This window comes from Balaenoptera acutorostrata, chromosome 1 (genome assembly GCF_949987535.1).
Source record: "Balaenoptera acutorostrata chromosome 1, mBalAcu1.1, whole genome shotgun sequence".
Taxonomy (NCBI): domain Eukaryota; kingdom Metazoa; phylum Chordata; class Mammalia; order Artiodactyla; family Balaenopteridae; genus Balaenoptera; species Balaenoptera acutorostrata.
The window spans coordinates 81939767-82516482 of record NC_080064.1 but is presented as its reverse complement, the minus strand read 5'-3'; the positions used below and the strand labels follow the sequence as shown (position 1 = coordinate 82516482).

Here is a 576716-nt window from a genome sequence, read left to right as displayed (position 1 = left end):
TTTTTAAAAATCTTGAAAAATTTAAAGCAAAAAACCAATTCAACTTAACCACATATCCAGTTGGTGGCATAACCACACAGAGAGGAACTATTCCAAATGACTTTAAAACACAGTAATTTGACTGTAGGTTCCTATTGGGATATACCTTAAGGAAAAAGAATTGCAAAAACAAAAGAAAACAAACAAAAAAACCCTTAAACTGTTTTCAGTTTCAGTATTCATATAGTTGATGGAGGTGTTGGTATTATCCTGGGATAATTGTGTGTTGTGGCATAAAGCAAATTAACAATTATACTGGCATCACTGAGAACTGGGATTTTTGCCATGGGACAAAGGAGATATAAATGTAAAAGAGCAGAGGAAAAAAAACCCTGAATTTGAATTGAAAATATCAATATGATCTCATAATGTCTTTTATCTTTAAATATATAAATATATACATTTCCTATCTCTGCCCACCAAAATGGTCTAGAAACAATGACAAACCAGAAGTAATGAGCAACCCCAGTGCCCAGTTTGTAGGCTGTACGTAGCATTTTGCACTAAAAGAAATCAAGGATCCTAGGAGAAATGGCTGGTTCTGTCTAGGGCAGAAAAGATAAAAGAAAAGCTTGGAATATTTTGTAATACCACAAAGCAAGAAGGCAAATCAAAGACCACTGGCAAATCAAAGAACTCAGAAGCCAAGTGACCAAAGATGGGATAATTTAAGTATTAAGTTATTAAAAAAGAAAATAATTGCAGTGGATTGAAAAACATAAACTTTAAATCCATGAGTTCATAATGATTAGAAGAAACTAATTGGTCACATTTAGAAGGTTCTAGGGAACCAACACTGTATTTTGAAAACCAGTAAAAAAAAAAAGGAAAGAATCAAACCCTTATTCTACCTTTCCTATATGAACTCTACCAAATAACCAAATAGTTCATGAGAGAAAATTTCTCATTATAGAAGTATTCTAGCTAAAAATGCAGAAGGACTTATAGAACTAGAATATCACCATTTTACAACTTCTAATGACTTAATAGATGTATTAATTACATCTGCTAACATTAAAAAAGAGAGATAATCAGACATTGTATGCCTTTTGTAAGTGTCTGATACCGCACATGAAGTAGTCCTGCCCCCCCCCCCAAAAAATCCAAAATCTAAGCAAACCTAGCTTAGATCTAAACTATCAATTTACAGGAAATACAAGGGACAGAAGAATATACTAAACAATATCATTGGGGATAACTCAGCAAATCTGGACTATGGAAACGCTATAGGATAAAAAACATGGTTTTTTCAACAAATAAATGTCAAGTTAAGGGGGGGCAGGGTGCAGGGGAATCTATAGATTAAAAAAGGTAAAAGACATAGCAACCAATTGCAATGTATGGACATTATTTGGATCCTGATTGAAACAAATACTGTAAAAAACAAACTTTGTGAGACAATCAAGGATATTTGCACACAATATTAGATGATATTAAGAAACTGTTCGTTTTTAGATGTGACAATAGTTTTGTGATTATGTTTTTTAAAGAGTCCATATCTTTTGGAAATACACACTGAAATATTTCTCTATGAAGCCATTTGAAGTCTGGGATTTGCTCATAAGAAATGATGAGGGCAATAGGGGGCTAACAGATTGAACAAAATTGCCCATGAGTTGGTAATTATTTAATCTGGTGACAGGAATTCTTTATTCTGTTCTACTTTTGTAACTCTTTTAAATTTTTCATAATAAAAGGTTAAAAATTGTCACCACCTGGCATCAAAACTCCTCTCTGTTTGGGAAAACCTTTGATCACTTTGGAAAGGTGAGACCCTGTGGGCTTGAAGAGGAGATAGGCAGGTCACCAGAGGAGTGAGAGAGAACATTATTAGTACTAGCGATATTTGAGCACATTTATTGATTAGAGAAAGTTGCCATTTGAGAGAGAGAACTTGAAAATACAAGGAAGTGAGGATAGCTGACGGAGCAAGGGCTTATTTTATTGATTAGCTGAGCTCACCTATTTCTCAAAAAAGTTTTAAAAATAAATTTTTTCCTAGCAAACGTTTGTTTCAATATTCTGCCCTTCAGGGGCTTCCCTGGTGGCGCAGTGGTTGAGAGTCTGCCTGCCCATGCAGGGGACACGGGTTCGAGCCCTGGTCTGGGAAGATCCCACATGCCGCGGAGCAACTCAGCCCGTGAGCCACAGCTACTGAGCCTGCGCGTCTGGAGCCCGTGCTCCGCAACGGGAGAGGCCGCGATAGTGAGAGGCCCGCGCACCGCGATGAAGAGTGGCCCCCACTTGCCACAACTAGAGAAAGCCCTCGCACAGAAACGAAGACCCAACACAGCCAAAAATAAATTAATTAATTAATTTAAAAAAAATTCCATGAGAACAAAGTTTAAAAAAAAAATTCTGTCCTTCAAAGATCTCAGGCAATATTGAAATATCAACCCTTTTAACAAATGTCTTCCAAGTCAATACCTTCAACTCTGTCCCTTCTCTGCCTTTTGAGTATTTCCACTCGAATATTCCGTCATTTCCTCTAACTCAGCATGAACACGAACTAACACCTGTAACTGGACACCCTTCTGACTGTCCTGCTTATGTCAATGGGGCTACAATTCCCAAAGTCACCAGCTGGTTAATCCTCTAAATCCTCTTAACTCCTTCCTTACCCTTGACACTCCAGTCCCAATCAACAAATTCTTTTTTTCTAGGCCTCTTTCTTGTCATTTTCTTTCCATTCCCATTCCCATATCCTTATAACACAGTTTGCAGATTATCCATTCATTCCAACAGCTATTTATTGAGCCAACTATGCACCAAGCACTATTCTAGATTCTGGAGATACATTAATGAACAAAAAACACCAGAGACACTGTCTTTGTGGATTTTTGCATTCTCATGGAACTCACTGTCTAGAAATTCTATTGTCAAGGAGTGTAGGTCCTTAGCTGCAATAACCCAGCAACTGGAAGAGTCCTAAATCATCAATCTTTGGTGATTATCCCATCTTTATAGTTCAAGTAAAATGGAAGTTTGACTCTTGCCCAGATAAGAGAGAAAATTCTCTGTCTCTACCCTCCATCCGTGGTGGTTTCTTGCATGACACTGTAGAGGGGGCTATTGTCTAAGTCCCTTCCTCTGAAAACTCGATCCAATAGACAACTGTCTGAATCTCACACTCAGGCAACAGAAAACAAAATTCAAATGGCCCTGAGAGTTCCCTGGAGGTCCAGTGGTTAGGACTCAATGCTTTCACTGCCAGGGCCCAGGTTCAATCCCTGGTCAGGGAACTAAGATCCTGTAAGCTGCGTGGTGCAGCCAAAACAAACACACAAATGGCCCTTAAACATATAAAAAGATGTTATCATAAGATAACTGCAAAATAAAACTAGCTGAAATAACATCTTGCATCTTTCAGATTGTTAAAAAGCAAAAGTGTGACTACACACTCTGCTGACAAGATTATGGAAATAAATAAAATGCTCCTGGGAGTATAAAATCCACAGTCCCTTGGAGGACATTTGGAAGGCATTTCAGTTGCATTTATTCTTTGACCCAGCAATCTCACTTCTGGCAATTTATCCTAAAAATATATTTGCATTTATATAAAACAACAAATTTACAAAGCTATGCGTTGAATAATTGTTCATACTAGCCAAGACTGGAAAGACCCCAAGTGCCCATCTATAGCATGGTTTCTCAATCTCAGTACTAACTGATATTTTGGACCAGATAAATTCTTTGCTGTGGGGTTGTCCTCTGCACTGTAGGATGGTTAGCAGCATCCCTGGCCTCTACTCACTAGATGACAGTAGCATTCTTCCCTCCAAACCAAAATGACTGCAGACATTCCCACATGTCCCCTGGGGTAAGGCTGGGGGACAAGATCTTTCCCAGTCCCCTGATGAAGACCACTGATCTATAGAGAACTGGTTAAATAAACAATGTTACATCCATTAATGGAATACTATGCAACTGTAAAAATAATTAGGAGAGCTCAATGTACTGATACAGAACATTGATTGGATAATAAAAAATGGAAACAGAAGAAAGGAGGTTGCTGTTCTGATTACTACAAGGGGCGCTGAGGAGAGACAGAGGGGAGCGTGTATCTCCATTATCTATAGTACTTTTTTAAAGTATATTTTAGATAACTTAAATTTTATTTCGGTGAAAAGTAAGGCTATAATTTTAATCAAGACTATGTTCAAGACAGTGAAGATACAGAGAGAGAAATAGATCATTTTATAAGTTATAACAATATTTCTCATATAAAGTTATTTATAGAAAGTGTTTTTATTTTTTAAATAAATTTATTTATTTGTGTATTTTTGGCTGCGTTGGGTCTTCATTGCTGTGCATGGGCTTTCTCTAGTTGCCATGAGCAGGGGCTACCCTTCATTGCGGTGCACGGGCTTCTCATTGCGGTGGCTTCTCTTGTTACAGAGCATGGGCTCTAGGCACGCAGGCTTCAGTAGTTGTGGCACGTGGGCTCAGTAGTTGTGGCTTGCAGGCTCTAGAGTGCAGGCTCAGTAGTTGTGGCACACGGGCTTAGAGGCTCTGCGGCATGTGGGATCTTCCTGGGCTCGAACCCGTGTCCCCTGCATTGGCAGGCGGATTCTTAACCACTGTGCTACCAGGGAAGTCCCTAGAAAGTGTTTTTAAAAAGATTTAAGGGGGCTTCCCTGGTGGCGCAGTGGTTGGGAGTCTGCCTGCCAATTCAGGGGACAGGGGTTCGAGCCCTGGTCTGGGAGGATCCCACATGCCGCGGAGCGGCTGGGCCCGTGAGCCACAATTGCTGAGCCTGCGCGTCTGGAGCCTGTGCTCCGCAACAAGAGAGGCCGCGGCGATAGCGAGAGGCCCGCGCACCGCGATGAAGAGTGGCCCCCACTTGCTGCAACTGGAGAAAGCCCTCGCACGGAAACGAAGACCTAACACAGCCATAAATAAATAAATAAATAAATAATTTAATAAAAAAAAAAAAAAAAAAAAAAAAAAAAGATTTAAAAAGAAAGTGTTAGGGCTTCCCTGGTGGCGCAGTGGTTGAGAGTCCGCCTGCCAATGCAGGGGACACGGGTTCGGGCCCTGGTCTGGGAGGATCCCACATGCCGCGGAGCGGCTGGGCCCGTGAGCCACAATTGCTGAGCCTGCGCGTCTGGAGCCTGTGCTCCGCAACAAGAGAGGCCGCGGCGATAGCGAGAGGCCCGCGCACCACGATGAAGAGTGGCCCCCGCTTGCCACAACTGGAGAGAGCCCTCGCGCAGAAACGAGGACCCAACACAGCCATAAATAAAATAAATTTAAAAAAAAAAAAAAAATTAAAAAAAAAAAAAAAAAAAAAAAAAGAAAGTGTTAGAAGGTTGATTGCACTTGCTTTTAACTTAGGATATTGTGCTACTATAAGGAATTGCTTCGAGATCTGTTCTAGAATCTATTAATAACTAGTGATGGAAGCTATCAAGTTATATCTTTCCAATGGATTTTAACTTCTTTTTTTAAATATTTATTTATTTTGACTGCATTGGGTCTTCGTTGCTGCGCTCAGGCTTTCTCTAGTTGCGGCGTGCAGGCAAGCTGGGGCTACTCTTTGTTGTGGTGCACGGGCTTCTCCTTGCAGTGGCTTCTCTTGTTGCGGAGCATGGGCTCTAGGCACGTGGGCTTCAGTAGTTGTGGCACGCGGGCTCAGTAGTTGTGGCACGTGGGCTCAGTAGTTGTGGCACACGGGCTCAGTAGTTGTGGCACACGGGCTTAGTTTCTCCACGGCATGTGGGATCTTCCCTGACCAGGGTTCAAACCTGTGTCTCCTGCACTGGCAGGCGGATTCTTAACCACTGCACCACCAGGTAAGTCCCTTTACTTCCTTTTAAAGATACTTCATTCTTTAAAGTCCTAAGCCAGAAAAGAAGCAAGCTGCTGCCTTTATGTTGCCAAGGATGTAAAACCATCCTCCAGTTGTGACTCGAATAAAAATAGCTATGGCATGGAAGAAAAAAAGATACCCTGCTGATAAGATGCATATCGGTGACATTGTTCCACAAAATCTATCCCTGATTAATCTTGCAGCTCCATGAAGATCTGTTTATTTCTCCACTCGTTGAACATCATGTCTGAGTGCCTACTGTGCACCAGGCATTACGTTAGGTACTGAGAATACAGTGACAGTCATAAATGATACATTTCTTGCTTTCAAGGAATGAGGGAATCAGACCCTAAAAACCCCATGTGTACAGAATGGGAGTATGGAGAGGAAGCACAGAGGAACTGGTTTACGATTTTGCCTTGTTTTATTCTTTATAATGCTCATATCATTCCTCATGACTGTAGCAAATGCCTCACTCTCTCATTGCTTATATAAAATCTACCCTTTCTATAGAATTCAGTTTAGGGTCTACAAAGTTTCACCTCCTTGGAGAAGTCTTCCTGGACCATCTCCAAGACATCACAAATATAATATTTATCATTTATTGATCATATACTATGTACTAGGCCCTATACAGGCAATACATTTTTTATCTTCACATCAGTGCTTTGAGGGTGTGATTTTTTTTTTTTTTATGATGTTTGCTGTGGGTTTGTCATATATGGCCTTTATTATGTTGAGATAGGTTCCCTCTATGCCCACTTTCTGGAGCGTTTTTATCATAAATGGGTGTTGAATTTTGTCGAAAGCTTTTTCTGCATCTATTGAGATGATCATATGGTTCTTATTTTTCAATTTGTTAATATGGTGTATCACATTGATTGATTTGCGTATATTGAAGAATCCTTGCATCCCTGGGATAAATCCCACTTGATCGTGGTGTATGATCCTTTTAATGTGTTGTTGGATTCTGTTTGCTAGTATTTTGTTGAGGATTTTTGCATCTATATTCATCAGTGATATTGGTCTGTAATTTTCTTTTTTTGTAGTGTCTTTGTCTGGTTTTGGTATCAGGGTGGTGGTGGCCTCATAGAATGAGTTTGGGAGTGTTCCTTCCTCTGCAATTTTTTGGAAGAGTTTGAGAAGGATAGGTGTTAGCTCTTCTCTAAATGTTTGATAGAATTCACCTGTGAAGCCATCTGGTCCTGGACTTTTGTTTGTTGGAAGATTTTTAATCACAGTTTCAATTTCATTACTTGTGATTGGTCTGTTCATATTTTCTGTTTCTTCCTGGTTCAGTCTTGGAAGGTTATACCTTTCTAAAAATGTGTCCATTTCTTCCAGGTTGTCCATTTTATTGGCATAAAGTTGCTTGTAGTAGTCTCTTAGGATGCTTTGTATTTCTGCGGTGTCTGTTGTAACTTCTCCTTTTTCATTTCTGATTTTATTGATTTGAGTCCTCTCCCTCTTTTTCTTGATGAGTCTGGCTAATGGCTTATCAATTTTGTTTATCTTCTCAAAGAACCAACTTTTAGTTTTATTGATCTTTGCTATTGTTTTCTTTGTTTCTATTTCATTTATTTCTGCTCTGATCTTTATGATTTCCTTCCTTCTGCTAACTTTGGGTTTTGTTTGTTCTTCTTTCTCTAGTTTCTTTAGGTGTAAGTTTAGATTGTTTACTTGAGATTTTTCTTGTTTCTTGAGATAGGCTTGTATAGCTATAAACTTCCCTCTTAGAACCGCTTTTGCTGCATCCCATAGATTTTGGGTCGTCGTGTTTTCATTGTCATTTGTCTCTAGGTATTTTTTGATTTCCTCTCTGATTTCTTCAGTGATCTCTTGGTTATTTAGTAACGTATTGTTTAGCCTCCATGTGTTTGTCTTTTTTACGTTTTTTCCCCTGTAATTCATTTCTAATCTCATAGCGTTGTGGTCAGAAAAGATGCTTGATATGATTTCAATTTTCTTAAATTTACTGAGGCTTGATTTGTGACCCAAGATGTGATCTATCCTGGAGAATGTTCCGTGCGCACTTGAGAAGAACGTGTAATCTGCCGTTTTTGGATGGAATGTCCTATATATATCAATTAAATCTATCTGGTCTATCGTGTCATTTAAAGCTTCTGTTTCCTTATTTATTTTCATTTTGGATGATCTGTCCATTGGTGTAAGTGAGGTGTTAAAGTCCCCCACTATTATTGTGTTACTGTCGATTTCCTCTTTTATAGCTGTTAGCAGTTGCCTTATGTATTGAGGTGCTCCTGTGTTGGGTGCATATATATTTATAATTGTTATATCTTCTTCTTGGATTGATCCCTGGATCATTATGTAGTGTCCTTCCTTGTCTCTTGTAACATTCTTTATTTTAAAGTCTATTTTATCTGATATGAGTATAGCTACTCCAGCTTTCTTTTGATTTCCATTTGCATGGAATATCTTTTTCCATCCCCTCACTTTCAGTCTGTATGTGTCCCTAGGTCTGAAGTGGGTCTCTTGTAGACAGCATATATATGGGTCTTGTTTTTGTATCCATTCAGCCAGTCTATGTCTTTTGGTTGGGGCATTTAATCCATTCACGTTTAAGGTAATTATCGATATGTATGTTCCTATGACCATTTTCTTAATTGTTTTGGGTTTGTTTTTGTAGGTCCTTTTCTTCTCTTGTGTTTCCCACTTAGAGAAGTTCCTTTAGCATTTGTTGTAGAGCTGGTTTGGTGGTGCTGAATTCTCGTAGCTTTTGCTTGTCTGTAAAGCTTTTGATTTCTCCATCAAATCTGAATGAGATCCTTGCCGGGTAGAGTAATCTTGGTTGTAGGTTCTTCCCTTTCATCACTTTAAGTATATCATGCCATTCTGAGGGTGTGATTATTATGCCTACTTTACAAATGTGAAAATGAAGCTCAGAAAGATTAAATAACTTGCCCAAGTTCTCCCTGCTGCTAAGTGATTGTATGGAAATTTGATAAAAGGCCTGATTCCAAAGCCTGTACTCATAAATATTGTGCCTAATGGTCTACTACTGTGCTCCTCTGACTGTCATAGCATTTGTCAACTATACTACTCGCTCATTCATTCCAAATGACTCTTGTCATTTACCGCTTAGGCTATTGTTCGTTTGCTGGGTTGTGGATACGTGTGTGCACTTGTGTATCCATGTAATTGTCTTGCCTTCTCAACTTGATTGTAAACTTCTTATGCGTGAGGACTTTTGGGCAGACTCTACGATACAGCTTTCAGCTTGAGTTTGACTTACATTCAGCTGATGCCTAAATCTTTTTGATTCTTCCTTGAAATGCCTCTCAGATCTTTCTTTCTTTTCCTTCCCACTGCTAGTGCCCTACCACACTCGCATCATTTCTTCCCTTTGTCTCCTAACCAGTCTCTGAGCCTCCATTTTCTTCTTCTCCCTTCAAAGATATTTCCTCTCTTGCAGCCTGGATTTGTCAGTCTAAAATATGCATCTTAGCATGTCATTCCTGTTCTTAAAATACCCCTGATTCTACAGGACAAAGGCAACATTCCTGAGCCCTTAGCCTGAGGTCAGAATCTGCACCTGCATCTCCCTGATGCACACCCCACTCTCCAGCCCACTAGTACAGTCGCATTCCCCAAACAGAATATGCTCTCTCATAGCCCTGGGTCTTCTGCCATGCTGGAGTGAACTTCTTTTTTTACATAGTGAGCTCCTCCTCATCCTTCAAAGACCAGTTCAGATGTTCTAGATATTAGTCCCGTTACTGCCAGAATTGAAAGCTCCTTCTGTGTTCTCCTTTTTTCATATTTCTGTGTTTCAGTTGTTCACAGTATAATTTATTTAGATATTGACTAGTTTCTTTTTTTTCAGTCTGGGCTCCTTGAAAAGAAAGAACCATGTATTTTCCCTGTATAGTCTACCATAGAGCAGGATCACAATATAAATAGGTGATGAATCAACAATTAAGTGAATAGCATTCCTTTTTTCCTCTTCTTTTTTTTAACAGCATTTTTTTTTTTGCCTATGCTTTTTCATTAGAGTTAGTCTACATATACCCATGAAAGAGTAAAAAAAAAAAAAAAAAACCCAGTGTGGATTGTTTTACATGTTTGTGTTATGTGTCTCTTTCTCATAAGATTTTTTTTCCTTTCCCACTTCTGTAATGGCAGGAAACCCAGGAATCTTATTCAGGGTGCCCTGGAGACCATCCTTCCTCAGTCCCCACCCACTTTATTCAATTCTGAAGTATTAAAGGCACCTTCAGTCTTGTCCTTACTCTTTTTTTTTTTTTTTTAATTGTATAGCTACTTTATTTATTTATTTATTTATTTTTGGCTGTGTTGGGTCCTCGGTTCGTGCGAGGGCTTTCTCTAGTTGCGGCAAGTGGGGGCCACTCTTCATCGCGGTGCGGGGACCGCTCTTCATCGCGGTGCGCAGGCCTTTCACTATCGCGGCCCCTCCCGTTGCGGGGCACAGGCTCCAGACGCGCAGGCTCAGTAGTTGTGGCTCACGGGCCCAGCTGCTCCGCGGCACGTGGGATCTTCCCAGACCAGGGCTCGAACCCGTGTCCCCTGCATTAGCAGGCAGATTCTCAACCACTGCGCCACCAGGGAAGCCCTTGTCCTTACTCTTAAGTCATGGAGGTACTTTTTGATTCAGACTGATGTCCTAGCCTTCTTTTCATTTGAACTATTCACCAGTCAACTGAGATATATTTTAATGGCAAACATTAGTCACAACAGGAAGACAAAATCAAATAAAGTTACTATACTGGCTTTTATCAAATATTAAATCTTTTCTCTCCTGTCTTCAATGGCAGAGGCACCTGGCAGCTTCAGAGGCTGGGTTTCCCTGGTCCTTATCAGCATGTCTGCTTTTGCCTGCTTAATTTAGGGAAAAGGCTCTCTGCTTATCAGCCCTCAGAGAGTCAGTATTTTCATGAAATTGACCAATGCTGATCCCAGAAGTTGGAGCACACTTCCATAGAGAAGCCCCCGTCCAGGTCTAACTGTACTCTGTGTATTGAAGTGTTTTAGTGCTAAGTACATTTTTAAGTATTATAATTTATTTGAAAGTAATGATCCAAGGATGACATGGATTTGATTTATACTTGCTTACCACACTGTAGACCACTGAAAGGCAGGCACTGTCAACTCTAATACCTTGGACGGAGTAGACACCTAACAAATACTTCTTAAATTAAGCGAATCGGAACCAGGGACGGCTACATAATTTGCCGAGCCCAGAGGAAAAAAAATAAAATACATGTCCCCTTGCTCAAAAGGAGGAAAAAAGTGACATAAAAAGTACTAAAATATAATGTTTATAACAGCATTATTGGTTTTGCCAAAAAATGGAAACAACCCAAAAGATCAACTGATAAATGGATAAACGAAAGTGGTATATCCATACTATGCAATAGTATTTGGTTATAAAAAGGAATAATGTATTATACATGCTACAACATGAGTAAACTTTGAAAGCAATATGCTAAGTAAAAGGAGCCAGTCACAAAAAGACCACATGTTGTATGATTCCATTCATAATGAAATATCCAGAACAGAAAAATCTGTAGGGATGGAAAGTAAGTTATTCACTGCCTAGGGATGAGGTGAGGGAGAGGGACCTGCAAGGGTAAGGAGAGGGGTTTTCTTTTTGAGGTGATGAAAATGTTCTAAAATTGACTGTGGTGATGGTTGCACCTGTCTGTGCATATTGAATTCTATACTTCTAAATTGTAATGTAAATTGTAGAGTATGTGAACTATATCATTTGTCTGTGTTCATCTTTTTTTATTGAAATAGTTGACATACAATATTATGTTAGTTTCAAGTATACTATGTAGTGATTTGACATTTGCATACATTATGAAATGATCACCTTGATAAATGTAGTAACCATCTGTCCCCATACAAAGTTACTGTGATATTATTGACCGTATTCCTTGTGTTGTGTATTACATCCCCGTGGCTTATTTATTCTATAACTAGAGGTTTGTATCTCCTTGTTCTGTTTTTTTAGATTCCACATATAAGTGAAATCATATGGTATTTATCTTTCTCTGTCTTACTTATTTCACTTAGCATAATACCCTTCAGATCCATCCATGTTGTCACAAATGGCAAGATTTCATTTTTGTGAACTGTATCTTAATAAAGCTTTTTTTTTTTTTAAAGGTACTAAAATATAAAGTTTTTTTCTTTCTTCTGAGGTCTTTTTCTGATTTGCAATGGTGTTTTTTATTTGATATTTTTGTGATTCTAAATAAAGAAAAAGTAAAATTTTAAATTATTAACATGAATTTTAATGTTCATCTTTGTATCGTGCAATGCCAGTTTTAAATGCAAATATAAGAGCATGTAATTCATGCAGAATTACCAAAATTACAGATTTCATATATTGTAGCTCATATATGCACATATATTTCGTCCTTACCAGAACAGTGGAAACACAGCACAAAAATAACTCAACTGTTTTTATTTCACTTCTTGATATGCACACATCCTACAAGTACTATCTTCAGTTTACTGATGAGTAAAGAAGAACTGAAAGTAAAAGAACTATAGGTCGGGGGGCTTCCCTGGTGGCGCAGTGGTTGAGAGTCTGCCTGCCAATGCACGGGACACGGGTTCGAGCCCTGGTCTGGGAAGATCCCACATGCCGCGGAGCAACTAGGCCCATGAGCCACAACTACTGAGCCTGCGCGTCTGGAGCCTGTGCTCCACAACAAGAGAGGCCGCGATAGTCAGAGGCCCGCGCACCGCGATGAAGAGTGGATCCCGCTTGCCGCAACTAGAGAAAGCCCTCGCACAGAAACGAAGACCCAACGCAGCCAAAAATAAATAAATAAATAAACTTGAAAAAAGGCCACAAGCAAAATTATTTAAAAAAAAAAAAAAAAGAACTATATGTCGCTATCTTTCCCTTTCCTTCTATGTCATTTTCAGTGTAAATGGTTGGCTAATATAGGGGAGCAACACAAGTAAGAAAGGGTATGATAGTGTTTTTCAATCATCTGTGTTTCTTAGGAAACCAGAAAGCAAGTTCTGCTTTGAACAGAAAGCACAAGCCTCTTGGGGCTGTCAAGGCCCCACTTAGTTTTGGACATAACAGGCTTACCTTGTACTTGTTTTGAATCTTGCTGAACACTCAGGCATTGTGGCTCTCCTCCAGAATTCTGCGTTCATGGGGCAAAACTAGAAAGTTACATGCAAATTCAGCAGCAAAGAATGGAGAACATTTTTATCTCCTCTGTTCATGCACAGGCCACATTGTCCCATCAGACTTCACTTACAATATATAAGTTCAAAGTTCAAATTATTAAGAATTTCAAGATGAAGACAGTAGAGCATTAAGTCAAGTGTGGGGCACTTTTGAGTGTGGACCCTGTGTGAACTGCACAGGTTGCATGGCCATGAAACCAACTCGATGGAAATATTTGATTTCTAAATGATTTTAGATACAGCTTTGGATAAGCAATGCATCTGAGGACATAACGTTTCCCTAGTTTAATTTTTTTTCTAACTGAGTGACTTTGAGCAAATGATGTTTTACTCTGAAGGCTCTAAAAAATCTAATTGGATGATTTCATCTCTCCCTTATACTGTCCTAACCTAAAAAAGCTAGAAGAGTGAATTACTGAGTCATTTTTCTTAACTCTTCTAGATTCAGTTGAAAGAAAAGTTCAGTGAAAATATATGCCATGATCACTTGGATATCTAGGCATGAGTCTAAGTGGGGAACAGATTGCCCTGCATAAAAGGTGTAAATCCCCAAGAGGGTCTGTGGTTGACTGAGGGAACAGGGAGGGGTTGAGCAGTTGGATGATGAGGGGAGCATCGTTGTGGTTAGTTGGGACATGCATCATGGTTCATTGGGGTAGGCAGCTGGTCTGGATGTGCATCAGATAAACCAGGAGAGGGATGAGAAAAAGCTCATCAGCCTCCCAAACCTCTCCAGAGCAAATGAGTAGAAAGGTAGGTTGTAAATTAAAATTGTAGATGCTCAATAATAACTTTTAGTAGCTTTTTATCTGTAGCTAATTTATGGCCTTAATAAGAATTAAAGGTCATCTAAACAGATTGCTTAAGAGAAATATTCAATCAAGTTTCATGTAGCCAAAGCACAGAACACTTCTAAGTTATTTTATAATTATTACAACATTAGGAGCTCAAAAATGCTTACAGAATGTAGATTTAGATGAAAGAATATAGTTTTGAAGAAAAAATGTTTAAGCTGCGGTGATGGGCCACTAGATGCTACTGAATGCAGAAATTCTATTATCTTTTATTCCATTAGTGAGAAATGCCTGTTAGCTGACACTTCCCTTGTTAACCCAGTACTACATAATGATTATGGGGTTTCATGTACGACCCTGGAACTCATGTAGTAATTCAAAAATTTTAAATGATGGCATTACATTCAATTTTATTTTAATAACATTGTATTTCAGTGCTTTGAAGATTTAATTCCCAGAACATTATGTTCATAGTGTGCATGTGGTGTTTGATTATCAATATATCCTATCCTCTGACCAAATATACTCTACTTTACTTAAAGATTTTATTTACTTAGTTTTTAGAGTAAGATTTACAATCCTCTCTCTATATCAGCAAAAACATCTTTCTGCTTTTTTTAAAAAAAGTATTTTCATTATTGTCAAATAAATGTAATGAACTTAGTTATTTTTCCAGACCCTTGCCCTTTAAGGTTATAAAATTCACTTTTGTTGCCTTCTTGTGTCATAGTCCTGCTATGAAAACAACTTATTCTTTTAAAAACTGCATGATGTAAATTTTATCCCTGTGCAGATGGTTGATATGCTACCTTTTGGTAAATGGAGGTGGAGGCATGGGAAATACAATCCCAGACTAATTTTCGAAGCGTTGTTCAAGCATAGAACAATCAGAGAGACCACCTGGGATCTTCTTCTACATTAAGAATACTTAGTGCATGAAAAGATGCATCAACTTAACCTTTTAAAATGATAATGCATCTAGCTTTGTTATTTTTTAAAGAAAACTATTTAACTATATAACTAATGCCAGAAAGGGATTTTTAAAACTTCTCTCTCAATCGAACTTCCTTGGCATGAAATTATAGAAATCAAAGCTTTTCCTATGTCTACTCTCCCATTCCCTTTATTTGACTTATATGAATTCCCATGGTATTGAACTCTGTATGGAGGGAACAGATTTATTGAAGAACCTGTAAATGATCATTGCCAGCATGTGAAGCTGCACTGGAAACAATGAAACCAAAGAGAAACAATATTGCTTCTTTTTCTATCAACCAGACTGATAGATTGAGGTAATGTTGGGGCTGCAATGTTTCCAGATTAGAGCAGGGCAGTTAGCAAAAATTTCTCAGTGTCTCCTTTAAGATATTAAAGTGTAGGCAGGATGATGGCATTACAAGTGTCTTCATAGTTGATGGGACATTGTATTCATGGGGTATTGTATACTAAAGGGTAATCCCTAATAGTCTGGAGAGAATTTTCTAGAAAAGTGTCCTGGGTAAGTTGTAGGACTTGCCCAATTCAAGATTTATATCGGTGATTTAGATCATGGTTTCAAAGGGTTTTTTAAAAGCAAAACTTCACTCAAGTAAAATCTTCACAGAAGACATATAAAATAGATAAAAGAGGAATGGCTTTGGTGAAGGTGGGGAGTAAAGAAAGACACGTCCACACACCTTTCGGTCTTTCTAGAGCTCAGAGCACTATTGACCCAGGTTAATAAAACTGGCTTTTATTAGGACTCATGTGCCAGACATTGTGTTAAGAACTCTATAATCTATTATCTCATATAATCATCACCACACCTTTCTAAGAGGAAGAATCCCTTCTTGGCTCCATTTTACAGATAAAGAAACTAAAAGTCGGAGCTGTTAATTGTTGAGTTAATTACTGATCACACAGTGGTAAATAATGGAGCTGGGCCTTGACACCAGATTTCCGGACTTCAAAGCCCAGGCTCTTGATTGCCATGATATTTGGCCGTCTATGAAAGTGTACATGTTACAGGTGTCAAATGCTGGGCAGTGCAGGGAGGTGAGAGGAATGATTGTAGCACTGAGCTCACTCAAAGCAACCCAAACCCCAAAACACACCAAAGTACACTGGATTGAGCTACATCTGCTTTCCCATGTCTTATCTCCATCTCTTTTCTCCTTCTGCCTCTCTTCCTTTCCCAGCTGCTCATCTATGGCTTCTCTTTGTCAGTGGCAACCCCAATCAAATTTGGCATCTTGTGGTTAAACACAGGCTTCACCCTGTAATGTTCCCATTGCTTCTCTGATTGAATCTGACACGTACTTCTGCTTTCTAGGAGCCAACACATCTGTTTTCAGTTTTGTGATGACCCAGGTGTGGCCACCAGAATGCCAGATGGGGGGCAACTGTTGGTACTATGAAAATTAAGAGAGTAAACATCAAATGCATTCTGTTTCTTTTACACAGAAACCCAAGACACTTATATTCTGAGGTGAAATTAAGTGCTCTAGTTCCCACACTTATATGTGAACTTCTTCCTTCCTGATAATTCACTAGCTCGAGCAAAAGTATTTTAACATTGCTTTGAAAAGAAAAAGTTGCTTATTCCATATTGGCATGTAGTCACTAAAGAAATACTTGTAAGAAACGTGAGAAGCTCAACTGCTTATTTTTTTCTCTCACATCATATATATATATATATATATATATATATATATATATATGAATATATAAAATAGTAAACGCCTCAAGTGAGGTAGGAAATTAATATTTGTATAGAGTTGAATGTATAGAAAGACTGTAATGAACAACAGAAATGCATATAAAGAAAAATATTTAGTCTTTCAAAGAGAATAAGAAAAAATATTTTCACTCTGATCCTTCCAAAGTTCTCTCCGTGATGTGGTCCAAATGAACTATGAGTTCAAAGAATTTGGGTTGCTGCAGGAGCCTGGTCTTGGCTCTCATCACAACAGCTTCCTAGAAAGGAGCCCTGCAGAGAGCCAAGGAGATGAAGCAACAAGACTGTACCTACCTCTGTGTCCTTCAGACCCCATTGTCACCTATAACTTTCTGTCAAGGGATAATGTTCTTTCAAGCTGCTTCAGCTCCTGGGTCCACCATGACTTCAAATGTTCCTATAATTCTCTAGGCCCAGAGAAGTGCCTGCCTCTCTGGAGAAGTTTTAGAGTACAGAAGCACTGTCCTTTCTACTGGGGTTTCAGTTGCATAATCAGTAATATTTCCAGAGCTAGGAACTAATCCAGAGAAAGATGCAGGAGTCAGGCAGCTGGAGATCAAAGTATCACCTTAATTGCTGATAAAGGCTAGTTTGGAGGAGGCAGTTTAGCAGCAGAATTGGACAAATTGACCCACACACTCACAGGCAGCACTGGGCAATGCTAAGCCTATCTCTGTAAAATTCACAGCATAGAGGAACAACCCAGGATGTGTGTGTTTTTTTTAGGAAGGTAGATTCCAAAGAGAAACAGCAAGGAGCATGTTCATCTTCAAAATTCACCAATCAGTTAATTAACACTGCCTGCCATGGGATGGTGTGAAAGGAGAAATGGTCTGAGGAACGAATATGTAGAGACTCCTGGAAGTGGCCAATGGCATGACCATCTGGTCAGGGGTGTGGAAAGAAAAGGACTGGAAGATTGGAGATAAGGAACACAGGCTTGTTGAAGGACACAGAGAGTAGGCACCAAGTATGAAGATTTTTGTATCAAGTATTAATGCCTGCCAGAAGCATCTACCACAGAAGTGCTGAACAAAGCAGACAAAATTTCTCAGCTAGTTGATGTTAGCCGGCCATTGCCATTGTCAAGTCTGGATCAGGCATGATGGGCACATGACCAGACTGACTGTAGTGGAAGAGAGGGAGGCTAGGTATTGGCTACAAAACATGAACTTCTACTTCCCAGGGCCAGTCTATCTATTGCTGCCTCTGAATGTCCAAACTGTCAGCAACATGGACGAACACTGGGGTCCTCCTATGGAACTATTCCTCAAAGAGACGGACTTAAATGTCCCTTCCATCCTGGAAGAGCCAGTGGTTCATCCTCACAGAGCTAGATACTTATTACTCCAGGTATGGGTTTTCCATTCCTGCTCACAGATCCACAGCCAGCACCATTTTCTGGGATTTATGGGATGCTTGATCCACAGGCATGATATCCTACTTAACATAATCTCTGACCACAGGATCCATTTCATAGGGAAGATGTGGGAATGGGTCCACAACTCCATGTCTTGTTTGAATGGTGTGGTCAGAAAATAACTTAAAATTTCCATTTTTCATTTGGCATTACCTGAGTTGACATTGTGGAGTTGTTACATTTTGTTTTTATTATATGCTGTTATGGGCTAAATTGTGTCACCTGCAAAATTCATATGTTGAAGTCCTAACCCCCAGTAACTCAGAATGTGATTGCATTTGGAGATAGGGCCTTTAAAGAGGTAATTAAGGGACTTCCCTGGTGGCACAGTGGTTAAGAACCCGCCTGCCAATGCAGAGGACACGGGTTCGAGCCCTGGTCCGGGAAGATCCCACATGCCGCGAAGCAACTAAGCCCCTGCGTCACAACTACTGAGCCTGCGAGCCACAACTACTGAGCCCATGTGCCACAACTACTGAAGCCCTCGTGCCTAGAGCCCATGTCCACAACAAGAGAAGCCACTGCAATGAGAAGCCCACACACCACAACAGAATAGCTCCCCTCGCTGCAACTAGAGAAAGCCTGCACGCAGCAATGAAGACCCAATGCAGCCAAAAAAAAAAGAGGTGATTAAGGTAAAATGCCAATAAAAAAAAAAAGGTAAAATGTAAGATAAGGTAAAATGAGGTTATCAATTAGGGTGGCCCTAACCCAATGTGACTGGTGTCCTTATGAAAAGAGATTAGGACACAGACATGCACAGAGAAAAGACCATATGAAGGCACAGGGAGAAGATGGCCATCTACAAGCCAAGGAGAGAGGTCTCAGAATGAAATCAACCCTGACAGTTCCTTGATCTGGGACTTCTAGCCTCCAAAACTGTGAGAAAATACATTTCTGGTTTTTTTTTATCTTATTTTGGCTGCGCCGGGTTTTAGTTGCGGCATGCAGGATCTTCCTTGTGGCATGCAGGCTCTTAGTTGCGGCATGCATGTGGGATCTATTTCCCCGACCAGGGATCGAACCCGGGCCCCCTGCATTGGGAGTCTTATCCACTAGACCACCAGGGAAGTCCCATAAATTTCTGTTCTTTAAGCCACCCAGTCTGTGGTATTTGTTATGGCAGACCTAACAAACTAATACATATGCTAAGTTAATAATAAGTTAACATTTATAGTGGTTAGCTTTTCAGTTTACAAAGTGCTTTCGGTTACATATCTTAATTGACTCTCATAACAACTCTGCGAGGTGGTTGGTAGGGTGTTATAATTTTCAGTTAGGAAACTGAAGACATGGGAATCCCTAAGGTCAAGTAATGAGGGACAAAATTAGGTCCCGAATCCAAGTACTCTGACTTCAGCGCCTCTCTATCAAGTGGGACCTTCTCTATTTAAAAACCATCAGTGGGGGATTCCCTGGTGGCGCAGTGGTTGAGAATCCGCCTGCTAATGCAGGAGACATGGGTTCGAGCCCTGGTCTGGGAAGATCCCACATGCCGCGGAGCAACTAGGCCCGTGAGCCACAACTACTGAGCCTGCACGTCTGGAGCCTGTGCTCCGCAACAAGAGAGGCTGCGATAGTGAGAGGCCCGCGCACCACGATGAAGAGTGGTCCCCACTTGCCACAACTAGAGAAAGCCCTCACACAGAAACGAAGACCCAACACAGCCAAAAAATAAATAAATAAACAAATGTGGGGTTTAAAAAAAAAAAAAAAACCATCAGTGGCCAAATTCTTTACTTAGAATGGCATACAAGGTCTCTCTCATGCTGATGTGCCCCAGCCTTCCTTTTCCGCCTACTATCACTCAACCCCTTTCAGCCTATACTTTATCAATATGGAATTACCCACCGCTCTTTTTTTTTTTTTTTTAATGAAACTCTCTAGGAGTTAAGCCAGCATTTTATTTATTTATTTATTTATGGCTGTGTTGGGTCTTCGTTTCTGTGCGAGGGCTTTCTCTAGTTGCAGCAAGCGGGGCCACTCTTCATCGCTGTGCACGGGCCTTTCACCGTCGCGGCCTCTCTTGTTGCGGAGCACAGGCTCCAGACACGCAGGCTCAGTAGTTGTGGCTCATGGGCCCAGTTGCTCCGTGGCATATGGGATCCTCCCGGACCAGGGCGCGAACCCGCGTCCCCTGCATTGGCAGGCAGATTCTCAACCACTGCGCCACCAGGGAAGCCCCCACACTGCTCTTTATAAATCAAATATACGTTGCTCTCTCATGGTATTGTGTGAACTGTTTCTCTACTAGGGTGCTTTTGCTACTTTCTCAACTTGACAAATTACTACACATTCTTCAAAACCCAGCTCAAATATTACCTTCTCTGTGAACCCCACTGTGAGTTTCTCTCCTCTGTGCTCCCATATTTTGTATATATCTCTACAACTGCACTTATCTCATGAGATCAGGAAGCAGATTAACAGAGTGAAGAGGGGCCAGGGCTTTGGAGCTAAGCAGACATAGGGTCAAATCCTGACTCTGCCATGTTTCATTCAATCAAATAGCTTTTTACAGTATGAGTTACATGAAACACGCTGAGCCATGTTCCAGGAATACAAAGATGACAAACCTGTGCTCACCCTGAAAGAAATTAGTCCTAATGCAGTCTGGTTGTGGATTCAGACAGTAAATTAAAATTTAGAGAGACAAATGCACAGCTAGAGATACATATGGGGAGCATTAGGCAAGGCATTGACACTTCCCAGGGTCAAGGAAGGCTTTCTTGAAGGACAAACAGGAATTAAATGAAGGTGGGTAGAGGGAATTCCCTGGCGGTCCAGTGGTTAGGGCTCAGCGCTTGCACTGCTGGGGCCCGGGTTAGATTCCTGGCCAGGGAACTAAGCTCCCGCAAGCCACGTGGTGAGGCCAAAAAATAAATAAATAAATAAATAAATAAATAAATAATAATAAATAATATTAATAAATAAATAAATATAATAAATAAATAAGGTGGGTAGAAAGTTTCAGGCAGAGGAATTAAATGTACAGAGGAGACTGAGTGAATGGCCAAGGTAACTCTCTATAAGCCTCAGTCTCCTCATCTGCAAATAGGGAGATGTACCCCTATCTCTTAGGGTCGGTGGTAGGATTAAATGACATATCATATGTAAATCATCTAATAAAGTGTCTGACACTGAGTGCTCAAAGTATTGAGGTATTATTATTCTGTTGTGGTTATATCTATGTTTCTATCTCTCCTACTTCACCAGGGGAGTTCCTTGAGGGCCAGGAACAGCCTTATTCACTTTTGTATCATTAACTTCTGACACTGTGCCTGGCATTTAGAGACCGCTCAATATGCATTTGTTTAATAAGCTCATGAATGCATGAAGTACTGAGCATGTGTTTCAGGCTCTCATCCGTTCTAAGACAAAAGTAAGAAGGAACCAAAAAAACTATAGCAACACTAAAAGACCCTTCAAGCTTTTCAGAACTTTTTTTCCAATTAATAAAACAAGTATGGCTTCCTTCTGTGATTTATGTCTCCTGATTTATTAGAAATTACCAAACCTGCCACCTTAAAAATACTCAGAGATCCACAGATCTAGGATGAGTTGATTTTGATGTGAAAAAGAGGAGTAATAAGTGCAGGTCAGACCAAGTATAAATTCAAATCCCATGACCTTTTTCCCTTCAACAATTATCAATACTTTATTACAGAGGATTTAAAACATACTTAATTGAGAAGTTGGTCAATGATAGAAAGCTAGGAGACCAATGTCTCAGGAACTCCCTTTCCTTCCCTTTGGCAAGTCCTAAGGAAGGATCCTGGGATCATGGTGAGAACCATTGTTTCAATAAATTTTATAAATACCATGTGTGTAAATAGAAATATCTAGGTCTTCATTATAACCATTCTTTTTAACACCAAAAAATGGTTATAAGATAAATAGACATCAGTCTTCAAGGTCAGATTCTCTTCAAACGATCCCAAGCTATTAACTATGAGAATAATTAAACTGTAATTTAAGCACATTTTAAAGAGCCTAACAGATCTTTGTCCAGTCAAGCATTCCTAGAGGAGATGCTGTACTTCCAGATTAATTTTAAAGCTACTCCAGCAATATATGTAATCTGAATTTACTCTCCAAATTACCAAATCCAGATTCTACTCTCCATTATTCAATTTAGTTTCTTCAGTTTGTATGCAGATTATGCCAAGCAGGAGGTCTGTCGTTTACAATTGACAACACTTACCAGCTGTTAATTTTACACATTGCTCTAATTTAAATGCTTAATTGCTCTCAGTGCGCTCAATTTACAGCTCATAAACCCCTCCCAGTGGCCCCCAAATCTCTTTGCCTATGATAGGTTCAAAGTTAAATGAACCATAGTGTCCCTTGGTAGAAAAAAATGAAATATTTGAATAATCCTATACTCTTTAAATGTTTATAATTATTTGTTAGAAAAAAATAACATCTGAGCATTTTCCCTAAATTAGTTTTGGAGAGAAGAGGTTAGGTTCAATGACTGCCAGGTCTCCTACTAGTTCCTTAACAGCCTTGCTCTTTGAAACTGGAGCACAAGGATGATACCTGCCTTTATATGTATATAGTATCCAGGATGACCAGGGAGGATCAAAGAAATATTAAAAACATTGTGGAGAATGACTATATAATTACAAACTGTTCCATGTCGATGGCATCCAACTAAGGTAAAGAATAAGGTGCTGGGGCTTCCCTGGTGGCGCAGTGGTTGAGAATCTGCCTGCTAATGCAGGGGACACGGGTTCGAGCCCTGGTCTGGGAAGATCCCACATGCCACGGAGCAGCTGGGCCCGTGAGCCACAATTGCTGAGCCTGCGCGTCTGGAGCCTGTGCCCCGCGACGGGAGGGGCCGCGATAGAGAAAGGCCCGCGCACCGCGATGAAGAGCGGTCCCCGCACCGCGATGAAGAGTGGCCCCCGCTTGCCGCAACTGGAGAAAGCCCTCGCACGAACCGAAGACCCAACACAGCCAAAAATAAATAAATAAATAAATAAGAAAATCCTTTAAAAAAAAAAAAAAAAAAAAAAAAAAGAATAAGGTGCTGTAAGTATCATAGCCTGATGGGAGAGTTTGAAGGCTTTTCTGTCTACCCATCCCTTTAGCTGGGAAATTGAATGCTGACTTTGAAAGAGCTCATCTCATTCAACATCATCGTTTTATGGATGAGGACACGGAGCCCCAGAAAGTTTAAGTGGTTTGCCCAGTGAAATGAGTGATGGAGAGCAGGACCAGAATTTCAGGTTCTTGTCTCTTCGGGCAACATTTTGACCACTTGACCACCCAGCCTATCTTGTCCCCCAGTTTGTTGTGGTCAACTGCAGCAAGGGGAAAGAGAGTAAACCTTTATTAAACCTTGCACAAGATACAGAAATGGATTTTCTTCAATGAATGATACCGAGGTGCTTTCTGCTTTAAGCCAAACCACGTATGAAAATAGAGATGTACACTAGGCTAAATCACAGAGTGCTTTATGCATTCAAACCAATTACCAAGTGTTTATAAAGTACAGTCATCCCTTAGTATCCACTGAGAATACCAAAATCAAGTCCCTTATATAAAATGGCGTAGTATTTGCATATAACCTATGCACATCCTCCTGTATACTTTAAATCATCTTTAGATTGCTTATAATACCTAATACAATGTAAAAGCTATGTAAATAGTTGTAAATACAATGTAAATGATATGTAAATAGTTGCCTTTGCACGAATTCAAGTTTTGCTTTTTGGGACTTTCTGGAATTTTTTTCCAAATATTTTCTATTTGGTTGGTGGTTGGTTGATTCCCTGGATGTGGAACCCAAGGATATGGAGTGCCAAATGTAACTAACACTGAGTCAGGTGCTATGCAATTTTTTAAAATAATAAGTATAATATAAGCCATGTTCCCTGTTGACAAGGAGCTTGCATCTTAGTTGTGGGCCCAAGACAAACAAACTGAACAACTTGAAAACAAAACAGTATATAATGAAGCATTAAATGGTACAGCAAGGAAAATTTGTAGGATATGGATAATAAAGAAAAAAAGACAAGTGAAAAACTTTGTGAGACTTAAACATCTCTGTACTAATTTTATTTGTGTGATTTTCTGTTTATTCATGGGCTAGCAAATTAAAACAGGTTAAAAGTAATTCAAACAAAAGACCATGTCCTTTACTGCTCGCAAAATAATTTGGCAGGTTTGTAAGAGTTCTGACGCCCCCTAGCGGCCAGTTATAATAGTATTGTCTGCCTGCACTTAACAGTTCTGCGGTAACTTTTGTTTTTTTGTTGTTTTTTAAATTTAATTTTATTTTTTTTTATACAGCAGGTTCTTATTACTTATCTATTTTATATATATTTGTGTATATATGTCAATCCCTATCTCCCAATTCATGACACCACCACTGCCCCGCCCACTTTCCCCCCACTTGGTGTCCATATGTTTGTTCTCTACATCTGTGTCTCTATTTCTGCCTTGCAAACTGGTTCATCTGTACCATTTTTCTAGATTCCACATATGTGTGTTAATATACAATATTTTTTTTTCTCTTTCTGACTTACTTCACTCCATATGACAACTCTGGGTCCATCCATGCCTCTACAAATGACCCAATTTCGTTCCTTTTTATGACTGAGTAATATTCCATTGTATATATGTACCACATCTTCTTTATCTATTCGTCTGTCGATGGGCATTTAGGTTGCTTCCATGACCTGGCTATTGTAAATAATGTTGCAATGAACACTGGGGTGCATTTGTCTTTTTGAATTATGGTTTTCTCTTTTGGCTTCTGTTTTGAAGCCAAAAACAATAGGGAAGACTTTGATTTAAAAATATCAATACTTTTCAAAGTTTTCTTTGACTAATATAGGCTGCATAGTGTAGTGGTTAACACATAATCTCCAGAGCTAGCCTGCCTCAGTCCAAACACCAACTTTGCCACTGACTAGCTGTTTGAGCCTGGGCAAATGTTGCTTAATCATTCCATGTCTCAGTTCCCTCTCTGTAAATTGGGAATAGCAATAGTACCCTCTTCATGACATTTTTACAAGAATTAACTGAGCTGATATTTTTAAAGCACTTAGAACAGTGCCTATCACATAGTAAGCATAATATAAATATATGCTAAATAAATTAGAGCAAATCACAGTAAAGCTCATTCTTATATTTACATTATACTGACAATAATTTATAATTTTTCTAAACTTGGGAAAATTAACTTCTCTGTGCTTAAGCTTCTTTAATAATAAATAATCATGTGTGAGGAAATTTTTAAAAATAGACTTTCATTTATTTATTTTATTAAGAATTCTCTTTTAGGGCAGTTCTAGGTTCACAGAAAAACTGAGAGGAAGGTACAGAGCTTTCCCATATACCTGCTGCCGCTACACATGCATAGCTTCTCCCATTATCAACATCCTCCACCAGATAGAACATTTGTTAAAACTGATGAAACTATTGATACACCATTATCACCCAAAGTCCATAGTTTACAATACGGTTCACTCTTGGTGTTGTATATTCTGTGAGTTTGGACGACTGTGTAATGACACATATCCATCATTATGGTATCATACAGAGTATTTTCACTGCCCTAAAAATCCTCTGTGGTCCACCTATTCATCTTTCCCTCCCACCAAACCCCTGGCAACCCCTGACCTTCTTCTTGCCTCCCTAGTTTGCCTTGTCCAGAATGTCATATTTGGAGTTACATAGTATGTAGTCTCTTTAGATTGGCTTCTTTCGCTTCGTAATATGCATTTAAGGTTGTTGCATGTCTTTTCATGACTTGAAAGCTCATTTTTTTAGCACCGAATAATATCCATTGTCTGGATGTACCACAGTTTATTTATTCACCTACTGAAAGACATCTTGATTGCTTCCACATGAATTATGAATAAAGCTGCTATAAACATCCACGTGCATGCTTTTGTGTGGACATATGTTTTTAACTCCTCTAGGTAAATACCAAGGACTGTGATTGCTGGATCATATAAGAGTATGTTCCGTTTTGCAAGAAGCCACCAAACTGTCTTCCCTTTTGCATTCCCACCAGCAATGAAGGAGAGTTCCTGTTGTTCCGCATCCTTGCCAGCATTTGTTGTTGTCAGTGTTCTAAATTTTGGCCATTCTAATAGGTGTGTAGTGGTATCTATTGTTTTAATTTGCATTTCTCTGATGACATATAATGTGAAGCATCTTTTCATATGTTTATTTGCCATCTGTATGTCTTCTTTGTTCAGGTATGACTTTATTTTTTAGAAAAGTTTTATATTTACAGAAAAATTGAGAGGATAGTATGCAGAATTCCCATATACCCACACCCAGTTTTTCCTACTATTACCATCTTACAGTAGTATGGTACATTTGTTACAATCTATAAACCAATATTGACACTTTATTATTAACTGAAGTTCACAGTTTATTCAGATTCCCTTAATATCTACCTAATGTTCTTTTACTATTCTAGGATCCCATCCAGGATACCACATTCCATTTAGTTTTCATAATCTCCTCAGGCTCCCCTTGACTATGACAGTTTTTCAGACTTTCCTTGTTTTTGATGACCTTGACAGTTTTGAGGAGTACTGGTCAAGTATTTCGTAGAATGTCCTTCAATTGGGATTTGATATTTTGCCCATGATCAGATTGGGGTTATGGGAGTTGGGGAGGAAGATCACAGAGGCAAAGAGCCATTTTCATCACATCATATATGCTATCATCATGATTTATGACTGTTGATGTTGACCTTGATCACTTGGCTGATGTAGCTTTTGTCCACAATAAGTTTTTGTAGGTTTCTCTAGAGTACGGTTACTCTATTTCCTCCCTTTCCATAGTCTTTAGAGGGAAGTCACTACGTGCAGCCCACACTTAGGGAGTAGGGATTTATGTTCCCTCTCCTTGAGGACAGAGTATCCATATAAATTATTTGAAATTCTTCTGCATAGACTATTTGTCTCTTCTCCTCCATTTATTTTTATTCAATGATTTATTTACACCAGTATTGACTCAGATAATTATTTTATGCTTTGGGTTATTATCTAATTTTACTTTTATTTATTTTTTCCAAATTGTTCCACCTTTGGCTATTGGGAACTCTTTCAGTTGGCTTCTCTGTCCCTTTGTCATATCCCTATCAATAAGATTTTTAAAGAAATCACATCCTAAAAAAAAAAAAAAAGAATGAAATCTCATTCCTTACTTTCTGTCACTTCAACATGCTCCAAGCTTATCTTGTATATTTCCGGCCCTAGTCCTAGAATCAACCATTTCTCCAAAAAGCCCTAGTTCCTTTTATTGGAGAATAATGTTAGAAACCAAGATCTGAGTGCTATGTGTATTTGTGCTAGGGGATGTTATTTCTTTTATGATCCCTCTCGGTTAACAGATCAAAGAAATGTATGCATGTATACTAATCAGTGTATACATACATATCTATTAATATTTTTATTTGTAACCATATGTGTCTATAGTAAGCTAAACATGAGTTCTTCCTGATATCTCCAACTCTAACCCATCACTACATAGATCGTTCTAGCCTCCTCCCCTTGCTTGTCTGTAAATTCTTACTCCAGCAATGAGCTACACCTGCCGCCCAATCTCTCGGTTGTTCAGTTCCAGTATACACATGTAGCAGTATCAGAATCGTTAACACATACCCCCAGGTGAAACAACTTTATCAACGAAAGTAGAGTTCTATGCAATTTCTTTTCCCTTCAGTCTTGCAGATTCTACTCATTTCCAATTTTACTTAAGGTCAGCACCCTTCCCCGCCCCCTCCTTCAGCGACATTGTTTCATATATATATATATATATTTTAAATTATTTATTTATTTTTGGCTGTGTTGGGTCTTTGTTGCTGCGTGTGGGCATTCTCTAGTCGCGGCGAGCGGGGTCCACTCTTTGTTGCGGTGCGCGGGCTTCTCATTGAGGTGACTTCTCTTGTGGAGCACGGGCTCTAGACGCGGGCTTCAGTAGTTGTGGCTCGCAGGCTCTAGAGCGCAGGCTCAGTAGTTGTGGCGCACGGGCTTAGTTGCTCCACGGCATGTGGGATCTTCCCGGAACAGGGCACGAACCTGTGTCTCCTGCATTGGCAGGCGGCTTCTTAACCACTGCACCACCAGGGAAGCCCTCATATATATATATTATATATATATATTATATATAATATATATATATTTTATATATATATATATATATATATATAAAATATATATATATATATATATATTTTTTTTTTTGGCTGTGTTGGGTCTTCATTTCTGTGCGAGGGCTTTCTCTAGTTGCGGCAAGCGGGGGCCACTCTTCATCGCAGTGCGCGGGCCTCTCACTATTGCGGCCTCTCTTGTTGCGGAGCACAGGCTCCAGACGTGCAGGCTCAGTAGCCGTGGCTCACGGGCCCAGCTGCTCTGCAGCATGTGGGATCTTCCCAGACCAGAGCTCGAACCCGTGTGCCCTGCATTGGCAGGCAGATTCTCAACCACTGTGCCACCAGGGAAGCCCATATATTTTTAATATATTTAGATTCTCTTTACATGATCTGCTTTCCTTCCTGGAATTTTCTGACCTCCTAAATGATTTTATTTTAATTTTCATACATTAAAGTTCACTCTTTGTGTTTTACAGTTCTACAGCTTTTGATAATTGTAGAATGTCATGTATCCATGATTAAAGTAGTATACAGAATAATTTCACCTCCCTAAATGTTACCTGTGCTTCAGCTCCCCATCCTTCCACCCTGAAACTCTGGTAACCACTGTTTTTATTGTCTCTATAGTTTTGCCTTCTCCAGAATGTCATATAATTGGAGTCATACAGTATGTAATCATTTCAGGCTGGCTTAGTTCACTGAGCAATATGCATTTGCAATTCCTCCATGTCTTTTTGTGGCTTGATAGCTTGTTTCTTTTTATCTACGAATAATATCCCATTGAATGGATGTACAATTTATCCAGTCAGGCAATGTTTTAATAATTGAAAATGCAGAGATGAAAAAGTCATCCTTACCCTGGAGAAATTCCCTGCCCCTGGAGTTGGTGGCACATAAATAAACTACAGCATGATAGAGCTACATTACATGTATAAACAAGGCGCTGTGGGCACCCATAGGAGAAAGTGGACATCTACGTAAGAATGTGATGAAGCATAATACAGAGAAAAGTTTACATTTACCTTGGGCCTTGAAGAAAAAGTAGGCATTTGAGGGTGAGAAGGGAACAGTAAGATGATTGATGAAAATGAGCCTGCCAACAAGTATTGCAAGAAGGTGAGAGAGACTGCCTCAGGTCCCAGATAACAAGTGCATTTTTCTAAGGTTGGGAGGAAGGGGCTCTGCAGTTCCCCTTCTGGTGTCACTTGGATAATAGCAATAACAATGACTCTCACTTGTCGAGCACCTACTACCACGTGCCAGGCACAGTGCTGGGCATTGTATGTGTATTTTTCCCTCACAGGACTGTCCTTGCAAAGATATGGAAAAAACTCCATCATGCTTCCTGTTGGAAGCTGATACTACTGAAGGTGAGTGCTATTCAAGTGTGTGGGGTAACTGAAGAGACATTGTCTGATACATGTGTAGAAAGCCTGCCCTTTGCTGTTTAGCTGCAGCTACCACTTTCAGGCCTTCCTCACCCCAGCTCCTCGTCTCTAGGCCCCAAAGCTTTAAAATAATCACTGCATTACCAATTGCTGCATTCCATGGGATTGGCCACCTCCTCTGTCTTATCCAGGGATCAGGTCTCGAGATCACCTCATTTTCTTCTACCTCTGAGATTCTATATTTACCTAAACAATTCCAGAAATGAGAGATGGTAAGAATTTGGATCAGAATTAGAAGACACCAAGCTTTTCTTTTATGAAAATAGCAAAATGAGGTCAACTTTCTCTTGACTCTGCCCCATGTAAGTTTCCTAAAGAAAGTCAAAGCAAATCTGTTGATCTATATTTAGGCTGCCTGCTTCCTACTCGAGAGCTCAGAACTGAACTCTTCTCCCTCGTGTTGACTCTGTAATATGTGACAAGGCCTTGAGATTGGCCCAGCACCCCATGGAGGCCATTAGAACAGCACTGTCCTGGAATAGAGTTCTCTAGGGGAAAGAGCTATAAAAATGTGGAAACTGAGAGAGTAAGTAATATTCCCAGAATATTAAATAGCTCCAACTCTGATAATCTTGACTTTTGGCACTGGAAGATAACAGGCCAATTTGTACCAAGAGACAAATTACCACTTTGTGATAGTCTTTAACAAAGATTTGGCAACCCTATTGATACTACAAATCTTGTTCATATTTCAGCCAATGAGGTCCTCCAGGGCATGTGTACTGAGTGACACATCACATAGCTAAATATAAAGCAGCAGTTAATTTGACACCCACTGCAAGATGACAGAAGTGGAACCTACCAAATGACTCATAATTATTATTTCCAACATTTAAAATACTGGTAATTAAGTTTCCTGTATTCACTTCCTAAGATGCAAGCTTTTCCAAAAATTAAACTCAAATTTGTTGTAGAATATAATTTCAGGATCTAAGGAATTATAGAAAGTCACAGTTGCATAAATACAAACATGTGATCTTATCCACAATTGGCTAGTTAGTATTTAGCTTACAGTCCTTAAAATGTTATCAGTATTGACTTTCCCTTTAGGCAAAAAGTTATTTTAGTCAAGTTAGACTAGAGGTAATTGTGTAAACAACCAATTCTGCTACTAGACTGAAACATCCTGAGGGTATGTATGTGTTTCAACTGTCCTTGCACCCTTCACACAGCAGAGGCTTCCAGTTGTCCTTCAGTATTCCTGGTACTACAGCCCCCAGTTTTTTAAGTGGGTTACATGGTCACTCAGAATAAAGACCACATTTCCTCAGGCTGACTTAACAGTCGGTGTGGCCTGGTAACTAAGTTCAGACAAATGATATGTAAGCGTAAGTGTAAACAGTCTCCAGGAGCTTTCCTTAATTTAGCTTTCTTTTCCATTTTTTCTTCTTCCTGCTGGCTGGATGGTGGATCTAATGGCTAGAGGTGAGCAACTATCCAGGAGGTGAACAGCTTTGACCATGAAATGATCTTAGAAGAGAGGCCAGGCCTAGCAGAGCAACTTCATGGAGCAAAATCACACACCAGTCTGGCCTGCCTCCATCTGGACTTTTATGTGGGATAAACTCTTCTGTCTTATTCAAGCTGCCGTCACTAGCAACAGAGCATAATTCTAACTGTTAAACCTTAAAATCTCTAGCATATGTTAATGTTACCAGTGCAAAATACATAGTAATGAAAGTTTATTGAATAAATGTTGCAAATTTGGGGGTCTACATTATTTTTGTTTGGTCCAGAAGTTCATTGGCTGAAACAGGAAAACAGTGAGGTCATCCTAAGGTCAGAGGGAAATCAGATCAAGGAGCTTAAGCATTCAGGAGACCAGCAATTATCAGGCAAATAAGGAAGAAACAGTCAAAGCTAAGGCTCAGTGAAAGAAGACATGGCTTGGTCTAGGGACATGGAGATAAGAGGAGTTTGGGATCATCTGTCTCTGACCCGGAGGATAGTGAGCAAGTAGCTCAGGGTCTATGTCAGAGGTTCTCATCCGGGGGTAGTTTTGCTACTGAGGGGACATTGGCAATACCTGGAGGCTTTTTTGGTTGGCACAACTGGTTGGGGGAGGAGTGATGCTGTGAGCATCTAGTGCATAGAGGCCAGGGGTGCTGCTAAACATCCTACTATGCACAGGGCAGCCCCCATAACAAAGAATTATCTGGCCCAAAATGTCGATAGTGCTGAGGTGAAGAAACCCTGGTTTAGCTGACGATAGCTGTACAGATTGGACCCCAAACTCCAGATGCTCTTGGAATTCAAGCCAGAGTTAAAATGGATCATTCAGCCAGCCTGGATAGCATCTTGGAAATAGACAATCCAGACTTTCGTGTTCAGCATCGTTAAGCAGATTTCGTGACTAAGCTGAGTACCTGCAAACTGCTCCCAGAATATTAAATAGCTTATACCTCAGAGTTCCTCCCTCAGCACAAAGATAATTGTGTTTAAGTATAAGGCTGAGGCTGTGACATGCTCACAAGCCCTTAAGGAGAGTATAGGATATAAAACAGGCATATATTGGGGCCCTAAGATCTCAGATAGAGAAGCCCCCTTCTGTTCTCTGAATGTAGGGAGAGGAATTAGCTTGACAAGCAGCTTCTCCTTTGATGTGCGTCATCAGCTTCCTAAATGTGGGAATTGTCCCCACATTCCCAAGGCCAGGGTTTGTGCAGAAGATCTATGCCAGAGCAGCTGAGAGGGCAGACCTGTCCTTAATGCTGCAGTTGACTTGCTGTTTGAACTGAAGTAACCCTCTGACTTTTCCAGGTGCCAGTTTTCCTTACAGTGTGAAAGTCAAAATTATCATTAGCTGGAGGGGAGGCCTGAGGGAAAGAGAGAGGAAGAGCAAGTTGATTGAGCTGCTCTGGCTGTTAAGCACTGTGTGCACAAATCAACTCACTTAAACCGAAGAATATCCCCCTTGGTTCTAGGATGACGGTACTGTGGAAATGAAGTCCTATTTATATTCTTATTATATTCCTGCAACATACATTTGTTTCTCATATTAATTAGAATGGCAATAATTACTTTTGTTTCTCAAAAAATTATTGCCCAGCTGCCTTCAATATTAATTGAATGCTTATACACAAAGCACTATGCTTGGACTTCCCTGGTGGCGCAGTGGTTAAGAATCCACCTGCCAATGCAGGGGACACGGGTTCGAGCCCTGGTCCGGGAAGATCCCACATGCTGTGGAGCAACTAAGCCCGTGCGCCACAACTACTGAGCCTGTGCTCTAGAGCCCGTGAGCCACAACTACTGAGCCCGTGTGCCACAACTACTGAAGCCCGTGCGCCTAGAGCCCGTGCTCCGCAACAAGAGAAGCCACTGTAATGAAAAGCCCGCGCACTGCAACGAAGAGTAGCCCCTGCTCGCCGCAACTAGAGAAAGCCCGTGCACAGCAACAAAGACCCAACACAGCCAAAAATAAAATAAATTTATTAAAAAAAAAAAAAAGCACTATGCTTGGTGTTATGTGGTTCCTGCAGGAAAGCAGACATTCACACAAATAAATTGTAATACAAGGGAGAAAGTCATAATGTCACCCGAAAACTGGGTTTGCCTCTTGGTGGCTGTTGAGCCAAAAAGACACAAGCAAGGCAAAGAGTGGGGGACAGAAGGACTTATTATCACTCGCAGCAAGTAAGGAGAGCACCAGGGATCTTTCCCAAAGTAGTGTCTCCTCAACTGCAAAACTGGGGAAATTTTAAGCTAGGGGTACATGCATAGTCATGATGGGGCTTGGGCGGTCGACAGAGTGCAAGCTCTAGTGGATTGAAGTCATGAGGGTCAGAAAAGGTCAACATCATCAGCCCTTAGGTTCCAGTTGATCTGGTCGTTGAGCGCTCTAGCCAAATCTTTACCATTGGAACAGAACAGGAGTCTTCACAATGGATGTATTATCTTTGCTCTTGTTACTTCTCTGGCCTGATAACAGTCATTTGTTTCTGCATTCTTTTGTTCCCTTAAGATCATCAGTTACTGAGAACTGTTCAAGGGCAAGCACTGCAGCCAAGCTTAGACCACAAAATGGCTTAGGCCAAAAACGGCTTCTCTTATGTCAAGAAAGCCATGCCTGGTTCTCTTTCTCCAGGGACTCCTACCTTATCTGCTTACAATAATGCCATAGAAGAGACATAAAATATTATGGGTCCATTGGGAATGGAATAATCAATTTTGTTGGAAGAAATAGGTTCGGCCATTAGTTATTTTGTTTAAAAAATATTTACTGCACTTTTGCTATATGCCAGGCAGTCTGTTAAATGATGGAGATTCAAAATGAATGAGACCAAAGAGCCCTAAGCTGAGTGGGTAACAGATGTATATTGAGAAGTGGCATTTGAGCTATGAGAATGGGAGGAGGTGCGGGTTATTCCAGGCAAAGTAAAAACTTCAAATTAAGTTTGTCTTTTGTCTTGGTTTCTTTCCAATGCCTTCAGATAGTTGTTTAAGAATACACCCCCCCCAACACACACACACTGGAATATTATTCAGCCATAAAAAAAGAATGAAATTTTGCCATTTGCAACAACAGGGATGGACTTTGAGGATATTATGCTTAGTGAAATAAGTCAGACAGAAAGAGACAAATGCTTTTTTTTTTTACTTATATGTGGAATCTAAAAAATAAGACAAACAAATGGATATAACAAAACAGAAACAAACTAAGATACAGAGAACAAACTAACGGTCACCAGTGGGGAGAGGGTTGGGTGAGCGACAAGATAAGGGAAGGGGATTAAGAGGTACAAACTACTAGGTTAAAATAAATAATATACAAGGATGTAATGTACAGCACAGGGAACGTAGCCAATATTTTATAACTTTAAATGGAGTATAATCTATAAAAATATCGAATCACTATGTTGTACACCCGAAACTAATACTGTATTTCAATTATACTTCAATTAAAAAAAAAAAGATTCAGGGCTTCCCTGGTGGTGCAGTGGTTGGGAGTCCGCCTGCCAATGCAGGGGACACGGGTTCGAGCCCTGGTCCAGGAAGATCCCACATGCCATGGAGCAACTAAACCCGCGAGCCACAACTACTGAGCCCGTGTGCCACAACTACTGAAACCCACGCCCCTAGAGCCCTGCTCTGCAGCACAAGAGGCTGCCATGATGAGAAGCCTGTGCACCGCAGCAAGGAGTGGCCCCCGCTCACCACAGCTAGGGAGAGCCCGCACGCAGCGACGAAGACAAAAAATAAAAAATATAAAAATTAAAAAAAAAAGATTCAATCTTAAGGCCAAGCCTCCAGGGAAGCTTTTTTTAAAATGACTTTATTTTTTTTAGAGCAGTCTTAGGTTCACAGTAAAATTCAGAAGGTATAGATTTCTCATATATTCCCTGCTCGCACATAGGCATAGCTTCCCCCCATTATCAACATGGGAAAGCTTTTAAATTGTCCATATCTCAGTGCGAATTTCTTCCAATACCCAATCAGATTACTTTCTCCTAGCACCTTGGAGAGGAATTTTATTTAGGAAGCAGAAGTTGGGATGAGCATGACTGTAGAATGTAGGGCAATCTGGGGGAAGACATTTATATTAGAACACTTCTTATCATAACAGAAATTGACCACAACTGGTCAGGCAAACGGGGGAATTTATTAGCAGCCTATCATGACTGCAGACAAGACGTAGCCAGAATTCAAAGAAGTCTGGAACCAGGGGATCCAACACCACTATCTTTCTCATTTCTTTGCTTCTCTCAGCATGAGGCTTCATTCTCTCAGTATAGCTTCCTCCACAGCCGGGAGAGGACTGTTAGGTCCCTATCCTGGGCTCTCACAGCTTTGCCTCTAGATGACTGACTTTTTTCCCCTGAGCTCCAAGCCAAAAAAATCCCGAGGATGGATGCTAACTAACTTGGCTTGTGATTTGACCTAACTTTGACCAGGTTATGAAATACTCTGGTTGGCTCAGTTTGGGTCATGTTTGCACCCACAGACCCATCAACTGTGAACAAAGGGCAGGATTTGTAACAACTTGGCAGTTCCTTTTGAATCACATGATGGTAACAGGAATAATATACCCCAGAAGAAAAGGGGTGCCATTCTGAGGAAGGAAAGCATGTGGACCAACACGCATGCTAGGTGTCCACTAGGGGAACACCCCAGGTGGCTTGGCAAAGCCTTGGGCAGAAGGTTCAGAAAGAGGTTTAAGTGTAACAACAGGGACTTCCCTGGTGGCACAGTGGTTAAGACTCCACGCTCCCAATGCAGGGGACTGGGTTCAATCCCTGCTCAGGGAACTAGATCCCCCATGCATGCTGCAACCAAGAGTTCACGTGCCGCAACTAAGGAGACCACGTGCCGCAACTAAGGAGCCAGTGAACCACAACTAAGGAGCCCACCAGCTGCAACTAAGGAGCCCGCCTGCCGCAACTAAGACCTGGCGCAACCAAATAAATAAATAAATAAATAAATATTTGGGGGGAAAAAAAAAGCAAGAATGACTTGACTGTCATAAAAAAAAAAAAGTGTAACAACAAATTCCTATTACTTGTAAATTTTTTCAAGGCCCTAGAAGTCCTAACAGCCCTACATAGCTCTCAAGTCATCTCTGGCTTATGCTTCTGATAATCTAACAAACCCAGTAATAATGAGCTGGATTCCTCTGAGACCTCTTATCTTCTGCTATTTGGGTAGCTGGGGAAGGAAATGTACCCAGTTCTGTCCAGTAGCATTTCCTCCCTTGAGGATTAGGTTGTAACATAAACCACAGGGTCCTAAAGTGACAAATCATATCAACTATCATATCACACTCATTTGCTCTGAATTCTTGATATTTTCTGGCTCCTTATCTCATTGTATTCACATCAAGGTCACCTCTTCAGAGAGACCTTCCTGACCCACCCACCCAGATATTTTTATTTCTATTCTCCTACCTGATTCTACTTTTCTAATCACATTTATCATTACCTGATGTCTGTTGGTCTCTTTGTTTACTGTGTATCTCTCAATAGAATTTAGGCTCCATGAGGGCAAGGATTTTGTTTACTGCTGAACCCCTGCACCTGGAGCAGTACCTGTCACATGATAAACACTTAATGAATCATTTTTGCACTGTGGCAACCCTTTGATAGAGCAGTGGTCTTCTCATTTATTCAAGGTGAAATACTGGGAAATCATGATACAATGCTGGGAAAATAATGTATTTAATTTCATCTTATGGAATAGAAACAATTTTCTTACAGAAAAATGGCTGTATGCATATAATTTTGGTGAGACTTTCAGCTGGGCCTAAACTATAATTCATACATTGATCTAGGCATGTGGATTCTACAACCAACTCACCAGGATCCTAGATTGGCATTGGATAGTTGGCCTGAGGATCCATTTTATAGATAGATAGATAGATAGATAGATAGATAGATAGATAGATAGATAGATAGATACATATTCATCAAATTCAAAATAGTGGTTACCTCTGGGAACCAAGAGGGATAACATTCAAAAGGGACTTTAGCATTAGTTTAATGCTCTAATATTTTAAGATATTTTGAATAGAGAGAGCGACAGAAAGAGAGAGATAGAGAGACAGAGAGACAAAGACAGACACACAGAGACAGGGACAGAGAGATAGAAAGAAACATTTTTTAAAAATACTATAAACATGATAAAAGACTGGAAGCAAATATGCCAAAATATTAAGAGGAGTTGATTTTGAATGGTAGGAATATGGCTGATTGTTTTCCTCTTTATTCTCTTATTTATTTTTCAACTCACCCTCACTAAATAAAACATGATATAAAAACAGAATTAATCATAAAAATTGAAGATTTGAACTACTGCTAAGAAGGTTTTTACTGAAATAAACTGATGGAGTAGCTTGGCCATTTTTTTCTGCAACTCCAAACTCATATTCTTGCACTTTCACTTCCTAGGCCTAGGATTTATCTTTTTTTTTTTCAATATAAATTTATTTATTTATTTATTTATTTATTTATTTATGGCTGCGTTGGGTCTTTGTTGCAGTGTATGGGCTTCTCATTGCAGTGGCTTCTCTTGTTGCAGAGCACGGGCTCTAGGCGCATGGGCTTTAGTAGTTGTGGCACATGGGCTCAGTAGTTGTGGCTCACAGGCTCTAGAGTGCAGGCTCAGGAGTTGTGGCGCTCAGGCTTAGTTGCTCCAAGGCATGTGGGATTTTCCAGGACCAGAGCTCAAACCCATGTCACCTGCATTGGCAGGCGGATTCTTAACCACTGTGCCACCAGGGAAGTCCCGGCTTTACCTCTTTTTAAAAACCATTTTCTTTTTAATACTGTGGTGATATTCTGAAAATATGTTGAGAGGGAAGATGTGACTGTGACCTTGTGTTGAGTCTCTACTTCCCAGAATCATTTTAGATTCAGAACTGGTTACATATTAGCTCTAACCAGCAGAGTGATTCAGTTCTTTGAAAGAATAGAATTTTAATGTCTCTTTCTATTGATATCTTCCATTTTTAATATGCTTTGTAGAGTAGTTTAGTCTTAGAATCCACAAAATCTATGGTAAAACTTATTTGATCGTAAAGGTCTTTGCTGGATCCAGTAAATGCCCTACATCCCTTTTTAGCACTTGGAATTTTAGCAATTACATGGCCGATGTTGTCCGAGTTACAGCATTATCCAGGGCAGGGATTTATGTTTGCTCTGTTCATTGCTATATATTTCCCCAGGTCCTAGCACAACAGGTAGGTAGCATAGAAAGGGCTCAATGAATGTTTGTTGATAAATGGATTTGAAGCATTTGAGAAATTCCTACTTGTGTATTGCTTAATTTAAGATTTGGTCTACTTACTTTTTTTTTAAATATTTATTTATTTGGTTGCATCAGGTCTTAGTTGCAGCATGCGGGCTCTTCGTTGCAGTGCAGGGGCTTCTCTCCAGTTGTGGCGCACAGGTTCCAGAGCACACGGGCTCAGTAGTTGTGGCGCGAAGGCTCCAGAGTGTGTGGGCTCAGTAGTTGCGGCACGCGGGATTTCTAGTTGTGGTGCGTGGGCTCTACAGCATGCAGGCTTAGTTGCCCCGCAGCATGTGGGATCTTAGTTCCCTGACCAGGGATTGGACCCATGCCCCCTGCATTGGAAGGTGGATTCTTAACCACTGGACCACCAAGGAAGTCCCCCGATTTGGTCTACTTTCTCTCCAGGTGAGAGTCTCTAAAAATATACATAATAAATCACCAGGAAATGGGAGACTGGACTGATCAGACTAGGGTCCCACACAGCTGGGGGAGTGGAGGGACAGAATTAGGACTGGGGTGGGAGAGGTTCAGCTAAGGAAGGGAGGAGATAGGGTGTTCGGAAACAAAACCAATAGCTGTCCACATGGTAGCCCACAAACTCATCATAAACTATTCAATCACATTAGAAATTTCAGAAAGAAAACTTAAAATGAGAAAGAAGGAGAAAATGCTAGGTGTTATGGTGAGGGGCAGAAAGGGGTTGGAGGAAGAGAAGGGAGGCCAGAATGAGTGAGGCAGAGAGCGCTTGGACATGAAGCCAGAGAGCGAGGCACAGCAGGCCAGGGTGTAAATCTAGGATTTTACTTTCAGTGTGTGGAGGTGACATGACCCATTTATGGATCATTCTGGTAGCCATGTGGAGAATGAACATTGAGAGGGAGCAAGAGTAGAAGTTTAGAAACCAGCTAGGAGCTTCTTTCAGCCATTCAGGCAAGTGATGCTGAAGGCCAGGACCAGGGTAGCAGTGGGCAAAGGTAGCAACCAGATATTAAGTGACTATTTAAACAAATAATTAATTATAATTGAGATATGTGCCACAAAAGAGTTGAATGAGGCAACTCAACTCGGTTTGGTCTGGCAGGTAGAAGAGCAGTCAGGTAAGGTTTCTTTGAGCAAATGGCATTCAAGCAGGGAATGGAAGGATGAGTGAAGTGGGAAAGGAGAAGAAAAATTTCTAGAACAGGGGTTGCAGGTGGGAAAGCTTTGGGGCCAGGAAGAGCACAGCTAAATCCGGGAACTAAAAAGTGGTCTGTGTGGTTCAAGCAGAGAACAAGAGGAGCCACTGTGTGGGATGAAGCTGGTGGGGTCAGCAGGAGTCAGATATCATAAGGTCTTCGAAGCCTTAAATGCCTTATAAGACTGTTGAGTTTTAGCCGAAAAGCACTAGGAAGCCACAGAGGGACTTTAAGCCTGAGGGGAATGTTACTTGTTTCCTCATTTAACATATATTTATTAAACATTATCTATTGTACATGACTATCATCTATGTGATCAGATTCGTAGTTTAGAAAGAGTACTCTGATTGCAATATGGGAAATGAATCAGAGGAAGCAAGAACAAGTGCAAAGGACTAGTGGGTGAGCTTCTGAAGTAGACAGTGAGAGACAGTGGTGGTTTGCCCTACAGAGGTGGCAGTGGGCATAGAAGGATATGGATGATGTAATGATTGGCAGGTTGGGGGAGCAGGGGTATGGAAGAGGCTCAGAGACTGAGCACTGCACAATAGGCATTGGCAGATGGGGTTCAGCAAAGAGTTGGGACATTGTATTAGATTCCAAGGAGCACCCACCTAGTCAGTCTCCTGCTTCTTATCCTAGAGTATCTTAGAATGTCCTTACAGGACTATGATAAACCTTGCAGAACGACTACCAAAAAATAGATGGTATACTTAGAATACTTGTGAGTGAGCTTCTTTACAAAGGGTTGCTTATAAAGAAGTGGGCAGGGTGTAAGGGAACCAACCACAAAGGGTAACCCTAGGCCCCAACTATATGTGACAAGGGGAGAGGGCAGTTACCGGAACCCAGAAGGAGAAAGTCATATGGAGAAGGTCACTTTGACCTATACTCTTTGGTCAAGGAATTTACAGGGAAGAAGCCAGGGGAGTAGAAATTCTCCCTGACTCACTTTCCTCCCATTCATCAGTCCACTGCCTGGGATCCCCATTGGTAAACCCCAACTAGAAGGACTTGGAGACTCTGTGGTATATTCAAGTCAGCCTCCAGGTGTGAATGCAGGTGAGGGTGGAGAGAAGACCTGGAGAGGCAAACAGAAGTCCATGCTGGAGCTCAGCCAATCAAATTAACAATTCAAATTATCACCTCTTAGCCTGCATTGGAATAGGATTTCAGACATTTTAATTGAGAAACAAAAATGAAACAAGGAAAATTGTTCTCAACTGTTAGAGGAAGTCCCTCCATCTATTCTTACTTGTTACTCAGGTTATTTAGTTGTAAAATCTGATGAAAATAACCTTTGGGAATCTGCAGTTTTTGGCAATCTTGTAGCAAGATCTTCTAAAATACAGTTTGAGAAATAAAGACTTTTACAGTGAAGTTCAAAGGAATTTGCATCCTGCAAAAGTGTGGTTTGTTTCCTGCAACCTAGGCAACTCCTTGGAGCTTAAATGCATCAGAACCAGAAAACCTGGCCAGATAACAAAATTATTTTGCCGCATCATGAATCTGAGCTACCTAGGCTTTCTGCCTTTGGCTTCCCTATTATCCAAGTTACAGCAAATTTGTTTTTCTAAGCACATTGCCGTTTTAAAATCCTTGACAAATCAAGGAAAAGTCATTATTCTTGCTTAAAATTCATCTGGTCAACACATTTTCCGTATATGACCTAGTAAAACAGGTTAGTCAGGTATCTTATTTCTTTGCCCTCTAAAATGTTATTATCCTGGAACAAGCTTTCAATATTTTTCTTAATGGCTCTGGTTTCCACTGCAAGTTAACAATGATTATTTGTGGTCTGACAGTTCCCTTGGCTTTACACCAAAAACAGGAGCAAGAAAGCACATTCTTAGGGAGGTTTAACATCTAAGCCAGACATTCAGCTGTGAATCCAAATTTTCTCTTCTGTACTCCTTCTCTCCCTCGAGTGAAAATGCCATCTGACAGTTTCTTTGGTTTCCTAGCTTCAGAAAGTTATTCAAGCCCAGCAATTCCCAAAAATATCACAGCATTTTCAAGTCAGTATAAATGTCGATCTGTTTTCTTAAGTAGGATATTTGTCTCCAAGTTAAAAGAAATGAAGTATTTTTTTCTCTATTTTAGAAAGTTGGTTATCAAATATTGTCTTGGGGCAAAACTTCAGCCTGAGATTAGTAATGTCGACAAGTCAACGGCAGGTTGTGAGGTGCATACAAAGAAAGTGGAAAGCTCTCCCTTCTCTCCCTTCTCCTTCTGCTCTGTCCCTGCCACCCATGCCCCACCTAAAACAGTCCTCCCCTTGAGAAAGAAGAGAACAACAGTGAGAGGATGGGGCAGGGAAGGCTGTATGAAGAACTTGGGAAATTTCTTGGTTTCTGAACACTTTAACTATCAACGTTCAATAACAACAGAAAAGTTTCAATTAAAGACCTTAGGCACTAAAGGCAAATTAATTTTGCCTTTTTGTTTTGAAAGTGAAGACTAGAGAACTGAAAATTCTATTTAATAAAAATAAAATTTGGCTTTCAAGAGATGTAGCTTCGGCTCCAGATCGTCAAAGGTGCTGAAGATGGGCAGGCCAGCACTGAGGTAGACCAGTAAACCAGTTTATTTTGCAACTGATTTAGCAGCTATAGGAAACAAACAGCCACAATCACTACTGGCAGCCACCCAGTCATAAGAAGAGGAGCTTAGGATGAAGCCAATATGGGGAATGTCACAGAAGAGAGATGAGAATAATATGACATCACTCACTGATATCACTAAAGTACTGGATAAACAAACCCTGAAGGCAACCTTCCACCTCTGGACTTTATACCTAATAAGCAAATACATTTTTACATGATGTTAACAGATTTGATTTAGGTTGTTTGTTCTTCACAGCTGAAAGCATCTTTAACTGATGCTGGGATCTGTCACATCTCCAGCATCCACATGACTGTGTACTCATCATTCACATTTTGAATGATGGTCGAGAGACCCCATACAACCCTCAATCAACAAACAAAAGCCAGGTTTTGGATGTGGCAAGTTTTGTGTGGTACCTTAAAGATGGAACAAATTTTTTGTCATTGAGCAGCCACTGAAAGATGAAGTCAGTTTTCCCTTCCATTGAGTCTGGGCTGGCCATATGGCCTCTTCCGACTAACACAATGCAGTGAAAGTAACATTGGATAACTTCTGAGGCTGGGCCTTAAGAGACTTGCAACTTTCATCATACCACTTGGAACTCTCCCTCTGAGAACCCAGCGACCCTGTAAAACATCCACCTATCCTGTAACCGTCTTGCCGTGAAGAAGCCCAAGCTAGCGGTAAGAGAGAAAGAGACAGACAGGCAGACAGACCCTGTGGAGTAGCACTGAGGTGCCAGACATGATAAAACCTTCTTGAATGCAGCCAAGTGAATCCCAGCAGACTCCATAGAGAGCTAAGAACCACTCAGCTGAGCCCTATCCAAATTCATGACTCACAAATAAAAATAAATAAAGATTGTTATTTTAAGCCACGAAATAAATAAATAAATAAATAAAATTTAACTTAAAAAATCCAGTTCTAAAGTATAATCAGAGAGATGATAGAGAAAAGCAGGAGAATGAAGAGGTGGAGGGAGAAATAGAGAAATGACCTCAGTGATTGTCAGATTCCTGAGAAACACAGATTTAATGTGTTCATATTAGTGCTTATATATTAATACCATTCTTTTTTCCATTAAAAATTTTAATTTATAACTTGTTAAATATAACTTACATTTTTAACAACTTTGAGCATTTTTGAAATAATTTTGAGTTTTTTATTTTTAATAAAAATGATTGTATTTAAGGTATAACATGATGATTTGATCTATATTTATGCAGGGAAATGATAACTACAGTCAAGCTAGTTAACATGTAATCTCCTCACATAGTTACCAGTTTTTTGGTGTGATGAGTACCTGAAATCTATGCTCTTAGCATATTTCTAGTGTTCAATAGAGCATTATTAAGAAGAGCCATCCTGGAACTTCCCTGGTGGTCCAGTGGTTAAGAATCCACCTTCCAGTGCAGGGGTCGTGGGTTCGATCCCTGGTTGGGGAACTAAGATCCTACATGCCGTGTGGCAACTAAACCCGCACCACAACTAGAGAAGCCTGCACGCCACAAAGAAGAGCCCGTGCGCCACACGAAAGATCCCACATGCCGCAACTAAGACCCAACATAGCCAAATAATAAAATTTTTTTAAAAAGTTGATTAAAAAAAATAACCATCATGCCTGTACATAATATCTCTAGACTTATTCACGCTACACAACTGAACATTTGCATCCTTTCACCAGCATCTCCCCTTCCACCTCCCTACTCCCCAGCCCCTGGTAACCACAACTCTATTCTCTGCTTCTGTGAGTTCCATTTTTTTTCTTTTTTTTAGATTCCACATATAAGTGAGATCATACAGTATTTGGTTTTCTTTGTCTGGCTTATTTCACTTTGCATAATGTCTCCTTGTTTATCCTGATAGGACCTCATTCTCTGCCCACATACTCCTCTCTAGCCAAACCCATCTCCATGCTCCCAGAGCCTGCCCAGTCTCTAATCTGACCTCTGACATCTGCATTTCCCTAACTTCTCTAGGCCTGGTTTATAATTTATAATTCCTTGCTTTGCACTGGCCTTTAATTTTTGTGGGCATCTGGATAAAACATTTATTGCTGACTCATTGCCTAGTTTATGAAGTGATCCTTGTCTTTTTCTGAGCCATGGGTCTAGTAGAATAGCCCAGGCCTTAAAATTAGGTAGATCTGAGTTTGGATCCCACACTGCCAACTTACCAGATGTTTGATTTTGGTTAAGTTAACCAACTACTTTGAGCTTAAATTTTTGCGTTTGTCAAATACGGGCAATGAGGTCATTGTGAGGATTATTTGACACTTCATATGTAAAACAAGTAACATAATAGGTGACAGATACTTTTCATTTTCTTTTCTTTCCAACCCATCCAGTGGGGTAAAAGTGAGGGAAGAAGCAATGGTTTATGGGTGTCTAAAGTTCTTTTATTTTATTTTTTTTAAATTGAAGTATAGTTGATTTACAATGTTGTGTTAATTACTGCTGTACAGCAAAGTGACTCAGTTATACATACATATACTTTTCATATTCTTTCATTTCCATTATGGTTGATCACAGAATATTGAATATAGATCCCTGTGCTATACAGTAGGACATTGTTGCTTAAAGTTCTTTTTATATCTCACCAAGAAGAGAAATGGGATTCTCTGGGCTTATGAGCAATATAGTTCTTAGTGACAGCTGAGTCTCCTAATGTCTCAATCTCAAGATTAAGCATCATAAGAAAAATGGTGTCTGTAGTATTAATGGCAGTATTCAACACCCTTGGAATATTTCAGTCATATCTCAGTAGTGATGTTTTTTGCAGTAGACCTTTTTTTAATTTCCTTTGGCAAACTACCCTGGCCTAATTTTTAGAAAGGAACCTGGATAGGAAAAGGAAAACTCTGAATATTAATCACCTCCCATACTTATAAATAGTAAACAGAATTAAAACTGCCTGATGAAATCAATTCATTAAAAATCCTCTTTAATAAAAAGAAAAAGAATTCTAAAAAGGCCAAAAAAAAAAAGTTTGGCATAATGTGCCTCTAAAGAAATAATTTTTTTTCAAGCAATAAAGGTGATAGCAGAAAAACCATGGCTAATTAACCAGAATAAATGTGGTTAAGAAAAGCTGTTTCATCAAGTAAAAACCAGGCAGTGTGAGAAATTCAGGGAAAGATTTAGTAATAAATAATAAAAACGATTAAGGGATTAACAGTAAAGAAAATAAGTGGCCACCATAAATGAGTCCTGACTCAGGAAAAACACTCAATGATTTAAACCATGGAGATAATCCCATGATATATAGGTAGATCTCCTGGATAATGGGCACCTGGGGAGAGCAGGGAAATATGTGTTGTAAAATAGGCACCTTGACAGCCAGCCATCCCTCTAGTTCTCCTATACAAAGATCTTACTCCAGGCACAGACTCTAAGAGTCACTGCACTAAGCTTGCTAATATCCCTGTGCTCCTCCAGATCCTTCCAAAGTGTCTGGGACTTGGAATAACTAGGCCAAGATGTACCTCCCGCCTCCCACAGCAATCCTAGAGCTCTTCTTCACCCACTACCCTGCCCCAGTTCTGGAACATATGAAGTGGCTGACCAAGTGAAAAACACAATAGTCTAGCCAGTTCCTGAAACAGCAGAGTCAAGAAATATGCAAGGTCTGTGTCTATCTATGGTCACATCATAGAGGGTCATGGATTTTGGTTTGCCTCAGGCTTCTATTCTACCTGAACTGATTTTAGCCCACAGTGTAATTCTCTAGGCAGCCAGCCTAACCTCCCTGTCTACCACAAGGCTAAGGAAGGAGTAAGAACTGGTCTGTTCCACATGATGGCAGAGGACACAGACCTGCCCAGTTTGAGCCTGTGCCCTTAGGACTGGCTTAAAACCAAATCCTGGGTTTGGGCACCATCCACCAAAGTATTTGCTTTGTCATGATACTGAAGACCAAAGGCTGGGAAGATTACATTATCATGGCAGTAAAAATAGAGCTTACTTTCATGCCTGTTCTGTGATTTGTTTGCCTAGTAATCTTACTTCTTTATTGGGCAGTATTAATGGTGAGGCAGAGAGTGGAGGTATTCTAAAGGGAGGAGCACAGCGGCAGGCAGTTGAGAAGAGAGATGCTATAACCATCAAGTCCCTTGCTGCTTACCTCTCTCCTCTAAAAACATCTCCATTCCTCCTGAAAAATTAAGGTCCTGTTTTCATGAATGTCTAGGTTTCATAGGTTGTGTCATTCTTTCTCATGGAACCATCAAGGTTTAAAAAGAGCTTAGGTGTTTGCCCACTGAGAGCAACCCTAAATGCTACAATGCCAATCTGAACACGAGCCGCCTGAAACCCCTGGTGAAAAGAAGCCAGATACCCTTCTGCATCTCTTCTTGCTGGGTCTTATGGCTTTTGCATCCTTATACTGTCACTGCAGGAGAGATCTATACTCTGAGCCCCAGTTAAAAGCCAAAGTCCTGCTTTCCCACTTCATTTCTGCTATCCCATTTCCCAGGAGCTGGGTCCTGTTCTCATTAGTCCTCATTAGCTTTGAATAGATTACTTTGAATGACACTACTCTGCTTAGAATTTCTGAGGATGGGATAAATGCTAGGACCAGTGAATCCCATAATCACAGCCTTACTTTTTTTTTTTTTTTTTTACTGTAAAATAAGTTCCTTGATCAGAAGCAATGTTGTATAGTATACCATTCAGGTGAATGAGGCATTAAGTAAGTACATGGAAATATTACTGGAGGACATACAGTGGGCAAGAAAGATTATCCAGAATAAATTTCCATTACAATGAGGACAAATTACTAAATTACTATCTCTTAATAGTACTAATAGAAGGAGGGGGCAATATAACCAATATGCCACCAGGTGGCAGTGTTTTCCTGCTGAGTATAGCACTGTATTGCGGGCTCAAGGTAGGTGGAATTGAGGGCTCAAGGTCAGGTTGACATTAAACAGTGGTAGTAGCCAGACCAGTTTTGTTGAAGAGAATCCCATATTATATCCATGAATAATCTCTATCCCTGACACCATTAGTCTTTCCATGAACCTATTGTGCAAGTACTGAAGTGTTTGGGGAAAGAATCTTGAGTCGCAAAATGGGTAATTTTGTCCACCTGACTATGCAGAGCATCTTCTACTGCAAAGGCTGTTTGATGGGCATTCTCAAAGGACACAAATATTCTCACATTCGGGATCATTCCAAGATATCCATTCACATATCTCTTCCCTAAACCTACAGCAACTGATCCCCTGGTGTTCTGTTCTTCCTTCCAGGTTTCTGAACATGTGACCAAACCTTTAGCCCCTGTCCTTGAATTTATATAGATCTATACTTCAGTCCATCTCTCTTTCTTGGCAAATGGACCGTAAAATGTACTGGTCAAAGTTATGCCCACTGGGAGGATTTCCATTCCTCCATTGTCTATTCAGGACATACCTAAATTGAACTGCCATGGCAGTTCAGTTTTGGCTAATAACATCAGATCATGGACAGTCATCTGTAATCCAGGCTTAAATTTCTTTTTCCTCTGTCAATTGATCATAGGTAATTTCGCAGAAGGATATAGCTGTGGAGTGAGTGTGAAAAGAGTAGTCATACTGTGAGTGAGAGACATCTGCTCATGAAACTTATTTGGGTCCTCAGAAGTAATTTAAATATGATCTTATACATGCCATTTCCCCCGATGATGGAATGCTTAGCTCACCAAATTCATGGTTTTGTGGCTCAGACATCTTCCAGTTAAGATGGACAACTCACTGCATATTGGGTGTTCTGTGGCCAGGTAGAGGTGGCTGGATACCTTGGTAAGACACATGCACTCCAGAACTGAGAGGGAAACTCCATCAAGATTCAGAGACCAGCCAATTCAGTGTGGTTTTTAGGATCCCAGTGGTCAGAGGCTTGCCAGAATAATCTCTTCAAAGTAAAATACAAATTGTAACATCTTTCACCCTCACTATAAAGAGAGAAGCAAAGAAACTGGAAGTATCTTTGGGTTCTGGAGACACAACATATTCCACACTTAAGAATATTGCTCCTCAACCGCATAGCACAGGGAGATCAGCTCTGTGCTTTGTGACCACCTAGAGGTGTGGGATAGGGAGAGCGGGAGGGAGGGAGATGCAAGAGGGAAGAGATATGGGAACATATGTATATGTATAACTGATTCACTTTGTTATAAAGCAGAAATTAACACACCATTGTAAAGCAATTATACTCCAATAAAGATGTTAAAAAAAAAAAAAAGAATATTGCTCCTGCTCATAGACTGGGTGACACTGAGGGATGTCAGCTCTGAGGGGGCTCAAAGCAGGAAAGGATACTCCAGCAGGTCCAAAGTGTGGAGCAGTCAGCCACTTGGGCCATATGATCCAGCAGGCCCTATGGTGTTAGAGGTACCACTGGTGGCAAAAAATGTAGTAAGAGCCTATGGAGAACTCCGCAAGGTTGGCCCCTGAGATTTTGAAGAAAGGTCATACCATCCACAGCAGAAAATTACATATTATTTGAAAAACAGGTCTTGGCAAGTTACAGAGGGGTAAAGGCAGAATGCTTGACGATGGAACATCAAATGACCCATGCATTCAGAATTTCCTCTTATAAGCTGTGTTCTGTCAATTACACCAAGTCAAAAAGTTGGAGGGGCTCAGTAACAATCCTTTATAAGATGGAAACAGGATATCCAGGATCAAGTTCAAACAGGGCCAGAGGGTACAAGTAAGCTGTATGAGCACATATCTCAGACTCTCATGCCACCCATCATAGTTGTGCTAGTTCTCCTCCCATGGCTTGTACCCACGGCCTAGTGAAGGGCCCCATATGACCAGGTAAAGCAGTGAGAAAAGCCGAAGACTGGTTTATAGATGGGTCAGCTCTAAGTACCTACAGGCTAAAAATGGATGACTGCATCATAGCCACATTCAGAGTTGGTCTTGGAAGACAGTGGAGAGGGCAAATTTTCCCAGATGACAGAGTTAGGTACAGAGAACCTGTTCATCTGCTTTGGTGGAAGGAGAAATGGCCTGAGGTAAGAACATATAGATTCCTGAGTTGTGGGCAATGGCTTAGCTGTTTGGTTGGAGGCCTGGAAAAAAAAAAATTGGAAGAGCACAGACAAAGGGGTCTGGGTAGAGGAATGTGTATGAAAATGTGAGAGGAGGTACAAGTGTGAAGGTATTTGTATCACATGTTAACACCCACCAGGAAACATGCACCAGACACTAAACAACCAAGTAGACACAATGGCTCATCTAATTGATATTAACCAGACGTCATCATCAGCAGTCCCAGAGCTGACATGATGGACATATAAATGGCATGATCATGTGGCAGAGATGGAGGCTACATGCGGTCCCAACAGCATGGACTCATAGTTAACAATACTGCTGCCTCTGAATGTCTAATGTGTCAGCAACAGAGACCAATGTTAAGCTCCCAATATAACATTATTCCTCAAAGAAATCATCCTGGACATTGGAGTTCTCCTATTCTAAAAGAGCTAGTGACTCCCTCTTACAAAGATAATACCTATTCCAGGTATGAGTTTTCCTTTCCTACCCACAGAGCCTCAGCCAGGACTACTATCCAGGGGCTTTTGAAATGCTTGAGCCACGGGCATAGCATCCCACACAGCATAATATCTGATCAGGTGACTTGATTTAGAGCAAAGGTGCAGGTATGGACCTATATGTTCTATGGTCCTATGTATGGACCTATGTATTCTATGGACCTATGTATTCTATGGTCCATTCCATGGACCTATGGCCATGTATTCTACTCATCATATCACATGCCACATCATCCAGATGCAGCCAGGCTCATAGAATGCCAAAATGACCTTATAAAGGGCCAGTTGAAGTATAAACTAAGTCTGTCTGTCTGCTTTGTCTGCATTTATTTATTTGTTAGAATAACAAACCAAAAATGCTAACAGTGGTTTTTTCTATATGGTGATTTTTATTTTCTTCTTTTTGCTTATCTATATTTTCTACAGATTCTGAATGTGATAGTGTTAAATTAAAAAGGGGGAAAGTAAAAGAAGCTCCTCTTTTTTCACTGCACCAGAAAATAGTCCTTTACCTTCTGAGCTCCAGAATCTTTGCTTTTTATCTCTTGAATGCTCTAAAATCTGTGTGGCTCTTTTTTCACTAGAAGAAACCTCCAGCACTTCCCTAGAACTAGAGAATCACGTTCCACAGAAATCTGCATTGCTGATGCATTTGTCACCCATTTTCCCTGGACCCTCTGAACCCATCATTGTTATTTTTCCATCAATGTTCTGAGAGCTCCTTACAGTGTCCGGCAAAAAAATTTACCTTGGTACCTTCTGAGTTCTAGAAACCCACTATTATTTATCTCAAGTCTCATAAACTATTTCACAGTGAATCTGTATTAGTTATCTATTGCTGCATAATAAATCGCCCCCAAATTAGCAGTTAAAGCAACATTTATTATTTTACACAGTTTCCAAAGGTCAGAATCCAGGAACAGCTTAGCAGGGTGGATCTGGCTTAGCATCTCTTATGATGTTGTAGTAAAGATGTCGTTTGAAGCCTTATGGAGCTGAAGATCTGCTTCCAAGATGGCTCACTCACATGGCTGTTGGTTCAGTTTCTTGTAGAGCGGAGCTTTCCGCACAACATGGTAGCTGGTTTCCCCTAGAATGAGAGATCCAAGAGAGACTAACTTAGAAGCTGCAATTGCATTGTCTTTTATGGTCTAGTCTTGGAATTGACATGTCAATTATGTCATATTCAATATGTCAGAAGTAATTCACTAAGTTCAGGCAACACTTAAGGGAAAGAAAGACTCTTGCAGGGGAGAGTATCACAGAATTTGTGGACATATTTTAAAACCACCACAGAGTCAAACTTTAGAAAAAGTTCCAGATGTAGCAAGATCCATCAATTCCATTAGTTTCCTCTGAATCCTAAGGCTGTCCCTAGGGAATGCTGCCAAATTGCGCAGTTCAGCCAAAACTGGGTATTCGGAACCCTAGATACCATCATTTATTATCCTACTGAACCATGGAAGCCATCACTTACTCCTCTTGAGCACACATGGATAAATCCCGGGGTATCATTAGATCCTTGAAATTTAAAAAAGCATAATTGGGGCTTCCCTGGTGGCGCAGTGGTTGAGAATCTGCCTGCCAATGCAGGGGACACGGGTTCGAGCCCTGGTCTGGGAAGATCCCACATGCTGCGGAGCGACTAGGCCCGTGAGCCACAACTACTGAGCCTGCGCGTCTGGAGCCTGTGCTCCGTGACAAGAGAGGCCGCGATGGTGAGAGGCCCGCGCACCGCGATGAAGAGTGGCCCCCACTTGCCGCAACAAGAGAAAGCCCTCGCACAGAAACAAAGACCCAATGCAGCCATAAATAAATAAATAAATAAATAAATAAATAAATAAATAAAAACAAAACAAAACAAAAAAAAACCCTTAATCCTTATACAATGATTTCTCTAGGTACTACATTCCCTATTAATTTGACTTTATAAAAAAAAAAAAAAAGCATAATTTATTCACTTAGACTGCCAAGCATGCTGTTATTTTCCTCAAACCCCAGAAATATGTTAAGACCTAAGATCACAAAATACAAAGAAAGGCCATAGAACATAGAAAGGAGCGGTTTTTCACTCAGAAAGAACCATTAATTCTAATTTTGTTCAGAGAAACAAATGAAAAACAAATTTTAAAAAAACCATTTATAGGAGTCTGATGCCTATTCAGCAGTACTGGTATCAAATGACAGATCTGGAATCAGTAGATCTAAAAAGTATATAGAAGGAAAGATCTGGGTTCTATGATCAATAAATTTTGATGAAGAGCTAATTCCTATTAATTAACTCTAACTTCTGTTTCCAGGCATGATGCGATACAGGAACTAGACTTCTCCTGCCAGAAACCACAACAACAACAACAACAAAACAGGCAAACTACCTTTGAAATTTAAGAAACTACCTTAAGAAACTATCTTAAGAAGAGCAAGTTATAACACAACATTGTAAATCAACTATACTCCAAAAAATATATAAAATAAAATAAATCCAATGATAGCACAGGAAAAAATAAAAAAGAACAAATTAAACCCAGAGTAAACAGAAAGGAAAAAATAGAGATAAAAATATGCATAAATTAAATAGAAAAAATAAAGAAAAAACCAATAAAACCAAAAGCTAATTGAGGAGATCAATAAAATTGATAAATTAATAAATCTATAGCCAGATTTGTCAGAGAAAAACAGAGAATATACAAATTACCAATATCAAGAATGAGAATGGTGACATCACCAAAGATTCTACAGCTATTAAAAAGATAATAAGAGAATATTATCAATAACTTTGTACCTATAAATTCAACAGCATAGATAAAATATCAAATTCTTTGAAAGACACAAACTATTAAAATTTACTCAAGAAGAAATAAGGAACTTGAATAGCTCTATATCAATTAAAGAATTAAATCTGTGGTTAAAAACCTTCCTACAAAGAAAACTCCACAAGTCCTCATGGTCCATTCATAGGAGGATATAAGCAGTTGAGCTTCTAAGATGCTAAACACATCCAAAAAAGGCACTGAATGTGGCAGTCTGCCTTTCTTTTAAAATTTTTAAAAATGAATGAATGGTTTTTTGGAAAAGGAAGAAAACTCCAGGCCCAGATTGTTTCACTGTTAAATTCTAAACAACATAGAAGGAAGAAACAATACCAATTCTGCACAAACTCTCTCAGGAAATTGAAAAGTAGGGGTTTTCCCCTAACTTAATCTATAAGACCCATATTATCCTGATACCAAAATCAGACAAAGACATTACAAGGAAACTATATATAGACCAATATGCCACATGAACATAGTGCAAAAATTCTAAAAATATTTTAACAAGTCAAATTCAACAATATATAAAAGAAACAATACATCATAGCCAAATAGGGTTTATCCTAGGAATGCAAGGTCAGTTTAACATTTGAAAGTCAATCAGTGTAACACACCATATTAACAAACTGGAAAAAAAGTCATATGACCATCTCAATAGATGGAGAAGAAACATTCAACAAAATCCAGCATCCTTTGCCAATAAAAATTCTCAACGAACTAAGATTAGAAAGGAACTTCATCAACTTGATAACGGCATACATCAAAAACCTATAGGTAACATCATACTTAATAGTGAAATATAGGATGCTTTCCACCTAAGATTAGAAACAAGCCAATGATATTCATTCTCACCACTTCTATTCAGCTTCATCCTAGAGGGTCTAACCAGAGAAGTAAGTCAAGGGGGAAAAACCCAGATCTGAAAGAAAGAGCAAAATTATCTTTATTCACAGATAAAATAATTATGTATGTACAAAATCTAACAGACTCTCCAAAAATCTACTAAGACTAATAAATGAGTTTAGCAAGGTCTCAGGATACAAGATTAACATACAAAAATTGACTATATGCCTATACATTTGCAACAAACAATTAGACATTAAAAATTTAAAATATCATTTACAATTGAAGTTATGTCAAAAAATATGAAATACTTAGAGATAAATCTGACATAAGATGTGAAAGACCTGTACACTGAAAACTATAAAACACTGTTGAGAGAAATGAAAAAATAACTAAATAAATGGAAAGCTATACCTTGTACATGGGTCAGAAGACAAATATTGTTAAAATGTCAGTTCTTCCCAATTTGTTCTATAGATTCAATGCAATTCCAAACAAAATCTCAGTAGGCTTTTTCATAGAAATTGACAAGCTAACTCTGAAATTTATGTGAACATGCAGAAGTCAAAAAAAAGTCAAAAGTAAAAAAAAAAAAGTCAAAACAATAGGCAAAATATTTTTGAAAAGAGAAAAAAAGAACAAAGTTGGAAGGCAAACACTATCTGATTTCAAGACTTATTATAAAGCTATACTATTCAAGATGGTGTGGTATTAGTGTAAAGGTAGACATATAGATCAAAACAATAGAATAGAGAGTGAGGAAAAGACTCAACAAATGTACAAAGTAGACTCAGTGAAACAAGAGTAGTTTTTTTCAACAAACGGAATTGGAACAATTGTATATCCTAATGCAAAACAATGAACTTCAATCCACAGCTCATACCATCTGCAAAAATTAACTTAGATGGATCATAACCTAAGTGTAAAACCTAAAACTGTAACACTTCTGGGAAAAAAAGGATAACATCTTTGTGATCTTAGGTTAGGTAAAGATTTCTTAGACAAAATGCACAATCCACAAAAGAAAAATGATAAATTTGATTTCATCAAAATTCAAAACTTCCGCTTTTCAAAAGATATTGCTAAAAGAATGAAAAGGCAAGTCACTGACTAGGAGAAAACATTTTCAAAGCATGTATCTTATAAATGACTTTTATTCAGAATATATAAAGAACTTTTACAACTCAATAAGACAAATAATCCAATAAAATAAATAATGGGCAAAAAGTTTGTATATCTTCACCAAAGAAGATATATAGATGGCAAATAAACACATGAAAAGATGCTCATCATTAGTCCCTAGGGAAATGCAAATTTAAACCACAATGAGACACCACCATGCAGGCACCATAATAAAAAAGACAGACAATATAAAGTGTTGGCAAGGATATGGAGAAACTGAAACTTTGTACATTGCTGGTGGGAATTTAAAATGATACCAACCAGTTTGGAAGTCTTTTAAAATGTTAAATATACATCTATCCCATGATCCAACCAACTTCTAGTATTTACTTAGGAGGAAAGTAAGCATATGTTTATACAAATACCTGTACGTGAATGTTCATAGCAGATTTAATTGTAATAGTCCAAAACTGGAAGCAACCCAAATGTCTGTTGAAGGGGGAATGGATAAACAAATTGTGGTATATCCATGCAATGGCCTGCTACTCAGAATAAAAAACAATGAACTTTTTTTTTTTTTTTCTGTCTGCATGAGTACGTCAGGCATTTGTGGAAATCTCTATTTCTTCAAGTCGTCAAATCTCAATTTTTGTAAATTACCCCAGCAGTAATTAACAAATAGTCCTTGGGTGGCTTAGAGTCATAGATGACTTTTTTAATGTGCAAGCCACTGCATCCTTTGGGGGCAACTTGGAATCCAGAGAGGCTTCTTGCCAGCCTGGAGCATTCTGATCTGCTTCAGGAATGCTAAGTCCTGAGGGTGAGTATGATGGTATTTTTTAAAATTTCCTATCCTATTCCTAAATTTCTTATTCCTATTTCTAAGAATAGTTGATGAACAATATTGTATGAGTTACAGGTGTACAATATAGTGATTCACAATTTTTAAAAGTTATGCTCCATTTATAATTATTATAAAATAATGGCTATATTCCCTGTGTTGTACAATATATCCTTGTAGCTTATTTTATACATGGTAGTTTATACCTCTTAATCTCCTACCCCTACATTGCCTCTCCCCCCTTTCCTCTCCTCACTGGCAACCACTAATTTGTTCTCTATATCTGTGGGTCTGTTTCTTTTTAAACAATGAACTATCGACACACACAACAGCATGAATAAATCTCAACATAATTATGCTGAATGGAAGAATTCAGATCCCCTAAAAAAAGTACATACTGTATTATTCCATTTATATAAAACTCTAGAAAATCAAACAAATCTATAGTGACAGAAAATAGATCAGGGTTTACCTGGGTAGGGAGTGGCTAGGGAGGGGGTACAGGTGTACATGAAAACTTGTGAGGGTGATGAATACATTCCCTACCTTGATCATGGTGATTGCTTTGCAGGTGTATGTATAAATACATCAAAACTTACCAAATTGTACACTTCAAATATATGCAGTTTACTATATACTATTATACTTGAATAAAAATGTTTAAAAATTGTAATAAAAGTGATAATTTAGCAAGGACTTGAGGGAAGTGAGGAAGTTAGCCTTGTGGATAACTAATGGGAGATTTAAAAAAACATATTAACCAAATATTTGCAGTAAACATTCTTTTTTTTTTTAACCCAGCAACTTTTCCTTTTAGTATAATATTACCTTTTGCATCAGTTAGGATTAGTTTTGGCTGCAAGTGACAGCAAATTTTAAAAGCTAGGAGCTAAAAAATCTAGAGGTTTACTCTTCTCTTTCATAAACCTAGGCAGTTCGGGGCTGGTATGACTCCATGACGATCAGGGACCCAGATTCCTTCTAACTTGTTGCTACAGTTTCCATTTTGTGATCCTGGCTACTCCGGGCCCAGCCAGAACATTTCCCTTCCAGGTAGCAGAAAGGAGAAAAGAAGTATGCCCCTCCTGTTAGGATACTTAGAAATTGTGTATACACTCTTCTGCTTACATCCCATTGGCTAGAACTTATGGCTAGTCATATGACCACACGCAGGCCAGGAGAACTAGGAGAGGCTGTTTCATTGTGAACTGCCATGTGTGCAGATGTAAGAGGAAAAGGGAGAAGAAGGATATTAAGAGACATCTGATCAGTCTTTGCCGTATCCTCTTCTTTTTTGAAGACAACTCCTTTTCTCTTACAAAGTGTGTGGCTCTAGTAAAGGCTGCCAATCATCTTAACAGCTCATTGGTCACAGAGATGGATGCATGACCTAAGCTGGACCAATGGGAGTGACAAAATGGGAGATGGAAACTTGGGAGCCCTTGGAAGTCATGGGATCATCCTCAGGAACGCCAATGTGCGGAAGGCAGCGAAGACTGAAAGAAGGGTCCTGAAGGTTTTCAATCCCTGCTCCAGTTACACTTGAGGCTCGCTTGGCTACATTACTCACCCCTCATTTATGTTACACGAGACAATATACCTTCGAAGCTCAATTGTTAACCAAAGAGAACGCTAAGGGACCAGTTTTGGCCCTTGCGCAGCCTCCAAAGGGGCCAGTTTCACTAAAGAATTAACACTACCTTTGAAGCAATTCACATAAGAAGAAATATAAATGGCTGGTAAACATATAAAACAATGCACAATATCACTTCTAATTAGGGAAATTATTATTAAAGCAAAAAGAGGATACTTTTTTGTTTGCTCAGACGATTGACAAAGTTTCAAAAACTGGATAATATTCACTTCCTTTTAATGAGGAAACAGATGTTTTAATATACTATTATGAGAATGTAAATTGGTACCACATTTGTGGAAAAAAATTTCCAATACTGATCGCAATTTAAAATGAATGTATCTTTTGACCAGCAATTTACTTTCAGGAAACTTCACTCCAGAAAACCACGCATAAGGATATTCATCAGAGCGTTATTTAAACAAGTGAAAGTTGGAGACAAAGTAAAACATTTATTAATAAAAACAGTTTCAGTAAATTATGGTACATTCATATGATGGTACTTTTTTTTTTTTGGCTGCGTTGGGTCTTCGTTGCTGTGTGCAGGCTTTCTCTAGTTGCAGTGAGCAGGGGCTACTCTTCTTTGTGGTACATGGGCTTCTCATTGTGGTGGCTTCTCTTGTTGCAGAGCATGGGCTCTAGGCGCTTCAGTAGTTGTGGCTCACGGGCTCTAGAGTGCAGGCTCAGTCGTTGTGGCGCATGGGCTTAGTTGCTCTGTGGCATGTGGGATCTTCCCAGACCAGGGCTCAAACCCATGTCCCTTGTCTTGGCAGGCGGGTTCTTAACCACTGCGCCACCAGGGAAGCCCTGATGGTACATTTTAAAACAATTTTATAACAAGGTTTTTTATAACTATGGCCTTATGGTATATACATAAAACTATTGTAGAAAGTAGGTTGAATTTAGGTGGTGGCATGTAGGTGATATAGTTAAATGGAAAGAGCAAATTACACAACAGTATATAAAATATAATCTCATTTATTTTAAAAATACATGTATAGAGACCCTGTCAAAATTTGGGATTCCTTATCTCTCTAGGACCCTATTTTCATTTTTTTAAAGAATAGCAATGAGATAAAAATCAAAGAATAGCAAGAGAGAGAGAGTTGTAAAATAGGTTTGTTTTGTTTTATTGTGGGCGAGGTGTGTGTGTGTGTGTGTGTGTGTTGTTTTGCAGTCCGACCAGGCGTTGTCCTGATACCAATCATACTACCCCTGCGCTTCTGCCTGAAGGTGAGCTTGCTCAATGATCTGAATGGGATTGGGTCCCAGAGTTGGCTCTGCTCACTAGGCAATGAGCGCCAACAGCAAGAGGCATGTCCTCTCTCTCTGCCAAACCTTTTCCAAATCATGCGAGCAAATGTTCCAAAACAGGAAGTTGTTCAGATGCCTTCTACTAATTTCCTCAGAGCATAAATTGTGAGCCCATGGTTATGGCCAACCTTGACCCCTTTCTTGAGGCCCTGAGAGACAGATAGATTTCTCTTCAGTCTTTTGTAGAAGAAACACAAAAAGCAAGCAATGCTTTCTGTAGTAAGAAGTGTAAAGCAGGGTACTTATGGATGCTCCATAAATTCTCCTTTATTGCAGATATGAGTCTTATCTTCTTGGAAGGATCACACAGTCTTGGTGTACCTTGCTTAAGAATAATAGACAGTAGTTACAGCCTGTTCATCTCATCTGCTCTCCATGAAAAAAAGAGAATCATAATATATAGTGTTAGGGGCATCAAGTCACCCCATCCTTCGGGATTTCCTTAAGGTTGTGCGTAGGTAAAGGTCTGCAAGGAGACACAAGAAACCATCCGTAGTGGGTACCCAGAGGCAATGAGAACAGAGAGGATGGGGGTAGGAAGGCTTTCTGTGTGGTGTGAATATTTTACAAGTGTTTATTACTTTGTAATTAAACTCTTTTCTTTCCTGCTAAGAATTCATGCTGTATGCCTATTGTGTGTGTGAAAATGGACGCCCTAAGGGACTTCCCTCGTGGTCCAGGGGTTAAGACTCTGTGGCCAAAAAAAAAGGACTCCCCAAAAGTATGATCTGAGGAAAAGCGTAGCCCTGCATTTTCCTGTCTACCTCCATGAAAAAGTTGAATCACTCTCCATTTAGGTATGCATACTTGTTAGTTGCTTTCCTTTCATAAAGGGCACCAATTCTAGGTTGGTTATGCTTAATTATACCATAGAACTTCTACACTTCAGGCTCTTATCAGAAAATACAACCTTGAGTTTTCTGGTGTTAAATTAACAAAAGTTTAGTTGTAAAAATCATGTTCAGGGAGAACAGCCTGATGGGAATGGACCCATTCTCTAGCCATTCTAAATTTTGTTAGGTCTGGGGACAGATCCTTGGAGAGATTTCTTGGGCCACATTGTCCCAACACCCCTCTCCCTCATGACATGGCCCTTTTTTGACCTACGTTTGGCATTTTGCCTTGAGTCTACACTGAGAGGTATTTTAAGAAACAGTCAAATTATAGTCACCATGGTATAATACTGTAGAACTGTTATTAAGAACATTTTCTGGACATCACAACAATATAGGAAAAGCAACATTTTTTCCTGAGCATCTTGTCCTCTTTTATCTTATGGATACTGTGAATCTTGTAGTAGCTTTGCTTTCCCTTGGGTATTAGGAAACTCTGAGCCAAATCTGTGTTTTTCTCTGTATCTATGTGAAGTTCATGGATGAATTTTTAGTGCCTGGGTATTCTATTCCATTCTATTCTATTCTATTCTACTCTACTCTATTCTATTTTCAACCCTAGGTGTTATATTTTTCTACCTTTTTACTTTCCCTTTTCTCCCTTTTCTCATTTATATTAGTAAATTTTTATTGTTATATTTTATGTATTTCTATAAATGACTCCAAATCCTTTTTTTAAAAAAAAAAAAGTGTACTAAGGGATTCACTTTACCTTTGGAGCATATAATTTGCTAAACCTCACATGATTCCCAAAGTCTTGTACAATGGTTCTGATTATACCGTATTAATACCAGTGTCCTCAATATTAACATCAAACCCTATTGTCACAACTCTAGAGTGACCGTGAGAGTCACAGAGCCTTATAAAGTCAATACTGTCTACAGCAAGCTATTGTGTTTTGAGTTAGTGAAAAATGTCATAAGACTTGAACTCTAGATCCAGTTAGTTTGTTCATTCATTTAAATATTTATCACTATTTTACTATGTACTGGGCACACAGGTTCTGTGGATACAATGCTAAACAAAAAACAGACATGGCCTGTGCCCTCATAGAGTTTATAATCTAGAAGTGAAGACAGGCACTAATCAAATAATCCCACAAATGTAATTACAGGCCATAAGTAGGCTTTGGGAGCATATGATGTGGAATCAGAACTTGTCTTGGGAGTCAGGGAAGACTTCTTTGCACTGAGATCTGCAGGATATCTAGAAGTTTGGGGAGAGGATAGGAAGAGGCAAGAAGCATTTTGGAAAGGAGGAAAAGTATGTGCAAAAGCCATGTGGCAGGAGGGAGCACAGTACAATGGGGGAACTGAAAGAGGAGCCGTGTGGTGAAATGCAGACATCTGAGGGACAGTGGTGCTAGCTGAGGATATGCCAGCAGACAGGTGGAATGCCACTGAAGCATTTTAAATAATGACTATCTGTGAGCTATAGTAAATGATCCAACCTTTCTAATCCTGTTTGCTCGGGTATAAAACTGATCCTTAAGTGCATGGTAAATGCTGAGCTACCAGTCCAGCTACTGGTATTGGGGATTTAAGCTAAACTTTCTCTAGGGACCAGCACACTGGAAATTTCCATCTACTCAAGAGGAAAGCCATCTATAGAAAAAGAGCCCTTGGGGAGTTGTGGTTTGTTTTTTTTAATGAAATTATTCACTGTGAAAGAACAGTCTCAAATGTAAATAGGTCTGGATGGATAACCTACAGGGATCAGTGTCTGCCCCATGCCCTTCAGGTACAAAGGTTTTAACTTAATGCTATGTTAATCTCCACAGAAAACTTGCAATATGCAAAACACTTTCAGATATATTATTTTGTTTAATTCACACAAGTCTGTGACTTAAGTATCATTTTTTATCTTTCAGTGATGATAAAACTAGGCACCAGAGAAATAATTTACCCAAGGTCATATCACTAGAAAATAATAGAGCTGGGATTCAAACTCAGGTAGTCTGATCCAAATCCATATAAACAACAGTCATCACAGGGGTCTCTACAAGAATGAATGTGGCTGGAATTCCCTGTCAGACCTTGTAGTGACTGTGAAGATGAGGGGGAAAGGGAAAACTGGATCCATCAGTCCTCATTCTGTGAACCCAATGTAAAAGCAATCTTATCTTCTAAGGAAATGCCCTCAACTTCTCCTATCAACCTAGCCAGGTAAGGCAGGAGTAGAGAGTCATTTATCAATGTATAGTAGACCTCGGTATCTGCCAGAGAGTGGTTCCAGGACCCCCGAGGATACCAACATTCACAGATGCTCATGTCCCTAATATAAAATGGTGTAGTATTTGCATATAACCTACACACATCCTCCCATATACTTTAAATCATCTCTAGATTACTTAAAATACATAATACAATGCAAGTGCTATGTAAATAGTTGCCTGCACAGTATAATTTCATGGTTTGCTTTTTGGAACTTTCTGAAATTTTTTTCAAATATTTTTGATCTGCTGTTGGTTCAATCTTTGGATGTGGAAACCACGGGTATGGAGGGCCAGCTGTATGTAACTACATGAGATGGTCCCCAGCTTAAAAGAAGGAAGTGAAACCAATAAACCCTCTGCCTACAGAGATAAAAGATTGTGTTTCCCCAGATGGCCTCGACAGGGTGTGGGTTCTGTGAGACTTATGCTTCGTAAAGAGAAGGGAAATGTCACCAGACTCATATCTGTAGAACTTTATTAGCATTCCGTAAAAAGGGAGAAAATAACTTGGTACTAGCTGTTAATACTTCTGTTTTAATAAGAAAACAACATTTGGAACAAAATCAGACCCACACTGGGGTAGAATAGGATGTCCTAGACACAACAAGTACTGACTTGGTGTGGGATTATTAAGAAGCAAGCTCTCCAGTCATGCTGAGTCTATGGGCAGGATCTATTTTCAGTTTTCAACTTGTCCTGAGACCTTGCAAGCCTCTTGCCAAGTTGAATTAGAGCAGCATCTGTGGAAACCGATTAAGAACGTCACATTACCTAGGAAGAGAGCAACAGAGTGCTGTAAACTCTTATCTGGATTAAAGTATCCAAAAGTGGAAAAAAAAAAAAAAAAATGGTTAGCTAGTCGTTGAGTCAAATCTTTTGTTAACAAGGAAAAGGAAAGACCTCCTCTGGATGGACCAACTCTGTATTCCCCGGGCAGCTAGGTGTCCATTTTTCTACTTCTCCTGACAGTCCCAAGCTGGACATGGTTTGGCCTGAGAATCAAGTTTCCTTTGTAGACTTCTTTGCCTGGGTGCTTGACTTCTGGAGCACCTGTCCAGACTTGACTTCTGGAGGTCTGTCCAGACCTCTTGCAGAGGCAGTGCTCTTACCTCTTTTTTGCTCACTGGGTTCCTGTCTGCCTGGCTTTGGGTATTCCTGGTCTCCTAAAGCATTCCTTTGGGATTTCTGGTCAACTTGGTTGCTGTCTACTTGCCTGGTTTCTGGCACACTCTGAATTTTGCCTGCCTTTGGCTTCTGGATCACTGATTTTTTCTTTTTGGGTTCTTGTGTATTTCTAAACTGTTTTTTCATGCTTGCTGGCCCACTGCCTAGCAGACATCCACTTCCAACTTTCCTTAACTGTTTGATTTTTTTTTTTACCTGTCTTTGCAAAGCGCTATCATTATTCACAACCCCAGAACTGACATTTTTAGAGCCTGAGATGGAACAATCACAAGGAAATATCTTTTTGGAAAGAGGAAATGCAAGATTAGAGTGGAAGGTTGTTTAGCCTTCTTTAGATCTGAATCTCAAAAGGCAATAATAAAGACTATAAAGTTAAAAAAATCTGAATTCTAAGAGAAAGCCATTTATTGTTGGTAATACTTATAATAGAACAATAATTATCTAAGAATAATTTAAAGAACCAGACAGAGCATTGATTGTTAATAATATTCTATTTTTCATATCAAGAAAATTTTGTTCCTTTGAACTGTATGCTTTTAGCTTATTATGAAATTTTGAATATGTGAATTTCTTTTAAATGGGTAAAATTGAATCGTGCTATTTTCATAGGGATACACTGGCTCCTTTTGAAAGATTTACTTTTAGATTATAGGAATTTATGAGTTAATTTTTAAGGTACATGTATAGAAAACTATTCCTTACCAACAGTGTATTTTTCTTATGAATATATTTTTCTTGTCCCTTCAAAATTTATAAATGATGTGACTCTAGAATTGTACAATTGTGGTTTTCCTTGGAATCAGAAAAACAAATCCAGTTATTTTTGTATTTTCCATAGTAGTATAACCTTTATTTTATTGTAAAGTGAATAGAGCAAAACAGCAGAAATATGTAGGGATCAGACAGCCTGTGATAAAATTCCAGGTGTGCAGCCTCACAGTAAGACCTGGGGGAAATTACTCAATGTCTCTTCACCTGAGAAAGATTTTTAACGAACTCCACCTCCACAGTCTGTGACCTGGGGTCAAGTCATCCTTGCCACTGGTTTAATCTAGATAAGATTCTAAACTTTGCCTCTCTCCATGTGTCCCTATTCTAATAGTTAGACCTTTGCCTTGACCCCTATTCCAAAATTTGTGTTCCAGTTGCCTGTCCAGCACAGTTGATCACCTCTAGGTTTAGAACCCTGCCCTTCACACAGATGACAATTTTTAGATAGATCTTCCAGTTACCACTTCCAACCTGCTAGTCTGAATCCCAGAATACTATCTCCCCCTGAACTGTCTGATTTTCTGTCAACTTGACAGTGATCAACTGCTGCCTTGGACCTCTCATTGACAACTGCTTAGTGAACTATGGCCTGATACCTAGAAATATTTTGGACACTTGCTGGCATGTCAGTATTCCCAAGTTCTAATCCTATCCCAGTGGATATGTTCAAGACTGGTTCTCTTCCCCTCTCTGGTATTAGAGGGCCATACCCAGCCTACTTCCAAGATGACAGATGTGTGATTCTGTATTGTATGATCCTACAGCACTAAGAAATTGTTAAATTGTGTTCATTATAATCTGCTTAATAAGATAGGGACTTGGGTGACATAGTTCAAAATGATCTCTATTAATGTAACAATGGTCTAAAGTTTTATGAGAGTTGGTATTTAAGGGACGAGTTTTGTTTTCTAAGAAAATTAATTCTTGTGGAAAAGCTTATTCCCCCAAAACTCAAAAATGGGTTTTTACCTAAAGCTTTTTGGGAAAGTTTCTTGAAGATGCTGACTTTCCATGAAGTTGTTCAATAATAAATTTCAAGAATGGTTGTAAACAAACCTACTTATTCAGTATACCTTTGAATTTAAAAAAAAACCTCCTTTTATTGTTTCTTTTCATCAAAAAAAAAAGCAATCTTACATGGCCTTCCAGCATTTTATTTTATTTTATTATTTTATTTTATTGGCTGCCCTGCATGGCTTGCAGGGATCTGACCAGGGATTGAACCTGCAATAAAAATGCCAAGTCCTAACCACTGGACCGCCAGGGAATTCCTGGCAACATGGCATTTTAGACATCTCTGTGTGTAGTGCTTACTCTGTGCTAGGTATTATGCTAAGAGCTTTATAACATATAACCTCATTTAATCCTCACACAAGTTTATTAACCTATTACTAAAGATGAAACTGAAGCATAGAGATTTTAAGTAACTTGCCTGAGGTCACACAGCTAGAAAGTGGCAGAACCAGACAGTTTATCTATCTCTAGATAGCTCCTAATCATTACATGGAAATAAGAAACACTGAAAAAAAGAAAAAAAGAAAGGGGGGGGAACCTCAGGAAAAGATAAGGAGTATGTGCCACACGAAGTTTGGAATCCTTATGACATTTTCTGGATTGGTTGGTTATAACTGGATTTTACTCAGGGTAATCAGCAAGGAAACAGATGGGTCCTCTAAGAGCTCTGCTATCATCTGAGTGAATCGGCTGTTTCCTGGATTAGGATGGTTATTCTTGTGTTCAAGAGAATTGGGAAATATTTAGGACTGGTCTTCAGAAGGAAAGAAACACTACAAATCACCCAATGAACAGTGTTCTGGCAGTGCTACCAGGTCATCTCTTGCTGCATTATGTCTCTATGCAATTTCCCCCTTTGGTAGAGAGCATGGCATATCCCATAAACCAAATTAAGAGGGTAGTCAAACCATATTGTGGAATGCTGTTTGAATACTATGACATTAACAGTTTGTCTGTATGAAACCCTGAGACTACTGCCAGAGGCTGAAAATATTCTCAGTCTCAGGACAGGTTCATATCCTGCTGAAGACCATAATTCATCCTAATAAGGTAATCCCTTCAATAACTCCCATGTGACAGGTTTTGTATGATTTGTTTTTAAATTTATTTTTTATTTATTTATTTTTGGCTGTGTTGGGTCTTCGTTTCTGTGAGAGGGCTTTCTCTAGTTGTGGCAAGCGGGGGCCACTCTTCATCGCGGTACGCGGGCCTCTCACTGTCGCGGCCTCCCTTATTGTGGAGCACAGGCTCCAGACGCGCAGGCTCAGTAGTTGTGGCTCATGGGCCCAGTTGCCCCGCGGCATGTGGGATCTTCCCAGACCAGGGCTCGAACCCGTGTCCCCTGCATTGGCAGACAGATTCTCAACCACTGCGCCACCAGGGAAGCCCTATATGATCATTTTTGACACACTTGCTACAGTCATTGTGAATTCTCAATACAGGTCTTTTACTGCAACCTTTTCATTAGGGGGGATTTCAATTTCCAGAATTTTAGTGTTATGCGTCAAGTAAGACAAATCCTAGCACCAAATTATTATAGGCTATTCTTTTTCCTGAGGACCTATTCCCCCAAAATGTCTCAGTGAATGTACAGATAAGAATAAGGAATGGAATAAATGATTCTGTTTCAGATTCTGAATGTTGCTTTCAAGTTAAAAACTTCTTTAAAATCTATTCTATTCTTATACCTTATATTCTCCTGGCAGCTTCATTTATTCATTCTTTCAACAAATATTTATGAATTACCTTCTATATGCCAGGTACTGTGCTAGGTATTATAGACATAACAATGAACTAGAATTCTAATTATTCCCTTTTTTCTTTTCTGAAGCATTCCATATAAAAACCAGATACACAAAATACTTGCCCTATTTCATCTTAAGTTTCTGTGTTCCAGAGCTTCCCTGGCAGTGCAGTGGTTAAGAATCCACCTGCCAATGCAGGGGACACGGGTTTGAGCCCTGGTCTGAGAAGATTCCACATGCCGTGGAGCAACTAAGCCCATGCACCACAACTACTGAGCCTGCACTCTAAAGCCTGTGAGCCACAACTACTGAAGCCTGTGCGCCCTAGAGCCCGTGCTCCGCAACAACAGAAGGCACCGCAATGAGAAGCCCGCACACCGCAAGGAGGAGTAGCCCCGGCTCACCGCCACTAGAGAAAGCCTGTGTGCAGCAACAAAGACCCAACGCAGCCAAGAATAAATTAAAAAAAAAAAAAAAGTTTCTGTGTTCCATACTCTTAACATCATTTCATAACATTTTGGACATGAAAGTTTCATAATACTTGGTGGTGGTGTTAGTGGAAAATTAGAGAACCATTGTATTTTTTTATTCCAATATCCAATTTGCCTTTTCATAGAAGATAAAACAGAGCCCTGTCTCTCATTTTCGTCTATGTTCTCATGCCTAAAACACAACAGACTTCATTTTTCCTGGAGTACAAATTCAGTCTCCACCTTGCCTAACCTATACCCTAAGCCATCTAGTGGATACAGGCTAAACAGTGTGAGTAAATAATTCATTTGTCTATTCTTTTCTCTAGGGAAGTTCTGGTGAAACATGGGTTCTTTTTTAATTGCATTATTAATCCAGAGCCTAATCTCCTCTTATACTCTTCACTAGTTCCTTTCTTGTTTCCAATTTTGAAGCTTCAAAGATGCTCCTGATTGGGTCTACTTTCCCAAATCACTATGTGGTTAACTCAGAGGTCATAAAGTCAAATGCCTACAAGGACAAGACTGGAAAAATAAATAAGTTCTGGGGACTGGGGCAGGAAAATTGAGGAGTGAGGGGGACCGTGGCAAACTGCAGCACCTGGGCCCCCTCAAGGAGGAGGATGTGGTACTCAGTGCCGGCTCATTGTTGCTGAGTGAATGAAAGACTTGGTTAGCTGATCATCTGATTTTCAAAAGAGTCAAAAATCTGGAGCTTTATGTAAAATGTACCGATCTGTAAATGTTGGACCAGTCAAACAAAATGTGTCTGCCCAGGGCTGCCATTTGCAACCTCTGCTCTCACTGGAGTTGAATTAAAAGAACTAAAAGCATCTAGGTTTCCGAAATGGCCTTGAAGAATGTAAGTTGAGTTCTGTGATCCAACCCCACTATCCAGAGAAAGGGGAAAGAAAGACTTCTTATCAGAAGTGTGATTTGATATTGCTCTAATCAGTATATTTTCAGTAATACTAATTAGTAGAGGGACTTTCCTGGTGGTCCAGTGGTTGAGACTCCGTGCTCCCAATGCAGGGGGCCCGGGTTCAATCCCTGGTCAGGGAACTAGATCCCGCATGCCACAACTAAAACTCCTGTATGCCAGAACTTAAAAAAACCTGGCACAGCCAAATAAATAAACAGTAGATTGTCATTCTGCAGTTTTAAAAAATGTATAATAAAGTAATCCATCTTTTATGTAATAAAAGGGGGATGAAATATATATTCAATTTCTAAAATACATTCAATTTTGCTTCTATTTATAAAGGAACACTGGCACTGGAAGAATACAATAAAAATTAATAAAAGTGATTATCTATGTGGGTAGCGACAAGGTAGAAAGGCAAGAGTGTGGGAATAAGACTTCTCAATGTATGTTTTTATTTAGGTTTTATTTTTGAACTAGGTGAAAGTATTACATGTTCAAAAATTAAAATAAATTTTAAAATGAAAGTATAAGGCATTAAAATGTCTATTTTTTATTGCAGAGAAATGTGGTCGGTTGAAAAATAGATTAGAATGCATAAAGTATATAATAGGAAAAAATGCTATAAGGAAGTGGAATTATTAAAGTTCAAGAAGAAGAAAAGGTAACAATGTTACATTTCTGATAGCTAAAGAAACAATGTTTCATTTACTCTTCAAATGGGTGATACTCTTTCAATTATATTAAATCAAGATGGTATTTATATTCAACTAGACATACTTAAGAATTGTGTATTTTATTTTTCAATGCCAATATTTAGAACATAATGCTGGAAATAACTTCCTTTACAATTGTTTAATTTTATGAGAAAAAATTCGTATGCTGACATAAAAATGAGGAAGATATACATGTATTTTTCAAAATTCTTTTGGGAGTATGTAAATGAAAAAGTCCAAAGACCATTGATCTTGATTTTTCCTATATTTGAAATCACTGGAGCTGCTCCTTTGTCTCTGTAAGACCAAAGTTATGTTATACATGAGGACTAAGAGGCCACAAATTAGCACCTCTGAACACAACCATATGCATCAGCTACACAACAATTAGTTTTGGATTAGCTAGCTTTTATTTAGAAAAACAAACTTTTTTTTTTTTTTTTTTTTTTTACAGTTGACATTATATTTAATGGTGAAAGACTGAACGCTTTCCCCCTAAGAGTGACAACAAGACAAGAATGTCCATTCTTACCACTCTTATTTAACATGGTTCTGGAAGTGCTAGCCAGTGAAATAAGGCAAGAAAATGAAATTAAAGGCATGCAGATTGGAAGGGAAGTAATAAAACTGTTCTTATTTGGAGATGACATGATTGTCCATGTAGAAAATCCTAAGGAATCTACAAAAAAACCCAAATCTCCTAGAACTAATAAATGATTTCAGCAAGCCTGCGGGATACAAGATAAATATACAAACATCAGTTGTATTCCTATACACTAACAAGGAGTACATGGACAACAAAATGAAAAATACAATACCACTTAAATCACTCAAACTAAATGAAACACTTAGATGTAAACCTAACAAAACATGTAGAAAAACAAACTTTTTAGTTCCATAAGAATGAGTGCTAGGTAAACAGGTAAATTTAAATGTTTGTAAGGTAGGTCCAGCATAGGACATCAAGAATTCATAGGGCCACTGTAATGAGTGTGGGAAGGAGAGCAAGGTCAAGAGGTAGAAGGTTTCTTATCCAAATTTGCTACAGGTCAACCTGCTTGGACCCATCTTGGGACTCACTTAGATGGATTTATAGCCAAAAGTGCAAGTCCAGTGGTATGAGAGCTCATCAAACCCACCTACAAGTTTTCCAGGATGGACCCTGGGGTAGCTGCTGTTCTACATGGGATGACAAGATAAACTACCCAAGTGAGAAATGAAAATGATCTAAACTAATTTTCCCCTTTCAAATAAGAAAATGTTAACTACACTTTATCTTTGTTGACTCTATATGGAAACTGAACAATCATTTCTTTTCATTTGGTTGAAACTTTGTCCTTGTTATCCGTGTTTATATCCTTTACCATAAGAAGTCCCAGACTCCTGGGTCACTCTTTGTCTCCTACCCACTAACTCACTCAAAGCTCTTCACATCACCTATTTTGAATCCCTTTACCACACTCCCCAATTTCTGAGACTCTTCCACTGTGTCCTCTGGAATTCACAGTCCATCTTCATCAAAAACCTTTGTATCCTCAGTCTCTTCTCTGAATATTTCCTTCACCTTCCTGTTCTAGAGCAAACCTGGTTCACCCCTGGTGGATGCTGTTGTCCCTGCAGCCTTCCCACAGCCCTTGTACCACTGGACTTGGAGGTGGGAGAGGGATCCTCTTTGCTCTTCATTGCTTCTCTCAGGTTATTCTCCCCACCTCCTATCTAATTCCTCCCCCTACCCAGTATTTGTTTTTTTAACTCATGTCCTCTGGTGTTATCACTCTCCTCATTGTGGTAGTCCCTACTCGCTCACAGATCACTCTGCTTTATTTCTCAAGGACTTTAGCTTTTGACTACTGGCATCCTATCCAGCATCGCTCTTGTCCTAAATCTTGTTGTTTTCAATATATACATAGATAATCCTCATGATACTCTCTCTTTGACTCTCTTCTAGTGACACTGTATTCCACACTCCTCAGCCATTCACTGCCATTTTCAGATTCCACCCTAGGCTTCATCACTTCTTCATACTCTTAATTTCATGCATCCCACTCTAACTACCACATTGTTGTGGTCACTCTGCAGAAGTGAGATAGATTCCTCCACTTAAATTTTGTTTTGGATGTCAAGATTGATGATGCTACACATGTACCAGCTTTTTCAGATTATGAAAAAGTTTGTTACATACATAAAGAAGCTTTCTGGGGAGAGTAGGGCAGGCTCCAAACTGGTCTGAATATGGCTTGAGGGAGCAGAGAAAGGAGACTTTCTTAGGGTTTATGGTGGTTGGGGGTGGATGGGGCCAGGGTGAATGGTCCCTCACATGGACTGGGTCTTGCATAGTTTGAACTTCCCACTGACACCAAAGGAGCAAGCACCTGGGCTTTCTTATCAGTTTTCCCAGATGTGGGGCACAGGGAAAAGAGAAGTGGTGGGGCTTGACAGCTGTCATTGAGTATCAAAAATGGAGCCAGACCCTTTATGTTATACCTACCTTTTCAGATCATTCCCCCTTGTTCTCTGACTCCTATAGTCCTTCAACCCCACAAGGACTGGCAATTCACTGATCCTACCACCTTTTTCTGTCCTTAATCTCTCCATATCTACTCGTCCCTCATTTTAAGCTCCATGGTGAATCATAATCACTCCCTTACTTACATCCTTGACTTCCTTGGTCCTCTCTCCTTGCTCTTATTTCCTTGGTAAAACCTGATTACATAGAATTCTAAGCCTACTCTGAGCCTGCACCTTGGCAGTCAATTATTGATGGAGGAAAAAAAGCACAATCACACTGACTTATACCACTTAAATTTATGACCATGAACTCAAGTGGGCCCTTAATGACACTCAGCAAGCATATGATATTTTTTTCCTAGTCTATTCATCTTTCCATTCTCCTGGATGACTATTTCGCACCTTCGCTTCTCTCCTCACCTTCCCTTGCTCTTCTGAATCTCCTCCCCCTGATGACCTGACTTCCTATGTCTCTGAGAAAACTGAAACAATCAGAAGAGAACTTCCTGAGATTCCCACAGCCACTTCTACCACCTGCCTGCCAGTTTCCATAGATGAACAGACTGTGCTCCTGTCTATAGATAATCCTTTCATTTGTGTGCTAGATTCTAAACTCTTTCCTTCTCAAGGACACTGCTCCAGCAATTCTCTCTTCTTGCCCCTTCGTAAAATTTTCCTTCTCTTCTAGATCATTCTTATCAAAACCAAATATTTCTCCCAATTTTTTGGCCAACCCACTTTTGGCTCCACTTCCACCACCAGTTACTGTGGTAGTGGGCTCCCCACCACCATTTTGGGGCTCCCCTTTGCAGGAGAACTTCTCAAAAGAATTGCCTATAATATTAGCCATCTCCAATTCCTCTCCTCCTATTTTTTTCTTAAACCCATTCCAATCAAGTTTTCCCTCTTTTGCTCCGCTGAAATATTACCAGTGGCTCCATGGTACCAAATCCAAGAGTCAATTCTCAGTCCTCACTCACATACTGAGCACTCACACCTTCTTGATAACATTATATTCACTTGGCTTCCAGGCACCTCACTCTCGGCCCACCTAATTCACTGGCTGCTCCTTCTCAGCCTCCTTTGCTGGCTCATCCACTCTCCTGCCTTGAAGTTGCAAGGTTTCCTCCTTGCTTCTCTTCTATTTATACTCACTCCCTTGGTGATCTTGTCTAGTTTTGTGGCTTTAAATATCATTTAAATGCTGACACCTCTCTACTTTTTTGACAAATGTAAGTTTCTGATGACTTTTAGATCATACTACTGAACTGGCAACAACTCCTATATATCTTGGCTCCTCGCTTACCTCTTTGGTACAGTTCCTCAGAGCTATCTGTCTCCTGGGCTGCAGTCCTCAGTAAGGGGACCGAATAAAACATAACTCTCATCTTTAAAAAAATGCTGCTATCTCTCATATATCCCTAGCTTGGACCACCCTTCTTAACTCTGGACTCATATGTACAACTGCTTACTCAAGATCTCCACTTGAATTTCTAATAGATGTCTCAAATGTAACAAAGTCCAAAACTGAATTCCTGATCTTTCTCCCCAAAGCAACTCTATCTTTAGTCTTCCTCATCTCCATTGGTTTGTTTTCTTTGTTACATATCCCCTATCAGCTTGATTATCCTATTTGAATTTCTTGTTTATTACATTTATTACTTATTATTTATTACTTATACTTATGTAATATCCACAAGCCCTGGGGTTTTTGTATTTTGCTCAGGTATATAATCAATCAACTAGAACAATGTCTGGGTGCTCAATTAATATTTATTTATTGAATGAATGAAAGAACGAATTAAACCAGTACTTATCATACTTAGAAATTACCTTAGTCTCTTAATCCAAACTGAAAATCAATGAAAAACGGGTTTATTTGCCAGCAATAAAATACCACACAGGTTTTTTTTTAAATTTAATTTTTATTTTTTATACAGCAGGTTCTTATTAGTTACTTATTTTATACACATCAGTGTATACATGTCAATCCCAATCGCCCAATTCATCACACCACCCCCCCAACCCCCCCAGCGGCTTTCCCCCCTTGGTGTACATACATTTGTTCTCTGCATCTGTGTCTCTATATCTGCCTTGCAAACTGGTTCATCTGTACCATTTTTCTAGATTCCACATATATGCACTAATATATGATATTTGTTTTTCTCTTTCTGACTTACTTCACTCTGTATGAGTCTCTAGGTCCATCCACGTTTCTACAAATGACCCAATTTTTTCCTTTTTATGGCTGAGTAATATTCAACTGTATATATGTACCACATCTTCTTTATCCATTCGTCTGTTGATGGGCATTTAGGTTGCTTCCATGACCTGGCTATTGTAAATAGTGCTGCAATGAACATTGGGGTGCATGTGTCTTTTTTTTTTTTTTTTTTTTAAAGTTTAATTTTTATTTATTTATTTAGTTATGGCTGTGTTGGGTCTTCGTTTCTGTGCGAGGGCTTTCTCTAGTTGCAGTGAGCGGGGGCCATTCTTCATCGCGGTGCGCGGGCCTCTCACCATCGTGGCCTCTCTTGTTGCGGAGCACAGGCTCCAGACGCGCAGGCTCAGTAGTTGTGGCTCACGGGCTTAGTTGCTCCGCGGCATGTGGGATCTTCCCAGACCAGGGCTCGAACCCGTGTCCCCTGCATTGGCAGGCAGATTCTCAACCACTGCGCCACCAGGGAAACCCGCATGTGTCTTTTTGAATTATGGTTTTCTCTGGGTATTGCCCAGTAGTGGGATTGCTGGGTCATATGGTAATTCTATTTTTAGTTTTTGAAGGAACCTCCATACTGTTCTCCATAGTGGCTGTATCAATTTACATTCCCACCAACAGTGAAAGAGGGTTCCCTTTTCTTCACACCCTCTCCAGCATTTGTCGTTTGTAGATTTTCTGATGATGCCCATTCTAACCAGTGTGAAGTGATACCTCATTGTAGTTTTGATTTGCATTTCTCTAATAATTAGTGATGTTGAGCATCTTTTCATGTGATTCTTGGCCATCTGTATGTCTTCTTTGGAGAAATGTCTATTTAGGTCTTCTGTTCATTTTTGGATTGGGTTGTTTGTTTTTTGAATATTGAGCTGTTTATATATTTTGGAGATTAATCCTTTGTCCACTGGTTCATTTGCAAATATTTTCTCCCATTCTGAGGGTTGCCTTTTCATCTTGTTTATAGTTTCCTTTGCTGTGCAAAAGCTTTTAAGTTTCATTAAGTCCCATTTATTTTTGTTTTTATTTCCATTACTCTAGGAGGTGGATCAAAAACATCTTGCTGTGATTTATGTCAGAGAGTGTTCTTCCTATGTTTTCCTCTGAGTTTTATACGTGGTAATAAAATACCACACAGGTTTTAAACCTGTGTCTGTGCTTGGATTGGGGGAGGGGCAGACAAGAAAGCATCTCTTCATAAACGGAAAGCACTAGAACAAAGTTTAGGTAAAAACCACAGTAATAGTGAGTAAAGGTTTGCTTCTGGGGAAAACTCTTGTCAGAGCAACAGGCCCGAATGAGTTCTAAGTGGCCACCTAAACTTTGTTGGCGTCACGTGAAAAGGTGGTATACCGGGTAAAAAGAAGCAAAAACATATCTTCCTCCATTACAAGTAACTAGGATCAACAGCTGTTCTCCCGCTAGGGTGGCTGTTTTTTTCCCTTATTTGGACTTCACTGTCAAAAGAAAGACACCACACCCTGTGTTATGTAGCCTTAACTGAGTAGCTATGCCACGTCCCAGGTCTACTGTCTTCAGTACTGTATTTAATTCAGTAATATTTTTCTTTTTTTCTTTTGACGCAGGGTTCCTGGGTGGGGCCAGGAAAACTCTGAAGCTGTCTGAAAACAATACAGACCCAAAAGGTCAGACTTTTAAAAAAGTACTCAGGAAAAAAGTTGAAGGCCGTTAGAGGAGAACTGTATTTGGCGGGCACGTTGACTTCAGCAGAGGGGAGCCCCGTCTGCGTTCGCTCAGGGGATGCACCCGCCGGCGCCTCCTGCGGCCAAACGGACCACCGTGCTCCAAGGAGAAAAAGCCGGTCCCCCGGGAAGGAGCCCCAAGCTTCCCTTGAATTTCCACGCAACCCGCCCAGACACGTCCGGCCTGAAGGAGCACAGTCCAAAGGGAGCGTCAGACCCTCCGGGCGGGGTGGCGGAACGCGCAACGCTGGGAGCGGGGAGCCGGGAGCAGGCACTTAGGTCGGCGTCGTCGGAGCGCTAGGCTCTCCCGTCCGCGGGGCGCAAGCCCTCACCCTGCCCGGCCAGCCTCTCCCGGGTCCGAGGGTGCGACACCCCCGCTTCCGCGGCGCCCCACTTCTCCTCCGCACGCCTCCCCTTTAAGCGCGAGGCGCAGTTGGATTTGTGTCGGCCAAGGCGAGGCGCGACTCCCCTTTATGCCGGAGACGGCGGCGGCTCTGACAGCCGCGGCAGCCCGGCGAGCAGAGCAGGAGGCCAGGCCTCGGGCCGCCGGCTGCAGTCACCGCAGCGAGGCCGGGAGAAGCGCGGCGCGCGCCGCCGCGGGGGCGGAGGAGTGGGCGGGCCCGGCCGAGCTGGGGGCGGGGGAAGGCGGGGAGCCGGGTCGCCAGCGCTCGGGTCCGCCTCTGACTGCGGCGCGGCGGGGCGATGTGTGATTACCATGGCGAGGAGTCTCTGTCCGGGGGCCTGGCTAAGGAAACCCTGTTACCTCCAGGTAGGCCGGCGGCGAGCCCGGCGCGCGCCCTCTCGCTGCGCGGGACTCGCCCGCCTCCCTCCTCCCTCCCTGGGTCCCGCGCCCGCCCGAACCCCGCTGCCCCCTGCCGTCCGGCACCTGGCGGCGCGCCCTACCCCGCCGCCCGGGCGCCGCAGCCCCAGCCGCTGTCCCGCCGCCCCCCGCATGTCGGCCGGCCCGGGCTCGCCCTCGCGCCCCTCGCATCCCGAGAGCCCCGGGACGTGACCCGGGTGCGACCCTACGCCCCTCGCGTTCGGGGCTCCGCAGTCTGGGCTCGGGACGTGCCGCCCTCTTCTCCCTGGTCCGGTGCTCTCTTCCCCCCTCCGTGGTGGGCCCCTCAGGGAGGCTGTTCTCGACTCTGTCCTGAGTCTTCAGTAGGTGGTAGGAAAGGTGGTGTGTCATTCCTCCATATTTTAGAAAATTATGGTAATTTGTCACGTCAGTGTTTTCCCCAAACCCTGGAGAAGCGGCATGTGCCTCGGGCTGAACCCCTTGGTTCGGTCTCTCCGTCACACCCGTGATTTAAATGGGAGGTAGGGCTCGGAAGCCCAAGCGAGGCGGATGGATGTTTGCGTTTTAAAAGGAAGGGGACAGTGTCTTGGCCGATCTCAGATACCCCAACAATGCAAACGTAATTCTCAGTCATGTCATGTGTACTGTTGGCGTGTTAATTTTTCATGATTTCCCGTTCCACCCTCTGCTCCGCTGCCAGTCTGTGTCTTCGAACCCTACTACTGTCTTCATGTACTATTGGTCACCAGGGGGACCTAGTAGACACCGTGAGTAGCTGAGCGCAAATCCATCACCCCAGTGGAAAAACAACTACAAATCAATGCCTCGCGTGGGTCTGCAGTGGCCTCTGCATTCAGAGGACAGTATTCCTTTACCGCTTACCTTAAAAGGCTTAAAGCTATTGATAGATTATTTTGGGATGGGAATTCGTGCTCAGCTGGTGCTTTTATCAATTATTTTAAAAGTTGAGAAAAAACCGTCATGGGGCAAGTAAGTCTCACATTTTTGTTTGGAAATTGCATGTGTGAATCATTACTCTGCAATGAGTGATGTACTGCAAGTTGGAAGCATGATTGACAGCCCATGATATGAAGAGTATAGGAGTAAAACGGAACGTTCTGAGTCTTTGTAGCAGCTCCACCAGTAGTAACTGTGCCTTGAGTAACAGTAGAGCAACCCCGTCTAGAATTCAACCCAGGCCAGCTACCTCTTTGTAACCCTTTATGTAAGAGGAAAAAAAAAAAAAACCTTTCCAGACTCTATCCTCAAAATAAGTTTATTGAGATATTTTAAATGTTTTTTCTTAACTAAAACTGTCTAGCTATTTATTTATTTATTTATTTTCGATTTCGTGGCAGACTTTTAGACTTTGACTCATTTGGTTCTCAGTGTTCTCCACAGGTGTGGTTCTGACAGTTTTTTTGGCACCATAGTACAAGAGCTTTCAGATTGGCTGAGTTAAGATTAGTTTTACAAATAGTTATGCTTCTGTTAATGGGAAACATTTGGTATTTCTGCCTTCCTGAATGTGTGCATCATTATCTATTACCAAATTAAGGTAAACTCAGGTTTTAAGCATTTCAAAAGGATTTGGGGGCATAGTGGTATTTTAGTAGGCTATTTCTATATAAAATAATGATTAAGTAGAAACCTTTATTGATTATAGTATTATATTTGAGATAAATAAATTTAAAACTTGGGAACCTGGTACGCTGGTGTTTTAAACATTGTCTTGGCATTAGTATTTATTCTCTTTATGAATTTCTTTATGAATTTTATTGTTAGTTGTCCCTCACCATACTGTTTCAATTTAACCAGCTTTTACAAAAAGGCCTTCAAATTATTCGTGTCATGCCTTCTTCTGTTCTCTATTGCCTAAATGACTCACCTTATGTTTTTAATACTTCCTCTACCATTAGGTGCTTCAACCTTGAAATTGTTTTGGGTGAAGTCAAAATAAAATATTTTCATCTAAGACTGTTATACAGCTAGCTACTCAGTTTCTCAGCCACTGAAAGTTGAATTAACATATACAGTACTCCTATTTTTATATTTTTATTGTTTTCTTTTTCTTGAGAATAAAACCATGTTCCTTTGGGAACAGCATGAGGCATGAGGACAGAGCTGAGTTTTGTTCATTTGTGCATCTGGTTCATTATGCCCTTGAAAAAATTTCACAACTTTTCAGTTCCATAGTTTCCATATCGTTAAGTGGAGAGTGTAGTTCTTAGCTGAGTAATCACATGAATGTAGTGAGGATTAGCTAGATGAAGTTAAATCTATTTTGTGACACCTTTACTACATTTTTTAATAGAGAAGCATATGAACTTAAATGGTAAATACATATAGGTAAATATGTTAAATTCCTTCAACCAAAGGTCCCTGACTTTCTACCATCCCCCTTTTTATTTATTGAGTATTTATTGATCTGGGGGCATGATATGACTTAATTTTATTGACTCCATTATTTACTTAATAAATATTTGTTGATGCCTCTCACATGCCAGAAACTCTGTGAGGTGGTAGGGATTCTACAGGAGCTAAACAGAACACCTTTGTGGTTCTCATGCAGCTTAAAGTCTAGTCAGGGAGACAAACATTAATCAAATAATCTTAGAAATATATAGTGACATGAGGTATCACCTCACACCAGTCAGAATGGCCATCATCAAAAAATCCACAAACAATAAATGCTGGAGGGGGTGTGGAGAAAAGGGAACCCTCTTTCAGTGTTGGTGAGAATGTAAATTGATACAGCCACTATGGAGAACAGTATGAAAGTTCCTTAAAAAACTAATAATAGAACTACCACATGACCCAGCAACCCCACTACTGGGCATATACCCAGAGAAAACCATAATTCAAAAAGAGTCATGTACCAAAATGTTCATTGCAGCACTATTTAAATAGCTAGGACATGGAAACAACCTAAATGCCCATCAACAGAGGAATGGATAAAGAAGATGTGGCACATATATACAATGGAATATTACTCAGCCATAACAAGGAACAAAATTGGGTCATTTGTAGAGACATGGATGGACCTAGAGACTGTCATACAGAGTGAAGTAAGTCAGAAAGACAAAAATAAATATCGTATTTTAACACATATATGTGGAATCTAGAAAAATGGTATAGATGGCCTTATTTGCAAAGCAGAAATAGAGACACAGACGTAGAGAACAAATGTCTGGATACCAAGGGGGAAGGGGGTGGGGTGGGAGGAATTGGGAGACAGGGATGACACATACACACTATTGATACTACGTATAAAATAGACAACTGAGCGGAACATACTGTATAGCACAGGGATCTCTACTTAATGCACTGTGGTGTCCTAAATGGGAGGGAAACACAAAAGGGAGGGGATATATGTATATGTATGGCTGGTTCATTTTGCTGTGCAGTAGAAGTTAACACAACATTGTAAAGCAACTAGACGCCAATAAAAATTAATTTAGGGCTCCCCTGGTGGCGCAGTGGTTAAGAATCTGCCTGCCAATGCTGGGGACACGGGTTCGAGCCCTGGTCCGGGAAGATCCCACATGCTGCGGAGCAACTAAGCCCGTGCGTCACAACTACTGAGCCGGCGCTCTAGAGCCCGCAAACCACAGCTAGTGAGCCCGTGTGCCAAGCTACTGAAGCCCGCACGCCTAGAGCCCGTGCTCCACAACAAGAGAAGCCACTGCAATGAGAAGCCTGCGCACCTCAACAAGGAGTAGCCCCCGTTCACTGCAACTAGAGAAAGCCCACGTGCAGCAACGAAGACCCAACACAGCCAAAAATAAATAAAATAAATAAATTAAAAAAAATTTTAACTTAAAAAAAGAAATATATAGTGACAACAGTAAGTGCTATGAAGGAAAAGTGAAGGAACAAAAGACTGCGTGAGAGGAACAGAACAGTTTCTCTCTTTTTAAAAGTATTTTACTATGGAAAATTTTATACATACATAAAGCAGAAAAGAATAATGAACTCTCATGTACCTTATCACTTGCCCTCAACAATTATCAGTATTTTGTTTCATCTCCCCTCCCCCATGTCCTCTTTCCAACTAAAGTATTTTTTTTTTTTTTTTTTAAATAATTAATTTATTTATTTATTTTTGGCTGTGTTGGGTCTTCGTTTCTGTGCAAGGACTTTCTCCAGTTGCGGTGAGCGGGGCCTCTCTTCATCGCGGTGCGCGGGCCTCTCTCGTTGCGGAGCACAGGCTCCAGACGCACAGGCTCAGTAGTTGTGGCTCACGGACTTAGTTGCTCCGCAGCATGTGGGATCTTCCCAGACCAGGGCTCGAACCCATGTCCCCTGCATTGGCAGGCAGATTCCCAACCACTGCGCCACCAGGGAAGCCCCCAACTAAAGTATTTTGAAGCAAATTTCAGGTATCACATCATTTCATCCAAATACCTCAGTATAAATTTCTAACAGATAAGGATATCTTTAGACATAATACCATTATCACGCCTAACAAAATTAATAACAGTTCCTTATTTTCTCTCACTCTCCTCCTAGATATGCATTACCCTGAGAGGACTGACTAAATTCAATTTGCCATGGGGTGGGTTTACTATGATTTGAGAGGGTCTCTTGGTAAAAACAAAACAAAAAACTCTCCGCTTACCAGCTTGTTCCTACCGGAAGTTCTTTGCAGGGAAACAAATTCTCATTTCAGGTTTTGGGAGAATGTCTTAGAAAATGTCTGGTTTAATTAACATTTTCATGTAAATGTAATATTTTAATTTAAAGTGAGGCTGTAATTAGTCAACAGATATAAAAGTTCTTGTTTTGTTTGGAACTAGGGGGAGGGGTGAAGAGTACCAAAGGAATTGAATGTCAAAGATAGGGGGAAGAGATGAAGGGCCCAGCAAGAAGAGAGGGAAGTTGCAGACACCAGCTTTGTATACTTGCCGTTTTGCTGTTCATCTTCAAGTGGGTGGAGTCAAAAAAGTAGTTTTGTCCTGAGGTGTTCGGGCCTTAGGGCTTGCAAGTTCCTCTTCCTACTGCAATTTACAGGGAAAAAATGTTAAGCAATTAACTTAATTATAAAGGAGCTTCGTTCTCAGTATTTCTTTTTCTTTTTTTTTTTTTTTGAGTTTATTTTTGTGTACGGTGTTAGGGAGTGTTCTAATTTCTTTCTTTTACATGTAGCTGTCCAGTTTTCCCAGCACCACTTATTGAAGAGGCTGTCTTTTCTCCGTTGTGTATTCTTTTTTTTTTTTTTTTTCACACACACACACTGTATTTTATTTTTACAAGAGATAAATAGACTGACACCAAGCATTGTACATGGATGACCACAACAAAAGCAACAATGATTGCAATTACGAAACATGAAACACACTCATACTATGTCATAATATTGACATTCAGTCCAGTAATCCTCCACTGTAACAGCTCCTTTACTTTGCAGTGAAAATTGATTTGTATATTCTTTGCCTCTGAGTCCTTGTGGGATTTTTTATTTTTTTTAATTCAGACAGCAAGTCACAAAAATTATACTCATCCTCATCAGTTCACTCAGTCCCATGTAATTAATTTTTTTTTTCATCTTGATCTTTTGTTAGCACTTTTATGAGTTCATCAGTTTTTCATTAGAGTTCTGAAAATGCTTATTCATTCAGTTCAGCAGTACAGTCAGTTACCAGAAACCTGTACTTGTCAGAGTCTTTTCCATGAATTTCTTGAAGATGAAACCCTTTTATAGGAACATATTTGCAAAATCATCAGAGTACACCCAGAACTGTCTGTATCTCAGTATTTCTTTAATCCAGATATCACTGTGATGATTGATAATGTTTCTAGAAACCGTAGTATTATGCAATTATGATAAGTTTTCAGCTGTAATATGGCTTAAATAGGCATTTATGGACTAATGTGGGGACCTAAGTACTTTTTGTAGTTTTGTTTATATAACAAAAGAGATTCTACTGCTTGTGAAGAAAAGAACTGATGTGGTGTGTCCATGTAGTAGAATGTTATTCAACAATAAAGAAGAATGAAGTATTGATACGTGCTATAACATGGATGAACCTTGAAAACACTGTATGAAAGAAGCCACTCACAAAAGATCACATATTCTATGGTTCCATTTATATGAAATGTCCAGAAAAGGCATATCTATAAAGACAGAAAATAGATTAGTTGTTGCCTAGGGCTGGGAGGGTTGGGGGGAAATGGATATGAGGTTTCTTTCTGTGGTAATGGGAGTGTTCTAAAATTGATGCTTTGTACAACTCTGTGAATATACTAAGAACCATTGAATTGTGTACTTTAAATGAATAAACTGTATGGTTGTGAATTATATCTCAATAAAGCTGTAAAAAAAAAAGAAAGAAAAGAAACTGAGTTTATCCCATTCATGTGGTCCTTCTCTCTGCCTCTTGTTGTAGATTCCACCAATGCCAGCTTTTTGGTGCAGGGAGTACCTCATCCAGAGGACTGGTGCAGGCACACTGTTTGCCTTTGCGGCCTCTCTGTGAGCCAGGAGGGATTGTGATAGCCCACAAGCATTTACCTGAGCAACAGGCAGCTCATGGCCAGGCAGTATTCTCAGAGCACACTAACTTGCGGTTGTCCTTCCTAGCTATTTTGTTGAAAACTTAACCTGGGAAATAGTACTTCCTGGACTAGCTAAATGTTGTGGCACATTGAACAGAGTAGAATCCTGCCTCTGAGAACAGAATCTGTAGGTGTGTTAACCAGTTTGGACCATTTTTAGGCAGTGTTTTTCTTCCACACATCATTGTGATGATACTCCTTGTGGCCTGCATGGTGACCCAGAATGACACCTGTGTTTGTCTGTTTTTAGCATCGTGTTTTCTACAAATTAGGAATCACTTGGTTTAGCGTTTACTCAGTCTGAGTGGGACTGATAACACAGCAGCCCTATAATTCATTGGTTTTACTTTTTAATACCTTCTTCCTTCTCAGTATCATTAAGTCCTGGAAGAATGAAAGTTAAGACAATTTAAGCTAATTCTCTGTACTTAGATTAGACACATTTTCCATTCCAGTTATTCTGCCTGCATGCCCTGTTACATATAAAAAGCTGGTGCAACTCTAATGGAATTTGAAGTCTGAGATACTTGGGTACTTCTGAAGATTTTTCAAGTCCTTTAAATCGCAAAAGTTTTAGATTTCTTAAGGCATCCTCTTAAAAATGACTAACAGTTTCAATATGTGTTCAGTAGGGCTGTCATGAATGGATGGATAGATGGCATGTTCTAATCAGGGTGTTGGCACTTGTTTTAACATTTCTGATACTTGCCTGGCTCTTTGACTTACATTAGTACTAGTCTTCAAATATGACTACTGTAGATAGTTTGGTTATGACTTCATGTGGATATTTTGCAGGATTTAGTGCCAGATAGGGTTACTGATACGGATTAGCTGGTAATAGTGATAATGTTGACAAATATGGTAGTAAGACTAATACGGCTTTTTGCTCATTTTCAGCTCACAGGATTATTCTAAATCTAAGGATAGTAAGAGCAAGTAGTTGTTTCCTATTCTCCAAAGGGAGAAGGACTATAGGTAGCATGGTTTAATAATATAGCTTTATTATACCTGCTGTTCAGAGTTACACTTTTGCCTTTGCCTGAAACTATATCTCCAGAATGATGATTAGCTTTCTGAGACTTGTGAATACACAGGGAGCATCTGTATCCCATAATGTGTCTTAAATTCAAGCATAGAATTATAATGCAGCCTTTTGATATTACCATAAGTTGCTTTTCTACCCCTGTTAGAAACTCAAAGAAATGGTGAATTCTCAGGCAGACTTCATCCTCACACACTTTCAGGCTGTAGCATATAGTAAAAAAGTTTTTTCATTGTCATCTTCCCAGTGCCTCAGTTTTTCATCTTAATGTTGTTTTGTATTCTTTATAGAAGTTTTCTTTTTTTAGAGGTTTTCATTTTAATGTTTTCATTTTTTAAAGTTACTTTGAAAAACAATACTATACTATTCTGTTAAATACCATCTTTTTACATTGATTGAAAAGATAAATGTCTCACATTCTTAACGTATCTATTTCTAGACATTCAAATATTTTGTGAATAATCTTCCTTTAAAACCCTTTAATCTAGAAAGTATATGAGTTTAGAAAACCCAGGATACTATAAAATGAACATGTTTTAAAAACCCAAAATATTAGTGGATGAATTTTTCTTTAGAAATAGTAGGGGATTTTTTTGATGACTATTTAATGAAATTAAATAATTATCTTTTTAGGTATGATCATGATGTTGTGGGTATGTTTTTTTTTTCCTTTGTTTTGTTTTTTATTGTGGCCAAAACACACAGTATAAAGTTTACCATCTTAACCATTTTTAAGTGTACAGTATAGGACTGTTAACATATGTGCATTTTTGGCAACAGATCTGTAGAACTTTTTCATCTTGCAGAACTGAAACTGTACCCATTGCACAACAACTCCTCATTTTCCCCTCCTCACCAGCCTGGTGACCACATTCTATTATACTTTCTGTTTCCATGTGTTTGACTTCTTTAGATAACTCATGTAAGTAGAATCATGCAGTATCTTTTTTTAAATTTTATTATTGTTTATTTTATTTATTTATTTTTGGCTGCGTTGGGTCTTTGTTGCTGTGTGCAGGCTTTCTCTAGTTGCAGTGAGCGGGGGCTACTCTTCGTTGCGGTGCGCGGGCTTCTCACTGCGGTGGCTTCTCTTGTTGTAGAGCATGGGCTCTAGGCACCAGGCTTCAGGAGTTATGGCTTGCGGCCTCTAGAGCTCAGGTTCAGTAGTTGTGGCGCACGGGCTTAGCTGCTCCGCGGCATGTAGGATCTTCCCGGACCAGGGCTTGAACCCCTGTCCCCTGCATTGGCAGGCAGATTCTTAACCACTGCACCACCAGGGAAGCCCCAGAATCATGCAGTATTTGGTTTTTTTTGTGACTGGCTTATTTTACTTAGCATAATATCCTCAAGATTCATCCATCTTGTAGTGTATGACAGATTTCTTTCTTTTTAAAGGTGGACTAATATTCCACTGTATGTGTATACCATTTATCAGTTGATGGACATTTAGGTTGCTTCCACCTCTTGGCTATTATGAATAATGCTGCAGTGAACATGGGAGTTCTAGTATCTCTTTGAGATCCTGCTTTCAATTATTTTGTGTATATACCCCAGAAGTGGGATTGCCACATTATAGGGTACTTCTATTTTTAATTTTTTGAGGAACCTCTGTACTGTTTTCCACAGTGGCTATATCATTTTATATTCCCATCAACAATGCACAAGGGCTTCAGTTTTTCCACATCCTTGTCAGCACTTGTTATTTTCTGGTTTTTGGGTTTTTGTTTGTTTAGTGGCCATCCTAACGAGTGTGAGGTAATATCTCGTGGTTTGGATTTGCATTTCCCTGACGATTAGTGATGTTGAGCGTCTTTTCATGTGCTTGTTTAGCCATTTTCATGTCTTCTTTAGAAAAAGTTTCTTCTTGATTTATTGTTTCAAAATGATGTTTATTCAACAGGGTTATGGGTTATTGTAAACAGAACTCCCTTTTCTTTCCTAAGAAGGAGAAAGGAAGAGGGAGAGATATTTAAATACATTTAGAGAAAGTGAGAAAGCAAACAAATGTAGGACAGTGTTAGCAATTGATTAATATAGGCATACAGCATAAGGGTATTCATTGCACTATTCCTCTAAATTTTCTGTAGATTTAAACATTTTCAAAATAAAAGGTTGGGAGAAAATAAATTAGGCTGGACTTCATAATAACTGAGTCTGACTAGAAATGAATGAACTCTGTCCAAAGTTACATTAAGGGTTCAGAAAATGAGATTTGATAGAGCATGTTTGAAGTCAGGGATTAAAGAAAGCACTGTTAGTTTCCCAGTGGTCCTATAACAAATTGCCACAGATTTAGCAGCTTAAAACAACACACATTTATTTGTACCCGTATCTCACACTTCTGAAGGTTAGAAATCCCAGGACGGTATGGCCCAGCTGGTTCTCTGCTCCAGGTTTCACAAGGTTGAAAATCAAGGCATCAGTAGGGTTGAGTTTCTTTCTGGAGCTCTGGGAATCAATTGATTTCCAGGCTCTTTCAGATTGCTTTCAGAATTCAGTTCCATGCTGTAGTAGGACTGAAGGCTCCATTTCCTTGCTGGCTGTTGGCTGGGGGTTGTTCTCAGCTTCTAGAGGCTGCCTCCATTTCTGGGTTCGTGGCTTCTTTTCTCCATCTTCAAAGCCAGTAACAGTGGGTGGAGTCCTTCGAATGTTTCCAGTGTCTCTGACTTCTTCTGCCTCAGCCCTTTTCTACCTTTCTCTGCCTCATCTCTCTGACTCCTTCCTCTTCTGCTTTTAAGGGTTCATATGATTACATTGGGTCCACCTGCATAATCCAAGATAATATCTCTATTTTAAGTCTCTTCACAGCAGCATCTAGATTAGTGTTTGATTAAATAACCAGGGAGTGGGAATGTTGGGAGACAGCTTTAGAATTCTGTCTACCCCAGAAAGAATACAACTGAAAATTCTGCCAGTTTAAAAAAATCAATCATTTCCTAAAATATTTTGTTTTTTCCCCCATTACTATTAGGTTTTAAGATATTGCCAAAGAAGAGATTTTATAAGAGAGTTATCATTGTATTTATCATTCCAGCAGTTACTATGAGAGGAATCTTGCATACTTATTAAAGGAAGGAAAGTACAAATAAATAGCTGCTGAACAACCACATGTGGTGATACTTGTTTTTACAATAGATACTGTTCTTGAATCTTTTGTATCCTTGTACAAACTGAAGTAAAAGTGGAAAAGTATCACTTTATGAACTCTAAGAAAAGGTTCTTTAAAATGTAACCTATTTCTTTCTGTTTATTACTGTAATTAACTAATACTGTTGTTCTTTACCCCTTAAAGAAGACAATGCTTGGTTTTGTTTTAATGTGCCAGCTTATAAGATTTTTCAGTCGCACCTGATCCAGTAGAACTAAATTCATATCCAGTGAAGGCAGAGCCTGTTTATTACTCTGGTCTTGTCCTTTATCCTAAGCATATAGTACTCAGGATGTGCAAAATGATATAATACAGTACATATATTCAAAAATATTCTGTAATGACTCTGAGATATTGGACTCCAATAGCTCACGCTACGCACACATTGCTGTCTCTTTCACATTCTTACTCTTTACTGTTACCACCAGCACCATCGTATCATCCTTCCTCATCATTGTCATTATAATTGAGGCTCTTGCCACCCCCATTTCTTCCAATCTGCCAACCTCCTCTGGCTTCCCTCTTTTCCCTATTCAGTCAGGATCACATGTTCTGTCATTTCAGCTACTCTTCTTTGGTCACTCACTACTTCTTTGCTCCTCTGACCTTCCTTTATTCTTATTCTATCCTTTATTCCACTTTCCTTTCAATCTCATCTTCCTTTGCCCCCTGCTTTCCTCAGGACTCCAAGCTTCTCTGCTTCTCACTTTGTAGTCTCCTTGGGTAATTGCATCTCTTCACGTGGCTTCCACTACAACCCAAATACTAATGGGTCTCAACTCTGTATCACCAGCCCAAACCTCCCCACCAGGAACTTCAGATTTGCATCTAGCTGCTTATTTGATATCTACCTCTAGATAGCACTTCGTGTTCAACATGTCCAAAGCTAAAGTCCTGCCCCCAAATTGCTTCTTTCCCTATTTCAGTTAGTGATACTCTCCAGTTACTCAAGAGATAAATATACCCAAGTCCTTCTAGACTCTCCCTCTTTCCTTACCCTCATGTTTAATCCCTCAGCAATTCCACTAGTGCATCTCCTAAATAACTTTTGATTGCATCATCTGTATAAAACAAAATACAGTGTTATCAACTACAGTCACCATGTTTTACATTAGATCCTCAGACCTTATTCATTGTGCAGCTGTAAGGTTTTACTGGCCTTTTATTGGCCTCTCCCTGTTTTCCCCACCTCCCAGCCTCTGGTAGCCATTTTTCTACTCTCTAAGACTGACTTTTTAAAAAATTTTTAGATTCTGCATATAAATGATATACCATGTAGTATTTTTCTTTCTGTCTGGCTTATTTCACTTAGCATAATGCCTTCAAGGTCCATCTATTTTGTTGCAAATGGTAGTATTTCCTTCTTTCTCATGGCTGTATGTATACATGTATACATGTATGTATACATGGTGTATGTATATGCCACATTTTCTTTATCCATTCATCTTCCAGTGGACACTTTGGACTCTTAGGTTGTTTCCATGTCTTGGCTATTGTGAATAATGCTGCAGTGACCATGGGAATGCAGCTATCTCTTTGAGATCCTATTTTCACTTCCTTTGGTTATATACCCAGAAGTAGGAATGCTGGATTATATGGTAGTTCTATTTTTTATTCTTTGCAGAATCTCCATACTGTTTTCCATAGTGGCTGAACCAACTTACATTCCCATCAGTAGTGCACTAGGGTTCCCTTTTCTCCACATCCTGGCCAATATAGTTGTCTCTTGTCTTTTTGATATAGCCATTCTAACAGGTGTGAAGTGATAGCTCATTGTGTTTTTGATTTGCATTTCTCTGATGATTAGTGATAGTGAGCACCTTTTCATGTACCTATTGGCCGTTTGTCTCCTGCTGGTACTGTGATCCTCTCCTTTTGTCTCATTATTAGGCCCACTGTAATAGCCTCCAGAAAGCCCTTCCTCATTTACCCCTTTCAGACCCACCCTCCACATTACTTCCAGAGCAGTCTTTCCCAAAACGCCAATCTGATCTAATCTCCCTCCCTACCAGTGAAATCCTTCAGTGGCTTACCATTGCCTTCAGTACACTAAGCAGAGTTCTGAGCATGGCTCTTTGTTTCTCGTCCCTTCCTATCTTGCTGTTTCATTCCTGCCACTACCATCTCATACACTGTTTGCTCTAGCAATTCTGAAAAACTTCCAGTTTCCCAACACACTGTGCTTCTCTCTCACATGTCAACCTCTCTACCCCACCATTTCCTCTTTGCCCTAGAATGCCCTTCCCCCATTTCCCTGCATCCCTCTTTACCTGGTTTATTCTCAGTTTTCTACTTGTCCTTTAGGTTTCAACTCAGAGAGGAAGTGACCTTTCAGCAATTCCTCCCTAACATCCCACATGGTATTAGTGTACCTCTTTTGTGCCCCACACTGTGGGTACATGATATCTGGCACACACTTCTCTTACAGCACTTATGATATTGAATTGTTATCAGTGATTTTCATATCTTTCTTCTGAGCCCCAGACTGTGATCTCCCTGACAGCCAAGATGTCAGTTTCCTCTCTTTATCCCCTGTGCCTAGCCCAAAGCAGATGTTCAATAAATGTTTGTTGAAGGACTGAATCCAGACATAGAGTTTTATGGAGTTGATCAGATTAACTAATTACTTATATGAAAGAAAATGCGTATGCAATAAGTAAAATAGTATAGGTGAGCTTATGATGCAAATCATAAGTCTCCCCTTCCACTTCTCCTTATCCCCAGCTTTGCTCCCGAAAGGTAGCCTCTTTGAATCACTTATCTTTTTGGATTTCCCGGTGGCTAAACCTCTAACTTCTAGAGCTGTGTGTCTAAAGGGAACTGCACACACCCTGGGAGGTGCATATGATGCTGAATTTGGGTACTGGAAGAAATTATTTGAAATTGTATTTATTCTCATATACTTTTTATATCTTAAAATGTTTTTGTCAGAATAGCTGATGATTTTTTGTTTTCGGTTCATTATTATAATAAGCATTCCCCCCCCCACAATAAAAATTTCCCCCCCACAATAAAAAGAATTCAAAATTATTCTTATATACTTTTAATTTCTATTACTGTGTGAGTCACAGTATACAAATAATAGGTTAATATAATCATAATTTTATATAGAGTATAAATAAGTAAATATACAAATGTTAGGGATTTGTGCTCTAAAATATTTTCCCTGAGAGGATTGTACAATAAAAAATGATTTGGGGCTGCTGCTCTAAATAATAGACTTTTACCTCTGTTTCTTGATTTATCAACTTTAGATATATCTATTGACTTTCTACTTTTAAGGAGTATTTAGCTTGCTTACACTACGGTCATCTCATTCTCTTCCAGTGTTTGTTTTAAATTTTACTTCTTCTGTTGCTTAACTTAGTAACTTCAGATAATAACAACTCTTTCTAATTTCATCCACTTTTGTCAGTCTGTCTACTCCTCCCTTTTTAAGAAGGGACATTAGAACATGTTCTGTTTTTCATCTGGTTTTCCCAGTTTCTGTCAGCAACACTTTTTTTTTTTTTTGGCTGTGTTGGGTCTTAATTGCTGCGTGCGGGTTTTCTCTAGTTGCAGAGAGCGGGGGCCACTTTTCATTGCAATGCGTGGGCTTCTCATGGAGGTGGCTTCTCTTATTGCGGAGCACAGGCTCTAGGTGTGCGGGCTTCCGTAGTTGTGGCACGCAGGCTCAGTAGATGTGGCTCGCGGGCTCTAGAGCGCAGGCTCAGTAGTTGTGGCGCACGGGCTTAGTTGCTCCGCAGCATGTGGGATCTTCCCGGAGCAGGGATCAAACCTGTGTCGCCTGCATTGGCAGGCGGATTCTTAACCACTGCGCCACCAGGGAAGTCCAGCAACACTTTTACATTGTCAAAGTTGATAACTTTTATATTTTGTCTTGTGACAATAACCAAATCTCCAAATAAGTTGACTCTAAAAGGTGAAAACTATAAACCGTATTATATTATTATGACTTGTTAATTCTTCCATAAAGGAAAAATCTCCCTTGTAAACCTGAGATCCATTGACTGCAGCATGAAGTTATTTTCTCCTTGTCAGGAAAGTGGGTAGAATTACTGGGACAAATGCCTTTTGTTATTAAGCAAATTACTGCAAGGATTTGTCCCTTTCCAGAAGCTCAACCATACTTTTGCCGATAGGGAAGAGAACATGTGATATTTGCACATTCTCTATAGAAAGTTTCTTTTTGCTTAGAAATCATGCTTGCTTGCCTTTTAATATTCCTACTAAAGAATCATAATTTAAAGCCTAGCCTTTGGGATCTGTAGTGAAGTAACAGAGTTATGATTTGAGATCACTCTGAGCCACAGTTTCTCCCCTGAGCAGTCAATATACTGTCTTTTATGGAATGGTTACCTGGTTATGCTCAGCTCTAGGAAGCAGACATTTATTATGTTATCTACCCCTCAAATCCAAGTGAACTGAGCTAGTTTTGGAGTCCTAGACCATTTGAATAATGAAAACAACTTTCATCTTCGGGGAAGGCACTGCAGGTAGGAACTGGCTATCATTTGATGCCACAATTATAGAAAATAAAATGAGAGTAAAGCAGTTTTGGCCAGTCTTTCTCTTAGGGTCCTGAAATTTACATCTTGAGACCAACCACATCAAAGTTAATTCTGGCCTAAGATGAAGGGCCTCTCTATTTTTAGTACCCCCTAAAATATCATTCTATATTTAGTGCAGAGCCAATTTGTATGCTGGGATTACATTTTCTCCAGGGCCAGGGTCATGACCCCTTGGCTCTCAAGACTGTAAGATCAATAACAACTACATCCCCTTTTCTCATATTCCAGTTCCTTATAATTAGGATATGTGAGTGTGCTTACTTGAAATGCAGCTTTTTTGTGACATTTGTCTTTTTCTTTCTTTTTAATTTTCAGGGAGTTTCTAATTGCTTTTTTTTTTTTTGGCATAATATGCCTTTACCATAGCCTCACTTTTTCCATATTCTGTGGAATCCCCCTTCATGACCAAATACTTCTCTAGGCTACTGCACAGCTGTCTTCCAAGGGTTTTCCTCCATTCTTCTATGTTAGAATCACTGTACTTAGGATCCTGGGTCTTCCACTGTTCTGATTTATGCCATAATTTTACTGGGGTATATCCTGAAATAAGTTCTTTAGAAAGGATGTGTGGGAAGTAAACTTTCTGAGTCATGTCTAAAACTGTCTTTATTGTACCTTTGTTTGTAGTTAGGTTAGGTGCAGAATTCTGGGCTGAAAATAATTTTCTTTAAAACCGTGAAGACATTGTCTTCTAACATCCTCTGTTGCTGACAAGAAGCCAGTTTGATTGTCAGTCCTTGGTGGGTGACCTGTTTTTCCTGTTCAGTGTCTCCTTTTTATATTTGTTTTGGAATTCCATGAGGAAATGTATAAATGTGGGTCTTTTATCAGTTGATTGTATTAAGCACTCAGCCCTTTCAACTTTTTTTTTTAATTTATTTTATTTATTTATTATCTTCAGCTGCGTTGGGTCTTTGTTGCTGTACATGGGGTTTCTCTAGTTGCGGCGAGCGGGAGCTACTCTACGTTGCGGCGCACGGGCTTCTCATTGTGGCGGCTTCTCTTGTTGTGGAGCACGGGCTCTAGGTGCGTGGGCTTCATTAGTTGCGGCATGCGGGCTCAGTAGTTGTGGCTCACGGGCTCTGGAGTGCAGGCTTAGTAGTTGTGGCGCACGGGCTTAGTTGCTCCGCGGCATGTGGGATCTTCCTGGGCCAGGGCTCAAACCCGTGTCCCCTCCATTGGCAGGCGGATTCTTAACCACTGCGCCACCAGGGAAGCCACCAGCCCTTTCAATCTTAAGACTTGGATGTTTCTTCAACTCTGGGGAATTCTATTAATTAATAGCTTCTCCCTTCTCTTTTTTCTGTTCCCTCTTTTGGGGGGCTCTTTTTTTTTTTAAATTTTTATTTATTATTTATTTATTATGTTTATTTTTGGCTGTGTTGGGTCTTCGTTTCTGTGCGAGGGCTTTCTCCAGTTGCGGCGAGTGGGGGCCACTCTTCATCGCGGTGCGCGGGCCTGTCACCATCGCGGCCTCTCCCGCCGCGGAGCAGAGGCTCCAGACGCTCAGGCTCAGCAGCTGTGGCTCACGGGCCCAGTCGCTCCGCGGCATGTGGGATCTTCCCAGACCAGGGCTCGAACCCGTGTCCCCTGCACCGGCAGGCAGACTCCCAACCACTGCGCCACCAGGGAAGCCCAAGGGGGGCTCTTATTAGTCAAATGTTGTACCTCTTGGATTGGCTCTTTGTATCTCTCACAGTTTCTCTATTATTTTCCATCTTTTTATCCATACACTCTCATTCTGAGTTTCTCAGTTTTATTTTCCAGCTCATCTGTTGATTTTTTCCTTTTCTAATCACTCTTCAAATTCTGACTTTTAAATTTAATTTAAAAGACTTCTGTTAAGTTCTTTGTTCCTTTTCTGTGTGTGTGGTTTCCTATTTCTAGTTTATATGCATGTAATACCCTCTGGAATCTTTTGATTATAGTAGTTTTTAAAAAATATATATTTTATTTTCTTATGTCCCTTAATTATATTTGTTCCCCTCAGGATTCCTTTTTCTATATATTTTTCTTAGCTCTTCTTTTTCATGCTGCTGGATTTTTCCATGTGCTTTGGTCGTCTATTCATATTTTAGAAAGCAGGGCTGAGAAACTGGTGTGGATTTCCTCTGCTATTTGAAAAGTGGGTCTCTTTTCCCCCTAGACCTATCACCTGAGTGGATGGCTGACTGCCCTCTGTGTAGGTGGGGTGCGTTGGCTGGCCTTCTTGCTCTGGGGTGAGCCTGTGCTCAGGCTCTGGGGGCCCCGTGTCAGAGGAGTGCTTTATCCCGGGCAGACTGTACTACCATTAGAAGCCTTGGCTTTCCCCAGGTTGTTTGTTCCTTCAGCTATCTGGTTTTTCAACTGTGGGTTAATGCCAGGCTGCCTGTGATCTGCATGGGGGTGGGGGAAGCAGATGGAGGTGCCAACCAGCGCAGCTCCAGGTACAGACCTTCAAGTATCCCCACTGTCTTCAGCCCCACTTCTCACTCCTGCCCTCCCTCGTACCTCTGGCCCAGAGCCCAGAGCCATCAGGTGTTCCAGGGCAGACTGGCTCTCTAGATTCCTTCTAGCATTCCAACAAGCAGTTTGGCTTCCAGCTCCTTTAGGTTGCTTTGTGGAGTATTCTGGGCTGTGGCTTTCTTTGCCCATCTCATCCGTCAACACAATTCCATCTGCTTTTTGAATTCTAGAAATTTGTTGGATCTTTCATCCACTGGTGAACCCCCCTACTTCCCCTTCCTTTTGATATTAAACTTTCATTGCTTCTTTTGTCTCCCTTCTTTCAGTGTGGTTTTGCAAGCTTTAAGTAGTAAATATATATCCTCAATCTACCATCTTGAAGTAAAAGTCCTGATATGAATTTTAACTATCTATCATTTGAATATTTACCTACCCTGTTTATCTTCATGGCTGCAATGTCTGTTTAAGCATTGCATAATTAATAAGTTATTTAAGTAAAATAAGGCAAGAGAATTGGCGTAAAGAACTTCAGAGGGATAAAGATATAATGGCACATTTTTTTCCAGAAAATCTTGTATAATAGCAACAGTTTATTTTAGTAAAAAAAAAAAAAGAAAGAAAAAACTACTCGATTAAAGATTAGAGTCTTAAAATTAGCATCAATTTTGTTCCTGATTTCTATAGGTTGTAGTCAACAAGGGTATTACCTGCTATGTATCAGGTAAGCACTGGGTTTGTAGCAGTGACTATGATAGCTCTCTGCTGTCATAGAATTTGCATGTTGTTTGGGGGAGGGGCACTGATGGATAGAGAATAAATGAAGTTAAAAAATAACCACACAACAAAAACATCAGGTAGCTATGTGCACAATGCAAATAATTAAAATATGTGATGTGGTAGTGAGTGTCAAGACATCTGTGTTAGCCAGCTGGCTGGAGAACCTGAGATCTGACTAACGAGCAAGAGCCAGCCAGGCAAGAACAGGAAACTTGGTATTACCCTGAGAGAGCATATCCTTTCCTCTGTAGTCAGTGCTATCCACCCCCCTTTTGGTTTTGATCATCCTTCTGTCCTGTAAAAGATTTTCATGTTAATGTAATGAATTGCCTAAACATTTCATCAGCTTTGAAATAGCACTTTGGTGAAATAGAAAGACTCATGAGATAATTTACTCCCCTAGGACAGAGAAGGGATAAACAAGCCTTTTCAGTCTGTGATAGCGGAATGGTTTGGTGAATTTAAAGGCCTTAATTATTATGCTTTAAGCAACAACTTAATTTGCTTCAGTCTGATTCTTAGCTTTCAAGTGGAGTCTTCCTTTGATATATTGAGTTGCTATTTTGGTGCTTTTTGGTCATTTTGCTGTTGCACTTTTCCTCATCAAAAAGCATTTACTGCTCACTTTTTAAAATAAATTTATTTATTTTATTTATTTATTTTTGTCTGCGTTGGGTCTTCGTTACTGCACGCGGACTTTCTCTAGTTGCGGCAAGTGGGGGCTACTCTTCGTTGTGGTGCACGGGCTTCTCATTGCAGTATCTTCTCTTGTTGTGGAGCTCTAGGCACATGGGCTTCACTAGTTGCAGCATGCAGGCTCAGTAGTTGTGGCGCATGGGCTTAGTTGCTCCACGGCATGTGGGATCTTCCTGGACCAGGTCTCGAACCCGTGTCCCCTGCATTGGCAGGTGTATTCTTAACCGCTGTGCCACCAGGGAAACCCTACTGCTCACTTATATAGCCCTGGTGCTTGTATTGATACCATGGGCTGCAGATGCACGTTCGCTTTTATCTTTAAATTGGGTACACTTTTCAAGGAGTATGTGGGGGCATGGATAGTTTAAGGGGACCAATTTGTAGATCCTTAAATTCCCCACGTACTCTTTCCTAACATTGTTCTGCCTGAGAATGTGCCTTTGATGGAGGTGCAGGGGCTGCTTTCCCACCTTCTCTTTCACAGTTGCCCTTCTTCCACTATTACAAAAGAAAGGCACACTGCTCATCCATATCAGATCTTACAAAGGGCCCTAGATGTAAAAGCCACCAAACAAAGAACAGTTGAAAATATTGGTGTCTGTGCTGAGATAATGAATGACTAAGTAACACTGTCTCAAGGAATGACTGGATAACAGTTTCTTTTGCAATTGAAATAGTTTCCCATTTTCGGCTTTCACAAAACTAAAAGACCTAATTGAGTTGTTTGCCAGTTAACTAGTAGATCATTAGGTATACACATATATATAGATATTTTAAATGCTTAATATTTGTATATAACTGATACTTTTTAAATTTAATTTTTATTTTATATTGGAGTATAGTTGATTTACAGTGTTGTGTTAGTCTCAAGTGTACAGCAAAGTGATTATATATATGTGTGTGTGTGTGTGTGTGTATATATATATATATATATATATATATATATTTTTTTTTTTTTATGGCTGTGCCACTGGCATGCGGGATCTTAATTCCCCAACCAGGGATTGAACCCATGCCCCTTGCAGTGAAAGAATGGGGTCTTAACCACTGGACCACCATGGAAATCCTTGATTAAGTATATTTTTGATGGTAGATCACTTTTTTGTCACGTAAGTCAAAAGATTTCAAAAAATTGAGAAATAATTGCTCTAACAAAACTTCCATTCTCATCTTCTCATTTACGTGGAAAAGGTTTCTCATCACCTAAGGTTATGAAAACAAGAAGTAGGGATAGAATTGATACTGAGTCCTGTTTCATTCTGGCAATAAATAATAGTCACTGCAAGGAAATGTGAACTAACTGAAGAAGAAAAATCTCACCCATCTCTTTTAAAAAGTTTTCTTAAAAAAAAAAAAAAGTTTTCTTTCTTATATTTAAATTTCTTAAATCAAGAATTTGCAGTATATTTATGTTTAATTGATTGGGTGGTTTTCTTTAATTATAAAGAAAACTCAAATCAGAAAAAAAATTGTTTTAACACTTGAAGTCTTTTATTACAGAAAATAAAGAGAAATTTATTTTCAATTTACAGATAATTTTTTGTTGAGGAAAAATACAATAGAGTGGCAATAAAAGATTTTCAAACATGAAATGTATTACATTAAAAAAAAACTGTGTGGGGGGCTTCCCTGGTGGCGCAGTGGTTGGGAGTCTGCCTGCTAATGCAGGGGACACGGGTTCGCGCCCTGGTCTGGGAAGATCCCACATGCCGCGGACCAACTAGGCCCGTGAGCCACAACTACTGAGCCTGCGCGTCTGGAGCCTGTGCTCCGCAACAAGAGAGGCCACAATCATGAGAGGCCCGCGCACCGTGATGAAGAGTGGTCCCCGCTTGCCGCAACTACAGAAAGCCCTAGCACAGAAACGAAGACCCAACATAGCAATCAATCAATCAATAAATAAATCTTTAAAAAAAAAAAAAAAACTGTGTGGGAAGAATCACCTTTCCTGATGTTAATGCTTACTATACAGCTTTATTAATCAAGATGGTGTGGTACTGACAGAGGGGTACACAAGGATCAATGGAATAGAATAGGAAACCTAGAAATAGAGCCACATTAATATACCTGATTAATTTTTTACAAGGGATCTAAAAGTAATTTAAATGGAGGAGGGGAGGGATAGCCATTGTTTTTTGGAATTTTTGAATTTTATTTTATTTATTTTTTTATACAGCAGGTTCTTATTAGTCATCAGTTTTATACACATCAATGTATACATGTCAATCCCAATCGCCCAATTCATCACACCCCCACCCCCACCCCCCGCCACTTTCCCCCCTTGGTGTCCATACGTTTGTTCTCTACATCTGTGTCTCAACTTCTGCCCTGCAAACCGGTTCATCTGTACCATTTTTCTAGGTTCCACATACATGTGTTAATATACAATATTTGTTTTTCTCTTTCTGACTTACTTCACTCTGTATGACAGTCTCTAGATCCATCCACGTCTCAACAAATGACTCAATTTCGTTCCTTTTTATGGCTGAGTAATATTCCATTGTATGTATGTACCACGACTTCTTTATCCATTCGTCTGTCGATGGGCATTTAGGTTGCTTCCGTGACCTGGCTATTGTAAAGAGTGCTGCAATGAACATTGGGGTGCATGTGTCTTTTTGAATTATGGTTTTCTCTGGGTATATGCCCAGTAGTGGGATTGCTGGATCATATGGTAATTCTATTTTTAGTTTTTGAAGGAACCTCCATACTGTTCTCCATAGTGGCTGTATCAATTTACATTCCCACCAACAGTGAAAGAGGGTTCCCTTTTCTCCACACCCTCTCCAGCATTTGTCGTTTGTAGATTTTCTGATGATGCCCATTCTCATCAGTGTGAGGTGATACCTCATTGTAGTTTTGATTTGCATTTCTCTAATAATTAGTGATGTTGAGCATCTTTTCATGTGCTTCTTGGCCATCTGTATGTCTTCTTTGGAGAAATGTCTATTTAGGTCTTCTGCCCATTTTTGGATTGGGTTGTTTGTTTCTTTAATATTGAGCTGCAGGAGCTGTTTATATATTTTGGAGATTAATCCTTTGTCCTTTGTTGATTCGTTTGCAAATATTTTCTCCCATGCTGAGGGTTGTCTTTTCGTCTTGTTTGTAGTTTCCTTTGCTGTGCAAAAACTTTGAAGTTTCATTAGGTCTCATTTGTTTATTTTTGTTTTTATTTCCATTACTCTAGGAGGTGGATCAAAAAAGATCTTGCTGTGATTTATGTCAAAGAGTGTTCTTCCTATGTTTTCCTCTAAGAGTTTTATAGTGTCCGGTCTTACATTTAGGTCTCGAATCCATTTTGAGTTTATTTTTGTGTATGGTGTTAGGGACTGTTCTAATTTCATTCTTTTACATGTAGCTGTCCAGTTTTCCCAGCACCACTTATTGAAGAGACTGTCTTTTCTCCATTGTATATCCTTTCCTCCTTGGTCATAGATTAGTTGACCATAGGTGCGTGGGTTTACCTCTGGGCTTTCTATATTGTTCCATTGATCTATGTTTCTGTTTTTGTGCCAGTACCATATTGTCTTGATTACTGTAGCTTTGTAGTATAGTCTGAAGTCAGGGAGTCTGATTCCTCCAGCTCCGTTTTTTTCTGAGGGATAGCTTTTTTAATAAAGCTATCCAAGTGCTGAGGCAACTGGATATCCATTGGCCAAAAAAAAAAAGAACAACAAAAACCTTGACCTAAATCTTATACAAAAATTAACTCAAAATGGATCACGGATATAAATGGAAAATGTAAAACTATAACACTTTTAGGAAAAAAAAAAGTAGAAAAAATCTTTGGGGCCTAGGACTAGGCAAAAAGTTTTTAGACTTGACAGCAAAAGCATGTTCCATAAAAGGAAAAATTGATAAATTTTAACTCACCAAAATTAAAATCTTTGCTCTGCAAAAAAACCTTGTTAAGAGGATAAAAAGACAAGCTACAGAATAGGAGAAGATTTTTTGGGGGGAGGGAGGGGGAGAAGATATTTTCAAGCCACATATCTGCCAAAGGACTAGTAACTAAAATACATAAAGAACTCTTAAAGCTCAACTGTAAAAAAAACCAGTCCAATTAGAAAATAGGGAAAAGACATGCACAGACATTGCACTGAAGAGGATATACAGATGGCAAATAAGCACACGAAAAGATGTTCAACTTGGGACTTCCCTGGTAGCGCGATGGGTAAGACTCTGCACTCCCAATGCAGGGGGCCTGGGTTCAATCCCTGGTCGGGAAACTAGATCCCACATGCATGCCGCAACTAAGAGCCCGCATGCCTCAACTAAAAAAAAACATGCCGCAAGGAAGATCCTGCGTGCCACAACTAAGACCCAGCACAGCCAAAATAAATTAATTACTTAAAAAAAAAAAAGAGTTCAATTCATTAGCCATTAGGGAAATGCAAATTAAAACCACAGTGAGATATCATTGGAATGGCGAAAATAAGAAATATGGCAATAACAAATGCTGACAAGGATGCGGAAAAACTGAATCATTCATACATTAATGGTGGGAATGTAAAATGATCCAGCCACCCTGGAAAACAGATAGGCAGTTTCTTAAAAAAACTAAACATACAACCACTGTATGATTCAGCAATTAAACTCCTGGGCATTTACTCCAGATAAATGAAAACTTATTGCTATGGACTAAATTGTACACATACCCCCCATTCATATGTTGAAGACCTAACCCCCAATGTGTGGTATTTGAAGTTAAGGCAGAGCCCTTGTGTTGGTATTGTGCCCTTACAAGAATAAACGCAGAGAGCTTGTTCTCTCTCTCTGCCATGTGAAGACACAGTGAGAAGGCAATTATCTGCAGGCTAGGAAGAGATCTCTCGCTAGAACCTGACCATGATGGTATCTTGATCTTGGATCTCCAACCTCCAGAACTGTGAGAAAATAAATTTCTGTTGTTTAAGCCATCCAGTCTATAGTATTTTGTTATGGCATCCTGAGATTACTAATATACTTATGTTTACACATACCTATATACGAATGTTTATAGCCACTTTATTTGTAATACCCCAAAACTGGAAACAACTGATGTCCTTCAGTGGATGAATGGTTGAAGAAACTGTGTTAAATCCAAACCATAGAGTATTACTCAGCAATAAAAAAGAATGAATTATTGATGCATGCAACTACCTGGATGAACCTCGAGGATATTATGCTGAGTAAAAGCCAATCTCAGAAGGATACATACTGCATGATTCCATTTACATAACATTTTTGAAATAGCATAATTGCAGGGATGGAAAATAGATTAGTGGTGTCCAGGGGATGGGAAAGGGATGGGAGAGAGGAAGACTATAGCTATAAAAGGGTAGTAAGGGCTTCCCTGGTGGCGCAGTGGTTGAGAATCTGCCTGCTAATGCAGGGGACACGGGTTCGAGCCCTGGTCTGGGAAGATCCCACATGCCACGGAGCAGCTGGGCCCGTGAGCCACAATTGCTGAGCCTGCGCGTCTGGAGCCTGTGCCCCGCGACGGGAGGGGCCGCGATAGAGAAAGGCCCGCGCACCGCGATGAAGAGCGGTCCCCGCACCGCGATGAAGAGTGGCCCCCGCTTGCCGCAACTGGAGAAAGCCCTCGCACGAACCGAAGACCCAACACAGCCAAAAATAAAAAAATAAATAAATAAATAAATAAATAAATAAATAAAATCAAGTAAAACTTTAAAAAAAAAAAAAAAAAAAAAGGGTAGTAAAAGGAGTCTTGTGGTGATACAGTTAGGTATCTTGATTTTGGTTACACAAAGTTACACATGTGATAAAATTGCATAGCACTACACACATGCATGCATATGCAATGAGTGCATATATACTGGTGAAATGTGAATGAGCTCTGGATTGTACAAATGTCAATTTCTTCATTTTGATGTTTTGCCATTTTTAGTTATGCAAGATGTTAGTGTTGGGGGATGCTGGGTGAAGAGTACGTGGAACTCATTGCACGTCTTAGCACCTTCCTGTGAATCTATAAACATTTCAAATTAAAAGTTAAAAATAATTTGTGGTGAAGGTAGAAAGGGAAATAAGTTCAAGAAGGAAAATAAGATACAGAAAATTTCTGACCATTCTGGACCAGTAGTTCATCAGTTTTTTGAAGTGGATACTGGCGCTATCAAATTGCTATAGGGTTTAAATTTCATTTGATACATTTAAGGTAGCATAATAGCCTTATTTTAAAGTATCAATACTTACAATATGTTAGCAATTACTCCTTTGTAACTATATAAACTTATGGTGAAAAATTTTAGATGTCAATTTTAAAATGTGCTGGGGGTGGGGGACAGTGTATAGTTTTCAAAATTCTCTTGGGCGTCTACAAACAAAAAAGCTAGTTTCAGTAGCATAATACCCCCATTGATGAAGGGGCTAAATTCCAAAAGTGTACTTCTATTTTTTAATTTGTTTTTAATAAATTTTATTTATTTATTTATTTTTGGCTGCATTGAGTCTTCGTTGCTGCGCATGGGTTTTCTCTAGTTACAGCCAGTGGGGGCTACTCTTCGTTGCGGTGCACAGGGTTCTCATTGTGGTGGCTTCTCTTGTTATGGAGCACGGGCTTTAGGCGCGCGGGCTTCAGTAGTTGTGGCACGAGGGCTCAGTAGTTGTGGCTCCCGGGCCCTAGAGCACAAGCTCAGTAGTTGTGGCTTAGTTGCTCTGCAGCATGTGGGATCTTCCTGGACCAGGGATTGAACCCATGTCCCCTGCATTGGCAGGCAGATTCTTAACCACTGCACCACCAGGGAAGTCCCCAAAAGTATACTTTAAAAAAATCAAAATCTTAATTTCCAGAGGTAGTTGAATTTTTTTTTTCTACACCACGCAGCATGTGGGATCTTAGTTCCCCAACCAGGGGTGGAACCCATGCCCCCTGCAGTGGAAGCCTGGAGTCTTAACCACTGGACTGCCAGGGAAGTCCCTAGTTGAAATATTAAAGAACTTGGGAGCTGTCAGTTAAGGGTAGGATTATAGTATCAAAAAGCCATTAAAGGGGCTTCCGTGGTGGCGCAGTGGTTGAGAATCTGCCTGCCAATGCAGGGGACACGGGTTCGAGCCCTGGTCTGGGAAGATCCCACGTGCCGCAGAGCAGCTGGGCCCGTGAGCCACAATTACTGAGCCTGCGCGTCTGGAGCCTGTGCTCCGCAACAAGAGAGGCCGCGATAATGAGAGGCCCGCGCACCGCGATGAAGAGTGGCCGCCACTTGCCCCAACTAGAGAAAGCCCTCGCCCAGAAACGAAAACCCAACACAGCCATAAATAAATAAATAAATAAATAAAAATGTAAAGGGCCAGAATTAAAAAACAAAAACAAAAAACCATTAAATAAGTAAGAATACAAATATGGCTCAAAAAAGTGTAAGAAAAGGAAGAAGTGTTGTACTGTGTTTAGATAATGTTATTGGCCTCTAACGGCCTATTTTTTGAATCAATACAGGTATGTTTAGTTGCTGTGTTCTAAATAGGCAAGAGAAGAAAAGGAAAGAGAGGCAAAAGAGGGTTGGGTTTTTAGCAGTCTATGTTAGTGGGGGGCAGAATGACAAGGGATGTTCACTTCCACCTCCAGTAGTTACCCTGAAAGAACTACATCATGTTAACCTTTAGATAATGCATGATTTCAGACTTCCTGTTTTTGCCTCCCAGAAAGAAAATCTCTCTATATGATTGATGATGTCTCAGTCTTAAATAGAGGGTTAAACCTTCCATTTCACCATTAGCTGACTTAATATGCAAGTATAGTAATAGTATAAATGAATTTCAGTCATTTGATACATGTAAATTATATCTAATCATTTTCTAGTTGATAGAGGAGTGGAATGTGAAGGAATATTTATCATTCGATAAAAAGGGGGCATTTGGGAAGGTGGGGGAAGCAGGGAGTTAAGCTTTGAAAGCTACAGATAGGAGCAGAAAGTGAGGTATTTTGGTCTTGCTAATGCATTGTTTAACATGATTTATGAATGTTTTGGTTAATATTTTAAAATACTGCTGACTGCTTTATTAAGGAATTTATATCTCTGAGGATTAATTAACCTAAAATAGATCCCATTAAATCAGATTAATATAAAAATGGCCCATAGCTAGAGCTACCAAGTAAACGTAAAAGTCATTACGTTATGTAGACTTCCCTCCCCAAAGGTGATAGAAGTTAATCATACAAAATGATACTCTTGGGATATAAATATCTTATGTAGCAAGTATTTTTAATGAAGTGATTTTGAATTTAAATAAAAGTGAAAGAATTCTAATGTTGTATGCTTTTAAGATGAGTAATATGCTTTAGCATGAGATTTCAGGCATGTGATTTGACTTGTATCCAGCCCCTTTGTTTTTCTTAGCCTTATTTTTTTCATTTACTAGTGAGATGATGATGATGGTTGATAAGACAGTTTTTTCTTACCTCCCTAACAATATTTTCAATATTGAAAGAGGAGAGATCCTGTGGAAACTCGGAGGAAGGGGTGGGTTCACAGTAATGGCTGGAATGTGAGTTTCAGGTTCCTGTAACATATCAGTGGAGACAGGTGTAATCCTGGAGAGATGAACCCAGCTGGTGACCCCCTGGAGTTTAACTGCCGTAGGAGTGCTCAGCAAGACTTGAATTTGCCCAGAGACAAGATGGCAGAGGACGACTTGAGCTCATCCCCTCTCACGAAAACACCAAAATCACAACTAACTGCTGAAAAACCATCGACAAAAAAGGCTCAAGACTAGCAAAAAAGATATTCTACACCCAAAGACAAAGAAGAAACCACAACAAGATGAGCTATTTGTGCCTTTTAATCAAGTTTTCTGAGGACTGTGGAAAAAAGGAAACAGAAGAAGTAATCAATAGCCTCAAAAATAGGAGTATATGAGAAATGACAAAAGATGTCAATAAAATACCAGAGGAAAGGACAGAGGCATGAAAACTAATGCAATGGAGAAATCTGAAAACAAATTGCCAATGGGCAAGTAGGGGTAGTGAATCAGAGACATACAAAATGATTTCATTAAAAAACAAGAAATTGCTGGCACCCACATCTCAGAAAGTCAGAGTTCAGGTGGGACGGTCAAAAGGAAGAACTACATAAGGGTTGAAGGACTATGTAAGGGGCATTTAGACCCATATACCCATCTCGTGATTTAAGCAGCCAGATGACTAATTTTTCCCACACCAACAGAAGATAAGATATTTGCACTCTGGAGGAGTAAAATAGGAAAAGCTCTGGAGTCAGAAATACCAGTCACAGATTAATGAGAAGCAAAAATGGGGTATAAGTGTAAGTCCACATAACAACTGATAAGACCCACACCTACTAGAAACCTAGTATGCCAACTAGAAATATATTCTGCAGGCAAGAGATTGAAGGAATCCTCTGGAGTGAGTGACCTGCCCCAGATGAAGATCTAGAGGGACTGACTTTGGAGGGACTCAAAAATTGTCCACCCTGTAATGAAGGTCACCATGGACAAATGCCTTCCACACATATAGAGCTTCCAATCATCTTTTTGAAGTTTCCTTTAAATATAAAAGAAAGTCTAAGATGACTGACTATAAGATAACTAGAAATTCAAGGAAAGTCTCTTATATGAAAGACAGAGATAAAACAAAACTCTTAATTTTACAGAAAAAAAGGAATAAGAGAGGAACAGAATGCAGAGAACAGAAGAAACTTTGAAACAAAAATCTAATTAATATCTTCTGAGTTATGAGCAATGGTATTGCATCCATGAAATAAAAACAGAAAACAAAACAAAAATCTCAGAATTTAAAAATATGATAGCTAAATTGAAAATTTCATAGAAGAATTAAAAGATAACATTGAAAAAAATCTTTCAGAAAATAGAACAAATACAAGATTTTGGAAAATAGAAAAGACAAAGAGAAAAGTTAGAGAATCAATCAGTGAGGTCCAACATCCCATAATAAGAGGTCCAGAAAAAAAAAATTGGTAAAATAAAGACGATGAATTTTTAAAATAATTAAAGGAAATTGCTCAAATCATGTATTGAAAAGTCCCACAAAGTACCCTAAACAATGAATGTAAAAGACATATCAGGTTACTTCAATGTGAAATTTTAGAACACTGGGAACAAATATAGGATCCTAAACCTTCCAGAGAGGGAAAAACAAAAACAAACCACATACAGTAGAATAGAAATCAGAATGGTGTCAGGCAAGATAAAAATGGAAATTGAAAAGAATGTAGCAATGACTTTAAAATTCTTAGTGAAATGATATCCAAACTAGACTTTTGTACCTAACCCAACAATCAATCATGTCTGATCACAGAATGAAGACATCTTCAGACATGCAAAATCTCAAAACTTTCACCTCCTGGGCACCAGGAAGCAGAGAATCTAATCTACAAGATTTCTAGAATGATAGCGGAGACAGGCATTATGTTTTCAGTAGGATAGCAGTTTTCAAGGACAACTAGTTCAAATTAGAACTGATAACAGATTAATAGATGATGGATATTTGAAACTAAAGATCATTTGGTGCTTTGAATATTTTTTTTGATGTTTTGAATATTAAGGACACACTTCTGGTGGAGAAATTAGGGATGTACTGTGAGTGGTAAGTACAGTTAAGTAAATGCCAAAAACAATAATTATTAATTCCTTAAAAAAAGGTAAAACAAAGCATACTGTTCATAGATGGAAATGTAATCATGTCATACATCTTACATGGCTCAGCTGAAATTAACATTCCTTAGGCCTTATTAAACCAGGAGGGAAGGGGGCAGGGCACAACGGTTAAAGGAATGACATAACCCAAGGACACGACATAAACTGATTAGAACAAAATAGGTCCAAGATGGTGGGATGAGTCGACTTCCACTAGACCTTAGGCTTCAGGATATGCTCATTGTAACACATCAGCAAGCTAAACGAACGACACAACCACAGGCACCATGACACTTCCAAGACTGACCATAAAAGTCAAAAAGTAGGTGGTGGCCTAATTTCTGGAAATCGCCACCCCTTCCCCAAAATAGCTGGAATATTCTTCCCACTCATTAGCCTGTGAAATTACCCACCCCTATAAAAACTGACAACCCCATACCCTGGGGCTGCTTTCGCCTTCTGAGATGGCCCACACTCTGTCTGTTTAGTGCGTTTCTCTATAAATAAATCCACTTCTTACCTATCAAAAAAAAAATTGAAAGACGAATGCTTTAGCTTCTTCATAAAATGCTATGATATACAAAAATTATACATTTTTGAATGACTTTCAGAAAATACATTATAGCCTTCTGTGTTGTACTCTTGTGTATTTCAAGGATTTTTGTGAAGTCAGATTAGTGAAATGCCCACTTTCTTCCTTCAAATTGTCTATTTATCTTGGTATGTGTTTATGATTACCTTGGAGAAATCAACATATTTTTTCATATTGAGAGCTGTTAATATATCTGTTACATAAAGATTTCTAGAAATTCATATACCAGTTATTTTTACATTTAATCATATTGAATATAGAAAATTTTATTATTATGTATGATGATAAATAAATGCTTTAACAAACTACAAAGTTCCACAGAATTTTTTTTCACTTTCAATAAGTAAATAGGGACATATTTATGTTACCTAATGTGAAAAAGATCCTTGTAATATTTTTGTAGAACTTTGAAGAAGTAAACAGTTTACATTTTTACTTGGGAAAGGGCCTAGATAGAATAACACAATGGAGGTATAGGTCAATGCTATCTATATTTACTAAATAGAGCCACATGTGGTTTCTCCCCACCCCCCGTATATATAAACACTTTCAAGAGTCTGGATGCTATGTCCTTCATCTAAGCGAGTGGGTGTGGCTTAGATTCACACACTGGGCCACCTCCACAGAGAAGTTATGAGGATCATAGTGTCATAAGGACGCTGTTTTACCTATAGGTGTTGGGAGAGGTTGGAGTGGGGAGTATCCATAGCTCATAACTGAAGATTATGACTTTGTATGAAATACTCTAACATACTCATTAAGTATATAACTCTGTATATTGGCAAGTATGTTTTCCCTCTGTTATAAAAAATGGCATTTAAGGTTTTGTTTTGTTTTTTAATTTTTATTGGAGTATAGTTGTTTTACAATGTTGTGTTATACAGTGCTATACAGTAGGTTCTCATTAGTTATCTATTTTATACATAGTATCAATAGTGTATACATGTCAATCCCAATCTCCCAATTCATCCCACCCCCCCGCCTTGGTACCCATACGTTTGTTCTCTATGTCTGTGTCTCTATTTCTGCTTTGTAAATAAGATCGTCTATACCAATTTTTTCAGATTCCACATATATGCATTATATATGATATTTGTTTTTCTCTTTCTGACTTACTTCACTCTGTATGACAGTCTCTAGGTCCATCCATATCTCTACAAATGACCCAATTTTGTTCCTTGTTATGGCTGAGTAATATTCCATTGTATATATGTGCCACATCTTCTTTATCCATTCCTTTGTTGATGGACATTTAGGTTGTTTCCATGTCCTGGCTATTGTAAATTGTGCTTCAGTGAACATTGGGGTGCATGTGTCTTTTTGAATTATGGTTTTTTCTGGGTATACGCCCAGTAGTGGGATTGCTGGGTCACATGGTAGTTCTATTTTTAGTTTTTTTTTTTTAATAAATTTATTTATTTATTTATTTTTGGTTGCATTGGGTCTTTGTTGCTGTGCGCGGGCTTTCTCTAGTTGTGGCGAGCAGGGGCTACTCTTCGTTGCAGTGCGCAGGCTTCTTACTGTGGTGGCTTCGCTTGTTGCAGAGCGTGGGCTCTAGGTGTGCAGGCTTCAGTAGTTGTGGCATGAGGGATCAGTAGTTGTGGCGCACAGGCTCTAGAGCACAGGCTCAGTAGTTGTGGTGCACGGGCTTAGTTGCTCCGCGGCATGTGGGATCTTCCCAGACCAGGGCTCAAACTTCTGTCCCCTGCATTGGCAGGCAGATTCTTAACCACTGTGCCACCAGGGAAGCCCTATTTTTAGTTTTTTAAGGAACCTCCATACTGCTCTCCATAGTGGCTGTATCAATTTACATTCCCACCAACAATGCAAGAGGGTTCCCTTTTCTCCACACCCTCTCCAGCATTTATTGTTTGTATATTTTGTGATGACAACCATTCTACTGGTGTGAGGTGATATCTCGTAGTTATGATTTGCATTTCTCTAATAATTAGTGATGTTGAGCATCTTTTCATGTGTTTGTTGGCCATCTGTCTGTCTTCTTTGGAGAAATGTCTATTTAGGTCTTCCGCCCATTTTTTGACTGGGTTTTTGTGGTTTTTTTGTTTTTTTGTTTTTGATATTGAGCTTCATGAGCTGCTTTTGTATTTTGGAGATTAATCCTTTGTCAGTTGCTTCGTTTGCAAATATTTTCTCCCATTCTGAGGGTTGTCATTTTGTCTTGTTTATGGTTTCATTTGCTAAGCTTTTAAGTTTAATTAGCTCCCATTTGTTTATTTTTGTTTTTATTCTTATTACTCTAAGAAGTGGGTCAAAAAAGCTCTTGCTGCAGTTTATGTCAAAGAGTGTTCTACCTATGTTTTCCTCTAAGAGTTTTATAGTGTCTGGCCTTACATTTAGGTCTTTAATCCATTTTGAGTTTATTTTTGTGTATCATGTGAGGGAATTTTCTAATTTGATTCTTTTACATGTAGCTGTCCAGTTTTCCCAGCACCACTTATTGAAGAGGCTGTCTTCGCGCCATTGATATTCTTGCCTCGTTTGACGTAGATTAGGTGATCATAGGTGCATGGGTTTATCTCTGGGCTTTCTATCCTGTTCCATTGATCTATATTTCTGTTTTTGTGCCAGTACCATACTGTCTTGATTACTGTAGCTTTGTGTGTAGTCTGAAGTCAGGGAGCCTGATTCCTCCAGCTCCATTTTTTTTTTTCCTCAAGATTGCTTTTGCTATTCGAGGTCTTTTGTGTTTCCATACAAATTGTAAACTTTTTTGTTCTAGTTCTGTGAAAAATGCCTTTGGTAATTGGGTAGGGGTTGCACTGAATCTGTAGATTGCTTTGGGTAGTATAGTCATTTTCACTATATTTATTCTTCCAATCCAAGAACATGGTATATCTCTCCATCTGTTTGTGTCATCTTTGATTTCTTTCATCATTATCTTATAGTTTTCTGCATACAGGTCTTTTGCCTCCTTAGGTAGATTTATTCCTAGGTATGGCATTTAAGCCTTAAATAACCTTCAAGTTGGATGGTTCAAAAATAAACTTTGAAATTTCTTATAAATGAAGGGTGATATAAACAACCTTAGGTCAAGGTGTGATTTTTAACTTTGCAATGGACCTTTGACACAAATTGACAGTTACTTTTTAAGTTTAGGATTTACCAACGTAGAATGAGTAAAAGTGCTTATTTTCTCATAGACAACTTGGGAAAGTATCTACTAAGTGATATTTTTTCTGACCAGAGAAGTATCTGATTAAAGATCAGAAGCTGAGTAAAGATCAATAGTCTAAACCTTCGGAATGGGAGAAAATACTTGCAAATGAAGCAACTGACAAAGGATTAATCTCCAAAATATACAAGCAGCTCATGCAGCTCAGTATCAAAAAAACAAACAACCCAATCCAAAAATGGGCAGAAGACCTAAATAGACATTTCTCCAAAGAAGATACACAGATTGCCAACAAACACATGAAAGGATGTTCAACATCACTAATCATTTAGAGAAATGCAAATCAAAACTGCAATGAGGTATCACCTCACACTGGTCAGAATGGCCATCATCAAAAAATCTGCAAACAATAAATGATGGGGAGGGTGTGGAGAAAAGGGAACCCTCTTTCACTGTTGGTGGGAATGTAAATTGATACAGCCACTACGGAGAACAGTATTGAGGTTCCTTAAAAAACTAAAAATAGAACTACCATATGACCCAGCAATCCCACTACTGAGCATATACCCTGAGAAAACCATAATTCAAAAAGTCATATACCACAATGTTCATTGCAGCACTATTTACAATAGCCAGGACATGGAAGCAACCTAAGTGTCCATCAACAGATGAATGGATAAAGAAGATGTGGCACATATATACAATGGAATATTATTCAGCCATAAAAAGAAACGAAATGGAGTTATTTGTAGTGAGGTGGATGGACCTAGAGTCTGTCATACAGAGTGAAGTAAGTCAGAAAGAGAAAAACAAATACCGTATGCTAACACATATATATGGAATCTAAAAAAAAAAAGGTTCTGAAGAACCTAGGGGCAAGACAGGAATAAAGACGCAGATGTAGAGAATGGACTTGAGGACACAGGGAGGGGGAAGGGTAAGCTGGGACGAAGTGAGAGAGTGGCATGGACATATATACACTACCAAATGTAAAATAGATAGCTAGTGGGAAGCAGCCACATAGCACAGGGAGATCAGCTCGGTGCTTTGTGAGCACCTAGAGGGGTGGGATAGGGAGGGTGGGAGGGAGACGCAAGAGGGAGGAGATATGGGGATATATGTATATGTATAGCTGATTCACTTTGATATAAAGCAGAAACTAACACACCATTGTAAAGCAATTATACTTTAGTAAAGATGTTAAGAAAAAAAGAATGCAGTAAAATCATAAGGCATAGTTCAGTGTAAAAAAAAAAAAGGGGTGTCTTATACATAACTGAATCTTTTGTTTTCCTGAGAGCTTGAAAACCATTTTCATTTTAACTTTTATAGTGGGAAAACTTTAAAATGTACTAGCAATTTTACCTGCCTCTGCGTAAGTCATGTAATCTTTGACAGGAACCTTCAGTACTAGGGCGTGGGCATCCAGTCAGTCAGAATTTGAGCTAAGTCTATATGCCGAAGTTTACATCCTTTACCAGAAAAATAAATTCACGACAAATAAAAAAAAAAATACCGTACGCTAACACATATATATGGAATCTAAAAGAAAAAAACATGGTTCTGAAGAACCTAGGGGCAAGACAGGAATAAAGATACAGACGTAGAGAATGGACTTGAGTACACTGGGAGGGGGAAGGGTAAGCTGGGACAAAGTGAGAGAGTAGCACTGACATATATACACTATCAAATGTGAAATAGATAGCTAGTGGGAAGCAGCTGCATCGCACAGGGAGATCAGCTCGGTGCTTTGTGTCCACCTAGAGGGGTGGGATAGGGAGGGTGGGAGGGAGATGCAAGAGGGAGGGGATATGGGGATATATGTATACGTATAGCTGATTCACTTTGTTATACAGCAGAAACTAACACAACATTGTAAAGCAATTATACTCCAATAAAGATGTTAAAAAAAAAAAGTTACAAACTACTTTGTATAAAATAGAGAAGCAACAAGGATATATTGTACAACACAGGGAAATATACCCATTGTTTTGTAATAACTTTAAATGAAGTATAATCTATAAAAATACTGAATCACTATGTTGTACACCTGAAACTAATATAATATTGTAAATCAACTATACTTCAATAAAAAACAGTTGTTAAAAAAAAGATCAATAGTCTAGTCAATCATATATTTTTTTCTACCCTAAACTTTATTAATGCCTTACTAGCATTCATATTAAATAATCAGTACCTGTCAACATAACTTTGGAAAATAACATTATCTAGAGGAAGACTTAAAGAAATGCAGACACCCATGCACACACATGAACCTTCTCATTGATCTTCATTTTTGACAAAATTGCTTTGTTTATCCCTGCTTCTAACATTATGGCCTAAGTAGAAGCATTCACCCTGAACTGGTCTAATTTGAGACCAGTGTGCTGAGACTTCTACCCAGTTTCCCATTTAGGCAGTTGTTAAAAGCTGTCAAACATTTTTATTGTAGGTGTACTGGTGGCATGGGCTTTCTGTCTTTACTCAACACCCAGCTTTTACTCCTTAACAGTCCAGTCCCTCTGTGGGTGGGTCTTTATAAAATCACTTTAACCTTCTAAAGTGATTAGGCAAAAGCCAAAGAAGGTTATCATCACCATATGCTCTACAGCCCCCAGTATGACAATGAGGTGATATGAAATGGTGATTAAGAGCATCAGCTTGGGAGTCAGACACACTAGGATTCAGATTCTGGCTGTACCACGTATGTGCTGTCTGCCTTTAGACAACATACTCAGCCTAAATCTCCTTAACATTAAGTCAGGAAAATAACGAAAGTATTATATCATGGAGTTATGAGAATTAGATGAAATAATATACATAGTGCACTTTGCTCTGTGTATAGCTCATAATAAAGACAATGATAAGGGGAGGGGGAAGAAAATCACTCTTTTCTAATGCCTTTAAATTTTTTTTAAGTCAGGAAAGAGCAAATTCCTTCCACTAGACTGTTACTAGATCTCTAATTCTGTGAAGCTGTGAGTTTGGTAAAGGTTACTCTGCAATTAGCTTGAAATCAGTTTCATTATTAGCCTTTATAGCAACTTTGACATTTATCCAAGAGGGGCTGATTTTTTTAATGTGAAAGGCCAAAACCCTAACACAAAATAGCAAGAAAAAGTACTACTTCTTAACTTTTTATTTAAGTGTAACATGCATATGGAAAAGTACTTATATGATTAAGAACCATACCAGCACTCTAGAAGCCCTCTTCATGTTCTCTTCCTATTACCACCATCCCCAGCGATGGTAACCACTCTCTTGACTTTTAATGGAATAGATAATCATATTTTGTCTGTTTTTGTTTTTTATATAAATAGACTCATGTCTTTTGGGTCTGGCTTCTTTTGCTTAGCATTCTATTTGTGAGATTGATCCACATTGTCATGTGTAGTTGTTACCGAGTCCAAGCTCATAGTGCTTGCCACACAACAGTCCAATAAATCAAGAGACGAGGTCTTGGGGCAAGGAGTAGTGACTTTATTCAGAAAGCCAGCAGACCGAGAAGATGGTGGACTAGCGTCCCAAAGAACCGTCTTCTCTGAATTAAAATTCAGGCTTCTTTCATAGTAAGAGGGGAGGGGGGTGATTGGTTTTTGCAAACTTCTTGGTGCCAGAATCCTTTGTTCTTGCAGCAGTCCCTGTAGGTCCAGTCATGATATTCCTACAAACCTCCAACAAGACAAATGTTATTCTCTGTTCTGCAACTTTTTATCTCTATGTGAATGGGAAAGTGTTATACCTTGAAAGGCAGAGCCTTGAGAATGGGTTATCCTGTATATTTCAGGCTATTGGCAACATGCTTTTAGTAATTAACTTACAGCAAAAGCAGTAGAATACAAAGGTTAAAGTAAAAGAAATAGATCCAGTATGGAGTCATATTTGTTCTTCTCTATTACATAGTTATATATATTCATTTTCATTGCTGTATAGTATTCTGTTGTGTGAGCACACCCCAATTTATTTATCTGTTCTACTGTTATTGGATACTTGGGTTATTTCTAGTTTTTAGCAGTTACAAATATTAAAGCTGTGGAGATTTTGGTACCTGTCTTTTGGTGAATCTATGTAAGCATTTCTGTTGGACTGGAATTGCTGGGTCATAGGTATGCCTACATGCAGTTTAAATAAATAATTACACTCAATTTTCCAAAAGATTGTACCAGTTTATACCACCAGCAATATATGATAGTTCCAGTTCCAGCTCCATGTCCTCACCAATGCATTTTCTTCATTTTAGACATTCTGATGTGTGTAGAATATCACTTTGTGGTTTTAATTTGCATTTTCCTGGTGACTAATGAAGTTGGACATCTTTTTAGGTTTATTTTCCATTTGGATGGCCTTTTATGTGAAGTCACACAAGTTCAAGTCTTTTGTTCATATTTCTGTTGTGTGGTCTCTATTTTTCTTATTGATTCATAGGAATTCTCTGTGTAAAATCTATATAAGTCATTTTTCAGATATATTATTGTTATACCTTCTTCCACTTTTGTGGGTTGTCATTTTGCTCACGTTGTCTCTTGATGAACAGAAATGATAAATGTAATCAAATTTATCATTCTTTTTCTTTCATGGTCAGAGTATTTATATCCTGTTTAAGAGGATACAAATACTTAAAATACTTTAAGGTCACAAAGATATTTTAGGTTTTTCTCTGAAGTTTTATTATCTTTCATATTTAGAATTGTAGTCCATCAGGAACTGATTTTTGTCTATGGTGTAATTAGAGGTTAAGGTACTTTTTTTTTTCCAACTGGATACTCAGATGACCTTTGCTGAGATTTTTGGAAAAGCAGCATGAATATTTTGGTAATAATGGGTCATTCACCACAAGAATGAGTTCCAACCCTAGCTCAAAATGAGACTGAAAGAACGTTTTAAGACCTCTTTTTCTTTCCTGCTTTGCCATTGGGTCTCCAGCATAGTAAAGCAGGTAGGGATTTCTGTTGATTCCTATAAGCTAAAAGTCATGTCTTCTAGAGTTAGGTAAAGTATAACATGCAGTAACTGTGCAGTACTATTTGCAAACTATTTGTGATGGGTTAGTCACCAGTTAATGTGCTGTAACGCGGTCCCCAACCTCCGAGTACTGGTCCGTGGCCTGTTAGGAACCAGGCCAAACAGCAGGAGCTGACCTGCGGGTAAGCGAGTGAAGCTTCATCTGTATTTAAAGCCACTCCCCATCGCTTGCATTACCACCTCAGCTCCCCCTCCTGTCAGATCAGCAGCTGCATTAGATTCTTATAGGAGCGCAAACCCTACTGTGAACTGCGCACGCGAGGGATCTAGGTTGTGCGCTCCTTATGGGAATCTAATGCCTGATGATCTGAGGTGCAGCTGAGGCAGTGATGCTAGCACTGGGGAGCAGCTGCAAATACAGATTATCATTAGCAGAGAGGTTTGACTGCACAGAGACCATAATAAATCAATTGTTTGCAGACTCATCAAAACCCTATCAGAGGGACTTCCCTGGTGGTCCAGTGGTTAAGAATCCATCTTCCAGTGCAGGGGACATGGGTTTGATCCCTGGTCGGGGAACTAAGATCCCACATGCCGAGGGGCAGCTAAGCCCATGCGCCACAACTAGAGAGAAGCCCGTGCACTGCAGGGAAGAGCCCGTATGCCTCAACGAAAGATTCTGCATGCCGCAACAAAGATCCCGCGTGCTGCAACTAAGACCTGATGCAGCCAAATAAATAAATAATTAAATAAATTTTTAAAAAAATCAGTGAGTGGCAAGTGACAGTTAAGCTGCATCTTACAGAGTAGACTAGACATAAGCAACACACTTCGGGTGTCACTGTCTCCCATCACCCCCAGATAGGACCATCTAATTGCAGGAAAACAAGCTCAGGGCTCCCACTGATTCTGCATTATGGTGAGTTGTATAATTATTTCATTATATATTACAATGTAATAATAATAGAAATAAAGTGCACATTAAATGTAATGCGCTTGAATCATCCCAAAACCACGCCCCCGACCCCGGTTCGTGGAAAAATTGTCTTCCACGAAACCGGTCCCTGGTTCCCAAAAGGTTGGGGACTGCTGTGCTATAAGGAAGTTGGAGTGATTGGAGAAAGATGTATCTGACGGTATCTAGTTTTGGATTTTATATAAAAGTTTTTTAAAAAGTAAAAAGCTCCATAATAATAATATTGCCTTACATTTATAGAACAGTTTACAAAGCACTTTCATTTACACTATTTCATTTTGATCATTATAGTAACTAGTATTGCAAGGTTTTCAAGACAGATATTACTGTTCCCGTTTAACAGAAAAAAACCTAAAATTCAGATCAGTTAATCAGCTTGATAAGTAATTTGATAAAACTGATAACCCAGTAGTCTTCTTCCTTTGATCCAACCATCTTTACAAGATTGCTCTAGGCAAACTGAACCAGAGATGCAGAGAGCCCCGAAATATGATTTATTCTCTCAAAGGGATATAAAGCTTCAGTGTTTAATCAAAACAAAATATTTTAGGTCTGACGAATGAGCTGGAGCTTGAAGGGGCTCAGGTCATAGAGTCTGATAATCTCATATTTTCCTATTGTCTTCTTACAACCGTCAATTGAATTAGCTCTTTATGATGCCTTAATCCCTTTTTCTAGCACTTTATAAATAAACTTTGTGTTTGATATCTGTTAGCAAACAGACACAGGACCCAAATGCAATTAAACTGGACATGAAAATTGGTAAGAATTTAATTTTAAAAGTATAACTCAGAGGTCATCAAATTTGCATGATCCTACTCAATTGTAAGCCCCAGGCAGCTGGTGGGTACAGGGACTATGTTTATAGGTTCTGGTTTTCCCTAGAGTAACCAATTGTGAACCACATGTAATGAACATCTCTAGTCTGTATGAACTAACGATTGTCTCAAGTAGAGAAGTGAAGGTAAAAGTTGTTTCTACTAGTGGTAGTTAAAAAAAAAAAAAAGATCTAAATGACCTATTCATTAAAAGGCTCAAACATAAATTATCCAGGGCCATATATAAAGCATTCAATAAAGCAATAGATCAAGGTTCTTCATATCTGGTAGAGGTGCATGGTACTTGCTATGGTGGTTCTGGCAGAACTAGACTAAAACAGTGACTCTGAGCATTTATGTTCGTTCTTCTCTGTTCCCCCTTCAGAAAAACTAGACTTCGGTTTTCAAAACTATCTACTTAGATAAATGAATACAGAAAGATATGATCTAAATCACCATAATTTAAACTGTGTACTACCACAATTTTCTGATAATAGTGTTCTCTCTGACTCTATGCGGAGCCAAATCAAATGCAGAGCCTTTTTTTTATAGTGGAGATGATATTTCCTGTGTTTTAACTTGTTTAGTTAACCAAGTATGGATCGATGTGTTTATTTCTTTGCTTTACTATTTGAATAAGTTCTATGATAATCAGGATAGGGACTTCCCTGGTAGTGCAGTGGTTAAGAATCCGCCTGCCAATGCAGAGGACACAGGTTCGATCCCTGGTCTGGGAAGATCTCACGTGGTGCGGAGCAACTGAGCCTGTGTGCCACAACTACTGAGCCTGCGCTTTAGAGCCCATGAGCCACAACTAATGAGCCTTCGTGCCACAACTACTGAAGCCCGCGTGCCTAGAGCCCATGCTCCACAACAATAGAAGCCATGGTAGTGAGAAGCCCGCGCACGGCAACAAAGAGTAGCCCCCGCTCACCGCAACCAGAGAAAGCCCACGCGCAGCAACGAAGACCCAACGCAGCCAAAAATAAATTAATAAAGTAAATTAATTAAAAAAAAGATAATCAGGATAAGCTAAAGATCACGTTCTTGAGTTATCTGAAATTGCATTGTAAATGGTAGAATTAATTTTAGTGATGCTGAACCAACCTGCTTGTTTATAGATGAGGAGGAAACAGGCTCGGAGTCACACAGCTAGTCAGTAGCAGAGCTAAGGTTTAATTCCTGGTCTTATAATCCTGATTCCAGTGTCCTGCCACCTTTAAATAAATTGGGGCATAATTTTTAAAATTTATTTTATTAAAGTATAGTTGATTTATAATGTGTTAATTTCTGCTGTACAGCAAAGTGATTCAGATTATATATATATTCTTTTTCATACTCTTTTCCATTATGGTTTATTACAGATATTGAATATAGTTCCAGGGCATAGTTTTTAAAGAATCTTCCCAAGTTTAAAGATACAGAATTTCTTAATTATGTTTTCAATCCAGTTCTAACCTCAGATACTTTGGTGACTCTGGGACTTAAAATGTACAGTTCTCTTAAAAAGCTATTATGTGTGGGGTCACAAAATAACAGTATATTCCTATTTCTAGCAAAATACTGATTGAGAAAGAGCCTATGACTTTCAAGTTTTTGAAATGACTTAGATTAAAAGTTTAAGATACAGGCAACATGGTCATTTAAATATTATTTAGAAATGTAGTACTGTTCAACAGAGAAGTTGAAAGGTTATTGAACTGAGAGTCTTGAGACCCACATTTTCTACTGGCACCAACTAGCTGTGTGATTTTGGGCAAATGACCTACCTTATTTGGGCTTCAGTTTGCTTGTCTGTGAAATAAGGAAGTAAGGCTAGAATTATAACTGTCTCTTTAGTAAATAACTCTCATTACTGCAAAATATGAGAAGTTAGGCAGAGCAAGTTTGTTGTCAGAAGTCTTTGGACATGAAAATGATCTGTGCATTACATTCTTTATCTTGACACTACTAAGTAAGCACAGACTAGCCAACCAGCAATCAATCTCCATCTGTAGAACAGCCACTGTTGTCCATGTATAGAAGTCTGGAGAAGGGCCAGATTTTATTTTTGCCAGAAATATTCTTGGCAAATCTGTATCCCTAGAGAGGACTGCTTAATTTTGTGGTGCAGTGCATAGTTTAGTGAAAAAGAAAAGGAATGCTGAGCTATTTCATTCTAAATGCTCTCAGAGATAGCTTTTGTTCATTTGTTTCTGCACTATGTTTCAAGATGTGTTGAATGGAGGTGAGCCAAAATGAAATAAAAAGAGGAAGGTGAGAAACCGTCCACAGTATATGCTGACTCTGGAAATGAATTTGAACTGTGTGAGTTATGTGTGTTTACATATTGGTTGGCTAAAAAGGTCGTTCAGGTTTTTCCATAACATCTTCCAGAAAAACCCAAACGAACTTTTTGGCCACCCAATATACTGGAAACTTCAGATATATGTATATAGTATTAACTGTCTTGCCAGGTTTGTCATTTTAGACATGCTTGTGCTGATTTTTTCATTTTGTACTAGTCTCCTAGCTGTAAATTTTTTTTAACATCTTTATTGGAGTGTAAATTGTTTAAAAAGAACTTCATTATTGGAAAAATTTGTACTTTTTACAGATATTCCAAAACTGTCCCATTATTTTGTCTTCTGGAAATAAAGATAAAAGTATTTGAATAAATTTTCCACCACTTTCTATTTATTTGTAAAGATCCCAATTAACAACTGGATTTAAAATTAATTTGTTTGAGAAAGTTTATTTTGTGACTGGAAGTTAAATGCTGAAAATTAAATATCTGAATTTCATAAGCTGTAAGAATAAATCCTGTTGAAGCTGTGTTTATCTAAAATGTCACTGTATGTCACTACTGATCTTCATCCTTCATTTCTTAATTCTTTCAGTCCTTCAGATACCTTCAAAATTCTTTTCGCCTTACCTCCATATCTATTTATTAACAGATCTTAATAACTTTACTTTCATAATGTCTCTCAGATTTCACTTTCTGTCCTTATTGCGTTGCCCCATCCTAATCCAGGCTGGGCCTAGGTTGCTGCAACAGCCTTCTAAGTAGTCCCCCTGACCTTGGTATTCCCTTTCAAGCTGTTCAACTAAAATCCAGATTAATCTTTTTTTTTTTTAATTTATTTATTTAATTAATTTATTTTTGGCTGCGTTGGGTCTTCGTTGCTGCGCTTAGGCTTTCTCTAGTTGCAGCGAGAGGGGGCTATTCTTCGTTGCCGTGTGCAGGCTTCTCGTTGAGGTGGCTTCTCTTGTTGCAGAGCACGGGCTCTAGGCGCATGGGCTTCAGTAGTTGCAGCATGTGGGCTCAGTAGTTGTGGCTCTAGTAGTTGTGGCACACAGGCTTAGTTGCTCCACGGCATGTGGGATGTTCCCAGACCAGGGCTCGAACCCATGTCCCCTGCATTCGGCAGACAGATTCTTAACCACTGTGCCACCAGGGAAGCCCCAGATTACTCTTTAAACATCAATTTAACCAGGCTATATATCTGTTTAAAAATCTTAAAACCTCTTAATTCAGTTCTCAATGCTATCAAGCCTTTAAAACCATCTGTATGTGGTCCTTTCTTTTCCATCCAACTGAATTAATTCAGCAAATATTGTTTTGAGCAACTGTGTGCAAGACACTGTGCAAAGGTAAAAATAAATCTAGCTTCTTGTAGATGTATAATATCGCATTAATGATAACACATCCAGGATTTTTTTCTGTTTAGAAACTTGTTCTACTTCACTCCACTGCACTTAGACTGTTCTTGCTAAGGTTATCAGTGATCTCCTTATTGCCAGATTCATCAGGCATTTTTCAGTCCTAATTGTGCTTTACATGGCATTGGTGCTGTCAGTCATGCCTGCTTTGTTGACACATTTTCCTTCCTCAGTTTCTAGGTATAGAAACTATTCACATTTTTTATTACTTCTTGGAATTTTTTTTTAACGAACAGAGTTTTCATTTTGTTGATCTTTATTTTGGGTTATTTTCTATTTTATTAGTTTCTGTATTTATTCCTCCTTTCCTTCTACTTCCTTGGGTTTTTTTTTTTTCAGTTTTCCTGTTCTTTTCCAAGTTCTTGAGATGTATGTTTAGCTTTTTAATTTTTATTGAAGTATAGTTGATTTACAATGTTGTGTTAGTTTCTGGTGTACAGCAAAGTGATTCAGTTATACATATATATATATATATTCTCCTTCATATTCTTTCCCATTATGGTTTATTACAGGATATTGAATATAATTCCCTGTGCTATACAGTAGGACCTTGTTTATCCATTCTATGTATAATAGTTTACATTTGCTAGTCCCAAATTCCCAATTCGTCCCTCCCTTATGCCCCTTCCCCTTGGGAACCACAAGTCTGTTCCCTATGTCTGTGAGTCTGTTTCTGTTTTGTAGATAAGTTCATTTCTGTCATATTTTAGATTCCACATATAAGTGATATCATATGGTATTTGTCTTTCTCTTTCTGACGTATTTCACTTAGTATGATAATTTCTAAGTCCATCTGTGTTGCTGCAAATGGCATTATTTCATTCTTTTTTATGACTGAGTAATATTCCATTGTGTGTATGTACGTATGTATATATCTATGTGTGTGTGTATATATATATACCACATCTTTTTTATCCATTTTCTGTTGATAAACATTTAGGTTGCTTCCATGTCTTGGCTATTTTAAATAGTGCTGCTATGAACATTGGGGTGCATGTATCTTTTCTAATTATAATTTTGTCTGGATATATTCCTAAAAGTGGGATTGCTGGATCATATGGCAACTCCATTTTTAGTTTTTTAAGGAACCGCCATACTGTTCTCCATAGTGGCTGCACCAATTTACATTCCCACCAACAGTGTAGGAGGGTTCCCTTTTCTCCACACCCTCTCCAGCATTTGTTATTTGTAGACTTTTTAATGATGCCCACTCTGACTGGTATAAGGTGATACCTCATTGTAGTTTTGACTTGTATTTCTCTAATAATTAGTGACGTTGAGCATCTTTTCATGTGCCTGTTGGCCATCTGTACATTTTCTTTGGAGAAATGTCTACTTAGGTCTTCTGCCCATTTTTTTATTGGGTTGTTTGTTTTTTTGTTATTGAGTTGTATGAGCTGTTTGTATATTTTGGAAATTAAGCCCTTGTCGGTCACATCATTTGCAAATGTTTTGTCCCATTCTATAGGTTGTCTTTTCATTTTGTTTATGGTTTCCTTTGCTGTGCAAAAGCTTATAAGGTTGATTAGGTCCCATTTGTTAAAAATAGACTATTTATTTATTTGGCCATCCCATGTGGCTTGTGGGATTTCAGTTCTCTTTTCAGGGATCGAACCCAGGCCCTTGGCAGTGAAAGTGCAGAGTCCTAACCACTGGACTGCCAGGGAAGTCCCCAAAATAGACTATTTTTTAATAGCAGTCTTAGATTCACAGCAAAATTTATCAGAAAGTACAGAGTTCCAATATATTCCCCACACATACAGCCTCCCCCACTATCAACATCCCCCACCAGAGTGGTATATTTGTTACAACTGATGAACCTACATTGACACCTCATTATCACCCAAAGTCTGTAGTTTACATTAGCATTCATTCTTTGTGTTGTACAGTCTATGGGTTTGGACAAATATATAATGATAAGTATCCACCACCATTATAGTATCGTATAGAGTAGTTTCACTGCCCTAAAGTCCAATGCGTTCCACCTGTTCATCTCTCCCTGTACCCTAATCCTTGGCAACCACTGTTCTTTTTTACTGTCTCCATGGTTCTGCCTTTTCTAGAATGTCATATAGGTGAAATCATACAGTATGTAGCCTTTTCAGATTGTCTTCTTTCACTCAGTGATAGGCATTTGAGGTTTCTCCATGGCTTTTCATGTCCTCATGAAAATGATAGCTCATTTCTTTTAAAGACTGAATAATATTCCCTTGTCTGGATGTACAACAGTGTAGTTATTCATTCACCTACTGAAGGATATCTTGGTTGCTTCCACGTTTTGGCAACTATGAATAAAGCTGCTATAAACATCTGTATGCAGGTTTTTCTGTGGACTTTTTTTCAGTTAATTTGAGTAAATACCAAGGAGCATGATTGCTGGATTGTATGGTAAGAATATGTTTTATTTTATAAGAAAATGCCAAACTGCCTTCCAAGGTGGCCGTACCATTTTGCATTCCCACCAGCAACAGGAGAATTTTTGTTGCTTCACATCCTTGTCGGTATTTGGTATTATCAGTGTTTTGAATTTTAGCCATTCTAATAAGTGCATAGTGGTATCTCATTGCTGTTCTAATTTGCAATTTTCTAATGGCATATGATGGAGAGTGTCTTTTCATATGCTTATTTTCCATTTGTATATCTTTTTTGGTGAGGTATCTTTAGATCTTCTGACTATAATTTTCGAACTTCTTTTCTGACCTGTGCCTTTAAGGCTATGTATTTCCCTGTTAGTGCTTTAGTTGCTTATCTGTTTGTATGATTTGAACCCTTCGAGTTTTATTTAGACTTTCTTTATACCTCAGCACTAAAAAAATAGTTCCATGTGTGCTTGAAAATAATATGTAGTTAGCAGTGTTGGGTGAAATGTTCTGTATTAGGTCAAATTTCCTGATCATGTTATATTGTTCAAATTTTTTCCAACCTCACTGATTTGTTTTTTTGGTCTACTTATCCTGTCAGTTATTGAGAGCAGTGTTAAACTGTCCCAAAACTATTGTGAATTTGTCTATTTCTCCTTGTAGTTCTGTCATTTTTGCTTTATGTATCTTGAGGTTATATGATTAGGAGCCTATTAATCTAAAAATGCTGATCTTCATGGTGATTTCACATTTTTTCATTAAGAAGTGTCCCTTGGGGCTTCCCTGGTGGCACAGTGGTTGAGAATCTGCCTGCCAATGCAGGGGACACGGGTTCGAGCCCTGGTCTGGGAGGATCCCACATGCCGCGGAGCAACTAAGCCCGTGAGCAACAGCTACTGAGCCTGCGCGTCTGGAGCCTGTGCTCCGCAACAAGAGAGGCCGCGACAGTGAGAGGCCCGCGCACCGCGATGAAGAGTGGCCCCTGCTCTCCGCAACTAGAGAAAGCCCTCGCACAGAAACGAAGACCCAACACAGCCAAAAATAAATAATAAATAAATAATAAAAATTAAAAAAAAAAAAAAGAAGTGTCCCTTGAAGTCTCTTTTGGCTGATACTAATATAGCTATATTATCAGCTATGGTCCAGCTATAGCTATACCAGCTTTCAGTTTGTATTTGCTCAGTGTAACTTTTTCTACTCTTTTACTTTCACTCTTTATGTATTTTTATTTTTATTTTTATTTTTTTTAATTTTTAAATTTATCTATTTATTTATTTTTGGCTGTGTTGGGCCTTCGTTTCTGTGCGAGGGCTTTCTCTAGTTGCGGCGAGCGGGGGCCACTCTTAATCGCGGTGCGCGGGCCTCTCACTATCGCGGCCTCTCTGGTTGCGGAGCACAGGCTCCAGACGCGTAGGCTCAGTAGTTGTGGCTCACGGGCCCTGTTGCTCCGTGGCATGTGGGATCTTCCCAGACCAGGGCTCGAACCCGTGTCCCCTGCATTGGCAAGGCAGATTCTCAACCACTGTGCCACCAGGGAAGCCCCTTTTTGTATTTTTAAATTACACATGAGTCTTAATGAATTTTTTTGTTTCGTTTTTATCTAGTCTGAAAATCTTTGTCTTGTTTGTTTGTTTTGTTTTGATTTTTTTTTGGCTGTGCCACATAGCATGTGGGATCTTAGTTCCCCGACCAGGGACTGAACCTGTGCCCCCTACATTGGAAGTGCAGAGTCTTAACCCCTGGACCACCAGGGAAGTCCCAAGAAAATCTTTTTCTTTTAACAGCCTGATAATGTTTGTTTTTAACAGGAGCATTTCATTCATTCATATTTCATGTTGTTACTGATCTGTTTAAGTATATTATTTTGTTTTGTCTCCCTTAGTTTATGTAATGTTACTGTCTTGGTTCTCTTCATACCTGAGTTTTGTTTTTTTTTTTACTTTTGAGTGTGTGTGGGGGGGGGGGTGGGTGGGTGTCACTCTCTGTTCACCATTTAAATGCTCATGTTCCCCAGGATCTCATTATTTGCCTTTTGTTTTTCTTACTTTGTGTACTTGTCCTTGGTGACTTTGTTCATACTTGTAATTTCAACTACTATTTACTTGTTGAGCTCCAAGCCTGTCTATTCTATTGCCTCCTGGACTTCCCCACTTGGAGATCCTATCACTTCCCCAGATTCATCATATCCAAAGCCATACCTTCTTTTACTCTAAAACTGGTCTACTACCTATATTCTCTAGAATATCACTACCATTGCTTTCTCATTATATCCTCATCTATGCTCCCTGCATATTCAGTCTCCAGGTCATAGAGCCATCTCCTTTCTAGTCCCAGAGCCACTGCCTTATTTTAGATCTTTATCATAATTTGCCCACTTTGTTACAACAGTCTTCTAAATGGTCTTGCTGAATTTATTCTTACATCACTACATTTTACTTTACATTGCTTGCAGAATGATGAAGGGTTTTATGCAGAACAGTGATATCAAATTTGCATTTTAGGTATATAACTCTGAAAACTTCTGGTGAATATGGCAGTTATTAAAGATGTCTAATGGCTGTGTCCTTCCATCTCTAGTAGATTCTCTAGACAATGACTTTCTAACTTTTTCAACCATAACCTGTAATAAGAAACACGTTTTGTATGACGAATAAACACACACAAGTAACTGAAGCAAAAGTTTCAGTAATAATACTTAACTTTTCTACTTCCTTTACTGCATTCTGATATTCTCTAGTCTAGGCCATTTCATTTTTTAAAATGCTGGTTATGGTCCACTAAGTTGATTTAACTGCCTCTAGTTTGAAAAACTATGTTCAAGAGTTTGTCTCTTTCAACACATCCTATACAAAGGAGCAAAGGCAATTTGATGGAGAAAGGATAGTCTTTTCAACAAATGATGCTAGAACAACTGGATGTCCATGTGCAATAAAGTAAATTTAGACACTGACCTAAAACCTTCCACAAAAGTGAACTCAAAATGGGTCATAGACCTGAATGTAAAACACAAAATTGTAAAACTTCTAGAGGATGACATAGGTGAAGAATCTAGGTGACTTTGGGTTTGGCAATGTGTTTTTAGATTCAACACCAAAAGCACGATCCACGAAAGAAAAAAGTGATTAGTTGGACTTCATTAAAATTAAAATTTTCTGCTCTGCAAAAGATACTGTTAAGGAAATGAGAAGACAAGCCAGAGATTGGAAGAAGATAATTATAAAACATATATCTGGTAAAGGATTAGTATCCAAAATATACAAAGAACTCTTAAACTCAACAATAAAAAAGAAAAATACCTAATTAAAAGTGGACAAAAGAGGTAAAAAGACACCTCATCAAAGAAGATAAACAAATGGCAAGTAAGTATATGAAAAGATGCTCCACATCATATACCATTAGGGAAATGCAAATTTAAACAGTAATGAAATGCTACTACATACCTATTAGAATGGCTAAAATTCAAAACACTGACAATACCAAATGCTGACAGGGATGTGGAACGACAGGAACTCTCATTCATTGCTTGTAGGAATTAAAATGATACAGCCACTTTGGAAGATTTGACAGTATCTTACAAAGCTAAACATAGCCCCTTACCATATGACTCAGCAATCATGCTTCTAGGTATTTACCCAAATTAATTGAAAACTTATGTCCACACAGAAACATACACACAGATGTTTATAGCAGCTTTATTCATAATTGCCGAAACTTGGAAGTAACCAAGATGTCTTTCAGTAACTGTAATTCATCCAAACACTGGAATATTATTCAGCAATAAGAAGGAACGAGCTATCAAGCCACAAAAAGACATAGAGAAAACTTAAATGCATATCGCTACATGAAAGAAGACAGACTGAAAAGGCCACATACCATGTGATTCCAACTATATAACGTTCTGGATAAGGCAGACTATGGAGACAGTAAAAATAAGAGTGGTTGTCAGGGGTTGGAGGTAGGGAAGGAAGCACTAGGGATTTGAAGGACAGTGAGATTATTCTGTATGATACTGTGTGGATACATGACATTATGCATTTGTCAAAACCCATAGAACTGTGCAATATAGAGTGAACCCTAATATAAACTATGGACTTTTGTTAATGTGTCAATATTGGTTCATTAATTGTAACGAATGTAGCACACTAATATAAGATATCAATAATAGAGGAAAATGAGAGGAGGGAGGAGAAGGAGTATATGGGAACTGTGTACTTTCTGCTCAATTTTTCTGTAAATCTAAAATTGCTATAAGACATAAATCTATTAATTTTTAAATAGAAAAGAGTATGTCTGTCCATTCATTCATTCAACAAACATTTGTTAAATACCAACTATGTGCCAAAGAGTGAAGTACTTGAAGTAATAAATTATGTAAGACATATATCTTTCAAAGAGTGTAGCGTCTAGTGGGGAAAGTAAATCAACAATTGGGGTTATATTTGCTATATCAGAAGTGTGTATAGACTGTTATGGGACCCAGGAAGGGATCACCTTAGTCTGGATTGGGGAGGGGGAAGAAGTCACAGAAAAGGCTACTCAGAGGTCATGCTTTGTTTGAGATTTTTAGGGTGAGTAGCAGTTGACTAGATTAAAAATTTGTGTGTCAGGGAATGAGCACCTTGAGGAGATGATATTCTATTGTCTATCTATATAGACAAAGCAGTATCTGAAAAGGCATAGAGGTAAGAATCAGCATGCTATGAAAAGAAAATTACAAAATTACAAACTTTCCTTAGTTATAGGAAAGTTTGCATCTAGGGGTAATGTGAGTCATGAAATTAAGGGGGTAGATAATATCATGAAGGACCCTGTGTATTAAATGAGCTAGAGTTTGTACTTTATCCTGAAGGCTAAGGAAAGTTACTTAAGGTGGGTTTACCTGATATAAGAAGATTCCTCTTGCTTTCTTCTTCAAATACGTAGTAATCCTGGATAAATTATAAACTCTCTTTCCCAGCTTTGTAATAAATATACAACAGAGCTTGAAAGCACGAAAAGGAAATCTACAGATACCAGAATAGAAGAAGGAACTAAACATGAAAGGGAGTTAAAGCCGAGTGGACAGTGAGGAGTGGGAGCTGTAGTTTTAAGGACTACATGAGGTGAGGAGAGAGAGCTTCAGGCCTGTGATAATCAGAGAATTGGAACTGATCTATGTGTTCAAAGTTGGGAGCCACAAAGGGCTCTTGAGGAAAGGAATACAACAACTACACCTAAGGAAGCAACAAAGCACTTAGAGCTGGGGTTTTAGGCCTTTGGGGAGTCAGAAATAAGGAATAGGGCTAGAGGGAGGAGATGGCCAGTGACCCAAGATTAAGCCATTCAGCTCATGGCATTCTTCTAAACACCGTGCGTGGTTCAACAGTAGTTGTATGTTATAAAAATGTGTTCAGATGAAGTGAAGTCCAGGACTAAGTTTGATGGTTGCATAGTGATAACCTCTTAAGATCTCTTTATCTGGATTTAGAGATTGGAAGCATGTGACTATGCTAGCTGCTGGTTGCATCTCCTGACAACTTGGAAAGTCAGCCTTCAGATGAAGATTAAGCTGTGAAAGATAGAATGGAGAATCAAAGAAACTGGCTCTTGGGGAATAGTGTTGAGATACTGAATCAAAACAACACTGAATATTTCCCACTTCTGATAATGGCATAGTAGATTGCTCATGCTAGTCTTCTGTGTATAATGTGTGCATGCACGACTGTGTAGTGTGTGTGTGTGTGTGTTCGTATGTTCTTAAACAACTATTTGAAGGCACTGGAAAGAAACCAAGACAAAAGAGAAACTTAGTTTGAAAGACAGAAAGTCCGTTTGAGGGCATTCCTCAATCTTTGCCTGGTTCCATAGGCAAAGGTCATGGATAACAGAGTTCAGGACTAGCAGAGCAACTGGGAATTTAGGAAGGAAATCATGGAAGGAGTAACATAAAAGCCCACAAACCTGGATTTAAAACTTCCCAACTCCTATGTATGGATGGGAAGGCCCCAGGGAATGCAATGCAAAATCAGTACCCAGAAGCTAGAAGAACTGAGAGAGGTTTCAGCAGTTGCTGATAGCAGGGGAGACAGAATTTGAGAACTGAGTCCAGCCAAATTAACTGCCTGCTAGAACAAACACCAATCTTCAGAGGAACGTAACAAAATTCAGTGTCTTGACAACATGTACATAATATATAGTATCTAATAAAAAATCACTACACATATGAAGAAACAAGAAAATGTGGTCATACTCAGGAAGAAAGCAGTCAATAACAAACCATCTCCAGGCTGATCCAGATGTTCAAATTAGAAGCCAAGAACTTTAAAGAAGTCATCATAAATAGGCTCCAGGACTAAAAGGAAAATATGTGTACAATGATTAAACAGATGAGAAATCTCAACAGAGAAAGAGAAACTATCTTTTAAGTCAAAATTTTAGAACAGAAAAGCACAATAACTGAAATGAAAAATAAACTGGATGAGCTTAACAGCAGACTTGAGATGTCAAGGAAAGAGTCAATTAACTTAAAGACGCAGACATAGAGAATGGACTTGAGGACACAGGGAGGGGGAAGGGTAAACTGGGACGAAGTGAGAGAGTGGCATGGACATATATACACTACCAAATGTAAAACAGATAGCTAGTGGGAAGCAGCCGCATAGCACAGGGAGATCAGCTCAGTGCTTTGTGTCCACCTAGAGGGGTGGGATAGGGAGGGTGGAAGGGAGACACAAGAGGGAGGAGATATGGGGGTATATGTATATGTGTAGCTGATTCACTTTGTTATACAGCAGAAACTAACACACCATTGTAAAGCAATTATACTCCAATAAAGATGTTAAAAATAACTCAATTAACTTGAAGACAGATCAATAGAAAATATTCAAGTTGAAGAGCTGATAAAAAGATTCATAAAGGGACTTCCCTGGTGGCACAGTGGTTAAGACTCTGTGCTCCCAATGCACGGGACCCAGGTTCGATCCCTGGTCAGGGAACTAGATCCCACACGCATGCCGCAACTAAGAAGCCCACGTGCCACAACTAAGGAGCAGGCAAGCCACAACTAAGGAGCTTGCCTGCCGCAGCTAAGACCTGATGCAACCAAATGAATGAATGAATTATTTTAAAAAAGAGAAAGATTCATGAAAACTAGACAGAGCCTCAGAGACCTCTGGGACAACAGCAATTGGCTAACATAACATGTAATTTGAGTCTCTAAGGGAAAGGAAAGAGAAAATGAGGCCAAAAGAATTGACAAATAATAGTAAATTTGGCAAAAAAAAAAATCAATTTATGGATCCAAAAACCATAGCAAACCCTAAGAAGAATAAATACAAAGATAGCCACACCAGGTACATTATAGTCAAGCTGCTGAAATCCTGGTTTTAGCCAGAGAAAAACAACACTTTATACACAAGGGGCCAATCATACAAAATGATAGCTGATTTCCACCAGACCTGTACTATAAGAAATGCTAAAAGAAATTCTTCAGGTTGAAAGGCAATGATACTAGATGGTAACTCATATCTTCAGAAATGGATGAAGTTCAGTAGACATGGTAAATTTAAAAGACTATACTTTCAATTTACATTCCCACCAACAGTGCAAGAGTGTTCCCTTTCCTCCACACCCTCTCCAGCATTTATTGTTTCTAGATTTTTTGATGATGGCCATTCTGACCGGTGTGAGATGATATCTCATTGTAGTTTTGATTTGCATTTCTCTAATGATCAATGATGTTGAGCATTCTTTCATGTGTCTGTAGGCCATCTGTATATCTTCTTTGGAGAAATGTCTATTTAGATCTTCTGCCCATTTTTGGATTGGGTTGTTCGTTTTTTTGTTATTGAGCTGCATGAGCTGCTTGTAAATCTTGGAGATTAATCCTTTGTCAGTTGCTTCATTTGCAAATATTTTCTCCCATTCTGAGGGTTGTCTTTTGGTCTTGTTTATGGTTTCCTTTGCTGTGCAAAAGCTTTTCAGTTTCATTAGGTCCCATTTGTTTATTTGTGTTCTTATTTCCATTTCTCTGGGAGCTGGGTCAAAAAGAATCTTGCTGTGATGTATGTTGATACAGCCACTATGGAGAACAGTATGGAGGTTCCTTAAAAAACTACAAATAGAACTACCATACGACCCAGCAATCCCACTACTGGGCATATACCCTGAGAAAACCATAGGTCAAAAAGAGTCATGTACCAAAATGTTCATTGCAGCTCTATTTACAATAGCCAGGACATGGAAGCAACCTAAATGTCCATCGACAGATGAATGGATAAAGAAGATGTGGCACATATATACAATGGAATATTACTCAGCCATAAAAAGAAATGAAATGGAGGTATTTGTAATGAGGTGGATGGAGTTAGAGTCTGTCATACAGAGTGAAGTAAGTCAGAAAGAGAAAAACAAATACAGTATGCTAACACATATATATGGAATCTAAGGGAAAAAAAAAAAAAAAAAAAGGCCATGAAGAACCTAGTGGCAAGACGGGAATAAAGACACAGACCTACTAGAGAATGGACTTGAGGATATGGGGAGGGGGTGGGGTGAGATGTGACAGGGTAAGAGAGTGTCATGGACATATATACACTACCAAATGTAAAATAGATAGCTAGTGGGAAGCAGCCGCATAGCACAGGGAGATCAGCTCGGTGCTTTGTGACCACCTAGAGGGGTGGGATGGGGAGGGTGGGAGGGAGGGAGATGCAGGAGGGAAGAGAAATGGGAACATATTGTATATGTATAACAGATTCACTTTGTTATAAAGCAGATGCTAACACACTATTGTAAGGCAATTATACTTCAATAAAGATGTTTGAAAAAAAAAAAAAGATTAAAAAAAAAAAAGACTATACTTTCTTCTCTTAATTTCTTTAAAAGACATTAGTGGTTAAAGCAAAATTTTAGCACTGTATTGTGGAGTTTATACCAATAGGACAAAGAAGTGAGGTATATAGAATTATGCTGTTACAAGATGGCTATATTTAATGCTCAGTAGTACAACATTAACTCTAAGTAGATTATATTAAGTTAAAGATGTATGTTTTAATCTCTAAAGCAACCAATAAAACAAAATGCAGAGTTACAACTAAAAGTCAATGGGACCACAGTGAGATACCAGTTTATACCCACTAAGATGGCTATAATAAAAAAGATGGACAGTAACAAGTGTTGACAAGGATGTGGAGAAATAGGACTTCTCATACATTGCTGGTGGAAGTGTAAAATGGTGCAGCTGTTTTGGAAAACAGCTTGGCAGTTCTTAAGTTTAACGTAGAGTATGACTCAGCAGATCCACTCTTAGGTATATACTCAAGGGAAATGAAAATGTACATCCACACAAAACATGTACATGAATATTAATAGCAGCTTATTCATAATAGTCAAAAAGTGGAAACAACCCAAGTGTCCATCAACTGATGAATGGAAAAGTAAAATGTGGTATATACATTCAATGGAATATTGTTCAGCAATAAAAAGAAATACCATACTGACACATGCTACAACATGGATGAACCTTGAAAACATTATGAAAAAATGAAAGGATCCAGTCAAAGATGACCACATATTGTATATTCATATTGTATATTCATTTATATGAAAGGCCCAGAATAGGCAGATCTATAGAGATGGGATGTTGATTAGTAGTTGCTTAGAGCTGAGTGGATGAGGGGGAATGGGGAAGGACACCTCATGGGTATGGGGTTTCTTTTAAGGGGATGAAAATGTTCTAAAATTAGATTTTGGTAATGGTTGTGCACCCTGTGAATATATTTTTTGAAAACATTGAATTGTATACTAATTTAAATGGGTGAATTATATGATATGCGAAATATATTTCAATAAAGCTGTTTTCAAAAAGCCAAGGGAGAAATCAAAATGGAATACTAAAACCTTTTTCTCAGTTAACCCCAAAGGAGGAGCAATAAAACAAACAAACAAATGAACAGATGGCACAAACAGAAAACAAGTAGCAAAATGGCAAATCTAAATCCAGCCAAATCAAATGTAAATGTTAGACTAAACCCTGCAATTAAAAGGCAGAGATCGTCAAACTGGATAAAAAGCATGACCCAACTATAAGTTGTCTACAAGGCATGCACTTTTAACACAAAGTCACAAGGTTGAAAATAAAAGGATAGGAAAAGATGAAAAGATATGCCATGCAGACATGAATCATTAGAAATTTAGAGTAGATATTTTAATAATGGACCAAAAATAGACTTCAAAACAGGGAGTATTATCAGAGATAGAGACATTTTATAATGATAAAAACCCCAATATAACAGGAAGACGTAATTACAAATGTGTATGTGCCTAATAATGTAGCTTTAAAATAGATGAAGCATAAAAGTGACAAAACTAAAGGAAAAAGGATTCAATTCCCCAATTGTAGTTGGAGATTTTCACATCCCTTTAGAGTAATTAATAGAACAACTAGGTCAAAAATCTGTACAGATATAGAAGATCTGAATAGCACTGTAAACCACCTTGACCTAATTAACATTTATAGAATCCAACACCCAACAATTACCGAATACAGAATCTTTTCAGGTATCCTGGAACTTTTACCAAAATAGACTGTTTATAGGACCATGAAACAAGTTTGAATAAGAGTCAAAAGATTGAAATCTAAGAGAGTATGTTCTCTGATCACAATTGAATTAAATTAGAAATCAATAACAAAAAGATATCTGGAAAATTCCCAAAGATTTAGAAATTAAACAGTATATTTCTGAATAATGCATGGATCAAAAGAATATCAAAGGGAAATTGGAAACTATTTTCATGTAAATGATAATGAAAAACAAACGTGAGCATTTGTGAGATGTAGTGAAAGCATTGCTTAGCAGGAAATGTATAGCTTTAATTGTTCATACAGGTGTACCTTGGGGATATTATGGGTCCGATTCCAAACCATTGTAATAAAGTGAATACTGCAATAAATCGAGTTATATGAATATTTTGCTTTCCCAGTGCATATAAGTTATGTTTACACTATACTTAGACTATTAAGTGCGCAACAGCATTATGTCTAAAAAATACGTACATACCTTATCTTTAAAAGACTTTATTGCCAAAAAATGCTAACCATCTTGCCTTCAGCGAGTTGTCACTGATCACCATAACAAATATAATAATAATGAAAAAGTTTTAAATATTGTGAGAATTACCAAAATGTGACACAGAGATACAAAGTAAGCAAATGCTGTTGGAAAAATGGTGCTAATAGACTTGCTTGACACAGGGTTGCCACAAACCTTCAATCTGTAAAAAAATGCAGTATCCGTGAAGTGCAGTAAAACAAGATATGCCTGTATTAGAAAGAAGGAATGGTTAAAATTTATTTTGTATATTTCCGGAAGCTAGAAAAACGTAAGCAAAGTAAAACCAAGAAGAAGAAAATTAAGAAAATAGCAAGTATCAATTAAATAGAAAACAGACAACAGAGAAAATTAACAAAGCCAGGGCTTCCCTGGTGGTGCAGTGGTTAAGAATCTGCCTTCCAATGCAAGGGACACGGGTTCGAGTCCTGGTCCAGACAGATCCCACATGCTGCCATGCAACTAAGCCCATGCGCTGCAACTACTGAGCCTGCCCTCTAGATCCCGCAAGCCACAACTACTGAACCCGCATGCCACAACTACTGAAGCCCGCACGCTTGGAGCCCATGCTCCGCAACAAGAGAAGCCACTGCAATGAGAAGCCCGTGCACGGCAGCGAAGAGTAGCCCCCAGTTGCCCCAACTAGAGAAAGCCTGCACGCAGCAACAAAGTCCCAATGTAGCCAAAAATAAATAAATAAATATTTTAAGAAATTAACAAAGCCAAATGAATTCTTTCAAAAGATCAATAAAATTGAAAAACCCCTAGAAAAACACAAGTTATCAGTATTGGAAAAGAAAGAGGGAGTATCATCATAGATCCATAAACTTTAAAGAATAATAAAGGAATTCTAAAAACAACTTTTGCCAATAAATTTGACAACTTAGTGAAATAGAAAAATTCCTGGAAAAATACAGCTTGCCCAAACTGACACAAAATGAAATTAAAAGTCTGAATAGGCCTGTCGAAGACTTTGTGAAAGAAACTGAATTTGTAGTAAAAAAGATGCCTCCAAAAAAACTCCAGGCCCAGAGAATATCACTGGTAAATTATATCAAACATTATGAAAGAAACTAAACCTTACAAACTCTTACAGAAAATAAAGGAAGAAAACGTTTTCAACTAATTTTATGAGACTAGTATAATCATGAGACTAAAACATAGTAGAGATATTATAAAAAATTAAAATAAAAAAATCTCTTATAACATAGACATAAAACTGTCTAATAAAATATTAGCAAATTGAACCCAGGAATGTATATAAGGATTAACACAGCATGACCAAGTAGGTTTTATCCCAGGAATGTAAACTGGTTTTGTATTTGAAAATATACATAATTACCATAATAACAGAATAAGGAAAAAAACATATGATCATCTCAATAGATGCAGAAAAAGCATTTGACAAAATTCAGCATAAATACTTGATACATGGATCTGGAATTAGAAGGGAATTTCCTCAACCTGATAAAGGGCATCAACAAAATAACCTTCAGCTAACGTAATTCTAAATGGTAAACCACTGGGAATTCCCTGGCGGTCCAGTGGTTAGGAATCTGTGCTTCCATTGCAAGGGGCACTGGTTCGATCCCTGGTCGGGGAACTAAGATCCCACAAGCTGAGTGGCCTGGCCAAAAAAAAAAAAAAGTGAAAAAAGTTGAAGACCAATTTAAAAAATAAAATAAAATAAAATAAATGATAAACCACTGAACACTTTCTTCTTAAGACTAGGAACAAGGCAGAAGTACCACTCTTACAATTTCTACTCAATATTTTCCTGACTGTCCTTGCTAATGCAGTAAGGTAAGGAAAGGTCAAAGGAATAAAGATTGGAAAAGAAGTAAAAACTGTTCCTATACACAGATAATTTATATAGTAGAAAATGAATCGTCAAAAAAATTATTATCATCAATAAGTGAATTTAGGAACTTCCCTGCCAGTCCAGAGGTTAAGACTTTGCCTTCCAATGCAGGGGATGCAGGTTTGATCCCTAGTTGGGGAGCTAAGATCCCCCATGCCTCATGTCAAAAAACCAAAACATAAAACAGAAGCAACATTGTAACAAATTCAATAAGGACTTTAAAAATGGTCCACATCAAAAAAAAAAAAATGAATTTAGCTTAGCATTGTCTTAAGGTACAAGGCCAATAAAAATATTAATTGTATATTTACATATATATGAGAGTTAAAAACCAATTATATTTTAATAGTATCAAAAATAAAATACTTGAGAATAAATTTAACATGCACAGCTCTACACTGAAAAGTACAAAATACTGCTCAAGAAATTAAAGATGTAACTACATGAAGATACATAATTTTCATGGATTGGAAGCCTTGAAATTGTTGACATATCACTTCTTCTAAATGAATCTATAGGTGCAATGCAATGCCAATCATAATCCCAGCTGATTTGTTTTGTAAATAAAAACAGATCAGCTAATTCTAAAATTTATATGGAAGTGCTAAGGACCTGGTATAGCCAAAGCAATGTTGAAAAAGAAGAACAAAGCTGGAGGATTTATTCTCATCAAGGCTTAGTTATAAAGTGACAATGATCAATATACCATGGTATTGGTATAAGGGTAGACACATAAAGAAATAGAAATAGGGTTCCAGAAATATACACACATATGTAAAGTCAATTGATTTTTGCTAAAAGCACCAAAGCAATTTAATGGAAAAAAGAAACTTCAAGAAATGGTGTTGGAACAACTGGCTATCTAAAAAAAATAATTAACCTCAATCCCTACATTACACCATGCACAAAAATTAATTCAAGGTGGATCAGAGACCCAAGTGTAAAAATTAAAACTATAAAGGCTTTAGGGAGTTTCCTGGTGGCCTAGTGGTTAGGATTTTGGGGTTTCACTGCAGAGGGCCCAGGTTCAATCCCTGGTCAGGGAACTAAGATCCCACAAGCCATGCACGGCCAAAAGAAAAAAAAACCAAAAAAAAAAAAAACCAAAAAAACTATAAAGCCTTTAGAAGAAAATATAGGAGAATTTTTTTTTTTTTGCAACCTGAAAGTCAGGCAAAATTTTCTAAGGCATAGAAAGCAAAAACATTAAACCAAACATCGATACATTAAACTTCATCAAAATTAAAAACTTCTGCCCATCAAAACATGCAGTTAAGGAAATGAACATGGAACCCACAGGCAGAGTTCAGAATTGGAGGGGAGTCACAAAACATGTGTCTGACAGAAAACTTGTACCACGAACATGAAATAAATTACTCCCAAAACTCAATAAATGACACCCACCCCCAAAGACTTAAAAGACCTAAACAAACACTTCACAAAAGAAGATATTATATGAATGGCTAATAAAAATACAAAACAGGGCTTCCCTGGTGGCGCAGTGGTTGAGAATCTGCCTGCCAATGCAGGGGACACGGGTTCGAGCCCTGGTCTGGGAAGATCCCACATGCCGCGGAGCAACTACGCCCGTGAGCCACAATTACTGAGCCTGCGCGTCTGGAGCCTGTGCTCCACAACAGGAGAGGCCACGATAATGAGAGGCCCGCACACCGCGATGAAGAGTGGTCCCCACTTGCCACAACTAGAGAAAGCCCTCGCACAGTAACGAAGACCCAACACAGCCATAAATAAAATAAATAAATAAATAAATATTTAAAAAAAAAATACAAAACACCATTAATCATCAAGGAAATGCAAATTAAAACACAATGAGATACTTCCTATTCCCTAGAATACCTAAAATAGTAAGGCTGAAAATACCAAATGTTGGCAAGAATGTGGAACAACTGGAATATTCATACACTGTGGATGGAAATTTTTTTGGCTATTTCTTAGAAAGTTAAACATATACCTACCCTTTAAATCAGTAATTCTACTTCTGTATATTTATACAGGAGTAATGGAAACATAACTCCACAAAAAGACTTGTGCAAGAGTGTTCATAGCATCTTTATTCAATGTACAAAACTAATAACTCACGTATCCATAAATGGGAGAATAAGCAGTTGTGGTTATATGCATACAATAGCATACTGCTCACCAAAAAAGGAGTGTACTATTGATCTATGCAACAAATGGATGAATCTCATAGACATAATGCTGTGTGAAAGAAACCAGACATTGAAAAGCATATGCTGAATGATTTCATTTATATAAGATTGTAGAAGAGGCAAACTAATCTCCACGGGAAAAAAAATTGGAACAGAGGTAGCCTGGGGCTAGCAGTGGGGAGCTATGGGTTGACTGGGAAGAAACACAAGAGGACTTTCTGGGGAAACAGAAGTGTTCTATGCTTAAATTTGATGTGGGTTATAAATGTGTGGCCATTTGGTAAAATTTTACAGTGAAGATTTGTGCACTTCCATTTATGTAAATGTTACCTGAGAACTTCCATTACAAAAATAACAATCAAGTAGGGGTAGGGAGAAGGTGGAGGCATCCATGATACAAGAATGGCAGAATCTTAAAGTGTTGAAGCTGGGTGCTGAGTACATAGGGGTTCATTGTACCATTCTGTTTACTTTGTACAGATTTGAAATTTTCCATAATAAAAAGTTTTGCTTTTTTTTTTAAACTGGATGCCCACCATACTACAGAACTTTCAAGTTATTTGAGCCCATAAATTTTATTTCTGTCAAAACCAATTAGAGATGGATTTTCTATGACTCATAGTCAAAAGCATCTCAAATAATACACTGAAGATTGTAGTGATTGTTTTTTTTTTAAAATATTCTATCGGGCTTCCCTGGTGGCGTAGTGGTTGAGAATCTGCCTGCCAATGCAGGGGACACGGGTTCGAGCCCTGGTCTGGGAAGATCCCACATGCCGCAGAGCAACTAGGCCCGTGAGCCACAACTACTGAGCCTGCGCGTCTGGAGCCTGTGCTCCGCAACAAGAGAGGCCGTGATAGTAAGAGGCCCGCGCACCGCAATGAAGAGTGGCCCCCGCTCGCCACAACTAGAGAAGGCCCTCGCACAGAAATGAAGACCCAACACAGCCAAAAAAAAATAAACAAACTCATTAAAAAAAAAAAAAAAAAAAAAAAGTAAATGAATAATGTCTTTTAAAAAAATAAAATAAAATAAAATATTCTATCATTTCTGCATAACAATAAGCCTAGTAGTTGGTTCTTATCTCAGTTTAGCAGATGGAAACCTGTTAGACACCGGGAATTAGATAAGAAGTTGTACTCATCAACTGTACAGCTGTAGATTGGAGCAGGGGAATCCACTAGCACATACATTGACAGAATGGGGCCAAAGGCAGTCCATGCATTCTGTTTGTTCTCAAACAGCAGGCCTAGATGTCTTTCTCATCCTCAAATGAGAGGTCACATAACAATATGGGACTTATAAAACTTTTAGAACAAGGGAAAGGGAACATCATCACGGAGATTTAAAGGAAGAGCAACTCTGAAAATTATATTTTATAAGAATTATAAGAAATTTTAAAACTTTTCTGTATCCTTTGTTGATGCAAGAAGAAAAGGCTTCTGTGGAACTGAAGCATAAAAACAAAAGGAACAAATAGGCTGAGATGAAAACAGGGCAAAAAGGATGGATAGATGTAGGTAAACAACATGCAGTAGCAGAATTAAAATACAAATTGGAGACGGTAAAAAGTAGGATTCACACTGAGGTGTACTGAGGTAATGATGTGGAAAACACATTTGAGAAATGTCCTGGGAAATCAGAGGGATAAATAAAAGAGATTGAAAACTGTGGGAGAGATGGTAGCTGTTGATGACATCAAATGTCAGAAGGTGAGCCAAAGTTTTCAAGGGAAAAGGCTGTGACTAGGCAGTCTTGTATCCAGCTGCATTTTGTTTTGTTCATGAGGGTAACAGACATTCATGTGTGCCAGGGTTCAAAACTATGCCAACAGTTCACATAACCTCCTTGAAAAACAAAACATTGAGTTGACTGAAAAACAAATCAAAATGAAGAACTTAAGGGCAGAATATATGTTACGAAAGTCCTGGCAGACTTCCTAAAGGACTACCAGTAAGCAGAAGGCAGTCACAAGCTCTTAGTGGAATCCTCATCCTACCAAACCACTCTGATGGAACTGAGCACACTGATGAATCTGCAGGAATGTGTGTCGTGTGCTATCTGGACTAAACTTAAAAGCAAACAGTTTCCTTATGAGTTGTTATTCCCCCTGGACAAAATTGTGTAATTGGGCACAAACAACTCATCTGGAAATCATCTCCCTCAGGCACTGTTTACTACAAGATTCAGAAGCTCAAATAAGAGCAAAGTACAATAATGTTAAAAAAGAAGAAAAGAATAATTTCTCAGAAAAAAAGACTGAAAGGAAATACTTCAAAATGTTAAATAAATTAACACAACATTGTAAATCAACTATACTTCAATTTTAAAAAGCTAAATAAATTAAATGGTTACTACAAACCTATATGATTTTTTTTTTTTTTTTTTTACCTATATGATTTTTAATCTTTGACTTTCTTGTGTTTTTTAGCTTTTGAAATGAGCACGTATTGTTTTTCAGGTAAAAAAAGAAAGAAAAATTGATGAAAATGCTGTTACTAGCAAAAAAAAAAAGCATACAAAATAGTGGAACAAGAAAGAGCCAAAAACAATTAAGACTTCATTAAACAGTTAAACCGGAGAATACATGTATTATTCAAAGTATAGTATTAGCTAAAACAATGTAAAAGGGAACACTGAAACATTCACCTTTTTCAATTTCAAAATTCTTAAATTTTATTTTTATTTATTTAAATAATGACTTATTTTAATAGTGGCTTTACAGTTTTTCAGATATATCAGTTTACGAAACATCATAACAAATAAACAAAAGGAAACAACAAACCAAAATAACAGATTGGAATTGACATATATACACTAATATGTATAAAATAGAAAACTAATGAGAACCTGCTGTATCACCAGCCCAAACCTCCCCACCCGGAACTTCAGATTTGCATCTAGCTGCTTATTTGATATCTACCTCTAGATAGCACTTCATATTCAACGTGTCCAAAGCTAAAGTCCTGCCCCCAAATTGCTTCTTTCCCTATTTCAGTTAGTGATACTCTCCAGTTACTCAAGAGATAAATATACCCAAGTCCTTCTAGACTCTCCCTCTTTCCTTACCCTCACGTTTAATCCCTCAGCAATTCCACTAGTGCATCTCCTAAATAACTTTTGATTGCATCATCTTTAAAGAAAAAAAATACAGTGTTATCAACTATAGTCACCATGTTTTACATTAGATCCTCAGACCTTATTCATTGTGCAGCTGTAAGGTTTTACTGGCCTTTTATTGGCCTCTCCCTGTTTTCCCCACCTCCCAGCCTCTGGTAGCCATTTTTCTACTCTCTAAGAGTTTGACTTCTAAAAAAATTTTTAGATTCTGCATATAAATGATATACCATGTAGTATTTTTCTTTCTGTCTGGCTTATTTCACTTAGCATAATGCCCTCAAGGTCCATCTATTTATGAACCTGATTCCCCATCAAAACTGTGAGCCCTTTCAGGGAAAGAATCATATCTCATGCATCGGAGTGTCTAGCTTAGTTCTTGGCACTAGGATTCTGTAGAATCTCAAGCTGGGCCCCTAATGTGCTTGTGTGCACCACAATTGATTTGGCTTAAATAATACACCGTTTTGATTAATGGCAGTTCTCCCTTTGATTAGAATTTCATGCCAAGGTGGTTCATTGCTTTTTCCTTTAAGATATGTGTCAAATCAATTTATCAAACATTGAATGAAGCCCTATGTGTCCTAAGTACTGACCAGCCCCATGGAGATATGGAGATGAATAAGACATGGTTTCTGCACAGTGGAAGTCACAGAAACTTTTTTGGGTCTCCCTCCCTCCATTTCTCCATTCTTTCCTCCCATTCCTTTTCTGGATAAATTTTTGCTGAGTCTGGAATTGTGTCCAATGGGGTAAATACATGTAAAGAGGTTTTTTTTTTTCTTTTTGCAATACAGTCTACTCAGTGCAACAATAGAAGTTTATTCCAGATATAGAGATAGCACAGAAGAAAGCATCATAGAATTCTTAGGGTGGACATGGGGGATCCTGGAGGTGGTGACTTCTAAGTGAGCTATAAAGAATAAAAAGACACTCCAAATGCTCAGGTAGGTGAAAAGTACTTTCAAGCAAAGAAAGAGCATATGCAAAAGCCTAGAGATGTGAAGTAGCATCATGTGTTCCAAAAACAATTCTACTTTGGTATCTCTGCAGCATAAAGTTTAGTAGAATGGGGATGGTGTGGGGTGGGAGATGAAGATAGGGTAATAGGCAATATTTTAAGTGCTAAGGTCTTTTATGTTTGGCAAACTTTTTAGTTAAGAGAAGGGTAGTCTCCAGTATAGCTGGTGGTATTAATAATACAAGTGTGAGCCATTATATTGCAAATTTCCATCCGTTTCCATCGTAGAATTAAGCAAGGTTCTGTGATCATCTAGCTGTAGTTTAGTGTTCATTGTATGGGTGAATAAGAATGAAAAGAATATGCTCCCTGGAGTTGATGGTGCTATTGAGGATAAAGAATTTACCCACACAAACAGTTCAGAGCCCTTACCAAGAAATCTACAAACTAGTGCAAACTAAAATTGTAAAGATAGTATATAAGTACAATCTTTTGTTTTAATTGAAGTATAGTTGATTTACAGCGTTGTGTTAGCTTCTGGTGTACAGCAAAGTGATTCAGTTATACATATATATACATATTCTTTTTCATATTCTTGTCCATTATGGTTTATTACAAGATATTGAATATAGTTCCCTGTGTTATACAGTAGGACCTTGTTGTTTATCTGTTTTATATATATTAGTGTATGTCTGCTAATCCCAAACTACTAATTAATCCCTCCCCCACCCCCTTTCCCCTTTGGTTAACCATAAGTTTGTTTTCTATGTCTGAATAAGCACAGCTGGATGAGTTATAGGAGTGATTTAGGAAAACATGGGTTATAAAGAGACAACCTGATCTGGGGCTTAAAAACAATTTCCATCAGAGCTAGCTGAGCATAGAAAATACAGAACTGAGTAATGTACTTGTAAATTAGAAACCTTTGAATGTTCTGTAATCTATAGTCAAGAAATGACCTTCTACTTAGATCAACACATAATCATCTCTGAGCTTTATAGTATAAGCAGGAGACAAATTTATTTTTTCTTTATAATAAATTTATTTGTTTTCTTATTCTCTACTGGTGACAGAGGCTGTGTTAAGTATGTAGTTAACAGTTATTTTCCACTAATTTTAGTTTTAAGGCACTTTAAGGTATTCAATTTGCCTTAGAGATTGTTTATATGAAATGAGTCCCTGTGTCTCTGCCAAGTCACCCTCAGTCCAGGGTACACTAGGGTCACCTTAGATTCTCCTTTCATCTCTCTACTCTCAAAAATACACCACAGCGTCTGCCTTTTCCTTGTGGAATGCATTAACTCTTCTTGTTCACTAGGGCTCACATCCCCACAGCCCTCTACTTGGATATTCTTTCCTCTCATGGAGCTCGGGTGGACTTTTGTCAGCTCATAGGGTTTGTATGTGGACCATCCTAGAGCCTTTGATCATTAAATCACATTTCCCACTTAGGCAAACTCAAATTTACGAGATGGTGTGTTGTAATCAATCCTCCAAAAGAAGGATGGGGGAACCTTTCACTTTCTATTTGTATGCCTCATAAATTATTTCAGTTTGACAATGAGCATTTGCTATTTTCATAATAAAAAGTAAAGATGACCCACTTTTGAAAAATGAAATTCAACAGTAGAGCCTTTAGTACCATTTTCAGGTCTGTTAAATTAATCTATCTATATCTACACACACACACACACACACACACACACACACCCCATAGTGCAAAATAATGTTGAAAAATTCATACTAGTTTAGAAAGCAAGAGCCATAAAATTGTTCCTACTGTATGACCCAGAAGCTCTACTGCTGAGAAACAACCTAAGGAAATAATTCAAAAGAAGGAAAATATAAAAATCTTCACAAAGCTTGTATACACACAGAAAAATTGGAGAAAGAAGACTTTAAAGTCAACATGAGGGGAAAAGTTAGGAAAATAATGATAAATCAACTGGATGGCATATTATTGCGACACTGAAAATGAATGTCATAAAACTGTGTTAACAACACAGCATGTTTACAGTATAATGAGAAAAAGAATACAAAATTATATATACACTGATTATAGATGTGTATAAAATGAATTACATGTGGACAACTAGAAGGAAATGGATAATGAAAACAGCTGTTGTTCTAGTTCAGTGGAATTATGGGTGAATTTTAAAATTTTATTGAATGTCTTTTCAGTAAATAAAATTGGAAAAATTGCAAGAGTTTCAAATTGTCAGTCAATTCAGATTATCTTTGTCCTGGGACTTTTGCAGCAAAAAGAAGGAAAGACTCCAGAGTCTCAGCCCCTTTCCTCTTTATTTCACTGGCCAAAAGAATTACTCCCTAGGAAAGAAGGAAACATCTACTTTCTTAGAAAGTTATAAAAAGGAACATTCTCAGGGCGTATGACACTGGAATGACTTCCTGCAGAAGACTGTGGACTCCATTCTTAGAAATTATTAAGAAAGTAGTTGTGGTTGATTTATTTGTTCATATTACTGAACATGGATTAAATCCAATAATTTTTAAATAATCTCTTTATTGAGATAAAATTCACATACTATAAAACTCACCCTTGGGACTTCCCTGGTGGCGCAGTGGTTAAGAATCCGCCTGCCGGGACTTCCCTGGTGGCGCAGGGGTTAAGAATCCGCCTGCCAATGCAGGGGACACGGGTTTGAGCCCTGGTCCAGGAAGACCCCACATGCCACGGAGCAACTAAGCCCGTGCGCCACAACTACTGAGCCTGTGCTCTAGAGCCCGCAAGCCACAACTACTGAGCCCTCGTGCCACAACTACTAAAGCCCGTGCGCCTAGAGGCTGTGCTCTGCAACAAGAGAAGCCACCACAATGAGAAGCCCGCACACCACAACATAGAGTAGCCCCCCCTCGCCGCAACTAGAGAAAGCCTGTGCACAGCAACAAAGACCCAACACAGCCAAAAATAAATAAATTAAAAAAAAAGAATCTGCCTGCCAACACAGGGAACACGGGTTCGAGCCATGGTCTGGGAACATCCCACATGCTGTGGAACAACTAAGCCTGTGTGCCACAACTACTGAAGCCTGTGCACCTAGAGCCCGTGCTCTGCAACAAAGAGTAGCCCCCGCTCGCCACAACAGGGAAGAGCCTGCGTGCAGCAATGAAGACCCAACGCAGCCAAAAATAAATAAATAAAATAAGTAAATTTATTAAATAAATAAATAAATGGAATCAGACAATATGTGGCCTTTTGCATCTGTCTTCTTTCATTTAGCATAGTGTTTTCAAGGTTCATCCATGTTATAGCATATATCAGTACTTCATTCCTTTTTATAGTTTATAGTTGAATATGAATATTCCACTGTATAGTATGCCACATTTTGTTTATCCATTCATCAGGTGATGGAAATTTGGGTTGCTTCCACTGTGTGTGTGCATGTGTGTGTGAAGCTATTGTGAGTAATGATGCTATGAACATTTGTGTAAAAATTTTCGTGTGGATACTTGTTTTCAGGTTTTTGGTTATATATGTAGGTGTGGAATTGCTGGGTCTTGTGGTAAGTCTGTGTTTAACTTTTTATGGATCTGTTTTCCAACGTGGCTACACCATTTTACACTCTCACCAGCAATATATGAGAGTTCCCTGATGATCTTTTGACATCCCTTCCAATTCTTAACACAGTGCTTGACATGTAGTAAACATTGAATAGATACCCGTTATTCTTACTGATAACATCATCACTGTTATTAGAGAAAACTGGAAAGTGCCTTGTGTCTGTTGTCTCTAAGTAAAATGAAGTCACTGTATTATTTTCCTTTCTAGGCTATATTTTGGCTTTTTTTACTCTCAGTAATTGGTAATGATATTTTTTCCCTTAATTATATTTTCTAGAGAGAGATTATGTGTGAGAGAATTTCTTCCTTAAATAAACTACTTTGACATAGCTCTGAAGTCTGTAATATATCAAATAAATACACGTACTCATATATTTAGGGCATGCCATTTTGTCCTCCAGGGTCCCCAGTCCTGCTGCCCTGAATATAGGTGGTGGAGATAAATCTGTGGGTGCTTCTGTGGCATAGCAGCAGGCTGTTAGAGCAAAGGAAGGTGAAGAAAAATAGAGACCCAGGCCTTGAACACTGGGATCACAATGGTTAGAAGTGCAGTAGGGTGTGTAGAGGTCTTATATGTGACCTCTTTTTCCTGTCCACACCACTTTTGCCATATTCCTCCTCTCTCACTCCCTTACTGCCTCCCAAATGTTTCCTATTCCTATTTTAAGGGAAAGTTCATATAAAAAAGAGCTTCATGTATGATAAATAATTAAAGTCTTGGGAGGTCTCTGGTAGTCCAGTGGTTAGGCCTCCGCGCTTCCCCTGCAGGGGGCCCGGGTTGGGGAACTAGGATCTCACAAGCTGCACGGGTGCGGCCAAGAAAAAAGAAAAGAAAAGAAAAGAAAAGGTGTTGACAGGGACTACCCTGGTGGTGCAGTGGTTAAGAATCTGCCTGCCAATGCAGGGGACACGGGTTCGAGCCCTGGTCGGGGACGATCCCACGTGCCGCGGAGCAACTAAGCCCGTGCACCACAACTACTGCGCCTGCACACCTAGAGCCCGTGCTTCACAACAGGAGAAGCCACCGCAGTGAGAAGCTAGTGCACCGCAACGAAGAGTAGACCCCACTGCCCACAACTAGAGAAAGCCTGTGCGCAGCAATGAAGACCCAATGCAGCCAAAAATAAATACATAAATAAAATACTAAAAAAATTTTTTTAAAAAAAACTGGACTCTGACTTTTAAATTTTCATGATCACTTGGGTTTTGGAGAAAATTTGAAGGTATTGGACATAAGTTCTAGACCTTTGGACTCATCAAGCCTTGGAGAAGGGGGTATTGGGGCTTGAAGTTTCAAGCAGATGAAACATTTTTACAAGTATGTAATACCCTATAGTATTTTGAAAATTACATCTATATTTTCATAGAAAACTTTTGTTCTCTGCCTTTTTCCCTTTAGAACAAAAGGAATTCTTTAAGCTATAATGAGAGGAATATTGTCTTATTTTTAAAATTCCATGAATGTTTGACATATATATAAATATATGTTTTATATATATACATATATGTGATATATATATCCCATTTGTAAGTTTTGAATCATAATTTAAAAAACTAACATCCATGAACCTATCACAGCTTAAGAGTTTTAAGTTACAGTTTGTCCATGTAACTGCTGGGAATGGGGCAGGAACCTAAACATTTTCATCCTAAATCCATTGCTCTTTCTAATAAGTATCTTTATGTTGATACATATCATCCCTCATTATTAAAATGTGCAATGTTGTCATGAAAACAAATTGAAATCAGTGACAACACCAAATGTTGGTGAGAATGCAGAGAAACTGGATCCTCATACATTGCCAGTGGGAATATAAAATGGTATAGCCGCTCTGGAAAATAGGTTGTCAGTTTCGTTAAAAATTAAACATGTCTAACTGCCATAAAATCCATCAATTACATTTTGGAGCATTTATTCCAGAGAAATGAAAACTTCTTTTCAAACAAAAACCTGTAAATGAATGCTACAGCAGCTTTATTTATAATACTCTAAAGCTGGAATCAATCCAGATATCCTTCATTAGTTGAATGATTAAAGAAACCGTGATACGCACATACCTACGTGGCTGCCAAGGAATCAGAGGAGAGGATAGAGATAGATGTGGTTATAAAAGGGCAATGTGGAGATCTTTGTAGCGATGAAATTGGTGTGTACTTGACTGTAGTAGTGGATACACAAAGCTACCACATAAAACTGTATAGAACTAAATACATTCACACACACACAAATGAGTACAAGTAAAACAGCAAATCTAAGTAAAATCAGTAGATTATATCATTATCATGGTTGTGATATTGTAATTTTGTAAAATGTTACCATTGGGAAAACTGGGCAAAAGGATCTCTGTATTATTTCTTCTTTTTTTTTTTTTAAGATTTTTTTGATGTGGACCATTTTTTTTTTTTAAGTCTTTTTTTTCTTTTTTTGGCTGCGTTGGGTCTTCATTGCTTCGCATGGGCTTTTTCTAGTTGCAGCGAGCGGGGGCTACTCTGTTGTGGTGCACGGGCTCAGTAATAGTGGCGCACGGGCTTAGTTGCTCCGCAGCATGTGGGGTCTTCCCAGACCAGGGTGTGCCCCCTGCATTGGCAGGCAGATTCTTAACCACTGCATCACCAGGGAAGTCCCTTTTTTTAAGTTTTTACTGAATTTGTTACAATATTGCTTCTGTTTTATGTTTTGGTTTTTTGGCTGCGAGGCATGTGGGATCTTAGCTCCCTGACCATGGATCAAGCCCGCACCCCCTGCATTGGAAGGCGAAGTCTTAACCACTGGTCTGCCAGGGAAGTCCCTCTCTGTATTATTTCTTACAAATTCATATGATTCCACAATTATCTCAGAATAAAAAGCAAAAAAAAAAAGGAAATCCAATTTTAAATAACTAAATTATTGGTTCAAATTTTAAGAGCTATAGCATATTTCTTTTATTAACAATAATTATTATTACTTATAATAAATCATTTATTGTTTTTTGAAATCTTGGAACGGAAGGGATCTTGAATGATGCATTCTCCTTCTGGCACTATTGCCAGTTAAGTAGTTGTTCAATATAATCTCGTTTTAGTAAACTAGACAGGGGTTTCCTGAGAGGTTTTTAATTTATTTAGCTTGTGTCTATAACTCTTTCCCCCCAGATTTAATATGAATAATCTGGGGAACTTTTAAAATGCATGTTCCCAAGCTTCATCTGTAAGGATTCTGATTCAGTTGATCTGGGGGTAGGTCCTGACAACCTGCATTTAAAAAAATTGTATCAGCAGATTTTGATTCAAAAGAACAATGGATTGTACTTTGAGAAACATTGAATTATAATTTTTATGATGAATAAATAAGAACACTTTAAATTTCTTTGTGGCATGAAGGATTTTTGGTTAGGTGAGAGTTTTAAGAGCAAAGTACTGATAAAATTTTTCAAACACCCACGTGTTGAAAAAAATGTTTGATTAAACTGAGTATGTACTTACTCTGAATCAACAAGAACTCTGAACAAAAAGGAGCTTGCTTGCCTTTGGTTCTTATTCATGTTGAAGGAGTCCTGCCCATCTCTTAACTGTTTGGCCTGCCTGACCATTCATGATTTACTTGGTACAAAGAAGGCAAAGACTCCTGTTTTAGTTACATAGACTGTATAAAGGGAATGCTCTGCTAAGGTGAACGATTTATAAGCCCTGAAAGTAACGTACTCATTAATTGTTTATTTTTTGTAAATGAAGTTCCACCTAAAGTAATTGACCCATCCTTATTTTTTTCCCTAAACTCTAGTAGTCAAGTCATTTTAAATGACTGTTGTTGTTGCAAAGCAGATGTAAAGAGATTGTCCCGTTCTACCTTTTGGGGTGCTCAGTTTGCTTGTTGAAAGCTGATGGGTCTCTCTCTGCACTGCCTCCTCAAACAAATAATGGGAACATTTTCATTTGGGAATACTCCAGGCTTACAGGGGAGTCCAGTCCAACTCCTGGGTATATGCTTTGAGCTAGTGAGTTGTCCTGTGGAAGCCCCTCTCTCTAGGCTTGGGGCGAGGAAGGATCAACCCTACCCTTCCTTTCAAGAGTATTTATAGGATAACAACACATCTCTCCAAGGAAACCTCTTGCAAATCCTCCCTCTCTAATATCCCCATCTGACTGGGGGTGTAGTCAGGGAACCAGCCCTGGCCCTTTTGACTTTTAATGTGTGTGTTTTCTTGGGCACCTCACTTTGGTATGCAGCTTTTATTGTATCTTTGTGCTTCACAGCACAAAGCATATAGCACCATGTATTGTATACAACTTGGTAATTTATGTAGTAAAAATACAAAAATATGCATGGGAAAGATAGACACCAATTTCCAGATAATGATTTCCTCTGAGGATGAAAGGAAAGATGAGGAATATAAGGGGAGAGGGTAAAGATCTGGTCGTAACATTGTATTTCTTCTTAGAAAAGAGTTTTAAATAATATGGCAAACTGTTGACATCTGTTTACATTTAGTGGTGGGTACAGAGCTACCTTTTATGTTATTTTCTCTTTTTCTTTTTTTTAAATTTCTTATTAGAGTATAGTTGATTTACAATGTTGTGTTAGTTTCAGGTGTACAATAAAGTGAATCAGTTAAACATATACATATATCTACTCTTTTTTAGATTCTTTTCCCATATAGGTCGTTATAGAGTATTGAGTAGAGTTCCCTGTGCTATTCAGTAGGTCCTTATTAGTTATCTGTTTTATATATAATAGTGTGTATATGTCAATCCCAATCTCCCAATTTATCCCTCCCCCCTTCTATTTTTCTATACAGACATTTTATCTGTATGTTTGAAATGTTTTATAACTTCAAATTAGTTGGAAAAATGAATCTAGGTTACAGTAATTCTTCTGTTATAGGTTTCTCTCTCCCTTTATTCTCAAAGACAGAGAAAACAGAAGTCATCTGATGGAAACTACACAACCTCCCCACTCAGATACACACGCACACGTGCACCCTCCTTTCCCTCTTGCCTCTGGGCACAGTGGAGTCGCTGTCTCTTCATCTCTGCTCTGGGTCCCCTTCCTTCTGACCTCTCAGAAACCTTGTGCTGTTAATCTGCCAACACCCTACTCTCTTCAGACTCTTTCTGCTGACTTCCTGTCAATATTTTAATATGTGCTAGTTACTCTTAGCTTAAAAAAAAAAACAAAAACCCGTGCCTCAAGCAGGTGCAGTACTATTTACAATGCAGGCAAAAACATTTTCATTTAGAAACCTGTCTCAGTGCGTTTTCTTTATAAGTGAGCTCCTTTTCTTCTGTTGTAAAAATTGCTGTGATCAAAATAGCTGTCGTCTGTCTCTGAAGCATTTTCTGTAGGTTTCATTTTGTTTTGTTTTTTGCTTTCTTTGGAATTTAGGAGAGAAATGGGAAGGCAATTTAGATTAACACTTGTCTGAGAAATTCCAAAATTAGAGATGGCCATCTGGTTTGCATGATTTGTAATATTTTTGAAATAAGATTATCATTCCAAACAGATTTTTAGTCTATTCTAAAATAATACTTAATTTTTAAGCTGCTACAACTATCAACTATTTTACTAGTGAACTGAAAAGAGGAACGTTAGGTGTTGGTGATGTTCATTCAATCCAAGAAGGAATGCTTCTGTGACCTCTCTGTTCTCTGAGAGACGGATTTGAGCAGTGGAAGGCCGTATTTCTCATTCCTTGGACTGACATAACCTGAAGGCCCATCTTAGATTTCTCTGTGCTTCTAATAATTCTTTAGGGTAATGTACTTAGGTCAGGCCTGAAGTACTCAACCACAGTAGCTCTATTCAGTGCCCCACTGGTCTATGTATACCTGGGCTTTTGTCAAATCTAGTGCTAAAGATTCAGAGAGCATCAACTATTCAATTATTTTTAAAAAAATTAAAAAGAAAAAGATTCAGCATATTAAAAAAATTCAAGGCCACTGTCTTAAAACTGTAACTGTAAATGAAACTAAAAATATAATTGCCTATAGAATTGGATGCTGGTGAAAGTGAAAAAAGCGCATTTGAAAAACCAGAGAATGTTAATTGTTGCAAGCTGTTTGGAAAGTATGTAACAATATGTATCATTAACCTTTTAAAACTATATACCCTTTGACCTAGAAATTTTCTTGCTGAAATCTCTGCTGAAGAAATAATCAAATACTCAAGCAAATACTTATGTATTTAATACAGTAGGCAATAGAGTAGAGCGAATACAGACTCTGAAGCCATGTTGCCTCAATTCAAATCCTGGTTCTCCTATTTACTACTAGTATAGCCTTGCTTTTACCTGCATATGTTTCTCAGTTTCTGCATCTGTAAAATGAAGAATAGTTCCCACTCATAGAGTTCTTATAAGGAGATTTAAGAGTAAGGAGGGGTCCAGTATCACTTAGCTACAACAACAATGCTGCATAACAAATTGTCCCCAAAACTCGGTGACACACAATGACCATTAATTTCTCACTCATACATCAACGGGTCAGCTGGAGTTCAACTTTTCTAGGCTGGGATTGGCTCCCGGCTATGGGTTTGGTTCAGGTGGGCTACAGTGTCACTTACTGTCCTGGGATGAATGGACTACCAGGGACCTGTTCTTCTCCTGGCAGTGCCTGAAGTGTAAGAAGGCAAGTCCAGCTGTACACTTTTCTTTGCATCACATCTACTAACAAACATTGGCCAAAGCAAATCACATGGCCAAGCCCAACATCAAAGAGGCAGGGAAAGCAGGGGAGGGGGAAGGAATGAATATTTACAATCCAAGCGTTGACAAACTATTTCTATAAAGAGCCAGATAGTAAATATTTGGGGCTTTGCTGGCCATACGGTCTCTGTTGCAACCACTCAACTCTGACATTATAGCATTAAAGCAGCCTTAGACAGTAAATCAGCGAACGGGGTGGCTGTGTTCCAATAAAATTACAAAACCATGTAGCAGACTGGATTTGGCTCGTGGACAACAGTTTTCTTACCCCTGACCAATTTACCACCCCAGAGCAGACTTTTTATGAAGATAACAGTTCCTGGTACAGGGTAACACTAATAAATATTGGCTCTCATTAATAATAATGTTACTATTAATAGACCACAATATTGTAAATAATAAAAATGTCCAACAATAGAAATAGGATTAAATAAATTATGGTATACCCATACTGCAAAATGTTATGCATTCATTTAAATATCATATATTTTAAATATCAAGACTATGTAATGGCCTAAGAATGTGTTTAATAGTACGTTAAGTGAAAAACAGTGATAAATGGCATTTATCATAAGACGCCAATTTTATTTTTCTTAATGTATGTTATATATGTACATTATATAACAGCTACGAAAGAAATACACCAAAACTCGATCATTTACCTTCTTTTTTACATAATTATTTTTTGTTTGGTTTTGTTTTTTTATTGATATAATTAACATATAACATTGTATTAGCTTTAGGTATACAACAGAGTGATTTGATATGTGTCTATATACTGCAAAATGATCACCACAATTAGTTTAGCTAACATCCATCTCCTCACATAGTTACAATTTTTTTTCTTGTGATGAGAACATTTAAAATATGCTCTCTTAGCAACTTTCAAATAGACAATACAGTATTGTTAACTACAGTCACCATGCTGTACATTACACCCCAGGACTTATTTATCTTATAACTGGAATTACATAATTCTTTATTGTCCATTTTTTCTATACTGGGCATGTACTGTTTTCTGGTATGAAAGTACTTCGATGAGAAAAAAAATAATAGAATCTGGGTCCACTGAGGACTCTTCTAACTCTGATGTAGTTACCATTTAATATGTCACTTCTGTTTTAATTGCTTTACAAATGAGTTTACCTTCAGAGATGTCTGATTAGAATGGACTAGATAGACACTGTTCAACCTGTTATATATATATTTTTAAATTTATTTATTTTATTTATGGCTGCGTTGGGTCTTCGTTGCTGCGCACGGGCTTTCTCCAGTTGTGGTGAGCGGGGGCTACTCTTTGTTACGGAGCACGGGCTCTAGGCGCGCGGGCTTCAGTAGTTGTGGTGAGCGGGAACTAGAGCGCAGACTCAGTAGCTGTGGCTCACGGGCATAGTTACTCCGCGTCATGTGGGATCTTCCCGGACCAGGGCTCGAACCGGTGTCCCCTGAATTGGCAGGCGGATTCTTAACCGCAGCACCACCAGGGAAGCCCCAACCTGTTATATTTTTAAATTAAAGTTGTTCCGCTCTAGGGCTTCTGAAAATCTGTGCAGGGTACCAACCAATGGGAATAGAACCTACACACGCCTCTCGGGTCAGAGGAACCGTAGCTCCTTTCTGACCGCATTCCCTGAGCAGCCACGGTCCTTTCAGTGATACAAAGGCAGAATGCTGTCGCACAGAGGTGAACCACCTCCCCCAGCCCTGCTCTGGCCACCCCAGTATTTGAACACACACATCTGCTTTTCTCATGTATCAGAGAGAGGTGAGGTTTCAGTATTTAATTGCTACTGTGTCTGGAAGTCACATAAATGAATCCTGGGAAAGGAAGCTTCAGAACCCAGCTTCCTTCTTCATCAGTCTCACAGAATATTAACATTAATTTCCTTTTAAAAACGCTTTACAATAATCAAGTTTCATCTAAATTATAATCAGCCTCTGGATATTCCAAGATTCCAAACTCTGTTGAAAATTGTTAAATCAATCAGGTTGTACAACCGTAGAGGTAACTATTCCAAATAAATTTTGCCCTAAAATGTACTTCAGAATCTGAAGTTTAAGGGGACCATGCTGTTTAATCTCCGAGTTTCGGTAAAACATAGCTAAACTTTACTTTTAGTAAGTGAATTGTTAGTGAATTTAAGTGCCCACTAGGATTCCCGTGTGAGATTTGGATGTGGATATTGTATGTGTAGTAAGTTCTAGACCCAGTATGGTGCCTCAGGCGTACTAAAAAGGGAAAATGGACACGTGATTTGCCCATTCTGGGTGCCCGAATCTTAACTGAAATACTAAGGTAATGTGAATTCTATTCGGAAACTTATGTATAACCATATCTCAAGTAGTTCTTTAACTTGGGACTTTGTGTACATAAGCTAAAGATTTGTTGATAGTTACTGAGCTCATGATATGGAATGAAAACTGTATTCAGTAACTTAAACACAAATACATACAACTACAAATACTATTAATGGATTTTAATTGCAATTTCCAGTTCTGCCCCACTAAGGAGGAAGGGAGAACCCTTAATCTGAACGGCCAAGAAAATTGTCTCTGTTCTGGGTAGGACCGCCACATTGTTTTTCTCCTCTCCCTTAGACCCTGCTTTGTTGATCCTATCTGGGAGTGGTAGCTACTCTCCAAAGATGACCCCTCAGTAGCCATGCCTCCTGGTATGCATGCCCTTATGGAGTACCCCCTCCATTCCATCTGATCTGGCCCTGTGTAACCAAGAGAGTGGGGCAGAAATGATGCAGCTTCTGCCTTGGTCTCTGGGAACACTTGTCCTGGAGTAAGTCAGCCATCATGTAAGAAGCCTGACTACCCTGAGCACCATGCTCAGAAGAAGGCCAGCTAGCCACATGGAGCTAGCTGGACGTGTGAGTGAAACAGCCACCCCTGTGTCCAGCCCAGTCAGTCCTTTGTCACATGTCTTCAGCCCTAACCACGAATGCATGAAAAACTTGAGAGAAGTGACCAGCTGAGTCCAATCAACTCAGAACCATGAGAGACATAAATTATTTTTGTAAGCCACTGAGTTTGGGGATAGTTTATTATACACAATAGAAAATTGGAACACTTAGCTTTCTTAACCCCTGTCTTTCTGCACTGGGATGTTGAAGAACTCCATGACTGAGTTCATTTGCTCTTGCAAATGCTAATATTCCTTTTATGTAGAGTGCTGATGGGGGCTGCACCTCCCTCCCATGTGCTCTATGAAATGCCAGCTGTCTACTTGTTCATTAAAAGCCCTCTGTGTGCCTGCTTTTTTAATCCTGGGAATGGCTTTGCCCTGTTTTCCTGGCCTTACAGCTCTTTTAAACATGAGCCTGGCTTGTGGTCTCTAAAGCAGCAGCAGCAAAACAAAGGATTATAGTCTTCAACTTTTAGTGACAAAAAGTCGTTTCCTCATTGACAGATAACTAAAGTCACACCCACCCCCAGGCAGTTCTGTGACACTCCCCATGTAATGCCTTTAGACTTCCTCCTGGCACAGCTGACTTAGGCCAAAACTGTTCACATCAGCCTCATACCACATCAGTGTATGGTTGAACTATTCGTTTTCGTTGTCTCTCCCAAACCTTCTGAATCCATGATTTCTAGGAACATTGGATGAGACCAATGTGAGACCCACAGAGTGCGTGGAGCCAAGCATAGAATGCACCTCCATACTATGTGGTTTTTTTTCCCAACGGAGCTTGAAGAGAAATGTATACATTTAAAAATTTATGTATTGATTGTGATAAGACAAAGTAAATTTCTCACTTTAAAAAAATAATCAAACAGTGGAATACTCTGCAGCAAAGAAAATGAACAAATTATGGCTGTATGCATCAGAGAAAGGTGCAAGTCACAATAGAATATATGGTATATGCTTCTATTTCTGTAAAGTTCAAGAGAATGAACATCAAATTCTGCGTTTTAGGGATACATGATCAATGGTTAAATTACATAGGAAAGCATATATATGATTATCATTGAAGTCAGGAGCATGTTAATTAACCCTTACTGAAGAGGTCACATGGGGGTCAGTGAAAGCACTAGAGAAACTGTTTCTTAACCCAGGTGGGAGTTATATGCGTATTTACTTTATAATTTAAGTTATACTTATGTATTTTGAACAATTCTATATGAATGATATATTTTCCAGTATTTAAAAAAAAAGTTTTTGAAAAGCAGTCAGGAGACTTCTAGATCCTAGAGGTATGTTTTTAAATAAATATGCTAAGCACCTATATACAAATATGTAGTTTTTTCAGATTAAAAAAGTAATATGTATTCATTATAGAAAATCTGTGTAATAGAGAGAAAAATAAAAATCATCCATAATCCCACCACTTTTGACATTTTGAGATAACCACCCTTGACATTTGGTTTATTTCCTTGCAGTTTCTACAGTCTGTTGGTAACTTTCTCTCTCTTTTTTTTTTTTTAAAGCAAAATTGGGAACATACCATACATGTTGTTTTGAAAGCTGATTTTTTTCTCTTACCATATCATGAGCGTTTTCCCACACTCTGACACTTCTTTGGAATAGTAATTTGCTATTGAAACTAGCCACAGGCTTAAGGATCACCCGATGCAATTAGTTCCCCCACAAAAAGTGTTCTGCATTTTTGATGCTGTCAGTGCCTAAGCTATAAAAAATATGAACCAGCATTCAGAGAAAATGTGAAAATTATCTGCTCCCTGTTAGAATTTTATTTCTGGAGTTCTAATAAAATCAAAACAGAGAATATGCCATGCAAATAAAACCTTTAGAATTTAGATCAGAGAACAATGACAAATCTTCCTATAAAAGTGAAAATTCAGGGCTTCCCTCGTGGCTCAGTGGTTGAGAATCTGCCTGCCAATGCAGGGGACACGGGTTCGAGCCCTGGTCTGGGAAGATCCCACATGCCGCGGAGCAACTGGGCCCATAAGCCACAACTACTGAGCCTGCGCGCCTGGAGCCTGTGCTCCACAACAAGAGAGGCCGCAATAGTGAGAGGCCCGCGCACCGCGATGAAGAGTGGCCCCCACTTGCCGCAACTAGAGAAAGCCCTCGCAAAGAAACGAAGACCCAACACAGCTAAAAATAAATTAATTAATTAATTTTTAAAAACTTTAAAAAAAAAAAGTGAAAATTCAGCTCTTAGAAAGATGAAGAATGCTAAAACTCTGATCAATAGACTAATAATGCCCTTTGACAAGGAATTCTTCTCTAAAGTTTTGTCATAAAAAAAGCATTTTCATGCTCAGGACAAGTTGGGGACCATAGATATTTTTAGAACCTTTATTTTCACTATTTTTAACATAAGAACTCAAGATTTTCCTTGTGTGGAATGACATGAAAGTAATTTTTTGTGTGTTTCTTTGGTTGAGTATCATAGTTGTTTTTTGATGTTTATGAAAATTAGCACTAGGATAGTTTAGATACATTTAGATAATTTTCTTAATGGTTTTCCCATAGCCTTCCAACTAAGCAGTGAAACACCCTTTAATAAAGGTACAGGAGGGACTTCCCTGGTGGCACAGTGGTTAAGAATCTGCCTGCCGGGACTTCCCTGGTGATGCAGTGGTTGGGAATTTGCCTGCCAATGCAGGGGACACGGGTTGGATCCCTGGTCCGGGAAGATACCACGTGCCGCGGAGCAACTAAGCCACTGGGTCCCAACTACTGAGTCTGCGCGCCACAACTACTGAAGCCCGTGGGCCATTTATTAAAAAAAAAGAAGAAAAAAAAAAAGAATCCGCCTGCCAGTTCAGGGGACATGGGTTCGATCCCTGGTCCGGGAAGATCCCACATGCTGTGGAGCAACTAAGCCCGTGCGCCACAAATACTGAGCCCGTGAGCCACAACTACTGAAGCCCGCGTGCCGAGGGCCCATTCTCGGCAACAAGAGAAGCCACTGCAATGAGAAGCCGCTCGCCACAACTAGAGAAAGCCCAGGTGCAGCAACAAAGACCCAACGCAGCCAAAAAATAAACAAAATTGAGTTATTTGTAGTGAGGTGGATGGACCTAGGGTCTGTCATACAGAGTGAAGTAAGTCAGAAAGAGAAAAACAAATACCATATGCTAGCACATATGTATGGAATTTAAAAAAAAAAAAAAAGGTTCTGAAGAACCTAGGGGCAGGACAGGAATAAAGACGCAGACATAGAGAATGGACTTGAGGACACGGGGAAGGGGAAGGGTAAGCTGAGATGAAGTGAGAGAGTGGCATGGACATATATACACTACCAAATATAAAATAGCTAGCTAGTGGGAAGCAGCCACATAGCACAAGGAGATCAGCTCGGTGCTTTGTGAGCACCTGGCGGGGTGGGAGGGTGACGCAAGAGGGAGGAGATATAGGGATATATGTATATGTCTGGCTGATACACTTTGTTATAAAGCAGAAACTAACACACCATTGTAGAGCAATTGCACTCCAATAAAGATGTTAAAAAAAAAAAAAAGGTACAGGATCCATTCCAAACAAAGTTTATCTGTATGTGTTGTGGTATAAAGTATTTACCTTATTAAATGCTTTCTTTATATTTCTGTTTTTTTACAGCTAGCATATTTTTCAAAAGTATTATTACTATAAATATCTAGAGTTTATTTAAAGAAAAGGGGTAAAAGTTATATTTGGGGATATGTGTGAATAATTTTAACTTTAGTTTTTTTCAGCCAGATTACTCCTAACTATTTAGCAGTAAAAGCTAGCTACAATGTTGTCAATATAACAATAAGGAAAAAAAAGATTTTTGAAGTTTATTTCAGAGTAACTGGTAATTGAAAAACTTGAATAAAAATATGTTGTACACATGAAACTTACATAAATGTTATAAACCAGTGTTATCACAAAAGAAAAAGGGCAACATGTCTCTCAGCTTTTTCTATGAAATGATGAAATCATTGTATTTGAGTTTTTGCAAGCAATAGCCTCATCAATTTGTTAGGTTTTCTGAGTGTTCAAGTCCACTAAACATATTAAGTAAGACATGATACCTATTTTTCTTCCTTACTTTTCAAAATTAAGAACATCTGTGCAGGAAGTATTTAGAGGTAGAGCAGATGGGACTTTGTGCTTTATATGTTTGTAAAAGATGTTGAATGTGAAAAATTGACAAGTAACATAAAAGTAGTCTTACATGGCTAAATTTTGAGGTGTTGCTTCTTTATGCCTATTTTTAAAACTTAATGTAAAATCATTTGAATAAGATCATAGATTTTCAGATTTGTTTTGAAATAAAGTTATCACAGTGAGATAAAACAATATAAAAAAAGAAAAATTATCACTATTCTTTACGGTAGAATTGGTAGGAAAGTTTATTTCATCATTTATATATTTTCCATCTCCAGTGATTTTTCTTTATTTATAATAAGATATTGCCAATCATTTAGTCATAAAGAATTACTTCTGTTATTTCCAGACAGATGTTATATTTTTCTAATTAGTAGTAGTTTATGCCTTAAAGACTAAAATAAAATGATAGTGTCATACAAATTTGATTCTTTCAACTGCTTAATTTTTGTTTTCATTTTACTGTGTAACCATAATACAAGTTTTCTCAGCCTTAGCACTATTGACATTTGGGGAGATAATTCTTTGTTGTGAAGGGCACTTCTGTGCATTGAAGGATGTTTAACAGCATCTCTGGCCTCTACCCACAAGACTCCAGTAGCACTCCCCAGTTCCAGACATTGCCAGGTATCCCCTGGGGGCAAAATTGACTCCAGTTGAGAATCATTGCTGTAGTGTTTTTACTAAAATTCTTATCATGACTTTCAAGAGCATAATTTAGAATAAAGCAATGTACCACTAGTAGCTAGGCACAAAATCAGCAGAACAGAAAATCTGCTGGGCCGTATTTTGGATAGTTCAGCAAAAAAAAAAAAAAGGTCAGAAACAGTAACTACATTTCTTAAAGTCTAGATTGTCTAGGTAATTGGTATGGAACAGACCACTGGGAACATTTTAGTGAGTGCCACACAGGGAAATAAAATTAGTTAATAGCTACAGATGTCATTTATGGCTGTTTTTTTTAATCTTTATTTTAAAATGTGAAGCAGCAGAATCTGCAGAAATTAAAGAACACATGAATATATATGCAAATCAATCAATGTGATACACCATATTAACAAATTGAAGGATAAAAACCATATTTTAAATACCTAGAAGTAGAATTTCTATGTAAAAAAAGTATAAAGTTTTTGATGGGTTTTATCAGGTATTCTTCTGGAATATTTAACAGTATTTTACTATAAGTAACTGTATCAGAATGCTTGTTTCTCCTCAAAATATGCACTTTTCCTCCAGTGTACACACTGTATATATTTTTTCTTTTTGCAAATCTGGTATGTTAAAAATATATTTGACATTCAATATTGCTCTTAAAAAAAAAAAACAACCATATGATAATCTCAGTAGATGCAGAAAAGGCTTTCAACAAAATTCAACACCCATTTATGATAAAAACTCTCCAGAAAGTAGGCATAGAGGGAACCTACCTCAACATAATAAAGGCCATATATGACAAACCCACAGCCAACATCATTCTCAATGGTGAAAAACTGAAACCATTTCCTCTAAGATCAGGAACAAGACAAGGTTGCCCACTCTCACCACTATTAGTCAGCATAGTTTTGGAAGTTTTAGCCACAGCACTCAGAGAAAAAAAGAAATAAAAGGAATCCAAATCAGACAGGAAGAAGTAAAACTGTCACTGTTTGCAGATGACATGATACTATACATAGAGAATCCTAAGGATGCTACCAGAAAACTAGAGCTAATCAATGAATTTGGTAGAGTAGCAGGATACAAAATTAATGTACAGAAATCCCTTGCATTCCTATACACTAATGATGAAAGATCTGAAAGAGAAATTAAGGAAACACTCCCATTTACCATTGCAACAAAAAGAATAAAATATCTAGGAATAAACCTACCTAAGGAGACAAAAGACCTGTATGCAGAAAACTATAAAACACTGATGAAAGAAATTAAAGATGATACAAACAGATGGAGAGCTATACCATATTCTCGGATTGGAAGAATCAACATTGTGAAAATGACTACCCAAAGCAATCTACAGATTCAATGCAATCCCTATCAAACTACCAATGCATTTTTCACAAAACTGGAACAAAAACTTTCACAATTTGTATGGAAACACAAAAGATCCCGAATAGTGAAAGCAATCTTGAGAAAGAAAAATGGAGCTTGAGGAATCAGGCTCCTTGACTTCAGACTCTACTACAAACCTACAGTAATCAAGACAGTATGATACTGGCACAAAAACAGAAATATAGATCAATGGAACAGAATAGAAAGCCAGAGATAAACCCATGCACATATGGTCACCTTATCTTTGATAAAGGAGGCAAGAATATATAATGGAGAAAAGACAGCCTCTTCAATAAGTGGTGCTGGGAAAACTGGACACCTACATGTAAAAGAATGAAATTAGAACACTCCCTAACACCATACACAAAAATAAACTCAAAATGGATTAAAGACCTAAATGTAAGGCCAGACACTATAAAACTCTTCGAGGAAAACACAGGCAGAACACTCTATGACATAAATCACAGCAAGATCCTTTTTGACCCACCTCACTGGAGAAATGGAAATAAAAACAAAAATAAACAAATGGGACCTAATGAAACTTAAAAGCTTTTGCACAGCAAAGGAAACCATAAACAAGACGAAAAGACAACCCTCAGCATGGGAGAAAATATTTGCAAATGAAGCAACTGACAAAGGATTAATCTCCAAAATATACAAGCAGCTCATGCAACTCAATATCAAAAAAACAAACAGCCCAATCCAAAAATGGGCAGAAGACCTAAATAGACATTTCTCCAAAGAAGATATACAGATTGCCAACAAACACATGAAAGGATGCTCAACATCACTAATCATTAGAGAAATGCAAATCAAAACTACAATGAGGTATCACCTCATAATGGCCGTCATCAAAAAAATCTACAAACAATAAATGCTGGAGAGGGTGTGGAGAAAAGAGAACCCTCCTGCACTGTTGGTGGGAATGTAAATTGATACAGCCACTATGGAGAACAGTATGGAGGTTCCTTAAAAAACTAAAAATAGAACTACCATACGACCCAGCAATCCCACTACTGGGCATATACCCTGAGAAAACCATAATTCAAAAAGAGTCATGTACCACAATGTTCATTGCAGCACTATTTACATTAGCCAGGACATGGAAGCAACCTAAGTGTCCATCAACAGATGAATGGATAAAGAAGATGTGGCACAAATATACAATGGAATATTATTCAGCCATAAAAAGAAACGAAATTGAGTTATTTGTAGTGAGGTGGATGGACCTAGAGTCTGTCACACAGAGTGAAGTAAGTCAGAAAGAGAAAAACAAATACCGTATGCTAACATATATATGGAATCTAAAAAAAAAAAAATGGTTCTGACGAACCTAGGGGCAGGACAGGAATAAAGACACAGACATAGAGAATGGACTTGAGGACACGGGGAGGGGGAAGGGTAAGCTGGGACAAAGTGAGAGAGTAGCATGGACATATACACTCTACCAAATGTAAAATAGCTAGCTAGTGGGAAGCAGCTGCATAGCACAGGAAGATCAGCTCCGTGCTTTGTGACCACCTAGAGGGGTGGGATAGGGAGGGTGGAAGGGAGATGCAAAAGGGAGGGGATATGGGGATATATGTATACGTATAGCTGACTCACTTTGTTATACAGCAGAAACTAATACAACATTGTAAAGCGATTATACTCCAATAAAGATGTTAAAAAAAAAACACACATGAAGGTCCTTATACTATTTTGTGTTACTCTCAAATCACAGTAATTTCCATGGCATGCTGGAATAAAAACGTGTTTCACTCCTTTTGTCATTATATGTACAACAGGTGATGCCCAGTGCCCTGCTGGGAACATCATTAATCCAACTTCCTCTCCAAAATTTTTGACATTCTGTATCATGATGAACACTCAGCGGGCAAGCCAGTTTACAGGGTGTTTTTCCATTTAAACATATGCCAGGGAAAAAATTTAACGTAGCTATTTGAGAGAAAGGCAAAATGATTCCAAGTTTTATTAAACTGGCTCTGCAGGAGGGAGAAATATACAAGTCTTAGCTGCTGGCATCTATTAAGCTCAATATGCATTTGAAAGCTAATAGAAATCATTGATGGAGAGTCCAGAGGGTAGTTGACATTACTAAGCTTCTTGAGGTAGGTGTCAAGAAGAAGTTAAGACAGGACCAAATTCTGAACACTAAGAGAGAACCCTACTCACCAGGTCTGTGTTGTTTCCTTTGCTCTGCGACTTCTACCTGCTGTGGAGCAAGGCAGGAAGGAAAAAAGAAAATATTCTTTTACATTGTATTGCAGTGTAAGGTCTTCCTTGACTTTTTACTAAATGAATTGAGATTGATCTTCTTTTAAAACCCTATCTCAGTGTTAATATAAGATTGGACTTGTCACGCAGGTGGGTGATTGTAACTTTATTGCCATTAAAAGATTTCAAATTGCATTCATGCTTCTTTGTGCACATAATGAAAAATGAGCAAAATAATGAAGATTGATATTTCCTTAAGTCTGCTCTGTTTCATTCTGATGTCTGCTCTTCTACAATGCTGTGTTTCTAATTGTACACGGTTTAGTGATATCTAGGAGTATATAGTTGTTGCCCATAAATAAAAATCACAAAGTTGGTTTAAAAAAAAAAAAGATTGGCTTTTCTTTTAGCTTTCCTAAAATAAAATGGTTTCAATAATTTTATTCAGTAACTTCTGATTCCTACATTTGTATTATATTATTTCAGATTTTACATGTACATCAGATTCATGTGGAATTTATTATTTTTTTAAATAAATTTATTTATTTATTTTTTGGCTGCATTGGGTCTTTGTTGCCATGCATGGGCTTTCTCTAGTTGCAGCGAGCGGGGGCTACTCTTTGTTGCAGTGTGCGGGCTTCTCGTTGTGGTGGCTTCTCTTTGTTGTGGAGCACGGCTCTAGGCACGTGGGTTGCAGTAGTTGCGGTGCGTGGGCTCAGTAGTTGTGACTCGCGGGCTCTAGAACACAGGTTCAGTATTTGTGGCACACGGGCTTAGTTGCTCCGCGGCATGTGGGATCTTCCCGGACCAAGGCTCAAACCCATGTCCCCTGCATTGGCAGGCGGATTCTTAACCACTGCGCCACCAGGGAAGTCCCTCATGTGAAATTTATTTTGATATAAGATATGTTTTAGGTATTTAAATATGCTATTTCCAATGATTAACAGTTGTCTCATCATCTTTTATTAAATAATCTTTCTCTAGGGGCCAAAAAAAAAAAAGATTGGACTTCTAAAAGTAAAATCATGCCATGCTACAGTTGTTCAGAGAACCTTCTTAACTGTGTTGAGGGTACTCGTATGGTAGATTTATAATTTGTTTGTCCCTTTAACTGGAGATGTTCTAAAAGTGCCTAAAGCAGCACCTGGCACTTAGTAGACAATAAATAGTTGCTGAATGAATGTGTGGGAAGGGGGTGTCTTGGTGTGGAAGTATTCCTTATCGCACAACATAAAAAAATGTTTAAAAAGTAGAGAAAAACATGTACAAAAGAAGGCATGTAACTATCACCCAGCTTGAACAGTTACCAACACACGGCCAATTTTGTTTTAATCATACCCCACCTACTTTTCCCTTCCCATATTATTTTGAGGCAAATCCCAGATATTATTTCACTCATAAATATTTCGATGTCTATCTCTAAAAGATAAGGTCTCTTTTCTTTAAACATTACATTATTACACCAGAAAAATTAAAATAATTCCTTAATGACGTCAGGTATCCTGTCAGTCTTCAAGTTTTCAATTGTCTCATAAATGTCATTTTCTTTTACAGTTTTACATTTGAATCAGGACTCAGAAAAGATCCACAGATTGTGATTATTTAATATACAGTATTTCTTATGTATTTTTTGATCTTTGGTTTTCCCATCTTCTCTCTATTTTCTCCCTTGTATTTTATTTGTTGAAGAACTGGGTTGTTTGTATTGAAGCACTTCCCACAGCCTAGAGTTTGCTGATTGTATCCTAATAGTGTCACTTACTTAAGTGTCACTTATATTCCTCTGTCTCCTGTATTTCCTGTAAACTGGTAAGGCTTAATCAGATTCAGATTCAGTTTTCTTTTTGGCAAGCCCAAAAAGAAGGTGGTGGCCAAACCACAATGACAGCATTATTGGCTTTTTGTTCAGTGCCTTGCAAATTGATTTTGCTATTTGTTGAGTATTTTCTGTGTGCCTAGCAATGTGCTTATGTTCTATAGGCATTATGTCATTTAATCATATTTAAGCTTCATAATACTAGTACATATCAATTTCTCTCTGATGACTAGGCCTCTTATTAGGGCCAAGTAATCTTAAATGTCTTTCAAACAAACCCCTTTGTGTAAACCCCATTGTCATTTATGTGATTTAATTTGGAATTCTCTATGAACTTTCTTTTTACTGAATTCATTTAGAGCTATACAAAAATAACTTGCATTAAAGGCATTTTTAAAAATATTTTAATAATAAAGCTCAAAGACCTATCATATAATTGTGAATTCGTTGTACTCAAGCCTTTTGGTACTGGGATTCACCATCTGTTAACCTCACAAAGACCGATATCTAAACCGCAAGTAAAGCCAACAGAATTCAGTATTTCCTGAGTCTCTTTTTCCTCTGCACTCATTGTCTTCTGCAGATGCATTTACATCTCTTTCATCTCTTTCTGCTTTCTTTGCATGCTCACAGCGCTCACAGTATCCTACTGTTGCCCAGTGTGAGAAACTGACTTGTGATTGTAAAAGCAAAACTAGCCTTTCGTTGTTTGTTTATGTATCTTTATTTTGCTCAATTCTCCCCATAGTCCTAAATTCAGTTGTTTATAAAACCAGACCACTGGCGTTCCAGACTCAAAAAATAAATATCAAATTATCTTGACTAGCTGACATTTTGAAGATTAAACTGTTTGATATGTGGTTGATGGAGAAAAAGCACTAACTGACCCGAGTCGCAATTAGATACCAGAGCACTGAGAGCAAAACAGTGCAAAGAGGATCCTGTTGTGCAGCTTTACAAACTGACATGCAGGGAGTATTTTATTCTTTATATATCTTAACCTTTCTTCTCCTTTAATAGTTGTAACGTTCTCCTTAAGTTTCCAGAATATCTATTAGGTGAAGCATTTGATTAGTTGAATAGAAGGAACATAAAGCATTGGTGAATACAGCAGGGAAGTAGGAATGAGTATGAATAATTTCTTACTCTGGTTGTACCTCACTGTGAGACATTAGACAAGTAGTCAAATTCTCTGTTCTTATTTCTTAAAACACAATTATTTTACCATGCTTATTCATGAAGAACTTTAAGATTCTTATTTGAAACACTCTTCTGTAAGCTTGTAGTAAGTGGGAATTGTGTCTTTCTTTACCTGATCTTACTGGGTGCCCAGGGTAGCATAGTGCACGTGCTTGTGCTTAATGAGTAGGTTTGGATGCTGGTGGTATTTGAAAGGTTATACATTTTAAAGGGTATTTTGTTCCCTTTTCCTTGGCAAGACCAAGGAGCTTCCTTTTCTAAGACCAGTGCTGTTTGGACTAAGTGAAAGTACACTTTGTTCTAGGAGAATTGCCATATGAAAGCCTAGAATATATATTGAGTTCTTCCAAGAAAGGGGGAAAAGTCATGTTCTAGGACAGTGAATGCTGACTTGGTGCTGAATGAATGATTGTTATGTGCTCTTTTACTTACAGGCTCGCTTCTCATATGTGCGAATGAAATATCTTTTCTTTTCCTGGTTGGTGGTTTTTGTTGGAAGCTGGATTATATATGTGCAATACTCTACCTATACAGAACTATGCAGAGGAAAGGACTGTAAGAAAATAATAGTAAGTATTTTTTATTTTCTAGTATATGGAAAAACCTGTTTTTAATTGAAGTACAGTTGATTTACAATGTCGTGCCAATCTCTGCTGTACAGCACAGTGACTCAGTTATACACATAGAGACATTTTTTTTTTTTATATTCTTTTCCATTATGGCTTATCCTGGGAGATTGGATATAGTTCCCTGTGCTATACAGTAGGACCTTGTTGTTTATCCATTCTAAATTTAATAACACATTAAAAAACCTATATTAATAACACATTATATTTACTACTATATACATGCTAAAAATTTTTTTCAAAAATAAAAGTTAATTTGATTTTGAGTTGTGCTGAACTTCTTAGCATTTTGATGTGACCAATTTAGTAGGACTGTTCCCCACTTTGAAAAATCCAGTATTCAGAAATCTGAATATGTGATACAGACTAGTGTGAAAGCATCCTTATTACAAAGAGGGATTTTTGTTTTTCAAATATACTTGAAGTTTAGTTTACTGTAATCAGATGGGTTTTTTTAAAAAATAAATTTATTTATTTATTTATTTATTTTTGGCTGTGTTGGGTCTTCGTTGCTGCGCGTGGGCTTTCTCTAGTTGTGGCTAGCGGGGGCTACTCTTCCTTGCTGTGCGTGGGCTTCTCATTGCGGTGGCTTCTCTTTGTTGCACAGCACGGGCTCTAGGTGCACGGGCTTCAGTAGTTGTGGCACACGGGCTCAGTAATTGTGGCTCGCGGGCTGTAGGGCACAGGCTCAGTAGTCGTGGCACACGGGCTTAGTTGCTCTGCGGCATGTAAGATCCTCCCGGGCCAGGGATTGAACCCGTGTCCCCTGCATTGGCAGGCGGATTCTCAACCACTGCGCCACCAGGGAAGCCCAGTCAGATGGGTTTTTAAATATTTATAGTATGAAAGTGTTATTTGCAGGCAACCTTTCTAGAACACATCTTTTGAATAAATGGAGTCATTCTCGAATACTGAAAATTTACCTAAAAAGCGTATAAGTGTATTTATTATTTAATTTCTATCCTAATTATTGGATATATCTCAGGAAAATCGCTCTATCAGTCTAAGATTTCTAGAAAATCCAGGATAAGTAAATTTAGCTCCTTGTTTTCTGTTAATATCTTCTATATAAATAATATTAAAACATTTCATCTGAGAATTATATTTTTGATATAATAGTGGTTGGGATCCCAGTTATTATAACTTGTTAACAATTCTGTAATTACTGAGTGGTTACTCTTTAACTAGGCCAGTGGTGATAGGGGTGTGCATTTAGCAAGGAAGAAGATATCCAGACCTTACGAACTTAGAGTCTAGCAGGGAAGAAAATGAATAATTACAGTAAGGTAAAATAAATATTACAGTAGCAAATGTCTCCCCATAAGACAGGGAGAACTGAACCTTTGAAAAGTTCTAAGAAAATAAAAATCAATTTAATTCCGGCTACTCAGTCAGGATAAAAAATTTTAAAAAACAACAGCAAAAACAAAAAACCATTATTCCCCAGGAGTATTACAGCCTCTTAACTAGGCAGGTGAGAAATTACTAATATAAGAAGCAAGGGAATTAATTAACAAAGAAGAGTCCCAAATCAAGGAGGGTTGAAAGATGTCAATCTTATGTTCATTCCCATGGGCCATTCCAGATCCTTGAAGAATTTTACTAGGAGGAACCTCTGGAGCCAGACAATACACTGGGTACTTTACATGGTCATTAGTACTTAAAATAATACTGTGAAAGCCCCCCAAGCCCACTTTACAAATAAAGAAATATGGCTAGCAGAGAGAAGAATTTGCCTGTGATGGTGGAGCCAGAATTTGATCCTAATTCTGTCTCTATAGAAAGCTCATGCTCTTTCTGCTACCCAATGTCAGAAAAGACTGATAAAGGAAGTTATAGATTAATGAAGCTAACAAGATCCCCCACAAAACTCACCAGCTCACCTTCAATGAAGAAGTAAGAAGTTATATAATCAACTATAACATATAAATAACCAAAACTATTTGAAATGTTTATTTCCTTTTTTTTTAGGTCACCTTTCTCACACATTAAAGTGTACACATTAAAGTATATTCCATGATCAGATATATTTGAAAACAGAGGGTTAAACAAATATAAATAACTGACTTTACTGGGGACTTCTCAGGATCTTTAATATATTAGTGTGCATTCTGCATCTCCAGAGAAAGCAAATATACTTGATTAGGAACAAAATCCATCTCCACTGCAGCCCTCCCAGGAAGACCTATTAACATCATTTGGTTATGTTAGAAGTACTGTTCTAGAGATTAAGCCCAAATGAAATAGACATGGTTTTATCTGTTTTAATACAATAGCCTTTAAAATGTTAGGCATATGTTGGTACATATTCTGTTATGGGTGAATTATAGTTGAAGTACCATATTATTTTCCTTTAAGTTTACTTTAATTGATAAGGAACGGAAGCAGAACATAATTCTAGCATAATTTAATGGTTATCATTCTAAAACTTGAAAATAATGAAAATGTTTTCTGAGCCTAAAATATATCCTTTTTCCTAAGACTGGCTTTAAAAAAAATTGTAGTTTCTCTGCATTTGGGAATTATGTTCTTAAAACTTACCACAACTAGTAGTACTAAGACCAGTAGTACTAAGATAGTACTGATATGACATAGGAATTGTGTGATTAGAACTAAAAAGCAGGCAGAGAAAATATTTTTAAAGTATATGTTAAAGCTTCAAAGAGCTAACAAGATAGTGAGGAATTACTTGATCAAGATCTGGGAGAGGATAAGATTTAAGAGAGGTGAGCCTAGATTTTGTGGCTGTGTTTGCCTGGAGATGTATGACCTGAAATACAGTCTTAAGGGGCTAGGAAGATAAAAATATAGTCCATTTTCTACCAAGAGTGGGACCTTGGTACACCATGCTTTGGGCTGAGATTCCAAAGGACTGAACATCAAGAGTGAAGGTGAGCTAAAAGAACCTCAGAGAGGCGAGCTGACTTTGTAGCTTCTTTTTCGCTTGAGGAATTTGCTGATGCTGGGCATGAGCAGGGGTCTGAGAACCAGGACTGTATACTGGGAGAGTGCTGCTGCTGGGGATAAGAAACCAGCAAGCTTTTATAGAACACTAAGGGAGCCTCAAGCATAAAGCCAGTTATCCTGTTGGGATATTTGCCAAATCCTGGGGCTTTACAGAGTGGGAGGCTAAAAAAATCTCATTGGAAAGCCTTTGAAAAGCAGACGTTTTGGCAGTCTCACAAGATACAGACTAGAGTTATGAACCTTCCAGGGGGAGAAACCTCAATGAATTCCCAGGCTCTCAGTTAAAAATCCTGGAGGGCTATGCTCTTGGAATAGAGATGAGTCAAAAATAGGTTGAGCTTTACCAGAGGTACAATTCAGCCTGCACTCAGCACAGCCCCTCACTGGATTAAGGTGATCCGCTACCATTATATCTGCCTACTAGAGGGAAGGGAAATCCTCTCTGGAGGCATTATGTAGACAATTACAGAGCATGCCAAAAGACAAGATGACATGACTGAAAACCAAGAAATAAACACGGACAATGGAAGCAGATCCACAGATGACCTAGATATTGGTGTCATCCTAAAAGGATTTTAAAATAACTATGTTCATGTTCAAGTAAGTAGGAAAATAGGTAGAGAATATAAATAAAACAATGGCTAATTTCAACAGGGAATTGAAATGTATTTAAGAGAATCAGGAAGATAATATGGAAGTTCCTCAAAAAGTTAAATATAGAATTACCAGTAATTCCACTTCTAGGTATATACTCAAAAGAAATGAAAGCAGGGACTTAAACAGATACTTGCACACCAATGTTCATAGCAGCATTATTCACAGTAGCCAAAAGGTGGAAACTCTCTAATGTCCATTAACAGATGAATGCATAAACAAAATGTGATATATACATACAATGGAATATTATTCAACCTTTAAAAAGAATGAAATTCTGATGCATACCACAATATGGAGGAACCTCGAAAATACTATGCTAAATGATATAAGCTAGATGCAAAAGGACAAATGTTGTATGTGTCCACTTACATGAGGTACCTAGGATAACAATTACATATAAATTGGGAAAAGGGTAAAAGGAGTTAAAATGTTTAAAATCCTTATCATATTGCAGAGTAGGGGAAAAGTATTAATCAATTAACTTTAGACTTGCTAATTCAACTATGTATTTGTTATTTCTAGGATAGCCTCTGGAATAGAAAAAGAGTGTATCATTTCCAAACTAATACAGAAAAAATGGAATAAATAATAAAAGAACACTCAGTCCTAAAGAAGGCAATAAAGTAAAGAAAAAGAAACATAACCGGCAGAAGAAGTAGAAAACACATAATAAGGTGATAGATGTCACAAATTGAATTCCCTGGGAAACAGACTCAGAGACTGAGATTTGCCTGAAGGAAGTTTATTGGGATGGGCTTTTGAGGTTAACATCTGTGGGGGAGTGAGGAAGGAAGATAGACCAGAATGAGAAGTTTAAACTGCAATGCAGTAGTAATAAAAGCATCAGTTGATTCTACAGGGAACCTGGGGGTGGGATGGCCTTGCAAAGGTCCAGGCCTTTATACCCCCTTCACTGACCAGTCATTGTATACAGTTTTCCATCCTCTCCCATCCTCCCTAAAGGGGATATGACTTTGGGTAAGGCTGTATTCCAGCTGGGGCCAAGTCCCAAAGAAAGATTCAGCTGAGAGCTGTTGACTGCCTATATGCTCAGCAGCTGAGGGAATAAGTGCTCTATTTCTAGAGGAAATATGGGTGGCTTACCACGGCACTGACTGTAGTATATCTAAACCCAAATATGTTGGTAATTACATTAAATGTAAAGGGACCAAATGCTTCAGTTAAAAGATAAAGATTGTCAGACTGTGTTAAAATTTAAAAATAACTATATGATATTTATAAGATACACATCTAAAATATAAAGATGCAGATAGACTGAAAGTAAAAGAATAGGAAAACATTCGTGCAAATTCTAAAAGCGGGGATGTTTAGAGGAAAAACCATGGCTATATATATTTATGTAAGTTTTATATTACACAGACTATACCTCTTTTTTAAAGTCTGAATCAGCCCTTACTGGCTTGAAATGCAGTTCCTTGTAAATTTGCTTGTCCCAGATTGCAGTTTTACAATAGCTGCTAAGTAATTGTCTGGCCTTTTCATAAATTATGGCAATATCCATGCATACTTGTTCTGGTCCTAGTAATTCCTGGTTTGAAATGTGGAGTCTAAACTGATTGTCTCTCTCCCTCTGTATTACTGCATAGATTGTTCTCTTAAGTGGAATGAACTGAACAGAGCATATAATAAGATGGCTGTTTTCAGTTTGGGATATAAATATATAAAACTGCATTATCTCAAAACCACATTTAGCAAACACATGCTTGCCAAAGGATTATAGTATCTTATGTATAAACTCTGAACAGATTTCCTTCAAAATCCTCAATTTCATTTTAGTGAACTAAGGAAGATTATAAAGAGACATAGAAGATTCAAAAGTACCCCTACAAATATTGTTTGCTAAAGATTAACAATGAGGGTTCTTTTCTTCCTTTGAAAGTTGGCAGTTTAGCTTTTAACTTTTATCAAGTTTTTTTCTCATTTTTAATAATTTAATATTTATTTTCAAGGTAATTACTGTCACAGGAATCATATTAAAAGTATAGTCCATTTTAGAAGATACATCGATCAACAAATATTTCTTGAACACTTACTACATGTTAGTCATTATTCTAGGTGCTGTTGATACAGTAGTAAGCAGAGTCCACATCTGGAGGAGCTTATATTCTGGTAGCAGAATATGAATAATAAAAACAAAAACAAATAAATGACTTCAGGTACTGAGAAGTGCAGTGAGAAAGGATATAATAGTAGTATTTAGTAGAGAATGGCAAAGGCATCTTATCTTGACCAGAGTGGTTGAGACAGGCTTCCCTGAGAAGAGGGCATTTTGAATTGAAACCTGGTGAGAAGGAAACAGTTGTGTATCTGGGCAAAAAGCATGTAAGGAGAAAGGACAGTGAGTGCAAATGCCCAAAGAACAGAGGAAGTTTGGGAAATACAACCGGTTTCATGTGTGACTTATGAAAATCTGTCTCATTACTTTAGTCATATCAGTACATTATAAAACCTTGTATATTAATGGTACGGTACACCAAGTATGAGGAACTTCTTGATTACGAGTACTCAACTATATCATGTTAGTCTACTGGAAAAAATACTAGCCTGGAGTCAAAGAACCAGCCTTACCCTTTCTTGGGGTGTATTGTATGGCTTTGAATAAGTGACTTCATTTCATTGACTTGCTATTAATTCCATTGTACAGGTGAGAAAAGTATTTCTGCGCTACCTGCATCACAGATTTTATGAGGATAAAGTGGAAGTGAATCAATTAAGCTGAATGATACTCTGACATATCTATTTCTTTTGTTTTAAAATAAATGTTTATTTTATCCCACAATAAGAAGTTTCTTGGGCAGCTAAAGTATCTGACATATCTGTTGAATACAGAGAAAGTTCTCAAGTCCTTGACTTGATTTCATTTGGCTTGGGGCAACTACCCTAGTCTTTGTTGCCCCTGTAACCATAGCATTGTACTTCAGAAGTTTCCCCAGAAGACTGCTGTGGCTCTCCCATTTAGAGCATTGCCTCCAAGGTGAGAACATTGTTTAGGTTAGGAATGACAGGTGATCAACAGAGTGTGATAAGCAGTTTACTTATGTTTAAGAATAATGGTCTGTCTCAGCTTACATAGCTTTCTTCTTTCTGTATATCTCTGTCTCTGCCTTTTCACCTTTCCCTCTGTTTGTGTGTGATGGGTCATGTCTATTGCAGTAGTTAAGTGCATAAGCACTGGAATAAATGAGGTTCAGGTTTGAGTTCTGGCTTTGCCATTCCTTAGCTGTAGAGGTTAGGCAAATTATTTAGCCTCTATAAAATGGGGATTAAAATGAGGATTTTAATATTCTCAGGTGGTTGTGAGTTCACGTATTAAAAGGCTTAATACAACACTTAACTCGACACGTAGTAAGTGCTCAATAAATTATTATTATTATTATTATTTCAAGTTTATGCCTTTGAATCTGACTGGAACGATAAGATATATACATACACACATACATACATGACATTATATGATCAGTTGCATCAATCAAGTTTCAAGCAGAGAAGCAGAGCCAAAAATATATATTAAGAGATTGATTATTATTTTAAATTTTATTAATACAAATTTATTAATATTATTTATTAACAACATGTGTGGACCTTGAGGGCATTATGCTAGGTGATATAAGTCAGCCATAGAAAGACAGATACCACATGATCTCATTTATATGTGGAATCTAAAACACAACAGCAACAACAAATCCAGCTCACAGATACAGAGAACATATCGGGGTTGCCAGAGGAGGGGGTGTAGGGTGGGCAAAATGGGTGAAGGGGGTCAAAAGGACCAAACTTCCAGTTATAAAACAAATAAGTCATGGGGACACAATGTACAAGATGGTGACCATAGTTCATACTACTGTATTGTATATTTGAAAGTTGCTAAGAGAGTAGATCTTAAATGTTCTCTTAAGAAAAAAATTCTGTAACTATGTATGGTGATGGATGTTAACTAGACTTCTTGTGGTGATTATTACACTGTATATACAAATATTGAATCATTATGTTCTATACCCGTAAGTAATATAATGTTATATGTCAATTATGTCTCAATTTTTTTAAAAGTGAGAGATTTCTTGCAAAAAATTGGCTTACCCAATTGTGGCAAGTCCGAAATGACAGGCTAGACTAGAACTCTTGGGCCTAGGCTAAAGCTGCTATGCACAAACAGAATTTATTCTTCGTCAGGGAAGCCTCAGCAATGCTCTTAAGGCCCTTCAACTAATTGAATCAGGCCCACCCAGATTATCTGGGATAATCTCTCTTAAAGTCAGTTGATTATGGACACATCTCTAAAATACAGCAACATCTAGATTATTGTTTCCTTCATTAGCTGGGAACTGCAGTTTAGCCAAGCCAACACACCCGAAGATTATCACATCCGGTTAAAATGATTTAGTTTGTGCTACAAATAGTTGTATTACAAAAATTTAAGGAAAGAAGGTTTCAATGAATAGATAAATCACTATGGGTAGCATAGTAGAGAAAGGCTTCATAGAGGAGGTAGATCTTCTGTAGGGCCTTACAGAATAGGAAGAATTTGGAAAGACACTGAGGAGCACCTTTCTCCTTCTCATTACAACCAAGCTTGCCTTAGCACTTTTATCCCTAAGAGCAAGATGCTGATTAACATTAGATCTGAGAATTCCCAGAACCATGCATCAGTAGCCAGTGAACCACAGCCTTGGTCACTGGGCCTTTTGGCTACCTGCAAATTAATATCTTTTCCTCTTTTGTCTTTTTACAGTAAATTTTAAAAACAAACTTAGAATGTTGAACAAATCAAATATGTATTTCATATGCATTATGTACTGTGTATGAATTAGTCTAATTTAGTAATCAAGTACATTTCTTATAATTTCAACATGGGAAGTCACTACAGAATATTAGTATTACTGCCCTGAGATGTTTTTCTCTAACCAATGGATCATTTTTGTTAAAAGATGTCATAAAGTTAATGGGATTCTTAACTTCTAGCCAAAACTGAGATTAATTTTGCACCTTGTACATTGACTTGCAATTTCAATTCAAGTTTCTTGTTTTCAGTTTTTAATAAAAGTATGAAACCTTCCACTGTTATATCCATTATTTAGAGCTGGATTCTAGTGAAATGCGTAATAGGCTTTTAAAACTCCAAGAGGGGAAATGGAGTGGGGGTGGTGTTCCTGGGAAGCCAAGGTTAACTTGTGGAAGCGTAAGGAATAAGAACTCTTCTGCTCATCTTTGTTTAAAGGCAGCTCTCTCTGAAACTAAGGGCAACAGTAACTAAGCCTAATTAGATGTGCTTAGAAGGATCCATTCTTTTTCCATTTGTGCTTTTTTTCTTTTTTCCACCAAGCTAGTTACAATATGTTGTATAATTCACTGTACATTTTCTCTGATCATAGCAATCACTAATTGACTCATTATTTCAGCAAAGTTCTATTTTGTGCCTAACCATAAAGAAATTTTGTACAGTTTGACTCTGTGGTTTGCTGGGTTCTTTAAAAAAGAAAAAAAAGAATGGTGGGGGAGGGAGAGAAATTTTCCTTCTGTACATTTTTCAGGACAACTTTGTTTAATATTGAAATTTCTGGCATGTTTCTCCATGATCGAGAGTGTTTGTTCTGAGGTTCTACCTGGGTAATAGAAGAATCACTCGCTGTGATATTCTGGTGAACCTTTGTGACTATTATATGAGCACATGCTTTAAAATGAAACATTAAAAGGTGAGAGAGCCTCTAGATTTTATTACAGTCTCTTAAGATTTAATTTCTAGAGATAATGATTTGTTGCTTAAAACAACTAGCTTAACATATACTAAATTTGGGGACTTCCCTGGTGGTGCAATGGTTAAGAATCCGCCTGCCAATGCAGGGGACACGGGTTCGAGCCCTGATCTGGGAAGATCCCACATGCCGCAGAGCAACTAAGCCTGTGCTCCACAACTACTGAGCCTGCGTTCCAGAGCCTGCAAGCCACAACTACGGAGCCCAGGTGCCACAACTACTGAAGCCTGCGCACCTAGAGCCCATGCTCTGCAACAAGAGAAGCCACCGCAATGAGAAGCCCGCGCACCGCAACGAAGAGTAGCCCCTGCTCGCAGCAACGAAGGCCCAATGCAGCCAAAAATAAAAATAAATAAATAAAATAAAATTTATTTTAAAAAATATAGTAAATTTAAGATATTTAGAACCATGTTTCCAATTAGATAGCAGTACATAACTAATGGTTTCACGTAGCTTTTATTTGCTCGGGATCAATTATTACTTGACTCTAGAGGTTCATGTTGTGCTATTATCCTATATATATATATATATTTTTTTTTAATATAAATTTATTTATTTATTATGTTTGGCTGTGTTGGGTCTTCGTTTCTGTGCGAGGGCTTTCTCCAGTTCTGGCGAGCGGCGGCCACTCTTCATCGCGGTGCGTGGGCCTCTCACTGTCGCGGCCTCTCCCATTGCGGAGCACAGGCTCCAGACGCGCAGGCTCAGTAGTCGTGGCTCACAGGCCCAGCCGCTGCACGGCATGTGGGATCCTCCCAGACCAGGGTTCGAACCCCCGTCCCCTAGCATTGGCAGGCAGACTCCCAACCACTGCGCCACCAGGGAAGCCCCTATCCTATATTTTTAAAATACATGGAACCAGTTCACTTAGAACATCCTGCTTTTCAAGTGCAAGCTTAACTTTTTCCTTTTAAAAATATGGTCTTCCTTTATGCCAACTTGAGTTAGGTTACCTATCTCTTCTTTGCAAACTTACAGAAAAATATTTACTGAACAAATTTATTTCAAATCTTAACAGACATAAGCCTTATTCCAAGGATAATCTTACTGGTTAAATTATAGTAGCATTCCTGGTGGCCTTCACGTGCTGGGCTGCACTGTCTCATGTCACGCTCACCATGATGCTGAGGCAGGTGGCATCACTGTTATCGTGAACATCGTTCCTGAGGAGCAGTAAAGAGACTAGGGGTTAAAGCCAGCTTAGAAGAAACAAGCCAGCAGTAAAACACCATGTGATTTTAGTTATGTGCTTACTAGCGCTGTGCTGGAACCTGGAGTTACAGAGATAAGGCATGTTCCCGCGCTGAAGACGCTTACAGACTAGGAGAGGATATGAAAAAATAAACAAGAAGTACATAATTGAGACTGGGAGTAGGGTTGGTAGATTTAGGGGGAAAAAACCCCAAACAGGATACCCAGTTAAATTTGAATTTAAAATAATGAGTGTTTTTTAGTATATGTCCCAAATATTACCAATAAACAACTAAAAATTTTTAGTATATGTCCCATGCAATGTATTTTTTTATTGAGCCATCCTGAGAAGGTTCCAGAAGACTTTCTGGAAGAGGTTGTATCTGGACTGAATTTTGAGCAGTGCAGGCAGAAAGAGGCATGTGCAAAGCTACAAAGATATGAAAGAATGCTACATTCCAGAAACAGCGTAGCTAGAGCAGAGCGCATGAGGGGCAGTTTATAGAGGTCAAGTTAGCAGAGTCAAATTCGAAAAACCATTCACGTTGTGTTAAGGGTAGTAGAGAATCAATAGAAGTTTTTAAACAGGGAAGTGAGTGATCAGATATATGTTTCAGACAAATTTCACTGGTTGTAGTAGAGGGTAAATTGGATAGGAGACTATCACACACAGGGAGACCAGTTTTATGGTTGTTGTTGTAATCCAGGCACAAAGCAGTGAGAGCTTAAACCACGGCATTGGTGGAGGGAATAGAGGAAGAAGTAGCTTCAAAGGATATTAAGGAAATGATTTGATCACCAGCACATGGTGACCAGCTGAATGTGGGAGGATGAGGAGGAAGGAGGCGGTTAAGACATCTCACTGTTCCCGGGCTTCCCTGGTGGCGCAGTGGTTGAGAATCTGCCCGCTAATGCAGGGCACATGGGTTCGAGCCCTGGTCTGGGAGGATCCCGCGTGCCGCGGAGCGGCTGGGCCCGTGAGCCACGGTTGCTGAGCCTGCGCGTCTGGAGCCTGTGCTCCGCAACAAGAGGGGCCGCGATGGTGAGAGGCCCGCGCACTGCGATGAAGAGTGGCCCCCACTTGCCACAACTGGGGAAAGCCCTCGCACAGAAACGAAGACCCAACACAGCCATAAATAAATAAATAAAAATAATTTAAAAAGACATCTCACTGTTCCCTCCCTTGGATGCCTGAGTGGAGGATGGCACCTTTCAATGAGGCAGGGAATAAAGGAGAACAACCCTTGGGGGAGAGGAAGGCAGGAGATGGTGAGTTCAGTTTGGGGAAGGTTGAGTGTGAAGTACTTGTAAGTTATCCAAATGGAGACAGGAGATGTCCAGGAAGCACTTAGATATTTACCTCAGGAGAAAGGCCTGTGTAAGGACAGAGGTTTGTTAGAGCCATGGGAATAAATGTTACCCATGATGACATACAGAGAACCCAAAGAAAGTAGAACAAAACCCTGGAAAACAATATTTATGATTATGAGAAAGGAAGAGAATGACTCCACAGAAAGACTCAGAACAAGTGGCCAGAGAAGTAGGAGAAAAACATGGGGACAGAAGCCATTAGAAAAGTGGTCAACAAGGACGAATGCTGAAGAGAGGTTAAATAATGTAAGAACTGAAATTTGCAATTCACAGTTCATTGTCAAAAGTGTTATAAGCACGACCAAATGTAAAATAGACAGCTAGTGGGAAGCAGCCACATAGCACAGGGAGATCAGGTTGGTGCTTTGTGTCCACGTAGAGGGGTGGATAGGGAGGGTGGGAGGGAGACGCAAGAGGGAGGAGATATGGGGATATATGTATATGTATAGCTGACTCACTTTGTTATAAAGCAGAAACTAACACACCATTGTAAAGCAATTATACTCCAATAAAGATGTTTAAAAAAAAAAGTGTTATAAGTATTTTCAAAGTGTAATACGGTCCAAAGCCAAAATATGTTGGATTAAGTTTGAATGGCAGGAAGTAAGTGTTGACAGTGAGTTTAGACTACTGTTTCTAGAAACTGTGCTGGGAAATCTGTTGGTTTGGGTTTGGTTTGGTTTGGTTTGAATTTTTTTTGATTGTGATAACATCCACGTAACACTTACCCTCTTAACCATGTTTGTTTCTCAGTTTATTACTTTTAGTCCCCACTTTATTGAGATATAATCAACAAATAAAATTGTAAGATATTTAAAGTATGTGGTGATTTGACATACATATACACTGTGAAAGGATCCCTCCCTCGAGTTAATTAACACGTCCATTACCTAACATACTTCCTTTTGATCATAGTGTGTGAGACCATAGACCATAGTGTTTGAGAACAGTTAAGTTCTACTCTCTTAGCAAATTTCAATTATACAATAGTGTTATCAGCTATAGTCACCATGTTATAATACGTTAGAGCCTTAGACCTTATTCATTTTATAAATGAAAGTTTGTACCCTTTACTATCCTCTCCTTATTTCCCCCACCCTCTCAGCCCCTGGCAACTACTTTCCTACTCTCTGTTTTTCTGATCTTTTTTTTTTTTCAAATGCCACTTATGAGTGATACCGTGCAGTATTTGTCTTTCTCTCTCTGGCTTATTTCACTTAGCATAATACCCTCCAGGTTCATTCATATCATTGCAAATGACAGGCTGAATAATATTTCATTGTGTCTATATACCACATTTTCTTTATCCATTCATCTGTCCACAAACACTTAAGTTGTTTCTATAACCTTGGCTATTGTGAATAATACTGCAATGAACAAGGAAGTACAGCTATTTCTTTGAAATAATGATTTTTTTCCTTTGGATATATACCCAGACGTGAGGTTGCTGGATCGCATAATAGTACTATTTTTTTTTAATATAAATTTATTTTATTTTATTTTATTTTTTGAAGAAGAAATATGCATTTTATTATTTTAATGAGGCTTGATTATTTAACATTGAAGTCCATAATTTTCACATTCGAATTTGATATTGATTTTCTAGTCAGATTACTTCTTTTTTTTTTTTCCACACACACACACTGTATTTTATTTTTACAAGAGATAAATAGACTGACACCAAGCATTGTACATGGATGACCACAACAAAAGCAACAATGATTGCAATTACCAAACATGAAACACACTCATACTATGTCATAATATTGACATTCAGTCCAGTAATCCTCCACTGTAACAGCTCCTTTACTTTGCAGTGAAAATTGATTTGTATATTCTTTGCCTCTGAGTCCTTGTGGGATTTTTTTTTTTAATTCAGACAGAAAGTCACAAAAATTATACTCATCCTCATCAGTTCACTCAGTCCCATGTAATTAATTTTTTTTTTCATCTTGATCTTTTGTTAGCACTTTTATGAGTTCATCAGTTTTTCATTAGAGTTCTGAAAATGCTTATTCATTCAGTTCAGCAATACAGTCAGTTACCAGAAACCTGTACTTGTCAGAGTCTTTTCCATGAATTTCTTGAAGATGAAACCCTTTTATAGGAACATATTTGCAAAATCATCAGAGTACACCCAGAACTGTCTGTAAATGACAAAAGACTTAAAAATGACCATGGTTAAAGATTTGATGAAAGTTCATAATAATGCAGTTGACAAGAAAATTAGTTATTTCTGAGATATACATTTTAAAGTAATAACTAGGATTATTACTTATAACATTATACCAGAACATATAAGATTTTTAGAAGTTTCCTGTAATGTCTGAAACATTTATATTAACATATTTCCATACATATTTCCATATAAATACAAATATAAGATTTTTAGAAATTTCCTGTAATGTCTGAAACATTTATATTAACATATTTCCATACATATTTCCATACAAATACAAATATAAGATTTTTAGAAATTTCATGTAATGTCTGAAACATTTATATTAACATATTTCCATACAAATAACCCAATGAAAGTTTAGTATTAGTTGTTTTTTTTTTTTTTTATACTGCAGGTTCTTATTAGGCATCAGTTTTATACACATCAGTGTATACATGTCAATCCCAATCGCCCAATTCAGCACACCACCATCCCCACCTCACCGCAGTTTTCCCCCCTTGGTGTCCATATGTCCATTCTCTACATCTGTGTCTCAACTTCTGCCCTGCAAACTGGGTCATCTGTACCATTTTTCTAGGTTCCACATACATGCATTAATGTACGATATTTGTTTTTCTCTTTCTGACTTACTTCACTCTGTATGACAGTCTCTAGATCCATCCACGTCTCAACAAATGACTCAATTTCGTTCCTTTTTATGGCTGAGTAATATTCCATTGTATATATGTACCACATCTTCTTTAGCCATTCGTCTGTTGATGGGCATTTAGGTTGCTTCCATGACCTGGCTATTGTAAATAGTGCTGCAATGAACATGCGGGTGCATGTGTCTTTTTGAATTACGGTTTTCTCTGGGTATATGCCCAGTAGTGGGATTGCTGGGTCATATGGTAATTCTATTTTTAGTTTTTTAAGGAACCTCCATATTGTTCTCCATAGTGGCTGTATCAATTTACATTCCCACCAACAGTGCAAGAGGGTTCCCTTTTCTCCACACCCTCTCCAGCATTTGTTGTTTGTAGATTTTCTGATGATGCCCATTCTAACAGGAGTGAGGTGATACCTCATTGTAGTTTTGATTTGCATTTCTCTAATAATTAGTGATGTTGAGCATCTTTTCATGGGCTTCGTGGCCGTCTGTATGTCTTCTTTGGAGAAATGTCAATTTAGGTCTTCTGCCCATTTTTGGATTGGGGTGTTTGTTTCTTTAATATTGAGCTGAATGAGCTGTTTATATATTTTGGAGATATATAAGGGAAGAACCTACAACCAAGATTACTCTACCCGGCAAGGATCTCATTTAGATTTGATGGAGAAATCAAAAGCTTTACAGACAAGCAAAAGCTAAGAGAATTCAGCACCACCAAACCAGCTCAACAACAAATGCTAAAGGAACTTCTCTAAGTGGGAAACACAAGAGAAGAAAAGGACCTACAAAAACAAACCCAAAACAATTAAGAAAATGGTCATAGGGACATACATATCGATAATTACCTTAAACGTGAATGGATTAAATGCCCCAACCAAAAGACATAGACTGGCTGAATGGATACAAAAACAAGACCCATATATATGCTGTCTACAAGAGACCCACTTCAGACCTAGGGACACATACAGACTGAAAGTGAGGGGATGGAAAAAGATATTCCATGCAAATGGAAATCAAAAGAAAGCTGGAGTAGCTATACTCATATCAGATAAAATAGACTTTAAAATAAAGAATGTTACAAGAGACAAGGAAGGACACTACATAATGATCCAGGGATCAATCCAAGAAGAAGATATAACAATTATAAATATATATGCACCCAACATAGGAGCACCTCAATACATAAGGCAACTGCTAACAGCTATAAAAGAGGAAATCGACAGTAACACAATAATAGTGGGGACTTTAACACCTCACTTACACCAATGAACAGATCATCCAAAATGAAAATAAATAAGGAAACAGAAGCTTTAAATGACACGATAGACCAGATAGATTTAATTGATATATATAGGACATTCCATCCAAAAACGGCAGATTACACATTCTTCTCAAGTGCGCACGGAACATTCTCCAGGATAGATCACATCTTGGGTCACAAATCAAGCCTCAGTAAATTTAAGAAAATTGAAATCATATCAAGCATCTTTTCTGACCACAACGCTATGAGATTAGAAATGAATTACAGGGAAAAAAACGTAAAAAAGACAAACACATGGAGGCTAAACAATACGTTACTAAATAACCAAGAGATCACTGAAGAAATCAAACAGGAAATCAAAAAATACCTAGAGACAAATGACAATGAAAACACGACGACCCAAAACCTATGGGATGCAGCAAAAGCGGTTCTAAGAGGGAAGTTTATAGCTATACAAGCCTACCTAAAGAAACAAGAAAAATCTCAAGTAAACAATCTAACCTTACACCTAAAGAAACTAGAGAAAGAAGAACAAACAAAACCCAAAGTTAGCAGAAGGAAAGAAATCATAAAGATCAGAGCAGAAATAAATGAAATAGAAACAAAGAAAACAATAGCAAAGATCAATAAAACTAAAAGTTGGTTTTTTGAGAAGATAAACAAAATTGATAAGCCATTAGCCAGACTCATCAAGAAAAAGAGGGAGAGGACTCAAATCAATAAAATCAGAAATGAAAAAGGAGAAGTTACAACAGACACCGCAGAAATACAAAACATCCTAAGAGACTACTACAAGCAACTTTATGCCAATAAAATGGACAACCTGGAAGAAATGGACAAATTCTTAGAAAGGTATAACCTTCCAAGACTGAATCAGGAAGAAACAGAAAATATGAACAGACCAATCACAAGTAATGAAATTGAAACTGTGATTAAAAATCTTCCAACAAACAAAAGTCCAGGACCAGATGGCTTCACAGGTGAATTCTATCAAACATTTAGAGAAGAGCTAACACCCATCCTTCTCAAACTCTTCCAAAAAATTGCAGAGGAAGGAACACTCCCAAACTCATTCTATGAGGCCACCATCACCCTGATACCAAAATCAGACAAAGACACTACAAAAAAAGAAAATTACAGACCAATATCACTGATGAATATAGATGCAAAAATCCTCAACAAAATACTAGCAAACAGAATCCAACAACACATTAAAAGGATCATACACCACGATCAAGTGGGATTTATCCCAGGAATGCAAGGATTCTTCAATATACGCAAATCAATCAATGTGATACACCATATTAACAAATTGAAGAATAAAAACCATATGATCATCTCAATAGATGCAGAAAAAGCTTTTGACAAAATTCAACACCCATTTATGATAAAAACTCTCCAGCAAGTGGGCATAGAAGGAACCTACCTCAACATAATAAAGGCCATATATGACAAACCCACAGCAACCATCATTCTCAATGGTGAAAAACTGAAAGCATTTCCTCTAAGATCAGGAACAAGACAAGGATGTCCACCCTCACCACTATTATTCAACATAGTTCTGGAAGTCCTAGCCACGGCAGTCAGAGAAGAAAAAGAAATAAAAGGAATACAAATTGGAAAAGAAGAAGTAAAACTGTCACTGTTTGCGGATGACATGATACTATACATAGAGAATCCTAAAACTGCCACCAGAAAACTGCTAGAGCTAATTAATGAATATGGTAAAGTTGCAGGTTACAAAATTAATGCACAGAAATCTCTTGCATTCCTATACACTAATGATGAAAAATCTGAAAGAGAAATTATGGAAACACTCCCATTTACCATTGCAACAAAAAGAATAAAATACCTAGGAATAAACCTACCTAGGGAGACAAAAGACCTGTATGCAGAAAACTATAAGACACTGATGAAAGAAATTAAAGATGATACCAACAGATGGAGAGATATACCATGTTCTTGGATTGGAAGAATCAACATTGTGAAAATGAGTATACTACACAAAGCAATCTACAGATTCAATGCAATCCCTATCAAATTACCAATGGCATTTTTTACGGAGCTAGAACAAATCATCTTAAAATTTGTATGGAGACACAAAAGACCCCGAATAGCCAAAGCAGTCTTGAGGCAAAAAAATGGAGCTGGAGGAATCAGACTCCCTGACTTCAGACTATACTACAAAGCTACAGTAATCAAGACAATATGGTACTGGCACAAAAACAGAAACATAGATCAATGGAACAAGATAGAAAGCCCAGAGATTAACCCATGCACCTATGGTCAACTAATCTATGACAAAGGAGGCAAAAATATACAATGGAGAAAAGACAGTCTCTTCAATAAGTGGTGCTGGGAAAACTGGACAGCTACATGTAAAAGATTGAAATTAGAATACTCCCTAACACCATACACAAAAATAAACTCAAAATGGATTAGAGACCTAAATATAAGACTGGACACTATAAAACTCTTAGAGGAAAACATAGGAAGAACACTCTTTGACATCAATCACAGCAAGATCTTTTTTGATCCACCTCCTAGAGTAATGGAAATAAAAACAAAAATAAACAAGTGGGACCTAATGAAACTTCAAAGCTTTTGCACAGCAAAGGAAACCATAAACAAGATGAAAAGGCAACCCTCAGAATGGGAGAAAATATTTGCAAATGAATCAACGGACAAAGGATTAATCTCCAAAATATATAAACAGCTCATTCAGCTTAATATCAAAGAAACAAACACCCCAATCCAAAAATGGGCAGAAGACCTAAATAGACATTTCTCCAAAGAAGACATACAGACGGCCACGAAGCACATGAAAAGATGCTCAACATCACTAATTATTAGAGAAATGCAAATCAAAACTACAATGAGGTATCACCTCACTCCTGTTAGAATGGGCATCATCAGAAAATCTACAAACAACAAATGCTGGAGAGGGTGTGGAGAATATAAATTTATTTATTAGAGACTGCATTGGGTCTTCGTTGCTGCGCACGAGCTTTCTCTAATTGCCGCAAGCAGGAGCTACTCTTTATTGTGGTGCGCGGGCTTCTCATTGTGGTGGCTTCTCTTGTTGTGGAGCATGGCCTCTAGGCACACGGGCTTCAGAAGTTGGGGCTTGTGGACTCTAGAGCGCAGGCTCAGTAGTTGTGGCTCGCAGGCTTAGTTGCTCCACGGCATGTGGGATTTCCCAGACCAGGGATCAAACCCGTGTTGCCTGTATTGGCAGGCGGATTCTTAGCCACTGTGCCACCAGGGAAGTCCCAGTAGTACTATTTTTAATTTCTTGAGGAACAGCAATACTATTTTCCATAGTGCATCTTAACCATTTTTAATCATACAGTTCAGTAGTGTTAGGTATATTCACATTGTTTTGTTTTAGGTATATTCCATAACTTTTTCATCTTGCAAAACTGGATCTCTATACCCCTTAAACAACTTCCCATTTTCCCTTCCCCCAAGCCCCTAGCAACTACCTTCTGTTTCTATGAGTCTGACTACTTTAAAGATCTCACATAAGTGGAATCACACAGTATAGTTACACTTGAACAGCATGGATTTGAACTGCATGGGTCAGTTTATGGTGGATTTTTTTTCACTAAATATGTTCTACAGTATTATATGTACCGCAGTTGGTTGAATCTGCGGATGCAGAACCATGGATACAGAGGGCTGAATATAAAGTTATACACAGATTTTCTGCTGGGGAGGGGATTGGTGCCCCTAACCCCCATGTTGTTCAGGGGTCAACTGTGTTTGTCTTTTTGTTGACAGGCTTATTTCACTTAGCGTAATATCCTGAAGGTTCATCCATATTGTAGCATGTGTCAGAATTTTCTTCCTTTTTAAGGCTGAATAATATTCCATTGTATGTGTATAACCACATTTTGTTTATCTATCCATCCATCCATCCACGGATTCTTGGGCTGCCTCCACCTTTTGGCTGGGAAATTGTTTTAAACTGACCTAATCCAGTTTGGTCATGCACACTTCTTTAGATTCTATTTTGAAAAATAATGGTAGCCACAGAAAATGTTTGATATAGGTGAGTATTAACTACTTCCTCACAACCTTTTTACTAGGTTATAATGAAAATGATTTCTACTATACACATAGGCATTTATTCAGCACGTATTTATTTATAAGCAGCCACAAAACATTTCATATAATCAGTCTGTAAACTCATTAAAGTTCTAACTCTGGCCTTTTAGGTGTTCTATCAACTTTCATGAAAGATTTCAGAGGCAGCTCCTGTTACCCTTATAATTAGCATCAGGCAACTAGAAATTCTGAACCAGTGATTCTCAAAATGTGGTCTCTTGGACCAGCAGCACAGTACTGCGCACGGATCTGTGCTGACGCTCCCTGAAGTTGAGAACCTCTGCTGTAGAACGATTAGCTCTGGGTACCTCCCTAAAGATAAAGGTATGGCTTCAACTGGTTCTTATACCCTCTTTGTGAAAGAGTAGGAATGTCTCTTATTGTAGCCAATCCACCTCTCTTAATTTCACCAGTGATAGTTCATTTCTAACTTAACCATGCTACTTAACTAGCCACAAATTTCACCAGTTAAATCCTAATTGGCTGATTAACAAAACCTCAGAGATGGATCAATCCTTATCAAGATATGGATAATATTGTAGAAGCCCTTACAGCAGCTGCCTCTGGAGCATGGGCTTCCTGACTACCTTATTAGAATGCTAGCCAAGCACCTGTGCATTCCTGATTGGGACATTAGAGGCACCTGGACTATAAACAAGCACACAAGTAGCACACTGTATATGCTGAAAGTAAAATACAGACATTAGAACAGAAGGGAACAAAAGAGTGGAGAGTGTTCGTGTGTGCGTGTGTGTATGTGTGAAGAGAGAGGGAAAGAGACTGAGTGTGATGAGCACCGTTAATGGCCCAGAGAAAGAAGTTAGGAGAGAAGGGAAGAATGAGAGGTTGAAGATACAGTGAGAGTGCAGAGAATGGTGAAGTTGATTTAAAATAGATGATGTAGGGAATGGGTGAGGGTGCTGACTAGAGACTTGGAGAATTTTCAGGAATTAAGAACCCAACTACTGTGTTTCCTCCTAAATAAGGAGAAATTGGTAAGATTGTCTGAAATACATTTTTAGAACGTGGATCTTAGAAAATTATTTAAAACCTGGTACTATATACATCTGTTCATTGTTATCGCCCCTTGTGGTACAGTTCCCATAGTTCATGAAATTATTCCTTCAGCGTAAATGGGTTTTGTAAAATGTAGCTGAAGAGTGCCATCTTCTGGTACTCTGAGGTATGTACAAGCAAAGGGGGTTGTGTGGTAGAATCATAGTAAAATAAAGCCTTTGATGTTTTGTGCTGAGTATTGTAAAGTTGAACATTCTTTATAGTTTCTATGTTTTTTTAGTTAGAAGATCAGATTACTGACAGTGATTATAGTTTGTGTGTATGGCCGAGCCTAAAAACAAGACAAAACAAAAAACAAAACAGTATGTGGCCAGCCATCCTTTTCATAAAAGCATGTGGGAAATTTGCTTTTGGTTTGTGATGGAAGCCACAAGTTGAAGAGCCTGTTCTTTGTGACTACCTCTTTGATGCAGGCTTGGCTTGGCGCCTTTGCTCAAAACAAGAATCTGATTCTTGTAGCTGAATACCGGATTTGTCTTCACTGTTTCACAGCTTGCTAATAAGATACTGGTTTGTCCCTTTTTTTTTTTTTTTAATGTTTTAAATATTATGGAAAAGCATTCATTTTATCCTCAATGAGGTTTTAAAATCAAAACCTCTATGTTCTTTATGGTGGTTATTTAATAAACATTTATTAGACACTTAAATATCAACCTCTGTGCTATGTGCTAAAGGGAAGCGGAGATTCAGAGATGACTAAGACCATGTCTGTGCCTTCAAATCATCTTACTTTGTATTAGGGAAGATAATGTGAACGTAAATGATGTTAGATTTGGGAATACAAGAAAAGAAGGGAGGAGAATATAGGCTCAGGAAGGAAATAATACAGCCTCAAGATTATTCACTGGAAGACAGGTGTGGTGGAGAGGGCCATGTTTAAATCTTGACCTTGGGTGGAGTGGCAGATAGAATGTGCTTCAGGATGCAGGAGCCAAAGATCAGGACAGTTAAAGTGGATAGCTCTATTAGTCCTATTCCAGGAGTTGTTCGTAATAGAATGCCCTGTTTCTGGATAAAAACCCAGACTACACTTCATTTATTCATCCATCCAGCAAGTGCTTTTTATATGATTTGAGTATATGCAAAATCCCAAGGAAACAAATATGAAAGTCCTGACCCCACTTTGAGTTGCTTGTGCAAAGGGAATGAGTGTGATCAGGGCCCCTAAGCAGGAGCACTGGGGCAGGCATCAGACCCCACCACTATTAAACCTGCTCTGCGTGTTGCTCTCCAAGATAAGTAATCCTGGTTCTTTTACTTCAGTGGTTAAAAGCACAGTCTCTGGAGGCAGACTATCTGGGTTCAGCCAGCACCACCACTAACCTGCTCTGCAAGTTTCTTAACCTCATGACCTCTCTTGCCTCAGTTTCTTTAACAATAAAATGGAAATAATGATAATACCTCTTTCATAGGGAGGTTGTGAGAATCAAAGAGAAATACATGAAAAGTTCTTAGAACAATGTTGACATGTAGAAAACAATATAACAAACACCTGTGTACCTACTATCTTCATAACAGACCTTAACCTTTTGCCATATTTGCTTCATTTTTTTAAAAATTTATTTTATTTATTTATTTTTGACTGAGTTGGGTCTTCGTTGCTGCGCACGGGCTTTCTCTAGTTGCCGCGAGCAGGGGCTACTCTTCATTTCAGTGCACAGGCTTCTCATTGCGGTGGCTTCTCTTGTGGCAGAGCACGGGCTCTAGGCACACAGGCTTCAGTAGTTGTGGCACGTGGGCTCAGTAGTTGTGGCTCACAGGCTCTAGAGCGCAGGCTCAGTAGTTGTGGCGCACGGGCTTAGTTGCTCTGCGGCATGTGGGATCTTCCCAGACCAGGGCTCGAACCCGTGCCCCCTGCATTGGCAGGCGGATTCTTAACCAGTGTGCCACCAGGGAAGCCCCTGCTTCGTTTTTAAAAAGAAAAAACATGGCAGTGCAGTTAAGCTCTCTTTACCCTCCCTGGTAGTCTCCTTCTTCCTCCCCAGCGGTAGACACCATCTTGAATTTGGTGTGAGTTCTTGCCATCATGTTTTCATACTTTCACTAATTGTTTATGGGTGCATAAACAATATATAGTATTGCTTTGCATGTTTCTAAACTTTAATAAATGGCACTAAACTGCACATACCAATCTGCAACTTTTTCCACTTGATATTATGTTTTCAACATTTTTCTGTGTTGATATGCATAGGCTGAGTTCTTTCATTTTAATTACTGTATAGTATTGCATTGTATGAATATACCACAATTTACTCAGCCATTCTCCTGGTGATGGACATTTATGTTATTAATCATTTTCCACTCTTACAAACAGCACTGCATCCTGGATGGCACCTTGAAGTCCTCCTAGACTATACCTTGACCTGATATTTTTAGAGGGAAAGATTTTTTGTTACTGATTAATTTTTTAATGTTTATTAGTCTTAGATTTTCTATTCTGGTATCACTTTTTATTATTGTTTTAGACATATTGCTCATTTTAAATGCATTGCCAGAGTTGTTTACATTATTCACTATCACTACCCTTTCTATCCTGATAATCTTTATTTGTTCATCCTCTGTTTCTCAATGATCAGTCTTGCTAAAGGTTTATCTCTTTTGTTAAAGTTTTCAAAGAACTAGCTTTTGGCATTGCTGATCTTTTTTTCCCATTAATTTCTTTTTTTATTTTTGGCTACGTTGGTTTTTGTTGCTGCCTGTGGGCTTTCTCTAGTTGCGGTGAGCGGGGACTACTCTTCGTTGTGGTGCACGGGCTTCTCATTGTGGTGGCTTCTCTTGTTGCAAAGCACGGGCTCTAGGCACGCAGACTTCAGTAGTTGTGGTGCATGGGCTTAGCTGTGGCATATGGGATCATCCCGAACCAGGGATTGAACCCGTGTCCCCTGCATTGGCAGGCGGATTCTTAACCACTGTGCCACCAAGGAAGTCCCTCCCATTAATTTCTGCTGTTTCCTCTCCTCCTCCTCCTCCTCCTCCCCTCTTCCCCTCCCTCTCCCCCTCCTCCTTCTTCTTCTGGGGGTTGGTTTATTCTCTTATTGTTATTATTGTGATTTTTTAAAACATCTTTTGTTGAATGTTTACTATTTATTTCAGTCTCTTATTTTTTCATCATTGCATTTAAAGCTGTAAATTTTCCTCTAAGAACTGCTTTAGCCACATCCCACAAGTTTTCATATGTATACCTTTGTTGTTGTTCAGTTCTAAATATTCTGCATTTCCCTTGTGACTTCTCCTTTAACCTAGAAATTATTTAGAGATGTGCTTTTTTGTTTCCAAACATGTCTGTGTCTATTTTTACATTATTTATTTTGTTGATTTCTTATTTATTTGTTGTCAGCAAATTGGTCTATGTTATCTAAAATCCTTAGAAACCCTAAACTATACCTGCAGGAGGTTTCACTTTTGAGTGAGGCCCAAGAAGTCCCACCACCTTTGCCTCAGTGAAGAAACATGCCAGTGAAATTGCTGGCCATCTGATACGAAACAGATGGTTCTGCATTTCCTAAAAATCCACAGAGGTTGACCTGGGCAAGAAAGTATTGAGCGTCTCCCCGTGTAGTCCCTCACAAACTTGAGTCCAGGAACTAGATTGCTCTGCTCCTCCTATGAAGATGAAACCTAATATTCTTGGTTGCAACCCAGTCTAAAGGAGAAAGGAGCCATGGTCAAGGGCTCACCCAGGAGCTTCTGCTAGTGATAGCTGAAGGGCAACAGATCCTAGGTATTGGTATTTAACTCTACACGTGGGCAGGACTCTCGATCTCTATCTGGGCTATCCTTATCCTCAGAGAAAACTGTGGCAAGTGTTGGAAGGGGGACCCGGTGGGCAGGTCTGAGGAGCCTGTGCTGGCCTTTCCAAGTATTGAATAATACCAGAGCCCACTGTGCTTTGGCTATTTGCTTGGGATCATGAAAAATTTATGCCCCCAAAGTGAAGGGCTCAAGAAATTATCCTCAGCCCCTATCCCACACAAGAGGAAGCCCAATCATTGGAAGCCCAGTCATTGCAACCCTCTAGTAGGTTGCATTGTCCCTCTAATAGGTTGCATTGTCCAAGCCAGAAGTGGGCAAGACTGATCTATGAGCAGCATAATGTCATCAGACTAAGAGAACCAGACAGACAGGGAAAATTCTGGGAAAGAGCAAACAAAAGGTAATTGCAGAAACCAGAAAAGAACAAGAAGATCTAAAGCAGAGAATAGGAGATGAAGATTAGAGAAGTTCTCTCAGTTACAGAAACATAGCCATAGCCTTTTCTTTTCACTTTGTATTGATTAATTCCTTCTTTCTGCTTTCTTTAGATTTTTTTTCTAATTTCTTGATTTTTTAATTCATTTGTCTTGTTCTGTATTGTTTATTAATGTAATTAAGACTTTGCATTCTTCTCTAGTTTTTTAATTTTATCACTAGTTTTAGCTTTAGTTTCTGATATTAAAAAAATTTTTTTTTAATAAATGTGTTTATTTATTTTTGGCTGCATTGGGTCTTTGTTGCTAAGAGCGGGCTTTCTCTACTTGTGACGAGTGGGACCTACTCTTTGTTGCAGTGTGCGGGCTTCTCATTGCAGTGGCTTCTCTTGTTGCAGAGTACGGGCTCTAGGCGCATGGGCTTCACTAGTTGTGGCACGTGGGCTCAGTAGTTGTGGCGCACGGGCTTAGTTGCTCTGCAGGCTGTGGGATCTTCCTGGACCAGGGATCGAACCCGTGTCCCCTGCTTTGGCAGGCGGATTCTTAACCACTGCGCCACCAGGGAAGTCCCTAAATTCTTTTTATTATTATTTTTTATTTCCCAGTTGCTTAACATTTCAATTTAGCCTGTCTCTTTGACTTAAGAATTAAAAGAACATTTAAAATTTTCCAGGTAGATTTTTTTGTTAATTTCAAATTTTATCATATTGTGATTGGAGCATACTGCTTCTGCCATGTCTACTTAGTGGAATGTATGGAGGTTTTGGTGTAATTTTGTAAATGTTCCATGGGCTTTTGAAAAGGTCTGTTTGTTCTCAGGGCAATTAGATCTACCTTATTAGATTATTGAGTTCTTCTGTATCTTTTTTTGTAAACTTTTTTATCTGTCATAGACTAAGAAAAGCAAATTAGGGTCTCCTACTTCTAATGCCTTTCTGTTTATTTCTTTTTCTATTTCTTATAGATTTCACTGAATCAATTTTGATGTTACTTTATTTACTTTATAGAAATTCATGACTGTAGTATTATAATATCTTCATTGTGGATTATATGTTTTAACATTATAAAGAGCTTTTCTTTTTTGCCTTGTTAATGCTCCCCCCCACCTCCCAAAATTCAACCTCATCTGGTATAAGACTGTGGCTTAACTTTTCTCTTTGCATTTGGCTGGTATACCTGTACCATCTTTTATTTTCAACTTTTTTGACATTGTTTTCTGAAGATATTTTTCTTATAATAGGTAAGCTTATCCCATTGACATTTATAGATATGTCTTAGTTCTGTATCACATTTTATGACCTACTTTGTTTTTAAGGATTCATTTGGTTTGTATCTTTCTCTAGAGGGTATATATTTCTGTGTTTTACACGTGTTCCTTTTGATAATTTAGGAAGGTTTGTATTCAGATTTTAGCTCTTCTAGTGGTTAGCCTTGTACTATTACTTTTAAAAGTATACTTTATCCTGTATTGCTTTAGACCATATCAATTTATTCCCCACTACAAGCAATGACAAATTATTATACTTCCATCTATCCCATCTCCTTTACTCCACCTAATTTTAATTAATATATTATTATTATTAGTTCTTCAACTAGTCATCTCTATACTTTTGATTATACTTCTGTCTCTGTTATTTGATTTATAAGATATAAATATTATCTTGTTTATAAATTTATTTATTCATTTATTTATTTTTGGCTGCGTTGGGTCTTCATTGCTGCACACGGGCTTTCTCTAGTTGTGGCGAGCAGGGGCTACTCTTCGTTGCAGTGCGCAGGCTTCTAATTGTGGTGGCTTCTCTTGTTGCGGAGCACGGGCTCTAGGTGCGCAGGCTTCGCTAGTTTTGGCTCCTGGACTTCAGTAGCTGTGGCTCGTGGGCTCTAGAGCACAGGCTCAGTAGTTGTGGTGCACGAGCTTAGTTGCTCCACAGCATGTGGGATCTTCCCAGACCAGGGCTCAAACCTGTGTCCCGTGCATTGGCAGGCGTGCATTGGCAGGCTCAAACCCGTGTCCCGTGCATTGGCAGGCATGTGGGATCTTCCCAGACCAGGGCTCAAACCCGTGTCCCGTGCGTTGGAAGGCGGATTCTTAACCACTGCACCACCAGGGAAGCCTAATATTATCTTTTGACCTTGGATATTAAAGATAAGGAAATCAGGGACTTCCCTGGTGGTCCAGTGGTAAATAACCCACCTTCCAGTGCAGGGGACGCAGGTTCGATCCCTGGTCGAGGAACTAAGATCCCACATGCCACGGGCAACTAAGCCCACATGCCACAACTACTGAACTTGTGTGCCTCAACGAGAGAGACAGCGTGCCACAGACTACCGAGCCCACGTGCTCTGGAACCCGCACGCCACAACTAGAGAGAAGCCCAACACCGCAACTAGAGAGAAACCCAAGCAGACCACGCGCCGTGACGAAAAGATCCTGCATGCCTCAACAGAGATTCCATGTGCCTCAACTAAGACCCGACTCAGCCAAAAAAAAGGGGGGAGGGGAATAAATAAATAAAATAAACATTTAAAAAATAATGAAGATAAGGAAATCAACATCCTTTTGCTGTCTCTCATCTTCCATCTCTCCTTCTTGGTTCTTGTTAATTTTATTACTTTTACTGGTATAATTTATAATATTAACATTCTGAACAATATACAGTAGTGATTAAGAGAAGGAGCTCTGGAACCAGACTGCCTAGTTTGGAATCTTGGCTTTATCATTTTGTAGCTTGAGCAAGTTACTTAATAGCTATTTCTGTTTCCTTATTTTTACAATGGCTATAACAATAGGTTCTACCTCACAGGGCTGTTGTCATAATAAAAGTACAGCACTGGAACAGTGCCTGACATATGGTAAGTATCTAATAGCTACCATATACTATATTAACAATTATTATGAAATAGATTTCCATAGTTGTTTTCATCCCAGTCCTACATTTCAACTGGCTTACATGTTCAATTTCTCTGTTCATCTCTTGGTTGCCTAAAATTCATTCTCTATAGTTCTTCAAGAGTTGCTAATGGGAATTCTATCTTCTGATCCTTACATGTTCAAAAACATTTAACACCTTTTACTTGAAAGAAAGTTTGGCTATGGAGAATAAGAAGAGCTATTCTGAGCACTTATTAAAATCACAGATGATCTATCCTCATTAAACCATTATAGCTCATAATAATGCTATAAATCAAGTAGTAGGTACCTCCCCTTTTACAAATGAGAAAATTAGGACACAGGCAGCTCACACTTCCTTTCTCAAACTTTGCTGGCATTGCACCACTGTTACCTACCTTTGAATGTGGCTATGGAGAAATCTGAGGCCAATCTGATTTATTTCCCCTTAAAAGTGTCTTGATCTTTTTGCCTGGATGCTCAAAGAATTATTTATTTTTGAAGTCCAGTAAAATTCAGTGGGATATGTCACAGGGGTCATTCTGTGTCAGTTTCCTTGGGACAGTGTGTGTCCTTTCAATCTGTAGATTAAAGACTTCTTTCACTTACATGAAGTTCTCTTGAATTCTACTTTGATTATTTTTTCTGTTCTACGTGTTCTATTCTCCCTCCTATGGACATGCTGGATAGCCTTTGTCTTCTATATCTATAATTTTATCTCAAATTCTTTTTAGTTCTTTTTAAATTTCCATTTCATTTTGCTCACTTTTCTCAACCTAGCCCTCATAAGTCTTACTATGTTGTTATTTTTGTCTGCCCCCCCCCTTTTTTCCCCATTCATAATGTGACTTCAATTTCTTCGATTTTTTTCTTTTTCTTCATTTTTGAGTTCTGCTTGCTTATTTTACATTTACTTCTTTTGTCTCTCATTATGTCTTCTGCTTTGGGGCCTTATTTTAAACTGTTTCATTAAGTCCTTTGAATTCATAACTATTTGTTTGGTGTGCTTCATGGCAGTATTTTTCTGGAAAATTTCTTTATTTGACATGTCCTTTTCCTATTCCTTTCCTCCTTTTCCTTGTACATTTGCTGTATAGATCTCCTGCTTGTTTTCTTTTGAGTATTACTCATTACTGAATGAAAGGAGTTCTTCAACCACTATTTGCAAGAAGCAACTGGGACAGTGAAATGAGCAAGTGGTGAAACTTCTGTGGCCCAGAGTTTGTGTGTGTGTGTTTGTTTGTGTGTGTGTGGGTGTGTGTGAAAGAGAAGAAAAGATGAGACGGAGACACTCACACAGATTGGTTTAGCCTGTCTATCTCCCCAGCAACTACAGAGATACTCATAATATAGTCTCTCCCAACCCTTATTTTATTTACAGACTGCCTCCAACATAGATAACATTTTTAAGGATTTTATCAATCAGCACTGCCTTGCCCCGCTACTTTACGATGCCAGATAGAGTCCTTAGAAGTTCCCACAGCTTGTGCCCCTTAAACTTTCATTGCAAACCAGAGTGATGGTTCTGTTCCTCTGGTGTACCACCTACTCAGTGCTCCGCCAACTTTGTCTGAGAACTGAGGTCACAGCAGGTATTTAATCTCAGCATCCTTCTGTACTCTGGTGTAATTTTCACTGTATTTTGCAGGCCATCCTCATTTATTGTGACTTAGGGTTACACTGGTACCTTATTTTGTCAAAGCGTTTGGTTTCTTTTTTTTTTTTCGGCTGTGGCACACGGCTTGTAGGATCGTAGTTCCTTGACCAGGGACTGAACCCAGGCCCTCGGCAGTGAGAGCTAAGAGTCCTAACTGCTGGACCGCCAGGGAATTCCCATCTTTTTTCTCTTTTTCTTGTTTTGGCGCAATATCAAAGATGACAAGATGACAGAGGTGACTTAATTTTGTTATTTTAAAATATTTCGGTATTTTAAACTTTATTTTTTATTTTAAAATTGAGCCATTTTAAAAAATTGAGTGCCTACCTTCTCACAGAGAGTAGGTACCATACCATCTCAGGCCACGCTAAGTGGGAAAAATGGTTTCAAAATTCTATGCACACCCTAGTCACAACAAGATCTCTCATCATTATATAGCTAGTAAGGAGCAGAGCTTGTATTCAAATCCAAGTCTGTCCAGATCCAAAGCCTGAATTCTTTTCATCATAGGACTTTCTCTTAAAGAATATAGATATCTCTTTATGGTGTCTTTAATAGGTTTCTTCTTTTTTAAATTTTAATTTTCTTGGTGTATAGTTGATTTACAATGTGTTCGTTTCAGGTGTACAGCAAAGTGATTCAGTTATACATATACATATATTCATTCTTTTTTAGATTCTTTTCTCTTAAAGGTTATCACAGAATATTGAGTAGAGTTCCCTGTGCTATATACAGTATGTCCTTGTTGGTTATCTATCTTATATATAGTAGTGTGTGTGTGTTCATCCCAAGCTCCTGATTTATCCCTCCCCTCTCTGTCCCCTTTGGTAACCATTAAGTTTGTTTTTGATATCTGTAAGACTGTTTCTGTTTTATAAATAAGTTCATTTGTATCTCTTTTTTGGATTCCACACGTAAGTGATATCATATGATATTTGTCTTTCTCTTTCTGACTTACTTCACTTAGTATGATAATCTCTAGCTCCATCCATGTTGCTGCAAATGGCATTATTTCATTATTTTTTATGGCTGAGTAATATTCCATTATATATATGCCACATCTTCTTTATTCATTCCTCTGTCGATGGACATTTAGGTTCCTTCCACGTCTTGGATATTGTAAATAGTGCTGCAGTGAACACTGGGGTGCGTGTATCTTTTCAGATTATGGTTTTCTCCAGATATGTGCCCAGGAGTGGGATTGCTGGATCATATGGTAATTCTATTTTCAGTTTTTAAAGAACCTCCATACTGTTCTCCAGAGTGGTTGTGCCAGTTTACATTCCCACCAACAGTGTAGGAGGGTTCCCTTTTCTCTACACCGTCTCCAGTATTTGTTGTTTGTGACTTTTTGATGATGGCCATTCTGTCTGGTGTGAGGTGATACCTCTTTGTAGTTTTGGTTTGCATTTCTCTGATAATTAGTGATGCTGAGCATCTTTTCATGTGCTTTTTGACCATCTCTATGTCTTCTTTGGAGAAATGTCTATTTAGATCTTCTGCCCATTTTTTGATTGGGTTGTTGTTTTTTTTGACATAGAGCTGCATGAGCTGTTTGTATATTTTGGAGATTAATCCTTTGTCAATTGCTTAGTTTGCAAATATTTTAATATGTTTCTTCTTATGAACATTTTTCTATTAACTACTTTTTTATTTCCTGGTTTTTAGTGTGACAAGTACAAGACTGGAGTTATTGATGGGCCCGCATGTAATAGCCTTTGTGTTACAGAAACTCTTTACTTTGGAAAATGCTTATCGACCAAGCCCAACAATCAGGTATGGACATTATGAATAAACAGTCCAGATTTATGGTGCTCTCTGATTTTACCTTAAACTAAATTAAAGCATTGTTAAGAGCATTCTTGAACTAGAACTTTAGGACATTTTAAATACTTCAATTGTGTATGCGTTGATTCACTCATCCAACAGATGTTTATAAATCCCCTATTCCCAGCATGTTCCAGACACTGTTTTAGTTATTAGGAAAATAGTGGTGATTAAGATAGATAAGATTACTTCCCTGTGAGTCTCACATTATTCCAGAGGGATGGGGAACATAAACAGTTGATAGATAAATAAATAAGCAGGGTAATTACAGAACGTGGTGTGTTTTATATAGGTTGTAAACAGGGTGGATTGATGAAAAATGCAGGGGATGGTGAGGGTAGAAATATGCTTTAGAAGAGGTGATCAGGGAGGACCTTTCTAAGATAAAATTTGAGCTCATACCTGAATGAAGAATTAAACTAGAGGCATGGGCAGAGGACAGGATGAGCTAAATCACAAAAGAACTATAAATAGCTGATAAGTATAATGAAAAAAATGTTCTACCTCACCTATCATCAAAGAAATATAAATTAAAACAATAGGACACCATTGTGCTAGAAGAAAATGCAACAAAACATCAACACCGAGACTTCCCTGGTGGCGCAGTGGTTAAGAATCTGCCTGCCAATGCAGGGGACACAGATTCGGTTTCTGGTCCAGGAAGATCCTACATGCCGCGGAGCAACTAAGCCTGTGCGCCACAACTACTGAGCCTGCGCTCTAGAGTCCGTGAGCCACAACTACTGAGCCCGCGTGCTGCAACTACTGAAGCCCGCGCGCCTAGAGCCCGTGCTCCGCAACAAGAGAAGCCACCACAATGAAAAGCCCGCGCACTGCAACGAAGAGTAGCCCCCACTTGCCATAACTAAAGAAAGCCCGTGCGCAGCAATGAAGACCCAACGCAGCCCAAATAAATAAATAAATAAAATTCATTTTAAAAAAAAGTTAGAATCCATTGGAAAGATATAACTTGATAGCTTCCATCACTAGTTATTAAGAGATTCTAGAACAGATCTCTAAGCAATTCCTTAAGTAGCACAATATCCTAAGTTAAAAGCAAGTGTAATCAACCTTCTAACACTTTCTTTTTAAATCTTTTTAAAAACACTTCCTAGGGACTTCCCTAGTGGTGCAGTGGTTAAGAATCCGCCTGCCAATGCAGGGGACACGGGTTCAAGCCCTGGTCCGGGAAGATCCCACATGCCGCGGAGCTACTAAGCCCACGCGCCACAACTAATGAGCCTGCGCTCTAGAGCCCGCAAGCCACAACTGCTGAGCCCACGTGCCACAACTACTGAAGCCTGCGTGCCTAGAGCCCATGCTCTGCCACAAGAGAAGCCACCGCAATGTGAGGCCCGCGCACCACAATGAAGAGTAGCCCCTGCTCGCCGCAACTAGAGAAAGCCCGCGTGCAGCAATGAAGACCCAACACAGCCAAAAATAAATAAATAAAATAAATTTTTTTAAAAAGTGAAGCAAATATGGCAAAAGGTTAAGGTCTGTTATGAAGATAGTAGGTACACAGGTGTTTGTTATGTTGTTTTCTATATGTCAACATTGTTCTAAGAACTTTTCATGTATTTCTCTTTGATCCTCACAACCTCCCTATGAAAGAGGTATTATCATTATTTCCACTTTATTGTTAAAGAAACTGAGGCAAGAGAGGTCACGAGTTTAAGAAACTTACAGAGAAGGTTTGCACCGCAACGAAGAGTTCCCCCCACTTGCTGCAACTAGAGAAAACCTGCACACAGCAACAAAGACCCAATGCAGCCAAAAATAAATAAATAAATAAAATAAATTTATAAAGAAAAAAAATCAACACTGGTTATCCTTGGGCAGTGGAATATTGCATGATTTTTATGTTCATCTTTTTTCTTTGAATTATTTCTAAGTTTCCAATATAAATACTCATTCATCTTATAGAAATTTAAAATAGATTTTAAGTCTACACTACTAGCCATGTTTAAGAGGATTTCTGAAATAAAGTCCAATATTTGAGTATCTACTATGTGCTAGGTACTGCTTAAGGCATTGGGAGAGACCATGGGGAATAAGACAGACAAAGCCTCTGGCCTCATATGCCTTATGTTTCAGGTGAAAGAGGACAGATGATAAAAGAGCCAATAAAGAAATAAGATCATTTCAGGGACTTCCCTGGTGGTGCAGTGGTTAGGAATCTGTCTGCCAATGCAGGGGACACGAGTTTGATCCCTGGTCCGGGTAGATCCCACATGCTGTAGAGCAACTAAGCCCGTGCACCACAGCTACTGAACCTGCGCTCTAGAGCCCACGAGCCACAACTACTGAAGCCCGCGTGCCACAACTACTGAAGCCCGTGTGCCTAGAGCCCATGCTTTGCAACAAGAGAAGCCACTGCAATGAGAAGCCCATGCACCGCAACGAAGAGTAGCCCCCGCTCGCTGCAACTAGAGAAAGCCCGTGCGTAGCAACAAAGACCCAATGCAGCCAATAGATAAATAAATAAATAAGTAAAAATTTAAAAAGAAAAAAAAAAAAAAAAGAAATAAGATCATTTCAGACATTGGTAAGGGCTGTGAAGAAAATAAAATGGGGTCATGGGTTAGAGAGTGACCTGTGATGGAAGAGGGATCTATTCTAGGTAGGGGGTTGGGGAAGGCCTCCCTAAGGTGACATCTGGGCTGAGACTTGAATGATGTGAAGGAACCAGCTGTATGAAGATTGGTGAGAGTGCATTCCAGGCAAAACCAACAGCAAGTGAAGGAGGTCATGAAACAGGAATAATGCTGATAGGTTTAAGGAACATAGAGAAGACACATGTAGATGGGATATAGAGACCCAGGGAGTAAGTGGTAAATATCAGGTTGGAGAAGCAGGCCAGCTCATAAGAAGCCTAGCAGACAATGAAAACGGCTTTGGACTTTATTCTGATTGAATTAGAGCGTTTGATGCAGAGGAGTGATTAATATTATTACCAATTAATATGGTCATATTTGTTTTTTATGTATAAGCAAGAGTAGTCTGCCTGAGTTCATATGTTGGCTTTGCCACTATTGTATTCCCTTCATCATGCTGTTTCACTTCTTTCTGCTTCAGTTTCTCTATCAGTTAAATCAGGATAATAATAGTATCTACTGCATAGGGTTGTTACAGGGAGTAAGATAAATTAGTAGACTGTAGCACAGAGTAAAGCACCGTATAATGTTAGTTTGATAAATAGCTAGATAGTTAATAGTGACTAATTCTGGGAATTAGAGAAATGGGTGTAGAACTTTTCCTTTCATCTTTCTGTGTAATTTGACTTTTAAAAAATTATATTTACAGCTATAAACACATTAGAAATAAGAAAGATCTCAAATAAACAATCAAACTTTATAACATAAGGAATTACAAAATGAAGAGCAAACTAAACCCAAACCTAGCAGAAGGAAGGAAATATACGGATTACAGCAGAGATAAAGGAAATAGAGAATAGAAAAACAATAATAAAGAAATAATAATAAAGAAAATCAATGAAACCAAAAGTTGGTTCTTTGAAAAGGTCAACAAAATTTGACAAACCTTTAGCTAGATGGACTGAGGAACAGAGAAGACTCAAATAACTAAAATCAGAAATGAAGCGGGGACATTACCAGCAGTTCTACATAAATAAAAAGGATTATATGAGAGTACAGTGGACAATTGTACACCAACAAATTGGATAATCTAGATGAAATGGGCAAATTCCTAGAAACACAAAACCTACTAAGAAATAGAAAATCTGCCTAGACCTATAACTAGTAAGGAGACTGAACTGGTAATCAGGCCTCCCAACAAGAAAAGCCCTGGACATGTGGGCTTCACTGGTAAATTCTACCAAACATTTAAAGAAGAGCTAGCACCAGTCCTTCTTTTTTTTTTTTTTTTTTTTTTTGGCTGAGCCATGAGGCATGTAGGATCCTAGTTCCCCGAACAAGGATCAAATCCATGCCCCCTGCAGTGGAAGCTCGGAGTCCCAACCACTGGCCACTGGACCACCAGGGAAGTCCCACATTAATCCTTATTAACTTTTGCTGGTTCAACATATGAAAATTGAGCAGTGTAATACACCAAATAAACAGAATGAAAGAGAAAAAAAGGATCATCGCAATTGATGCAGAAAAGGCACTTGACAAAATTCATGATAAAAACACACAGCAAACTAGGAATAGAAGGCAACTACCTCAACATACTAAAAACCCTTATGTGAAAAACCCACAGCTAACATCATACTCAACAGTGAAAGACTGAAAGCTTTTCATCTAAGAACAAGGCAAGGATGCCCACTTTCACCACTTCTATTCACCATAGTACTGGAAGCTCTGGCCAGATCAATTAAACAAAGAAATAAAAGGCATCCAAATGGGAAAGGAAAAAGTAAAATTATCTCTGTTGACAGAGGATATGATCTTATTTGTAGAAAAACCTAAAGATTCCACAAAAAAATCATTAGAACTAATAAATGAATTCAAAGTCCACACACAAAAATCAGTTGCATTTCTATACACTAACAATGAACAATACAGAAAAGAAATTAAGAAAACCATTGCATTTATAATTGCATCAAAAAGAATACTTAGGAATTAACTTAACCAAGGAGGTGAAAGACTTGTACAATGAAAACTTCAAAACATTGCTGAAAGAAATTAAAGACATAAACAAATGTAACCACAACCCATGTTCATAGATTGGAAGACAATATTTTTAAGATGTTAATATTACCCAGCGTGGTCAAGATTCAGTGCAATCCCTAGCAAAATCCCAAAGACAATTTTTTGCAGAAATAGAAAAAGTCCTAAAATTCATATGGAATCTCAAGCAACCCTAAATAGCCAAAACAATCCTGAAAAAAATACCAGAAAGCTGGAGGACTCACTTCCTGATTTCAAATCTTACTATTAAAGCTGTAGTAATCAAACAATGTGGTAGTGGAATAAGGACAGATATATAGACTAATGGAATAGAACAGAGAGCCCAGAAATAAGCCCTCACATATATGGTCAAATGATTCTTTTTTTTTTTGGCTGCATTGGGTCTTTGTTGCTGCGCACAGGCTTTTTCTAGTTGCGGCGAGTAGGGGCTACTCTTCATTGCAGTGCATGAGCTTCTCATTGCAGTGGCTTCTCTTGTTGCGGAGCTTGGGCTGTAGGCATGCGGGCTTCAGTAGTTGCAGCACACGGGCTCAGTAGTTGTGGCTCGTGGGCTTAGTTGCTTCGCGGCATGTGGGATCTTCCCGGACCAGGGATCGAACCCGTGTCCCCTGCATTGGCAGGCAGATTCTTAACCACTGTGCCACCAGGGAAGTCGCTCAAATGATTTTTGACAAGGGTGCTAAGACCATTCAATAGGAAAAGGACTGTCTTTTCAACAAATGGTACTGGGAAAGCTGGATAAACACATGCAAAAGAATGAAGGTGGACCCTTACCTAACACCATTCTCAAAATTTAAGTCAAAATGGATCAAAGATCTAATGGTAAGAACTAAAACTATGAAACTCTTAGGGACTTCCCTGGTGGCGCAGTGGTTAAGACTCTGTGCTCCCAATGCAGGGGGCCCAGGTTCAATCCCTGGTCAGGGAACTAGATCCCACATGCATGCTGCAACTAAGGAGCCCTCCTGCTGCAACTAAGACCCAGCACAACCAGATAAATAAATAAATAAATATTTTGAAAAATAAAAAATAAATAAAACTCTTAGATGAAAACATAGGGCAAAAGCTTCGTGACATTGGGTTTGGCAATGATTTCTTGCATATGACTCCAAAGCCACAGGCAACAAAAGAAAAAATAGACAAATTGTACTTCATGAAAATTTTTAAATATTGTGCATCAAAAGACAATATCAATAGAATAAAAAAGAAGCTCACAGAATGGGAGGAAATATTTGCAAATCATATATCTGATAAGGGATTAATATACAGAATATATAGAGGGCTCCTAAAACTCAACAACAAAAAAACAAACAGCCGGATTCATTCTCGAAAAAAGATATACAGATGTGCAATAAGTGCATGAAAAGATGCTCAGCATCACTGATTATTAGGGAAATGCAAATCAAAACCACAATTAGGGAATTTTTTGGCAGTACAGTGGTTAGGACTTGGCGCTTTCACTGCTGACACCCGGGTTCGATCCATGGTCGGGGAACTAAGAAAAAAAAGCACACAATGAGATACCACCTCACACCCATCAGGATGGCTACTATCAAAAAAACCAGAAAAGAAGGATTGCTATGTGTCCTTGGAATCATTTTCTGATTGTATAGAGAGTGTGAAATATTGACAAGTGGTAAAACAACTCAGGACAAGCATTGCTCAGTAAAATAAAACTCTGTGAGTTTATTCTGGGAAAAAAAAAAACAGAAAATAACAAGTGTTGGCAATAAGGCAGAAAAACTGGAACCCACTGTTGGCAGGAATGTAAAATGGTGTAGCTGCTGAGAAAAACAGGTTGGCAGCTCCTCAAAAAATTAAAAGTAGCATGACCCTATGATTCAGAAATTCCACTTCTGGGTATATATGTAAAAGAATTGAAATCAGGATCTCGAAGAGATATTTGTACATCCATGTTCATAATATTCACAATAGCTAAAACATGGAAGCAACCCAAGTGTCAATCAGTGGATGAAAGGAAATGCAAAATGTGGGCTATTCCTACAATGTAATAGTATTCAGCTTTAAAAAGGAAGGAAATTGTGACACATGCTACAATGTGGATAAACCTTGAGGACATTATGAAATAAGCCAGTCACAAAAGGACAAATTCTCTATGATTCCACTTATATGAGATACTTAGAGTGAGTAGTCAAGATCATAAAGACAGAAAGTAGACTGGTGATGGGCTGGGGGCTGGGGGAAGAAGGGGAACAGGGAGTTATTGTGTAATGGGTAGAGAGTTTCAATTTTACAAAATGAAAAGAGTTCTGGAGACAGATGGTGGTGATGGTAGCACAACCTCATGAATCTAATACCACTGAACTGTATGTTAAAAATAGTTAAGATGGTAAATTTTCTATTTTTGATATTTTACAATTTAAAAAATGGAAAATAAAAAAACTGATGACCATGGTCAAAAATATATATATATATATATTTAGGTATGCAATACTTTTATAATTTAAAAAAATTAAGGAAAAAAGCTTTGAAGTATGATTTCAAATTTGCAATTCAGAAAGTCAGCTCAATCTCGATGTTTTGTTGCTTGTGTGTTTTTTTAAGAGGACACTAAAAATATCGTGGTAGATTAGAGTTTTCTACTCTGCCTAAAGCATAACTTGTCATTCTTTTCACAGATGTATTTAGGGATTTGGGATAATCTACCAGGTGTTGTGAAATGTCAAATGGAACAAGCACTTCATCTTGATTTTGGAACTGAATTGGAACCAAGAAAAGAAATAGTGCTATTTGATAAGCCAACTAGGGGAACTACTGTACAGAAATTCAAAGAAATGGTCTACAGTCTCTTTAAAGTAAGTATATGCATTCACATGTTGCTAGTGTGAAGTGGTACTCTTCTGGAAGCTGGCAGGACCTCATTCTAAGCCATAAAAATGTTGGTATTCTTTGACCTATATCAGGGACTCCATCTTGAGGAAATAATTCAAAGAAAAGAAAAAAATGTATGGAGGGTGTTTAACATTACTTACTATCACTAAAAATGTCCAGATGTGAGAGTTCATTAAGTAGATGGGCTTGCTCTATAGCTTGACATTAAAACTGATATACTTGGGCTTCCCTGGTGGTGCAGTGATTTAAGAATCCGCCTGCCAATGATGCAGGGGACACGGGTTCGAGCCCTGGTCCAGGAAGATCCCACATGCTGTGGAGCAACTAAGCCTGTGCACCACAACTACTGAGCCTGTGCTCTAGAGCCCGCGAGCCACAACTACTGAGCTCGCGTGCCACAACTACTGAAGCCCGCGCGCCTAGAGCCCGTGCTCTGCAACAAGAGAAGCCACTGCAATGAGAAGCCCGCGCACTGCAACCAAGAGGAGCCCCCGCTCGCTGCAACTAGAGAAAGCCCGCGCGCAGCAACAAAGACCCAATGCAGCCAAAAATAAATACGTAAATAAAATAAATTTATTAAAAACTGATATACTTTTTTTTAAAGGTGAAATAAAATTAGACTGATTGCAAATTATTTTTTTTAATTTAAAGAAATACTCAAAGACTAAATAGAAATATGAAAATATTGGGAATTCCCTGGGTCCAGTGGTTAGGACTCCACACTCACTGCCAAGGGTGTGGGTTTGATAACTGGTCGGGGAACTTCTGCAAGCCACGTGGCATGGCCAAAAAAAAAATGAAAATAATTACACTTTTGGAAAGAATCTTTTTCTCATTTTTATTGCTCTTATATTTTAACTCAAAATCTTTCTTTTCTTTGAACAGTTTACACTTTTAGACTGTTTTATGCCAAAGAGTCTCCACAGGGAAATACTTGTAGCATTCATTATTGGAACACCTTGAATAATTGTTAATATAATAACAATTACAAAATAGAAAATAATTTGTAGTTGACCCTTTAACTTTGGATATGGGCAAATTACACTGCAACTTTGCAAGTAAGTGTATGAATAAGACAAAGATTAATTAATGGCTTGGTTAACTGTATTTATCTACAAGGTCTAAGGAGGCTATGGGCGTTAAGGTGGCCATTTCTTAACAAATATACTTAGCAAAGTGGGTTTTACCTCAAGTACATAAAACATAGTTCTGACTCACTTAGCAAACATTATAAATATTTGGAAAGGTATTAAGTCTCCTATGGGTATTCAGTAGCAAGATTATTACTTAGCATGGTAATTATCCCTGTAAAGGAAGTTAGTATGTTACATATGAGATTCTTTTCATTGCTTCTGTGTAATTAGCCAAATTCTTATCTTTACAGGCAAAGTTGGGTGACCAAGGCAACCTCTCTGAACTGGTTAATCTCATCTTGACAGTGGCTGATGGAGACAAAGATGGCCAGGTTTCCTTGGGAGAAGCAAAGTCAGCATGGGCACTTCTTCAATTAAATGAATTTCTTCTCATGGTAATACTTCAAGATAAAGAACATACCCCCAAATTAATGGGATTCTGTGGTGATCTCTATGTGATGGAAAGTGTTGAATATACCTCTCTTTATGGAATAAGCCTTCCGTGGGTCATTGAACTTTTTATTCCATCTGGGTTCAGAAGAAGCATGGATCAGTTGTTCACACCATCATGGCCTAGAAAGGCTAAAATAGCCATAGGACTTCTAGAATTTGTGGAAGATGTTTTCCATGGCCCCTATGGAAACTTCCTCATGTGCGATACTAGTGCCAAAAACCTAGGATATAATGATAAGTATGATCTGAAAATGGTGGACATGAGAAAAATTGTGCCAGAGACAAACCTGAAAGAACTTATAAAGGATCGTCACTGTGAGTCTGATTTGGACTGTGTCTATGGCACGGATTGTCGAACTAGCTGTGATCAGAGTACAATGAAGTGTACCTCAGAAGTGATACAACCAAACTTGGCAAAAGCCTGTCAGTTACTCAAAGACTACCTGTTGCGTGGTGCTCCAGTTGAAATTCGGGAAGAATTAGAAAAGCAGCTGTATTCCTGTATTGCTCTCAAAGTCACAGCAAATCAAATGGAAATGGAACATTCTTTGATACTAAATAACCTAAAAACATTACTGTGGAAGAAAATTTCCTACACAAATGACTCTTAGTTCATTTGGACATTGTGACCATTTTAAGAAATTCAGCACTTCAAAAGAAAAATTTTGAACATTTTTTCTAAATGGCTTGATTCAAATCCTTGCCAGTTATCACAAAACTCCTTTCCCCTGATCCTAAGGAAGCCATCATCTTAAAATACATGTTGACTGCTGAAGTAATGGCAGGAGGTATAGGATCAAAAGGTCCAAAAATATTCATTCCTGCCTTTTAGAAACGCTGGTACATTTCCTAGTACATTCACTGTGTAACTATTTTGACTAATGACTTAAAATAATGCTGTGAAAAGCCTCATTCCATAAACATCAACGGTCAGAGTATTTTGTAGATTTGTTAGCCAAAATATCAGTGCTGGAAATTGTTTGCATTGAAGCTGCTGTTTAAAAAAGAAAATTTATAAATTTACTAATGTCTCAGCATGGTAAAGTTTGCACATTAACAGAAATTAAGACTGCAAAGCAGGTAAATTAAAATTACTCCTTTATCAACAGATGTTGGGTTAATAGCATGGTTTCTTATAAATACATTTAACTCATTTAGACATCGCATTTTATGTGGCTTCAGAAAGTTTTGAGTGGCTCTTACCCACTGAAAACCCATCAGGAAGCATTCTACTTGGCAATAAATAATCGCCAATTTTAGAGGCTGAATATGGATGAGTTCATCATCCTAGATTTAAAGGGTCTGTATCTTAGTATCAGCCAGCCAACTGGTCTTCAAAACTCATTATCTTTAGGCCACAGACCTAACACAGATACTCATATCCTGAATCTGAGCTATGGGAAAGTGGGACATTAAGAGCAGGACTCTGAAATCATAAACTTCCTATTAATAATTTTCCATTTTCAAACAAACAGTATTCCCTATTGTCCAAAGGACTGTTTCTCAAGAGGCATGTAAATATATCCATCTAACACTTTCTCATGTAAACTTGATATACAAGGGTTAGTATTTGCTCCTCTCTTTTGTGTTTATTCAGATCTGGCCTTTCAACTCCATAAAACGAAACACCTCTTATAATTAAAGAACCAGTATTTTCTGCTCAAAGGTTTCACCTGGATAAATATGTGTTAAAATTATATGACCTTCATTGGACAGCTATCTCTCAATAACTAAAGCCATGGAGTAGCATCAGTTTCACTTACTTTAAAATTGTAAACTTTGAAGGTACTTTTTCTTCCACCTCATCATGTGGTTACAATAAATGAATGTAAGAAATATTTCTAGGGGAAGGTTTGTCTGTTGCTTGCCAGACTTTTTAAGGACAGCTGCACATCATACAATTCAAGGGATAACTCCTGTCAGGAAGAACAGATGCCCAAGGTATGAACTTTGAGGCAATATGTAAGATTTTCTGGAAAAAGCTACACTTGTTTCTGGAAGGAAAATACTGTCAATTTCAGGTATTTCCCACAGTTTCATTAACAAGAGCTTAACACAGAAACAGCTACTTGTTCAATAAGTTTATTACTGTCTTTATCTGAAAAATCTTCATATAAATTGTGGTTTGGTTTATTAACTCTCAGCAGCCCGTTCCTGAGCTCTAAGGAAGCTTGCCTTCTTCTGAGCTACCCGATCTTTCTTCTGGGCAAGTGACATTTTGGGACGGTTCCACCTACAGAACAAAGTAAAAAGAAGAGAAAGGGACATAAATTTTAAAAACCATAGCTAAAGAGAATAGAGAATATTTAACTTTGAAAAAGACACACTTTGTAATAAAATGGAGGTCAAATAATCCAAGTCCAATACCTGTTCTCTTCCTTAGCCTATTAAAAAATGCAGTAATTGACAGTTACAATGTACTGGGACAGAATGGGCCACCTCGGTAGCATCCAAGGCTAATACATTTCTACCACCACAATTACTTTAGCAAACCTGGTTCCCCTCACCTCTGCAACATCATGCAGAGCTAGTGATCGAGTTTGCACAACTTCACTCAGAGTCTGAGTGAGATGAAACAAGGCAGGAACCCCTCCCAACCTCTTTCTCTTCAAAAAACAGTGAAACACATACCTCTTCTTTTTAACTTCTCTCTTAGGCTTCTTCTCATACACTGGATTCTCTCGTATTGCAGCATGAGCTTTCTTATACATCTCCTCCATCTGAAACAAAGCAAAGCAAACAGTACTTGGTTTCATTTCATATGCCCTAAACAGTAATAAAACACACTATTCTACTGCTTGCTCTATTTTGTCCTTCTAAGCCAGATTCTCAAAAGGAGCTAAACTAGATCAATATTGGTATCTTTTTGTAACCCATCTTTTCCTAAGATAGTCCCAGTTTTTACCATAAGCAATATGAATCGACACTATTCACAAAACATAACTTAATCTTCCTCAAGAAAAATTCGCATGCATTTCTGAATAATTCAGCTATACTTCATGAGTCACTCAAGTTTAAAGCAAACTTTTTCTGTAGTAACACATTTTATGCTCATTTAAAGCCATCTGACCTAAATTCTTTCATTCAAGTATGGATACATGCCAGTATTTAAGATGTTAAGATGAAAAATATACGGACTAACAAGCAACTGCCAAATACATCTCTGTCCTCCCACGTTCCCCATATTTCTATCTTCCATTGATTTCTGATAGGTCTTTTCAAAAGTTATTCCCAGGATCCCATACCAGGAACCTCTTGATCTACTACCACAAATCACCAGTATCTGGCAGCAGTATCAGGCCTCTGTGGAATCAGAAAGAGGCCCGAATTTCCCTAGAAAACCACTATCCAATTAGAAACATTAATGAGAATTTTGTTCTAAAATTCAACAAAAAACAATGCTGCAACTCTCTGAAGTGTTTCAATACCCACCCCCCAAATGACTATTGATCACATGGAAGATCAAGTCATGAAGAGAAACTGTAAAATGTGTGAAATTCAGTAACAAATTACAGCCTACCTAAAGAATGAGTCAAGGTAATCCAGGTCTCTAAAACTACTCATTCCATGTGAGTAAAATGCAATTACTGGGCTTCCCTGGTGGCTCAGTGGTTAAGAATCCGCCTGCCAATGCAGGGGACACGGGTTCGAGCCCTGGTCTGGGAAGATACCACATGCCATGGAACAACTAAGCCTGTGTGCCACAACTACTGAGCCTGTGCTCTAGGGCCCACGAGCCACAACTACTGAGCCCGCACGCCACAACTACTGAAGCCCACACGCCTAGAGCCCGTGCTCCGCAACAAGAGAAGCCACCGCAATGAGAAGCATGCACACCACAAGGAAGAGTAGCCCCCACTCACAACTGGAGAAAGCCCGTGTGCAGCTTCAAAGACCCAACACAGCCAAAAATAAATTTAACTAATTAATTTTTAAAAATGCAATTACTACATGCATTTGTATAAAGCTCATTAGCAAAGGAAAATAATGCAAAAACACAAAGTGATCTTTCCCCCAATTATAATTCTATTTTAAAAATAATTTTCAGGGCTTCCCTGGTGGCGCAGTGGTTGAGAATCTGCCTGCTAATGCAGGGGACACGGGTTCGAGCCCTGGTCTGGGAAGATCCCACATGCCACGGAGCAGCTGGGCCCGTGAGCCACAATTGCTGAGCCTGCGCGTCTGGAGCCTGTGCCCCGCGACGGGAGGGGCCGCGATAGAGAAAGGCCCGCGCACCGCGATGAAGAGCGGTCCCCGCACCGCGATGAAGAGTGGCCCCCGCTTGCCGCAACTGGAGAAAGCCCTCGCACGAACCGAAGACCCAACACAGCCAAAAATAAATAAATAAATAAATAAATAAATAAATAAGAAAATCCTTTAAAAAAAAAAAAAAAAAAAAAAAAAAAATAATTTTCAGACATAGGTATGCCAAATACAAACTATGCAGCAACAGAAAAGAACCTAATAAAAACAATTACCTGACATATATCAATTTACATATAATTCTGTATTTGTAATAGGTTTATAATAATCTGTGATTTTTGTGTTCTATGCCTTCACTATCGAAACTGGCACTGTCATCATCAATTACCCCAATGTATTAATAGAGAGAGCCCTGAGACTCAACTTTAGGGGTGATAAACTTTGCAACATTAAACTGACTTTTGAAAACACGGGTCCCTTCACTTTTGCAACATCACACAGAACTAGTGATAGAATCTGTACATCTCCCCTTTTGTGTGCATGCCTGAGACACTGAGAAAGTCCAGAACATAGCACTTATCTGCTAAGATGAAGAAAGAACATTTTTTCCCCATGACCTCAAAATGAGTGAAGTTTAGTAACTAGCACCTCGTACGGGAGTAGATTATGACCACATGAATGAAATTTATAAATACAGAACAGCCAAATGCATAAAAGCCACCAAAGGCTTTAGATTTGGATGCCTGAAGCCTGCCATCCTTCAGCATCTAAAAGATTCCTAAAAGCATGTTGACAAGTCTAGCTCCTCATAACAGTATCTTGTCTGACTTTTAACCTACCCTAGGTCCAACATCCCAATTTCATTTTTTTTTCCAATTTCATTTTAACATGCCCGTATTCAACTTTTAACTGTTAACCTGAAATAAAACTGTATTAACATACCCACTCAAAACAGGTAGGAAACCCGGTTCTATAAATTTACCAATACAGGTATTTTTAGTTAAATTTTTACCATGTCTGGAGTTACGTTGTTCTTTATGTATTGAGAGAATTGTTTTTTGTAAGCATCTTCATCTTCTTCAATCAGGTAACGCATATAATCTGCAACGTTCTGCCCCATGATGTGCTTTCGGTGTACCTCAGCATTAAATTCTTTGCTTTCTGAATCATAACCAGGGAACCGTTTGGTACTGAAATAAAGTTTTCCATGTTTTAGTATATATTGGTTGAAATCAGTTCACTAGAAGGAATTCATTTCAGTAGCTGCCATCAGTCCCGTCTTGAAACAATTAATTGCATCATATGCAACCAAAGGACCAACTACTGACTGCTCAGTTAGTGGGATATCATCATTCAGCAGCTAATTTTTGAATTCCAGGATAGAAAATCATGCCACAAGCACCTTTAAATACCATTAAATGAATCAAGGCCACTATAAAGTTAGTTCTCCTTATTTCATAGCAAAGGGTTTCAAAATTACTCTCCCTAAATCCTACAGTTTCTCAGTGGTGCCTCAGGGTACATGGTAATAAGTGATTTGCTCCAGATCACATTTAACAGGTGCCTTGAATGAGAACTGCCAAGACCACCCCCGCCAAAAAACCCCACCCTACATTATAAAAGTAAGTTCCAGTTAGGTTACATTTTATCGCTTACCCCACCACCAGCACCCCCCCCCCAAAAAAGGCAAGCCAGAAAAAGAAAGTTTTTGGTTGTTAAATCACCAACCACTAAAATATTCCTAAGCTAATAAATCACCTTAAGATGTATCTATTCAACAATAATCATCATTAACTCAAACCAAGGGAACCACCAAATTGAAACAACCCACTTATTAGCTCCTAAGAACAGCCTACACTCTTATTTCCAGTTGAAAGTTTAAAAATTTGGCTTTTTCTCAAACTTTTTTCCCCCTAGAGTCCATATTTCCCCATAACTCAGTAAACAAATTTTCATTCTGAATTAAAAAAAAAAAAAAATAGGGCGAGTACTGGTGGAAATCAAGTTGCTCATTTCTAACCAAAACTTAGCTACACACAAAAGGTAGCGGTTTCAACACTGGCTCTTCCGTTTATTGGTTCTAAAACCTTGGACAAATCATTTTACCCCTGAACCCCAGTCTCTTCATTTATAAACCATGTTACAGCTCCTTCCCACCCTGCCAGGTTCCCTTTGCACATTACCCAGCACATGGCAGGTACACAATGATAGCTACTATTACTCTAATTGGTTCAGTTATCGCCACAGCCCAACCAGTTAGTAACTGCAGTACTGGAGTCCAGGCAACGAGGCCTTGAATACTATTATTACCTGTGAGGGATAGACAAGCCTCCATCGACAGCTCCCTTCAGGGCCCCAAAAACTTTATTCCCAGTAGTAGTCCTGGCAAGCCCTGCATCCAAGTAACAGGTGAAGGCACCAGGTTGACCATCAATGCTTTCCACATTGTATTCATCTCCAGTCACCTCGACTTGGCCTTCATAAATTTTGTCCATACCAAACCTATTAAGAAGCTATTAACAAAGAAGCCAATCTAAATGCTTGTTAGAATATATTCAAACAACAATATCTCAAAATTCACAACTTTAATGACCTAACAAAAAATTTCCTTCCAAATCACTTTTTCCCTTTATCCCAATCTTTTAAATATCAATTTTTAGATGCCACAAAAAGAAATTTTCAGACATCCAATTTTACCAGCAAGTGTAACTGTTTAACAGTTTCTGAATCTGCTACATTGTCCATACTTGATTTTTGTAGCAATCAATTAGGACGTGATACTTAAATCTGATTCTTGTATTTACTCAAGGGAAGTAATCTCCACCTTTCCTCAGTCATATTTAGCTATAATTCAACAACCAAATATTAAATATTATCATATGCAGTCTTAATTTGATTAAAATATTTTGAGTAGGATCCTGTGAAGAGAACCTTTTGTGGCTCTACCCTGCCACTATGTGAATATGTGCCACTACTCTGCTAGTTATCTATAGTGCCTTTGCACCAAGATGCTCATATAAAAGACAATGTCCCAACCCAAACATGTTTATAACCAGTGAAGATATGGGTCCCCAACAACGATGCATGCTTAACAATTCCACTGCAAAACAAGGTCAGAAAACAAAAACAAGGTGAAGATCACATTTTTGTTTCCTTTTATAGGCAATGTTGCCACCCAAAGGCAAAGATTATTAAAACAAAAATGAATCCCCCCACCAATGCCTACCCCCGCCTCAAAAGCTTAAGGCACTGCTTCTCAAAATTTAGCACGCATATAAATCACCTGGACACCTTATCAGAATATAAATTCTGAAGGTGTGGGGTATAGTCCGCATTTTTAATGTACGCTGATGGTAATAAGATCTACACTTCTGACTAGATCTGTCCAACAATATAGTCACCAACTAGCCACAACCAGCTATTCATATTTAAGGTAAAAACTCAGTTATCAGTAGCACTAGACACATTTCAAGTGCTTAATAGCTTCATGTGGCTAGCGGCTACCGTATCAAACAGCATAGATTACAGATATCCATCAATGCAAAAATATTCTATTGGTCTAGATATACCCAACAAACGGGAGAAAACAGAAAAAAAGCCTTCCCCAGATTACAAAGTACATCTCTGTCTTAAACAATGTATTTATATAAAATTATCTTCCCTGGTGACGCCCTTATAAGCCACAGAGCAACAGGAGGCACCCCTCTCTCCCCACAGCTAGCTGAAGGTATCTTATCCATGTGTGGACCATCTATGTTGCAGACAACTCCAGTGAGCTAATTCCAAAATACATCACTTAAAGTAATCTTGTACATACCCTGCGTGCCAGCAGCAGGCCAGTACAATATGCTGCAGCATAATTTGTCAGGCCAACCTTCACACCATACTTCGGGAGTTCGTGAGCATAAGCTGCACAAACTATCATATCTCCTTCTATACGGGCATAAGCAATCTACAATAAGAGAAAAACCAGGTTAGCAATCTGTTTTCACTGTTTTGTGGATTACTTGTCCTAAGTGCCTTCTTTTTCAAAAGATTTAACAAAAAAACAGACGCAGATCTGCATCACTTAAGATCTGTCTTTGTTAAACCCACTCACCTTCAACAACAATTATGGCTTGGTCAACTATAGAAGGTAGGTTTATGAGTTTGTAAGTATGTTTGACTAATTTCACAGTACGTTAAGTCTCAAATTACCACAGACATCGAATATTAAAATACCTTTGGAATAAGTTATACTGTAGTTCCTTACTTCTGAGAAATACTGAAAATACCCTGAGCTGGGAAAGCTGGTGAATTAAGAAGGCACTCTGAAAAATCAAAAAGGAATCCCTGATTATTTCAAACACCTTTTAAACTGAGCATATCTAAGTCCAACAATGTTTCAGAAAACCTGATATTTAGTTATCTGAACTTAGGTATGGAGGAAGAGATTGCCTTCACAACCAACAAATTAGTTTGCCCATAAAATAGATGTGCCTGTTTCCTCCAAATCTCAAGTATGAAAAGTTTTCCTAGTTGTAAAAGCCCAGAATACTACCTTCTAGGAGCAAATTGCCACTTTCTGTAAGTCTTTTACATGGGAGACACCTTCCTAAGTATTTACTAAAACCTATTTCGAACAGTAAGCAGGAATAAAAATAATCTTAAGAGTCTAATTTAACATTCACAACTACCTACCTCTTCAAAGTATTGGATAAGTGAACTTAGTCCACGATAAATTCTATTATCCCACTGGAATTGGAATGGGCAAGAACCTTCTACTGGGTCTCAAATTTACCCTCCCACCCCCACAAAAATAGCACAGTACCATGAACTTCTCTAATCCCGCCCCCCACCCCCGCCAATGAGAAAGTGAATGGGATTAAACTGGGTCAGGATTGCCAAACAGCTGATCCTCAGAGTATTTTTTACAGTACCAATTTCCCAGGCTCCAACTTCAGACCTACTAAAAGAACTACTCACTTAATATTCCTTGGAGTGCCAGGCACTAGACTAGATGGACCTAATGCATACGTGTGTTTTGCTCCCCAAGTACAACTTTTCTACCACAGTGAGGGCAGAAGGGGGGGGGTGTAGGTTACCATCCATTACTTGAGTCTAGAATACAACTTACCTGACAAATGATATCTCTGTTAGTTACACGAACTATCATTCTGTATTTGGGTGTGTTGTACTTATTTTTATCTTGAATTACCAATCGTTTCCGAGCATAGTAGTCAGTTTTGCCCTCTGAAAGAAAAAAATAATTTAAAAAAGTCTATTCCACTACAAAGCAGATTCTTTTCATGCCGTGAACATGAAAACCTGACCATACCTCGCCGTCTTCTAAATTTCACTTGGTATCTCTTGAAGTAGGCCTTATTCTTGACAACTTTAACAAACCCCTTTAAGATAAAAGAATGTTATTAAAACTTTGATAAATGTTTTAGCTTCTGATACTTTTGACATTTGTGTTAACTGTGTAACAAAATAACACTTAAACTTCAAAAGTGAATCCAGACAACCATTACCTTCTCAAATCTGAGGTCAAGAATCACTTTTTCTTCTACTTTCCATCTGTCAAGACTGACAGTTTTATAAAGCAAAATAAAAATGAATCAGCAGGAAAAATGGAATGAAAAAACATACAAAATGCAAGCCAATTTATTATATTCACCAGATATAAAGCTGACACATTGATTTTAAATTCTTAAACTTACTCTCAACTTTTGTTTCCTATTGGACCAGCAATAATCCTAGTGCCCAAGTTTTGCAAAACACTATTCAAGACAGCAATCTTGCAAATGTCAATCTGTTCTTAACACTGTCCCATTTCAAGACCCTAACCTAATATTTCCCTCTTTCCGCAAACGTTTTTCAAAAGCCTAAATTACTTGCCACAAAACATAACTGGCCAAGGATATATTCAGCAATTACTCCCGATTAAAACAACACTGTCCCCCACCAACTAAAGCAACACCCCACCCGAAGAATCATTAAAAAGCGTAGCCAGCGACAATCTAAAGAGGCAAAAGACGCATACCAAACTAAATGAGCTTCTTTTCGAGGCCCAGACACCACAGCCTCCAGGTTCTACTGACGGTTGTGACTTAAAAGCCACTTCTTCGGCCCCAAAACACAGGTTGTGAACAACTTGCCAGCCCCGACGCTCTCCCGGAAAACCCACCAAGCAGTCATGGGTGGAGCTGGGTCCGAGGAGCCGCAGCCCGTCTCCACTCAGTCATCCCCCAGCTAGTCTGAGACTGACTCCACAAAATCTCCGCGTCCCGGCCGCCTGCCGGTACCCCCTCTGCCGGGCCAGCACTACTCCTACCGTTTGTCTACTACACTCACCCCATCCCCAATCCTCTGCCCCAACTCCCCCTCTTCTTCAACCCCTCCCCCCCGCCCGCTTGTGCGCCGTGGCAGCCATTAAGGCCACGCTGGGAGCTGCAGCCCGACCACGGCAGAGCCGGCAATCTAACAGCATCCGATCCCTGCGCCGCGCGAGACGGAACCTAGGTGGCCTTTAGGACAAGGAGAGGGAACCCCCGTGCATCTGTAGCCCCGAGACCGGGATACCCACTCACCATCCTGTAGAACAGAAGTTCTAGCCGCCACTGAGCTGCAGAACCAGCACGGCTCCGGGGGGGGAAAAAGGCCGCAGCGCGTGCGCAGGCGCAGTATGTAGCGCCGACGATCACGCCAGCGACGTGTGGAAGAGAGACCCGCCGGCCGCCAGGCTTGCAGTACGCCACCCCCTGCTGGTGGGAGGACTGATGCTGGACTTCGCCTTCCCGGAACAAATCCTCAAAAGTCGCAGGGTCCCAAATCTCCTGACTGGTGATCCGACAGGGAAGGGCGGTGAGCAGTACCAGGGAGGATTGTAAAAGGCTTTCACTTTCCTATGCTAGGAAGTTGTTTCATAACAAACATTATTACTTTTGTAAGCAAGAAAAAAAAAAGAAGTTTAAAGATTAAATAGAATGAATTAGCTCTAGAGCCCCTTTGCCCCCTCCTTGACTACTCCGGGTCCAGGGCATGCAGATTCCCCCTCAGGAAGCCAAGCCTGGGTTAGGGGCCTTCCCACAGCACCTTTGTACCTGTCTCAGCCTACCCTAGATTGTAAACTCCCTGAGGGTGGGCCCTGCTGTCAAGTTCACCTTTGAATTTCCAGCATTTAGCACAGTACTCAGATTCAGTAAGTATTCGGTATTTGTTAAATGGCAAAAAAACAAAAAACAAAAACAAAAAAACTACTACTCTCTCCCCCCATCGTCTTCCCTGATCCCTGACTGCCTTATTCTTTTTCCCTCCCTCCATCACTCTCATCTAGTGAACATAACTTTTTTCTAAGTCCTTTTTTCATTCTTTTAAAACTAATTGCAACTTAAGAACGTGTCTTTTCCCTATTCTCCACACAGAGACTGAGAAGAACCAATCAACCAACCCACCAAACAAAAAAGCACCTCAAAAAACAGTATTCCCTCACCCAACAGTATTTTCAAAGGTGGTCTTTGGACTATTGCATGGGAATTGTTTGGGTACTAGTTAAAATGCAAATATCTGAATATTCACCATCTCTACTAAATCAGACTGCCTGGCTTGGAGACTGGGAGTCTACATTTTATATTTGGCCTCAATCAAGCCAAGCCAAAAGGCCTCAGGAACGTAGAAAACAAATTCTATTTTCCCAACAGTGGAATTTACTGACTCCACCAGGAAAAAAAGACAAATTACATACTGGCACAGCAATTTAAAATATACCCATCCTTAGAATGAATTTTAACTCTGTACCCCCATCCTCCAATGATTTAAGCCTGCTCTTGGGACACGAGTGTGTATGAGTTTAATCTAGCAGGAAAGAATCAGCATTGTAAACTGCTCAGTGTCAGAGCTGGGAGAAGGGTCTGCTGAACAGAATGACCAGGTTAAGTGGTTCCAAAAAACTGCCACTTGAAAAAAATAAGAATCGTGAGGCCAGTTTCCTCTGGTTTCAATTTGTAACTCCTTTTATAACCAGAAAAATTTACATTGAGTCCCCTCTGGCCAAGGTCTACAAAGCCCTCAAGGAGAAATGCTAAAACATTCCTCACAGGCAAGTGTGGTTCCATCTTTGTCGAGTGGCTTTTGGAAACGTAAAGAAAGAGGCATACAATTTGTGTTTATAGAAAATACATAAGACCTTCATTTTGGTAGTCCATCAAGTTATTAGCCTACGAAACAGGCCACGTGTCTTGGTCAGGCCCTGCTTACATTGCAGGTGGAATCATCAAGAGGGAAAGTCTACCTGGAAATAGGTCCAGCCCTAACTTTTGCACGTTTTAGGGCAAGGGTACATATGAAGGCGCACATACCATTAACCTGAATATTTGGAAGTTATGAAGCAAGCTAACACAATTAAATGTTTTATTCTTCTTATGTTGCTTCTTCTTAACTTATAAACCTTTATAAGAACAAAATTAAAATATGTGAACCTATTCCATTTGGTTGCAGCTGGGGGGTTGTGGCTAGCATGGCTGGCTCAGCCAATGCAGTTGGTGACACCAGGAACCAGGGGGAACTTGTCCAGCACCCTCGACCAATATAATCTTGTTCAAGTAGTAATACTTAAAAATCACAGTAATGGGACAAGTCAGTTTTGTGTGCCTCCTTATATCATGCACTGAGAACACAGTATAATTTAATTGTCTGATACATGATGAAACTGCAAACAAACCCAGATTGAGGGATATTCTACAAAGTAACTGTCTGCATTCTTCAAAAGTGACAAAATCGTGATGGATAAGGAAAGACTAAAGAACTATTCCAGATTAAAAGAGACCAAAATGACATGACAAACTTCATGCAATGTGTGATTCTAGACTTCATCCTGGACAGGAAAGGAAAAAAAAGAAAAAGGAAGGTTTTTTATTTCTTTTGTACAAAGGACATTCTCAGAACAATCAGTGAAATTTGAATGGAATCTGTGAATTAGATGGTAGTAATAGATCAATGTTAATTTTATTTTGATAAGCAAACTATGGTTATATATGAGAGTGTTCTTATTTTTTAGGAAATATACTCTGAACTATTTTGGAGTAATAGGTATTATTTCAGCAACTTACTCTCAACAAATGACTCAGAAAATAATTACATTTGTGTGTATGTACACATATACATATACGTAAAGAGAAAGAAAATGATAAGGCAAACGTGTTAAAATGTTAACAATAGGGAATCTGGAAGAAGGGTATACGAAAATTCTTTGTACTGTTCTTACAACCAATCTGTGATCTTGAAATTATTTCAAGATAAAAAATAAAACATTGGGGGCTTCCCTGGCGGCGCAGTGGTTGAGAATCTGCCTGCCAATGCAGGGGACACGGGTTAGAGCCCTGGTCTGGGAAGATCCCACATGCTGTGGAGCAACTACGCCCGTGAGCCACAGCTACTGAGCCTGCGCATCTGGAGCCTGTGCTCCACAACAAGAAAGGCCGCGACAGTGAAAGGCCCACGCACTGCGATGAAGAGTGGCCCCCGCTTGCCGCAACTAGAGAAAGCCCTCGCACAGAAACGAAGACCCAACACAGCCAAAAATAAATAAATAAATAAATAAATTTAAGGAAAAAAAATAAAACATTGGGAATTCCCTGGTGGTCCAGTGGTTATGACTCAGTGCTTTCACTGCCCATGAAACACCTGGTCGGGGAACTAAGATCCCGAAAGCAGCACAGTGTGGCCAGAGGAAAAAAAAAAAAAAAATAGGGAAATTATTAAAAATAAAACATTGATTCCTGTTAGAATAGGAAATATTTCTTTTATTATTTGAAATGAAAGCAAGCTCAGTTTTATCAAATAAATCAGCAGTTTTAGTTGTGGTAGTGAAGATTTAACAACAAAATATGGAAAGTTCTCCCATATTTATTTTCCCATATATGTTATATATATTCATATATTATGAATTTGAGGTACCTACCTACTGCCCTAATCAGCTAGTTCTTTATTGAAACCACCATAATTATGATCAAAAAGCATCTTAAGTTATCTCAAAATGTTTTTTCTTTGCAATTTTTTTTTATTAAATCATGATGATGACAGATTTTTAAATTTTTTTTTTTTATTTATTTATTTGGTTGCGCTGGGTCTTAGTTGCTGCATGCGGGCTCCTTAGTTGTGGCATGCAAACTCTTAGTTGCGGTATGCATGTGGGATCTAGTTCCCTTATCAGGGATGGAACCCGGGCCCTCTGCATTAGGAGTGTGGAATCTTAACCACTGCACCACCAGGGAAGTCCCTGCAGTTGGTTTTTGCTTTACATGACTTTATGGTTGTACACTGAAGAATAGCAAATAGGTAAACTCCTTTATGGTTGGATCCCCTTTTTTGATATCAACACATTAGAAACATTTTAAACCTGTATTTTTTTTGCCACACCGGTTGGCATGTGGGATCTCAGTTCCCACAGTGGTCCCTGCAGTAGAAGTGCAGAATCCTAACCACTGGACCACCAGGGAAGTCCCTTAAACCTGTATTTTTATCTAGGAAAAAAATAATTAGTCTTCAATGAAAGAATAAACTTTGTTTCTTAACAGGAAAATGTATAAAGCTATGATTTTTGTGGGACTGAAAGTCAGCAAAATATCAAGGACAATCAAACATAATTATGATTGAGCATGTCTGGGTGTTCTGTTGATAGGCTATTTATGTTTGAATGACTAATAAGATAAAGACATACAAAATTCATAAATTATATTTATTCCATAAAACTTCCTTTTTATCTCTTCATTTCAGCAAAATCTCTGTGTTGTCATCACCAAGATAGCTCGTCATTTGTGTTCTACATATAAGAAGGCCAAATTGGACAACTTTTCTTGGGTCATTGTGGTTCTTGAATAATTTTTATTAATTTCAATTCGGAGAAACTTCGCTGTGCTGAAGCAAGAGAAACTGGAATTTTAAATAATGTTCATAAGGCAATACTTAGATTTGGAAATGAACCAGGATTTTTCACATATCACATTCAAACAATATAATGGTGTCATATATGATAAATTATTGTTTTCAATAGAATACAATAGAAACTATTACCAGATATTTTGGTATTATATAAACCACTGCCAGTTTTATTGCAATTTTCTCTGTCTCTTACAATAATATCCACATCCACCCAAGTTTTGTTATTCTTCTTACAATATTTCAATGATGAGGTGTAATAAAGGAAAACAAAAATAGTAGTGTGTTGCTCAATTTGTTCAAATGTCTTTTCAATCAGACTATATACACTGACCTATCAGGGTCAGAAAATAATCTCTATCGAAATTAGTTTTAGGTTTGTTTGTACATGTTTTCTTCTTCACATTCATGCAAACTTTTCCGTTTCCTTCTTCTAATTTCCTTATATTTCACTAGAGTGTCACATTTGTTGAATATTCCTCATGCAGTTTCATTCCATTTAGAAAAAAATTTGTCTACAATTTTCATATTTTTACAAATTAGATCTGTTTGGGGTTTAAACACTTGTACTATGATTAAAAGCAAGTAATACTACATATTAAAAAATTAGCACAAATTTAAAATTCACTTTCTTCTGCCGAAGACTGATTTGCTCATTATTTGAGCACCTTCTGTTGTTTCACTTTACTCTTCTACAGCCTCTCACGTCTGGTCTAAATCAAATTTAACTTTTAACACAATGAAAAACCTCTGGAACCAGGAACTGGAACATAAAGATAAGCAAGAAATTGGAGGCTTGGCTTTACTCCATCACGAAACTTCATTATTCCAGAATCTTCTGTGTTCACGTTATCACAAAGAAAGGATTCAACAAGTTAATTTGTTTTCTTGTCTTTCCTAAAAAAAAATTTCCCTTACTCAAATCCTCCTGTACTCCAAAGCAGTATCTGTTTCAGATGTTAACAACAGCACAAACCTAAAACCTTCATGACATTCAGACACAATTGCCTTTTGTGTCGAGGACACAGCACAAGAAATGTGGAACAGCAATTCCCTGGGGCCTGGAAGGTGTTCATTACCAGGGCAGATGCTTAGAGTTTCTGGTGAGAGCTAAATGCCAAGTCCTAAATGACAGAGGCAGCCATAGCCACACATTCCTTGATAAATTTACTCTTCTGTGTGTTTGTGATATGCAGGGTTTTATTAAGTACAGGACCAGGGCAAGGGGCCTGGCAAGGGCGCCTCTTGCCTGGATTAAGGGGAGGTACTTTCTGGAAACATCACAACCACCAAAGATCACCTGACTTGAAATGTCTGAGCTCCTGCCTATTGGCCTGTTCTTCCGGACTGGCCTCAATGACTCAGACTTGATTGGGAGGTTAGTGAATGGGGAATAGAAAGGGAGTTGGAGGATTTCTACATATATGTTAGAAATAGCAAACATCTACTGAGACCTTACTAAGTGCCAGAGTCTATGCTAAGCGTTTACTACATTTTCTCATTTAATCTCAAAACTGCTTTAGCAGTAGTTCATTATCCCCATTTTACAGATGAAGAAGAGTATGCCACAGCCAATCACAGTGGAACACAGGGATTTTTCGAATCTAAGCCTGCCTTAAAACTGTACTAGGGCTTCCCTGGTGGCGCAGTGGTTGAGAGTCTGCCTGCCAATGCGGGGGGCACGGGTTCGAGCCCTGGTCTGGGAGGATCCCACATGCCGCGGAGCAACTGGGCCCGTGAGCCACAATTACTGAGCCTGCGCGTCTGGAGCCTGTGCTCCGCAACAAGAGAGGCCGCGATAGTGAGAGGCCCGCGCACCGCGATGAAGAGTGGCCCTGGCCCCCGCTCGCCGCAAGTAGAGAAAGCCCTCGCACAGAAACGAAGACCCAACACAGCCAAAAATAAATAAATAAATAAATTAATAAATTTAAAAAAAAAAAAAACTGTACTAAAAGAAGGACCTTGTATTCTAAAAAATTCATAAATGTGTATATTTGACTTTGGAGTATATTCCCTGATGTATTTTTGTTTGACTAAGGGGTAAACATTCTTTGGCTTAGACTAACGACAATTGACTTTGTTTAAAAATAAAGGTGAAACTGCAGCTAGTAAACTGTTGTCATCTTTTAAGTTATCAAAATGAACCTGAAGCTTTACAAACTTCCAGAAAATTAAGACTTAACAAAATTCTGATCAGTTTGAACTAAGGAACGTAGCTTGTTCACTAGATGAAGCCCATATTATTAGAAGTAGGAGAGAAGCCCTTTAAGCTAAAGAAGACAGTCTCAGGACAAATCTGAGAAGTCCAGAACCACTTTATTAGATGGTTAGTTAATACATGAAAGTCAAAAAGTTTAAATGATTCAGTAATATTTACATGTTTTCCTGGAGACTAGATTTATAGTAAGTTATTAAGAAAAAGTTTGAATGTCTAGGGATTGCTAAACTTTAGAGGTCAGCGCTGATTGCAGGGCAGTTATCACCTACCTGCTCACCTAATAAAATCTATTACTGCCACAAAATCCATGGGGGTATGATATTAGGGGAAAGAAGCAGCTGGCTAGGAGTTTGTTAAGTGGTAAGGAACCTACCTGGGAATTAAAAGTATGTGTCTTCTTCTTTCCTGGAACCATCAAAATTAACTATAGTCTTATTTTGCCAGTTCTTCAAGGCTTAAAATATATGACTAATGACAAACTCCATAAATCCTTTTGAGATTCCACTTGTTAAATGACACTAATAATATTTGTCTCCCTCTTTAGTTACTTTGGAAATATAAGGAGGACCCAAGGTACACACAAGAAAGCCTACCAAGTTCTTTGGGAGGAACAACATAAATTACTGTGGCTGATTGTCCCCTTAGGACATGACAGTAAAACCAGCTTCTGGATTCTCCCTATTTCCTGAGTCAACTTCTTCAAGGAAATATTGCTAACAAAAAAGGTGTAATTAGATCTGTTACAGACAACTTCAAAGCGATGGTCATAATGTTCTGAGTCATTCCTGCATTTCTGTGAGGGGTCAGCATCTTGAAGAGTCTGTGATTAAAGGCACAGTGTCTTGAATGGCACTTGGCACTGGCATCATAGCCATTAGATGAGTGAATACTCAGAATGACTCTAGGAGCTCCAATGGAGGGCAGGACAAGTACATGAAATGTACTTGCTATAGAGCAAATAACACCAAAAGCCTTAGAATTATACTTGATGCCTCTCTTCTAATCAAGTTCCACATCCATATCCTGGTGGTGGCTGTATTTTTTTTTTTTTTTTTTTTTTAGGTCACAGCACATGGCTTGCAGGATCTCAGCTCCCCAGCCAGGGACTGAACCTGGGCCATGGCAATGAAAGCCCAGAATCCTAACCACTAGGCCACCAGGGAACTCCTGTGGTGGCTGTACTTTTATAAATATATGTAGATAAAATATCTGACCACTTCTCATGCCCTGGTCTAAGCTACCATCATCTGTTACCTGGATCATTGCATTAACCTCTTAGCAGTTCTCTCTGTTTCAAACCTTGCACTCCTACAATCTATTCTCCACACAGTCAGACTGGTCTTTTAAAAATATGTCAGATAATGTCACTTCTGTCCTCAAAACCCTTCAATGGCCGAAGTTCCCACCATAGCCTATGAAGCCCTACAGGGTCTGTCCCTGCCACTATGTTTCTCTGACTTCATCTCCTCTCATTCCATCCCTTCCTCATTCTACTCCAACTTTCTGGCCTCAAAGCCATGCCTATCTTGGAGCTTTTGCACTATTCCCTCTGTCTTGATAGCTCATCCCCCAGATATTCATGGAATGTGCTGCTTTACTTCTTTCAAGTCTCTATTCAATTGTCTTCCTTTCAGAAAGGCCCTTCTTAACCACTCCATCTAATACAGAACACTCCATCACTCTCTATTCCCCATAGACTGCTTTTTCTACAAAGCATTTATTACCACCTAGCAATTATCAATTTATTTGTTAGTTTTTTAATAGTCTGTCTGCCCTCCCTACAGCAAGCACTCCCTTAAGGAAAGGAGGGACATTATCTGTTGCAGTCACTGCTGTATCACCAGCATGAAGAACAGAGCTTGGTATGCAATAAATTGAATGATAAATGAAATGAGAATAATATCATGATAGGCATATGATAATCTCTGATCATTTATTCTGATTATCCCATTTATCAATTGGTATGTAACAATCTACCTCAAAACAGAGGCTTAAAATAATATCATTCATTTATTTTGCTGTGAATCTGTAATTTGGGCAGGTCTCAATTTGGACAGCTTAGCTCTGGTCCATTTGGCATCAGCTAAAGCAGCTCAACTGGGGCCAGAAGGATCCACATTCAAGATGGCCCATTGACATGGCTGGTAATTTGGACTTACTATTGGCTAGGAGCTTGGCTCCTCTCCATGTGGGCCTCTCTATGACTTCCTCGCAGAATGGTGACTTGGTTCTTAGACTGAGAGTTCCAAGAGAACAAGGTAGAAGGGCATGGCATAGTGTGATTTCTACAGTACTCCACTGGACAAGGCAGTCACAAAGGCCCACCCAAGCAGAGAAGAGGCATGGACTTCACCTCTTACCCAGTAAGTAGCATGGTTCTAGAAGCACATGTAGAATGGGAGAGATTGTTACAGACATCTATTAAAAATACAATATTCTAGGGACTTTCCTGGTAGTCCAGTGGTTAAGACCCTGTGCTTCCACTGCAGGGTGCATGGGTTCGATCCCTGGTTGGGGAAGCAGTGTGGCCAAAAACAAACAAAAAAAACAAAACAATCGTCTATGCTAATTAAACCAATTTTTGAGAAACCATAAAATAATTATAACAACAAATATATTGGTGTGTATGGAACTGTGCTACATAATAACTGTACTTTTTTGGGGCTCATGTTACAAGTTATGCTTAGAGTATCTCAGAAAAAAGAAATATTCAATTTCTTTCTGGTCTTCCCCTCTGGTCCTACCTTCCGTGGCTCTTTTCCAGCTTCTATAACCACCTCTTTAAAAGGGACTTCAGGGCTTCCCTGGTGGCGCAGTGGTTGAGAATCTGCCTGCTAATGCAGGGGACACGGGTTCGAGCCCTGGTCTGGGAAGATCCCACATGCCACGGAGCAGCTGGGCCCGTGAGCCACAGTTACTGAGCCTGCGCGTCTGGAGCCTGTGCCCCGCAACGGGAGGGGCCGCGATAGTGAAAGGCCCGCGCACCGCGATGAAGAGCGGTTCCCGCACCGCGATGAAGCGTGGCCCCCGCTTGCCGCAACTAGAGAAAGCCCTCGCACGAACCGAAGACCCAACACAGCCAAAAATAAATAAATAAATAAATAAATAAATAAATAAAGTAGCTATTAAAAAAAAAAATTAAAAAAAAAAAAAAATTTAAAAGGAACTTCAACCAGGACTGAATTCTTGCTCTTTTCTTTCCTCTACTATTAAAAAATTATATTAAATAAAATTTAAAATAGCAATTAAAAAGTCAATAAATGTATTCTGACCACACATCCCAAACGTTTTCTTAACTGTCTTCATTTTCAAATATTCCTTCTTTTGTGTAGTTGGATACGCATGATTGTTCATCTTTTAATTTCACGTGAGGTATTTTTTGATGTTTATAAGTTTACAGTTGATTATGGGTAGTTTGGTATTGCTTGCAGTGCCTCTGTGCACCAGAAGGAGGATTGCACTCAGAAAGCTGCCAGAGGGGCTTCCCTGGTGGCACAGTGGTTGAGAATCCACCTGCCAATGCAGGGGACACGGGTTTGAGCCCTGGTCTGGGAAGATCCCACATGCCGCGGAGCAACTAAGCCCATGAGCCACAACTACTGAGCCTGCACTCTAGAACCCATGAGCCACAACTACTGAGCCCACGTGCCACAACTACTGAAGCCTGCGCACAGCAACAAAGACCCAACACAGCCAAAAATAAATAAATAAATAAATTTATTTTAAAAAAAAAAGAAAGAAAGAAAGCTGCCAGAAGATAAAGCTGTATTTCAAGAGAGAAAGGCCAGTAGGGAAATGAACAAATGACTTTCTCCTCTCTGTCCAAGTGTACCTGAAGAAGGGCACAGCTACTGGCTACTGTCCCAAAATATGGGAAGTACGGGAGGAGGATGCAAATGAAAAGCTGGGGGAAGTTTTTAAAGATTACTCTATTTCCACTAACAGAGGGGCAGGAGCAGGTCAGTTTTAGGGTTTGTGCATGTGTGTCTGTGTGTATGTTTCAGGTGGGGTAGGGAGGATAGGGAGGAATGCCTCAGGGAGAGAACGTGGGTAATGACAGTCAGTAGGTGTCAGTAAGCGACTTCACAAAAAAATAAAACAAAAACAAAAACAAAACAGGAAGTAAGCACAGGACTTCATAGACATTATACAGTTCATATCCATGTGCACTTCTGTGTTTGGCCCTAAAATATGAGATGACCTATACGTGTGCCACAACTGTCCTTTGTATTTCAATCTTCTATAATACACAGATGGACATTCTGCCTCCAGCACGGAATTGACTGTATCGCCTAGGCCCACTGTCTCCTAATTTTTGCCCCATCTCTTTAACCCATTAATACCTGTTGCCACTCTGGTTGAGATAAAGACCAGCTTAGTGTGGGACACCTTTTCAAGAATATCTGAGGTTCAGTTGTAGTGACTTTGTATGTTCTGAAGACCTTAAGTGACTGAATCACTTCTGGGATAGCTTTAAATTTGAAACCACCAAACCAGAAAGACTCCAGACCATTATGGGCCCCAGGGCCAGGGTAGTGTCAAAGAGGGAGAATGGGCTTTAGTATCTGCACAATGTTCATTAGCACCGTAGTCATTGAATAGACAATTAGTATTTTCTCAATTTCTGTAAAGTGTTATATAAATGCAGCTTCGAGACCTGCTCTCTCACCCTACCTTCCCCCCTAGAAAGCTGCCTGTCCCAGGCCCCTGCCATGTAGGAATCCTAAATCCATCACTAGTTCCTTATCTGCAATGACCCAACAACATTTGGCTTCCTGACTTGGCTTGATGATTACAGTCTTATCTTCAGTTTTTGAGTGGGTGCAATTGAGAGTCTTTGAACTTTGCTAAACTTCAAGTCTCATACAACCAATGTAATTGTAGTGTTTACATTGGAATAACAGGTTCTGATCAGCATTAGTATGGGTACTTAAGTGTAGTTTTAACTTCTTTGCTTTTAGTTCACTGTGCGTACTTTGGCCATTTAATCATGGAAGTAATCATTAAAACATGGTGTCATCCCAGTCATAGTGAAGTAAAGGCCCAGTCCAAAAAAAAAAAGTCTAAAATGGCTCTTTGCTTTATTTTTTTTTAATTTTTATTTTATATTGGAACATAGTTGATTAACAATATTGTGTTAGTTTCAGATGTATAAAATGGCTCTTTGGTTTAAAACCACAAGTATAAGAATAATTTTTCATCTGCCAAAAGTATAAAATTAACATGACTTTCTAGATAGAAGACTTTTAAAATTTTGCTGTTACCATTAATTGACACATTTGTTAATGAATCATAAGTCCTTTTTCCCAGAGCAAAGTAAGTTTTTTCTCTGTAACAGAGTAGATAACTTTTTTTTTTTCCTACCAGAATTCTTCTCAAGGAGAGCACTTGAGAAGAAAATACTTGGTTAAGGTGCTGTTGTGAAGAGTGAGATCCCAAGGACATGTTCAAGCATCAAGCTTGCTAAATTGCTATTCAGAAAGTCAGGTGAAGAATTTGCTTTGCTTCTGGAAGGGAGTAGGGTAGATGAGAGAGAATGGAAAGCAGAGAGAGAAAAGTGAAGCTTTCTATGAATTGACCTCTCACCATGATCCCACATATCTTCAGCGAAGTCTACTAAAATTCACAAAATGTTGGTGGAAGTGAATTTCTTGTGAAAGCTCATGGAGGGCTGAGTTCTGGGAAGGCATTAATGAAAGAGGAACAAAAACAGCAAGCCCCAAAATATGAGCCAAAGGCAGAGATGGCCATGAAATCAGAAGCCACTGGGAATTAACAGAAACCTTGATTAGGACATTGTATTTTACAGATCTCAGAAACTGAGGGATTGAGCTCTCTGAGAGGAAAGGGGGTTCCCCAGCTGAATCTGAACTAATCCTCAAAGAGAATTTTTTATGGAAGGTAGAGGACTGCCTAACACGGATTGTCAAACCTGACAGTTCCTGTCAAAAAGAAGGGTAATTGTTGCCTAACTTCATAATTTGGAAATTTAAACCCATGTAATAAGAATTGGCTTTTTAAAAAAATTAATTTATTTACTTATTTATCTTTGGCTGCATTGGGTCTTCCTTGCTGCACACGGGCTTTCTCTAGTTGCGGCGAGCAAGGTCTGGTGGCTTCTCTTGTTGCTGAGCATGGGCTCTAGGCGCACGGGCTTCATTAGTTGTGGCACGTGGGCTCAGTAGTTGTGGCTTGTGGGCTCTAGAGCACAGGCTCAGTAGTTGTGGCACACAGGCTTAGTCGTTCCGCAGCATGTGGGATCTTCCCAGACCAGGGCTCAAACCCGTGTCCCCTGCATTGGCAGGTAGATTCTTAACCACTGTGCCACCAGAGAAGTCCCAAGAATTTGCTTTTTTGTATTACCTTAAAGAATCTACTAATTGTGTTTTTTAAAATTTTCTCTTCCATCTCCAAAATTTTGGAGAAATATATCTCATTTTTAAGCAGTTAACTGGGGCTTAAGAATGGAATTCTGATATGCCCAAGTATCAACTTTGATAAATCTCCCCAGAACTGATTTATGTTCTGCTCTATTATAATTTACTCTATTCCTCTGCACCTTGTTTCTCTGGGGTGAATGTTAAGCTGTACCTGTGAAGGCCTAGGTTTTAGGGTGAGCAGCTTCTAGATTTCAGCATGGCTCCAGGACTTATTATCTCTCTGAAACCCAAATTCTTTTTTTTTTTTAACATCTTTATTGGAGTATAATTGCTTCACAATGGTGTGTTAGTTTCTGCTTTATATCAAAGTGAATCAGCTATACATACACATATATCCCCATATCTCCTCCCTCTTTCGTCTCCCTCCCACCCTCCCTATCCCACCCCTCTAGGTGGTCACAAAGCACCGAGCTGATCTCCCTGTGCTATGCAGCTGCTTCTACTAGCTATCTATTTTACATTTGGTAGTGTATATATGTCCATGCCACTCTCTCACTTCGTCCCAGCTTCCCCTTCCCCTTCCCCATGTCCTCAAGTCCATTCTCTATGTCTGCGTCTTTATTCCTGTCCTGCCCCTAGGTCCTTCAAAATCACTTTTTTTTTTTTTTTTAGATTCCATATATATGTGTTAGCATACAGAATTTGTTTTTCTCTTTCTGACTTACTTCACTCTGAGCCCCAAATTCTTTATCTGAGAAATGGCAATAATAATAGTACCTACCTCCCAGAGTTACAGTGAGAATTAAATGAATACTCAATGTTCATTCTTATTAGCAGTACTGATGGAAATATTAATGGAAACACATATAAACCCAGTTTCTATGCTAATGTTTCATAATCTTCTTAGTGTTCAGGTTTATCTCTTGAAATGGATAGGGGGAAAGTGTCAGTGTGTCAGTGTACCTGAACACAAAAGGAGTTTCTCCTGAATAGAGCTAGACATAAACAAGGTAGGTGCAGACAAATGATAACAAGGGATTATTCAGAATACCACAGCCTGAAGCCTCCATAGCTACCAAATGCCTCCTCAGCTCTTGCCTAATATTCCGTGATCAGAAATCTAGTCATTCGGGCTTCCACAACTACTGAAGCCCACGTACCTAGAGCCCGTGCTCTGAAACAAGAGAGGCCACTGCAATGAGAAGCCCGCGCACCACAACGAAGAGTAGCCCCTGCTCCCCGCAACTAGAGAAAGCCCGCGCGCAGCAACAAAGACCCAATGCAGCCAAAAGTAAAATAAATAAATTAATTAATTAAAACACACACACACACACACAAGAAATCTAGTCATTTAAGTAAAGGCTTGAATTCCCTGATGGTCCAGTGGTTAGGACTCCACGTTTCCACTGCTGGGCCCCAGGGTTCGATCCCTGGTCAGGGAATTAAGATACCACAAGCCGCGTGGTGTGAGCAAAAATTAAATAAATAAATAAGTAAAGGTTTTATTCAAATGTAAATACAAATACTGCTGGTAAAGATAACCATGGAGTGAATAATTTTAAACCTTCCTTTCTTAAGAAGAGGTTTTGAATGAGATTATGAAGGAGAAAATATGGGGGCAATGAACAGACTTCTGATAATCATAAAAAGAGAGAAAAAGTTAGAAAATTGAGAAGAGGTGGGCCTCAAAGACAAACTTGAAGGATTTAGTGATTCAAATGTTAATAGTTAAGAGAGTCTGTTTGCAAAATCCTGATAATGTAGCAGGTTATGAATGTGGGCAATGTTAGACAAGCCAACATGGAGAGTGGATATTTCAGCCTGTGGGTGTTGTCTTCGAAACCAGAGTGAGTGGTTAGGTTTGCTTTCCTCTCACTCTTAAATTGCTTAACCTCACCACCGGAATTTATCTGGGCTAATTTCTCTGGAAATTCATGTAGTCTTGGAAATTGAGAGCTAGAACTGAGGATAACAGTGAGTGCGCTGGCCACTCAGACCTGGGGCTCTTGGCTTTGAGGTAGTTTCCGTGATTTCACCAGAGACTTGGGGACTAAGCATACACAGGAGATCTATTCGAGACCAAAAAGTTTCCCTAGAACATGGACTTGTCAGGAGTCAGACAAGCCTAGGTTTGCATCCTGACTCAACGGCTTACTCATTATGTGAATTTAAGCAAATTACATAACTGCTCTAAACCTCAGTATCATCATCTGTAAAACAGGATTAATAATACTTACCTCATAGGGTTGTGAATATTAAATAATACAGTTCATGTGAAGTACCTAGCATTATATTTGGTGCATAGTAAATGCCCAATAAAATATAGGTTTTTTGTAATTACTTTTATATGGAGGTATGATGGTTTATCTTACTTGGCTAGGCTATGCTATCTATTTATTCAGTCAAACATTAATGTAAGTATTGCTGCAGTGGTATTTTATAGATGTGGTTAACATCTACAATCAGTTGGCTTTAAGTAAAGGAGATGACCTTGATAATGTGAATAGGCCTCATCTAATAAGTTGAAGAACTTATTAGCAAAAACTGAGATTTCTTGGAGAAGAAATTCTGTCTCAAGTATGTAGCATAAAATCATGCGTGAGTTTTTAGTCTGCCAGCCTGCCCTACAAATTTTGGACTCAGGACTGGACCATCAACTCATGCCTGAGTTTCCAGCCTGCCAGTCTGCCCTGCAAGATTTCACATTAGCCAATCCCCACAATCACATGAGCCAATTCCTTAAAATAAAGGAATTGTGTGTGTGTGTGTATTCTACTGGTTCTGTTTCTCTGGAGGACACTGACTGATACATGGGTTGTACTATGGTCATAGATCAACGCGAGAGGTTTAGAAAATCCAGTTGAGAGAGTGGAAAGAAGGAGAGAGGACAAGAGAGGTTCTAAGAAAAATAGGATCCTCTAAACAGCTCCATAGACCCAATTAGAATTTCCACAGGAAGTGGGAGTCCCTCAACTAGTGTGCAACCCAAAGTGGCTGCACAAAGCTGGGCCTGGTCCCCCCAGAGGAACTTCTACTCGCTCTTACTGAGGATCTTCTTCCACTCTGAGTTGTTTGCTCAACCACACCCCTTCCTCTGTGGTCCTATGGAATTCACTGGGAGGAGCGGTCAGAGGTGCTTCTTTCCTCCTGGCTCAGGGACTGAGGACTGAAAGATGCTGTACCACAGTCATTGCAGGAACCCTGGCCCTCTCAGCTTCCTATTCCTTAGTGGCTCTGGAGAAAAGTCAGATGGGAACAAAAATCTCCTCCAACCCCTAAGGATTCCAAGGATGGACTCTTTCCTGCTGTGTGTCGCTTACTGACTGTTATATGTTTCCAAAAATACTACAGATATAACATAGTGATTGGAATCAGAGTTGGAAGTTCCTCTCTTAGAGTCCCAAAGGGCACCCAGCTATTAATTAAAACTCAGATAAAATAACTACTGCTTCTGGGCAATGAAGCAGTTAATTAAGCAGAATTTGTTTAGATAATACTCATATTAAAGATTCAGATTTTTAAAATTCAACTTGTCAAATGACTCAAGAACCATTCATTTCATACTCTGCTTAAAATTACTTAAAAATCAAGGCATTACTATGCTTTGAAGACCATCTGAATAAAGGGAAACCTAACAGGCACAGTGCCAGTGTGGACTGTCTCAGTGAGAAGCTTTTCTTTGTATTACAAACATCAAATGCTTAGCTGATCAAACATGGCCAATTATACACACTCTTTTGTCTCGCTTAAGTTTCTTGCACCATGGGTAACTTTCTAACCTATCATTAGCATTTTCTACTTCCATCTATTCTCCCTACTTCCATTGTTTCACCTTTCTGAAATTCCAGTTTTATCAGATCATGATTAATAATGAGCTTCCTCTGATTTAAACCTGAGTACATGAAACAGTAATATCTATATTTTCTAATTAAAATTCTATAAAACTTTCTTCCCATGTAAAAAGTGTTTCCAGGGCTTCCCTGGTGGCGCAGCGGTTGAGAATCTGCCTGCCAATGCAGGGGACACGGGTTCGAGCCCTGGTCCGGGAAGATCCCACATGCCACGGAGCAACTGGGCCCGTGAGCCACAACTACTGAGCCTGCGCGTCTGGAGCTTGTGCTCCGCAACAAGAGAGGCCGCGACAGTGAGAGGCCCGCGCACCGCGATGAAGAATGGCCCCCGCTTGCCGCAACGGGAGGAAGCCCTCGCACAGAAACGAAGACCCAACACAGCCATAAGTAAATAAATTAAAAAAAAAAAAAAAAAGTTAAAAAAAAAAAAAAAGTGTTTCCAAAGATAGATCAAGATCATTACAATATCAGTGGATATTTATTGGAAATTATGTCATTGTTTGGACAAACTAATTCTGAAAAAGTTTGAGCTGAGTTAGGAACAAATTACGTCCCATCAGGTGTTCATATGTTTCCCGGGTCCTACTCAAGGGTAGGGAAAAAGGGTCTGTGGACAAGATTAAACATGGAAAGATGTTACCCTTAGGATACTCAAGAATTCACTAAGCCAAAAAGCCCAAAAGGAAGTGATAAGGAAGGAGAAATTAATCAATGTGTGAAAACTGTTGATAAAATCTTGGATGACTCACCTGAGGAATCAAATTGAAGGGTCAGAATGGGTAGACAGTGAAACTGATGACCATGAAACTGAAAGACCAGAATGAAGAGGCAAGTATTGAGTAGATATTGATAAAGTTTTGTATTGGTAGAAATATGTTTCATCCTATTTTCCATGAAAGAAATAATTTGAGGAAGAATGAAGCTGTAAAATCATAGAGAAAATGTTGTTCATTTGACCAAAATCTGAGTTTTGATCTCATTTGTATCTCTGCCTACTCTGTGTCTACATCCAGGTGGCTCAGTGTGTTTGGGGTAAAAGCACAACCATACTGACTGCTCTCATTTTAAATTTGTGACTATGTACTTCAAGTGGGCCATTGATGATGCCTGGCAATCATATTATATTTCTCTAGTGAATTTATTTTTTCACTCTCCTAGACAACTATTTCATACTTTCCTATTAGCTACATCTTCCTCTTCTTCCTCTCCTTCTTATTCTTCCCCTTCTTCTTCTTCTTCTCCTCCTCCTCCTCTTTCTTCTTCTTCTTCTTCTCCTTCCCATTCCTCTTCTTCTTCTCCTTCTTCTTCTTCTTCTTCTTCTTCTCCTTCTTCTTCTCCTTCTCCTTCTCCTTCTCCTTCTCCTTCTCCTTCTTTCTTCTTCTTCTCCTTCTTCTCCTTCTTCTCCTTCTTCTTCCTCTTCTTCCTCTTCTTCCTCTTCTTCCTCTTCTTCTTCTTCTTCTTCTTCTTCTTCTCCTTCTCCTTCTCCTTTTTAATGAATGCTTCACAAATTTGCATATAATCCTTGCACAGGGGCTATGCTAATCCTCTCTGTATTGTTCCAATTTTAGTATATGTGCTGCCAAAGCAAGCATTCTCTTAGCTTCTGAAATTGCCAGTACTGTCTCCACCCTCACTCTCAGATGACTTCTCCTCTTGTTTCACTGAGAAATTATAAGCACAATCAGAAAAGTATGTCCACAAATTCCCAGCATCTCTACCCACCAAAACACTTTTGTGTACAGATACCCTGCCTTTTCTCTTGTAACAATGGATGAATTGCCCATGATTCCTTCTGAGGCTAACTCTTCCAAGCCAGCACCTTACTCTGTGATATTGTTCCAGTAATTCTCTCCCTTCTCTCCTGCACCCTCAATTTCCCCTTTCTGATAGATCTTTCCCATTAGCATCCAAACAAGATGTTATTTATCTCACTTTAAAAACAAACAAAAAACACTTTCTTACAACTACTCCTCCATTCTTCACCTTTCCTTTACAGCAAAGCTCTTTCAAAGGTTTGTCTGTTTCTCTGATTCCATTTTCTTTCCTCTTATTTTTTTCTTGGTCCCACTCCAGTCAGGCTTCTGCCTACACTGTTCCATGGAAACATCTCATGGTCACCAATCATTTCCATTTTGCTAAATCCAATGGTCATTTCTCTTTACCCATCAATAGCAACTGACTCAGTATTCTTGAAATACTTTTTTTCTCTTGGCTTCCCAGACACTATACACTCTCCTGGTTTCCCTTCCACTTCACTGGCTGCTCTTTCTCAGTCTCTTTGGTTAGTTCCTCTTCTCTTCAACCTTTCTAATTGTGCCCTAGCTAAGACTCAGTCTTTGAGCCTCTTCTCTTTTTCATCTATACTCACTCAGTTCAATCTTACAGCTTTCCATGTATCAGTGACTATGATCCCATTTTTATAAATTAACCAACTATAGGTATTCATTTACTCAGAAATGAGACAGAAAGGAAAGAGACCAAAAAAGTCAAGGGTGATTATCATTCGGTGATGAGATTACAAGTGATTTTAACCTCTGTAATCACATTTTATGCAATTAACATATTTCTGTAATCAGATTTTAAAAAAAGAAGGATACATGGCTGGAGGGATGCAGAGAGATTTACCCATAAAAATTTTAAAACATTCTTTTCCCACCCTAAGCATCAGAACGCTTTGGAAATAATGAGAGGCATGCAGATTTGAAGCAATTCTTTAGGAGTGGGAGAAAAGAAGCCTTGGTCAACAAAAACTATGCCAACTTGCTTGCATTGTCCAGGACGGGACCTGTTTATATTTCCCAGGCTCTGAATGACTGAGAGCCACAGTCATCCTCCTGGGGAAGGACAATGGGAAAGTCTGAAGGCTTGAGGATCCCAGTCCTTGAGTACTTAGGCTCCAGAATTTTCTCTGATGTAGAATAAAAATTCACTGAATATTTTGTTCCCTACAAATAGAATTTTAATAGTATTACTTCTTGTTTACTAAATCAGAGTTTTCCTCTTTAAAATTGTTTTGGTATGCAATATTTCCTCAAAAAAAGGATATCTGTGTGTAATGAAACTCAGCAACAAAATAAATGGCCTTGAACAACCCAGAAATTTACCTGGTCCCTATACATCACCAATACCTTTTCATGTACCTAGGTTACCCCTTTCCTATCCTATTCCCCTACCTCTCTCCCCAGAAGAGAAAACCACTAACCTGATGTCGTTGCCATTTTCATATCTATTTTAATAGTTTTGTTGGGTATGTATACTTTCTTAAACAATGTATTATTTAGTTCTTTTTAGAACTTCCTAAAAATAGTATCACATCTTATGAGGCTTTCTGCAAGGTGCTTTTGCAACTCAATATTATGTTTCTAAGGTTCATCTACACTGTTGTGTGGAGCTGTAGTTCATTCATGTTCACTGTTACATAATATCCCATTGTGTTAATATTCCATACACATTCACCTGTCAATGGATATTTGGTTTGTTTTTAATTTTTTCTATTACTAGCAATGCTGCTATGAACTTTCTTGAAACTAATATACATGTGTAAGGGTTTTTCTAGGCCAATAGCTTTCAGGCTTTTTTTCACTGCAACCCAAGCAATAAGTGTATTTTACTCTGCAGTTCAGTACACCTATATGGCACAGGGTTAGGGGTTCATACATTTCCATAGTGTAGAGTTATTGCAGGAAAACAGAAGTTATTTAGAAGTGTATTTTCAAATATTGAGATCTCGGGGATTAAAATTGATTTATCTATCTTCTTATGTTTAAGATAGAAAGGTAAATAGATAAAGTTTTTGCTAGTGACTCCTAATTTAGTTGCATTTTGGTCAGAGAAAATATTCCATGTGATACCAATTGCTTGAAATTTGTTGAGACTTGCTTTATTGTCTGAAAAGTGGTCAATGTTTAGAAATGTCCCATGTCAATTTTTAGAAATGTTCAGTGTGTGCTTGAGACAAATGAGTATTCTCAAATTATTAGAGACAGGTTTCTATTCTTCCATAATAAATCAAGGTTAATTACTTTTTTAAAAAATTTAATTTATTTTTTTTGTGGCGCCTTGAGGCATGTGGGATCTTAGTTCCCTGACCAGGGATGGAACCTGCGCCCCCTGCAGTGCAAGTGCAGAGTCTTAACCACTGGACCGCCAAGGTTAAGATTTTTTAAGAATGTTTAAAACAATGTTTACAGATGAAATGATTTGCTGTAAGAATTTGCTTTAGGGGCTTTCCTGGTGGTCCAGTGGTTAAGAATCCACCTTCCAACGCAGGGGATGCGAGTTCCATCCCTGGTTGGGGAACTAAGATCCCACATGCCGCGGGGCAACTAAGCCTCTGCCGCAACTACTGAGCATGCGGGCCACAACTAGAGAGCCCACATGCTGCAACTAAGACCCGATGCAGCCTAAAATAAATAAATATATTTTTTTAAAATTGCACACAACACAAAGTTTAAAAAAATTTTGTTTTAAGATACTCCAGTTCCTCTTACTCCCTCAGAAAAAAATTGCAGAGATATCTTAAACAAGATTCCCAAAATGGGGAATTCCCTGGTGGTCCACTGGTTAGGACCCAGTGCTTTCACTGCGGTGGCCCCTGCAAGCCGCACAGTGTGGGCAAAAAAAAAAAAAATTGCCTAAATGGGTTAGTACTTAGAGGTTCATTACATCATATCAAGGTTCCACAAAGTGTGGTCTTCCAACCACTAGCATCAACACTACCTGGGAACCTGCTATAAATTGGTCTCATCCTTAACCTACCGAATTAGAAACTGGGGATGGAACACAGCAATCTGTTTTAACAAACTCTCCAGGTGCTTCTGATGCACACTAAAGTTTGAGATTTTACCACAGCTGTCTTTTAGTTGATATTTGCCTGACTTCTTTTTCTAGTTGAAATTCTATTAAGATAACTGTACATTTATACACAGTTGTAAGAAATAATACAGGGCAATTTCTTGTACAGTTTGCCCAGTTTCTCCTAACACTTTGCAAAACTATGGTATATCATCACCAGGTTACAGACACTGATGATTTGTCTTTTTTCTATCTCTTTAAACCTTTCTATATTCTTATGTTTTAGGTATGTCTCTTGTAAATAGTTGGGTTTTATTTATTTTTTAATCCAATCTACTTTAACAGGCTAGTTCAATCCATTTACATTTATTAAATTACTAACATTTCTACTTGTTTCCACTTTCTATTTTTTCTTTTTCTTTTTTCCTGTTTTTCTCTTCATGGTCTTTTGTTTTTTCATATTAAGGTTTAAAAATTATTGTTATCTAGTATGCTATCATATTCCATTTTCTCCCCTCTACTGACTTGAAAATCGCATATTTTATTGTTCTTTTAGTGGTCACCCTTGAAGCATTCATAACAATATCCCAAGTTAATTCTTCCCTCTGAAACAATATAAGGGCCTTTGAACTCTTTAACTTTGGTCATCACCTTACCAACCTAAATGCTATTTTTTCCAGTTTTTTGTTTTATCCTTTTCTTTAATCTTTCAAATTAGCAATATTTATTGTTATACAGATATTTGTTTAGATTTGACTACCTGCTTACCTATATCTTTGCTGAGTAGTTCATCTCCCACCTTTTAGCTAGGATTATTTTCCTTCTTTCTTTTCCTGTTCCTGGTCTGAGACCGGCAACATTGGCATCACCTGGGCAATTATGAGAAATGCAGACTCTTAGGCTCCTCCTCAAGATCTACTGAATCAGTATCTGCATTTAATACAATCCCTGGGTGATTTGTATGCATATTAAAGTTTGAGAAGCATTGTCCCAAAGTGTTCCCTTTCAAAATTCTGTTAGTGCAAGTCTCCTGTGGTAAACATTCTCAGTTCCTATTTATCCAAAAAGATCTTCATTTCACCATTCTTCTTGAATGGGTGCACAGTTCTTCATTAACAATTATTTTCTCTTAGCATTTTTAATGACCTCATTTCTCTGCCTTCTAAATTATTTGCTTTTAAATTTGCTGTTTATCTAATTGCCATTCATTTCTCTCTGGCTGCTACTGAGATGTTTTCTTTGACACTATTCTGTTTGACTACAATGTTTTCAGCTTTGGATAGATTAGGAGTTTTCCTTGTGGTACAGATTTGGGAAGAGCTAAGATAAAAATCTAGAGTGAATAGTTATATTAAAAAAATAAGTGGATAGAGCTCATGGAGTCATAGGTGATAGTTTTACAAATGATTGATAATTTCTTGGCTACATATAGATGGTAATAAATCAGACCTGATTGTCATTCAGGCAAAATATACAATAGAAGTGAATTACATTGTGTTTTTCTTATTGCTGGATGTTAATTGTGACTTGAATTAGATGTTACTTGAGACTCACAAAGCTACAGTTTTGCCTTTTTTATACTTAAGTATACTTAATTATTACAAAAACTTTATGGATCATAACTAAACAGGAGTTAAGCCCTTTAAAAGCTGATATGATGGAGAAAATAGAATTCTGTACCATTGTTTCAGGTCTACATCAAGAGATTAAAGTCTTAAAAGTTGAACTCAGCTATAAAAAAAAGAAATATTGCCATTTGCAGCAACATGGATGGACCTAGAGAATACCGTACTAAGTGAAGTAAGTCAGACAGAGAAAGATAAATGTTATATGACATCACATATGTGGAATCTAAAAAATAATACAAATGAATCTATATATGAAACAGAAACAGGCTCACAGACATAGAAAACAAACTTATGTTTACCAAAGGGGAAAGGCAGGGCGAGAGGGATAAATTAGGAATATGGGATTAACAAATACAAACTACTATACATAAAATAGATAAGCAACAGTAAATAAGGATTTATTGTGTAGCACAGGGAACTATAGCCAACATCTTGTAATAGCCTATAATGTAAAACAATCTGAAAAAAAATGTGTATATATAATTGAATCACTTTGCTGTATACCTGAAACTAGCATAATATTGCAAATCAACTATATTTCAATAAAAGAAAAAAATCTTAAATGCTGAAATGAGCACAAGTTAGGATCCAAGACTAGTAAATTGTGTTGCCCATAACTTATACTTAATTACAAACAAAGATAAAATGTTCTTTTTCATCCTCCCCAGTTTTTACAGAATGAGTAGTATTGGGGCAGGGAAACCACTTTCAGCTTTCTGGGCAACAATAAATAAGTAAAGTTTACAAATTGAATAGATTTTAGTTCTAATTTTTATTATTATCTTTAAAATTAAAAAAAATTTTTTTTGGCCTCACAGCTTGTGGGATCTTAGTTCCCTGACCAGGGATTGAACCCTGGCCCTGGGCAGTGAAAGCGTGGAGTCCCAACCACTGGATCACTGGGGAATTCCCAGTTCTAATTATTTTTATATTGGTCTAATTTAAATGAGGTATTTACAGCTTTTACAGCTTTTATTTGTAAATACAATATTTATTATTATAGTTATTTTGTACGTGTTTAATTGCTCATTTTCAATATGTGTTCCAAAATATCAGGGGTTTTGTCTATTTTGTTCATTATTGTATTCCTAGTACTTAACCTTGCTTGGCGTGAAACAGGTGTTGAATAAACATCTGCTGATTGAAAGAATGAGTGAACATAGTGATGCCATACAACAATTCTCCAAGTATTACATGTCACCATCTAAAAGATAAAATGAAGCTGGTGTGGAGTAGAGCCTGCCATGGAAGGAAACGTAAGTGCAAAATAAATCTCTGTTGGTGTAAGCTGCCAAAATTTGGGGGACTTTTGTTACGCAAGATTTGGAGGATTTTGTTACTGCATAACTCAGCAAAAGCCTGATGATACAGCATATACAATAATATGCACATATAGAATAGAGCCCAATAGATGAGATTTCAAAGAAAGTGAATTCAATAAGCATTGACTAAATACATCTACAACCTCTTCAGTTACCTAACAGAACAGAACTTTTGTTCACTAAGATCTGCCTCAAATATCACTTACTTTGTGGAAACTTTTCGGACTACCTCAGTATTAGTCAGGACTCTTGACTGCACATGACAAAAACCAGACTCTAACTTGTTCCACACCACCGCTCACCCTGCTCCTCCTTCAGTCTTCCCTGTCTTGTAAATGTCAACTCCATCCTTCTGTTGCCCGGCCCCCAAATCTTGGAGTCATCTTTGATTTCTCTCTCTTTTATCCCATAGCCAATCTAAAGACAAATCATGTTGACTGAAAATACATCCACGTTGGTCACTCCTCACCTTCTTGCACTTCCTACTCTGGTCCAAGCAGTCACTTTTCTCAATAGCTTCTGACTCGTCTCCCCGTTTCTACCCTTCCTTAGAGTCAATTCACTGCACAGAAGCCAGCTGATGCTTTTAAATGTAAAACATGGATCAGATCATGTCACTCTGCTTATCCATCCCACTTAGAGTAAAAGCCAAAGTCCTAAAGATGGTAGGGTCCCCTATGTATTCTGGTTCCATTTTCTCTTTGATTTATTATCCTAGCATCTTCTATATTGCTCTTGCCTTTCTAACTACACCACAGCCTCCTTGCTGTTCCTTGGATATACCAGGCACATTCCTGCTTCAGAGCCTTTGTACTTGCTTTTCTCTCTGCCTGAAATGCTCTTTGCCAGACCTCTTGCTCTCTTACCACCTTATTTGTGAGGTCTTCTTTGCCTATTCTATTTAAAATTGTAATAACCCTCCCCCACACTCCTTCTTCACTTCTGTTTGTTTTCTCCATATACTTACACCATCTCATATACTATATATTTTGGGGGGTGGTTATTTATGTGTTCAATTTATTATTTCAACTAAGTCAAATCAAGATTCTCTTTCTCATTCTTAGGAGGCTTTCTTTTCTTTTTCTATTGTGGAAAACTATACATACCATGAAGTTTACTATTTTAATTGTTCTTAGATCTGTAATTCAGTGGCATTAAGTACATTCACAATATTGTATAACCATCACCACTATGTACGTAGTTTCAAAACATTTTCATCACCCCAATCAGAAACTGTGTACCTGGGACTTCCCTGGTGGCACAGTGGTTAAGAATCCACCTGCCAATGAAGGGGACACGGGTTTGAACCCTGGTCTGGGAAGATCCCAACATCCCATGGAGCAGCTAAGCCTGTGTGCCACAACTACTGAGCCCGCACGCCACGACTACTGAAGCCCATGCACTCTAGAGCCTGCGTGCCACAACTACTGAGCCCACGCGCCACAACTACTGAAGCCCACGCACTCTAGGGCCTGTATGCCACAACTACTGAAGCCCGCATGCCTAGAGCCTGTGCTCTGCAACAAGAGAAGCCACCGCAATGAAAAGCCCATGCACCACAACAAAGAGCAGCCCCCGCTCACCGCAACTAGAGGAAGCCCGCGTACAGCAAAGAAGACCCAATGAAGCTAAATAAGTAAATAAATAAACAAAATCAAATCAAAAAAGAAAGAAAGGAAGTATGTGTACATTATTTTTAAAAAAATAAAGAAACTCTGTACTCATTTAGCACTAACTCCCCATGTCCCCCTCCCCTGGACACTAGTAACCTCTATTCTACTTTCTGTCTCTGTGAGTACCTAGATACCTCATACAAGTGGAATCAAACAATATTTGTTCTTTTTGTATTTGGCTTATTTCACTTAGCATAATATTTTCAAGCTTTATCCATCTTGTAGTATGTATCAGAACTTCATTTCCTTTTACAGCTGAATAATATTCCATTGTATGGATATACCATATATAGTTTATCCATTCATTTGTTGATAGACACTTGGGTTGTTTCCCTTTTTGGCTATTATAGATAGTGCTGCTATGAACATTGGTGTATATGTTTGAATTCCTGTTTTGAATTCCTTTAAATAGCTTGATGTAGAATTGCAGGGTCATATGGTGATTCTATTTAACTTTCTGAGGAACTGCCAACTGTTTTCCACAGTGGCTGCATCAGTTTACATTTCCATCAGCAATGTATAAGGGTTCCAATTTCTCCAATGTCCTCAGCAACATTTGTATTTTCTGTTTTTTTCTTGATAGCCATCACAGCGAGTGTGAAGTGGTATTTCATTGTGGTTTTCACCTGTGTTTTCCTAATGACTAATAATATTATACATCCTTTCGTGTGCTATTGTATATCTTTTTTGGTGAAATGTCTGATCAAGTTCTTTTCCCATTTTTTAATTGGTTCATTTGTTTTTTGTTGTTAAATTGTAGCAATTCTTTATATAGTTTAGATATTATTCCTTATCAAATATATGATTTGAAAACATTTTCTCCCATTCCATGAGTTATTTTTTAACTCTTTTGGTAGTGTCCTTTGATGCAGACACATTTTTTTAAATACATTTATTTATTTATTTATTTTTAGCTGCATTGGGTCTTCATTGCTATGCGTGGACTTTTCTCTAGTTGCAGCGAGCAGGGGCTACTCTTCCTTGTGGTGCATGTGCTTCTCATTGCAGTGGCTTCTCTTGTTGAAGACGATGGGCTCTAGGTGCACGGGCCTCAGTAGTTGTGGCTCACGGACTCCAGAGCGCAGGCTCAGCAGCTGTGGCACACGGGCCCAGCTGCTCTGTGGCATGTGGAATCCTCTCAGACCAGGGCTTGAACCCGTGTCCCCTGCATTGTCAGGCAGACTCCTAACCGCTGTGCCAGTAGGGAAGTCCAGACACATTTTTAATTTTGATGAAATCCAGTTTATGTATTTTTTCTTTTGTTGACTGTGTTTTTGGTGCCATATTTAACAAATCCAATGTCATAAACATTTCCCCATTTTAAAAAAATATTTATTTATTTATTTATTTTGGCTGATCTGGGTCTTAGTTGCAGCATGCATGCGGGATCTAGTTCCCCGACCAGGGATCGAACCTGGACCCCCTGCAATGGGAGCGCAGAGTCTTACCCACTGGACCATCAGGGAAATCCTATATTTGTTCTTAATAGAGCTGCTCACACATAGCAGCTGGCTTCCCCCAAAGCATGCAATCTAAGAGAACAGGGAAAAACTACAGTGTCCTAATGACTTAGTCTCAGAGGTTATACTCTATCGTTTTTGCTGTATTTTATAGGTCACACAGTCCAGTCCTTACTATTGTGGGAGGGACTATACAAGGACATGAAGAACAGGCAGCAAGGACTACTGGGGGCCAAATTAGAGGATGGCTACCACGTGTATCTATCCCCAGTACCTAGAACAGTGCCTAAAATAATAACCTGTATAATAAGTAGTATATTATATATAAGCAGTATATATATGTAAATGTTCAGAAAATACTTGATGACGAATGAGTCACTTGGAGGTTCTTGGTGAGGTCACAGCATTAAAGAAAAATCAGAGCGATAATCATTGACAGAAAGACATTGGAACTCACCAAAAAAGATACCCCACATCCAAAGACAAAGAAGAAGCCACAATGAGACGGTAGGAGAGGCGCAATCACAATAAAATCAAATCCCATAACTGCTGGGTGGGTGACTCACGAACTGGAGAACACTTATACCACAGAAGTACACCCACTGGAGTGAAAGTTCTGAGCCCCACGTCAGGCCTCCGAACCTGGGGGTCCGGCAACGGGAGGAGGAATTCCTAGAGAATCAGACTTTGAAGGCTAGTGGGATTTGATTGCAGGACTTCGACAGGACTGGGGGAAACAGAGACTCCACTCTTGGAGGGCACACACAAAGTAGTATGCGCATCGGGACCCAGAGGAAGGAGCAGTGACCCCATAGAGATTGAACCAGACCTACCTGCTAGTGTTGGAGGGTCTCCTGCAGAGGCAGGGGGTGGCTGTGTATCACCGTGAGGACAAGGACATTGGCAGCAGAAGTTCTGGGAAGTACTCCTTGGCGTGAGCCCTCTCAGAGTCTGCCACTAGCCCCACCAAAGAGCCCGGGTAGGCTCCAGTGTTGGGTCGCCTCAGGCCAAACAACCAACAGGGAGGGAACCCAGCCCCACCCATCAGCAGACAAGCAGATTAAAGTTTTACTGAGCTCTGCCCACCAGAGCAACAGCCAGCTCTACCCACCACCAGTCCCTCCCATCAGGAAACTTGCACAAGCCTCTTAGATAGCCTCATCCACTAGAGGGCAGAGAGCAGAAACAAGAAGAACTACAATCCTGCAGCCTGTGGAACAAAAACCACATTCACAGAAAGATAGACATGATGAAAAGGCAGAAGGTTACGTACAGATGAAAGAACAAGATAAAACCCCAGAAAAACAACTAAATGAAGTGGAGATAGGCAACCTTCCAGAAAAAGAATTCAGAATAATGATAGTGAAGATGATCCAGGACCTCGGAAAAAGAATGGAGACAAAGATTGAGAAGATGTAAGAAATGTTCAACAAAGATCTAGAAGAATTAAAGAACAAAGAAACAGAGATGAACAATACAATAACTGAAATGAAAAATACACTAGAAGGAATCAATAGCAGAATAACTGAGGCAGAAGAACAGATAAGTGACCTGGAAGACAGAATAGTGGAATTCACTGCTGTGGAACAGAATAAAAAAAAAAAGAATGAAAAGAAATGAAGACAGCCTAAGAGACCTCTGGGACAACATTAAACGCAACAACATTCACATTATAGGGGTCCCAGAGGGAGAAGAGAGAGAGAAAGGACCCGAGAAAATATTTGAAGAGATTATAGTCGAAAACTTCCCTAACATGGGAAAGGAAATAGCCATCCAAGTCCAGGAAGCACACAGAGTCCCATACAGGATAAACCCAAGGAGAAACACGCCGAGACACATAGTAATCAAATTGGCAAAAATTAAAAACAAAGAAGAATTATTGAAAGCAACAAGGGAAAAACGACAAATAACATACAAGGGAACTCCCATAAGGTTAACAGCTAATTTCTCAGCAGAAACTCTACAAGCCAGAAGGGAGTGGCACGATATATTTAAAGTGATGAAAGGGAAGAACCTACAACCAAGATTGCTCTACCCAGCAAGGATCTCATTCAGATTTGATGGAGAAATCAAAAGTTTTACAGACAAGCAAAAGCTAAGAGAATTCAGCACCACCAAACCAGCTCTACAGCAAATGCTAAAGGAACTTCTCTAAGTGGGAAACACAAGAGAAGAAAAGGACCTACAAAAACAAACCCAAAACAATTAACAAAACGGTAATAGGAACATACATATCGATAATTACCTTAAACATGAATGGATTAAATGCTCCAACCAAAAGACACAGGCTTGCTGAATGGATACAAAAACAAGACCCATCTATATGCTGTCTACAAGAGACCCACTTCAGACCTAGGGACACATACAGACTGAGAGTCAGGGGATGGAAAAAGATATTCCATGCAAATGGAAATCAAAAGAAAGCTGGAGTAGCAATACTCATATCAGATAAACTAGACTTTAAAATAAAGAATGTTACAAGAGACAAGGAAGGACACTACATAATGATCAAGGGATCAATCCAAGAAGAAGATATAACAATTCTAAATATATGTGCACCCAACACAGGAGTACCTCAATACATAAGGCAACTGCTAACAGTTATAAAAGATGAAATTGAGAATAACACAATAATAGTGGGGGACTTTAACACCTCACTTACACCAATGGACAGATCATTGAAATAGAAAATTAATAAGGGAACACAAGCTTTAAATGACACAATAGACCAGATAGATTTAATTGATATTTACAGGACATTCCATCCAAAAACAGCAGATTACACTTTCTTCTCAAGTGCGCATGGAACATTCTCCAGGATAGATCACATCTTGGGTCACAAATCAAGCCTCAGTAAATTTAAGAAAATTGAAATCAAATCAAGCATCTTTTCTGACCACAATGTTATGAGATTAGAAATCAATTACAGGGAGAAAAACGTAAAACACACAAACACATGGAGGCTAAACAATACATTACTAGATAACCAAGAGATCACTGAAGAAATCAAAGAGGAAATCAAAAACTACCTAGAGACAAATGACAATGAAAACACGACGATCCAAAACCTATGGGATGCAGCAAAAGCAGTTCTAAGCGGGAAGTTTATAACAATTCAATCTCACCTCAAGAAACAAGAAAAATCTCAAATAAAGAATCTAACCTTACACCTAAAGGAACTAGAGAAAGAAGAGCAAACAAAACCTAAAGTTAGCAGAAGGAAAGAAATCATAAAGATCAGAGCAGAAATAAATGAAATAGAAACAAAGAAAACAATAGCAAAGATCAATAAAACTAAAAGTTGGTTCTTTGAGAAGATAAACAAAATTGATAAGCCATTAGCCAGACTCATCAAGAAAAAGAGGGAGAGGACTCAAATCAATAAAATCAGAAATGAAAAAGGAGAAGTTACAACAGACACCGCAGAAATACAAAGCATCCTAAGAGACTACTACAAGCAACTTTATGCCAATAAAATGGACAACCTGGAAGAAATGGACACATTTTTAGAAAGGTATAACCTTCCAAGACTGAACCAGGAAGAAACAGAAAATATGAACAGACCAATCACAAGTAATGAAATTGAAACTGTGACTAAAAATCTTCCAACAAACAAAAGTCCAGGACCAGATGGCTTCACAGGTGAATTCTATCAAACATTTAGAGAAGAGCTAACCCCCATTCTTCTCAAACTCTTCCAAAAAATTGCAGAGGGAGGAACATTCCCAAACTCATTCTATGAGGCCACCATCACCCTGATACCAAAACCAGACAAAGATACTACAAAAAAAGAAAATTACAGACCAGTATCACTGATGAATATAGATGTAAAAATCCCCAACAAGATACTAGCCAACAGAATCCAGCAACACATTAAAATTATCATACACCACGATCAGGTGGGATTTATCCCAGGGATGCAAGGATTCTTCAATATATGCAAATCAATCAATGTGATACACCATATTAACAAATTGAAGAACAGAAACCATATGATCATCTCAATAGATGGAGAAAAAGCTTTTGACAAAATTCAACACCCACTTATGATAAAAACTCTCCAGAAAGTGGGCATAGAGGGAACGTATCTCAACATAATAAAGGCCATATATGACAAACCCACAGCAAACATCATTCTCAATGGTGAAAAACTGAAAGCATTTCCTCTAAGATCAGGAACGAGACAAGGATGCCCACTCTCACCACTATTATTCAACATAGTTTTGGAAGTCCTAGCTATGGCAATCAGAGAAGAAAAAGAAATAAAACGAATACAAATTGGAAAAGAAGAAGTAAAACTGTCACTGTGTGCAGATGACATGATACTATACATAGAGAATCCTAAAGATGCTACCAGAAAACTACTAGAGCTAATCAATGAATTTGGTAAAGTAGCAGGATACAAAATTAATGCACAGAAATCTCTTGCATTCCTATACACTAATGATGAAAAATCTGAAAGTGAAATTAAGGACACACTCCCATTTACCACTGCAACAAAAATAATAAAATACCTAGGAATAAACCTACCTAGGGAGACAAAAGACCTATATGCAGAAAACTATAAGACACTGATGAAAGAAATTAAAGATGATACCAACAGATGGAGAGATATACCATGTTCTTGGATTGGAAGAATCAATATTGCTTTACTATCTGTAAAGCAATCTACAGATTCAATGCAATCCCTATCAATTTACCAATGGCATTTTTTACAGAACTAGAACAAAAAATCTTAAAATTTGTATGGAAGCACAAAAGACCCTGAATAGCCAAAGCGGTCTTGTGGGAAAAACACGAAGCTGGAGGAAAAAGAGTCCCTGACTTCAGGGGCTTCCCTGGTGGCGCAGTGGTTGAGAATCTGCCTGCTAGTGCAGGGGACACGGGTTCGAGCCCTGGTCTGGGAGGATCCCACATGCCACGGAGCAGCTGGGCCCGTGAGCCACAATTGCTGAGCCTGCGCGTCTGGAGCCTGTGCCCCGCGACGGGAGGGGCCGCGATGGAGAGGGGCCCGCGCACCGCGATGAAGAGCGGTCCCCGCACTGCGATGAAGAGTGGCCCCCGCTTGCCGCAACTGGAGAAAGCCCTTGCACGAACCGAAGACCCAACACAGCCAAAAAAAAAAAAAAAAAAAAAAATCAAGTAAAAACTTTAAAAAAAAAAAAAAAAAAAAAGAGTCCCTGACTTCAGACTATACTACAAAGCTACAGTAATCAAGACAATATGGTATTGGCACAATAACAGAAATACAGATCAATGGAATAGGATGGAAAGCCCAGAGATAAACCCATGCACTTATGGTCAACTAATCTATGACAAAGGAGGCAAGGATATACAATTCAGAAAAGACAGTCTCTTCAATAAGTGGTGCTGGGAAAACTGGACAGCTACATGTAAAAGAATGAAATTAGAACACTCCCTAACACCAGACACAAAAATAAACTCAAAATGGATTCAAGACCTAAATGTAAGACTGGACACTATGAAACTCTTAGAGGAAAACATAGGAAGAACACTCTTTGACATCAATCACAGCAAGATCTTTTTTGATCCACCTCCTAGAGTAATGGAAATAAAAACAAAAATAAACAAATGGGACCTAATGTAACTTAAAAGCTTTTGCACAGCAAAGGAAACCATAAACAAGACGAAGAAACAACCCTCAAAATGGGAGAAAATATTTGCAAACGAATCAACGGACAAAGGATTAATCTCCAAAATATACAAACAGCTCATGCAGCTCAATATTCAAAAAACAAACAACCCAATCCAAAAATGGGCAGAAGACCTAAATAGACATTTCTCCAAAGAAGACATACAGATGGCCAAGAAGCATATGAAAAGCTGCTCAACATCACTAATTATTACAGAAATGCAAATCAAAACTACAGTGAGGGATCACCTCACACCAATTAGAATGGGCATCATCAGAAAATCTACAAACAAATGCTGGAGAGAGTGTGGAGAAAAGGGAACCCTCTTGCACTGTTGGTGGGAATGTAAATTGATACAGCCACTATGGAGAACAGTATGCAGTTTCCTTAAAAAACTAAAAATAGAATTACCATATGACCCAGCAATCCCACTACTGGGCATATACTCAGAGAAAACCATAATTCAAAAAGACACATGCACCCCAGTGTTCATTGCAGCACTCTTTACAATAGCCAGGTCACGGAAGCAACCTAAATGCCCATCGACAGATGAATGGATAAAGAAGAATTGGTACATATATACAATGGAATATTACTCAGCCATAAAAAGGAACGAAATTGGGTCATTTGTGAGACGTGGATGGATCTAGAGACTGTCATACAGAGTGAAGTAGGTCAGAAAGAGAAAAACAAATATCTTATATTAATGCATATATGTGGAACTTAGGAAAGTGGTATAGATGAACTGGTTTGCAGGGCAGAAATTGAGACACAGATGTAGAGAACAAATGTGTAGACACCAAGGGGGGAAAGCCGCGGGGGCGTGGGGGTGGGGGTGGGGGGGTGATGAATTGGGTGATTGGGATTGACATGTATACACTGATGTGTATGAAATGGATGACTAATAAGAACCTGCTGCATAAAAAAATAAATAAAATAAAATTCAAAAATTCAAAAAAAAAAAAAAAACAACTTAGGCCAGGCATTAAGGCAAAAAGATTTAGAAGGGGGAAAAAAAAAGAAAAAGAAAAATCAGAGCAACAGAGGCTTAGGAAAGGCAGGATTGAATGGAACCAAGCATTGTATATCTTCAGGATGCTCTCCATTTCATTTTTAGTTTTCTGAGAATAGCCAGGATCTCTGGGCTCAAATCCTTAGCGCTTCATAATGAGAGGGCAAAGGGACTTTACTTTTGCAGCTCTGGTTTGAAAAATTCTCAGTCAGGACTCTCCCAGGCTTACCTCCTTGACCCAGTTACTATGGTCAGAGGGTTAAGGTAACGTGATTGGCTTAGCTTGAGTCAGGTGCCTATACTTGTTCATAGAAGATGGAAAGGGATGCGGACAAATAAAAATAGTACAACTCCCTGGCCAGGATAGGTCACCCCCATACCGTATGTTCCCGCCATACTATATCTCCATATAATAGAACATATCAGTATTGTCCATTTATTTGTTCACATGTCTGTCTTCTACTCCAGACCATATGTTCTTAAACTAAAGTCTGAACACAGGTACTACATTTTGTAACTCCAGACAACACAGGTTTTGTAGTGAAGACAGAATTATGCTTGTATTTTTGCTTTTCATTTTTCTGTCCCTGTGACTTTGGACCAGCCATAGCTTCCTCATCTTTTAAATGGTTCTAATGATGGCTGCCTCATTTGGAAGCACATTATATTATTGCTGACATGTTGTAGGAGCTAAGAATGTTAGTTATTATCCTTCCTCTTAGGAAAGTGCCTGACACAATTTTATGTCCTTAATACCTTTATGAATGAATGATTGAATGAATAAATAAATGAAGCATTCTTAGTGATTTGCTTGGGTTCACTTGTAAATGAGGATAATAATAGGGTTATGGTGAAGATTAAATGAGATGATAGATAAAAAGTACTTCCATAGCCCAGCTCATGGAGAATGGCATATCTCCATTTAGATATCTCTCACAAGGTGTATCACTTGCCTTTGTATTTCATAGAAACTCTCAATTAATAGTCCTGAACAACACAAATGCAATACCCATTAATAGAACACAAAAGCCTGCAGTATTCCAAAACCTCAGTTAAAGAGTTAAAAAAACCCCAAAAGGGTAAGTTCTACCAAGTTAGTAATTTTGTCTAATGTCAAATTCAAGTGCTGAAACCACCTAATAAATAGAAGCTTCTGACCAATGCCTCAGACTCAGCACCCCAAACACAGTAACAATTAGTTTACAATTGTCATTCTGAGACAAATCAAGTCATTGAAGGAAGGAAAGTGAAAGAAAGAAAAGGGAGGGATGGAGGAAGAAAAGAAGGTAAGGTGGAAGAAAAACAAAATCAATTAGCACTCATACCCAGAAACCTTTGTTTATTGCATTCCTAGTCCTTCACATTCTCAGCTTCCCCTAAGGATACTACCTAGCAACTGTATAGGGTGGAACTGAAAGGGTGTTAAATGGGTGGATCCCAGTGGCAATGTCTTGTAAACACTCCCTATGAGTCAGCTATAAATTCATTTCAAATCCCCAGTCTCCCTGTCTTTGCTTATCATGGTTACCACCAAAATGACTTCTGCCTTTAGAAACCCTAATAGGAAACAGGTAAATGTCTAAAACAATGTTTGATTTTATATTAAAACTTATAAAAATGTAGTTACTGTACAGAAGATATTTTGTTACTGAGTCAGGGTTAATATACCTTCCTTAATCTTCAAATCACAGGAACAGTTGTTAACATTTCAGTTTTATTTTGAGAATGTTATCTCATTGTATTGCGGCCATTTGAGTGAGGAACAAAAATTTATGAAGTGTTAGGTTTAATTCCACACCTGTAAGAAAGATTATTTTAGTAAGTGCCTTTTGTAATTCAATACCATTTCTCTCCTTGCTGTAACTGGCTGCTGGTTATCTTTTTTGAATGTGCTTTCTCAGAGGAGACAATGTGTCTGTATGGGTTTCAAATTTCTCACGTTGAGAAAAAGATTAGCTGAGGAAAATGCTGGTTACCAGCATTTGGTCCTAATGTTGATGGTTGTATGGCCTTTCAGTGATGACTTCAGCAGTGGTTGCTTCCCAGTCCTGTTTAGGAGCACAGGACATAATAAAAGCTAAATTAATTTTACCATAAAGTAACACCTTCCTATTGTAGTTTCCTAATTTCCTTTTTGGTAGAGGTGGGGACAGAGTACTAATTAACATTAGCTAAAGTTTGTACTTTACTGTTATTAGACAATTTTCACATGAAATAACATATATATTGTTGGCAAGTCTTATCCTTATTTGTCTGATGAAGAAACTGAAGCTTACAGAGGTCAAAGGCCAAACAATAAGCAGGTGGTAGAGTCAGGATTTTTCTACTTAAGAATCTGTTTAAAATCTATTTAAAATTTTTTGCATGTTGGTGCTTTGTGGCTTTGGATAATAGCAATTACCATTCGTTGAATGCTTAGTCTGGCCTTGCATATATTATTTCATTTAATTCAACACTTACATAGATACTTTTATTATCTCCAGTTTATAGACGAGAAGATTGGAGCTCAGTGAGGTTAAACACACTTTTGGCAAGCACACTTGAAATTTTAGGTCACAATCTAGTCACATGCATTAATTTGGAGGTTACTAGTTCCCAGATAATTGGATAGATTAGAATTGCTACTATAGTTGCACTAAATTTTGTCTCGCGGTAAAACAGATATTTCAGACAGTCAAGAAAAGAATAGACTTCTTCTTTGGTGGGTGAGGTGGAAATTAGCACTCTATTGATGTCCCATTTTGGCGGCACAATTTCAAAAGCTGTTGTTGGGTTGATAATGTGAATGTCTGATATCACACGTAGAAATGATGTCCAACCTCTAGAGCCCGAGAGCAGGTTCTTTACCACAACTGTGGCAGATATTGTCCCTACCTGTGCACAAGCGCCAAGAGATGGCAATAGAGTTGTGTTCCTCTTAACAAACAATGTTCTTTCCTAAGATAATGTGTCTTGCAAACAATAGAATGCAGTGGAGGTGAAGTGGTGAGGTTAAAGCCATTCTTATAAACTTGGTGTAAGGAGAGGCTACAGTTTTTGCGCTTGAGTGCCTTTTGGATTTGTGCTGTGGAAAGCATTGAGCTGAGTGAAATAGGCTTTCACTATTTCATTGTGAGCCTTCAGGTTTCAAAGCAAAAAATATTTGAATATTAGCTGGAGGTCACAATGGAGTGTTGTTTCTTCTTTTTCTAGAATAGTTCTGCCAAGAGAACTTTCTGATGGATGGAAATGGTCTATGTGTGCTGCCCTAGTAACAAGCAGCCACATGTGGCTATTATTAAGCACTTGAAAGGTGTGAGCACGACTGAGAAACTGAAATTTTAATTTAAGTTTAAATGTAAATAGTCACATGTGGCCAGTGGCTGATGTATTGGACAGTGCAATCCTAGAATGTAACCGAGATGCCCTGGTTCTCTCTGGAAGCTCCAGATGCCAGCTGCTCAAAGTGAGAGCGGGCAGTGAGTTTGACTCCACTGGTGAGTTCCTTTTCTGTACTCTGGGTAGTTTTTGCCTCTCAGGGGAATGCCTCCCTTGCCTTTCCTTTCTGTGAGCAATGAGGCTCACATGGCTGACTTATAAAACACTTTTGGCAGTTGAGAGCGCTGGGTTCGGATACTTAACCCTTGCCCAGTTTAGAGGGGATTAGAGCTCAGACCCTCCTTCTGTTCCCCTCCTGGACAGTGAAACAAATCAATGATAAGGGTGTGTGGTATTAGAACATAAGGAATCTTGAATTGCTAACTGAATTTGCCTCATACTCAACTGTCTCTGAGGAGGGTGCCCCTGCCCACTGCCCCCATACTTCCTCTATCTTCTACTCTAGTTTCAGAGTGTGAACAGCCGAGGGCAGAAAGCTGGAGCAGAGGCGGTGTTGGTGTGGAATTCACATAGTGGGATTTCACTTACGCAAGTGCTCAAGCACTTGGGAGAGGTGAGAATTAGCTATTTCTCTAGTTAGAATTAGCTTTAATGTTAATTTTATTATTTATTTATACAAATTTTATTTACTAAAAATAAAAAAATTAATTTTAATTTTTCAGTAAAAAATTAAGGTGTAAACTCTTTCATCAAATAAATTGGAAGGTCAGAGCTAATGGTAGAAGCTTCTCTCCTCAGGCCCATGACCTCATTAGAGATAGTACATCTCAGGCACTTAGCACAATGGTACTGATTATTTGGATTATTTAGAATATTTTATATATATATGTACAATTTGTACCAATTAAAAATGTGTAATTTGTACCAATAAAATCAACAACCAAGCTTGTTCTTTATCATTCATTCAAAATACATTGAACAGCTACTATGCAAAGTGCTGGGGCAACTGAAGAGTCTAAGACAAAATATGATTTCAATCATTGCAAAGCTCTTGATCTAGTGGGTAAGTAATATAAACCACTTCTGACATTAGACGGACTAGTTTCAAAGCCCTGCCCCACCATTTTCCATTTGTATAAATAGGAGCAAGTTACATGGTATTTACTAAGTGTCGGTTTTCTCATATGCAAGGGGGTTATAATGATATCTGCCTCATGAGGATAGTATGAGGATTAAAAGAAATAAAGTATGTATAGCCCTTAGCCAATACTCACACACAGAGAGTGCTCAACCGTGTGTTAGCTTATTTGTTTTAAACTGAAGTATAATTGACTCAGGGTATTATATTAGTTTCAGGTGTACAGCATAGCGATTTGATATTTTTATATGTTATGAAATGATCACCACGATAAGTCTAGTTACAGTCTGTCACCAAAGTTATCACAACATTATTGACTATATTCTCTGCATTACATTCCCATGACTTATCTATTCTATAACTGGACATTTGTACCTCTTAATCCCCTTAACCTATTTCACCCAATCCTCTTCCCCCTTGGTGACCACCAGTTTGTTCTCTGTGTCTGAGTCTGTTTCTATTTTGTTATGTTATTTGTTTGTTTTGTTTTTCAGAGTCCACATGTAAGAGAAAACATATGATATTTGTTTTTCTCTGCCCGACTTATTTTACTTAGCATACATACCCTCTAGTTACTTCCATGTTGTTGCAAATGGCAAGATTTCATTCTTTTTTATGTCTAACATTCCATTGTGTATATATACACCGTATCTTTATCCATTCATCTTCTGATGGACTCTTAGGTTGCTTCCGTATCTTGGCTATTGTAAATAATCCTGCAGTGATACACATATCTTTTTTACCTTTTTTTTTTTTTTCGCCGTGCCGCAAGGCTTGTAGGATCTTAGTTTCCCGACCAGGGATCGAACCCGTGCCCCCTGCAGTGGAAGCACGGAGTCCTAACCACTGGACCTCCAGGGAATTCCCTGCACATATCTTTTTTTTTTTCCAAGAAGCACATTAAATTATTTTATTTATAGCCCCACTGTTTTAGATGTACATTTATGGACTATCCAAAAGCAGTATTTTTTTTAGCAATCCTGGAAATTTTGAATACTCTAAGCAACTCCCGAAGATCAAGTTGTCAAGTTCCTCATCTAGGACATCCTTAGGTCATCTATGTGCTCCCAGATAGTAAGTAGTCAGCTAGCAGCAGTCTATGCTTCAAGCATCCATCTTTCACCGACAACGTGGTGGAGGCCAGACCAGGCCGCTGCCTTCCACGCGTTCAGGGACCGGGAGCCTCGGACCCGGCCCGGCCGCGGCGCCAGCCTCACTAGACTCAGGGCGGCCGCGCGCTCCTGCCCTGCGCCCCAGCCGTTGAAGGCCAGGCGGCCACAGGCCCGGGACCATCCGAACCTCCGCCGCCGTACAGGCCGAGAGAGCCTGCACATATCTTTTAAAATTAGTGTTTTCATTTTCTTCAGATAAATACCCAGAAGTGAAATTGCTAGATTGTATGTAGTTCTATTTTCAATTTTTTGAGGAATCTCCATACAATTTTCCATAGTGGCTGCACCAATTTACATTCCCACCAATAGTGTGCTACTGATTTGAGTACTTGGACTCTCTAATCAACAGAAATTGATAAGAGGCCAGACAAGAAATTCAGGCAAGTTATTGGGGCTCCTGGTGCAGCATGAGAGAGCAAAAGCAATTAACAAGTGCTCTTACTCACTCCTAGGCGTCAGGGGGCAAGCTGGTTCCCTTTGGCAGGAGGCATAGCTTAGGGGGTCTGTCCACCCCCTTGGTGGTGCTATGTGCAGGGGTCCTGCGTAGTACCCTGCTTTTGCTCCTGGCATCTTAGAAACAGCAGTTCATTTGTGGCCTTTTTGTATCTTATTGTTCATAATTGCCCCAACTGCACAAGTGCACAGTTATTTTTAGTCCCTTATAGTTTCTTTGTATTCTGTTGCTCAAGGAAACATTTGTACAGGTACAAGCACTTCAGTAAAGGGTCCCAGGTCCCAGGTCCCAGGTCCCAGCCTAGGTCAAGTGCAGGAGGGTTTTATGACCCAGAAATTTCTCTCATACACCTTCCCAGTCAATTTCCTGCCAGAGGCAACCGGTTATGATTTTTTTCGTAGAATTTCAAATAAATAGAATCATAGAGTATGCACTCTTTTGTGTCATTTATTTATTTTCAAGTAGGTAATATATTCACATTGCTTTAAGTTAAGAAGGTATACAAAAGGGCAGGCAGTCAAGTCTCCTTCCCAGCCCTGACTCCCAATCATTCAATCTTCCTCCCTTGAAGCAAAAATTATTATTAGGTTCATGTGGGCCCATCCCATAGCTATCATTATTAATTCAGGGCTTCATACAGGTACTTTGAGAACTCAGTTTTAAAGGTTACCCAAAGGATCTTCTGACAGCCCAGCTAAAACGATATAAAATCAGTTTAAAAATAACTGGAGTTCTTTTTAGACTCTGATTCCAAATGTCAGATTGTGACAGTTTACCTATCTATGACTTAGGTAACCTTCAAGCCATATCTAGTTCAAGTTCTGGCATTCTATGATTCTCATTTATTGATGAAACAAAACAAATATTGAGCAAATATGGAAATACAACCATGAACCAAAGAAAACCAAGCTCCTGGCCTTATTGATGTAATTAGTCCAGTGGGGGGGGAAACAAAAATTCACCAAAATAATCATATAATTAGAGTTTCAGTGTCATGTGATAGGAATGGACCAAGATAGGGAAGTGTGAAGGTGCTTCTCAGAGGTAGAGACTAGAGGTGTGGTCAGAAGGAGGAGGATTGGAAGAGACTTCCAGGCACAAAGCAAAGCATATGCAGGTCTGTGGAGGGAGAAAACTGAGGAATTGGAAGAGGCCAGTCTGGCTGGAACAGAGACAGGATGGAATGTGGTCTGAGCAGTGAGAAGAGGTGGAGAGGTGGGCAGGCCACCAGACCATGCAGGTTAGTTAAGAGGTTTTGTCTAAGGAAGTGGGAGGCCATTGAAGTGGTACATGCTGGGAAGATAAAAGATCACACAGCCATTTGTGTGAAGAAATTAGAGAGGGACTAGAGGGCATGAGGGTAAACCAATTAGAGACTAAATTTGTAGCCCTCCCAGGCCTCTGGCCCTCCCAGACAACGGGAGTTTGGACTAGGGTGGTGATGAAGGAGCTAGTAGAGGACAGATTCAAGGAAATTTTGGGACGTAAAATCTATAGGATTTGCTGATAGATGGAATATAGGAAGGAAAGGTAGATTAACAAAATGTATCTTAGCTTTCTTATACAAGATGGATTTAGTTGCAATGAAACTGTTAGTTGAAATTACTTTAAATAATGGCATAATCTGAAGTTATGCAAAATTTTGCCTGAGATGCAATTTCAAATTTTTAGTTGGGTGGAGGGCATGGCTCTACTTCCTATATTTTGGTATTTCTTAATCTTGTTTTTTAAAAAAATGGAGAATTTTTCTTTTTCTGAAATGCTTATTACAGTGGAACCCCTTCTGGAGATTATAAATTTAAATTAGGTAATAACCAGGGTTATCTAATTTCTAGGCAATTTTTTTTGGTGCTAATTACTATCATTTTGTCACTTGTAAATGTATAATCAAAGTAATTTATATTGCCTTTGTTATTATTATTATCATTTTTTGCCTGTCTTTCCTGGGATTAGACCGGAATTAGTAGGTTGTTTCTGTTCTTAAGTGCTTTCTTTCTAAGAATTTCTTCGTTGATATTGGATGACTGCCCAGCTGAACCTCACATATTTGTGCCCATGTCCCTGCCGGACTCCGCATAAATCCAATGTGTCGAGACGACTGGTAGAGTGATTTGCAATCACAAGTGCCATTTACACGTTAATTATTGTTTTTTTTTTTTTAATTTACTTATTTTTATTATTTATTTATTTATTTTTTTGGCTGTGTTGGGTCTTCGTTTCTGTGCGAGGGCTCTCTCTAGTTGCAGCAAGCGGGGGCCACTCTTCATCGCGGTGCGCGGGCCTCTCACTATCGCGGCCCCTCCCGTTGCGGGGCACAGGCTCCAGACGCGCAGGCTCAGCAGTGTGGCTCACGGGCCCAGTTGCTCCACGGCATGTGGGATCTTCCCAGACCAGGGCTCGAACCCGTGTCCCCTGCATCAGCAGGCAGACTCTCAACCACTGCGCCACCAGGGAAGCCCTAATTATTGTTTTTGAGAGCGACCAGGTCACCTCTCGGGGAAGCCCGGGCGGCCTTTCGAAGCTTGCGCGTCTGCATCCCGTGGCCGCAACCTAGAGACATGCGCATAAGCTGTGCAGCAATGCGAGGCCCGCAGCCTTACGCGCGGGGTCGCTTCGAGGAGGGGGAGTGTCTGGTGCAGCTCTTACAGGCAAGGGGCGGTTCAAGAGACTGGGGAAGTCAGCAATTTGTGGGTCCGACCTCTGGAGCTTTGAAAGAGAGGCGGAGGAACAAGCGGGAGTTCCCCGCCCCCGTTCCCCACGGTCCAATCCCTTCGGCTTCTCCTTTTCTCAGCCGGCCGGCCCGGCCCCTAACCTGCTCGAACCTATTATGCGGTAGGGCGGCCCGGTCTCTTTAAGGCCCTGCCGCGCCTGCGCCTTGAGCCTTCCTGACGCGACCGGGCCGGACACGGGAGGAGCCGGTGGCGGGCACACTAGGGGTTGGGTGGTAGTTGAAACCGCGGCGGCGCGGGGGGAGTGGGTCAGGGTCTGAGGCGGCCCCGAGCTCCTGAGTGAGCGCGGCGCTCAAGAGGGGTCGCGGACGGCGGACGGCGGAGCCGGGAGAGAGGCCGAGGCGCTGAGACGCGGCGGCGCGGCTGCCGGCTGGATGGGAAGTTAATGTTTACGGCGGAGTCCACCCAACGTTTCCAAGGTGAGGGGCGCCGCGCCAGGCCGGGCGGGCCGCGAGCCCGGGTTCCGCGGGGCGCACAGCCGGGCCAAGGCGCGGCGAGTGGGGGCCGCCAACAAAACTTGCGGCGCGAGCGGGGCGGGCGCGCCCGGCCCCCTAGGGCCTAAGTTCCCTGTGGTCGCCGCGACCCTCCTCCCGTGGGCGCTGGGGAAGAAACTCGCTAGCGGGACTTCCAGTGGAATCCCGGGGAGGTGGAGGGACGAGGCAGTTTCGGGAGCGCTTCCTCGTAAATCCTGTGGGGAATACTGACTCTTCACCCCCGCCCTGGAGGCCAGGAGTCTGTTCCTTCTGGGTGACCTGATGGGGCGAGACCGTCCGCGCCTCTTGCAAAGTTGGCGTCTTTATTTGGCCTCTGGGATTCTGCGCAAGGCCGTGTCTCCAGGCAGGTGATGGGCGAGCCAGGTGTGCTAGATGACGCCCAAGGATGCACTTGGGGAGCGTTTGTAGCCATCACTGAATCACCTTATGACTAGCGGGGCAAGCCTCAAATTAACCACAGAATTTCCGGTAGGTTGGATTGTGGTGTTGGTGTTTGCTTTAGAGTTGCTGTGATTTCTTTGTGGCTTTATTTCTGTCTTTTGGGCTTCACAGATCAACTCAGCTGGCATCCTCTCACCGAAGAGTTAACCAAAACTTTTGGAATGGTTTCTTCACTTTCCTCCTATCTGTTGTTGTTAGAGGTGATTTCAAAAAGTAGCATTTTCTTGCAAAGATTTCTTTGGGTTACAGTGTAGAATAACAGACTCTTAGAATAACAGACTCCTTTTATTGCTGAAAGAAATCCGGTGCTTCGTGAAGATCAAGAAAAGTTATCTGTTCCTAGTTTTTACCTTTATTCTGGGTTGAAATGTGTTAGCAGCTTTTTTGTTTTGTTTTTTAAAAATTTTATTAATAAACTTTCTGCTGTTTACCAGAAGCTCCTTTTCTATTCTAAAATGCTAGTCTTAATGTGTCTGAGAAATTTGTGTCAAAGAAATCTTAGAAAACTTATTGTAGTATAACATATTTTAAAAAGTGCACAATCTTGAGTATGCAGGTAAAGAATTTTTAGTAAGTATACTATCACAGATCAAGAAACAGAACATTGCTAGGTTGAGGTTTATATCTAGGAGTGGAACTCTTGGTTTCTGAGATATGTGAATGATAAAACTTTAGCATTAGATACAGTTGAACATTTTCCCGAAGTGTTCTACCAATTATCAGGGAATGATATTCCATTTACCTCATATCCTTGCTAATGCTTGTCAGTTTTAAAATTTTTTGCTATTTTGGTAAAAGTGCAGTAATATATGTGTGGTCTTATTTACATTTTTCTGATGATTGTGGTTGGGTATCTTTTGTTGGCCATTTATATGTCGTCTTTTGTGAAGTGCCTGTTAAGTCTATTATTTTTTTTAATTGGTCTGTAATTCTTTATTCTGGATATGAGTTCTGTGTGTGTGTGTGTGTATACACATCTATCTTCCATGAGTCCTTTCTGGACTTAATCTTTTTACACTCTGTATGTTGCCTTTTCACTCTTTTAATGGCTTTTTTTTGATGAATGGAAATTGTTAATTTTAATGAAATATACTTAATGCTTCCCTTTATGATTACTGCTTTTTGTGCCCTATTTAAGAAATCTTTGCCTAGCCTAAGAATATGGAGATATTTCCCCATGTTACTGTACAGAAGTTTTATTTTGTTTTACTTTTCGTATTTAAGATGTACAATTTACAGTAAATTCCAGATGGATTGTAGGGGTCCAGATTCACTTTATACCATATGGGTATCTATTTGACCCAGCACCATTTACTGAATATACCATCCTTGCCCTTCTGCACTGTGTGACACTTTTTCATAAATCAGGTGACTGTATAAGTGTGGATCTGTTTCTGGACAATATTCTGTTTCATTGGTCTATTTGTTATCCTTGCACCAATATCAGTATCAACTGATGTAACTTTATAATAAGCTCTGATATCTGTTGATCGCATTGCTGCACATAGTTGTGGCGAATGGGGGCTACTCTACGTTGCGGTGCGCAGTGTTCTCATTGTGGTGGCTTCTCTTGTTGCGTAGTGCAGGCTCTAGGCGCGCAGGCTTCAGTAGTTGTGGCTCATGGGCTCTAGAGCGCAGGCTCAGTAGATGTGGTGCACGGGCTTAGTTGCTCCGCGGCATGAGGGATCTTCCTGGACCAGGGCTCGAACCTGTGTCCCCTGCATTGGCAGGCGGATTCTTAACCACTGTGCCACCAGGGAAGTCCCACATCTATTCTTATTTATTCTTAGGTATTTGATTTTTTAAATATTATTGTAAGTGATATTTTAAAACATTTGTGGCCAGTGTATAGAGATACAGCTGATTTTGGGGGGTGGGGAGAGTGGCTCTGGGATTATTTTAAAACAAATCCTAGACGTCATTTCATCAATAAATCCTAAATCTTTAATGTCCCTTCAAGACCTAGTCCAAATTACACCTTGTATGCTCTTGTTTTCCAAGGTTTTTAAATCTCTTCTTGTATGTTATCTCCAGTGTCTGGGACCAATTAAAGATTTATAGAGTGTTTAACATAGAGCGTAACTGTGTTAGGCTCTGGGGATATGAAGCTGATTAAGATGCTGCCCCTGCCTTTAAGAAATTGAGAGTCTAAGAGGAGTTGTAGAAATTCAGAAGACCTTTATCCTCCACTAGGAGAAGTGCTGTGATGAAAATTGGTTTGGCTGCATGCAAAAGGGACATTTAAATCCAAGTGTGAGGCACGTACCATGCCTGGCTCCCAGTGTTCTGAGAGCTGCACGGAGGAACTGGGCTGTGGGTGAGGGCTGCTATCACCGCACATACTTCTGCTTTATTCCTTGGCTTTCAGCCTTGAGCCTCGCTCCACTCTTCTTGAGTCTGGAGTCTCTCCAAGTCACTGTTTCCAGAGAATAAATTTATGAGAGGATGTGAATAGTGGAGAAGGGAAACTGGAGGTCCATGTACAGACTTTACCAGACTTTAAACCAGTAACCTGCTCTTCAGCCCCATACTTCTTCCCCACTGACTGTGTCCCTCGAGACTCTCAAGGGCTGAGCCTTTCTGGGGCTCTGTGAGCGAGGCACATCAGCCCGTTGACCATATTCCCTTGTGCAGGCCTGTAGGTTTAGCTTCCCATCCTCTACTCAGTTACTTATTCCTCCGTCTCTTTTCTTGTTTCATAGATGCCATATCTCTTACCTACCTGAGATTGTTAAAGACAGTTTCTTTAAGCTTTGTTTTTCCTTGTATAGCTTGTTTTCTCCAAGTTACTTTTTTTCTGTTTGGTATAGTCTCAGCAGTAGAGGCCCTCTTCAGAGGTCTGGTAATCCTCCTTGGGTGTTTGCTTGTGACTGAGAGACCAAATACATCAGGTTAGCAGTATTTTTTAAAAATTTAAGTGTGGGGGCTTCCCTGGTGGCGCAGTGGTTGAGAGTCTGCCTGCCAATGCAGGGGACGCGGGTTCGAGCCCTGGTCTGGGAAGATCCCACATGCCGCGGAGCAACTCGGCCCGTGAGCCACAATTACTGAGCCTGCGCGTCTGGAGCCTGTGCTCGGCAACGAGAGGCTGCGATAGTGAGAGGCCCGCGCACCGCGATGAAGAGTGGCCCCCGCACCGCTATGAAGAGTGGCCCCCGCTTGCCACAACTAGAGAAAGCCCTCGCACAGAAACGAAGACCCAACACAGCCATACATACATACATACATACATACATAAAAAGAATGTAAGCAGACAAGAATAGCATTAAAAAAAAATTTAAGTGTGATTGCACACAGTAAAATATATAGATTTTAAGTGTATAGTTTGATGATTTTGCTGTGTGTACACCTGTGTAATGAACACAAGGTACAGAGCATAGTGAAACCCCTAGAAAATTCCTTCATATCCCTTCTATCTTTCTCACTCCTTGCCCAGAGGCAACCACTATTCTGATTTCTGTCTGCATAGATTAGCACCAGTATTTTCGAAAGTTGCCCAGGTGATTCCAGTGTGTGGTCAGGATTGAAGTCATTGGTTTGGGTGGGCTGTTTGAGGCTCTCTCCAGTGTCTATCTTTCCGTTTGGCCTGGTCAGATTTCCCAGAGAGTATCCCAGTTTTCTGCTTGGAGGCCAGAGGTCTAGTTGCCAGTGGTCTGGGAACTCAGGAAAAGAGGGCTAGGTAATGAGCCATAGAGCATTTAATATGAAGGGACATATAATTTGCCTCTTTTTGTTAGGATACCTTCATCTTCCACCATGTGTGATTTACCCTTTTTAGAGAATAAATCTCTAACCTGCTGCCTCATTGAGGTTGGGTCACTCAGCAACTCGGGAGAGGCATGGGCTCTAGGTTTCTAACTGTTCAAACAGCTTTCACCTGATCCTTTCCTTCTTTAGTCTCCCTTCCCCCTCTGTGTTCTGGCAGTTCCTGAACCCTTTGAGGATTCTGTAGCGTAAAGTGGGTTTGTTCTTAGTTGTCAGCACTGCTGTCTTATAATTTGTCTTTGACCAAATCAGTTATCACTCATCCATCTTACCAGCTTCCAAAATTTTGTTGCTGTTGGTTTCTTCCATTCTCTCGATCCTTATGGTTTGTGTCCTAAAAACAGAACAAAACAACAGCAACATTTTCTTTATCTTGTTTTAGTAGGGTTTTGGGAGGGAGCAAAATTAGATGTGTGGGTTCAGTCTGCAGTCTTAACGTGGAAGTCCCTCATCTGCTTTCCATTCATCATACAAAAATGTGCTGCCATCTGCCCACCACTGTTTTCTTCTCCCTGTGGGGTTGTAGCTTTTAAAATTTCTTTACCGTTATCTACATAGAATGTTAGGAGTGAGAGCACTTAAATATTGGATCAAACTGTAATTTCTCTAGAAATTTCTAAATTCATTTGAGAAGTTTACATTGTCCCAGAATCTTATAATCTCAGGATTGGAAATGATTTTAAAGATAAGCCAGCTTAGTGAGCTATTTGATACTTTCTGTAGTGGGAAACTCGCTATAAAGAGAGAAATGACTGGAGAAACAGAGTGGGCTGTGGATCTCTGCAGTGAGTCTGGAAATCAATATGTGTATTAAACATTTAATATTGAATGAACAAATAATAGATCTTGCATATTTGTAACATACAGAAGTTATCAAAAAGTCGTGGTGGTTTTGTTATTTTAATCAATACTTAAATCCAGCTACTGTCATGGGGGGAGGTAATACTCAGAATTTTTTGGTTTTTGTTTTTAGCTGAGTTCTCTGAATACTTATTACAACGGGTCATCAGCAGTAATAGGGGTGCGGGAGAGAGATAGGAGATGCATTTGCCCCTCAGGTGGATCTTGAGGGTCTTCCAGCCTGTGGGGGTTTCCTTCAGGCCCGCCTTCCACCAGATGCGCTTCAGGTCTCTCTTGAACTTGATTTGCTGCCGTTTCGGGCGTCCTTCCTTGACTTTCCGCAGTAGGTACTGTGTCCTCTTGACTAGCTTGCGGTACTTGAGATGATTCATCTTGTGCCGGCAGATCTTGAGCGTGTTTTTGTGCTGCATCTGGGGTGCATCCCAGACCTCCTTACCCCACTGCTTGACCCATTCCCCCACCTGGCTGGGCGGACACTCATAGAGTTGGGGTGGAGACACAGTCCCTGGGACCCCAGCGTCCAGTCTGGGCAGGAGGTAGCCAGCTCTCCAGGTCAGCCAGCTCTCCAGGGGGCTGATGGATATCTTCCTGAAGAGCAGCATCTCCTCAAGCTCCAGATGGACCCGCCTGCCAGGGAGGGGAGGCAATGCCACTTGGGCCTGTTGGTTGCGTGCTGTAGTGAGGCCTGCAGGCCTGCCTGCCCAGCACCCCTGAGACAGGCCAGGACCCACTGCAGCCTACCCGGGAACAGCCCTGAGCAGCTGGGAAGTGAGGCGCACCAGGAACAAGGTCTGTGTGTGGCGGCGGCCCCAGGTGCTCAGCGGAGCCTCCCTGAGCCTCAGCTTTACCCCGAGGTGCCCACCGCGTGGGTGGTGTGGACTCTCGAGTCCCAGGTCCCAAGCCCAGCCGGCAGCAGTTGCCTCCGCTGTCCCTGGAGCCCGCGGCCTCACGCTGACCCTACCCAGACACCGCTGGGAGACTGACCATTCTGCTGCCCAGTATTTTTTGTTTTGAGAAAAGGATTATATTCCAGAAAAAATTGAAAAGTATTGCTAAAGTTGTAGAAATCTTATAGTTAACATGAACTGGTAAATTAATTAGAACCACCCATTAAAGCCTCTCTGTTAAGCTCCTGTGATAACTTTCTTATGCTTTGCACTCCTGTTTTCTTTAAAACACTAAGTATGTTTCCAAATGCTCTTTGAGATAAGAGTTTTTTATCATAAAGTTCATGATGAAATAAAAATATTATTCTCAATATAATTTGTTTTCTCTTAGGCTAAATTTATAAAACTTTATGTGTTTACCTTTAAATTGTGTCCATCCTTTTCTGTGTTACAGTATCCTTTTACATTTGAAATTTATGCTAGTGAGTGGGTTTTTTTGTTTGTTATTTTCTGTAATGCCCTTATTTAGCAAAACAAGAAGCTGTCAGCCCTTTGTTGCTCTTCAAATTAATTTTGGACAAGTTATATAAAATATAAAAGTCTGCTTATCACTGCACACAATTTTATATGTTTGCATATAAAATTCAAGCTATCAATCAAAGATAACATTGGCAGTTACTACTATCTGTTTTGGCGGTATGATAGTCCTTTCTCATTGGAAACATGTAGGTTAATTAATGTGTGTTTTGTGGCTAGAAGCTGTTGACTGTGGCTTCATATGTTTGCTCAGAAAGGGTCATCCAATTTCTCATAATTCTAAGTTGCCTGGTGTGTTTATTTGTTGCCATTTCCAGATGTTTATTACTGTCTCTGTACTTCATGAGAGCATTCCCTGCCTGTGCTGTTGACAGTTTATTGTTTAAGTGGCCAGACAATGTGGGTTTAGTGCTTGTTAATTGTTCTTTGTACTAATCCAACGCTCACAATTGTACTTTGAAAAATGTTCCCTAAAGCTGGTTAAACTGGCTATTATCTGGGTCTTCATTGTTCGTTTTGCTATTCAGTGTCTTTTGGGTTCATGATTAGGGCTCTCTCCTTAAGGAACTGCTGGCTCCTGTGTTCTTGGAAGGAACCTTGATAGAGATAGGAGCAGAATGGTTTTATTATGGATCATTGCTCTTTTTGTTTTTCATAAGAAAGTGTAAGCACTGATAGGGAAGTGAAGATGGGGATTTTGTCTTACCTTTGAATTGGTATTCAAATGATTAGTTGCTGTATTTGGCCTGATACAGATCTTTTGCTGTGTTAAAAATGAATACAGCAGTCTCATAAATTATGCTAGTAAGTTTGTTAGAACAATGTTAACAGATACTGGATAGGAACTTCCCTGTTGGTCCAGAGGTTAAGACTCCACGCTCCCAGTGCAGGGGCCCAGGTTTGATCCCTGGTCAGGAAACTAGATCCCACATGCCACAACTAAAGATCCCGCACATGGCAATGAAGATCCTGCGTGCTGCAGCTAAGACCTGGCGCAGCCAAATAAATACATACATACATAAATAAATAAATATTAGAAAAAAAAGATACTGGATAAAAGTTTCACTTGAATGAACAACTGTATAATATGATATTTGAATGAGATACATAAGAGAAAGAAGAAAAATTTAATATCTTCAAGTATACCAGAATCAGGATAGTTTAGAAGACTGAGCCAGAATTTGCTGGTGAGAAGATAGACCTTGAAGTAAATTGAGAATGAATCTTAGGGAACAAGCTCATGAAAAGTGTAATGCCTTTAAACATTTAATTTAAATACATGTAAGAGAGGAGCACAAAGTTAAAGACTCAACTTGGCTGCTTTTTTGAAAATGTGGAGAAGCTTCTTTTCTGCTGCTGGATGAACAAGGTTATAAATGTTGTCAAGCATTTAACACACGAGATCAAAAAACTGAGTCAGTAAATGATCTAGAAATTTAATGAAGTTATGAACATTGTCAGTAAGTCAGTAAGAACCACTAAGGTAACACATATATAGCATCTCCTATGTGTCAAGCATAATGATAGGTACTGGGAAGACAATGGTGATCAATTCTACATAGACAAAAATCTTTGCTTTCACAAAATTTATAAACCAGGGGAACACACAGTTAGTATACTCTTGTTTCTTTAATTTTTTTTTTTTTTTGGCCATGCTGTGCAGCTTGTGGGATCTAAGTTCCCTGACCAGGGATTGAACCTGGCCCCGGCAGTGAAAGCCCTGAGTCCTAACCACTGGACCACCAGGGAATTCCCTTTATAGTCTTGTTTTTGAGTGAGGTGATAATTAAAAAAAAAAAAGGTAATTAAGTGATTAATTTGTCTTAAATCTTGAGGGGTTTTTTTTTTGTTTAAATTGAAGTATAATTGATTTTCAATGTGTCAGTTTCAGGTGTACAGCAAAGTGATTCAGTTATACTGAACCTATTCTTTTTCACATTCTTTTTCTTTTTTTTTTTTTTTAACATTCTTTTTCTTTAAAGGTTATTACAAGATATTGAATATAGTCCCCTGTGCTCTACAGTAGGTCTTTATTGTTTATCTGTTTTATATATAGCAGTGTGTATCTGTTAATCCCAAACTCCTATTTATCACTCCCTCCCCCCCCCCACCCCTTTCCCCTTTGGTAACCATAAGTTTGTTTTCTATGTCTGAGTCTGTTTCTGTTTTGTAAATAAGTTCATTTGTATCATTTTTTTGATTCCACATGTAAATGATATTATATGATATTTGTCTTTCCTTGTCTGATTTTACTTCACTTAGTATGATAACCTCTAGGTCCACCCATGTTGCTGCAAATTATGTTATTCTTTTTTATGGCTAATATTCCTTTGTGTGTATACCACATCTTTATCCATCTATTTGTCGATGGACATTTAGTTTGCTTCCATATCTTGGTTATTGTAAATAGTGCTGCTATGAACATTGGGGTGCATGTATCTTTTCAAATTAGAGTTTTCATCTTGTCTGAATATATGCCCAGAAGTGGGATTGCTGGATCATATGGTAATTCTTTTTTTTAAATGAAATGAAATTAAATTTTTATTTATTTGGTTGTGCCGGGTCTTAGTTGCAGCTCGCTGGCTCCTTAGTTGTGGCATGCATATGGGATTTAGTTCCCTGACCAGGGATGGAACCCGGGCAGTCTGCATAGGGAGCGTGGAGTCTTAACCACTGTGCCACCATGGAAGTCCCTCATATGATAATTCTATTTCAGTTTTTTTTTTTTTTTTTTTTTTTTCAGTGTGATTTTTTAAATTTTTATTTATTTATTTATTTATTTATTTTTGGCTGTGCTGGGTCTTTGGTTCGTGCGAGGGCTTTCTCCAGTTGCGGCAAGTGGGGGCCACTCTTCATCGCGGTGCGGGGACCGCTCTTCATCGCGGTGCGCGGGCCTTTCACTATCGCGGCCCCTCCCGTCGCGGGGCACAGGCTCCAGAAGCGCAGGCTCAGCAGCCGTGGCTCACGGGCCCAGCCGCTCCGCGGCATGTGGGATCCTCCCAGGCCAGGGCTCGAACCCGTGTCTCCTGCATTAGCAGGCAGATTCTCAACCACTGCGCCACCAGGGAAGCCCTCTATTTCAGTTTTTTAAGGAACCTCCATACTGTTCTCCATAGTGGCTGCACCAATTTACATTCCCACCAACAGTATAGGAGTGTTCTCTTTTCTCCACACCCTCTCCAGCATTTCTTATTTGTAGACTTTTTGGTGATGGCCATTCTGACAGGTGTGAGGCTTTTTATATAATTAGTATGGAAAAATGCTGAGTGAAGTAAAAGTTTTAAATTTTAATATTTGCTTTAAAAATTTTTGAGGTAAAGTTTACGTATAGTGAAATAAACTTAACTCTACAATTGAATGAGTTTTGTTGAATGTGTACTCCTGTGTTAACCTCTCCCTCCCCAGTAATCCCACATGGTTCCTTTAGTCAGTTCCTGTTCTGATATCTTTTACCACAGATTTGTTTTTCATGTTCTTGAACTTCACCTAATAGAATAGTAGAATAAATGTGTATTCTTTTCTGGCTGGCTTCTTTTGTTCAACATAATGTTTTGAAATTCATCCATGTTGATGCTCCCATCAGTAGTTCTTTTTAACTGGTGTGTAGTAATACATTGTATAACAATAACACAGTTTGTTTATCCATTCTCCCATTAGGCTATTATGAAAGCTGTTATGAACACATAGCTGTTCGTCTTCTTATAGAGGTACATTTTCGTTTCTCTTGGATAAATAACTGGTGGTGGACTTACTGGTTCATAGAGCAGATGTATGTTTAACTTTAGAAGACATTGCCAAACAGTTTTCCCAAAGGAATATATCATGTTACATTGCAACCAGCAGTCTGTGAAAGGTCTGCTTGAGTGACAAATCAGAATTGAGTTTCAGAAAGACCGTGGTGGTACAGTGGGGTATGAGACTTGAGATAGGGAACACACACAGTTAAAGTAATACAATTGAAAATTGATGTATTCTTGTTCTAAGGAATTGATAGGGAGGAAGAGACTCTTACAGATTCTGGAGCCTGTGGTATGCGGGGTGAGGATAAGGCAGGGGTCCTGTGATCCCCATGCATCTGCCATAGGCTGTTGGATATTGGTGTGCCATTAACAGAGAGAATACTGTGGAGGAGTAGATTTTAGAGGGAAGAGGGAGAAGTAAATCTGTTTTGTTTGTAAGTAGTAATTGGGGTAAAAGGAAGTAGATTAAATAACTGTGTATAGTGAGGAGAAGGCCCAGGATGGAATTGGAATTTTGGGGACCATTGACATGTAAGAAATGAGCTGATGACGAGAAGTCTGCAAAGGAGCAGAAGGAGTGAGTAGCCACCACAGAAGGGAAACCAGGGAAGTGATTTAACAAACTGAAAGAATAGATCTTTGAAAAAGGAGGGAGGGGCTTGAATGTTGTTAATGTGAGTAAAAAATAAGTATAGCCTTTCTGGAGGTTAACTTTTTTTTTATTATTTGACTCAATAGTTGCACTTTGTGGAATAACTTCTAGAGAAACAGACAAATGTGGAAAGGTATCACACTCACACACACACATGGTATTATATAGTTTTCTATTGCTGCTGTAACAAATTAGTACAAACTTAGTGGCTTAAAACAAAAATTTAGTCTCTTACAGTTATGGAGGCCAGAAGTCTCAAATGTTTCACTGGGCTAAAGTCAAGGTATTGACCCGGCTGGTTCCTGGGGTAGAATCCATTTCCTTGCCTTTTCCAGCTGTTAGACTTGCATTCCTTGTATTCCTTGCATTGCATTCCTTGATCCCTTCCTCCACCTTCAAAGTCAACTGCATAGCATCTTCTGATGGGCCCAACCCAGATAGTTCAGGATAATCTCCTCATCACAAAATCCTTCCCTTTATCACCTCTGCCAAGTCCCTTTTACAATTTAAGGTAACATTCACAGGTTCTGTGTTTTATGATGTGCTCTTGAGGAGGCCATTAATTAGTCTACCACATAATACTAACAAGGACAGAAGATCAAGGTACATTAAATTAAATTCTCAAAAATGTATAGTATGATCTGATTTTTTTTGGCTGCACCAGGCGGCATGCGGGATCTTAATTCCCTGACCTGGGATTGAACCTGTGCCCCCTGCAGTGGCAGCATGGAGTCTTAACCGCTGGACCACCAGGGAAGTCCCTAAGTGTGATCTAATTTTTGTTAACTTAAAAAAAATACACATATACCCATATATTAGCATACGTATAGAAATCTTAATATATGCTGTACTGCTAACAGTGGCTGTCTTTGAGAGTGGGATTACAGAGTACTCAAACTTTCCCATTTTTTTCTGTGATATTTCAATTCTTTTTTTTTTAAATTATTTATTAATTAATTAATTTATTTTTGGCTGTGTTGGGTCTTCGTTTCTGTGCGAGGGCTTTCTCTAGTTGTGGCAAGCGGGGGCCACTCTTCATCGCGGTGCGCGGGCCTCTCATTATCGCGGCCTCCCTTGTTGCGGAGCACAGGCTCCAGACGCGCAGGCTCAGTAGTTGTGGCTCACGGGCCCAGCTGCTCCGCAGCATGTGGGATCTTCCCAGACCAGGGCTCGAACCCGTGTCCCCTGCATTGGCAGGCAGATTCTCAACCACTGCGCCACCAGGGAAGCCCGATATTTCAATTCTTAACATGTATTTGCTAATCAGAAAAATAAAAAGTAAATAAAAGGAAAAGTACTGTATGGGTCACATGTTACAGAGAGGTGTGTAAGTAAGATAAGGACTATGAAGCATTTACTGGATTTAGCACAAAGAGGCTGTTGGTGAGTGACCTTGGTAAGTGTGGTTTTAGTAAAATGGTATGGTAGAAGCCACATTGCAGTGAAAAAGTGGGAGATGAAGAAGGGAAGAATGAAAGCTAAACATCTGTCCTGTTGCTTAGCTATGGGGGAGGGACGATACTGTGAGACAGGGGGTACTTAGTGGGATGTAAGATCCAGCGAGAGCGCTAAATGTGGCAGAGCAGCCTGTTTAAAAGTTGAGAGCAGAAACTGGGAAGAAGAGAGAGACCACCTGAGTTCCAGGATAATTCACAGAGCACGAGGCCTGTCTTCTGACTTTAGACAGAAGACCCACTTACCTGTGGCAGGTGAGACTAGAGAGGTGTGGATATGGGCAGTAGTTAAGTTTATAACATTTTCGTTTTCTTTAGTATTATCAGATTAAAAAAAAAAAACAAAATAATTCTTGTAGTCCTAAGTGCTTCTTTGGCATTTTGTTGAAGTCCAAAGTTATTGTGTACCTGTGTTAATTTAGTCTTGCTAATGTACTATCATTTTGTTGGTTTCTGATTATTCTTGTAGCCTCATAGTATTTGAGTATGTGAGGTTCAGGGAATGAGACCTTAGTTTTCTAGTGCAACTTTTTGGGGACTCCTCCCCGCCTGTTATTATCGAAACTAGTCATTGCATAAAAATCTGCTTATATGAGTTTATCAATTTTCTCTTGACTCTACAATGTCACAGCAGGAAAGCATTAGAGGTATCATTCACTCCAACCTTTTTTTAAGTTCCTGACAAGGAAACAAGGTTTAAAAAATCTAAATAACTTGTGAAGGCCCTATGCACCTTGTCAATAGAACATGGTACTTTTACCTTGCTGAGATGCTGAGGACCTTTCAAAAAATTATTATTTCATTGATACTATATTTCTGCCAGGATTTCTTGAGTTTTCATGTGTCCTATCCAATTCCAATTAACATACATTTTCCACCTCTTAATTTCATCACTCTTCTTTCGCCAGTATAAGTGTAGTTAAATTAATTAAAATGACAATTTAAAATACAGTTTTTAGGCCTTGCCATGATGTGTGCATTATTTACCTATTTGGAGAATTATGTTGAAGATTCTTTTTTTTTTTAAATTTTATTAATTAATTTATTTATTTATGGCTGTGTTGGGTCTTCGTTTCTGTGCGAGGGCTTTCTCTAGTTGCGGCAAGTGGGGGCCACTCTTCATCGCTGTGCGCGGGCCTCTCACTATCGCGACCTCTCTTGTTGCGGAGCACAGGCTCCAGACGCGCAGGCTCAGCAACTGGCTCACGGGCCTAGTTGCTCCGAGGCATGTGGGATCTTCCCAGACCAGGGCTTGAACCCGTGCCCCCTGCATTAGCAGGCAGATTCTCAACCACTGCGCCGCCAGGGAAGCCCCATGTTGAAGATTCTTACTGACATTTTAGGATTTTTCAGAACTGTGGCAGTTCATTTTTATTTCACACTGGGTATGGAGTGATGGTGTTTAACACACTTCTTGACACAGTGCTTGATATATTGTGTATATTAAATAAAAAATTCTTGTAATATGTGATATATTTTAAGAGGTACTTGTTCTGAATTTGTGCTTTTTTTGGACTAGATTAAGATCTAAGGAAACAGGTATTTTAGTACTCTTGCTGCTGCCAGGAAAAAATTATGTAGATATGCCCTTTTTTTTTTTTAAACAATTTTGTGTTTGTAACAGTGGAAGGTTGAGGTCAGGGGACAGGCTTATTAGCTCCTTATTCATGAACTTGAACACTTGGCTGTAGCAATATTAGGTGCAGCTCAAATTATCAAATTTTTTTTTTTTAATTCAGTAGAGTTTTTATTTATTTATTTATTTATTTTTGGCTGTGTTGGGTCTTCGTTTCTGTGCGAGGGCTCTCTCTAGCTGTGGCAAGCGGGGGCCACTCCTCATCGCGGTGCGCGGGCCCCTCACCACCACGTCCCCTCCCGTTGCGGTGCACAGGCTCCAGACGCGCAGGCTCAGCAGCTGTGGCTCACGGGCCTAGTTGCTCCGCGGCATGTGGGATCCTCCCAGACCAGGGCTCGAACCCGTGTCCCCTGCATTGGCAGGCAGATTCTCAACCACTGCGCCACCAGGGAAGCCCTCAAATTTTTTAATAAATTTATTTGTTTACTTATTTTTTGCTGCGTTGGGTCTTCGTTGCTGCACGGGGGGCTTTCTTTAGTTGCGGTGAGCGGGGGCTACTCTTTGTTGCGGTGTGCGGGCTTCTCATTGCAGTGGCTTCTTTTGTTGTGGAACACAGGCTGTAGGCGCGCGGGCTTCAGTAGTTGTGGCTCGCGGGCTCAGTAGTTGTGGCTCTTGGGCTCAAGAGCGCAGGCTCAGTAGTTGTGGCGCACGGGGTTAGTTGCTCCGTGGCATGTGGGATCTTCCTGGACCAGGGATCGAACTCGCGTCCCCTGCATTGGCAGGCAGATTCTTAACCACTGTGTCACCAGGGAAGTCCTTCATTTTCAAATATAATTTCCATCTCAATATGTTAGTTAATTGAATTGCTTAAGTAAGTAATCAGATTGGTTTGGGGCAGGTCCTATCTGTCTGTCAAAATCCTTAGAGTCATGACATGTTCTGACGTTCTGTGTTTTTACTTTTGTGTTCTTCTGTTTTAGCTCACCTTCCTATCAATGATTTATACTTGTCAGGACGTTTTTGTTTTAGGGCTGAATGTTTAGTATCCTGGCTCCATCATTCATTAGCTAATGGATTCTTGGGCAAGTTGTTTAACCTCTATAAACTTCAGTAAAATCTGTCTCAGGATTATTGTGAGAATTAAATAAGATAATGAATGTAAGTCTTGTCGCAGTGCCTGGTACGTAGTAAAACATACAGTAGATGATGGTGGTAGCAGCAGCAATGGTATATCACTGTGTACAAAGTTTTCCTTTTCTTTCTTTTTTTTTTTTTAATTAAAGTGTAGTTGATTTACAATGTTGTGTTAGTTGCAAGTTTTCCTTTTCTGATATTTTGCTCTAGAGGTAGGAAGGATCAGAGAGAGATGAATATATGCTGTATGCCTATAGAAAATAAATTAACTCAGAGAAATTTGTTATATAGACATCTAAAGGAAGAAGACTTGTCAGCAGTGTTACCCTTATTTCCTGTTTTTTTCCCTTTCAGTGTAATTCCTGTTTGCTGTTTTTTCCATTCCTGTTGAAGCCAGTGCTCTGTATCTTTCTCTTCTTCCATCTGACAACTGTTAACTTAAAAAGTGAAAGACGTAATTTGCAATTCTTCTTTGAGGATATTTATAGACTGTGTTTTAAAATCTGCACTCCATATTTATTGATAGTACTCAAAACATGCAAGACATTGCTATTTATATAATAATGTTGTTTATTCCCATGTTTGCAGAGTTGGAATAATACTTCGTTATAACCTGCTTAAAAGATTGAAGATAGATATTACATTTGCCGCAAGCTTAAATCCTACTGGGACAACGTTGAGTATAAATGATTTTTTATTTTTTTGCTTTCTACATGTTTATTCAGTTGTATACCAAGATTTTTATGGGTTCTGAATTTCCAACACCTTGAAGAATGTTGAAGAATGGTGTGTACAGATAATTATTATTTATGTATGTATGTATGTATTTATGTATGTATGTATGGCTGTGTTGGGTCCTCGCCTCTGCGCGAGGGCCTTCTCCAGTTGCGGCAAGTGGGGACCACTCTTCATTGCGGTGCGCGGGCCTCCCCCCATTGCGGCCTCTCCCGTTGCGGAGCACAGGCTCCAGACACGCAGGCCCAGCAATTGTGGCTCACGGGCCCAGCCGCTCCGCGGCACGCGGGATCCTCCCAGACCGGGGCTTGAACCCGTGTCCCCTGCACCGGCAGGCAGACCCCCAACCACTGCCCCACCAGGGAAGCCCCAGACAATTATTTTTTATATTTACATTGGCATAGACCACATTTTGAAATTTGATCATATATTTTAGATATACTTCTATGTTTGATACGTTGCTATTTATTTTGGAAGCAGATAAGAAAAGACCTCTCTGGACCCATTTGGCATTACAAACACTTAGACAAATACCCACTAAAAAAGTATGATACTGTAAGTTGGCGAGTTCTGGGTTTGTAATCTTGTGTAATCAGTTAGAGTTGTAATTTAAATAATGGTCCCAGAGATACAATTTCCTGTCACTCATCTACTGGCCAATTTCCCCATAAATTTATGGGTTCGTATAAAACTTACTGTGGGGCTTCCCTGGTGGCGCAGTGGTTGAGAATCTGCCTGCCAATGCAGGGGACACGGGTTCGAGCCCTGGTCTGGGAAGATCCCACATGCTGTGGAGCAACTAGGCCCGTGAGCCACAATTACTGAGCCTGCGCGTCTGGAGCCTGTGCTCCACAACAAGAGAGGCCGCGACAGTGAAAGGCCCGCGCACCGCGATGAAGAGTGGTCCCCACTTGCCGCAACTAGAGAAAGCCCTTGCACAGAAATGAAGACCTAACACAGCCATAAGTAATTTAAAAAAAAAAAAAAAAAAACTTACTGTGAAACTTGGGATGCTCCTAATAATCTGTTTCAGACTAAGTATAAATAGTTAAAAAAATATGATGTAGTTGGAAGAACTCAGATATCTATAGAATTATCCATCTATTTATTTTTTTCAGCCAGCTTTTGTTGTTGAGTTTCTAGAATACACTGGGTACTGTGCTAGGCATTATGGAGGGCAAAGTAATACCTTCTCTTTGGTCAGAACAAAAAGAAGATGCTGTTTTAGGCTATAACTCTGCTCCCTTCTCAGTATTGCTCCTAACCTGCAATCCTGACCTTAGTAATGATTTGTTAATATGTTACTTAAGCATTGTTGCTTTCTCCCTTTTATTTCCTTGTATATTTTTCAGATTAGAACATATAAAGTCTGTCATGATGAAGGACTCTAAAATTGGGAAAAATCAGAAGTATAAATAATTTTAAAACCATAAAGTTGGGACTTTCCCGGTGGTCCAGTGGTTAAGACTCTGTGCTTCCACCACAGGGGTCACGGGTTCGATCCCTCGTGGGGGAACCAAGATCCCGCATGCCGTGCGGAAAACCCATGAAGTTAATGTCTTATGTTCTGTTCTATTGTGGTAATTGCTGTTGGCAGCTTCTGTTGCTGTTTTTCTTTATAGTCCTTTTCTGGCTTTCCAGCCAGAGCAAACTATTAAAAGTCTATTTGGCATTTGTATGCCAGTGTTCATAGCAGCATTATTCACAGTAGCCAAAAGTTGGCAACAACCCAAAATGTCCATCAACAGATGAATGGATAAACATAAGATGAGTAGAGTTCTTCCTTCCTTCTTTTTTTCCTTTCTATCTTCCAGTCTTAACTATACCAGGTTTTTCATGGGCTCAGAGTTTCTAGCACCTTGATAAATGTGAGAAGTATTTGTATATAATGGAATCTTATTTAGCCATAAAAAAGGAATGAAGTTCTGATACATGCTGCAGTGTGGATGAACATTGAACACATTATGCTGAATGAAATAAGCCATGACATAAAAGGACAAATATTGTATGTATGATTCTACTTATGAATCTAGAATAGGTAAATTCATAAAAATTAGAAAGTAGTTTAGCGGTTACCTGAGGCTGTGGAGAAAGGAATGGATACATCGTTTCTGTTTGGGGTGATGAAAATGTTTTGGAAATAGACAGTGGTGATGGTTGTACATCACTGTGAATGTAATTAATTCCAACGAATTGTACACTTAAAAATTGTTACAATGGCAGGTTTTTATGTTCTATATATTTTACCCCAATTAGGAAACAGGCTGTTTGGAACCTGTAAGAGGCTTGTGGCTAGTTCACAGTTTTACTTCTAAGTGAGGCTGAGGTCTCATTCATACTTCCCTTGTTCATGCTCCATTGTTTTTGAAAAAAAAAGACCAGCATTGATTGAGTGGTGAGTTTATGGATGATTCATTGTTCTTCATGATTTTCTTTTTTCTTTCCTTTTTTCCATAAATATGGATCACTTATAAGGAAAATATCCATAAATAAGACTTATTTTAAGAACAAAATCAGGGAACTTCCCTGGTGGCACAGTGGTTAAGGATCCTCCTGCCAGTGCAGGGGACACGGGTTCGATCCCTGGTCTGGGAAGATCCCACATGCCACGGAGCAACTAAGCCCGTGCGCCACAACTACTGAGCCTGCGCTCTAGAGCCTGCGAGCCACAACTACTGAAGCCCGTGTGCCTAGAGCCGGTGCTCTGCCACAAGAGAAGCCACTGCAGTGAGAAACACGTGCACCGCTACAAAGAGTAGCCCCCGCTTGCCACAACTAGAGAAAGCCCGCGCACAGCAACGAAGACCCAATGCAGCCAAAAATAAATAAATAAATAAATAAATAAATAAAAAACAAAATCAAGTCAGAAAATATTTATCTTCTTTGGCTTACTATTTAGTATTCTTTTCTTTCTCTTATCCTTTATCTCTTCTTGGTCATCTTTCAGGTTTTTTTTGGATGTATGTATCATTCCTTAATTTTACAGTTTTTAATATAACCAAATTGGAGATAATTGGAAAAAGAAGGGATTCTTCCCATCCCCAAATTCACTACTATAACACTGAGTTTCTTGGTTTTTAATTTTAATGTATTTTCTTCTGTTCTCTTCTTGCTTATATCTTTGTTCTGATAAGAATTTATATATAATTTGAGTTGTTTTTTCATTTTTTGCTGCATTAGCCTTCTGCATGTGGTCTGCCTTATTATCTTCCTAACCATGTTTTTAAAACAAAGTTACAACTTCCAGTTTCTAGTCCAACATGGAAGTTGCCACTTCCTGTTAACAACAGGTAAAAAGCTGAACAAACTGAAAAATCAACAGTTCTTCTTAGATTCAGCAGGGAGGTGAGGTCACAGGACAAAACACTGCCCCCTGAATTGGAAAGACAGACGGCAGACACAGAGAATTACAACTTAGTGGAGAGAAACCCATGAGTTGAAACCGCTATGGGAACCGGTGGTAGGGAAGGGAAACCTGAACTACTGATGAATTGCCGCAGGCTCAGTGTGGACAAGTCTGAGAGATAAAAACTCCAGGGGGACCCAGTCATTGGATGCCCCAACACTTTTGTGAATTTTGCCTCCAGGAGCTTGGCCAAGTTCTCATAATGAATATCAGAGAAAAATCCCTTCTTGCTTCCAGCTGGGGGAAGGAAGAGGAAGTATTTTGAAATACTCCAGAGTATTCTGTTCTTAACAAGGTCTGCCCTTAGGAGAAAGTATTTAACCAGAGCCTCACCTGCTGGGGTTTGATCAGAACCTAACTGACCTGGGGGAAATAAGCACTTCTGGCCTAGTATAGCCATTTTGTGCCACAGGAGGGGAGTGGAGTGATGGGAGAGGCTGATGACCGAGAAGCACATGTAAAGTTCAGAGTTTAGAGATACAGGCTCACTGAAAGACTAAGATCTAATCATAGGACTATAAAATGCTTCCCTGCCCTCCACACCTTACTACCACATTATTAAAGGCCTATTTACAGTAGTTCCTTTACCCAGTACATCATAACTGACTATCAAAAAAAATTACGAGACATACTAAAAGACGAAAAACAGTTTTTTTTTTTGAAGTCAGTGTTTGCTCTCTTATTTTTAATTTTTTTAATCTTTTTTTTATTTTTATGGCTGTGTTGGGTCTTCGTTTCTGTACGAGGGCCTTCTCCAGTTGCGGCGAGCGGGGGCCACTCTTCATCGCGGTGCGCGGGCCCCTCACTATCGCAGCCTCTCTTGTTGCGGAGCACAGGCTCCAGACGCGCAGGCTCAGTAGTTGTGGCGCACGGGCTTAGTTGTTCCGCGGCATGTGGGATCTTCCCAGACCAGGGCTTGAACCCGTGTCCCCTGCATTGGCAGGCAGATTCTCAACCACTGCGCCACCAGGGAAGTTCCCGAAAAACAGTTTGAAGAGAGAGTGCAAGCATCAGAACCAGACGCAGATATGGTAGGGATGTTGGAATTATCAGACAAAAGAAGAATTTAAAGCAATTATGATTAAGATGCTAAGGGCTGTAATGGATAAAGTAGGTAGCTGACAAGAACAGATGGGCAATGTTAGCAGAGTGTGGAAATTCTAAGAAAAAACCAAAAAGAAATGCTAGAGATCAAAAACATTGTAACAGAAATGAAGAATACCTTTGGTTGGGCTTATTAGTAGACTGGATATGCCTCAGGAAAGAATCTCTGAGCTTAAAAATAGCTAGATAGAAACCACCAAAACTGAAAGGCAAAGAGAAAAAAAGACTGAAAAAACAGAACAGAATATCCAATAACTGTGGGACAACTACAGAAGGTGTAATACATGTGTAATGGGAATTCCAGAAGGAGAAGAAAGAAAAGAACACAAGAAATAGTTGAAACAATAATGACTGAGAATTGCCCCAAATTAATGTCAGATACCAAATCATAGATCCAGGAAGCTCAGAGAGAACCAAGCAGGGTAAGTGCCCAAAAAACTGCACCTAGGCACACCATTTTCAAACTATAGAAAATCAAAGATTAAAAAAAAATCCTGAAAGAAGCCAGAGGGAAAAAACACCTTACCTATAGAGAAGCAATTATAAGAGTTACACCCAACTTCTCAGAAGCCATGTGAGCAAGAAGAGAGTAAAGTGAAATACTTAAAGTGCTGAGAAGAGAAAAAAACACCAGCCTAGAAATCTGTGCCTTGCAGTATTATCCTTAAAAAGTGAGGGAGAAATAAAGACTTTCTCAATCAAACAAAAATTAAGAGAATTTGTTGCCAGTAGACCTGCCTTGCAAGAAAAGTTAAAGTAAGTTCTTTAGAGAGAAGGGACGTAATATAGTTCAGAAACTCATACCTTACTTCCTTACGTAAAGTAAGGAAGAGTAAGGAAATGGGAAAAAGGAATAAGTGGTGGTAAAATAAAAACTTTAGTTGTTTTGTTCTCATTGATCTAATAGATAAGTTTGTTCAAGATAATATTGTCAACAGTATATTTCATTATGTATACTTATGTATATATGTGTGCTGTGCATAAGTTCAATGAATAACACCAATGAAACAAGGGCACGGGGGGGAGGATATATGATTATTTTGTTACTGTAAGGTACTTACACTACCCATGAAGTGGTGTAGTGTTATTTGAAAGTGGAATTGGATTAGCTGTAATTGTATATTGCAGACTCTAAGGCAACCACTAGGAAAAGTATAAAAAAAAAAAAGTATAACCAATATACTAAGAAAGGAGAGAAAATAGAATCATAAAATCTCTTAAAACCATGGAAGGCAGAAAAAGAGTGGAAGACAAAAATAGGAACAAAGAACAAGGAAGGGCAACAAAATAGGAAACAGTAACAAATTTGGTAGATGTTAGTCCAACTATGTCAATAATCACTTTGAACATCAGTGGTCTAAATGCACAAATTAAAAGACAAAGACTGGTAGAGTGGATCAAAAAACAAGATTCAACTATGTTGTCTACAGGAAATCCCCTTAAAATATAAAGACACATATAGATAGGGGATTAAGAGGTACAGACTACTATGTGTACAGTAAATAAGCTACAGGGATATATTATACAGCACAGTGGATGAATATGGCCAATATTTTATAATAACTAAGTAGAGTATAACCTTTAAAAATTGTGACTCACTGTTGTATACCTGGAACTCGTATAATATTGTAAATCAACTATACCTCAATTTAAAAAAACATAAATTAAAAGTAAATGGATGTAGTGGACTTCCCTGGTGGCACAGTGGTTAAGAATCCGCCTGCCGGGCTTCCCTGGTGGCGCAGTGGTTGAGAATCTGCCTGCTAATGCAGGAGACACGGGTTCGAGCCCTGGTCTGGGAAGATCCCACATGCCACGGAGCAGCTGGGCCCGTGAGCCACAGCTGCTGAGCCTGCGCGTCTGGAGCCTGTGCCCCGCAACGGGAGGGGCCGCGATAGTGAAAGGCCCGCGCACCGCGATGAAGAGCGGTCCCCGCACCGCGATGAAGAGTGGCCCCCACTTGCCGCAACTAGAGAAAGCCCTCGCACGAACCGAAGACCCAGCACAGCCAAATAAATAAATAAATAAATAAAAAAAAAAAAAAAAAAAAAAGAATCCGCCTGCCAATGCAGGGGACATGGGTTCGAGCCCTGGTCCAGGAAGATCCCACATGCCGTGGAGCAACTAAGCCTGTGCGCCACAACTACTGAGCCCGTGCTCTAGAGCCCATGAGTCACAACTACTGAAGCCTGTGCACCTAGAGCCCGTGCTCTGCAACAAGAGAAGCCACTGCAATGAGAAGCCCGTGCACCACAACGAAGAGTAGCCCCCACTCGCTGAAACTAGAGAGAGCCCGTGTCCGGCAATGAAGACCCAACACAGCCAAAAATAAAATAAATTAAAAAAAAAAAAAGTAAATGGATGGAGAAAGATATAAAAGGTACAGCATTGCTGACACTAATTAAAGCAGGAATAGCTGTATTAATTTCAGACAGCAGATTTCAGACTAAGGAATATTTTCAGGGATAAAGAGTGAGGGGAATTACATAATGAGAGAGGGATCAGTTCATTAAGAAGACATACCAATCCTTAATATGTATGCCCCTAAAACAGGGCATCAAACTACGTGAGGCAAAAACTGATAGAATGCAGGGAGAAATAGATGAATCCATTATCACAGCTGGAGACTTTAATACCCCTCTATCAGAAATGGACACATTCAGCAGACAGTGAGGACACAATTGAACTCAACAGCACCATCAATCAACTAAATAGAATGGACATCTTAGACTACTTCATCCAACAACAGAGTGCACAGTCTACTGAAGGTCACATGGAACATTCATCAAGACAGACTACATTCTACATTCTAGATCATAAAACCAATTTTTTTCTTTATTGTTTTTTTGGTTGCGTTGGGTCTTTGTTGCTGCGTGCGGGCTTCCTCTAGTTGCGGCAAGTGGCTACTCTTCATTGTGGTGCATGGGCTTCTCAATGTGGTGGCTTCTCTTGTTGCTGAGCATGGGCTCTAGGTGTGCGGGCTTCAGTAGTTGCAGCATGTGGGCTCAATAGTTGCAGCACGCGGGCCCTAGAGTGCAGGTTTCAGTACTTGCGGTGCATGGGCTCAGTAGCGGTGTGCAGGCTCTAGGGTGCATGGGCTTCAGTAGTTGTGGTGTGCAGGCTTAGTAGTTGTGGCTCACAGGCTCTAGAGTGCAGGCTCAGTAGTTGTGGCGCACGGGCTTAGTTGCTCTGTGGCATGTGGGATCTTCCTGGACCAGGATTCGAACCCGTGTCCCCTGTATTGGCAGGCGAATTCTTAACCACTGCACCACCAGGGAAGTCCCCAATTTCTTAAAAGACATGAGCTGCCCAAACTCACCCAAGAATAGACAATTTCTTTTTTTTTTATTATTTATTATTTTTTACTTTTTTGGCCGAGCCTCGCGGCATGCGGGATCTTAGTTTAGTTCCCTGACCAGGGATTGAACCCGTGCCCCCTGCAGTGGAAGCACAGAGTCTTAATCACTGGACTGCCATGGAAGTCCCAAGAATAGACAATTTCTATTAAAGAAATTGAATTAATAATTAATAACTTTCCAGAACAGAAAGTACTAGGCCCAGACAGGTTCACTGGTGAATTCTACCAAACTCAGTATTTTAAGAAGGTCAGCTCTTCCCAACTTGATCTGTAGATTCAGTGCAATCCCAATCAAAATCCCAGAAAATTATGTTGTTGATATTGACAGACTGATTCTAAAATTTATAGGGAGAGTCAGAAGATCCAGAATAGTCAACACTACTGAAGGAGAAGAAGAAAGCTGGAAGACTAACACTACTACTCAACTTCAAGATATACTATAAAGCTACAGTAATCAACACTACTGAAGGAGAAGAAGAAAGCTGGAAGACTAACACTACTCAACTTCAAGATATACTATAAAGCTACAGTAATCAAGACAGTATGGTGGAGGGAGGAGGGATAAATTGGGAGATTGGGATTGACATATACACACTACTATATATAAAATAGATAACTAATAAGGACATACCATAAAGCACAGGGAACTCTACCCAGTACTCTATAGTGACCTTATATGGGTAAAGAATCTAAAAAAGAGTGGATATATGTATGTGTATAACTGATTCACTTTGCTCTATAGCAGAAACTAACACACATTATAAATCAACTATACTCCAATAAAAATTAAAAAAAAATTTTTTTCTAAAGGGAGAAAGGAAGGAGGTGATGGGGTCATACAGACAAACTCCAAATGGTGACTGGGGGGAGGAAAAAAAAGACAGTATGATGGATAAACAACAAGGTCCTACTGTATAGCCCAGGAAACTATATTCAATATCCTGTGATAAACCATAATGGAAAAGAATATGAAAAAGAATGTATATCTGTATGTATGATTGAATCATTTTGCTGTATAGGAGAAATTAACACAACATTGTAAATCAACTATACTTCAATTAAAAAATATGATATTGATTAAAGAATAGACATATAGCTCAATGGAATGAAATAGAGAGCCCAGAAGTAGTCACACATAAATATAGTCAATAGTCAACTGATTTTTGACAGAGGAACAAAGGCAATACAATGGAGAAAAGATAGTCATTTCAACAAAAGGTGTTGGAGCAACTAGGCATCCACATGCAATAAATAAGTAAATAAATAAATAAGACCTAGGTACAGACCTTACATCCTCCACAAAAATTAATTCAAAATGGATCACAGACCTAAATGTAAAAGGCAAAACTATAAAACTCCTAGAGGATAACATGGTAGAAAATAGGTCACCCAAGTAGGTGACCTTGGGTTTGGCAGTGACTTTTTAGATGCAACATCAAAGGCACAATCCATGAAAAAAAGAATTCATACCTGAATTTCATTAAAATTAAAAATTTCTGCTTGTGAAAGACACTGTAAAGAGAATGAAAAGGCAAGCCACAGACTGGGAGAAAATATTTTCCAAAGACATATCCGATAGTGAAACCACACTCCTACTCAGATGGGACTCAAACCTAGCCAAAACTCAAATTGGAACTTGAACCCATGGGCTGGCACTCGAACCCACTGTCTTTTAATTAAAACTGCTCACCTGGTGTCAGGACTTTCTGAAGCTCAGGTTCTTTTGTCTCTATGCAGAGAGAATTTGGCATGAGGCAAAGTGATAGGTAGAGTGAGTTTATTAGCACAGGACGCTTTTGCAAGCAAGGGAGTGCAGTCTGGAGAACAAAGAGGGCTACGTTTTTATAATCAAAGAAAAAGTGGGGAGGGGAGAAGACCACTTTCTTCTTTATTCTTGGGTAAGGAATTATATCAAGGCTTGTATCATTAGTTCCTCCTTTGACCCTATATGGTCTAACCGAGACGGTCATGGCGCTAGTTAAATCATATGTATATTAGCAGAAGGGTAGTAACATACTAAAATATGGTAATTCATCTCAGGTTTCATTATAATGTCCCCTTTCACCTATATTCCTGTCTTGGCTACATGCAGAGATGCTACTCTTCAAGGGCCATTAACTCTGGCTTCATGTAACGAGATTCAGACCCCGTATCTATTGTGTTTTGTTTTAACCATCAGGATTTGTGGCTTGAGTGTGCCTGGTCTTCCTTCAAGGTAGTGTAGATTGTTGCTAGGTTACTGGATTCTTGAGTGGTCATTAGCTTACATGAGTCTCCCAAAACTCCTTTAAAATTCCCTGTCTTTAATCCCCTAGTGGGATTTTTTTTTTAAATTTTATTTTTAAAAATTTATTTATTTATTTATTTTTGGCTGCACTGGGTCTTCGTTGTTGGGTCTTCATTGCTGCGCGCGGGCTTTCTCTAGTTGCGGCAAGTGGGGGCTACTCTTCGTTGAGGTGCGTGGGCTTCTCACTGCGGTGGCTTCTCTTGTTGTGGAGCATAGGCTGTAGATGTGTAGGCTTCAGTAGTTGTGGCACGTGGGCTCTAGAGCACAGGCTCAGCAGTTGTGGCGCACGGGCTTAGTTGCTCCGCAGCATGTGAGATCTTCCCTGACCAGGGCTCAAACCCGTGTCCCCTGCATTGGCAGGCAGATTCTCAACCACTGTGCCACCAGGGAAGCCCCGCCTAGTGGGATTTTTAAATAAGCTATTTAATTATCCTACTTTATCCTTATCACTAATGGACTGTTACCCCAAATATTCAGAGAATTCTTAAAACTCAACAATAAGAATACAACACGATTAAAAAATGGACCAAAGACCTTATCAGACACCTAACCAAAGAATATGTACAGATGGCAAAAAGCGTATGAAAAAAAAAAACCACATATGAAAAGATGCTCCACATCATATGTCATCCAGGAAATGCAAATTAAAACAACTATAAAATATTACCATATTCCATTGGAATAGCCAAAAATCTAGAACATTGAAAACACCAAATGCTGATAAGGATACAGAGCAACAGGAACTCTCATTCATTAATTGTGGGAATGCAAAATGGTACAGCCACTTTGGAATACAGTTTGCCCAGTTTTTACAAAACTAAACATTCTCTTACCACACAGTCCAGAAGTTATGCTCCTTAGTGTTTACCCAAAGGATTTGAAAAGTTGAAAAATGTCCACACAAAACCTGCACACAGGTGTTTATAGCACCTTTATTCGTAATTGCTAAAACTTGGAAACAACCAAGATACCCTTAGTAGGTGAATGGATAAGTAAACTGTGGTACATCCAGACAATGGAATATTATTCAGCATTAAAAAGAAATGAGCTATCAAGCCATGCAAAGACATGGAGGAAACTTAAATGCCTATTACTGAGTAAAAGAAGCCAGTCTGAAAAGGCTACACACAGTAAGAGTCCAACTGTATGACGTTCTAGAAAAGGCAAAACTATGGAGACAGTAAAAGGATCAGAGGTTGCCAGGCATTGGGAGGAGGGATGAGATGAAGAGGCAGAGCACAAAGGATTTTTAGGGCAGTGCAACCACTCTGTATAATACAGTTGGACTTCTTTATCCTTGGGTTTCTCATTCATGGATTTGGCCAACTACAGATCAAAATTATTCGAAAAAAATTCCAGAAAGTTCCAAAAGCCAAAACTCGAATTTGCCTCAGCTCAGCAACTGTTTACATAGCATTTACATTGTATTAGGTATTATAAGTAATCTAAAGATGATAAAGTATACGGGAGGATATGTGTAGGTTATATCCAAATACTGTGCCATTTTATATAAGGGAATTGAGCATCCATGGATTTTGGTTTCCATGCGGGGTTCCTGGAACCAATCCACTGTGGATACTGAACGTATCTTTATGCATTTGTCCAAACCCATAGATTGTACAACACCAAGAGTGTACCCTAATGTAAATGATGAGAATGACAAGAATGGAAATAATGGAGTGGGAGGAATACAAATCAGCCAGGATCTTCTGTCTGTGTGACCAAAGCCATTTGAAAATACCTTTGAACCCTTTACTTCTCCCCAAAGCTGCGGAATTAGTTGCCCCTCTTATTTGTTTCTGTGTTATCTCATACATACTTTTCTGTGGCCTTTGTCACATTGTGTTATCATTGTTGCCATGTTTGTCTCCTCACACTCCATCGATGGTGCTACTTGAGGACAGGGCAAGATAGGAGCCAAATGTCATATTCCTCTCCCACTCAGTGCCTAGCCCTATACCTATGCTTAGTAAATATTTGTTGAGTGAAATTGATAGGGTTTTTGTGGAGGTAAAGAAATTAGAAGGAATATTAAATTCCTGAAGCTGAGATACCCAGGTTTTTGAGTCATTGTTAACACGTATAACACCCTGTTTCTTTTGAAGAGTAGTCACAGTAAGCTTCTGAACTACTGTTACTTTGGCTGTAGGAGTTTGGCACTGATTTTGAAGTCTTGGCATTTGTCTTCTATTTTGTTATTGTTCTCTGGGGCTTGGGTTAGGAGAAAATGTTTTCTGTAGAAGATTTTGATTTCAGACTCCTTCTAGGCATATTAACTGAAGGTAAATTTTTTCTTTTCATTTTTCAAAATATGAAAGAATTATAAAAGACCCAAAGGGGCCTTTCAGTTGAGGATTTTGCTGATGGTGTCATAGGAGGCAGTTCTTAGCTACATCCTAATGGAGTATTTTTATTTATAGATTTTGGAGACACAGTATATTACCACAGAGGGTAATATACCTAATTTTAGGATATCTGGGTTTGAGTTTCACTTTTAGTATTCATTTGTAAGTGTGAGCCTCTCTGAACCTATCTTCTTATTTGGAAAAGTTCTTGATTTCGTTTTCATGAACTCTAGCACCCCCTGCCAAATAACAACAAAATGCCAATTTCTCTGGTTTCAGTAAATGGTACAATAAGTTGCTCAAGTCAAGGTAGACTGTACTCTTGATTATTCTTTCGCCCTCATTCTCTCTATCTACTTCATCAGAAAGTCATTTTGTTTCCACCTCCACAAAATTATTTTGCATACATCTATTTTCTTTGTCTCTGCTATCCCCAAATAGCTTAAATCTTAATTATTTTTTACCTAGATTTCTGTAACAGTTTCCTGCCTAGTCTCCCTACTTCTGCTCTTGCTTCTCTATAATTTGTTTACATAGGAGAGTACTTTTTTTTTTTTTCCCCCGGCCGCACTGTGTGGCATGAGGGATCTTAGTTCCCTGACCAGGGATAGAACCTGTGCCCCCTGCATTGGGTGCGTGGAGTGTTAACCACTTGACTGCCAGGGAAGTACCAGGAGAGTACTTTTTTATAAAATAGAAAAGACCATATTATTCTTCACATGTTTAAAATCTTTTTATTTATTTATTTATTTATTTATTTATATTTTTAGCTGCACTGGATCTTCGTTGCTGTGCATGGGCTTTCTCTAGTTGCGTCAAGCAGGGGCTACTGTTTGTTGCGGTGCGCAGGCTTCTCATTACAGTGGCTTCTCTTGTTGTGGAGCACCGGCTCTAGGCACACGGGCTTCAGTAGTTGCAGCACGCAGGCTCAGTAGTTGTGGCTCACGGGCTCTAGAGCGCAGGCTCAGTAGTTGTGGCGCACAGGCTTAGTTGCTCTGTGGCATGTGGGATCCTCCCGGACCAGGGCTCGAACCCATGTCCCCTGCACTGGCAGGCGGATTCTTAACCACTGCGCCACTAGGGAAGCCCACATGTTTAAAATCTTAAGTGACTCTCAGTCATACTCCAGATAGATTCCAAATTCCTTTCTTATAAGATCCTTACTGACTGGGCCCTGGTTGACTTTCTTAGTTTCATCTTTCTGCACTTCCCGTTAAACTACTATGCATTAGCCATAATGATCTCCTCTTAGTTCTAACCTGTGCTATTCAGTGTGGAGGCCACTAGCCATGTGTAAGTGTTGAGCACTTGAACTGTGACTAGTCTCAATTGAGATGTGCTATATAAAGTACACACTGAATTTCAGACTTAGTATTAAAGAAAGAATGTAAAATATTTCATTAAATGTTCATTTTCTGTTGAAATAATGTTTTAGATATATTTGAGTTAAATAAAAGATATAATTTCACTTGCTTTTACTTTTTAAAGTATAGCTACTAGAAAATTTTAAATAACTAATGTGGCTTGCGTTTGGCTCACCTTATATTTCTTTTGATATTTCTGTTGATAGATATCCCTTATCTAACCCATTGAGTTTTTAAATTACTCAGGGCCTTTGTACATGTTGTTGCTTTCTTTGCCTAGCCTGCTGTGTAGCTGGCTTCTTCTTGCTCATCTAGAAGATCTTAACTTAAATATTGCCTCCTAAGAAAGGCAGTCCTTAACTGCCCTATCAAATTAAGTTCTAGTTTGTTGCCCTCATGCCATATATCCTTCCCTGCATTTGTTTGTTCACTATTTGTCTGACTTCTTAACTAGTTCCATCAGGGTAAAGAACATGTCTCTTTTGTTTATGACTACATATTCATGTATATTCATCAACCAGTAAAGTGCTTTTTCAGAGTAGGTTCTAAATAATTATTTGTCAAAGGAGTAATACTGGAATACCTTCTTCTCAGATCCGTTGTAAGAATCAAATATGTGAAAATATTTTGTAAAGGGCTGTACCAATGTTATATGTAGAGAAGCTGAAGAAATTGGTCCTTAAATGTGCTGAGATTATCAGAATACAAGTCAGTATTCTAGTCAGCATACAGGTATCACTTTTTCTAACTTAAGAATGAAATTCTGTAAGAAATTACTTCCATAGGAATAATTCTTGTCAAAAAGAAAATTTAATTTGATTTTGTTCTTCAGTAATTTCACAGCTACGTATTTGTATTTAAGAAAATAAAGGTTAACTAACATAGTTTGTAACATATTGATTATAAGTCCATCAATAGCAGCAGAGATCTGGAGAAGAATGATAATTCTTACTTTGTAAACTGTTAGAGATGGGGAAAGGAAACAAGCAAGATTTAAGTATAATTTCAATATAGGTAGTTAGTTTAAACCTCTTTAAAAGCTTAGGAGATAGGTGGGGAGAACATCATGAGCCTTTTAAATAGCAGTAATAGCAATGGTAGCAGCAGCAGCAGAGGCAGTAGAGATAGCACTATGTAGTAATAGTGGCAAAAATTTGAGTGCCTACTATGCCAGGTAGCCTTCTAAGTCTCATAAAAACATAATGAAAACCATAGGAGATATGCTTATTAACCCACTTTTTTTCAGATGAGGGTTTGAGGCATCAAGTGGTAAAACAAATTGCCCAAGGTCACACAGCAACACCTGGGTACATAGTTTGTATTTGTTCTAGCATAGAGTAAAAAGAGAAGTGGCCAAAGATGGATTTGTAGAGGACAACATCTGATAAAGCATACAAAGGATCCAGCAAAAAAAGATACCTGAGAAGTAGAAGGAAAAACCTAAGGACATGTCGTCATAAAAGCTATGGGAAGAGAGAGAAGAAAAAAGAAAGATTGTTAGTGTGAACATAGCTGCATTTATTGAATGCTAGGTATACACCAAGTGCTTTGTTTACATTTTATTTATTACTATTATCCCTATTTATAGATAAGAAGCTGAGGCTTATGTCAGTATTAAGTAGAGGAGCTGGTGTTGAACCCAGGCCTTTAACTTCAAAGCCCAAGTGCCCAATCTCTAAGCTGTCCTGCTTTGCAACAATATGAGGGTTTGTAGAAAGTAGTGATTAAATTGGGAGGAAAGGTAAAATTAGAAAGCCAGCCCAAGAAGTACAATAACTGAATAATAAGAGTTTAAGAAAGATATTGTCAAAGAAACAAATCAGGAAAACTTCCCAGAACGAAGGATATGAATTTCTAAATTAAAAGGGCCCATCTGGGACTTCCCTGGTGGTCCAGTGGTAAAGAATCCGCCTTGCAATGCAGGCGACGCGGGTTCGATCCCTGGTCAGAGAACTAAGATCCTACATGCCGCAGGGCAACTAAGCCCGCGTGCCACAATTACTGAGCTTGCGCGCCTCAACTAGAGCCCGCAAGCCACTAACTACAGAGCCCACGTGCTCTGGAGCCTGTGCACCACAACTAGAGAAGAGAAAACCCGCACACCACAACTAGAGAGAAGCCCACGCACCACAATGAAGATCCCACATGCCTCAACAAAGATCCCACGTGCTGCAACTAAGACCCGACGCAGACAAAAATAAATAAAATAAATAAATAGATTTAAAAAATAAATCTTTAAAAAAAAATTGAAAGGACCCATCATAGTGCTAAGCACAATGGATGAAAAAAAGATTTGTGTCAAGGCATTTCATTGCAAACTTTTACAACTAAGGAGCCAAAGAAGAGTTGGAGGAGTTCCCAGAGATGAAGGGAAAATGGGCTAATTAATAAAATTAGAGTGATTACAGACTCTTCAATAAGAATAGTGAAAGGTAAAAGGCAACTGAGGGCAATATCTTCAAAAATCTTGAAAAATTATTTCTAATCTAGTTTGCAATGCAGCCAAATTTTGAAGTGTGAGAGTAGAATAAAGATTTTTTTCATGTATGCAGTGTCAATCCCTCTCAGGAAGCTTTTGAAGGCGTTAACCCACCAAAATGAGAGTATGTACCAAGAAAAAGGAAGACATAGGATTTAGGAAACAGATTATCCAAGCCAAATGCGAGGTGTATCACACCGAAGGGAAGTCCCTGGAGGACAATTGTATACCAGGTGTGAGAGCAAACAGTACAGAATGGAGCAGGTCAGGTTTCAGAATGGACATGTTGAAAAATTGATAACACGTGATAAATGTGTTGTGGAGGTTTATAAAATTGGATGAATTGGGGAACAATTGGGCATGAATTTATAATATGTACATATAGAGCTAAATAAAATTAAAGCTTTTGTTAACTGAAGGGAATGTAAAAAGTTGGGCTAAGAAAGTAAAACTAATCACAGCACACGTCATAGAATAGCTGTGACTTAAGTTACATAGCCATGTTAATGTATACACTGAATATTGATCCAACCGAAAGTATGTTTTAATTATATAGGGATGGTGAGAGGTAAGAAGTGTGTGTGTGTTATGGTGGGCAAGGAGTGGATGGTATGTGTGATACGGAAGAGAACTTTTTCATAGTGAGAGGTCAATAGATAAATTATTTAAAACTTTCTTTTTGGTCATAGGCCTCATATAACTGATAAAAATTTTTAACTAAGGGGAAATAACAGTGATGAAGCAGACATTAGCTGAAGGAAGGCCCAGTATTCTTATTACTGCATCTGTGGATTACGTGAACCTTAAAGCTATTTGCAAAATTTTGTCTATATGAGCATGAAGTTCTCAAAGGGATTTGTGACCCTAAAATGTCCAAACTTATGCCTTAGTAAGAGAGGTGTAGGGGGTGATATGGTGATGGTGTTATTTTTCAGCATGCTCATAAGATGTGGTTGTTTTGGTGTTGATTCTTTTTTTGAACCGGGGCTACTTTTCGTTGCAGTGCGCAGGCTTCTCATTGCGGTGACTTCTCTTGTTATGGAGCATGGGCTCTAGGCGAGTGGGCTTCAGTAGGTGTGGCACACGGGTTTCAGTAGTTGTGGCTCGCAGGCTCAGCAGTTGTGGTGCACGGGCTTAGTTGCTCCGCGGCATGTGGGATCTTCCCGGACCAGGGCTTGAACCCGTGTCCCCTGCATTGGCAGGCGGATTGTTAACTACTGCGCCATCAGGGAAGCGCCCCTGGTGTTGATTCTTGATTCAGTTTTTTCTTCATGTATTATTTCATCATCTTATGTGAAAAATGACTTTTGGAAACTAAATACTCTTTCGTTTTTGGTCATTTATCAAAGTAAATCTCCAGAATATTGCTTTGTATCTTTGTGCTGCTTTTTGAGTTAATGTGTGCAGTTCTTCTAAGTTCACTGATTTTCTCTTTATGGATGGCTCAGAACCTCTTTAACCCTTTCTCTCTCCATCCTCCTCATTCCTATTTTTTTCCCCATTTCATTCATTTTTTATTGCCAGAGTTCTGTTTGGTTACTTAACAAAATCTATCTGATCTTTGTTATTATCCTGTTTCTTGCTCACTTAAGATATTCTCTTCCAGCATTTTAGAAGTACTTCGTTTATATTCTGTATTTGATAACTCCAGTAGTCAAAGTGCTTGTTGATCTGATTCTGTGTGTGTTTCAGTTGTCTTTGTTTTTTTTTTTTGGCTGGTTCCTGACCAGGGATCGAACCCATGCCCCCTGCAGTGGAAGTGCAGAGTCTTCCACTGGACCACCAGGGAAGTCCTCAGTTGTTATTTTTTGAGCTTTGTTTCCTGTGTGTATTATATTTTTGAATTGTGAGCTTATTTCCATCTGGGTCGACTTTGGTGGCTTGACTGAGCATTTTTTAAAAAAAAATATTTTTATTTATTTACTTTTGGCTGCGTTGGGTCTTCATTGCTGCGTGCGGGCTTTCTCTACTTGTGGCGAGCAGGGGCTACTCTTCGTTGCGGTGCGCGGGCTTCTTGTTGCGGTGGCTTCTCTTGTTGCAGAGCACGGGCTCTAGGCGTGCGGGCTTCAGTAGTTGTGGCACGTGGGCTCAGTAGTTGTGGCTTGCGGGCTCTAGAGCGCAAGCTCAGTAGGTGTGGCACCCAGGCTTAGTTGCTCCGCGGCATGTGACATCTTCCCAGACCAGGGCTCAAACCCGTGTTCCCTGCATTGGCAGGCGGATTCTTAACCACTGTGCCACCAGGGAAGTCCCCTTGATTGAGCATTTTAAGTAAAGAGACTTCAAGAGCAGTTATGTGAACCTGAATTAGTATGGGTATTTGGAAATTTGAGGCTGTGGGCCCAGTTTTAGCAGGAGGTATATGGCATATGATAAGTTTGTATATGCATTTTAATGATCATTTGAGTGATTAGCAAACTACTTTATTTCTTAATGCTTTCATGTGCTCTAAATAGGGAGGGAATTTTCCCCTAGCTGTCTGATGTCAGCATGATTTGGCTAATTAAAATGAATAATCATTATATTTACTAGTTATTACTCTCCCATTTATTATATATATAACTTACTCTTTATTGCACAGACATTTCTTGAGTATCTTCTTTATGATAGACACAGTCTTTGATACTAGGGATATAGAGATATTCAAGACACAGTCTCTATTTTGGGGGAAGTCAAGTAGCAGATGAAACTGAGAAAAACCTTACTGAGAACTTATGACTGCTCAGGCTTCATTGTTCACATTATAGAATGGTTGCCTTAAAAGTTGGAAATGATCGGGCTTCCCTGGTGGCGCGGTGGTTAAGAATCTGCCTGCCAATGCAGGGGACACGAGTTCGATCTGGCCCGGGAGTATCCCACATGCCGCGGAGCAACTAAGCCCGTGCGCCACAACTACTGAGCCTGCGCTCTAGAGCCCGCGAGCCACAACTACTGAGCTCACCTGCCACAACTACTGAAGCCTGCGTGCCTAGAGCCCGTGCACTGCAACGAAAAGTAGCCCCTGCTCGCCGCAACTAGAGAAAGCCCGCGCACAGCAACAAAGACCCAACACAGCCAAAAATAAAAGCAAATAAATAAATAAATTTATTTTTAAAAAATGTTAGAGGGCTTCCCTGGTGGCGCAGTGGTTGAGAATCTGCCTGCTAATGCAGGGGACACGGGTTCGAGCCCTGGTCTGGGAAGATCCCACATGCCACGGAGCAGCTGGGCCCGTGAGCCACAATTGCTGAGCCTGCGCGTCTGGAGCCTGTGCCCCGCGACGGGAGGGGCCGCGATAGAGAAAGGCCCGCGCACCGCGATGAAGAGCGGTCCCCGCACCGCGATGAAGAGTGGCCCCCGCTTGCCGCAACTGGAGAAAGCCCTCGCACGAACCGAAGACCCAACACAGCCAAAAATAAATAAATAAAATCAAGTAAAAAAACTTTAAAAAAAAAAAAAAAAGCCTGCAATTAATTGCTCTAAATTCCTTTAAAAAAAAAAAATGTTAGAAATGATAGGGTGTATTGGCAGATAGAAGGGGTACCTTGTTCTGAAGTAAGAGACAAAGATGTTTTCAGGTGAGTAGAGAAGTAAATGAGGAGCTTAATATTAGACCACTTCTGCTTCATTAAGGTGAGGCCGTTTGCTTGGGAATGTCTAAAGAACCAGATGGTGAGGCAAGTTGGGGAAAGACATGAAGATAGGAAGATAGGAGATTTGATTAGAGGTGAGGAAGGTTGTCAAGCATTGTCTGCATCATAATCTGGTCTTTGTTATTTTATGGAGAAATTTGTCTGACCTAAATTTTGTTGTTGTTCTTTTATATACAGTATAATACTAATTTTTATTTAAAATGCATCAAGTATGGCATAAAATATATCCAGTATTAATAGTACTGACCTGAATTTTTTTTTGTGGCTGTGCTGCGTGGCTTGTGGAATCTTAGTTCCTGAACCAGGGATTGAACCTGGGCCCTTGGCAGTGAGAGCGCAGAGTCCTAACCACTGGAATTCCATCACCAGGGAATTCCCTGAGCTGAATTTTTAAAACAACTTTTTCATATGTAATTCACATACTATACAATTCACCCATTTAAAGTGTACAATTCAGTGGCTTTTAGTGTATTCACAGGTATGTGCAACCATTGTCATAGTCAATTTTGAAACATTTTCATCACCTCAAAAAGAAACCTTGTACCCTTTAGCTATCACTCCCTGTCCCTGCATCCTCCCCAGCACTGTGCAGTCATTAATCAACTTTCTGTCTATAGGTAATGCCTAGACATCTCATATAAATGGAGTCATTATATGTGGTATTTTGTGACTGGCTTCTTTTACTTAGCATAATGTTTTCAAGATTAATTAATGTTATAGACTGTATTAGTACTTCATTCCTTTTTTAGCTGCGACCTATTTTTTAAAATGTAAATTTAATTAAAACTGCTTATGCCCAGACTTCCCGGTGGTCTAGTGGCTAAGACTCCGTGCTCCCAATGTAGGGGGCCTGGGTTTGATCCCTGGTCAGGGAACTAGATTCTGCATGCTGCAGCTAAGAGTTCACATGCCGCAACTAAAAAGATCCTGCATGCTGCAACAAAGATCCCACACACGGCAATGAATATCCTGCGCGCTGCAACTAAGACCCGGTGCAGCTAAATGAATGAACGAATGAATACATAAATAAATCTGCTTATGCCATTGAACTAAGCTCTTTTGGATATTTTTACTGAAAGATTTCTCTTCTATTTTAGTCACTTGTCTTAGTTAAAATATAAATATTTACAGTTAAATCTTCAAACTAATTATATCCTATATTACTCAAAACAACAAGATTCCTATTTCAAGAGAATAGCCTACTTGTTAAACAAAAGGCTTCCTTGAATATCTTATTTCTTGGCATTGCTTTAACATACTAATCAAAATGCCATTTTAATAGCAGTGAAAAAGTAATGACATGATTTCAGTGCATTTGACTATGAGGTGCAAATCAATGATACATTTTTCTAACTTAATTAAATGCTGTTCTCTCAGCCCTTTGGAGCATTAATATAATTTTCTGGTTCTACTATTTACTTATATTTTCCTAGTATATTGTCCTTCTACCTACTCACAGCACACTACAGGCATGTAAAAAGATGTTTTTTCTCAATTATGTGCGTCCTCCATTCTCCCAAAAACAAAAACAACTGCAATATGAAGTCTTTACTAATACACTGTACTGCAACTTCCTGGCTTTATTTTAAGCATGATTAAATATTTTAATTTTATTTTGTGAGTTATAGCTGTGTAACAAGCCACCATAAAACTAGTGGCTTAGAAACAGTCATCTTAGTATGTCTGTAGATTCTTTGGGTCAGGAATTTGGACAGAGCCTTATGAAGAGGGCTTGTCTCTGCTTCATAATGCTTGTGAAGCTGAGAAGCTGGGAAGACCCTTCATCTAGGGCCTTGAATTATTTGATAATGTATCCACACTCATGTCTGGTGGTTGATGATGGGACCTCGGTGGGGCTGTTAGCCAGAATACCTACATGTGGTCTCTGTGTGGGCTAGTAATTTAGGCTTCTCAACAGCATGGTGTCTGGGTTCCAGGACTGAGCCTCAGTAATGACTTCTTTAAATAATTAATTAATTAAAAAAAACATCTTTATTGGAGTATAATTGATTTACAATGGTGTGTTAGTTTCTGCTTTATAACAAAGTGAATCAGCTATACCTATACATATATCCCAATATCTCCTCCCTCTTGCATCTCCCTCCCACCCTCCCTATCCCACCCCTCTAGGTGGTCACAAAGCACCGAGCTGATCTCCCTGTGCTATGCAGCTGCTTCCCACTAGCTATCTGTTTTACATTTGGTAGTGTATATATGTCCATGCCACTCTCTCACTTCATCCCAGCTTACCCTTGCCCCTTCCCGTGTCCTCAAGTCCATTTTCTATGTCTGTGTCTTTATTCCTGTCCTGCCCCTAGGTTCTTCAGAACCTTTTTTTTTTTTTTTTTTTTTAGATTCCATATATATGTGTTAGCATACGGTATTTGTTTTTCTCTTTCTGACTTCACTCTGTACGACAGTCTCTAGGTCCATCCACCTCACTACAAATACCTCCATTTCATTTCTTTTTATGGCTGAGTAATATTCCATTGTATATATGTGCCACATCTTCTTTATCCATTCATCTGTCAGTGGACATTTAGGTTGCTCCCATGTCCTGGCTATTGTAAATAGAGCTGCAATGAACATTGTGGTACATGACTCTTTTTGAATTATGGTTTTCTCAGGGTATATGCACAGTAGTGGGATTGCTGGGTTGTATGGTAGTTCTATTTTTAGTTTTTAAGGAACCTCCATACTGTTCTCCATAGTGGCTGTATCAATTTACATTCCCACCAACAGTGCAAGAGGGTTCCCTTTTCTCCACACCTCTCCAGCATTTATTGTTTGTAGATTTTTTTGATGATGGCCATTCTCACTGGTGTGAGGTGATACCTCATTGTAGTTTTGATTTGCATTTCTCTAAGGATTAGTGATGTTGAGCATCCTTTCATGTGTTTGTTGGCAATCTGTATATCTTCTTTGGAGAAATGTCTATTTAGGTCTTCTGCCCATTTTTGGTTTGGGTTGTTTGTTTTTTTGATATTGAGCTGCATGAGCTGCTTGTAAATTTTGGAGATTAATCCTTTGTCAGTTGCTTCATTTGCAAATATTTTCTCCCATTCTGAACGTTGTCTTTTTGTCTTGTTTATGGTTTCCTTTGCTGTGCAAAAGCTTTTAAGTTTCATTAGGTCCCATTTGTTTATTTTTGTTTTTATTTCCATTTCTCTAGGAGGTGGGTCAAAGAGGATCTTGCTGTGATTTATATCATGGAGTGTTCTGCCTATGCTTTTCTCTAAGAGTTTTATAGTGTCTGGCCTTATATTTAGGTCTTTAATCCATTTTGAGTTTATTTTTGTGTCTGGTGTCAGGGAGTGTTCTAATTTCATTCTTTTACATGTAGCTGTCCAGTTTTCCCAGCACCACTTATTGAAGAGGCTGTCTTTTCTCCATTGTATATTTTTGCCTCCTTTATCAAAAATAAGGTGACCATATGTGCGTGGGTTTATCTCTGGGCTTTCTATCCTGTTGCACTGATGTATATTTCTGTTTTTGTGCCAGTACCATACTCTCTTTTTTTAAAATTATTAGCACCTTTAATTATTATTTATTTATTTATTTATTTATTTTGGCTGTGTTGGGTCTTTGTTTCTGTGCGAGGGCTTCCTCTAGCTGTGGCAGGCGGGGGCCACTCTTCATCACGGTGCGCGGGCCTCTCACTATCATGGCCTCTCTTGTTGCGGAGCACAGGATCCAGACGCGGAGGCTCAGTAGTTGTGGCTCACGGGCCTAGTTGCTCTGCGGCATGTGGGATCTTCCCAGACTAGGGCTCGAACCTGTGTCCCCTGCATTAGCAGGCAGATTCTCAACCACTGCGCCACCAGGGAAGCCCCCATACTGTCTTGATTACTGTAGCTTTGTAGTATAGTCTGAAGTCCGGGAGCCTGATTCCTCCAGCTCCGTTTTTCTTTCTCAGGATTGCTTTGGCTAGTCCGTGTCTTTTATGTTTCCATACAAATTGTGAAATTTTTTGGTTCTAGTTTTGTGAAAAATGCCATTGGTAGTTTGATAGGGATTGCACTGAATCTGTAGATTGCTTTGGGTAGTATAGTCATTTTCACAGTGTTGATTCTTCCAATCCAAGAACATGGTATATCTCTCTATCTGTTTGTATCATCTTTAATTTCTTTCATCAGTGTATTATAGTTTTCTGCATACAGGTCTTTAGTCTCCTTAGGTACGTTTATTTCTAGGTATTTTATTCTTTTTGTTGCAGTGGTAAAGGGGAATGTTTCCTTAATTTCTTTCAGATTATTCATCATTAGTTCATAGGAATGCAAGAGATTTCTGTGCATTAATTTTGTATCCTGCTACTTTACCAAATTAATTCATTAGCTCTAATAGTTTTCTGGTAGCATCTTTAGGATTCTCTATGTATAGTATCATGTCATCTGCAAACAGTGACAGCTTTACTTCTTCTTTTCCGATTTGGATTCCTTTTATTTCTTTTTCTTCTGTGATTGCTGTGGCTAAAACTTCCAAAACAATGTTGAATAATAGTGGTGAGAGTGGACAACCTTGTCTTGTTCCTGATCTTAGAGAAAACGGTTTCAGTTTTTCACCATTGAGAACGATGTTGGCTGTGGGTTTTTCATCTATGGCCTTTATATCGTTGAGGTAAGTTCCTTCTACGCCTACTTTCTGGAGGGTTTTTATCATAAATCGGTGTTGAATTTTGTCAAAAGCTTTTTCTGCATCTACTGAAATGATCATATGGTTTTTCTCCTTCACTTCGTTAATATGGTTTATCACATTGATTGATTTGCGTACATTGAGGAATCCTTGCATTCCTGGGATAAACCCCACTTGATCATGGTGTATGATCCTTTTAATGTGCTGTTGGATTCTGTTTGCTAGTATTTTGTTGAGGATTTTTGCATCTATGTTCATCAGTTGATATTGCCTGTAGTTTTCTTTCTTTGTGACGTCTTTCTCTGGTTTTGGTATCAGGGTGAGGGTGGCCTCGTAGAATGAGTTTGGGAGTGTTCCTCCCTATGCTATAGTTTGGAAGAGTTTGAGAAGGATAGGTGTTAGCTCTTCTCTAAATGTTTGATAGAATTTGGCTGTGAAGCCATCTGGTCCTGGGCTTTTGTGTGTTGGAAGATTTTTAATCACAGTCTTAATTTGAGTGCTTGTGATTGGTCTGTTTATATTTTCTATTTCTTCCTGGCTCAGTCTCAGAAGGTTGTGCTTTTCTAAGAATTTGTGCATGTCTTCCAGGTTGTCCATTTTATTGGCATATAGTTGTTTGTAGTAATCTCTCATGATCCTTTGTATTTCTGCAGTGTTAGTTGTTACTTCTCCCTTTTCATTTCTAATTCTGTTGATTTGAGTCTTCTCCCTTTTTTTCTTGATGAATCTGGCTAATGGTTTATCAATTTTGTTTATCTTCTCAGAGAACCAGCTTTTAGTTTTATTGATTTTTGCTGTTGTTTCCTTCATTTCTTCTTCATTTATTTCAGATTTGATCTTTATGATTTCTTTCCTTCTGCTAACTTTGGGGTTTTTTTGTTCTTATTTCTGTAATTGCTTTAGGTGTAAGGTTAGGTTGCTTATTTGGGATGTTTCTTGTTTCTTGAGGTAGGATTGTATTGCTATAAACTTCCCTCTTAGAACTGCTTTTGCTGCATCCCGTAGGTTTTGGGTCACTGTATTTTCATTGTCATTTGTTTCTAGGTATTTTTTGATTTCCTCAGTGATCTTTTGGTTATTTAGTAGTGTATTGTTTAGCCTCCATGTGTTTGTATTTTTTACGAATTTTTTCCCGTAATTGATACCTAGTCTCAAAGTGTTGTGGTTGGAAAAGATACTTGATACGATTTCAGTTTTCTTAAATTTACCAAGGCTTGATTTGTGACCCAAGATATGATCTGTCCTGGAGAATGTTCCATGAGCACTTGAGAAGAAAGTGTATTCTGTTGTTTTTGGATAGAATGTCCGATAAATATCAGTTAAGTCTGACTTGTTTAATATATCATTTAAAGCTTGTGTTTCCTTATTTATTTTCATTTTGGATTCTCTGTTCCTTGGTGAAAGTGGGGTGTTAAAGTCCCCTGCTATGATTGTGTTACTGTCGATTTCCCCTTTTTTTTTTTTAAATTTTTTATTTATTTATTTTATTTATGGCTGTGTTGGGTCTTCGTTTCTGTGCGAGGGCTTTCTCTAGTTGTGGCAAGTGGGGGCCACTCTTCATCGCGATGCGCGGGCCTCTCACTATCGCGGCCTCTCTTGTTGCGGAGCACAGGCTCCAGACGTGCAGGCTCAGTAATTGTGGCTCACGGGCCCAGTTGCTCCGTGGCATGTGGGATCTTCCCTAGACCAGGACTCGAACCCGTGTGCCCTGCATTGGCAGGCAGATTCTCAACCACTGCGCCACCAGGGAAGCCCCGATTTCCCCTTTTATGGCTGTTAGCATTTGCCTCATGTATTGAGGTGCTTCTATGTTGGGTGCATAAATATTTACAATTGTTATACTTCCTCTTGGATCGATCCCTTGATCATTATAGTGTCCTTCTTTGTCTCTTGTAATAGTCTTTATTTTCAAGTCTGTTTTGTCTGATATGAGGATTGCTACTCCAGCTTTCTTTTGATTTCCATTTGCATGGAAAATCTTTTTCCATCCCCTCACTTTCAGTCTGTATGTGCCCCTAGGACTGAAGTGGGTCTATTGTAGACAGCATATATACAGGTCTTGTTTTTGTATCCATTCAGCCAGTCTATGTCTTTTGGTGGGAGCATTTAATCCATTTACATTTAAGGTAGTTATCGATATGTACGTTCCTGTTACCATTTTTTTAATTGTTTTGGGTTTGTTATTGTAGGTCTTTTCCTTCTCTTGTGTTTCCTGCCTAGAGAAGTTCCTTTAGCGTTTGTTGTAGAGCTGGTTTGGTGGTGCTGAATTCTCTTAGCTTTTGCTTGTTTGTAAAGGTTTCAATTTCTCCATCGAATCTGAATGAGATCCTTGCTGGGTAGAGTAATCTTGCTTGTAGGTTTTTCCCTTTCATCACTTTAAATATGTCCTGCCACTGCCTTCTGGCTTGCAGAGCTTCTGCTGAAAGATCAGCTGTTACCCTTATGGGGATTCCCTTGTATGTTATTTGTTGTTTTTCCCTTGCTGCTTTTAATATTTTTTCTTTGTATTTAAGTTTTGATAGTTTGATTAATATGTGTCTTGGTGTGTTTCTCCTTGGATTTATCCTGTATGGGACTCTTTGTGCTTCCTGGACTTGATTGACTATTTCCTTTCCCATATTAGGGAAGTTTTCAACTATAATCTCTTCAAATATTTTCTCAGTCCCTTTCTTTTTCTCTTCTACTTCTGGGACGCCTATAATTTGAATGTTGGTGCGTTGAATGTTGTCCCAGAGGTCTCTGAGATTGTCCTCAATTCTTTTCATTCTTTTTTCTTTATTCTGCTCTGTGGTAGTTATTTCCACTATTTTATCTTCCAGGTCACATATCCGTTCTTCTGCCTCAGGTATTCTGCTATTGATTCCTTCTAGAGAATTTTTAATTTCATTTATTGTGTTGTTCATCATTGTTTGTTTGCTGTTTAGTTCTTCTAGGTCCTTGTTAAACGTTTCTTGTATTTTCTCCATTCTGTTTCCAAGATTTTGGATCATCTTTACTATCATTACTTTGAATTCTTTTTTAGGTAGACTGCCTGTTTCCTCTTCATTTGTTTGGTCTGATCGGTTTTTACCTTGCTCTTTCATCTGCTGTGTATTTCTCTGTCTTCTCATTTTGCTTAACTTACTGTGTTTTGGGTCTCCTTTTCGTGGGCTTCAGGTTCGTAGTTCCCGTTATTTCTGGTGTCTGCTTCCAATGGATAAGGTTGGTTCAGTGGGTTGTGTAGGCTTCCTGGTGGAGGGGACTGGTGCCTGTGTTCTGGTGGATGAGGCTGGATCTTGTCTTTCTGGTGGGCAGGACTGTGTTTGGTGGTGTGTTTTGGGGTGTCTGTGACCTTATTATGATTTTAGGCAGCTTTTCTGCTAATGGGTGGGGTTGTGTTCCGGTCTTGCTAGTTGTTTGGCATGGGGTGTCCAGCACTGTAGCTTGCTGCTCGTTGAGTGGAGCTGGGTCTTAGTGTTGAGATGGAGATCTCGGGGAGAGCTTTTGCCATTTGATATTACATGGGGCTGGGCGGTCTCTGGTGGACCAATGTCCTGAACTTGGCTCTCCTACCTCAGAGGCTCAGGCCTGACACCCAGCCAGAGTACCAAGACCCTGTCAGCCACACGGCTCAGAAGAAAAGGGAGAAAAAAAAAGAAAGAAAAAGAGAAGAAATAAATATATAATATAAAATAAGTTATTAAAATGGAAAAAAATATTAAAATAAAAAAATTAAAAAGTAATAAAAAAAAAAGAAAGAAGAGAGCAACCAAACCAAAAAACAAATCCACCAGTGATAACAAGCGCTAAAAACTATACTAAAAAAACGAAAACAAAAAACTGTAGTCAGAACCCTAGGAGAAATGGCAAAAGCAAAGCTATACAGAGAAAGTCACACAAAGAAGCATACACATACACACTCACAAAAAGTGAAAAAGGAGAAAAAAATATATATATATATTTAAAAAAAGGAAGGGAGCAACCAAATCAATAAACAAATGTACCAATGATAATAAGCTCTAAATACTAAAGTAAGATAAACATAAAACCAGAAACAAATTAGATGCAGAAAGCAAACTGCAAGCCTACAGTTGCTCCGAAAGTCCACCGCCTTAATTTTGGATGATTCATTGTCTATTCAGGTATTCCACAGGTGCAGGGTACATCAAGTTGACTGTGGAGATTTAATCCATTGCTCCTGAGGTTGCTGGGAGAAATTTCCCTTTCTTTGTTCGCACAGCTCCTTGGGTTCAACTTTGGATTTGGCCTTGCCTCTGCGTGTAGGTCGCCTGATGGCATCTGTTCCCCACCCAGACAGGACGGGGTTAAAGGAGCAGCTGATTAGGGGGCTCTGGCTCACTGAGGTCAGGGGGAGGGAGGGGTACAGAATGCGGGGCCATCCTGCTGTGGCAGAGGCCAGCGTGACGTTGCAGCAGCCTGAGGCATACTGTGTATTCCCCTGGGGAAGTTGTCCCTGGATCACGGGACCCTGGCAGTGGCAGGCTGCACCCGCTCCCGCTCCCGGGAGGGGAGGTGTGGATAGTAACCTGTGCTTGCACACAGGCTTCCTGGTGGCTGCAGCAGACCAAGAAGCAGACGGGTCTCATGCCCGTCTTGGTGTCCACGCTGATATCCGCGGCTCGTGCCCATCTCTGGAGCTCGTTTAGGCAGTGCTCTGGATCCCCTCTCCTTGCACACCCCGAAACAATGGTCTCTTGCCTCTTAGGCAGGTCCAGACTTTTTCCCGTACTCCCTCCTGGCTAGCTGTGGCGCGCTAGCCCCCTTCAGGCTACGTTCACGCAGCCAACCCCAGTTCTCTCCCTGGGATCTGACCTCTGAAGTCTGAGCCTCAGCTCCCAGCCCCCACCTGCCCTGGCGGGTGAGCAGACAAGCCTCTCAGGCTGGTGAGTGCTGGTCCACAGCGATCCTCTGTGCAGGAATCTCTCCGCTTTGTCCTTTGCACCCCTCTTGCTGCACTCTCCTCCGTGGCTCTGAAGCTTCCCCCTTGCCCACCCCCTGTCTCCGCCAGTGAAGGGACTTACTAGTGTGTGGAAACTTTTCCTCCTTCACAGCTCCCTTCCGGAGGTGCAGATCCCATCCCTATTCTTTTGTCTTTGTTTTCCTTTTTTCTTTTGCCCTACCCAGGTACGTGGGGAGTTTCTTGCCTTTTGGAAAGTTTGAGGTCTTCTGCCAGCATTCAGTAGGTGTTCTGTAGGAGTTGTTCTACATGTAGCTGTAGTTTTGATGTATTGTGGGAGGAAGGTTATCTCCACGTCTTACTCCTCCTCCATCTTGAAGGTGTCCCCCAACTCAACTATTTATCAAAAAAGATTTGTTTTATTTTTTGGCCACGCTGTGTGGCATGTAGGATCTTAGTTCACAGACCAGGGGTCGAACCCGTGCCCCCTGCATTGGACGCACGGAGTCTTAACCTCTGGCCCGCCAGGGAAGTCCTTATTTGTAGACTTTTTGATGATGTACCTCATTTTGGTTTTGATTTGCATGTCTCTTATAATTAGCAATGTTGAGCATCTTTTCATGTGCCTGTTAGCCATCTGTATGACTTCTTTGGAGAAATGTCTAATCAGATCTTCTGCCCATTTTTTGATTGGGTTGGGGTTTTTTTTTGGACTTTGAGTTGTATGAGCTATTTGTGTATTTTGGGTATTAACCTCTTGTCGTTCACATTATTTGCAAATATTTTCTCCCATTCCATAGGTGTTCTTTTTGTTTAGTCAGTGGTTTCCTTTGCTGTGCAAAAGCTTTTAAGTTTAATCAAGTTACATTTGTTTATTTTTGCTTTTATTTCTTTTGCCTTAGGAGAGTGCCACAAGAAAATACTGCTATGATTTATGTCAAAGAGTGTTTCTTCTAGGAGTTTTATGGTTTCAGGTCTTATATTTGAGATTATTTTTGTGTTTGGTATGAAGGAATGTTCTAATCTCATTGTTTGACATGTGGCTGTCCAGTTTTCCCAGGATTACTGTTGAAGAAACTGTCTTTGCTCCATTGTATATTCTTGCCTCCTTTGTCATAGATTAATTGACCATAGGTGCATGGGTTTATTTCTGGGCTCTCTATTCTATTCCATTGATCTGTGTATCTCTTTTTGTGCCAGTACCATTCTGTTTCGATTACTGTACACACAGCTTTGTTCTTAAGTCATCAAGAGGATTCATGAAAAGTAAAGAGTAGTTTCTGTGACCTATTATACTCTTTTTGGTGACAGTATGAATATATATGAAATATTCTTTTTATTTTGTAAGGAACTAAGAGGCAGTACATCTAAATGGTTAATAATATAACAGTATAAGGACAATATGACACGTATACCATAGGGTTGGAGGTTAAATTAGGTGATATCATCAAGTATCTGAGTATAAGCACTCAGTAAATATTAACTGGTATTACTTTACTAATGAATATCAAACTATTCAATACAGTCGTTCTCAGTATCTGCAGGGGATTGATTCCAGGACCCCTGTGGATACCAAAATTCTGGGATACTCAGTGGCGCAGTATTTGCATATAACCTATGCACATCTCTGAATACTTTCAATCATATATAGATTATTTATAATACCTAATAAAATGTAAATTCTGTGTACATAGTTGCTAGTGAGGGGCAAATTCAAGTTTTGCTGTTTAGAACTTTCTGGATTTTTTTTTCCCCTCTATTTTCTATCCGTGGTTGGTTGAATTGGTGGATGTGGGACCACCGTTTACAGAGGACTGACTATATAGACAAAATGTACCATAGAAATGAAGGGAAAGGTGAGAACACGAAGTTACAAACGCCTTAAAGAATGAGTACTGTTTGGAAACAGCATTTCTCAGAATATGTTTTGCAGATAATGGTGAAAAAAGGATTTATGGGCAGTTAAGTTTGGAAAGTACATTCCTCTACCTTCTACCTTGACAGTGTAAAATAATATAGTTATGTCTCTGAGAAGTTCTATAATAAAAAAAAAAATTCACCTAATCTACAGGACTTCAGCTTTTAGCATACATACATAGCTTGGAAAAACTCTTCCTATATAAAGCATCTAGAATTGCAAACATCTTTTTTTTTTTTAATTAATTTATTTATTTTATTTATTTATTTTTTGCCTGTGTTGGGTCTTCGTTTCTGTGCGTGGGCTTCCTCTAGTTGCGGCGAGCGGGGGCCACTCTTCATTGCGGTGCGCGGGCCTCTCACTATCGCGGCCTCTTCTTGTTACGGAGCACAGGCTCCAGACGCACAGGCTCAGTAGTTGTGGCTCACGGGCCCAGTTGCTCTGCAGCATGTGGGATCTTCCCAGACCAGGGCTCGAACCCGTGTCCCCTGCATTGGCAGGTGGATTCTCAACCACTGCACCACCAGGGAAGCCCCGCAAACATCTTTTTAAACGCAAAATTGTATTTGCAAGAAGGTAAGGGAAATAACCCGGACAAAAACAGCCAGAAACTGGAAACCAGATGGCCTTCAAACCCACCCATGTATTGTACGAATTATTTATTTACTTTTTTGAATAATCCATAGAAAGCTGGAGTAGCTATATTAATTCCAGACAAAGCAGACTTGAAGGAAAAATTTCAGACATTATGTATTGATAAAGAGGTCAAGTCTCCTAAAAGGCATAGTTTATGAGGCAAAAACTGATAGAACTTCAAGGAGAAATAGATACATTCACTGTTATGGTTGGAGACTTAAGCACCTGTCTTGCAGTAATTTATAGATACAGCAGAGGCAGAAAATCAGTAAGGACCAGTACCATCAGTCAAATGTATTTAATGATGTTTATCTGACAACCACTGAATATACATTCTTTTCAGGCTCACATGTAACAGTCTTCAAGATGCACTATATTCTGGGTCATAAAACATACCTGAACATGTGCTCTTAGACCACAATGGAATTAAGTTAGAAATAACAGAAAGATAGTTGGAAAATCTGAAAATATTTGGAGATTAAACAACACACTTTTAAATAACACATGGATCAAAAAAAAAGTCCAAAGAAAAATTTTAAATATTTTGAAATAAAGGAAAATGAAAAGCAGCAAAAGCAGTGCTTAGGGATTAGTTTAGAGCATTGAATGTATATGTTAGAAAAGAAGAAAGATATAAAATGAGTTTCTAAGCTTCCAGCTTAGAGCACCAGAGAAAAAGAGCAATATAAGCCTTAAGCAAGTGGAAGAAAAATAAAAATTAGAGCATAAATAAATAAAACCAAAAACAGGAGGACAGTAACAGAAAATCAACAAAACTAAAAGCTGGTTCTTTGAAAAGATTGATAAAATTGATAGACCTCTAGCCAGTCTAACGAAGACCAAAAGAGAGAAAGACACAAATTACTAATATAAGGAATGAAAGATGTAAATTTCTTTTTTTCATTTAATTATGATAAAATACACTGTTGACCCTTGAACAACACAGGAGTTAAGGGCACCGACCCTCCCACAGTTGAAAATCCACATATGACTTTACAGCTGGAACCTGTATTCATGGTTCTGCATCCTCGGATTCAAACAACCGCAGATCTTGTAGTACTGTAGTACATATTTATTGCAAAAAAATCTGTGTATAAGTGGACCCATGCAGTTCAAATCCATGTTCAAGGACCAAATGTACATAACAAAAAAATTTACCATTTTAAGCATTTAAAAAAAAATAAATTTATTTATTTTATTTATTTATTTTTGGCTGCATTGGGTCTTTGTTGCTGCACGCAGGCTTTCTCTGGTTGTGGCGAGCAGGGGTTACTCTTCATTGTGGTGCATGGGCTTCTCTTGTTGCGGATCACTGGCTCTAGGCACACGGACTTCAGTAGTTATGGCACGCGGGGTCAGTAGTTGTGGCTCACGGGCTCTAGAGCACAGGCTCAGTAGTTGTGGCACACGGGCTTAGTTGCTCCGCAGCATGTGGGATCTCCCTGGACCAGGGTTTGAACCCGTGACCCCTGCATTGGCAGGCGGATTCTTAACCACTGCGCCACCATGGAAGTCCTGCATTTTAAGCATTTTTAAGTGTACAGTTCAGTGGCATTAAGTACATTCACATTGTTGTACAACCGTCATCACTCCATCTCCAGAGTACCCATTAAACTCCACATTCCCCACTTCCCTGGCAGCCAATCTACTTTCTGCCTCTATGAATTTGACTACTCTCGGTACCTCATTTAAGTGGAATCATAGAATATTTGTCGTTTTGTGACTGGCTTATTTCAGTTAAAATACTGCCTTTAGGGTTCATTCATGTAGCATATGTCAGAATTTTCTTCCTTTTTAAGGCCAAATAACATTCCATTGCACATAACGATGTGTATATAGTACATTTTAAAAATCCATTTATCCATTGATGAACACTCGAGTTGCTTCTGCCATTTGGATGTTGTGAATAATGCTGCTACGAACTTGGGTATACAAATATCCCTGCTTTTAATCTTTTTGGGTACATACCCAGAAGTTGAATTGCTGGGTTATATGGTAATCCTATGTTCAGTTTTTTTGAGGAACCATCATATTTATTTCCACAGCAGCTGCACCTTCTTACCACTTTACATTCCTGTCAGCAATGCCAATACTTGTTATTTTCCGTTTTTATTTTTTTAATTTTAATTTTTATAATAGCTGTCCTATTCTTTTTCAAATTCTTTTTCCATGTAGGTTAATACAGAGTATTGAGCAGAGTTCCCTGTGCTGTACAGTAAGTCCTTGTTGGTTATCTATTTTAAATATAGCAGTGTGTACATGAATAGATACATGTATATGTAATCATATGTAAGTGAATCACTCTGCTGTACAACTGAAACTAACACAACATTGTTAATCAACTATACTCTAATATAAAATAAAAATAAAAAGAAAACAGCTATCCTAATGTGTGTGAAGTGGTATCTTATTGTGGCTTTGGTTTGCATTCCCTAGTTAGTGATGTTGAGCATCTTTTCATATGCCTATTATGCTTATTGGCCATTTGTATATCTTTGGAGAAATGTCCTTTGCCCAATTTTATTGGATTGTTTGAGTTGTTGATTTTAGGAGTTCTTTATCTATTCTGAATATATGTGAATATATACATATATATGTGTATACGTAGATATACATATATATATATATATACACACATATACATATTGACATATACATATATATATATTTGGCATGGCCAAAAAAAAAAAAGAGTTAATACTAATTGTTGTGAAAAGTCCTAAAAAAATATGCTAAATTGTTGAATCAGCCTTGATTTTTTTTTTTTTTTTTTTGGCCACACAGCACAGCATGTGAGATCTTAGTTCTCCGACCAGGGATCGAACCCGTGCCCCCTGAACTGGCAGGCGGAGTCTTAACCACTGGACCGGCAGGGAAGTCCCAGCCTTGATACTATAAAACAAACTAACCCCAAAATGATACAAAAAAAAAAAAAAAGGGTCTAGTTATCTGAATTGTATCAATTTTTTCCTTTGTTTCTTAAAATCAACTGAAGTTAGTGTGTTTGAAGGCATTTTTGGAAAGTAAGGTTTGTTACATAGTAAAATCCTGACCAACTTACTGGAACCTCCAGCCTTCAGGAGTTAGTCTGAATCAAGAAGTCTCAAGAATAAAGGTCATAGTGATGGAAATGGGATTGTTTTGCAGCTCCTAATTCTCTAAGATGGTCCTCAACCTTCTGTAATCTGGTTTCTGCTTCCTTCATTGTGGAATGGATTAATTGAGGTCATTAGTGACTACATCTCTTGCCAACTTTTGGTCTAATTCACTCTTTTTTTTTTCTTCTTTTTTTTAAACCATTGAATTGTACACTTTATTTTGTTGTTGTTGTTTTAATATTTATTTATTTATTTTGGGAAGCTCTGGGTCTTAGTTGCAGCATTGCAGGATCTTCGTTGCAGCATGAGGGCTCATAGTTGCAGCACGCAGGTTTCTTAGTTGCATCACGTGGACTCTTAATTGCGGCATGCTAACTCTAAGTTGGGGCATGCGTGCGGGATCTAGTTCCCCGACCAGGGATCAAACCTGGGCCCCCTGCATTGGGAGTGTGGAGTCTTATCCACTGGACCACCAGGGAAGTCACGGGTCTTGTTCACTCTTGACAGTGGTTAAGAGCAGAGAATCTCAAACCAGACTGTCTACGTTCCACTCTTAATAGCTTTCTAATATAAAAGTTGTGTTATCTCTCTGGATCATCATTTAAAAAGTGTCATCACTTTTAAGATGGGGAAAGTAGTGATACCTGCTTTAGAGTATTTTAGATTTTGGATCTAAAATTGGAATCTTTAAAAACAGTCCTTTTGGGGAGTTAAGAGCATCTTTATAAGTTCTAATAAAATATAAAGTGATAAAGGAACCCTGATTGTTTCTCATGGGAGATCCTATTCAAATATTATAGCAATATCTAAGGCTTTTACTAAACTTCTTATTTAATTTATATTTATTTTATTAGTATTTTATTTTATTTATTTTTTTAAAAAATTTATTATTATTTATTTACTATTTATTTTTGGCTGTGTTGGGTCTTCGTTTCTGTGTGAGGGCTTTCTCTAGTTGCGGCAAGCGGGGGCCACTCTTCATCGCGGTGCGCGGGCCTCTCACTATCGCAGCCTCTCTTGTTGTGGAGCACAGGCTCCAGACGCGCAGGCTCAGTAGTTGTGGCTCACGGGCCCAGTTGCTCCGCGGCATGTGGGATCTTCCCAGACCAGGGCTTGAACCCGTGCCCCCTGCATTGGCAGGCAGATTTTCAACTACTGCACCACCAGGGAAGCCCTAGTATTTTATTTTTTAATAACAGTTTTAGGTTCACAGCAAAATTGAGTGGAAAGCACAAAGATTTCCCATCTACCCCTTACCCCTACACATGGAGACCCATCCCCCATTATCAACATTCACCACCAGAGTGGTACCTGTGTTACAATTGATGAGACTATGTTGACACATTATAATCACCCAGTCCATAGTTTATATTATAGTTCACGCTTGATGGTTTACATTCTGTGGGCTTGGACAAATGTAAAATGGCATGTATCTACCATTATTGTATCATTCAGAGCATTTTCACTACCCTAAAAATCCTCTGTGTTCTGCTTGTTTGTCCCTTCCCTCGCCCAAATCCTGATCTTTTTACTGTCTCCATAATTTTGCCTTTTCCAGAATGTCATATAGTTGGAATTATACATTATGTAGATTTTTCAGATTGACTGAGTTCTTTTAAAATTGAGATATAATTCACATACTGTAAAATTCACTCCTTTCAAGTGTACAGTTCAGTGGCATTTAGTATATTCACAGGGTCGTATAACTGTCACTGCAGTCCAATCCCAGAGCATTTTCATCACTCTAGGAAGAAACTCTGTACCCATTAGCAGTCATTCCCCATCCCCCCTCCTCCAGTCCCTCCAAGCCACCCAACTACTTTCTGTCTCTGGGTTTGCCTATTCTGGACATTGTATGTAAATGGAATCATACGATGTATGGCCTTTTGTGGCTGATTACTAAGCCTTTTTAATGATGGTTTTAATCTTTTCAAAGTACGTTCATGTTTAAAAATAAATGCAGGGGGGCTTTCCTGGTGGCACAGTGGTTGAGAATCTGCCTGCCAATGCAGGGGACACGGGTTCGAGCCCTGGTCTGGGAAGATCCCACATGCCGCAGAGCGACTAAGCCCGTGAGCCACAATTGCTGAGCCTGCGCGTCTGGAGCCTGTGCTCTGCAACGGGAGAGGCCACGATAGTGAGAGGCCTGCGCACCGCGATGAAGAGTGGCCCCCACTTGCCGCAACTAGAGAAAGCCCTCACACAGAAACGAAGACCCAACACAGCCATAAATAAATAAATAAAATTAAAAAAAAAATAAATGCAGGGCTTCCCTGGTGACGCAGTGGTTGAGAATCTGCCTGCTAATGCAGGGGACACGGGTTCGAGCCCTGGTCTGGGAAGATCCCACATGCCGCGGAGCAACTGGGCCCGTGAGCCACAACTACTGAGCCTGCGCGTCTGGAGCCTGTGCGCCGCAACAAGAGAGGCTGCGATAGTGAGAGGCCCACACGCCGCGATGAAGAGTGGCCCCCGCTTGCCGCAACTAGAGGAAGACCTCACACAGAAACGAAGACCCAACACAGCCAAAAATAAATAAATAAATTAATTAATTAAAAAAAAACACAAAAATATAAATGCATAACACCTCTATGAGTTAGACAGGAACTTTGTGACAACCTTTGTGACATAATTGCATTGTCAGATTTATTGTATCTTCATGACCTCAATTTACCATAGGATGAGAGAAAGAGGTTTAGAGGTGGCAGGTTAGAGATTTGGAAAAGTAGAGTTAAAGGAAAAATAGGACATGATGATATATGAAAAATAACTCAGTCCTGTGGGATTTCTAGAACCATGAGAATTAAACTTTATTAAAGTGCAGCTGCAATTAAATACTCCAGTTATATTTAAGAATTTGAAATTGTAAAGATGGGTTGTTGAGCCTTCAGTAGTTATAGACTGAATCTCATTTCATCAAGGGTGAAAGGATGTCAGGATTGTGCTCTGGGTTATTCCAAATTTTTTAAATGGAAGCCTGTTGCTACAGTGTGCAGAAAGGGTATGATAAATTTATTTTTAAAAACAAATTAAAGCAAATCATAGGTGTCTTTTGCCTTTGCTACAGTTAGCTCAAGTAGAGAACTTTTATAAATGGAAATGTAAAGCATTAATTCTTTCTTTAAAAATTTTTTTCTGTATTTATTTCCATATACTTCAATTTTAAGATTGAAGTATAGTTGATTTACAGTGTTTCCGGTGTATAAACCAAAGTGATCCTTTGATTCTTTTTTTTTTTTTTTCAGATTCTTTTCCCTTATAGGTTATTACAGGATACTGAATATAGTTCCCTGTGCTATACAGTAGGTCCTTGTTGTAAGCATTAATTTTTGAAAGTTGTAAGTATATTTGAAGTTAGTGGTCAGTGTTAGTAAAGGGTAACATTTTTCTGTAAATTTTACATGTTAGGTTTTCTGTTTTACAATATAGTGTGCTTGTGGGATGCAAATTAGTGCCATCTTCACAATTGAATTTGTAGTTGTAACTGAGTAGAGAAAATCAATAGGATAACAAACTACAACAGGCTATCTTGTTGTCTGCCATGGCTCTTACCATTTCCTGGTGCAAAGGAAGTTCTGGCTAAATTATTTGGTTACTATCTGGTCTTTTGCCCTAATGAACTGTGCTGCTGGTCTATTCACTGGCGAGGACTTTTTTTTAACCTGGAAGCCTATATGATCGTACCCATACTTCTTTTCCTTGGTTCCCCTACTTTATCCTGCTTGTCTTTCTTGGGGGTTCTTCCCTCAACACTAAGAGCTCCCTGATCCCTTCTATAATGCCATTCCAAGGGAAGTAAGTTCTAAAATGAAAAAGTTACTGAAAATGAAAAGAAAATGAGAGGTATCTTTAAGTTAATAAAACTCTTGCCCCTATTCACTTGTAATCAAATCTTTGTCTCAGAAGTTCCAGCCTCACATTGAGTGGCATAACTATGACCTTAGAATCTCTTTTCCCTACATTGAATTTTCCTGCTGCTGGGTTGAGGTCAAGGAAGTGGGGACATGTATGTGTTGATGAAGTGAGAAGGAAAGACTTGGACAACCCATGAGGGGAGAGTAGTATCTGCTAAGATAGTCTGGGTGGCATTTTTATTTGTGTATATAAGTTGGTGTTTTAATTTTTGTGTGTATAAATTGCTATATGTAACCAAGGTTAGCTGAGAATATGTCTATCTAAAAAACAACTTTATAGTGCTTTAGTCATTTTCTATTGCATAAAATTTAAGATCTTCTCAAAGCACGTAAAAGCACTTCATAGTTTTTGTCTAAGAACTTCACAATCAAGAAGCTCTTTTTCTTTTTCTGACTTAGCTTCACTCTGGGGTGAAGTGAGAGTAGCATCGACACATATACACTACCAAATGTAAAATAGTTAGCTAGTGGGAAGCAGCCACATAGCACAGGGAGATCAGCTTGGTGCTTTGTGATGACCTAGAGGGGTGGGATAGGGAGGCTCAAGAGGGAGGGGATATGGGGTATATGTATGCATATGGCTATTTCACTTTGTTGTACAACAGAAACTAACGCAGTATTGTGAAGCAGTTATACTCCTATAAAGATCTATTAAAAAAAAAAAAAGAAGCTCTTTTTGTGATAGTTTCAAAAAAGTATAATCCCTTAAAAAAACTACTGTACCTTGGTTTGTAAACTCAAATCAAGAATGTTTAGTTTTATATAGGTATTCAAATATGGTTATTGTTCACATTGTTTTTCATTACTGAAGTGATAATGCCTGTTTGAATATTACTTATGTGTATATATATATTTTTTATTTTTAATCAATCATCAATTTTATACACATCACTTTATACATGTCAATCCCAATCGCCCAATTCAGCACACCACCATCCCCACCCCACCGCCATTTTCCCCCCTTGGTGTCCATACGTTTGTTCTCTACATCTGTGTCTCAACTTCTGCCCTGCAACCCGGTTCATCTGTACCATTTTTCTAGGTTCCACATACATGTGTTAATATACGATATTTGTTTTTCTCTTTCTAACTTACTTTACTCTGTATGACAGTCTCTAGATCCATCCACGTCTCAACAAATGACTCAATTTCGTTCCTTTTTATGGCTGAGTAATATTCCATTGTATATATGTACCACAACTTCTTTACTTCTTTATTTTGTGTTTCAAATGAATTTGCTATAGGCATATCTGCTTAGGACTTCGGCGTGACTTATGAAGAATATATAGACGTTTGTATAGTTCATTGAATCTTAGAGACGGGGGGAGATTTGAAAGGCTTTTTTAGGTCTGGTTGCCCATCTAAAACAGAAACTCATCTTCAACCAACTCTTGACTTTTGACTCTTATAATTAATTTTTTTTAACATTCTTTTTCATATTCTTTTCCATTATGGTTTATCACAGGATATTGAATATAGATCCCTGTGCTATACAGTAAGACCTTATTGTTTATCTATTCTATATATACCAGTTTGCATCTGCTAATCCCAAACTCCCACTCCACTTCACCCCTCCCCTAACCCCATCCCTCTTGGCAACCACCAGTCTATTCTCTATGTTCTTGAGTCTGTTGCATAGATATATTCATTTGTGTCATATTTTAGATTCCACATATAAGTGATATCATATGGTATTTGTCTTTATCTTTCTGACTTACTTCACTTAGTGTGATAATCTGTAGTTGTATCCATGTTGCTGCAAATGACATTATTTCATTCTTTTTATGGCTGAGTAGTATTCCATTGTATATATGTACCACATCTTCTTTATCCATTCATCTGTCAATGGACATTTAGGTTTCCATGTTGACTCTTATAATGGATTCTGTTTTTTAAATTTTTATTGGAGTATGGTTGCTTTACAATGTTGTGTTATGGATTCTTGATTGTAGCCATTGGTAGGGAATGTCTACTCTTTCTAGGCATCCCATTCTATTTCTGACTAGTTCTAACTATTTGAAAATTGTACCCCAAAACTCTCTTACTCTGTCAAATCAATCATTTATCGTAATTTTGTTCTTCTAGAGGTAAATCCTCTTCAATAAAAATACTCTTTAGTGGTTTGAAGATATATCTTGAGTCTCATTTCATCTTATTTATGCTAAGCCCAGTTTTTGTTGAATTGTTGGTCATATTATAGGATTTCCCTGTCCTCCTCACCTAATGGACATGTTTTAGTTCCTCGGCTTTCAAATGTTTTTGACTGTAACCCCAATAAAGAACATATTTCATATCCCAGCTCAACATACATGTAGTATGTAGTTTTAATACATATATGCAACTGAGACAGAAATTTTATAAGACAACATATCTTTACATTGACACTTTCTGCTCTTTTTCATTTTTAAAAAAATGCTGGTGTTACCTATTAAATTGATTTTATCACTCCCTGATGGATTTTAGCCTGTAGTTTGGAAAACATTGTTCTAATTTGTTCATGTCACAGAACTGAAATAAGGAGTTTCCAAAAGCTGTATGTTAGGACAGTCATTGCTAAAACAGGTTTTACCTTTATTAACTCAAAGAGAATATTCTGATGGTGGTTATAAAGTAAAACTAACCAGGATTATCAAGTTCTTGGTAATGCATACAATAAAATTGATGTATGCAACTGTTATTTTTATCCTTAGGTGGCGACAGACAAGGTTGCAGAAAAGTTGAGTTCTACTCTCTCATGGGTAAAGAACACAGTGTCACATACAGTCAGTCAGATGGCCAGTCAGGTGGCAAGTCCATCTGCTTCATTACACACTACATCCTCATCTACCACACTGTCAACGCCAGCCCTTTCACCATCTTCCCCGTCACAGTTGAGTCCAGACGACTTAGAACTCCTGGCTAAACTGGAGGAACAAAATAGGTAAGTGAGGTTGCTTGGGTTTTCTTTCTTTTAATTATCATACAAACTCAACCATTCATATATGTATATATGCCATAATCAAAATTTAAAATATTTGTTCAAATTAAGAATGTTTAGGGGAGTTCCCTGGTGGCCTAGTGGTTAGGATTCTGGGCTTTCACTGCTGTGGCCCGGGTTCTAGCCCTGGTCAGGGATTGAGGTCCTGCAAGCTGTGTGGCGCAGCCAAAGAAAAGAAAGAATGTTTAGTTTTTGGCTCCTTGTTTATCAAAGTTACTTAACAAAAGTATTCAAGTCTTTTTTGGAGGAGTTGGTCTTAAAACTAAAGTTGGAATAAAATTTTCTTCTGCCTTGGATAGCTGTAGAGATTTGTTTTCTTAATATAGCAAATTATCTAAATTTTTCCTGAATTTTAGAAAAGATTTTTAAGGCAAATAAAATTACCATTTTTGTTTTTTAAACTCTCTAAATAGTCCCCTTTGGTTAAGCTGTAGAATTATTTAATTTAGGATGGATATCTGATTTGTGATTTAGAGTGGGAAATCTCTTAATAAATTTATTCATGGAAGGCAAAGTATTCTTTTCTTTTAATGGTGTGATATAGAATACTTGTTTACTCTGTTATTAATGTGTACTGTGGACCCTGGGTGCCCCTTCACTAATATTACTATCAGAAGTTCTCTGGGCATCAGCTATTAAAGAGTTATTGGAAGAGTGTCCTTTTATGTTCAGTCATGATATATACCACCACTGGCTTTAAGGGTAATATAATTTCTAACAGCTCTTTTGATATATAATGTACATAATAAAGTACACATACTTAAGGTGTACAATTTGATAAGTTTTGACATATGTATATACCTGTGAAATTATCAACCAAATCAAGAAAATGAACATATCTGTTATCTGCCTTTCTATCCCCAGATAGCCGTTGATTTGCCTTTGGTCACTGTAGATTAGTTTGCATTTTCTACAGTTTTATAGAAATAGAATCATACAGTATGTACTCTTTTTTAATGGGTTATTTCACTAGCATAATTTTTATGTTGTAACACATAGGAATAGTTCATTCCTTTTTTTTGGTTAGTAATATTCCATTATATGGATATATCACAGTGTACCTACTCACCTGTTGTGAAATGCTAAAACATTTGTGTACAAACCTTTGTATAGATTTATGCTTTCATTTCTCCTGGGTAGATACCTAGGAATGGAATGGCTGGTTTATATGGTAGGTGTACATTTAATTGTCAAACTGTTTTCCAAAGGGCCTATAGTTTTCCACATTCTCATCATCCGTGTATGAACATTTCAGTTCTTCTACATCCTTACCAATGCTTGGTACAGTCGCTCTTTTAATTTTAGCCATTCTAATAGGTATTTGTATCTTGTGGTTTTAATTTGCATTTCCCTAATGGTGTTGAGCATCTTTTTATGTGCTTATTTGCCATTGATAGATCATCTCTGATTAAATGTCTGTCTGAAATTTTTGCCCATTTAAAAAAATTAGGTCGTTTGCTTTCTTCTTATTGTGTTTTAAGAGTTCTTTATATATTTCAGGTACAAGTCCTTTATCCATATATATGTTTTTCAAATATTTTTTTGCAGTCTGTGGCTTATTCTCTTAGCATTATCTTTTGAAGAGCAAAAGTTTAAAATTGTAATTAAGTCCAATTTGAAGTTGTTCTTTTATGGACTGTGCTTTTGATGGCTCAAGGTCACACAGGTAGACTGCTGTGTTAGAGAAGTTTTATATGTTTAAGTTTTAGATTTACTGTCGTACATTTGAGTTAATTTTTTGGTATGAAACAGAGCATAGATCAAAGTTCAGTTTTTGAATATGCATGTTTAATTGTTTTTGTATTTGTTGAAAAGACTGTCCTTTCTCCACTTAATTACTTTTGCACTTTTGTCAAAAGTCAGTTGTCTGTATACGTTATGTGCTTATTTCTGGATTCTTTTTCTGTTCCACTGATCTATTTGTCTACTTTAATGTTAGTATGACACTGTCTTGTTTATTGTAGCTTTCTAATAAGTCTTGAAATCAGATAGTGTTAATCCTCCATCTTTGTTCTTTTGACTATTTTTGCTGTTTATCATACCCTTGTGAATTTTACATCAAGTAATTTGTACAAAAACACTTGCTGAGATTTTAATCAGAATGCTGTTGAATTCCTAACAGTATTGCCTTCCACCCATGAACACAGTATATTTCTCATTTACTTATTACTTGTGCATGGTATTGTTTTTGTAAATTTAATTTTTGATTGTTCATTGCTACCATATAGCAATACAATCATTTTTCTTTTGTCATTCGTGTATCCTGCTACCTTGATAAATTCACTTGTTCTGGTAGGTTTTGTTGTTTTTTAAGATTCCATTAGATTTTCTACATAGATGAGCATGTGTTCCGTGAATAAAAGCATGTTTGTGTCTTCCTTTACAATATGGATGCCTTTTATATCTTTTTATTGCCTTATTGCAACTGACTGGTACCTCCAGTACAAATTTGAGTGTAAGCGATGAACAGATAGTCTTGTTTTCCTGATCTTAAGGGGAAAGCATTAAATATGAAGTTAATAGTAGATTTCTGTAGATGACTTTTATCAGATTGAAGAAGTTCTTTTCTATTTCTCATTTGCTGAGAGTTTATAAGAAACAGAAGTTGGATTTTGTCAAATGCTTTTCCTGAATCTATTGAAGTGATTACATCGTTTTCCTCTTTTAGTTTAATATGGCAAATTACATTGAGTTTTAAATGTTAAACCAACTTTGCATTCCTAGGATAAACCCCACTTAGTCATATTATACTGTCTTTATAAAGTATTGTTTACTGTCTCTATAAAATATTGTTGGATTTGATGTGCTAAGATTTTGTTTGGAATTTTTGCATCTATGTTCAGGAGGGAAATTGGTCTGTAGTTGTCTTCCAAAGTCTTTGACCTTTATCTGTAATGTCTTGTGTCCTTGTAATGTCTTTGTGATCTTTCCTCTTTTCTAATATAAGTGTTTAGTTCTGTACGTTTCTCCTAAAGCTCTGCTTTAGCAACATCCCTTTAAATTTCATGGTCCTGAGTATGGTCTGTTTTGATAAATATTTTATGTGCACTTGAGAAGATTGTGTATTTAGCTGTTGTTTGGTGGCATATTCTATAAATGTTAATTGATTCAAATTGATTGATAGTGTTGTTCAAGTCTACTGTATCTTTGCTGGTTTTATGTTTACTTGTTGTATCAGATATTGATGTCAGATGTTGAGAGAGGAGTATTGAAACCTCCAACTATAATTGTGGATTTATTTCTCTTTAAATTTTTATCAGTCTTTGTTTCATGTAATTTGAAGTTTTATTATTGTGTATATAAACATTTAGAATTGTTATGTCCTGTTGTGAAATGCACTCATTATCCCTAGTAATATTGTTTGCTTAGAAATCTACTTTATCTCATATAGTCACTGTAGCTTTCTTTTGAATAATGTTAAAATTTTATATATTTTTCCATCCTTTACTTTTATTCTGTTTTTTTCTTTATCTTTAAAGTTTGTCAGTTAGCATATAGTGGCTCTTGCTTTTTAAAATACAATCTGACAATCTTTGCCTTTTAATTACGGTAATAAGATCACTTTTTAAAAAAATTATGACAAAATTTTATTTCTTGCTCACATTAACGTTCATCTCAAACTGCAGGCTTAGTACATTTTTGCTGCACATTTCTTCATTTCTGGACCAGTGACCAGCCCCTATGCAGGATAAACCAGACTCATGGCAAATAGTGGAAATATATCTTAAAACATCTGCTAGAGAGTGATACACATAACTTCAACTTACATTCTATTGGCCAAAGCAGATCACATACTCACACTCCTTATAGAGTGAAGTGGGGATTAGAATCTTCTTGCTGGATCTAAGAAAATATATGCTTATTATTATTTCAGCACCTTTTCCAGTATTTTTATTGTATTGTTATTGTGCTCTTAATTATTCACATACCATAAAATCCACCCCTTTAAAGTGTACAATTTAGTGGTATTTTTAGTGCACTCACAAAGTTGTGCAAACATTACCACTATCCAATTTCAGAACATTTTTATGACTCCCAAAAGAAACTTTGTACCCATTAGTCTCCCCTTTCCTCCCTCCTTCCAGCTGCTGGTAACCACTAATCTACTTTCTGTCTCCATAGATTTGCCTATTCTGGACATTTCATTGGTAGTCTTTTGTGACTAGCTTCTTTTACTTAACATAGTGTTTTCTAGGTTTTGAGGAAAATAGATCATTTACATTTAATGTAATTCTTGATATGGTTATGTTTATATTTGTCATCTTGTTTTACTGTTCTTTATCTTTTAATTTTTCTGCCTTTTGACTGAATGAACTGTTGTTTATGATTCTATTTTATCTTTTGTTGATTTATTGGCTATAACTTTGTTATTTTGCTGGTTGCTTTAGGGTTCATAGTATACATTCTTAACTAGCTTAGCACAGTATGCCTTCAAGAGATCTCATACCATTTCACACATAGTGTAAGAACTTAGAATAGTACATTTCCATTTCTCCTCTCCAATCCTTTGTTCTAGTTTTGAATAGTACATTTCCATTTCTCCTCTCCAGACCTTTGTGGTAGTTTTATCATGCATTTTGCTTTTGTGTATGTTATAAACCCCATACTACATTATTATTATTTTTTTTTTTTAAAGGAATTCCTTTATTTTTATTTTATTTATTTATTTATTTTTGGCTGTGTTGGGTCTTCGTTTCTGTGCAAGGGCTTTCTCTAGTTGCGGCAAGTGGGGGCCACTCTTCATTGCGGTGCGCGGGCCTCTCACTATCGCGGCCTCTCTTGTTGCAGAGCACAGGCTCCAGATGCGCAGGCTCAGTAGTTGTGGCTCACGGGCCTAGTTGCTCCGCAGCATGTGGGATCTTCCCAGACCAGGGCTCGAACCTGTGTCCCCTGCATTGGCAGGCAGATTCTCGACCACTGCGCCACCAGGGAAGCCCCTACATTATTATTTTTGCTTCAGTAGTCAATTATCTTTTAAATGAGATTGAAATAATAAGAAAAAAATCTTATATTTGCCTACACAGCTTCCATTTCTGGTGCGCTTTCGTTCTTTTTTTAGCTCCAGATTTCCAACTGATAGAATTTTCCTTCTGTCTGGAGGACTTCCTTTTATATTTCATGTAGTGTGGGTTGCTCCTGTATGTCGGAGTCTTCCTTTTGCCTTTGATTTTTTTTTTTTTAGGCAGGGAATATCATATTTAATGGAAAAACAGGTAAACAGTAATTGTTCTTTTAGAAAACACGTTTAAACATCATTTGCCTATATTTATTTTATTAATTTCCTAGTATTAGTATGCTTAAAGAAGATGAAGGAGGAAGGAAGAGGAGAAGAAAGAGAAGAGAACGGGGAAAATAAAATAACAGCAACCCTTTTCGGACAATGTGATAGGAATATTTTATCTTATTATTTGCTCACATCAAGAGTAGATGTTAAAATCATGTCAGGTTTTGCTTGGGCCAGTATCTTTAAAAAGCCACACACCTGATAAAATGGGACATCTCATAGTAAGGGTTATACAGAGTGAAAGATTTTTCAAAGTAGTAATTTATAACTTTTGGACAAACTTTTTTTTTTTCAAATACAGATTTAGGTGTATTTTCAAATACATGCAGTACTCTGGTGGAAATAAAAGCTTCACTAATAAAAAAAAGAAGTAAACACATTTGATAGCTATCTCTATTACCATTAAATTTGTGATATAAAACACTTTGATCTAATTAGTTAAAAAGTTTAACGCAAGCAACATTTCTGTAATTTAGTAAGACATGAATTAATTTTTTAATGGTTACGATTTTTATTTTAACAATAACCTATTTTTGTTTGTTTTCTTTTAAATATATTTATGAGAACTAAGAGGTGGCTTTTAAGGTATCGTACTTATGAACACAGTATCTATACTATTTATACTAGAAAATTCTTGAAATAGGTTTTATTATGTCTGAACAACATTCTAGGCACATTAGGATATATTAATCAGAAAAGAACATAATGATTATGGATGACTTACCTTTCATCTGAACTTGTTCTTACTATGGCCATGTAACTTTCTAATTTTGATGGACTATATGTTAAGTTGGGTTTTTTTTGTTCTTTTTTTTCATTTTTCTTGTGTCAATTTTTTTTTTCACACACACACACTGTATTTTATTTTTACAAGAGATAAATAGACTGACACCAAGCATTGTACATGGATGACCACAACAAAAGCAACAATGATTGCAGTTACCAAACATGAAACACGCTCATACTATGTCATAATATTGACATTCAGTCCAGTAATCCTCCACTGTAGCAGCTCCTTTACTTTGCAGTGAAAATTCATTTGTATATTCTTTGCCTCTGAGTCCTTGTGGGATTTTTTTTTTTAATTCAAAGAGAAAGTCACAAAAATTATACTCATCCTCATCAGTTCACTCAATCCCATGTAATTAATTTTTTTTTCATCTTGATCTTTTGTTAGCACTTTTATGAGTTCATCAGTTTTTCATTAGAATTCTGAAAATGCTTATTCATTCAGTTCAGCAGTACAGTCAGTTACCAGAAACCTGTACTTGTCAGTCTTTTCCATGAATTTCTTGAAGATGAAACCCTTTTATAGGAACATATTTGCAAAAGCATCAGAGTACACCCAGAACTGTCTGTAAATGACAAAAGACTTAAAAGTGACCACGGTTAAAGATTTGATGAAAGTTCATAATAATGCAGTTGACAAGAAAATTAGTTATTTCTGAGATATACATTTTAAAGTAATAACTAGGATTATGACTTATAACATTATACCATAACATATAAGATTTTTAGAAATTTCATGTAATGTCTGAAACATTTATATTAACATATCTCCATACAAATAACCCAATGAAAGTTTAGTATTAGTTGTTTTGTTTTTTTATACTGCAGATTCTTATTAGTCATCAATTTTATACACATCAGTGTATACATGTCAATCCCAATCGCCCAATTCAGCACACCACCATCCCCACCCCACCGCAGTTTTCCCCCCTTGGTGTCCATATGTCTGTTCTCTGCATCTGTGTCTCAACTTCTGCCCTGCAAACCGGCTCATCTGTACCATTTTTCTAGGTTCCACATACATGCGTTAATATACGATATTTGTTTTTCTCTTTCTGACTTACTTCACTCTGTATGACAGTCTCTAGATCCATCCACGTCTCAACAAATGACTCAATTTCGTTCCTTTTTATGGCTGAGTAATATTCCATTGTATATATGTACCACAACTTCTTTATCCATTCGTCTGTTGATGGGCATTTAGATTGCTTCCATGACCTGGCTATTGTAAATAGTGCTGCAATGAACATGCGGGTGCATGTGTCTTTTTGAATTACGGTTTTCTCTGGGTATATGCCCAGTAGTGGGATTGCTGGGTCATATGGTAATTCTATTTTTAGTTTTTTAAGGAACCTCCATACTGTTCTCCATAGTGGCTGTATCAATTTACATTCCCACCAACAGTGCAAGAGTGTTCCCTTTTCTCCACACCCTCTCCAGCATTTGTTGTTTGTAGATTTTCTGATGATGGCCATTCTAACTGGTGTGAGGTGATACCTCACTGTAGTTTTGATTTGCATTTCTCTAATAATTAGTGATGTTGAGCATCTTTTCATGTGCTTCATGGCCGTCTGTACGTCTTCTTTGGAGAAATGTCTATTTGGGTCTTCTGCCCATTTTTGGATTGGGGTGTTTGTTTCTTTAATATTGAGCTGAATGAGCTGTTTATATATTTTGGAGATTAATCCTTTGTCTGTTGATTCGTTTGCAAATATTTTCTCCCATTCTGAGGGTTGTCTTTTCGTCTTGTTTATGGTTTCCTTTGCTGTGCAAAAGCTTTGAAGTTTCATTAGGTCCCATTTGTTTATTTTTGTTTTTATTTCCATTACTCTAGGAGGTGGATCAAAAAAGATCTTGCTGTTTTAAAAATATTTTTTCTGAGTATAGGACTCTAGGTTGACAGGGCTTTTTGTTTGTTGTTTTTGTTTGTTTTCCTTCAGTACTGTAATGATGTGTCATTGACTTCACTCTTGTATTGTTTACATCAGGAAATCTGATGCAATCCTTATCTTTGTTCCTGTGTATATAATGTGTCATTTTCCCTCTCTGTCTCCTTTTAGATTTTTTCTTTATCCCTGGTTTTGTTTATTTACTAATTAATTAATTGATTAATTTTTGGCTGCGTTGGGTCTTCATTGCTGCGCGCGGGCTTTCTCTAGTTGTGGTGAGCGGCAGCTACTCTGTGTTGTGGTGCATGGGCTTCTCACTGCGGTGGCTTCTCTTGTTGCGGAGCACGGGCTCTAGGCTCCTGGGCTTCAGTAGTTGTGGCATGCAGCCTCAGTAGTTGTGGAATGCGGGCTCAGTAATTGTGGCGTGCAGGCTCTAGAGTGCAGGCTCCGTAGTTGTGGCACACAGGCTTAGTTGCTCCACGGCATGTGGGATCTTCCTGGACCAGGGCTCGAACCCGTGTCCCCTGCATTGGCAGGTGGACTCTTAACCACTGAGCCACACAGGGAAGTCCTTTATCCCTGGTTTTAAGCAGTGATTCTGAGGTGCCTTATTGTAGTTTTCTGCATGTTTCTTACTTTTGGGTTTTGTTGAACTTCTTGTAGACTTAATAATTTTCCTCAAATTTGGAAACTTTTCGACCATTTTATTCTTCAAATTTTTGTGTTCCTTTCTCTCCTCCTCCTCAGTGACTCTAATTACACAAATATTAGGCCACTCGAAGTTGTTCCACAGCTCACTGATACTGTGTTCACTTTCTGGAAAATTTTTATTGCTTTGTATTCAAGTTCTCTATATTGTGATCTGCCATGTCTAATTTGCCATTAATCCTATCCAGTGTGTTTTTCCATCTCTCACATTTTTCACCTTTAGAAGGTGGAGCTGAGTGTTGTTTGTATGTCTCTACTTAAGTTTTGAACATACAGAAATATGGTCTTAATAACTTTTAATGGCCTTGTCTGGTAGTTCTAACATTTCTATCAATACCAGTTTGCTTTTGATTAAATTGCTTTTTCTTCTCATTGGTTATATTTTTCTGCTTCTTTGCATGCCTGATAATATTTGATTGGATGTCTCACAATGTGAATTTTACCTCACTTGGTTTGGCTGTTTTCCTGTAAATATTCTTGAGCTTTGTTGAAGAATGCAGTTAAGTTACTTGGAAAGAATTTGCTCTGGAGTAGTGCACAGCCTAGGGCTATTATTCCCTCCTACTGAGGCACGACCCTTTTGTGTACTTTACCCAGTATGCCTTGAAACAGGTTTTCCAGTCTGGCCGGTGGGGACAGATACTATTCCTGGCCCTGTGTGAATGGTGGCCACTGTTCAATCTTGTCTGGTGGGTTTTTTTCTCTAGCTTTGGGTAGTTTCCTTACATACATGTGCTGATCAGTTCCCAGCTGAATACTTAATGGGTATCCTCTGTCAATCTCTGAAGATCTTGTTTGTGTACTTCTTACCTCTCTGATACTCTGTTCCTTGGACTCTAGCCACTTTGGTCTCCTCATGCTCTCAGCTCTGTCTACTCAATTGAGAAAGTTCACTAGGTTCTGTTGAATTCTTCCTATGCATGCCAGAATCTGGAAACTCGCTCAAGGCAGGTAAGATGGCAATCATAGGTCTTACCTCACTTATCTCCTGAGTTTCAGAAATTGCTGTCCGTTGTTGCCTGTTGGCCAAAGTCTTATATATCCTGAATATTAACTCTGCTCAGCTTTAAAAAAATTTATTGCTGAGGTAGTTGTTGAAATTTTTGCTTTCAAATGACCTGTCCTCAGGTTTGGTCCCTTTCTGTTGATATGGAGACAGAAAATAGAGACGTGAAAGAAATTACCTGGAAATAGAATTTACAAGCTAGAGATTTTGAACCTGGCCCAAATGAACAACTAGAAGAAGACCTAATGTTAGCCCATACAAACCTGGCAATAGAAATTGTCCCCTTCTGATTATTGTTTCTTAGAAAGTGCTTTTAAAGGGTTTTCTTTGGCTCTCAGCATTTGATGGGTAAGATAGAAAGCTCGGTGTGCCACATGATGATAACTTTATGTGGGTTTTATGTGTGTATTGGTATTAACTTTGTGCCCCTTTGCTTATTACATTTGAAAGATTTAGAGCAAAGTCTTTCGGTTGAGGTTTTAGGAGGAGGTAGTTTTCTAGCATAATATGTAGATTGGCAAAGTTTCTTGGATAAGATGAATTTGGAAGAGGCTCATGAAAGAGCAAAGTGGAGTGTTGGGTTGTGTGAAGGCAGTTATGAGCAAATAGTTGCTCATAGAAAACAAAGTGGCGGAGACTGTTAAAGAGAACAAAAGGAGGTGTATGGTGTGGAAAACTTAGTGGAATATAAAACCGGGGCAGGACTGGCAAAGTAAAACACATATAGATAGTGCTAAAGGATGTAAAGAATTTATAAGTTTTGAATTGGTTCTCACATGGAAAAGTAGTTCGCACAAAAGATAACTTTGGCCCTGAGTTTGTAAGTGACCAAAGTTGAATTTGTTTTTATGGTTATGATCAATAATTACTGTATAATTAAAATATAGAAAACACCATATAAAAATTGTTGCAAGTGATGTGTGTATAGATGAACTTTTCCCCAAGTAATTCACAATTTATTCCAGAATACTAAATGTGCTTGGCATATATGTTAACAATTAAATAATAATTGTTAGAATTGTTTAAAGATGTCTAGAAAAGAGATTTTGACAAGTAAGACTTTGAAAAAGTAAAAGAAGCAGAAGGTTTTCGCCCTTTGTTCTTGTGTGAAATTACTCAAAACTTTGTACTTTTTTGAGTTCACATTTTGAGTCTCTCACTCTTTTTTAAAAAATCATTAAAACCCAGAATCCATGGGAGGGATTTATGTGTAGAGAATGGGTAAATGTAGCAATATTTTGTTTTGCCTTAGGAGAACAATCCTGATGGAAAAACACATCTTTCTGACTTTAATAAAAAATAAAATGACAAACACTAAGATCTAGCTCACCTTCCCCTGTTCTGCTCTAGTACCCCACCAATGCATTAAGTCCAAGGAAAAATTGCAAGAATAATAAACTAAATTCTCTCTGACCACTTCTGTGGTTTGTAATGTAGATATGCAAGTTATGTATCTAAAGTAAAAATTGAGATACAACTGTTACTTCTAACAGGGGACATGCTTTTATTTAAGATTTTTTCTTTTTTGCAAATGTAGATGAATCTTTTGTGTTGTTTAACTGTCTTTGATTAAGAAAGTATAAAATACTTTGACAGTATTTTAGAAAATTAAAATTGAAGAAACATGAAAATACCAAATTCTATAAAGGAACTGTTTTTCCTTCCCATAGTTTTACTGCAGTTATCACTTTTTAAAAATCAGTGCATCTGGCAACCAGAGAAAGATGTGAAGAAATGGTTCAATACGATGTCAAAGATCTGTTTGATGAAAGTTAATTATTGATAGCCTTGAAGTTGAAATAGGACAGCTATTTTTTTTTCTGTGTTAAGTGTGTTTTTCATTTTAAAAATACAAAGGCTTTGGCTGAGATGAATTTAAGAAGGTAAGGTTCAAGTGTAATAGCAATGCATTTTAATTAAGGAGGGGAATAGTGCTGATTTAAATTTTAAACGGGCCATTATTTGTGTGGTTTAAAAGTTTGGCATTGCAACCATGTTTGTTTCCTTTTGCATTCTGTTATGTAGAATCAGATTTTACTTTTTAGCAGATTTTGGGGGGGTGAAATATGAGGATGAGGAAATGGTTCTTCTAAACTAAAGTAAATGTATTTTATTTATTTTTTTAAATATGGTAAGCAGGAATCTTTGAAACCTTAATTTATATATCTTTGTATCCTACCAACATCTAAGTCTACACTGTCCAATATGGAAGCCATTAGCCATATGTGACAGTTGAGCTCCTGAAATGTTGCTGGTCTAAATTGTGATGGGCTGTAAGAGTAAAATATGCTCTAGATTTTGAAGAGCTGATTTGGGGGGGGGGGGAAATCTCATTAATTAAAAAAATTTTGATTACATACTAAAAATATGTAATATTTTGACTATATTTGATAAATTATTAAAATTAATTGCAACTATTTCTTTATACTTTAAATTTGGCTATTAGAATATTTAAAATTATGTAGGGGCTTGCATTATATTTCTGTTGGACATTGCTGATCTAGGTGATCTAACTTTTATGTTTATAATTTTACCACCACAGCATTACCTCAGTTTTCCTAAGGATACTCTCTATAACACAGCCATGAACATTTAAGGAAGTAGTAAAAAGCTTCTGAACAAAACATGTATTTTCAAGTCTTTGCGTTAAAACTTCATGTTATTTTTTAAAACATTTTTTATAGAAAACAATAAAAACAATAAAATATAAACAAAAATAGCAGTATAATGAACTCTTCTGTATCCATCATCCAGGTTCAACTCATAGTTAATCTTTTTTTTTTTTATTTCTGAGGTATACATTTTAAAGTAATAACTAGAATTATGACTTATAACATTATACCAGAGCATATAAGATTTTTACAAGTTTCGTGTAATGTCTGAAACATTTATATTAACATATTTCCATACAAATAACCCAGTGAAAGTTTAGTATTAGTTGTTTTGTTTGTTTGTTTGTTTTTATACTGCAGGTTCTTGTTAGTCATCAATTTTATACACATCAGTGTATGCATGTCAATCCCAATCGCCCAATTCAGCACACCACCATCCCCACCCCACCGCGGTTTTCCCCCCGTGCTGTCCATATGTCTGTTCTCTACATCTGTGTCTCAACTTCTGCCCTGCAAACTGGCTCATCTGTACCATTTTTCTGGGTTCCACATACATGCGTTAATATACGATATTTGTTTTTCTCTTTCTGACTTACTTCACTCTGTATGACAGTCTCTAGATCTATCCACGTCTCAGCAAATGACTCAATTTCGTTCCTTTTTATGGCTGAGTAATATTCCATTGTATATATGTACCACAACTTCTTTAACCATTTGTCTGTCAATGGGCATTTAGGTTGCTTCCATGACCTGGCTATTGTAAATAGTGCTGCAATGAACATTGGGGTGCATGACTCTTTTTGAATTATGGTTTTCTCTGGGTATACGCCCAGTAGTGGGATTGCTGGATCATATGGTAATTCTATTTTTAGTTTTTTAAGGAACCTCCATACTGTTCTCCATAGTGGCTGTATCAATTTACATTCCCACCAACAGTGCAAGAGTGTTCCCTTTTCTCCACACCCTCTCCAGCATTTGTTGTTTGTAGATTTTCTGATGATGCCCATTCTCATCGGTGTGAGGTGATACCTCACTGTAGTTTTGATTTGCATTTCTCTAATAATTAGTGATGTTGAGCATCTTTTCATGTGCTTCGTGGCCGTTTGTACGTCTTCTTTGGAGAAATGTCTATTTGGGTCTTCTGCCCATTTTTGGATTGGGGTGTTTGTTTCTTTAATATTGAGCTGAATGAGCTGTTTATATATTTTGGAGATTAATCCTTTGTCTGTTGATTCGTTTGCAAATATTTTCTCCCATTTTGAGGGTTGTCTTTTCGTCTTGTTTATGGTTTCCTTTGCTGTGCAAAAGCTTTGAAGTTTCATTAGGTCCCATTTATTTATTTTTGTTTTTATTTCCATTACTCTAGGAGGTGGATCAAAAAAGATCTTGCTGTGATTGATGTCAAAGAGTGTTCTTCCTATGTTTTCCACTAAGAGTTTTATAGTGTCCGGTCTTACATTTAGGTCTCAAATCCATTTTGAGTTTATTTTTGTGTCTGGTGTTAGGGAGTGTTCTAATTTCATTCTTTTACATATAGCTGTCCAGTTTTCCCAGCACCACTTATTGAAGAGACTGTCTTTTCTCCATTGTATATCTTTGCCTCCTTTGTCATAGATTGGTTGACCATAGGTGTGTGGGTTTATCTCTGGGCTTTCTATCTTGTTCCACTGATCTATGTTTCTGTTGAAAAATTCACGTATTTTTAATCATAGGAGAAGCCTATAGATCTTCACTCAAACTCTTTATTCTTTTTCTTTTCATAGGATTGTTTTAAATTTTTAATTAGTTGTCTGATTTCCTGAGGAATTTGATGATATGATTAATTAAAAGAATTTATTGTACTACTCTTTCTGTTGCAACTAGCTTAGCTTCAGTCTGCAATGTCTATGCTTTCTGTCTTTGTAAAGCGATCAGTAAACCATCAGTTTCCTTTTTTTTAATTTTGTTTTTTTAACATCTTTATTGGATTATAATTGCTTTACAATGGTGTGGTTAGTTTCTGCTGTACAACAAAGTGAATAAGCTATATGTATACATATATCCCCATATCTCCTCCCTCTTGTGTCTCCCTCCCACCCTCCCTATCCCACCCCTCTAGGTGGTCACACAGCACTGAGCTGATCTCCCTGTGCTATGCGGCTGCTTCCCACTAGCTATCTATTTTACATTTGATAGTATATAGAAGTCCATGCCACTCTCTCACTTGGTCACAGCTTACCCTTGCCCCTTCCCGTGTCCTCAAGTCCATTCTCTACGTCTGCATCTTTATTCCTGTCCTGCCCCTAGGCTCTTCAGAACCATTTTTTTTTTGAGATTCCATATATATGTGTTAGCATACGGTACTTATTTTTCTCTTTCTGACTTACTTCACTCTGTATGACAGTCTCTAGGTCCATCCACCTCACTACAAATAACTCAATTTCATTTATTTTTATGTCTGTGTAATATTCCCATGTATATATGTGCCACATCTTTATCCATTCATCTGTTGATGGACACTTAGGTGGCTTCCATGTCCTGGCTATTGTAAATAGAGCTGCAGTGAACATTGTGGTACATGTCTCTTTTTGAATTATGGTTTTCTCAGGGTATATGCCCAATAGTGGGATTGCTGGGTCGTATGGTAGTTCTATTTTTAGTTTTTTAGGGAACCTCCATACTGTTCTCTAATCCATGAATTTGGTAAAGTAGCAGAATACAAAATTAATGCACAGAAATCTCTTGCATTCCTATACACTAATGATGAAAAATCTGAAAGAGAAATTAAGGAAACACTCCCATTTCCCATTGCAACAAAAAGAATAAAATACCTAGGAATAAACCCACCTAAGGAGACAAAAGACCTGTATGCAGAAAACTATAAGACACTGATGAAAGAAATTAAAGATGATACAAACAGATGGAGAGATATACCATGTTCTTGGATTGGAAGAATCAACATTGTGAAAGTGACTCTACTACCCAAAGCAATCTACAGATTCAGTGCAATCCTTATCAAACTACCAATGGCATTTTTCACAGAACTAGAACAAAAAATTTCACAATTTGTATGGAAACACAAAATATCCCGGCCAGGGCAATCTTGAGAAAGAAAAATAGAGCTGGAGGAATCAGGCTCCCTGACTTCAGACTATACTACAAAGCTACAGTAATCAAGACAGTATGGTACTGGCACAAAAACAGAAATATAGATCAATGGAACGGGATAGAAAGCCCAGAGATAAACCCATACACATATGGTCATCTTATCTTTGATAAAGGAGGCAAGCATATACAATGGAGGAAAGACAGCCTCTTCAATAAGTAGTGCTGGGAAAACTGGACAGCTACATGGAAAAGTATGAAATTAGAACACTCCCTGACACCATACAGAAAAATAAACTCAAAATGGATTAAAGACCTAAGTGTAAGGCCAGACACTATCAAACTCTTAGAGGAAAACATAGGCAGAACACTCTATGACATAAATCACAGCAAGATCCTTTTTGACCCAACTCCTAGAGAAATGGAAATAAAAACAAAAATGAACAAATGGGACCGAATGAAACTTCAAAGCTTTTGCACAGCAAAGGAAACCATAAACAAGAACAAAAAGACAACCCTCAGAATGGGAGAAAATATCTGCAAATGAAGCAACTGACAAAGGATTAATCTCCAAAATTTACAAGCAGCTCATGCAGCTCAATATCAAAAAAACAAACAACCCAAACCAAAAATGGGCAGAAGACCTAAATAGACATTTCTCCCAAGAAGATATACAGATTGCCAACCATCGGTTTCTGATCAGAATATTTGAGAGGGGGCTGCAAGACTCGTGCATTCACCTTCTCTGAGATCTCCTCTTACAGAAACAAAAGCCAGAGAAAACGCCTATGCTTTCAGAACTGGAGAGATTCTTGTCATTTAGGCACCTCCCTCCTGAGTTGTCTCTGAATTGTTTCCTGTGCTAATTCCTTGTCTTTCCTCTTAATTGTCCCTTCTTGTTTCTATTGTTCTGAGACGTGTATATGTGCTTGATGATGTTGATGTGAAAGGGTGTGACTCCTCTGTGAGTCAGACGTGTATTTTGTTGCTATTGATTTGCCTGTCTTTTAGCCAGCAAGCTGCCATCTTTCTCCCTGCACTTTCATATCCTGTTTGTTTGGTGTAACATTACAAGAGTGTTTGAACCCTATGTTTGAAAAGTTGCTCCCTCTGCAATAAAGTGCCAGTGTATTTAGCTTTCCAAGTGTTTTTCTCGTATAGCAGTTTTCTTCCTTAGCTTTCTTAGATCTTTCCTTAGTTCTTTATAAATTAACTTACCAGTTAACACATTCCTAAATGGCATGTTGACCTGTCATTTTTGTATCCTGCTCTCTTATTTCTGGTATCCATAGGAAAGCATTATACTGAGTACAACAGGATATTCAAAAAGTTTGTCAAATAACTGCCCAATTTCCATTTGTAGACTTTTCAACTTCTGGGCTTTATTTATGTATGTATGTATGTATGTATGTATGTATGTATGTATGTATGGCTGCGTTGGGTCTTTGTTGCTGCACAAGGGCTTTCTCTAGTTGCGGTGAGCGGGGGGCTACTCTTCGTTGTGGTGTGCGGGCCTCTCATTGCAGTGGCTTCTCTTGTTGTGGAGCATGGGCTCTAGGTGCGCGGGCTCAGTAGTTGTGGCTTGTGGGCTCTAGAACTCAGGCTCAGTAGTTGTGGCACACGGGCTTAGTTGCTCCATGGCATGTGGGATCTTCCCGGACCAGGGATCGAACCCGTTTCCCCTGCCAGTGCAGGCGGATTCTTAACCACTGCGCCGCCAGGGAAACCCTGAGCTTCTTATCTACATGGATAAGTCCCACAAGTACTTCATATTCCAAATAACCCAAAAGAGAACCCATTCTTTATCTTCTCCTCCTTTGTATTTTTCATAGTATTGTAGTAAGTAGAGGTTTTTTTCTTTCTTTCATGTTTATCAAATATATCCTGCTATACATAAGCTACTTTTTTTTTTTCATGTACCCATCATGAAGTGCACAGAGTACCATTTTCCTCAGATAGGTGGCCCCTTGGTGAGGTGAAGTTTCAGTTCTCAGTAGCAGGAATATGGTGAAGGTAATCTCTCTAAAATAAGACCCAAAGACCCTGATTACTCTCTTTGTTGGTATATTCCCTTGTTCTCACTTTAGTCCCTAGTGCTATCTATTAGGGAACTGGAAGTGCTTTCTCTCTGCCAAGTATTCTAAGCTTCTGCAAGCAAACAATCCTAGACTTTTTCCATCCTTGATACTATTTGAAGTCCAACTGATAATTGGCTTTAGCACCTCCACCTCAGATAATGTGGAGCTGTAGCCATTTTGAATGCTGCCCTTAGAGCTGGAGGTACAGAAACTTGGAATTGCTTAGCTAGGAGACTGAGGACTATGTATTTATTCCCTAGTCAGTAGAGATTCAAGTCTGATGTCTTAGTCTGGCAGCATTTTAGGAGGATGAATAAATTTGGGCCTCTGAATTATTGTATAGCAGCAGGCCACACATACCTATGGGGAATGCCTTTGATTATAGCGTACAATATTCCTACCAGGCCAGTATTCTTTTCCTTAATTTGATAAATTTCTTCTTGTTTTAGTCATAAGGAAATTATGATGGGGTGGGAAGGTAGTTTCCTTTTTTTTTTAAATTACAGTAAATCCTTGCAAGGCAGTGAACCCATGTGCTCTGGGAAGAGGAAGATAAATGAATAAGTTTTGAATGGACTTCTCACTAGCCTATGGGTCATGAGTAATGTTGTATTACCACTTTCTCAGTTGCCAGGCTAAAATCTTTGGAAACTGTTGGCATTTTCAGGCAGTGTGCCTCTACTACCATGTCAAGAGTATTTTAATTGAATTTAAACTAGGTGGCAACCTGTCTAGGAGTCTTCCTGAGGTTTTTTTTTTTTTTTTTAATCACTGCTTTTAGGGAAAAGAAATAAAAAATATATGATTCTAATTACGCATTCTGTAAGGTCTACCTATTTTTAATTAGTATGTAAATTCTTCCCCTACATACCATGACTAAGTAGCTAGTGGGGCGAGACTTGATAGTATCAATTCAAGTGTTACTTCTTTTGGAAAATGTTAACATTCTCTCAGAAGGATTTCAAAGTTTTTCCTTAGAAAATTCTAAATTTTGATAGAGTGACCAACAAATTTGAAAAAAGAGAAAGGAAGTAGTGTTCATACTTCCCTTTCTTTATGAAATAGATACACTTAATATATCAAAAAGTTACTGTTTTTTGTGATAGTAATAGTCATGGTTTTTAAAACAATTCTGAAGGGCTTCTAGTAATAAAAAGCAGTAGTTTCTCACCTAATTATCACTACCCCTAATGTCATTAACCAGAGACAGTATTTTTAATACATTTTTATAAAGTTGATGTATAATTTGCAACAGAGAAATGCACAGTTCTTAAGTGTACAGTTAGAGCATTGATAGATGTATACACCTGTGTATAACCCACAGGCCATTAACACGGAGACAATTTCTGTCATCTTAGAATATTCATTTGTGCCCTTTTTAGCAACCCCACCACCTGAAACTTTTCATCTGATTTTCATTGCCATGGATATATTTTGTTCTTTTTTTGATATAACAGCATTTGGGGGCTATAATTCATATACTATGCAATTCACCCATATGAAGTGTACAATTGAGTGTTTTTTCATGTATTCACAGAGTTGTGCAACCAATCACCGCAATCAATTTTAGAACATTTTCATCACCCCCAAAAGAAACTTTGTATCCATTAGCAGCCACTGCCCATTCCTCCTTGTTCCCCTTACTCCCACTCCAGTCCTCAGCAGCATCTAATCTACTTTCTGAATTCTAGCTATTTCCTATAAATGGAATCATACAATATGTTTCCTTTTGTGACTGGTTCTTTCACTTAGCAGTGTTTTCAAGGGTCATCCATGTTGTAACATGTATCACTACTTCATTTATTTTCAAGACTGAATGATATTATACCTTATGGATATACCAGTGTTTTTATTCATTCAGCACTTGATGGACATTTGGATTGTTTCCACTTTTTGGCTATTATGAATAATGCTGCCATGAACATTCATTGTATAAGTTCTGTGTGGACATAGATTTTCATTTCTCTTGCATATATACCTAAGAGTGGAATGGCTGATTCGTATGGTAATTCTATGTTTAACCATTTAAGGAATTGGCAGACTATTTTCCGAAGTGGTTTTAACCATTTATATTCCCATCAGTAGTGTCTGAGGGTTCCTGTGTCTCCATATTTCACCAACACTTATTATTTGTCTTTTTTTTTTTTTAAACAACTTTATTGGAGTATAATTGCTTTACAATGGTGTGTTAGTTTCTGCTTTATAACAAAGTGAATCAGTTATACATATACATATGTTCCCATATCTCTTCCCTCTTGCATCTCCCTCCCTCCCACCCTCCCTATCCCACCCCTCTAGGTGGTCACAAAGCACCGAGCTGATCTCCCTGTGCTATGCGGCTGCTTCCCACTAGTTATCTATTTTACGTTTGGTAGTGTATATATGTCCATGCCACTCTCTCACCCTGTCACATCTCACCCCTCCCCCTCCCCATATCCTCAAGTCCATTCTCTTGTAAGTCTGTGTCTTTATTCCCATCTTGCCACTAGGTTCTTCATGGCCTTTTTTTTTTTTCCTTAGATTCCATATATATGTGTTAGCGTACTGTATTTGCTTTTCTCTTTCTGACTTACTTCACTCTGTATGACAGACTCTAACTCCATCCACCTCACTACAAATACCTCCATTTCCTTTCTTTTTATGGCTGAGTAATATTCCATTGTATATATGTGCCACATCTTCTTTATCCATTCATCCAATGATGGACACTTAGGTTGCTTCCATGCCCTGGCTATGGTAAATAGAGCTGCAATGAACATTTTGGTACATGACTCTTTTTGAATGATGGTTTTCTCAGGGTATATGCCCAGTAGTGGGATTGCTGGGTCGTATGGTAGTTCTATTTTTAGTTTTTTAAGGAACCTCCATACTCTTCTCCATAGTGGCTGTATCAATTTACATTCCCACCAACAGTGCAAGAGTGTTCCCTTTTCTCCACACCCTCTCCAGCATTTATTGTTTCTAGAATTTTTGATGATGGCCATTCTGACCGGTGTGAGATGATATCTCATTGTAGTTTTGATTTGCATTTCTCTAATGATTAATGATGTTGAGCATTCTTTCATGTGTCTGTTGGCAATCTGTGTATCTTCTTTGGAGAAATGTCTATTTAGGTCTTCGGCCCATTTTTGGATTGGGTTGTTTGTTTTTTTGTTATTGAGCTGCATGAGCTGCTTGTAAATCTTGGAGATTAATCCTTTATCAGTTGCTTCATTTGCAAATTCTGAGGGTTGTCTTTCGGTCTTGTTTATGGTTTCCTTTGCTGTGCAAAAGCTTTGAAGTTTCATTAGGTCCCATTTGTTTATTTGTGTTTTTATTTCCATTTCTGTAGGAGGTGGGTCAAAAAGGATCTTGCTGTGATTTATGTCATAGAGTGTTCTGCCTATGTTTTCCTCTAAGAGTTTGATAGTGTCTGGCCTTACATTTAGGTCTTTAATCCATTTTGAGTTTATTTTTCTGTATGGTGTCAGGTAGTGTTCTAATTTCATACTTTCACATGTACCTGTCCAATTTTCCCAGCACCATTTATTGAAGAGGCTGTCTTTTCTCCATTGTATATGCTTGCCTCCTTTATCAAAGATAAGGTGACCATATGTGCGTGGGTTTATCTCTGGGCTTCCTATCCTGTTCCATTGATCTATATTTCTGTTTTTGTGCCAGTACCAAACTGTCTTGATTACTGTAGCTTTGTAATATAGTCTGAAGTCAAGGAGCCTGATTTCTCCAGCTCCATTTTTGGTTCTCAAGATTGCTTTGGCTATTCGGGGTCTTTTGTGTTTCCATACAAATTGTGAAATTTTTTGTTCTAGTTCTGTGAAAAATGCCAGTGGTAGTTTGATAGGGATTGCATTGAATCTGTAGATTGCTTTGGGTAGTAGAGTCATTTTCACAATGTTGATTCTTCCAATCCAAGAACATGGTATATCTCTCCATCTGTTTGTATCATCTTTAATTTCTTTCATCAGTGTCTTATAATTTTCTGCATACAGTTTTTTGTCTCCTTAGGTAGGTTTATTCCTAGATATTTTATTCTTTTTGTTGCAATGGTAAATGGGAGTGTTTTCTTAATTTCACTTTCAGATTTTTCATCATTAGTGTATAGGAATGCAAGAGATTTCTGTGCATTAATTTTGTATCCTGCTACTTTACCAAATTCATTGATTAGCTCTAGTAGTTTTCTGGTAGCATCTTTAGGATTCTCTGTGTATAGTATCACGTCAACTGCAAACAGTGACATCTTTACTTCTTCTTTTCCGATTTGGATTCCTTTTATTTCTTTTTCTTCTCTGATTGCTGTGGCTAACACTTCCAAAACTATGTTGAATAATAGTGGTGAGAGTGGGCAACCTTGTCTTGTTCCTGATCTTAGTGGAAATGGTTTCAGTTTTTCACCATTGAGGACAATGTTGGCTGTGGTTTTGTCATATATGGCCTTTATTATGTTGTGGAAAGTTCCCTCTCTGCCTACTTTCTGCAGGGCTTTTATCATAAGTGGGTGTTGAATTTTGTCAAAAGCTTTCTCTGCATCTATTGAGATGATCATATGGTTTTTCTCCTTCACTTCGTTAATATGGTTTATCACATTGATTGATTTGCATATATTGAAGAATCCTTGCATTCCTGGGATAAACCCCACTTGATCATGGTGTATGATCCTTTTAATGTGCTGTTGGATTGTGTTTGCTAGTGTTTTGTTGAGGAGTTTTTTTGCATCTATGTTCATAAGTGATATTGGCCTGTAGTTTTCTTTGTGACGTCTTTGTCTGGTTTTGGTATCAGGGCGATGGTGGCCTCATAGAATGAGTTTCGGAGTGTTCCTCCCTCTGCAATATTTTGGAAGAGTTGGAGAAGGATAGGTGTTAGCTCTTCTCTAAATGTTTGATAGAATTCGCCAGTGAAGCCATCTGGTCCTGGGCTTTTGTTTGTTGGAAGATTTTTTTTTTTTTTTTTTTTAAATTATTTATTTATTTATTTATTTATTTATGGCTGTGTTGGGTCTTCGTTTCTGTGCGAGGGCTTTCTCTAGTTGTGGCAAGCGGGGGCCACTCTTCATCGCGGTGCGCGGGCCTCTCACTATCGCGGCCTCTCTTCTTGCGGAGCACAGGCTCCAGATGCGCAAGCTCAGTAATTGTGGCTCACGGGCCCAGCTGCTCTGCGGCATGTGGGATCTTCCCAGACCAGGGCTCGAACCCGTGTCCCCTGCATTGGCAGGCAGATTCTCAACCACTGCGCCACCAGGGAAGCCCTGTTGGAAGATTTTTAATCACAGTTTCAATTTCAGTGCTTGTGATTGGTCTGTTCATATTTTCTGTTTCTTCCTGGTTCAGTCTCAGCAGGTTGTGCATTATTTGTCTTTTTGATTATAACCATACTAGTGGTTGTGAAGTGGTGTGTTGTTATGGTTTTGATTGGCATTTCCCTAATCATTAGTGATGTTGAGCGTCTTTTTATGTGTTTATTGGCCATTTCTATATCTTTGGAGAACTGTCTATTCTTATTCTGTGCCCATTTTTATTTTTATTTTTTTTTAAATGATTGCTTTATTTTTTTAAAATTAATTAATTAATTTTTGCCTGCCTTGGGTCTTTGTTGCTGCGCACAGGCTTTCTCTAGCTGTGGCAAGTGGCGGCTACTCTTTGTTGCGGAGCATGGGCTGTAGGTTCACGGGCTTCGGTAGTTGTGGCATGCGGGCTAGTACTTGTGGCTCGCGGGCGCTAGAGCACAGGCTCAGTAGTTGCAGTGCATTGGCTTAGTTGCTCCACGGCATGTGGGATCTTCCAGGGATTGAACCCATGGCCCCTGCACTGGCAGGTGGATTCTCAACCACTGTGCCACCAGGGAAGTCCCTGTGCCCATTTTTAAATTGGTTTGTTTGTCTTTTTCTTATTGAGTTGTAAGAGTTATTTATGTATTCTAGATAGAATTCTCATGGGTTGCAAATATTTTTCCCATTCTGTGGGTTTTCTTTTCACTTTCTTTTTATTTTTTAAATTTTTTATTATTATTTTTATTTATTTAAAAATTTTTTATTTATTTTTATTTATTTGTTATTTTTGGGTGTGTTGGGTCTTCGTTGCTGTGCGCGGGCTTTCTCTTGTTGCGGCGAGCAGGGGCTACTCTTTGTTGCAGTGCGCAGGCTTCTCATTGCGGTGGCTTCTCTAGTAGCGGTGCACGGGCTCTAGGCACGCGGGCTTCAGTAGATACAGCGTGTGGGCTCAGTAGTTGTGGCTCACGGGCTCTAGAGTGCAGGCTCAGCAGTTGTGGTGCATGGGCTTAGTCGCTCTGCAGCATGTGGGATTCTCCCGGACCAGGGCTCGAACCCTTGTCCCCTGTATTGGCAGGCGGATTCTTAACCACTGCACCACCAGGGAAGTCCCTCTTTTCACTTTCTTGATGGCATCCAGTGAGGTACAAAACATTTAAAATTTTGGTAAGTCCAATTTATATATATTCATTATTGTTACTTGTGCTTTTGGTGTCATGTTTAGGAAGGCTTTTCTTCTATAATATATGAAGACTTGTTCTTGAACTTCTTATAAGTGGAATCATATAGCATGTACTTGTTTGCATCAGGCTTCTTTCACCTAATGTTTATAAGATTCATGTATGTATCAAAGTTTGTTTCTTTTTATTGCTGAATAGTGTTGCAGTGAATGAATATATCACAATTTGATTATTTTTCTGGATATTGGGGTTGTTTCTGGGCTTTGGCTATTATGAATAAAGCTCTTCTGAACTTTCAGTGGCAAGTGTTTTTGTGGATGTAGGTTTTCATTTCTCTTGCTGTGTCATATAAAAATGTGTTTAACTTTGTAAAGAATTGCCAAAGAGTTCTTCAAAGTGGTTGAACTCTTACATACTCCTGACATGGTTATATGAAAGTCACAACTGCTCCCATCTTTAGCAACATTTGGTATGGCCAGTCTTTAGAATTGTAGCCATTCTAATGTGTACATAGTGTGGTTTTAACCTGGGTTTCCCTGGTGACTAAGGACGTTGAATGTTTTTCAGTTGCTTATTGACCACTTGACTATTTTGTCTTGGAAAGTGTCAGTTTAAGTCTCTTACTCATTTTTTAAAAAATGTGTTGTTTGCCTTCTTAATTATCAATTTTAAGTGTTCTTCATGTACTCTGGATACCAATCTTTTGTCAGATGCATATGTTGAGGATTTTTTTTTTCAGTTTGTGACGTACCTTTTCATTTTCTTAAAACAGAGCTTTTTAAGTTTGAAGTCCAATTTAGTATTTTTTAAATCAATTTTTTCCTTTATTGTTAGTGTTTCCTTGTGTCCCATTAACAAATTTTGCCTATTCCAAGGTTGTGAAGACTTTTTCCTGTTTTCTTCAAGGAGTTTTATAGTTTTACGTTTTATATTCAGGCCTGTTGTCCGTTTTGAGTCATTTTTTTAATATGTGAACTAAGGCAGAGACAATACCTTTAAATAATGTAATGTCTTTACTTGAAATATTTCATTTGTAAATGTTTTTCACAGTTTTGTATATTTGTTTATGTTACTTATTTCATTGTCCTCTGAAGGTGAACTGCTTTAACCCTTTTCTCTAATCCACCCATGAATTCACTTGGCTTTCCTGCTTATACTAAAAGTTACAACGTGGGGATCTCTGAGACCCTTCTGACTCTTAAAAAAAAAAAAACCAAAACTTCTATTTGGGTACTTTTTCATCTATACTTTCATTATATCTCAAATTTATGTTTAGCTTAGGAAATACTATTATTTTCTTTTTAACTGCGTGCCTTTTTGTTAATGGTAGTGGTGCAATTTAATTATTTGGCATATAGCAAGCATTCAGTGACTAAGTGAAATGAAGAACTTAGGTTCAGGTTATTTCTGTAAAGTTTGTTTCTGTATTCCATTTATAATTCTTAAGGTTTAGAGTCATACATAAAATTACTTATATACATACACTAATTTTTTCATAAGATATATTATGGACTTACTAAAATAACATGGGAAAAATAGTATTTAAAGCAAAACATTATCATTAATTAGTTTTTTCTTTTTTTATATAAATTTATTTACTTTATTTATTTATTTTTGACTGCATTGGGTCTTCGTTGCTGCACGCGGGCTTTCTCTAGTTGCGGTGAGCGGGGGCTACTCTTCCTTGTGGTGCGCGGGCTTCTCACTGTGGTGGCTTCTCTTGTTGCAGAGCATGGGCTCTAGGCGCGCGGGCTTCAGTAGTTGTGGCTCGTGGGCTTTAGAGCGTAGGCTCAGTAGTTGTGGAGCACGGGCTTAATTTCTCCGCGGCATGCGGGATCTTCCCGGACCAGGGCTTGAACTCATGTCCCCTGCATTGGCAGGCGGATTCCTAACCACTGCGCCACCAGGGAAGTCCTAATAATTTTTTTCTGATAAAGAATATTTATAGCAAAGAGTTGACCCTGAATTTGGCTGTTTTGTTTTTCTGTTCCTAGAAATATTGGGGACATTTTATTTAATTTATTGTTGCCATAAAAAATGTATTAAATTATCCCATGAATAAGGATAGAATGAGTACAGTTTATATTACTGTGTTATTGAATATGATTATCCGGTATTTGAACATATTTTTTAATATGGGGATTTTGATTTTATTTCAATTAAGTCAGTGTTCAGTGTACTTTGTATTGAGCTAAATACAAAGATGATATAAAGGGATATAAAGATGAGCAAGATATAAATCTGGCTCACAAAGGGTGTTTTTATAATCTGCTAGTTATAATTTGACTCATATGTTTCTTTTCTTAATTAGTTTTTATATATCATAAATTAGTATTGGGAACATTTCTTGTCTAAGCAGATGATTTTCTGAAGGAGTTGCTGGAAGTAAATAGCCATGTTAAATACCCAAATAGATGTTTTAATAATCTATTGAATGACATATAATTTACATCTTTATAATGATAGAGCCACATTTTTCCAGCCTTTTTTTTTAATAGCCTCTGTACATGTGAAAGAAATAATGGATTTGATGTTGTAATGAGTCATGGAATGGATCTCTGAAATTATCTTAACCCATCATTCTACAGATAAGGAAGAGGCCTTAAACAGGGCCTTAAGAGTAAAGACATTTCAGTTTAAAAGCGCAAGTCCAATGATAAATGACAGCTGTTAGTTGGCCTGAGTTTTTGGGAGATAGTAGGGATTATGGAGAGTTAGTGGATTAAAGTCCTTTCTCATTTAAAGGGAGAAGCTCCTATTCTGCTACATCCTGTTGTTTCTGTTTAGGAATGTGGGCCTAGTTTTGCCCTATCTTTTTATTTTTCAAGAGAATCCAGAATTGTAAATAAATATAAATATATGTGTATATAAACAGATAAATGAAATCTTCTAATTTTAGTTTTAGTTAATTATTCAGTTTTTTACTCAAATATTGCATGGGCCAAACAAAACACTTTTTTTTGGGCAGGTTAGTTATGTATCAGTAAAAGCGAAATGAAAAAAGACTAGGGATTTGATTAATTTGTGTGTCTGCCTTACTTTTTTAGCCCTAGACACATTGTAAACATGATAGGGTTAGTTCTTCCATAGAATTGGTTATACCTCTTCCAAGTACATTTTTTTTTTTCCTGAAGCCCTCCCAATCACTTTTCTCACGAGAAGATTTCTTTTAATTTGAATTTTTAGTGGTGTTGAAGGGAAATTATGAGGGGACTAATAGTAAAATATTTAACATAATTTACTATTTCAAATTTTGAAATTGCTATGCTTAGTAGAAAAAATACAGCAGTTAATTTTATAGATGCCGACCAAATATTATTGAAATTATATGTATTTTAAAACCATGGCTAAATTGCAGTAGTGAAACTGTTAAGTATCATCATGTCATCTAGTGTCACAGTGAGATGTTGAGCAATTTTTAATTATGTTTTAGATTGTTAGAAACAGATAGTAAATCTTTAAGATCTGTAAATGGATCAAGAAGAAACAGTGGCTCCTCCCTTGTATCAAGTTCATCAGCCTCCAGCAACCTCAGTCACCTTGAAGAAGATTCTTGGATTCTTTGGGGAAGAATTGTTAATGAATGGGAAGATGTGCACAGAAAGAAGGAAAAGCAAGTTAAGGTATTCATATTCTTTGCTTAAGTCCTTCCTCTTATCCCAAAGGGCATGAGGCATCAATTAATAGAGGATTAAAAAAAATCAGATTCTAGTACTTCCCAAGTGCTATGATGAAGAGGTCTGCTTTATGTATTTGTGCCCATAGAAGTTTTGGTTTGTAGCTATCAATTGTTATAGAGGTCTCCTAATTGTAGAAATATATAGCTGAAAATTATTTTAGATATTAAATTCTCTTATTTTATAGAGTCAGAAATGGAAGTTGTGGCATCCTACATTCTTCAGTTACCAGTATTTTACTTTTTTTGTTTTAAAACATAAAACAGCCCTTTGAAAGATGATGGGTACAGTGCCATCATTCACAGCTCTGCAGATTATCAGGTCCTTAATACCTTTAGAGGCCATATTCTGAGTGAAATGACAGGAATTTATCCATGGCATTGTTGTCCCTCTGATCAGAACAGAATATACCCGTATCTTAGCCAAATCTTAGCCTTGGTTAAAAAGTTCCCTAGTCTTATTATAAAAGTAGCTTTGTGAATTATAAATTTGAGAAAGTCATCTACTCTACTCCAACCTCCAATAAGTCTTCTTTGGCTTTCAAGGTAGGAAGCCTAAATAAGTCACTTAAACATTTTTATTTTTATTTTTATTTGTAGGAACTTGTTCGTAAAGGGATACCCCATCATTTTAGAGCAATAGTTTGGCAACTTTTGTGCAGTGCACAAAGTATGCCAATTAAGGATCAGTATTCAGAACTCCTGAAAATGACCTCACCTTGTGAAAAATTGATCCGAAGGGACATTGCTAGAACTTATCCTGAACACAATTTTTTTAAGGAAAAAGATAGTCTTGGACAGGAGGTTTTGTTTAATGTAATGAAGGTAAGTTCTATTTATTCATTTTTTGAGATGAAATGAATTCTCAGGAGGTTGAAATTAAACATTTCTCATAATGAAGTATGAACTCTCACCCCAATAATCAGTTGCTTTGGCAATAAATTTGACTTTAGCATAATTTTGGCTTTAATTCTGACGCTAGATTATTGTCTAGTTTGGAGAACTCTTAGAAAATTCCTCACATTGCTTGGTATTAGTTGAGTGAAATCAAATAACCTATAAATCACTATACATACCATAGAGAAGATCGTCCATGAAAATGAATAATTCACCTTCTATGAGTTTCACAGTCTGGGAGCAAATTTTTTGCTTGCTGTGGCCAGCATTGCTAAGAGCTCTTAGCCCTTAAAAGTGTGCGCCATTGTAATTTTTTTTCCAGTGTTGCCTTTTCCCTTTGCATAATTCCTTTTCCTTCTAGCTACCTCCGTGAAATATTGATTTCTTGTTAAATCATTTCAATTTTATCAGTGCTTTACCTTCATCCTACTCTAGTTTTGATTTTTGTCAGATATATATTTTTAATGATTTTTAAGCTTTGTCACTTTCCTGAGTACAAATTCCTTTATTTTCTTGTCCTTCGGAGCTGTCAGTTGCTAATTGGGAAATCATCAAAATAAAATTTTATGTAATAAATCATTTGGTTTTAAAATACTTACAGGATAGGATAACATCTACAACAAAGCAAGCAAGAGCTTCTCTAAAAAATAAATGGTCTTTAATCCACCTTCTTACTGTCTTTAGGCTTTTAGAGAAGGAAGGTATGATATATCATGTTAAAGTATTTTGAACAACATTTTTTACTTTTTAGGCATATTCTTTAGTGGATCGTGAGGTTGGTTACTGTCAAGGAAGTGCTTTTATAGTTGGATTGTTGCTTATGCAGGTAAGTTAGTATAAGTATTAAATGTCCAATTAAGTTCTTTATTAAAGTTGGAGAACTTAAAAATCATCCTTGTTTTAGTAAGTGGATATTGGGTATTTCCCCCTAAACATAGTCTAAATAGTAACATTTAGTTTGCATTTTAAAATATTAAAAGTGTTGAAAATAACATACAATAGATATCCTGCCGCTAAATCAAATTTGACCTTACCTACATTTGGACCGTAATATTCTACTAAAGCCTGTATCTACTTTTAAATCTTAACTTAAATGTCAGTATTCAATGAGGAATAAACTTTTCCCAGCCAAGGAGGACTGATTAAAGTGTTGGTATGAAAATCTTATTTATGGAACTTCCCTGGCGGGTTCTATCCCTGGTCGGGGAACTAAGATCGCACATGCCGTGCGGCGCAGCCACAAAAAAAAAAAAAAAAAAGAAAGAAAGAAAAGAAAAGAAAATCTTACTTATGATGTACAACGTCTTTGGAAATTTATACAGTAATTTTATTTGTCACAGAGCTGAGGGCTTGTTATGCCTGTTTTACTATAGGCTCTAAAATAGAGGTACTCAGTCACTTTTACTGGCCTAGGGATATAACATGTATTTCCATTGGCAGTGACTTATTTTGGGTGGGGTATTTTCAGAAGTCAAGGACAGGGACGGTCAGTCATAGCTTTGAAGGGAAATAGCATGTTGTGTTACCTCTTCAGCCTTATTGAAATTTTTAAAAAAAGTCTATCATACTCTATATTTAGTCTCAGACTAAAATATGATCTGAAAAGAAACCTTGGAGATAACTTCATTTGAGTCTTGTTTTTGCAACTCAGTTCTGCACTGAGTTCAGAACTCAGTGATTCTTATTAACTCAGTTTCGTAGAGAAGGTATGTAGCAACACATTGCTGTAAGACTCAAGTGTGCAAATTTCTTTATAATAAAAGGAATGACTGTAAAACAACTGGGTGATTGTTCTTCATATTTATATTTTACTTGGTGTCACACTTTTTCATTTTGTGACTATTGTTTCAATCTTGTTGAGAGGGACCCAGTGATAGTATTTTTTCTACCTCCTTTTGGTCTTTTATTCAATCATTTCAACTTATTTTTTTTTAATATCACCATTTTTAAAACCTTCTCCCAATTTCTATATCAGTGCTATTGCGGAGGAGAGAGGGAATGACTTATTTGATATATTCAGAGGAGAAGAAGTTCTTAGAAGGCAAAAAAGGGAGATGAATTGACTCATTCTCACTGTGACTGGAGTTGAGGGGTGGAGGGAGAAGTGGAAAGGGGAAGGTAGTTGTGGGAGATGAGTTTGGAGAAGTAGTAAGGGCCACATCATGTAGGACCTTGTAAGCATTTTGACTTTTACTGAGGATATGGGGCGGCACTAGAGTGTTTTGAGCAGTGGAGTGATGTGATCTGATTCATACTTTAAAAGTATCACTCTGGGGCTTCCCTGGTGGCGCAGTGGTTGAGAATCTGCCTGCTAATGCAGGGCACACGGGTTCGAGCCCTGGTCCGGGAAGATCCCACGTGCCGCGGAGCAACTGGGCCCGTGAGCCACAGTTACTGAGCCTGCGCGTCTGGAGCCTGTGCTCCGCAACAAGAGAGGCCGCGATAGTGAGAGGCCCGCGCACCGCGATGAAGAGTGGCCCCCGCTTGCCACAACTAGAGAAAGCCCTCGCACAGAAACGAAGACCCAACACAGCCATAAATAAATAAATAAAAAATAATTAAAAAAAAAAAAAAAAAGTATCACTCTGGGATTTGAACCTCAGGTGGTGTGGCCCTAGAGCCTGCACTAGTAACTACCTGCCAGGATCATTGGAGGAAAGGAGTCAAAGATCTGCTAGGCCAGGGAATTAATCCTCATGAAAATGAGTGGAGTTTGGGGCTGGGGGTTGATCCAGAGGTTTGTAGATGCTGCAAAAAAGAGGAGTAAAGGGTAATATCTGCTGATATATGTTTCAGAGGGAAGGGGTAGTTAATGCAATGGCAATGAGGCGTTGAGGTCCAAGGAGGGACATGAACCTCTCTACCCCAGGCCTCTTCCAGTGCTCTGGGAGAGAAAACAGCCACCTCAGGAGAGAGCCAGGTTTCGGTGTTGAAGTATTCTTCGGGGGAATCAGGTTTCACTTAGAGAAAGACAGTGAAAGAACATTTGGTAAACAGATTGAGGGTATAGGTAGGATATTTTGTTGATGGCGTATTATCAGTTTTAGAAAGTACTGTGGAGAAGGTTTCGGGAATATTGGAAATGGGGTTAAATTATGGGAGCAATAGAACCAAGCACATGGGATGAGAGTTCTGAGATGTAGGGTTTCTTGTAGTAACTGATATAAAAATCAGTGGGGCTATAAAGCTTGACAGGATTAATAAGGATGGTCTCCAAGGCAAAATTGTGGCTATGTATGTTGGGAGGAAGGAAGTATGGGTTTTGCCAAGAATAACTCTTGGCTCCTGTCCATGGCTGTGTCAAGGCCAGGAAAAATGTATTGTTAATAAAAGTAGTCTTCAGTAAGAAGAGTGCCTAGAGACCCTTTGAGGTTTCGTCTTTTGAAACACACTGGTATAATGTGAGTGAATGAACATGAGAAAATTTTATTTTAAGAAAGGCCACATGGGAATTCCCTGGCGGTCCAGTGGTTAGGACTCCACGCTTCCACTGCAGGGGGCATGGGTTCCATCCCTCGTTGGGGAACTAAGATCCCTGCATGCCGTGTGGCAGGCCAAAAAAAAAAGACCACAAAATAATTTGTATAAGTGTTATGTCCCTACATATTCTTATTACAGAGCTTTTACGTTCATTATCTTAGTTGATATGATTATCTAGTGAGTTACACATAAAATGTGAAATTGGAACCTTTAAAACTCTAATTACAGGTTTTTTAAAAACTTATTTTATAAGTTCTTTTAACACTTACGCCATATTGTTTCTGCTTGGAACCCTTGAAAGGTTTCCTGTCTCACTTAAGGTGAAAGTCCAAATCCTTACAGTGGCTTCTAAAATCCTATGTAATTTGATTCCCTGTATTTCTCCTCCATAACCATACTTTCATTTGTAACATTACTACTAATTTAGTAGTCCCCTATTCGTTGTTCCTTGAGCATGCCAATCGTGATTCCATTTCAAGACCTTTGTATTATTCTCCCAGAACTGTTCTTTCCTCAGTTGTTCCCTTACTTCAGTATTTTGCTCACATGTTACCTTATCAAGAGACTTTCCCTGACCTATCTATATATAAATAGCAGTGTAGCTCCCCGGGATTCCCTGTTGCTATACTTTGTTTTATTTCCATAGCACTTCTCACCATCTGACATATATATTTAATTGATTTATTCCATGTATTATCAATTTCCCCCAACTAGAAGGTTCAACCTCCTTGAGGGTAGATACTGTTTATTTTGTTCACCGGTATATACTCAGAGAGAGAGAGAGAAGTATCTGGCTTTAAATGAATATTTGTTGGTTGAATTCATGAGTTAGGCAAGTGAGGCAGCTAGTCTCAGAGGCTGTAAGATTTGTCTAACTTCTCATTGTCGGTGATAGAATGGGAAATTAGAAGCTTCTGATTTCTAGTCCATTGCTCTTAATATTGTACCACATGGCACTCAGGATTGACATATATACACTACCATGTGTAAAATAGCTAGTGGATACATGCTATAGTGCACAGGCAGCTAGGATCGGTGCTCTGTGACAACCTAGATGGGTGGGGGGATGGGGGGGATGGGGGGGATGGGTGGGAGGAAGGTCCAAGAGGGAGGGGATATAGGTATACATATAGCTGACTCACTTCATTGTACAGCAGAAACTAACACAACATTGTAAAGCAATTATGCTCCAGTAAAAGAAAAAGTTAATGACAATAAAAACCAAAATAACAACATTGTTTATAGTTGGATGGTTACTTAGTTTAAATGTATTTAGCTTATTTGCGTATCACAGAACTTTAACCTATGTTGCTTTTTTCCTCCTAATGCAGATGCCAGAAGAAGAAGCTTTCTGTGTATTTGTTAAATTAATGCAAGATTATAGACTTCGTGAACTTTTTAAACCAAGTATGGCAGAATTAGGCCTTTGTATGTACCAGTTTGAATGCATGATACAGGTAAAAGTGTGGTGTTAACCAAAAACATATTGCCTTTATATTTTTTGTCATCTTGGTTTGAGTGACAACTAAGCAAATTTAATGTTAAAAGCATTAAAGCTATTGAAAAAAGCCCAGTGTTTTAATCACATCATCATTTGTTGTTCGGTTAATCCACAGTTTAGACCTACTTCCCAGCTAGGCACTGTCTGCAGGTAGATCACAGTCTGGAACTTGACTACAGTTTTTATATTCAGACCTTAAGCATTTGTGCCAAATATAGTATATCATAACCTAGATGCATGAATTTCTTTATTATGCCATATTGTATCCTATTATTTTACGTAGACTATGCTCTCTTACAGAAGCCCATGACATTTGGACACTGACATCAATTCATTTCCTTTGAGACTGTCTCTTTTATCTCTTTCAGTCCTCTCCCCTGCCTTTCCCTTTTCATCACTTTTTTTGCTAGCCTGTAATCTTTTAAAAAAATATTGTTTCTATCCTTTTGTGTTGCTAGTTTAAGAGTCAGAGTTTTAGTGACTGTGTGAGGGTGAAGAGGAGGAAGAGAGGAATCAGAACCAAGTAAAAAATACCTTTGAAATATTTCATCTTTCTGGATTTAATTTTTATATTTATATATATATAAATAAATTTACTATTTTGTCCTGTAATGTAATGGTAGAAATATTCTTCATTTACTTAAATTTCAATTAGGTAAGCAGAGTTTAAGAATATAGGTTAATCATTCAGCTGGCATAAGAGCCATTTTCACAAGTCTACGTTTCCCTGGCAGCCTTACCCACAGCAATTTTAAAATCCTCTATCTTTTCTGTGTGTGATGAGACGAAGGGGATATACAAAATGTTTTTACATTTTAAAGTAAAAGACAAAGTAGGTCTTGGTGATTCTTAATTTTTTTTTTTGAACTAGTAAGCTTATTTTTATCACCCTTAAACTCCCTTGGTTTATTTTCAGTTAATGTGTCATTTATGTTCTGAATTACTAGAGTGTTGAAGTATCTGTATTTTGGGTGAGAAGGTAGGAAGCTTAGGATAGACCACCAATGGTAGCTAGCACCTGAAAGTGTTTCAAGATAACATTTCTTCCCCTTAAAAATTTTTTTTGGAAATATTATAGTTTATAGAAAAGTATAGAAAATATCAGATACCCATGTACCCACAAATAAGATTAAAGAAATATAAATTTTTTCCTTATTTATTGTAATTTTTCTTTTTATTAATAAATCATCAAAAAGTTCCAAGTTTTTAAGGTCCAACTCCACATCCTTTTTCCCTTCTTTCTTTTCCAGACAATAACCACTATCCAGAATGTGTCAATTTCTGCCTCTTAACTCTTCCATATGATGCCTAAATTTTATGTTTGTGTTTGCGATCGGCTACTTTAGTATGTATACAATGGTCTGGCTTAAAATACTCAGTTTTACCATGTTTTAACTAAGAAATTCTTTTCATCTCTTCAGGAGCATCTTCCAGAACTCTTTGTGCATTTTCAGTCTCAGAGTTTTCATACCTCAATGTATGCATCATCTTGGTTTCTGACTATCTTCCTTACGACTTTTCCACTACCAGTTGCAACAAGGATATTTGATATCTTTATGTCTGAGGTGAGAGCCGGGCAATGAGGCGAACGATAAAGGAGATGCATGTGTTCCATGCTAAACTGCTTACCTGGATAATCTCATTTAATCCTATAACAACCCTATCAGTACTATTCATCTCCCCATTTGATATATGGTAGATGAGAGATGAGGAAGCCGATATTTAGAGAAAGATTAAGTAGCTCGTCTATGGACACATAAGTGGTATAGTAACCAGGATTCAGATGTAGGCATTCAAAATCTGGAACCCACACTCTTAATCAGACCTCTGTTTCACCTCCTTTTTGATTTAGTGAGAATTAGTGAGGGGTAAAATTTACCTTACAGTTAATATTGTTGCGATGCATCTGTTACCCAAAGAGGAAGAAGTAATGAGTATAATTAAGTTTCTTCTATCCCATGAACACCTTGCAGGCAGTCCTTTTAATTGTCACTGATATGTAGTAGTGATCCTTTGTCTTGTATATTTTGAGTGAGAAGGTAGGAAGGTAAGGATAGGTGATCAGTGATAGAGAGCACCTAAGAATATTATTAATTGTTATTAATTACATCTTGGGAAGATCAGTTTGTATAATGTAGCTAAATTAGGTTAGTCTGGAGCCAGCAAGCTATGATTCATGTACTGATCTCTTCTGGTTTGCATGCCAAATCTATCCTTCCACTTATTTCTGTAAATAAAGTTTCTTGGAACATAGCCGTGACCATTTGTTGATGTGATGTCTGTGTCTGCTTTTGAGCTGCAATGGCAGGGTTGATTATTTGTGACAGCAACCATAGGGAGGGCTCATAAAGCCTAAAACATTTGTTCTCCAACTCTTTACAGAAAATGTGTGCCCACCTCTGTTTAGATCCCTAAATGTTTACCTTAGTATTCTTTTGAATGATTAGTTTTTGTTTTGGAAGAATAAGACAAATTTGACTTTATAATTTGATTCCTCAGGGTTTAGAAATAGTGTTTCGGGTAGGATTAGCGCTTCTTCAAATGAATCAGGCAGAACTGATGCAACTCGACATGGAAGGGATGTTACAGGTAAGCCAGGCCATGATTTCTTGAATGTCTCTAGATTTTACTATTAATTAATTGATAATAAATGGTACTAAGTCATTCTTATGTTTTTTTCCTATTGTATTTTAGCACTTTCAGAAGGTCATTCCACATCAGTTTGATGGTGGTCCAGACAAATTAATCCAGGCAGCTTACCAAGTCAAGTATAACTCAAAAAAAATGAAAAAGTAAGTATTTTATATATATATATATATATTTTTTTTTAATATTTTTTAAAAACTTTTTTTGGGTTTATTTATTTATTTATTTATTAATGGCTGTGTTGGGTCTTCGTTTCTGTGCGAGGGCTTTCTCTAGTTGCGGCAAGTGGGGGCCACTCTTCATCGCGGTGCGTGGGCCTCTCATTATCATGGAGTATTTTATATTTTGTTTTTTTAGTTATGGGGGTTTGTTGATGCATTTAGGAAATTAAATGGAAGAAGCAAAACATTCTAGTGGTGAGTGCAGATTTCTTCCTCATTTTATTGAGCTGTAATGTTTTATTTGGTGGTATTGGTTTCAATATAACCTAAATTTAATATTGGAATTTCATAGTGCTCTAGTGGTGCATGGGATTATTGTGTATTACTTTTAAAACTCCCCTTCCCATTCCACATTGATTAGAATTAGGAACCTGGTAAGTGTATATATGTGAGTGTGCTGTTATTTTAGAAACCGCTTTTGTGGTGTGGTCTAAGTCACTGACATTCTTTTCCTCTTAGTTGATCCCAGTTTATCACTTAAGTTCAAGATTAGCATAACCAGCAAGATAGGCATGAGGTATGCATTAAGTTAAAATTTTGTTTACTGTGTATTACTTTCTAGTGAAACTTTTCTTTGAATATATTTCATAAAACTTCAAGATATGCAGTGTTGGCCTGTAAAGGTTAATTTTTGAAATATGATAAAGGTGTTAATTAAGAACAACAGTTCTTACTCTTCTAGCTTCCAGCAATTAAATAAATCTTAGCCTGAGGTCATTGTTAGCATTCCTGACACTTGTTCTCAGTATCTCTGCTGCTGCAACATGAAATTACATTAACATGTACAACGTATTCCCATGGAGGTTCCTACTCCAGAAATTATATTAGAATATGAGTAAGAATTATGTTATTAAAATTAGTTGGTTCTAATTTGCAAAAATACAATTTATCATATTCAACTATTATTGTTAATAAATTACCTGTGAAATTTCTAATAACCAATCACATCACACCATCATTTTGAGACATTACCGACCGAAAAGCTGTTCTGTTCTATAATTGATAAAATCTTAGGAGCCATCTCAATTTCTGCCTGTTGACCTTAATTTAAAAATACTTTATTTGGACTTCCCTGGTGGCGCAGTGGTTAAGAATCTGCCTGCCAATGCAGGGCACACGGGTTTGATCCCTAGTCTGGGAAGATCCCACATGCCACGGGGAGCAACTAAGCCTGTGCGCCACAACTACTGAGCCCGTGTGCTACACCTACCGAAGCCTGCGTGCCTAGAGCCTGTGCTCTGCAACAAGAGAAGCCACCGCAATGAAAAGCCCACGCACTGCCACGAAGAGTAGCCCCTGCTTGCCGCAACTAGAGAAAGCCCGTGTGCAGCAAAGAAGACCCAATGCAGCCAAAAATAAATAAATCAATAAATGAATAAATAAATTTATTAGAAAAAAACTTTATTGCTAAAAATTGCTAATCATCATTTGAACCTTCAGCGAGTTGTAATCTTTTTTACAATAGTAACATCAAAGATCACTGATTATAGATCACCGTAACAAATATGCTTCTGTTTTCTTTCCCTTCCTTTTTTTTTCTTTTGTTGGTACTTCCCTTCCTTTTCTATTGCAGTATCTACTTCTTACTGCATTGACTACTTCTTAGTGGTTAATAGTTGTTTATGCATATTCTGGAGAATAATACTTTATCAGTATTAAAAGATGAGTGCCATCCATTTCTACTCCATTTCTACTATCACTCTCAAAATGTAATGAACTTAGACTTGGACCTGGCTCTGAAGAAGGTTCAAACTTCCTGTGGGTAGGGTAGGATGGTGGCAGAACAGAAGTAAATAGGCTATTACATTTACAGTCTGGTAGATGTCAATATAACATGTTATTAATATAACATGTAAGAGATGCCTAGCCTATGTGTCTTTAAACTGCATACACAGTCTAGTCTGTTGGGGCCCAGGAAAATGTTCAGAGCATGGTAACTAGATTTTCAGTTTCCATTTATATTCTTTCCTAACTTTTATCTGCCCTGATAATATTCCTATGGTAGAGGTATTTTTACTGAGTTCAAGCTTGTAGTACTCGCCACACGACAGGCCAATAAATCGAGAGACATGGTGTTGGGGCAAGGAATAGTGACTTTATTTGGAAAGCCAGAAGACCAGGAAGATGGTGGACTGGTGTCCCAGTGAACCGTTTTACCTGAGTTAGGATTTAGGTCTCTTTAATACTAAAAGGAGAGAGTGTGTAGCTGGTTGTTGCAGACTTCTTGGTGCCAGAATCCTTTGTTCTTGCAGCTGTCCACCTGAGTCTAGTCACAATGTTCCTGTCAGCCCTCAACAAGACAAATGTTGTTCTCTGTTCTGCAACTTTTTATCTCTATATGAATGGAAAAGTGTTATATTGATACTTTTAAAGATCAAGCCTGGGAGGCAGAGCCTTGAGAATGGGCTCTCATGTATATTTTAGGCTATAGGCAACATCCTTTTACAAAGGTGCAGAACCAGCATAACTAAGAACAGGCAACAGAACTCAAAGGTTAGAGCTAAAGGAATAGGTCCAATTTGGAGTCAGGTTTGTTCTTCTTCATTACAGTATCTTTGTTCTCCTTTCTAGCTCCCCTTTTACAGTCTGCCTTCTACCACTTTATAAAAGTAAGGCAATCCTGTCACACACCAGTTCTTACTGTGGTACATTACTTTGGGATATAAAAATCTCTGGGGTACCAAACAAAAGGGACAATTTCAGAATGCCTTGCTACAGAAGGAGTGTGCCCTTAGAGAACAAAGCACGAAAAATCAAATAGAGCAGCTTCTTATTTCATCCAGCTGACAAATGCTTGGCAAGGCTGCCTTATCTTGCTTATATTTAGAATTGAAAAATAGAATGGTGGTTATGGGGTTATGTATTAACATATACTTATTTGAGTTGAAAAAGAACATGAACTTTAGTGATAGAGAAAGTAAATATAATTTGACTCATTGGTTAGTAACAGTGACTGCCTTTGCTGCTTAGGTTATAGAGTAGACATCCATAAATTGAATAAATCTCATTTAAAGTTTTAGTGAAAAAATTTAAGCATATATAAATCATATCCTTTGCAACTGTAGGCACTTAAGTAACAAAAAATTTTTAGACTTCTTTAAAGTATATAAGGGGCAACATTCTTTTAGCAGGTACATGAGAAAAAAAAGTTGAAGACCACTGACATGGTTGGATAGGAGGATGGCAGAAGATGAAGATTCAGGTTGTTTTCTGAAGGAGAGGGCACCAGAGTATACTTTTGAAGAACTTACGTTTCCAATTGCTGGGGTTAAATGATGACTACAGAGAGGGAGTTCCTCCTTTGTGGAACTTACAGAAGTGCAGACGACTGACTTTGAGATATAAAAACCTCTGGAGTTCCAAACAAAAGGTACAATTTCAGAATGACTTGCCCCAGAAGGAGTGTGCCCTGAGAGAGCAAAGAGAGAAAAGTCAAATGGAGCAGCTTCTGAACAAATATACAGTATCATGTCCATCAGTGGCAGTGCCATGAAGGAAAAGTAAAGGAGGATGAAGGACATGGAAGTGATGGGGTGCTTTTTTAGATAGAGAACTCAGGGCACACAGACTGATAAAGCACCATTTGAGCAGACACCTGAAGGAAGTGAGAGAGGAAGCCATGTGGTTATCTGGGCAAGTATATTTCGTGCTGAGAGAGCAGTAAATGTAATGAATGAAATAAGAATGATTGATATGTTTAAGAACAGTAAAAAGCCAGTGTGACTGTACCATAGGCAAATGGGAGTGTAGTAGGCAGTGAAGTTTGAAATGTGGCGGGAACCTAGGGGTATTTAAAGCTGTGCTATCCTGTATGGTAGCCACTACCTGTATGTGGCTATTTAAATAGAATTAAAGATTCATTAAATCAGTTCTATTAGCTGTGTTTCAACTGCTCACTAATCACTCACGTGTGGTTTAGAGGTTTCTTTAAGATATGAATGTTGCAAGCAATCAGTCTTAGCCTTTGGCTTCTTTTGTTGTAATTTTTATTTTGGTATCCTTTTAAACTTTTTTAAAAAGTTACAAATATACTACAAGGAACTCCCTTATGCCACTTATCCAAATTCAACAATTGTTTACATTTTGCCCCATTTGTTTTATTTTCCTCCCCCCCCCCCCACACATGCATATATATAAATAAAATAATATGTGTGTGTGTGTAAGTAAAATCCATACCCATTATTTTTGGGAGGACCCATTTTAGAGTAAGTTGAGATATTGTGCCCTTTATCCTTAAATACTTGAATATGTACTTCCTAAGAACAGAGCTTTTTTTTTTTTTAAAGCTGAAGTCAGCAGTTAATCAAAATCAGGAAATTATCATAGATACAATAGTATTCTAATCCATAATAGAAGTTCAAATTTTATCACTTGTCCCAATAATATTCCTTACAACAATCTCCTCCTCCCATCCCCAACTTCTACCCACTCCCCACACTTAATCCCTTACCCCCTGGGTCCTGTATCCACTCCAGACCCTCCAGGATCGTATATTGCAATTTGTTTACTTATTTATTTATTTAAAGGTTTAATTTTATTTATTTTTGGCTGTGTTGGGTCTTCATTGCTGCATGCGGGCTTTCTCTAGTTGCGGCGAGCGGGGACTACTCTTCGTTGTGGTGCACAGACTTCTCCTTGCGGTGGCTTCTCGTGTTGCGGAGCACGGGCTCTAGGCGTGTGGGCTTCAGTCGTTGCGGCATGCAGGCTCAGTAGTTGTGGTGCACGGGCTTAGTTGCTCCGCGGCATGTGGGATCTTCCCAGACCAGGGCTCGAACCCATGTTCCCTGCATTGGCAGGCAGATTCTTATCCACTGCGCCACCAGGGAAGTCCCATGTATTGCATTAAGTCTTCCATGTTTGTATTGTAAATAGTGTCAGTTCAATCTCCTTTAATCTGAAATGCTCTCTCAATGCTTTGTGTTTCTCGACCTTGATATATTTGAAGAGTACAGGCCAGTTATTTTGTAGAAGATCCCACAATTTCGGTTTATCTAACATTTCCTCATTATTAGATTCAGGTTGCACATTTTTGGCAGGTATACCAATAATATTGTGTCTTCTCGTCAATTTTGGCTTGTCTCAATATTGATGATGTTACCTTTTTCAGAAAAAATCAATTATTTATTTATTTTTAATTTTTTATTGAAATATAGTTGATTTACAATGTTGTGTTAGTTTCAGGTGTACAGCAAAGTGATTCAGATATATATATATACACACACACAGACACATATATATGTATATATATATATTCTTTTTTTACATTCTCTTCCATTATAGGTTATTACAAGATATTTAGTATAGTTCCCTGTGCTATACAGTAGGTCCATGTTGGTTATCTATTTTATGTATAGTAATGTGTATATTTTAATCCCAAACTCCTAATTTATCCTCCCCGCTTTGGTAGCCATAAGTTTGTTTTCTATGTCTGTGAGTCTATTTCTGTTGTATAAATAAGTTCATTTGTATCATTTTTTTATATTGCACATATAAGCAATATCATATGCTACTTAGCTTTCTCTGGCTTACTTCAATTCACTTAGTATGGTAATCTTTAGGTCCATCCATGTTGCTTCAAATGGCATTATTCCATTCTTTTTTAAGGCTGAGTAATAGTCCATAGTGTGTATGTACCACATCTTCTTTATCCATTTATCTGTTAATGGACACTTAGGTTTCTTCCATGTCTTGTATTGTAAATAGTGCTGCTATGAACATTGGAGTGCATGTATCTTTTCAGCTTATGTTTTTCTCCAGATATATGCCCAGGAGTGGGATTGCAGGATCATACAGTAGCTCTACTTTCAGTTTCTTAAGGAAGATGATGTTAGCTTTGATCACTTGGTTAAGGTGATGTCTGCCAGATTTCACTACTATAAAGTTATTATTTTTTCTTTTATGAGTCAGTAATTTGTGTCAAGGTACTTTGAGATTATATAATATCCTGTTCCTTACCTAACTTTCCCTCCCCATATTTGGCTCTGTTTATGATTGTCTCAACTCCCTCATTCCTTCCTTATTAATTGGCATTCTAGTGTAAGGAAGAGGTTTCCCTTCTTTCTCTTTTTAGTTATCTCTTTGCTTGCTTGCTTGCTTATTTATTTATTTATTTATTTATATCTGTGCGAATCCACTGAGTCTTTTTTTTTTTTTTTAAGAACTACTAGGTGGTTTTCAGACTGGTTTTTGAGAAGCCCTGTGTTTGTTTGTTTTTAATTAATTTGTTTGTTTTCATTTTTTGGCTGTGTTGGGTCTTTGTTGCTGCACATGGGCTTTCTCCAGTTGAGGCAAGCAGGGGCTACTCTTTGTTGCGGTGCGTGGGCCTCTCATTGTTGTGGCTTCTCTTGTTGCAGAGCACGGGCTCTAGGCGCATGGGCTTCAGTAGTTGTGGCACACGGGCTCAGTAGTTGTGGCTCGCGGGCTCTAGAGTGCAGGCTCAGTAGTTGTGGTGCACGGGCTTGGTAGTTTCTCCCCAGCATGTGGGATCCTCCCGGGCCAGGGATGGAACCCATGTTCCCTGCATTGGCAGGCGGATTCTTAACCACTGCACCACCAGGGAAGTCCATTGTGTCTTATTTTATTTGGTGAATTATAGTCCATTACTCTCAAGTTGTCCCTGCTTTGTCCACTGGGAACTCCTTCAAGCTGGCTGCCGTGTCTTTTTGACAAGTTCCCATGATTCTTTGAGAATTCCCTTACTTTTAGGGCAACAAAATATTCCAGATTCATCTTGTACCTTACTTCCTTCTACACAGGAAAAAGGCATTTCTCCAAAGAGCCTTGATTACTTTTGGTAAGCCTTTGAAATGTAGTCTGAAGGTAATGGATAGCCACCTAATCATTTTTTTTTAATATAGTTTTTTTTTAAGAGTATAGTATTTTTTTTGTTTTATTTTATTTATTTATTTATTTATTTATTTTTGGCTGTGTTGGGTCTTTGTTTCTGTGTGAGGGCTTTCTCTAGTTGCGGCAAGCGGGGGCCACTCTTCATCGTGGTGCACGGGCCTTTCACTGTCGCGGCCTCTCTCGTTGCGGGGCACAGGCTCCAGACGCGCAGGCTCAGTAGTTGTGGCTCACGGGCCTAGTTGCTCCGTGGCATGTGGGATCTTCCCGGACCAGGGCTCGAACCCGTATCCCCTGCATTGGAAGGCAGATTCTCAACCACTGCGCCACCAGGGAAGCCCTAGCCACCTAATCATTTTAACTCTGGGAATGACATGATCCAAATCAACATTTTTATTTTTATTTTTTAAAATTATTATTCTTTAAAATAAATAAATAAATGTTATGTATTTATTTATTTATTTTGGCTGCGTTGGGTCTTCGTTGCTGTGTGCGGGCTTTCTCTAGTTGAGGCAAGTGGGGGCTACTCTTTGTTGCGGTGTGTGGGCTTCTCATTGCGGTGGCTTCTCTTGTAGAGCACAGGCTCTAGGTGCACAGGCTTCAGTAGTTGTAGCACGTGGGCTCAGTAGTTGTGGCTCGCAAGCTCTAGAGCACAGGCTCAGTAGTTGTGGCACATGGGCTTAGTTGCTCCATGGCATGTGGGATCTTCCTGGACCAGGGCTCGAACCCATGTTGCCTGCATTGACAGGCCAATTCTTAACTACTGTGCCACCAGGGAAGTCCCCCAAAAATACCACTCTGGTAATAGTGTTTAGAAAAGATTGAGTTAAGAAACTGACAAGTAGCAAGAACAATTAAAAGATTCCTCTAGTAATTTAGATAAGCCATAACAAAGGCCTAAAAATACTACCAGTGAAGGGAGAATGAGGGAGCTTTGCAGCTACTTGGAAGTAGGTTTGCAGAAACCTGATCACACCTCAGCCAGGTGATCAAGGTCAACATCAACAGTGGTATCCTGTTGATAGTTTATACCTTTGATGTGATGTGATGAAAATGGGACTTACCTCTGTGGTCTTCCTCCCCCAAAACCCATAATACCAGTATAATCATGAGCAAAGCATGAGACAAATCCCAGTTGAGGGACATACTACAGAATACCTGATGACCAGTACTCCTCAAACTGTCAGGGTCATCAAAAACATGGAAAGTCTGAGAAACTGTCCTAACCATGGGACTTTAAGAAGACGTGACAGCTAAATGTAGTGTGGTATCCTGGATGGGATCCTAGAGTAGAAAAAGGACATTAGCCAAAAATTTTGGAAACCTGAGTAAAGTATGGACTTTAGTTGTTAATAATGTATTAATATTGGTTCATTAATTGTCATAAATGTACTATACTACTGTAAGATGTAAACCTAGGAGAAACTGGGGATGGGGTCTATAGAAACTCTGTACGCTTCTAATTATTTTGTAAATCTAAAACCGTTCTAAAAAATAAAGTTTATTTTAAAAAATGATCAGTGCAGATGAAAAAGTAATATTGAATTTTAGAGCAGTGTTAAGGTGGTTGAATTGAACATGCTTGGTGACTGAATTGGGAAACAAGGATTAAATGATAACTCGTAGTGTTTTTTGTAGGTTTGTGAATGAGTAATGATGACATTTATCACAATACATTACAAAATATCTACTTCACAGTAGTCATTTGTGAAGGCTGTAAAGTTATTTCAACAGTGCAGCCATTGTTCAAAATGTTTCGCACCTTTTTAGAATCAAAATTTTTTGGATATCCTGTATTCTTTTAGACATACCAAAGTAAGAGACATAGCAGTGTAGCAGTTAAGGGTGTGACCTTAGGCAAGTTTCTCCTTCTTTCTAAGTCTCAAAATTGGCATATTGCATAGTCACTGTGGACAGAAGATTGTGAAAAGATGGCGGAGTAGGAAGCACCAGGAATCTGTCTGCCACCTAGACAATAGTTGGCACTGCCAGAATCTGTCTGATGTTAACTATTTTGGAACTCTGAAGTCTATTGAAGACTTGTAACTTCTAGGGGTAGGCATGGTAAATTGCAGTTAATTTGATCAGTTCAGGTCTTAGCACATTACCCATTCTCTGCCCCTTAGCCACTGACAGGCAGCTGTGCTTGTATTCCTGGAACAGCCTGCATGCAGCTTGTGGGAGTCAGGGTGAGCAAAAAAGACCGTGTCCTCCACATATTGGGGATCTGTGCTCTGATTCCTGATCACTGTTTATGATCGGACAGGTGCAAAGAAGTTGTTGTTGCACATCTCCCCATTGATGTTGCACCTCTCTCCACTGTTGTTGCACCTCTTCCTCTGGCTGAAGAGACTGCCAAGAGATTTAAAGGGCTTGTGCCCTTTTCTCCCCTTCATTTTTTTCTTTTTCCCCTTTTGGGAGCCAGACACAAAAGACTAGCACGTTCAAAAACAACTGCATATATGGAGAAAATTAAAACGTTACTGTGCATGCCCAAGGGAGAGGCTCAGAAAAGACCTGCGGATACCATAAGTTTACAGCTCAGGTTGGTCATCAACACAGAGACAGCCTATAACAATCAAAAAGACAAAAACAATAACAAAAAATCCCCCAGCAAATCCTGGGGAGGGGGAGAATCTGATTTTCAGAGTTACCACATTACTAGATTCAAATGTCTAGTTTTCAACAACAAAAAAATCAAGGCATGTAAAGAAACAGGAAAATATGACCCATTCAAAGGAAAAAAATAAACTGTATCTGAAGGAGACTTCATGGCAGATTTGGTAGAGACTTTAAAAGATGCTCAAAGAAATAAAGGAAGATGTGGGAAAAGTAAAAAAGAGGTATGAACACAATGGAAATATCAGTAAAGGGATAGAAAATCTAAAAACAAACCAAAAAGAAATTCTGGATCTGAAAAGTACAATAACTGAAATGAAAAGTTCACTAGAGTGATTGAAAGGCAGATTTGAGCAGGTAGAAGAATAAGTGAACCTGAAGATAGGATACTGGAAATAACTGAGTTTGAGGAACAGCAACAACAAAAAAGACCCAAGAAAAGTGAACAGAGCCTGAGGGACCTGCGGGATACCATCAAGTGGACCAACATACACACTGTGGGAATCTGAGAAGGTGGGGTGGAGGGAGAGAATGTTTGAAGAAATAATGACTGAAAACTTAACAAATTTGTTGAAAGACATGAATATAAACATTTAAGAAGCTCATTGAACTCCAAGTAAAGCGATGTGAAAAAGACCCCACACCAAGACACATTATAACCAGACTTGCAAAAGGCAAAGAGAGAGCAAATCTTGAAGGCAGCAAAAGAGAAGCCAGTCATTATGTACAAGGGATTCTCAATAAGATTATAAACATACTTCTTATCAGACACTTTGGAGGCCAGAAGACAAGTGGGCCTTCATATCCAAAGTGCTAAAAGGAAAAACAGACAGGAATCCTGTATCTGGCAAAACTGTCTTTCAAAAGTGAGGGAAAAATCGAGACATTCCGAGGTGAATGAAGGCTAAGCTCGTTATCACTAGATCTGCCCTTCAGGAAATACTCATTCCTGCAGGATGAAATGAAAGGACACTCACGAAACAGTAACTCAAAGTCATATTACAAAATGAAGGTCTTAATTAAGGCAAACACATGGGCAATTATGAAAGCTATTATTATCATAACAGTGGATTGTAACTCCACTTTTTGTTTTCTACATGATTTAATAAATTAATACATTTTTTTAAAAAGCAATTATTAGTCTAAAAGCTACTAGTATTGTAATTTTTGTTTGTATCTCCAAGTCTTGTTTTCTGCATTATTTAGGAGACTAATAGATTTAAAAGAATCATTAGTTTGTGTTTTGGGGCACACAATGTATAAATACATGTTTTTGTGACCAGTAACCAAAAGCGGTGGGAAAGAAGCTATAAAAGAGCAGAGTTTTTGTATATTATTGAAGTTAAGCTGCTATAAATTCAAATTAGAGTATTATAACTTTAGAATGTTAATATAATCTCCATGGAACCCCAAAGAAAATAACAATGGAATATACACAATAGGAAATTAGAAAGGAATTTAAGCATTTCACTACAAAAAAACCGACTAAACACTAAAGACAACAATAATGCAGGAAATGAGGGACAAAAAAAGCTACAAGGCATATAGAAAACAAATAGCAAAATGACAGTAAGTCCTTCCTTATCAGTACTTACTTTAAAAGTAAATGAATTAAACTCTCCAAAAGACATAGATTGGCAGAATGGGGAAAACCACATGATCCAACTATATGTTATCTACAGGTGACTCATTTTAGATCCAAAGATGCAAATAGATTGAAAGCAAAAGGTTGGGAAAAGATATTCCATGCAAATAGTAAACAAAAGAGAACAGAGGTAGCTATAGTAATATCAGACAAAACAGACTTTAATTTTAAAAGTTTCCAAGAGACAAAGACAGGTAATATATATTAATGAAAGGTTCAATATAGCAATAGATGTAACAATTATAAACATTTATACGCCGATGACAGACTATCAAAATATGTGAAGCAAAAATGGACAGAATTGAAGTGAGAAATGGACAGTTCTACAGTAGTAGTTGGAGACTTCAATATCCCACTCTCAGTAATGGATAGAACAGCCAGAGAGAATATAAGTAAGGAAATAGAGGACTCACCACAATAAACCAACTATATCTAATAGAGATACACAGAACACTCTACCCAATAACAACAACACTGTTAAGTCTCAGTAGATTTTAAGAGATGTACAAAATATCTTCTCCAGCTGTAACAAGTTGAAGTTAGATATCAATAACAGAAGTAAAACCGGAAACAGCAATTTTTTTGAAATTAAACAACACACTCTTGAACAACCAATGGATCAGTGAAGAAGTTTTATTTTTCAGTAGCATCAAAAGAAATACTTAGGAATTAACTTAACCAAGGAGGCGAAAGACTTGTACAGTGAAAACGTCAAAACATTCCTGCAAGAAATTAAAGATATAAACAAATGGAAACACATCCCATGTTCAAGGATTGGAAGACTTAATCTTGTTAAGATGTCAATACTACCCAAAAAGATCTACAGATTCAGTGCAGTCCTTATCAAAATACTGATGACATCTTTTTTGCAGATAGAAAACCCCATTCTAAAATTCATATGGAACCTTAAAGGACCCCAAATAGCCAAAATAATCTTGAACAAGATCAACAAAGCTGGAGGACTCACACATCCTGATTTCTAAACTTACTGCAAAGCTACAGTAATCAAAACAGGTTGGCACTGGAATAAAGACAGAAATAAGCCCTTACATACATGATCAAATGATTTTTGTCAAGGATGCTGAGGCCATTCAATATGGAAAGGACTGTCTTTCAACAAATGGTACAGAGAAAACCGGATATCCACATGCGAAAATATGAAGTTGGACCCTCACCTAACACCATATGCAAAATTTAAGTCAAAATGGATCAAAGATCTAAATATAAGAACTAAAACTAAAACTCTTAGATGAAAACATAGGGCAAAAGCTTCATGACATTGGATTTGGCAATGATATCTTGCATATGACACCAACGGCACAGACAACAAAAGAAAAAATAGACAAACTAAAGTTCATGAAAAATTTAAAATTTGGATATTAAGAGGTAAAAACTTTCAGTTACAAAATGAGTCCTCAGTGTGAAATGTACAGTGTGGAGACTGTGGTCAGTAGTTATATAATAGCTTTGTTAGGTGATCCTTTTGAAATGTATAGGAATGTCAAGTCACTATGTTGTGTACCAGGAACTAACATAGTGTTGTAGGTCAGTTATATTTCAGAAACAAATAAGCTCGTAGAAAAAGAGATCCGATTTGTTGTTACTAGAGATGGGGGCCAAGAGAGGGGGAATTGATAAAGGCAGTCAAAAGGCACAAACTTCCAGTTTTTAGATAAATAAATACTGGGGGTGTAATGTATAACATGATAAAGATAGATAACACTGCTGTACATTATATATGAAGGTTGTTAAGAGAGTAAATTCTGAGTTCCCATCACAAGGAAAAAAAATTTCTTTTTCTATTTTAAGCCCTAGAGCAGAACAACTTTAATTTAAAAATATAACAGGTTGGGGCTTCCCTGGTGGCGCACTGGTTAAGAATCCGCCTGCCAATGCAGGGGACAAGGGTTCAAGCCCTGGTCTGCGAAGTTCCCACATGCCGCAGAGCAACGAAGCCCATGCGCCACAAGTACTGACCCTGCGCTCTAGAGCCTGCGAGCCACAACTACGGAAGCCTGCGTGCCTAGAGCCTGTGCTTCGCAACAAGAAAAGGCAACACAATGAGAAGCCCACACACCTCAACGAAGAGTAGCCCCCGCTTGCTGCAACTAGAGAAAGTACGCAGGCAGCAAGGAAGACCCAACACAGCCAAAAATAAATGAAGTAAATAAATAAATAAATAAATTTTTAAAATCTATATGCGGTAATGGATGTTCACTAAACTTATTGTGGTAATAATTCATGATGTATATAAGTCAAATCATTATGCTGTACACCTTAAACTTATATGACGCTGTATGTCAGTTATATCTCAATAAAACTGGAAGAAAAAATAAAAATAAAAAATTCAGAAATGTTCTATCCATTAGAGGCTCATAAAATTTAAAAATAAAATTTTACTGTACTTTGAGAAAATTTTTGTGTATTCTAAGACACTCAACAGAAAAAGGCAACCCACAGAATGGGAGAAAATGTTTGCAAATCACATATCTGATAAAACATTAATATCTAGAATATATACAGAACTCTTAAAACTCAACAGCCAAAAACTAAACAGCTGGATTAAAAAATGGACAATGAATTTGAATAGACATTTCTCCAAAGAAGAGATATAAATGGTCAATTAGCACATAAAGAGACGCTCAATGTATGGTATAATATGGGTGAACTATGGGGACATTATGCTAAGTGAAATAAGCCAGTCACAATAGGACAAATACTGTATGATTCCACTTATATGAGATACTTAGTGTTGTCAGACTCACATAGACAGAATGTAAAATGGTTGTAGCCAGGGCCTGGTGAGAGGGGGAAATGGGGTGTTATTGTTTCATAGGTACAGAGTTTCAGTTTTATAAGATGAAAAAAGCTGTGGACATGATGGTGGTGATGGCTGCACAACATTATAAATGTATTTAATACCACTGAATTGTACATTTAAAAATAGTTAAGATGGTAAAGTTTGTTATGTGTATTTTACCACAGTAAAAAAATGTTCTGTGAGATAAATGAAATTATACATAGTAAATAATAGATTCTTGTCCTTTGAGGGAGAACTTGATTTTTAAAGAAAGCTATAAGTTATGTGGGGCCTGGTTATTATTTGGAGGGTTTAACTTGTTATTAACATTTTTGATTGAGAGTAAGATATAAAAATAATTTGGTAGAACTAATTTTTGGATGGCCGATAATTTTTTAAGAATAATTTTGTGTTTATAGTAGAGTTGCAAAAATAGTACATTGCATTTGTTATTTCTTACTCTCCTACAGTCCGTGACAGTTGTTCAGTCTTTTCTTGTCTTTTCTGACCTTGGCACTTCTGATGCGAGCTGGTCAAATATTTTTTAGAATGTCCTTCAATTGGGGTTTGATGATTTCTCTTGATTAGGTTGAGGATATGCATTATTGGTAAGATACCACAGAGGTGAGGTGCCTTTCTCAGTACATTTTAACAGGGGGTGTGTCATGTCAATAGGCATTACTGGTGATGTTAACCTTCATCATTTGGCTCAGATGCTGTCTGCTAAGATCCTGTACTATAAATTTACTATTTTTTCCTTTGTAATTAGTAAATATTTGGGGAGAGATACTTTGAGACTGTGCTTAAACTTTTACCCACTAATTTTAACATTCATTCATTTTTCTTGCCTATGGCAGTTATTTATTGTGGAGTTCTAATGGTGATTTTTATATTTGCCTCATTCTTTCTACGTTTATTAACTGGAATTTTTTTGTTAGGAAGAGTTGTTCCTTTTCTCCCCTTAGAAATTTCTAGTCAAGTTTAGTTAAGACCCAGTTGAACTTTATCAGTGTATTTTAATTTGAGAAGGAGGGGTTTGTGCTTCTTCTGTAAGTTAAGGGCTGAATAGAATCTCTAAACTCATTTCTCTGGTGCTTTATAGCATTTTACTTTCTAAAGTTTACTTTTGTGTGGTTCTTATATTTGTTATTTTTGAAGTAATTTTTTTTTTCATGATAACCTGTATAACTATTGAGATGATTTTTCTGATTTCAAGTATCTCAAGTCATAAGTTGGGGGAACATAGCAAAATTGTATTTTGTGTTAATATATGGTTTTAAATTTTCTAATTTCCGTAACTAGTTTGGAATGAAAGCATACCTTTAACTTTTTTTTTTTTTTTCTTTCTCAGGCTTGAAAAGGAATATACTACAATAAAAACTAAAGAAATGGAAGAACAAGTTGAAATTAAAGTAAGCATCTTAGGACTTTTAAAAGTACTGAACATAAATTCATTAAAGTCAGTTATTTGGCAATAGATGTTATGTTGATATATTTATTACCTGTCATAAATTTAGCAATGATGTTTGTATTTATTTATTGATAAATTTACCATCCCACTAGATTATAGTTAAAAACAGACATTTCAGAAACCAGAATAATGTGACTGAAGTGGTTTTTGTTCTAGTGTGAAAGAAAGCAGCTTCTCCCTTTTTCTGGATTTATTGGTGGGTCATCAGGAGAAAATACTTCTTTGGGGAAGATAATTATCATTTCATTTAAGCATGTTTTAAAAAGTTATAGAGAAGATAATCTGTAACATGCTGAGACTAACAGCAGTATAGTATAAAGGAGACCAAATAGAGTAGATCATTGCATTAGAACTAATTATGGCTGCCTTAGAGATGCAGAAAGCTTTGACTAATTAAATTTTCTCATTGCTAACCAAAGATTATTTCTGAATTACTGTTCAGAGAAACAGGTAGATTTTCAATTTGAAGGACATGTAAATTCCCACGTGTACCTTAAAATTCTTGTTTGTATCCTTGTAGGCCAGAAATTGTTGAGGATCTTTGGCATTGTGTGAGCTGGGTGTTAAGGAAAATTGAATTGGCATTTATGCTGATATTTCAGGATGGAGATAATGAATAGAAGCATGAGTTAGTGAAGGAACTCAGTGACTGGCTGATCAAATTCCTTACCTTTTATTTTCCCCCCAACTGCCTGAAAAAAAAAACAAAAACAAAAACAAAACAAATCTATTGAATGACTCCACTTTTTTAAAAAAACTGTATGTTTGGATGTGTCTGATTTTTTACTTCAACCTGGCAAGACATTCGATGACCATCTTATTTACAATTCCCTAGCCGTGTATTAATTTAGCCTTGCTATAAAATAACACTTCATTACTCACACCCCACATGCCTTTTTACTAGGGAATGGGTTCTGTTAAATTACTACTCTTTCTTACCATAATCCTGCTCAGAAGCCTCCTGGGAGACAGTCTCTTCCCTCATCAACTCTGTCTCCCTTTTATAGATGTTTTATTTCCGTTTCTATCACCTACTCACTATCTGTTGGACTTCTGTTAAGCTAGTACTTTCTTGCCTTGGTTCTCCTCAAAAGCCTTCAGGGAGATAATCTTACACTGTTCTTTACACAAATAGTATGGTCATAATTATGTGATGTTTTGATATAGAAGTAAAAAATCAGCCTTTGATGCTGTGACATGTGTTTAAGGTTTGACCTTCGGGTCAGTGACCTTTACGCTAAGAATTATATCTGTCAGCTCCCTGATCAAGATGGTGACTTTCAAGTATTTTCCATTCCTTCTCTGAGGTGTTACAGGAAGATTTTGATAATAACGATTTCATATGGTAGATCTTACATTTTACTGTGCGAGATTTTTTGTTAATAGAAACACCTTTGTCAGTATCTTCTTCCAATCTCTTGATGTTCCACCTGAGGGGGAAGAGGTAAGAAATATTAAAATTCTAGCTTATGTTGGGATAAACCACAGATCTTTAAAAAAGAAGAGCCTTTATCCCCTACTCTATTTAAGATAGACATATGAATTTATGTTTAAATTTGTGTTTTGAGGTATGGAGATTTAAGCCCTGTGAAGAGGAGTTAGAAATTCTGACTGGTTTTTAGTCAGAATTTGGATATTTTTTCTTATTTCAAAAATTATGGAATATTCCAGATATGCTGAAAACTAGAGCGTAATATAAAAACATCTGTGGGGGCTTCCCTGGTGGCACAGTGGTTGAGAATCTGCCTGCCAATGCAGGGGACACGGGTTCGAGCCCTGGTCTGGGAAGATCCCACATGCCGCGGAGCAACTAGGCCCGTGAGCCACAACTACTGAGCCTGCACGTCTGGAGCCTGTGCTCCGCAACAAGAGAGGCTGCGATAGTGAGAGGCCCGCGCACCGCGATGAAGAGTGGCCCCCGCTTGCCGCAACTAGAGAAAGCCCTCGCACAGAAACGAAGACCCAACACAGCCAAAAATAAATTAATTAATTAATTTAAAAACAAAACAAAACAAAAAAAATCTGTGTTTTCACGGCCTAACATAAAAAAGAAAACACGACAAGTATTATCTAAGTCATCCAGGAATTATATTGAACAATCAATATAAAGTACTAGTACTGACACATTTATTCAACACTTAATATATGAAGGATAATTTACATACATTATCTCCTTTTATTCTTCCAATAACCTTATGAAAGGGTTGTTTATCTTTCTATGAAGAAACTAAGGTTCAGAAAGCTCAAATAATAAGCTAGTGATCATACTGACAAAAAGTGGTAGAAGTCAAGGGTTTGAACACTGATTTGGGTTAGTCTGAGACCCATACATGTTCTTCAGTGTATACACACTACCACTTTGCAAGAGAAACTTTAACGTATTGTGATGTAGGAAGGATTTGGATGCACATTTTTTGTGTCATTACAAACTTTTCATTAAAAAATGAATAGCAAAAAAAAATGAATAGCTACTTAATAAAACCCAATGGGGATATAATAGCATAATTTATTTAAGAAGTCATTCATTTAACAGATATTTACAGTGCCTGCTACATGCCCAAACACTGTTCTAGGCACTTGAGATGTGTTTATGAGACAGACCAATTCCTGCCCTTGTGATACTTACACTCTAGTATGGAAATCAGACAATAAGTAAAATGTACAGTGTTTTAGATTGTGGTAAGTGTTAAACAGAGGAAAAAAATATCTTAGGGAAGGGAAAATAAAATGATAGTGTTCGGATTAAAAGTTTAGAGAAGTTGACCAGGTTACCTTTGAATAAAGACCTGAAAGAAGTGAGGGAGCTGGATATATAAGGAGAGCAGGGTCTGGTCAGGAGCGTGCTGATGAGGAGTAGTGATGGGACGACATGAAGATGAGGGAAGTGAAAGGAGGTAAGGTGTTGCACACTGCAGATAATGTAGGGAGTTGCTGAACATGTGAAGACTTTAGCTTTTACTCTGGTGAGCCACTGGGGTTTTCAGTAGAGAAGGACAAGATCTGACTTAAGTTTTCAGTGCATCTTCTGGCTGCTGTGTTGAGAGTATATTGCAGGAGGTAAGAGCAGAAGCAGGGATATTAAGTAGAAAGCTGGTGAAGTAATGCAGGCAAGGGGTGGTGGTGGCGCTTGGACTGAAGTGTTACGAAATGATTGGATTCTGAATAGGTTTTAAAGGTATAGCTGATTGTGGAGGTGTCAGAGAGACAGGAATCAAGGACTTTGGCCTGAGCAGTTAGAAAAATGCAGTTCCCACTACCTGCAATGGGAAAGTCTACAGGAGGAATACCAAGAGCCCCAGTTTTGGTTATATTAAGTATGAGATACCCAGGAGCTGTTCAAGTAGCTCCTCGAAATACAGTAAGTCCCCTGTGTATGAACGAGTTCTGTTCAGAGAGCGCGTTTGTAAGTTCAGTTTGTTTGTAAAGTCCAACAGAGTTAGCCTAGGTACCCAACTAACACAGTCGGCTATATAGTACTGTGCTGTAATAGATTTATAATGCTTTTCACACAAATGATACATTAAAAAAAACACAAAAAAATAAACATTTTTAATCTTATAGTACTGTACCTTGAAAAGTACAGTAGTACAGTACCACAGCTAGCATACAGGGGCTGGCTTCGAATTACTGACTGGAAGAGGGAGAGGAGGTGGAAGATGGTAGAGCTGAAGGATTGTCAGCAATAGGAGACGGAGGGCAAGGTGCAGTTTTAAGAACACACGTTCAAATCTTTGAAAGTTTGCAACTTGAAGGTTCGTATGTAGGGTACTTAACTGTATTTAAAGTTGGAGTTAAGAGAGGACAAGCTGGAAATAAAAATTTGACAGTTATTGATATGATCATATTAAAAGCCATGAGAGTAGATGAGATTACCTGGGGAATGGATGTAGATTAAACAGCAGAGTATGAGAATTAAGCCTGAGAGTAAGCCAACATTTAAAAGTTAGGAAGACCAAGAACTAATCAGCAAAGTAGGAGAACACCAGGGAAATATGATGTCCTAGAAGCCAAGAGAAAAGAGTGTTTCAGAAAGAGAGAGCCATTTACTGTGTCAAAGGCTAAAGAAAGGGGACTTCCCAGGTGGCACAGTGGTTAAGAATCCGCCTGCCAATGCAGGGAACACGGGTTCGAGCCCTGGTCTGGGAAGATCCCATATGCCATGGAGCAACTAAGCCCATGCACCACAACTACTGAGCCTGCTCTCTAGAGCCAGTGAGCCACAACTACTGAAACCCACATGCCACAACTACTGAAGCCCACGCACCTAGAGCCCATGCTCCACAACAAGACAAGCCACCGCAATGAGAAGCCTGTGCACTGCAATGAAGAGTAGCCCCAGCTCAAAAAAAGAATCAACACCAAAACAACCACATCTTATGAGCACACTGCAACTAGAGAGAGCCTGCGTGCAGCAACGAAGACCCAATGCAGCCAAAAATAAATAAATAAATAAATTTATTTAAAAAAAAGAACAAGAGAGAATGTAAAATACATGGGCAAAAATGTAGGTAAGATGTTGGTTGTAGGATGTTGTGAAGTTCTATTGTGATTGCTTCAATCTTTTCACTGAAATCAAAAACAGGATTATCATCTGAGAGTGACAGTAGGGTGGAGGGTTGCTGGTTTGAAGAAAGAGGAGAAAGTATGAAATAGTGATCTAAGAAGGTGGGAGAAGGAATGGACTAAGGAAACACGTTATTGCTAGGATGCATTAAGAGTCCAACTGAATTTAGTGATTGTTAATTGAAAATAAACTTTACGGTTTTATTTTTCTTTGGTCATATTTACTGGCTGAGGTGCAGACTCAAGAGTTGTCGGTGTGTTGACCCAGAGTAGTGGTTTCCCAGGCAAGTATGCTCACTACTAAAGAAAAGGGAAAGGGGGGATAAAAGCAAGGGAAAGTCTGCAATGATTGGAAATTAAACTTTGTTTGGGAAGAGAGGATATCAGGCAGTGAGGGACAGTGAAAAGTTGGTAGGATCCATGGATTATCCCAACGAGAAGGAGGATTATTGAGTTTGGGTTACTTCATAAAATGAGTAAGCTGGAAAGAAAAGAGTGGTTTGTTTGAAACTGAGATTCCCCTATTTTGGCATATTTAGGTTGTGTTTCGTTTTTCATCATTAAAAAATAATGCTTATGTTAACATCTTTGTATATAAAGTTTTGTGGTACCTTCTATTTCTATAGTCAGTTGTAAAAAGTGGAATTACTGAATTATAGGGTATTAGTATTTTTAAGACATTCAGTATGTACTAAGTAAATTTCCTAAAGAATATTTCCAGGATATGTTCTTGGCAGCATTTCCATTTCACTAATACCTTGTGTACATTAGGTATTTCATTCTTGCTCTCACTCTTAGTCTCATTTTCTTTTCTAATTTGGTAGGTCAAAAAAGTCTCTCTTTTTAAGTGTATGTATCTGTTGCTCTTTCTCTTTGTGGTTTTCACTTTAAAGTTTAGAAAACACCTTTTTAATTAGTTCTAGGAAATGTGATTAAAAGTAAGGATACTCAAAAATTAATGAGAAATCAGTCAAGTGGTAGATTTTAGTCATTAACTTTCCTATATAGCAGCAATAAACATTTCAAAAGTATCTTGGAAAAAAGAAATTCCATTTGAAATAAAGATAAAAGCATATTTGGGACTTACCTGGTGGCACAGTGGTTAAGAATCCACCTGCCAATGCAGGGGACACGGGTTCAAGCCCTGGTCCAGGAAAATCCCACATGCTGCAGAGCAACGAAGCCCATGCACCACAACTACTGAGCCTGCTCTCTAGAGCCTGTGAGCCACAACTACTGAGCCTGCGTTCTAGAGCCTGCGAGCCACAACTACTGAGCCTGTGTGCCACAACTACTGAAGCCCGTGTGCCTAGAGCCCATGCTCCACAAGAGAAGCCACCCCAATGAGAAGCCCATGCACCACAGTGAAGAGTAGCCTCTACTCACCACAACTAGAGAGAAAAGCCCTCGCACAGCAATGAAGGCCCAATGCAGCCAAAATTTAATTAATTAACTAATTTTTAAAAAAAGCATATTTAAGAATAGCCTAAATGAAAAATAGCGTAAAACCTAACAAGCACCAACAAACTTTGCAAAGGGTGTTTTTAAAGGATGAATAAAGGGGAGAGACAAAAATAACTACGTGTTGTATAAAAACAATCTAAAGAATAATTATTTTAAAAAATAGACAAAAGTAATAAAATTATATTCATGCACTAACTTTAAAAATATTATGAGCAATGCTTATCATTAACCAAGTATTTGGTGTTTATTAGGCAGTGTGCTATCTCGTTGAATTCTTCCAGCATCATTGTAGGTTTTATTAGTGTAATTTTCTAGTTGAGGAAATGGAGATTCCAGGGCACTGAATGACATCCACAGGTGTTAATTGTAGAGTGAGGATTTGAACCTAAACCTACGTCATTTCAAAACCTAGTCTTGGACTTCCCTGATGGCGCAGTGGTTAAGAATCTGCCTGCCAATGCAGGGGATGTGGGTTTGAGCCCTGGTCCAGGAAGATCCCACATGTCGCGGAGCAACTAAGCCCGTGCACCACAACTACTGAGCCTGCGCTCTAGAGCCTGGGAGCCACAACTACTGAGCCCACATGCCACAACTATGGAAGCTCACTCACCTAGAGCCCGTGCTCTACGACAAGAGAAGCCACCGCAATGAGAAGCCCGCGCACGGCAACGAAGAGTAGCCCCCGCTCACCGCAACTAGAGAAAGCCCGCGCACAGCAATGAAGACCAATGCAGCCAAAAATAAATAAATAAATAAATAAAATCTACGTTTAAAAAAAAAAAACAACCTAGTCTCTAAACTACTAGTCTACTAGTAGTTAAGGTTTGAGGAGGATAAAAAACACAATATAAGAAGGGGGGAAATTACCTATACCAGATGTTGAAAGAGATTACAAAGCTCTAATTACCAAAATACTGTGAAGGTAACCCTGAAACAGTCTTTAATAACTGATAAAGTCTATTATATTTTTCAACTCATCATGAAGTGAGTATCACACAAATGAGGAATTGATGATTTATTTAAAAAGTGGTATTAAGACATTTGTGTAGGTGTTTGGGGGGAAAATGAATTCAGGTTTTTTTTTTTTTTTTTTTTTTAATGAGGATCTTGAATCAGATGCGTATGTTTGATTGATTGATTGATTGATTGATTTTGGCTGTGTTGGGTCTTCGTTTCTGTGCGAGGGCTTTCTCCAGTTGTGGCAAGCGGGGGCCACTCTTCATCGCGATGCGCGGGCCTCTCTCGTTGCGGAGCACAGGCTCCAGACGCGCAGGCTCAGCAGTTGTGGCTCACGGGCCCAGCCGCTCCGCGGCATGTGGGATCTTCCCAGACCAGGGCTCGAACCCGTGTCCCCTGCATTGGCAGGCAGATTCTCAACCACTGCGCCACCAGGGAAGCCCCGAATTCAGGTTTTTATAGCAAAATTTCAGAAGATTTGAAGGGAGTGGGGAGGGAAATCCAAGTGAATGTTTTTAGTTTTAAATTTTAAGCATTATTTCTATTGAAATATTAACTTTATTCACTCAATTGTCTGGTTGAACTTAACTTCCTAAGTCTTTTAGAAAAACAAAATGCTACTTTTTTTTTCATGAAATGTGTTGAGAAGATTTTGAGAATCACATTTATTTCTTTGGCTTTCCAGACTTTAAGAGCATTTAATAATTGCTTATTTGTGTAGACCATTATGCTATACATAATGTGAGTAGCCAAGAAATGAGAAATATTTTCTTTTCCTCAAACTATTTTGTAGCTTGAGATCACACATAAAGTAATATCTATTTCAAATCATCCAAATATATTCTAGTGAATACAGCAAAAATATTTAATTTGCAAACTATCTTTGTAATAAATAAGATTTATTTGTTCCAATTTGTGGTCCACTTAATAAGACAACAATAATTCATAGTCTTTTATTTGCTTTGTTCTGAGATTTTATATGTTATATAAACTATATTTTAGTCTTTACTGGCAAAATAATAGATTGAATTAATAGAAGAATTTTCTGAGGAAGACATTTTTAGCAGGAATTTAGAGGAAGGCAGGGTTGGAAGAAGGCTAGATTGCACTCTAGAGCAAATTGGTACAAAAAGGTAAGAGGGAGTTTGAAACTATAATGATGGCAAAATGAAGGGATAACTTATATTGGTGAACTATACAAAAAGGAGATGATTTTTTACTGTAGAGTGTTTTGTTTTTTCTTATTATTTTCCATTATGTTGTCACAGGATATAACTATAGTTCCCTGCGCTATACAGTAGGACCTTGTTGTTTATCCATCCTATATATAGTAGTTTGCATCTGCTAATCCCAAACTCCCAATCCATCCCTTCCCCAACCCCACTTTCCCCCTTGGCAAGTACAAGTCTGTTCTCTATGTCTGTGAGTCTGTTTCTGTTTCGTAGATATGTTCATTTGTGTCATATTTTAGATTCCACATATAAGTGATATCATGGTATTTGTCTTTCTCTTTCTTACTTACTTTGCTTAGTATGATAATCTCTAGGTCCATCTGTGTTGCTGCAGATGGCATTATTTCATTCTCTTTTTATGACTGAGTAGTATTCCATTTTGTGTGTGTGTGTGTGTGTGTGTGTGTGTGTGTGTGTGTGTATCACATCTTCTTTATCCATTCATCTGTCGATGGACATCTAGGTTGTTTCCATGTCTTGGCTCTTGTAAATAGTGCTGCTATGAACACAGGGGTGTGTGTATCTTTTCAAATCATAGTTTTGTCTTGATATATGTCCAGGAGTGGGATTGCTAGATCATATGGCAATTCAATTTTTAGTTTTTTTGAGAACCTCCATACTGTTTTCCATAGTGGCTGTACCAGTTTATAATGTAGGGTGTTTTAGATTTAATACTTAATAGCAGTAATTTGACAGGGTTTTGGGAGTTGGGCATTGAGCAATTAGGTGAAGTGGTTTTTTTTTTTTAATCTGGTTTTACTCTTTTAACTATAAGAAAATGCTAGTAATTTTCTTAAGTTGAAAACAACTCATGATAAATAATTCATTCGATGAAAACAACTCATTCTTCATATTTTCATAATGGAACTTTGCAACTTGGCATATACAACACATTACAAATGGAGGCTGATCTAGTTCTAAACTGACAATTTGATATTTATCCTATGAACATGCATTTTTCAGATTTCTTACTTGTTTATTTGATACACATTTGAATATTATTTGTGTAGTCTTTGTAGGAGATAAATGAGTTAGAATCTTTTCTATCTAATAGGGATATTAAGACATATAAGAAAATACTGGGAATTCCCTGGCGGTCCAGTGGTTAGGACTCTGCACTTTCACTGCTGAGGGCTCGGGTTCAATCCCTGGTGGGGGAACTAAGATCCTGCAAGTGGTGAGGCGCAGCCGGGAAAAAAGAAAAAGAAAATACTGATTATGAGTCGTTATGCTAGGTACAGAAAAGAAAGGGGTTATTTTGTATGTATTCTAGCTTATATTTAAAATTCAGTCACAGCTGGAATGATGAATGTGGTCATTTCCTTTGCCATGCATTTCTTTTTTTTTTTAAATTATTAGCACCTTTAATTATTATTTATTTATTTATTTATTTTGGCTGTGTTGGGTCTTCGTTTCTGTGCGAGGGCTTCCTCTAGTTGCGGCAAGCGGGGGCCACTCTTCATCGCGGCGCGCGGGCCTCTCACTATCGCGGCCTCTCTTGTTGCGGAGCACAGGCTCCAGACGCGCAGGCTCAGTAGTTGTGGCTCACGGGCCCAGTTGCTCCGCGGCATGTGGGATCTTCCCAGACCAGGGCTCGAACCTGTGTCCCCTGCACTGGCAGGCAGATTCTCAACCACTGCGCCACTAGGGAAGCCCTGCCATGCATTTCTTACTCTGAGCCTTTAAGAATTTCACAGATGATAATGTAGCCATTTCTTGGACTCTTTCCTATTTATAAAAGGTGGTACATTTTATCGACTATGATTTAGGTATCATTTTTCCTTCTCAAGAATGTTTGCAAGCAAACCTTTGTTTGTTTGTTTTCTTTTTCTGCAGAGGTTACGCACAGAAAATAGACTATTAAAACAGCGCATTGAAACATTAGAACAAGTAAGTAAATTGCTACTTATGTAAACTTCCGTTGAATGCACAATAATTTTTCTATTTTAAATAAAGGCTCAAGAAATCTGGCACATGTCTCTTAAGTTGTGGTATTGACTTCTTAGCTTGCATAGCTTACTACTTAACTAAATAACTTGTCAATAAAAATTGATCATTAGTAGTCCTTGAACTCTAAGGTTAAAGTTTCAAACTGAGGTTATTATTAGAGTAACATTGATGTCATTTGTTTTTGTTACATAATCTCTAAAAAGTATGTTCTTTAGGGATAACCTAATTGAGAATCCATTCTGTATAGTATTTTAAAGATGAATTTCAAATGTTGCCCTGTCGAGCCATATGTTAAATGTGGCAGTGATTTCTTTAAGGCCTAGGATTGCTTTAAGTTTAGTCAAAATGATTGACTGATTTCTTATATAAAAATTCACCATGATGTTTGTTGATTTTCAACACAGGAATTGTGACTAAACTTTTGGTTTTTAGAATTATTTTGATACCGCTTGTTACCTCTTCCTCTCTGTTTCATATAAAATAACTGGGTAAATGTGTCAATTTTGCATTATTTTTCTTATTGTGCTTTTGATGTAATGTCTTTCATAGTCTTGTTCCTGTTGCTATAAGAATGTATTAAGTAATAAAAGTATAGCCTAAGAGTTTTGGTTTATTAAAGGAAAAACATCTGAATTCACAAACTCTTTTAGGTTTTTTTGTTTTTGTTTTTTTTTCTTTTTACCAAAGATGAAAATTAGTAGTTTAAAAAATAGTCCTCATGATATTGCCAAGTATCTTAAAATCTTCCCTGAAAGTCTACAGGTCAATATTTAGGAATGAAATGAATGAAGATATAGATTATTTGCATATTTGTCTTTTGTTTGAAAGTATTGATGGTTTCATATTAAATAGCATGGCACAAGGACAGGGTCTTTGTTACATGTATATTTTTGTTATATAATAATTGCAGGTACATTATATTAAGGATATATTTCTTTCATCTTATTAGAGCTGGTTTGAAGATAATTCTGCTTTTTTGGTGACTGCAAAAAGGTTGAGCTTAATTGTTTCTAAGTCATTTTGATTTTATCAATATATATTTTTTTCCACTAAACACTCAGTTTATAGTAAAATGTACATCTTCCTAGGTGGTCTTTTATCTTTGCAGTAAGACATTTTCACAGAGAAAGCATTTTTATTTCATCGAACCTTGAGAATAATAAAGGTGCTCTCTGAAAGAGTTAAGTTTGGATTTTCCTTCTAGAAAATTAAGTACCTTTTTACTGGCCTAGATGGCCTAGGTGTGTTCTTTAGCACTTAGAATTCTGTAAATACTTAGATACCAATTAAACTCTGTAACTGAAATGTTTACTTACTCAGTTATTGCTAGAGTTTATTATGGTTGAGCTCATTAATTTCATTTGTCATATTTTCCTTGCTTTGCTTCTTTGGAAGTTGCTGTTGCACAAATTGCTGTCACACTTTATAAGTGGAATTGCTTACTCAAATTCCTTCTCCCTTTCATATAAATGATTTGACAATATGGCTGATGCTAAAAATACTTAAAGTATGCTTTAAAAAGAAGATATTAGCTTGTCCCAAATAATGAAAACCCTCTTGGAATTTGTGTTTGGTCTCTTCTAGAAGCACATGATTTTCTGCAGTTTATCCTTATTTTGATATATTCTTTTTTAAGAATAGAAACACATACAATAAAAAATAGTTTAAAAAAAAAAAGTTTTAAAATCTAAATGTCCATCTTAATTACAATGAAAAGTAGGTGGAATTTGGGTATGTGTTGTTTCTTCTTACTCCTAATTTTATCACCTTTATTTTATTTCCTTCTCTTATATTTCTATCTGAATTTTTCCTTTTGTAGGAAAGTGCTTCCTTGGCAGATAGATTGATACAGGTATAGTTTTTTTTTTTTTTAAGCATTTTCTCTAACATCTAAGGAAAGTCCTAAACCTAGAAATTCATATTTTAATGCATGCAATTTTACATGCATTTTTCTAGAAATAATTTTTGGGGTGGTATTTATGGGTGTAAACTTAATTTTTGATAATAGTGTGTTATCTTTATTAAAATCAACCCATCTTTTGCACGTTTTAGAGCTAACCTTATTTTAAAATTTATTCCAAAATGGCAATCAGTGGATTCTGCGAAATTAACCACTATTCATTGAAAACATTAGTCCTGCATGTACAATAATATTGCATGAATTGAATTTTTATTGACTGAAAGAAGAATTGTTCTTAAGATTATCAGATGAATTTTTCATTTAGTTTCCCAAAATTTGCTGGAGCAATAATGAGCTGCTGGCTAATAATTACTTAGGCTGTTCTGTTCTCTGAGGTGATCTTTTTTTTTTTTTTTTTTTTATCATGTCAAAGTAAGTAACTAAACCTCACAAAGGCAGTCTTTCTTGAATCTATCCTAAATTGCTTTACACACACAAAAATTATGTCCTAAGGGACAAGTGACAAGAGCCCAGGAGGCTGAGGAAAACTACCTCATAAAACGGGAGTTGGCCAACATCAAACAGCAGAGTGATGAGGCCAGTGCTAAACTGGAGCAAGCTGAAAATACCATCAGGAAGCTCCAGCACCAACAGCAATGGGTAAGGAGTCTGGTAGTGGTTTTGCTCACCTTTCTCATCCCCTCCCTTTAAACTTTTTTTTTTTAAGCACAACTTCTGTGCTCTTGTTTTAAACAATTTTGTTTTCTACTTTAATTGAATTCTTAAATTAATCAATTTTAAGTTCTGTAATATTTAGAGGTCTTATTGTGGCCTAAAGACTCCTTGTTCTAACTTTTTTTTTTTTTTTTCTGTCTACACAGTTTTGTTAGAATTAGGTAATGTTTTCTTTCCTTACATTATATTTTAAGTCACAGCAAATAAGTGATGTATGTCAGACCTGCTTTTTAGGTTTTAGAAATCTGTTTATTTATAAAAGGTATTTTTCCATGGATAATTATTAAATCTTCTGATAGTTTTTGTTAATTGTGTACATGAGATACTACCCAACATGTAGAAAATATGTAACTATCTCATTTAAATCTTTGATAATATGGTGATTTATATCTTACAAAATACTATAGTCTTCTTACATCAAGACATTAAATTATGGGTTCAGTTATATGCTTACATTTTTTTCAAGAAGAGAGAAGTTGTGAAAATAAAAAAATGGACTTTTAAAATATTATGTTAAGTAACTTCGAGTACTAAACAGCTTCTGATTGTACAGCTATCCTCAGGTATCTTTTGTAACTTAGATATTATTTTCCATTGGCAAATTCAGACAAGTGTGATATTAATCAAGAATATGAGCGTTAAAAAGAAAAGCCAGCTGTTTATCTTTGAAAAGATATTATTTCTTGTTTCAGTTTTCTGTTTTCAAGTAGGAGTTGGATTGTAACAGGAATAGGCGGAAAAAGTTGTGGTAAACCTAGAATTCTATATAGGTCTGAAAGGCAAATAGAATGACTTCAAGGTTGGATGTCACTAAGAAACTGAGAAACAACATTATCATCTGAGTATGAAAATCAGAAAACTAAAAGCAAAAAGAAATTGGTAATTGAAAAAAAGCATAACATAAAATTTTTCCTATTATGTTAATTGAATATGGTTACAAAAAATGAATAGCAGAGTGGTAAGAGAATACATTCATCCCTTGTTATCTGTGGGGGACTGGTTCCAGGACCCCTGAGGATACCAAAATTCTTGTATACTCAAGTCCCTTTTGTAAAATGGCATAGTATTTGCATTTAATCTGCGTATATCCTCCCATATGCTTTATTTTTTTTTATTTTTTGCACTTAGTAAATATGTTTTTATAATGAAAATTCTTGAAGTATAGCTTTGAACATATATACAAGAGTAGCACAATGTAAAACAAATTGAGATAATGTATTTTTTCCCTTTAAATCTTGGAATTGCTGTTTTGCTAAATGAATATTTCATTATAAACATTTATATTGTATGTTAAATATTTAAAAATTCATATTCACACGCAGTGTTGCTGTAGTCTCTACTACGTTAGTGCTTCATGCTGTCTCCCATATACTTTAAATCATCTCTAGGTTACTTATAATGTCTAATACTGTGTAAATGCTATGTAAATAGTTGTCTGTGTATGGCAAATTCAAATTTTGCTTTTTGGAACTTTCTGGATTTTTTTTTCCTGAATATTTTCAATCCACGGTTGGTTGAATCTGCAAATGCAGAAGCTGTGGCTGTGGAGGGCTGACTGTACTAAAAAGATGGGAACTCAAATGTTTCGTTTTGCCTTTGTATGAAATGTCAATAATATCAAAGCATAAAAATAGGAAAAGCAGAATTGGAGGGTCATGTTGAGAATTAAGCTGAACTGAGTTATCAGTGTAATGTGATTTTGTTACTGGGAAAGATAAGTATTATATTTACATTTAGTATAAGCTACAGTCTTTAATATAATACATTGGAGTCATAAATTATTAGTTTTATGGCATAGTTTTTCAAATAGTAAGACCTGGTTATAGATGTGTATCAAAGATAAAAAATGTTGGTTTATAATGGAAAAGCTAAGTGAGCAAGCAAAAACAGCCAGAATGAACTGAAGCTTTTGAAAATAGTCAAGTGTAACAAAAAGAATCTTTGTACTCTAATTCAAAGGACAAGATAGACCCATATTGTGGGGCTATGATACAAGTAGAAAGCAAATCTCTACTTCGATTTTGCTTCCATTTTTTTTTCTCACTAAGCAGACATTCTCCTAAACTGAAATAAACTGTAAAGCAGACATATAAAGCAGTAATGCACAAAAATAGGTGAAGTAACAGAGTCGTCGTTAAATTTCCAGTTTCAAAGTAAAGTGATATTAGATATTAAAGTAACTTGCAAGATGATCATAGGAATATTATTTTTTAAAAAGGATTTTAGAAAATAAGAGATGCTAAAGGCTTTGAGGTTGGCAACTGCAGTTAGGTAATAGTGGTTAGATATCTCAGAAGAGGATCAGTGACCTTGCTGATGCTTCATTAAAAATTCCTGGAACATCTGGTTTGTGAACAATTAGAAAAATAACTTTTACATGCTAAAAGCTAATTTACTATGCATAAGTCATAACAAACTAACTTTGTTTCTATAACAAACAAAAATTTTTTACAAGTTGTTGGTAGCGTCACTCAGGATATCATTCTTGACAAGGTAGAGAAATACAGATGAAAATAGTAAACTTAAGTGGCTTTATAGGTGACTGACTATATCAAAATGGCTGTTCATGTTGAAGTAAAGAGGTGTCAGAGGTCTTTGTCTCCTACATGAAGTATTTCAGGAATGTAGGTAATATTTTTTATATATATAAATTTGTTTATTTTATTTATTTTATTTATTTTGGCTGCATTGGGTCTTCGTTGCTGCGCGTGGGCTTTCTCTAGTTGTGGTGAGCAGGGGCTACTCTTCCTTGTGGTGCACGGGCTTCTCATTGCAGTGTCTTCTCTTATTGTGGAGCACGGGCTCTAGGCATGCGGGCTTCAGTAGTTGTGACACGCGGGCTCAGTAGTTGTGGCTCGTGGACTGTAGAGCACAGGCTCAGTAGTTGTGGTGCACGGGCTTAGTTGCTCCATGGCATGTGGGATCTTCCTGGACCAGGGCTTGAACCCTTGTCCCCTGCATTGGCAGACGGATTCTTAACCACTCCACCACTAGGGAAGCCCCTAGGAATGTAGGTAATATGTTAATGGTGAGTCAAGATTTCAAAATATTTAAACAGTCTATTCAGAATAAGAAACTAAATAAAAGATTATTTCATAGAAGTAAATCTATAGCCTTGCCTCGAAGTTTAAAAGTTAAAGATATATCTTAGTGATGCTTTATGTAACAAAACCTTGAAATTGACAGCGGATCAGGAATTACCAATAATACAATGAGACTCCCTGCATTCCTTATCCCAAGTATAGTCTTCTAGAAGTATAATAATCCAGTTCAGTTCTAAGTAGCTTGTAGAAAATTTGTAATGTTGTATCTGGTTTGAATACCAAAACTCATATGAAATGTTTACAGACTGTGTTATGGCAAGTATAGGAAGATGTGGAATCCCTGGATATTTTTAGACTCTACTAAAGAAGATTTTATAAGAACATCACAGGTATGGTCATTTTAAAGTATTTGAGAGGTGATCTTATGGAAAAGTGGTTAGTCTCTTTTGATATTGCTTCAGAGGGTAGAATGTGTTTAAGATCCAAAGATACAAAATCCTACTAATCGGAATTTTGACAAATGGAGTAGTTTCTTCGCAAAGTAGTGAGCATACTACTGCTAGTAAGTGACCATCTATTGCTAATTGTCTTGATTACAGCCTTCCAATATAACAACATGAAATCTTCAGAATTCTCTAAGGGTTTCAAATCTATTCCAGCAGGAGGTGTTGAATTACCAGTATAATCAACCACCACCACCACCCTCTACTGCCAGTAGTGTCATTTTATATGCTATAAATAGCTTTGGATTTCATATACAGAACTGAATTATAATCCTGTTTTGCTAACTTTGTGACCTTGGATACTCAAGGATTGGGTTTCTTTTTTTCTCTAAAATGATTACGTAAGGCTAGATCACCTCAAGTCATTCTTTTTGATTTTTTAAATGAACTTTATTAAGGTATAAATTACATGTAATAGAATTCATCAAGTTAAAATTAAAATGTATGGTTTGATATGTTTTGATATTAGTTGTATAACCATCACTATCACAATCAAAATGTAGAGTATTTCCATCACCCCCATGATTTCTCTCATGTCCCTTTGCAGTTCACCTCTCTATCCCAGCAGCCTTTCTGCTTTCTGTCAGTGTAGTTTTGCCTTTTCTAGAATTTCATATAAATGGAATTGTAAGGTATGAGGCTTTTGTATCTGGCTTCATTCACTTAACGTGTTCACTCAATTTTTTTCTTCTTGGCAATTTTTTTTCTTTACTGTGGTAAACTAGACACAACATAAAATTTACCATTTAAGTTCACAGTTCAGTGGCACTAAGTACATTTATAATGTTGTGTAACAATAACCACTATATTTCTAGAACTTTGTCATCATCTCAAACAGAAGCTTTGTACCCATTAAAAAAATTAACTCTCCTTTCCCCCCCCCTCCACCTTTTTGCCCCTGGTAACCTCCGTTCTACTTTGTGTCTCTATGAATTTTCCTCTTCCAGGTAACTCATATAAGTAGAATCATACAATATTTGTCCTTTTTTTTTTTAATGTTGCTTTATTTATTTATTTATTTTAAGATTTAATTGTATTTATTTTTGGCAGTGTTGGGTCTCCGTTGCTGTGCGTGGGCTTTCTGTAGTTGCAGTGAGCAGGGGCTACTCTTCATTGCGGTGCACAGGCTTCTCACTGCAGTAGCTTCTCTTGGTTCTAGGCGTGTGAGCTTCAGTAGTTGCGGCACGCGGTCTCAGTAGTTGTGGCGCACGGGCTTAGTTGCTCCACGGCATGTGAGATCTTCCTGGACCAGGGCTCGAACCCGTGTCCCCTGCATTGGCAGGCAGATTCTTAACCACTGCGCCACCAGGGAAGTCCCAATATTTGTCCTTTTGTGTCTGACTTATTTCGCTTAGCATAATGCTTTCAAGGCTCATCCTTGTTGTATCATTGCATTAATATCAGAATTTCCTTAGTTTTTTCTTTTTTTAAAGAAATTCACGTTCTTTTTATTTATTTATTTATGACTGTGTTGAGTCTTCGTTTCTGTGCGAGGGCTTATCTCCAGTTGCGGCGAGTGGGGACCACTCTTCATCGCGGTGCGCGGGCCTCTCACTGTCGCGGCCTCTCTTGTTGCGGAGCACAGGCTCCAGACGCACAGGCTCAGTAATTGTGGCTCACGGGCCCAGTTGCTCCGTGGCATGTGGGATCTTCCCAGACCGGGGCTCGAACCCGTGTCCCCTGCATTGGCAGGCAGATTCTCAACCACTGCGCCACCAGGGAAGCCCCAGAATTTCCTTAGTTTTTATTGTGGCTGAATAATATTCCATTGTATGTGTATGTATTTTGTTTATCCACTCATCTGTTTATGGTCATTTTGGTTGTTTCTACCTTTTGGCTGTCATGAATAATACTGCTGTGATCATTAACATACAAATATCTGTTTGAGTCCCTTCTTTTGAGTATATACCTGGAAGCAGAGTTGCTGGATCAAATGGTAATTTCATGTTTAACTTTTTGGAGACTCAGCAGACTATTTTCCACAGCTGCTGCACCATTTTACATTCCCACCAGTGTACAAGGGTCCCAATTAATTTCTCCACATCCTCAACAGCTCTTGTTCTTTTCTTTTCTTTTTTCTTTACTGTTTTTTTATTAAAAGCCATCCTAGTAGCTAGTACTAGGTGTGAAGTGGTATAAAGAAATTTAAGTAAATGGAAAGATCCCATGTTCATGTATTGGAAGACTTCATATTGTTAAGAGGTCAGCACTACCTAATATGATGTATAGATTTAATCCTATCAACCCTGTCAGTCTTTTACAGAAATGGGAAAGCTGATCCTGAAATTCATATGGGATTACAAGGAGCCCTAAATAGTGAAAACAATCTTGAAAAAGAACAGAGTTGGAGGACTCACATTTCCCAATTTGAAAACTGACTACAAAGATAGAATAATCAAAACAGTGTGGTACTGGCAACAGGATAGACATATAGATCAATGAAATAGAAATTGAGAGTTCAGAAATAAACCCATACATGTATGGCCACCTGATTTTCAGCAAGGGTACCAAGACCATTTGATAAGGAAGAACAGTCTCTTCAACAAATGGTTCTTGAAAAACAGGGCATCTCCATGCGAAAAAATGAGCTTTGACTCCTACCACACAGGACATAAAAAAATTACTCAGAATGGATCAGTGATCTTTATGGTTTTAAAACACTTAAGGATAAATCTTCATGAGCTCAGATTTTTGGCAGTGGATTCTTAGATATGGATTCTTTGACACCAAAAGGATGAGCAACGGCAACAACAACCGAGAAACAGATAAATTGGACTTCAAAATTAAACCTTTTGAGCATCAAAGGACATTTTCCAGAAAATGAAAGGGCAACCTACAGAGTGGTAGAAAATATTTGAAACTCACATATTTAAGTGTTTAGCATCCAGAATATATAAAGAACTCTTTCAACAAAAAGGCAAACAACTCAATTTAAAAATGAACAGAGAATTACAGTATTACTTACCATAACCAAGACATGGAAACAGCCTAAGTGTCCACCAATGGATGAAAGGTTAAAGAAAATGATACACATAAACACACACACACATAGTGCACATGCTGGAATATTATTCAGCCAATAAAAAGAATAAAATCTTGCTATTTGCAACAACATGGATGGATCTTGAGGACATTATGCTGGGAAAAATGAAATAAGTCGAATAGAGAAGGCACATATCACATGACCCACTTATATGTGAACCTAAAAACAAACAACAAACCCCACCGAGCTCATAGATACAGAGAACAGATTGGTGGTTGCAAAAGATGGGAGGGTGAGTGAAATGTGGTTAAGGGGGTCAAGAGGTAGAAATTTCCAGTTATAAATAAGCCATGGGGATGTAATGTACAGCATGGTGACTATAGTTAACAAAACTGTATTGCCTATTTGAAAGTTGCTAAAGAGTAGATATTGCCAATTCTCATCTTGAGAAAAAAAATTGTAACTACCTATGATGATGGATGTTAACTAGACATTGTGATCATTTCATGATATATGCAAATACTGAATCATGGTTCTGTACACCTAAAAACTAATATAATGTCATATATCAATTGTACTTCAATAAAACTTTTTTTTAAGTAAGCAGAAGACTCGAATATACCTTTTTCCAAAGAAATATACAAATGGCAACAAACATATGAAAAGATGTTCAACATCATTAGGCTTTAGGGAAATGCAGATCAAAACCACTATGAGATTTCCACACTCACTAGGATATCTATAATAAGTAAAAAAGAAAAGGAGTGTTGGCAAGGAGATGGAGAAATTGGAACCCTTGTATATTGCTGGTAGAAATATAAAATGGTCAGCTACTGTGGAAAACACTTTGATGGTTCCTCAAAAGTTTAAACATAGAATTATCATATGACCCACAATTCACTTCCTAGATGTATGCCCAAAAGAATGGAAAACTGATGTTCAGACAAGTATGTGTACACATGTTTGTAGCAACATCATTCACAAAAAAGTGGACATAGCCCAAAAGTTCATCAACAGAAGAATAGATAGGCAAATTGTGGTATATACATACAATGAAATATTCAGCCATAAGAAAGAATGAAGTACTGATGCATGCTATGAATAATATGCATGAATCTCCAAAACATTAAGCTAAGTGAAAGAAGCCAGACACAAAAGATCACATATTGTATGATTCCATTTGTATGAAATATCCAGAATAGATAAATCCATAGAAACAGAACAGAGGTTGGTGGTTGCCAGAAGGTTGAGTGGGAAAAGGGTGAGAAACTGCTTAAGAGGTTTTACTGTGGACTGATGGAAGTGTTTTAGAGCTAGATAAAAACTTGTGGTTGTACAACATTCTGAATGTCCTAAATGCCACTGAATTGTTCGTTTAAAAGTGTTATTTGAAAAAAAAAAAAAGTGTTATTTGAATTTTGCCTAATTGTCTAAAGAAGAAGTCTACAGAACTGAAGGGTATACGGCTCAAGGAAATGACACATTTAGTTTGAGTAATTGTGGTAGAAGGTGGAAATAAGGGAGAACATATAACATCCCAGTGCTGAAACCCATTGGTTGAGGTCAGGGTAGGACCAGAAGCAAGTGAGCTAGCTTGTATGAAGAGCCTGAGAGGCTTGGGAGAGCCGTCAGGGCTGGGATTGGGCATGTCTTAATCAGCATTGTGGTTGCATTGAGACTAAAAGGAGAATGCAATGTGGAGTAGCAGGTCAAGGTTGGCAACTACAGAAGTGACTTACAATAGGTTGTCAAGATGAATGCCCTATAGGAACTATAGCCCAAAGGCAAGGGAGTTTAAGATGTAAAAGAGACAAGAATTTGATTATCAGGAGTTTAGTGGACTAATGAGAGAGCAGCTTGGGCAAGTGTTGAACATGGAGGCTATTATCCATGGCTGTGATTTACATGATTTGGGAAGATGTGGTGTTTGGATAGGCCAGCTCCGTTAATGTGCCAGAGCAGAGCAGATGTATTTTTATATTTTATTTATTTTTTTATGTTCTTCTACTTAGGAATAAGGTTGTTCCCAGAATCTCAGTGAATCTGAGATGGCCTCACTTAAAAGGGCTGGAAGTGACAGAGGCCAAGTAGGCTATTATATGAATATTGGAAATGTGGATAGTATGATAGCTAGTTAGGGTGACACTCCTACAGTGAAAAGGATCAAGGGGGTCTTCAATGTACTAAATTACAACTAGAAAAAAATGTAAAAAGATAAATAAGAAAAACCATGCAAACACTAAACAAAAGAAAGCTGGAGTGACTGTATTAATATCAGATAAAGTAGACTTTAGACTTCTTGGAATAAAGAGGTACATTTCATGTTGGTAATATGGTCAGTTCAATAAGAAGACATAACAATCTTAGGATTGTTATGTATTTAGGAATATATGTCTCCTAATATGTGTATGCTCCTAATGATAGGGGAGCATGAAGCTGAACTGATAGAACTGAAAAGTGATGTGGACAAATCCACAGGTACAGTTGGAGTCTTAAATACCCCTGTCTCAGTAATTGGTGAAACAAGTAGGTGGAAAATCATTATGGAATGGATATCAAAGACCAACCAACTTGACCCGGTTGGCATTTATGGAACACTTCACCTAATAACAGCAGAATACGTGTTATTTTTAAGTGCACATGGAACATTTACAAAGATAGAACATATTCTGGACCATAAAATAAATTTTAACAAATTTAAAGTAACTGAAATCATATGAAGTATCTTCTTTGACTCTAACAGCATTCAGTTAGAAATTAATAATAGATATCTGGGAAATCCCTAAAATATTGGGAAATTAAACAACACATTTTTACCCCTGTGTCAAAGAGAACATCTCAAGGGAAATTAGAATGTGTTTTGAATTAAATGAAAATGAAGACACATTATCAAAATCTGTGAGATCTACCTAAAGCAGTGCTTAGTGCAAAATCTATAACATTGAATGCTTATATTAGGAAAGGAAATAAGTCTCAAACCAACAATCTAAGCTTCTACCTTAAGAAACTAGACATGTAAGAGGAAATTCAACCTAAAGCAAGTAGAAGGAACAAGTAATAGAGTAGAAATTAATGAAATTGAAAACAGTATAAAACAAAAATAGAGAAAATCTGTGAAATCAAATGCTGGTTCTTATAAATCATCAATAAAGTTGATAAAACTCTGTCTAGACTGACCAAAGATAGAAAAAACAATAGCCAGTTTAGGGATGACATTGACTTTTTACAGATGTAACCAAGTTGTCTTGTCTCATATCCTGGATTTGTCTGATTCCTTTCTCGTAGGGTCATATTTCCTGTAAACTAGATTCAGTTAAACATTTTTAACATTTAGATTATAGATGATGTTGTGAACTTTGCTTTAAATCAGGAATCACATAATGTAAGTTCCCACTATTAGTGATGCTGCTGAGTTTGATCACCATGCTAAGTTTGGTTACCACACAGCCTTTCCCTTGTAAAGATATGGTTTCTTCTTTGCAACGATGAAGTAATACATTGGGAAATACTTATGTACCAAATAAATATCTTGCCCTCTATTCATCTTTTACCTAATGGTTTTAACATCCTCTGATTGGGTTTCCAAAATTGTGATTTTCATATTTTCTCATTTTTTTCTACACTGTTAGCTAATGTTCCTTTGTAAAAGAGACTTTTCTCTTTTTCCCTTCAATCTCTCTCTCTTACTCACTATGAATACTTTTCTGTCACTCCAGACTCATGGGCTTTTGTTTGTTTTGATGTTTCATATCATATTTAATGATTTTAATGCTATTGGTACAATGATAAATATTAAACTTCTGAGCAGCAGTTTTTAAAAGGTAAATTTTATTTTTAATAAATTTTGAGTATTGATATGCTTTAAAAAGCATTTGTGCAGTACTCAATTATTGAGTAATTGTCTTTAACAGATCTTTGATTGCATTTTATGCTGACTCTTGAAACTTTGAACCTGATATTGTGGGTTTTCAAAAATGATCGTGTTAATTATGTTTTTTAATTGAGGTATAGTTGATTTACAATATTAGTTTCAGGTGTACAACATATATATTCAGAGATTACACTCCATTTAAAGTTATTACAAAGTAATAGCTATATTTCCCTGTGCTATACAATATGTTGTGTTAATTTATTATTTCGTATTTACTACACTAAATAAAATTTAATGTTTACTTATATTTAGTAATTTTAAATTAAATAATAAATATTAAACTAAGCGTAAGACAAACTAAACATTGAGATTAAACTACCCCTTTAAGTATTTGTTATACATGTTGCACGTCAGTTTTTCTAGGAAACCCATGGAAGTAGAAATGATCCAATGATATTTCATACAGTTGCATGTCTGACTTTGTCCTTTTTGAGTGTGATGGGGCACAGATGTGTTTATATTGGATGATTTTTCCTGATGAGACCAACTGTCTGAGTCTTGCTTGATCTATTTATAAACTTTTTGCCCTACACATGACTGCTTATCATTCAGGTGTCCTGAATAAGTAATTGTTGTCCAGCAGTTTGTTGGCTAGGATCAGCATATACAAGAAGGATTGTAACACTTAAAGCTGCTGAGTGCTGAAATGACTGCCTTTTGAGGTTGTTGGGACGTTTGTACCAGGAAGTACTTAACAGGAGGCTAGGCAAGATTTCTTTCGATCTTCCTTCCTCTTCCTATAATTCTAGAAGAAAATATAAAATAATTATGTGATACTTTTAAGAACCAAGGATTTGATATGAGGAATAAAAACTAATCTTACTTAGATTAAACACATGAATAAACATTAATAAACCAAAAACTATCCGTTAGTGCAAGTTGTGAAATCGTCTAGATAATTTATTTTAGAAAGTGTGTTTGTTAAGCAGCATTTAGAATTGCCCCACACCTGATTTACCTAGTGGGTTTGTTTTTCTTTATGAATATGGAAGTTAATGTTTAATATTTCTTCCTGCATTATAAACACTTTTAAACTCTGGTGACATTTAAAGCCATTTAATTTGTAATTATTGGTAAGTTTATGTACATCTTCCTAAAAATCCAAACTAGACTGATGACTTTACACATTAAGCTTGGTAAACTCTCAGTATGCCTAGAAATCTGAACAGAAGCTTTCTTCCAAACTAATTTTGGACTTAGTATAGGATTAAATGTTTTATATTCATATGTAATCATTTCTTTTCAGCTTAAATAATAAATGAACATTCACTTTAGTGGCAATAATTGTTTTCTTAACATTTTCTTCATCAAAATATCTTGCAGTTTGTGTATATAAATAATGAGAGATAATCTTCCACCTTTTAAAGGATGCATGTAATTTTCAGATGTTGGGAATAACTCATTTAAAAATGATATACCAATTTTAAAAAAATAAATTTATGTATTTTATTTATTTTTGGCTGCGTTGGGTCTTCGTTGCTGAGCACTGGCTTTCTGTAGTTGCGGCGAGCAGGGGCTACTCTTCGTTGAGGTGCGTGGGCTTCTCATTGCGGTGGCTTCTCATCACAGAGTGCAGCCTCTAGGCGTGCAGCCTTCAGTAGTTGTGGCATGCAGGCTCAGTAGTAGTGGCTCTCAGGCTTAGTAGTTGTGGCGCACGGGCTTAGTTGCTCTGCGGAATCTGGGATCTTCCCGGACCAGGGCTTGAACCTGTGTCCCCTGCATTGGCAGGCGGATTCCTAACCACTGCGCCACCAGGGAAGCCCCCAATTTCTCAAAAGAGCTTAGTGTGGCAAATCTTTAAATACTACATCCATATTGCTTGGATTTTTTTATTTTTTATTTTTCTGAGATATACATTTTAAAGTAATAACTAGGATTATTACTTATAACATTATACCAGAACATATAAGATTTTTAGAAGTTTCCTGTAATGTCGGAAACATTTATATTAACATATTTCCATACATATTTCCATACAAATACAAATATAAGATTTTTAGAAATTTCATGTAATGTCTGAAACATTTATATTAACATATTTCCAAACATATTTCCATACAAATACAAACATAAGATTTTTAGAAATTTCATGTAATGTCTGAAACATTTATATTAACATATTTCTATACAAATAACCCAATAAAAGTTTAGTATTAGTTGTTTTGTTTGTTTTTTTATACTGCAGGTTCTTATTAGGCATCAGTTTTATACACATCAGTGTATACATGTCAATCCCAATCGCCCAATTCAGCACACCACCATCCCCACCTCACCGCAGTTTTCCCCCCTTGGTGTCCATATGTCCATTCTCTACATCTGTGTCTCAACTTCTGCCCTGCAAACTGGCTCATCTGTACCATTTTTCTAGGTTCCACATACATGCATTAATATACGATATTTGTTTTTCTCTTTCTGACTTACTTCACTCTGTATGACAGTCTCTAGATCCATCCACGTCTCAACAAATGACTCAATTTCGTTCCTTTTTATGGCTGAGTAATATTCCATTGTATATATGTACCACAACTTCTTTATCCATTCGTCTGTTGATGGGCATTTAGGTTGCTTCCATGACCTGGCTATTGTAAATAGTGCTGCAATGAACATTCGGGTGCATGTGTCTTTTTGAGTTACGGTTTTCTCTGGGTATATGCCCAGTAGTGGGATTGCTGGGTCATATGGTAATTCTATTTTTAGTTTTTTAAGGAACCTCCATATTGTTCTCCATAGTGGCTGTATCAATTTACATTCCCACCAACAGTGCAAGAGGGTTCCCTTTTCTCCACACCCTCTCCAGCATTTGTTGTTTGTAGATTTTCTAATGATGCCCATTCTAGCAGGAGTGAGGTGATACCTCATTGTAGTTTTGATTTGCATTTCTCTAATAATTAGTGAAGTTGAGCATCTTTTCATGTGCTTCGTGGCCGTCTGTATGTCTTCTTTGGAGAAATGTCTATTTAGGTCTTCTGCCCATTTTTGGATTGGGGTGTTTGTTTCTTTGATATTGAGCTGAATGAGCTGTTTATATATTTTGGAGATTAATCCTTTGTCCGTTGATTCATTTGCAAATATTTTCTCCCATTCTGAGGGTTGTCTTTTCGTCTTGTTTATGGTTTCCTTTGCTGTGCAAAAGCTTTGAAGTTTCATTAGGTCCCACTTGTTTATTTTTGTTTTTATTTCCATTACTCTAGGAGGTGGATCAAAAAAGATCTTGCTGTGATTTATGTCAAAGAGGGTTCTTCCTATGTTTTCCTCTAAGAGTTTTATAGTGTCCAGTCTTATATTTAGGTCTCGAATCCATTTTGAGTTTATTTTTGTGTATGGTGTTAGGGAGTATTCTAATTTCATTCTTTTACATGTAGCTGTCCAGTTTTCCCAGCACCACTTATTGAAGAGACTGTCTTTTCTCCATTGTATATCTTTGCCTCCTTTGTCATAGATTAGTTGACCATAGGTGCGTGGGTTAATCTCTGGGCTTTCTATCTTGTTCCATTGATCTATGTTTCTGTTTTTGTGCCAGTACCATATTGTCTTGATTACTGTAGCTTTGTAGTATAGTCTGAAGTCAGGGAGTCTGATTCCTCCAGCTCCATTTTTTTGCCTCAAGACTGCTTTGGCTATTCGGGGTCTTTTGTGTCTCCATACAAATTTTAAGATGATTTGTTCTAGCTCTGTAAAAAATGCCTTTGGTAATTTGATAGGGATTGCATTGAATCTGTAGATTGCTTTGGGTAGTATACTCATTTTCACAATGTTGATTCTTCCAATCCAAGAACATGGTATATCTCTCCATCTGTTGGTATCATCTTTAATTTCTTTCATCAGTGTCTTATAGTTTTCTGCATACAGGTCTTTTGTCTCCCTAGGTAGGTTTATTCCTAGGTATTTTATTCTTTTTGTTGCAATGGTAAATGGGAGTGTTTCCATAATTTCTCTTTCAGATTTTTCATCATTAGTGTATAGGAATGCAAGAGATTTCTGTGCATTAATTTTGTAACCTGCAACTTTACCATATTCATTAATTAGCTCTAGCAGTTTTCTGGTGGCCGTTTTAGGATTCTCTATGTATAGTATCATGTCATCCGCAAACAATGACAGTTTTACTTCTTCTTTTCCAATTTGTATTCCTTTTATTTCTTTTTCTTCTCTGATTGCCGTGGCTAGGACTTCCAGAACTATGTTGAATAATAGTGGTGACAGTGGACATCCTTGTCTCGTTCCTGATCTTAGAGGAAATGCTTTCAGTTCTTCACCATTGAGAATGATGGTTGCTGTGGGTTTGTCATATATGGCCTTTATTATGTTGAGGTAGGTTCCCTCTATGCCCACTTTCTGGAGAGTTTTTATCATAAATGGGTGTTGAATTTTGTCAAAAGCTTTTTCTGCATCTATTGAGATGATCATATGGTTTTTATTCTTCAATTTGTTAATATGGTGTATCACATTGATTGATTTGCGTATATTGAAGAATCCTTGCATCCCTGGGACAAATCCCACTTGATCGTGGTGTATGATCCTTTTAATGTGTTGTTGGATTCTGTTTGCTAGTATTTTGTTGAGGATTTTTGCATCTATATTCATCAGTGATATTGGTCTGTAATTTTCTTTTTTTGTAGTGTCTTTGTCTGGTTTTGGTATCAGGGTGATGGTGGCCTCATAGAATGAGTTTGGGAGTGTCCCTTCCTCTGCAATTTTTTGGAAGAGTTTGAGAAGGATGGGTGTTAGCTCTTCTCTAAATGTTTGATAGAATTCACCTGTGAAGCCATCTGGTCCTGGACTTTTGTTTGTTGGAAGATTTTTAATCACAGTTTCAATTTCATTACTTGTGATTGGTCTGTTGATATTTTCTGTTTCTTCCTGGTTCAGTCTTGGAAGGTTATACCTTTCTAAGAATTTGTCCATTTCTTCCAGGTTGTCCATTTTATTGGCATAAAGTTGCTTGTAGTAGTCTCTTAGGATGTTTTGTATTTCTGCGGTGTCTGTTGTAACTTCTCCTTTTTCATTTCTGATTTTATTGATTTGAGTCCTCTCCCTCTTTTTCTTGATGAGTCTGGCTAATGGCTTATCAATTTTGTTTATCTTCTCAAAGAACCAACTTTTAGTTTTATTGATCTTTGCTATTGTTTTCTTTGTTTCTATTTCATTTATTTCTGCTCTGATGTTTATGATTTCTTTCCTTCTGCTAACTTTGGGTTTTGTTTGTTCTTCTTTCTCTAGTTTCTTTAGGTGTAAGGTTAGATTGTTTACTTGAGATTTTTCTTGTTTCTTTAGGTAGGCTTGTATAGCTATAAACTTCCCTCTTAGAACCGCTTTTGCTGCATCCCATAGGTTTTGGGTCATCGTGTTTTCATTGTCATTTGTCTCTAGGTATTTTTTGATTTCCTGTTTGATTTCTTCAGTGATCTCTTGGTTATTTAGTAACGTATTGTTTAGCCTCCATGTGTTTGTCTTTTTTACGTTTTTTCCCCTGTAATTCATTTCTAATCTCATAGCGTTGTGGTCAGAAAAGATGCTTGATATGATTTCAATTTTCTTAAATTTACTGAGGCTTGATTTGTGACCCAAGATGTGATCTATCCTGGAGAATGTTCCGTGCGCACTTGAGAAGAACGTGTAATCTGCCGTTTTTGGATGGAATGTCCTATATATATCAATTAAATCTATCTGGTTTATTGTGTCATTTAAAGCTTCTGTTTCCTTATTTATTTTCATTTTGGATGATCTGTCCATTGGTGTAAGTGAGGTGTTAAAGTCCCCCACTATTATTGTGTTACTGTCGATTTCCTCTTTTATAGCTGTTAGCAGTTGCCTTATGTATTGAGGTGCTCCTATGTTGGGTGCATATATATTTATAATTGTTATATCTTCTTCTTGGATTGATCCCTGGATCATTATGTAGTGTCCTTCCTTGTCTCTTGTAACATTCTTTATTTTAAAGTCTATTTTATCTGATATGAGTATAGCTACTCCAGCTTTCTTTTGATTTCCATTTGCATGGAATATCTTTTTCCATCCCCTCACTTTCAGTCTGTATGTGTCCCTAGGTCTGAAGTGGGTCTCTTGTAGACAGCGTATATATGGGTCTTGTTTTTGTATCCATTCAGCCAGTCTATGTCTTTTGGTTGGGGCATTTAATCCATTCACGTTTAAGGTAATTATCGATATGTATGTTCCTATGACCATTTTCTTAATTGTTTTGGGTTTGTTTTTGTAGGTCCTTTTCTTCTCTTGTGTTTCCCACTTAGAGAAGTTCCTTTAGCATTTGTTGTAGAGCTGGTTTGGTGGTGCTGAATTCTCTTAGCTTTTGCTTGTCTGTAAAGCTTTTGATTTCTCCATCAAATCTAAATGAGATCCTTGCTGGGTAGAGTAATCTTGGTTGTAGGTTCTTCCCTTTCATCACTTTAAGTATATCATGCCACTCCCTTCTGGCTTGCAGAGTTTCTGCTGAGAAATCAGCTGTTAACCTTATGGGAGTTCCCTTGTATGTTATTTGTTGTTTTTCCCTTGCTGCTTTCAATAATTTTTCTTTGTCTTTAATTTTTGCCACTCTGATTACTATGTGTCTCGGCGTGTTTCTCCTTGGGTTTATTCTGTATGGGACTCTCTGCGCTTCCTGGACTTGGGTGGCTATTTCCTTTCCCATGTTAGGGAAGTTTTCGACTATCATCTCTTCAAATATTTTCTCTGGTCCTTTCTCTTTCTCTTCTCCTTCTGGGACCCCTATAATGCGAATGTTGTTGCGTTTAATGTTGTCCCAGAGGTCTCTTAGGCTGTCTTCATTTCTTTTCATTCTTTTTTCTTTAGTCTGTTCCGCAGCAGTGAATTCCACCATTCTGTCTTCCAGGTCACTTATCCGTTCTTCTGCCTCAGTTATTCTGCTATTGATTCCTTCTAGTGTAGTTTTCATTTCAGTTATTGTATTGGTCATCTCTGTTTGTTTGTTCTTTAATTCTTCTAGGTCTTTGTTAATCATTTCTTGCATCTTCTCAATCTTTGCCTCCATTCTTATTCCGAGGTCCTGGATCATCTTCACTATCATTATTCTGAATTCTTTTTCTGGAAGGTTGCCTATCTCCACTTCATTTAGTTGTTTTTCTGGGGTTTTTTCTTGTTCCTTCATCTGGTACATAGCCCTCTGCCTTTTCATCTTCTCTGTCTTTCTGTAACTCTGCTTGGATTTTTTAAAAAAGACTCATTGGAATATGTGGTAGAGGGGATTACAAACATCTTTTTTTGGGATCATATGCTGGGAGGGAGAGCAACTTTTAAAGTTTTTTTCTCCTTTAATATTGTCTTGCATAGAATCATATTCTGGACTCTTTGATAGTACAGGCATTTTCTCAGATGCTTTGGCCGTAACAATGGAAATGTACCATATTCCCACACTATCATAAATTTTGTTTATTTTTGAAACAAATAGATTTTATAGGTTATTTTTGCACCATTGAATTTCCACTCCCATTGTTTAATATATGGTTTATGATAGAGGGGGGTTTTGTTGTTGTTTTTTAAACCAAGAGTTGACTAGCTAATTGATTCAGCAAATAATGTTTCTCACTTACTATGAAAAGTACAGTTTAGTTCTGGCAATATAGTGGTAAATCACACTATCCTTGGCATTGATTGTATAGTATTTATAGAGATAGATATTGCGAAAATTATTTAATTAGAGTGGCAATTAGTACTACAAGAGAGAAGAATACAGGGTTCCATGAAATATGTGGGGTCCTTAACAGGACATAAAATTATCAGGTCTTGAATAAATACAAGAAACATCTTTAAATACAAGCATTTACTATTCACTGGGGCACTTATATATTCTTCAAACATTGAATGTGTGAGTTCATTTTTTTGTTGTTTTATTCAAGATACAAATAAAAAAGACTATTAAGGGCATTCTAATTTATCTTTACTTTTGTAACTTTTACAACACCAGAAAAGCACTTGGGATTAAAAAGTAGGTGGGCTAGAGACTCCACTAAAAAAAAATTTCTGTCAGTTTCATTGGAATGGGATTGCTGGTATCACAGAAGCAGTATGACATTCACTGACAAAAATAAATTTGATGTAAGTGTAGGAAAGTCATTCATTATTTGTGGACCTTTAAATAAATGGCCCCTTGCTGATTTATCAGCCATCGTAATTGTGGCAGTTGTCATTTGGTAAAACAAATTGTATATTTTTCCAGTTTACTAATTTGAATATGAAGTATATTCTTAGGAATTTATTACAAGAATATTATGTGAGATGTTTAGTTTTTTTTTTAGGTGTTTAGATTTTAATATTATACCAGTAATTCTTAGAACAGTACATATTAAAACAATATATTAAGCTCTTAAAACATATTATTTCAACCCTTATATGACTTAAATGTTAAGCCATATAAGGGTTCTGTAATCCATATTCCCAGTTAACAGAATTGCCAGTCTGTTTGCCTTGCTGAGTCTTTTTAGTTTACTTATTAGTAAAGTGGAAGTTGTGGTGAAGGTTAAATGAGAATACAAAGCGCTTAGCATGTGCCTGACATATAATGAGCACTCAGTAGATGTTGGCTACTATCTTCATTGTTGTTATCATCATAAACTTTAAAACCTATTTTATAGTGAGTGGAACAGGAACGGGAACATCTTAAAGCAGAACAGCTGCATCAGAAATGGTCAAGGCTTGGGCTTGATATGATAGCTGTTATTAAACCTCACTTTAGGGGACTTCCCTGGTGGTGCAGTGGTTAAGAATCTGCCTGCCAATGCAAGGAACACGGGTTCGAGCCCTGGTCCGGGAAGATCCCACATACCGTGGAGCAACTAAGCCCATGCGCCACAACTACTGAGCCTGTGTGCCACAACTACTGAAGCCCAGGCGTCTAGAGCCCGTGCTCCACAACAAGAGAAGCCACTGCAACGAGAAGCCCGTGCACTGCAACGAAGAGTAGCCCCCACTCGCCGCAACTAGAGAAAGCCCACATGCAGCAACAAAGACCCAGTGCAGCCAAAAATAAATAAATTAATTAAATAAGTTAAAAAAACCCAAAAACCTCACTTTGAGCTTCTCTTGGCTTTGATGATTTCTTTCTTCCTCTCAAAAGTTTATCATTCTTTTCCTGACCTCAAGTCAACCTCATAAAAGCCCAATTTTTGTTTTGCTTTGTATTAAAGTTTTCAATGCAGTGTTGTTGGTTTCAGGATTTTGATTTTTTTTTATTTTTATTTTTTTTCTTTCTATTTGGTCTGGGAAAACTATAAAATGAGTTGGGCCAACCATGCTAAAAAGTTTCCTAAATAGACATGGTACTAGGAATTTTTGTTCCCCAATGTTCACTTGTTTCATAGCCACTGTCTTCCACGGCACTTCCTCCTGGTAAGCAGCTGGAAATGCCCACATGTGCTGCAGTTTTTTTTCTCAGGCTGTGTGGTACCAGTCACCTTTCCTGGCATCTCTTATTCCACTGTGAGGTAGTTGAGTTAAAAGGCTTAATAAAAAAACAAAAACACCCTTGTTTTATAAATGACACTTTTTTCCCTGTGGAAAAAAATTTTAAATTGAAACAGGTAGTTTACAGTACACAGTAACATCTTTTAACACTGGTACTTTGATGCCATTTCTGCCACTCACTGGTTGTGTGTCCTTGGACAAGTTACTTCTGCATATAATACAAACGTCTTGTCCTGTATATAATAACGGGTGGTTGAGACTTAAGTGAGTTGGTCCTCTAGAATAATGCTTGGCATAGAATGAGTGCTTAATAAGTGGTAGCTATTATTAAGATTAGTATCGATATTACCATTATTTCATCATTATGATTCTACCAGCTTGCTTTGCCAATGGCATAAACTGCAAGTAATAAAACCCAAAACTTAAAAGACCTAAAACTGACAGGTAAAGTTTTTAATAGACTAAACATTGACAAGTATATCACTTTCCTGATCAAATTTAGATCTACATAATTTTGAACAAGGAGAATTGGAAATGGTAGAAATAAGTACCAAATAAGAGAATTCAATTGCAGAAGCTCTGAGTCAATTGAAAGGGACCAAAAACCAAACAAGAACAATAAAACCTCTAATCAATGTTTAATCTTATTTATAAATTTATAAGATTTATTAGGGTTCTCCAGAGTAATGGAACCAATAGGACAGACAGACAAACACACACACACACACACACACAGACTTACTGTAATTGGCTCATGCCATTATGAAGGCTGAGAAGTCCAATGATCTGCCTTTTACAAGCTGGAGACCTAGAAAAGCCAATGATGTAATTCCAGTTGAAATCCAAAGGCCTGAGGGCCACAGAAGCTGAAGGTGTAAGTTCCAGTCCAAGGGTCCCAGCTCAAGCAGCAGGCAGGAACAGATCCTCCCTTTTTCTACTTTTTGTTCTATTCAGGCCCTGAATGGATTGGATGGTCCCCACTCACACTGGAGAGGGCAGTCTACTGAGTCATCTGGAAACACCTTCACAGACACAGCCAGAAGTAATGTTTAATCTGGGCATCCCATGGCCTAGTCAAGTAGACATAAAAATTAACCATCACAAGTCCAACCCTTGTCAACTTGGCACCCATGCGCATCTCCTTAAACCATACTTAATCTCCAGATAAAATAACAAGGTCATAATTCTGCATAACTTGATACAGTTATATCCTGAGCATAACCAAAAATGTACTAATGCCTTTCTCTGAAGAGGAGGTAAAGTCCTTGAGTGACGTTTTCTCTTCTTGTATCTTAAATATCCTGTAACTTAAATGCTATACTGTAAATACTATACTATAAAACAATACTTAAATGCTGTAATATAAAGTCAGTGCATCTTATATTGCATGATAAGGGAATAAGAAAGGAAAGAAAACAGATACAAACGTATTCATAGCAAAATTAGGAGGAAATACCCATGACGGTTAGAGTCCTCGTTTCTGTAAGTGATCATGTGGTTGTAGCTAGTATTTGTAGCTGCCTATTCTTCCACTACCCACTCTGTATTCCTTTGCCTTCAAAAAGCACCTCAGCTGGTCATGGTTCTTTGCCTGGTGGAGTGACCCAAACCTTCACTCCTGAAGGATCTGGGCCATTAGTAATCCTTCCTGGATTGGGTTGTTGTAAATTTTTAGTGACTTTAATCACAGGGCATGATAATACTAAGAGACACCCCAAAGGATCTCCTATGTTCCACATATATTCTTTCCTGATCTCCATTGTGGAGTAGTAGTCCACTTTCCCGTCGGTAGTCAGGATTGATCAGTCAACCAGACCAGCACCGTAATTCCCTTTTTTGCCTATTGATTCAGATGCATGAGGACCCAAAGCGGTTGGATGAGTCTTAACTTCCAGTTTACTGTCTCCTCGTGGAAGCATTCCTCCCTCAGGCAGTAAGAGCTCTAGACCAGCAGAGCATAATGTTGCAAAGCAAACATTTTGTTGGTGAGTCTGTAGCAACAATAGTGTCACTCCTATTTTCACCCCTTGACCCCTGGATCTATGAATTATGGGAGAAATGGCACTGTATATTGGACAGTGATTCACAGCATATTCATTCTTCTGGAGAACCTTGCCCCAGCCCTGCAAGGTATTGCCACCTAGCTGGCACTGTAAATGAGTTTTCAAAAGGTCATTCCACCTTTCTGTCAAGTCAGCTGCTTGATATTAGGGAACTTGGTAAGACTGGTGAATTCCATGAGCATGGGCCCATTGCTCTACTTATTTTGCTATGAGGTGCACTCCTTGATCAGAAGCAGTGCTGTGTAGAATACCATCACGGTGGATAATGCATTCTGTAAGTCCATGGATGATAGTTTTAACAGAAGCATTGCATGCTGGGAAGGCAACTTCATATCCAGAGTAAGCATCTGTTCCAGTAAGAACAAAACGCCCCTTCCATGATGGAAGTGGTCCAATGTGATTAACCTGCCACCAGGTTGTTGGCTGATCACCCCAGGGAATGGTGTCGTATCAGAGGCGCAGTGTTGATCTCTGTTGCTGGCAGATTGGACACTCAGCAGTGGCGGTTGCCAGATCACCCTGGTGAGTGGAAGTCTGTGTTGCTGAGCCCATGTATAATCTCCATCCCAGCCACTATAGCTACTTTGTTTATAAGCTTATTGGACTTTCTGAGGAAAGAGGCTGACTGGTATCCACAGAATGGGTCAGTCCATCCAATTGATTTTTTAAATCCTCTGCTGAGGTCACCCTTTGGTGAGCATTCACATGGGAGACAAACATCTTCACCTTTTTAGCCTATTCAGAGAGGTCTGTCTACATACATCTTCCCCAGATTTTTTTGTCACCAGTTTTCACTTCCTTTATGTTAAACCAAGGCATGTCCAGCATTTCCAGTTCACTCACTGTGGGCTGTGGGCCACCCTTTGGTCCATGTTTCAGCCAACCAACCAAACAAATGTTAGAGTTTCTTCTAAGTCCCTAAGTCATAGCATTAAATGCAGAGTCTCCGTTCAGTGAGCCTATATCAATACTAAGAATCGATCCCAATAAAAATACTTTTTGTTCAGTAATGCATATGAATGTAATTGAATAGAGCTAATTGCTATATACAGAAATTGATAATGGGATGAAATTGGCTTAGTGGAGTTAGATTGATTCTGAATACTTTATTAAAGTGTATCAGTGCTTGTATAATTTTCATTAACATGTTTGTATTGATAAACATGGAATTAAAACTTCCTTAGACTCAAAAGGTAAGAAAACACCTACCTGGGCCAGGTGGTGGAATTGTAAAAATGCCTTCTACTACAATTTAGTATGAGATGTAACATAAAATACAGGTATACATCAGATTGTGGGTTCAGTTCCAGATCACTGTGATATAAAGCAAATATCACAATAAAGTGAGTCACACAAATTTTTTGGTTTCCCAGTGCATATAAAAGTTATGTTTACACTGTATTGTAGCCAAGAAATATGCAGTAGCACTGTGCCTGAGAAAAACAATGTACACACCTTAATTAAAAAATATTTATTGCCAAAAATGCTAACCGTCATCTGAGCCTTCAGTGAGTTGTAATCTTTTTGCTGGTGGAGGGTGTTGCCTCGATGTTGATGGCTGCTGACTGATCAGGGTGGTGGTTGCTGAAGGTTGACAATTTCTTTAAAAAAAAACAAAGTGAAGTTTGCCACAGCGATTGACTCTTCCTTTCATGAACAGTTTCTCTGTAGCATGCAGTGCTGTTTGATAACATTTTGCCCACAGTATAACTTCTTTCACTTTTGGGGTCAGTATTCTCAAACCCTGCCACTGCTTTATCTTTATACTTTTTAACTAAGTATATTTAATATTCTCAATCCTTTGCTGTCATTTCAGTCATCTTCACAGCATCTTCACCAGGAATAGATTCCATCTCAAGAAACCATTTTCTTTGCTTGTCTGTTAGAAGAAACTCCTCCTGCAAGTTTTACCATGAGATAGCAGCAATTCAGTCACATCTTCAGGCTCCACTTCTTTTTTTTTTTTAATGTAAGGGCTTGGGTGCTCTTATAGCTACTTTATTTATTTATTTATTTTTGACTGTGTTGGGTCTTCGGTTCGTGCGAGGGCTTTCTCTAGTTGCGGCAAGCGGGGGCCACTCCTCATCGCGGTGCGGGGACCGCTCTTCATCGCGGTGCGCGGGCCTTTCACCATCGCGGCCCCTCCCGTTGCGGGGCACAGGCTCCAGATGCGCAGGCTCAGTAGTTGTGGCTCACGGGCCCAGCTGCTCCGTGGCATGTGGGATCTTCCCAGACCAGGGCTCGAACCCGTGTCCCCTGCATTAGCAGGCAGATTCTCAACCACTGTGCCACCAGGGAAGCCCTTCAGGCTCCACTTCTAATTCTAGCTCTCTTGCTGTTTTCATCACATCTGCAGTTACTTCTCGCACTGACTTGAACCTCTCCACGTCATCCATGAGGGTTGGAATCAACTTCTTCCAACCTCCTGTTAATATTGATATTTTGACCTTTTCCCATGAATCATGAATGTTCTTAATGGCATCTAGAATGGTGAATCCTTTCCAGAAGGTTTTCAATTTACTTTTCCCAGATCCATCTAAGGAATTGCTATTTATGGCAGCTGTTGCCTTACGAAATGTATTTCTTAAGTTTTTTGAAGACTTGAAAGTTGGTATTATTCCTTGATCCATGGGCTGCAAAATGGATATTGTGTTAGCAGGCATGAAAACAGCATTAATCTCATTTTACATCTCCGTCAGAGCTTTTGGGTGACCAGGTGCATTGTCAGTGAGCAGTAATATTTTGAAAGGAATCTTTTTCTGAGCATTAGGTCTCAACAGTGGGCATAAAATAGTCAATAGACCATGTTGTAAACAAATGTGCTATCATCAAGTCTTTGTTACCATTTAGAGAGCATAGGCAGAGTAGATTTAATTCTTAGTGGCCCTAAGATTTTTCAGAATGGTAAATGAGCATTGGCTTCAGCTTCAAGTTTCCAGCTTCATTAGCCCCTAACAAGAAAATCAGCCTGTTCTTTGAAGCTTTGAAGCCAGGCATTGACTTCTCTTCTAGCTGTGAAAGTTTTAGATGGCATCTTCTTCCAATAGAAGGCTGTTTAATCTACATCAAAAATCTATTGTTTAATGTAGCTGCCTTCATTAATGACTTTAGCTAGGTCTTCTGGATAACTTGCTGCAGCTTCTACATTAGAACTTACTGCTTCACCTTGCACATTTATGTTATGGAAAAGGCCTCTTTCCTTAAACCTCATGAACCAATCTGTTTTAGCTTCAAACTTTTCTTCTGCAGCTTCCTTACTTCTCTCAGCCTTCATAGAACTGAAGAAAGTTAGGGCCTTGCTCTGGATAAGGCTTTGGCTTAAGGGAGTGTTGTGACTGGTTTGATCTTTAATCCAGACCACTAAAACTTTTTCCATTGTCAGCAATAATGCTGTTTTGCTTTCTTATCATTTGTGTGTTCAGTGGAATAGCACTTTTAATTTTCTTTAAGAGGGACTTCCTGGTGGTCCAGAATCCGCCTTCCAATGCGGGGGACGCGGGTTCGATCCTTGGTTGGGGAACTAAGATCCCACATGCTGCAAGGCAACTAAGCCCACGGCGCCAGAACTACTGAGTCTGCACACCTCAAGCAGAGAGCCCACATGCAGCAAACTACAGAGCCCATGCGCTCTGAAGCCCGTGTGCCACAACTAAAGAGAGAAAACCCACACGTCACAACTAGAGAGAAGCCCGCACACCACAACTAGAGAGAAGCCCACGTGCTGCAATGAAGAGCCGGCGCACCGCAACAAAAAGATCCTGCGTGCCGCAACGAAGACCCCGCATGCCACAATGAAGACCCAACGCAGCCAAAAATAAATAAATAAATAAATAAATATTTTTTAAAAAGTCAGGACCATTGTCAAAAAAAATTTTTTTTTAATTTCCTTTTTAAGAACTTTTCCTTTACATTCACAACTTGGCTGTTTGGTGAAAGAGCCCTAGTTTTTGGCTTATCTTGGCTTTCGACATGCCTTCCTCACTAAGTTTAATCATTTCTACCTTTCGATTTAAAGTGAGAGGCATGCAACTCTTCCTTTCTCTTGAACACTTGGAGTCCGTTGTGGTTTATCAAATGGCCTGATTTCAATAGTGTTGTATTTCAGGGAGTAGGGAGGCCCGAGGAAAAGGATGGGGGGAACAGCCAGTCTGTGGAGCTGTCCGAACGCAAACAACGTTAGTAACACCAAAAGTCACTGGTCACAGATCATCCTAACAAATATAATAATAATGAAAAAGTTTGAAATATTGTGAGAATTACCAAAATGTGACACTGACTTGAAGTGAGCAAATGCTGTTGGAAAAATGGCACTGATAAACTTGCTTGAAGTAAGGTTGCTACAAACCTTCAATTTGTAAAAATTGTAGTATCTGCAAAGTGCAATAAAGCGAGGAACAATAAAATGAGGTATGCCTGTATTAAATAATACCCACTGTAAGCACTATAACAGTTAGATGGTGATACATAAGGCTGTTGCGGTGGTTCAGTGAAAGAGATGAGAGCATAAATAAAAACAATGACTGTGAAGATGGAAAGGAGCAGACAAATTCGAGAGATGTGGAAGTTACTAAGATTTTGTGATTGATTTGGTATGGGTTGAGTATAAGAGGGGAAGTTTTGACTTGGTCAGTTGTTAGATGGTGGGATCCTTAGCATATAGTAGTAAATACATGAGGAGGAAAAGATGGGGAGTCCAGTTTTGACATGTTGAATGTGAGGTGAGTATGAGGCTAAACCGATGAAGAAAACCAGTAGGAAGTTGTGAATATGAATCTGTAGCTTAGTAGAAAGATCAGAGCTGAGAATATGGACTTGAGAGTCATCACTCTCTATGTATCTGTGTATCTGTCAATATCTATCTATATATTTATTGTCCCTAGAGTTCCATTATTGTGTGTTCTTTCTTTCTCCCTCTTCCTGTCCCTCTTTCCCTCTTTTTTTTTTTTTAAACTATTTTATAGATTCTTCCTTGGTGATCTCATCCATTGTCTATATAGACTTATACAGAGACAAAATCTGATACATATACACAGTATCTGATAGTGTCTTTAAACAGACTGTATTAGTGGATGAAATCACATAGGAGGAATCTACAAAATAAGAAAGTTAACAGGAAGATTGGGAAAAAACACACAACATTGAAACCCTGGGGCCTACTGATTGATACACACAGACATATACACACACACATACACGTAGACATACATACCTATAATTAAGTAGTTCAGCTGACAGAGGAGACAGAGAAGATATGAGGTAGAACCATGAAAGAGTAATACCTTAGAATCTGAGGGAGGAGAAATTTTTGAGTTGTCAGTTGTTTTAAATTCCAAAGACTATCTGGTGAAGGTAAGAGCTGAATAAAAGGGCTTTCCATTGAGTTTTTATATTGTTATTGGGTATTAATATTGTTAGCGATTAGAGCAGTTTCATCAAGGGATGAAGACTAAAGCTAGTTTGCAGTGGGTTGAGGAACAAATGGGAAATATGAGAAGAGAAATAGCATGTACACTATAGAATGTATCCCGTTAACAATAGAGGATGATTAGAAGTTTTGTAAACTTTATTGATAAAAATTTGTTCCTAATATTAGTACAGTTTTTTTTTACTTGGTTGGATCAGTTGGATTATACCAGATCAATGGTTTCATTCTCATTTTGACCATTTGGGTTTGATGTATTCCTGGGGCTCTCCTGATAGAGTCTTGGAAAATAAGCGTGAAGTAACATAGAGCTTTAGATTAAGAGCAAAAAATTCTAGTATTACTCATAAAGTAACTATGATCTAATTAAACAAAAATCATGGCACCTGCATTTTGGATGTGGGCATTCCAAAATTGCCATTCTCCTATTTGGTAAGGTAAGTATTTGCTAAGGTGTTATACCTATTGCAGATGTACTTCTTGTATTGAAGTATTGTTTTAATAGTATCAGAAAATTACTAGGAGAAACAACATGTAGTACACTGAATTAAAAAATTCTCAAAAAAAAAAATTCTCATTTGCCTAATAAGTGAACAGTACATTTTTAAAAATATCTTTTTGGGTAACTGGGGCAAGGGAGTACCATATGTTTTAATTAAGTATTTAATAGTTTTTAAATAGAGTTTTAATTTGATGTCTATTTTGTTCCTAATGTATTGAAGAGTAAAAGGAACCATTCTTTACTTGTGCCAGTTCAGTGGGAGATTATTCCCTATGACTCTATGTTGGAATTTTGAGTTGTCGCTATTTCTTTACTACGTGGGTTAAATGCGACGTGTTAGTTTATTTTAGGAAGTCTTTTATAATAGTGAATTCAATATCTTTTTGCTTTTTTGAACAGCTTTGTGTAGAAACTAGTTTAAAAAGGGATTTCTTAAGTAGCTGTATTGGTATAAAGTAGGAAAGGAAATGGAAAGGTTTCATGCTTCCATGGCTAATTTCTTTATGCAGCATCTTCTTTTTTTTTGCTTCCAGCAGTCATTTTCATGAGTATATTTAAATAGATCTACATTTCTAACAGCAAATACATTTTTATTCTTTTGGGATTTAAGATGGTTCACGTTATGGTGATGCTTTGTTTTTATTTCTATCAGGTTAAAATAGAATTTTCAGTAAATATGTACTTGTCTTCTGTAGTCTGTAACGGTGCTGTCTAATAGTAATATAATGTGAGCCAGATATGCATTCTAAAACGCCATGTTAAAAGGAATAATTAATAATTAATGAAATTAATAAATAATAAAAATTTTATTTGATTAAATATTTTGTTTAACTCGAGGCATTTGGAATATTATTTCAACATATAATCAGTATACAAATTACTGAGATATTTTGCCTTTTTATTTCACGTTAAGCCTTCAAAATCCAGTTTGTATTTTACACTTAAAACTTTTCTTAATTTGGACTTACCACATTTCAAGTGCTCAGTAACCATATGTGGCTGGTGGTTACAGTGTTGTACAGTTCAAGTCTATAGAGTTGGAACAAATTCTTAGTATCTGGATGGATGGACAGATAAAAAAAGATATTTATCTCCTATAAATTGGATTTGGTTAGTGTAATAACATTATGAACAACCAATAATATGATCATCTTTATAGATATCAAACCTGGAATTTTTTGTTCATTGGAAAGTTAATTGGAGGACATAAGCTGGAAATATTAGGTGGATGGAACTTTTACGATCTGGTGCCCTCAGTAGTTGTATTGTGTAATTGCACTTATTTTTATTATATATACATGCTCATACTTCTGGAAAATTTCAGTGTATGTCTATAACTTGTAGCATAAATGCAGTTCCAACTACAATGAAGATTTTGTGCTACAGCTAGAGAAGGAATTGGTCCAAGCCCGACTGAGTGAAGCTGAGTCTCAGTGTGCACTAAAGGAAATGCAGGATAAAGTTCTGGATATAGAAAAGGTAAGAACAACATAAATGCTTTCATTCCGAAATTAGAGGGGACATGTGATAGATATTTGTTAAGTACTTACTGAGCAGTGAAATTGGACTTGGTATTTTTGCACATCAAAAATCTTACATATTATAAGAGAGGAAAGGAAAAAAATACATGATTCCCATTTATTCTTTGTTGTTGCCATACTACTCAAAGTGCCATATTTAGGGTAAAAATGGAGGTTAGAGCCCTTTTAGAGGAAAACAACCAGGATAATTTTGAGATGAATAATGTTTAAATGTCGGAGAAGAGAAACTTAGGGGATAGAAATTAACCATCGTCAAGATGAATAGTACTTACAGCATTTAGAATCACCAGACTGCACCTGGTACAGTATCTCCCAGACTTCTCGTTTCTGAAATTCTGGGAGAAGTGGGACAATTTGAACTGTAGCAGTCTACAAGTTAGTAATATTACCTCTTGGCCGTTGGCCCAATACTAACCCTTTTTGTTATGTTTTTTAGTATATAAAATATGCTGAAAGCATTTGTCTTAAGCACATTTCAATTAATGTAATTAAACAGAAGGCAACAACTTCTAGAAGAATTAGATTTAGCTACAAAAAACTTGCCATATATTTGTTAAATTAATTTATGGAATACTTTTTGGGTCAATCCAGACCATAGTGTATTTTTTAATTTAAAGCCTGTGCTAAACACAAGTGAAAAGAACTAAAAAATCACATTGGTAGCTTTTTTAAAAAATGAAAATTACCATTTTTATCCCTATAGTATATAAATACATCATGTTGCTTTTATCCAAATAAAAGGTAAATTTCAAAAAAAAAATCCACTGTAAAATTTACATTCTGACTAAGCACAAAAGTACACAAATATTAGGTCTAATCAGAAATTTCAGCTGACAAGTGAACATTTTTACTTTGAAAATATGTAGATCTGAGATATAGAAGTGAATATTTTGATTGGAACACATTGCAAATATACCTTGTTTTCATGTAAAAATGATTTTTTTAAAGAAAAAAAATTAACCATCATCTTCAAATATTATAATACCTTCATCTGCAAGAGGTGTAGAAAATAGACCAATACATAAACATTTCAGCGAAAATTTCATCTGAGAGTAACTGTTACAGCTTTCCAAGCTGCAGAAAACCACCTCCGAATATATAGGAAGATCTTAGCTGGAGGTGTACTTACAGAAGCTAACTTGATTTTAGATTTCTTATAACCCTCAGACTTGAGAGTCTCTGTTCCAAATCACAAACTCTGAATCTCTGTTTTCTCATCTATAAAATCATAGATGATTTGGGCTCTGTGTTGCGTTTGTTTCTTTGGCCTTTAGGTAGTATCTAGCCATTGAGTCAAAAACTCATAAATAATGGACATGAAAGATACCCTCAAATTGTTCTTTACTGTTTCTTAATGAAATAGAATAGGGTATAACTACAATCAATAGTGGAATAATTTTGCTAGAAATCTACTTGCTATTTTTATATTATTTTTGGAAAACTTATTCTCCTGTTTGCTGAGAAAGAAGCCGGCAAGAATGCTGTAAAAATTGCCTAATTGAGAGTATTCTGGGCTCCATGATTTAGGTAAGAATCTGGATCTTTTAGTTTTGAATATTTGGTAGAAAGAAATGTCCTTGGGTCCAATTTAAAAATAAATTTTTTAAGTAGCTTTGTTGGTATTCATGTTATAGAGTAGAAAGGAAATTGGAAGGTTTCATGCTTCCTATGGTTAATTTCTTCATGCAAGATACTTTTTTTAATGCATATACAGTAAATTTCTGGTTTTCAATTGAGAAAATATTTCAAGTCCATCATAAAAATGTGTAGTTGACAAGAATAACTTTATTCCATCATCTCTGTGGGCTGAAATCTTCATGAAATATTTCAGAGATAGAAAATTTCATGGACTCAGGACTTGAAATTTCAATAGTACTTCAGTTTACCTAAGGAGCTTTTACTAGGGCCTAATTTAGGATTCTTTGGTCATTCCCCAGAGCAGTTTAATATGGCAACCCTATATCCTGTGGTGGGTCTTTCAGCATGGTAGGAGATTAATCTAAATCTTGTACCCTTGAAGCAAATATTTAGGTCACCTTGGTGCTTATTTCTTGAATATTGATATAAACAGTGACTAATGTACAGATATTTTACACTCCCTTTTCAAAATGATATGCTGAGAAAATATAACAAAACAGATTTTGGATTATTCTCTTCCATAAATCTTTAAAATATAAATGATGTTCATGCTTTGTAGTCCTAATCAGAGGTTAGTATGTTCACTGCCGCATTGAAAAACATTTTGAATCCTGTTGCTCCATAATTCTGATTAATATTTTATTAAACAAAACAGAGTTAGACTTTCTGTGTCCTCAGCATTAAGTACAGTTACCCTTATACCTTCCTGGTGGGAATGTAAAACGTGCAACTGCTTTGGAAAAGTTTGACAGTTTCTTAAAAGTTAAATGTAGAATTACCATCTGATCCAGCATCTCTGCTCTTTCATATATACTCAAGAGAGTTAAAAACATATATCCACACAAAAACTTTTACATAAATGTTCATAGCAGTGTTATTCATAGTAACCCCAAAGTGGAAACAACCCACACTTCCATCAACTGATGAACGTGTAAATAAAATGTGGTATATCTGTACCATGGAATATTATTTGGCAATAAAAAAATGAAACTTGAAAACATGCTAAGTGAAAGAAGCTAGTCATAAAAGGCCATGTATTTTATGATTCCATTTATATGAAATGTTCAGAATAGGCAAATTCATAGAGACATAGATTAGTGGTTGCCAGGGCCTGGGGGTAGGGGAAACGTAGAGTGACTGCTAATGTTACAGGGTTTCTTTTGGGGGTGATTTAAATGTTCTGAAATTAGTTTGTGATGTTGGTTGCACAACCCTGTGAATACTCTTAAAAACCACTGACTAGGGACTTCCCTGGTGGTGCAATGGTTAAGAATCCACCTGCCAATGCAGGGGACATGGGTTTGAGCCCTGGTCCAGGAGGATCCCACATGCCGCAGAGCAACTAAGCCCGTGCACCACAACTGCTGAGCCCGCGTGCTGCAACTACTGAAACCTGCGCGCCTAGAGCCCATGCTCCGCAACAAGAGAAGCTACCGCAATGAGAAGCCTGCACACCACAACGAAGAGTAGCCCCTGCTTGCTGCAACTAGAGAAATGCCATGTGCAGCAATGAAGACCCAACGCAGCCAAAAATAAATTAATTAATTAAAAAAACAAAACAAAACAAAACCCACTGACTAGTGTTCATTAAGAGGGTAAGTTTTATAGTTTGTGAATTATATCTCAGTAAAATTGTATAAAATTAAGTGCAATTACATATGGGAGAAAACAGCTCATTATTTTGCTATATTTTATTGTTATATATGCTGTATTTTATTCTTTAAATTAAAAAAAAATCCCCAATTAAATTTTCTCTTGCTTTAGAGAAACAACTCCTTTCCTGATGAGAATAACATGGCAAGGCTTCAAGAGGAACTCATTGCTGTGAAACTGAGAGAGGCAGAAGCTATTATGGGTTTAAAAGAACTTAGACAACAAGTCAAGGATTTAGAGGAACACTGGCAGGTATGTCAAAATATTTTGTGTGCTTTAAAAAAGAAAGGTAAAACCTGAATATCCATTTTGTGTGAATTTGAAGTAGTTAATGACCAACACTAGGATCTGAGTTTAAAGTGAGAAAGACCCTGTTTAATATACAAAACTGAGAGCATTTATAAATTGAAAGTACCTTTAAACTTTTTCTCCCTTTCTGATTCTTATAAGTAAATAAAAGATAAAATAGAGATCAAGTCGTATTTTTGTTGTGTTGGTATACCATTGTGATTTGTGTAACTTTTTCTAAAGAACTAAAAGAAAATACTTCTTTATATAGTACTTATTTCTTCTCCTGTTGATATTAAATTCATTGGTCAGTATGAAACATCAGAAGGGTGACATCAATATAAATTTGTTTATGAATTTGTAACTTCTTTTGAAAATGGTTTTCCCACAAAATAAAACAGACATTTAGTTAGTTATATGCCCACAAATTTATTCACATATGAGGGAAACTATTGATAAGTAGCAAAAAAAAAAAAAAAACAACCCAGAATCTATAAGACAGAAGGGAGAGAGGAAAGAAAAAAAAAACGACACATCTTTTCAGAATAGTGATCTTGGTATGAATTTGGGATGGAGGATGCATCTAGCAAAGACTGAAGTTATTCCTTTACGTTGCCATGGCTTTTTTTTTTTTTTAAGAAGTATCAGGTGGCATTAGAAATTAGAAACAAATGAAACAAAACTGTCCTTCACCACAGATATTTTGAGAACACTGCTCTTCTAATATTGTTTCCTTAATTCATGAAGGGCCCAATTTTCCCTTTTTCTTGGGATTTCATTACAAAATAATGCAAAAATCTCTCAGAAAAAAAATTGGGGTGAAAAATATATTCTTTACAATAATTAATCCACAGTATAAAAAAAATTTGAACTATATCTGAGTTTATATCCCAGATCTGCCACTTACTGGCTGTGTGACCTTTCTGAAGTTACTTACTCACCATTTCCATTTTCTTACCTCTATATTGAAAATAATAGTGTTTAACTTTTAAGATTTTCTGGGGATTAAATAAAATGATTCATATAAAGTGCCTTATACAGTACTGGGCCTGAAATAAGTGCTTCGTTAAGTTGGCTCTTACTGTAATACTGGGAATATTTGTTGCGATCTAATTTTTTATATTTCAGCGCCACTTAGCTCGTACTACTGGGAGATGGAAAGACCCACCTAAGAAAAATGCTGTGAATGAGTTACAAGATGAACTGATGACCATTCGACTTAGAGAAGCTGAAACACAGGCAGAAATAAGAGAAATAAAACAAAGGATGATGGAAATGGAAACACAGGTATAATGGGAAAGCCTAATAGCTTTAAAAAATACTGTTAGCCCATTAAAAGTTTATGCACAAATTGTATCATCCTTAGAACAGAGCCAAAAGGTGGACACATGAAACTATCTAGACTGCAGTTTTCTAGCCCAGATAAAAAGGGCTAAAACTGTATTCCTTGACAGCGGAGATTTGATATCTTCTTTGACTCTTTCAACAAAGTTTAAACAAGTCATAAAACTCTATATGACTTTGTTTCGTTGTTGTACAACCTGAAAGGGAATACTCATGTTGAGCAAAATTTCTTAACCTCAACAATATTAACATTTGGGACCAGTTAATTCTTTATTGTGAGACTGGGCTGTGCACTGTAGTATGTTTAGCAGCATCCCTGGCCTCTCTACGAACTACCGTATCCCTCTACCCTCTACTCAGTAGCACCACGCCCCTGCCACATTGTGATGGCCGAGAGCATCTCCACACATTGCCAAATGTCCCCTGGGGGGCAAAATTGCCCCTGGTTGAGAACCACTGATGTAGAATATAATGTGAATGATGCTTCCTAAAGTTGTGTAATGTGGTGACTCTGAGCAGTCATTTCCAAAATTACACTTCTTTCTTCCCAAGTCCCCTTTTCTCTAGTAAATCTTATCTCAAATATGCTTGACTTAAGATCTGCAAAGTCCTTTTTATGTAACCCATTTACATTATAAAAGTACCTTTGGTACATTTGGTTTTTATGTGGTACATCTGTGTGGACTATATTCTTTATTCTCTGTAATGTTATTCCGTTTTCAAAATACTTGTTCAGTCAGTAGGGGGCATAGTTAACTCATATATCATTCTGTATACTTACTGCAAAATGATTATCCCAAACACACTCATACATAGAGAGAACAAACTGATGTTCATCAGAGGGGAGAAGGATTGGGATTGGGAGAAATAGGTAAAGGGGATTAAAAGGTACAAACTTCCAATTATAAAATAGTTTTCATGGGGATATAATATACAGCATAGGGAATATTGTCAATAATATTGCAATAACTTTGGACAGTGATGTTATCAGACTTACTGTGGTGATCAATTTGCAATGTATATAAATGCCATACCGTATGACATTTATATGTCACTACGTTGTATACCTGTAACTAATATGTCAACTATGCCTCAATAAAAAAATTAAAAATACATAGAAGATATTAAAAAAAATGATTATCCCAACTTGAACATGGTAACGTGGATATGTAAATCCTTTAGATTAAATATATCTTGTTTTACATTGTTCAAAGTTATTTTCTTGTATTGTTCATTGTAATTAAAAATAACAGTAAGATTATGAAAAGTAGAAATCCAGCTTTGTGACGGTAAGTTTTATTTTTATAATCAGATTTTATCTCAGTATAGATATTAAAGATGCAAATACAACTTTTAAGCCAGTGTTCAGGATTTATTTCAGAGTGACTGTAGGTACATGGATCAAACTCAGCAAATGTGGTTTTGGGAACTTGTGACTACAAAGCAGTATGCAACCATCAAAGATCTTACACTTGAGAAATCAGGCATGCACAAACTGTATTTAATATAAGTCACTATATGAGATAATCAAGGTTCACTAAATTTACTGTGGTAATCATTTCGTAATATATGTAAGTCAAGTTATTATGCTGTATACCTTAGACTTATACAGTGCTATATGTTAATTATATCTCAGTACAACTGGAAGCAATATATAATTCAGAAATTTGTAAGTAGAGAGTTAGATAGAAATTTCTATGGAGAATAGGACAGGACAGTTAATTCCAACTTGGTGGTTTGGAGAAAGGCTTCCTAAGGAATCTGTATTTTGCACTGCACCTGACTAATGAGCGTGGCTCCTAAATGTCAGTGCATGTACTGGTGATGATCCATGAAGTTTTCTCATTGCAAAGTGAGGAAAATAAATACAGATAGTGTCGTGTGATGTTAATGCTGTATTAGTCATCTAAAGAATATTACATCAAACACCCATGTATCCAGCATCCAGATTAAGAGATAGGTCCTTGATGATACATGTAGCTCCAGTTCTTTCATTTTAATGACTTTTTAGAAAAGTCCTTGGTTTATGGAGCCACTTTCCTCTTCGTACCGATTTTTGCTGTTACACACAGGGCTGCTCTGAGCATTCTTGCATGTTTTCTTGTGTATATCTCTAAGAGTTTCTTTAGTACAGGGGTTCTTATCTTTTTTGTGTGCCATGAACCCCTTTGGCAGTCTGAAACCTATGGACCCCATCTCAAAATAATGTGTTTTTTTTTGTTTTTTTTTGTTTTTTTAAATTTATTTATTTATTTATTTATTTATGGCTGCATTGGGTCTTCGTTTCTGTGCGAGGGCTTTCTCTTGTTGCGGCAAGTGGGGGCCACTCTTCATCGCGGTGCGCGGGCCTCTCACTATCGTGGCCTCTCTTGTTGTGGAGCACAGGCTCCAGACGCGCAGGCTCAGTAATTGTGGCTCACGGGCCTAGTTGCTCCGCGGCATGTGGGATCTTCCCAGACCAGGGCTCGAACCCGTGTCCCCTGCATTGGCAGGCAGATTCTCAACCACTGCGCCACCAGGGAAGCCCCAAAATAATGTTTTTTAATGCATAAAATATATAGGATTCCAAAGAAAACCAGTTATACTGAGGTACAGTTATCAAAATGCTAAAGAACAAGTTTGTAATATGGAATGCAGACACAGAGACATACACAACATATTCCCATTGCAGGAATCAGGTTTTTCATAATTTAGATTTTTTTTGTACCTAAATTAGATTGTACTATAATTTTCCTTGTGGGGGAGACTTTTATCTGGTTTTGGCACCAAGGTAAGCTGGGTGAATGAGTTGGGTTGTATTTAACTTTTTCTGTTCTCAGAAGTTTTATGTAAGATTGAAATTACCCATTACTTGAATATTTGCTGGAATTCATTCCTTTTTTTTTTTTTTTTTTTTTTTTTTTGGGCCAGGCGGTATGTGGGATCTTAGTTTCTCGACCAGGGATTGAACCTGTGCCCCCTCCAGTGGAAGCACGGATCACTGGACCACCAGGGAAGTCCCTGGAATTCATTCCTTTAAACAGTCTTATCTTTTTGTTTTGTTTTGTGGGTGTAATAATTATTGATCCTAGTTGTTGAAGGGTTATAGATCTTTTCAGGTTTTCTGTCTCTTCTTGAGTCTGGTGCTGTAAGAGGTGGTAAACTTCTTCCAGACTTTTTAAGAAAAGAAAGAAGGCACAAATAAACACTGTTAGGAATGAGAAAAAGGGACATAAATATAGATCCAGTGAAAATATTTTTTAAAAACATGCTCTGAACAAGTTTAAGTGATACATTTGAAATTTGAGTATTTAGATGAAATGGGCAGTTTCCTAGGGAAATATAATTTGACTTGATGTGATTTTTGCTTTGTTTTTTTCTTGAGCTTCTGGGACCTGTGAATTTGTGACTGCCATGAAATTTGGAAATTTCTTGGTCATTATTTCATCACATATTTCTTCTCCCACACTCTCTTCTTCAGGGATTCCACTTACACTTATGTTAGATTGTTTGATGTTGTCCAGCAACTGTTGGATGCTCTATTCTTTTCCCTCCCATTATTTTTTCTCTTTGTATTTCAGTTTCTATTGACTGACATATTTCTCTTGATTTATCACTAAGTGTACTGATTCTTTCCTCCAATTTGTGAGTTGTCTGATGAGCTGTTGAAGGCATTCTTTACACCTGTTACTGTGTTTTTTACTTCTAGTATTTCTGTTTAATTCTTATAGTTTTCATTTCTTTGCTGATATTACCTATCTGATGTTGCATATTTTTCACCTTTCCCATAGAGCCCTTATTTTAAATTCCCTGTCAGATAATTTCAATATCTGTGTCATATATGAGGCTGGTTCTGTTGATTGCTTTGTCTCTTGAAAGTGTTTTTTCTTTTACCTTTTCCTATGCTGTGTAATTTTTTGTTGAAAACTAGTTGTGTATCTTGTGTAGGACAGTAGACTAAGGTAAATAGTTTCTTGCCTGGAAATGGGTACATCTTTCCTTCTACTAGGTCTTTAATGTGGGGGATTTGAGTTAATATAGTCAGGAGTTGGGCTGGTTTGAGGTTTGTTGTTTCTGTGGTTACCCTCATTGCACCACGAGCTTCAAATTCCTCTAGCAATATCTTATTTTTAGATCAGGGGCTGGTTTGCCAAAGGGTTTTCTTAACATCTTTAGGTCTTCCCTTTGTACAGTACTTCAGGGGAGGTCAGTCCCCAGCAGTATTCCACTGTTACTTGTTACAGGAAATGGAGGGTCAGAGAACACTTCTGCCCTATTGTTCTGATAAAGCCTTAGTCTTAGGCTGCATCATGTCCCTGGATCTGGGGTGTTTGGCCTCATTAGTGCTCCTGTCCTACCCCCAAGCTATAGCCCTGCCCCTTCCCCAGATGCACTGGTTTTCCCCGGGCCCCAGAGACAACAATATTTGTTATCCTGCTCCAAGCAGATTAAACCTTTTGTTCTGTAGAGGAGATAAGCAAGGATTAGTGCCCCTCACATATCAGCTGCTTTCCCCCTCCCTGCGGCCTGTACCATGGAGATCTCTTTCTCAGGACTCTCACCAATCTTTTTTGTGTGTACCTGTTGGGGTCCATGAGGGAAAAGTGTGTAAGAGTTTGTGCACTCTATTCTCCCCACGGGCTCCACGCTCTCTAGCCAGCCCACACTTGAGCTCCACCAATTCAGTGTTTATTCTAGCTGAATTATTCTTAACAGCTTGTAGCAGCATCTGCCCTGTCTCTTAGATTTTGAGCTAGTTGGTTGTCCTGTGACCTCACCTCTCTGGGTTCAACATTAGTCATGAACTTAGAGTTTGGCTGGCTTTTTTTTTTTTAATTGAAAAGGTGGAAACAATGTTCTTTCTGATTCTCTACATCCCCAATCAGAAATCGGAAGTCTTTATTATGATGTATTTGAAATTATTTTATTTTGTATTCTGTTTCTTCTTTCTTTCCATGTGTTTTCTTCCTTTCTTGCTTTTTATTGGATTTAGTTTTTTCTTTCTCCTTCTATTAGTTTGACTTTTATAATTCCTTTTCTTTTTTATTAGTGTTTATTACCTGAAGAAAAAAAAAAAGGAAGAAAATGCTTGCCTGACTGAACAAAGTCTAAAGTTAGTAATTATCTCTGTCATTCTTCCAAACTATATAAGGGCCTTAGAATAACTCATGTGTTCTTCTTACATCTTACGATTGTTGTACATTTTTTTATATCTCCAAATTCCTAGGCATTATTATTGTTTTATGGAGTCAGTACTCCTGTGGATTTGTCTACTTGCATGCCAATTTTTTGCTCTCTTCTTACTTTTATCACAGTTTCTTTCCAGTTTCGATCATGAGTTGTGAACTCTCTCACTTTCTTAAAATAAATGTACTTTTCTCTCACTCTTGTATGTTGTTAGCTGAGTATACTTTTATAGGATGAATTTTTTTTTAAGCACTACCAATTTTTCCTGTTGAGATGTCTGCTGGATATTTCACTTTCCGCCTTCACAGATACTCAGTTTTTCCCTTAATTTGCCTCTTCTTTTGTTTAGCATTTTGTAAGTTTTGTTATAATGTATTTTGATGAGGCTTTATTTATGTTGATATTTATCCTGTTTGGGACTAGTTGTGCTTCCTGAGCTGTAGATACATATGTAGTAGTTGTTGTAAAAGATTCCCAGCTATTACCATCTTCTTAGGCCATCGTGTCTCACTTTTTTTTCTGCAACACCTGTTAGGTATATTTTATCCTGCAACACCTAATAGGTGTATTTTATACCCCCTTATTCTCTTTTCTGTGTCTCAACATCTTCTGGGACACTAATTGTTTCTTCAGTGTGTCTAATCTCCTGTTTAACCCTTATATTGAATTTTTAACAGCCCTGTCTGTTAATTTTAAAAATTATATTTGGTTATTTTTCAAATTTGCTGAATTTTTTTGACAGTGACCTGTTCTTTATGTTTTTGCTTCCTCTTTTTATGTCTATGTCTAACAATTTTAAACATAAACTATTTTGTATAAAGTCCTTATGTGATTATTTTACTATCTAGAGTTCTTAAAAATCTATTCTTGCTATTTATTTATATTTTGTCTACCATTTCTCACTCATAGTCAATTCTTGGATTTTGTTTATGTGTGAGTGTTTTGTTTTGTAATTTTGGATCGTGGAATGGTACTCAGGGGTGTAGGGAGGAGTTTTGTCTGTGGGAATTCTTTGCAGCTTATGTTGAAGGTGTGTCCCTCTGAAGTATAGTTATTTGTCTTAATGGTAGGAGGTAAGACAGTAAAAAGAGGTTGTGGAACATTCTGAATACAGTACTAAGAAGTTCACTCTTAATTTTGTAGACAGACAGTGTTCATTGATTGAAAGTGAGAAAGAAGGGGGTGACGTTAGAGGATGGTCTTAGGAAGGAGGCATTTCTTCTGTGAGTCAGGAAGGTGAGTAGTGAAGATGAAGAAACCTGGAAGTGGTAGAAAGTTTTAGAGCTTAAATCTATTGGATGATCCAGATTTTAAAATTAAAACAGGAGGCAGGATCATTTTCACAGAGTGAGATAGAATAGGTTTAATAATAGTAACAACTGAGTATTTATTAAATGTCTTAAATTTCAGGCATTAGGTGAGAACTCCTTCCATAAACTTTTCTCACGTAATTGTCAAAACACAGCCTTAAAAGACAAGCAGTAATATCTACGGTTCTATCAGTGTACTATAATTTGATGGCATTAGTTAACTTGACCAAAGTTGAAGAACAGTTAAATGAAGAGCCTAATTTTGCCTGTCTTTGGTTGTGAAAATCCATACTGTTTCTTTCAGGCCTCTAATAGAGTGATTTAGGGTTGAGAGAATTCAAGCTGGGTCAGGCCTGAATGTGAAAACTACCTCGTGTCAGTAAATTCAAGATCTATAACAAGATCCTGTTGTACAGCACAGGGAACTATATTCAATATCCTGTAATAAACCATAATGGAAAAGAATATGAAAAAGAATACATATATAAAAAACTGAATCACTTTGCTGTACACCAGAAACTAAAACTACATTGTAAATCAACTATATACTTCAATAAAAATAAATAAATAAATGAAAGATCTATTTTTTTATCATGTCCTATAGTTATAATACACTAAGCAGCTAGCATGTATTGAGTTCTTACTATATATTAAGCTCTGTTAACATGTATTATCTCATTTAATTCTAAAGACAACCAAATGAGAAATAGATAATATTTTTACATACATTTTTCAAATGAGGAAATAGAAACTAGGTATTAACTAGTTTGCTTACTCACCGAACAGCAAGCCAGAATTCTAAACCAGTCCATCCTCCATAAAAACAGACTGTGCTATATACATTTTAGGAATGTAGAAGTTCATGTGATACATTTTTTGACATCAAAAAGTTTACAGTCCAGTAAGTGGTGATGATACCTTTTGATCAGTCTGTGCTTTCTTTTGGGAACTGGAAAAGGGAGTTAAATTCATCGTATCACATCTATTTTATACCATATTGCCTATTTCAGAAATTAATACCTATAAGTTCTATGTAAACATCCTTATAGTTTATAGATATTGTATAAATGGTAAATGGACCTCTAATGAGAATTTCTAATATGAACCTTATTCATCCTTTTGGATGACTTGATTCTTAAAGCAGTTTTATAATTTTTTTTACGTATTTAACTATTTGTTGAATAAAATAGGCCTATAACTAATAATAATATTAAGAATATTGTTGAGGCATAATATGCGTAGGTAGAAATTTATAAGTTTTTTCAGGCCTTTTGTCTATACTCTGAGTATTTATATTTTTAATTATTAGAACCAGATCAATAGTAATCATCTTCGAAGAGCAGAACAAGAGGTGATCAATCTACAGGAGAAGGTGCAGTATCTTTCTGCACAGAACAAAGGACTACTTACCCAATTAAGTGAAGCAAAGCGCAAACAAGCAGAGATTGAATGCAAGGTAAATATATCATTTAGCAAGTTGGTGTTTTTGTCAATATAATAATACATTTTTTGTTTTTGTCTCATCATTGAGTACGTTATCATAAAACCAAAAAAAAGCTAGTCTTATCTCCTACTTTTCCTGAACTTACTTTGGCAGTTGCTTTCAGGCCAGGTTAGCTCATCTTGCTCTGGGTGGATTTCAGGCAGGAAACTTCATTTTCAACCACTTGGCTAAATGCCAGTGCAGGAAATTAAGTTAACCAAGTGGTTGAAGATTGGTATCTCTTTTTACCCATAGTCCTTTAAAACCGAAGCTTTTAATGTCTCAACCAAAAAGATAGGTAATTTAGAAAGGTTGGGGCAACTCTGCTTTTATTGGTACCTTATTGGCGGGCTGTCAATATTGATATATGTTTTCTGGCTAGAGTAGAGACCAAAAGAGGTGTGCGTGTACCAATGGGTTGGGAAAACTGTGTATATTTCACATTGCTATTTTGATCAGTTTTTAAATTTTTTGTGAAGTGTTTAGATTCGTAAAACATGGAAACGTTTTTGAATGCAAGTACGTTTTTTCCTTTAATGAATTTACAATATAATAATGGTGAGAGAGAAGGGGAGGTTGGGAAATGGGGTGGAAGGAGAGGGACTGTGTGTGTGTGTGTGTGTGTGTGTGAAATAACTAAAGAGAAGACTGTGGTGTGAACATTAGAATGGATTACTGAGGGCAAGTAATGGGATTTTAAAAATAAACTAGACATCCATCTTTCCATGGTAAGATAGTAGGAACGATGCCCTTTAAAGATTCCAGCCTTATTATTCTATGATAAGAAATAAGACTTTCAATGGCACATATAAAGCTGTAATTCCATCAACTTGTTCTGGTGTCATTAAAAACCAAGAGTGAAGCTTGAGTGGTTTATCAGTGTCACTGAAATCCAGAGATGAAATTACATCCTAATAAATATGCATGGCTCTTACAATTTACACTGACAGAAATCTGTAGGCAGTACTGAAGTTTGTACTGACATAAGAGTAGTCCCTCTTGAAGGATGTGACTAGGCTTTTATTTTTGGCCTCATCGTGCAGCTTGTGGGATCTTAGTTCCTGGACTAGGGATTGAACCTGGGCCACAGCAGTGAAAGCGCCAAGTCCTAACCACTGGACTGCCAGGGAATTCCCTAGACTAATTTAAAAATAAAATGATGTGACATGAGGTTACATCAATTTGATTTATCATACTAATATCTGTTTGAGTTTTTTGGTGCTATAGTGTCTGTGCTGACTTACTTTTAATAAAGAATTAAATTTAGTCTTTTATTATTGGTATAAGTTTTCCTTTAAACATGTTGTTAACACTGTTACTGGATTTAATATTGCTTCTCAAATGCCTTAGCACCTTTTAATCAAAGTAAAGTATTCTTTGGAAATAAATATTTGGGGAGTTTGCTGATGAAAATAATTGTTTTCTTTGAATTTATCTAAGTAATGGGCTCAGATTCCGAATTTTCAGACCGATAATGAGATTTTATTTAATTTTAACTTTTCATTAATACCTTTGTAAAGTATGTTACAGATGCTGACTCTGAGACCTCCCCCATGTTTAAGGTGTATATTGATTTATTCAATCTTTTTCATGCCTTTTGCAGATTTCAAGAATGATCAGTGTTAATTGTCACCCTAGCATCTAGTACATTCTGGTTAAGTGTACGTATTTTACTTTGTCATGTTGGAACAATTCAGCAACAAACCTAACTTTTTCAAGGGAGCTAGTCCTTCAGTTATATAAATCTGATTCATTTTCATTTAGTTTTATATGATTATAGCTTATGATTTGCTGATAAGTAATTATTAAAGCTCATGTTATTTTCATTGATGTAAAATATGTCAGGACACTGTTTTTAATATTAGTGTTATTTTCCCTCTATAACTGAATTTGAATGTTCCCACTTAAAGATGAGACAGTACAAGTCTAAGACCCCCAATACGAAAATCCAAAACACTGAAACCTAAACTTTTTCATAAATTTCACACAAATCCATTTGGAAGCAAAACCAGATTTGAATTAATTTACAGCCATTTAAAATTTTTATTTATCCCACTTGGTGTGGGTATTTATACTTCACTGCTTCATTGTGTTAAGCATTGAGCATACTCTTTCATTATGGATGCTGCCTCAGATCCCACTGGAGAGTACTAATGTTTGGTTTATGCACCTTACTACTCTTAGAAAGTCTAAAAAATCTGAAATTCCGTAACACACCTGGCCCTCAGGATTTCAGTAATAAGATTGTAGGATTCCTACATAAATCTGAATTTGAAGATTATAGAAAGATTTTATATTCTCTATTCATATACAAACTTATAAAACTGTGTAATAAATAATGTTAAGTGAGGAAAGCTGAGCAAAGTATTATACTATGATTATAATATTGTGCATATATGGAATAATGATAGGAAGAAAAAAAGAAGAAATTAAACCTCTTGCTTATATTTCATATACATTTTATTTGCTTATTTATTTTTTAAATATTTATTTATTTGGCTGCGTCGGGTCTTCGTTGCGGCACACGGGGTCTTTGGTTGCAGCATGTGGGATCTAGTTCCCTGACCAGGGTTCGAACCTGGGCCCCCTGCATTGGGAGCGTGGAGTCTTAGCCACTGGACCACCAGGGAAGTCCCTCATATAAATTTTAGTAGCTTAATACTTACACATTTTTTCATAATGCTTTGATATTTTTAAACTAAATATAAATGAAAGCATTCCCCTTTTATTCTTTTACTGACCCTACCACATACCCTTTTATTTTTTTCCCAGGTAACTGCTTTTATTATTTTCTGGTAAGTTCTTTTAGAGTTTCTTTTAGGCAGATACTAACAATTAGAAGTGTATACTTTTAAAAGTATACACTTTTATACAATTAAAAGTGTATACTTCTTCTCACTTTCTTATGTGAAAGTTAGCAGACAGTAATATATTCTACTTTTTGCTTTTTTTTGTTGGTATGTTTTGTAGAGCTTTCAATTATCAGTGCTTAAAGAATCTCCTCATTAGTTTCTAAGGTACATTGTTTTCCATTGCATGCATATACTGTAGTATACTTAACTAGGTCCTTATTGATGGGCACATGGGTTGTTCCCAGTGTTTTGCTACTACCAGCAGTGTATAGTGAATAACTTTGTATGTACATAATTTCAGATGTATACAAGTATATCTACACATTCCTGTAGGATAAATTGCTGTAAATTTGATTGTTTGGTCAATTGTACTTTCATAGATTTTGTCAAATTACCCCGCTTAGGGTTGTACTATTTTGTACTTTGACCTGCAGGGCATGATAGTACCGGTTTCTTCATCATGATACTTACAAATTGTGTAACCAAATCTTTTCATTTTAAATAGATATAATTTATGTGTTCTAAGACAGTGATTTTCAAATAGGGATGGGAAGAGGTGAGATTATGAGACTTTAAAGAATGATGGCATCTATCAGTACATATTTGTCAAATATTTGGGTGTCTTCTATTTGTTGGTTTTTCTTGTAGGCATTGGGGATACTGTAATGGAGAAAGTGGACATAATGTTTAGTGAGACAATAAGTAAAAAATTGGAAAGATCGTTAGTAATGATGTACTATAGAGTGGGAGGTTAGGGGAAGTGGTAATTAAGATTGAATGCCAGGAGATGGTAGCAGAGCTGGGACCTGAAGAATAAGAAAGAACCAGCCATATGAAGAGTGGGAGGAAGATCTTTGCATGAAAAGGGTCAGAGTTCAAGACCCAAAAGCAGGAAAGAATGTGGTTGCTGAGTCTCATGTATAATGCAGAGCTGAATGAGATAAAGTCAGGGAGGTAAGCTAGGACTCCACTTCTTACTATGTAGATTTTTATAGGCCATGGTAACAAGTTTGAGTTTTACTCTTAAATGCTGTGGGAGGCCACTAAAAGGTCTTAAGCAGGAAAGAAACATGATATATTTTTTGATTTGCTATATTTGCTTCAGTTTTTTTACTTTTAATTTTGAAGTAATTTTATGTTTACAGTGAAGTGGCAAAGATAGTACAGAGTTCCCATATACCCTTTAATCAGCCCCTCCTAATTTTAACATATTACATAACCATGATGCATTTATCAGTACTAAGAAATGAACATTGGTATAATGTTATTACTAAATTACAGACTTTATTCAAATTTCTCCATAGTGTCTCATTCTTCTTTGATCTGCAACAGTTTCTCAGTGTTTTCTTATCTCTCATTACTTTGACTATTGAAGAATACTTGTGAGGTATTTTGTAGAAGTCTCTCAGTTTGGGATTGTCGTATGTTTTCTCATGCTTTGACCAAGGTTATGTATTTTAGGAAAGTATACAGAGGTGAAGTGTCTTTCTCAGTGCATCATATCAGGGACATACTGTCTTGATATGTCTTACATCTAGTGCTGTTAACTTTGGTCATTTGATTGAGTTGGTATCTGCCAGCTTTCTCTACTACAAAGCTTTTTCCCCCTCATATTCTGTCCTTACAAGCAAGTTACTAAGCCTAGACAAAGGTCTGAGTGGGGGAAAGGGCATTGAGCCACAACTCCTGAAGGAGAGAGTATCAAAGAACTTGGGGGCATGGGTTAAGAACACCAGAGTAGTACAATAATTAATAAGTATTTGTAGGAACTATTTTGAGTTTATGCAAATATCCTTAAGGTTTCAGCCACTAATTCTATTTCTATTTATTTATTTATTTATTTATTTATTTATTTATTTATTTATTTATTTATTTATGGCTGCGTTGGGTCTTCGTTGCTGCATGAGGGCTTTCTGTAGTTGTGGCGAGCGGGGGCTACTCTTCGTTGTGGTGCACAGGCTTCTCGTTGTGGTGGCTTCTCTTGTGGAGCACGGGCTCTAGGCATGTGGGCTTCAGTAGTTGTGGCACACGGGCTCAGTAGTTGTGGCACACGGGCTTAGTTGCTCCACGGCATGTGGGATCTTCCCGGATCAGGGGTCTAACCTGTGTCCCCGGCATTGGCAGGTGGATTCTTAACCACTGTGCCACCAGGGAAGTCCCTCAGCAACTAACTTTAGCATTTATTAGGGGATAATGCTTGTAGCAATTAATGTAATTATTTTTTAAAAGAACATATGTGCCACTGTGTGTGGAGATGGATTTGAGGCGGGGTTGGAGAGGGATTTGATATGAGATCATCAGGTGATAGTGCTGAATACAAGACAGAGTTGCTAGCCTGGGCTCAGGTGTTGGCAGTGGTACTAAAGCAGAGTAGATCACTTCAGCATTTTTGTAGAGACTTGGTGATTGGATTGGAGAGGGGGAAGATTGGGAGAAAATTGATGCCCAAATTTTTGTTTTTTTACTTGATGGATATAATATTTTTATACAATGTTAAAATTAGTAGAGTATAAATGTATTAGTTATCTATTGCTATTTAACAAATTATCTCTAAAACTTAGTGGCTTAAAATAGCAGTAACTACTAATATCCCAGGGTTTCTGTGGATCAGAAATTCAGGAGCAGCTTAATCAAGTGGTTCTGATTGAGAGTCTCATGAGGCTACAGTCATCTAAAGGCTTAGCTAAAGCTAAAGGATGAGGGTTTTTAGGTGTCCCACTCACATGGGAGCGATAAATAGGGAGCCAAATCGTATAGAATCTTGGACACCAGTAAAAGAACCTGTTATCTCAAGATCTGTGGAGTACCATTAAAGTGTTTAAAGTTAGAGAGTGACAGAAAGAGATTTGAACTTTATTAAACATAGACACAGTGGTGTGCTGGAGCTGGCTAGTAAAGGCTTGCAAGAACCGATTGTTACAAGATGTTATGGAAAAACCTGAACGAACTTTTTGGCCATCCCAATAAATTTTCAGGAATTTTGTGGCACATTTGTTAAACAGCCATATTAAAAATTAAATTATTCAACATGATTAGACAAATTATCGTAGTAAATACTCAAACGTCATCATTTCCTAATTATTTTTACATTTTACTATTATCTGTGCTTTTGAGATTATTTATACCTGTTGTATCTGTTTAGTGGAAGTACCAATGTGTGCTACTCATGTTATATTCATTAATGTTCACTAATGTTATGTCGACTTGAAAGGAGCCATGATGGGAGTATTTACACCACATAAATTGGCAAACTACAAATCAGGGCTTGATTTATTGTTTTGTGGATTATCTAGACCAGAAGTTGGCAAACTATAGCCCATATCCCAAATCTGTCTGGCTGTCTGTTTTTGTAAATAAAGTCTTATTGGAATACAACCTTTCCCATTCATTTATATATTGTATATGGCCACTTTCACACTCCAGTGGCAGATAGAGTAGTTGTGATAGACTGTACGACCCACAAGTCTAAAATTATTTACTATCTGGCCCTTTAAGGAAAAGTTTTTGACTCCTGCTCTAGACTGTTAATGCAGATTAAAGCTTAAAAATGTGTTGTATCTTTAGTCTTTACATTATGAATAGAACAAAAATATTGAGGAAATCCTCTTTCAGTGTTTGATTACTGTTATCAAAATGATAGTAATTCTATTATCAGATAACTTGAACAAAAATTAACCAATGTTCATATCCATACTTCACTTTTTCCTTATTTTCAGTGGTAGATGACCTATGGATACAATAGTTAGGCAAAAATTAGTGAAAGCATTCTCTGAGAGTATATTGACTACATAGAATTTATAATAGCATTATATATCTTATTAACTGTGTGTTGTATATTATACATCTTCTATTTCAGTCTATATTAAAATATATAATAAATGTACATACAAACACATGTGTACACACGCACACGTACACACACTTGCTTGAGAGCTGGTTGTTAAGCACTTTCCAGCACAGCACTGGGTACAGAGACTACACTTTCTGGCCATATACAAATTGGCAAAATATTTAAAGCAGTATTTGCCTGAAGTGAAGTACCAGTATCATATCTAAGATTAAAACATATACATATATATATTTTTTTGAGTGAACTGTTTCTTTATTGTTACACAGTAGGGTCATTTACAACTTTTTACCATTGTAAATAGTGTTTTGATGTACATATAATTGTGTACACTTGTCTGAATATATATATTTTTTAAATTTATTTATTTTTGGCTGCATTGGGTCTTTGTTGCTGCGTGCAGGCTTTCTCTAGTTGTGGCGAGCGGGGGCTACTCTTTGTTGTGGTGCGTGGGCTTCTCATTGAGGTGGCTTATCTTGTTGCGGAGCATGGGCTCTAGGCTCACGGGCTTCAGTAGTTGTGGCACGAGGGCTCAGTAGTTGTGGTGCGCAGGCTCTGGAGTGCAGGCTCAGTAGTTGTGGTGCATGAGCTTAGTTGCTCTGCGGCAAAAAATATATATTTTTTTATTTAAAAGTTTAATTATTATATTTTTACTGAATTTAGTATTTTTTAAAATTTTTGATATTATGTTACTGTCAGGTGCTAAATTTCTCCTATGGTCACCATGGTGCACATTTTTGATACTAAATGATTGCTAAATTTCAACTGAAGTTAGTGAAGGAGCAAAATGTTTTTGTATACCCCATTTTCCTCTGTCTTTCTTCATATTTTGTTACTTCTGGATCAGTATTATTTAGCATGGATATTGTAGAATACAATTTTAGAGCTTTTCATTTTTGAAATTTTGAAGTGGCAGAATTGATATTATGCTTTTCCTAGGAAGATTAGAATTATGATACAATCTAATTTCTATTCCTCTCCTTTGTAGTATAATGTAAATACTCATTAAAATTTATTTCCTCAGAAAAAATGTAATTTTAAAAATATTATCTAGCTGACATACTCTTAGTGTTTATATTCCTGTTAATCTGTTGTCCTAGTTACGTGTTTGAAAGTTCTCAATAATTGTTCTTGGTTAAAAGATTAACAGCTTTCACAGTCACCAGTAATTTTAATAGTTTCAATTAAGTTAACTTTTAATTTAAAAGTTTGAGCAATATATATATATATGTGTGGTTTTAAAGATGGAATGCTATTCTATACATTTATTCTTCATTTTATACCAAGTTCAGGATATAATGGCATTTTTTCTCTCATTTAATCATGGGTTTATTTGTCACTTTCTAAATTTGAGGCATATTACAAGTGTTTATGTTTTATTAATGGTTTGGTTTATTATATGTTTATTTTGGGTTTGTTTTGTTTACCACCCTAGAACAAGGAAGAAGTGATGGCTGTGAGACTCCGGGAAGCAGATAGCATAGCTGCTGTGGCTGAACTACAGCAGCACATTGCTGAGCTTGAAATCCAGGTAACACATGAAAATAATAAAGTACATGTAAAAATAATGCAGTTATTTCCCCTTCCCTCTGCACCTGAATAGTGACTTATGTCTTCATCCTAATGACTGTGCTTCTATTTTCAACACTTACTCATTTCCAAGTCCATTTTTTTCTATTGTGGTAAAAATACATGTATTGCGGTAAAATTTACAATTTTAATGTATACAGCCTGTGACATTAAGTGCATTCTCATTGTTGTGCAGCCAATTTCCAGAACTCTTCACCTTGCAAAACTGAAACTTTGTAACCATTAAACAACTCCCCATTCCCCTCTTTCCTCAACCCCTGGAAACCACCATTGTACTTTCTGTCTCTGAATTTGACTACTCTAAGTATCTTATATAAGTATTGATAAAATCATAGGATATTTGTCTTTCTGTGACTGGCTTATTTCACGTAGCATAACGTCATCAAGGTTCATTTATGTTGTAATATGTGTCAGAATTTCCTTCCTTTTTAAGGCTGAATAATATTCTGTTGTGTGTGCATACTACTTTTTGTTTATCCATTCATTCGTTGATGAACACTTAGATTGCTTCTACCTTTTGGCTATTGTGAATAATGCTGCTATGAATGTGAGTGTACAAATAGCTGTTTGAATCCTTGTTTTCATTCATACCCAGAAGTGGAATTGCTGAATCGTGGTAATTCTATGTTTAATTTTCTGAGGAATTGTTATACTGTTTTCCACAGCAGCTGCACCATTTTACATTTCCACCAGCAATGCACAGGGGACTAGTTTCTCCACATCCTCACCAATACTTGTTAATTTTCTGGGTTTTTTTTTTTAATACCCATTCTAATGGGTATGAAGTGGTATCTCATTGTGGTTTTGATTTGCGTTTCTCTAATGATTAATAATGTTGACCATCTTTTCATTGTGCTTATTTGCCATTATGTCTTCTTTAGAGAAATGGCAGTTCAAGTCCTTTGCCCAGTTTTTAAATGGGTTGTTGTTGAGTTGTGGAAGTTTCTTATATATTCTCAATGTCAATCCCATATCAGATATAAACAGATATTTTTGCAGATATTTCCTCTCATTCTGTGGGCTGCAGAATTTTCGTAGCACCACCCACATTTGACTCTCTTCTTTCTTGTTCAACTTTGTTTTCAGTCTTTTTTTCTCAGTTCTGAGTGTTTGTATTCCTCTAAGCATCCAAGTTTTTTCGCTTTTTAAAAACTACTCAGTGTACAACAATGAATTCTAATCTATCTCCATCCTAGCATGTTTCCCCTAATCAATAATCTTACACCTTTAAAAAAATTTTGAAGACAATAAACAGAAAAGTTCATAAAACAAAGCTACATTATAATATGTATAAAAACAGTATCCATGTAACCACTACTTGGGTCAAGATACAGAATATTGCCTATATTCCAGAAGTCTACCCAATCACACCCTTTTCCCTTACCCCGAATGTTATAGCAGTGACTCCTCTACTTTTCCTTTTAGTGGTGTCATCTTTGTATGCATCTCTCATCCACACAGTTTAGTTTTCCCTATTTCTGAATTTCGTATAGAGTTATGCTGAATATTTTCATTTATGTCTCTTCTTTCTTTGTTCAGCACTGTTTCAATGAGTCATGAATTTTATTGTTGCAACATGTTCCATTTCATGAGTAGGTCACAGTGTACATATCCACTCTGATATTAGTGGTCATTTGTAAATTTCCAGATTGGGACTGTTATACACAATGCTGAGATCGTAAGCAATCTTGTACACTATACTGACTACGTGTGCACACGTTTCTGTAGCATGATGCCAGGGTGTGGAATGGCTGGGTCATAAAGCATGCAGATCTTCAGTTTTATTTTCCAAAGTGTTTGTACCACTTTAACTGCCAACCACAGCCTACGAAAGTCCTGTTGTTCCACATCCTCCCCAACACTTGGTGGTGTCAGATGCTTTAATTTGTGCCAGTCTGGTGGGTATGCAATGGTATTTCATCATGGTTTTAATTTGTATTTGCTGGATTACTAATGAGGTTGGCAGTTTGGATTTCATCTTTTATAAAGTGCCTATTAAAGTCTTTTGTGTATGTTTTTTCTTTAGGATTATCTTTTTCTTATGTACGCGTAGTTCTTTCTAAGTTGGTGTTACGTTTTACAGATGGCTACTCCCACTTTATAACTTGTCATTTGTCGTTGTTGTTTTTAATTTATTGTGTCTTTTGATCAGTAGACCAGTATTTTTAATGGACAGTAGAGAACTCCTCCTGGAACTTGTACAGGAACTTCAAATTCAACATGTTTAAAATCAGATATGTTCCTATTCCAGCCAAAATGTTTTTATTCTTTTGTATCTCAAGTCTTGTTCAGTGGTATCATCTCATATTGAATTATTCAGCTTAGTAGGAACTTCACTTATGCTTTTCTTAACATTATGCCATATTTATCAAGGCTACGTATGCAAACTTTCAGCTTTACTTGAGAGTACCAAATTATTTTTACAAAGTGCTTCTGCTAGTTAACATTCCTACCAGCATTTCACCTGCTCACCTACTCATATAGATTTGCCTCCAGATAATTCTTAATAATTCATACAGATTAAAGTACCATGTCCGACTCTTCAATTTCTTCAAAAGATAAAAGTCGTAAGTAAATCTAAAACTAAATCGAAGGTAATTTTACTCATTTCAGAAACTTTAAAAGAAATCTTTCATGGCCTTTCTATTCCGCCCTGTCACTCCCTTCATTCATTTGCCTTCGTCCCCACCTGAACGTCACAACTTCCTGTCCAGCTTCTTTTTCTCCAGCCTGAGCTCTTCCACAGAGCCACCAGAATTTTCTTTCTAAAACATAAAAACCTTATCTTTTCATTATTGTCCAAACTTGCACTTTTAGCCTCTTCTTTGACCATTACCACCCCATCCTCTCTCCCCACCTCCTACACACACACACACACACACACACACACACACACACACACACCCCTCTTTACAAAGTTTTTATATTCTTTTAAAATTCTGTATCATTCTACATGCTATTATGTCTTCAAAAAATTGCTGTGTTTTTCTGTATCCCCTAGTCCTCTGCTTTTTAGGTATTTCTGCTTACTGAGTTCTCCTTGGCTAGTTTGCTGTTAAGACATTTGATAAATGTGTTTTCAGTAAACATCTTAATGATTCAACCTTTATTCATTCATTTGTTTATTATATGTAGGTTAAGATCCATATATAGATCTTTTGTTAAAACCTGAAACTCCTTTTCAATTATAAGAGTAATATATTTTAGGTTATTTTTATTCATGGAAATATCTTAGATCATTTTCAAGTTCCACTAGGGGGAGAACTCAACTTAGTCAAATATTTTTGTACTTCAGATCTCTTCAGACCAACTCTTCAAATTACTCTTGCTCTCTTGTGAATAAAACTTTTTCCCACAAACCAAATTCTTTCAAACCCTTCATTTAATAAATTACATGATTATGTAATTAGTTATTGATAAAATTAAAGCCTGCTTTTTTAAATGTAGTTATGAAAATTGTACTTTTGTGAATGTCTCATTTAGGTGAGGGAATACTCATTTTTATACACACTGTAGCATTCTGTAGTAGATATACTTATGAGGTTGAAGTTTATTAAATTTATTTTCAAAGATCCTTCAGTCAACTTGAAACTTTCAGGTCTGGTTTAAAGTTCACAATCACCACCCTCCCCATGTTAATCTGAGATGACTACATTTGTAATACACTTAATGTTCTTTATAATAATGCCTTTTCCACCATCTTTGGAGGAGCTGTTTTATATTAGTGTCTCAGAGTGAATTTAACCTTTTTTAAAGTGTAGCAGCTTTCAGGTTTTAGCCATTTTCCTGAACTATTTGTAAAAGTTATTGCTGAGGTTTCCTCTTTCTCAAACAGAATGACACTTCTTAATGGATTTTAGTCACCATCTACTGTAATGCTTATTTAGAGCAGATCATACCCCTATAATAGAATTAAGAGGTTGAACTCCAAGGTGCCATGAAATATTTAAAAATATGATATCATGTATATCATTTTAATATTTTTTGACAATTCAGAGTTATCATTATGAACTTTAAATACTGTATAATCTCACTTCATTCAGACCTCTATTGTTTTCTTACATAAAGCTCCTTTGGCCAAATTTCTATCTAAAATAATATTCATATCCTAATCACTATACTCTTATGCTGCTTTATATTTCTTCAAAACAATTATTTCTTGCCATAAATTATACATGTTGTTGTTGTCCACATCCCCCACCAGAATGGAAGCTCCGTAAGAGAGGAATTTTTGCCTGTTTTATTCAGCTGCTGTATTTCTCAGTGTTGGTATATAATGCTTAGTATATAACCATCATTCAAATATTTGTATTTGAAGAAATTAATATAATAATTTGCTTATCTGTTGTTTTTACAGTAAGTGGTTTTTAATGTATGTAATTTGAATATTCAAATTTTTTAAATTCAGAGATTATCACTGTATTCACACATGCATCAATTTGCATTTTTTTATCATTAGGTCACTACTGGCTAGGAAGGATAAAATGAATTCAGACTCTGCCTAAGTGCATTTATCATTATACAGAACGAATGATTGAGTCTGGGTCCCTTCTTTGCAATATCATTGAGTAGAATTTAAACCTCTGAAAATTTATGTACATTTATTGGTGTTAATGGCTTTAATTACATGTGAGAGGATGCCAGTTGTCTTTTAAAGGAGAAATTTTTTTCTTCCTACCTGTACATATACTTTACAAGCTAATTGAATGGCTCAGGTTAAGTGGAATTTCTATAAGTAACCTGCAAAAATAAATATGACATACCCTGATCAGAATAGAAAGAGTCAATAAATTTAATTATTATTGGGAACAAGAGGATTTTAGAATCCTAAATAACTCTGTGGTCACAACTTTTATCTTTCTGTTTTCTTATAATTGCTAGAGATTTTGTTGATTGGTTGAGAGTATAGATTTTGAAGACAAACTACTTATTAGCTGTCTTGTCTGACAGGTTATTTAACCTGATTTTGAATTTACTCGTTCAAAACTAAGGATCCTAAGGTTATCTGCTTTAGAGTTGGTATTAAATGAGAAAGCATGTGTCAAGTGTTCTTTCTTCCCTAACTAGTTTCCAGCAAATCAGCTTATCAATGACCTTTTATAAAAGATTACACTCAGCGTTGTAAGGGCTTCCAAAAATTACAACCAGAATGGAAAGTGCAGAAAGTCTTTTGAGTTCCCTTCAAGATAGTGTTTACCCACCCCAGATAATGAATATATCCCTTTCCAAGAATTAGGTATAGCTGCAAATTAAGAATTGTTTTGGCTGTTTTTTTTTTTTTGATTGAACTTGTTTCTGTCCAGTGTAAGCCCTGTTTAACTTACTCTTCGTTTTTTATGTCTTTACCATGTTTTACCATATTATCTGTAACTTTATTTCTTCCAGAATACTAATAATTAAAGTATTAATAGCTAGCATCATTGAATACTTAAAACATGCCCAGGCAGTACTATTAGCCATTTAAATATATTCACTTATTTAATCTTTACATATGACATTATTGTTAATATCCCCATTTTATAGTGGAGGAAACTGAAGCATAAAGAAGATTTTTAAATGAGATTTTGTTGTATGTTTAAGAACCCACTCTAACTTAAATTCTTTCCAGGATTAAAATGAAATTTTTTTTCTTTAGTATTACAGGTACTGTCATGTTAGTTATATGGATTTTCTTGGTAGATCAACTGCCTCCTATAACTTTGTTACTACTGGTTCCCTTTTCCTCACTTAAATCTTTCAGTAGCTTCCCATGGCTTTCGGGACACAGTTCAAATTCTGGCTGTACTCACGAGGCCCTTCCTGCTTTGATTCTTGCCTCCCTTTCTAGCTTCATTTCCCACTTTTCCCACCATATACCTGTGCTTGAGCCATAATAAACTAGTTAAGAACTCTTTAAGTATGTCATTGAGATTCACTCTGTTTTTCTCCTCTCCTCCTTTGATCTTGCTTATCATTTCGAAGGTCAGATTAAGTTTGACATGCTATGATCAGCCTTCCCTGATGATGCCAATCCAGCCAATTTTGTTGTGTCTCTGCTGTTTAACCCCCTCTGTTATAGATCTCTCTTATACCATCTCACATTATTTTAATCATTCTCATTTAAAAGCCTAGATGTGAAGAACAGATTAAATTATTAATTTAAATGGGGTATCAGTTTCAATTCAACAGATACTTACGGGGTACCTACTATGTGCTAGTCACTACTCTACACACTTTATAAGAATTAGTGAACAAAACACACAAAAAGTCCCTTTCCTCATCAAGCTTAATGGTAGAGGAAGAAGTAGGATGAACAAAATAAATGAATCGTATAGTGTGTAATTTAGAAGATGATGAATACAATGGAGAGAAAAATGTAGGAAAAGGAGAGGGTTGGGGAGTTGAGCGTAGGGTACCATTGCTATTTTAAATAATGTGATCAGGCAAGGCTCGCTAGAAGGGGATATTTAAACAAAGATTCATGCAGATTTGTGATAGAAATACCCTGCTAAGGGAATAGTAAGGACAAAGGACCTAAAGCCAGGGGCATCTCTGAGTCCCCGAGTGGAGTAAGAGAGGAAGTTAGAGGAAGTATGAGAGGTAAACAGGGCAGATTATGTGGGGCCTAAGAACTTTGGCCCTTCTCTGAGTAAGGTAGAAAGTCATGGGAGGGTTTTGAGCATAGGAGTCATCAGTTAGATGACATTTAAACCTATTAAAAGGATTCATTTGAACTTGATTCAGAAAAAAATGCTTGTAGGAATTCATAGTATTTAGATGGGAGGAAATGGTGGTTAAAAATTGTTTCCTCCTCCTCTTAGTGGAATTTTCCACCTTTATTCTATTGATCCAAATGTTATTTATTAGTTGAGGACTTCATTTTTACGTTAATGCTAAATCATACTTTCTCCACTTTCCAAGTGGTGGAACAAAACACAGAAAAGTTAATTTTTGCTCAGTTAGTTGAGGAAAATAGATGAAAATTGAACCCAAGCCTTGTGATATTTAACCTGAATTGAGTTTGTGTTTTGATTTTTATAAAGATAAACATATTAATTTGTCATAACCATATTAAAAGCTTCTGTGGGCTGAGCACATCTATAAAGTTCATGCTGCTTTGTTATAAATAATGAAAAGTTTTAAGTTTAAAACAGTTCAGTTCTACGCAAATCCAACTTTCTGTTCTTTTCCTGGTACCCAGTAACATTTACCCATTTTCATTACTTTGCCCAACAGATAACCTCTAGGGATGCCTCAGATGGGCAATACCCCAACCGCTATTGGCTTAAGAAACACCCACTCAAAATTCTGTTCTGACATAAAATGAGGGAGTTAGATTTAAATCAGTGTGCCCAGCTCAGTATGCAGTTTTGACAGAGATAGAGAGGAAGTGATAAAAATCTTTACCATTTAACAAAAAAAAGTTTTAATAATGTAAAATTACAATGACATTACTAAAGGATGGAGTTTAGCATGAAGCTTTGTGATCAGTTTGTGCTTTCTAATTTCCTGAGCTCATTTGTTACTAGTTTCACAGCAGGTGGTAGTTTATATGCCACCTCTTGACTAACAAACTTCTTTTTGGAGGACTTTTTTTTCCCCCTTTAAGTACAGTGGTTTCTGTTTTGAGCAACTTATTTAAACATTAAAATATTTTTCATTTTTCTTTAATGATTTTTCTCAAAATTTTAAGCATTTTTAAATTAGAAAAATAACTTCTATAATCTTATCTAGTCTTAATGCTGATTCTCAACAAAGGGAGTTAGGTATACAGAATATTTTACTCAGCTTGCTACCTGGTCATTAGGTATTAAAAACTATGTTAAAAAAAATTTTTTTTTTTTTTACTGAAGTGCTCAGAGATGATTCTCTGATCTCCAACTTTAGTATGCAGTTAAATATGAAGAGATTAAGTATCTAGAGGTTTTAAAATTTGCTGTATCTAGGAATGAAGGATATCATTCACTTACCCAAGACCAGCTCATAATAGTATCTAAAGAATTAATGAAGATAGGTTAGACCCTTAAAGTACCATGCTACCAGTGATCATCTTAGTGTTATTAAAATTAGTTTAGGGAATTCCCTGGCAGTCCAGTGGTGAGGACTTGGCACTTTCACTGCTATGGCCTGGGTTCAATCCCTGGTAGGGGAACTAAGATCCCTCAAGCCATGTGGCGTGGCCAAAAAATTTTTTAAATAAAAATAAAAATCAGTTTATGTACACCTAGCACACAGATCTTGGTTTCTAATACCATTCTCCAATAACAGAAACCAAGGTTCCTGAGAGAAATAGCTGATCCCAGGACTAGAATAGGAAATATACAAGATGAGCCTGGAGTATCTTGCAGTGTCAGAAAGTAAGGAAGTGTTCCAAAGCAAAACAAAACAAAACAAAACCCTACATTAACAGGAATATGTTAAAGGGACAAAGAGGAGCCAACTGAAAAAGCTCCCAGTGGCCAAAGGTGGAACAATATTTAAAATAGGAAAAAATAATTAACATAGTAGTGGATTATAATTCAAGGTATAAAATAAATATCCATGGATCCATACTGATATCAATAATGATTGAATAAATTAATAAATGAGGAAGAAGAGATAAATCTCTATGCAGAAGAATTCCAAATAACTTTTGTAGATACTCTGCCTTCAGAAGGGAAGCATAAATTTCTGTTCTTTAAGTGTAGCCTGTGCACAGTGACTTCCTTCCAAGGGGTCCAGTATGGAAAGGGTAAGGAAAAAAAGTAACTTTTTTGGAGAAACCTGACAAACACTACCTCACCCAGATGATCAAATCAGCATCAACAGTTGTAAATCACATTGCTAGTAATATACTCTTGATAGGATGTGACGAAATGGCACTTTACCTCTGTGGTCTTCCAGTAACCCATAATCACATTCTTACTATGAGAAGAATATCAGACAAATTTCGATAGTAGGGCATCTGGCAAAACACCTGACCAGTACTCCTCTAAGCTGTCAAGGTCATCAAAAACACAGAAAGTCTGAGAAACTGTCCCAGCCAAGAGGAACCTAAGGAGACATGACAACTAAATGTAGTGTGGTATCCTGCATAGGATCCGAGAACAGAAAAAGAACTTTGGGTTTAAAAAAAAAAAAAACCTAAGAAAATCTGAATAAACTTTGGACTTTAGTTAGTAACAATGTATCGATATTAGTTCATTAATTGTAACAACATGGAAGATATTAGTAACAGGGGAAACAGTGCAAGGGAGTATATAGTACTCTTATCCTCTCAATTCTTCTGTAAATCTAAAACTGTTTGAGGAAAGTCTGTTATAAAAAATAGTTTATAGGAATTTCCTGGCGGTTCAGTGGCTAGGACTCCACACTTTCACTGCCAGGGGCCTGGGTTCAATCCCTGGTCGAGGAACTAAGATCCCACAAACTGTGTGGTGTGGCGAAAAAAAAAAAGACAACAAAATTTTTTTTTAAATTAAAAAATAGTTTATATAATTCCACGGTTTTTAGGAACCCCTGGAATTAGATAGAATTTTAAGTATTGGTCACAAAATTTGATCTGTTTTTAATTAAACTGATTTATAAGAAATATTTTCTAGCTTTTGGACCTTGTGCAAATGCTGGTTTTTCATGTGTGTATTTAGCTGATCCTGTAGGAAACATCACTTTAACGATGTGTGGGATGGATGTATTTCTCTTCTGAAATGGAATTAAATCAGTCTTAGTAGTGAGAAAAAATTTTGATTTATTTCCTCCCTTCCATACTTTTCAACTTACCTTATTATTTCTTAAAAGTATTTATATGTACTTTTTTTCTAGTTACTAAAACATAAAGAATAGTCAAACCTTTTTGGCTGTGACTTGAAATTACAGGAAACTGTTTTAGAAACTTACCAATAGTACATGATATGAGTATGATTTGGTTTTAGATGTTTCAAATGAGTCACCTTGAAGTCATGGAGAGGCTACCATTTACCACATTTACTATTCTGATTAATTTTTCTTAAGGCAAAGTACAAATCAGTAAAAACTTCCTAAAGTTTAGTGATTGCTATTGGTGTTTCAGTAAGGTTATGTTGATTAATCACGGTGATTGCTTATCGACTGTCACAGACTTACTCAAATCATTGTGTTTTCTGCTACTATCATCATCTCATATGCAGTTATAATTTGCTTAATATAGTTTGCTTTAATTGAAAATATCAAATAAGAACTCAGAAATTTTGCTCCTGCTGCTGCAAGTTAATATGGTTGCCTCTGTGACCGTTGAACATAGTTTCATAATATAGCCTTGAAAAAAAGCATTATTTAACCTTTAAAATAGTCAAGATAATGCCTTTTAATGGTCTCTAAAATAGTTTAACTTTTACAAAGGAGAGAGAGAGCTTGTATATATCTTTCTGTAGCATAATCTCTCTTTTCGTTACATTTTCTCATCTGTGGGTGTAATTTAAAATATTTTTTTAATGTAAGCTTTACACTTGCATTTGAGACTAAGCAACCTGCATTGTGTCATGACCCTTCTAATACCACAAACCTTCTGTAATACTACTCCCAGCGAAAAACCCACATCCTATGTATAACCTTAGATTTATTTTGAAATCTCTATGAAGAGCACACAGAGAGATTACTAATTGTTTCTGTTATTTCCTTTAAGGGTGTGATGTCTATTTGTAAACCATGTTTTAAGTTTTACTTTGTCAGGCTTAAAATGTTAAAGTATATTAAGTACTGGTTTCCTATTCTAAAATTACTATATAAAAGTTTAATAACTAACGATAAGTTTCAGTTCAGAATTGGGTGGTATGTTAGACATCTGTAGGGTGTTCAAGAAAGGAGAAAGCAATGGTACTTGGAATAGCCAATATTTCTAATACCACTGGCCAGCACAGTACTAGTAAACAGTTGCAAATTTAAACAATAAGCAACTTTTTTTCCCGTTTTATTCCTGTTCTTTTATTATTTCCTTTTGTCTATTTTAGCTTTGGTGTGTGTTCTTTATGTAACTTCTTAAGATGGATGCATAAATCTAACATTATTATTTAAAAACGTGGATAACTACTCATTATTAGGAGAATGGTTAAACCATAGTAGATCCATATTTGGAAAAGTCTGTATCTTTAAGAAAGAATAAAGAAAGATCTGCAAGACATAATAATGAGAAAAAATATAGAATGTAGTGATAATTCCATTTGTGTATGTTAAAAAGTACGTGTGTGTGTGTGTGTGTGTGTGTGTTTAAGTAGATTGGGATGTCTGCTGTGATACCTATCAAAGCTCCCTCTGGGGAGCGTAAAGGGCTTGGTGCAAAAGAGAAAGGGAAACTTCACAGTTTTTATACCATATGAATTTATATGATTACCATTATAATTTTTTAATGTACATACATTAAAATAACTTGAGGTAACCATTGCTAGAATGGACATAAGAATGAGCGCTTCCAAATAATTATTGGAAAACAGCAATGCAGAAAACTTGGTCAACCTAGCAAAAATGCCACCCTCCTTCTCTGGCCTTAAAGTCTTTGAGTTGTCTGGCTCTTGCCTACTTCTCTGACTGCATCGTAAACCACACTCCCCTTCACGTCATGCTCTAGCAACACCAACTTTATTTTTGTTTCTAGAACCAAAAGCTCATTCATTCCTACAAGCTTTTGCTCTTGCTCTTCCCTGCATTTGGAATGCTATGCTCCTCGATCTTCCCATGGCTGGTTCCTTCTCATCATTTATATCTGAAGTTAAAAGTCACCAACTCATAGAGATTTTCACTGACCACCTTTGTAAAGTAGGACCCTAATGCCGTAACTCTATTTCATCATTGTGTTTCATACTATTTGTAGCTCTTATTAGTGTCTGAAATTACCTTCACTTTAAAAATCAACTCACACCCACATGTAATATATTAGAACCTGGTTTGTCTTACATACTGCTGTATGCCTTGTGCCTGGCATGTAACAGGTTATCAAAAAATAATTGTTGAATGAATCTTAGGCGGCAGCCATGTACATGAGAATTTAATATTATTATGCCATAAGAACAGGTAGGTTCAAAGTACCTTTTTTTTATTGAAGTATAGTTGATGTACAATATTACATAAATTTCAGGTGTAAAGATTCATTTGTTTAAATGCTGCCCCAGAGGTGGACTGAAACCGATCCCATAATTTCCTACCTCAACCGTCTAACAAAATAGTAAATTTTTTTTTTTAAAGGCAAATACTTTCCCACTAAAAGCAGCCTGAGAGGAAAAGGATCTTAGCCTAATGCAATAAACTTTAAAAGTGACAGCTAAGGAAAGAAATAAACTATTTAAGAGCAGAGAGGCCTAGCAGGGCTTGGCTTCTAACCTCAACTATCTCCCTCTCCTATGTCACCACACTGTATATATAGGTAAGTCAGCAAAACCCCCGGAAGATTCAGTCATATCCCAAATGTGGAGAGAAGGAAAATGAGTATGTCTGACTGAGAAGTTGTAGAAACTTCTAGAAGGAACAACCCAGTGAAGGAGATTAGAAAGTGAACATCTGAATGTTAATTAAAGTGAAGGCCCTGGGACAACACACTGTATTTGGGAAATGATCTGAATCCTAAAACCCGGGTTTTGGCATGTATCCCCCCAATTAGGTAATACAAAATAGCTAACAGAATCTCAGAAGAATAAACAGTGCCCCTGTTTAGCCAGGTTCTTCTTTTCCCCATGCTATCCCTCAGCCCATAGAAAAATGGGAACAAACTTGAGCTTGGAGGGCACAGAAAATAGATTTTAAATATGATGGAAAGAGAGTTAATAAGTAACTCATATCATTAGAGCATTTAGAATATCTGGACAGTCACCTAGCCATGAGCATGATGAGAAGAAATGGCACAACAACTTGGTTTCTATTATTATAGCAGAGAAAAGAGAAAGAAATACTATTCAGAAACATCCCAACCAAGAAGAAAGGTAATTCAAGGATAAGAGAGGAATTACAATTACTTCATACTATAAAACAACTAACCATGAATTTAGTAAAATTAAGAAATCAAAAGATAAGATAATTAAAAAGTACACTGAGGTAAGAAGGAGGGGATTGTACCACTAAGGGAATAAATTGAAGCCCAATACACCATTGCAGAAACCACAAAAGAATAGCCTATTCAATGGACAATGCTGAAAATTGGAATATTGGCATAGAAGAAAAGCTTGAGATAATAATCACAATGAATATAGAGGTTAAGAATGAAAAACAAGTATATTAGCTAATGCTTATGGATGACAGACAGATAATCTAACACTAAGAATAATTGGTATCCCACAACAAATAGAAAGAAGATATATTCAAAAATAAGCAAGAAGAGGTCCTTGAAATTAATGAAGATTCAAAGATGCAAATTAAAAGAAAACCTTGTGTTCTAGGAAAATTTGACACAGAATGCTCCTTAAACACTTAGAGCAAATTACCTACAAAGTTGTATGGGAAGATTAAGACTTGTCCTCCAGATTTCTCACAGCATATTCAATGCCAGAAATCAACAGAGCAATGGCTATGCTGCACTCTCCAATATGATAGCCACTAGCCAGCCAATGTGGTCATAGCCTCATTTTGCACAGTAGCTACTAGCTAACATATTAGACAGTGTAGATGGAGAACATTTCCATCACCACAGAAAGTTATCTTAGTACTAGTCGACAACATTTTGAGTTTGGCTGACCCAAAAATATTATAGCCAAACAATGTGTCATCCAGATATTTTGAAGAAATAGGTTTGTCATTTTCCAGTGTGAAAAGATTGCTAGGATACTACTCTCATAATCTTGAAAAAATTACTGGATAGTGAAATCCAGCTTAAAACAAGTCAAAATAAAGAACTGTGAAATGTGGGCACTATTTGAAAAGATGGGTGGTAAATGTTGAATCTGTTTAAATACAGAACTAATACTAAACAAATATGGGAATAATGATTACAAGTGAGAGAGTTTTGTTTTTTTTTTTTAATATTTTATTTATTTATTTATTTATTTATGGCTGTGTTGGGTCTTCGTTTCTGTGCGAGGGCTTTCTCCAGTTGCGGGAAGTGGGGGCCATTCTTCATCGCGGTGCGCGGGCCTCTCACTATCGTGGCCTCTCTTGTTGCGGAGCTTAGGCTCCAGACGCGCAGGCTCAGTAATTGTGGCTCACGGGCCCAGTTGCTCCGCGGCATGTGGGATCCTCCCAGACCAGGGCCCGAACCCGCGTTCCCCGCACCGGCAGGCAGACTCCCAACCACTGCGCCACCAGGGAAGCCCGAGAGAGTTTTTTTTTTAAAATAAACTTTGACAGTGTAAAAATAACATAGCTAACAAAAATCTGGAAGTGGAGGGAGAGGGGATATGAAAGCAGGTATAAATGTACTCATATCCCAGCAAGATAGTCAATCAATAACACATACATTTAAAGCATGTAATAAAAATGCAGACTTCTAACATCTTAATGTTTTTTTGTTATCTCTTAAATTTAGAGGTTTTTTTTTTAAAAAAGGAAATTACCTCTCTTATATTGAAGAAACACTTGGCATTCACTGTACTTTCTTTTCCTATTAATTTTAGCTAATATTTAATGTTTAATTTTCATTTTTGTATTTTTAGCACTGCCCAAGTTGCTTAAGGCAAACATATATAATTTTACAGAAACAATTATTTTTCTTAAAAAAAAAAATCTGGCTGCATGTATTCCAAGATGTTAACATTGATCAATTCTGAGGAGTGTGAATAGAAATGATTGTTATTCTCTTTATGTTTTTTTTTTCAATTAAAATATTTTTCCTACTTTTTTCTACTGTATTAATCACAGCCAGGCCAGACCAACTCATTGAAATTGTTGAGGAAGGAAATTAATTTTATAGGATGAGTTACTAATTTGAAATTTATAAAGTATTATTGATATTATCTTTACATGGGCTGTCTTTGATTTATCTTTTGTTTTGTTTTGTTTTGTTTTGTTTTCGCTGAGCTGCACAGCATGCGGGATCTTAGTTCCCCAACCTGTACTCCCTGCAGTGGAAGGCGAATTCTTAACCACTGGACCTCCAGGGAAGTCCCCCTATCAAGTTCTAATACTCTAATAGTCTAATAAGTTGATAAAGATGCTTTTTGGCAAAATCAGCTCTGCATGGATCCTTTAAACAGGCCACAGAAAAAAGCATATTTTATCCATGAGGTGAATATACAAGAGCCATGTATATGGTCATCTGATGCTAAGGAAGGTACATGAGAAATTTTGACAGCTGAGGACTGAACTTCCCAACTTTGGCTTACTAACACTCTGTACAGAGGGTCCAGAAAAAGATAAATGAGTAACGTAAGCAACACCAATTTTGGAAAAATAATTCTAGCACATATCCTGCTGTGATTTGTCTTACAATTAAGGCACTAGGAATGAAATCTGGTTTCTATCCCTGGCTAGCCACGTGATCCTTGACAGGTAAGCCACTAGTCTGTCTAATCTTCTAGTGTTGTTGAGGCCAGGCTGTGCTTAGATCAAACCACCTGTGAGGACAATAATCAGGTAAAGCACCAGGCCAAAAGAGAGGGCTTATTATTAGTCTGTCAGTCTGGAGAAAATCTGGCTAAGAGAAAGAAGTGGTGATAAGAATCCAGAGGATGGAAATAACAGGCCTAGATCGTAATCGTCATCAAGCTGGGAGAAGACAGTCTAGAGAAATAAAAGTGATGGGTGGTAGAATGACAAAGCGATGAAATGATGTTTGCATAGATCTAGAAAGGCTTTTTGTAACTAATTCTTCAAAAGTCTTGGTTTCCCAAGACAGTACTCCCCAAAAGGGTTTGTCAGGTGTTAACTCAGCCTGGCATAACAGTGTTTATCCTTAGTAAATGGGTTACATTACCATATATCCTTTCCTCTTAAGGAAAAAGTGAGACAGAAGCTGCTTTACAGTGCACAAGAGTACCTATTTGGAGTTTAAGTTTGTGGTATTAGAAACAAAAAACAAAACCAAGAAACAAAAATAGAGATAAATCTTTCACTGAGATGATAATCCCCATGACATGGAATATAAGGGTATTAAAATATGACAGTTCCACCTCTCCAGAAGGTGAATCACATTTTCTTCAGTTACACAGTTTTCCAGCTGTGAGCACTCTCTCAGTGAGCAAGATAAAGCTTAATGAGTGGTTGTTCCATGCTTTCTTTTATGACAAGTCTTCTCTTTCTTAGAGATTTCTTTGTGATGAACACTATGCTTTTCCCAGCATTTAAAGTCATCTACCTACTTTATAGAATATTTTTACAAAGAGACAAATGACAGGCTGAAAGGGTTTTGTGTGTTTAAAGTGATGTTAAATATAGAGAGTTCTTTGGACCTCATAGGAGTGAAATGTTAAACACGTTAACCTATTAATAAAAGGCAAAAAATCATAACGGCTAATATTTATGTGTATCTTTTACCAAATACATATAAATAATAGAATAAATATTTACAAGAGTAATATATAAAATGCTGTATTCCTATAAATATTCTGAGTCTTTGGCTTCAGATATTTAAATTTCTTTGCCCATGTCTTCTATATTTACTCCCTTGACCCAACCAACCATTAAATATACATTATATTAGTTTTACTCTGTTACCTGTTTGATTTGAAAAAAAGGAATAAAAACTACTTGTTTTCGTTCGAATGGGAAATTTTTCTATTTCAGCTTTGACTCTTAAAATATCAACGATATCATGAAAAAAAAAAGGCAAAAGTACTACTTTAGATTTAAAAAGGCTAAAGAGATATAATAACCAAATGTAACCATGAACCTTGGTTCAATTGTGGATAATAATAAAACATTTTGGGCCCTTTTAGGAAAGTTTGAATAGGAAGTACATGTTTAATGATGCTGTGAAATTACTATTAATTTAGGTGTTGTAAGGACATTTGGTTACTTACTCTTAGGAGATGCATGCTGAAATATATAGTAGTGAAATGTCATATCTGCAATTTACATTCAAATGTTTCAGAAAATACACAAGTAGGAAAAACAAAAGCAAATGTGGCAAAATAGTAATTGGTGACTATAACTAAGGGGTATATGGGTATTGTACTATTATTTCAGCTCTTCTGTAGATTTGAAAATTTTAAAAATTAAAAAGCTAGAGAAAAATTTTGCAAGATGTTAATGATAGACTAGATGCTTTTATATTTCATACAGGGTGCTTTCTACTACCTTCATCTACACATCTAGTATATTAAGTAGGTGTTAACTGGTTAAATTCTTTAAAAAAAAAACAAAAACAAAACCAAAACCCTCTAAGCAAATTATCTGGTTGTATAGAGCATTAAAAAGCCTATGGCTTGAAACACAGCTTTTTAAAATCTGCTATCTTCCTGTCTAAGGAAGTGTCCTTCCTGTGGCAGGATAGGGGTAAGTTATAACCAGCCTTAAAAACATAGATAAAGAAACAAATAAACAAGAATGGACTCTTAGGCATGCCTATTACAATTTCTCTTTTAAAATGAGGCTAATTCATGAATTTAAACAAACCAGGGCCCCTGCCTCCTCTTTTCTCACTGCCACAATACTTTTTAATGTTGTCCACTGCTAAACCACACTTTTCTCTTAAACACTTGTTCAAAGCAACTTAACGTATTTATCTCAGTTTTGCTGCAACATAACACGCAAAAACATGCTGCTTAGAGCTATACAGTAAACATTTCATGTTTTCGCTTCAATCTTTTAGCTTGATATGCATTACCATACTTAACTGTTCAACCTTTTTAAATAGTATGTTGGAGTACAGTAGACGTAGGTGAAGGTATTTCTAATTAAAATTTCTGCTGTGACTTAACACAAATACATAATTCTCTTATTTCCTGCTGACCACAGCATTTATGATTTTTCAATCAACAGATTGAAAATATTCAGGTAACAGAATATTTTACACATCCTGAGCACAGTCCATCTCTACCTCATCCTTTCTGTGATTAGAGCTCCCAAAGGTTGCAGGGACAAAAACAGGTGAAGGTATATGCCGAAGGTCGTTAATCAACAGTCTAGGTAGTTGAACACCAGAATCACTGCTCTAAGTAAAATATTCCTCTAGACACATTTATATGTGTTATATTAAAGAACATAGCTTTGGGGCTATAACAATCTGTTACCTGATAAAAAAAAGTTTAGAGAATTGGGCTCCATATTTCCCTTATTTATTGCCATATCGCCTCATAATATTGGTACTTTAAGTTTTAAAAGAATTATTTTGTTGGTCTCCAAATCTTTGGTTTTTCTTCATTCTTTAGAACAATTAGTTTTCAGTCATAGGGGTCATATGTGTGGAATTTTCTCAGATCCTAAACATTTTATTTAGTTCCTCATCATGCATTACCAAACTTTAAATCATATTTTCTGTTTGAGAGCTAGGTTAACCAAGACAGGGATTTGAGTTCAAAATTGAACCAACCTCTGCAGACAGGGAACTGACCAGCTGAAACTATCACAGAAATAAAGTGAAGTGAAACTGATAGCAGAATTGAAAGAAATTAAAGAACCCTTGACAGTTTTCCTCTATTTTTGTTTTTAAATATATTTGCTCTGGAAATGTAGAGACTATTTGTAGATAAGTTTATCAGTCTTGGTCATTTACCACATTCACCATTGTGGTAGTTGAAAAAACGTCTCTTTTTTTATATGTAAAATTATACTAAGTAAATTCTATAATGAGTGTCAGCTCATAAAATATTAGAGATTTTTAAGAAATAGGGTAAGAAGCATTTTATAATTGGCATATAAATAGAATCTTGAATTTGTGTTTAAAAAAAATAGTTAATTTTCAAAGATGGTTCAAACCAGTGCGTTTCAAGTGTAGTTTATGTCACGCTGGTTATGTCGGAATCACCACTTGTTTAGCTTTCAAAGTATACTGATTTTCAAGCTCCATTCCCAGACATTTAGAATTCAGTAGGTCAGAAATTGGTTCTCTTAATCTACATGTTTACAAAACTCCCAAAGTGATTTTTTTTTCCATAATCATCATTAGGAATCATTGTTTTAAGCATTTCATAGATTATGTTGTTTATATCATGGTGTTTATTTACTTAGCCATATTTTTTCAAATATTTATTAGGTAGGATGTTTTTATTGCAGGCAACCCAATTCTGGATTTGTTAATGGCATAAATAATATGGCTTAAATGATAAAGGCGATTTATTGGCTTACATGCCTGAAAAGTCCAGAAGTAGGGTGTGCTTCAGGAAGTTTGGTTTGAGCTCCATTTTGTTGTATTTAACCATGATTCTTAAGGCTCAGTCCTCCTTGTCATTTTTATCTTCAGGAGGTTTTCCTTATTGTGTTAAAATGGCTTACAGGTGAGCTTTATACCCACATATCGTAATATCCAGAATAAGAAACTGTACCCCATACTTTCCAGCAAAAGTTTTGAGTGTCACACTTTGAGAAACCCCTGAACCAATCACTGTGCAAAATAGATGTGATCATCTTGTTTGAGTTAAACCCCACCAATCAGGGCATACCTGTGGAGTTAAGTAAGGATCAGGATAATTCCAATTCTATCACCACTACATAATGAGGGAGAGAGAATGGATGTTGAGGTAACAACCATAAAATCTACTACAAAATATTATAGAGATGAACTATAATTTAGCCTGCTCCAAAATTATATTCTGTCTTAATGAAGTACTAATTGTATGATTTAATCATATTGCTTTTTAGTTTCTTAAGTTTTCAGTAAAATGTGAAGAAAATAGTATCCATTCTAGAGCAAAACATGGATTTTTAAATGAAGAAACATTAAGTAACCTTTGGTAGATATGTGTCTTTTCACATATGTAAATGAAGAACAGTGTGGACCAAGTGCTTACTTTTTAGCAGGCTGGGGAGGGAGAGGAAATTAATTGCTTTTTATCGATGACTCTTCCTCCCCGTATTTTATTATGAATAATTTCAAACATACAGAAGTTGAAAGAATTGTATAGTGAACATCATAAACTCACCACCTCCATTCTAAAACTAATATTTTGATATATTTGTTTTAAATGTTGCTTTATCAGATACCTACCCATCCACCATTCTAGCTCACTTATATTTTTGATGCATGTCAGAGTAAGTTAAAGTTGTCATACTTTACCCCAGTCACTTAAGCTTGCATATTATTAACTAGAGTTATTAATGACCTTTTGACTAAGAGGCTCATACATAAAGCTCAGTGGCTTAAGGCCTTAATATGAATTAGATTATTTTAGACTTCATAATGGTAATTCCTAAAATAATCATTCAAAGATAGATCTAAGAGTGAAATATGCATTTAAAACTTTCATAAAGTTACTTTATGCTCTCTTGATATAGTTTCTTTTGCTGTGTGAAAAAAGATAATGTATTTAAGGTCTGTTCACTGAAATTACTGACAATTGCCAAAATTGTTTATATGTTGGATCTCTTTAAGTTTGTTACTTACCTTATTAGTTTTGCTTAGGAAACCAGTTAACTGGCAATCTGTTTTTGTTATCAGCTGGACCAAAAGAAAACCTCAAGAAAATGCAGGTTCCTGGTAAATTTATTAGCGTAGCTGACATTTTCCCACCTGCTTATCAGAAAGAACCATGTGGACATTGCTTGAAAATAGAAAACTGTAAAAATACTTGCAAAAAAACCTTAAACATTAGAAAATTGAATGAACTGCCTCAGAAGTGAAGTTAAATTGATATCGACTTATTAGAATATAATAGTTGTATTTTTTGGTGTTGGAAATATACAGTTATTCAGTTTTTACATTTAAAAAGGATCCTTAAAAGGCTTTATATTAACATATTTAAATGAGACCCTATTTGTAGAACATAAAAATCACAGACTTTTAGATTAAAGGTCACTTTTATACATTTCAATTTATTAAATAACATTTAGGACATCTCTCATTTTTTACTTCTATTTTTGAAATATCAGCTATATTCCCTTAAAGCAGACTATTGAATCAAAATGCCCCAAGCAGAGCTTTCCAGCTGTTGTGTCTGTCACACTGGTGTTCTACTAATGTGTGACAAGTGTGCCAGGATGGTGATTGTTTTCTCCTGGGGTCACTGCTAGAGCCTGGAGTTGCTTAATCACCCTTCCTCTTTCTTCAGTTTAGCCAGTGTGCCTTATAGGTTGTTTATTGGGGTATCTGTCTGTCTGTCCACAGAAACAGTGGTTTGATGGGCATCAGAATCTTTTTATTTGTAAAAGTTTTGCAAAAAAAAAAAAGACCCAATAGTAACCTTTGTATTTAAATCTAAAAAGAACAACTACATGCAATTAGATTTGATCAAACATATAAAGTGTTTCTCTTTGAAATTCTGCTTTTTTCTGCAGTTAATAGAAATTCGAAGAACACTTTTTTTAGTCATAAAATCTAAGAGGGCTTCTTTGATTTTCACAAGATCTTTCAGGAGTCTTTTTTTTAAGTTAAAAGCATTCCATTTTTTATGGTAAAATTTCTTAACTGCCCTGTTTTTCATTAAACACTACCTTTCCTCCAAAGAAATCGAAGTGCTATAACAAACTTTTTAGCCAAAACCCTACAAAGACCCACCCACCTTTGGAAGAAACAAATCTTTGGAGTCACTTGATCGCTTTAAAAAAATTTTTTTTTTAATTTATTTTATTTATTTATTTTTGGCTGCGTTGGGTCTTCATTGCTGCGCATGGGCTATCTCTAGTTGTGGCGAGCGGGGGCTACTCTTCGTTGCGGTGTGTGGGCTCCTCGCGGTGGCTTCTCTTGTTGCGCAGCACAGGCTCTAGGTGTGCGGTCTTCAGTAGTTGTGGCTCACAGGCTCTAGAGCGCAGGCTCAGTAGTGTGGCACACGGGCTTAGTTGCTCTGCGGCATCTGGGATCTTCCCAGATCAGGGATCGAACCCATGTCCCCTGCATTGGCAGCTGTATTCTTAACCACTGCACCACCAGGGAAGTCCCTTGATTGCTTTCTGTAAAACAGATTTAATGATTTCTATCTTGCCAAGCATTTTTTTCATGCAAGTTTTCCTGTAGGGAAGAAATGGTATTAATTATTGTTACTGGTCATTCTACAGCCATTCAGACCTAAAGCATTTCTGCGTTCTTGAGTTTCTTTCTTACAATACTAGAGCTTACCTTGGGCTTTGTCATTTTATTTGCCCTGAAAATTTTATGTTATCCCACATGATGATATTGCTATGCAGTGTTCAAAATCCTCAAGACCTTTGCCTTTATTGGGGACCTGATTTAAAATCACCTTTCTCCAAGTCTGATTCCAAACCATAAACATTTAGCTTATTTCATTCAGAAGGATTTCTCCCTAGTAGTGGATTGCACTTTCCATTTAATCAACCATTTCAAGGGAATTAATATGACATGATAGTAAAATTAGACTAAAATTTAAAGCCATCAAAAAGGATAGCTGAACACATAAATTAAAATGAGTAATTCTTATCAAATTACCCTGCTTTGGAAGTATATTTACTTACTAAATTTCTGCTGCCGTTTCTCATGTCACATATGGGATTTAGAAAGTACATTCTATAAGAATAACGGCTTCATTTATTTTATTTACGTCAATGAATAGTCTCCCTCCAAAAATTTTTTTCCTACATTATTCCTTCTCTTCCTTCTCTCATGCACTCACTACTTAATCCCTTCTGCTTGATATCATCCTTTCGATCTTTGAGATATACAGGACTAAGGCGGAGGAAGTCTAGAGCCAAGGAAAATCTTAGAATGAGATGGTTATGAAACAGGCTGAATTTGGGTGGTGAGTTCATTAGTCTTTATTATTAATACTCTTTTGTTCTTATTCTGTGCCTTTGAAATATTTCATTTAAAAAGTGGAGTGATTAAAAATAAGATGCAGGTATAAGTAGATGTAAGTGGTATTGGACAACTGTAAATTGATAATATGGGTCATTAGCTTAGGGCCATAAATGCAAGTTGCTATAGCTTTTTGGGTTTTTTTTGGCTGCATTGGGTCTTTGTTGCTGCGCGCAGGCTTTCTCTAGTTGTGGGCAGCGGGGAAGAGTACTTCCTTGCGGTGCGCGGGCTTCTCTTGTTGTGGAGCATGGGCTCTAGGTGCACAGGCTTCAGTAATTGCAGCACGCGAGCTCAGTAGTTGCGGCACGTGGGCCCTAGAGCGCAGGTGCAGTAGTTGTGGCGCACTGGCTTAGTTGCTCCGTGGCATGTGGGATCTTCCCAGACCAGGGATCAAACCTGTGTTCCCTGCATTGGCAGGCAGATTCTCAACCACTGCGCCACCAGGGAAGTCCCTGCTATAGCATTTTATCTTTAACTCTTTTGATATTGCAATTACCGTTTAAATCAGCAGAGGCTGAAATAAATACGTAAAGATTTTTGTAACAAATCCAAGAAAGCTAATTTGTGTGATCCTTTGCATAGATTTCCATATATTCTCTTCTGTTTCATTATTTCTCATGTTCATAGTGCTGTAAATTTAAGGTGAAAAATGTGTCAACTGTTGCTGTGACTCTTAGGCAGCCAGTTCACTCAGTCTTTCATTTAAGTTTCCTTATCTAGGAAATATGAATAAAAATAATACCTATTACACAGGGTTGTTGTGATGATTACATATAAAGGGCTTAGAACAATTCCTAGCTCATTGTAAGCCCCAGTCTTTCTCCACCCCAGCTCCACAAGAGAATTAAGTCCTACAGAAAATTGAGTAACTGTTTTCTCAATTCTTCTAAGGATGGTACATAGCTGGTACCATTTTAGATGTATAGGAGGTAAGTTAAATCATTACATACAATGATGCTTTAGGCATTAGGGCTTAATTCCTGTGGGGAACCTCAATTGTGAAGGTTTAATAAAGTGCTCAAGATATATTAGCTTTTATTTTTTTTTTTTGGTTGCAAGTGACAAATCCATATTGGAACTGGTTTAAATAATAAAGAGACTTTATTGGTTCATATACCTGAAAAAACAGGTAAGGAAGGCTTCAGAGATGGTTTGATTAGGATCCTGACTTGGTATCCCTGCTGTTCTATTGGTTCTGCTATCATTTCTCTGGCCATCATACTAATATTTCTAACTAAATTTTCAAAAAAAATTTTTTCTTAAATATGGGAATGTGGCTAAAAACCATAAGGTGTCTTTTGTATATATTTAAGAAGCCCTGCATATTTGGAATATAGTAATTGTTAAGTTCTTTGCTTAGATGATTATTTGTGATATTCATGTGTTTAAATGTATAAGAAAAGTTTTAAAGCCTGTAGAAACAGTAGTTGTTCTTTTACATCTATACAAACATTAGTTACATCAAACTGCTTCAGCAGACCAAATTCCAGTAAAAGGTTTTTAAGGCAGGTTGCCAAAAGAAAAAAATAAAATAAAAAAAGGTACGTATAGGAATAACTTGATGAAAGGATTTGCAGAACACGCTAAGGGTACATAAGAATGAAATCAAGGTGGCAAAGATAGTTTAACACAGAAGAGCAATCCTGTTGGCATGGTGCCCTGACTCTGCAGAGGAGCTACCCATTCTGTTGCCGGAGCAGCTCTGTCTAGTTCTTCTTTCTGCCAAGGATGTTAGGGGAAGGTGTGTAGAAGAAAAGGAGAGGCTGGATTTGGCTGCAGTCAAAGGTCCAAACCGGATAATGTCCAAGGTCCCTTCTTACTGTGAGTGGAAAGAAACATTTTCCACATTGGAAAATGCTCTTCACTACAACCCATTACACGCAAGGTAATTGTACAGAACCTAAGGCACCTTTTAAAACCTACTTTTAAAAAACCGATAAATATTTAGATACCACTAAGATAACTTTTACAGGAACTTCAGAGCTCTCTCAAATCAAAATGTATTATCTTTCTGCTCTATGTATACTGATGTTGAATGATCTTCAAGTTGTATTCTTGAGAGATAATAGCAAGTGTAGAACAGCTTGTATAGTGTCGATAGTATGAGTAAAAATATGTGTGTATACATGTGTGTTTGATTATATATGTACAAAATACCATGGAAAGACTACACTAAAAAAACTGTCAACAGTGGTTGTCTCCATGGAAGGAAACTGAGTGATGACTATTGAAAGTGAATTGGTACTTTTCTGGCATGAGTAGTTTCAGTAGATGTCTCTGCATCAGAGCTTCTTAACATTTTAAGCATCAACTTCCTAAACAAATAATCTGGAGATAACAAAAACACTCTTTAATAAGCCTTTAAAACTCCTGTTTTCACTCTTTAATAAGCTCTTTACCTTCAAAGTTCACATTTGTTTTCAGGTGGTATAAGAAAAAGGCAGCTCCTCCCCTTCCTAGTCTACTTCCCTGGCAAATGATCCCAGCATGATTCTAGAACTAGTTCTTAGGATTGGAGCACCTTTTAATCACATTCCTGAGCTAATTAAACAGAAGAGATTCAGAGCTGTCCTCCCCCTTTTTTTTTTTTTTTTTAAATTAATTAATTTATTTATTTATCCATTTTTGGCTGTGTTGGGTCCTCGTTTCCGTGCGAGGGCCTTCTCTAGTTGCGGCAAGCGGGGGCCACTCTTCATCGCAGTGCACGGGCCTCTCACCGTCGTGGCCTCTCTTGCTGCGGGGCACACGCTCCAGACGTGCAGGCTCAGTAGTTGTGGCTCACGGGCCTAGCCGCTCCACGGCATGCGGGATCTTCCCAGACCAGGGCTCGAACCCGTGTCCCCTGCACTGGCAGGCGGATTCTCAACCACTGCACCACCAGGGAAGCCCTGTCCTCCCCTTTTAAGAGTGGTTTGGAGAACCTGTTTTTTTTTCCTTCTCTGTTCCCCAGCAAAAGCAGGTTCGTAGTGTAGCTGTAGGAGGATTACCACCTTCTCAGCTAAGCATTGAATCTCTTATAGAATGGATAGAAAAGCATTTGCCCTCAAAATAACTGGATAAATGGCTTTTGAATTCTAGGGTAATTTTTTTCACTAGTAGACCCATTTGATTATTGATTTCTAAGAGTCTCTCAAAAGGTACATTTTATAGATTGTATTAATATAATTAATAAGCACTATTTAGAAATATTCAATATAGTTTACTATTAATTATTGTACAGAAATAGTTTGAGAATAGATTTGTTCACAATTTAGCCAATTAAAGGATATGCCCTTATGCTGTCCTATATCTTCAAATGTTCGAGTATATGCTGTGAGAATTGTCTCTTGATTTTGCTTTGTTGTATTGTCACAAAACAGAAAGAAGAAGGAAAGCTTCAAGGACAGCTTAACAAGTCTGATTCTAACCAGTACATTAGGGAACTGAAAGATCAGATAGCAGAGCTGAATCATGAGGTAAGTGATAAATTTTGATCTTCACATATTTCTTTCTTCCTTCCTCTGTATTGACACAACACTTTATTATTGCTTATGACTGACTCTTTCATGGTAAATATTTTCTGTGAATCTTTGATTATGATTAATAATAATATTTTGGAAGATTACCTTCTTTTTAACATGAATTTTTCTGTTCCAATATTGAGGATTTATTTTCCTTAAACCTCTTTAATCATGATCTGAAACAATCAATTAATATTTGTATGGCAAATATTTCACTTTTTTATTGTGATCTGAAAAGGTAGTTTGTCTAGGTGTCACAGTTACTTAAATTAAACGAAAATTTTCTTTTTACCTCTATAGTAGATTTGTGGTATTTACCGTTGTGGATAGAGGGAAGTTTTTTTTACTGTTGTCTTCTTTTTCCCAAGCGGTATTACTGAGATTGCAAAAAAGGATACTTGCCTAATATCAGTTAACAGATTTCTTAGTATCTAAATACTTTTTAAACTGGCACTACCTTGAATCTGTGAGGTTCAGCTCATGAAATTTTCAGATAGTCTTACTAGATACTATACTAGGTAATTTAAATTATTTAAAATAATGTGTTTGATTAGAGAGACACTTTTTATTAATGTGGCTGTAGGTTTTTTTTTTTTTAATGATAAATATCTGGCTAAACATGAATGGAAAAGTGTGTTTCTTACCTTGAATTATTTGTACAATAATGTTTATTCACAGTGATGAGATTTGAATGGGTAACATAAACCTCATTTGTTAAGAAAGAAACTCATTTTCTTCACTAAATTAATTTAAACCTCAAAGGAAAAAGTTTGGATATTACCCTTTCCTGGTATTAACACTCTTCAGTGAAAGTCTGAATGTTTTGGGTAATACCTCCTGGAGGCAGTCAACCTAAGTAAAATCTGAATGAAAAAACAAAACATTAACAAAAATGATAAATCTTAGATGTGGTTTAATTTAATTTGTCCTGAAATTTGGGAGGTCATGCCTATAAATATTGATTTTCAGCTCTGATAACATTTGAGGGATTCAGGATCATGTATAATCTTTACCTATTTGTGTGCATTTTTTATAATCTGTTCTGATCTGATAGCCATGAATGAAAGAACAAGTCACAAATAAGCATGTTCTAGAAACCCTTATTCTTTTGAGAACCCTAGGAATTATTCCTTATGTTCAAAGATTTTCTCAAAGGAAATTATGACTAAAATGAAGCAATCTCCCATTTATAATTTTGACATCTAGTGGTAAGGAATGTACCTTAACTAAAAATAATGATATTCTCCTCATCAGGAATGGCAGAAAATATAATAGTTCATGAGGTTTAACTTTAATGTAGGGTTTTTTCTGTGGCTTGTGAAAGCAATCTTTTATCTTATGCAAACATGAAAAGAAAATTACTTAACAGGTAGAAGTTTCTTCTGTTAAAATAAAGAGCTAGATTGTGCAAATTAAAAACTAGAACAGTTTGTGATAACATGCTAATTGGGTGATTCAGAATAGGCCAGAGTCCTGGGCTTAACCAAGTCCCAGTTAGAAAGCATAGTAGAGAGGAGAATGAGTACAGCTGGGGACCAAACAAGCACACAGAGGTGAGAGTGGGTATGGGGTTGGGAGTTTAGAGGAGGCCAGATTCGATTAAGAATTAATGCAACTGGGCTTCCCTGGTGGCTCAGTGGATAAGAATCCGCCTGCCAACGCAGGGGACACGGGTTTGAGCCCTGGTCCGGGAAAAGCCCGCATGCCATGGAGCAGCTAAACCCGTGCGCCACAACTGCTGAGCCTGCACTCTAGAGCCCGTGAGCCACAACTACTGAGCCCGCGTGCCACAACTACTGAAGCCCACACGCCTAGAGCCCATGCTCCGCAACAAGAGAAGCCACCGCAATGAGAAGCCCGCACACCGCAATGAAGAGTAGCCCCCGCTCACATGTCACAACTAGAGAAAACCCACATGCTGCAACGAAGACCCAGCACAGCCAAAAATAAATAAATAAACAAAATAAATAAATTTATTTTAAAAAAAAAGAATTAATGCGACTGAGTTGTGGAAATAAGGTTAGATTGAATAGAACCAGCTTATGGTGAATCTTCAAGGCTAGAAGAGATTAAGTTTACTGTTATAGGTAATGTGAAACCACTATAGGTCTCCAGTTGGAGACTTCTTTTCATTATGTTTTCTGAGCAGATTTTAATATATGTTAAAAACTGTTAAAACTGTTCAAAGTTTTATAACTAAAGAAAGGATAAGTGAAAACAAGTGAACGTTTAAACTGAGATAACTGGTTGTAGTCAACTTACTATAAAAATTACTCTTTGTTGGATCAGCTTCTTGAGAAGTTTAGACAAGTTGTCACTTCTTTAGTCTAGTGTTTTTTTATTCTTGTGATAGCACTTCACAGTGGGAAAAAAAAGATAACTGAAGTCAATCTAATTGCTCCAACTTAACTTTTGTCTGTATGCTAGAATTTGCCAGAATCTTTGGCTTTCAACATAAGAATTGACTTTTAAGTATTAATGTTGTATTTGAGCATGTGACTGTTAATAGTCACTTTATTAGCTGATCTTTGTACTTCTTGAAGTGTTGAAGGAAATAGTGAGACAAACTTTGTAGATTCATCTTCCTGAAGATACAGCAATGTTGTACATGTTTTAACAGCTATGACCACTTAGCATAGTTAGCTGTATGAAATAGTAAAGAGGATTAAGCAGGTTATTTTTTATGAATGGCTGAATATATTGTTAATCTATAAAATAACAATAATAGATACTATTCATTGGTCTGTTGGCCAAGCATTGTGTCAGACACTTCATATTTATTACTACTAATCTTCATAATAATCCCATACGATGGTGGTATCCTCAGTTGAATGGATGTAGAAACAGACTCACAATGATTAAGTAACTTTTCCCAAGATGATGCAAATAGTAAATGGTTGAGCCAGGATCTAATCCAGTTTGGCCTGTTCTTTTCTGTGCTGCTTACAGAGACGTTAGATTAGAAAACATGTCATCAATGTTTACAATCTTAAGAATATCAATTAGTGACAATATTTTAACTGTGTTGTCCTCCTTGACACATGAATCTGCATATATCCAATAAGTAAATTCTGCAGTTGACGTAGCCACAAGGGCTCTCTCTGTTAACATTGCAAATAGAGATTTATCTTCACTTTCTGCAGCTTACTGTCATCCATCCATGTGATTTCTATGACTCCCAACTCCTGCGATTCCTACCCTCACCACCTAATTTTGCTCCTAATATTACCTACCTACCATAGCAATCTTTTAATTTGAAGCCTTTTACCCTGCCAAGAGCTTCACAGAAGCCACTGTGGAAACTCTTGCTGCCCCAGACCTGGCAGGAGCTGTGGTTAAATCCTCCCCTTAACCCTACATTCTGTCCTCATGGGAGACATAGAAAAGACCCAAGGTCCCAATTTAAGTGCTTTCGTTATCCCATCTTCCCACCTCCTGCCCTTTCACCCATCTATCATCACAGCACCTACTCTATACTAGGCACTGGGTTTAGAACTGAAGGTAAAGAAGATTGAAACACAATCCATAGCCTCAAGGGGCTCACAGTCTAACAAAGGAGATAGGCGTACAAATAAACAAATTGTAATACATAATGAAAAGTATAGCATTATAGTAGCTACCATTCATTCAACAGCTGCTCTGTGTCAGGCACTGTACTAAGTATTATACTTCCTTTATTTGTTTTAATCTTCACAACAGTCCTCTGAAATAGGTAGCATCATTATTATTCATGCTTTACTTGTCATAAAACTGAGATTCTGGGGTATTAAGTAACTCCCCATGGTCATACACTAGTCAGTGATAGAGGTAGAATGTTAGACTATATGACTTTAAGCCCATTTGTGCACTTAACTACCATATGCTATATAGCCTGCTTTGAAACATACAGGGATAAGATGGCAACAGCATCTGGGCTGGGTTTTGAAAAATGAAATTTTTTCAGGCAGACTGGACATCAGGAACATTTTAGTCGGAGCCATAAAACAAAAATGTAGATTCCAGAAATGAATAAGCCATCTACTTTTTCAATGCTGATCTGTCTTCTTGCAGCTGCTGACCACTAAAGACAAAGAATATTTTCTAAATGCCAGGAAAGAGAGATAGAAGGAGGTAGAAAGTTAATCTCATTTAGAAACCAAAGGAAATGTACTCAGAACTCATTTATGTATTGACATATTGAGAAGTATAATCATATATGGTTCACCCAAATTATCAGTTGACTAAGCTTCTCTGGGTTCCTTGAAGCCTTGCTACCATTTACAGACAGTATTGTTTCACGCGAAAATGCACACTAAACAGCTGATTTGAAAATGTTTTTGGAGTACAAATTTTATGTTGTCACTTGTTCTTGATGGTGATGTGTTCCAGTGGATGTTCTAGGAATAGGTAAATTTATTCCAGACTGAAGATAGTTCACTTATACTACAATTAAATATTTCCCCATTATACACCTTTGCTCAATTTTTATGTCTTAATAAAATAGTTTTAATGTGCTTTATATCGATAAAGTCTCACTTAAGTAATTCTAGTTCTATTCACTTAGTAGCTTTTCTATATAAAGCAAATATTCCCCATTTTTATTAAGCTTTCTATGTGGTTGTTGCTAAACCAGGTATAGATCTTTTGGATAATTATTTTAATCTTCACAATTATCCTGTGAAAATTATTTTTCCCATATTATAGGCTCACCAAGGCTAAATAACTTGTCCAAAGTCACATAACCAGTAAGTGGCAGAAGCTGGAATTCAGGATCAGGACTTTTAGTCAGATTACAGTGCATTAAATGAGAATGAGGGACTTCCCTGGTGGTCCAGTGGAATGAAATATTAAAAAAAAAAAACGAGAATGAAGTAAAACCAAAGCAAACCATATATATATATTTTTTTTTTTTTTTAAGGATTTTCTTTTTAATTAATTAATTTATTTATTTTTGTCTGTATTGGGTCTTCGGTTCGTGCGAGGGCTTTCTCCAGTTGCGGCAAGCGGGGGCCACTCTTCATCGCGGTGCGGGGACCGCTCTTCATCGCGGTGCGCGGGCCTTTCTCCATCGCGGCCCCTCCCGTTGCGGGGCACAGGCTCCAGACGCGCAGGCTCAGCAATTGTGGCTCACGGGCCCAGCTGCTCCGCGGCATGTGGGATCTTCCCAGACCAGGGCTCGAACCCGCGTCCCCTGCATTAGCAGGCAGACTCTCAACCACTGCGCCACCAGGGAAGCCCCAAACCATATATTTTTAAAAAGAAAGAGAAAAAAACTATTAAAGCACTTTTATTTGCTAATACCCTGCCTTGTTCCAGATAGGATAAAGGAAGTTTGCAAATGATACAAAATAGCAAACTCTACTTTTGTGAGAGAAGGTAAACTGGGAATATAATATGGAGCCTTGAGTAAGACCAATACAAAATAGCATACCACAAAAGCATCTTATACATTTTTATAAGTGGGCCTCAAACTTGGCTCTAAGGTTTTCAGCAGTCAACAGAAGGGGGAAACCTGGTCAATTTAAACTTTTCACAGTGTCTATGTGATAAAAACAGACCAGTTGGTTAGAAGAGCCACACCTATTCCTGATACTAAGACCAAACAACAGTTTCTTCATGGCTCTTTTCATAAAGAAGACCTTCTAATATGAGTCCATCAGCTATTATCCTTAACATTCTGTAATAGTATGGGTTCATAATCATAAAAATTGAACAATCTAAAGAACAGAAACCCTTTTAAAACTTTTCTGTAGAAGTAAAACTTACAGAAAAGTGCCCAGGTGACAAGTTTGTTGCTCAATAAGTTATCACAGTAATCACACCCATGTAACCACCATCCAGGTCCAAGAAATAGACCCCAGAGCTCCATTCATATTCTGTCCCAACCTCTCCTCACTCCCTCCTCCTCAAAAATAACCAGGATATCAGCTTCTAATACAGTAGTTTTAAGTTTTTGAATTTTATATAAATGGCTTCTTATGGTATATATTCTTTTGTGTCTTGCTTCTTTTGCTCAAAGTTGTTTGTGCAGTTTAACCATGTTATTTTAAAATGTAGCTATAGGTTATTCATTCTCATTGCTGTGTAACTTTTCTTTGTATAAATATACCACGATTTATCTATTCTGTTCGTAAATATTTGAATTACTTCCATTTTGGCCTTTTAAGAACATTGCTGTTATTTATACTCCCATGAGCAGTAAAGATAGTTTCTATTGGTCTACATCCTCATCAGCATGTAGGATTGTCAATCTTTATCTAATTTTAGTCACTGTTTGACTGTGAAGAGGATTCTCATTATGGTTTTAATGTGTATTTCCCTAATTACTAAGAAGATTGGGTACCTTCCCCCCAGCATCCAGAACAATATTGGCATGTGGTAGGTACTCCATGAAAATGTTTTTAATGAAGCAATGATTGTGAAAGGCTTTGCTGATAACATAACATATATAAGTTGTGATAGGAATGCTAAGAAGCTTCCTGATGTGCGAAAAACAGTGGAAAGATCATGCCTGGCACAAGAAACAACTAGCACAAAGACCCTAGACAAAAATGAAGTGGACTTTTTGAGAAACCATACTAATGTGGCTGGAGTGTAGCATAGGGTGGGAAAAAATGGTATGAGGTAAGATTAGAGAGGAAGACAGAGTCAAATCATATACAGTGTTTTGTAAGCCAGGATAGATCGTTTGAATTTTATTCTTGGTTGAGTGGGAATGGTTTTAAGCAAAGAGTGATGTGATTTGATTTGCCCTGCCTGCTATGTGGTGAATTGATTGTAGGAAAGTAAGAATGGAAATAGGGAAGCTCATTAGGAGGCTGTTAAAATAAAATAGTCCAGGTAAGAGCAAAGGTGACATAGAAGGATGGCAGAAGTGGAAATCTTAGCAACGTGGATGTATTAGAGATATGTTTTAGAGGCAGAGAACTTGCAGATGGATTGTATGAGAGACATGAGAGCGCAGTCAGTGACGCCAGAGACTTTTGGCTTCATAGTTGAGTGAATGGTTGGTGCCATTTACTGAGGTTAGGGAAGGGTAGAAGGTCCAAAGCTTCGTTTTGTTTATGTTAAGATTGAGATTCCTGTTAAACATTAAAATGAAAATAGCAGGTAGACAATGGATATGTGAGTATGAGGTTCTAAAAAAGAGGTCAGGGCTAAAAATAGGTTTACTAGTCATTGGCATACAAATGGCATTTGTAGATAAAGAGAAGGGGGTCCAGGAGCAAGTTTGTGGCACTCCTGACCTTTAAGGTCAGGAGAGCCAGCAAAGGAGACTAAAACCACCAGTGGGATAGGAGGGGAGCTGGGAAGTGTGAAGCTGTAGGAGCCCCCCAAAAGGAGACTTTCAAGAAAGAAGCATTTCAGCATAGTTGTTTTAATTAGATTTTTAAACTTCCCTGATCCCTCTGAAGAATGAATTTATTTAAAGAGATTTCGTCATCATTTTCCACCATTTATCAGAAAACGGTGGATGATTTATGAAAGAACTTGAGAAGGATCGATCTATGGTCTGTCACTGAACGATTACTAACACCTCCTTCTTGAAGAAATTAGAGAACTGTTAGCTATTTCAGGACAAAAAAAAAAAAAAAAGGAAGAACTATTACAGGATGCTCTAAACAACGTACAATCTGGGTAAGTGGAACCAACTTTCTCTCTAAGGATAGACATTGTGCTGGTTTCCAAAAGGTCTTCTGTCTTCCTGTCTCCTTTGTTGGGGAGGCAGGTTTTTTAAGTTAAGTCGTCGTGTGTCACTAGAATCTTCTTTTTTTTCTTCTAGCCAAGTATGAAGTTAGGAGTTTGAGTAAATAAAAAGAAATCTAAACAAAGCCCTTACTGAAGTTTGGCTTAGAAAATGTTTATACATGTAATCTTTAAGTTTTTAAACTCTGATAACTCTGTTTATGTATACCTGAGCTATGGATTTAACTAAATATCTACCAAAATTTATTTTTGATGTCCTAAACATTCTTAATATGTGTAATATGTATACTCATTTTATTATCAAACTAGAATTTTTGAAATAAGGATCTTTAAGAGTCAAATGACAGATGACCCTTTGGTACTGTTTGAGTCTTTTTTTCTTCCCTGTATTTTTCAGTTTAAAAATAGTTAATAAAAACCACTTGAACTTGAATTTAAAAATAAAAAAAGAAGAAGAAGAAACTTTTTAAAGACTCAATAAACATTGATTTTCATCTAGGCATTAAAACCAGAATAAAGGTAGAAAAGAACTTAGTCATTTGGCTCTGTAGGTATTGGAAGCTATTTTTTCCTCTTTTTGTCCAACTGAATGATTTTGTTTTTGTTTTCTTAACTGGATGCTTATTCTATGCTGACTGTTTCTGCCAGTGTTTGTTTCCTTTTAAATGTTGCAAAGCTCTGAGTATATTACCTAGTTTACAGAGTGGTAACCTAGAATAGAATTTACATTCTTACGAACAGCTTTGATAACAAAACAGTCTGTATCTGGAGGCAGAAATAAGAATCAAAAATAGTGTTTTCTATTTGTACTGATGGCTGTTGATAATTGAATTATCTTTTTTAGAAATACAACTACTTTATTATTTATTTATTTTTGGCTGCACTGGGTCTTTGTTGCTGCGTGCGGGCTTTCTCTAGTTGCGGCGAGCAGGGGCTACTCTTCATTGCAGTGTGCAGACTTCTCATTGTGGTGGCTTCTCTTGTTGCGGAGCATGGGCTCTAGGCGCATGGACTTCAGTAGTTGTGGCATACGGGCTCAGTAGTTGTGGCTCGTGGGCTCTAGAACGCAGGCTCAGTAGTTGTGGCGCACGGGCTTAGTTGTTCCGCGGCATGTGGGATCTTCCCGGACCAGGGCTTGAACCCGTGTCCCTTGCATTGGCAGGCGGATTCTTAACCACTGTGCCACCAGGGAAGCCCTGATAACTGAATTTTAAGATTATTGTTTAAGAATTTTTTCAAAATGTGGGATTTTAAGCCTTCATGTATGTTTTTACAGTGAAAAGTGCTAGGTTTCTCAGTGTAGAAGCTTCTTAATAAAAGAAATTATTTCCTTCAACTTGTTCTTTCTCTAGTTAGAGCAATGTGAAGTACCATGCAGGAGCTCACACAAGCCTCAGTGCAAGTAAATTCTTTTTCTCTGCTGCCCCAAAAAAAGGTCCTATGTAGATAATGAGAGATTATAATTGTACTCCTGTGAAAATTGCTTTAAGGCCCTTGAATGAAACGTTTAGCACTGGTTTTTAATCTTAAAACCTCCATTTACTGATAAAAAAATTGATTCTTAATGACGTCTTTAAATGAGTGTTATTACTCCTGTTTCTCTTATATGTTCCATTTTATCTTCGGTAAGCAGCGTATCTTATTTGAAGTCATAAGATTAAAAAATGATTGTACAATGTACAATATTTTATGTCTGGAATAATATCACTATGTAAAAGACTTTAAGCTGAGATTTCAGATTTATGTTTTTTTTAAACCAGGCATGTTCTTAAAGTTTATCTAGTTGTTCACTTGGTAAATGAGGAAGCTGAGGACCCAAGACTTAAAGGGACTTACCCAAAGTTGCACAGCTATTTTGTGGCAGAGACGGAACTACTGCCTAGGAGCTCTGGCCTCTGATTTACTACATCCCACTGCCCTACCAGTCCTGCCGACCAATTTAGCTGTCTCATGGTAGACAGAGTAGGAGTTTCATAGATGTTTAATTGAATTAAAATTAACTACCTCTCTCAGATGAGAACCCAGTGTCTAGATAGTAGAAATCTACTCTCACTTAGTATTCTTTACTTTTCCTTCAGCTTCAGGTTCTGAACTTTTATTTGATCTGAGACTGGGGACTTGACCCTTCAGATTCTGCTTCAGTTTCCAGTGGTTGCCACTAAAATCTTAGCTTTTAAATATTAGATGATTTTCTGAAAACAGAGGCAACTGAGATTTTTTAGCCAAATTTGACATTTCTAGAAACCTAGAATTAGGTAAAAATAGCCAACCCAATTTTATATATACATATTATTTAAGAAATACAAGCTTACTCGAGGACATAAATGAGCTCAGCTATTCAGTACATTCTGTTTCAAGAGTCTGTTATTTAGAGAAAGACAAATATATGATATCACTTATATGTGGAATCTTAAAAAATCATACAAATGAACTTATTTACGAAACAGAAATAGACTCACAGACATAGAAAACAAACTTAGGTTACCAGAGGGGAAAGGGGGAGAGAAATTAGGAGTTTGGAATTAACATATACACATTACTATATATACAATAGGTAACAGGGATCTACTGTATAGCACAGGGAACTATATTCAATATCTTGTAATAACCTATAATGGAAAAGAATCTGAAAATCATATATATATGATTTTTAGAGATACATATATAGGAATATATATATATATATATGAGTTTGATATTTAACTGGTGACCAAACTTCCAGCAATTGTTTCCAGATTAATTTTTTTTTAATCTCCAGGGATATGTCTTTCCATTCATTCTTTGCCTCCAAAAAGAATAATATACCACATTCATATAAAGGAAAGCTATAATAATCCCACACAGGATACCTTACTTTTATTCAAGACTTTTAGACCATTTTCTAGTTTTATGTTACATTCATAAAAAGAGTGTTTTCTACCTAATTACATGCATCTATGTATCCTGTTCCTACTGTAGGTAAAAAGAGATTTTTTAATTTGTTAATGAAAAATGTGTTTCTAATGATGGTAATTTCATTAAGGAATTGGAGTTGAATCATGAGAATATGAAAAAAAAAAAGGTCTGGTAGGAGAGGGTGAGATAATGAAATCACTTAGGAAAGAAAAATTAAAAATATAAAACAATTTGCTGTACACCTGAAACTAATACAGCATTGTAAATCAACTATACTCCAATTTAAATTAAAAGAAAACAAGGCAGGAAAAGAAATTAGAATGTAGAAAAGATGAGATACCAAGGAAAGAAGCCTCTTAGGAATATTGACTGAAGTAGGACATGCCTCCAGAAGGGTTTGTTATGAAATTTCTAGGATAAACTCTGGGTGAGCAGCCATTTTAGAGAATACAGAAGCAATCTAGAGCTAGGGATTTGGATCTGGTACTCAGAATTAAGGACCAAGTAAATATCCTCAAGAGAGAATATCACACTGGCTAAGGAACAGAACCAGTTAGAAGTGTAAAGTCAGACTTGGATATTAAGCTGTGTCAGGTGGAATTTTTTCTGATATTGTGCCAGACACTATAGGAAGTACAGTGTAGTCTTACTCTCAAGGAATTTACAGTCTGATGGGAAGAAGCAGAACAGTTAATTTGATAAAGACTATATGGTTGGTACTGATAATACTTGATAGTTCAGAAATGGGAGCAAACACAGCACTTAATTTCATTTATTTTAATTAGTGGCTGTTATACTGTCCTTGATGCTCCAGGGCAAGCTAAGCTGTGCATTCCTTGATGGCAAACGTTGTGTCTTATTCAGCCTTATATTTCTTAGAGTCTTTCAAAAGTCCTGACGCAGTACCATAAACTGATGGATTCAGTTAGTTCTCATGGTGTTCAAATTGTCCTGAATTTGACCAGTGGGAGCTCTTTAAGGCTAGCTTCAGTATCTTTTTTTTTCTTTACAGACCCATTAGTCTTTGAGCATTTTTGCATTTTCTGGCACTAATAGTACTTTACATCAAATGAGTATAGCTGGATTTTCAAATGTAAGGTAGTGAAACAGTGTTTATTAGTATAGTCGGCCCTCCCCATCTGCGGGTTCCATATCCGTGGATCCTGCCAACCTCAGATCGAAAATATTCAAAAAATAAATATTCCAGAAAGTTTCAAAAAGCAAAACTTGAATTTGTCACACATGCAACTATTTACATAGTATTTACATTGTATTTACAACTATTTACATAGCATTTACATTGTATTAGGTATTATAACTAATTTAGAGATTACTTAAATTATATAGGAGGATGTGCACAGGTTATATGCAAATACTACACCATTTTATATGAGGGACTTGAGCGTCTGTGGATTTTGGTATCCACAGGGTCCTGGAACCAATCTCCTTTGGACACTGAGGGACAACTGTACTGATCTGTAAATTGCTTAATAAATGGTCCCAATGATTACTCTTATGACTATTAGATTGGAAACATACCTCACAAGAAACCACTTCAAGGGAAACTGCATGTCAGATACCACTTGGGTTATGAGAAATAAAGGTAGATGATAATAAGCATTTTTTTTAAAGGAAATGGAGCTAACTATAAAGCCTAGAGTGACAGTTTTTATAGTTACTTACAGCAGTTCTTAAACAGATTTAATTCAATAGGGGTGGAAGAGACTTGCTTTCAGCCTTCCCGCGAAGAGGCCATATAATAGTATACTCTTAGATCTAAGACATGAGGAAAATAAGATATAAATGCCTAAAGCCATTTCAATCATATGTATGATACCAATAAGGTTTTAGCATGACTACAGTATTATTTGTTGAAATTTGGAACGATACTAATAAGATGTGCTTGAAGATTTCATTCAACCTGATATGGGGCAACCAAAATGAGCTATGATTTTAAAATCCAGTGAATTTACTCATGTACTCAGGTTTCAAGACTTCAGTATTCATTTTTTAAATTTCTTTCATTTATTTGAAAGCTGATTATCACTACTCTTCACCTCTTACTTTCTCCTTCACTATCGTGTCACTACTGCTAAACACATTCATAAAATAGAGAAGAGGGGAAAAATAGATATCCATGCAATTTATCAGGTTCTTAATAGCACTTCCGGATTTTGTTTGTTGTTCTTTGGGTTTTTTCATTTGATAAGTTTAGTTTCTGAATTTTGTGTCTTTGCTCTCCATCTTACTGCAGGTGGTTGAGAAACTGTCATCCTGGATTGTAGGCCTAGTTCTGCCACTGATTAACTGTGTGACCTTAGGATGCCAGTTTACTTCATACATTCATTCAGTCAGTGAACATTTGGACATCTTTTAGCTCCCAGGCATGCCTCAGGCTTTCCCTCAGTTTCTGCATCCCAAAACAGTTATACTAATGATCTTTAAAGTCCTTTCCATCCCAGTCCTGTGCTGAGTGTAGAAAAGTCATAGTCCCAATTGTTAAGGAATTCAGACTGGTAGGGAGAGCCAGTCAGTGTGGGCAGTGCTGTGGTAGAACCGTATGGTACCACGGCCTAGAAACGTGAGAAAGTCTCTGGGCGTGGGGCTGCCTAAACTCTGTATTGAAGGAAGAACAGAAGATAGCCAGAAAAAGGAAAGTAGAAGGATATTTCAGGTAGAGAAGCCGTCATACGCAAAGGTTTGGAGGCAAGTAGAGAGCAAGTAAAGAAGGAACAGCTTAAAAAGTAGGAGGGAAATCAGTAAAGATGGGCACCTCTGAAACCAGAGAGAGCCTTCCCCTGATCAGTCTGTTTTTAGTGTGTGGTAGTGAAAAAATCATTTGTAGAGATTGATCTGATGTCTGAGGGTAAAGCTTTCTTAATCAAACAAGAGGAAATCCATAAAATACAGTCTTCTTCCTTGATTATGTTTTGAGTTATTTTCCTTTTAAGGCTTTGGCTCAAATGATTCATTTCAGAGCCAATTTGAATCTTTTCAATCTAGTTCAGATATTCTTGTGCTATTATTCACCAAGCTATCCAGTACTTCACACTTGTTTTTTAGTGCTATCTATTCTTAAATATTAGTCCAGTTTCTTCAACTACACTGATCTTGAAATATAGTCAGTCATTTTTTTAAACTTTTTTTTTTTTTTTGCCTCATGTAATTCAATTTTAAAATGCTAGTTTTTAAAAGAAACAGTAACGTAGTATTGACAGTTTTTCAAACTAGGAACATTTGAAAATGTGCTCCATAAATTTACTGTCGATTAAAGGAAAATCGATAAAAGATGAAGAGCTAACTCTCTCTGATTTACAAAAACTAAAAATTTTACATTGTGGTTGGAAGTCTTTAGTGCAGTAAATCATGTGCTTTTCATGGACCATATCTCACAGATGCAGTTGGACGTGAGATAATCAGATTTTCACTCCCCACAAGCTGAACAGCTGAAAATGTCATACCAATAATACTTGTCAAAGACTCAGTGCTCCTTTCCTGCCTGTCTGATTTAAGTTGTTGTGGTCAGTGTGAGGAACCTGTGATATGATAAGATAGCATTCATGAGGTCATGTGGTTTGCAAGTACCCAATCTTAACTAAGCAGCCTGTGAGCACCTCCGAATGAGGAAGAAAGGGATACTAACCTTGTCTGTTTGAAAGCTTATTTTGTGTTCAGTGATAAAATAGTGTGGGTGTGTGGCTATATATATATGGTATATATTTAAAATTATTTTTCCATCAGGAGTTAGTTTTAGTTTCTGAAGAAAGTAAATACTATAAATGCATTCATCTCCTTTAACTTCATTCTAAAGGATTAAACATTTTATTGCAAATATTTTCTGCCTGTTTAAAATGAAACTGTAGAAGGTAGCCATCATTTTTTTTTCTGTTGAGGAGAAAACTAGATGTTAAAGGTTAATATTGTTGGTGAATGTTTTTAATCAATTAAACTTTCTACATTTCCTAAACAGAAAATTATTTCTTTTCAGTCCGGCAATATCTCCATTGAAAACATATCCACAAAATGGCTATCCAATATATATGTAAATAGATAGATATAGATGTAGATATTTAATATATAAAACAGCTTTATTGAGCTTTAATTCACATACAGTACAGTTCACCCATTTAAAATGTGCAGTCCAGTGGTTTTTTATATATTCACAGAGTTGTGCAGTCATCACCACAATAAATTTCAGAACATTTTTATCACTCAAAAATTAATCACATTCCCATTAGCAGTCACTCCTCATTTCCCCCGAGTTCCCGTCCCCCAGCTCTAGGCAAACACTAATCTACTTTCTGTCTCTATTGATTTCCCTATTATGGACATTTCATTTAATGGAATTATACAATATGTGGTCATCTGTGACTGGTTTCTTGTACTTAACGTAATGTTTTCAAAGTTCATCCATGTAAATAGTAGCATGTATCAGTACTTCATTCCTTCTTATTGCCTAATAATATTCCTTCATATAGATATACCATAATTTATTTATCCATGCATCAGTTGATGGACATTTGGGTTGTTCCCACTTTGGGGCTATTATAAATAATGCTGCTGCAAGCATTTATGTACAGGTTTCTTTGTGAGCATATTTTCATTTGTCTTGAATGTATACTTAGTAATGAAATTGCTGGGTCATATGGTAACTCTATGCTTAACCATTTGAGGAACTGCCATACTGTTTTCCAAAGAAGCTGTACCATTGTATATTCCCGCTGGCTGTTTATGAGGGTTCTAGTTTCTTCACATCTTTGCCAATACTTGTTACTCTCTCTTTTTTTGATAGCTATCCTACTAAGTGTAAATGCCATATCATTTTGGTTTTGATTTGTATTCTCCTGATGGTTTATGATATTGAGTATCTTTCCCTATGTTTATTGGCCATTATATCTTCTTTAGAGAAATATCTACTCAGACCCTTTGCCCAGTTCAAATTGGGTAGTCTTTTTATAATTGAGTTGTAAGAATTCTTTATATATTCTAGACACTAATCCCTTATCAGATAAATGATTCAAAATTTGGTTGATTGGATGGACTGATAAAACCCATGGTTTAGCTTTAGAGAAGAATAATTCCTCTTAAGAATTCAATCCAGATAGACAAGAAATACTTTGTTTTTATGAGGATGTTTTGCTAAAGGTTTGAATTTTTTTCAGTGCTCCAGCTAAAGGTTAAATCATATGAAATGTACGTGGTACTTTGATGTAGCTTTAAAAGTTCAGAGTGAAACAAATGTGAAGTGATTTATTTCCTGTAATTGGTCATAAATTTACATAGAACCTCATATATTCCTAACCTCATCACCATTGACATTAGAGTACCTTCTAAATAATGTTAATGGTTTCAGTTTTATCAAGATGTGTCAGCTGCCAGGAAGAGGGCAATGGCAGTTTCATTTTGTTTGCCCAAGTGTACTGGATAAATCTAAGTATGTGCTACAGAAAGATTAAGAGTTCTTTGTAAATGACTTTTATTTCTTCCCCCTCTCTCCTTCTCTGGTAACAAATGCACAGTATAAATTTCTTCAGTTCCAAACCTTACTTTTCTCCTTTTTCACTTATTAATGTGGTTATGTACTTTTTTTCTTTGCTTCTAACAATGTAAGTTTTAACTATTGCATTTTATACATTTAACATAGAATCTATATATTTTTTTAATTTTAAGTGTTTTATCAGTTTTAAAAAAATGATTTACATATATTAAAGCCAAAAACATTTTCAGCATTGTCTATTTTATATTATTTCAATAAAATTCTTGAATTTTTAAACTTAATCTGATTTTTAATTACTATAGGCAATTACTGAATTTTGGCTGTTCTCTATGTAATGCAATGATCAGAAAGTCATGACCTACAATTGATCACTTTTATTGCTTTCTGGTTCTGATTCACTGGAAATCTTTTGGTTTGTATGTTTATCGCTAGTTTTTTTGGGTTTTTTGTTTTTGTTTTTAAACAAGGCTTTTTATTGAAAGGATCTGAAAATAGTAATAAGGCTTTCAACATTTAACAAATTTTCAAGGTATTAACAATATGGAACATTAAGAATTGACTTCAAAAACCCAAAGTTTCCTAGGTCATTCCCTGTCACACTTAGGACTTGGTCTACACTGGCTCTGTTGTCTGAACGAGTGACCTGTGTTCTGAATGCCACTCTCTTCTGGACCTAAAGCTGGGAGTGTTGCCCCCTCAGCCCGTGGGAGGCCGGGCGGGCTGCCCGTGGTGCCCAAGCTTGAGGGCAGAGGGTGGAGCTGACCTCCGTCCCCAGCACCAGCTGAGCTACCCAGACGGGCACGTTATCGCTAGTTTTAATCTTTGTCGTGTGTATAATTGAGAATAAATGTAGCGTATTATTTCCCATTGACATTTATTTTAAATTTTGAAAATAAGGAAAACTATTAAAATTATTTTGTAAGGAATCCAACAAAATCACTGATTAACCTTTGGGAAGAAAGAGTAAAGCCTTTATAACTTAGAAACACAAATCTGTGTTATTGGACTTTATGTACATCTGCCCATATATATATGTATATATTATACATCACTTATAGAAATGTTACATTTAGCTTTAAAAGCTATAGCTCTGTGTTTTACAAAGATTGATTATACAAGCCCAAATGTACAAATAGGAGCTTTTATAATCTGATATGACTCAGTCTTGGAAACTTACTGCAACTGTTTTGCAGTTCACTTGGTATCACATGACTCACTTCAATGGTTTAAACCCTGTCTAGTAGCGATCAAAGTTCATTTGGTTAGGGGTTTTTTTGGTGTGTGGATGACTTTTTTCCACTTTGTTGTGGACTGATTGTCTTTCAAAATACTCAGTGCAGTCCTTCTTCTTATTCTTTTGAATCTCAGAAAGTGGTAGTTGCCTGCACAATTCAACCTCCAAGCATACACACTGGGAAAAATTTTTAACTTGAAATAATATACATGGAAGCAATTTTAACTGTAAAGCATCATATAAATATAAGGGTTCATTATTAATTCTATTACCTCTACATGTTGAAAATGGAGGAAGAATAACCTGTTGTGTCTCTTTAAAATCAACTATAAAATCAACTCTAACATTTTTCAAGTTAGCACTGTTCTATAATGTGCAGAAAGAAAGCAAACACATAGAGAACATGTTGTGTCCTCTGTTTACATGGTCACTAGCCTAAATTTATCAAGTTTTCTTAGGACAGATTTTCCTGTTAGTTGTTAAGAAGTTATATTTAAAAGCTGTATGTCTCTAAAACTATCACACTTCTCTGTTTTACAAAAGAAACTTCTATCTTAACCTTTAGTTGTTTAGCGAATGAAGTAGACTAAGAAAAAATTACAGAAAATACTTCTATATCCTTAACGATTATGAAGTCCTTTGGGACTTCAGTATATTCACCCCTGCAGGTTTTCCCTGCTTTAAAATTTTAATGTAATTTTTCTGTGAAACAACTGTAATAGTTTTTAATACTCTTTTTTAGTGTTTGTACTTTTACTGTCATGCAGTTAGAAACTCTGCTGTTTCCTGTCAAAACCTACGTTCATCAGACTATGAACATGACAGTTTCCTGTTTTCTTATTAACTATAGTGCATTTTGTGCTTTATTCTTTATAAGTTGTATAATATCTTATCACTTTCCTTTTCTAATTACTAAATGCTTTCTTGGGTCAGCATTGCTTAATACATGCAGAGAAATCCTTAAGTCCAGTCTCTTTGTTGATAGTGAGAGGTTAAGATTTTGTTAACTTTTTAAGTTGTAATGAGTATATCAGAATGTCTTAAGTATTATTTAAATAAATTCTACATGTTTTTACTTTTTTTTACTCTGTCTCTTAATGCATAACATGATGAAGCAATCCACATCCGGTAAGAAACAGTACATTATTTGGATTTTGTATATTAGCACTCTTATCTGTCTGCTTATTAGTATTCTCATTCAGCATTTAAAAGGACAGGATGAATAATCAGTACCCCAGGGTTTTTTCAAGAATCCTGCTGTCTTTTCAGTGTAGTTCTTCAACATTCTTAGGTGCCTACTCTGGTCAAGTCAGAATGCTAAGTTCTAGGATACAAAAATGATTAAGAAATAATCCCCATCATCAGAAGCTAACAAGAGGTAAAATATATGTACAGCAACCAATCATTCCATATTTTTCCAGACGGTACTGATTTTAAATATTTAATTCCAGTGTTAAATCATATAATTTGGAAAAAACATATCTATTAATATAAACTCAGGGACTTCCCTGGCGATCCAGTGGTAAAGACTCCGTGCTTCCGCTACAGGGGGTGAGGGTTGGATCCCTGGTCGGGGAGCTAAGATCCGTCATGCCTGTGCGGCACAGCCAATAATAATAATAATAGTAATAATAATAAAAAGTCAAATATACATGTGTGTGTGAATCACTACATTATTAAGGTATGTGTGAATATATTTATGCCTGTTGATTTATTTAAAATGTTATAAAAGTTATAAAAATGGTTTGTAAAAATGGTAATGTTTTAAAGTATTAATATCAAAATAATACTGGAAAACAAAAAAAAGACTTTCAGAAATAAAAGAAGCAATTTTGATTTTTTTGTTATTGGATTATTTGGGGGTTTTGTTCTGGTGAATGTAACTAATTTATTATCAAAATGGTCAAGCTACAGATAAATTTGGAAGCATATTTGAGAGGCTTTATTGTTCACCTAGTCTTGGGATACAACTAAAGAAATAATTGAAACTAAGAAACTTAATATGCATGGTGGAAAATGTTTGTTTTTAGATTTATACCCCTCCTTGTTCCCTAAAGATTTTGAGGCAGTTTGCATGAATGCATATAATACAAAAATAACGAAAAATTAGGTTAATTAAGCCAAATGAAATTGCTGATACTTGACTTTCACTTACAAAAATGGCAATATCATATGATTCAGTCTAATAGTTAAAATAATTAGTTCTTGGACTTTTATTTAATCATAGACATTTTAATTGAAGTGTAAGATATATACAGAAAAATGCATAAATCCTAAGTGTCCAGCTTGATGAATTATCACAAAAATGAACATGCCCACTTAACCTTCCACTAAGGTCAAGAACTAGAGCCTTGCCAGCATTTCAAAAGTCTCCTTGTCACTCTTCCACTCACTGCCTAGTTTTTAACCTTATACTAATGAAATCATACAGAATGAATTATTTTGTGTTTGGCTTCTTTTGCTCAGTACTGTGAGATTTATGTTGTTCCATGTAGCAGTAATTGTTCCTTCATTTTTGTTACTCTATTGTGTCAATTATATGACTATACCATAACTTATTTACTCATTCTACTGTTATTTCCATTTGGGGTTATTATGAATAAAATTGCTATGAACCCTGTTATAAATGTTTTTTAGTATAGTTTACTTATTTCTATTGTTCATATACTTAAGAATGGAATTGCTGGGTGACTTATTATTTATCGTTCAAACCAGGACACTTCTGAGAATGAAAATAGTTTGTCCCAAGCAAACTGTAATCTGTGGTTATTTTAGGTGTAGGGTATGTAAATAGATGGTCAACTTTAGTAAATACTGCCAAACCATTTTCAAAAGTGCTTTTACCGATTTACACTTCTACCACCAGTTTACATTCCATGTCTTCGCTAATGTGATTGGATAGCTGAAAATTCAATGTTGTATTTTCTAATAAGAACCTGGAATGAATTTAATCAGTATGATCAGTTAAGGGACCATTAATTTGCTTTAACGACCAACCTGGCAGAAGGTAAGGCAAAAGTTTTCCTGAAAAAATTAAAGAGCTTATGTTACAACACTTTGGAAAATGGCTTGGCAATTTACTGGAGCTTAACACAATGACCCAGCAATTATATTCAAGAGAAATGAGTGCTTATATTCACCAAAAAACATATTTAAGAATGTTTCTAGCAGCCTTATATGCAGTAGGCTGGAGACAACCCAAAAAGCCTTTAACAGTATAATGGATAGCTAAATTTTGATATATCACATAGTGGAATACAACGTGGCACTGAAAAAGAGTGAACAACTGCTGTACATGCCAACACAGATGAATCTCACACACATAATGTTGAGTAACAGGGGCCAGATACAAATGAGTACATACCATATGTTTCTTTATATTAAGTCTGAGAACAGGCAATACTCTTCTATGGTGATAGATGTCAGAGTAGTGGCTACCTTTGAGGGAATGTAGGGTTATCAGTCAGAGAAGAAGGGATACAAGGGAGCCTCCTGGGGTGCTGGAAGCATTCTGTATCTTGATCCAGATGGTAGTTACATGGGCATATACATAAGTAAAAATTTATCAACCTGTACACTTAAAATCTGTGTGCTTTTTACTGTGTTTTATCTTACTTTTTAAAGAACATGAGCCTAAACATTACCTTGGAACAAGCATACTCTCAAAATTTTCTCAAGCAGTTTTGACATTATAGCATTGTGGTCATAGAAAAATACCACAGAACATCTCATTTTTTTAATTGATAGACTTTATTTTGGGGAACAGTCTTAGGCTTACAGAAAAATTGATCAGAAAGTGCAGAGATACACCCCCTCAATGCCTTTCCACAGTTTCCCCTGTGCACATCTTGTGTTAGTGTCATACATAAGCTAATATATGATATATTATTAACCAAAGTCCTTATTTACTTAAGGATGCACTCTTTGTGTTGTACAATACGTTCTGTGGGTTTTTACAAATGTATGATGACTTGTATCTACCATTACAGTATCATACAGAAGAGTTGCACTGCCAAACAGTCTCTTGTGCTCTACCTATTTATTCTTCCTTCTCTCTCTTTGAACCTCTAGCAACCACTGGTCTACTTACTGTCTCCATCATTTTGCCTTTTCCAAAATGTTATATGGGTGGAATCATACAGTATTTAGCCTTTCAGATTGACTTCTTTGACTTAGCAATTTGCACTTAAGATTCTTCCATGTCACTCCCCCAACCCCAGCACCCCTAGCAGCCTAATATTAAACTGCTTAACAGTTCTTCAGACCTCTCTCTTGCCTCCATACTTTTAGTACACGCTTCATCTCTTTAATGGGACCTTTCCAATGTGTGTGACACCATGCGATACTTTCTAACCAGAAAGAATTACTGGTACAGACTCAGTCATTTGGAGAGAAACCAGGACCCTACTCAAAGATTTGGAAGGGGTCCACTCCTAAGAAAGGTACATTTCGTGTGTGTGTGTGTGTGTGTGTGTGTGTTAAAGCTCCTGAGTTGTTTCCCTAGAGGCCTCTCCTCTAGAGTGTAGACCAAAGACAGGCCTGGAAAATCTTATTTTTAACAAATTTCCAAGATGGTCTTATCAGGGAAGTTTGAAAAATAATGTTTTGGGGAGGGTTTGTTTGTTTTTCTGGCTCTAGTTATTTTAAACAGGTTTATTGAGATATAATTTACATATCATAAAGTTCTTCCATTTTAAGTGTAAAATTCAGTAGCTTTTAGTATATTTATAGAGTTGTGTGACCATAACCACAATCTAATTTTGGAATATTTCTATCACCCCAGAAAGAAACCTCATGTCCATTTTCAGCCATTCCCTCTGTCCTCCCCCCGCTTCCCTAGTCGTAGGCAGCCACTAATCTTTCTGTCTCTGTAGACTTGCCTGTTCTGGACATTTCATATAAATGGAATCATGAAATATGTCGTCTTTTATATTTGGCTTCTTTGACTCAGCTTAATGTTTTTGAGGTCCATTCATATATCGCTACTTCATTCCTTTTTATTGCCAAATAGCATTCAGTTGTATGGAAATAGTGTCTTATTGTGATCATTTTACCTGCGTACATTTATTCAAATGATTGTCTTAGTTTTTTCATTTTCTTGGTGTGGTCTCTTATGTGTAACTCTCCTCTAATACAGTGTAAATCTCCTGTTATGTGTTAATCTTTTCTTTTCAAACAATTTAGGTGTACTACTAATTTCACCTTCTTGAAGAAATCTTTCCTCTGGCCTGCTGGTCTTCTTCAAAGAGGTCTGGCTGCCTGGAGGCCTCCTGCACAGATGTCATCTTGGGAGCTTTTTTTGTTATCCTAGGAATTCCTTTTGCCTCACTTTTGAATTAGACTTCCTTTTTCCTGGATCAAAAACAAAAGGATGTCTTTCTTGGTGTACTTCATTTTGGTGGAGCATATCACCTACCTTTCGGTGTGGGGGGGGAGAAAAAACAATGGAAGATAAACTATAAAAAGGATTTATCTGATTCTGGTTCTCATGGTTGACCCAAAATAGTTTTTTTTTAAGTCCTTTAAGCTTTTAACTCATATTTTAGCCTCACATTTAATTGATAGTTTGTATGGGTATAAAAAAAATGTTTTAAGGTAATTACAATTTTTAAAAATATAGGTTAGAAATGTTTTTCTCAGAATTTTGAAGGCACTGCTGTAATTGTCTGATACCATTCTGATTCTTAATCTTTTATGTAAAACTTGTTGCTGTTTTGGGCTGGATACTTTGTCTTTTCTTTGTTCCCAGTGTCCTGGAATTTCATTGTGATGTACTGTAGTATAGGTCTACTTTTATCCATTGTCCTGGGCACTTGACAGCTTTTTCAATTTCAAAGCACATGTCTTCCAGGTCAGAGAAATTTATATCTAAGACCCTTTTTTAGAATATCACTTTTTTTTTTTTTTTAACTTGGATGCAGCATCTTCAGAAGGAATGAATGATGCTTTTTTTTTTTTAAGTTTTCTTCTCCCCAGATAGTCTGTTAACTTCTAGTTTCTTTTTTTCTGGTTTCTCTTAGATGCTTTCCTCAAATGTCTGATAATACTTTACTCTCTACTCAAACTTTAAGACTAAAGAACTTAAGGACTTCCCTGGTGGCGCAGTCGTTAAGAATATGCCTGCCAATGCAGGGTACACGGGTTCGAGCCCTGGCCCGGGAAGATCCCACATGCCGCGGCGCAACTAAGCCCGTGTGCCACAACTACTGAGCCTGTGTTCTAGAGCCCATGGGCCACAACTACTGAGCCCGCGTGCCTGGAGCCCATGCTCCGCAACAAGAGAAGCCACCGCAATGAGAAGCCCATGCACCACAACAAAGAGTAGCCCCCGCTCGCCACAACTAGAGAAAGCTGGCACGCAGCAACGAAGACCCAACGCAGCCAAAAATAAATAAAAAGACTAAAGAACTTAAAAATCTGACAGGAAGTTCTGAATGCCTGGGTAGGATTCATTGACTATGACCGTCATTGTAGGATGATCCTGCTGAGATTCTTCTTTGGGGAATCCAAAGATTCCCCAGTGAAGAATCCCTTTACATACAACTCAGAGACTCCTGGTGCCTCTTTTTCCTTGGTGAATCTCAAAAGTACTTCTAGGCACATTCATTGACTTTAAAACCTATGTCTAATTTCACCCAGAAAAATAATACATTTTTTTCTTTTCCACGATATGAATGTATTTCACAATTGAAGTTTTTGTCATTGCTGTTCCCAGTGTCACGAAGATATTCCTATAGTCTTTAACCTAAAATTAGAAAGACAGTGGGCCTCAAAAGGGTATGCTCCATCTAGTATGTATGTATACTTTTCAAGACAAAAGGCAGTAGCCTTTGTCAGATTCTTTATCCTGTGATTGACCCAAAAAAGATGTCAAACAAAACCAAACAAAAAAACATTGCCTAAAGAGTGGTCCTTATCCTAGGATGTACATCAAAATTACTCAGCTTTTTTGAACATATGCATTCGTAGACTCTACCCTTATACCAGAAGAAAGTTTCAGGAAAAGAGGTTTCAACAGACCGCTCCTTGTTTCAACCACTAGATAGTAGAATCGGCCCAGAACAGCTTGGTTGTACTACTGAAAGATGGTGTCCATTTGTGTATACCAGACACAAACAGGCAGATGTTCATAGTTCAGGAGCACTTTTGTCCTGAATAATTGATAGTTGCATTTCAGGTAAATCAACTCCTTTCTGAGTCAGCCCCATTTGGTTTGAACATAGGATCTGCCACAGTGATTCTCTGAATACATCAAAATCTCCTGAGATGCTTGTAAAAAATATGGTTTCTGGGGTTTTACTCTCCAGATTTGGGATCCTTAAATCTGGGGAGCGATTCTACATTTTTAATAGGCATACTTGATTATCCTAATGCTAATGATCAGTGGGCCATGTTTTGAGATATGCTAATCTAAGTTTGCTATTGGTAATATCCCTGAAAGTTTTTCTAGCGGGGTTAGGTTAAGAAGGTTACTTGTCTGCTTTTTGTTGTTGTTTTCTTTCTTTTTTCTTTCTTTCTTTCTTTTTTGGCCACACCATGTGGCATGCGGGATCCTAGTTCCCCGACCAGGGATCAAACCCATGCCCCCTGCAGTGGAAGCGCAGCGTCTTAACCACTGGACTGCCAGGGAAGTCTCTGTTGTTGTTTAAACATAATTAGTTCCCAAGAGTCTAGTAATAAGGGTAAGCAGTACAGCTCTTAGATGCAGGCAACCAAGACAGCACTTTAGAGGACCCAGCTCTGGTCCTCTCCCAGCCAAACTCCTTTTCACAGGATGCCCTCCCAGAGGACATCCCCACCTGAAGTCTAACCCCTCTGAGACCATACTCTACGTACTCAGTACCCTGGAATTCCTTGCCCAGATATCTACTTTCAGGGCCTACCACAGGCCTCTTCCCTTTCAGAACCAGTATGCACACTCCTAGGTCCAGGGGATAACTAGGATATAGCTTCAGTTTTACCGTCCCTTACCTTCACATTTTTCTTCTTTCCACCAAAAAATTTCTCTATGCCTTTGCTGTTCTACATTAGCAGTTCTCAAAGAAGCAATAATTGCATCTCCTTTGACACTGAATAAATGACCCTTCAATCTGTAGTTCACTTTATATAATATTTGAGGTTGATTATTACATTTGATATGAGGCTATAGAGTTTCAATTGCAATAAATTTTGTTAGAGCAAAGAAAAGCTATAGCTTTCCAAACAATTGGGAAGTTGTGGTTCCTCCGCCATACTCCTCCTTTATAGCCAGGAAGAAGGAAGACACGTGCTCTATATTATTTCTTCAAAAAGGGTTTGGGGACAAGAAAAAGGAAGACATTAACTGACTTAATTTTACACTTGGAGCTATAAATCATGTGTTGCAATATGGTGATAGGATGTTGCATCAGAGTGTGGCAGTTGTAGTAATGCAGTGTGTATCAAAACCACGGAGAGGTCTTTGTGGTGCTCTGTGCCCTTTCCCTAAAGATTCAACTCCAAGTTTATATCCCTTCTGCTATGCCAAAGAGGAAGGTTTTACTTAAATTACATTGTACCTCACTATGATGTTCTCTTAGCCTAGGGCACAGGAATTTCTTAATGGCTAAAGGTTTACCTGACGCAGACATCATTGTGTTGAGTCCCAGCATCCCTCTTGTTTCCCATTGTCACACACCAACAGGGAAGTACTAGGGTTTCTTCACTTCTTCCTGGAAGTCTATCAGGAAAGCTAGGAGGTGTTATGGCAAAGCTGTAATGTCTTTACTCTCAGAACCGTTAGTTTTGAAAGTGTATGTAATATTTCCTGAATATTTCACATTGTCTTTATCTCAAGATTCGAAAGATAGTTAGTGACCAGGAATTTGTCCTGGAGAAACAAAATTGCAGGTTGATAGTAATGATAAGGACAAGAGACATGGAGTATATTTTTAGCAAATTCTTGATAGTAAAGGTAGATTTTGATAGTTAATTGTTTTTATTGTTTTGGATTTTTTTTAACTCTTCTACTTTATCATAGGAGAAAATTCATGGTGTATGAGAGAAATTAAACAAGTGATAATATCAAAATTAAATTTTATATTTAAAACATAAACTCTTGAGGAGAAGATGATGTCTTAATTATATGATAGTGGATGTGGTAGTATCTGTGGTGGTGGGTTTGGGAATTTGAGGGAATTTAGGCAAAGAAGTGGCAGATGATGAAAAGAAATCACCCTTAATACTGATAAAACTGGTTTGGGAGAATGTGGTTTTGATGTGTGCAACAATGGGTTTTTCAATACTGAACGCTAGAATTTGTCAGACTTGCCCCCCAGTAATAGGTAGCATTTGATCTGCATAGCTCTTCCCACACAAGGGTATGGCCCTATAAAATTCCAGGGATAGAGAAACAGAACCTGGTTCCCAAAGATGGAAAGAGAGGGGAAAGAGCTGAGCAATATGTGCCATTCCTCTTCCCTACCCCTGGTGAAAGAAGTCACTCCTTCTCCCTGGGAGGAACAGGGAAGAGAAGGCAAAAATGTTATACATCACTGGCCTTCCCTCTACACAGAAGGACATATCAATAGTGGGAAGAAGCATTTCTGGCTTCATTGAGTGATAGTGGTATGGTGGTCTTTAGGATATTATAACAGAATGGAGACTGCTAGCAAATTTTATTAATTTGTAAACCATTATCATCATTCACAAAATTATGGAGACATGCTCTAAGACAGTGTGTGTGATAGTTCAGAGTATTGTCTTTATTAAGTCCATATCTTCTACAGATGTACATGGAAATATTTGCAGGTGAACTGATAGGATGGCTGAGATTTACCTCAGAATAATCCAGGAACAAGAGAGGTATATTGTAACAGGATTGTCCATGATGTGTTAGATGTTGAAATTAAGTAATGGGCACATGGAGTTCATGTTATCTCTAGTATAACAAAGGTTCCGTTTGAATCTAAACTTGGGTATTAGCTATGTGTCCTTGGCAAGCTACACTACCTGAGTCTCTTATTTCCTAATCTCTAAAATGAAGATAATAAAATGAACCACACAGGACTGTTGTGGTGATTCAATTAAAATAAGTTATCTGCTCATTGCGTAACACGTGAGAGTCACTAAAAAATTGGTAGTTACTATTTATATCCATAAATGGAAAAAGATCAGGGTATCTTCTTACTTAAACATGAAATGTTTGCTTTCTTGGAGTGTGTATATTTCCCCAAGTTGAGTATATTAACTTGGATTTTGTTTCAACAGCTCAGTTGCCTAAAAGGCCAGAGGGGCTTCTCCAGCCAACCCCCTTTTGATGGAATCCACATCGTCAACCATTTAATAGGAGATGATGAATCATTCCATTCCTCTGATGAAGAGTTCGTAGGTAATTCCTTACAGGAAAGTGGCATTGGTTTTCCTTTGCACAGAAAATCTGGCCTGATGTCTTTGGACCCCACTGTGGCAGATGGTAGTGAAAGCGAAGCAGAAGACAGCGCACTGAAGACCAGAGAGAGCAGTGAAGTGGCTCAAAAGGAGCGGCCCCCGAGAAGCGGGTCGTACTCAACCACTGTCTGACCATCACTGTGACCTAGACTGTGGATTTTTTTAAGGGATCAGTTATCATGACTGAGGGTTTTTGGAACATATCTGTTTCATATGTATATATATAAATATATATATTTTACAATCTTAACTGCCTTTTTATCTTTGCCAAATCTTCACCACTGACTTACCATTGCTATAAAGTAGAGTGGAATACGGTTAATGGGAAAAATAAGGTTCTAGCAGTATTACTAAATATTAATGTTTCTTGTTTAGAAAATGCAATTATATCTATATGTGGGAACCATTTTGAAGTTCAGAACTGTGGAAAATTGAATTTTCTTCAGACAAAACTGTTCTTGTGCAATATTTTATGCTCAGTGAACAAATTGTATATTTATGTTTATCAGTTTGTTTTCACGGTGGCTGTCTACACACATTTGACCAAGACATACATCTGATTTATCTTGGTTTTTTTGTGTTTGGGGAATTTTTTTTTTCAACTAAAATTACTGCTTTATTAGTGGGTCATTGAAAATTCCCAAAAGCAAAGCCTTTTTTTCACATAATTTTATAAACACAAATTAATGCTTATCTGTCTTGAGAATTCTAAATTTTGTTTTTAATTTCAGATTTTTATGTGCACATCATGCTTCCGTGTGTTGCTTACCAGTCAGAGTAGTAAGTTAACTACAAATATATTGGGTTTTTGTACATATTTATAAATCTGCACCACACAACATTGAACATTTTATGTGGAGAATGTATCTGTTGCAAGATGACTGCCTTCAGCATTATGAAAGGACCTCTGTAAATAATAGGTTAAAAGAAAATTGAAAATAAAACCAAACACTAATATTTTAATAGCTTTAGAATTTTGCTTAGCATTCAACACTAGCAGATTCATAACTGATGCTTGTTCAAAGACACTGTTGGTGAAATCTTTTAGTTCATGTGTATGTAACAAATTTTTCATGATTAGAGAGGTAATAGCACATATTACTTAGCTAATATTCTACTTAATATAATTTAATCAATGGACTGAGGTCCACAATATACAGCAATTATATCTGCAAATAATCTATGAACATTATCTTCAGATTCTCTAGTTACTAATCTATAGATAAAGCAAGCCATAAGAATCCTTTCCTACCAATTCTTTATCATCTAGACATTTTTTCCCTAGAAAACTGAATGCCTGTCATTGGTAAATTAGAGGAAACACCCAAACTACACTTATACTATGGAAAGACTACAAAAATGTGTTGACTGGATGCTTTCTACTCTCATTTTCATCAGCAGCCTATGGAAAAAAATAACCTTCAAGAATAAGAGGAAGGTAGAATTCAGTAAATATGGAGGTACAATTTTGCACAATATGTTGCATGCAGAGAAAAAAAATTACATGACACAATGGAACAGAAGAGACAAAAATAGTTTTCTGTCTAAAACAAGGAGTTAAGCCTTACGGTGCATCGTAGTCAAGGGTTTCCCAGCAAACCCTTTATAGCCATTTTGCTTGAGAAACAAGATTGAAAACATGCCTATTGTCTCCATAGCTCCAGGCTAAATTCTAGTGGTTAAGTAATTTACCTGTGGTCACAAGTTAGTAAGTAATCAGAGCCAAGATTTTAATCCAAATCGCTCTGACACCAAAGCATTTGAAAAGGCTCAGCTAATTTCTCAATTCCCTGCTTTTCTGACAGTTAATGTGATTTAAATGTTTGATTTAAATTGTTTCCTGAATATATTATATAGGTATATATCTTTATGTATAGATACGCAAGTATCAACACTCATAAGCTTTACGCAGCTTATGAACATAGCTGCTACTACTAGAATTGTCTGACTGGTGACTTTGGGATTCTCTTTTGGGGTTCCTTGCTGTCAGTCTAGAGGCTGTTGATGCCCAAGTGAAATGAGATGATTCATGGCCACGTGATTGCTTTGACCCCCCACATCAAGAAATCAGAATGATCCAGCCCATGAGCCAGTTCCAGCCAACATCCTGTTTTCACATGACCCACAAGCTAAGAATGATTTTTACATTTTTAAAGAGTTGAGGAAAAAATCAAAAGAATAATATTTTGTGTCACATGAAAATCATATGACCTTCAAATTTCAGTGTCAGTAAAGTTTTATTGGCACATACCCATGCTTATTCATTTGCATGTTGTCTGTGGCTGCTTTTGTGCCACAGTAGCAAAGTTGAGTAGCTTAAAATGTCTATTATCTGTCCCTTTAGAGAAAGTTTGCTGACCTTAATTTAGATACTCTAAAATGTAGGTTTACCTCTTCAGTTTGTCTCAAGTAGAAGACTGAACCATTTGCTTTTGCTGTTGAGCTAATGGTTTGGAAACCTAAAATTTCCTGGTGGATCCTATACTTAGAACTATTCAACATGGAGAATGTGCCAGCTATTTTAGATTACAAAGTCTTTGAAGCCATAGACAAATTTGGAAGGGTATCTGTGCCTTTGGAAATGGAGAAAGAAAGGAAAGAATACCAGAATCCTAGCACTGTTCTTTAAAGCATGCATCATTGATTGGCCTTTAGGGTGTGCTTCACTGAGTCAGTGTTATAATTTGACTTTAAAAGTAAGAACATCTTTCTAGAACCATGTTTCAATTCTAAACTTTGAAAGATATTCTTAAAGAATTTCCTAAGTACTGTTTCTGGTTAGGAATTAGTTGTTAAAAGAATCACAGTAAGTAAACCTTACTCTGTTGAGACTCTTGTAATTGGGATAATGAAAAACTAGAAATGACAATCTTCTCATTCAAGATATTTGATTCAAATACTCCTTAGAAGGTTTTAAAATCTTCCTGGCCTTTAGGATGTAATAGAATAACTTACTCCCTTGGGATAGTTACTTTCTGGTGTCATTGCCATCCTGGGTTGAAATGCTGAGAGAGACTACAAGTCACCTGAATAAAATGGAAATTGCATTGAGGTGATGAAACAGAGACCTTAAAGATCAAGAAAATATTTCAACAGCCTTTTAAAAAATTAGTGGTAAATTTTTCTTCCTGGAAAAATAAGTCAAAGGTGTAACTTTACACAATTTCTACCCTTTTTATTGATAGATATTAAGCGTTCAGTGTTTGATGACTAATTGAGACACCAAGTCCTAACTAACTGGTTGGCTATTTGGGGAAGGAAAAAACAACTCTTTCTTAGCTCTGGAATGTAATGCAGCTTGTTACTCTCCAGATAGTGCCTTTGATTGAAAACAAGGTCTAGACCTTTTTAAGTATTTTATTTCTGACATCATAAGAAATGATTTGGTTCCTCATGCTTCTTTATCTTTACATAGTGCACTATAATTTTCAGATTTAAAGTAAAATGAGTGTATGAATTGTGTTTTAGTAAAGCCCTTTTATGACCAGCTTGATTTTTGTGTAAGTACAAGGTGTCAACAGCTAACATTTCATGAAATCAGTGATTTACTTTGTTAAAACAATGAGCTTTAGCCTGAAAATTATTGCTGCTCTGTCGTTAATGAAACAGTAAGTTTTTAAAATTAATTAATTTTAATTCATTCTACTGAAATTAAATTTTCTGATTAAAAATGGAGTGAATGCTATTTATAATCCAAGTTTTTACATCACATCCATTGATCTACCTACCCCTTCTTTTCACTCCAAAGAGAGGATAGAATAATGCATTACATATACTATAGAGATATAAAACTATAATGTATTTCATTTTACTGTTGGAATTTCTTATTGTAACATTGTATGATAACCTGAAATGTTTACTTGTGCCTTTGCTTTAAACAATTAAAGTTTTCCATTTTATAAGAATTTCTGTTTCCTTAAACTATTCAACTTAAAAGGGGATAGGCATCAAAAAAGAAACTGTTTAAAAATGTGTGGCCTGACATCAGATATTCATGAGTGAGGCTTGTGCTCCGTGGGTACAGGGACCATATCCACCTGTTCCACCTATGTGTAACTAGTGCCAAACAGAGAGCCTAGTATATATATTTCAATTTAATGAAAGGCCTAATACCTGGGTTTGTTATTTCCTTCAGCAACATGGTAATTTTTTGAAAATAGTATTGGCAATATTTTCATCTCACATTGTGTTTTAGGTTATTAAATAAATTATCAACTAATTCAATAAATATATTTAAATATATAATTTGAATATACACAGGTAATTATAAAAAGAAAGTTATGCCTTCTGCATCATCACAATGTTAATAATCATTTAATTCAGAAGCAGTAGTTCATTGTATATAATTGTATATTATATATACAATTGTATAAAATGTAATATATAATCCAGGGTTTCCTACCTTGGCACTATTGACAGTTGGGGCCAAGTTGTTGCAAGTGGCTGTCGTGTACATTGTAGGATGTTTATCAGCATTCCTGAGCTCTACCCACTAAATGCCAGTAGCACCTTCTCTTTCAGTTAGTTGTATCTCCAGCTGCCAAAAGTAGGGACGACTGAGAATGAAAATCACCCCTGGTTGAGAATCTCTGGTATATATTTAGAAGTGAGTCAAAAAACAAAAAGCCACTAGGACTAAAACTAAAAATATATACATCTATTGAAGATGGATATCAAATTTGTTTCTAGTAGCTGGTGAGAAAAGTAAAACCTGAACCACAATGAAGTGCCTCTTCACACTTATTAGGATGGCTATTAAGACACGCACACATGCATACACACACTAACAAGTGTTGGTAAGGATATGGGAAAATTGGAACCCTTGTCCATAGCTGCAGGGAAAGTAAAATGGTGCAGCCATTGTGGAAAAGTTTTGGCGGTTCCTCAGAAAAAGTAACCATAGACTTACCATATGATCCAGCGATGCCACTTCTAGATATATACTCAAAAGAAAACAGGGACTCAAACAGATATTTGTGCAACAATGTTCATAATAGCATTATTCACAATAGCCAGAAGGTGGAAACAACAAATGACCATCAACAGATGAATGGGTAAATAAAATGTGGTATGTACATACAATGGAATATTATTCAACTATAAAAAGAAGTGAAATTTTTTTTTTTTGGCCACGCCATGCGGCTTGCGGGACCTTAGTTCCCCCATCAGGGACTGAACCTGGGCCCCAGCAGTGAAAGCACTGAGTCCTAACCACTGGACTGCCAGGGAATTCCCCGGAATGAAATTCTGATACATGCTACAACATGGATGAACCTTGAAAAATGCTAAGTGAAATACGCCAGACACATAGTGTGTTTCCACTGATTTGAAGTACCTAGAATAGAAAATTTATAGACAGATATATCAACACAAGTATTTCTGTACTTTTAACATGTCTAACACGTAGACATTAACCATGGGATAGGGGTGTGGGAGAAAGGGAAGTTATTGTTTAATGGATACAGAGCTTATGTTTGGGATGATGAAAAAGTTCTGGAAATGGATAGTGGTGATGGTTGCAGAACACTGCATAGATTTAATGCCGCCAAATTGTATGCTTAAAAATGGTTGAAATAGGGACTTCGGTGGTCCAGTGGTTAAGAATCTGCCTTCCAATGCAGGGGATGCAGGTTCAATCCCTGGTCAGGGAACTAAGATCCCACGTGCCTCAGGGCAAGTAAGCCCTTGCACCGCAACTAGGGAGAAGCCGTGTGCTGCAACAAAGAGCCTGAGCGCTGCAACGAAAGATTCCAAGTGCCCCAACTAAGACCTGACAAAGCCAAGTAAATAAATAAATAAATTTTCTTTAAATGGTTGAAACAGTTTTTAAAAAATAGGCATGTTGAGAACTTAGAGTCAGCTTATAAATTAAATATGTTCAAGTAAAGATATATAGAAGGAAAAAAACCTAATACCTGAAGACTTACAAAATTTGCCGTGTCCATGAAATAGAAAGGTTTTTTTAGGTGTAGAATTCTGGCACTAGACTGGGACTCGAGCTTTGTGTTGTTGAAACCTGGACAAATCACAGAAATTTATGGCTTCCTTGCTGCTGCTAGTATACCAGACTCCCGGGGCCTTGCCCTTCCTGGAATGGGCTTCTGCCACATTCCCACAAGACTAGCTCCCTAACTACTCCTCTTCTCTGCTCAAGTGTCACCTGCGCAGGAGGCCTTTCCTGACCCTTTTTCAAAAGCCCCTTCCCAGCTTTATCTTTCTCCATTGCATTGATAACTGTCTATGCATTTTACATCATCATTTGTTTTTGCCCACACTAGAATGCAAGCTTTATGATTTTTGTCTCCCCAGTATTCAGGACAGTATCTTGGCTCACAATAAATGTTTGTTGAATGAGTGAATGAATAGTGGAATAAATCACTGTACCTCAGTTTATTCACTATTAAAATGGGATAAACAACATCTGTGAAATATGAATGTCAGTGGAAAACCCAGTGGGATCTCCGTGCAGCCAGCCTGACTCCAGAGTCCTCTAATTACTGAATACTGCTTTGGTGGAAGACACCCACCAAGCACTGTTGAGGAGGCAAAGATGAACCAGGCCAACTCCTGTCCTCACACGTGGAATGAGAGATACAAAGGTACAGATACAGTGCCGTCAGAATTCAGAGATCACATCCAACTGGGGGGGAAGGGCCTCCTTCGTACTGCTTCCTGCTCTCTGCCCATCCAAAAGCCCCACGCTGCACCAGGGCAGGGCCCGTGATCCCTGCAACAACTGTTCTCTAAGTCCCATTGTCTCCTACCCAATGACTTGCTCTTACCTAGGTGCTAATGTCTCCTGATCTGGGTGTATGGCTTCATCTCTTCTGCACTCTAGATTTTACAAAGGGTGTCTAGAAATGAAGCATCATAAACCAGCGTGTGGGATTTCAGACCCAGAGAATCTTTTTGTATCCCGAGTTGACTCTAACAAAGTAGCTACTACTGTGTCCACAGCCCCCCCCGTTGTCACCCAGGGCTGGCCACTTTTTCAGAGACTGCAAGGGATCTTCTGAGGCTGTCCTCGTTAACAGGAGAGAGCAGGGCAGGTGGAAAGAAACTGGTTGACTTTCAAGATGTTGTTTCTCTGATTTTTTTTTTTAAAGGAAATGCATACTGTACACATGAGAGACTCCAAGGCTGAGAGATGCCGTGGCAGTTGAGATGCACCTGGGAGCGCCTAACTGTTCCCTGCCTCTGCCGCAGAGGGTGGGACAGGCAACCACTGTACAGAGCCCTCCACAGCAGACGGACCAGGGCAGCCCATCAAGTCATAGCACCTGGTCTCCTCCCCTACCAAGGACTCTTCTTTCTCTCCAGGCGAAGGCTTTCCTGGTCTCTTGTATCATCTTTGTCACTCCCACCCAGGTCTGGAGTAGGGACCCCTCCTTGGTGTTTGCTGTACTTCAGTCTTCAAGGCACAACTGTGTGGACCCGCCTAACCCCAACCAGGCTGATTCTTCCCCGTGGGTAGAAGAGACGACAGCTATTCCCCACAGCCCTGCATTGTCTCTTCTATTTTGCATGTCTCGAAGCCCAGCTTCTACCCTCGTGCCCTTCACTGGAGCTCAGGATTGGGCCAACTACTCTCCATTTACAAAGAGAGTTTTAAAACCTTTGATGCATGAATAAATGTTTGTCTCTGCAGCCTTCTCTCTACAGATGAGCTTCTGGTCAGGCTTAAGCTGCTCAGCTTAAAGGAGTCTCCGAGCCATTTCCCTCTCCCCTGCCTCATCAGCCCACTGAGCTGCTGCCAGAACTGCAAAAGCAATCTGCCAGGTGAGGAGGTGGAAACCCCAACAGTGAGGAGTCGTGGTGTTCAGCATAAATTTATAAAGAAAAGTGTCAGGCATTTCCCCCCAGTTAACTTAGTTCAAAAGCTAAGGCCAGGTTCAGCTCTGCCCTATTCTGGCAAACTGCCTTCCAGCTGTGCTCTGTAGAGGGATGTCCCTGGCAGGCAGCTCCCCAGGCCAGTGCTGGGATTTGAGTAATCACAAGCCCAAGTCGGGTGTGTGGGAAGGTGTGTTGTTTGGTCTGGCTCACAGCCCTTGACACTCTGTAGCTATTTTAAACAAATCCCACAGCCTTTCATTTGCTTCACTAATTTCTCTAAAATAGAATTGTTTATTTGTGGGTCAAAATTGGAGAAGCTTCTTATTCATCACCAAACTGCTCTTTGATGAGACTGGAGACAACACAAGGCCCAGAGCCCAGAAGGGCTTGGCACGTAGTAAGTGCTCAGTCAACGTTAGCTAACAGCGAGATCGTGCGTGGCATCTCTGAATCCCCAGAACCAGTACAGGCCACTCAGTTAGTATTCATGGATTTGAATGTTCCTTCTCCTGCCCTGACTTCTCATCTGCACTCCGGTTCTCTACTTACACTATCTACATGGTATTTCCACATAAATATGTTTGAGGTGATGGGCCAACACTCTCTATTTCCTAATTTCTGCCCATAGTGGTACTTATACTACTTGTTGTTGTTATTAACACATACCTTAGAATCTCATGGCTTACAACATCGTGTCTCACTCCTGCTACACGTCCATCAAAAGTTGGCTGCTGCTCTGCTCTACATCGTTTTTACTCTGGGAACCAGGCTGATGAAGCCACTTCTATTCTTTTTTTTTAATAAATTTATTTATTTTATTTATTTTATTTTTAGCTGTGTTGGGTCTTCATTGCTGCGCGTGGGCTTTCTCTAGTTGCAACGAGCTGGAGCCACTCTTCATTGCGGTGTGCGGGCTTCTCGTTGTGGAGCATGGGCTCTAGGCACGGGCTTTAGGCACGGGCTTCAGTAGTTGTGGCACACGGGCTCAGTAATTGTGACTCACGGGCTCTAGAGCGCAGGCTCAGTAGTTGCGGTGCACGGGCTTAGTTGCTCTGCGGCATGTGGGATCTTCCCAGACCAGGGCTCGAACCCGTGTGCCCTGCATTGGCAGGTGGATTCTTAACCACTGCGCCACCAGGGAAGCCCACCACCTCTATTTTGAACATTGCTGATTGTTAAGGCAGAGGGAAAAGTGATATGGTGAACAATATGCTGGCTCCCAAATCTTCTGCCGGGAAGTGATATACATCATTTTCATTGATGTATATCACTTAGCCATTTCATTGGCTAAGTCACACAACTAAGACTCCTCCAAGGAGAGGCAGTAAATATTTGGAAACATAGTACTTACTTTGTGCCAATAACTATTTTAAAATAACAGCTTTATTGTGATATAATTCACACACCGTAAAATTTAGCCTGGGACTTCCCTGGCAGTCCAGTGGTTAAGACTTTGCCTTCCAGTGCATGGGATGTGGGTTCGATCCCTGGTCCCACATGGCCAAAAAAATAAATAAATAAAATAAAACAGAAACAATATTGTAATAAATTCAATAAAGACTTAAAAAATGGTCCACATCAAAAAAAAAATCTTTGAGAAAAATTTAGCCTTTTAAAGTATGCAATTACATAATTTTTAGTATATACACAGTTGTTCAACCATCACCACTAGTAATAATGGTTCACACCAATTTCAGAATATTCACATCAATTTCAGAATATTTTCATCACTCCAGAAAAGAAACCCCATACCCGTTAGCGGTCACTCTCTATTCTCTCCTTCCCCCAGCCCCTACTATTAGTAGGCAACTATTTTTTTGTGAATAATACGCCAGTATATGAGTATACCATATTTTGTTTATTCATTCATCAGTTGATAAACATGTGGGTTGTTACTAGCTCTTTGCTATTGTGAATTATGCTGCTTTGAATATTTGTGTACACATTTGTATGTGAACATAGGTTTCCAGTTCTCTTGGGTGTATACTTAGGAGTGGAATTTCTGGGTCATATGGTAACTCTGTTTAACATTTTGGGGTACTACCATACTGTTTTAAGTGTTTGCAGTATTTTACAATCGCACCAACAATGTATGAGCGTTCCAATTTCTCCACATCCTCAACACTTACTATTGTCTGTCCTTTTTATTTTAGGCATCCTAGTTGGGTGTGGAGTGGTATCTAACTGTGGTTTTGATTTGCTTTTCCCTAATGATTAGTGATATTGAGCATCTTTTCATGTGCTTATTGACCCTTTATATATTTTCTTTGGAAGTGTCTATTTAAATCCCTTGTCCATTTTTTAATTGGGTTGTTAGTTTTTTTTAATTGTTGAATTAGTAAGAATACTTTGTATATTCTGCATACCAGTTCCTTAGCAGATATATGGTTTACAAATATTTTTTCCTATTCCATGAGCTGTCTTTTCACTTTCTTAATGGTATCCTTTGAAGCACAAAAGTGTTTAATTTTGATGAAGTCAATTTTGTCTATTTTTTCTTTTGTTGCTTGTGCTTTTGGTGTCATATTTAAGAAATTATTGCCTAATTCAAGGTCACTATGATTTATAGTTTTATATAAAGGAGTTTTATAGTTTTAGCTCTTACATTTAGGTTGATGATCCATTTTGAATATGGTGTGAGGTAAGGGTGAATACTTTTTTTTTTAAATAAATCTTTTATTTTGGAATAATTTTAGATTTGCAGTACAGTTGCAAAGATAGTGCAGTTCCCATATACCTTTCACCCAGCTTCCCCTAATGTCTAACATAACTATAGTACATTTGTCAAAATAAGACATTTTAAATGGTACAATAGGTTTAACTAAACTACAGACTTTATTCGGATCCCACCAGTTTTTCCACTTATGTACTTAATGTACTTTTTTTCTATTCCAGGATCTAATCCAGGATAAAGCATTGCATTTAGCTAAGTACTTTTTATATATTAAGTAATTTAATGCTCACAACAATATAATTATCTTCACATTACAGAGGAAATAAAGGCATAAAGAGCTTAAGTAACTTACCCAGGGTCATATTGCTAGTAAGTGATGGAATTTTTCTCATCTTTATCATCAATCCAAAATTCTAGGTAAATTACACTACATCCTTCAGTCACCTCCCAAGGAAGGTGCATGGGAGTTAAATGTTGTGAGATGTCGCTAGTCTGAAAATGTTTTTATTCTTTTTTATTCTATTTGATTGATAGTTTGGGCAATATGATAGAGACTGCCTGATGTCCCCCAGTATCTTGGGGTTCTGAAATTTCACAATGATATCCTATGATAATAGGGCCTTTTTTCTTTCATTGTGTTGGGCCCTCACTGGATCCTTTCAATAAGTAGACTTATGTCCTTTAGATTTGGAAACATTGTTCTTATCTCTGTGATAATTTCCTTTCTATTCTATCAGTGGGATGGTGGGACCCCTGGATTGCTCCTCTTATTTTTCTGTCTTTTTCTCTCCTGTTTTCCTTATTTGTTTATTTAGTTAGTTAGTTATCAAACTTGGGAATATATGTACACATTGTCATGTAACCTGATTTTTTTTTTTTAAAGGCAACTTCTACTTGGTTTTCAGAGCTTCTCTTGTGTCTGCTGTTTTTTGTTTTTTTAATTTATTTATTTATGGCTGTGTTGGGTCTTCGTTTCTGTGCGAGGGCTTTCTCTAGTTGCGACAAGTGGGGACCACTCTTCATCGCGGTGCGCGGGCCTCTCATTATCGCGGCCTCTCTTGTTGCGGAGCACAGGCTCCAGACGCGCAGGCTCAGTAATTGTGGCTCACGGGCTTAGTTGCTCCGCGGCATGTGGGATCTTCCCAGACCAGGAGCTCGAACCCGTATCCCCTGCATTGGCAGGCAGATTCTCAACCACTGCGCCACCAGGGAAGCCCTGATTTTTTAAACTTACCTTTTCCTACATATTTTAATGGCTGTACATCACATGAACATTCTTTAATTTATTTGACCAATGTTCTGTTATTGGGCATGTGTTCCCTATTATTGCCATGAAACTGCTTAAAATAAGTTGTAACACATCTTTGATTCGTTATGATGTATTACTAAAAGTGGAATTCCTACATCAGGGAGTATGTATATTTTAAATATGTTTTTCTGACACATATTGCCAATTTATCCTCTACAAATTAACATTCTCATTAGTACTATAAAGGAATATTCATTTTCCTTATAGAGCGTATTTTTAGGAACAGGCTAATTTAAACTGAAGACATATATTCTTTGTAAATGGAAACATGGTATTGAATACATTTGGGGGAAATTTTCCTCTCTAATCTGAGAGATTGCTTCATATGTTGTAGTTATAACATATATTATTATTATGCTGCTAACCACCCTTAGAACGAATACTCTGGATTACATGTAAAATTTTCTCTTCTCTGGCTTAACTAAGAGCATCCTTGTCATAGAGCCATAATACCTAGGAATTAGGTTAGGGTGGTCGGTGCACTGACAAGAGTAAGGTGGCTGAGAGCTTTCAAACACCTGGTGATTTATCATTAGGTGAATTTTACATAAACCTCTTTGGATGTAGAAAACTCATAACCAGTTTTCCTGAAAATGAAGGTATCACTTTCCTAGTACATGATTTGTCAAAAACTACTGGTTGGCCAAGAAAACCTTCATAGGATTAATGATGAAACAACCAAAATCTGGAATGTCTACCTGACACTTACTTACTTATAAAAGCAAAGATCTATAATTTTTCTTTGCCTCAAAACTGTTGATAAGAAGAGTCCTTATTCTTTAGAGAGATGTCCTGAAATGTTTATAGAAGAAATGATATGATATTTGGGATTTACTTCAAAATAGTCAGGTGGAGGAGGGGAGCAGTGGATGGGGAGATAAATGATAAAATGAAACAAGTTTGGCCATAGATTTACTGTTGAAGCTGGGTGATGGGTACATGGGGTACATTTTACTATTCTATCTATATATGTTTGATATCTTCCATGAAAACAAAACAAAAACAATAAAACCTTCTTTGCTATGAACTTTTGGAAGAAACCGACACAGGCCATTAGATTTGGCACTTTGAACATGATCTCCAAGGCAAGATGATGGAGTGGCAACCCAGATGTGAGCTGGCTCATGGGAGGCTCACTTTACCTAACTCTACAGACCATGGTCAATGGCCTGGATCTTTGTAGCTCCCAAGCCAATTTCTAACCAGAGCTCAGTAATGGTCTCCCACTTTAAGCAACTGGTTAAAAAATACAAATTCAGTATAGCACCTGAGGTCCTGAAAATAATCTAGATCTTGACTTGGGTGTATAGCTATGTAAAAATTAGCCAAGCTATACTCTTAAGATTTATGCACTTTTACTGTATCTATCTATATTTTTATATATATTTATATGTGTTATATATATATATATATATATATATATATATATATATATATATATATATATATATAATATAACAATGAAGGTTTATAAAAGAGGATAAAGTACCCAAGACTTTATTTCTAGAGCTGTTTAGCAATTGCTGTGAATCACAAGCTCTGGTCCTTATAAACAAGAGGTATTTCTGACTTGTTCCCTCCACAGACATGACCATGCCTGGCAGAAGAGTAGCATTTATTCTGTCTTTGAAAAAGCCAGCCTGATTAAAGGACCATCTAGTCTGTTTGCTTATTATAGGGGGGTAGCGTAACCAGAGTTAAAAATCTGGGCTTTGGGGCTTACCTGGTGGCGCAGTGGTTAGGAATCCGCCTGCCAATGCAGGGCACACGGGTTCGTGCCCCGGTCCGGGAAGATCCCACATGCCGCGGAGCAACTGGGCCCGTGAGCCACAACTACTGAGCCTGCGCGTCTGGAGCCTGTGCTCCGCAACAAGAGAGGCCGCGGTAGTGGGAGGCCCGCACACCGCGATGAAGAGTGGCCCCCGCTCGCCGCAACTGGAGAAAGCCCTCGCACAGAAACGAAGACCCAACACAGCCATAAATAAATAAATAAATTTATTTAAAAAAAAAAAAAATCTGGGCTTTAATATCAAATCCACTTAGGTTTGACTCCTATTAACTTACTGTGTGACTTTGGGCAAAGTTACCTCTCAGCTTCAGTTTCCTCACCCATAAAATAGGAATAATAACAATAACACTGCCTACCTCATAGGGTTGTTGTAGTCAATGAGATAAAATGGGGAAAGAACTCACAGTCAACAACCAAAAACATGAGTTATTATCTTGATTGACAAATTTTGAGCCTGGGTTTTTCTGGCTAGTGTTGTACATAAGGAATAGGCAGACTTTAGACGTAGCTTGTCTATTATATGCAACATAATATTCCTTTGAAATTTTCTCAGCCTTTAGGTCTGTTGGCAGGAATTGGTTCTGGAGCCATCTGCACAAGTTCAACACAGATACACTCTATCCTGCTGCTCCCTATTAACACATATATTAAATCTTAAAGAACCTGAGCAATAAAACAGTTTTCATAGCTGAGCTTGACAACTCCCTTCTGCTGTAAAAAAAAAAAAAAGAAAAGCAAGCACTTTTGTATATGCAGATAAAACAAGTCTTATCATCTCAAACTCAGAGCTCTTGATAAAACCCTCTTGGCTAATTGCTGCCAGAGAAGGTATATACTTGCAAAATAAATTTACATTTGGTATGTATTCAGTAGGTATTTCTCATCTTTTAACTAGTTTATAATGTTAAAACAATGTTATATAAGTTACTTTGTTTAATTATCTCCATGTACATCACAGATACTTTACCCAGAGGGTAGATATGGCAGGAAGTAGCCCTACTAAAACTTATGAATTCTGGGGATGCTTAATTAAGATTTTCTTTTGGTGTTAATATTTTTATTCAAATTTTATATTAAGGTTATGTTGGAGTTGAATCTAGTTAGAATTATTTGGATGTTCATTGCACTATTCTTTGAACTTTTCTGTACTGAAAATATAAAGTTGGAAAAATATCATTTTGGCCATGTTCTATGTATGTGAGCTTTTAGAATCGAGTTTGTGTGCTACCAAGACTCAAAACAATTTCCTCAGGAAAAGTCTACACCTGACTTTGGTTTTCCCTTGTAGGTGACAAAAGCCTTTTACCCAGCCAGCTGTCCTTAGGTACCTCAGCTTTCATAATAGGTCAAACTCTACCCTTGAATTGTCTATTAAGGCATGTGTGTCTGAATTTAGACAACTCAGGATAGCTACATTCCAGGATTTGGCTGGGGATATAATCTCACTTTGTCATTCAATATTTATTTTTTATTTTATTTTTTAATTTATTTTAAATTATTTTATTTTATTTTATTTTTGGCTGCGTTGGGTCTTTGTTGCTGCATGCAGGCTTTTCTCTGGTTGCAGCGAGCGGGGGCTACTCTTCGTTGTGGTGCGCAGGCTTCTCATTGTGGTGGCTTCTCTTGTCAGGAGCACGGGCTCTAGGTGTGCGGGCTTCAGTAGTTGTGGCTCGTGGGCTCTAGAGCGCAGGCTCAGTAGTTGTGGTGCATGGGCTTAGTTGCTCCGCGGCATGTGGGATCTTCCCCGATCAGGGCTCCAACCCATGTCTCCTGCATTGGCAGGCAGATTCTTAACCACTGCGCCACCAGGGAAGCCCATCCAATATTTATTAAAAACTCAGTAGGGAGAAGCAATTTTCAGGGAGGATTGTTTGAAGCATACATCAGCTTATGTGCTTTTTCAGACAGTCTAGTCTAAAACATATCCATGGATTAAACCAGATCATTAGACAACTGGTACCTTGCTAGACAGTGCCATAGTTTCCTAAAGTATAATTCTTACCAATTTGTACTTTTCTGTGATATCAACACTGTGTATTGAGTATTGTATTGAGTATTGCATCTATTATAAGGAAGTATGAGAACATTGTTCATTTCTATCACACAATAACCACTTTTTAGGATTCCAGAGAGAAATACAGCTGGTCTTGGTACCAAAAATAGTTAATAGTAATAGTTAATCTCAACTTTGCTATTAGAAAGAAAGAGAGAGAGAAGAAAAAGAAAGAAAGAAAGAAAGAAAACATTTTCATCCACCTTCTCTGACTCCTTCCCAGAGAATCCAAGCAAAAACATGGAGAAATTTTGGCTAGACAAGCATCATGGAATATGCCAAAATCAAATAAATGCCTTTCTACAATCCAAGCTACAAAATACTTCCCAAACCAGAAGCAAAAATGTCTGTGCAAAAAGTAGATCACATTCTTCACGACTGGTCGAATATTTTGATGCTCCAAAATTCTAACCCCAGCCTCATGTATTTTGTTAATTTCAAATCTTTAGCAGAAACTGTGCAATGGCGCTGACTGGCTATACTCATCAGCGTTCTCCAGAGAAATAGAACCGATAGGATATATCTAGATATATATGAGGAAATTTATTATAGGAATTGGCTCACACTGTTATGGAGGCCAAGAGGTGCCACGATCTGCAAGCTGGAGAACCAGGGGACCAGTGGTATAATTCAGTCTGTGTCTAAATGCCTGAGAACCAGGGCAGCTGATGGTGTAACTCCAGTCCGAGGCTGAAGGTCTGAAAACCAGAAATTCCAATGTCCAAGGCTAAGAGAAGATGAGAGAGAAGGCGGGGGGTGGGGGGGGGTGGGGGGATGGGGGGAGAGAATTCACCCTTCCTCTCCACCTTTTTGTTCTATTAGGGCCTTCAATAGACTGGATGAGGCCAGCCCACATAGTTAAGTGTGATCTTCTTTACTTTATCTACTGATGCAAATGTTAATCTCTTTGGGAAACACCCTCACAGATACATCCAGAAATAACGTTTTACCAGCTATCTGGGTATCCCTTTGTCAAAGTGACACGAAAAATTAACTATCACACTGGTCAAAAGAAAAGTCCCTGGGGAATTCCCTGGAGGTCCAGTGGTTAAGACTCAGGCTTTCACTGCTGTGAACCCGGGTTTGATCCCTGGTCAGGGAACTAAGATCCCACAAGCCGTGCAGTGCAGCCAAAAGAGAAAAAAGGAAAAAGTCCCTGTATGCCAGGCCAAATGGCTATCTCAGAGGCCTGGGGTAGGAGGGAAATATTCTTCATTCATTAATTTTTTCTTTTATTTACCTTCCCTGCTGTAGTCACTTCTTGGTGGGTAAAGGAGAGCAGAGGCCCCCATATCCATCTCTGTACCCCACATAGGGCACGGTACATGACATTCAACCAGTATTCACTAAATATTTGTTGAATTAAACTGAATCGTGCTGTTGAATCCACAAACCCCATCCTCCTGTGGAACAACTGTGCCAGCACTTGCCTTTCCATCCTTCAGGCCTCAGGGACTGCTTTGAAACTCAGCTGCCACACTGGTCACCCAGGTTACCATCCTGAGTCAGAGTTCATTCTGGTGCTGTCCCTTGTGTTTCCTTGTTGCCACCAGGACATTCTTCTACTAGTGAACAAAGAGACCATGCAGTGCACAAGCAAATCCCTGATTTGCACAGAAGCCCTGTTCGTTCTTTCATCAGATACGTCCGCATTGGGGGTCATGTGCTGGGGTATGTGTGTGGTGGGTGCGTTTTAATTAAAGCTCAAATGAAACCTCATGGCCCCTACCACTGAATTGGCCCTTACCTGACAACAGGAAGAGTTAAAAATATTTTAGAAAGGGGAACACAAAATAAATATTTGTTTATTAATAAGAAGAATGTTTTAGGAAGAGGCAATGATCCTTTGCCACTCTCTACCAGCCCCAGCCTTGATGAACTACTCAATTTGATGGAGACACAGACCATGAGAGTTGAAAGTAATCCTGGAAAGCCCAGAACCCAAGGCCTCCTGTGGGAGATGAGGTCTGAGAGCCCGCATCTCTCAGGTGGTCGGTCTGATTGAGGATGTCAGAAATCCGTAGTAAAATGCTTCCTGGCAATTCCTGGTCATTGTCCAGAGTATGCAAGCTACTGCTCCCACACTGTGGGCCCTACCTCCAAGAGTCCACCTACAGGGTCTGCAGCCAGGCTGGCTTGGGTTTGAATCTCGGCCCTGTCCTTCTCTGGCCATGTGATCTAGGAAAGGCAAACCTCTTCAAGTCTGTTTCCACAGCATGTTTATTGGGATGGTTAAAGAAAATGTATGAAAGGGCCTCGATAGTGCTTGGTATATAGTGACAGGAACTAACACTTCATAAATGCCTACTCGATGCTTCACATCTATTATCTCGTTACATCTGTGCAGTGCAACAAACTATGAGGTAGGTGCTATTATTATAAGCATGCTCACAGGTAAAGAAGTTGAGGGACTGAGAGGTTGAGGAGCTTGTCTAAGGCTAATAAATGACAGAGCCAGAATTTCTAGATTGTAGAAATCTGGCTCAGAGTCCATGCCTTTAATGACTACATTCTGCCGTTCCTTGGTTACTATGGTCTTTATAATTTTTCTTGACAGAGGTGTAATTATTGTACTCATTTGGGAAAATAATTTGTCAATATGTGTTCATAAACTTTAAAAGGTTCTTATTCTTTGATGCAGTAATTCCGTTTCTGACAATCAATCCTAAAGAAAGAATTATATATACACAAAAACCCAAATGCACTTTTAAAAAAAATCACAGCATCATTCATAGTAGGGAAAAAGAGAAACAATCCAATTGTCCAGAAAAGTGTTAATAAATAAAATCATAACACATCACTTACATGGACAATTATACAACACGATCATAGCATGCAAAATACACACCTAGAGTTTTTTTTTTTTTAAGATTGAGAAAAAAACACTCCAAAATATTACTAGTGGTTAAGCTAAGGTAGTGGGATATGGAAGTGTGTTTTAATATTTTCTTTTATCAACTTTACAAGTGTTCTGTCACACAGCTATTCTACTTTCAGCAACTCACTCATTTAATGCTGTTTCTGGGCTTGTGATGAGCAGCGTGCCTGGGGGCAAGGCGGAGGTGGGGGGGGGGGTTGGTTACAAGCTTGCAGCAGGAGGTGAGGATATGTGTTCCCTCTCCTCTACCAATCAAACTTAGTTATCGGCTTGATCTCCCCCATCCTTATCACTCCCCAAGGCTCTAACAGGCACATGGCTTCTGGCTCAAGGCTTTTGCTCCCTGTGCTGGATGTGGAACTATTAGTATGGTTTGGTGGAAAGAGACAAGATTGGGAATCAACAGATTTGGCTGGGTTTTAAAAAGCTGCTAGTTATCAGAACATGGGCTTCTTAAACCACTGGTGTCCTTATGCAGAAATAGAAACGACTCTAATGTCTGCCTCTCAGAAGTCCCAGCCTTTCCCTCTCCTCCACGCGGCCAGTAAGCGGCAGAGCTAGAACACCCAGTGGGTTGCATCTGCCAACCACGGGTCCTTCTGTCCTTCTCCCAGGGAGTTGTCTCTCAGGGAGAGTCTGGGGATATCCATGAGGCCTGATCTTCTGAGCCTCGCAGCCTGCCTGAGTTTTCCAGAAGCCTCAACTCCCACCTTGCTTCCAGGTATGGGGTCAGACATTCCCTGTAGCAGAGCTATGCTTTATAAGTAATTTTTTAAAGTTAAAATATATAGGCTTTACTGTTTGAAAGTGAAGTGTTTCATCTGGGGTAAACATATGGTAAAATGATCACCAAACATCTTGGAGGAAATGAAAAAAAAAAAAGAAAAATAATTTTACATTTTCTCTCTCGTTACATTTTCCATTCACCAACTAAAATCTACTTTTTTTTTCCATGAAAGTTCACGCTGGGTATGTTTCTATGAAGAGTCATTTCATGCAGCCCACACATAAGATGACACTTTATTCAGTCAATCTCTTCTTAGGAACAATGTAAAAATATATATGTGGTGAGGTTAACAATTTTCTTATTTGAACTCTGAACACCAAAGCTGACAGCCCCTCCCTCTTCAGATGTTTGAAATCCTTTATGTAAAAGTTTAATTTAGATTTTTATAGTAATAGAACATGTTTTATAATGTGACAAGATTTAAATATATCGGTTCCAAAATGTTTATTAAAGGAAAATAGTGTTTCTCTTCATGTTTGAAAAGGTTCTGAATATTAATACAAGATTGGGTCTTACTCATGGCATAAGTCTTATACTAATTTTTTTATCTCCAAATTTCTCCTTTACCCCATTTCCCAATTTTTGCATATGTTGGTAAAAAAGCATTACCCACTTTCCATAAATGATGATACCATCAAATTTTATTGACCTATAGTGTCATTTGAATTTTATTTTGATAGCTTGCTACTTATAAGAGTGGAAGGGAGACAAATATATTACCTAACATTTCAAACATTTCAATTAAGGCATCACGGAATTATCACTCTGCATTTATATTCCTTGAATTCATACAATTTAGAAAAAATATATACCTCTTATTTCTGTCTAACTTCACCCACCAAAACAGCTAATCCAAAGACAAAAATTAAATAGTTTTTTAATAGCAAGAGAACAAAACCATAGCAATATGACAGGGTGTGGCCACTGTCTAACAAATACTTCTTGTGCATAAAATAAAAACCAGTTCTATGTCTGGTCTTTTATCAAGGTCTAACTTTTCCATAGTTGATTTTTTTAATCTTTTAACTGTTTGCTAAGTGATATGAATTTTTTTGGCTTGTGCATTACACAAACATGCTATCCAAAACACGTTTTCTGGGATGTATCAAGAGCCATAAAAAATATTCATTGTTGGATCCAGAAATTCCACACTTAGAAAGATATTCTAAAGAAACAATTTAAAATGTGGGCAAAGCTATAGCCAGAAAACTTATCACTGCATTACTTAAAATAGTAAAAAATGAAAACAAGCTAAATACTAAGACAGGCATGATTAAGTAAATTATAGTAACCTACTTGATAGAATTCTTTTTATAGCAATTGAGAATGATAAAAGACAATATAAAAGCAAGGAACATGATTGTTACAATTTTTATTTAAATAATTTTTACTATAAAATAGTTTTTTGTTCAATTAAAGAAAATCTGAAAAAATAAAGAGAATAGAAGAAAGAAATATTATTATCCAGTGGAAAAAACAGAATACACATTTGTATCTGTGATATGATTACAATTCCTTTTTTTTTTTAAAGAAGCAGAGCAAAAATATTACGTCTTGGGTTTCTTCTTTTCTTTATCAAATTGTATCTAATATAATTTATAATGAAAAATATATTTAAAAAATAAAGCACCACCTTCTTATAGACAAAATCTCTTGTCTGGTTTACAGAGGAGCCTCATGCCTAGTCCCGTCCTGTGATTTTTTTTTTTCTTTTTACTGTGTGTATTAAACATTGATTTTACTCTCAATATCTCTCCCACAGCTACTCCTCAGCCAATAGCTCATGGTATTGGATACATGGGAGGCATTTCTTGTTTTAAAGATGGGTAAACTAAGCTCTGAAACAAGTTAGTTATTCATTTAACTTCTCCCAAATAAATCCATAGAATATCTAGAAATGAAAATAGATCCTTGATTCATTTTTTTTCCCTGACCTTTGATTTAAAAAAAAAAAATCCAAGTCCCTGCAAATTGCTGTCACAAAGTTTACTTATGCAAAGTTGAACAAATTGAATCAGGACCTGGGACAAGGAGGTTAAACCTAGGACACCTTCACTGGGAGCATTCTTCCATTCTTGGTGCCCAGAGGATCCTGTGAAGAGTGGAAATCAAAGGACTGCTCCATGGTCTTGCAAGATTGGTAGGTACTCTGACTTTATAGATGAGAAACTGAGGCTGGGAGAGTTGAGCTAATTTGTTCAAGGTCACAGGGCTAGTAACTGGCAGAACAGAGATCGATACCACGAATGACCATCGACAAAAAGCGCAGACTCTCTCCCCTCCTGATAGCATCTCTGTGAGGATCAAATGATGCAAACATCACAGAAATGTATGCTGGAAATGGAGGCATCACCCCTCCTCAGGATCACCCATTCTTCCTATGCCTCCCACAAATAGAACAGAGATGGTAACTGTAAAGCTTTGTGAAAAAAACAAGAGACTGGTAATATCCTGTTACAATTTTCTTTTTAAAAATGTCTCAAATCTTTAGTTGTAAGGAAATTCTGATCTATGAGATGCTGCTTGAAACAAATGAGCCATTGGCCAGAGCTTGGAAATGTTTGCCATATGAAGAAGGTCATTTGTTATTTGTTATCTGTAGATACATTATTATTGTTATTTAATAATAATTAGTAAATTACTGACAAAATTAGTAAATTTAACATCCTCTTTTGGGAAAACCAGTATTTATAGAAAATTATGCCCCAAGCCTACATTCTGCTTACCCTTATATCCAGTTCCAAAGGAATATTTGGGGGGAGGGATTCTTCCTAAATTTAAAAAAGTGTACTTTTCGGGGGGGGCTGGTGCTTACTCTCCTCACTCTCCATTTAGTGGTAAATGAGAGGGAGTCTGGAGTAGTGGGAAGTCAGGTTCATTCTATCATCACTTCCAGTCCTGGCTCTATGCTGCCCCTTGGTAAGTTTCTTAACCTTTCTGGGTGTCCCTATTCTGACCTTTCTCCTTTGTCCCCCCTAAGCATGAGAATCACTTTCCAACACTATGCACCTGAGAGATAACCTGATCTCAATGGCTGAATATTTTTAATGTGTATTTATTTATTTGAATTAGTAATACATCCACATGGCTCATAACATAAAGTATGTAAAGGGGAATTCGGTGCCATTCCCCTCCCACCTGCTCCTTTCTGGGTGTCCCTGTCCCAATCCCCAGTTTTATTTTGCAAACTCAGAGGCTGTGAAGGACAATAAAAAAGAAAAAGAAAAAAACAAAAACCAAGATGACTAGATTTACTCTGAATGAACGGGATTTATTCTAAGGTGATTATTTGTCCCCTTCAAAGTCTCCCCATGTTTTCTGAGACTTCAAACAGCAACACTAAACTACTAACTAATCACAGCACCTTTTCAAGAAATTTTGACTTTGAACTTGCTAATGTGCAAAGGAAATGGTTCAGCCATTTCTCTAGAACTTGGTTGATACTAAATTTTCTATGGTCCCATTTATCATTAAAAAAATTTTGTTTGGTCTTTTTTATGCTGTTGCGTAAGATAGAAGGAAAAAAGAAAGATGTGTTTTCTACTGCTTTAAGATTTTTATGCCTTAGGCCAGAACAAAGCACACAAATAAAAACTTTAACAAAATGACCTTAATTTCCCTTCAGCTAATTCAATATTTGTAGTCCTTCTGATTAAGATTGCTTACCTCTGCATTTATTTATAAAGAGTGTGTTAAGCAAATAAACAGTGGTGTAAGGAGGACGCAGTCACACAATTTAGATGCGTGTATGGTCCCACACCTGGCACATAGTAGGTGTGCAGCCATTGCTGTATAAAACGTCTAAATTATTAAAGCACGCTTGAAGCATGGCAATAGTAGTCAAATATTTTCCACAAACCTTTAGATTTACAATGCAAATTAAAAATCATTTTTAAAAAACATTCTCTAAGGACTTTTTTTGCATGACAACTTTGGATTAATCTAAAAAATAGCAAGTTATTTTGCAAGAACTGAGGAACGCCACTCCCTTCTCCCGGTATCTGACACTGGAAATTTATTGTGCAGGAAGTAGTGATCAAAATCTAACTCAATTCATTTAGGAAAGTAAGGTAATTATAACGATATCCATCCCCCTTAGTAAAGGGTTTAGGCTTTAAGTACACACCACAGGCCGCACTCTATGGATCATGACATACAGTCTAGCGTTGGAGGTCGCTGCATTTATTTATGGGTGAGGTTTTAATTTTTCCTATTCTACTACAATTAATTAGTTAATTAGTGCCATTCATTCATTTACTCAGTCCACAGACATTTGCTACGAGCCCACCAGGACACAATGCTGTAGATCCACCCCTACCCTCATGGAACACACAATCCCAGCGAAGAATGACGTTTCAATAATTAGCAGGGTAGTGCTTTTATGGCGCTTTACCGCTCCCCTCCCGACTAGGTGCCTGGGTTGACCTCAGGCGGTGGCGGAGCCCGCGCCTTGGGTACGGCTCTCCCTGGCTTGCCCCGGCAGGGCGGGGTCAGCCGAGCAGCCGCCGTTGCTGCCCCCGCGCGCGCGCTCCCTCCCGCACGGCCTTTAATTTCGCAGCTCCGACCACCGGAAATTAGCCGCCGGCCGAGCGGACCCGGCCCAGCGCGGGCGATCGCGGCATGGGGAGGGCGCGCCCGCCAGTCCAGCCGGGCGCCCGCGGGACGCGCCGCCTGCGCCCTCTCGGCCGGGGGCTCGGCGCTCGCCCACCTCTTCCAAATTTAACCATTACCTAAATCCGAAGGGAAATGAGCAAACCTCTGGGATTGGGTGTCAAGGTATTTTCAGCCTTGTTGGGCGTATTTATCCCGAAGTGTTTCCACAACAAGCTATTTCGGGGCCGCGGGGCAGGTTTCGCTCTGCGGACGCCGCGGCCACTCGCCGGGCTCCAGGCCGGCGGCACCGCTGGCGGGTGATTCACGGCCCCGACCCGGGGGCGGCGCAGCCCAAGCAGGCAGCGGGGTTGTGGGGGGGTGTCCTGGACCAGATGGGCGGGGAGGCTTCCTCGGAGCTGGGCGCTCCCACCCCCTGCGCTCCAGTCAATCTGTGTCCTGAATCTGTGACTTCTTCTCGCTGCGGAAGTCTCCCAGGAGCCAAGAATAGTTCATTTTCTTTCGAGTCATTTCTAGTGCCTGGGTGTTTGGGCCCTCCGGGTCTCCCCATCTCCCGCCGTCCCGCAGAGAAAAAACGGGGAGGGCCGCAGGGGAGGGCGGCTAGAAAGGCCAGGCCCCCTGTCCGCCTCCTATACCCTTGCGCAAAGGGGGAGCGCGCCCGCCGCCCGACTGGGGCTTGGGGGGCAGGTCTGACAGGGCTAAGCGAGCTACTCCTTAACGCTCAGGAAGTGAAGCTTGTGGTTTTGGGGGCTGAGCTCGGAAGATTAAAAAAGGAGAGAGAGAGAGAGAGAGAGACAGCGCGGTCTCTCCCGAAAGCAACTCAGTTTGAAAACTCTCGGAGCGCGATACCCGCGCCCTGACCCCGCAGGTAGGTCCGCTGCGCCTCCCTCCCTGGCGGGGGCGGACGCAGGAACTGGCGGGACACCGGCACTGCGGGGGCGACCAGAGGGCGCTGCCAGGTTCTCACCCGCTGCCGGCCGCAGTTCGGGAACCAAAAGAGCTCTATCCTCTTGGTCCCCGCGCGACCCGCACGGAGGGGCTGGGGATCTGGCTTAGGGGGCGCACGCCAGGCGGTTTGGTGGTTCTGCAGGGGAGCGGGATCCACCGGGAAGGAAACATCTGGTGGGGAGGCGGAGGCAGCTGGGCTCAGGAGGCTGCCCGCTCTGCGCCTCCAGCTCCCGCCTTCCCAGGCCCTGACAGTGAAGAGAGGCCCGGCCGGCCCGCGTGCGCCGAGGAGGCCGCCCCGCCCCCGGGCGCCAGCTGCTGCGAGAGGTCGCCTTCCCACGCGATCAGCCCTTGGTCCTACCACCCCTCTACCCATTCCACCCTCCCAGGAACGGACAGAGCCAGCCAGGATGAAAAGGAGGCGCAGGGCTGTGGCCTGAGTCGGGAGGTCGCTTCCGTGCCAGTCAGTCCAGACTCAGCGGTGGCGCGGACAGCTCACCCCCTGCATTCCCGCCCCTGTCCCGCTCCGCGCCAACGCAGACCCAAACCGCAGCAGGGCCCTCGGGACATTTTCACCCCATTTTCCTTTTCCTCCGAGCTTCATGGTTGTTTAAGAAATTGGTTTTGGATTTGTGGTGTCTAAGTATACAGCCGACGGAGCAGCTCACGCCGGGGCGCAGGGAAAACTGAATCGGCAGTGCTTCGCCCTAGGGCAGCCGAGCACCCTGAGGCCTCCTGAAGCCCCGACCCTTAGGGGCCGGCCTGGGTACGGGCGGGCAACACCCTCAATCCTAGGGGCCTTCTGGCGTTTAGGACACGGGAAACGTCCCTTGGGACTCAGCTATATGTCCCAGCGGTCTTTTCTCCTAAGCCTGTCCCATTCCTCCTCCGGGGAAGGGGACACGGTGGGGCGTGGAGCAAGAACTCGTGTTGATTCCAGAGCGCCAACCGGCAGACTTAGACTCTGTCCTGCATCTTGCTCTGGGAGCCGCACGGTTCCTAGTCCGGCAGAATAAATCGCGCGAAGCTCAAAGATGAGGGGTCCTTCCCAGACCCGGGATCCCCAGGGCCCTTGTTTCTGAAATAACCAAGACAACCGAGAGCTGCGGTGCCCGAAGAGCCTGCAGCTCGCACTTGAACCCGGCCCCCATCGCCTTCACCCTGAGAGAAAGGCAGATTCGTTCTCCCCAAACCTCCTAGCCCGCCAGGTCCCGCCCCCGGAGCGAGCCCCAGGAAAGGCCGTAGGCGCTGCCCCGCCTCCCCGCCGGGCTCAGGTTTCGACCCCGGGATTAGGTGAACTGATTGGGGGGTTAATGAGAGCGGCGTAGCGGGCAGCTAGCTCCCTCCCAGGCCCGTGCCCCGATCCCGACTCTCTAGCTGCTGCCAGAGCAGCCTGCGCTCTCCCGCGTCCTCTAAACGGTTGGTTCTCTGCGGACTCCAGCACACCGCGCGTTTCATAGCCGTCGCGCGCGAACCCGGCTCGACTTCCCCAGGGCGAGGCTTTTGGTGAGCAGAACGGAAAGTGCTTTTTCCCGGGACTTTGTTTCCGAGCTTAGGTCTCCATGGTCTGGTGTGTTTTGCCCCGATCCCTGCCTGTTCCCTCCGCACCCGCGTCTCCGGGCCAATTTTTTCCCCGCGTGGGGCACAAGTGAGGGGCGATCAAGATCACCGGGAAGCGAGTTCTTCCCGGGGCCTTGATTGGTCCTCTGCCACCTGCTTCCCTACCTTCCTGCCTTCTTTCTCCGGCCTTTGCTTCCCCCAGTCCTTCTGATGCAGTTCCCCCGACCCCGCCCCTCAATCAGCCGGAGGCGTCTCGCCCCTGACCCCCTTTCACTACAGTCTGTAGCCGGCTCTTGGAGAGCTTGGTTCTTTGCCTCAACCCGGTCCGCGACCATCGACACATTCCGCCCTCCCCCGCCCTAAACTGATCCGCGCGTCTACGCCTTTCTCCCCAACCCAAGAGCGGATCCAGACAAGCGGTGTGTGGTCGAGTTGGGGTAACTGGCCCGTTGGGGACTTCGGCTCTCGGAGAGTTTGATTACCAAATCGAGTTTTGCTAGGGAAGGGGAGGGGCCGAGGGGCGTGGGCAGGGCAGAAGGAAGAGGCCTGAGTCTGAGCCCGGGGACGGGTTTTACCGCTGAGCGCCGGCGGCTGGCTCGCGACACCTGTCCGAGTGCCACCTGGTGAGCGCGGCGCAGCGGGGCCAAGCCCCTCCTCCCGCGGGCCTTCCTCCCTCCTTCCTGGCCCGAGCTTTCTTTACTCCGCTGCCCAGTCCCGGGTCTCGGAGCGTGCTGACCCGCGTTTCCACCCTGTTCTCCTCTCGCAGGTCTCCGCCAGACTGGGGCTTACGGTGGGCTGACGGAGGCTCCAGGGACCCTTGGAGCAGAGTGGGGAGCGCGCCCGACCACCATGCCGCGTTCGTTCCTGGTTAAGAGCAAAAAGGCTCACAGTTACCACCAGCCGCGCTCCCCGGGACCCGACTATTCCCTCCGCCTGGAGAATGTACTGGCGCCAGGCGGAGCAGGTGCGGGGCGTGCGCGGGCCGGGCGGGGCCGCTCCCGGGGCCATAGACTCTGTGTCCCGCCACACCATCCCCCAGGAACCGGGAAGGGCGGTCCCGAAGCCCCTTTGCTGCCTTTTTTGTTACCTACCTTTCAGGTTCCTTCCGGGCTTGTCGCCTAGGTGCCAAGGCCTCTCTGCTCCCGCCCTTGGATCCGGGAGGGTTCCGGCCGGGTCTGGGGAGAGCTGAGGGAGCCCAGGTGCCACGGTCTGGGGGGCGCCGCTTCAGAACCATCGGGCCCATCCAGACCCAACCTGAGCCACTATCCTGCCTCCTCTCCGCAGACAGCACCTCGAGCACAGGCGGGGCGAAGGCGGAGCCCCAGGGTCGTTTGTCCCCCGAGTCTCAGCTGACCGAAGCCCCCGACAGAACCTCCACGTCCCCCGGCAGCTGTGAGGGCAGCGTCTGCGATCGGAGCTCGGAGTCTGAGGACTTCTGGAGGCCTCCGTCGCCTTCTGTGTCTCCAGGTCGGGACCCGTTGGGAGCTCTGGGGCCCGGGCGGCAGAGACCCCGCGGTGAGGAATGAACCGGAGCGGCTTTGGGCACAGAAATGCCAAATGGATGGCGGAGAGTCTTTCTGAGAGGAGGGAGCTTGTTCATGGGCGCCGCAGGGAGGCATCGGCTTCTCTGGGACAGGGACAGCCTGCTCGCGGGGTCGGCTGCTTGGATCCCAGGCAGTGCTGGGATCCCAGAATCCAGACCCCCGAGTCTCAAACGGAGACCTGGGCAGTCTGAGAGAAAAGTGTCGTTTGACTTTAAAAATTAAGCTCGCTCCCGCGGCGTTGGGCCTGACAGAGCTGGGCACCAAGCGGGAGGGACCGGTCCGGGACGAAAATCTCGGCCCCCCGCTAGGTCTTCGCAGGCGCGGATTGGGGGCCTACTTCATTTTTCGTTCTGCCGGGTTGGCCCGGCTTTGGGGACCCGCCCGTTGGTTTCATTTCCAGCCAGCAATCGAGCTTCGCGCAAACCGACTGCACGTTGGGCGGGAGCAAGTCTCCGGTTCCGGCGGTGGGGAATGGAGAGCGCAGAACAGCGGGATCTGCCAAGGGTTATGTCCAGATTTAATTTACTAGTTTTAAAAGATACCCCCAACCCCGTCCCACACTCAGTGCGTCGACTTGGCTAAAGAGAGTGCGTCTGGGAGCCGGCGACCCGAGGGTCCTCCTTGGCTGTGCAGGACACCGCCGCGCAAGGACTGGGCACCGCCGGAATCTCCGACGGAAACTCGAAATGCAGCTTCTCACTGAAGCGGCTAGCCTGGGCTGAAGTCTGCGGTGTCTGTGAACAGATTAGTAAATCCGTATGCACTTAGGGAAAAGTATATATTGGTATTTGGTTTTAGCAAAATTTGCATGGGTCGGGGTGCAGAAGGCCGCGAATTCGGAAAGCTGTTTGTCTGGCAGGTGGTGACTAAACCTTAAATTGTAAATTATTCCTCTAAGAAATTCGTGGGATTTTTTTTCTTTTTTCTGTCAAATTATGACAGGACTGGGAATAGGGAGTATTTAGCAAGCCCGAGCCCCCTTCCCACTGGCCCTTTGCTACCTGCATTGGGTATTTAATAACTGAGAAATGTTAACGCCTTCCCGTTTTTTGTTTTTTCCTAGACAGATATGTCTCGGATAGGCCGGGCCGCATTTTATTGGTCCTCTCTGCCTCCCTCCTTCCCGATTCCGGGAAAGAAAAAGGAGTAGAACACGTAGGGGCCGGGAGAGCGCCGGAGCTGGGCCCTCTGCCCACAAGCTCGGCCCAGGGCCGGAACGGCCGCCGCTTTCCCCTCCCGCGCAGCTCCGCTCTGCTCGGAGCATTTTTGAAGCGTGGCACGTCTTTCTCTATGGGGCCGCCAGATGTGCTGGTCCAGCCAGAAAAGACTCTCTTAACGCCATGCGCTTCCGCTGACCTGGCACAGAATTTACCTCTCTCCTCACCTGCTGTCATTTTAAGTTTCTGTGTGCTGCCTTGTCGCCTCCAGTGGTCCTCGAGGCCGCAGGGACCCGGCCAGCGTTTGAGCCTGGGGGCTTCCCTGGCACGCTGCGAGAGGCCTGGCGCACCGAGTGCTGCACAAGGGCTGGGTGCCTGGCACTTCGCAGACACACCGACTGGCCGACGCCGCCGGGTCTTGGGCCTGACCTAACCGGACGCCCTCTTGTGCCTCCACAGCCTCGGAGAAGTCGGTGTGCCCCTCGCTGGACGAAGTTCAGCCCTTCTCCCTGCCCTTCAAGCCGTACTCGTGGAGCGGTCTGGCGGGTTCCGACCTGCGGCACCTGGTGCAGAGCTACAGGCCGTGCGCGGCCCTGGAGCGCGGCGCTGGCCTGGGCCTCTTCTGCGAGCGCGCCCCGGAGCCAGGCCACCCCGCGGCGCTCTACGGCCGGGAGCGGGCTGCTGGCGGCGCGGGGGCCGGGGCGCCTGGGGGAGGCAGCGCAGGAGGCGTAGCTGCCGGCGGCGCGGGCCTGGGGCTCTACGGCGACTTTGGGCCCGCGGCGGCAGGACTGTACGAGAGGCCGGCGACCGGCGGGCTGTACCCGGAGAGCGGCCACGGGCTGCACGGCGACAAGGGCACCGGCGTCAAGGTGGAGTCGGAGCTGCTGTGCACCCGCCTGCTGATGGGCGGCGGCGCCTACAAGTGCATCAAGTGCAGCAAGGTGAGGCTCCCTCGCGCCTGGCTTTAGCGGCCCCGCGCCCCCGCCCCGGCCCGCGCCCAGCCAGCGTCCGCGCCCCTCGGCCCCTCTCAGCGGCCCTCTCCCCGGCCCCACCCGCCTCAGGTGTTCTCCACACCGCACGGGCTCGAGGTGCACGTGCGCAGGTCCCACAGCGGCACGAGACCCTTTGCGTGCGAGATATGCGGCAAGACCTTCGGGCACGCGGTGAGCCTGGAGCAGCACAAAGCCGTGCACTCGCAGGTAAGCGCGGGACGCACGGCCGCGCGCCGCCCTGCTCAGGTTTTCGCGTTCTGGCATCTTCTGCTTCTCTGTGCAGCACCGACCGCTCTCTGCCTGGCACCTTTCTCCTTGGACTTACCCCGACTGCCCCCAGTATCCTCTGCCACGTCCCCTTACTCCGACGTAGGCGTGCAGGGAAAGGTGCGTGGTTGCCGGCTCAGGGCTCGAGGCAGTCCTGGAGTTTGGTGTCACATCATTGTGAGACTCCAGAATGTGATCCCCATCATTACTCTGGGTTTGAGAAGGGCTTGTATGCACTCTTGCAGCGGATATGTCAGATTTATTAGCTCTGTTTCTTGGCCTCTTTGTTTTTACCAAATGGCTGTCACTTAATCTGCATTGACCCCTCCTGACTGAAGAAGAGGAATCTCAGCTCATTTAGAGCATCCAGTATTTGTCCCGCTGTTCTTTCAGTTATTCACTTATAAATATTTGTTGCTCAACTTCCAGGTGCTAGGTACATGAGAATCCAGTAACACACCAGATATCCTTGACAGGATACCCTCACAGAGATTACAGTTTAGCTGAGAGATAGAGGCTATGTAGATAAGCAAATAAGTTCGCAAGTAACTATGACAGAAGAATGCTTACTTACAGAGACCTATTTACTAAAAAGAGTAATCTCCCGTCTCCTTCAACACCCACACTGGCTGGGGGGAGGCGGGAGGAGCCTCTCAAGTGACTGAGGTCTAAGCCTCCTGTTGAGGAGGGTGGAGAAGTGTTTGTAAATTGGTGTCAAAAAAGCAGGGTGGGGATACGTTTTGGCCAAGGGGTGTGGAAGTTTGTGGCTGAAAAGTGTTTGGGTTGAAAAAGTGTTAAAGGGGTAGAGGATATGGGTGGGAAGGGTAGAGGTTGGAAATAAATGGGAGGAGAGAGGATAATGGGGCAGGCTATGGGGAAGGGGAGTCTGAAGGAAGGGAGAGCCCTAGCTTTGGGGATTTTAGTGTCAGGTTGGTGGTGAGGAGAATGGCAGCCTAGACCATTGCAATAGTAATGCCACCTCTTTCTCTCCACAGGAACGGAGCTTTGACTGTAAGATCTGTGGCAAGAGCTTCAAGAGGTCATCTACACTGTCCACACACCTACTCATCCACTCAGACACCCGGCCCTACCCCTGTCAGTACTGTGGCAAGAGGTTCCACCAGAAATCAGACATGAAGAAACACACCTTCATCCACACTGGTGAGCTGAAGGCCCCTGGCTTGTAGGAAACACCTGTTGAGGGGTGGAAAGTGGGGGGTGGAGGTCATTGTTTTTCTCCCTGAGGCCAACATAATTCACCTTCTCTGTGATATTCTTGCCCCAGAATGAGTGGTGGAAATGGCCTTCCAGATGGAGTTAATCACTGCATGTGTGTTAAAAAACAAACAAACAAGGAGGCACAGATTCTCTTAGGTTCATTTACATACGTGGTTCTCCCCAGAGAGGCTTTGATTTGGGGTTATATCTGAAGAACCACTCAGCAGGTCAGCTGCAAGTTTTCTATCCTTGCAAAGAATATTTTCCTCTAGTTTAGCAGCTGCTCCAACTGCTGCCTGCTCTAGGTGAGACATGAAGCTCCAGGGTCCTCTCAGAGTGTTGCTCTAAATGTTTACCTAGAGATTGAGACTTTCTCTAGGGCTACCACCCAGCCTTTTGGGTCTTATGTGTGACCTTTGGCTGCATTTTTAGGAGTCTGGCAGCTTATTCTAACTGAACAAGGGAAAAAATGGTAACTATTACTAGGCTTTTTCTGCTAAGCGCTTTTAAAATGCATTATCTCATTTTATGCTCACAACAACTCAGGGAGGTAGACTACTCCTTATCCCCATTTTAGAGATGAGGAAAGTGAGGCACCTGCCCAGGGTCATATTGCTAGCAAGTGGCAAAGCCAGGACTTGAATTCAGGTCTGTCTGCTCTCAAATGTCTATCCTGTTGACCACTGTTTATTATATTCTATTTTCAAAGCCAAGGGGATTGGTGGATATAGAAAGCTTCTATTCACTTATTGCCCTTTTCAGAATATCAGCAAGTTTGTCATAACAATGATAAGTCTTTAGCCTATTATGATGCTTTATAATGTACAAAGTGCTTTCAAATTTATCTCTTCATTCGATTCTTACTGCCGTCCCATATAGTAGAAGGAGCTGCTCTTACCATCCTGAAACTCAGAGAGATGGAATGATTTACCAAAGGTCAGACTGAGAGTAAATCATAGGGCTGTGGAATGCTCTGGCTTCCAATCCTGAACTCTTTCTCTAACATTTTGATTGTGTGTAGGTGGCAGTTTTAATGCCAGGAGCACTCTCTTTAGTAGTCAACAAGACATTTACACAAGATCCAGAATCTTATTTTATTTTAGAAGATGAATACTGACTTAAAACAAATTGTTCCAAACAATCACCGTTGATGTTTACAAATATGCTTGGGCAGTATAGATGCCCCCATCAGAAAACCTAGAAAAATATCCTACTTTATCCTACTTTAATCATGCTTTCTTGCCTGAAATTTCCATGCAACTCGCTCCTTTTGAGTAAAGGTATTCAAGACGCTCACCAAAATGCAACTAGGATCTTGACTGAATGAAACATTAAGCCCTTATCAAACATTTACATTATAGCTAGAATTCGTTTCTCAGATTTGTTTGACCCTAAGGGATAGGATAAGTTTTGATGATTGGTTCCTTATCAAGGAAATCTGAAGCACAAAGATAGAAAGGGGTACAGCAAGAGGAACAGAGGGTTCCTCAAAAACAGACTTCTTCTATTTTGCATTTTTTCCAAGGCCAAACCCTGACTATAATGCCTGCTGAGGCTATTTGGAAAATCATGCTACTTTCCCAAATGTTAAACAGCATATGAATTGGGGGGAAAACAAACCCTTTTCTATTACTTATTTAAAGGTATTTTATTAATTTATTTTTGGCTGCATTGGGTCTTTGTTGCTGCGCTTGGGCTTTCTCTAGTTGTGGCAAGCGGGGGGCTACTCTTCGTTGCGGTGCGTGGGCTTCTCATTGCGGTGGCTTCTCTTGTTGCAGAGCACGGGCTCTAGGCGCCTGGGCTTCAGGAGTTGTGGCTTGCGGGCTCTGGAGCGCAGGCTCAGTAGTTGTGGCACACGGGCTTAGTTGTTCCACGGCATGTGAGATCTTCACGGACCAGGACTCGAACCCGTGTCCCCTGCATTGGCAGGCGGATTCTTAACGACTGTGCCACCAGGGAAGCCTATCTGCTATTTATTAATCTATGGTGAAGAGTCGCTGGTATATAAAGAATCCTGTGATTAACCTCATAAAAAGAAAGTAAAATCAAGACAGAAAAGGATCAGCTGCCTTAAGAAATATTTTGTGACCCAGACGTGGATTTTTTAAAATAAGACTTCTAGAAATGCCCATGCTTTCAAATACATCCTGTTGTCCTCCAAGAGCAAGAAAGAAGACAGGCTCACTGGTCCATACAAACCAACACCCACTTGGAAACTCAGATTTGAAAACTTCCTCTCAATTAGAACAGAGTCACATGGTTTGAAAGACAGCACCCCAGCCCCTTGCGCTGAACATCTGCTGTGGGAGCTCTCTACTTCTAAAGCCAAGGGAGTCCTCCCAGGGCGGATTCAGCTGCGTGTCTGGGGAGGGCACGTGGCCTTTGCTCTGTTTCCGTTTAGCAGGAAACGGTTTGAGGCCTCTGGTTGGGAACCCCCACCCGGCGAGTCTCCCTTTCACATGGTGCACCCCTGGCTTCCCGGGACTTGCACTGCCACACACGGCACCCTCCAAGCTGCTCAGAGGCCCTAGACTGTGGTGCAGCCAGCCGCTGCCAAGAGCTTGCGGGTCACAGTGAGTCCCCTCTAGCTCTATCATAGACTCATGCTTCCTCCCCTCCCCCTTCCATCCCTGTAGGTGAGAAGCCCCACAAGTGCCAGGTGTGTGGCAAGGCATTCAGCCAGAGCTCCAACCTCATCACCCACAGCCGCAAGCACACAGGCTTCAAGCCCTTCGGCTGCGACCTGTGTGGAAAGGGCTTCCAGAGGAAGGTGGACCTCAGGCGGCACCGGGAGACACAGCATGGGCTCAAGTGAGCGCCTTGGCCGGCTGCAGGCGCAGTTAGGCACGCAACACTACGGAGGGCAGCCTCCCCACTTGCCACCAGCCACTTCCGCAGATCCCACCAGGGTGATCCCCCTTCCCTTTTCTCCCTGGAGCCGCCAGAGGAGATAAGTTACCTTTTCGAATTTCAGCCTGGAGTGGGAACCAAATGACTGCCTGGGTATGGGACTCACCGAATAGGCTCCTCTACATCTGAAGACTCCACGTGGAGAGGCAATCAGATAAAATCTCGGGCCTCACAGTCCTTCCTATTCCCAGCCCTGTTCCACAGATAGGAAGGTCCTTCAGGTTTCTTCCCTCCTCCTTCTGACCTACCCCAGATACTTGTGTGGAGGAGGAGGAATCATCATTTACAAGGTAAACATATTACTGTTTTTATCTGGAATGAAGAATGAGTGTTATTTTATTGTTTTCCTTCTGGGGAGTTTTTTGACCCCTTTTTGTTGGGTGCTGCCTATAAAGGTTGGAGGAATCATTTCTTCCACTTGGAGACTGGTTCAGAAACTGATTTGGGAAAGGAATTTCATACTTTTGAAATTACAAGATACACTGTGGATCCTGCCCCAAGAAGGAGCAGAAGAAAAGTCGGCTTGGTGAGGAGAAGAGATTAGACGTCCTCCCTCCAGGAGGCCTGTGAAGGCTTCTTCAGAAGAGGTGGAAGCACAGAGCAAAGCCTTTGGATAAGATTGTCATCCATTCATTCAGCAAATGTCTATTGACCACCAGTTACCATGGTTTCAGGCCCTATGCTAGGTACTGGGGAGCCAGAGAGTAAAGTCTCTGTCTGCCTCTGCCACACAACTCCGAGTAGCTGGGTCTATTCTCCCCCCGCCCAAAGGAATTCTGAGAAGGTAAAACAGAATCTTGAAACTTCCCTTCTGACTGTTTGGATTTTATCAAACATAAATGAAAAATAGCTGAACAGATACTTCAAAGATTTTTGTGTATATTCAGTTTTTTTATTGTTAAGCTGATATTTTTAAGATGTCTAAGCTAGCAGGCATGTGAAGGCTCTGTCTTCAACTCTTTGAACCCTCCATGTGTACCACAGAGGAAAAAAAAAAGTGGTGTTTTTACTATGATGAAGTTTGTAAATGTTTTTAGATCTTCTGGAGTGCATTATGTTTGTTAATACATATTTATTAGAGTGATGTTTTAAGTTAATAAAGTATTAAGACTCTTACATATTGCTTTTCATTTAGGCAGGGAATTTGGGAAAGAACTTTGTTTTGGTCTCTAGGGGCAGTTGGCACTGAAGGAAACTGGAGCAGAGTATAAAAGTAAAGCACACAAGCTAACATCCAGAAGAGAGTAAAATCCAATTGCTCTGGTTTTCATGTGCTTTTTTCTTTTCTTCTGTGCCTGAGCTCCTTCTTTCTTAGCAGAAGAACTAGGGATACAAAAGTAAGTTCCTACCTTGCTGAGTCTCTGATGTCCTACATGTACATGGGCTTTTTATTCTGAGAGTTTCAGGTTTTTTGTTTTTGTTTTTAAACAGGACAGAAGGCTCCCAGATGAATAAAGGCATTACGAGCCTTAGGTCTAGAGACTGAGTCTTAGTCACGACTCTGTCACCAACATACCATGTGACTTGGGCAAATCCTTTGACCTTCCCGATACTGGTTTCCTTCACCATACAATGAAGATATGGTTCTGTCATCACAATCCGAACCTGACTACTTTGATTCTCTGGAGACAGAGGGGAAAGAAAGTATCTGAGACCGATTAGCTGCCTCACCTAAGGCAAGTTATAAATCTGAAGACTGATGAGGGGCAGTAAAATTGGCATCTGGGTTATTTCTGGCTCTATCCCACCTTTGGGAATTTCTGGCATAAATCAGCCCTTTAAAAGAATGAAACCAGAATAAGGTCCTGGCCTAAATCCCAACTACCTGTACTCTTTCTAATACTCAGCCAAGGTATTGCACAGCCCATGGTGACCATCAGCAGCTTGTCCATTTCTGTTCAAATCAGTTTCACCCATATTGATTGAGTGCCGAGTATGTGCCTGGCACTGTTCTAGGTACTAGGGATACAGCAGTGAGCACAGTGTCCTGTGGAGCTTTATATATTTGGTCACTGCTGAATCTTCAGCTCCCAGAACAGTGCCTGGCAGACAGCAGGAGATCAATAAATATTTGCTGAGGTGGTAAGTGAATAAGCAGAGAAAATAAACTCCTGCTTCATCCTGGCTGGCTCTGCTCTCTCCAGCACAAAGGGAAGAGAAATTACTCGAGGGCCAAGGAAGCAAATCTAACACATAGGACTCTCCCTGGCTTTGAGCATGCTTTTCTCCGGTCTCTCCAAATCTCGGTGTTTGGCTATCCTTACTTGGTTTTCAACACCATGTCTTTTCATGTCAGTCTACTCTCATTCAAAATTGAAATTTGTTCACTCTATAAGGCAGTTTAAGATAATTTTCCAGAACTGTTGGGTGAACAGTTGCAGCATCCAGGAAGCTCTTTCTAGTGTCCTGGGAAACAAAGTTCCCAGTGAATAAAGATCACAAAACGACCTTCTCACAGGATTCACTGTGCACACTGGTTGATTATTTCCAACTTGGTTTGAAAAGTAAAGAAGTTACACTGGGGGGTAAGTAGAACTGATTGAAATCTAGTTGGCTGCCCTGTCCTGCTCTACCCTTGTGACTTTTAGAACTTTGGCCCATTTTCATAATTCCTATTTATGCTATAAATGTGGAATTTTGATTTTGATGTTAATAGTGTGCTTTTTTTGGAAAAGAAAATATCCTGATATCCTCAGTTCAGAATCAAAACAAATTACTGTGCCTGTTACCGTGTGAAATTTGAAGATTGCAAATATCTCTTAATGTTATTACTTGACTCCATTAAAAATACATGTGAATATTCCATGTCACATTATTCATGAGGCAGGCCCTATGCCTTTTGTCCACTGGAGTAACAGTAGAAAGGGTAACAAGAGACACCAGAGCACACCTTTGTTTCTTTCACTAAATTTTTAATAACACCTCCAGCTAGCCAGTTGGTGAAGCTCAGCTCTTGCATAAAAGTGGAAAAGCACAGCTATCTCAGAGAAGACCAACTCTTTCAGTAGCTAATTTGAGTTTGCGTTCATCTACACCACAGATGATTAAATTACCTATCAAGTGTGCCGAGCTATCAGGATTCAGGCCACGTAAAAGGTGAAATTCATCTGATTGATTTGAGACACGAATGGAACAATTGAGCTTTAAAAGCCCCGCCTTAATTAAAGGCATAGCAAAGTATCACTCTGGGTGAGTTCTTGAGTGCCATTGCCCTTGAAAATTGGGTGTTGATAGTGATTTTTTTTTTCTATTGAAGTGTCGATAGTGATTTGACCTGTGTCATTTTGTTGTGTGCCTGCTTGTTTAACCTGATCATTTAACAGAAAGAAATGAATTGAGAGGAAGGCCAAAAAGGACTTGACTACGTTTTACTGTGCATTTCTAGAGCACTATTTAAATCTCTGCTGCTATATGATTTCTAAAGTAACAACTTTTCAGGAAGTACACTATACACTTGTTCCTTAACGTTTATTCAACATTTCATTCATTGAGTCAATTTTTTTTTTAAAAGGAATTTCATCCCAAACCCTTCTAGCTTACAAGCTTATGTTAATTTTTTAGTGCTCATTTCCAATCTACTCACATGTGTGTATATTTATGTATTTTTTACCCTGCTATCAATTTATGTCTAGATAGCTCTTTTATTTATTGATTGATCGTATGGACACATATTTGCTTAAAACTGAAATATTTATGTTTCACAATGAGAATTTTGACCATTTTATGGTTAAATTTTATTGAAATCTTAGTAGTTATTAAGGATTTTATCAGCCATTAAGATGAAGTCTTTTCTGAAGTTTTATTTTAAAGTTATTCACTTTTTAACTGAAACATATCAAGCATATGGAAAATTAAAAAGACTAATACAATAAACATCGTTTTACCCATTGTTCTGCCATATTTACTTCAGACTTTATTTTATTTTATTTTTTTTAAATTTTATTTATTTATTTATTTATTTATTTATGGCTGTGTTGGGTCTTCATTTCTGTGCGAGGGCTTTCTCTAGTTGCGGCAAGCGGGGGCCACTCTTCATCGCGGTGCGCGGGCCTCTCACTATCGCGGCCTCTCTTGTTGCAGAGCACAGGCTCCAGACGCGCAGGCTCAGTAATTGTGGCTCACGGGCCCAGCTGCTCCGCGGCATGTGGGATCTTCCCAGACCAGGGCTCGAACCTGTGTCCCCTGCATTGGCAGGCAGACTCTCAACCACTGCGCCACCAGGGAAGCCCCAGACTTTATTTTTAAAATAAAATATTACAGACATGGTTGAATAACTTCTGGAATATGTTTATCCCTTTCCTGTCTCATCAGAGGCATCCACTATACCCAAACTGGCACACTATCATCACCGTGAATATTTTTATACCTTTACTTATACATATTCTCATAAACAACATGTAATACTGTTTAGCATATTTTAACTTAATATAAATGGTGTCATAGTGTATATATCCTTCTGCACCTTGCTTTTTTTCCCTCAATACTTTGTTGTTTGAGATTTATCCACGTTGGTACATGCAGTTTTGTTCAGTTATTTTAACTGCTGCATATAAAATTCATTGTATGAATACTTGGTGACTAATTATGTATTCTCCTGTTGGGAGAGTTTTGGATATTTCCAGTTTTCGTTATCACAAACAATTCTGATGCAAGCAACCTTTTACATATCTCTTTGTGAAAGAGATTCTTCAGGGTATGTTCCTGGGAATGGGAATGCTGGATATTACCAAATTGCTCTCCAAAGTTGTACCAATTTACATTCCCATCAATAGTATGAGAGAATTCCTGTTGCTCCACATCTTACCAACAGTTGGTATTGTCAGACTTTAAAAATGTTTGCCAATCAGGTGGATGTAAAATGTTAATGTAATTTGCATTTCCTGATTCCTAGTGAGGTTGAGAATCTTTTCATAAGTTTATTGGCCTGATAGGTTTCCTTTTCTGTGAAATGCCTATTCATGTACTTTGTCCATTTTTTTGATTGGGTTGCTTGCTTTTTATCAATGAATTTTTCTAACTGTGTTCTCACTACTCACTGTTTTGTTAGTTAAATATGTTGCACACATCTCCCAGTCTGTAGCTTGCCTTTTCATTTTGGTTGAAGAGAGGATTTGTTTGTTTTTGTCTTTGTGTTAATGTATTAAAATGTATTTGTCTTTTCCCTAATGGTTTATGCTTTTTGATGTCTGAATTAAGAAACCTTTCCCTAATTGGTGATCATAAGCTTATCCCCTATACTTTCTTCTAAAAGCATTAAAATGCTTACTTGTAACATTGGCTTTTTTTTTTTTTTTAATTGGCTGAGTTGGGTCTTTGTTGCTGCGCGCGGGCTTTCTCTAGTTGCCGCGAGCGGGGGCTACTCTTCCTTGCGTGCGCAGGCTTCTCATTGCGGTGGCTTCGCTTGTTGCGGAGCACGCGCTCTAGGCGTGCGGGCTTCAGCAGTTGTGGCTCGCGGGCTGTAGAGCGCAGGCTCAGTAGTTGTGGTGCACGGGCTTAGTTGCTCCGCGGCATGTGGGAGCTTCCCGGATCACGTATCGAACCTATGTCCCCTGCATTGGCAGGCGGATTCTTAACCACTGCCCCCGCTTTTTTTTTTAATTTATTTATTTTAGTTTATTTTATTTTTGGCTGCATTGTGTCTCCCTTCCTCTGCACAGGATTTTCTCTGGTTGCGGTGAGTGGGGGTTACTCTTTGTGGTGGGAAGCCCAACATTAGCTTTTTAATCCACTTATATGTGTATGATATGAAATAGGATCTAATTAAACATTTTTTTCCTACATGGATAACCAATTACTCCAACATTATTTATAGCAAATTACATCCTTTTCCCTCTGATTTTAATGCCATTTTGCCATCATATGTCAAGTTTCTATTTCTGTATAGTTCTGCTTCTGGGCTTCCTGATCTGTTCCATTGGTCATTTTGTCGATCTCTAAGCCAAAGCTGTAGTGTCTCAGTTAAACTTGTAATAAACTCTTAGTAGCTAGTAGGGAAGGCTTTCCTTTGACCGATTTCGTTGTCTTCAGGAATGTCTTGGCTACCCTTGGTCCTTTGCTCTTGCTTGTGAAAAACTCTGTTGGAATTTTTATTTGTACTGCACTTATTATTTAATTGGGACGAACTGAAATCATTTTGACATTGATTCTTCCCATCCATCAATATGGTATATTGCTCATTTATTAAGATCTTCTGTTATGTCTTTCAATAACACTTTATAATTTGGGGCATAATTTTCTGTCTTTTTTTTTGTTCACTGCTCTCATAGTTCTTTTTTAAAATTGCATTTTCTAACTGCTTGCTGCTGGTGTATGGGAGCAAAATTATTATTTTTGTATGTTGATCTTGTATTCTGCAAATTTGCTGAAACTTCAGTTTGTTGCAGATTATTTTAGATTTTCAATGTAAGATAACCATAAAATATGCAAATGAATTTTGGTCTTTCTAATGTACTCTTATTACTGCGGTAGCTAACACTGTATTAAATAGGGGGAGAATAGTAGGCATCCTTGTCTTATTCCTAATTTCCAGGGATATGCTTTTAATTTTTCACATTTTAGTGTGATTTGGGGAGTAGGTTTTGGTAGATAACTTGAAATATCAGGTTAAGAATTTCTATTACTATTTGATAAGAATTTCTGTTTGTGTTCATGAGTATTTAATTTTATTGTATGATTTTGAGGCATCTGTGAGAAATGTGTGTTATTTAGTTTCTAAATCTTATGGCTCTTGTTCTTTAACTTGTCAGTGTGGCAAATGACTTTCTAGGTTTTCTAATGGTAAATTATCCTTGCATTGCTGGGGGGAACAAACCCCAACTTGGTCATTTTGAATAACTACATTGCTGATTTGGTTTGCTGAACTTTATGTAGGATTTTTGCGTTTATGCTTATTAGTGAAATTGGCTTATAATCTTTCTTTCTTATACTGTCCTTATGTAGTTTTGATATCAAGGGTTTACTTGTCTCAGAATGAATAGGGTAGCATTTCCTCTTTTTCTGTTTTCTGGAACAATTTGTGAAAGATTGAGATTAGGTGTTCTTTGAGTATTTGATAGAACTCATCTGGGCCTTTTTTTTTTTTTTTTTTTTTGGAAAGGGAAGAGGAGGGTATACTTTAAGCTTTAGTGACTATAGGTCTATTTAGTTTTTCACTTTCTTCCTAAATCGGCTGTAATAGATTATATATTTCAGGAGGTGTTTTGTTTCTTCTAAGTTTTCAAATTAATTGTCACAGTATTTAAAAATCATTATGAAATACTATGAAAAATCATAGTATTCTCTGATTAAAAAAAACATCCCTACTGTACCTATAATTGCATTCAGTATTTCATTGTAATATTGTTACTTGTGCCTTTATCTTTTTCTTGATCAATTTTGCCAAAGGTCTCTATTTTATTAGTTTTTGCAGCATGTTTTCATTTATTTCTACATCTTAGCTAAAAAGATTTCTTACTTGGCAGATGTATTATTTAGAAGTGCATTTAAAATTTCTAATCATGTTTTTTCAGTAATTTTTTTATGAATTATAATTTAATTACATTTTGATCAGAGAACATGACCTGCATGATATTAATTCTCTTGATACTATTTGTTGAGATTTATTTTGTAGCCTTATCCATGGTCAGTTTTTATAGATAATGTATGTTTTCTGATTGCTGATGACAGTATAGTTATGCCAACTTTCCTTTTGTTGGTCTTTATATTATTTACTTTTTAGAAGTCTTTCAGACATGAGTAAAATATAATTTCCAATCGAAATCTTAATTTCTGATACTGTTTGATTGTGTGTGTGTGTGTGTGTGTATTAAAGCACCTGACATTTTGATCACACACACACACTTGAGAGAAAAATGTACTCAATTACTCTGTCCAAAAGACTATATATTGCTTTACTCTGCCAGTTCATTTTCTGGTATTTGAGGAAGGATCCTAATTTGCAAGGTTTTTAAAGCCTGAATTTTTTGTAACTGTAGAGGAGAAACAGCAGGAAGTTAGACTTGCTTCTTGACGCTAGTTCTACAAACTTCATTGAGAATTTTTTTATTTTTGGTAAATTAGGAAGCATAGTTTCAATTCTGTCTTTTAGCATGAATTAGACAATTTCCTAGGTTGCCCTTTCTGAGAAGTAGAACTGATTGACGTGCCTCTATAAGATTTTGCTGCAATGGCAATTCCTTAGTTGTTCTTAGGGTAAGAAAGGCTGACTGGATATCTCCCATCAGCTGACTTTCAGAAGAGTCAGGAACCACCCTTTCATTACCTTTCGGTAGACTTGTCTATATTTTATCTCTTGGACATACCTTCCCAGAGATTTCACACAAACTTGACTTCCTCTTTCCTTGTACCGAAACTACCATTCACGGGACTCTAATAAACAAGGATGACAAGTTCTTAACCCAGCCGAGGGAGTCCTACCACAGTATCATATTTTTGCACGCCATCTTTCTGATTTATCTTTGTGTGGTCACTGGTTATATCACATGTTTAGGCACTAAAGAACATATAAAATTAAAAAATTTAAATGAAGAATCAGATGAACTCCAAAACTTTTTCAATCCAAAGGTTCTCTGATTTTAAGTTTTCTTTTTTTTTTTTCTAAGAGTTTATCTAAAATAACAACTATAGAGATATGTTTCAGGTATGTCCAACTAAGTCCTTTCACTCAGAAGAGAGATAATATCATGAAGCTATGGAAAAGAGATCCAGATCACTCCATTTCACCAGTTGCCCGGGGATGGAAGCTTTGTGACTAGCTATTTCATCTGATAATCTCTCTCCATCTGGTAATCTGTCTCTCCATCTGTAGTTCAGAGAAGACAGGAATAGACAATTCTAGTCAGTAGATGGTTATAAGTTTGTGTCAATGGACTGTGGTTCTGTGTTTGTACCATGTACAGATTATTACATTAAAAATCAGATTATAGCAAAGTAAAACTTTACTTAATTTTATTTGATGATTCACAGTTCAAGCTTCAGGTGATTATTAGGTGTGTAGCAGTACTGATCAAGGTAGAGTTCTCTGGCTGACAGACTGCTGGGCACATGTGCTCTTATTAGGCACATGAAATAGTGGACAGTAGATTGGGAGACACATTGTAGTCTAAGCACTAGTGCCAGAGGGTTAGCTGATCCCAGGGCACTCACAAACTTATACTTTGTGCATTGCTAAGGATCCCCTGGTGTCCTCATGGAGATTTATTTTTCACTTTCACTCTTGGACCTAGACTGGGAGGTTCTAGGTATGACAAGTGGGTATGAAGTTTCCTAGGGAATCTTCTCTGTATTTGCTTGGAGAGATATAATATTTTAGGGAAAAACAACATTGAATTGGGAGTCAGAAGGTCTGACGTATAGTCTCTGTATCAGTCAGGGTTCTCCAGAGAAACAGAACCTATATATGTATGTGTGTGTGTGTATATCTATATCTATATCTATATATATATCTATATATATATCTATATATATATAGATATATATATATATAAATACAGAATTGACTTACATGATTAGGGGGGCTGAAAAGTCCTAAGATCAGCAGTCAGCAAGCTGGAGATCCAGGAAAGCCTGTGGTGTAGTTCCCAGTCTGATTGCAAAGGCCTGAGAACCAGGAGAGTTGATGGTATAAGTTCCAGTCCAAGAGCAGGAGAAGACCAGTGTCCTAGCACATGCCATCATGCTGGCAAAGTTCCCTCTGAGCCTTTTGGCTCAATTCAGTTGGTTTGGTCTTCAATTGGTTGGGTAAGACCTACGTACAGTAGGAAGGAAAATCTGCTATACTCAGTCTACCAATTCAAATGTTAATCTCATCCAGAAACACCCTCACGGACAACCCAGAATAATGCTTGATCAAATGTCTGGTCGCCCCATGGCCCAGTTAAGTTGACACTTAAAATTAACCATCACAGTCTCCAAACTGTCAGTGTATTTGTCATAGTAAAGAGCACTAGTTGCGTAACAAATCCAAAATCTCAGTGGCTTATACAATAAAGTTTATTTCTTACACACGTCACATTTGGTTTGGGTGTGTTCAGGCTGCTGCCTTCACAGGTGATTGAGAGATCTCAGCTCTTTCTATCTATCTAGCCAGTCTTTGCCAGAGCCCTAACCAGCTTTTAAACTTGGGCTTATCCCCTCTCTGAGCCTATTTCCTTCCTTGTAAAGTGAGGAGGATGGACTAAACGTTCTCTAAGGGACTTTCCAGCTCTGACCATCTAAGTTCTATAATTCTATCAAAACCCTGGCTGGGCCCTGTAAACACTCAGCTTGGAGATGGTCTCTCCCAGTCCAAGAGGGAAGAACAGTGCTCAGTGTGCCCCCAAGGATTTTCTGGTCTACACCTGCAGCCTCTGGGAAGTTTATTCACTTCCTAAAGTTCCCAAGATTCAAGATAGCCCCCTCTCTCAGGGTATAGCCTTACCCTAGGTCATGGTGCCAGCCCCCTCTTACCCAGTATTTGTGCAAATACTAATGTGACCATGAAACTTCCTCCTTATCGCCTCTTCTTACAATTCTCATGCTGTGAAAAGTGATGACCACTTGGGCTCCTTCCCTAAGATTCTAGAGTACCAACAGAGAGGGGCAAAGGCTATATACACCTCAGCCCCAGATAGCCTAAAAGAGGGTTTCACAAAAGACTGGGCTGTGTCAGAGTGATTGTGTTCACAAGTTTTTTTTTTTCTTCACTTTCTGATGATTTTTAATTTATTTGTCTATTATCTGACTCCCCATTGGATTTTAGACTCCACAAAGTCTGAGATCCTGTCTACTTTATTTACTACTGCATCACCAGGGCCTATAATGGTGCCTGGCATAAAGTAAATATTTTTGAATGAATAAGTATTACTGAAAAATTTTTAATTTAGTCTAAATTCGGGGCAATAGGATTTCTTGGGGAAATTATGTTAGTAATACATCCATATATTTGCCTACTTAGTAATGTTTTAATCTTACCTAAGTTTACTGTTAACACTAGTCATTTTAGAATAATGAGCAAGAGACCAATAACAGACAATCCCTCATGGTTTAACCTAAACTTGGGGCTTCAGAAAGGTTAAAACAGGGTGTGAGTGCTGTTTCTCCAGGCCGGGAAGCATATGCTGTCAGCATTCAGTTGAGCTGCACTTTCTCCACAAAGAAGACTATGTGCCGAATTGTCCTTACTTTGGACAACGGTCAGTTTCAGAGTATGAGCATGCATTTCTAACCTAGAGAGTGTAGCTGTCTCTTTTTAGTCCCATGAGGTATAGAAATTAGCTCTACTTCTTATTTGTGTATCAAATAAAATCTAGCTGTCCTGCAGCTCTTCTTGTCCCTGAAGAAAAAGTGTGACTGAGCTCTCCTTAGCTTATGCTTTCAGTTTCACTGTGATCACTGTCTCTTTATTCACCACCCCACCTTACAAATTAAACACAATTTGTAAGATAAGTCTGCAAACAAAAGGAGCAAAAAAATCATATCATATAAGTCAAGAGTCTAGTGTGGAGTAGGAACTCAATAAATGGCCCTACTGTTGTTAATATTTGTATCATTATTGATACCTTCTCATATTAGTAACTGCCACTTATTAAGACTTTACTCTGTGCTAAGAACTGTGCTAAGTGTGCTGCATGCATTTTCTCATTTAATCCTAATGATATTCCTATGAAATATTTTATTAGTCAAGGCTCTCCAGAGAAACAGAACTAGGCAGTCTGTCTGGCTCTCAAGGCTGATCTCAGGTTATTTGCACCCTTCTTTGGAGACAGGTCATGTCACTGGTTGATTTTATTTCTCAATTAGAACATGACAAGTTTTAAAAATATATATTTATTTATTTATGGCTGCATCAGGTCTTAGTTTCGGCATGTGGGATCTTTTGTAGCGGCGCACAGGCTCTTCACTGAGGCGTGTGGGCTCCAGAGCGCGTGGGCTCTGTAGTTGCAGCCCGCGGGCTTAGTTGCCCTGAGGCATGTGGGATTCTAGTTCCCCAACCAGGGATCAAACCAGCGTGCCCTGCATTGCAAGATGGATTCTTAACCATGGACCACCAGGGAAGTCCCATTTAAAAAATTTTTTTTATTTTTTTAAAATTTTATTTATTTGGCTGCACTGGGTCTTAGTTGCAGCACTCGGGATCTTTGCTGCGGCATGCGGGCTTCTTGGTTGTGGCATGTGGACTTAGCTGTGGCATTTGGACTCTCAGTTGCGGCATGCATGTGGGATCTAGTTCCCTGACTAGGGGTCGAACCCGGGCCCCCTGCATTGGGAGCATGGAGTCTTAGCCACAGGACCACCAGGGAAGTCCCGAATATGACAAGTTTTTATTCTAGAAACCCTAATAATTTATTTATTAAATCACATACATTCAATTAAGAGAAGTATATTTCTTCTTTCAAACAATTCACAAGGGTATTTAAGAAATCAGCCACTCTTTGTGGAGGGCTGCAATTTATAGACCGACTCTCTCAAGCCTGAAACCATTCCATTGCCTGATGTCCTTTGACGCTATCACCCAAGTTGTTTCCATCTGCCTGATGGATATCAGACTTCTCTGTGACCTTGAATAAGTACAATTGTATAAGACACCTGATCCAGAAATTTACTGATGTCCAGAGGGAAAGCTATACTCTCTTTTTTCACTAACTTACTGATTCTAAAATTAGAAAGGCAAATATATTCTCTGGCAGCATTTGGGAAGTGGGATTACACATTCCATCTTTGATTTTGGACAGAATCTCCTCACAGATATTGAATATTCTCTTTTTTTATTGCTATGGAACTCACCAAATTTTCAATTCATTAAAAATTTTTTATTATATAATATTTGCTGTATACAGAAGAATATATGTAATGAAAGTGTAAGCTGTGAGTATAATAGTAAAACTGAACAACTGCGATTCCGGCCCAAGCTTAAAAATGAGAACTTTATCAATACCCATTGACTCTACCTGTATACTCCTGCCCTGGCCCATTTCTTTCAGCATCACTCTTTATTACTTCTTTTATTTGTATACTTTTCTTGGTAAGACTAGAAAGACTTGAAACATTTTGTGACTTGGGAAAAAAATCAGTTCTAGTTCTCTCCACAAACTTAGAAATAATAAGCATGATTTCCATGGCAGGCACACCCCCTCCCCAAACCCTTGCTTCCCGTACACTTAAATATAGGCTACAATTATTACTTCTCTATTTAGAGATTATTGTGGTTTCAGTTTTCATTGTATCCTTGTGGGTTTTTTCTGTGTTGGTTGCCATTATAAATGTCTCTTTTATTCCCCCATGTGGTCACTTTCTTAAAAACCTTGTTTAGCACATCTTCAATGGAGTGTGGTTTGACTGCATATCTGCCAGCCTCAAGGATATTCAGATACTTTTATTCCATTCCAAGTATAGAAAACATGCAATGATAATTTAGGCTCTGTGAACTGTGAGGGAGGGGAAGAGAACATGCATCTCTTAAATGCCTATAATGTGTCAAGTTTTTTGCCAGTCTTTTCCCAATTCAAAATTCTTATTAGGTAATTGTCATTATGTGTGTATGACAGATGAGAAAACTGAAACTCAGAGAAGCAATTGCCCAGGGTCACACAGGTACTAAGTGGTAGAGCCAATATTTGAATCCAAGTCTTCTGTGGGTATGATGGGTGGGGGAGACAGTCCAGCCTAATGAGAATCAGGCAATCTCATTCCTAGATATCTGCCCCCCTCCTTTCTTGTGGAAATGGTAACACCAATCCTATTCATTCACTTCACAGGGACTTTGTGGGGCTTAGTACAGTAATCCTTAGAATTTTAGAGGATAGATACTATAGCCATCAAAGACATTGTTTATATAAGTTTCTAGGGGTCAGGCAGTGAGTGGACATTTAGTTCTGGACCATCATTTATGGAGACCAGGAAAGCTGAACACCTCTAATGCAGACATGATCCCCAAATTCAGGTCACCCCTGTGCTCACCCATTTCCATATACCAAATCTGCTCACACAGATTGATTTGTGTATCTGCCCCTCTCCTACTCCTCCAAGTCCTCTCACCAAAATGATACAAAGACAGGACCCTGGGGAAGAAGGCCCAGAAACAAGACTCCTAGCACACAAACTCAATAATAAGCTCACAAATAGTTTCATAATATTTTAAAATAGTATACATTTTATATCAATAAATATAAAAATAGGTTAGCTTATCACAGAGTACCAAGGTATAGCCAGCAAGGAAACAACTTTTAAACACAGAATGATGGTCACAGCTTTGGGAGCATTTCACGAATGAAAAAGCTTGTGTATAATCAGTGGCAGCCACTAATGCCATTCCTGATTCTATTTCTTTGGTCAAAGGATCTGAATATCTAAAAATGATGATTCTCCTCCAGCTTCTCTCTGCCTCTGGTATTGGGTTGTTTTTCGTCAACAACCTGCTGATTGGTCTTGGCAACGAGGAACAATGTGTGCGTGTTAGCATTCTGAAGGTGGTTTGCAGATTTACTCCCACTGCGTTGATAAACTTCCTCCTTCTTAACGGTTTTCTAGCCTCCAATCCTAATCATTGCCTTCTTTCCAAATTCTCCACATATGTTGCTCAGGAAGCACAAGTAGTTGTAAACCACAGAGGTTGGTTCTCACCAACTGCTGGATTCAACCTGTAGAAAACTGGACAAAGCACAGCCAACCCTTTCAGGAGCCTAGAGCAGCTCCAAAGTGAAGAAAGTGAACTCAAGTTGTATTGTGTAAATTGCACCCCCGAACAGTCTCAGGAAGTATCACAGCTTCCTGATTGCAAACCCAGATAAAGCTGAAGGCCACAGCTGCTAAGGACAAAAGCCACCAACCCAAAAAATGAAGAAAAACGACATCTAAAGGCTGCAGTTGTGAGAAAGTTCCACTAGATATATCGTGGTCTAAAAGAGAATTCAGATAATGGGTTTTGTGTCTCATGCAAATAAAGATCACCTGGCGCTTTGGAATTGTAGAGAAATGGGGAGATCTGAGAGTTCTGACTAGTAATGTTATGAAGTCAGTTTCTGCATGACCATTTCACTGAAGAGCATTTTGAATCTGATGAAGAAGAATGTCAGGGATATGGGTTGAGATGATGGGAGCCTATGAGTTGGGACACTAAAATGGAAAATCTTACCCCTTAAAATCTCTTCTCTGCTCAACTTGCTTTCAGTGCCTGCTGTTAAATATAAAAGCCACTGTGTGCTCTCAGTATTAAGAAGAAAGACTCTGGGAACTCCCTGGCTGTCCAGTGGTTAGGACTCTGTGCTTCCACTGCAGGGGGCACAGGTTCTATCCCTGGTGGGGGAACTATGATCCCACACACACACAAAAAGACTCAGCAGCTTGAAAAGGAGATCAGGATTGATTGCAAAGGGCAGAGTTCAAATTCCTTTGCTGACTGGTTGTGTGACTTTGGACAATTTAATCCTAGTTGCTTCATCTGTTAAATGCAAAGAATAGTATCTACTTGCAGCGTTATTGTGAGAATTGGGGATTATGCATGTAAAAATACCTGAACCAGAGCAGGCATTCAATACATAATGGTTGTTATGCTGCTATTGTTAACCGATGGCTCTGAAATTTATCATGTAGCACCCAATTTGAAACACAACAGGGCTGGAAACTTCCATTTCTGGTAGTATTATGGGAACAAACCTCCAGATGGAGGCAACTAAAATTCTGGGTAAAATAATTTAAAATAATTGTAAATACATCCAAAGTAAGGAATCTGTTGATTTCAAAACCAGTAGTGAAAGTAGGAAATCTGGTCAGGAAACAAGTGCCAAGCTGGCTATCACCCTGAGGCTTTTTTCAAACTCCAGAGGGTCGTTCCTCCTTGATGCCTGCATGAAGCAGAGCATGGAATTGGGAGTTAAAGCCTGGGCTGACCAAGGTGGAGAGTCTAATAGAAAACCTACCCTATTATACCCTCAGTGCAAGGGTGAATAAGAAATCACACTGCACAGGCGATAATGAAGAAACGCCTATTTTCACCTTGGTGTTGGTGGAAGGGGCAGAAATCTTCCTCAAGAATTCATAAATCATGTTGGTCCTCACATGTATTTTCTGTCAGGATTCACTTTCATTTAAATGCTGAATTTTAGGTTAAAATTTTAATCTAACTATAGTCCCAGATTGGTAGCACTCCAGGCAAATGATAGAAACTAATGGAAATTTCTCTGGAGGAACCTAACTTTAATTCAGATCTCAAAGAATTCCTGCCTGTTGAGTTCTAAGGAAAATTTTAAATTTTATTTATTTATTGAATTATAATTAACATACAATATTATATGAGTTTCAGGCATATAACATAGTGATTCGATATTTTTATGCATTATGAAATGTTCACCACAATAAGTCTAGTTACCATCTGTCAGGATACAAAGTTGTTATAATATTATTGACCATATTCCCTATGCTGTGTATTACATCCCTGTGACTTATTTATTTTACAGCTAGCATTTTTTTTCATGATTCTTTGTTTAAGTAATTAATTAATTTATTTATTTTGGCTGCGTTGGGTCTTAGTTGCAGGCACACGGGATCTTGGTTGAGGCATGCGGGATCTTTCCGTTGTGGCACGTGGGCTCTTCGTTGCGGCACTCGGGCTTCTCTCTAGTTGTGGCATGCGGGCTTCTCTCCAGTTGTGGCATGCAAGTTTTCTCTTCTCTAGTTGTGGCTGGCGGGCTCCAGAGCGCACAAGCTCAGTAGTTGTGGCACATGGGCTTAGTTACCCCGCAGCATGTGGGATCTTAGTTCCCCAGCCAGGGATCGAACCTGCATACCCTGCATTGGAAGGCAGATTCTTTACCACTGGACCACGAGGGAAGTCCCTAGAATTTTTTTTAATTGAAGTACAGTTGATTTACAATGTCGTGCCAATCTCTGCTGTACAGCACAGTGACTCAGTTATACACATATAGACATTCTTTTTTTATATTCTTTTCCATTATGTTTTACCCCGGGAGACTGGATATAATTCCCTGTGCTATACAGTAGGACCTTGTTTTTTTATCCATTCTAAATGTAATAGTTTGCATCTTCCAACCCTAAACTCCCAGTCCATCCCTCTCCCTTCCCCCCTCCCCTTGGCAACCACAAGTCAGATCTCTCTGTGAGTGTGTTTCTGTTTTGTAGATAGGTTCATTTGTGCCATATTTTAGATTCCACATATAAGTGATATCATACGGTATTTGTCTTTCTCTTTCTGACTTACTTCATTTAGTATGATAGTCTCTTTTTGTTTTGTTTTATTTATTTATTTATTTATTTTTTGGCTGCCGTGGGTCTTCATTGCTGTACATTGCTGTGCACAGGCTGCTGTGTGCGGCGGAGCAGGGGCTACTCTCTGATGTGGTGCACGGGCTTCTCACTGAGGTGGCTTCTCTTGTTGCAGAGCATGGGTTCTAGGTGCGTGGGCTTCAGTAGTTGCAGCACACATCCATGCTGCGTTGCATCCATGTTGCTGCAAATTGCATTATTTTGTTCTTCTTATGGCTGAGTAGTATTCCATTGTATATATGTACCACATCTTTATCCATTCATCTGTTGATGGACATTTAGGTTGTTTCCATGTTTTGGCTATTGTGAGTAGCACTGCTATGAACATAGGGGTACATGTATCTTTTTCAGTTATAGTTTCGTCAGGGTATATGTCCAGGACTGGGATTGCTGGGTCATATGGTAATTCTATTTTTAATTTTCTGAAGAACCTCCATACTGTTTTCCATAGTGGTAGCACCAACTTACATTCCTACCAACAGTGTAGAAGAGTTCCCTTTTCTCCATACCATCTCCAGTATTTGTTATTTGTCTACGTTTTAATGATGGCTATTCTGAAAGAGCCAGTATTGCCAAAGCAGTCCTGAGGGAAAAAAACAAAGCAGGAGGCATAACTCTCCCAAACTTCAGACAATACAAAACTACAGTAATCAAAACAGTGTGGTATTGGTACAGAAACAGACATACAGCTCAGTGGAACAGAATAGAGAGCCCAGAAATAAACCCGCACACCTACAGTCAATTAATCTTCCACAAAGGAGGCAAGAATATAAAATGGGAAAAAGACAGTCTCTTCAGCAATGGTTCTGGGAAAGTTGGACAGCTGCATGTAAATCAATGAAATTAGAACACACCCTCACACCATGTACAAAAATAAACTCAAAATGACTTAAAGACTTAAACATAAGACATGACACCATAAAACTCCTAGAAGAGAGCATAGGCAAAACATTCTCTGACATAAATCGTACCAATGTTTTCTTAGTTCAGTCTCTCAAGGCAATAGAAATAAAAACAAAAATAAACAAATGGGACCTAATTAACCTTGCAAGCTTTTGCACAGCAAAGGAAATCATAAAAAAAAAAAATGAAAAGACAATCTATGGAATGGGAGAAAATATTTGCAAACAATGTGACCAACAAGGGCTTAATCTCCAAAATATACAACTCATACAACTCAACAACAACAAAAAACAAACAACCCAATCAAAAAATGGGTAGAAGATCTTAATAGACATTTTTCCAAAGAAGACATACAGATGGCCAGTAGGTACATGAAAAGATGCTCAGCATCACTAATTATTAGAGAAATGCAAATCAAAACTACAATGAGGTACTGCAATTTTTTAAAAATTAATTAATTTATTTTTATTTATTTGTTTTTGGCTGCACTGGGTCTTCATTGCTGTGTGCGGGCTTTCTCTAGTTGCAGCGAGTGGGGGCTACTCTTCGTTGCGGTGCGCGGGCTTCTCATTGCAGTGGCTTCTCTTGTTGCGGAGCACGGGCTTAGGCACGTGGGCTTCCGTAGTTGCAGCATGCAGGCTCAGTAATTGTGGCTCACGGGCTCTAGAGTGCAGGCTCAATAGTTGTGGCGCACGGGCTTAGTTGCTCCACGGCATGTGGGATCTTCCCAGACCAGGGCTCAAACCCCTGTCCCCCGCATTGGCAGGCAGATTCTTACCCACTGCACCACCAGGGAAGCCCTGCAATTTTTTTTTTTTAATCACAAGACAAACATTGAAAACAAGACACCATGAATGAGAACCATCAGAAACAAATTTCAGCAAATACAGACCAACAGATGTTTCAGATGTTGGAATTATTGACACAAAAAAGGAAATATCTATGTTTAATATATTTAAAGAAATTAAATGAATGTTTGAAATTACGAGCAGAGAATAATGACAATAAAGAATGACCAAGCAGATTTGAAAGCAAATAGAACTTCTAGAAATAAAAAGGGAACAAAGAACAGATGGGATAAATAGAAAACAAATAGCAAGATGTTAGACTTAAACCCAACCATATCAATAATCCCATTATATATAAAGGTAAATGGTTTAAACCAGTGCTGTCCAATACAGCAGCTACTAGCCACATGTGGCTGTTGAGCAGTTAAAATGCAACTCGTGTGACTGAGGATCTGATTTTTAAATTTTAATTAATTTAAATTTAAACAGGCATATATGGCTGGTGGCTACCGTATAGGGCAGCACAGTTCCAAACATTCCAATTAAAAGACAGAGATTATCTGAGCTAATGAGAAAGCAAGATCTAATTATATGCTGCCTACAAAAAAGATCTATTTTAAATATAGACACAGGGACTTCCCTGGTGGCGCAGTGGCTAAGACTCCGTGCTCCCAATGCAAGGGGCCGGGGTTCGATCCCTGGCCAGGGAACTAGATCCCACATGCCTGCTGCAACTAAGAGTTCACGTGCCACAACTAAGGAGCCCACATGCAGCAACTAAGACCAGACACAACCAAATAAATAAATAAATATTAAAAAAAAAAAATATAGACACAAATAGGTTAAAAGTAAGAGAATAGAAGGAGACGTATCATGATAAAACTAATTAAAAGAAAGCCGGTGAACCTGTATTAATGTCAGACCAAACTGATTTCAGAGGAAAAATTACCAGAGATAAAGAGATTCACTTCATGGGGACAGAGGGAACAATTCCTCAAGAAAATGTCACAGTCCTAAATATTATACAACTAAAAACAGAGCTTCAAAATATATGAAGGAAAAACTAACAAAACTGCAAAGAAAAAAGATATATACACAATTACAGTCGGATTTTTCAACTCTACTCTCTAAATAATTGGTAGAACAAATAGACATAAGCAACACTATAATAAACTTGATCAACTGACATATATAGAACATTCTATCCAACAAGAACAGAATACATATTCTTTTTTTTTTTTAATTTATTTATTTTTGGCTGCGTTGGGTCATCGTTGCTGCACGCGGGCTTTCTCTAGCTGTGGCGAGCAGGAGCTACTCTTTGTTGCGGTGCATGGGGTCTAGGTGCGCAGGCTTCAGTAGTTGTGGCTTCTGGGCTTCTAGAGTGCAGGCTCAGTGGTTATGGCGCACGGGCTTAGTTGCTCCGCGGCATGTGGGATCTTCCCGGGCCAGGGACCGAACCCGTGTCCCCTGCATTGGCAGGTGGATTCTTAACCACTGTGCCACCAGGGAAGTCCCTACATATTCTTTTAAGGTACACATAGAGGACTTCCCTGGTGGCACAGTGGTTAAGAATCCACCTGCCAATGCAGGGGACATGGGTTCGGTCCCTGGCCCGGGAAGATCCCACATGCCGCGGAGCAACTAAGCCCGTGCGCCATAACCACTGAGCCTGTGCTCTAGAGCCACAACTACTGAAGCCCGAGCACCTAGAGCCTATGCTCTGCAACAAGAGAAGCCACTGCAATGAGAAGCCCGTGCACCACAACAAAGAGTAGCCCCCGCTCCCCACAACTAGAAAAAGTCCGCATGCAGCAACGAAGACCCAATGCAGCCAAATATAAATAAATAAAAATAAATTTCTAAAAAAAAAAAAATTAAACTACATTAAAAAATAATAATAAAAGTAAAGTACACATAGAGGGACTTCCCTGGTGGTCCAGTGGGTAAGGCAAGACTCCACGCTCCCAATGCAGGGGGCCCAGGTTCGATCCCTGGTTGGGGAACTAGATCCCACATGCATGCAGCAACTAAGAGTCTGCATGCCGCAACTAAGAAGCCCATGTGCTGCAACAAAGATCCTGTGTGCCGCAACTAAGACCTGGAGCAGCCTAAATAAATAAATAAATAAATATTAAAAAAATAAAGTACACATAGCACACATACTCTTTTTAAAGTGAAAGAAAAAGATTATTTATCAAGATAGACCATATTCTGAGCCACAGAAGAAATACCAATATATTTAAAGTGATTCAAATACGAAAAATTTATTTCTGATCATAATGGAATTAAATTAGAAATCAATTACAGAAAGATATCTTGAAATATCCAAACATTTAAAAACTAAATATCAAACTTCTAATTATCACATGAGTCAAAGTGGAAATCAAAAGGGAATTTAGAAAGTATTTTGAACTGATAAAAATAAAAATACACTTATCAAAATCTGAGGGATTCAGCAAACAGTGCTTAGAGGGAAATTTATAGCACTGAATACCTATATTAGAAAAGAAGAAAAATCTTTATTACCCCAGCTTCCACCTTAAGAAACTAGAAAAGGAAGAAAAAATTATACCTAAGGTAAGGAGGAGAAAGGCAATAAAAAGATAAGACCAGAAATCAATGAAAGGAAAACAGAAATAATAAATCTCTAGCTAGATTTATGAGGCAACTTATCAAGTTGACATAAGAATGAGAAAGGTGATATCACTACAGATGCTACAGATATCAAAGGATAATAAGGAAATTATGAATAATTTTATTTTTTATTATTTTTAGTTGAAGTATAGTTGATTTACAATGTTGTGTGCTTTTATGTCAATAAATTCAACAACTTACAAGTGGATAAATTCATTGAAAGACACAATCTGCCAAACTTCACTCAAGAAGAAATAGATGACTTGAATTAGCCCTATATCTACTTAAGAGCTTGAACTTAAGCCTTCCCACAAAGAAAACAACTCCTGACTGGCTTCACTGGTAAATTCTACTAAATATTTATGGAAGAAATAATACAAATTCTATAAAAACACTACCAGATAAGTGCAGAGGAGGGAATACTTATCACATACTATGAAGCCAGTATTACCCTGATACTGAAACCAAAGAAAGACATTATAAGGAAACTGCTGACCAATATCCCTCATGAACATAGATGCAAAAATTCATAACAGTTTTAGTCAACCAAATCCAAAAATACATAAAAAGGATAATACATCATAACCGGGAGAGTTTTATTCCAGGAACACAAGCTTAGTTTAACATTTAAAAATTAACTGATATAATTCACCATACTGACAGACTAAAAAACAGAAAAACCATATGCTTATCTCAATAGATGCAGAAAAAGCATTTTTCCTGATAAAAATTCTAAGCAAACTAGTAATAGAAAAGACTTTCTTGACCTAATAAAGAATATTATAGAAAATCTACAGCTAACATCATACTTAATGCTGAAAAACTGAAAATTCTTTCCCCCTAAGATCAGTAACAAGGCATGCATGTTTGTTCTCACCATTTCTATTCAATATTGTACTGGCAGTTCTAGCCAGTGCAATAAGTCAAGAAAAAAAATAAAGGTATACAGATTGGGAAGGAAGAAGAAAAAAAAAACTATATTTGCTGACATCATGATTATCTTTGTAGATAATCCTATGGATTCTACAAAAAGAATGTACTAGAACTAATAGGCAAATTTAGCATGAGTTCAGGATACATGATCATAGTGCAAAAATCAATTGTGTTTCCATATATAAGCAATGAAAAATTAGAAATTAAAATTACGAAAGCAATACCATTTACAATAGCATAAAAATATGAAATAGAAATAAATTTGACAAAAGATGTACAATAACTATATAATGATAACTAGAAAACATTGGTGAAAGAAACTAAAGAAGACCTAGAAAGATGGAGAGATATATCATGTTCATGGAACAAAAGACCTGAGACTGTTAAAGCATCAGTCCTCCCCAAATTGATTTATTATCCCAGTTAAAATCCCAACAGGTTTTAAAAAAATAAATTGATGACCTGATTCTGAAATTTATATAGAAATGAAAAAGATTTAGAATAACTAAAACAACTTTGAAAAGAAAGCAGACAAAACCAGAAAACAAAAATAAAGTTGGCGTACTTACACTACTGGATCTCAAAACTTATAAAACTACAGTAGTTAGGACAGTATGGTATTGATGTAAAGATAGACAAATTAATATAACAGAATAGTCAAGAAAGAGTCGAAGGCATATAAGGTAACTTGATTTTCAACAAAGGTACCAAGGTAATTCAATGGGGGGAAAGAATAATCATTTCAACAAATGGTGTTGGAACAATTGAGTAGCCATATGGAAAAATATCAACGTTGATTCTGCATCCTACCAATTAAAAATTAACTCAATGTATCATTGACCAAAACATATAGAATTAAAACTATAAAATTTCTAGGTATAAATGTATAAAACAATGTTACTTACCTGGGCTTTGTCAAAGATTTTTTTTTTCTGTTTTGTTATATTCATTCATTTGTTTTAAATTTTAGAAGTTTTGTCAAAGATCTTTTAAAATATGACACAAAAATCATAACTATAATAGAAAACATCAATAACTTATATTTCATCAAAATTTAAAACTTTTTCTCTTTGAAGGACACCATTAAAAAATTAAAAGGCAAGCTACAGACTGGGAAAAGATATTTGCAAAATATATCTATGACACAATTCTTATATCCAAAATATGTAAAGAATTATTATAATTCAATAATAACAGAACAAACCAATTTAAAAGTAGGCAAAACATTTAAACAGACATTTCACCAAAGAAGATGTATGGATGGCAAATAAGCACATGAAAAGATGCTCAGCATCATTAATCATTAGATAATTCAAATTAAAACCACAGTGTGATACAATTACATATCTACTAGAATAGCTACCAGCAAAAAGCCTCATAATACCACAAGGATGTGGAGAACTGGAACGCTCATTGACTGCTGGTGGGAATGTAAAATGGTACAACCACTTTGGAATACCCTTTGGCAGTGTCTTAAAAAAAGCTAAACATATGCATATGATATAATTCAGCTATTCCATTCCTAAGTATTTATCCAAGAAATGAAAGCACATGTCCATAACAAGATGTACATGAGGGGCTTCCCTGGTGGCGCAGTTGTTGAGAATCTGCCTGCCGATGCAGGGGACACGGGTTCGAGCCCTGGTCTGGGAAGATCCTACATGCTGCGGAGCAACTAGGCCCGTGAGCCACAACTACTGAGCCTGCGTGTCTGGAGCCTGTGCTCCGCAACTCGAGAGGCCGCGATAGTGAGAGGCCCGCGCACCGCGATGAAGAGTGGCCCCCGCTTGCCGCAACTGGAGAAAGCCCTTGCACAGAAACGAAGACCCAACACAGCCAAAAATAAATAAATAAATAAATAAATAATTTAAAAGCTCTTTGTCTTTAAAAAAAAAAAGTTATCTCACAAGTTGTTTGTGGAAATATGAAAAATTATTGTCTTAAAAAAAAAAAAGATGTACATGAATGTTCATAACAACTTTATTTGTAGTAGCCAAGAACTGGAAATATCCAACAAGTGACAAGATAAATAGTGTTATAGCCGTACAATGGAGTACTATGCAGAAATAAAAACAACAACAACAACAACAATAACAATTGATAGACCTAACAACATGGACAAATTCAGAATAATTTTGTTGAGTGAAAGAAATCAGACTCAAAAAAAGAAGTCATGTTGTATAAATCCGTATCTGTAAAATTCTAGAAAATGCAAATTAATCTATAAGAAAGCAAATCAATGATTGTTTGACAAGGGGTAGTGGTAGGGAAGAACTGGAGAAAAGAATTACAAAGTGACATAAGGAAACTTTTAGGGATGAAGGATTTATTTATTATACTGGTTGTGGTGATGATTTCATGAGTATATGCATATGTCCAAATTCAACAAAGTGTACACTTTGAATATGTTCAGTTTATTGTATGTTGATTATGCCTCAATAAAGCTGTACCAGAACCCGTCAATGCATTAAAAAGAAGTCAGACATAGCTGAAGAAAGAATTAGAAAACTGGATCTGAAGATATTATCCACATGTATTAGACTGAGATAAAAAGAGGAACATATTATAAAGAGACTAAGGCTAGTGTAAAGGTCCAACAAACAGAGTTCCAGGAAAATATAATAAGAATGCAAAAGAGCCGGTATTTCTTAGATCCAGGAAACCCAGTGAATTTCAAGCAGCATGTATAAAAAAAAAAGTCTCCCCTAGACACATCATAGTGAAATCATAGTGAAATAGGAGAATACAAAACAGTTGAAAGAGAGAAAGAGAGAGATCTTAAAGTAGCCAGAGAGAAAAAAAAAATCACCTATAAATGAGCAATTAGGGACTTCCCTTGTGGTCCAGTGGTTAAGACACCACGCTCTCAATGCAGGGGGCCCAGGTTCGATCCCTGGTTGGGGAAGTAAGATCCCACATACCTCAACTAAGCAGGTGTGCTGCAACTACTGAGCCTTTGTGCTCTACAGCCCGCGCGCCACACTAGAGAAGCCTGCGCACCACACCGAGGAGTCCGCATGCTGCAACGAAGAGCCAGCACAGCCATAATGCATAATAAATTAATTAATTTTAAAAAATGAGCAATTACACTCATAATTTACTTTGTAAGAGCAACTACGGAAGAGAATATATTGTAAGAATTTCTTCAATGTGCTGAGAGAAGATAGCTATCAACCTAGAAGTCCATGTCCAGTGAAGCTTTATTTCAAGAAAAGGTATTATACAAAGAATATTTATAGGAAATCAAAACAGAGAAAAGAAATAAAAACAGCTCTCCCTGCTCCCAATAACCTGAGAGAATGTATCACACAAAGACCCTCACTAAAGGAGATCCTAAAGGATGTACTTTAGCAGAATAAAAAATGAAAAAACCTGAGGTGCAAAAAGGACCATTGAATAAACATATTGGTAAATATGAGGTCATATCTCAGCAAATATGGACTATGGAAAAACATACTATAACAATGTCTAATTTTTAGAGGGAAAATAGACTAGAATAAAAATACTGGGGGACTTTCCTGGTGGTCCAGTGGTTAAGACTCCAAGCTCCCAATGAAGGGGCACAGGTTTGATCCCTGGTCGCAGAACTAAGATCCGGCATGCCGCATGGCACGGCCAAAAAACAAAACAAAACAAAGCAAAAACAAAAATACTGGGCTTATAGTAGAATTAAAATTGTCCAAAGTCCTTGATTATTTAGAGGTAAAGACAGTTACTTCAGACTTTAAGTCAGCATGCTAAACCAGCTAGTGTAATCACTGAAATAATAGACAGTGCATATGCTTTCCAAACAATTAGAGGGAAATGGAAGTAGAAGAAAAAAATCAATTCAAGAAGAGGCAAAGCAAGAAAGAGAAAAAAAAGGAACAGATAGTAACAGGATCTAGAGCATTTAGAATGGTGCCTGATGTTATCATTTTAATAATTATTATTATTCTTTTATTAAAGAATAATATACACGTATATAATATAATAATTTGTTGTTATTATTATAACTGTTATTTCTGTGTTGATAAACCTCTCTGTGGCATTCAAGACAAGGACCCTTTAACAAGCATGTTCTACTAGTTCTCATAGTTCCTTGATGTTAACAAGTCAATAATACTAATTAAAAGACAGTAATCTGTAGGGATTTAAAAGCTCTATGATTCTCAAGGTTTATAACCTTAGGCCAGTCATTTCCTCATCTATAAAATAAGGCAGTCGGAGGGGTTGGAAGACAAGTTCAAATTGGATGGTTCTGTATTTTTAAATCCTCATTAACCTAAAGAATGAGAAAATCTCCTGACTCAGACCAAAAACAAACAAACAAAAGGGGAGGGGAGGGTGTTCAGAAATAGTTTATTTGGGTGAGTGGCCATTTCGCAACACTCACAACAGACACAAGAAGTTCTGTCCCCACAGAGTAGGAAGCAGTAGGTCTTTTTACCCCATACCAGAACCTGACAAGCTTGGAGGCCACTGACCAGGGACAAAGGAAAGCCCCCACTCAGAAGAGACTTGTCAAAGTTACCCTTCCCGGCCAGGATGGAAGGGATTCCAGAGGCTCTCAGAGGAGCCAGCAGGCTCAGAGCTCTGCACCAAAGCACTGGGGTTGGGCTGCCAGACAGCAAGAAGCTATCAAACAAACCCACTCTCCTTACCCCTAATTACAAAAGACTTTTCAAATGCACCCCTGTCGTCTGAAAGTCTTGATTGTTGAACTTCTTGAATCCCCCGACCTGTCATCCTCCTAATTCACAGATGCAAATGCCTACCCTTTATGCATTTTACATACACTGTGATATGATGATGCACTTCAGATCTAGGTGTTGCCAAGGGAACTCAGGTATCAAAGATAACTGGCTCAGCTTCCAAAGATAAACCAGGCCTGTGTGATGGATGCTGAGGGAGGAGGGCAGAGAGCCTCTTGGGAAGTTCCCTTGAATTTAGGTGTGGTGTGATTCCTTCTGTTCCCAAGAATGGTTTTATCTAATCTACCTTGAAAGTGCCCCACTGACCGACTGCTTTATCACTAAAAAATCTACTGAACTAAAGTTCCTCCTCTGCAGCTTTTGAAGATGGAATCTGCCCTGTCTGAAAGCAGTGTCATAAGCAAAATAGTATGTGTACAAGGATGTTCACCAGAGCACTGTTTAAAATTGTGGAATATCAGTAAAAACCCATCAGCAGAGTTGTGGGCAATATATTGTAAAGCTAGGAATTCGACATGTAGCAAAGCAAGTCACTGAGTGGTATATAAAGTATGATTCTATTGTGATAAAAATCAATGGTAACAATAATAATTTTAGTATATGTAGGGAAAAAATTGGAGGAATGTGGGCCAAAATGTTAACAATGATACTTGGGGATGGGGTGAAGTGGGATGGAATTTGGGAGATTTCGAGATTTCGCTGTATGTGCTGTGTTTACAATGTTTCAATTTTATATAACTTTGTATTCCTTTTGGATCAAAACAAGAGAAGAAGTGAGGAAGGAAGGAAGGAAGGAAAGACGGAAGGAAAGAAAGGCAGTGTTAGAAACACTTCATTCCTTGGACCCCTGGGTCTTGATGTTGTACCCTCTCCTTGGCCAAGATGAGGATTGGTGCTGAGTTGCTTTCACGGTCAAATGCTTTTTCCTCAAGACAGAGGCACTCTATTTCCATAGTTGCAGATTTTATTCCACAGCACGCAACAGCAGCTTATTGCCTTCACTCATTTGCAATGGCTCTGTTCTCAACAGGACATGTTGTACCAGTAGGCATTTATATATTAGAATACATGTAGTATTTGACCACTGAGTTTGAAATTTATTTATATATCACTTTTGGTTAAACTAATACAGTCATTTTTTTCTATTTTAGAGTTTACTTTTTAAAAACGTACTCAATTTATGAGGATATTTATTGCAACAGAAAGAATGGAGAATTTCAAGGTGCTGAGATTAAAATCTGATGTAGGGGCTTCCCTGGTGGTGCTGTGGTTAAGAATCCTCCTGCCAATGCAGGGGACACGGGTTTGAGCCCTGGTCCGGGAAGATCCCACATGCCACGGAGCAGCGAAGCCCGTGAGCCACAACTACTGAGCTGTGCGCCATAATTACTGAAGCCCACATGTCTAGAGCCCGTGCTTTACAACAAGAGAAGCCATCACAATGAGAAGCCTGTGCATCGCAATGAAGAGTAGCCCCCGCTCACTGCAACTAGAGAAAGCCTGTGCGCAGCAACGAAGACCCAATGCAGCCAAAAAAATGAATAAATAAAATAAATTTATAAAATCTGATGTAGACTACCCATTCAAAACTTTAAGGTTCCTATGGCTCTTTAAATTTTAAATATGTCTATACATGCACAACTGGAAATTCTGACCCCAAATATTGCCTCAGTTTACTGGATGTTTCCAGGAAAAATATATGTTCTTTTACTTCATGTCTAGAGACCCAGCCTAACAAAACTTGGCATATTTTCGTAGGTTTTTTTTGTTTGCAATTTATTTCATTCATTCACTCATTCAATATAGATCTATTATTATCAACATTAAAAAAGAATAGCTTACATTTAATAGGTATATACTACTTGCTGGTAGTTAACACAAGCTAACATTTAATTCCCATTTATTACCTGCTGCTTTTAATGCCTTCCTTTTGCCTGGCATTGGAGAGGATACAAAGATGACCTGGACCCTGAAGGTATATAGATGATCCAAATATGGCTCTGTGCTCAAAAGGAGGGTCAGCTACTAGGTTATGCAGTTGCTAGACTGAATAAATGACTTTCCACCAAGGAAATCGAGAAAGCTTCATGAGAGAGATGGCATTACATCTGAGTCTTTAAGCAAAGGATTTGGTTGTCTGGAGAAGAGGGAGGAGGGACATTCCAGATAAGGCAGAGATGGGAATGTGCAGGCTCCTGGGTGTACTGGGGCTCAGGTTTGTGGTACATGAAGGGGAGACACAGGAAAGAAGGCTAGAGGGGCAGATGCCAAGAGTATTCCACTATGAGGGCCAGTGAATCATTTATCCCAACATCTTCATTTTAGAGATGAAGGCACTAAAGCCCACAGAGAAAGGAAGTCTCCTCAGTTATTCAGTCGTAGGGATGGAATTAAACCTCAGGCTCTCTTGGTTCCCACATTTGTGCTTCCAGTTAGCCTGGGACAGATCAAGGACTGCCTAGAATGGTAGGCTAAAGCTTGGTGGTCATCTCAACGCAGAGGGGAGTCGCTGAAAGTTTTGAGGAAGATGTGAGTAGCAAAGGCGAGGCGGGCTAAGATGATTTGAAGGTTTCTAGGCTAAGAGACTGGGAATCTGGAAATTATATTTTGGTAACTCCAATTTCATATCACAGGGTTTCTGTTAACACAGAATTAGATCTAGAAAAACAGTGCTTAGTTCAATTTAAAACAATCAGTTGATCCCCCCCAAAAATCAGTTGTTTGACTGAATGTAAAGTAACTATTTGATTGAATGTAACCTCTTTAAAAAAGTCATGTCTTCAGACACAGATTCTAGTTTAAGAGTATGTTAAGGATGGTTGGAGAAAGTGGGTCCAATCTGTAATGGGTGTCAGGTACTCAATATGCCTCCTCTGAGTATTTGTTTCTTCCCTTGAGAGGTGAAGACTATCACTTGAGTCCACACCACCATATACCTTGTATTCTCTTTACATTTGAAAAAGAAATCAAATATTGACTCCTTTTTTGGAATTCTTTACTAGAGGCTTATTTTAGTTACATTTAAATTTTACTCTCCTCACTAGCAGCATCTCCTAGCACCACATAGGATAGCAACAGAGATCAATAAAATAGGTTTTGGCCACAGACACACAAAGCCTCCCAGTCAGCAGCAGGAGACTCATTCCCCTCACCTGTAGGATTACAGGCCAGAGATGCACCTCACGATCACTGACGCTCTCAAGGGGAGGCAAAGAGCAGAGTCAGACTGTCTGGGTTTCGATTCCAGCTCTGCCACTCGTGAGTCGTGAGGTCTTGGGCAAGTCATTCAATGTTTCTGTAGCTGATTCTCATCTGTAAAATGGAGCTAGCTAATGATAACTCATCCCGGGTTTGTGCTGGTTGTGAGAATTGCTAGGCAATGGGCCAGTGTAGTTGACCACAGTGCCAGGCATGTTGAAAGCATCTTTTCAACGTTAAGCTATATGAATTGGCTCACCCACACCTCAGGACAGACAAACCGCTCAGAAAACAGCATTCCTGATAGGAGTTGTTGGTTCCCAAGCAGTAGCACCGTGCCCTTATTTTAGATGAACTCTAGAACTGAAAGTATAACAAAACCACTTCACAGTTTATGTCTCCAGGGTCAATTGTTTTGAGAGCATTACTAAGAGCCTTTAAGGAAGATGTAATTTCCACATCTTTGATTCATATAAAACTATCCGCCCCAAACCAAAACTGACTCTCTCTCTCTCTCTCTCTCTCCCCCAGTCTGGCCTGCTTCCCAGCTGTTCACATTCCCTCCGGGATTGTCAGAAGCTCCCCTTGCTCCGCAGGAGCCAAAGAAAAGTAAACATCTCGGTCAGGCAGGCACCCCACCCATCATTTTATTTTCCTAAATCACTCCTTTAGCTAATATTTCTGTGACAGACACGCGACGCATCTGGCTCCAACCAAATATTTTCAGTCACTCGGATTCCAAGGTAAATATTTGCCAGTTCGATTGCAGTAACATTGGTAGCCTGAAGCCGGGCGTCATCAATCAACTTTCAATCAGGGCCCGCGCAGCCTTAAGGGTCTAGCGGCCCCGCCCTTTCCCGTGAGCCCCCGCGCGGCCCCTGCCCCGCGCTTCCTGTCCTGCGTGCTGGGGGCCGGATCTTTTCTGAGGCCTGTGGCGGCGAAGCGCAGGGAGGAAGAGTGGCCGATGTGCTGAGTTGCTTCCTTCTCAGAGATCGTTTCTTTTTCAGGAGATGTTGCTTTTTACCTACACTCCACGACTTGTCGAAGGGTGTTGGTTGTGGCCATTTGGAAGTGTCGAGACACACCAGGGAAGTGTTAGGAAGTCTTTGAGGACGCGTGGTGATAGACGTGATTTGAGGTGGAAGGGCCGGGGAGATGCCTCCTAAAGCCTGTTGCTATTACTTAAATTGCTGCCTTAAGAGACTCCTAACATGGGCCCTAGGCTTTTGAGCTAAATGAATAAACTGGGCTTTGTGCCTTATCAAGTCATTTGCACTTCAGTGAGAAAGCCTTTTCTTAAAGAGGTGCATTTTATGCAGGAAGAATAATAAAGGAGGAATGAGGAGACAGGAAAATGGGGGGAGGGGCGGGTAGGGTGGGTGTGTATTAGAAGCAAACTTCCTGCCTCATTCTGTGGCTGGGCTTCCTAATCTTTTGGGGGTCATTTTGAGACTCAATGAAAGGTAAGGACCCTTTGCTGTGTGGCCGCTGTGTTCATGCCAGGGGTTTCCCCCAGTAGTCGGGGCGGGGGGGCTTTTCCTTCCATCCCTGTGGCACAGGGTGGCCCTGCCCTGCCCTGCTCCCGCCCCAGGGCAGCGTCTCCTGCCTGAGCCCGCCCTGCGCAGGAGCCTGCCTGAGAGCACACCCTCGCCCTTCCTTGTGTTGCCAATTTATTAACAACAAATAAACCAATTAAATGGGAACGAAATCTTTTCCCCAGGAAATGATCTGTGAACACAGTATTTTGCCTATAATCTGAGGAGATTCGTGGATCCCCAGAACCCATCCACATACTCCCTTGGGGGAGCCGTCCACCCCAGGTCAGGAAACCTTAGATTTTAGGTATAGCATGCTCTGGGCCTGAGGACAGGGACGTTCCTTGTCTTGCCCAGGGGCCGGACTAGGGTGCAGAAAGTAAGGCATTCCCCATGGGCACAAAATTTAAGGGGGGGGGGCATCAAAAAGGTCAGAAATGAAGATAAATAATGTTTTAATGCAATATGATGAACAATCAAATGTACAAACTATGGCTATGGCTTGTCACCTTCTTTTGTAAACAAAATTTTATTGGAACCAGGGTTCCAATAGGATGAGATGGGTGACGCAGGTTTGCACACGTGCAGGGTCCAATTCTGTCTTTATTTAAAATTTTGATATTGTGTATTTTGTTCATGAATTTTAAATTTTTTAAATAGTGCATTAAAAATATTATTTGTTTTGAATGCTGAGTTTTTTTGTGCTCCTCCCTTTAATCTGGCACCTGACACTAGTGCCTCCTTTGCCTTACCCTAGCCCCAGCCCTGCTGTGTCCAAGATTCTGTTCAACCAGAAATCATATGTAAGTGGGTACTTGTGTGCTAGGCCTTTGAGCATCCACATTTCCAGACAGCAGGGGTAGTGGGAAAAACTCTGATTTGTCAAGAGGATGGAGGTCTAGTCTTGGCTCTGCCATGTCTTGCTAGATGACCTTGGCCAGGTCAGTTAACTTTTCTGAGCCTCCTCTTACCTGCAGAGCGAGAGGGTGAGGCTGGGTACTTTCCAGTTCTGGCAGTCTATGGCTCTGTGACTTTGAAAGAGGCAACTAAGCCAAATTGTTCCCTAGAGATCAGCCCTCAGTGAGCACCCAGTTCCACATCTCAGCCTTCCAGGAGTCCCTTGATTGGCCTCCTTGATGGAGGGGCTTTGTATACTACAGCCTTTCATTTGTCTTAGTTTGAGGGCCCCGACTATCAAATATCTCCTGAACTTGACCTCTGATTGCTAGGATCAAAGATTTTGAGAGCTGAAGAGTAAAGTGCCTAGAGATAATTTTGTTTTAAGGAAAATGAGGCTCCGACAGGTGAAGTCAGTTGACCAAGGTGGCACAAGTGTCAGAACCAAAACCCCATCCTCTGGCTGCCATCCAGTTTTCTTTCCACCTCACCATAATGAGATATGATGCCTAACTTCCTGTTTCCCTCCAGAGAATTTCCTATAAGTACTTTGAATATTCTCTCATAATGGTTTCTCCAACTCCTGTGTTTTGCTAGTTTCCTCATTATGATGCTGCTCCCCAGACAGCTCTGCAATTCACCCACTTCTGAGGGATTGGGGGCCAGAATTCTTCATCAGTGTTTTACCCTCAAGATCTTCCCTCTCCCAACCCCATCTTGGATGATTTAACTTCTATGGGGATTTTTTTTTTTTAACTGCCACAAGGTATATAATCTTCGAAAGTGAATTTCCTCCTTGTTTCTTTTGAAAGATATTTTTAAACACGGAGAGAACAAGTGATGTATAACAACTCTATCAGGTAGGTACTGTTATTATTCCTGTTTTACTGATGAAGAAACTGGGGCACAAAAAGTTTCAGTAACTTGCCCAATGTCTCCCAGCTAAGTAACAGAACCAGGACTCAAATCCAGGCATCCTGACTCCAGGGTCTGTGCTTTTAACCAGCACAGTGTGTGGCCTCTCTTGTAGGCCATTTCACCTCAGGTTGAACAGTTCCTATAATGGGAAGCTTCTTGGGGATCTCCAGTCTGTTGGTGGGCAGCTTCATTAGTTAGAATGTCTTCTTCTTCTTCTTTTTTAAAAAATATTTATTTATTTGGTTGTTCCAGGTCTTAGTTGCAGCAGGCAGGCTCCTTAGTTGCAGCATGCATGTGGGATCTAGTTCCCTGGCCAGGGATCGAACCCGGGCTCCCTGCATTGGGAGCGCAGAGTCTTAACCACTGTGCCACCAGGGAAGTCCCCTAGAATGTCTTTTTATTTGTTGGTATAAGCTACAGGCCGTTGTCCAAAATGGTTTTCTATTGTCTAAATAAGAAGAAAGGTAAAAAGGAGAGTGAGGACCACAAAGAATAAAATCCCTCAGTCTACCCTACTTCCACCAAACATTCCTGACCCACTTCCAGTTCTGTGGGCTTCCTGAAAAGACGCAAAGTTCCCTCTTTCAGTTTTGTGGGGGTTTTTTTTCACATCTTTATTGGAGTATAATTGCTTTACAATGTTGTGTTAATTTCTGCTGTACAACAAAGTGAATCAGCTATATGTATACATATATTCTCATATCTCCTCCCTCTTGCCTCCCTCCCACCCTCCCTATCCCACCCCTCTAGGTGGTCACAAAGCACTGAGCTGATCTCCCTGTGCTATGCGGCTGCTTCCCATTAGCCATCCATTTTACATTTGATAGTGTATATATGTCAATGCTACTCTCTCACTTCATCCCAGCTTCCCCCCACCCCACCTGTGCCCTCAAGTCCATTCTCTATGTCTCTGTCTTTATTCCTGCCCTGCCACTAGGTTCATCAGTACCGCTTTTTAAAATTCCGTATATGGAATGCATTATATATATATATGTGTTAGCATATGGTATTTGGTTTTCTCTTTCTGACTTACTTCACTCTATATGACAGATTCTAGGTCCACCCACCTCACTACAAATAACTCAATTTCGTTCCTTTTTATGGCTGAGTAATATTCCATTATATATATGTGCCACATCTTCTTTATCCATTCATCTGTTGATGGACATTTAGGTTGCTTCCGTGTCCTGGCTATAGTAAATAGTGTTGCAGTGAACATTGCGGTACATGTTATCTTTTTGAGTTATGGTTTTCTCAGGGTATATGCCCAGTAGTGGGACTGCTGGGTCACATGGTAGTTCTATTTTTAGTTTTTTAAGGAATCTCCATACTGTTCTCCATAGTGGCTGTATCAATTTACATTCCCACCAACAGTGCAGGAGGGTTCCCTTTTCTCCACACCCTCTCCAGCATTTATTGTTTGTTGATTTTTTGATGATGGCCATTCTGACTGGTGTGAGGTGATACCTCATTGTGGTTTTGATTTGCATTTCTCTAATGATTAGTGATCTTGAGCATCTTTTCATGTATTTGTTGGCCATCTGTATGTCTTCTTTGGAGAAATGTCTATGTAAGTCTTCTGCCCATTTTTGGATTGGGTTGGTTGTTTTTGTGATATCGAGCTGCATGTATATTTTGGAGATTAATCCTTTGTCAGTTGCTTCGTTTGCAAATATTTTCAGTTTTGTGTCTTTTGAAAGTAAATCCCCACCCTATGTGTTTATACATTGTTCCAGGAAAGGTTTAAGGTGACTCACATGGATTATAAAATACAATTAAGTAGCATAAATTAAAAGTGTATGACATGATCCAGCAATTTCACTTTTAGGTATTCGTGCTTCAGAAATAATTACAGGAGCTTACAAGGATAAATATTCAAGGGTTTTTGTTGTATCATTTTTGTAATTGTGCAAAAAATTGTAGGCAATTTAAATGTACATAAGTGAGGAAATGACTAAATAAATAATAAATAATGAAGTATCTTTACTTTGAAATACTGTATAACTTAAAATAAAAGGTAGTTCTTCATGTACTAACAAGGAAAGATGTTAGTAAGTGTGGAATTTAAAAAGTAATTTTTAAAACTATATTTGTAAAAAGAATATTTTTATATGGTGTGCATTGAAAAATGTTTGGAGGCATATACTCCAAATTATTAACCATGGTTACCCCCAGCGGTAGAAGTAGTGATAGGAAAGGGTGAGAGAACTTTCAGTCAATCAAGATCACCTCATTATATTTTAGGCTCAAAGGGCAAGGGTTTTTTGAGCACCATGGCTCAGGTCCAACACACCCTGAGTGTTCAACTAATGTTTGTTGAATTGACTAAGAAGCTGCATCTTATCTTCAGTATATATTGGTAATTTAAAGTTTATTGCTGACACAGTAAATAATCATCTGAAAAAAAAAAATCCAAATCAGCCTCTGCCAAAAAAGTATCAAAATTGCTTCTCTGCTATTCAGACTACTTTTAACTATTTTATGCATAGTGTTAAAGTAAACTCCATATTTGCTCTGGAGAAAATCATTATTGACATTTTAAAAATTGGTGCTTGATGAAATATTTTATCACCTTCACTGTTATCCCAGTGGAGGTACAGCAGTTTAAAAAAATAAACACCTTTTTTCTCATTTCAGAAGTTCATTATGTGGAAAATAAGAAAAAAGTGTAAAGAAAAAGACACAGAACCTGTGATCCCAAACCCTAAAGGTAACTGCTAGAACCTTTAAATGTAACTTTCCCATCTTTTTTGTATGTTCAGCACTTTTTAAAATAGAACTTTTACTGCGATAAAATATATTTATAACATAAAATATACCATTTTAACCATTTTTAAGTGTACAATTCAGTAGCATTAAGTACATTCACATTATTGTGCATCCATCATGACTTTCCAACACAAGAACTTTTTCATTATCCCAAACCGAAACTCTATATCTATTAAACAATAACTCCCCATTCTTCTTTCCCCCAGATCCTGACAACCATTAGTCTATCTTCTGTCTCTGTGAATATAACTACTTTAGTTACCTCATATAAGTGAAATCATGCAGTATTTGTCCTTTTGTTTCTGGCTTATTTCACTTAGCACTATGTTTTTAAGATTCATCCATGTTGTAGCATATATCAGAACTTCATTATTTTAAGGCTGAACAAAAACCCATTGTATATATGTACATTTTGTTTATTCATTCATCCATCAAGGGACATTTGGGTTATTTCCACCTTTTGGCTATTGTGAATAATGTTACTATGAACATTGGTGTAAAAATATCTGTTTGAATTCCTGATTTCAATTATTTTAGGTATCTACCCAGAAATGGCATTGCTGGATCATATGCTAATTCTATGATTAATTTCTTGTGGACCACTACACTGTTTTTCACAGCAGCTGCACCGTTTTACATTCCCACTAGCAATGCACAAGGGTTCCAAATTTCTTCATATCCTTGCTGACACTTGTTATTTACCTTAAAAAAAAAAAACTCCATCCTAATGGGTGTGAAGTGAAATCTCACTGTGGTTTTGATTTGTATTTCCCTAGTGATATTGAGCACCTTTTTGTGTGTCTGTTGGCCATTAGTATATGTTCTTTGGAGAAATGTCTATTCCCATCCTTTGTCCACTTTATAATTGGGTTATATTTGTAGTTGCACTGTAGGAGTTTTTGTATACTCTTAATATCAATCCCTTATCAGATTTATGATTTGCAAATGTTTTCTCCCATTCTGTAATGTGCCTTTTCTTTCTATTGATAGTGTGCTTTGCACAAAAGTTTTTAATTTTGAAGAAGTCCAGTTTATCTATTTTTTTCTTTTGTTGTCTATGCTTTTGGTGTCATATCCAAGAAAATCCAATGTCATGAAACTTTTCCCTATGTTTTCTTCTATGAGTTTTATAGTTTTTCAGGTCTCACCATTAGGTCTTTGATCCATTTTGAGTTAATTTTTGTGTATGGTGTAACGTAGGAGTCCAATTTCAATCTTTTGCATGTGGATATCCAGTTTTTTTTGTTTTTTTAAATAAATTTTATTTATTTATTTATTTGGCTGTGTTGGGTCTTCGTTTCTGTGCGAGGGCTTTCTCTAGTTGCGGCAAGCGGGGACCACTCTTCATCGCGGTGCGCGGGCCTCTCACTGTCGCGGCCTCTCTTGTTACGGAGCACAGGCTCCAGACGCGCAGGCTCAGTAGTTGTGGCTCACGGGCCTAGTTGCTCCGCGGCATGTGGGATCTTCCTTGACCGGGGCACGAACCCGTGTCCCCTGCATTGGCAGGCAGATTCTCAACCACTGCACCACCAAGGAAGCCCGGATATCCAGTTTTATGGGCACCATTTGTTGAAAAGACTTTCCTTTCCCTATGAGTAGTGCTTTTCTGATGCCAGACTTATTCTGGCTGGAGGCCAGACTGCTTCTCTGGGGTTTCCTCACCCTCACAGGTATGTGCTCAAGGGATTGTAAAGTTATTTAACTGTGAACAAAATGAAGACATGATGAACTCAAATCTAGTACTGAATCATGGTGGTTCAGCAGAGCCTAGTGAAAGCAATTGTTCAAATATTGACTATAGAGAGCCTTGCTGGAACCTCAGTTAAGCCAGTTTCATTTGTTGTGAAATGGGGATGATAAGAATCCAAACAATAGCATAAATGCTGGAATGACTATTATGGCTAATAGTCATTATTGTGGTTAATGTTTATGAGGAGAGTACTAAATACTGCTGTGTGTTAAATGTTTTACATGTCTTATCTCACTTAATACTCAGAACAGTCTTATGAAGTAGGTGCTATCATTTTCACCACTTTAACCATCCCTGAGCTTCTTTTGTTGTCTATAAAATGAAGAAAATTATATCTACCTTGCAGAACTTTGTATTAAATGAGAATAGTAAATGTAAGGGGCCTAGCAAAGACTATGTACATAGTAGATGCGTAACGGATGAGAGCTCCTTTCCTTCAGTCCAGGAAGTGACTCCAATAAACACAAACTACATAATATGACGATTCTGCTTGGTTTCTAACAATCTTGAGTTTCCTGATACTGCCCCTTCAAGGTGAATAGTAATGATTATACTGTCAGATAGGAAAGTCTGATACCATTTATTTATGAGACTGGGATAACTTGTAATCACCTACCTGTAAGGCCAAAGCAGAGACTATTTATTATCAGACACTAGGACAGCTTCTGCAGTCACTCATCTAGGAAGTGAACAAGCACCAGCAGTCTTGGAAACAGCTGGCTATGTATTTTGGTCCAGTGTGTTAGTGATCTTTTAACACTTCATCATTTTGGCTGATAAAGTGCCATTTCCTTAAACCCTTTTTCATTTTATTACCTTTACTCATTTCCTTTATTTATTTTTAAAAATAATGATTACAGTGAAGAGACTGCCTGAGACCAAATTAGAAGAGACAAGCAGGGCTTATATAAGCCAGTACATTAGTATAGTCCTTAGTGGGTGTACTTATTCTGGGTCAGATTTTCTGGATATCATTTGGACATTCATTGGATTTCTCTTTAGCTGTAGCTAATAAATTAACTGACAGTGGGGTCAGTTCCTGCTCCTCAGTGGCAGCTGGGCCCTCCCTTGGAGCCTCTTTACAATCCCTTCACTTATTGCTAATTGATTTCCTAATTCCCCACAGCAGCTGTTATAAGTAAACCTCTTCCACTCTCCTCCATCCCCTTAATCTTCTCCCTGCTCTCCATACACTGAGCGGCAGGTGATTGTGCCTCTGTGATCAGTTCTCTTTCCCACTGCCTTTGGGTCTTCTGTCATCTTCTCCTCATCTCCCTGGGGCTCTTATCCCCAAGTCCCCCCCTTATCTTTCAGGGCCTGGCTCCTTCATTTACTCCCACTCTCCTAGCTTCAATCTCTCCTCTTCTTTTTCCTTCACTCATGAACAAGCTCAAATATTCCTCAACCTATAGAAGCCTAACCATATTTCCCTTGAAGTTAATTTATTTCTCCTTTCATTACTGGCAAGTTCTTAACTTTTTCCCTCATTATAAAAGTAACATAGTAGTAGAAAAATTGGGAAGTACAAATAATGGAACATATTTTGAACACTCATAATCACAGTTCTGGAAGTAATCACCAGTGTTAACATTTGGGTTTCTATCCTTCCAATATTATTTCTATGCACTTATAATATTCATTTATTTCAACATCGAGAGCATTCTGGATATTCTATTTTGTAAGTTGACACTTTTCTTCTGTCAGTAAATATTCTTCTACATGATTTTTAATTATTGCATTAAAATTTCCATTGTATGGATGAATTGTAATTTAGCCATTTTAAACCACAATCATAGGGTTATTTCTCACTGTTTGCTATAATTAACATTATAGTACAACCTTTGCAAATAAATCTTTTCACATATTCCTGATTATTTCTTTAGTATAAATTTCTGAAGGGAAGTTCCTGAGTGCATATTTTATTGCAAAATATAAACATTTTTGAAAGAGTAGCCTACTATCATCCCTTCAACTTTTAACTCCCATTCACTAAATTCCAAGCAGTCCTGGCCCTTCCACCATCACTGAAGCTGCTCTGTCAGAGGTTAAGGTCAACATCGATTACTAATCACAAGTCTTCCCAGGCTTTATCTGGCCTAATCTCTTTGCAGCAACTGCCACTTTCTGTGCTTTTCTTTTAAAAATGTTTTTTCCTACTATTTTATCTGAGTCCTTTGACTTCTCTGGTAACACATTTTCAGACTCTTTCCTGGTTCCTTTTCTTCTGCCTGATCTTTTACTTATTCTCTCCTCTTGCTCTAGATTTTCAACTATTGAGTTCATGCCACTGCCACATAGATCTCAGCATAAATTTGACCTGATTTGGGGTCTGCTGGCCTCTGCATCCTCACATCTCACCACTCTTCCCTGACAGCTTCCTCTCCCCATCCATATATGCCCCAGTCATTCTGAACTCATTGCATTTACTATGCCTTTGATCCTGCTGTGCTCTGTGCCTAGAAATTCCTTCTCCCCTTCTTCACTTGATGAAGTTCTACTTATCCTTCAAAATTCACCTCTTTTAGGAAGCTCCTTGACAACCCCCCACTTCCACTCTTTTATGCCTCCTTGCCCCTTGGCCTGGCTGACTAGGGTGACCCTTCTTTATACTCTCATGTTTGTGTTTCCTTCCTTGTAACTGCCTGTCTCCTCCTTTAAGCTGTGAGCTCCTGGAGGGCAGGAATTGTGACTTTGAGAATTGTATCCCCAGAGCATAGCATGGTACTTGTCATCGAATAGAGACTTGTAGGAAACGTCTTCCATCCCTTAATCAAATCATACTCTGATCTTCCTCTGGGGACCTCACCACTGCCTTACTCTTGAGCCATAGGTTTGGGTGGGACTGACCTATTCCCTATCGAAGGGGTAACTCCTTATTGGCCACATTACCCAATTATAGCAAATGACAAGAAAACTTCTTTTTTTTTGAAAAGAAAAGCTTTCTTTTAGTTCTGTAACAGCTGCTAGAAGATGTGTTTCTCTTCCCCTACATGTTGTATCATAAAGATTTAAGGTAGAATTGTTTACCCATTTTGCCAGCATGAAGGGGTGCCTGGAGCTGCCTGCAGGCTGTGTGGAAGATGAAGCTGGCATCCTGGAAGACAGAGCAGAGACACAGAGTGAATCAGCATATGCGTGCATGTATGTATTATTATTATTATTTAATTTAACAATCATGTGTGTTATGTTTCTTACATGCCAGGTGCTGTTCTACGTGCTTTATAAATATTAACTCATTTAATCAGCATGTCAGTCTTACGAAATAGGTATATTATTATCCTTATTTAACGGTAGAGAAAAACAATATACAGAAAGGCTAGATAATTTGCCTGAGGTAACACAACTCATAAGTAGGGATTTGAAGCTGGGCTTAGTCACCAATCTTATGCTGTCCCTCATTGGACACGAGCACCAAAGGGCTTAAAGAGCAGGGCTTTCTCTGAAGTCAAACATCTATTCAGTGTGATATCCTTTCTTCATTGTGTTTGAAATCTACATGACTGTAGGTCCTGCAGTTGGATGCAGAGTGAGGGAGTTACTCAGGCGGGCTTATGCTTTCTTGCCCATGGCTAATTAACACACAGCCTGTGATTTCTGAGCAAGCTTTTTACATCAGAAAATGGTCCCTGCTCAGAAAAAGCTAAGCAAGAGTCTGTCTCTTCATGTGGCTTATTGGATCATGGAATATGAGAGTTGGAAGGAGCCCTTAAAGGTAATCCCCTCTGATCCTCTAAGTTACTGATGGGAAAACTGAGGTCCATTGAGGAACTGTGGCTTGCTCAGGATCAAAGAGAAAATTAGAGATGCACCAGGACTGGTGCCTTTCCCAGGTGTGTTATGTGTGCTGTACTCATGGTTTGTAGCCCTTTCCATCTGAGGAGACTTTATAGAACACAAAATGTAACAGGCCAGGCTGAGAGAGTGTAGTGACAAGGTTTGGGTCCTGCACTGTTGGAACTAGAAAGCAAAGGGCAAAGGTCAGCTCAGATACAGCCATAAGCAGGACAGAGGCTCCATTGCCTGCCCTTCCTATCTAGGATCATTCTGAGTGGCACCTCCCAGGAAACCCAGAGATCCTGATGGGCATGTCAACGTCACTTTTGAGTCTTCATCTTCCTTGACCTCTCAGACTGTTTGACACTATTATTCATTCCCTCTTCCAAACTGTATTTCCTCTAAGGCACCATGACCTCTTGATTTTCTTCCTACTCTTCTAGCTGTTCCATCTCTGACACCTTCATGAGTTCTTTCTCCACCTGATTTTAAGGCTGGTGTCCACCCCAGACCCTCTCTTTTTCTCCCTTGCCATACTCTTCCTGGGGATAGACAGCCATCATCTGTCCCCATGGTTTTAATGATTTACATGCTGGTGTTTCTCAACATCATTTCTCCTACCTGTCTGTCTTTCTGTAAATGTCAGACCCGTATATTCAGGTCACCAGCTGGGTAGCTCCACTTGGATAGGAGACTAGATAGGGGCTAAAGAATAAGAGAAAGGATCCAAGAGTGGGAAAAGGAGCCTGGTGGCATCAAAGGAAGGATAGGAACTGATTTATGAAGGATCATATCTAGTACCTCACATATGTTATCTTATTTAATCTTCTCAACAGTACTATTCCCTATTTTACAGGTGAGAAAATTGAGGATTAGGGTGTAAAGAACCTTTCCCAAGGTCACACAGTGAGTGAGGAGCAGAGCTGAGGTTCAAACCCTGTTCTGTGTAACTTCAAAGTTGAAGCTTTTACAGACCGTGCATATCTGTGATCAAGTAGGTATCGTATAGTCAACACCTGCCATTTCCCTAGACCCTTCAGGGGTACCTAGAAAAAGTCTGTGTCCAACAGCTTCTGAACAGAGACACCTAACGGCCTTCAGCCTCCGGGGAGATACGAGTGACAGACCTAGTGTCCAGATATTCAGACCTGGTAAGCCTTTTCACTTGCAAAGGCCCTGAAAGGGGTGCTAAGGCTCTAGAGTTCCTGCTAGAGGGAGTTAGTCTCCCAGGCTTCCCAGAGGAGGCCAACAAAGGCTTTGAGAAGTCTCACCCAGCCCAGCCCTCCCCAAATCTCCCTCAGGCAGCTATGACTCTCCTTGGGCTCCTCCTGGCCCCTCCCCAGTCCAGATTAGCCCTGATTACTTTGTCATTTCAGGACCTGCCAGCCAGAGTACATCTATGGGGCAGAGTCATCTCTGGAGGCTGAGGAGTCTGGGGCCCTTTGGTATCTGAGTTTTAGGTGCTTCTTGGCAGTTGTGAGCACCTTGAGATTGGGGAGGGCACCGTAGGGTTGGGGGTGCTAAGGGACTGCTGGAGTAAGGAGCCGTGTCCAGGGGCAAATTCATGGGGTGCTAGTCCTTCAGCCCACAAGTGTTCACTCATGCTACCTAGGCATTGTTTGGTCTTTGAGGGCAGGAATGCTAGGCCTGCGAGAGGCACTGATAGTAATAATAACAGCTACTTTTTATCCAGACCATCTATATGTCAGAGGCCATACATACACCTTGTCATTTAATCCTCTAGCAACTCTGTGAGGGAGCTATTAATAGTTGCATTTTATAGATTAGATAGTTTAAAAAAGAAAAAGAAAAAAGAAAAAAAGAAAAACCTGAAGCTCAGAGAGGTTGCCCATAACTATTGAGAGAGATTTGGGATTGAACCCAATCCCATATCTGTTTATCTCAAGCCTGTACTAAACTGACTAGGAAATATAAATTCCATCCCCATCATCAAAGAGTGCACAATCTTTGTCTGCTCTCTGCCCACCAGTTCAGTATCATCTCTTGTCAATGCCCATCTCACCCTGTGCTTCAGACATATTGAAATACTAGCAGTTTCTGCGCCCTTCATATTATCTCTTATCTCCAGAGCTTTATACATGCTGTTTGCTCTGCCTGGAATGCCTTCCACCCTTCTTTTCCCCTGCTAACTCCTTTTCATTCTTCAGGTCTCAGCTTGCCTGTCACCTGGGGCTCTCCAAGGCTATGGACCTCACATTTCCGCTGGGTAGGGGGCGCTTGCACTTCCATTTCCCCTCTTCCCTTACAGGAAGTTCTTGGACTTGTTGGGGAAATTCACAGCTCCCTCATAGTTAGTCTCCCAGTTCGTATGACTGACACCCCTCCCCCACCAACTCCAGGGTCTGATTGTTAAAGCCAATCAGTATGTCTCATTCTGACACTGTGATCAGTTCAGGAATGGGGGTATACTCAGAAATAGGGAATCAAGGAGAAACTAGAAATTTTAAGAGCTACCGGAAGAGTCACCTTTTCTATGTGACTGAATGAGGAAGGATGTAAGTTTTCAGCCTGACTATGAGCAACCTAGAGTTTAATAGAGGAGAGGCTTAAGGGTCTGGGTGGAACACAGCAAAGGGGACTTAACCTCTATCATTAAAAATTGGATATTTTGGTCCCCATTTTTACTCTTTGTTTACTTTCAACTTTTTCAGAACCTTGAGCAAGAAAGAGGGGTGCTATTCATAGAGAACTTCTTGGAGCCCCAATATAATCTTTGCAGACACACATACAGACACATATATACATACACATGATCTTGGGGTCATTTTAATGTACTCTTTGCATCATAGTTGCCTACTTTTTTAAAAAAATACAAATTAATATTTTCCCAGATACTTTATTTCTCTATGGCTTTTGTTTATGGTACGAAAGTTATAAGCATTTATATGGTTAAAATAATCTTTCATCTTTTTTAGAGTCTCCAGGTTTCCAGTCTTTGTTAGGAAGGTCTCCCCTATCTTCAGTTTATAATATAGTTTCCAAAGTTTTCTTGCAATATTTTTTTCACTGTTTTACTCTTTACTTTTATTTTTTTATCTGTCTGGAATTCTTTTTTTTGTATAATGTATAAGATTAGAATCCCTTTTTACTTCCTCCCACATGGATAACCAGTTGTGCCAGCATCATTTATTAAATAGTCTGTTCTCTTCCTACCAAATTGAACTTCCACGTGTATCATGTGTTAACTTTTTTATTTTGCCCCTCCACATGGCTTGTGGGATCTTAGTTCCCTGACCAGGGATTGATCCCTGGCCCTCAGTGGTGAAAGTGAGGAGTCCTAACCACTGGACTGCCAGGGAATTCCCATGTTAACTTTTCATAAATACTGCTATTGATGTGGATTTTCTTTCTTTCTTTTTTTTTTTACTGACCTGTTTTTCTATTCCTGTTTGACTCTATAATATGTTCTGGAAGGCAAAACCCTTTAACTTTTCTTCTTTTCACAATTTTCTTAGCTATTTTCAGTCATTTATTCTTCACATGAATTTGAAGATAATTTTATAAAATTCCATTGAATACATTGTTTATATTCTAATTGGAACTAATTCAATATATATATTAATAATTTGAGGAAATTGAAATTTTTACTTAGTAGGTCTTCTGCTGCAAAAACATAGTATAATTTTCCATTATCCAGATCTCATTTTATATATTCCAATACATTTACTTCATTTAAGTCCTGTCTCCTTCTTATTATATAGATCTCTAAGTGTGTTATAATTTTGGTTGCTTAAATGTAATACTTTCCTTATTTCCTTTGCTACTGTTTTCCAATAGAATAAAGTTATGAATTTTTTAATGCTTATTTTATATCCAGCCACCTACCAAAGAATGTAAGGTCACTTAGTGAGATTGGGGAAGAGGTGGGAGTTGAATGTGTTGGGATCTATGGGATACAGGGCTAGCTTGACCTGGAGCCTGAGGGTATCAGGAAAGAAAGCAGACCAAGGATAAGAAGAAGAATTGATTGTGTGTTCAGGGCACTGTGTTAAGTTCATTTCTACTGTGAGCAGCTGTGAGTAATGGAGACCTAAAAAACAGTGGATTAAGCAGAGTAACATTTTATTTCTCTCTTACATAAAAGAAGTCTACTGTAGGCAATTCAGGCTCTACAGTACTCAGAAACTCAGACTACTTTCTGCTGTCCTTCAGATATGGACCTCATCATTATGGTCCAAGATGAACTCCAGGCATCGCATCAGTGTTCCAAGCAGGAGGATGAGGGACGAGGAGGAAGAGACAAAGGGCACATCCCAGGTGTATCTTAAAGAAATTTCCCAGAAGCTGCCAAACAATAATTCTGCTAGTCCTATTGGTCAGAACTAAGTTATATATAGCCATGTCTAGCTCCAAGGACTGCTAGGGAATATTTTTATTCAAGATCAAAATTCTAAAGATTATAAAGATTTTAATCTAAATCAAGATTCTAAGATGGTGATAATAGACATATTGGAATTGGCAACCAGCCATGTCTTGTGCAGGCATATTTGTGGGGATGTGGGGCATGTGATTTTCTTCTGTAGCTCTCAGCTGTTGGCACAGAAGGAGAAGGAGGTGAATGGCACATGGTGTAGAGGACTGGGCTGGGGTGGGGGACAGCAGAAGAATAGGGGTGCCAAGCACGGAGGGTGTGGGCGAGAGAATAGTTTAAGCTTGGTTCGAAAGGAGAGAAGGCCGTTTGAGGATGATGGACTGGGAGAAAGAGGAGGGATCAAACAGATACACAGCTAGAGGGTTGGGAGCCTGAGCCAGTGAATGGCATATCTGGCAGTGACGAGACAAACAGTGTGTCTGTGGCAGCAGGTGATGGACGTGGGAGACCAGGATGACTTGATGCAAGGGGTAAGTAATGGCATGGGTGGGTCCTCCCCCTGCACATTGAACTGCTCCAGGATGATGGTGGGAGCAGGGAGACAGAGGAACACAGGCAAGCTGGTGCAGCCAGACAGTGTGAGCCCCAAGGGAGTTACGCTGGTGGGGAGCAATGGTCTTGCACACGGGGGTGTGAGGACACTGGCCCCACCATCTGGCTTCGTCTGCTGACTCAGGCAGATAAACATGTATGAGAGAGCAAAAAGTCATCACTGAGGATGGCTGCAGGAGGTGCCTGTGACCAGGTCTCAGTGAGGTCCAAGCAGAGAAGAGAGCCTTCTGTGAGGAGGTGAAGGATGAAGGGCATTGATTTGCCATGGAATAAGGAGTCCAGTGGGCACAGAGGAAAGCTTTGCAGGGAAGAGGGGCAGCTGGCATTTGGGAGAAGAGACAGAGAAGAGTGTGAGGTTGAGAATGCCAGAGAGAAAAAAGGAGAAAGCTTACATGGTGGACAGTGACTTAAGTCTACAAGATGTAACATGTAGACATGGGGGGTCCACGCAGATCTCTGGGGTCAGGTTGCCTTGGGGAACACCCAAGCTGTGGCTCCATAGAGACTGGGGCTGGTGCGGGGCTGCTGACCGCGGGCCAACCCACAGACAGGCTCTGGGTGGTCAGAGGCCGCACCGGGAATTTCCGAAGACCTACACGTAGAGCAGTTGCAGTCCAAAAAGAGATCCTTTCCTTCCTTGGAAGCTTCCCTTGCCTAGCTTCCAGGGCTCCCAGGATGAAGTCTGAGCTCAGAAACAACCATCACTCACCCTGTCAGCTGCTAGAGACAGCCCTGGCTGCCCAACAATGCTGGGAATCCTGCTCTTCTAACATCCATTTTGATTTAAAATCTTTTATGTTTGAGATAAACTTTTCTCTGTTGACAGTGGGCTGGGTTTGGCCTATTCAATAGGTGTGGGACTTCTGGCTTATGGTAAATCCTGATTGGAAAACAATAGCAACACGTTTCCTGGTAAATGTATAAATGTATATAGATGTTGGCTGTTCCCCTCCCCACCACCAACACACAGCATAGAAGCAATTTGAAGCAATTTAGACGTGCTCAGCATCTGGCCCTCATAAAAGGCCTTGAGTGAGTCATGATTTTGCACCAACAGAGAGGGCTTGTCTTGCTTGTGGAGAGAATTGTGTTTACCTCCCATCCTGCCCATGAACCTCTCTATTGCTTTATGATGATCAGTCTGATTTGTGTGCAAAGAGACTGGTGAGATAAGAATTCAGGGAAGGGGAGCAAGAAGAGGAGGAGGATCCAGACAGTTACATATTTAAGGTGAAACTACCAGTTTTAGGGGGTTTACTGTTTTTGCTTTTGAGGAGCAAGCCAAAAAAAAAAAAGTGGAAAGAGCCTCATTTTGTGAGTTAGGAGATGGCCTCTATTCCTAATGTAGGCCACTCAATATCTTGGAGCCTCAGTTTGCTCATCTGACAAGTGGGACCAGTAATGGGTACCCTATCCAGTTGAGAGAGAAAAGGACAGCTCTTGCTTGAGTTGTGGAGTGAGCACCTTAAATATGCCACTTCATTTAATACCCAAGACAATCCCATGAAGGAGGAGGCATTAAACCATTCTTCAGCTGAAGGAACTGAGACGTGGAAAGGCTAAGTGGTTTGTCCAAGGTCACTCAGCATGTTAGAACTCAAACCCACATCTGTCTGGCTCCAAATCCTGTGTTCTATTCGTTACTTCATGCTGACACTTAAGTCAAAGGACACATCCCAGTCTCTCCCCTGGGAAAGGGAAAAGCACAAGATTGCTTCCCTGCTCCAAGGCCTGAAGTGTCCCTGTGTCTTTTGTCCTCACAGAAGTTCCAGCCAATCCGAGTTCTATTTCCTCAGGGCCCGCTCTCTGCTGTGGGAGCAGGTGGATTGTTAATCTGATAAACGGCTTCCTGCTAAGGTGGGAGGGTGAGCTGAAGATCTGCTGAATTGCCCTCCAGAGTGGCAGGTGGGAGACTCCGGTGCCTTTGCCCATGGAGTCGCTCTAGGACTATGATCTGAAAGGATGAGGGCTTTGGGGTTGGTCAGCTCTAGGTAGGAGTCCTGACTCTGCCTCTTGCTAACAGTATGACCTTAAGTTGTCTGACCTTCAGTTTCCTCATCAGTAAAATGTGGATAAGAGCGCACTAAAGGGGGGATGCTGTTGTGACTATTAAATGAACTAATGTGGGAAATGTGCCTAGCACCTGTGTTGTACATTGTACACAACCGAGTAAAAGGCAGCTGTTGTCTCCATGAGGGGAGTGAGCAGACCTCCAGGAGAGCTGTTTCTGCATTGAGTAGTTTTTGTGTCCCCTCCCCCAAATCCACAACAAAGTCAATCATTTATTCATTTGTTCAGAAAATGTGTTCCAAACACTCACTGTGTCAGTGGCTGGGGCAAACATATATAAGACAGGCAGTGTCCTTGCCCATATGGAGCTCACAGTTGAGCTGGAACCACGTGGCAGAGAAATATCTAGTACAGTCATAGAGGGGGCAGAATCTGGGAATCTAATCCTCACCAGTGGGGTCTGTCAAAGAGTCAGGCCTCCTCTCCAGGTGTAACAGATTCTTATTATGGAGTGGTGGAGCACACCCCTTCCTTGGTGGAGACAGGAAAGGCTGGGCTGCCAGACTGCTGAGAGGAGGGGGTGGGTGGTCTCCAAGGTGGTCCTGGGGGAGCTTCCTATCTGGTGTTGGCAAAAACCCACCACCTTTGGCAGAGACAGACTGATGCCAAAAAAAAAAAAAACGGTATAATTTATTTGTTATCTGAGACATTTATAGAGTGTTAGGAGTTGCCATATTTGCCAGGGACAGTAAATGTACCAGGGACCTGTTCCAGCTCCCAGCCCACTGACTCATAGGTCACCTTGATGTTGGGCAGATCAGTGAGTGCTCTGGGCCTTTCCGGGGAGGCAGTGAGATGGGTGCCTGGGTCCAGGCATGGAACTTGGCGAAAGGGCTCATTGATAGTCTGCTTGGTGGGAAGTCTAAGGTACAGCTGTCCTGGGGATTAGGTAGGGTGTAGGCACAGAGTTCACCCCTCTGGGCTTTCCAGGATCTTCCATGATTCAGCCCCTTCCCATCCCATTCTACCCCATTATCCTGCTTGTTCCTCAACAGTCAACACCTACACCAAGCTAGCAACTCATGAGTCTCCAAACACATAGAAAGTCAGTCCCACTTCATTGATTTGTTTGCAGTTGGATCCCTGCTGCTTCGCTTCTTAGCCATAGCTAGATCATCTCTCAAGCCCAGCTCTCATTCTGCCTCCTCCAGAAAGCTTTCCTTAACTTCTTCTACAGCACATGCTGACCTTTCTCCTTGTGGATCTCCCCATTTTAGTGACTGTTCATTAATTATCTCGTTCATTAATTTATTCAATGCATTGGCAAGTCTTGCCCATTCTCTATGAAAAATACTTCCCCAATCCATCTAGTTCTTTCCATCTCTACTGCTCCCACCCTAGTCACCTCTTGCTTCGATTATTAAATACCCTTGTAACTGGTCTCCTTGCTCTTGCTCTGCTTCTCTCCAACCTTTCCATACTCTGTGGAGCATCCAGCGATCTTTTGTAAAGATAAGTTAGCTCCTGTCACTCCCCTGCTTACAATCTTCTAGTAGCTACCCACACTCCTCACCACAGCCCACAAGGCTCTACTAATCTGGCACTTGAGTGCCTTCCCAGCCTTTTCTCATCCTGTCATTCCTCTTGCTCATTCTGCTTCAGGCACCTCAGCCTTCTCTCACTCCCTCAAGATCTTTGCACTTTCTGGGCCTTCTGTCTAGAATGTTCTCAGTTCCTCAATGTCTGCCTCCTTCTCATCTCTCAGCATTCTGTTAGACTGTGGTCTCCTTAGTGAGGTATTTCCTGACCACCCTATCTAAAGTAGTTCCTGCCCTCCTCAAGTCACACTTTATCTCATTACACTATTTACTTTATATCATTAACATTTTCTGAACTTACCTGTTTTCTTTATATTGTCTGCTTCTTTCCAGTAGAGAGGAAGACAATACCTGTCTTGTTCACTGCTCTATCCTCAGAGTTTAGAATAGTGCTTAACACGTACAAAACCAAAAAATATTGTTTAAAAATTTATTATGTGGGTATTAAATATCTTCTTTGTGTGAAGCACTGAAAATCAGTAATTACTACCACTGATTAGAGATACAAATGCCTATCCTTAAAACACGGTTTCTCAAAGGTGGTCCACAAACTGGTGATCTATCAAGGAGTTTGCAAGTGATTTGATGGTTTTAGAGGAAAAACTGATGGAACAATTTTGTTCACATACACCTAACTAATCTAAAATGAAAGATTAGTTAAGATTTCCACAGAAATTCTATTACTTTCTTAATAATTGTTTCATCATATTCACTGCAAGGACTGCATTGGTCAGTTCATCATAGCTAATTTCAGTTATCAGTTATACATTATTTTAGATAATGTGTTTCATATCAGGACAGTGTTAAAATTCTTAATTGTAAAAATCTACATTTTTGTTGTTACTCTTGTGTTGCATTAAATTTCTCATGATTCCAAAGTAGTTCATTGAAGAGTAAAATGAATGATGAAGATAATATTATCAATAGTGCAATACAGGATAACTCTGTAAGTGTAAATATTGAATATGGCTCTAGTATGAATATACACCATGAATCTGTATGAGCTAGGACAAAATATTTTATAGGAGTGTTGATTTGGCACAGTAGCTGAAAATGAGAAGTTCAAATAAGAAATATAGTGCTGAATGTTTGAAAAGTGGACTTTATTGTAATGGTCCCTAAGGATATTGTTTCTATAGGACTTTGTCCTATAGTGGCACAAAGTCATCAAATTTTGACACATTTTTTTTTTTTTGGCTACTCCACGTGCCTTGCAGGATCTCAGTTCCCCACCCAGAGACTGAACCTGGGCCATGGCAGTGAAAGCCTGGAATCCTAACCACTAGGCCGCCAGGGAAGTCCCCACAATTTTTAAACAAAGTATGGTTACGTCTCTGGCAAAGCAAATGATATTTTCCAGAGTAAGTATAGGAAACTGATTAATTTTGTCAGTAAAGGTAGGGAGGAGACCAAAACTACAAAAATATTGTTCAGAGTTGTACTTCTTAGAGCAAAATCATATACAAGTCATATTGCTGTGAAGACACCTGAATAACCAGCTTAAGCTGAGCTAATGATAAGTATTGGGCTTGGAGAGAAAGCAGAACAAGCTTTGGGCACAATTCTTTTTATCAAGAGATCCTTCCGAAAGTAAGTAAAGAAAACAGATGTGGAACCTGACTTATGGCTCAAGTCAGTCCTCACTGATCTGACTATATAGACACTTTGGTGAAAAGTTGAAAACAATTTTTATCCTTCTCACTGTTTTGGGGTAATTATTAATTTGAAAAGTATTATGTTTTGTTTATGGTTTTAAAAATTGAAGTGGGTTCCCAGCTAAATGTGGTAGACTGAACACATGTGTTTACTTTCCACTACTTCCTCAAAATTGTTAGTAAATGGATTTTTAAAAAAGCATAAGTGGGGGCTTCCCTGGTGGCGCAGTGGTTGAGAATCTGCCTGCCAACGCAGGGGACACGGGTTCAAGCCCTGGTCTGGGAAGATCCCACATGCCGCGGAGCAACTAGGCCCGTGAGCCACAATTACTGAGCCTGCGCGTCTGGAGCCTGTGCTCCGCAACAGGAGAGGCCGCAATAATGAAAGGCCCGCGCACCGCGATGAAGAGTGGCCCCCACTTGCCGCAACTAGAGAAAGCCCTCGCACAGAAACGAAGACCCAACACAGCCATAAATAAATAAATAAATAAATAAAAATTGTATAACTTTAAAAAAAAAAAAAAGCATAAGTGGACTTCTGCTTTAATCTATGATGGAGTAATAGGGGCCACATTTACCCTGCCACTGTAAACAACTAGAAACTGTACAAAATGTATGAAACACCTGTTTTCTGATGTTGGGCTAGAGGTAGTACAGGACTGTGATCCCTAAGGGAAGAGAGACAAATGAGGTGAGCTCTATCATCACCTAGGCTTTTACCTGGAAGTACATTCTGGATCAAGTAAAGTGTGCATATTATAAACCCCAGAGCAACCACACGCACACAAAAAAAACAAAAAAAAACCCCAAAGACAAAAACCCAGAGAGCTCTAGCTAATAAATCAGTATTGGAGATAAATTGGAGTACTAAAAATACTCAATACAAAATTAGACAAGCAAAAAGGGAAAAAAGATAGGACAAAATATGAAGATGGTAGACTTAAGCCCAACCGTATTAATAACTGTTATCAAATATAAAGGTTCTAAACACTCCAATTATAAGGCAGAGATAGACCAACTGGATAAAAAAGCAAAACCCAACTATGCACTTTCTAGAGGGAATCTAAATATAAATACACAGGTAGATTAAAAGTAAAAGGATGGAAAAGTTATACCATGCAAACACCAATCATAAAAAAGCTAGCATGACTATATTAATATCAAAGGGTGTCTTAGAACAAGAAATTTCATATGGGATAAAGAAGGTCATTTTTTTAAAAATTAATTAATTAATTTATTTTTGGCTGTGTTGGGTCTTCGTTTCTGTGCAAGGGCTTTCTCCAGTTGCGGCAAGCGGGGGCCACCCTTCATCGCGATGCGCGGGCCTCTCACTATCGCGGCCTCTCTTGTTGTGGAACACGGGCTCCAGACGCGCAGGCTCAGTAGTTGTGGCTTACAGGCCTAGTTGCTCCGTGGCATGTGGGATCGTCCCAGACTAGGGTTTGAACCCACGTCCCCTGCATTGGCAGGCAGATTCTCAACCACTGTGCCACCAGGGAAGCCCCAAGAAGGTCATTTCATAGTAGTTGAGAGTACAATTCATCAGGAGGACATAAAAATTCTAAGTGTGTGTACATCCAATAACAGAGCTTCAAAGTACATGGCAACAAAA

General features: G+C 38.5%; 4 protein-coding genes and 3 non-coding genes across 17 annotated transcripts; 3 read left to right on the top strand and 4 right to left on the bottom strand.

Annotated features, from left to right (window-relative positions):
- The first annotated feature begins 75173 nt into the window (after positions 1 to 75173).
- Positions 75174 to 208128, top strand: DIPK1A (divergent protein kinase domain 1A). Its single transcript, XM_057547191.1, has 5 exons — positions 75174 to 75292; positions 165943 to 166077; positions 197773 to 197880; positions 205223 to 205399; positions 206821 to 208128. The coding sequence occupies exons 1-5, from the start codon at positions 75239 to 75241 to the stop codon at positions 207631 to 207633; spliced, it is 1287 nt and encodes a 428-aa protein (XP_057403174.1). The 5' UTR covers positions 75174 to 75238; the 3' UTR covers positions 207634 to 208128.
- Positions 208129 to 209084: 956 nt separating this feature from the next.
- RPL5 (ribosomal protein L5) lies at positions 209085 to 217930 on the bottom strand. 2 transcript variants are annotated; one of them, XM_007169589.3, is made up of 8 exons: positions 217798 to 217930; positions 216543 to 216612; positions 216342 to 216457; positions 215043 to 215177; positions 213536 to 213738; positions 212238 to 212415; positions 209654 to 209742; positions 209085 to 209255 (listed from the first exon to the last, which is right to left on the bottom strand). In XM_007169589.3, the coding sequence occupies exons 1-8, from the start codon at positions 217798 to 217800 to the stop codon at positions 209156 to 209158; spliced, it is 894 nt and encodes a 297-aa protein (XP_007169651.1). In that variant the 5' UTR covers positions 217801 to 217930; the 3' UTR covers positions 209085 to 209155. The 2 variants fall into 2 exon arrangements, with proteins under 2 accessions (XP_007169651.1, XP_057403181.1); XM_057547198.1 differs by having other exon boundaries at positions 212241 to 212415.
- On the bottom strand, positions 209436 to 209568 carry LOC114236239 (small nucleolar RNA SNORA66). Its single transcript, XR_003622227.1, has one exon. It is a non-coding gene; the product is annotated as a small nucleolar RNA SNORA66 (small nucleolar RNA).
- LOC114236238 (small nucleolar RNA SNORD21) lies at positions 212488 to 212583 on the bottom strand. The gene has a single exon (XR_003622226.1). It is a non-coding gene; the product is annotated as a small nucleolar RNA SNORD21 (small nucleolar RNA).
- An 18146-nt stretch (positions 217931 to 236076) lies between the features above and the next one.
- Positions 236077 to 236179, bottom strand: LOC114236232 (U6 spliceosomal RNA). Its single transcript, XR_003622221.1, has one exon. It is a non-coding gene; the product is annotated as a U6 spliceosomal RNA (small nuclear RNA).
- Positions 236180 to 261111: 24932 nt separating this feature from the next.
- EVI5 (ecotropic viral integration site 5) lies at positions 261112 to 492214 on the top strand. Of its 8 annotated transcripts, none has more exons than XM_057554938.1 (20): positions 261112 to 261364; positions 318976 to 319205; positions 346590 to 346779; positions 347433 to 347657; positions 348481 to 348555; positions 352541 to 352666; positions 354132 to 354275; positions 355210 to 355299; positions 355405 to 355502; positions 370836 to 370896; positions 381008 to 381061; positions 382941 to 382973; positions 383535 to 383681; positions 413023 to 413115; positions 416580 to 416720; positions 417885 to 418043; positions 425886 to 426032; positions 434194 to 434289; positions 460458 to 460553; positions 488138 to 492214. In XM_057554938.1, exons 2-20 carry the CDS (start codon positions 319057 to 319059, stop codon positions 488447 to 488449), a joined length of 2436 nt encoding a protein of 811 aa, XP_057410921.1. In that variant the 5' UTR covers positions 261112 to 261364; positions 318976 to 319056; the 3' UTR covers positions 488450 to 492214. The 8 variants fall into 8 exon arrangements, with proteins under 8 accessions (XP_057410921.1, XP_007169654.1, XP_007169658.1 ...); XM_007169592.3 differs by having other exon boundaries at positions 412981 to 413115; XM_007169596.2 differs by lacking the exon at positions 347433 to 347657 and having other exon boundaries at positions 412981 to 413115.
- A 20740-nt stretch (positions 492215 to 512954) lies between these two features.
- Positions 512955 to 523989, top strand: GFI1 (growth factor independent 1 transcriptional repressor). 3 transcript variants are annotated; one of them, XM_007169598.2, is made up of 7 exons: positions 512955 to 513119; positions 515523 to 515720; positions 516041 to 516223; positions 517917 to 518398; positions 518519 to 518656; positions 519712 to 519877; positions 522571 to 523989. In XM_007169598.2, the coding sequence occupies exons 2-7, from the start codon at positions 515606 to 515608 to the stop codon at positions 522747 to 522749; spliced, it is 1263 nt and encodes a 420-aa protein (XP_007169660.2). In that variant the 5' UTR covers positions 512955 to 513119; positions 515523 to 515605; the 3' UTR covers positions 522750 to 523989. The 3 variants fall into 3 exon arrangements, with proteins under 3 accessions (XP_007169660.2, XP_057411795.1, XP_057411801.1); XM_057555812.1 differs by having other exon boundaries at positions 516041 to 516271; XM_057555818.1 differs by lacking the exon at positions 518519 to 518656 and having other exon boundaries at positions 516041 to 516271.
- Positions 523990 to 576716: the final 52727 nt, after the last annotated feature.

What these genes read in the sequence shown, in the direction of transcription:
- EVI5 (XM_007169592.3), top strand. Translation starts at nt 319,057, where the DNA reads ATGGCCAGTCAGGTGGCAAGTCCATCTGCTTCATTACACACTACATCC. An exon ending in TTGGATTGTTGCTTATGCAG is followed by an intron (nt 348,556 to 352,540) that starts GTAAGTTAGTAT and finishes CTCCTAATGCAG; the next exon opens with ATGCCAGAAGAAGAAGCTTT. An exon ending in GCATTGAAACATTAGAACAA is followed by an intron (nt 381,062 to 382,940) that starts GTAAGTAAATTG and finishes TTCCTTTTGTAG; the next exon opens with GAAAGTGCTTCCTTGGCAGA.
- DIPK1A (XM_057547191.1), top strand. Translation starts at nt 75,239, where the DNA reads ATGGCGAGGAGTCTCTGTCCGGGGGCCTGGCTAAGGAAACCCTGTTAC. An exon ending in AGGACTGTAAGAAAATAATA is followed by an intron (nt 166,078 to 197,772) that starts GTAAGTATTTTT and finishes CCTGGTTTTTAG; the next exon opens with TGTGACAAGTACAAGACTGG. An exon ending in TGGTCTACAGTCTCTTTAAA is followed by an intron (nt 205,400 to 206,820) that starts GTAAGTATATGC and finishes TTATCTTTACAG; the next exon opens with GCAAAGTTGGGTGACCAAGG.
- RPL5 (XM_007169589.3), bottom strand. An exon ending in ACAGAGATATCATTTGTCAG is followed by an intron (nt 215,178 to 216,341) that starts GTAAGTTGTATT and finishes CTCTTATTGTAG; the next exon opens with ATTGCTTATGCCCGTATAGA. An exon ending in AGAGAAGTTAAAAAGAAGAG is followed by an intron (nt 209,256 to 209,653) that starts GTATGTGTTTCA and finishes TTTGTTCTGTAG; the next exon opens with GTGGAACCGTCCCAAAATGT.
- GFI1 (XM_057555812.1), top strand. Translation starts at nt 515,606, where the DNA reads ATGCCGCGTTCGTTCCTGGTTAAGAGCAAAAAGGCTCACAGTTACCAC. An exon ending in ACTGGCGCCAGGCGGAGCAG is followed by an intron (nt 515,721 to 516,040) that starts GTGCGGGGCGTG and finishes TCCTCTCCGCAG; the next exon opens with ACAGCACCTCGAGCACAGGC. An exon ending in ACAAAGCCGTGCACTCGCAG is followed by an intron (nt 518,657 to 519,711) that starts GTAAGCGCGGGA and finishes TTCTCTCCACAG; the next exon opens with GAACGGAGCTTTGACTGTAA.